This window comes from Xiphias gladius, chromosome 4, assembly GCF_016859285.1.
Source record: "Xiphias gladius isolate SHS-SW01 ecotype Sanya breed wild chromosome 4, ASM1685928v1, whole genome shotgun sequence".
NCBI classification, from domain to species: domain Eukaryota; kingdom Metazoa; phylum Chordata; class Actinopteri; order Istiophoriformes; family Xiphiidae; genus Xiphias; species Xiphias gladius.
The window spans coordinates 5271958-5848673 of NC_053403.1; the positions used below are offsets into that span (position 1 = coordinate 5271958).

Consider the following 576716-nt stretch of genomic DNA (forward strand, 5'->3'; position numbering starts at 1 on the left):
GAAGCTTTTAGAGTTGATGGTTTTTTTTGTTTGTTTTTTTTTTGTTTTTTAAATTCCCCTTTAAACTCCTCAAATTATTCTCGGGAGTCCTTGGGGGATCTGGAACCCGGGTGAGCGTTCACTCTTGTAGTCATCCGTCTGCCAACCGTGGTCCCAAATTGAAATGACTAACAAATAATCAATCATAGGAGACAATGTGCATCAACATTCTGTGTCTGTTACCTGGTGCAGCAGGAGAGGTCACCACACCACAGGTGTCAGTACTCACTCTCTCTCCTCTCCTCTCAGCTCCTCTTCACGGTTGTCGTCGTTGATGTGCAGTACACACACACAACACACACACACACACACACACACAGACACACAGACACACACACAGACACACACTTTCATTTCATTCATTTTTTGCTGCTGTGCTGCTGAGTAAGAGACTGCTGCCAGCTGCCACCATCCATCATCCATGCCATCTCTCTCTCACGCTCTCTCTCTCCAAAACAAATTATAGTTTCATATTGTCATGTCAAATTGTTGTCTTGTTGTACATTCGGTCCAGTCCGTCGTCGTCGTCCCATCGTCTCATCATCCCACCCATTCCTCTTCCCCTTTTTCTTTTCTTTCCATCCATGTCTCCCTCCTGGTGTGTGTGGTGTGTGGCAGCAGCCCGCGTCAGACAGCACTTACTCTTATTTGCCACATTATGACAAGCTGGGTCGAGGGACGGCACACGCACACGCACACGCACACGCACACACACACACACACACACACACACACACACACACATATGGGGGAGCAAACCCGTTATAAACTGCCCTCTGACCTGCGGCGGCCGAGAAGCAAAAGCAGAAGAGGGCTGGTTTTTTTTTTTATGACCACAAGTGCGGTGTGTTTAGTTTTGTTTGGTCTGTGTAGGCGTAACTGAGTGTGCACTGGCCTGGTGTTGTGCCCAGACGGATATGTGGAGGTCTATACGCAGCGAATTTATAGAAAGAGAAAAGGTACCCTGTTGTATAATGTTTTATCCGTTAACCTTAGGTAATGGTAGGTTGATGGATTCAGCTCATTTGCTCCAGAAGGTCCTGTTTATCGGTGCTGCGCTGGAGGCTGACACATTTACATACAACAAGGGGAGCCGCACTCTGTGTACATTTAAACGTTTCCTCAATCGAACTAGATACGGAACAGTTAAAGGCTGAGCTACAGTGTTTCAGGATTCTCATCATGAAAAAAAAAATCTCTCTCGCCTCAAATCAATCTTTTCATTCTTTATTGACGACCTAGAGAAGAAGAAGACGCTCTGAGAGCCCATCTTGGTAGGTAAAAACCTTTCAAACCTCAGGAACTGGAGTCAAATATCATCCATAAAGTGCACAAAAAAATCCAACCGTGATTTCCAGCAGTTTGAGGCAAATAACACTCTACAGCCTAAAATGCCTTTTAAGAGGCCCCGAAGGAGCACATATTAAAGGAAAAGCGACTCAAACCACTCAGCTTTTGTTTTTTCCCTATTTCCCCAACTGGTCACTGAAGTCCCCACACCATTAATCCCCAGTGTAAGCACTCGTTATTTACTGCCGGGTAATGGTAGGACCACAGGGGACAATTTTCCGTCTCAGAGTAGAAAAACGCAAAATGTTTTATAAGTTGACTCTTATTTCATGTAACGGATGTTTTTGTAGGGAGAGAGCAGCGATTATCATCGTCGTCGATACACTGTTCTCATTGTAGAGACAAAGAGAGATGTCGTGCTGCGGCATGAAGGGAGCAGACAGTTTTGAGGTACTCGTACTTCACTTGAGTATGTACTACGTTTGACAGGTGTCATTCGTTTTCAGGTTAAGATGTGACATACAGAAAGAAAAAAAACCATCTCACAATCTCACAATGCATGGTTAAGGATGGAGACCACTGGGGGGGTTTATTCGGCTCGTGACCCTTCATAAAGAGGCAGTGTCCACTTGGGCCCCGTGTCATATTTCAGACGTCTCTTACGTCTGAGTTGATGGTACTTCCACCAAAGAGCCATTTCCCGTCTTAACCTCACCAGATATGCGTTTCATTTCAGTAACTGTTCGGGGCCAAGTTTGTGTGGTAGAACCTAGTTTTTTCTTCTTTCCTACTCCATTAATGATCTCATGACCCCCCCCACCCCCGGTTTTTGGCCCATGCTGTGCTTTGGAACAGGAGGGTATATGACTCCGGGGACATGGTCTAACCAACATGACCAGCATGACCAACAAACTTTTAACAGTTTTTTACTTCACACCTTAAAGTTATTAGCAGTATTAAAATAGATCTGACAACGACATTTGTAGTGTAACGTGGTTATTTGCATATTTATTCAACATTGGCCTGTCTGTATAAAATCAACTGTATAAGCCCTGGTCACAAATGAGACAGGGAGAGCAAATGTTAAGCGGTATATTCGCAGAGTAGGTTTTCACCAGTTATTGTTGAAGTTTTCCTCCTTTCCTCTTCCACAATGTTTCAAAGACAAGCTCTTCTAGGATCGGTGATTAGTGCTGAATGAAAACATTTTCATTTTTAACCATATTTGCATAATGCAGACATGCATGGATCTAATATGCTGAGCTAATGTCCGCAATTAGCCAGAATATGATTTCCCACTCTGAGCATCCCATTTAAATTTTAACGCCAGGGAGTAGGCGCACATGCTCACACGCTCAACATGCATATATTTGCAAACAGGAGTGCTTCTGTATACATATACATGATCATACGCACACACACACACACACACACACCTATATATATATATACACACATACACACAACTATTACTCTCAGTCTCTGTGGGATTCCACGAGCTGCCAGTTCTTGACAGCAAGATAAATAATAAACCTCTGATGGATACTGCCGCGAAGTGAAAGCTCAAGGAAGATTTAATAAAATCCAATAGAATTTAGTGACGGGAATTACGCCTCTTTGAAGGGAGCCAGGTCTTGTGGCTCCGTTCCTTTCTGAGAGCCGGCTCATCATTATTTTTTTCTCTTTGGCCGGACAGCAACAGCGGGGCTAGCCCTATAAACACGAATGTCTGTCCCTGACTGACTGACTGACTAACTAAAATGCTGCTGCGTTTTCGTGTTCGGCTAATTTTTTTTTTCCAAACCCGTCTACCTCTTGTGACTGGCTGGTTCTTACTCTTCACCTCAAGGGGACGGGGTGATTTGACGTTAGGCTCTGGTAAAAGTGACAGACGGGGACTGTCTCCCAATCAACGATCGGTTGTTTCAATGTTGCTGCCACCACCTTCAGCCAATCGGCATTTAGCGAAGAGCAGGGCAATGATGTGAGCGTAGCAACGGTTGCCCCGGTGAAGGCAAGACGCCATAGTCACCGTAGTCCCGGCAACGATAACCAAGCAGCTAGGGAAAGGCGGTGAAATCTGGGCACAACGATAAAAGTGGCGGCTTTCACCACGCACGACCCGGTTCCCTTCGTTCGTACTACGAGCCGTTGAAAAGAATCGGCTCATTCGTGAACGTAACGCCACTAATAGAATCTAATTAAAGTGGCTTGACCGTGTCTGCGTGTGTTTGGAGTGGAAATTCCTTTGTAGGTCAAAGTTTTTTATCTGAATCAAGATCTTGGAACATAAGCTTTTCCTTCACAAAAAGTTCAGTAAACACACCTGACAGCTGTCTGTCTGTTTCCCTCTCTACTTATGTTGGTTTTATATTCTTTTATATAATTTGCTATTCATTCAAAATGCTGTGTGTTCACACTTGCTTTTGATTTTCATACTGTAGATTTTGGAATAGGACAGCAGAATTTACATGACATCCAAACTTCCCAACATTCTGCATCGTTGTTACTGTTGTGCGAGGCTCATTTGAGGTTCACAGTTTGACATTTTGGGAAACACTGTGCACTCACTGGCTTTTCTTGCTCATATCTGTACGCTTAATCTGAAGTTGGAGCCGGCAGGCGACACCGGAAGTCACTGCCAAGAAATAGTCACAGCGTGTACATAACTCAAACACAAATTCATGTCGTTTTTACATTTTGATTTTTTTGTACAAATTAAACAGACAAGATAGAACAGGATTTTTTTTTTTTTTTTACCTTGAGACAGAGCAGGGGCCAGCTGTTTGCCCCTGCATTAGTCCTGGCTTTAGCTTCATTTACTGACAGCCATGAGAGATCTTCTCATCTAACTCTAATAAGCGTGTTTCCCAGAATGTCAGTGTGTTAAGGATGGAGGCGATTAGCCTAGCTTAGCATGAGTGCAAGTGGAAGAAAACAGCTAGCCTCGGAAGTTCAAAAATACTCCTACCAGTAGCTCTAAACCTCAGCGATTATAACCTTATATCTGTTTATTTCCTACACAGATAGAAAAGTAAAAACCACCAACTTGTCGTCTTAACGTTTTTGATATTATGTACAGATTTGTGTGCTTGCAATCTTTGCACTAAGCTAAATCAACTGGCTTCTGGCTCTAGTTTCATACTTAGCAAGCAGACAAGAGAGTGGTATTGATTCTCTCATCTGACTCTCGACTCAAAAAAGCCAACAAGCATATTTCCCAAAATGTTTCAAGTGCGGAGCTGGAGCTGGAGCTGGAGCTGGAGCTAGAGCTGGCGTTTAGCCTAGCGTAGCATGTCTGGAAGCGGAGGGGCACAACTGCATCAACGGGTTATATCTTATTTGTTTGCCCCGTACACAAACAGAGGTGTAAAAGCAACTGATTGTTTTTACATTTCTGTTTTGTATGAATTTGTTTGCCGTTTGTGTGCTTCCAGTCTTTATACTACGCTAAGCTAATCGTCTCCTGGCCCTAGCAACATATAACGGGTAGACACGAGAGTGGTATCAATCTTCTCATCTAACTCTCGGCAAAAAAAAAAAAAACTATTTTCCTTTAGGTTTTACAAATATGATTTCCCAATTTGTACATTGCAGGAGACCACAGTTGGAATACCAGGTCACCTGAGCATTTTAATTTCAACTCTGAAAATGAAAAAAGAAAAACGAAACAAAAAACTTACATTCCCACAATTGGAACCATCAGGTCCAATTCATAGCCTATATTAAGTCCTACCAGTTAAACAGTTTGACCAATTTAAAAGGCACAAATAACTGAAAAAGCACAAGTCATGGCTATTTCAAGTTGACAGATTCGGGAAAAAGAACATCGACTGGGGGTTTCGATCTGGATGATAAGGTTTTTGTGTGCTCTTTTTATTTTGAGAATATTTTATTTATTTAGGAGTTGTGAGTCAGAGAGAGGAAATTGCTTCTCCTGATCTTTGTAAATCAGGAAAGAGTTCTGCTGACAGCTACAACAAGCTTCTTTTTTTCCCCTAATAGAGTCTCACTGCTATCTGACTTTACTATTTATGTTTTACTGGCCTGAAAAGTTTTCTATAATAATGTTAAGACAGTCTCTTAAACTATAAACTGGCACCGAGTTAAGATAAGAATGATGTTCTCCATTGCATTGCCCTTTGAAACTTACGATTATTTATAATCATAATACTGAGAAAATAATTCTAATTCAAAGAAAATAGCACTATAATATTGAAATGACAAGAAAGGCTGTTACGGTAGCCATCATTAACTGAACAGAGATGTTGTACAAACAGCCCCTGCCTGGTGCATATGTGATTTTAATCAATCTTCAACAGAACCTGGAAGCTTGCAGTCATGAGGTGGTGGAGTCAGTAAAAATCCTCTTGTTGAGCTCTGGTTCCCAGCCAACATCCTGTCTGTTAGCAAACTGTGGTGGAGGCTCAGAAGCAGAAACCCAAGGCCAAACACACTGCTGTCCTCCGTGGGGCCCTTCAAGATTGTGAAAGGTAAATCTGGATCTAATTAAAACGACAGGACGGGTAAACCTCCTCTCTATGCCCACACTGTGAGTGCTCTCCAGGGCCAAAATAACTTTCATAATTATGACTGAACTCATTGTTGACTTTGCCTCCATCAGGAGAGGCTGTGGGGAGGACAGTGCAGAACGGCTTGTGAACGCATTGAACTCTTTAGCGGGATCACTATGTCAGGGGATCGTTTTTGTTTTAGTCATCAATTTTGGGATATTTAACTTTGCGCAGTAGCTTACTAAAATGTGAGCGTATGTAAGTATATGTAAGCGTATAAGGGTGCAGCGTGTTTTAATTACGTTAATGGCACGGCTTTACAGATCGCAATGTCGGTCGATTGTCGGTAGATTGGTCCAACACTTTGGTCCAGACTGAAATACCTTGACAACTGTCCAGCTCAGAATAAATTGTAATCACTTAACCTTGCATCAACAGATTAACAATATAGCCTCAAAGAGCCTCTAGCTTGGCTGCAGTGGTTTGGTTTTCTTGCATAATTAAACTATATGACTAAACCAACTCAAAAGTAGCTGCAATGAAACAAAACATAAACCATACAATAAAAACAAAAAACAACATTAAATGAATCCTTCCAAGTTTCTGTAAGTCAGCAGCTTTTTTTTTTTTTTTGAACTTGTATGTAACATTGATTTGACAAACGTTGAGAAAACAATCTCCCCACATAGTCTACACTAATTGGCTGTTGTGGATCTTTCTATCACATCGTATGATCTTTCATAGCAGATGTTTGGCTAGCTGTCGTGGAATTGCAGATGTTCAAATTTCAGTTTTTCAGAGCACTTTTTTTTAATTGCAGATTCAATTGAGCAGTTTATAATAACACTGTATAAAATCACAATGTGAAAACAAGTTGACAATGTGAAAGGTGTGGCTCGAAGTGATGAGCCTACGGAGAATTATCACCTCAATCAGATGCTCCTCTCGGTTTTATGGAGCTTTATAGAGTTTTGGCTCATTTCTTTAGCTGTCCCATCCGCAACTTTACTGTTCTGGTTCTCTCTCACTGCTCTCATAGTATTGTTTTCCTGTGCAGCAGGCAGCTCTATGGCAGCAAAAGTGAAAATCCCACTGTGCACCACCTGCTCAATAACAACACACCAGGCAGACACAGATAGGGACTAGCTGGTGAAAACAGTGGAGCACTTAGTAGCTAGAGAGCCAGATATTTCGCCCAGGAGGTGGTAGAGACCAAAAACAGAGCTAAGAGAGAGTGAATATTGGACTTTTCGTCTTGTGGACAGGAACACAACTCCAAATTAATGATGATGTCGGTCCATTACTGCTCGACGTGTAAATACAGTAAATAATTGTTTGTTTGAAAACTTCATCATATCCAATTAACTCAATGTTGCGTACTGGTTTCCCCTCCCCCTAAGTGCCCAATAACAATCAGCTATTTCATGTTTAAAGAGTTGCTGTCCATGTGGGCTTAAAAGTTGAGTTTCGTATCTTTAAAATTAAAACTTAATTACAGATCTCTCTGTAAATTACAACACAGCTGTAATGTAGAATGGTAAACAGAAACATGAAATGGCTGCGCAGTGTTTTCAGTAGCACTTTACAGCACATAACGAGAGGAATGCACTATTTTTTTTCGAGAGAGACGGCACTCTAATTTGCTCTAATCCTACTTTCTGTTGTGTTATACACGCCAGTGGTGTGCACCTGTCAACCTATGTTGCCAAGATATGTCAGAACCTCATGTCAGATTTTCAACTAATTTTAATAAATTCATCCTTTCCCCATTACCAGCTTGTCTCACAACAGGAGGTTCACATTCTGTCATGACTGCAGGTGAAATGGGATGTGAGACCAGACACTTAATCATTTCAGCCAATCAGCACATTTCTGTGCCAATTAGCTCTACACATTTTTTTTTTTATCAGCGCTGTACAGTATGTACAGGCACATTCTCCTCTAAAGTTGCACCCAGATAAGAGGATTAGTAGTTAATTTAAACGAGCTCTTCAGTTACGCCGTACTGTTTGATTGGCCCGGTAGTTGACAGGTTGCCTTCCTGATATCTGCTGAGGGCAATGGCTGAAAAACACACTGTTTGGAACCCATTCGAAAGTGATAGCCTTTTTTTTTTTTCATATTAAATCCCAGCATACAACATGTCACTCTGGTTGGATGAAACTGATTTATTCACTTGCGATCCTCGTGAACTTAAAGGAATCATTTAACAAATCGGGAAATAGGCTTGATTAGCTTATCTTAGCATTAACAGCTGGAACCCGGGGGGGACACAGCTCAATTAGCTCACTCTCCAAAGTTCAAAAATTTGCTCATAATTAACACATTTGTTTCTTGTTTGTTTAATCAGTAAGCAAATACTGTAATGTAACTACACCAATTTATGATTTTTGATTGAGTTGTTGTCTCAGTTTTTTGTGCACAGATTGAACAAACAAGATGTGATAGACAAGACACGATCATACTAGTGTTCAGAAGTGCTGCTTTATTTTTGAACTCTAGGCTAGCTGTTTCCCTCTGCTTCCAGTCTTTATGCTAAGCTAGGCTAACTGCCGCCCAGCTCTAGCTCAGTACTTAAAGTAAAGGCATCAGAGTGTTATGGATCGTCTCGTCTAAATTTTTGGAAAGAAAGTGAATAAGCACCTTTCCCAAAATGTTGAACTTTTATTCCTTTGGACACACTATGAAATATCAGCTTTTATTTTCCAGTTTTCTGTCTTGGTTCCATATCAGAGTGCAACATCTTACCACCGAGGAAGTAAAGTGATGGTGTGGCATCTCATCAATGGCACCGCATGATCTCTCTGAGGTTTGTGCGACTCTCAGTCATGCAAGCTTTCATCTGGCTGCTGTCGGGCTCCCGCAGTGATGCTATTGGCAGTACCAAGGAGTTGAGAGATGATTAGTTTGCTTTTGTTCCTGTGGACTTAATCAGGTATTTTTCCATCACAGTTGTTCCTATAAATGCATGGAGGAAAAAAAAAAATCAGAGCTTTGCACATACGTACTAAATCTAAATAAAATACTAAAATGATACTAGAATAGTAATGTCTACTGTGGAGCTGTCTTTACTTTTTGAACAGGCTGATCACATTCTTAAATACTGACTCTCAAAAATACCAGTTTTTAGGCAGATAATTAAATAAAATAAAAAAGATTTAGTGATTCTCCACCAGAATTATATCCTGGTATTGAGTGGAGGGTTTTGAAACAGCATTTAAACCATCATGTAGGGAGATAAAAATTGAGAGAGTAAAATGTAAAGAAAAACCTTTGCATTTCTAAAATCTTGATTAAGGCTGTGAACAAAACAGACAATGAGGATTTTGCTACTTGGCCACGTTTAGAAAAAGAAAAAAAAAACTGCTCTAGGCAGTTTTCCACATTTTGCAACATGAAGTGGTAGGAGATTGTTTGCTAAAACTGTTGCAGTTTGATGAAAGTAAACAAAATGCTTTCTTTGTAAAGCCACTCAGCCACAGGTTTTTAGGGCTTTCTCTCCACTTTTTTCTTGCTCTCTTTATCCCAGAGACTGTTGTTGCCAAGAATTAATTTTGGCAAATCGGAAGGAAACCACATAAACCAGAGCAGAAATTCAAAGCTACTGAAAATTTGTTAATGGGGATGGGATCCTTGTCTTTGTTGCAACCCTACGGTATGATTTTAGGGTCAACCTTGGCTTTAAGGTCTCTTGGTTGTACATATTTTATGTAGTCTAATGGTTGATGGATCTCTAACATTAATCTGTATCCATATTTCTTTTCCTTTCTTCTTTCTTTTCATACAGTGCTCTTTTTCCTCCTCTTTCCTCGCGGCAACAGGTCAGCGAGGTAGACTGTTGATAACGTAAATTGGTAACGATCCAGACCAAAAATGACGACTGAGCCTGTTTTTACTTCGCTGGCATGAACTGGCATGACTCAGTGAGAACAGAGAGGTGGCCTGAGACGTGGCGTGGAGAGAGGAGAGAAAGAAGGAGGCCTGATAGGCGAGAGAAGTCGCTAATACATTCCTGTGATCTGTGGCCCGAGAAGTGGCACCACAGGGAGGAAAAAAAAAGACAGCAAGAGAGAAAAGGAGAGATGCTAATACCCAGAAAGGATGAAAGAGATAGAAAGCAATCAGTTTGACAATGAAAGAGAAAGAGTGAGGGAGTGTACTGGGCGAGGCTGACACTTCGTCAGAGGCAGAGCTAGTTGTCAGATGGGCTAATGCCACCTCGGTTCAAGTCCCTCTTAAAGACGTCAGATCACACAGGCAGATTGCCCGTGGAGGATTGAGGCAGGCGCCCGCCGGGGTAGCTGGGGAAATTGCATTTGCTGCCAGCTACAAGATCCTGATAAGAGCAGATTTGTTCTAAGAACGCAATGACAGGGCAAGGTTATCACAAAGCTGCCTGCCCTCCCTACTGCAGAGGAGAGGAGAGGAGAGGGGAGGAGAGGCTTCCTAACCCTCCCGCAACCCTCAGAGAAACCCAGAAGAAAACCTTATTATGGTGGAAACAAGATGATGCTCGTCTCCTCCACCAGAACACTGAAGTGTGGTTGCAGATGTATTTTTTCCCCACTCTAAATTAGAATTGGATTTTTTTTTTTTTCAATGATAATCTCACTATATCAGCCTCAGCAGCTTTTGCTATTGTATGGAGAAGAAGCCAGCCAGAGGTGTGATTCAGGGTTGTAGAAAATTTAGGGCGAGCCTTAATTCCTCTAACACTGACCCAGAATCTGAAAGCAAACCGATTTCTGAAAGTTTTCTCAGGTCTCTACAAAGCTATTATTTCACTTCAGCTCGCCATTAACAACAACAGAATTGTATGTTCTATAAACAGAGGTTTCTTAACAAAATGTTCCACAGGAGGTGCAATTAACTTTTTTCTTTTGTTTGCATGTATAAAGGCTTGAATCTTTGCCTTTTTTAATTAAAAAACACCCGTGTTTTCCCGTGCAGTTGCTCAGCTTTTACTCTGAGGATTGTACTACGAGATTCTGATGTCCAGCCAAGCCTCGGAAGTGCTCCAGCTTCCAGTCACCTAACATTATCCATGCAGAACAAGGATGTGACTTTTTAAAATAGCTCCTAGTGTAAACTAATCTGTGGAAAGTGAGGGAAACCAAAAAGGGTTAAAAAAAAAAAAAATAACCAAGAGAAGAAATGGCAAGTGCATGCAAATGAAAAATATGACTAAATATCTTAACATCTGGCTTAGCTGTAATTACAAGTGCCACCCGCAATAAATATCAGCATAGGCCCAGCTGTTTTCATGCGGACAGAGTGGTTATGTGTAGGAGTAGTTTTGAAATATTATGGTGTGTGTGTGTGTGTGTCAGGTTTTTGCAGTTGCAGGCAGTCGCTTGGCTGTGCTCTCCCTGCTGAAAGATTTCAGTGTGCCGTTGTTGAGTGATTGCGTCTGGAGTCAAGACAAGCTGATGATAAGCAAAGGTGACAGAGTGCTAGAGGAGGCGTGTGTGTATGTGTGTGTGTGTGTGTGTGTGTGTGTGTGTGTGTGTGTGTGTGTGTCAGGTGATGCCTGACTCCAGCTAGGTGTCAGAGCTGTCTGTTATTCCATGAAACTCTGAAGTGAAGAGCAGAGAGCAGAGTGTTTTGTCTTTGAAAGGGGTAGAAGTCAAGACATAACATAACAAAAAGTCTCTAAAGGGAAGAGGTTTTATTAATCATCTCTGCAATTAAAGTGTGTTTTAGTGCCGGGAGGATCAGCTGTCGTTTTCAGTGTATACCGGGTCGAAACCTCTACATGTATCGAGTATTTCAAGAATTTCGAGCACTGAGTGTTGACCACCTCGCAGGCCACAAGAGTGCAGGACACACTAACATGGCTACATATCAGCTACATGAAGCTAATAACTTGTGAAGTGTTTTTGCTTAACTGCATATTGCATCACGACGGTAGCAGATGTAAGAAATAACCTGGACAGGACAAAAGTATTCAAATCAAAATGCAAGACAAACAATAACACGAGCAGGCACTGAAAGTTGTGTAATGTAACCAAACAGCAGCAGCTAATCTCTCCAAAATCCAAAGACAGCAGGAATCAGGAGTAATATCCACGGGCTTACGAGCTAACAGGCTAATAAGCACTGAGCGTGAACTGTGACTCTGGTACGTGAAAGAATCCGGCGGAGCTCACAAGCGGGCTCCTCGGCACTCTTCGGTACACGGGCTGCGCGTATCTACGAGCTGGTGTCAGCAGCCGGGCCGCGTCGAGCCGAGCACATGTGTGCGTGTCTGCAGCGCTGAGTGGTCTCAGCAGCGAGCGCCTACAGCTACGGCAAGCCCCGAGGGAAAAACCTTTCAGTCAGTCACCTGCCACACTGTTTGAGCAAGCGAAACTTTGCCACACGGTCCTCAAGTGAATTTGTAATGTTATTTAAAGGTTGTAATGCCTTCTTTAATATGGCTGGCGGTTAGTTTAACATGTGTAAGCGGTATAGGTGACAGAAGGCGAGCAATACTATTCTATTATGATGTGGTCCTGCATTTGAATCATTTTACGACTTGCAGGTGTGTGTGTGTGTGTGTGTGTGTGTGTGTGTGTGTGTGTCAGGGACTGTGTGGGGGAGGACGGACGGGCAGGGCGGGTTGGTTCGGAGAAAGAGGTGTCGTGTCTGTCTGACAGGCACTCTGTTGCCACATTCGGGTCTGTCATTGTGAGTGAGAGAGTGAGCATTGGTTGAGCGAGACACGGAGAGCGAAAGAGCAGCACAGTGAAAGTTCAAAGGAGAATGTGTCGAGGTGTGAGCCTTGAGGGCTTAAGGCCCCTTCAAAATCCTATTCTATCTATCATGAGGTGTGCGGACGCTGGGCTTAAAGTTGGCGGGATGTTGGACTGATGTCATACTGACAGCTAATGACAGCTGACAGTTTATTCTCCTGCACTGGCCCTTCTCCTCAGCATCATCTGTACACAGCTAGAAGATGTGTCTGTTTATGTGCTGGAGGGAGGTATAAGTATAGTTTTGATGCAATTAAACTTTAATAATTCTAGTATGGTAATTGGAGCAATGGAGCATTAAATATAAATCAGATACTGTAAAGAAAACCATGATATAAATAGGAATATAGACACAAACAAACAATTAAAATTGCACAAATGCACAACTCAGACTGATCAGTAATTACATGCATCAGTTTTCACAAGATGAATCAAAAATCTACTGTTGTTGAAGTTATGGTCTTTCAAGTTTTTAAATGAAATTATACTAATCACATTCAGGCTCCAAATGCCAGAACGAAGTGTGCGAGAAGAAAAAAAAAAAACACAAAACAAAAAAATAACACCAATAAAGATGGATATTCGGATATTTTTACATAGCAGTGCAGCTGGCTCAATAGACTTTTTTTGGCTGGAAAGTAGGGCCAGCCCTATAAACACCGATGTCCATGACTGACTGACCGATTGATAAAGCTTCACCACTGGTCAGCTGAATGCCGCGTGACTAAGTGCTGAAGTTAAAACACTGGCCGTTGCTCTTTCAAAATGAACTGGCGCGAACGGTTTCTATTTCAGCATCAGGGGACGTTTACAGGCAGTGTTGTCAACTTAATGACTTTGTCGCTAGATTTACCGACTTTTCAGACCCTTTTAGCAAGTTTTCTTCAAAAAAAGCACCTAACATCAAAATCTAGCAACTTCTTGGCCAAAACTTAGCTACTTTCCGTAGAAGAGAGTTGCCAGTATTGCCTCACGGACGCGAGGTCGGGCTTTCCCTACGCAAGTGCAACTCTCTAAGCGTCTCATTCAATTAACTGCAAGGCAGCCGCATAGACGTAAATGAGCTTCTAACTTTCTCTCTGAGTGATCATTTTACAAGTAAATATCACTGAAATGACAGCACAGCCATTGTCCTTAACTTATATGTCAGGTGACTTTGTCAGACGACAAGAAAATCTGGATTTCAGCAGTGCAGAGCAGCAGCTTGGAAATGGCTTGGAAGTGACTGCTGGTTAACATGTGGTCTTAATGGCCACGTTTCCGTCACTATTTCATACTTGTTCCGATTTTGTGACTTTTTTTCTGACAACTTATTTATTCATCATTCATTTATTATCGGAAACTTAATTCCTTATATATGTTGAATCATATGCTTACCTCTAGACAAATTGCAAGGTCTTTCACTTGTGTCTGTCAGCTTATAAAGTTAAGCATTTGCATTTGTGGAAATGTAAAATATATGTAAAATGTATGAATATTCAGTGGAAAAAAACTGCACCGGGCAGCCTGTTTTCGGTTAGTACAACTGTTTGAGAGGTAGTAATTCACCACCCCATCCTCCTATTATTTTCAAATTGGCCAGCAATTTTGCAAATATTACACATGGATGGGCCTTTGCATATATACTGTAATCGCCTCACCACTAATCGTCATGCTGTTTTCACATCCTATGGGGTGGATGCTGGAGCTGGGAAAGATTCCCATGTTTAAAACCTGTGAGTATTCACTTTACTGGACAACTCAAGAGGGTTGAATGATTGCAGAGTTGGTTGTTTGAGGATTAAAAATATCACGCGCTGACAAACAGCACTATATCCATTACACCTGGGGTTAATTACCTTGAAAGATGGACATGAATCTACATATTTTTTCAGGCCCTTTTGTATTATCCAGTGCAAGGTCAGATATGTTCGAGCTTTCAGAAACATTCAAGTTTTCCAGTAATGACTTGGATGTTGATCTGAACACTAAGTTGGAAACTGGCAGTTGCGCTAACACCAGTATGACATGAACATGGCATTATTCCAAATTGCAGGATTTGAGCAGTCTGCTAGGTGCTATAACAAAATTAGGGGTGTGCGCTGTCTTTTAAATCCCAGGCTGCAGCAGCCGTTCAGATGTACATGTGACAGTTGTTCAACGCAGTGCTGTCACTCCATTTTAAGACGATTACAGCTGTTGGAAATCTGATGAGAGAGATACGGGGAGATGGAGTGAAAGAGTGGCGTGAATTTTCCAAATCAGCAATACAGCGGTGAGGACAGGCTCATGGTTTGATGTACTGTCTTGTCAATGTGTGTGTGTCAGGTGTTTATGTCTGCGTGGGATGCCTGCCTGTGGGTACGCTTGATTTTGTGTGTGTGAAGTAGATGTTCTTACCGGGTGTGATTTATTGCCTGCGGGGGTAAATTAAATCATTTCTCAAGGCCTCTCCAGTCAAGTCTGTCACACAGAAAGATAACGCTGCTGATGCAACCTCATCTTCACACAAAACACTGTTGGAGCAGACCGGAGAGGAACTAACCGGTCTGGGACAAAACTCAACAGTTAAACATAATATGTAAGTGATTCAGTGCAACCTCAGTAAGATTTTATATTTTTTAAGTTTTCTGTCCTCCATAATAAAGGAGACTGTCCTCCTCTGAAAAAACGACCCAATGGGTCACCTGTCCAAGCAGCTTGTTCTGACCAATAGTTACGTTTTACTGTTAGGCGACCTCTCGCGCTGGTAGTAATTATGACGGGAGCAAAGGCAGGAGGTCAGGTGACGTTGTGTAAAGCGCGACAAAGTCCGCATAAGGAGGAGGTGGGGCTGGACGGACGGGTCAACAAAGCACAGGACTCTGTGCTGTTGACATGCGAGACCACTGTTCGTTTCCAGTTTGAAACCAACACTCATCATTTATTCTTTTGACCATGACCGTTCCACAACCTTGACTGCATGTTTACTATTGTAACCGTGACGACAACTGTCCTCTAACCTTGACAAAGCACTTATTTTAACCCAAACCACGGTTTCTTCCTAAACCTAACCAAGTTGTTTTTGTGTCTAAACCTAGCCAAACCATGGCTGTTCCATAAGCATAGCTTTTTTTTAAAAATATTGTATCCATGAAAACAAAGGTCCAGGGTGCCTGCTGACCTAGCGACACTATTTCAGGAGACGCTCCTAAGGGTCGCCTCAGAGGGTAGGGGACAAACAACCTATAAGGTCGTTTCAGTTGGAGGACTTGTTGAAACAAGGACACCGCTCTAAGTCCATGGAGATGAACTGAATAACTTGAAAAAGCTCTTTCATAATCAAGTGTTGTGAGCGTAGACTGTGATTTTCAGTGTAAAAGTGTTATCGTGTCTTCCTTTACTCATTTCCATTTATTGTGGACAAAAACCAGCTTAGCAGTTTGCTGTTTGTCTCGTATCTAGAAAGTCCTTTTTATAGATTTATTTCTGTCTTTCTGGCCCTTGATAATTTAAGTGTGTTCAAATTGTGAATGTAGCCCTAGTTTCACATTAAAGATAGTGTGGAACCACAATGGGTATCGTGTGTGTGAGTGTAAAACTCATGGGGGAAGAGAATTTGTTCATTTTGAGGATGAAGTTGTAATGAGAAATAAAGTGAGAAATATAATGTAATGTTTTTATAAAATAGTTGTAATTCCAGGACAAAAGGTAATAACATTCTAAGAATATAGTGTTAATGTTTAACATAAAATATGCCCTTTTATTCAGATAATATCATGACTTTCTTCTCAAAAAATTAAAGTAAATTGACTTTGAACTTTTCTCTAATTTACTCTATGACTTACGCCTTTTCTTTTAAAATATTATCATCAAAATCTAATTTTCCCCTAAAAGCGACTCTAATAAACTGTCCTATTGATCAGATCGGCACACGTGCACCTTTGAATATCCCATTTGAGTGTCTACATATGTAAACATCATAAAGTGAATACAGTCGCCAGATAGGACCCTTTTCTGATTTGGGGAAACGTGAGTATACTAATTTTAGTTTCAAAAAGGATAGAAGTCACATAGCATAAGACCTAAGTGAAAAAAACACTTACACTACAAATAAATTTCTGGTATTAAGACTACCCCATAGCCGCAGTGCCCTGTTGATATACTTTGAAGCGTTGCCGCCATTCTACAATGTTCCAGCGATGTCCTCCTGGCGTGAAGCACAATGTAGACTGACTTCATGGTGAGTAATGAATTCATTTGTGCTGTCATTCACTGCACGATCTATTCCTCTGTGAAAACAGCACTAGCACTACACGGGGGCTTTTTATTTCGAGATGCTGCTTAAGTGTTTAGTACCATTTAGTCGAGAAAAGCAAAGCAGAGCACTGACACTAGCTGGGGTTAGATAGATGGAGCCCTGTCCTGCTATAAATCATACTCTTATTAACCCGTGGCAAGTGAATGTAAAGTCACATCCGACTCAGGGGAGCCTGCAGCACAAGGCTATTTATACTTTGAGTGTTTCTTTTAGCCTTCAGTCTGCGCTCACGGACAGCTTATGCCCTGGATTCACAAGTTAAAGAAGAAACTTATTTGTATGTGCATGTGTATGTGTATAAAAGTATGGATATTTGTATGCATGCATGCACGTATGATTATTTTTGATCCGTGACCAATCTGTTTTGACATCAATTAGCAACCCATAACTTTATATTACACAGCTACTGGCTACATTATACCCATAATCTTCACATGGACCCAACTTCAATCCACAATTTTATTTAACTTTTAAAACAGACAGTGTTTTATTTTGATTTGTAAACGATCCAGTCTGGTCCACAACGATTCTTGTTTTAATGGTTGAATTAAATTCTTTAGCTGTCCATTGAAGTTGTGTGCACCGATGCGATCCCTGCATGTAACCTTGATGAACTCTCATGGCACCTGCATGTGATACATTTACCAGTATCTTCAATTATTTAGTTTTTTAAGACCACGATCTTTTTGCTGTGGTATTTCGTGGTTTCTCTATGTTCTGTCTCTATAAAATAATAAGAATTTTATATCGATTTACACACACAGATACTGTATTTGTGTATGTCATTAAGTGAAACTTAAGAGGTATATTGAATTTTACACATTAGTAAGATCTTGGATTGGACGTGATAATTAGAATGAACAAAACAAGTCAGAGCTTGTGTAGTGGTAGTGTCTCAGCTTCTTGTTATTTTCACTCATCAAAATTCAGTCTCACATATGAGCATCTCAACATTAGGTTATTCCAAACTTTCTTCCTTCGACTGACTATTAAAGAATAAAGATGATTATTTATCTCCAAAACACATGGAGATATGCATCTATTCCATTCATTAAAAAAGGCTAAATACTGAGAGTAACCAGAGTTACTTACTTTTGTCTTAATATGTTTAATGTAATATCAATAGATTGTTTTTTTTTGGCCATTTATGAATAGCAGAACAAGCTATAAATACAACATATTCTATCACCTTAGCTGAAGTTGAAATGATTAATAAGTTAACAACAGTTGCCTATTTACACATCTGGCGGATACGGAGCAACATTCGTGTGTCTGGACACCTGATAAATGTAATTTCAAAATTCAATTTTCTTATTGCTCTGTTTTGGTCTCCACCAACTCCTTTAGGGACTATCTATCTCTCTGGAAGCTAAATATTCCATTACGTTCATCAACTAGTGCTAAACTTTGTCTGTCGCACGGTGCTGGGCAGTTAGTGTACAGCGGATGTATCAGGGCTTTTCAACAACCACCTGCGGCAGCCGGAGTCAGGGTGAACGTTGAAAGTTTGTCAAAACAGTAAAGATTTGGGCCAAAAAACAACAACACTGACCTAAACGACGCTAAAACGCTGTGTAGAGCTGAGGGGGACTGTAGAGTCAGGCAATAATTCCTTGTTGGTTTGTCATTACAAGTGAAACCTTTCATATTACATGTAGTCATTTGACCCATTGTTAGAATAAAAATATCGATTAGTGCCGCTTTAAAACAAATTTCAATAAGATTAATTTATGTACGTCCTTAAAAAAATGACAATCTTTTACAAGGTAATTCTAGCACAATAATACTGTTGTGCTGTTGTTGACTCTGATGTCAAGTTTAAATGTATTCTGCCATTTCTGTCATTTTAAACAAATCTGCATCTCTCTTACCATCTGCTTGTTTGTTCCCTCAAGCACAGGAGTGTCCAGGCGATGTGCCTCTCTCTCTCCCTCTCCCCCTTTTTTGTCCTCCCTGTCCTCCGTTCTCACTCGGGCTCTCTGCGCCGGACCATCGGCCGTCCTGGGACCTCTCTCTCTCTCTCTCTTTCTCCCGGTTGTCGTTGCCTCGTTCCAGAAGTTTTGGATCTGGATCCTCGTTCTCCAGGAGTCCAGATTAAATTCTTCGTTAATGTTTACAGTCTACAATGTTGTCTTCCTGATTGTCCACACTGTAAATCTACTACGTTGCTCTATTCTGTACACACAGCATCTATTGCGTCTCGGCTCGTCCCAGAGGAGGGATCCCTTCTCTGATGCTTTTCCTGAGATTTCTTCCAGGCTTTTTTATGGGGGAGTTTCTCCTTATCCGATTCGAGGGTCTAAGGACAGATGGTGTTGTAATGCCGTACAGATCGTTAAGCCACTTGAGGCAAATTTGTGATTTGTGGTATTGGGCTATAGAAAAAAAAAATTGGACTTGACTGGATTTGAAGGTTTGTATATGCATGTACTGTATGGCTCGGCTCTGTGTAAAGTCCACGAAACTGCCAACCCTGGAACTAATTGTTAAAAGCAGGTTTGTCTACCTGAGAAATTAGTTTAGCTTACCCCTTTAATTCCTTTACACACACAAGCGCACACACATGCACACACATTCCTTTCTACCTGCCAATATATCACAGCCCCTAGGTACGAAGATTGATGGCATTAAATTGCTTCTATCCAGGTTTTTTATCAGGATTTACAGGCGTTGCTGTACCTAGAGCTTTCCAGCACCACTCCCTTCCATAAATCATGCCTTTTCACCTCACCGCCACTCTCTCCACACACACACACACACACACACACACACACACACACACACACACACACACACACACACACACACACACACACTTTTGCACCCAAGCACACGCAGGTGCCACACACATGCACAAACACCCCAGTACATACACACACACAAATGTGCGCACACATGGACTTCGGGATATGGCTGTAACAAGATGGATGACCTCCTTGCCGTCTGCTGCCAAAACGAACCTTAAGCCACACACACATACGCACACAAACACAGCAACTCAGATGGAGCAACGCATGTACATTTTGACTCTGTAATGGAAAATGTCAATCTCTGTCGATGGCAGGCCCTGGAAATGCAGTGATTCCTTCCCTTCGTCCCATCGCTCTCATTATAGGAAAATGTCACCTCATTTCCCAAGTACACGTTGCCTGATTAATTTCTGAAAAGGGGAACGAGAGAGACAGAGATAGTGAGACGGAGAGAGGTGGCATCTGTCTTGGAAATAGTCGAAGATGTTGTTTCTTTGGGCATGTAGATTTGTGTGGAACAAAGTTTCTGTGTGTGTCCTGAGGATGCGACAAGGTGGCCGAGCCTGACTCTGCTCGGTCTGTGGAAAGATAACCCCAGTAGTGACAGCAGGCCAAACACAGTAAGCCAGAGATCCTTCTACCCTGTCATCCTCCTGCTCTCCCTGGGGAATGCCGGGGTGTTCCCGGACCATTACAATCCCGCACCTATATAATCCCTCCAGTAAATTCTGAGTCTGTTTAGGGGTCTTCACCCAGTTGGATGTGCCTGAGATAGTTCTTTACTTGAGGCAACATCGCCCTCCCAACCTGAAGGGGGCATCACTGCGGCAAGGTGAGAAGCTCTACCACTGGCGGTCACTAAAAACAAGACTTTCAGCTGCTGTTGAGTTGCTCTTTAAGGTGAGCTAAACATATCACGGAGATGAAATTAATATTGATCTTCTCATCCAACTATCTTGTAAGAAAGCATATAAACCCATTTCCCAAAATCTTGGATTGCTCCTTTAAGATGGCACCGCTACCAGTAAACCATCGGTGAGAAAACAAGGCGTGGGCAAGCAAAGCCAAAGAAAAATATGATGGGAGACAAATGAGGTGGAGGCAAACAGGAGAGACGGCGACAAGTGTTTTACAGCTGCTAAATAATTAGAATCAGATACAACAGTGGCATTCTCCCTCCCCGCCTGTCACAAACTAGATAATGCAAACAAATGACCCTCAAATTGAAAACTGTGGGACAACAATGGAGGGTACCTTGTCTCATCAGAGTCAGACACACACACACACACACAAACAGACAAACACACACACACACACACACCTTGGGGCACTGAAAAGATACAGTTCACAATCCAAATTATACTCTGATGACGGTTTAAATCTTTTCAATTTAAATACTGATTAAATTCCCCTGCTGCTTTTTGTTGTCACCCACCCATGTATCCTATGTGCGTGCTTCCGTGGCTGTTTGTGTGCATTCACAGAGCACAACTGAATACTGAATTACTGTACCTTCAATCAGAAATAAAGGCCCTACTGTCTTGTTCTGAATACAAATATTTCATCTCTTTCTCCATACAGGAGTTATTGTAAGCAAGACTGAATATAACCTTCATAAACATTACCAGTCTAATGCCGATTTACTGGTGTTGATGGAAATCATTTCAACTGACCATATTACAGAGCAAAAGAAATTCACATCCTCCAGAAGTAAGTATGAATGTGTGAAAGCTGGCTGGAATAATTGCTTTGCCTGTTATCATGCCGTGAACGTGGGATTGTTTCCTATTCAGCTCACTGGGGACGACAGACGGAAAAATTAAACTGAGGTCAAACACAAATGAAAATAAATGAGCACGGGATGTAAGGAAGGAAGTGAGGATAAAAGAGGGGAGGCAGTTCCCTAGAAAATAGTCAATGAAATGTCAGCTTCTGTTTCCCCAGGTCAAGAATGAACTTTTTAATCTCATGATACTCGTCTTGGGTCAGGGAATCTTCCATTTGGTTGTTTTTCAAAAACTTAAGTAACAAACCCTCACAACCCTTCCAAAGTCTCTGGGTTTTTTCTATTTATGGAAAAATGTTGATGTTTCCATTTTGTTTTTCCTGGCTGGGTTTTTCAAGAAATTTTACAGCAATTCTATATTTTATCTATATTTTATACCGACAAGTAATTTATAAAGAAAGTTGCATCAGAAGTTGTCCAGTTTGCTCCGGGACTGCGCAATGCTCCTCATCAGCTAAACGGGAGAACAGATGCAGTGGTCGGATATGCTAATCTCTGGCTGTGATGGAGCCTAAGAAGAAAAAGAAAAGTTTTGACCACAGAACTGTAGAATTTTATGAAAGCAGTAAACAACTTAAAGAATAAGCTAACTCGGACTGACTGCTCTCCCAGCAGGTCACAGAAGAAAGGAGGCTCCCGACTGAAGTAAAAAGAAATTTAGAGGAGCTGTATTCATTTAGCTTTGTTTGGTCAGGATGACAGTGACACTCTTCTTTGTTCTGTCATTCCTCTGCAGCGCTCTCTCTTCCTTTTGCTCTCTATCTGCTCAGTGGTGCAGGAGGTGTACAGAGAAATTGAAACACTGACAAAAGACGGGGAGATTTAAGATGAGTTTCCTGCGTGTGTCTGTGTGTGTGTGTGTGTGTGTGTGTGTGTGTAAGAGGGAGTTTTACCTGCAATAGATTGCTGCATTTTCTTCTCCTCTGCGGGAAATATGCCACAACTGAGTTTTTATGTCAAGGGGGACAAGGCTTTCTTTTACAGAGCTTAGCTTCTTCACGCACACACACGCTTCACACACACACACACACACACACACACACACACACACACACACACACACACACACACACACACACACACACACACACACACACACACCATGCAGGAACAAGACACATCACGCTGAAGCTGAAGATTAAGGCATTTTCAGTGGTTTCATTTGGTTTTCATTTGGTTTCTATTGAAATCACATTCACGTTTTCTGTGATAACATCTGTTTGATTTATATACACTTTTGAGTCATAAGACATTTCCTGACATTCAGTATATTAATACTGAATGAAATTCTGATGATTATTATAATATTGATTTCAGCCAGTTCCTGACTTTAACACATTAACATTGCAAAACTAATTATTCTGTATTTTTCTTAACATCAACAAATCCTGAAAAAAAAGACCAAACCAACAATGTGTCTCTCCACATTTTGGAACTTCCTTACACTGTTTGTGGCTTTCAGCCTCGAGCCCATTTGTTTCCACTGAGATTATAAATCTTTAAAGATAGTACTCAAATGTGATACATAATTTTTTTTCTTTTTTTTTAAACCACTGACTCATGGGTCCAGAAACCTCATGCAAGCGAGTCTTCATCCCAAAAAAACCTCCTCAGATCCACACACCTGTGTGAAAAGAGTCGCTCTGCTCTACAGAAACGTTCAAATTGGCACAAGCTCAGGGCTTAATGGAAACATAGACACTGTCAGGAAGCCTGCAATGTACAGTCTGCATGTGTGTGTGTGTGTGTGTGTGTGTGTGTGTGTGTGTCAGTGCCAATTGAGGAGTCGAGGGCTCTTTGTAGGCCAGAAAAAAGGTAAATGTCACCTTCCCGTTGGGGCTGCTGTCGTCAGACTGTCGTTCCACTGAAGAGGGAGTGCTGACGTTGTGACTGTCTATAAAGGTTGAAAAGGTGAGTCTGTTCTCTTCGTCTCTCTTTATCTGGTATGTAACCAGCCGTCTTTGTCATTCTGACCTTGCTGGCGTTTCACAACATCTTTACAGCATTATTAAGAACCGTGTCATTTCCCTGGATTCACTGCCGGCGTAAAAAGGAGAACGTTTAGCCAGACAAGCATACAATTCAACAAGTATGGAGAATTAAGTTTCTAATAATAAATTAATGATGAACCAAGTGGAGCCTTTCTATCAAGGAAGTTTCTATTTTCTCTATACTTACTACCAAATTACAAGGCAACGCAAAATTTATACACACACAAATTGGGGATAGACTCCACAGTGTGACGGCATCAACTAGCTTTGAAAGTATCTCTAATAAAGTTCTATACGTGGCAGATTTCAATTGGCCTGCCTACAGCACATGATCTCTGTATCACTCATTTCTTTAAACCTCAACCCTACGCAGCCTGTGGATAGGGCTATAACGTGAGCTGAGCCACATCACCGTGATTACATGTTAGCGGCCTTCCAGATGCCCCCCAGATGTGGTTTTTCTGTTGTACATAATGGCTGCATAATTTGAACACCTTACCAATAAAAGTGAGTGACTCACTTGTCACTACAAGACGGATCATCGCTGTAGTACTTGATCATACTTAGTACTGATAAAAACCTGTACTTGGATCGGTGCTTCCGTTGATCTACGTGACGAGGCACAGAGCAGGGAAAGCACATTCATTTCCACTCAGTAAGACACAGAGAAACAATAGTGTTGGTAGAAGTTCTCACTTCATAACTCGCTGGTGCTTCAGTTGTATCAACCACGTCATCAAAGTCTCTTTCTGGTTTTTAAACACTCTTAGCTTGTGAAAGAACCTGAACTGAACCCTTTCCAAAATAGTAACTTTTAATTGTTCGGTGTGTACTCCTCCAAGTCTCAGTGAATTTACTCGTGGTTTGTCCCTCGTGGTCTCTCTCTTTTTTTTTTTTGTCCAAGTCTTTGTCTCTCTCACTCTCTCAATCATGAGAATGGCACCCTTGCTGGGTAGAAAGCAATTACAAAGCGTGCAGATCATTTCATTTACACTTGTTTTACACACACACACGCACACACACACAAACGGAGGCCAGATTGTTTCAGTGGTGTTGATTTGTTTTTCTTATTTTAGCTACCTCCCCTCCCGATCCAGATCTCATTTCCTGACACTTATCCCCCTAGGAACTTTGTATACACATGTCCATGTCCATTTGTGCGTGTGTGTGTGTGAGTGTGTGTGTGTGTGTGTGTGAGTGTGTGTGTGTTTGACCATAGCAATGTACGATGCACAGAGGTTTCATTCCTGACAGACAGACAAATGGGATGTTTATCTGACCTCAGCAGAGACGCAAAACTCAAAGAGAGTCGACTTTGCGGGTATGAGAGCAATGTGTCCATTTGATTAGGATCCTTTCAGTCATCTTTCAAAGCAAAATTTACACTGAAATGTTTTGAATTTTAAAATATTTCAGTATTTGCGTTTGAGTGTAAAATAAAGGCATATAATACTAGATATAAAGGAAAAATAGCACATCTAACAGTTCCCCATTGGTACATTAGACTGATATGATGTCTTTGCGACTCACACAGTATGTTCTATTCTCCAAAGAACTTTTTTTCATCTAGTTATGACCACAAATTATTCCACAAGTCCTCCAACTAGGAACGTACCAGTGGCGGGTGTACTAGGCCTTTTTCGTCATGGTTGCAATAATAAACACACGGTTAACGTACATGCACGAAAGAAGCAACGCTGGCTTTCGGCTTCACACGGGGAACGCAGCCTCTTGTGTCAATATCCCGGGTTTTGTTGAGCCATCCACCCCAAACACAACTCACGACCTGCGGCGCAAACGCAGACGCCATGTTTTGATCTAACTTTTAAAGACACAGTTGACAACCAGCTGGTGCAGGTTTCAGGTTTAGGTTTCAAGGTCTGCTGGAATCTGATTACAAAACTTTAGCCCAGTAGAGGCCTAATCTGACATACATGGGCATCGAAAATGAGTATTGCGCACGATGGAAATAGATGCTGTGTTGTCTTTTCATGGCACAAGTTTGGGCAACTAAAACAACTCGGTTATGTAGATGGCGATAGATGGCGATCAATGTCCTAATTCCCCTGTGTCGTACCATTTAGGAGAACTAAAATGCCTAAGTTGCCAGGACCAGAGATCCCACAGAAAACAAATGAAATGCGATGACGGTGAATGTTTTTACTGACAGCATTCAGTGTGGACACTTTGCTCTGGCAATAATGCAAAAGCAGATATGCTTGTTAGTAATGCTTCCTTATTACGCTGATAAGAAAAAGTAATAGGGGAAGCCTCACGTAGCCTGCAAAATGTGATTGCTAACACCAATTAAGTGTATACAAAATCTATTTCTTCAGACAAAGGGTTGCAAAGACTCACATCTTGTATATCCAACTATCCGCAGGGACTCTCTCCCTCACTTTTTTGTGGCGGTATAACGTCGTGCTATTTTGCCGTTGCTAATTGCTGGGAGGGGACAGTCTTTATTCACACTGACACAAGTTGTCTTTTGTCAGGAAAATGTGGACACGGGCCATTTTTAGCATTTGAATAAATGACCAGTGCTGTCATTTGTCCGATGAGGACAGCGTCAGTACGTTCTGTCGCTGCATTGCTCCATTTAAAATCCATCTCCCCATCTTCCTTTTTCCCCTTCTTCCTCTCTTTTCACTTCCTTCATAATAGGATTCATACATCCAGAGACGTGTCCTATTCAATTCAGACAATGGGGGACTCTCAACACCCACCAGGAAGAAATAAGGACTCTGAAGAAAATAGGACTTTCTGACTCCCTGTCAGCCTGTGTGTGTGTGTGTGTGTGTGTGTGTGTGTGTGTGTGTGTATGTGTGGACGTGTGTGTGAGGAATCTCACTGGCGTGTTCTGAAAAGCCATGTTGCTGCTGCAAACTATTGAAAAAACACACACACACACACACACACACACACACACACACATACATACAATGCCCCAGTACCCTATGATATCATCATGGGTGACTGCCCAATATGACAAATGTGAGGAGACAGGCTATAATGAGAAACATTGTTGGAAGAGAGGAAAAGATGGATGAGGGGAATGTGTGTTTGTGTGTCTGTGAAAAAGAGAAAAGTACAAGTAAGAAAAATAGAAAGAAGGAAAAAAAAATACAGGATGAGAAAGTCCCTAACAAATACTAGCATCAGGCTCCTCTTAATGACTTTCTCCTTTTCTCATCTTCTCCCCATGTGTTCATATCAACCCTGTAACTCACCAGAACTAATATCTAGACGACTCAGAGAGAGAGGGCGAGGAGTATTTCTGGGCCCCCTGACTTCCAATTATAAGTCCATTTGGTCACGGATATTTGAGGAGCAAGAGCAGAGAGAGGGAGAGAGAGAGAGAGAGAGGGAGAGAGAGGGAGAGAGAGCGATTTGAATATTTGGATATTCTGAGAGTTTGTTCCTTTCTCCATCATCGCTCGCCGCCAATCAATTTCCAATTCCATAACCTTGGAAACTGTTTAGGGTCATGGCGAATCAATGAGTGCTCTCTCATGAAAAACTGAATAATTATCCAAACTATGAATCGGAGAGATTGAGGTTGGGTATGATTTATTCATGCGTTTGTTATTTTATTGAGGCAGTGCTGCATTATAGAGCCGTAACGAATGAGATAGAAGCTAATGGCTTAAGAAAAAAAAAATAAAGAGAGTGAGTGAAAGATGAAAGGAGAGGAGAGGCCGGCTGTCGGGACTGATTGAGTCCAATGGACTGATGGGAAGACTAGATGGATGGATGTTCTGTTTTCTGTCTCCCTCTGTACTACAGACACATACCACGGAGCTGCCATGAGTTACGCGAGCCACTCGTTTATTGCATCTACTCTGCTTTTTCTTTTGTTTGTTTTTGATTTGTTTGTTCGCATCTGAATGTCAGCTGTTAACCTTATGCCAGTCATGCAAAAAAAACAAATAAGAAAAAAAGAGTGATGAAAGTGAAGCACCACTGAAGTGAAAATAAAGGAAGTAAGTCGAAGGGGCTATATGTAAGTTTTTGATATCGCTACGTAGCCAAGGTTAGCATTAACCGCTGTTTACTTACCAGTCTAAAAGAAACGTCGTAAGTTCAGCATCAAACTCCATTCCTTTACTGTCCAAGAGCTGTCTCCAGCGGTGGAAAGCTACACCAACGTTAACTTTTGTTTTGCTTCTATTTCTATCGCTTATCGTCTTCGACTGAAGCTAGCATGCTAACCGGCTAGTCCCAGCCCTGGCCAGCCCATCTCTTCACTTTCCCATAATGAGCCACTGTAGCGTCCAGTCCGCCCTCAGTCCAGCATGAGAGGATGAAGAGGTGGCGTCGCCCAGAGGGCGTCTTCCAACCGCTTGTCTTGTAAACGCAACGATGGCTGAAGCTCTTGGCAAGCGACCATCACCACCACGCGGTCCCGGCAAGAAACCACGTCCGACGGCAGACAAAACTTACATATAGCCCCTTTAAAGTAAAAATTCACCCATTACAAAACGAATTAACTAAACTTTTAAAACTAATTATTGTCGTGTTCATGGGTTGGGTACATTAATGGTTTTTGTCACTTGAGATTTTGGGAGGCTACGAGACCTCGGCAGCAGAGCAATACAAGTTGTGAACAGCTCCCCATTTTATTGTATTTAGTCACCAAACTGAACACTGATAGTGAGGGAAACATACAAACCTGTATTCAACCAGCTTTTTATTTCTTATTTCATTTTTAGGGTTGAATTGTCCGGTGTCTTTTAAACTATTACAACTATTACTTGCCCGAAGACCTGAATTTCTCACCATAACTGAACTTTAATTTTGAAAAACAGAACCGCAGATAACGGTCTGCATTTTAATTTCGTACCGTCAGTCTTAAAATGCTGTATTTGTTAGATTATAACATAGTTCCTGGGCTTTAGTTTCCTCGGTGTTTAAAGGGCGACCTGTGGGGGTCACTTTCTGGCAGTGAGTGCAATAGAAATGAGCGGCACGAACATCCAAAGCGCAACAAAAAGTTCAAGGGGAACTTTACACTAAAATATTTCTTTGCGCTGTACACATTATCTCGTAGATTCTTGTTGGCATGTTATTAAATTTAAAAAGTCTATAAGACAGATGATTTTTTTCAATAATATACGTGGCAATACACAGGCAAGACTCCAGGGTCTATTTCTCCGGACTCCGTCTCCTTGTCTTGCCAGCGGAGACATAGAGAGTCTGATAGTAGCTTCTAATGGCTGGTTGGCTCGGACTAGCCCAGACCAAAAGCCAGAAGACTGTAGCCTTGGCCTATTTGCATGAATGGGGTCTGCAGTCATAAAATCCACAGCGACCAAATCTGTGGCAACGTAACGGCAGAGTTTTTAACGGTGAAACAGAAAACTACCGATAACTTTGTCAGAGACGTCTTCATGGATCCCTGGGGAGATCTGGATTTTACTGTTTTACATCACTTAAAAGCCCTCTGTGCCTTTGACTTTCCCCTCTGTCAGATTTATTTTTTCGTGTTTCTTTGTGCTGCCTGGCTTCCACTGACATCAGCAGCAACAGGGATCCATGTTCACTGTCCAATAAGTACAAACGGGGAGAAGTGAAGCGGTTTAGTTTCCTCCTGAGGGAGCCCATGGATGATCACATCCAATGACTAACACTGACCTTTATTGATCACAGTGGAGACAAGACCCTTTAACACGCTCGTACAGAGATGAGGGCTTTGTGTGTGTGTGTGTGTGTGTGTGTGTGTGTTGCCCTGAAAAGATAAAAAAGTCAGCGTCTGCTTCAGAGAAACATTCTGCAAGATATTATTATAGTCTGGACTCCCTACTGACAGCTCTTTACAAGCAGGATGCCCTCACTCTGTATTTCGATGACTCACATCATATACAGATGGAACAGAGGAAGACAAAAGAATAATAATAGAAGGTATGAATATGCAGGAGTCACAGCTATGCGGGCCCGATTTGTGCACCTTTATCTTCTTATTACCACTACAAACACACAAATGTACAAAAGTGACACGACCTGCAGGGAGCTTCTGGCCTTGAGGGAACGCCAAACATCAAAATTCAAACTCCAAACTCATTGCACATCAAACAGAAGCCTCATCAGGCCGTTAGCTCAAATCCAATTTCAGAGTCAGTCAAAATGGGAGGCAGAGAACATATGAAAAACATGCCGTGATAAAAAATCCAGCTCTGATCGGTTCTGTGACGAGGCAGCGCTCAAAGTTGAGCCAGGACCGGCAGAGCGAGCTTACTTGTATGATGGAGCCTCCCTCACTAGCCGCACCAGTTGGACAAAGCTGTGTATCCAGTGATAGTTTAGATTTTTGGACCATACTAAACATCGGAATGGAGAGGTGGTTTTTGCTGTGGGACTGGTTTGAAAACTTTCTGTGGTTGTTTTGGTATGTTTTTTTTTTTTTTTTTTAAACCGCAAAACTCAATCCAAGTCGACTCCAACTGCTGTCCTCAAGAGCAGGCTAGTGCGCTAACTCTGAGAGGAATCTGATCCCACCTTTCACAGTACCAGTCATTTGTTCAAATACTTACAACCTCGCATTTTCCTCCCATCTTCACAAGAATACTGGTGTTCACTGATGTTACTGTAGTGCTCCAAAACCTTACAAGGAGGGGGTTCAGGGTTGGTGGCGATTTAATAGTGGAGGCCATGGTTTATGCTGTCTCCTAACAGCAGTCTGCGTTTTTAAAAAAAAAAAAACATGACTACTTACCATCTCATTTTAGCTTAAACGTGCCCACGTCACAAGTTTTAAAAATGCTTTCAAACCGAGACGCTGCAGAGTGACCAACAGCAGTAGTTGTGGTAGTTTTACTTCTACTCTTGGTGAAATGAATGCTGAAGAAGACTGAGACGAGGATCAAGTCCTTGAATAAAAAAGTGACCGCAGACGGAATTTGCTAACTCAAAACTGCGTCCTGGATCAGGAGATGCTCATACTGTACGGCTAGTTTTTGTAGCATGTGTTGAAAAACAGAGGAGACACTTTCCACACAGGTGACACACAAGACCATAAAACTAGTTGAGTTAGACATAAGAGCGCGTGTCTGCATTGAGCCGTAGATTCATTTCATAAGAGCGCTGCAAGGATTACGTAACTTGTGGGCCAACCCAGAATTTAGCTGCAGCGTGGTTTTCCTCGACAAAAAGCCCTTCGAAGGTGTGAGGACCCGGCCAAAACTCAAAACTGGTCCTCACAAAGATAGAAGTAGAAGTACAAATAGACACGCGCGCACACACACGCACGTAGACGCACGCGCACACAGTATTTTACAGACTGCAGGGACCATAATAATGCATCATAAGAGCAAAAGGAGAATTCCCTAAAGCAAACTGAAATGAAAGCCATTGTAGCTCACACTAAATCATCTGTTGGCTCTGGTAGTTTGCCAGACTGTAGAAAAACAGGGCATAGAGGGAGAAAAGACTCTCATGTTTAATGGAAAAAAGGCCCATTCTGGTCTGATACTTTGAATGGTATCACTTTATTTTGACAGGTCACTCTTAAATCTCAACAATGGATGTGCTGATATTCAACGAGCTGGGCGTCAGTAGAAATACTGTCAACATAAATCCATTGATTTCACTGGGATTTATTTCCAGGCTTTCCCGTCATCTTAGCTGAGTGATATTTAAACTCACTCACCTGCTTTGTCCCTCTTCTGTAAATGTGGTCTCTGCCCCCTCTCCCCATCCACCACCAGTATCAAGGCCCCGGCTATTGTCTGGTTTCACCCCGATTAAACTGATCTAATCAACGCAAAATGAACATAGAAATCGCTGTTAAATAAAACATCTACAAGTCTTGCTCACTCAGTGCTACAACAATAAAAACCAGTAAGCTAGAAGAAAGCCGTTCCGCGTGCAACAAAAGAAATCTGATGAGAAATGTATGCATTCGTTTACAGCTGTATACTGTAGACCGCAGGGCAAAACCGCATGTTTGATCACTCTGGATGCGCTTAAGAAGCAAAAACAAGCTAGAAGCAACAAAACGTCTTTAGACACTTGGTCTCTCGTTTTGTGCGGCTTATGAAGGCATCCACGAAGTATTGTACCTCCAAAACAGATGTTTCACTAGCAGTTATAAAAAAAACCCTCTTTTATACAACATTATTTCTATTCTTTGTCATGATTTGTTATTAAAAGATCATGCGACTTTTTGTAAAACACGGGATACCTGTGCAGCTGTACACATGACATGTCTGTAGTTTTGATGCCAGTGTTTGGTTTTGTGTAAAGGAAGTCAGCATCCCTCGGTGTGTTAATTCTCATGATTTGAAGACACGTGTCGCATCACCGATGAAGAGATCCTGGTTATCGTTTGTGAGATATAAGAGGGAACGAGGGAGAAAACTGGAAAAGAAAAGAGGGGGTTGGATGAAATATTGGTAGACAGGGAAAACTAGAAAATGAGATCAAGTGATTATAATTATAATTATATATATATATATATATATTTATTATTATAAATAATTATGGTCTTTGAGAGGAGGGAGGAGAAGAAATGTGAGAGGCAAAAAAAAAAAAAAAAAAAATCAATAGATCAAGATAGATGAAGGGAAAGACAAATGAAGAGTGACAGAGGTGATGAGGAAAGATGGGTTGACTGGCTCCTTTATGGTCATAAAGTCCTGTACATGAAAAGGCTGCGTGTTTTTGTGTCGTGTATAATTTACCGTATGTTTATGGATTCCACTCATCATGGTTGGAATTCGATTTCATTTTTTCTCCAGGTAAACCGACCGAACCGCGTGAACTTTTTCTTTTCAACTTTGAGGCCAGCACTACACTACACCAGGCAGACTGTGGGTTGTTCGTCCGCAGTTTCATCATTTTGGTGTGAGCCACCGATCAAAGACCAGACATACAGTAGTCAAGACAGTCGTCAGAGGATATATCAAGTGAAGGGAGACCGTAAACATTTCTAAGAATATATTATCCTATGTTGATTAGAATAAAACTGAACAAGACACATGCAGCAGTTGTTCAGCTTGTGCTTGACATTTACGATTTTCCAATCCATGATTTTCCCACCGATGTAAACCTGTGGTGCTGCCTGATTTAAGACTTGTTCAACACAAAGGTCAGGACAGCACAACAGAAGACTCTGCGTCCTGCACGTGACGCACACAACACCGTTTCTGTCACACGCCGTCCCGCAAGTATCTCCTGTGACCAAAAAAAACCCACACTCACCCATCATCGCACGGACCGTCCTGGGTTCGGGTTCACTGCAGCACATCCTCCAGCTGGGCTGTATGTTCAGTTTGTTTAAAAACAAAAACAAACAAAAACTACGCAGGTCTACCCCATAAGACTGTGCGTCAGTACTCTGCCAACAGCAGGTGATTTCAGGTGAATAGTCCGTTGCTAGTAGCAACCACTACTGACGCATTTCTGTAGCAGTCAAACCGACACTAGCCAAGTTTTTATCCCAAATGCAGTGCAGATTTTAACCAAAGTTTCCATCCACTACTGTTACATGAATATTAGGAGCTGGCTCATCGAGACAGGCAGTGGGCAGGTGTTTTTTTTCTTTAAGTAAATTGAAAACGTGAGTGAATACAGGTGGGCGGAAACGCACATATTGTTACATCCACCATTTTGTCAGCTCTGTGAGCGAGTAAATATTGACAGAAATCTCTTCTTTGCTCCTCAGATGCCCTTGTTACAGCGTTATCTGTAGGGACAGTCTGACGGTTGGGCTTCACTTTTGTGAATCCAGTTTCCTTGTTATTGTGCTAATTAATTTTTAAAAATACCTTTGGTCTAATTCTTGTTTATGGAATCTCATTGGGTTTTTTTGGGGGGATTTGTAGTCACTATCATAGAATTTGCTGTCCAGTACAATTTCCTTCAGTGAGGACTTCAAAAGCTGACTCCCGTCTTCATCCGCGTTCAGTTCGCTGCATCGCCGTGCACCTACATGCACAGCGAGGGCAGAGGAGCCAGCGTTTACGCGAAGGGATCAATACGGCGAGACAAAAATGCCACTGATTTGATTCTTTGATCCTTAAATGAAAAAAACAACAACAAAGCAAACCCGAGATCAGAAAAAAAACAGAACAAGGTGAAGTAGAAATTCCACCTGGAATCAGGAGAAGTCAGGAAGGATAGAATTTTGTTAAAAGAAAAAAAAAAAAAACAGAGCTGAGACCCGGACTCTTGCCTTGTAACATAACTTTATTTTATTTTTTATTTGCTTCATACAGACAGGAATTGCTGCAGAAAATTTACAACAGTATGCAAGAGGCATATATTGCCATCGTCTCTGGGTGTTTTGGGGTAGCAGCTGTCATTCGGCCCGTCTCCGAAACTACAGTTTGTCCCTTTTATCCACCACCCAGACGTGTGTCTGTACCGTACACACACAACCCCGAGCAGTGCTTCCTTTGACTTTAGACTTTATGAATACAACCTATAACTCATATATCTCTTTAAACTTTTTGCCAACATTATACTGCATACTCCTCTACTGCCAACTGGCTGATGTCCACAATAAACATATCTCTTAGATTTAAAAAAAAAAAAAAAAAAAAAATTGGAACACGTTACATTTTTCAGGTCCTTTTAACAGCTGTCTTTTTCAAACCATGCAACACATACTGTATGTCTGTGGTCAGGACTGCCTCGAACGTGTCCAGGTCGTTGTTGCATGTGTATCCATGCATTCGTATTTACGAGTACTGCCACAGGTGGCGGGTATGCACAGTTAACCACTGATATCGACCACGCCTTCACAATCAGTGGGGTTTTTTCAATAGAAATGCGCAGTTAAATGCCTTATGCTTACCTCGGTGCTTTATCGTTTTTATGTCCAGTGCATGTGTGAGTTCTCCTTTATAGTCTCACAAGTGTTCGCATTCGGCGTGTATATTCTTGCCATCACCTCTCAAACAGGAAACAGAAGAACACACACACATACACGCACACCTCGCTGCCTCACTTACTTCCTCTCTCTCGGTCAGCGATTTGGCATGTATCCTTGTGCAATCACAGCCTCTCGATGTCCCTGTATTTCTTCCTCAGGATGGAAACCTGGTCCCTGAACAACACGGGGTCCAGCCTCATCTGGGAGTGCACCAGGGGCATGATGCCGAGCCAGTGGCTGAAGGCGTTCATGCAGGTCTGCCGCTGGGTGAAGTGGTCGGGGTCGGCCCACCGAGAAGCCTTGGAGCCCTTGGTTTAAAGAAACAGCGATGGAAATCATGGAGAGGGAGAGGATGGATGTATTAGAGCAAAGTGAGGAAAGCAGTGAGCACAGCTCTGTAGCAGGTAACGATGTCATAGCAAGGGGATGCTGACAACAATCCTTTTCCTAATGGCTAACACAGCAGACAGCCAGAACAGGCTTGCGGTAATCAATCGAAATAGCTCCCAGAGCTTCTTTCTGTCTTCTCTGTACTCGGTCTTTAAATCCACCCCGGCATTTTGTTCTCTGTATTGTACATCATGTCCTTTAATGAAGAGTTACTAAAGTGGGGGAAAAAAACAAAAAAAAAACAAAACAGAAAAAAATACTGAGTAACAAGCTCAAACTGCTTGTTAACTGTCAGTTACGAAGGGCTGCTTTGATGTGATGCATCTGAACCCGGCTTTCTTTTTCCTCTCTGTAATTAGTTCCTAGAGCTGTGTCTTCTCGTAGCTGATGTCGAGATGTTTAAATCATGACTGCCGCTTGTCTCCGATTGTAGCATCAAACTTTAAGTACTTTGATTGTCCGTACCCCACATAAAGACTTACACGTCGACGTATTGCCTATGACATTCTGTGTGCCTACTTATTAGCCACTGACAGGGCGGGGGAATTTTCAGCCTCCCAGACGGTGCAGGAGAGGTGCCCCTTCTGATGGTGAAGCTCCACCTTATCATGGACACCCCGTCAGGACGCGGACGGGAAGTTTTGCTCACAGTAAAAACCCATTTCTCACTATTTGTTTTCACCACCTAGTCCGCCAGAGGATCCAGGTTCATCATGCTGACAGAGCTGGTTGACTGGACCAGCTGGTTCACTCGGTGGGAATCCCCTGAGTGGTTGTTGACACGCCAGCAAAGAGCAGCGAAAAACAGTCCGACTGGTAGAAAACACACAAACTAGGTCTCTCTCACATATTGTCAGGAAGTACTGCTGAACTCACGCTGTCCGTCAGTCAGTATGTTGGTCCGGGTAAACTCACGCCGCGAGCACAGCCATGGGACACATTACGAGTTTTGCAGGGCAAAACAGGCTGCAACTGACTGAAAATTGCGTAACTGGTTTTAAGGTTTTGCATGTTTCATGTCACACCCGTTTTTAGCACAGGACGACATTGAGTCCTTGGTGCGACTTTTACGACCAACCTGCCTTGTTGTACTGACATTTGGCTCAACACAATAAGTCAGTTTTAGAAGACTAGACCGGTGGCCTTTAAATGTAGTGTTTTATCTAGTATAACATCGGGGGATCCATCTGCATCGTTATAAGCTTGTCCCTGAGTCTGGAAGGGTCTCGTGATGTTGAAAGAGAAGTTTCAAAAGCATTATCCAGCATTATCTGAGCGGGAGTACAGCTATGGTTCCAATATGTCATTGGGATAACAGGCATCTCTGCTGCTTCTGGAACCGTGCATGTGTTGTTCTTCCCCCGCAATAGTTGAAGCATTTTGAAGCCTCCTGAAAAGCTACTGGACGACTAGCATCACCTGGCCATCTGAGACGGACAACGGCGGCGGAAGGGATGAGGGCTGGGCACCGTTTGGCTGCGGGCAGATCAATTGGAGAGAGGGGTGTATGAGGTGGAGCAACCGCCTTTGATAACCTGTGGCACGGGGGTGTGGAACTGGAGCAGATTCATCCTGATGCTTAGGAAGGTAGTGGGGTGGGTTTAGGTGGAATAATGAAAAAAAATCAAGTCAAAGAAATGGTTTTTCAGTTTTAATGAAACATCTCTTCTCTTCTCTAAATAAAAAAAAAAAAAGGGCTCTCTAAAATATCAGTCACGACTTCTGTTACCTCATCAAAACTTTATTTCACTGGTCAAAGTTTCCCAAAAGATGTCCGCTTCTTCCACCTCCTCCATGTTAAATGCATATCTGCTATTGCTTGAAGCAAAGTAACAAATCAGGGGTGAGAGAGGGGGAGGAAGGAAAAGAGAGACGCTCAAAAAAAAAAAGAAAAAAAAGAAAGAAAGCGCGAGGGAAGGAGGGAGTAAATCTTGGTTTGCCATCCTGCCTTCACAATTAAGACATTAATCACTGAGTCCATACTGCTGAGTCATCGTCCTGCCTGTGGTGAGGCCATCAATCAGAACCTGACATAGTGCTGGCCACACAAAGCATGTGCGCACACACACACACGCGCACATACACGCGCACACACACACACACACACACACACACACACACACAAAAACACACCAAACATGCTCATATAGGGATCTTCCAAAGAGAAGGTCAGGGCTGCATGTAGCCTAAAGCTTCTCCACCGCCGTTTATAAAACACAAGGAGAAGTGAACCTCTCTTCATCTCCTTTTCCATTTATAAGAAGGGAGTCAGGGAATTAATCTATTTTCTCTAAAACATATTGGCCTTTCCAGTCTCTTTAAACCAATGTCAAACGCTCCGGAAGGTGAAGCAAAAAAGAAGCAACACTCTGATAATTCTGTCTGTACCTCGTGCTCTCTCCTAGCTCAGGCACCAGGACCCCGGTGACGCGCAATCCTGCCGGTGGTCCTCGCACCGCTTCACCGATCGGCGGCCGGTGGCAGGAATGAACCAGGAAAATGTAACAGTGCGCCATCAAAATGCGGGGGAGAAGAAGATTTTTCTAGCTGGCAATCGTTGATGCAAAAGATACACGCTCCAAACTGTTCGAAAAAGTCCGCTTTGCAAATATTTCATGAGGAAGGAACGCACTTCAACAGGCTTGTCAGACCTCGGGGGGAATGTTGCATTCTGTTAATAAAACACTGATCTCCCCAGGGGACCTTATAAGAGAAGGATCGACGGGGGACTTGCGAGCCATTTATCGCATAATTGCCACCGCAGCCACTACGTGTAAGCAAAAGTTATAATCAAAGAGCAAAATGCACAGAGCGTTAATGACTAATTGTATCATGCAGTGTCTAAGAAGAAACTGATGGATAGTCTGACTACGGCTGACTTTTTTTTTTTGCCTTTAACCCCCACCCCTCTTTTAGGAGAGATTTCTTAAGTGAAACATTCAGTTAGCTCGTAGCTTGATCAGCCCCTTGTGCCGCACCGTGACCGCAAACAAACAGTCTCAGTTACAAACACGGCCATGCGCGAGACAACCCCACCTGGGTCATCATGGTTTCCTTGTACTGCTTCTTCTGTGTGACTTTGATTGGCGGTTGCTTGGTAACGGCCGAAACCAGGAAGTTCATCAGGATGTCCTCGCAATTCGCCATGCCGTCCACCATGGTCAGCAGGCTGGCCGGGACGAGGTGGGTGAACAGGTAGTGGTAGTACCTGACGTGCACACACGTAGGGGAAGAAAGACAGATGAGGATATTTGATTCTGTTCTGCTCTGTATGGTCGCTGTGTTGCACCCTCGGCAGCGTGGGAGCACTAGATCACTGTCAACTCTGCTACCTCCTCGCCAAGGTCTGCCGTCCCTCACACACTCTGCTCACCTACCACCTTTCCTTCTCAGTCTCTGACTCATTTTTTTCCGCCTTGCGTTGGCATTTGAGAATTCTAAGCAACAAAAGGACTAAAGAGTTGCACTGAGCGTCCTAACAATAGAACAATGAGAGAGCTGTTCGTCTGCATGACAAGATGCTTCAAATCCCTTCAGAGAGCAACACTCTTCTCCGCTCCGCTTAATACTTTGGTTTTTTTTCCTTTCAGTCCTAGCTTTGTGTTTTTTGACATTCATTTTATGAGATAACAGAGAGGAGGAGAAAGATCATATTATCTAATTTCCTGTTCTATTACCTCGGTAAAAAAATAAAATGTGAGTGGTGGGAGATGACTTTTAATGTGGTTTGTATCCTGTGGAGAAGAAATAATAACTTCTTTGAAGTTGGAGCAGATCAACCCGACAACTTATTCAGACTAAACTGCACCAAAAAGGGACTTGACTTCATTATAAAGTTTGGCACATCATCAATTTAGATCAAATACATTCTTATTTTACATTTTCATTTAACTGCGTTTCATGCCTACTGAAACACACCATCCAGTTTTATAGTGAGCTGAAAATCACAAAAGCACGTTTATCGTATAGTAGTCAACAGACTAAATACAGCCATAGTGCTGCAGTTTCAGAAAATGACGTTGGAACCAGAACGGCATTCAGCAGAGCGCAGACCTCCGCCAAGGCCAATGTCAGACAATATACACCAGACGTCAGAGAAAAAAAAAAAAAAAAATTCAATTTCATAGTAAATGATCCGGATCCGCCACTAAATTTAATGGGTTCTTCCCTGGCCCATGCCCCATCCCTCCCCGAAGTGCGGTGCAATTTGGTTCAGTGGCTTTTGTGTAATCCTGTTGACGCATAAACAAACAAACAGACACTGGTGAAAACATGACCTCCTTGACGGAGGTAATGAGTGAAAGGCAGATCTTTCGTGCCAGCTAGAAAATATTAGCGAGGACGAGATGAAATGGGACAGAATTTATAATAAGTGTTAAGAGTAAAGTATTGCTATGTAGGTTAAAAATATTTAAATGCATCTTTAAATGTAAGGCATGGAATCAGATTTTATGCATTCTGTAGGTTCGCCTGACTTCACTGCATCCACAGGAAGTCGTTCTGAGTTCCTTACATTGTAATTCCCACATTCTCATTGTTGATCATTTGAACGTATTTAAAAATGAAAAGCAATTTTCTGTGACCAGTGAAGCAACTGCAGTTCTTCGCTGATCGGCAGGAGATCGTGTGGCTTCTGTACCTGTGGTAGAAAGCTGCCCCTGTAAGGACCATGGAGTAGTCGTTGGTCCACTTGGAGGTGTAGCCCCAGCGGGATTTGGAACTGTCCCAGTAGTGGCTCCGTGCCGGATAACCTACGATACGCTCCGGAAAACTTTGCCATACGGTGAAGGCAAAATCCACCTGGGGTAGCAGGAAGGAGAGAAAGAGGGCAGAGAAGAGAAGGGAAGAGGAGGTCGTTTGGAAAAATAAAAAAGATGATTTACAGGAGTAAATAGAGATAATAGGTGACAAAAAGAAAGAAAAATGGAGAAAAGGAAGAGGAGAAGATATAGTTAGGAAGGAGGAAGGGGGAAGAGGAAAGGCGACGAGAGAAAAAACGCAAAGTAAGGTAAAGAGGTTATCTAGCTAGTTTATTCAAAATATAGAGGAACTCATCGGAATTTAAACAGGCTTTAGAAGAGGCAAACAACCAAAAACAGCTTATTCAGAATGGCTACCAAATGGCATTTAGCCTGCCGAGCCAGCGAGGACATCTTCTAAACAACGCCCTCCCTGCCTCCTCACAGCCTAACCAAGAGCATTTCAACATTTTGAGCATTTTCCTCCCGACTGAAAAGTCCCCATCAATTCACATTCACAAGTATCTACAAAAACAGTTTCTCTTGAAACTGTTTAAAGCAAGAGCTTTAAAATTGGCTGACCTCTAATTTCTACTAATTTCCTCAGGCTTGATCAGGTGAGGTTTATTTTTTATTTAGTCTTATTCGTGTCGTCTCTAGACCAGGGCTTGTGAAACATTTTGACCGCATATTAGAATCTATCAACAACAGTTCTCAGAAATCAGTTTAGTATAAAAGCCTTCCAATGAAAATGGCAGATTATAGCCTTTATTGTAAGGGAGCTGCAGGAAGTGTTGAGTTACAGAGGTCTGGGATCAAGCCAGGTTAAAATATATTCAGTGTTGGTTCAAGTAAATTTTTTGGACATACAAAAAAATTCTACCACCGTGGTCAAATTCAGTGTTAAATAAAGTTGTCCATCATTTATTCTGCACAAATCTGACACTGAAGTTTGTCTGTTTTTTTAAATTACATGTAGCTGTAGCTTTCCAAGTAAAGCTAACTTTAAAAAATAAATAAATTTAAGGCCTTTTCCAATACTGTAACTTAACAAACCTGTAACTTAAGGTGTAGCCATTGTTACAGGCCTCTGCTTTTGGTCCCACCGGGATTCCTGAACCTAAATTTCGGCATTGCTCGAGAAGCGGTAAATCTGAGTTTCAGGGACTCTCCCCGGAAAGAAATACAACAGCTTATTTCAAATTCTTCAAATTCTGAATTGCCACCAATCCCAATGCTTCAAAAATGTTTGATTCTCTAATGCATCAATGTGCCGAGAGGGTGGTCATCACCTACGGAGCTGCACATCCTTCTAGCAGGTACCAGAATGGACCATGTCTCTCTTGCTCTGTATCCCTCTAAGGTTCCCCACATCCCCATAAAGAAGACATGTCTCGTGGAGCTCTGCGGAGCGCCCGGTGACCTTGAAGAAACTGGAGCTCCCCGAGAAGGACCCTCTTTTGAATTCCAAAAACACCACTGAGACGTAGGGGCAGACACACCAGAGATTAAGGGGATCAGCACACAGTGAAATACTTGGTAATACACACTCATGCGCACACACCATCTCAGGAGCCGAGGGGGAAAATTAATTACCAGAATGGCAGAGGTAGAGGGAAGAGTCGGGGAGGGAAGAGTCGGGGAGGGAAGCGCCGAAAGTGGATGTTCTTTAGCGATACCTCGCGGCTTCTGTCATGAATCGCACGAGCAATTACTGTAGAGCGCCGGCACTAAGCCGAGAGAAAGGTTGGAGCTGCCATTCTCAGTGTAACCCCTGAAGAACGGATGTGTCAGCTCTGGGTATGCAGTGTGTGCGCGTGTGCGTGCCTGCACACGTGTTTATATGTAAAAATGTGTCAGATGTCTCCACAGAAAGGATTAACGATATCATGCAAATATAATTGTGCCGTCAGAGCTAAGAAGGATCCTTATAATGTGAAGTGGATGTGTGTGTGTGTGTTTCTGTACGTGTGCGTGCGTGTGTGTAATACATCCTAATAGGTTCTACAAGGCCAAAATTGATCCAAGGAGCAGAGGGTAAATCCAGCAATAGATCTGTTGCAAATCTCTCCCGACATTTGGATTTAGCATGTCCAACGTAACGAGATGAAAAGGAGTTAATTCATATTTTCGAGCCCTTGTTCTCCGTCACTATGTGATCTTTTCCAATGTGTTTTGAAAAGTCGTGTTTTCTGTCCTTCTGCTTTGCTCCCCCTGGAGTGATGCCACTGCAGTGCTTTCGCTACCCACCTCCATCTGATTTCAAGGTGATAAAGTGAGGAAAATGTGTCTTAAACTGAGTTTGCGTCCAGCAGGTCTGGAGTGCTGCGGCTTTGATGAAGTTTTACCAACAGCCTCAGTGGGATCCAAGACGGCCAGCTGGGGCGCGAGCTCTACAGTGCGGTTACAAGCGGCTATCGCAGGGTTGTCATCTGCAACATCTTTTGAATTATAGCTCTCCTCACCAGGTACTCTCGGTGGTGCGTCATTATGTCTTGTCTGGATGGCTCTTAAAGCGTTTTTCTCGCTTTTTCTTGGTTTTTCTCTAACACTTAAATAGAATACTCTGTCCTTTCAAACTGCCAGTCTCCCAAAATTACGTGGTGTCAACTTTCCCCACAGTTTCTTTCATTTATTGCTCACGGCTCCTTTTATGAAAGTTTTAAATACTGTGTTGGCATTCTATGCTACACCACAAGACCATGGTCTACTACCACGCCCCAGAACCTCCAAACAGGTCACACTAAATACTACCAACATGCACATTTTGTGCGTGGCATACATGTTTAGGATTAGAATTTAGGTTGCGTCTACTTGAATGTGAAGGTTAATCGACGCATACATCGAAGTTTCCCGTGGCTCATCAGGAGGCTAAGGGGGTAAACACCTCACAACCACGGTTACATATATATATATATACATATATATATATATACATATGCATATATACATATACATATATATATATATATACATATATATACATATACATATACATATATATACACATATATTTATACATATACACACATACATACATATATACATATATATATATATGTATGTTGTAAAAGCATTTTTTGGTCCCCAATCCGACTTGGAGCTTGGTTTAAAAAAAAAAAAGTATGGGCCCAAATGATGGTCAAATGGGTTGCAATTAAATTTTTTGATTTTGTGTGTGTGTGTGAGACTTAAGTGTCACACACAGTGTTGGAACTTTGAGCGTCACACACAGTTTTCTGCTTTGAATTTGTACTCAGATGTTCACAAAAGAAAGTCATTTGTCTTTGAGTCTTTGTGTAACCATTTGTGCTCATATTCTATTTAGTTTATTTTTAATGTTTTTGTACACATACAAATATTTTCCATACATTCACAAACTGAAATGTATCAAAATGTATCATGCTTTCTTTTCTTTTTTTTCTTTTTTTTTAACAGAGGGTGATATACAACCGCTGCTTTGCAATTGTGACTCAACACCATTTCACAAAATCTCTCTTCTCTAATACTGGACGCTTGAAATGTTGACGAAAGGAGTGAAAACTCTATTTTTTAGGGAAATTGTCATAGTAAGACACTGTGGCTTAAAGTATTGGAAAATGTCAGCTTTAAATTAAAATAAAGCAGGTAGGTAAAAAAAAAAAAAAAGGCAATTTAAATAATGTTATGTTCTTCTATTGAAAACCCTGCATGCTGATTTTAATTATAATTGCTTTAAAAATAGCTGAAACCCAGTGACTACATAGTCATGCCTTTAAATGAGAAGACGATCACAATTCAGCTATTTGCTGCTGGAACACTATTTCCATATCCACCATATTGAAAATGTCTTCGAAAGGGCATAGCGCTGCCGCATGCTTGGCTGCCCAATGAGGGGCGAAAGCTTTGTCGGGCTCTTTCAGTCGTATTCCCCCTCTCTAATCTCTCTTCATGGAATAACCATACATTTAATGAGCTGAAACAATGTAATTATGAAATTGGCACAGCCATTCTTCCACTGAGGTATTAGAATATGAAAAGCCCTAATAAAAGTGTAATGGGCTGTCTTGCACATTTTCACTCACTTGACATATTTCATCTCTTTTCAATAAATCCCCTCACCATGTTAAAAAGGGCAATTAGGGGAACGGGGTAGTGAGCACGGCAAAGAGTCACTTCACTTCCTCTTTATGATTCCTCTCTGTCTCTCTGACATCTTCTTCTTCTTCTTCTTCTTGCTCTGGTTTTTGAAAAAACAAGCCGTGTGCCCATAAAAGTTTAGCTGTAGAGACTCGCTCGCATTGCGGTGCCACAAATTGTAACTGGGATCCCCCCTTACCATCGCAAAGGTGAACCCTGCATTGCTCGGATCAATAAAACGTCTCAGAGTTTAAAGCTATATTGGATCTCGCGGGCTCATTGGGCCTCACAATCCATTACCACATGTTTTACTCACTGAAAATCTGCAGTGCTTGTATTGACTCTTAGAGTAGGCGCTCTAATTTAGCATCACACACGAGCTGTTCTTGATCATTAGAGTGTCGGCTGTTTAACACAGAGGGAACTTTTTCTAACAAATGTGTCAATACGGGCGACGTTATTTGCAAAATTTTTCGATATATTTGCGGGTCTCAAGTTGGGAGGGTAATGAGTCTTTTTAAATGTATAAACTTTATGAAAATACACTGAATGAAGATAAAAAAAATAATAGCTCTATTAGCTTGGTAGTGGTATGAGAATAAATGTTAAGACTTATCACCTGTAATATATTGACTATATTTTATAAGCAAAAACTGCTCAGAATATTGACTGAGGAGACCATAAATGAGACCATAAATAGAAAGACAATGTTTACTTTCTGAAGAACTTAACTTATAGATGATCTAACCTCAACTAACTCCGGAAGCCACTTTGACTGAGGCCGTTATTTTGGAACGACATTAAAGACTCTGTATGTTTTTTCTTTGACCATCATGTCCAAAGTGTAGCTGTTAACAGTTTCAAACATTCAATACTAATCTACAGGATACAGTATGAGTGGGTTTATATTTTGCATGTTTTTGGGCCAAGACAAGCTTTTATTCGGTTTTGCGATTGTACAAAGTGTCAGAACAACACCTTGATCACACAAAACTACTGACACACAGTAGAGCCTAAATTAAAAACAAAATGAAATCCTCTGAAATAAAAAAAACAACATACATCAGACCTCATGGACAAACATCGGATGCACGTGTGCATTTACCTTTAAATTTGTATCAACCCGGTAAATCAGTGTGCCTCTTCTTTTTTCATATTTCAGTGGTTTCAGAGAGCTCAACGAGGCAAACTTCTGACTCTGCTAACATGTTCAAGTATTGATTAAAAGAGGGGGAATAAAAACATTATTTCCTCTCTTTAGACAATTCACTGGTTTCTAATTTGTTCTAAAACAAGTGTCAGTGTAACAATCCACTGGGGCGTTTCAGATCCTCTCTCATAAGTAACGAGTGAGATTTTAATCAAAGAGGTACCCTGTGTTTTGACGGTGTAATGATACAGACACAGAGGTAATGGATCTCGTAGAAAAATCCTGACTCCGTGAAAGCACCTCGTTTTTCATTATACCCTTTTCAATCAGCCTGTCCACTCTCCCTTCCTCATCTCCTGTAGTCTTGAATTTCCTTTTGAGTTCTCTCCTTTTGTTTGCTTTTTTCTTCCCCTTTTCTTTTACCTTTCTTTTTTCCCCTGGTCACTTCTTTCCTCTCTTCTTTCGGTTTTCCTTTCACTTTCCCTTGCCTGCTTTTCCTTGTTTGATCCCTCCTACTTTTCCTGATATTTTCATATCCCTTTTTCTTTCACTTCTTTACCCTCTGTTCATTACTCTTCTCTCTGTTTTTCTTCTTTTCCCTACTCACTTTCTCTGCTTTTCCTGCCTTCTTTTCTTTTTCCTCTCCTTTCATGATCATGTTAAATTATGAGAATGTGATCTTAGCACGATCTATCCTAACAGCACACATTGCAGAGTAATTTAATTAAGACTGGGTTTCAAGGATCCTCGCTGCAGGGTAAATCACTGAGCCTCGACAGTAATGTCTGTAATCAGAACTCTTTGTTTTGTTTTCAGCCTGATGTCTAACTCTTGTGCTATGCTAGACTTTCTACTCATCCTATTTTTAATTTCATCTGATGCATGTGTAACAGTCCTTTAAAGGCAAAGCACATTTTGCACCTCTAGTTCAGTGGCCATTGCACCGTTTGGCAGATTGAGGCGATTCATTTATAATGAATGGTATTCATGACTCTACGTGGACTGACTGCCTCATTTCAGCAAGGATCAATACTGTGTTAAGACATCCCCACCTTTTGCCACTAGGTGACATAAAGCCATCCAGACTGGAGCTGGTTATAAAAACATTTCCAGAGGCCGGCTTTCACTGGCTGGAGACTTGCAAGAGTTTTAAGATCCCCTGTCCTCTTTCACAGTCATGTTGTGCAGTCAGCTGTTTCTAAGTGAATTTATTTAGGATTTTTGGTGAGCGTCTAAGCACTTGTTTTTTTTATCTAAACAAAGTAAATGGTAGAAATGTGTGCTACAGTACAAAAGGAATTTCTTTGGTTTTTGTCAAACTGCCGAGTCTGTGAAGATTCTGAGTTGTCCAGGTCACGGTATCCTGTAAGTGCTAGGCGACGGCAACTGGACCTGCTTGAGGTTCTTGAGGACGTTTCTCCTCTCATCCGAAAGGCTTCTAAAGGTAAATATCCTCTGGGGGGATCGGCGACACTTGTGAGTCGTTGAGGTCACACGAGCCGTTGACCCTCCCGGTCATCACGTGAGTCGTTAGGATCACATGTGTCAAGGTGTGGATGGGCGCCGACACCTTGAGGGTCGCCAGGGTGACAAGTGAGTCGTTGACCAACCCTGCCGTCATGTGAGTGGTCACACGAGTCCTGGTGTGGATGGGTGTTCGGCCGTCTGGGGAGTGAACTTAGAACTGCTCTGTAGGTGGCTGACAGCTGGTGTCTCAGACCAACTAATACTAAACAGAGGAGGTGGTCTGAGACACCAGCTGTCAGCCACCTAGGTGAACCAGCAAATTAGGCAAACCCTGAGCCGAAAACCTTGGTGTAATTTTTGATCACGACATGTGTTTTGAACCCAAGGTAAAGAAAATTGTTCAGTCGTGTTTTTATCATTTGAGAAATATTGCCAAGGGTTAGTCTTTTATTTCAGCCGCAGAACTGAAGAAGCTCAATCCACACTTTTATTTACTCCCGCTTCGACTACTGCAACTCCCTTCATACCTGTCTCACTCAAATCAATCCACCGCCTACAGTTAGTTCAAATTGCTGCAGCTCGACTCCTAACTCATTCCTACCAATCCTGTTTTAGCATTCTTTGAACTGGTCGCCTGTTTATTTTTGGACTGATTTTAAAAATTATTTTAATTACTCTTAAGGTCAGGCATGGGTTGGCCCCTCCCTATATTTCTGAACTTTTATCCCCCTATGAACCACTGTGCAGTCCTGACATCCTCTGGTAGCGAGTTGCTATCCATTCCAAGGTCGAGGATGAAAACCAAAGGAGACAGGGCCTCTGCTGTCAGGGCCCCTGGACTTTGGAACAAGGTGCCAGAATAGATCAGACTTGCGGAGTCAGTTCCCCGTTTTATTTCACTTCTTAAGACACATTTTTATAAAAAAAACTTTTATTGTGTGATGTTTATTTTCATCTAATTTTTATTTTACTTTGTTCATTTGATCTGTTTTATATTGACCGTTGTGAAGCAGTTTGTTACCTGTATTGAAAAGTGCTATACAAATAAAGTATAATTATTATCACTGTTATATTTGAAATAAGAGGCTGCTTTTGTCTACCTCTTGCCAGAAACAAGTACTCACTGTTTCAAAACTTACTATAAATGTATAGGTAAATAGGTAAACCTGCCACCATTATCATTTAAACTGCCTGCGTGTCATGCGAGAACAGAGCGCTTGATTGTCGTAGCAACGGTGTCAGTAAGGGAGGGCGGGGCTTAGCTAGCAGTCAATCATTTCAGTTTAAAAGAGAAAAATCTGGAAACTCAACAATTTGACATAGTAAAGGTGCATCTTTTCAGTCTGTTTCTAGGCAGGCAGCCATAGTTAATCGGTTTCTTTACTTGAGCTGTTCGGTGAGCAGTTCAGTAATTTAGGTGCTAACCGCAGATGTTTTATGATAGCGTTTTGGTGGCCTCGGGTCTTGGGAGTGAGGCCACTTCACCTCATTTTGCTGATAAAGCATCAGTGTCTCAGTTCACCGGTTCGTGAAACGTCAATGTCGTTCCAAACGGTTGGTAAGCTACCAGTGACTCACCTCATTGGTTGAGAGGACCGAGTCCTCATCCAGGCTGAGAACGGCATCAGTGAGGATGACGTCGTGGGGGAGAAAACGACTGCTCATCGTCTGGAGAGGGAGAGACAGTAAGAGGCGACGGAAATTATTGCCAGTAATTTATCAATACAATTAGCGTGAATCACATTTTCATGAAGTGATGGCAGTGGTAAAATTATAAAATCTTACTTAATCAGCCGTTCATTGGTGTCAAGAGTCATTTTAGGGGCAAAAGAAATCTTGTTTGTTTTAAGGGAAATATGCTTACTTCAATAAACATTTTAAAGTTCTACAGTTGGTACAGAGGTATGAAAAAATGTAGGCAAAATAAACAGCCAATGAGAAAATGTGTTTGTTTATTCCCTGCTGTGTGTATATCAATCAATGAGCTGACTTAATAGGTTTTGTGTGAGTCTTTATCAATTCACTGCCCAAAAGAAAAATGTAGTAGACCTTGATGCATTAGCCTAAAGAGGGCTGTTGATGATAATGACTTCTGATTGAATGTGAATAATTTACCTGTTTGTGTAGAAAAGGAAAAAAAAAAAAAAAAAAAAAGGACACGGATCATTGTCTGCATGGAAACAAAGTTCACCTAAGGTTTCAAACAACCAACTCCCTGAGAGCACACAAGCGGGGCCAAAACTGAAACAAGGGAAATAAGGTACGGTCACCTCATGCACACTCAGCAGACAAGCATGAGTTTCCTGTTTTGGTGTGATCTCTTCCTGGTTCTGGTGACTCAACCGATAAGATTATTTCTGCCATGTGAAATCTCTGCCATACACAGATACTTGTGTAGGTAAAACTCTAATCGTTTAACCCAATTTACTGTAAATATACATTTTCTGTCTTTCAATTCTGGTCAACTATTCCTTCAAAGATTTCATGTAATTTAAATGAAGCCACTTTAACTACTGTCATAAGTAGTGACGTTTAACTTGGATTCACTAACTGAAGCTAAGTAGACTGAATTTACACCCACGGGGGGTAATATTAAGAGGTTTATTTTCCAAAGTAACATCACAAATATCTGCAAGGTTAATGTCTGCTTCCATCTCAGCTTAATGAGCCAATGGGTGCTGAGTGCGAATTCATCAAGAAATTAAGCGTAACATTAAACAAATTTGATACGCAAATCCCCTAAATTCCTCCAATTATTTGAGAGTGCCACACACCGTAAAAACTACATTAAATCACTGCTTAAAGTAAAAACTCTTGGAAGAAAAATGTATTTTGTTTTGATGGGTGCCCCATAATCAGCAGGCAGCGTATTAGTTCAGTCAGGATGGTGTTCATAGTAGTGTAACAGTTTCTCAGCTTTCTTTTGAAAACCAACTTCACAGTGTAATTGGCTGTAATAAATTAGCCACATGCCTGATTATCAACTGCATTCATCCTGGACTAATGGTCTGAATGTCATGAATTTACAATATCAAGGATTCGCATGAGTAAGAAGAAACGTATACGCAATCACACACTTAATGCACATACACATTTTGTGAAGGGCCTGACCTGACTTCACTACTTTTCCCAGCATGCTTCAGGTCATCCTGCACTGACCTTGTCAAAGGTGTATTCATAAGAGCCCCATGTTGTCTGCCTCTGTTTGCTGTCAGGGTCACTATCATTCTTTCTTCTGTCTTGCTCTTTAATTCAAATTGAACTAGTCTTCACGAAGTACCTGTCAAGCTCAACTTTTGAATCCATGTAGATGAGAATGTTTCAGAATCATGGAAAGTGGGAACATCCACATTCCCAACGCAACTGGGCAAACAATCTTCTGATGAGGACTGGTCGGGAGCTCCAGAACAAGCGGGTAAGTGGCGCTTGAATTGAGATTGTTTTTTAAAAAACTCCCGTGTACTTTTTCATGTTGTTGTTTTGTCTTACATAATAAACCAAACATTTTTCTCAAGTCTTTTTGTTGTTCTGAATATTTTCTAATATTTTCTAACTATTGGATGGAGTCACCTCCATGTGGCCGCCATGTCTGCTCGACATCAGCCTGTCAAGCGCCGTCGCTGCCACCATGTTAGCATACCGAAGTTAGCATTGGCTTAAAGCACCGCTGGGCCTAAATACAACCTCACAGAGCTGTCAGCATGGCTGTCGATTCTTGTTTATTTTGACTTGTCAATCCCATCCATTTTGAAATTAAAACCATCCGTCCAGTGCAATATTTTTTCCCCTGGTTTTGATAGAGTAGTGATTCCCCATGATGGATTAAATGCTGTGTCAGATGCTTTTCAACTCGGATAAAAATTGATGAAAATATATTTTGGCTTGAAAATGATCAAACACAGTACAGACTTAAAATATCGCATTTTTGCACTTTCAGTTCAGTAGACGTCAGTTTTGCTACTGGCCTTCCAAACCTAATTTTGGCTGAACCCGTATGTCTGCCTGTACCTGCCTGAGTGGCCCCCCACCCCCAAACCCCTCCCTCCGGCTGGTCTCAATGCCTTTTCTGCCTCTGGACAGAGATTAGATTCCCACTGAGATCAGTGCCAGTTCAATGGTCTGAAGCTTATCTTTGTCACTCTCCCTCCACCCATTTCCTTTCTTTATGTTTGCTATGACTCCTGCTACGTCAAGGGGAGATATCTGGTTTGTCTTTAAGTTGCAGATATACCCAGATGTGTCTAAATTACACTTAAGAGCCAAAGCTCACGTGGCTTTCTGCAGGACCATCATAAACTATGAGCAGCCACTTTCTCTCTTGATGAATATTTCACCTGTCATTATGGGTGTGAGAAATGATATACTGGCACTTCAAAAAGGCTTTTTACTTTTCCAGTCTTTATATATCAGAGCAGGTTTTCATCCTCCAGACCAATTTTCTGGCGTCTGATTTAAAAAAGGTCATCTTGGTAATAATGCCTGGTTTATAATCTGTCACTGCAATGCCATTCAAATTCGTATACTTTAATTACCTAGATGTATATAAGTATAAAGACTTACATATACTTCCCGACACAGCTATATCTAAGAAGTGTGACAGTATTGGTAGGAATAACTCAGAATCAGCACTGTTGCCTTTTCAAATGAATTCAATATATTGTCTCGTCTCTTGGGAAACCGTGATTCATATACAGAACAATGTTGCTCGCACCAACCCCATTTCCAGCAGGAGGAGCCAGATCTTTTCAGCAAAATCATACGCTACCTGGCAGTCAGAGAAAGTTAGAGACTAGCTGGTGCTGGATAAAGCCTAAAGACAGCCTTTCCGTTCTATTAAAAAATGAAACAATAAACTAAAAGATATTTTGAGAAAAACAATTCTACTGTAAGTCGGCTGCCCTCACCTTGTGTTCAATCAGATTTCAACATCAGGTCCTACGTGACCTTTAAACTCCTCACTTTTATGCTCCTTCGGTATAATTTAAATGCATAGCTGAGGAGTCGGGATCAATGTTGAAGATTAACTTATCAATGTAAAATTCAGGGCGTGGGGGCAAGTCAGGGAATATTCAAAGGTGATTGATGAAGGTGAGATCTAGTCGACGTATCAGTGGGGAGTCCATGGATCATTCTATTGATAATATTGATGTTTGGGTTGTAAATGCTTAGCAAGCAGGCCCTTAGTTATAGCAGGGTCAAGCTATGAGGAACCCGATTCATCTCATCAACCAGTCAGTTATATTTTCTAGTTTCTTTCTGAATTGTTAAGAGTTTAAACTCCTCAAGATCCTATTTGTAAGATTTTTGTAGATTTATCATGGTTTTTGCTCTGGAAACTGGAGACAGATTCCTTGTATGCTTAAGCATATTAGCCAGCCAAGCCGTTTCGGATTCATGAATTCACGATGGTTAAGATTTTTAATAAGGCCTGGGAAAGAAAAAAAGCAGATATTTTGACACTGATTTCACCAGAAGACCAACCGCATCAGTCATTTGTTCAAATGCTTTGAACAACAACATATGTTCAAGTTTTCCTGACAAGTGATTGGGGTTGTGGTTCGGTATCATTTTATCAAATCTGAATCCAGTATAAAATCCACTCACTAATCTGAACCCTTCCGAATCCCTTATCAAATCTCACTAACTTTAGATTTCATCGTTTGCAAGTAACCTATAAATAACTTCAACTCCAAGATAAAGTTAATTAAGAGCCTAAATAATTTTCAAAACCTATAGCCCCAAAATGAAAACGAGGTGAGCAGCAGAAGACGTGAAATATTTATTTCTGATTGATACTGATTGTTCTGAAACACCAAAATAACAGCTGGGAAATACCAACTTTTAAACCTGAGTTCTCACAAACTAATGAATGAGAACTATGAGGTTAATTATCTCAAAATATTGATTTGATCTGCATAAAAAAATTGAACCGGGACTCTCCTGTGTCATAACATGCTGCGATCAGCTGACCATTCCTCTAGAGAAGAGTCCCCACTCCATTGAAGCACAAAAGCACAGTTCTGATATCGACGTTGGAGACCGCGGTTCCCTTACGGCCTCTTACCAACAGCCAACGTTGAGTTCTCTTCACTCGCCACAACATTTTCCTAACTTTAATCAAGTAGCCTATTTTCTCTTAATACAAGCAAGGACAAGCAACTAAAAACGACAACAACAACAAAAACAGAAAACAGTGGATACAGAGTACAAAGGTTCAGGAGAGAGAGGAGACAAAAGCTCGCAGACGGAACGCATACACTCAGCATCACAGAGTAGATACACTCGTAACCAGCAAATTACCGCTCCACTGAGGCAAATGACAAAGTTTCTGTGCGCGCGCGTTGTTATTATAGCGGCTACAAACACAGCGAGCAGCTTGGAAAGAAATACAAAGAAGAACATCTGTCTGGGCTGCACGACAATATACCACATGACTAATTATACGACCGTAGACGCTGCTGGGTACCGACACACACCAGACACACATACATATTGCCTCCGAGATGCGGTTTACTGCAGTTCTTGTATTTTACGGGTAAAAAAATTCACATGAAAACAAACAGAAGCTATTAGATGACAAAAGATCAAGATGAGAGAGAGAGAGAGAGAGAGAGGAGTATGTGATCAAGTGTATTTTTAGCATGAAGGGCGATTGTTTAAACTGATGTGAAAATGAGGAAAATGAGAGAAAATTTCCCCCCCCTTTTTGAAATATCACAACATCAACAGTTACGAGCTCACATACACCAAGCAGCCACAACATTAAAACCGGTAACTGGTTTTAATGATGTGGCCGATCGGTGTCTGCGAAGACAGAATATTACCCTTTATTTCTACAAATCAGAACAATCTCAACAAAGTCACAGGCTCGGCTTGACTCTGATAAGGGACAATCAAAACGCACTTGGCTTCAATCCCACCTTCAAGAGCCTATCTAAACCGAAAACAGCACTGCATTAGAAATAAATTAACACAGGAAAGATCATTATATAATACACTGTACAATGCTTCTACATCATTCTCTTCCTCCCCTGATCCAGCAGACTTGTCTCTCCATAGCAAGGAGGCTGGTTTGCATTGCTTCCATTCAAGGACTCAGTATATAGCTTTTTTTTTTTTTCACTGAGTAGTGGAATGTAACCAAGTGCAATCACTCTGGTATTTTTTTTGTCGGTACACGCCAGGTGGGGACCTCTAAATGTATCGAGTTTTACTTAGACCTATTGTGATAACTGCGTTGGTGCGACGTGCGTGCTTTCATAGTTGATAAACACAAATCTGCCGACTCGCATGTTGTATCATAGTAGTAGAAATAAAAACAGTCACAATACAAATCAATTAAAAACAAACGGTATTTAAATCAAAATGCAAAACTATCATTAACACTAACAGACACTAAATGTTGTGTAATAGCTTCAGTCCACAGGCAGCAGGAATCAAGCACCGACTCTGCTGTCTGACTCCGGTGCAGTAATGAGACTGGCGAGCCCGAAGCGGTCTCTTGGTCAGTCTTCGGTGTGCGGGCTGAGGGTCGGCATGTACAGGAAGTTCTGAGGGCAGCGGGTTCGTACGAGAGGCGGAATCAGCAGCAGCTGAGTTGAGTGTACGGATTTGTAAAAGGGAGGTGAGAGAAGGTGGAAGCTTTTGCCTGTGTCCAACTTTGAAGTGCAGCCATGCTATTATTTCCTGGAAGCAGTATGTACCAGAATAAAAACTCGATATGTATCAAACTTGCAAATGGATCAGTAAAAATGATTCGTTTCCTTCATTTTGGGCCAGCACTATTTTATTCAAGTACTGTTCATTATTGAGCTACTTGTACTTGAGTATTTCAAATCTACGTTACTTTATACTTTTCGACTTTTCTCACTACATTGCAGAGGGAAATATTGTACCTTTTACTCCACTATATTCATTTGACGTAACAGCTTTAGTTACTTTTCAGAGTAAGATTCGAAAAAAAAGACAAATAAAGGTGGTTTCGGGCCGTTTTGGCTTCTGTCCTTTTCAAAGAAGCTGTGTGGTTTTGGCTCCTTGGCACTTTTCAGCTGTTCCACAAAAGACACATTTCTCTTCTAAACTTCTCCCACAGTTTGATTTAAACGTGAACTGTCCAAAAACAATAAAAGAAACTCACATAAACTGGTTGAGGCCCAAAGAGGTAAAATGATCCGTTATTTCACAGATGAGAGAATTCACTATTGTTTCGACTGGGAGCGGCTGGTTTGCTAACACTGTCACATACGGTACTGGGGTGATCTGTACTAATTAACAGATTTGCCCTATTGCTTGTGCTTGAAAGGAAATCACCTTTTTTTTTTTAATCAAACAGCGAAGATCTGTCTAACTGCGGATATTCTGACTCGAAAATTAAATACAGGGTATATGATAAATGTGTCAGAAGCTCTGGGCTCCCACAAAGGTGTTTTCACTCATTTTAAATGATTTAACCTCTGCTCTGAATGATTTGGAGGGAAAAAAAGAGAGAAGGTGTCATTTTCTTCCACCCAAACATCCGCGACAAAACTGACAGAAGAGAGTCAGGGAGATGTCAGTCCAACACACACCCACACAGTCCAGTGGACGGGTTGAATCCGCCCAAATAACTGAAATCACCTGTGAGGGTATTCAGGGCCTTTAAAATCCATCCACTATACCTTTCAAAAAGCTTTGTATTTTCTGTACAGTATGCAGTAGATAATACTGATTCTGAAATACGTAGCATGAGTGAGAGTTTTTAAACTTTAACAGGACCTCAAAATTGTTTGAATCCCAAAATGTTTTGAGGAGGCCTCTAGAATTAGATAATATTAATAATATCCTGGGTCATGGTGCATGTTAGCGAACATCTTGGGAGGATACTTGGTTCAAAACGGCCGTTTGTCATTACATCAGCAAAGCATCAGCATTGGGATTTCATCAGTGTTCACAGGCTTCCAAAAACCAGCACCAGGACACTTGTAAGCAGACAACAGTGCCACTTGCTTCGAATTCTCAGGGATCTTATAAGAATGCAAAGTAAACGAAAGCCTTAAAATTCCACTGACAGTTTGAAAAGTTAGAACTAACTGATGCATTTCAGGCCTGATGACCCTTAATCAGGGTCTGCTCGTTTTTCTATGGGTTGTGATATAATAACACTTTACAAGGTTCAGAACATCTGGCATTCCCAACGGTATTGGCTTTCTCTGGAATCGTTTATCAGGAAGTAAGGCTTTAAACAGTGCAGAGTTCCTCCCTGAGGCTGCTGCAAAACTCTAAATGCACATCACAGGATCATTTTCACCTGATATGAGCTTGTCACTCTGGGGATGTTGGGGTTTTATCATTTAAGATATCGTGATTTCTCTTAAATTTGACTCTTGACTACAGGTACTGTAACACCCCCTTCATGAGCCTGGGTGTATTCATATTCAATACTTCAGTGCGGCTACATCTTATTGCCATGTGCAGTGTATCTGTATCGGAGAATTGTCTTTCGGTAGTTCTTTTGTTGTTTGGTAGATTTATCATCAGGCATAAGAAGCTAATACATAACCAACAAGACACACAATCTACATACATTTTGTTCCAGGTGTGATTGTGAACCCTACTGGAGAACAATCTTTTCCTTGTTTTTCATTAAAGAGTTGAAGGTTATCACTTTATTTTAAAATGAATACTTCCCTGGGCTGTACCACTCTTTTCCAAGTGTTCCTGGGATTTCTTGCCATAAAAGAAGTTTGATTTTAAAAACAGAACTGTGGATAATTAATCATCATATTGTGTTTCTCGTAATTTTCTGATAGTATTCTTTCACATTTTAAGATTATGATTATGTATATTGTTTGGACGTTCACTATCTCTGAGGCGGAGAAAAAACAAATTGCCAACCCCACACAATCACACTATCCTTTTCAACATATCCTCTTAGCGGTATTATGTGTGAGTGGTTATATAAGTCATAATGATATAAAGACTCAGAAATAAAACCATCATCCTAGAGCTAATCTGATGTTATTTTTGCTGGAGTGGCATGGAAAGGAAAATCCACTGCATACAGCCATTTGAGCATGTTGTTTCGGTGGTTTGAGGAATATTCCATGCTCTCCCAATTGAATGCGACACTAGAATTGGCGCTAATGCGCCAATAATAGTTCATCCGGTTCACTGCAGTATCATCAGTTTACAGGCATTCTGAAATCTAAGTCTTCATTGCTAATCCAATTAAGCATTTTTTAATTCTAATAACAGATGCAAAAGGCCAGAAGCTGCTTTATTACCTTGCTCTGTCCTTCAATGACAGTGAGAGGCACGCTGGTGGAGGGCCACTTGTTCCTAGGAGGTAAAGGCTTGTCGCAGTTCCACAAAACCACAAGCTGTATGAGAAAAGCACAGGAAGTCGGGAAATATTACAGAAGTATCAGCGCAAAGTAGAGTATAAACATCCTGTTGACTCCATCACAGGATTTGTTCTTCATCTGAAGAACACATCCCTTTTTTTACTAACAGAGGCACCCTGTTGTATCAGAAGAATGGCTGTACCCCCTCCTCAAATTTCTTTACCTGGAGGTACGCAGTTTTTCACAATAATGAAGAAAAAAGAAAAGAAAAAGACAGAGGGGGAAGGAAAAAGGAGGAAGGGAGGATGAATGGGAGAAGGAGAAGAAGCAGAAGCAGGACAAAAAACATGATAATAACTTAATAACAGTTTCTCTCATGAAATACTGACACCTCTTGATGTCGTTTAGACTTTGCTTTGTGTTTAATCGGTACTACTTAAGACCATTTTCCATGATTTTCCTTTGTTGCACAAGCGCCAAATCCCACTAAAGTATGGACTCACTTCCCACCTGTGCACAGAACTTGGACTTGGCTACCGCGATGATAAGCTTCACCACAGGGGAGATCTGGGACTGCAGAGGAGTTACCGTATGGATCACAGCTGTGAACTGCTGCGATGGACTCTTACCTGAAAACACACACGCACATGCACGCACACACACACACACACGCACACACACACACACACACACACACACACACACACACACACACAAGAAACAGTGGTCATGGGTAAACTGTATTTAGCTTTTTTCAAAACGCGGATTTGTGCAGATGCAGCTCTCCATAAAGCTCCATCACGGTTAACTGGACACAGAGTGCTCTGCGCAGCGCCCGTCGTCCATCTTTCTGACAGCACATATACCCCCGGTTCACATGACTGAACATGAGTAAACATGTCTAATCCAAGAGTGACCAGTTTCCTTTGAGTGTCTCTTTTAGTGAATGGTGAGTGGTGCTGATTTATTCCTGTAATGAGTATTTCTAATTTCTACGAAATCACAAATAAACCAGCCCTTTTTAGTTACTTTTTTTCTTTTTTTTTGCATTTTTACTGAGAAAAACAAATGAACCACACAGGACAATTTGAGAGTTCAAGAAGCAGAACCAAACTTTAAATTACTTCCTTCAATAAATTAGCCCCAGCACACAGTACAATGGGTAAATGGAGCTGAGGAAGTGATTCCCCCTGAGGCAGCCTATGCCAAAGAAATGTATCAATATTATGGAGCATTGGCTTCTACTACTGGATTTTGTAAATCCATTTTCTATTCCATTATAAATAAATCTATTTACGTTGTCACTTTGGATGTAAAGAGCCGGTATAAAGAGCATACAATGCAAATGTTACGTGACACATTCAACACCATTCAGTGTGTTCACAGCCACACTAATAGTTTGATTATAATCTGATTAAGCCGATGCTCTGACTGTGGAAAACATAACATAAATGCCTTGTTTTGATACTGTAAATATCATTTTGTTCATGATCAGTATAAGAATAATGTGATTAGCACACAATCATTGCATTTAGATGAAAGAACAGATCGAAAAGATCCGACAAAAGGAAGCGAGGGAGTGGTGATGGTGATTTCCTTACGATTATTAATCTGATTATCAAACAAATCATGTAAACTAAGGATACTGGGGTATATCTTGTATCTGTGAACCGCGCAAACACTTTAATTAGACTATTGATCTTTTTTTTCTCACAATAATCAGGTTGCCGCGTGCATGTTAATGTCGAGATTACTGTATGAACACAAAATGAGCCTAAAGGCTCCGTCACAGAGGGAGGGCGAAGAAGAACCAACTTCTCCTCTCGAACAGTGAGCAGCGGGACCGAAAGTCAGCTTGAAAACTACTGTAGTACCCACCACTGTATACACCCGGGGGAGGCGGAGGCTCTTAGTCAGCCGACCTTTTGTGATTATTTCACGCTCTCTGAAATAAATTTAAAGTGACTACATGTTAATGTTTAGAAATGCTACGTGTAGCATCTCTAAAAACCAGGAGGTCCACTGAGTCGAGTTCAGTGGCAGGTAGAGATGTCAGAAAACAAAAGCTAATAAACAGTCTGTGCTTTCAACATCATATACTTGAGATCCTACTGTTCAACGAGGACGTCCCAGTATTTATTCTATATTGTCTGTACATGTGAAGCTCTTTCACGCGTTGTAACTGAGTTGAAAAACGAATGATTAAAAAGTTAAATGCCCCATGTGAGCAGCAAAATATGAGGACTTCAGAAATATAGAATAGGTAAAGCGGGGGCAGATACGAGAACACACACACACACACACACACAGACACAGAGACACGTAATATTCAGATCAGCCGGAGAAGGCCAGGACTGTGGGCAAATGGCACGCCAGGTGTCGGCTGGGTATGGGAGCAGGGGAATAACCATCCTCATGGATAAGTGGAGCCAGAGTGCTCTTTAGTGTCGCTCTATCCATCTCTCTGACACTGGGCCCCCTGACCAGCCATCTCAGGTGGCCTCAGCGCATTTATGGAGGCACGAGGTCTGCCCTTGCCGGGGTCGCGGGGGGTAGGCTTCAGTCCTTCTGTTTCCACCGCACTGTCTTGGAAACAGCTGTGCCACATTAATTTTTATCAAATGACACATGCTTCTTTTATTACTGGGCTGCTTGCAGGCATTGCTGTGCCAATTATAACGAGGTACTGATGGTGCTAGCGCTTTACTCTTTAGTGAGGATCTAACAGGGTCCTACACGTCCCACAATGAAATTGTCAAGATGGATCCATATTAAGAAGTAGTAGTTTGTAAACAGTGGCCTCTGCTGCATTGATTTTGACCTCTCTTTTTTTAAATCTGCCTTACCTAAGTCCCAAAACCGTATATCTAAAGGTGCCAAGTCAAAGGCAACTGGACCTGCTATAGATTCCTAAAGACATTTTGCTTCTGGGCTTTTCTTTCTCACATGCGGATCATTAGTCCACCTGGCTGTCATGCGAGAGCTGTTAAAGTCACATGAATCAAGGTGCGAATGGGTTTTAAACTGCCTGAGAGGGGCCTATCATGATGGAATCGCACTGTAAGCGGTTGATAAGTGCTGCCGTTTCTTTTTTTTTTTTTTTTAGTTTTTTTCAGTAAAAGCTTCCGCGTGGTGAGTGGATAGCTCCCTGTATTTTCTGTGACTGTCTGCAGACAAGTGTCAGTATCTTATTACCCTTTACTACCCATTGCAGCTGTTACTGTCATTAAAGTGGTGTTGTACTGGACACTGCCCTGCTGACTCTTGAAACAAGCGGCAGACACACAGCGGTTCAGTAAAGAAGAGAAATTACTCTGTCAGAACAAGAGCAAAGGATCTACTGTTTCAAAGCAAATCAGTGAAAATGAATGAAACGTGAATCATTCCTCCCAATCCTTTAATACTATGCTATTTGGGAAAAGGATTTTTTTGTTGTGTGGAGAATTTCATAAAAGCTATGCATGAAATCAGCATAGCACTGTATGTATGTGGCACCAACACTGTTAGAGACAGGTCGGTGAAAAAGTTTGCAAATGACTAATTTAAAAAGAGCTTACATTTAAGCAGATGCTTATATTTTCCCTGCGCACATACACCCCATCGGGAGCAAATCGCAGGTCAGTGTCTTGCTACGGGACACTTCCACGAGAGGTTAGGAGAGCTGGGGACCAAACCTCCAACACTACAGCCCCTTGATTGACAATGTAATAACAGCTATGAAAGATATCAATAGTGTGCCTGTGGCTTGTAACAGGAGGTCATGCAGTAGTTTCCATGCTCAACAAGCACAAGAATGTTCAGAGTACTCAGGTTCGGTCATGGCTATGTCATATTCTTACCGGTGAAGATTTTAAAAGTGCTGCAGCGGACATAAAATTATCGGTACGCAGTCGAAATGCACTGTATTGTGTGTGTTTAGTTCAACTGATATTAAAGGAGGAGGAGGGAGAAAAAGCAAGAGAGTGAGTTAGAGTGCTTCATATGCTTCAGCACCATGGAGAGAGACAATAGCTTGGAGCGCCTCAGCACCACAGATGTAGAAAGAGATAAACAAGCTGAACTGTCTCAGCACCGTGGACAGAGACAGAGAGCACCTGCTCGCCAAACGAGATGCTCCCGCCTCACAGAGTCCTGGTCTTAATGGTGCAGATATCTGGTCCTCTTAGAATATTTTAAACTGAAAGAAATCAATTCCCAGTTTATCACCAAGAATTAAAGGGACAAACAGCAACGGTAAACTCAGGTAAGTTTCGTGTCTGTGGGTGGGCGCGTATGCCAAACCAGCTAGAAGCTCAACAATTAATACACTGGAAAGTGATCACACAGCCTGGCTGATCCGCTACTTCGTCAGAAAGTGTCCGCATTTGTTTAAATCTCATTTTTGGTTTTTAAAATCTTTTTCAGTGGCTCTTGGCTGAAAACATGCCTATACAGCATTCTGTCTACTGTCTGTTTGTTTTTGTTTTTAACACTCAAAGTAGCTCCACAGTGCACACAGCTGTCCAACTTTTCACAAACTACAGCAAAAGTTGTAACTTGAGCCATCAAATCAGGACATTCTTGCAGCTCCTGAGGCCACTGCGTCTGAGCAATAAGTCAAACTTTTTCAAACTACCCGGAAGAAGTTGCAAATGCTTTGCCATCAAAAGTTATGGGAAGGCAGCAGAGTGAGACCGTAGTACACACAGCATCGACGAAAAGTTATTCCCCCGACTGCAGCATTGGGGGAGGCAGCAGCTAAGATCGTGATTTACGGCAGTGGCATAAACCAAACTGCTCAATTTTTCCTTCTAGTCCTCAGTCACTTCCTTCTTTCTTCCTTCTCACCCTTGTGTCGACAATCCCTCGGAGAAGGACAAACATTGATCTGAGTTACAGCCTCCACCTATTGAGCATCACTCTGGTCTGTATGCATGCCTACACACACACCCACGTATACATATACACACATCGGGCCACTTTCTCTTCACCGTCTGCCTGCAGGTTTCAGTTTGCTCCAACAGCAGTCTCATACCACATGTATGTTATTGTACATTTAGCTAGTTTCAATGCAGTCCTGTTGATATCCAGCGATGCCATCTATATCATGAGGTGAGTTTGTACATCTGCCGCTTTTACGTTCGCCGCTCTAAACAACTTGAAGCAATCTTTGGTCTCTAATATGTGTTTCATGTCCTGAGGAAAAAAATCCTGTTGTATGCAAGATTTGGCCGGACTAACATCCAGCGACAGCTTCCGGGCGAGCTTCAATTTGAATAAATTGAAGAAAAAACCTGAAAACTTGCGCAGTTAAACTGACAAAAAATAAATACACAAAAATGAATAAAATAAAGTGTCACCACCATGAACAACAGTCTGACACTGAGCAGCCAACAACCGCTGTCTATCGCTATCTGTGACGCTCGAAGTTTAGGAAGTATAGTTCTCGTAAGTTGTGGGCTTTGGTGGGTAATGTAGCCATGGACTCAGTTAATTAGCTGTGGGCTACGGCTTGAAACTCATTTATTAAGCCTATACGTGTTTACATTTTTGTATATTTTCACCATTAATTTTAGCTATCAGCAGTTCCCGTTTGAAGTGCACCCACAGACAACCATCACTGGTTTACATTTGATAACGAGGGAAAATTTAAAATGTGATCATTCCCAAGCAAATTCTGGAGTTATCAGAGCGTCTTTTCTCTGTGACTGCTAAGTGGATTTATGGACGTTTATTCACCATGGACATCGGAGATAATTATATCCTCGGGAAATATAAGTCACGCTGAATCTAAAAATATGTGTATTATCCCATTGTATTCAAATTCCACGGAGTTATGACTCAGGGAGTGAGTACGAACAGTGGAAATCCGATGCCGAGGGTTAAAGTACCTTAATTGCCTCCATGAGCTGTGTGTCACAGCCACTGGTGCAGCTCCAGCTGCTGACCGTGTTGATAAGTGGGCCAAATCAGCAGGCAAAACTACATTAAGGAGGTTAGAAAAACTCTGGGCTAGAGCCTCTAACTACATTACCGTCAAAGCTGGAGCCGTCCACTGAAAATGAAATTCCTTTTGGGAGCAACTAACCAAAAATGTATAGTTGAATTTATTAATAAAATAAAATCTTTGTCTAGTTCTCACATATATTTTCTTTTATAAATGTTTCCTCAAGACTTTTGAATAGGACATTTTTGGACTAAAGAAACAAAACTACAACAAAAACTTGAAACAACTCTAATCTAAAGCCACGTCTGGTCACACTCTACATTTGATGAGATCAGAACTCACCCAGTATGGCATAGTAAAACGGGAACTGGGCCGGGTCAGTTGAGTACTGGGGGAGTGCATAGAGACCACCAGGAAGGGAATTCCACAACAACCGGTTCCTGGACACATGGGAGTCCACGCGGTCCTGGATGATCTGGACGAAAGGGAGAGAGGAAGTACAGCAAAAAAAAAAAAAAAAAAAGCGTATGGGGGAAAGACAAGGAACACATGAAAGATTTGAGGCGGTACAGGACATGTGCCAAATGAGAAATGCGAGAAAACACAAAGACAACAGAGAACAGAGAGGAGACACAAGGGGAGAAAACAGAATGAGGTGCAAGTAAGAAAGAAAAGATTAGATTAGAGAACATAGAGACAATAAGAAGAGAGGATTGGAGAAAAGGAGGTTTGACAAGAGGGAAAGAAAGAGGATGTGATTAGTTCAGTAATTCCTTGTCTTATTTGTCTCTTTGTTTCATGCACACACCTTTCCAGATGTAACTAAGTGGACACTATCAGTCACACAGTATCCATAGATACACACATAATATCATGTCTAAAAAAAAACATTTATCTCCAAAATAAGGACATTCTGAGTTTTTTAAACTGAAGGATTAAGTTTTGCTTTATGGTTTAAGAAAAATGTTCCTACTTTTGAGATTAAATAAACCATTTGAAAGCTGAAAATTGCCCCGTAACAAGGCTGAAAACAAGGCTGTTCTTCCTCAGCTCATGAAAACATGATTTGTTGGTGATACACGACTTTCACAGGACAGTGATGACAATACACATAGATACATAAAATACTATTTCAGATCGGATTTCAAACAAAGTCAAGAATAACAAAGCTGGACAATTGATTTCTATCACTACTATATTATATTTTCCATTATTATATCCGACTCAGAAACGATAGATTGACCTTGTAAGCACAAGGACGCATTTTATGGCTTGTAAAAGCTAACACCACCTTCCTCACAATGGCATCTTTACTCTTTACCACATTACTCCAGACATGTACTGATACTTGCAAGTAAAAAATAGGCAGCTATTCATCTGACAGCTGGTGCTCGAGGAACTCTCTAGGAGAGGCCAGAGCAGACCTGGGGCACTTGCTGCAGTAACATGCTCCCAACATGAGCAGTCCATTAGTTATTTAGCTAATATGATCCATCTGGCTTGTAACAAAAGGTCAGGTTAGTTGTTTGATTGCGAGCACAAGCTGTTTCTTCTAGGGGCCTTCAAACCTCACCCTGCTCCTGGGAGAATGAATGCACAAATGTCTAGAGCTCAGCCACAAGGACATCATTTCTTTTTGCCATAATATTATGTATATATGTATGTGTGTGTGTGTGTGTGTGTGTGTGTGTGTGTGTGTGTGTGTATAGATATATATATATGTATATGTGTGTATGTCTATATAGATATAAATAGATAAAATTGTGTCACTGTCCAAATACCTGTAACTGGTTTTGATGTTTAATAGTTTAATTTATAGGAATGCATCACACTTTATAAACTCATTGTATTTCCTGTATGTTCTTAATCTGTAAAGTAAAGTAATAGTTGCAAATAAGTGTAGTTGAGTAAAAAGTACAACGTTAAACATACAATACCCAACTAAAGTCCAAGTACCTAAAAATTTGGATTTGTACATAGACTCCCTATGTCATGGTAGGAACGAAGACTTACAGTGATACAAGTGGAACTTTAGAGTGACACAAACACGGGAACATTAGCATTTTTAAGGGATGGGAGGTGGCGACTGACACCGTCTGTGGCACGGGGATGAACATGTAGGTTCCCGGCTCACCGGATGCTGAATGTAAGCAAGCTTTTGTGGGACTAAGCAAATAATGTCTTTCAGATGAGGAGAGCTCACAACCACTACTTTTGATATTTTCTTTTCTTCTTCTCTTCTTTTTTCCTTTTCCTGTCCACTTGTGACCAATTCAAGCAATGATTTCAGGTCCCCGTCTGACTAACCCCAGCAGACTTTTGAAAGGTGCCGTGGCTATATTTACTCGGTGCTAAAGAGGTGCTTTTATGAAAAGCATGGTTTCTCGAGTCAGCGTACGACAAGCATATGCTCGAGTGTGTGAATACTAGTGTTACCCAGAGTATAGAAGATTTTCACGGCTCGTCACTGCCCTTTTGGTTTTATGCACACAAAAAAAAGAACTAAAGAAACCTCTCTGATATAATTTTGATACATAATTTTGTAATAGTCATACATTGAAAAATGGTGAAATACACTACAAGAAGAACATAATTGACAGAGAAAAGTAATTTGTATTTTCAATCTTAATTCAAAATTTATTCATGTATTTTTAATTTATTGATTTCCTGAGGTGAACACAAACTAGGGGGATGTATTGTGAAGGTGTTAAGCGTTTAAAAGCAAGAAAATGTCTGACTATCTTTTGATTTCAATGATTTTTGATAAATAAATGATATCCACCACCAGAAGCAATAGTTTTAAAAACAAGAGTATTTTAACTTAAATGAAATATCAACACTTACTTGTGTTTAAATAAACAGGGATACTGAAAACAAATTATGGTATTTTGTATTTGCCTTTTTCTCTCTGAGTCCAGAACTGTCTACTGATCTGTGGAGAATTGGATTGGCACTTACAGCCGGCTAACACACATACGTGCATGTGCGCACACGCACACACACACACACACACACACACACACACACACACACACACACACGAGCACACCTCGTGACGCCAACTGTCAGGCTCGCAGTATGTGGGACACTGCAGTTATCAACAATGCCTCATTTCACCCGTTTAGCCTGGTGGCGTGCTGGCTCTGAGTTTTTAGCACATCTGGCCAGCAGTCTATGGCTGTCAGGGGGCTTCTGTCTAATTTCATACCCTGCTAGCGCTGGGCATTCGGTGGAGTCATTGAGGTCTTGTTTGTGATGTGATTTTAGGGGGAAAAAAATGCTGCAGTTTCATAAAGGCTCATATTATTAACCTGAACATGAAAGTGAACATAAATTATAATATCAAGATTTTGCAGATTAGTCTGTTAATAACCTCTGTTAAGGGCTGGCTCCCTATTCTCTACAATCTATCCTCCTTGGAACATAGTAGGCTTTAGGCAAACACGTTGGCATACGGTGCTTTAATTTAAATATATGACACCTTCAGGCAAGCGCAACTTAATTTCATATGTCATAGCTTCAATCAAACCTCATTTTTATACGTTTAAAGAGAGGGTACTTCAATTTTGAAAGCAGAAATGGCTGAGAATGAATGAATGAAAAGAATGAACTCGGTGAAAAGCACCATTGCTCAGCCTAATACACTCTGGGGGGTTTTGCTGCTACAGCGTTACTTGGTCTGGTATGACCAGTGGCATACGGTTGCTAATGTTAGCAAATGGTAGCAAACTTGACACAGATATTGTGGCGTATTTGACATTACTGAGCCAGTTTGTTGACTTAATGATTTACATTATATTTTAGCATTTACCCGTAATTTTAGTCCAGAGCGGCTGCCGTTCAGCAAACCTTACATAGACCGTCTTCATATCATTAAAGCTATGCGCTCCGTTGATGGCTCTGAGTTCAAAACAGACCTCTTAGTGGCACAATGCGTGCTTCAAACGTTAATAAAAGTGTATTATCCCCAAAACTTTACAATCACAAGGGTTGGAGTTATTTTATTATCTATTATTAATAATAGATAACAACTACATCTAAATGTATTAATGTGTTCTCATTTTGTTTAAGGTTTGTTCCCATTAGTAATCTTTGTAAAAAGCACAACATTAAGAGGAGAAATAAATAAGAATAAATAAGCAACTTTCCATCCGTAAATAAAACTCTTCAAAATATGTACTGTATGGCAATATACCTCAAATTTATTTGTTGAAAAAAATTGTGGACTGCAACTTTAATCTTGCGGCATTTACCAATTTGGCATTAGGAAAAGAAATTCACACTCATGTCTGTGTGAATTCATCCATTAAGCTCGGGACAAAACACAACACAACTGATGTCCCACCTTAGTAATTATTTCATAACCTATTTCTAGTCCCATATAAACAGGCCTTAAAGGAAGTGGTGAAGATGATGATAGTGATGATGGCAGAAAGTGGTGCCGACGATGATTTCAGTGTCTGAGGTAGAGCTGGTGCTTGCAAACAATTGCGCGTGCTGTGAGAAAGATCGTGGTGATCGCAGTGATGTTTTGGTGACGACGACGACGACGATGCTGCTGCTGATGAGGGTGATAAAGAGGATTATTATCTGTGCCTGTACTCAGAGATGCTACTGAAAGCAAATTGTCCCTGAGGACTGAATCGAGGCTTTGAGGAAGCGGACTAACAACAGCGGACGATAGGATGAGAGGCTCTTATAAGCTAATGAGACGAGTTCATCTCCTTCTCTTGAGCTAGTGGGGTCATTTAATGAGCCGACCTGTAGCTTCCTAGTCTTGAGAGCAGGCATATACACCCACACACACACGTACCCACACACACTGCAGCCTCTCCTGAAGGCTGCCAGACAACACGGACCTCCTTCGCACTTGGCAATTCACACCGCTTCTCATGCTCACACTGTGTTTAGATTTCACGAATCAAAATGCATGTTTCCAGTCTGCCAATATTAAAATCAATCTTACGTTTCTTTGTCAAAGTTTGGATGTTTATCCAAAAAGACTACGCGTTCTAAGTCTCAATTTGCAATATCTTTTTACCATTCGTATGTTCTTTTAACATTAAGCAGTAAACAAAACTGAATAGTTTAAATTTCACCACACTCTTAGCTCTACAGAGTATTTTAGCATCTTTCAGCTCATTGTTTTGGTTTTACTTCCTGCCACTTTACTGTTTTTGGTTCAGTGTTACTGCTCTCACCAAACCTTGTTTGCAGATGGAGCAGGCAGATGTTTTCAGATAAAAAAGCTCTTCATAAACTAAATGTGCGTTACCTGCCCAGCACCATCAGGGAGGCAACCAATGTTAGGGTCTAGCTAGTGACCATAGCAATCATTTAGCAGCTGGTGGCAGTTAGTGGAGACCCAAACAGAGGTAAAAGGGGAGTGACTTTGGGACTCGGGACAATTGTAAATGTTGCTCTGTGTCTGCTGGATGTGTATATAAGCAACTCTGTAGTGCCAAATTGGCAAAAGCACTCCAGGAGTTTTAGGTTGCAGTGGTCTTGAGGCAGAAAAGATGTCTAAAGTACAGGCTTTCATTTTGAGGATTATTGTTATCTTGCAGTCGTGTTCACTATTATAAAAACCATTAAACCAAACCAACCAAGTGCGAAGGTGCATTACATTACGCTGTAGTGAGGGCTACCACCTTAGTCAGGTTGTTGCGCCCTACTGTCCTGGAGTAAAAATGCCCAAATATCCTCACCCAGAATCAAATGAATCATATCGGCTCCAACACACTTCTTGCAAACATGTTTGCTATTTCATAGTTTTAAGGTGATAATATGTCAGTAATCTGTCGACAGCTTTCTCCACTCCCCCCCAAATTATCAATCACGCTGCTTTAACCATCACTATTTACAGATGAAGTTGTTACTGTTTTTTCTTTTCCTTTGTTTTTTTGTGGCGTGTGTATGAAGATTTAAGGAAAAGTAGATCTAATAAAACATAACCCTGTTCTATTAAAAAAGTCAAACATCTAATGCTGGCACTAATCACTCACAGCAACCTCAGATCTGACTGTTCTAGGGCTGATGTAATGTCTTGTGAAGCCGTATTTGAGATGACTGTAATTTATATGCTGACTGGCAGTTTTAATTGACGGTGTCTGAGAGGTGGTTTCGTAAAAATGCAACAAAAAGCAATATTGATCTGAGAACACACTTCATCAGAGACTACTTTTGAGGTGCCCTTGAGCATGACAAATGACCCCCAATTACTTGGGGGTATAGTTTGGACCTATACTCTGTGGATAATGTCAGAGGACTCTTTGATCGGAGCTTGTTTCTGGGACAAGACAAGGCACACACAGCTCCAAAAGGTTAAAAAAAATATACAACTGACAACTGGACTAAGGTTTCCTTTAAAAGTTTAGCTTTTGTAGCCGATGCACTGCCATTGAAAAGTGTAGAACAAGACACAGCAGTTTTGTTGATTAAATGAAGCTCTCCTGACAAAACTAAATTAAAAAATCCCATTAAGACCATTTATTTGCAGGCTTACCTCCAGAGTAGTTAAGACTATTTTGGCCACAGAAGAAAAGTAAGCGTCCCAGAGGAACTGAGTCTGCTGGCGTAGAGCCAAGATCCTGTCACAGCCCACAGACCGAGTAATGGAGGGAACCTGGAGGGAGAAGGAGGGGAAGAAAAAACAAGAGGACAAAGATGACAGCGAGATAGATTAAGTTAGATTTTAAACAATGCTGAGTGAGGAGATGAGAAACAGTGTGTGTGGGGGTGGGGTGTGGGGGATAAAGTCAGGCAGACAGGTGGAGGAAGTATAAGTAATTCTGTGGGCATGTAGAAAAAGATTAGAGGAAATTCTTCCAACCCTCAAGACTCTTTTAGCTCCATATCTTACTCTGTCCATCAACTCCCTTATCCCCAGGACAGTATGCCTCATGGTAGATACTATTAAGTGTCTACAAGAAAGGGCCATTAAAACAGGTTGAGATTTACAAATGCCTTAGAGCAGCGGTTCCCAAAACTTTTTATGACACACCAGCACAGCCCTATCAGCTTTTTAACTGGATGTTATTTAACACTTTCAATTATACAAAAGCGGATATTCTTACAATATTTTATATTATAAAACCTAGTGACACTAGACTTCATTTTTTCTTTTTTCAGTTGGTTTAGTCCAGTTTACATTCACACTGACACCGCTTAGAGGGACAGAAGCTGGGTGTTTTAAACATGTATCCATTACGTTAGCTATCTGTCTCACTCTTCCCGCTTGCCTGCTAAATAGTTTTCCCACGCTCTCATTGGCAGCGGATGTTGACGTGTTGAAGGAATTACAGATAACAGTTTGTGGATGGTGAGTCCTGCTCAGTGAGCCTGTTTAAGCTGGCAGTTTGTTAGATACCGTGACAATAAATATCGTAAAGATCAGCTTCATACCATTTGGAATTTCATTTGAGTACGTATTTTCCTCCTAAGCTCAAATATGTGTTATGTAAACTGTATCCTCGGATCTGAGAAGCTGGAACTAGCAAATGTTTGGTATTTTGGCATGAAAAATCTCTTAAGTTATTGATCTACTATCAAATTTGTCATCAATTCATTTTCTGTTCATCAATTAATCATTTGAGTGCTACCATGGATCTCAATTGTCATTACAATTGTTATTACTTCTATAACATCATAAAAACCTCAACAAATTTCAGATTCGAGCTTCAGTGAGTCACAGTTGCAACTTGCCCATACATCATATGTTGCTCCAGAAACGTAATAACGATTGTTCATTCGGGGTTTTTTTTTTTTTGGATAAATATTGAGTGACGACAAATCAACAAGTTGTGTTTCTGTACCGCAACCGTTTCATCTGCTCCAAAGGAGCTCTGCAATGGCAACGTACCAACAAACTCTGCAAAACCTGCTAGGAGGCCAATATATCTGCTCCTGCTTCACCAGAGGCAAGCTGAAGTCCCAGCTCGTATTGCCATGGATGGCATGAGCAGCTGGCTTGTGGCATGCAGCGGTAACACCCTCATGGAGAGTTAGTGAAGGGGATGAAATCATGGGAGATGAGGATCTTGCCAATCTGACCAGGGAGCTAAACACTCTGATACGCCAGGAAGATGGAGAAGGACCCTCTTTTGATGCTCAGTTTGTAGGAAAAACAAACTACCTTCCAGCTACGGTCAGCCATGACCTTAGCTGCCCCACTCAGCTTGACAGTGAAGCTGAAAAAGAAATAAACATCTTTGAAGCCAATGTTAGTGAAGAGCCTCATCAGCCCTCAAGAGGTGCTGGTGGATTTGGAGCCCAGGTCCCTTCTGGTGTTCTGGCCACAGCCCCGAAGACTCTTCACTCATAATTACGGTGTCAACTTGGCAGACATGGCCATCAAAAAAGCTACTCTGGTCTGAAAGGGACATATTGACTGATGGTATTATCAGTTTGTAAGATACTGGATTTATATATATATATATATATATATATATATATATATATATATATATATATATATATATATATATATATATATATATAACCAAAATATTAAAACATTAAACCACAACATTAAAATCAGTAACCGGTTTTAATGTTGTGGCTGATCGGTGTAAATCCAGGAGAAGCTTGGGGGACTTTCAATTACAGAGTCCTGAGCTGCTTGGCTCCATCTCTCATGTTGTGAACAAGTAGCTTCTCCTCAAGTTGCAGAGCTTCACGAAGTCTAATGAGGCAGCTGCAGGCAACAACAAGGCTCTTGGATGTTTTTAACCGAGTTTCCACTGAAAAATAACCTGAGTTTTGAAAATAACACATCAGTTTAAACCAGTTTTCACCTGGATTTTGTACGGAAACTGACCACCGCGGCTTAGTGGGTAAAGGCCACGTTCAGACCAGACATCAACACTACTTAAAAAAAAAAAGGCAGCAACCTCATTCATTTGAATGAGACCGCGGCGTTCACATAGCAGGGGTTGCTAAAGCAGATGTCTCCAGCACAAAAAACAAAATCATACAGCAAAGAAATTGAACCAGGCTCTTCTGTTGCAACCCAGTGCAACGTCATCCACTCAGGCACTGCCTTGTCCAGTCAAATTCGTACAAGTGCACATTCCAGGTAGATTACTTTGTGACACGAAAGCTGTTTAGCTACTGTTTACCCCTGGAGTGTTTGAACGAAAAAATGAAATGGGTTGCTCCAGTGATAGCATTCCAGAGAAGTAAAATCCTTCCTCATAATACTGTAAACACTATATTCAAACTGGACTTCGTGGATTGTATTTAATGTCTCACCAGTACCTGAAAAAACACACTGGACTGCTCTGAAAATGTTTTGGAAATAAAAAAAGAGAAGACAGAAAAATAAACTACTGATTATACATAGAAGTCCCACTAATTATAAAAACAATAAATGTTTAAAAATGGTTCTGTAGCACGTTATTCATAAAATTCCAATTATTGATTTTTATTAGATTTTTACACATTTTTTAACTATTTGATTGAACAAGATAAAAATCATCAAAATCACCAAGGAACATGAAAGTGTAAAGTATAAGTTTGTTGTTTTGCAGCTGACGTCAGTGGGATTGGTTGACAGCAGAGCGAGCTTTAATTGGTCAGCTCCCTGAGGTGGAATATAAACAACACCAATCAAATCAGCTCAATTCTCTTCCCCTCAATTGACTTTAATAGTGTTTATGTTTCTCGGCAGGGGCAGTCTGTGTTTTTTGTGTGTGTTGAGGGTGGCTGTGTGTTGTGCGTGTCTCTACTCCACGGGGGGGATTGAAACTCTACATATTAAACAGCCAGGTATTGCAGTTCTCAGGGATGTAATTGAAAGTAATGAGATTCATCTCTCTCGGCAGGTGTTAGAGCTCCGATGTTGTGCTGAACACCGAGTCTCTGTGTGAGTCTGTGTGTTACTGAGAAAAAAAAGAAAGACAAAGAGGACAAGCATCCAGAATCTGTTTACCAACCAGAAAAATGTTCCTCTCTGTTATTATATTTTTATTATACCATACAGATGCTGTCATTTAGAGCAGATAATTAAGTGGTTTCTGACTATTTTAATGCTTTTAATGGCTTTTTTGAGGTGTTTAGTTGTAATAAAGCCCGAATCCTGAGTCTATTCTGACAATTCCTTACAAGAGGCTGACTCCTGCTACCTTCCCAGGTGTCGCAGCCCATCACAGCTGTCTCAGCACACATCAATTAGGAAGTATTTTTTTCAATGCAACACCGATTGACCCGCTTGAATAGTATTACACTAGTAAAAAACTTGCAAAAAAAGCACATTTATCAGATTTAAAAGAACAAACAAACCTTTAGACATATAAGCATATTAAGTTTTTGGGCAGTTAACATTTAAAATGTAAAACATCACACAAAAATGCCCCTAAAAAGTGTGTAATATGTTTGTTTTTTTTAGGGACAATCATGTTACATATGATTTTATGTTTATATGTAACATTTCTCTTATGTGAACACATGAATTTCAGATGTGTTTTGGGCAAGAGGTGTAGGAGAAAATTTGCCCATTTGCAGAAATTAATCATTTTGTAATTTTGTGACCCATATGTCTGATATACCTTTGTTGATTTATACTATTGTTTAATCTAATGATTAAAATTTGGATTAATAAATAATAATAATAATAATAATAATAATACAAAGTGGTTTACAAAAAGAAATAAAACCAGACAAGGCAAATAAAATCTGAATACGACCAAAGAACATGAGCACAGAACATGTAAGATCAAATAAATAGGAATTAAACTGTATAAATTAAAACCTATGTCAAACATTTTCAAAAGCTTTCACTGAGAGAACAGTTTTAAGAAGAGATTAAAAAGCAGCTAAATATTGGTGAGTCTGAGTTCAGTAGACAGAGAGTTCCATAGTGTCGGGGCTCTAATTGCGAAAGTTCGGTCACCTTTTGTCACGAACTGTGATCTGGGGGTTACCAGCAGGGCTCCGACTCATGTATCTCAGTGGTCGAAGGGGCACATACCAGTTCAATAAATCAGAGAGGTATTTAGGAGCGAGGCTGTTTAAGGCCCTAAAAGTGAGCAATAAAATTCTAAAATCAATTCGAAGTCTAACAGGGAGCCAGTGCAGGGAGGCAGGCAGAGGGGTGATGTGATCATGGCTTTTTGGGTTCGAGCAGCGGCCTTTTGTACCAACTGGAAACAGTGGAGGGAGCCATGGCTGATACCTGAGCAAAGGGCATTACAATAATCAAGCCAAGAATAGCTAAGAGCATGTACACCTTTTTTCGAAATCAGCAACTGATAAAAATGGCCTAATTTTCGAGATTATCTTGAGCTGGAAGAAACAAGACTGAACAGCATTTGTGATTTGATCATCAAAACAGAGGTTAGCATCGAAAATCACCCCTAAATTCCTAGTTGCCTGCTTAATATTATCTGACAGACAGCCAAGATTAGCACCAACAGAGCTGATGGAACTGGTTCAACTTGGGCAGCAGGGGCCATTTTTGCCCTGGACCCCCCAGGACGGTTAACTGGGCCATGATGACTATTTGATTTGACCTTGATCATTATTTACTTTACAGACAAGTTAGCTGACTTAATCATGAGTCATCATCTTCTTTGTACCCACTGAATTTCATAATCAAGAAAAAGTACATAGAACTGGCTTGACTTAGCAAACTGAGTGAATAATTAGGTATCTACAACATTGTTTTTATAAGGTGATTATATAATGCATGTAAAAAAGCATTAACATTAGCTCTCTCCATGTTGTTTAAAAATGAGAGAAACTAATAATTTTGTAGTGGTCTCTTAATTTTTTCCATAGCTGTATATGTGAATGTTGTCGGCATAAAAATGGTAAAATAAACCATGACGTAGAATAACCTGGCCAAGAGGCAGCATGTAGATATAAAACAGAAGGGGGCCAAGAACGAAGCCTTGAGGGACACCACCTTGATTCCTACCCAAGTCACTAAGCAATGTCAGAGGATAATATGATCGACTGTATCAAAGGCGGCACTTGAATCTAAAAAAACTCAAATTGAGCGGTCACATCTGTCTGCAGTTAACAGTAGATCAATGGTAACCTTAACAAGTACTGTCTCGATACTATGAAGTGCTCTCAAACCAGACTTGAAACTCTTAAAAACACTATTATTGTTCATAACAGATATCAGTTGAGATGAAATGACTTTCTCCAGAATCTTAGATAAAAAAAGACAGTTTGGAGATTGGTCTATAGTTATTTAAGCAAAGGGGGTCTAAATTAGTGGGGATTCTTGTAGAAATGGTTGAATTATGGCATGTTTAAAACTGTCTGGAAAAGAACCAGAGACCAGTGAATTGTTACAAATTTGTGAAATAACAGGGCTAACAGTGGAAAATACTTCCTTGAGCAGCTTAGTGGGGATGATACATAGGAGGCAGGAGGAGTTCATGCGTGAGACTGTGCTCTCTAACACTGAAATTGTAATGGGTTGAAACTGGGTAAAAAAGGCAGAATTAACATGGGGAATGGAAAGAAGGCAAGGATCTGGGCGGATTTGGGGCCTGATATTTTCCACCCTATCTACAAAATGAGAAAGAACTTTTTCGGACAGCTCAGCATCAGGTTCAGAAAAAGATGTGCAGGGACTAGTAATAACAGAATCACCTACCTTAAAGAGAATTTTAGGATTGTCCACAGGAGTCATTGCGTGTTTGATTTTATCGTGTTGTGTACTCACAAATGTCAGGTTTTATCCTGAAAGCCTTGGAATTATTTGTTTTTATCCCTTCCTCGAGATTTTTATTAAGTCTTAAATCTGTATGTCTGCATCAAGACTAGGGAAAATAATGGAAAATTTCTTGTTTTGTTCAACCTCTGTAATAAATGTGAACACCCTCAGTATTCGCGCTGTCAAACATAATACTTGCGTCACACATATCATCTTAACCAACAATTAACATGCTTTTAGATAGGTGGTTTGTTTTGTCTAAGGGAACGATGCAAACAACAAAACCTCTGACAACATTAGTACATCATTGTGGGTCTGAGTAATGTTTAATGACAAAATGACTGCTTTATTTTATGTAAAAGCCAAGTTTTCTAAAACTTTTAATGATGGCTTGTCTGCTACTGTGCGATTCACAGAGAAAAATTAATTTATCATAATCGCAAGGTGCTGATAGAAGGCTGACGGGGAACCAGGGACACATTAATTAAAGGCAGACACACACAGCCTGCAACCCCCAGCCCCCAACACACACACACACACACACACAAAACAAAAAACACACACTTTCACATGTCTGTGCTGCTGTCCACGTGATGGTATAGGTCATGCAGGTGCATGCATAGTAATACAGAGAGTAATTAGAGAAAGTAAATATCACAAGCTCTGCCCGCTGCCATAATTAAAGGGAACAGAAGTTGATCCAACTGTAGAATAATCCGTCTTGGATAAAAATACTTCTTAGTGGAGGTGTGAGTGACTGTGAATATCACAACTATCGTGGCTGAATAAAATAAAATTAACTAAAAGCCACATGACTGCAATTAGATTCCTTCCCTTCTCTCAGTTGAACTGAGTGTCTACACATCAGTGACGTGCTGATAGGTCCCACTTCTGACACGAGTTTGCCCCAGTTCTTCTAAAAACAAACCTACTCTTCCTATCATGTGGTCTTTAGAGTTTCCAGAGATGTGGTGCTATTCACTGATTCCAATCACAATGTCAGTCATTTGCTCTGTTTCCATACAATTTTAGTCCTTTTATGGGTTTTATGTAAAAATGAAACATTGCTAAAAATAAAGAGTTTTGGTTTTATAGATTTAAAAGAGTAAGAAAATTTTGCAAAAAAGTGAAGAGATGTTTTTTGTTTTCCGAGAATTGATCAGTTTAGAAAAAGTTGCTATTGTTTGTGGTCAGATTATTTTAGCCATATTTCAGAGTACAACAAAATGAATGTTCATAGAATATATTCTCTTACACATGATGACCAGGTAACAGTTATGGCACCCTTTTGCATTGACACCCTTTCCCACTGCAAACAATTGTGGATATCCACAACCGGGGAGTTTAGAAAACTCATACTACTGAAACCGTGTCAACACAGGATTTATTAAGTATTATTTATCAGGTGCAGGGGAGCATGAAAAAGCGACTCTGTGCACCTGTTTTGGGTCATCTTTCCCTCTGTATAATTATAAGTGCAACAATGTGATGCATTTTCCATCCAAAGCCAACAGCCTGTTCCTTTATCAGTAGTTACCAAGTAACACACTGAAACTCTAACTGGGCATCAAAGTGATATCCAAAGTAGAGCCTGACAAACTTCTGCACTATTAATTAAAACGATCATAAATACACAATAACTATGTGAGCTGAATAACTTAAAACTTCTTTTTTTCCCCTTCCACCCTTATTAAAATCCAGGTGCTCTGACCAGATCGCTAGATGCTAACAGCTAATTATGCACTCTGAGCTGAAACTCAGGTTTCCCCGTTTGGGATAATTAACATTTTCCACCCACTACTTCTATGCAGTTCATTGCACGAAAACTCTTCATTTTCATATTTTATAGGTTTCACTTATTCTGGTTGGTTTTTTTTTCCCACTACATACAAATACATCGTTGGCAAGAAACCTAGTTGTCTACTGATGTACAGCGCGGCTGATTCATTATTTATTCAATAAATGTCCATTGTGTTATACATTTACCCAGAGAAAGGATTTTTTACAGATCAAGTGGGTGTATTCAGAGGAATCGGGAGCTCGGTGGCCTGTGAGTCAGCCATAGCAACATCCTCCAGCAGCTAGTACTAGCTCGGGAAAGGAGGTGCGTTCATCTGGTGATCAACAGCCGTGAGCTCCCACGCCTGACTTTGGCCTTCTCCGATTGGTTAGAAAGGGCAAGGCTTGCTCAGTAACATTAGATGGGATTATCTCTGCACTGCTGCCGCGCTGTTCCACGAGTCTGAGTCACAGAAGCCTTTCACAGCACCTCTCCACATTAAGGTATTTTTTTGGGCCACGTTTCAACTAAAAAAATATCAGAAAAAAAAGTCACGTACTGTAGCTTTAACATATCCCAAAAATTGTTTAAATAGAAATCAAGCTGATTGAACTCTGGTGGCAGTTCGGTTTGACCATGGTAGCCTATACTGAACATCGTTTCCATAGATTTTAATAGCCATTCTTGACCTATGTGTCGCGCTTCTACGTTTGAATCAGCCCCAGCTGGATCTTTGTGATTGCCAAGCAGGGGATCTGGAGCCAGAGAAGACCTTTACAACTGAGAAGATGTTGGCATTTCACCACCCAGACGCTGAATAAGCCCCGGCTGAAGGGGGACATTTTATCTCTTGATGGTTTACGCTTTACAGTGTTAGTACGTTTTATCCTCTTCAGCGAGGTAACTCAGGTGTAGCTTTTACCAACCTCCATGCAAGTTCCTGCCGTAACTGTGTAATATAATAATTAATAATCTACTTTCCATACATCCCTCCAAGTCCCTTCTTTGTCATATAAAAACCGTCCATTCATCCACCCATCCATCCTATATCCTTCCATCCCTCCATCCTTTCGTCTGATCGTCCAGTATTTTTCCAGTAGTTCTCGGTACCTGTAACAGCAGTCTCTCATCTCCGATGATGGCGGCTTTCCTCCAGTCGATCACTTCGGAGAAGGGGAGCTCCCAGCCGTTACTCAGGATAACCGGGATACAAGCCGCCTGTGCGGAAAGAGAGAGATAAAACAAAAAGGAAGCGTCACAATGACAAGAAATATTTTTTTGGGGGGGGGGGACTGGATTTGAATAAATGCTAGCGGGCAGAAAATTATCTTTACGTAACAGCCTGTATGAATGGGAGGCGGTAGTAAACATAAGAGTCACATTAATATTCTAAATCCAGTGATTAATGATGGGGAATCGGAAATTATTCTTGCAGATTAATGTCGGAGCTTTTATACAACTCATATCTATGATACATTTATAGAAAGCACATAAGAAAACAAAAACTCTTTCGGTGTTGGATTTTGAAACTTTTAGATGAACTTAGACGAGAGTTCAGCCTGAACTAAATATTTTTTTTAACTCTGAAGTTAAGGATGTTGGTGTCATTGTTAATCCAGCACAATTTTCAGCTGTCTAACAGTTTGTGTAACGTATCTTTCTCTCAGAGGACATTTTTGTCTCAAAAATGATATATAGGAAATCTTCTTTCAAACGGTTTAAAAGTTTTCACAGTTTGAACGTAAGGGGAATTCCAGTAACATCTTAAGTCTAACCGGAAGTCTAAAGCAGAGCAGTGGGAAGGATCTACTTTTCGGTCTTTTTTGTTCTTCCCTCGATGAGGGATTTATCCTCTTAGATATTTTCTGTCCAAAGAGACACTTTCAACATGTTCCAAGTTGCAGTTTTTCAGAAACCAATCAAGTTGCCAAAAAGATTAAGGAGAAAACAAAAAAAGTGCTTTTATTTATTTTCCCTGTATTCATCGATATTCGGAGGATTCATTAATGGGACTTAATTCGTTAGGAGCTGTTTTCATTTCCCATCGGAGCTCTCTGAGTTGCCGTGAATTCATTTTATGATTGAGCTCTTTAAACTGTTCATCATTTGCGGTTAATGGATAGGAGCTGATTTGGGTAAAACATACTGTTCTCTGGATAATGTCTTTCATTTCACATATTTTATGTCTCATTCATAAGCATGTGCTGTTGTTTTATCATATTCTCATTGCAAATCATATAACAGTTATCAAATTCATGGTTATTGCCTCATATTTAAAAAAGCCGGTTTTATGAAAAGTATTGTAAAAACCCGCACCGTGCTTTCCCTGCGAAGTTGATAGTGCTGAACGGTAAAATGACATTAATTGGAAAGTGGTAGAGTTATATAGTTATATATATAAATATTATTCATGTATTTGTCAGCAACTGGTATATGTGTTACCAAACATATATCGAAAAAATGTGAAATCCCCCTTTTTTTTTTAAAAACTGAAAAATCCAAAAATATATCCACTTGACTAAATATACAGACTTGATTACAAGTGAAATATTTTTCAGGTGATATTAAATGTGAAATTGATGTTTTTATTCATGCTGTATATAATCGTGGGAGAGATGTCTGAAAATTATATGGGAATTTACAAAGATAAAAACACGTGCATACAGGTGAGATTTTCACATAGGAAAGAGTTTTTCACATGTGATAAACACATTTAACGTATAATAAATTCACATGTGCTTTTTTGCGTTTATACACCAATTGCTGATGATTTTATATGAGCCGTCATACATATTGAGAACTCACATCATTAAACACCTAACATGTCCTTATGTCTGCTTGTAGGCATTATAATGTGAATCGTAAACCTGAGTGTTTATTTACTGCCTGTAAATATGAATTATTTTATTCCAAATGGGTTATGGTTTCACGTTAATGACATAGGCTATTACTTGAATATGTGGTCTGAATTCGCCGAGCACTGACAGACACGAGTCAAAGAGAAATTCAGGAAGTCTGGTATTTTCATTTAAAGTTCAGGTTCGACTGGATTCTCAATCAAGTGAAGCTGAGAGATTAAAGGAGATTCACAAAATGCCGAGTGCATGATCAGTGACCTGTCTATGCAAATTCCCACTGCATTGATCAGTCTGGCTTTGTGAGATGACTTTCCCTTTTCTTTTATTTTTTTTTTCTCACAGTCATCCTCTTACATATCTCTTTGTTTTTCTCTCCTCTGGAGTCCTCTGAATTTTGATCATTACTGTACCTTTGCATGGGGAACTGCTTTTTCTTTTCCTTTTCTTATCTATTTTCACCTCTGGCAAACTGGTTGGATTTACTGAAAAAGCCATTAAAATAATTTCCATGCATTTAAAATGACAGTTAAATTAAACGTATTACCCATTTTTTTCTGCCAATCATTCTTCCTATTACTTTGTGCATCTTACCTAAGATCTCCTATAGCTTTTCTCACATCACCAGAAAGTTCAGCCTCTACTTACTCATTACTAGATAGTCATGATAACTGGGACAAACAAGGCTACAGATAAGTTGGTGGAGCCAGTGTCTTGTTTGCTTCCTTTAATGTATAACCTGCCCAGGGGCCGTATGTGCTCACTCACTGGCTGTTCACTAGCATTTCTTGGCTGGTCGGGGACTCAAATCTATAGGCAGTTTAAAACAATGGCTAAATCAGCTTTGATGTTGGATTTATTTCACAAAAATATGTACATAAATCCTTCTAGCAAATGCTCTAGGTGAGTCCTGAAGGGCGAAGCATGTAGAACCTATATAGTCTTCAATTTGTGTGCGGTTTGTCCTCAACAGAAAGTGAGGAAAAAAACAAGAACAAGAACAAGGAAAACAACAGCCAAAGGCAGGCACAGGACAGAGCCAGATATTTAATGTCAAAACAACAGAGAGACACACAGAAACAAGGTGCTAATGAAAGCTGAACACATTTGTGCTCTGAGGACGTGTATAAGCGTTTCTCTTCCCTTTGGTGAATCTACAGAAACTGGCCTTTTCTGTGGCAGGGAGTTGACAGATTGTCAATAGTAATAAGATCAACTGTTGGTAAGAGGAGGCCAAGGAACTGTTTGATTCCTTGTACTGCCCAGCTGGTGATCCACAGGCTGTCTGATAAGCCTTTGCCAGCAATCATGAGCATAACAGTGAATCTCTGGTTACTGTCGCGTTCTACGGTACCAATGTCATGTTCTCGCTATTCTCCCTGGGAATCGAAGTATTTAACGACCTCATTTACAACCGTTGCCTGCGCACAAAACTCCGTCTGAAATGCAAAAGTTGGCATCTATAAAAACAAACTTGTCGGGGGGAAGAATGTGCGAACCTGTGCGGACACTCTGACCCATGCGAACGAACATTTTGGCGACAGTGGAAATTTGGCGACGCCGATGTTGAGGTGATTAGTTAAAGATTAGTTAAAGCCAGATTTGACACGACTGACTAATTTAATTTCACATAATATCACACTTTACTAATAGATCCACTTTATCTTAAACATTGAAACCAGCAGTGTTTCTTGTGCTCGTGCTAGTGAGCCATAACTGTTCCATAAGAACCTTTCACTGGTAAAAGACAGTAGTTTTTTTTTTAATAATATCTTCTAAAACTGTGCATAAATAACCAAGTACGATTTTAGTTTTGATATAGTTTTTGTGTGTAAAATCGCTGCAGCGAATACGACGAGCTGGAGACACAACCACCTCACCCGACGCCACCTGCGCTCATCATCAACTGTGGCAGTGCGAGAAACACCTAAATGCTGGAATTTGGAGTTAAATACAGTGTCTATTGTGTTTTTTGTAGATAGTTCGTGTGTGATTCCATCAGCTATGTACATGTCTGTAGCACGTAGATGCTTAACAAATACCAAGAGATGAGCGTCAGTGTCCCTGTGCCTCCGCAGGTCGGTCCAGGCTCCTACCTCCATGTCTGATCACGTTGTTTAATCTCGGAAACTGTCCTGTTTGTTGCATTAACAGCTGCTGCAGCCATCAGCCCTCAAACTTTTTTGTTTTGTTTGCAACACTGCTTCCATCCTCCACAGGAACAATATGTATAGCGATATTCACGAGGGATTCGCATTGACCATTTGGGGTTAATGGTGAGTGTTTTGGGCGGAGAATGAAGCGTACCAAAGGGCGCACATTTTCAAGTTGCTTGTAATTTATAAAGGGAGGTTGCAGGGAGGCCTGCCTACGCCAAGTTTTTAATGTCTAATTACTTTTGTGCATATGCCGTTTTTGGCTTTTTGTGCTTGTACACTTTAATCATGGATCTTACCCTCTGTCTTATAAATGAGTCCCCTGAGGAGGAGTTAATATTGTTTTAACAACACACAACTCACATAATGTGGTTTTCGAAGACTGATGGTTAGACTAGTATCATAAAGTATCACACGCTTTAACGGTTAAAAAAAAAGAAAAAAAAATATTAAAAAAGGGTTTAATGATTGGTCCACTAGAATTACATCCTTCTCCAAGTCTGGAGAAATATTGTGTTGCTTTGTACAAAACATTACAGTGATGCATTTAGACAGTTAAATTAGGAGATAAAAATCACAGGGAAAAAATTAATATTTAAATCAATGACTAAAAAGGAGAAAAAATAATAATGTGAAAATTTCACAGGGAGTTTTTTATGGATATTGATATCATTGCTTGAGGATCGAAAAAACACCAAAATGTCCGACTACCCTGATAACTTTGATAATAATTCTTCGTGTAGTTCGGCTGTTATTTTCAATAAGTCCTCCAAATAAACGGAGAAAGAATGCGTTTGTCCACGCCAGCTGGAACAACACGGACGCCGTCGTCACTTTAAAGTTGACAAGTGTCAGTCTTGAAATACTTGATATGTTTACTTGAAAGTAAACATGCGTACTTTTTGGAAACAACTGCTGTTTTGTACAGATTAAAGAGTAACTCAACCCCTGGGAATCTCGTCTTTGCTGCCCTCCAGTGATTTGACTTTTCACCATGCTGTAGTGATGTACAGGTGTACTCCAGGACCGGGTGGCATCGCTCACGGGTGTGGCTCAACAGGGCACATTTGTAGCCCCACCCAACCACACCTGTCATTGACGCCGGGTGTGGTCAGAAGTGAAATGAGCAACAATGCAATTCAGCCCGGTGTTACTCTTTTACCCATCAAATGTTAATTTCTATCAGATTCTATTACAGATCAGCTAATTAAAAAAACAATACATCATCTATTTAAAATTAGCCCCGATTTGACCAAATACAACAGTAAAATGCAACATTTATAAATCTGTGATAATCAACAATATCTAAAAGGGACATTTTTTTACATATTGAATCTTTTACTTTAGATTCCATACTTTTATTTAAGTATGATTTTGAATCCAGGACTTGTAACAGAGTATTTTTACATTGTGGTACTGCTACACTAAAAAAAAAATCTAAATATTTCTTCCACCACTACCGACTACTTTATTACATTGCAAAAAAAACAAATAAAAAAAAAAACAGCTACTGCACCTGCAAGGCCTCAAGGAAGCGAAAGGATCCCAGACGTCGGCCCCGGGGCACCAGGCAGAAACTGGAGTTATGGAGCAGCTCCTGGTAGTCGAACCTACATGCACGCGCACACACACACACACACACACACAGAGACACAAAAGGTTAGAAAATAAGGGAAGAATACCTCAGCAAGTAAAAGAAGAAGGAGGGGAGGGGTTTGTTGCATGAAACAACATTTTTTCAACGTACAACTTCATCTAATGGGCTACGAGAGAACACTGACTCTGTAATGTATTTTCAGGAATTTAAAAAAACAATAATACAATAATTCAGAGAAAGAACAGAGAAAGGCGAGAACACAGAGAGAGTTCTGCATCTGAAGAGAGACTGAAAAGGAAAAGTGGTACGACAAGGACTGCAAAAATGTCAGAAAAAAACTTAAGACGGCAGTCCGGGCTAAAACACCGTGAGCCACAAAAATTTGAGACAATATTATGTTGAAACAGTGAGAGAATACAAACAGATAATAAGACGTGAGAAAAAACATCATCATGATCAGAAACTAAGAGAAACTGAGGAGTCCACTGACAAGTTCTGGGGGAGAAAGAACAACTTTAACGACAAAAACCAACAACCTGGCCCCACAAAATGGCAAAATTTGGAGAGGTCATTTTGAAAAACTGTATGAGCAAATTTCAGCTAACAATCTCAATCACGAACAGAAACAGGGCAGGGTGAGGCAGGTTTCACCGAAGGGTTCGCTGATTCTGAGCGATGCCAGAATGACAGCAGCGCTTAGAGGAATCTGCCAAAAAATCTATTTTAAGTATCAGACGCTCACTCCCTCCCTGCAGCTTGTAATCGGCTTGGATTTGCAGAAGGGGGATTTCGACGCTGACCAAAAGTCATGGCAAAAAAAAAAAAAAGTGTCGAAACTTATACATAGAAACTCATGGTACCACTCCTGCGGTGTAATGGCAGTTTCAAAATGCACAAGAGCAAATATTTCGCGCAAGGTAGAACGCAAAATGAAGAGCAGCGCATAATTCACCAGAGCAGCTAGCTAGGATGCGACAGACTACACTGGAGATAATCACTATTCAATTTCTAACCCTCTATCCCGATTCTCTCGAATATTTTCTGCCTTGCTGGAGATTTTTACTCAGGCTGTAGAGTTATAGGAAAACACAGATGCACAAAATTCACTTTTACCCTGTTGTTCCCCACAATAACATCGTTGCCATCATAACGTCCACTTCCTGTCAATGCGACAATCCCATTGGACATGCATTTGGGGTCACATTTTTTTTATTCAATTTAGTTCAACTTTACCTGCAAAATCTGCCATTATTGCTCACGTAGTTGGCCGAGAGAGTGCGCCACTGTCTCCAATGTAAATATAACCTTGCTTACTAAACATGCTATTTTCATGTTCCCCTATTCTATTCCCTACAGCTCCATAGTCGCATGATATAAATTGTCCTGTTTCGACCTTGTAAATATGCAATATGTTCTCAGGTCCCTCTTACAAATGGGATCTTGATCTCAATGAGACGTCTAGAATAAATAAAGCTTAACTGAGTCTCTAACATCATCCAGAAGCTGCTAGCGATACTTGATGACTTGTTACGTTCTTCTAAACAGGCCAATAGTCTCTATGGCAGCTACCAACATTTGACCACTATGCAATATACAGAATTTCTCTAAAGTTAAAATAAAAATGTCCATGCACAATTAACAGCAGCCATCTATAAACTCTCTGATGCTGATGATTCCAGACTCCCCTCAAAATTGGTCAGTTTTTCCAACTAGCAACTCACTTCTGTCTGTCCAGAGTCTGCGACTTTAAAGCTGTGTGTGTGTGTGTGTGTGTGTGTGTGTGAGACAGAGAGAGTGTGTGTGTGTGTGTGTGTGAGAGTGTGAGTGTGAATGTGAGTGAGAGAGAGAGAGAGAGAGAGAGAGAGAGAGAGAGAGAGAGTACACATGATCTCAGCCATGGCCTGAGGAGATTTTAGATTGAAGCCTAATCTGTCTGGGGATCAACTGTGCCCACAACCTCAGCACTAGACACCTATATGTGTGTGTGTGTGTGTGTCCACCTGCCTGGAAAACCTGCCCCTATAATGTGCGCGTATGATAAGTCTTCATGACAAGAGAATGTCTGGCATATCACTTACTGTCACTGCACCTTTTGTGTGTGTGTGTGTGTGTGTGCGTGTGTTTTGATGCGTTATTGTGTTTGCATGAAAGAGGAAGCGAGCAAAATAAGATGTCCAGTGTCCAGTTTTTCACCCACAGACAAGGTCATTCCGACCCTGTTGAGATAGAGACAGCTTGTCACATCTAAAGATGGTTGTTTGGGAATGACAGGTCAAACAGTTTGGCTACAATTAAATCTCGCTTTACCACACAGCTCCCCTGTTTCATGGTTCAATAACAAAATCTCATTCCTGTGACCTTGGTTCAATTCCTGCATGACTTGTTTTTTATGTGATGTCATCTTTCTTTGGAAAGTCACTAATGTCAATCTTTCCCGCGGCTTCCCCTTCCTTTCCCAGAGGCTTTACTTCTGATGAAAAAGCCCGGGAACCTGTCTTGTTTTAATCCAGGTTTGGACAATAACATGGCCGTCCTGAGCTGCAGCCTGGACCCTGCTTCTGGAATACTGAGCACCCGAGGGCCCTAGGCACCTAAGCACAACTGACAGTGATGCCGAGCTGGAAGCAGGAACAGCAATGATGGGATTACCACAGGTAGCGAAGGACCGGACCCTGGAAGCAAAGCAACGACAGGGAACTACAACACCAGTAAACACAGCAGAAACGTGACTGCACTCACGCGTCTGGAGCCAGATACATAAAACGCATGGAAGTTTCAAATGGACAGACACAGCCCTTAATCAATTATTTGCAAATCAATTCTTGTGTCTGCTCCATCAATCTTTAGACCTGTCGATGAAAAAAGGAAAAGGAAAGAAAAGAAAAAGACAGAAAAACTAAATTGCAGCAAACGTCAGTTTTGTATTGGCTTCAATAAGACTAGGGCTGCCACCCTTACACTAGACTCCGGCCAATTTTTAGCACCTATATTATAGTTTTCTTTAACCTCACCTCACATGTATCTGTAAAAAACACCATGTGTTTGGTAACATCAATATCAAACATCAAAAGCATGAATTCACAAGGTGCCTTTGATTTGTATATTAGAGAGAGGTGTGCAGAATCCGAAACAAAATCATGAAGGCACAGTGAAACTGTCTAAAATAACCTTTAAGAGATGATTGTTGCATATTATTTTTGTCTCTAACTTAAAGCTACAATATGCAAGTTCTGGAACTCAAGCTAGCGCCAGCGTGAGACGCAAAAGCAAACCACTCTGCCTCTCCCACCCCTCCCTGCAGTCTAATACAACAGTCCTGCAATAAATCCTCCCTTCATTAAGGTCACAGTGTCGAGTTTTCCCTGAAAATGTGGTAAAGACTCAACTGTATGATCCTTTTGGAGGTTGCAATTTGTGCTGCTGTTGACCTGTATTGCGTTACACAAAGAGGTGAGTCTGTTGTTTAGCCTCCCCTCGGTGATTTGAATGGGGCGAGTAGCGCAATACAGTTAAACAGCACCACAGACTACATTCTCCAAAATGCTCATACAGCTTAATCAACACCTCTTGAGCAAAGTTTCAACAAACCCTGAACACTGAAGACTTCATGAAAGGTGCATTTACTGCAGGTAAGTTGTATGAGACTTCATTAGTTTTAGCAAGGTGTTCCTAATTAATTGACAACCTGAGTGTATGTTTTTTTGCTTACGCATCAATTATACATCAGGACTGGGTTGCACCAAACAGCTATTCATAAATCAATCACTAAGTTTGTGCATAAAGTCCTTCATAAGTCGTTGGTAACTACAAGCAACTTTCAAACTAGCGATTTCCTAAATCTGGCTGCACAATTAAGACTTAAAAAAAGTTTTAGCTAGGAAATATTTTAGCAAACATTTCTAGTATAACTTCAAAATATCAGTCTAAAGGGGGAAAACAAATCAAAGTTAACTGCCAATCATTTGTAAACGTAGGTATTTGTTTTATTTATACACGCATACATAGAGAAATATGTTTTTCACAGTTAGTATTATTCGTGCAGTTAAGATTGGGTGGGGAATAAACAACTAAATTGTAACCTTGCTGATGTTATTGAGCACGTAGTCTAACATTATTGGTAGGTTTTGTAAATTCGGTAAACATAACAATATACTGTTATTAGACTAAGTTTGAACTTTGAAAGAACTGGTGCAACTAATTCATGGCTACTGGTTCTCATCGGCAAGGCAGTGCTTATTGCGGTGGCTTGCATCAGCCTCGTCATCATCATCATCATCATCCCCATCCGAGGCATAAGTCTCCCCTACAAGCATTGCAAATGTGGAATAAAATCGGCCAGATGGTCCAGTTGAGTCACGGGGAGGTGATCCGAGCCAGGCAACTTCCGAGGTAACTGTAATTCTGATAAAACGCCCGGTAACCCATAGGGTCTGCGATACTGCCCTGGCAATCACGTCCTGTTCTGAACAGTTAGGGTGCAGCCATACCATGTGCAGGTGTTACCTCTCCGGGATTCTCCCGTGTGGCGTGAGTCCTGCATCTCTAGGAAAGAGGTGCCTTCCTCCTTATTCTGGTCAGGAGGGAACATAGCAACCAATGCTCAACATGCCTATAGTGCAGGCTCTCATGGATACAGAGGACTCATCTTTTGTGTTTTTGTTAAGGTCAAATTTTCTTTTTCTACCGTTTGGAGCAATAGAAAAAACGACCTAAATCTATCAAACTTAATACATTTCAAGATGTTATTTGTATAACTCATGATTAGACATAATTGGTCATTTTATAAACAATATGGGTGTTAAAAAGATTAAATGAATACACTTTTCCTCTGTTTTTCCTCTTTTCTTCTTTTATTTTGTAACCCAAAGTGAGTTCTCTAAGCTTTATGAATTAGTATTCATTTGCAGAATAAACGAGTTCAGCCAGAAAATGGTCCTCAAAGCCTATCAACCAAACAACATTTTAAACGGCAAAGGTTTAGAGGCAGGGATCACCTGTAGCATGCTGTTTCAACAGAGACAGCAGAAACATCTGAGGCCAGAGTGGCTGACTGCATTTGTCGATCCACCCTGTCACTGTAGATAGCTGCGATGCAACCTCTGTATGCTCTTTGCCTATGCGATTTTGTTGTCCGCTCAATCTCCAAAAAAACTGTGTCTAAAACTGAAAAAGGTCAGTGATCAAGGACAAGGACTAGTCGTGGCTCCTGCTCATGAAGCGATGGCCAGTTGAGTTCGAGGACAGCCCTCGATGCCTCCTTTTCCCGCTGCTCTTGGCTTGATGCGCTGCGAGCTGATCCCATGAGAATCTAAGACATTCCAGCGTGTCTGGGAGGGAAGCTCAGGACATCTCAAGACGAGCTCGAGACATACGGGCCGCTCTGCATGCCAACACGACCGCGACTTAGATAAGTACCTTGAAAGAGTTTGGTTGACGCAAACACTGAAGAATGGTGCACCAATAATCCCCTCGGACTGGATTGCTTTCAGCAGCAATAACTGCTCCGTGGTCAAAGTTATGGATTCATTTTCTCTGATGCATTAACTAACCTGAACTGAGAAAATATGTGTTGGGTGGACAGGAGAGGCAAGGATGAAAGGAATACTAGAACAAAAACATTCGCCGCCCTCTCACTGGCTGACTGATCCTCTCATAGCACATTTTCTCAACTCATTAGTCTGTCATTATGCTTCACCTCACCCACCTGCTTCGGTGTTTGCAGTGGAGGAGGTGGAGGGTGTCTCACCGCCCTGCTCTAACACCTGTGTCTGCAAAGTGCTTCTGTGCTCATGCAGCAATGCATTCATTGTATGCTTTTTAAAGTAGATGTCAGAATAAATGTGGCTGAATTTGTATTTTTACATCTATTTCCTGTGTGTTTTATTACGTAGTGCTACTGTAATTGCTGAATGTGTGAGGATAAGCGTGTTTTGCGTGAAGAGTGCCACTCCTTTATGTGTCAAAATATGTACAGAATGTATATCTGTGTATAGAAGCAGTGCTACTGCATATTCCTTTAATAATTGTGATAATTGTGATTAGGCTGTATGTACACATGAGCACCGTTTGTTACATAGTTCAATATACCGAGATCATGATTACAATTTTTTGTTTAAAAAAAAAGAATCTACAAATTACCTACCCCAGTCTAGATAGGACTAAAAGCATTCGCTTTCTTCCAGGTGATTTTTTATTTAATGTAAAAAATAAATAAAAAACTGAAAAATATTGAGTTAACTAAGTCAAAAAAAAAAAAAGAACAAAAAAGGATTTGGATTTGAAGCCGAGGCTCCTGGGTAAAAGTCCTACACTTGATCCATTCATCCACCACAACCTGCGGGATCTGTGGACTTTGTTGCTCTTTACACTATCTGGCCGGACTCCCTAAAGCCTTTCTGGCAGAATGCCTTTGCCAGTTCAAATACATTTCTGGCCAGAAGAAAGACATGATTAATGTTACACAACCTCCTGACACACAAAATGTGTACCTTGTGTTTAAAGTACATGGATTATACCTAGAAGAAAACACATATATACTTTCTGTCCTATTCAGACTGGGGTAGTGTTGCACTTTAGCCTCTTGTGGCTGAAGTCAATATTACAAAAACAAACAGTTTCACTCCGCTTTTTTCTGTGTAGTTTGTCTGCATGGTGTCCCCTGGTGCATAATCAGCTTTGTGTCTGCACGTTTCGTGCTCACCGCATCAGGACCTCAATTACCTCAACCTACTGTGATCAGAATCTCATTGCAGCGGGAAACGCAACTTTTGTATGCATGGAGAATGAAAATCTGTGCGAAAATCAGCTTTCTACTAATCTGTTCTTTCTGAAAACATATCTGGTATTTTTTTTTTTTGGTGACAATACATAAAAAAAAAACAAGACTTCTACTGTATGAGTGTGGAACAATATGTGAATTTTGAGTATTTTTCTTTGTGTGTGTTTGAAAGATACAGACAACAGAAAGGCAGAATTGGATGATACCCAGTCAGAGTATGAATGAAAAATCAATATGTGCCACAGAGAATCACTCAGAGCATTTTAGCTGAAAAACAAAAGAAAGAGTGTTGTTCACAAAAGTAAAAGGGTTCTTTCAGCAGAAGACACTAAATAGTTTCAGGAGCTATGGATCAATATGAGGCCTTACAGAGTAGGCCCCGAGGTCTGGCTTACACTAGTGAAAAATATGTGTTTTTGTATCTAAAGAAAAATCCAAAAAACTCTACGAAAACTAATGCAGGAGGAGATTTCTCCACAACCAGGCAAAAATCATTTTTTGGAAATTACATGAGGGAGAACTCGGTGCATCAGTGTGGTGTTGTTGTCTGAATCAGAAAATTTGTCGTTCAGTCAGGAACATTCTTAACAGTTTATGAAAAATAAAAAAACAGATACGGATGCCTGGTGTATCAGGTATAGTGGTGTTTGCGTAAGACTTTATAAAAAACTGATCACATGGGTGAAGGCTGTGGTGGTGGCAGTAGTCGCCAGCAGTAGGGCTAGAGTTGAGCTGTTAGCTTTGAGCCTGGCTATCGAAACTTAAAAAAGTATCCTGTGGAGTTTTTGCCCACTAGTAATATTACAGAACTGGGTTTTTTTTGATGAGTTTTTGGGTCAACATTTTGTTTGTTCTATCACATTGTGCACACATGGATTATTACCGGCCATGGTTTAACACTATTCCACTTATCTACCGATTTTCAGTAAAGTGCCAAGACATGCAGCGACGCTCAGCAACATCTAGGTTAGGAAGAAGGCTCAAAACGTGCAAAGAATGGGATTTATGTGTGTTTTATGAGGAAGTAAATGTATTTAACGTGTTTGTTAGGCCTCAAAGATAAAGAAAATGGGATTTGAAACCTGTTTGTTTACATAAAATATCCACAGGGCACCTTTAACAATTTGTGGGGAATGACTAAAATGTGTCCTTGTACCAAAAACAGTCAGAAGAATAACTTCAAACAACACCTAGCCTTACTATGACTGTAGGCAGGACATTTATCTGATTTTACTGTATGTGTAGGGATTCAGGGCTCCCAACATTTATCTTTATAAATGCAGTGTAGTACTTACACTATAAATAGCACCACCAGTAATAACTACAAACTGGCACCTCGCTATTGGAAACACGGAAAAAGGAACCGAAGGTTTGTCTTACACTGAGACGAGTAGTCCCTCTAGGCGTAATTGTTCAGTTCGTGTGAGGCCTTGCATGCATTGTGTAGACCCATTAATTATAAAGCAGAGACACACATACAGGGATGTCCTTGAAGAGAAAACAAACAACCTTTGTTCACAGAAGAGCAAGCCGGGCTAAAATGTTGCTCATTTGTGCAATTTATAAGTAAATGGAAATAAAGTGAACTACTTGAACCCTACAGTGGAAAGCGTTTTCTTTATAATTGTTGCTAAGAAGGAAAGAAGAATGAGCATTGAAACAGAATGTACAGCAAGCCAGGAGTTGAAGATGATCTCTGGAAAGGGCTGATCTGATCAGACAATCAGGCACCAGGGTCTTTAAACACGCGGCTCAAAACACTGGATCAACTCTCTTTCCACACTTCCACTGCGGAAGTGCTTTGAATGGTATTAATGGAACGGCTGGGGATCAGTTGCTGACCGATCGGCTTCCTCCCTTAATACTGCTGCATTTGTAGTCAGTCAGATGTAGAAAAAAAACAACAAAAAAAAACAGCAGAAAGTTCATAAAGTCTAACTGCAGAGCCTAGATCTCTAAGTCCGTGCCATATCAAAAGGAAGTGCCATTTGGCTGTGAGACAAGTTGTCAGTCTTACATGGTTGCAATAAAAAAATGGTCAATATTGTCCAATGTGATCCCTTCAGGGTCCCTAGGCCATTAGATTACAGCATAGCGCAACAATATAGCCTCAACTCCTGACGAACATGGAGTTTTACTTTAGGAAGAACATAATAATATCCAAACAAAATTAATTTCCACTTCAATTTCAGCTCTGTAAAGATGTTAAATGAACTGTAATCAAATAAAAGAGAAAAGATTCAAACTCAATCGTGACTTTCTGCTTCAATCCCTCAAGATCTGTGCAGCTACGCGACTTGTCATGCGTATTAAATTCATGCCATTTCCCTCACCGCCTTCTGAAAATTGTGGTCTCTTCTTCGCCAGGCCTTACTCTCGCACCACGGAGTAGGAAAACAGAAGCAGGGGAGAAAATTGTGTGTGGTTGGATAAATTTGTTTCAAAATGGGAGTTACAAGTGGGGGGGACCCTTGGCGGCACAAGATGCGGAGCAATTGTGATTTGTTAAGTCGGGCCAGGAGCTGAGGGGTTTTGTGTGTCTGCTCGTGTATGTGTGTGTGTGTGTGTGTCCAAGATGTACATCTGGGAAGGCTACAATATATTCCCTGGACTTCTTCTCATTTAAACCACTTCAATGAGAGCGTTGGGGGAAATGCCTTTCCTTGTACTGTACTGATAAACTAGTAACTTAAGGCTGCACTAATCAAAACTTTTATGGATTTGTTATGGATCAAGTGGCTGTGTAACATGGAAGGTGTCTCTCGCGTTGACAAACCCAGAGAGAATTATCACCAACTCTGCAGCTTCCCTCAGCTCTAGAGAGCATTTTGGCATACTTCGGCTCATTCTTTTGGTTTTACGGCCCACAACTTTCCTGTTTTGAGTGACTCTCGCCGGCCTCGTGCACGGCTGCAGCAGGCACCTTCTTCTGTGTCGCTCCATGTCCGCTGGATGTGCATAAAGGCAACTGTTTGGTAAGACATTCCCCACAGTAACTTTATAAGGTCAGCGAATATGTCAGCGATATGTTTACAGCATGTTCCGCTGCCTCACGTGGCCAAAAGAAAAAAAAAAAGGAAAATAACCAAAAACAATTAATGAACAGCAGGATTTGTCACTGCCTTCGAAAACGATGTCAGTTGCGAAGTACCGGCCATTTTGCTTCAGCATGCATTTTGAAACGGTGATTCTAAGTTATTTAGCTTTGTAACACAACTAATTGCCCTCCTTTTGAAATCTACTCTCACTTACTCTTAGCCACCATGGAGCAGAAAAACATCTAAACAAGCTGAGAGATACACAGTCGACACAATTTTCCCTGTGTATAAAGTTGTTATGGCTGAAATGTTGGCAAAAATGTTGCCTACTTTCAAATCTATTAGACACAGAGCAACATTAGCATTCATTTGGAGTTGTTTTTCTGCCGTCTGAGTCAGATATTAGTTTTGTCTCGGCTCTGGTTTTGATCAAAAGCTACTTGGAGGTTCTTATTTTCTTTCTTGACAAGTTCTAGTTCAATGAAATTTGTCTTTTGCTCCTACAGTGTTTTTATTTTATTAATTCTTTTGTCTACTTAGTTTTATTTTTTATTAAAAAGGCCCAGCTGTGGGTTTCAAATAATATTGAAGGTGTTAATAAAAAAACACATGGGGGGCGGGGGGCCAAAACCGTGTTTGTGATGTTCAAGGTTGCTGTGATTTGCTTCATTTGTCCTTGTCGGTCACCTGTGACTGAGGATTAAGATGAAAATGTTTTCCACCGGTGAGTCCAGCTAAATCCTATCTTGAGAAAATCCAGATGGGAGATGGGTGTAAAAAAAAAGACTTGAGGTTGTGAGTGGAGATATTTTACTTTTGGTTCACTTGTTTTTTTTTTCCACCAAGTGAAAGTAAACCGAGGCCACTATGGGATTCCTTTATTATTTCAGTAATTAGATCCACTAATCTGTTATAGCCACATGTATTAAAAGGTAGCACGAGAGTTGGTGTCAATTAAAATGCAAAGTACAGTGGTGTAAATGCCCCACTTCAGTGAATTTCTCAGCTGTTCCCACGTGGGGCTTGAAGGCAGACGTGATCAGAAGTCACGGCCACTGCAGGGAGACGAGTCTCAGTTTAAGTTGTTAAAATAACTCAACGGACACACCTGAACATCAATCTTGGTGAGACTAAGAAGAGAACTGTGGTCGGAGTTAAAAACTGACACACAGGGAACAGTGTGAGCGGCTAAACAGCCCTGTCTATCCTGGCCTGGCTCTTTTAAAAAAGTCATCGAAGCATCAACAAGTCCACCATCAAAGAGCGTGGCAGGGAACATGCGTTTGTGTGTGTGTGTGTGTGTGTGTGTGAATGAGCTGCTGCTTTCTGGCACAGTACGTTAACAAATGTGCCTGCCCACATTAGTGCAGAGGCGAGCTCGTGCATTTAAAAGCACCGCCACTGTCTTCAATCTGCAGTCAATAAATCACATAATTTAGGGGCCAGATGGAAAGTGTTTTATGCTTTAATGGCTAACGCTGCAAATGGTGGGGAGAAATGGGTGTTTGGTTGGATGGAGAGAGCATTAGTAATTTGAAGCCTTCTGGTTTGTCTCTACAAAGATAGAAACAACTGAAAAAATTCTCCAAACCGAGAAGAATTTGATAAAGCAAAGTAGATTTATCTTTGGGTTACACACATGTTGTAGTATTAAAGGCTTCAGTAAGTGTCTTCAGACATTACATACATACACATACAATTCCATACAATGCTCCCACTGTAGAAAAACTGTCACGATAACGTCACGACATTTTCACATTGTTAGCAAGAAAACAGCAGCAAGGAGCAAGCGCTAATCGTGTCACATTATAATTTTTCCAAGAACCGTTGTGGATGAAGGCCACTTGTTTGTCTGGACTTGGTCTGGACTTCCTAGTCCGGACAGATGTTCATGCTCCCTGTCATGCTCACCTCCGCCTGTTCGTACAGAGTTCTCTATTTTCCTTCATCTTTTTTGGCGTTTTTCTTCTTCGAAAAAGGGGCCGCCAACATTATTTCCTGGCAACAGTGGAAAACACCCTTACAGCATCGATAGAAGGAGTGTGCAAGCCGAGCAGGAACACCAAAAGCAGTACACAAGCATGAATGCGGACCGGTGGGGTCAGAGGAGGGCGAAATCGAACTTTGTTTCAGACTGAAACAAATAAACCCAGAGTGAAAAACCGCCAAAAACAAACTTGTGTGTGCCCATACACTGGGAATACTTGCGTGTGATTTCTGGTAGCATCGCTTTTAACCTCCATATCTAAATAGCAGCAGCTCAAGAGGTCCCTGGGAGGGCAGGTCAGGCAGAGGTCGGGGAGCTGAGGAGTCCCAGAGGAGGTTCCTACAAATTTATGTTACATGCCAACCGCTTTGAAGGGAAAACGCTGTTATTATAGAGGTCTGCTCCTGTCAAATTCCATTAAAATACCTAAACATGGATGACACAGCTTCACAGGAACACCTTAGCTTCAAGTCTGTGTGTGTGTGTGTCTGAGGGAGAAATCATTTGCATGTTCATTGCTGTTTTGGTGTGTCTCCGAGACGGAGGGAAATTTCCATATTTATCACTGTGTGTATGTGTATCCATAAGCATCGCAGTTGAGACTGTTCCCTTCTCCGGCTGACTTGAAACACAGGTCTCTGGGCTGTATTAAAGCTTAATGTTGCATACTGGTCTGGTCCAGAATATTAATGTACACTCACTAATACATACTATCACACACACACACACACACGCACACACACAGACACACACACAGAGGAAGAGCTAATATACAGAACAAACATTAAGAGGAAAATCTTAAACTACAACAATCCTCTTATTTACGACAAGACTGATTTAAGTAGGGGTGCTCTGATTCAACATTTTTTTTCTGGCAATACCAATTCCATCACCTCACTTCTGAGTTTTTTTCCAATCCCATACCGATGCTTTCTCTCCCAAATCAAAATCTGTATATGTCAGTGCGTGGAACTCTCTGGATTCATTTTTTTTTTTTTTTTTGTAAGGTAACATGAGGCCAGGGATGGCTGTGGCACTCAAACTGACTGAGTGCATCTAACGGATACAGGAAACACTGAAATTTATAACAACCAAGACAAAGAAACTGCATTTAAAGGATGAGGATGATTACAGGGCTGCGAATATCAACTATTTTCATTATTTAATAATCTGTTGATTATTTTCTTGAATTGTTTTGCTCATAAAACATCAGGAAATATCTAAATAAATAAAAAGGTCCCCAACAAATGCACTGTTTACTTTTCTTTGATTAAAGGTTCCTAAAAACTACTGCGACCCCACTGTTTTAGAAATGTATTAAACCTTCTTTTAAAAATTAAAGTAGGATTGTAACAGCAGCAGTGACATGTTTTTAAAGACTTAAGTCTTTAGAAGGAGCAAACAGGGTGGGAAAGCTGGAGAGAATTGAGAGAGAGGCTTATGCATTGTTGGTTTTGGTCTTTTAGTCTTTATGTTAGTAAATTGTTTTATAGACTTCATATGACCCAAAAGGACTTTGCACAAACAGCCTCATTATTTCACATTTGTGGCAAATAAATTTTTACTACTTATTATTTTAAGTTTATGGATATTCTACATGCTACAAACTTTTTTTTTTTTGGATTTTCATTGACTTCAATTTGACTTTTTTTTTTTAAATTTTATTTACTGGAGCAGCACTGCAGGCAGTGGGCCACAATAACAAGAGACTATTTGGGCTTGGGTGCATCTAAAGACAGTTTAGTGGTATCCAATCTCATTCAAGTGGGCTGAACAAGAGCTGTTCTCCTCGCGCAAACATTTCCCTGCGTAAAACAGGTAAAAGCTTTCTAACTAATCAACTGTGACCTTCCAGGGTCGAAATCCTCTCGCTCCCACGGCACCGCAGACAAAAAAAAAACCCTTCAAAGAGAAAAAATGTAGTTTTCTTCCAAGCACAGAGCAGCAGGTGATGGGCTGACATTTCCAAGTCAAAACGGTAAGACTTTAATTGTGTGCGTTATCATCAGGTGTTGTGTGAGATTACGCGTGCGCGCGCGGGAATGTGTGTGTGTTCTCATAAGGACTCTGAGCAGTAATTTCAATTTCGTTACGAGTCAAAAGAGTAAACATGCAGAATGAGGAGGTGTGTTGAGTTATGATCGCACGGCACAGTATTTTTGTGTACACCGGCACAGGTTGTCTGCTTTCTGAATAGACTAGAAAAGGTACAAAAAAATCGAACCGAAAGGATTGGAATGTTTTTTTTTCCTTTTTTTTGTTTTTCTTCAACAGCTTTGGGATGCAAGAAAAAGAAAAGTGCAATGGAACCCACGTCAAATTGACTTTAGGAGATTCCATTTGTTTTATCTATTTGTAAACTGAGAGGGGCGAGTTTGGTGTCTCATGATATTAAAGCACAAAATTTCTGCCACTGAAAGCTTAGGGTGCATAATGGGATTTTTGACCACTAGTTTTTCTTATGGAACAATGTTTATACGAGTGGATCCCCATTTTTTCTGCTTTGTCAACCCTGAAATTATGTTTGTTTGAATTGTTATTTAACATTTCAAACAAGTTGCTATCTACCTGCCTACCTACCTCTCTCACTGCCTGTTAGCTAACCAGTTGCCTCTGATGAATAATGCTTCGCTGAGACACACACATACACACCCTGAAGCAGTGTGAGGATGTGTGTGTGCTTTGAGGCACCATTAGCACCCTCCCTGTGCCCCTGCAGGTTTCTAAGGGCCAGGATGTGCAGTGTGTGTGTTAAAGCACTTCGCACATCAGTCTCACTCCTTATTCTCTGTTATGGTCTGTGGCCTTTTTTTCTTCTTTTCTGCTTTCTGAGAAACAGAGGGCCTATTAAGTGGGGGTATATGGAACCAAAATTAAAAACACGAGTTACAACAGTTATATAGACATCAATGATTGACATACAAATTGAAAAGTTGCGCTAAAACAAGCTGCGAGCTTGAGTACGTGCGTGATTTTATATATGACAAACCATATTTTGACCTGCTGCGTTTGACATTTCCACACATTTGTGAATGAGTGGTGTCAATGAACAGGGATCCCTGAACTTGAGCTGCCATGTGTAGACTGGAATACATCAATAATAATACTAATCAGTAATAAGCCACACAAAGTGGCACATAGTCAGTGTCAGGTGTAGTATTTCTGTTATCAAAAAGTAAAATACAATGCCAATACTTTATGCTAATTCACCTTTCATTTTCAGTGGGGGGTTTGTAGTTTAATAAAATGGACAAAATTATATTCATACAACTACAGAATACACAGTTAGCAAAATCAACTTTACCAAGGACACAAATCACAAAGAGCAAAGGGGATCCATTTGCTTTTAGTTTGAGAGGGATCATTTGTTTTTCTAGGTTATAATGGACACTACATGTGCAACATATGGGTTAAAGTATGTGCACACCCAATCATAACAACCTTATCTGGTTGGTGAACATCTCCTTTAAAAGCCAAGGGCATTAACCCACTGCAATAAAAGCATCCACTCTTCTGGGAAGGTTCTCCACAAGTGTAATGATGATTATATATACACTTAAAAAAGCCACTGAGGGACTGCTACTTATGACACACACTTTCAGGAGAGGTCCGTCAACAAAAGTCAAATTCATTATGCAGCTCTAGAGTATAGTCCACTGGTTCATTCTTATAAATACCCTGAACTATCCCACAGAAATTACAAAGCTACAAGTCTAAAAGCGACAGAAGACTGGTAAAAGAAGACTGTGGAAAATGGCTGCAGGGATCTGCTCCTCGGTAAGAGGAGGATCAGTGAGGTTGACCACTGAAGTTGGGTGACGGGGCCTGGCTTGCGATGTGAATCATTGCAAATTATGCAAAACATGTTCAGTTCGGTTGGGGTCACGGCACTGAGCAGGCCAGTTAAGTTCCAAACCAAACTTGGAACAAAATTTCATGCGGAAATCACTTTAGCGCTTTGAGTCTTTCCCAAACTGTTGGACAAGGTTTGAGCAAACTAGTGTAGGGCTGCCACTAATGATTATTATTATCGATTTTTCTGATGATTATTTTATGTCCACACTCAGTTTAAAGTTAGGTAAATCTGATGCAGCAGTCACTGTCAGAAAATTATGAAAAATGCCCATCAAATTCCCCAGAGCCAAGGGTAATGTTCTTTAAATGTCTTGTTTTGTCTGGCAAACAGTCCAAAACCCAGGTATTCAGTTTACATTTAGATTAAACACAGAAAAGCAGCAAATCCTCATATTGGACAAGTTGAAAACCAGAGAATATTTTGCATTTCTGCTTGGTCTACTTGAAAGTCTAAAATATCACTGTATGCATACTTTTGGCCGTATAGTGGAATATATATAAATATGAAGAACAAGCACCAGCAGACACGATTCCAGCAGCAACAGCAACTGATGGGGAGGATGGGTAGCAGACAAAGCATCACTAACACCTTCTTCAGCAACTTCTTTTTTTTCTTCTTTTTTTTCAGTTTTTTTTTATTATCTATCTTCTGAACTGTATCGTATGGATTAAACCACAAAGCATCAGTTTTATGCGGCATGACAGGCTCCAGTCTATACATGAAGATTCACTGATGGCCACACTCTTCACACTATTTTCCACATGGTGGAAAATAAACTTGCGAGGTTACCCTCAGTGCAGGCAGCCAGAAATCAATAATTCTGAATGCACGCCATTTCAAATCTCACCCGCTCCGCCTCTAACTCACTCTCTGTCTCTCTCATTCCAGAAAAGAGGAGAAAAGAAGAAGAACAACAGATGAGTCAACCCCCCCCCCCCCGGATACTGACAATTTCCAAGTCCACCCTGTTTCCAGAGATAGCGACGGGCATTGAACAACATCATGAAGGAAATCAGAGATGAAACGACATCTTCTTCCTGCTGCTGAATAATTGAACACCACAAAGGTAGCTAACTTGAACACACACCTGAATACACAAACACACAGTAATATGGGATTTCATGCTGATATACTGATGATTACTTTGATAAGACATGACCCAGGCAGCATGTTACTGTATTATTTCCCTCTCTGTCTCAGCATTAGACTTCCAGGACTGCTGTGGTGAACAGCAGTGGACAGTTGGTTTTGCAGCAAATATCTCTATTACAAGGCATCAGAGCAAGCTGACAACTTGCTGACTTCCCTGACAGATTTTATACGCGATAAAATATGCTTTTTCGTAATTTAGGTGAACAGACCCTTTAAACCATCATCTACTTATCCTCCCTGCATTTTCTTCCTTCCTGTTGTGCTAGTGTGTGTGTATAAATTGATTAGTAGCAAGAAAGTGAGCACCACAATTATGATAAATTCTTTAAGGTTGTCCCTTGAAATCACGCATGATTAAATGATGATGGCAAGGAAGGTCTGATCAATAAAAATTAGCGAAATAAGAACTACTAGCGGGGATAGCTGGTGAACTACTGTGGCTGGCTTGCTAACAGCTAGTAACACAGTAGCCAGCTGGGAACATGCTAGCGCTAGTCAGTCACAGTCACGGTCACAACAGTTCTCTAGCTAACACATTTGTACAGTCGTAGCCATGTTTGAGGGTAAAATGGCCGTTTACGCTGTTATACGTGATATGTACTTCTCTAAGGTCTGACCTTAAGGAAGTACTTACTTTAACCCAAACCACAATATTTTCCTAAACCTAAACAAGTACTTTCTGTGTTTAAAACCTAACCAGACCGTGACTGTCCCACAACCTTAACCGCATGTCTATTATTGTTACCGTGACGACAGAGGTCCGATACACCTGCTGCTGGTACGCTCCTATGGTCGGTTAGGTTGGAGGACTTGTTGGAACGATAGCTAGGCTGCAATTCAAAACATTATTGAAGCCGCAGCCACTGCTATAAGTCTGGGAAACATCTAATCAAAGTAAAAAATTACTGCAGTGTGCTGCGGGCTGTCACCTATTGGTGTCTGTATGGATATGTTGTTGGAGAAAGAAGCGCCCTCCCAGGGTAACACCCTGCAATGGAACGGATGGTGCCTGAATGGATGTGGGTATGATTTCTAGACGTGCCTTGTCAGGCAACAGCAGGATGGGGTAGACTCCCATCGGCTGGAAACAGACTGGAAACCGTATTCCAGCTGGCTAGCAGCCAGAAAGCCTCCAATGGGAGCAGCAATTCTGAGTGGCTGGTAATCTACCATTTATTCCTGTCTTAAAATATGCCTCTTTTGTGGAGTAGTTTATACTGACAGAGCAGGGTTACGGAAAAGGTGGTGGCGCAACACAGCTAATAAGCTACGACAGCTTCCTTTGTTTTAAACTCAGGGCGCCAACAAAGTTCATAAAAGTTCAACTTGAAGCATCAAAAAAATTACTTCACCCCCATCTAGTAAATCCACTGATTGTGGTGATTCAATGACATGAGTGGACTTTGTAAAAAAACAAACAATTAAGCTTCTGGTGTTAATTACTGGTGAGACCTGGCCTTTATAATCTTGGTGGCTTCCAACTGGATCCATTTCTGGCAAAAAATGAAAACAAACAAACAAAACAGAAAAACAAAATACACTGTGATTTAAACCTTCTCAGGCAACACTGTTTTCATTCAGCAAGATCTCATTCAAAAACATGTATTATGCTGTCTCTCTAAATATATTATCATAGCGGTCTATGGTTCAAACACCTTCGGTACTGCCAAGCCAAACAACAATACTAATTTTTCTCCTATTCACTCTTGATTTTCTTTGCAATCACATCATGAACATTACTCATTATCGATGGATGGGAAACAGAGATGGTGAAGCCCAGGGCGTGGGATCGAAGGCTGTGCTCTTGTTGGCTGTAGAGTGATTTATACTCAGTCAGTATTTGTATACAGTATGTGTGTGTGTGTTTGTGTTTGTGTTTGTGTGTGTGTGTGTGTGTGTGTGTGTGTGTGTGTGTGTGTGTGTGTGTGTGTGTGTGTGTGTTGCCTCTAGACAGACCAGTTCCTCAGTGAGGAATGAAAGGCGCGGGACATCATCAGTTCCCATATTGATTTTCCTGCTCACATGCTTAATTGAAGCTGTTGGGGTATACATAATTGAAACTGGTTCTCTAAGTTACTCTGTCTCTATCTTTTTCTCAAACATTAAAAATAGAAAAGCCATACCTCCTCCTACTCTCCATCCTTTTCTCATTTCTTTTCAAGAGACAAGTGTTAATGGGGAGGCCTGTGGCTATGTAGTTTTGATGGAGTGGTGGGCTGGAAGTGTGTGTGTGTGTGTGTGTGTGTGTGTGTGTGTGTGTGTGTGTGTGTGTGTGTGTGTGTGTGTGTGTGTGTGTGTAAATGTATGTGTGTGTGTATGTATTTGTTGTGTCTGAGGCCGTTGTGTGAACATGTAAGACTGTGTGTAGTTTCTGGGTGAACTGAAAAACTTAAGGACCAAACAGGACCTAAAGATATTGGATTAACTATCATATATGACAAAGAAAAGCAGAAAGTCTTCACGTTTTAAAAGCGGCAACCAGAAATTTTTTTTGCAGTGTACAGCTGCAGCTCTATGAGGCTGTACTTTGTCACAGCTGTGCTTTGACCTAAATGGCAATGCTAGCGTGGCTACAGGCTCACAGTGACAATGCTTAGGAGGTCATCTTTACCATATTTACCATCTTAATTTAGCGCGTTAACAAGCAAACACTTGCTTGTCAATATTTCACGAGATAAATTAAAACTCTGACCTACTGGTGGTGCTAGAGGAAAAGAAAGGGGGGGTCACCAAAGTCAGTAAGAATTATCCTCTGGGCACCATGAATGTCTGTACAAAATTTCAAGGCAATCTATCCAGTGGTTGTTGAGATTTTTCAGTCTGGACCAAATAATCTATAATAAAAATAGTTACCGGTTTATCCACAAATTGTTTCAATTCTAGATTTGATATGGGTATTTATTTTTTGGTTTAGTTTGTACTGATGTCATTTTGTTTTTAATGATTGTATTGTTTGATTTTACTTTGTAAGTTTTTGTGTGCTATTTGTTAGAAATAAGTGCTATCCATTACCTTCACTGTGTATTGCTGATTCATAAATAAATCAAATCAAAAAAGAAATTAGGTTTAAAATATTTTGGTTAAATTAACTGATAATATTACTGATTGTCAGGCCGTTTTAAACTTCACAATTCCGACAATATGAAAAAACAATGAATATGATAAGTTAAGTTGACCCTGTCCAAGCTGAGAGCAAGAGAAACCTCTCATGAAAACCCCAATAAGCACAGCTGTGGACAGAGACTACAGCCCAGTAATAAATAGATGTATTTAAATATTTCATCGTGCATGAAGAATCACAAGTGTTTGCTCAGATAAGAAAAAGCTGACATAATTAAATGAGTAGTCACTTCTATAATTAAACAGAGGAAAGCGAGCAATAAACCTGCCAGAATCAAAGTAAAAAGCAAAATGTATTACAATAGAAGAGGACTGGTTTAATACAGATCATTACTTATAGGAATATCAGAAGCACAGTTTTACTAAAACATGGACAAAAGCTGAAATGGAATCGGTCCACAGGCCACAGGCTTATGGGATGGCATTTTTCATGTTGGATAATTGGTCCTCTTTTGGAGTTGTTCCTCCTTTTCCACAGATTTTCTTTCTCTCTCTTTGAGATAATCTTCCTCCTCATCTTTGCAGATCTTCTACCTCCTGCACCACTTTGATCTGTTTTCTTCTTTCCCCGTGACATCTTGCCTCGTCTTACTCCAATATCTTCTTCCTCATCCCCCACAAAGATCTTTTTCCTTTTGCCAAAGATCTGCTCCCTCCTTTGACATTATCCTTCTCCTTTTTCAGAAGACCTCTCAAAAATCCAAAAGCTTCCCAGATTTTGTCTTGGACAGAAATGGTAAATGTCTTCTCAGATTAAATATCAAAATGTTTTCTCTGGTCAACCAAGGCAATTTTCTTAATCATCTTCAGTTCAGTTCAGTTTATCTCTCCCTGTACTGTACATTGCCATTTACTGCTCCCTGGCCTTTCGTTCTCAGAGTTGTGCAACATTTCATTCATTTCATTCAGCTACTTAGCTCAGGACAATGCTTTCAGTTTATTCAAAAGACTTATTTGTACCATTGGGTCTTAGTCTCATAACTGTCCACCAACAATTCCTCTTTTATGGAGCCATTTATACTCAAGTGACGAGGTTAAGTAAACGTGAATGGTGCAACCAAATAATAGGCTCCGATTCTCCACGCTTTCTCCATTCTGGACTCTCTGGCTTTCCGTTACCTCAAAAGTCAGCACTGTAAAGGCGGCTTGTCATTGGTCAATGTTAAAAATTTGTGTCAAAGCTGTCAAATGAATGAATTCTGTCATGATTTTGCAGGCAGGCTAATGTAGCGGACATAAGCCAGAGACATCATTAAGTAGGTCAACATACGGACACTCAGTTTATGGACCAAACAGTGCTTGCCTCTCCTGCCCTCTGGCGCTCAAACTACCCTTAGGACAGGAAACGGAAACAAAGGAGCAGTATCCAAAAACCCGACCAGCTTTCAGCATGTCAGAGGGCTCTAAGACCAGCTCATAGTCTCAAAAGGACACTAGGCAAATAGCATAAAACAAGCAAAACCTCCACGGAGTGAAACGGAGTTCGTCCCACCACAACAGGACTCATCTTTGATTAATATTTGACTGTTGCTTCCATCAAAGAAGACAACATAAAGAAAAAAATATATAATAATCATGAAGGTGTGAGCCCTTCTTCACACTATGGACACACTTGACTCACACACACACAGACACTGCATTCCTCCACCTTCTTCCCTCTCCCTCTTTTCTTAACAGATACCTACCATAAATCAAAGGCCATATTCCTGAAGCAATGCAACAGGAGATTTTTCCTTTTCAGGTCATATAAAAATAACTGGGCAACTATTCTTTTTCCCAGGTAATATTACTCAATAAATGTGTTATGTAATTTAGTTCAATCCCCAGGTTTTTATCTTATAAAATGGTCGAAATATGAAATTTAATGTTCAACGCAATATCTACTATGTAACCATACTACCAACATCTTCTACATAAGGTAACAGGCATTGAACATTCACAATGCTGTCTTTATTATTATTCTCCAAAGGACTTATGTAATCTCCATTCTTTTATTATTAGTGTTAGGAGTTATTTTGTTATGTTATATAGTCATTTAACTACTTGCAGTATGTTAAAGTTTGCATTACTGTACTGATGTGAAATCCATGCTTGTATAGTTCCTTTCTGTCATTAATAACGCCGTTAAGTTTATACATCATTTCATGTTTAATGTTTTCATGGGTCATGGTGGAAAGTGGATGTGTGATTTTTGCGAGTTAACTCCAGATTAAACTACTCAACTATTAAACTAGAAGTTCCAGAGAAAATTACTCGCTTCTCTAATACTATCAAAATGAGAAGATGAGTACCGCCCCTGAGACGCGCATCAGGCCCTCAGGAATTAAAACAACCAGATTTCTTTGCACCTTGATTTTTGCCATTTGCCCCCTTTTGGTTTCCTACCATTTTTGCCATGTTGCACTCTATTTCCTTTATGTAATGCTCTTCTGCATTTTGTCGTCATGTCTTTTGTTCTTTCATCGCCATGTGTTTTTCAAGTTGAGTTTTGTCAATATGCGCATCCAATAGCTCCCCTATTTTGTGAGCCAAGTCAACAACAACTTAAATGAGAAAAGAAGAAAGTGCCTTCGGATATTTTTATAACTTTTCAATTATTACCACGGCTCAGCTTTGAAGCTTTTGGAAGGTTTGTGTCGTTTGGCCAACGCCAAGCCCGTCTAAGGTTATCTAGCTAAAGTTAAAAAACAATAATCAACCCATCAGAGACATACGCCGGCTGCACGCCTGCCCGACAGCACGCTGAGAAATCAACAGTGGTGCCAAAGGAGAAAAGTCTAGCAGACTTCCAAATTCCACATTGGCAGAGACTGTCACCAAAACAACCCACAACGCCTCAGGGAGGATCCACCCTGAGTCCGCCGTGAAAGGATACCGACCGCAGCTATCACCTGCTTTGGTTGCAGACAAAAGCCTCAAGAGCGCCAATTACGGTAGGAAAAGCCAAATACTATTTGCTCTTGCTCAGGTTGATGTCGAAATACTAGTAACATCTTCCAATCCTTAATACTATGTTTATAGACATCGTAGGATCCGTAAAGTGATTATAGCGATGTCAGCCATAGCCTAAATATATTCTCACCCACCACTGCCCCTTTTATCACGATACCCAATTATCAGCTACTGGTTAACATGGTTCTTTTGTTCCACTTTGCATCTTAATTGTCAGTCATTGCATTTATCCTGTGGCAGTAGACTGTAGTTAATACATTTTCATCATTTTAAGCCCAGTCGTTGCCCTTTTGTTCCCTTGAAGTAGAGATTGGAGATCCATTGAATTGGGATGTCACAGCCTCTGATATAACACTGATTAATTTGATTAATGTAATCAATTAATTAGATAAATTAATTTCCTGCAAAAGCAGACGGGACATTGCGAGTGCTTATATTGCATAATTCCGTATAAAAGTAGTTCCTGCTACACTAAGCTAACCAACTGCTGACTGTAGTGTCATATTTACCATACAGACATGAGAGTGGTATCGATCTTCAAATCTAACTCTCAGCCACATAGAAAATTAGCATATTTCCAAAATTGTCAAACGATTCCTTTACCATAGCCAGATGGCCGTGCTGTTGATTTGTGTTTTGTTCTGTCACCCACACTGTAAACAGATACAGAGCATGTCAACCCATGCCTCGAAATATCTCACTGCTTTTGTGTGAAACAGTGAACACTGTTTCTGCTGAAAAAAGATCGTTTTGTTCACAACTTAACACCACCCTTTTTTTTTTTTTTTTAATTATTATTATCTTCATATTTTCAAACCTCCATTTTTCTTACCAATAATGGCTACATGTATGAATACCCATGGGGAAAAAATGAGGGCCCCCACATCTTCTCTTTATTTTATCATGGTGCTGATCCCCTGCGGGTTTAATTCATTAGGTCAAGAAAAAAACAAACAAACACTGCCATCATGATTACAAGCCTGGATAGCTGTTGCTGTTGGTTCTCATTTATTCATTTCTAAACAAGGATGGCGAAAAATATGGATTCAAAAAGTCATCACGCTGATGCTTCATTCATTTTTCCTCACCTTATTGTAAGCCCTTGACTAAAAGCAGCATTAAACGATCAGATACACTGAATCTGCCCGATACTGGTGTTTTATTGAATGTTGCTAGTGACCACAGCAAAATGTCTATTAAAACGTCTTTTTGTTTGGAATTGCTCATTTTTATATGATGGTGGTAGTAGTGGTTTTTGTGAATTAATTTTCCAACATGTGAAACTGTAGAGGGGGGTGGTCTAAATGCTGTTTCATACGGTAAGAGTTTTAAATCGTGACAGGGACATTCAGTTTCACTAAGGTAAAGGAGGAAATTCTCAGTTTGTGTGTGAAAAACTATTAGTTGATTGGTCTGAAGTTAATCAACAACCATTCTGAAAATAGATCAAATATTTTATGCAATTTAGTTGGAAAATAACTCCAAACATTTGCTGGTTTCAGCTACTTAAAAACATGCTGTTTGCAGTGCTATATCACTGTGAACTTGAATATCATTAGGTTTTGACAAAACAAGGAATCTGAAGACATCACCCTGGGTTCTGGGAAATTGACCGCAAGATCTTCAAGTGTTTTTTATCTGAAAGTATGACTGAAAGGCTGCTCAAAAATTTTGAGTTAATTGAACTTGTACCAACTTCTTCAATTTAATAATTGTAATATAAAAAAAACAAGTTTTGACCAATTTAAGAAATTATCATGACTACAGATTTATATAGACCCACCTAACAATTCCCCATCATGTAACTGCCTTCTGCCTTCTAACAATACTTAATTGCAGCCTTACTTGTGACTTTAAACTTATAAAATCTATAGTAAATACTAGTCTTGATCTTTGGTTCTAAGCATGAATCAAGTTGCTGTAGCCTTCGAACATACAGGCTAGAAACATTTGTTTCAAATATATAAAAAACAAAAAAAACAAAACTCAATTCATGTTTGTTTGATAATTACTCTACCATCAAGGCAGAACCCTTAAGCAAGTAAAGATCAATTATGTTGGCATGATTGGATGAGGAATGAATCTTCATTGTATCCCCTTTTTCTTCAGGGTAAAGAGTGTGCTCAGGACCAGATTAATTGTTCCAGGTGTTAATTTGCCGCCTGCCCCCTGAACGCCACGCTTCTCCATTGATTAAAATTAGCCTGTGTTCTGTAGCTGCTCTTTGTTCATTTAACAGCATAATTGATGGGGCCAGTTGTCTTGTTCTCTGTCCTCCATTCCTTCTCATCCTTCCTTTCTGTTTTTTTTCCGTTTCCTTCTCTACTAAACACTCCTGTTTGCCAGTGGCCTAGCTCCTAAATCATGCTGTTCGCAAGATGTCTCCTCAGGCAAGAGTGTGTGTTGATGTGTGTGCTTGTGTTTGTGTGTACCTCCTCTGCAAATACTGCTCTGAGTACCCATTTCACACATTAACATTACTTGCCAGTGATTTGTTTTGGTTTATTAATCCTGACTATTATAGGTTATTGTCATTCATATATATATATAGTTGTAGTCAATATAAGAAATAGAAGTAGGAAAATAATAAGGTGCTAGTGTTCCCTGCAGGGTTTCAGCAGCCTTACACTGTATTTGAATATCTAGATGCAATTCCTGCAATTTCATGTAGAAATGGGACATTTCGTAGGCATGCTCAGATGGTTGTTGAGGGGACATCAGCTCCTGCCATTTTTGTCACACGTGCCCTTTTCAGATTTGAACACCAGCGCTACGGAAGCATCAGCGGCGCAGATCATTAAGAGATCTATGAACTGAAAAAGGTTATAATCATTCTGAGGGGTATTTTGCCTGCAACGTTCCCTCTATACACCCAGCTGCACCCCAGCACTATGCTGTCAGCTTTTATGGAAGCTTGTATGGTGTATTTTAGCAAATCATTTAAATATTTTTAGTATCTCGAGGCTGTATTTTACTTTATTTTATGTATCCCAAGTTCAAGTCCATGTGAGTTTAATTCGCCTGAAAGACAAATTTACTCTTTGGGACTAAAAGATAAATGTTCACGTTGAAGTTAAACTGGCTATGAATCAATATTTTTGTTACAATATTGTACCAAATGGCAATGTGAACACCATTTGAAAGGGGTCGCTTTTAGTGATAAACCCAGAGAGAATTATCACCTGAATCTGCAGCTCTCCTTTATAGAGCTTTATATCAAGTTTCAGGTCATTGCTTAGATGTCCATCCCAAAACGTCAATGTTTTGGTTAACTTTCACCGCTCACATAGTGTTGTTTTCGGTGCTGCAGCAGGCAGCTGTTCTCAGCGAAAATACTCCAGAAACTCAGTGAACCACCTGCCCTGCACCAAACAGCAGACAGACACATTTAGAGACTAGCTGGTGAAAATATTGGAGCATTTAGCAGCTAAAGAGCCAGATATTTCCCTCAGGAGGTGGTAATGACCAAAAACAGAGCTAAGAGAGAGTCAATATTGGATTTCCTCTCTTCCGTTCGTTAGGTACCCAGTAATATGAATCCTAATGAATGATAACGTTGCTCTGTAATTGGGAGATGTGTAAATAAGCAACTTTTCGTAACAAGTTTGCTATATCTACTTAAAAGGTGATGATACCATATTGTGTCCACGGCTTGTTTTGGCTCCCCCCAAGTGGTTGAAAATTCAGTTATTGCTGGTTCAAACCGTACAAATAGTCACATGTTTTGCCTACATTAGTTTGGAATAATTGTTTAAAGCTGTAAAATTTAATGTGACTTTAATTGCTTTTTTTATACTTTCACTGTAAGAAATGATCAAATTATACATTCAGTAATTTTCCTTGACATATCAAACATTTACTTTATACATATTACCTCCAGTATAATTTTTTCCAGATTATTTGTACTGCAGTTGAAAAACACACCAGTGGATTTAGGAGTCTGAAGTTCCTGGTTTGTCTTACCCTCCTCAGAGTCCTAGGCTGCTATTGTTTTCAATTTTAAATCACAGTCTTGAAATTACAATGGAAAAGCAGGAGTGAATGAGTTTTTGAAAGCCAGAAATGGAGCTGATTGGTCTCATACTATCAAAACATTTGTTGTTTCAGTGTCAATTTTTTATAGTCACCAACAAAACCTGGTTCTATCAGTTGTTTTGTATTTCATGCCAACGAGTAATCTAAACCAAGACAGTATAACCGCAGAGCAAGATTACAACAGGCTGCTCTTAGTGTGGAGACAGGACCCATATCCAGTCCATTACAGTTAGCTTGGTAGGCAAATCTATCAACCGCTTTGACCACACGGAAAACCCCGAGCATTTCCCTGAACCTCAGACAGCTCGGCAGCAGTGTGATTAATGAAGCAGGCCATGATGCCCGTGCATCAAACAGACGTGGAAAATGTCTGACTACGCCTCCAACATGCTGAGCTTTGACATACAGTATTATGTCAGTCACCAGTGTCTCTGTTTTTTTCGTTATCCTTTATAGGCTACCTCTTTTGACGTGGAATGGTTAGGGTTAAGAAACTAAAGCACAAATGATTAAAGAGAGGGAAAGATCGTGGTTATGGTTAATAAAATTGTTAACTGTTTTGCAGGTCTATGAGACTCCTCAAACTCCAAACTCCTGCATAAAAGTCAAACATGCCACACGCCCATCCACCACTCTTACCTCCACACCCTTACTATCTGCCTCGCTACATAAAGAACACACTACCTCCTACACAGGCACCGATCGTTGGCGTTGGGCATTAAAATCGAGATTTAGATTCCGTACTGGATTTTTGAGGCCGATAGTGATATTGATATTTAGGAGTTTAAAAAAATTAGAGAACAACATATCAGCTGATAGTAATTTTTTAAATCATAAAGACAAAAAGATAAACATAAATGGGTACTGATGGATATGGATTCTTTATATTTGTTTTTTTTTCAAAGCATTGTGAACAAGAAACCACTGAGTGGGACATTTTACAGTTGAAAAAAAAATCTACTTGTCAGTGGTCTCGGATAGACAAAGTTACTTTTCAGCCAACGCATACAGCAATATAGATGTTTGTACAATAAGCTGATATTGAGCAATATATCTGTCTAGCACTACTAATGGTTACCCAAATAAAGGAATGTATTAGTCATTAGCTGTTGCTTTCCAAAAGCAGAATTGTTATTTAATTTATTCTCAGGTAAAGCTAGCCTAACAGCTATCATCTAACAGCTTTAGCTTCACCTGCAATCGTCTGACAAGGCTCCATTTGCTCAAATCAAAACTCAGTAGATGTTTGACAGTTCACTCCACTCAGATATCAAGTCTTTGTACCTCTCACTGCGGCACTTCTAAGCACAAATTTCTGCTAAATTGTCCATCAAAATCGTAATTTTTTTAACCAACTTCGAGGCAAAAATTGATTATTTAGTTTCAGATTCAAGCTTCATTTTCTAACAACAAGTTAAAATAGTTGTTCGGGAGGTCTGGCCAATGCTCAGCTGCTGTTCACATGAAATCCTCCTCTACTTCGGCCCTAGAATTTGTCATTTGAATATTAGCTACTCCCACTAAGATCTCCCAGCTCCACACCGGCTGGGTGGTTGACCCAACGTATACCTGATCGGGCCCATATGATTCTTGATAGATTTTTCTCCCACTCATCTCACAGCTAAAACTGAGCTTGTGAGCTGTCTGGCTTTGTGAGGCAAATTCTTTGCATGTCTGGTTGTTACATCACTTTCCTGATGCAACCACATAATTGGTATCGCATTCTCTCTGATATCAACAATATCAGAGAGATGTTTCCTCTCTAGCTCACAAGAAAGAGATCAAGATTTCAACATAACAAACAAAGAGATACACTTTTCATGTATATTCTATTAAACTCAATAACACATCAGCTACAAGTGCAAACTTAACCAAGACATACCTCTGATCTCACAAACTACCTTTGAAGCAATATAGGTCAACAAAGTAACAGCAAGGCATGTACAATGCATTTCTGATCCACATTAGAAATAAATAAACTTCACTGATATCAAAAACATGCATCCACCAGGTCAAACTGTAAAACTGCTGTCAAATATTTGAACAACAGGTGTGTTATCAAGCTAAAGTGGCTTCAGAATGTATTCAGACCCCTTCACTTTGTACATACTTTATGGTGTAGATTTAATTTTAAATGTGATCCCCCAAGGAGAAAGAAGTGCTCCATCATGTTTAGTACAACCTACACCCCCAACTGCCAAACTACTGAAAAACACTGGCACATATCATCCGACCCACCAATATCCATGGATTTGAAAGAACCACCACTAATAGTGGATCGAAGATGACATAATCTCAGAAATCGCCTGGTACATGCTAATACAAAGTCAAAGGGAAAAAAGTACACAGGCCTTGTTAAAGCCCCTTCGAAACGGATGCTACAAATGCAGAGGATGTGCTCAATACTCATCCTTATATTGGGAAAAAGTACCTTAACAAGGATGTTCCACTTTGAATGTAATTTACATGATCGAATGTCCTCGTCAGTTATCCTAAATTGCTAAAACATCACCTCCATTAAAACAGAATAAGTGAACTCCATAAGGAGAAATGACAGAGATTACCCAATAGCAGTACATTTTAATGACATCTCACCATTTGAGTTCTACGGCGTTGAAAAGGTGACTCCGCCAGAGAGAGGGGGTAACATTGAAGAAATTCTCAATAGAAGAGAAGAATACTGGATATTTCATTTGCAAAATGTTATCCCCCAACGGGCTGAACGATGACATTCCGTGGTATGTTATGTTCTAAGGGTTTGGGATTCTATAGACCTATGTACAGTTTAATTTTTCAAATTTGATTTAGATTTATGACAGCTACAGGGCCGGTGTTTTCATTCAAGACTTGAATTGAATTTCTGTAAATAATATTGTAAATAGATCTGATTATGTGTTTTGATGTCTCACTTGTTCATACCTTTTTTTTTCTCTCTTCCTTTGATATATACGTGGATTATAATGATACAGATTATAATAATTGAGAGACACACCCAGGGAGAATAATTATCCCACATCTGTGTACACAAGATGGACAGAGCATTAACTATTTAAGACCATTGTTGTAAGAACTGTTTAAAATACTTTTGACGAAGGTCCAGAGGGACCAAATCGTTAGTATTATCAATAAACTTTGATGCTGAGCAAGAGCAGCATGCGGTATCTTCTTCTTTCAAGACTGAAGTGACACTTCCAACCGCACCTGCATCTGACATATTTGGATGGGGATATTTCGATGCATACCAGTACCACTTTTATGATTGGGTTTTTGAAATATCCTGGTTATGTTCTGCACATGTAAACAGCTTATCCTGGTTTCAGAAACCTGGACAGGACCTTATCCTGGTTTGCTGAAACCTGCTTATGCTACCTGGAGTACTCCGACAGAAACCAGGAGGCTGTGGCACGTAAACACCAGGTTTCTGAAGCATCTCATAGTGGCTGAGGTGGTCCAACATCGAGACACATCTGCGGGCAGACGATCAGAAACCTGGATACTGTTATGATCATGTACACGGGGATATGAATAACCAGACTTCTCATGTTCCATGTAAACGTCATATCCTGATTACAGATCATAACTACGATAAGACTCATACCGGGGATACTAATGAGCATGTAAACGCACTCTATGATGATGAAGGGAAGTGCCGATGAGGGTATGGCGAGGACAATGATGAGGGAGGAGGCGAGAAGAGGAGGAGAATATTAGAGATTTGACCAGAGGGTAGACGATAAAGAATGGAGAGCTTGTGGGCGCAAGAGTGAACTGAGTGAAGTCAGGGCCAGCACATTTGTCACACTTCTGTTGAGCCATAACAACACACACTTAGTGCTGTGACATGTACTCTGTTAGGACAACATTTATCTATGGGAGAAACCCACTACTGCTATATATATATATATATATATATATATATATATATATATATATATGTATATATATATATATATATATATATTTTTTTTTTTTTTTTTAAACACTGTGTAAGGAGAATGGTACTCCTCTGGTACTTAAATCCTGAATTTGAGGAATTATAGAATCAGACTCTGCCAGCAATGATTTTAATAAAAACACCATAAGAAACCCAGAGTTTCTGCTCATGATTTGTACAAAAACAATTTATTACACAGTTGTGGCTATGTTGTGTTCTTTTATTTATACATGAGCTCTGTCAAAGACAAATTTCCTTTGCCTTATGATGGCAAACAAACTAAAAGCGTCTGAATCTGCTCTCTGGGGGTGTTTGTCATTCCAAAATGAGAGGCACACCAGGCCATTTGTTAAATATTTTAAGCCACAACTCAGCCCACAAAAAGTTTTTATCCATCCACAAGAGAATGCAACATGTTTTATGTAGTTCCATGTCTTGATTCCCTTTCTCAACTGGATGGCCAGTCAGGCCGTTACTTCTTAAAACTATCAAGTTGGAACAAATAGGAGCTAATTAACTTGTTCGAATTAAAGCAAATGCAACCCACATAACTTAACACTAAAACGGACAGTGTTCCATTCACGTGTGGCGTCTGAGCTGCTGTGGTGACGTAAAGCTATGGTACTGTGAGGCAGTTGCGTTCATCCAACATTTTTTCCATTTATGGTGTAGAAATCCAAAATTCTTGGTCACATTACATATCTGGTGGTTTGATTTCTCAACTTTGTGTTACTGATATGGCAACGGGGAATGGGTGAGTGCATTTTATACATGCTCCCTGCTGGAGTGCAAAGCATGATCCGTTGCACTTACACTGAATTTTTAATTTCAACACATCATTGCAACTGAAATATTTAGTTTTTTTCCCCCCATGTTTGATTGGAGGTTCGAATTTGTCTCAGCGTCCAAACCGGAATATTTTTCATCATTATAAATATACTGAATTTAAGAGATTATTGTGAAAGTTATTGCCACTGCAAGATAGGACATTCAGTACACTATCAACACAACAGAGAGTTTAGATCCCTGATGGTGACTCCTTGTGTGATATGCAAGTTTGGTCCAGTTGTACATTTAAATAAAATACTGGCAGCAAACACAGTCTTTGTCACCTAGAAGTCGGAAAATGCAGTTATGAAACCACTAATAAATATGTCAAGTCTAGTGTCATTAACTTAGAACCATTATAAACTACAAACCTAAAGTTACAAAAAACAGAAATACTGTAATATTGATTTTCACATCAGGTCTTTGATGTCTTTTCTTTGACGTCTGTGGATCGGCAGTGTTTTCGTAGGAACTACATTATATATATATATAAAATATATACATATATTTGTCAGTGTGTGTGTGTTACAGGCTTTGCTGGCAGACTCTTTTGTCTTTGATATGTCTGGCATTCACCAGGGAAGAACTTAATATTCCAACAGAAGCACTGACACCGACACCGACACCCACACACACACTCACACACACACACACACACACGATCATGTACGCAGACAGTTGGTGGTGGGTGTTCATATGCTGCCGGCTGGCTTCAACAGTGACGGCACCCCACAGGGCCAGACAGGCATTCTCTGGAAACACAGTGGTAAACTGTCTCTCTGCATCAGATTTAGTGTAAAATAAATTCACCCATTTTTATTTCCCTTAAAATCGTGCTTAATTTAAAATGTCCACTGGCAGCTGGAATTGACTGTACTCACTTCTTAATGAAACATGTCTCCTCACGTGACACTGTTTGGTGGTTTTTTAAGGAACTGTGACCTCTTTTCTCTCCTTTATTCACAGACACTCATTTTACCTGCAAACAGGTAGACTGTTGGACTGGAGAACATGAGACTGTCCTCTATGAGTCTCATTGAGGTGTTTGCATGAAGTCACTTTATTAAGACAACAGTGAAGTTAAATGGCACAAAGTCATATACTGTAAACTATTTGGCCGTGCAGTCACAGACAATATTTGTTAGCAGGATAATTTGGTTGGTTGTAGTCTCCTCAGAGCAGATGTTGATAATAATGAAAGGCTATTAAGTTTTAGTTTGGACACTTTTTTCTCTTCTCTTCTTTACGTCAACCTTGTGGCTTCTAATTCAGTGCTGAAAATCTGACACTTCAAAACCACAAATCTCCTTATTCGCTACCACAGGTGCCAAGTTCACTCTTTTCCAGGAGGGTTCCCGAAACATGACTCCACATATATAAAGCCAACACACTTTCCAAAGGCTGTCACAACATCATAAAATATCAGACTGACTATTCAATTGAATCATCTCATCACGAAATAAGAAGGGATAACCATGCCGTCCCGTCTGCCAACTAGTAAAATCAATACCAAAAAAATGAATCTGTGCAAAAAGTCATGATTCATTGGGCCACAGTAAACACGCATACAGCCAGACTGGTGGACTTCAAACACAAAGGCCTGCGTTCAGACGGCCACCACGTACGCACGTGCTCAGAAGCGGGATTGGCAAACAAGGGACAAAGTCATGAAAGTAACGTAATATGTCAGATGGGCAGCACACAAAGGTGATGCCGAACGACAATCAGGTTAGTGGGACTTGTGTAGGACTGTCGAAAGACACCAAGAAAGTTGAATACAGGGATGAACACGTTTATCTCACAGTTAAAGCTGCTGGAACATTAAGTCAATTCCTTTATTTTTCTTAATTGAACAATGTTACATTTCAGCTTGTATCTCTTTTTTTTTTATGTTGGCCCTTCTGCGCTACAGTTGATTAACATTTTTATTTTAGCTGTTAGGAAACACTTTGATAATGCCGACCCTGTGCTAACTGCCAACCCGACTCACCATGAAGTCAACTGCCTTGAAACTACGTCTGCATGTTCCATCTGTATTTGCAAGCAAAGATTTTGTTTGCCTTTTGTGCTGATATCTGCATTGTTGAGTGCACAAGAATATGTTAGCAAGTTTTTAATCTCCATCTTTATATGTATTTTTATCTTAGTCTATTACAAAATCTTCACGTTTATTGGTGTATTTGTATTTCTAATTTATATATGTATTTCTTTGTGTTTTAGAGCTTCACCCGACGTTGATTTAGGTTTGATGTAATAATTAAGTTTAGGTCAACGTTAAGATTCAATGTCGAGGCTTGTACTAAACAGAATTACATCAGTGAGGGTCTTCACATGTATAGAAGTACGAAAACGTGTGTGTGCGTGTGTGTGTGTGTGTGCGTGGTTGTGTGTGTTTTTCATTTGGCCTGCCGCCAGCAGTTCACTCAGCTGGTCTAAAGTGAAACAAGAAGACAAGCGGAGCGTGCTGGTGGCAACATTCAGCTGTCACTCTCAATATCCCAGTCGCACACCAACACGTACACACACTCGCGCTCTCATTTGCGCGCGCACACACACTAAGAACTGCTCTCGTATTTCTCACACACCACGCTCTGCCTAATTAGGGTTGTAATGTGAACAAAGGCAGCAGTCCTATCTGCCACAGCAGACCTCTGAGCGCTCAAGTTCAGACAGGAAACCTCTTAGTGAAGTCATGTGGGGCCCTTCATTTGTCTCTCTGTCTCTCACACACTCACACAAGTGCTAATGGTTTTAACAACGCAGTTACATAAAAACAAAACAAAAAAACAAAAAAAAACAAAACAAAAAAACTGGGACCTGAAGCTGACGTCACCCCTTATATATGTCACGGCCCATTCACACACAGACACGTCGCTCGGGATCAATGCTCCTGAACTGAACTTTTTTTTTTTTCCAATGGAAGACGCAACTTGTAGCTTTCTGACAGCGTGGGGCAGCACTGCATTTTTTTTTTTTTTTTTTTGATGAAGCCTGAGATCACGAACGTTGGAAGTAGCTCAACATTTGAGGAGACGCAGGAATCTCTGTTTGCTACGGTTCGATAAGACTCATTCAAATCACTGCTTCATGGTGGTCCGTCATAAGTTTGGCCGTGTTAAAATTCTGTACAGGGGACCACAGAGAGCAGGAGGACACAAAACAATGGAGGACACAAAACCTCCCTGCAGTGCACAGAAAAAAAGAAAAACATTGGATACGTATGAATACATACTACATGCATACACACACGCCCCTTCACGTGTACAGTATACCGTATGTATACACTAACATGCGCACATAGACACAAACTCACCTGCATTCATTCAGTCGTGTCTCAGCAGATGTTGGCTCTAAAGCACATTTTTGCTGTTTGCTGAAACAGGATGAAGTAAAAGACAATTAGCTGTTTAGTTTTCCTACCGTTTAGGGATTGTAGTGCAGAACGGGATCTTTATGAAAATGACCTGAAATGGCTTGGGTCTTTTTAATTTACCTGATTTTGGTGAAATCTTTATTTTCTACCGATATGCATGTTTAGGTGCACCAATATGGTTTGAGCTGTCAAGCCGGGGCGTGAAACTGTATAGATTAAAGCCTGATTTTACCCCTGCACTGACTTTAGCATCGGGTCAAATTTCTGCCAGATCGGCGGATGCCTGATTAATTACCTGAATGACCAGCAATCACGCTCTCAGACGATTGATTGGATTTCTGGCAGGTCAGAAAGTTTGGACTGCTGTCTTGCAGTCTGAGCAATTGCACGGTCTGATTTCTCACATGGCTGCTATCGAAAGGTCTCCACAGTAGAATTGTACACAGTAATACTTCCTTTCTCTCTTTTTGTCAACACTGAATAAATGAGGGTCGAATGAGGGTTCTGGGCTTCTGTTCAGTGTGAGCACCCATGTGGTGGCTGTTCCATTGATCCGTACAGTGTGAGCGTAAAAAGTCACAGGTACTAGCCGTGCTGAAAGACTGATCAAAACATGTAGAGTGAGTTAACACGTGTGCACTGTCACCCACCCTGGTCACCCGCCAGGGTGCATGAATTTTGATAGGCTCCTATGAAAAATAAAAATATTGTTCAGTTACTTCAGTACAGTAATTTAATAATGGGGTTTATCTAGTAGCAGCTCATGTGTCTGTGGATGCCAGAAAATGATTCTTAGCGCAATCTATTGTTTTGTTTACTTATAAAATGTTCCACACCCACCTCTGTGGAATGGAAAACTGAACAACTTTCTAATAAACCAGCGGGATGGGCTTGGTTAACTTTTTGGCTCGCACACATATAGATAGGAAAACACACACACACACACACACACACACACACACACACACACACACACACACACACACACACACACACACACACACACACACACACACGTCCCTGTCCTCCTGCCAGTAATGAAGCAGATAATAAGCTGCTTCACGCTCTGCTGTAGCAAAACCAAAATCAAAACACTGTTGATTTAAGAATCAAAATGCATACACTCATGGGTTTTTCATCTTCCATGCTCTGTGGCAATGATGAGGTAGAGCCTCATTGTGTGTGTGTGTGTGTGTATCAAGCCGTATATCAAAAGCCTGAGAAGAAGGCAGTGGGTTTGCTTGCCGGCGTTAAGAATCCATTCCTCGTGCCTTCCACCTCATTTCATCTCTCCATATTTCCAAGAAGTCATTCTCTGACTCTGACGCTGATGTCGTAACCGAAAGAGCTTTTTGGAAAATTTTCTGAAGTTGTCAAAGAAAGAAAGAGAGGGAAACAAACCATGCAAACATTTTGATACTGGAAGGAGAGCAAAAACCTATAAATGAAATGAATGAATGGCTACATCAGGGACTTAAAGAGAAAATGTAAACAAGCTGAATGGAAATGGAAAAAGGACAGATTGCATGTGTCATTTGAATTTTTGAAGGAGCTGATGTCTTATGTACCAAAAAGCTGTTAAAAGGTACTAGCTCCTTCTATTTTTCAAGCATCATTTCAACAAGTGTCATAACCCAAAAGATATTTTTTAAAACAATCAATTCGGTTATCAACCTGCCATCCGGCCCAAATATTGCAGCATCCCCCAATATCTGTGAACAGTTTTTATCCGTTTTCACCGACAAAATGAATGATGTCAGACTCCAGATCTGTCATGTCACTGGTGACCACTCTCCACATTATGGTCCCCAAATTAAGGTAACCAATGATCTATTACTAACTCCTGAAGCTGGCAGTTCGCTTTGAAATTAGGTTGGCATCAGGGATACTGCCTTAGATCGGTTTAGATTGCAACTGAAAAACAGAACTTATTCAGTAATCATCGGTGATGCTTCCTCTTCGGTGGCTCTGTGGTGTTCCCCAAGACTCCATCCTTGGCCCCTTGTTGTTCTCTATTTATGTGCTTCCACCAGGTGTCCCATTAACAGTGAAAAAGGCAACCCAGATCAGCTAATAAGTACTGGATGTCCCAAAACTTACTCCAGCTAAATGAAAATAAAACCGAAATAATTCTATTTGTTCCTCCAAAGTCGATATCCTCTCTGCAGAGCAGTCTTGACTCCCTGTCTACAAGATTCAAACCAACAGCCAGAAGCCTCGGTTTATTTTTACTGATATTATTGTTTGTTTTACTTTGGTTTCCAATATGTTTTATCTTTTCTCACCGATTATTTCAACCCATCATTTATTTATTCTCTGTACTTTTAGTGGCTTGATTTTCTCCAATTTTATTGTGCTGAATTTGTTTTATCTGCATTTTCCTATTTAAAGCACTTTGTTACTATTTTTGACAAGTTCTATAGAAAATCAAGTCTATAATTATTGTTGTTGTTGCATTTGTAGTGGTAATTTTGTGTAATCAGGAACCACAAAGGGGCCTACTTTAAAACAGTTTCCAATGTAGTTCTATGGGCAATTTTTGTTTTTTAAAAAAAGGCCTCTGTTTGATGTATTATCCTCCAAAATCTAAAGATCCACACATTTCATGAAGTCCACTGAGAAGGTGTTTATAATTAAAAGCAGATATGCCTTATTGAGTTTCCTACTTTCAGTTATGAGACAAAGGTTTAGCTGTAAAAGTAGTGGTATAAGAAAGATTTAAGATTTGAGCTAAAATCCAAAAAACTGCAGCTCAATAACTAGGAAATATTGCTGATATTACATATTAAATAGTTTTTAACACAGTGTTGTTCCTGATTTTGCTATTTGAGGCAACTACTTCCACTTTTTTTTTCTGTATGTTTTTCCCCCGTGTACAGATGTTACATTAATGACCATATTCTCCTCTTTGGAGGGCCTATACACTGTATACATCTTAGCATTTTTTAAACAACATATACAGTATGACACTCACCAAAAACTGAATGTTGACCTTTATACAGATAAGTTTTTGAAATGTTTTGTGTATTTAAGTTAAGCAAATGACCAAACTCTCTACCTTAAACTCGCTTAAAAGAAATATTTAAAATGTATCTGTAAATGTATGTGTTTGAACTGGTGGCCCAGAAAAATATATGTGAACTTTCCGAAAGTAGGTTTATTATTCTCCCGCGTTTGACATGGCTTTGTCTCCAGTATGGATCGGAGATGAAAGAACCTCTCCAGAGTTTGTACCTGCTCTTCTCTTAGTGAAGACAGTGAGCGTATAGTAAAAAAAAAAAACTTGTAAATTTTTTTGGGTGACCCCGTTTGAAACAGGAAAATCCAGGCTTGCTCACTTTGTCCTTATTTGTGGCAAGTGATAACATAAAGAAAAAATTTGAGAAAAATTTGAGAGAAACATACTTCAACATGAAGCATCAAAAATGTCATATGTGTTGCTGTCAATAGCCTGGGAGACAATCAGGACTGCAGAACCTTTGAAGAGACATACTATAGACAGACATACATACATATACTGTATATATATATTGTACTTCCATGTTTTTTTTCCATATCTGTCTTTGTTTGTTGGGGTTTTGTTTATTCCTGAGATGGTTTTATTACCCACAGAGTTTCCTGTGTGTTGATTTATTTGAGAAGCATCCTCCTGAGCGAGTTACACTGTTCCTATAAATGCTCCAATCTCTTGTGTTTCTTACTAAAATGTTTTTTTATAATAAAATCTACTGATGTTTAATGGACTCCTATGGTGTAATAAAAATGATGTTAAAGCTTCCCCAAGTTCTCGTTTTGGAATCTCTCCTAATTAGCTGAGTCATAAAGGTAATTATGTGTATTTTCATGGAGGTACACCACACAATGTCATGGCCGGGTTTATTCTCACAAATGCTGGTTTCCAAATAGTTTGTCTTCTTTTTGTGTGTACATAAAGAAAGGACCTACAGTCTATAGGAAATATGGGCAAAGCCCAACACCTGTAGAAACTCAGCAATTGCCAGACACAGAAAATGAGGTGTAACTCCTCTACAACATCAGAATATCCTGAAGGACCCGTGTCAACAGGGAAGCTCCCTAACATCCACAGCACCCTACGTATGCTTTTTCTCCACGCAGGCATGTTCATGGTGCCTACAGGTCAGATGGAGCTCTGTATTAATCCGTTAAAAAAAAAAAATACGAGGGATGGTTTTTAAAAACAAAAAGGAAATAAAGGAACATTATTAAAAACAGGAATTAGGGAGATATAGGACACAGGAATTTCTCATGTGCTGTATGGACACATCTAGTCGAAGGTATTGGCGATTGTGTGTTTGTGTGTTTCCTAACTGTCTCTGCTAGGAGGTGCGAATTACATTACATTACAAATTATTTGTCAGAGGTTGTCTCTTCTCCATAAGACCATCTGTTTGAACACACACACACACACACACACACACACACACACACACACACACACACACACACACACGCACACACTTGTTTAACAATTTGACTTTGTTGTTAATACTATGTATTATATATATATCATGTATTCCATAAGACCAAGTTTAATTTAATGTTCCCAAAAGACACAGACCAAACCAGTAGTCAAAACAAGCTAATAATGTGCCTCAATTTGTATCTAACTGGAGTTCTCTCATTATCTTGGAGCAACAAAAACACTGATTCTCAGACTTCCCCACTCTTAATCGCATAAACAAGAGATTGTGATTCACTTTTTTAGCTTCATGATGCGTACTGGCACATTTCCGTATCACGAAGTACTGTGTACAGTCCACTAACAATCAGGTTTAACGGGCAGCTCGTCCAAATATACTGTAAGCAGCACTTTTAATTAGCATCATCCAAAAATCCTAACGAGTTTCCTCACCACGGAAAAGCCTTACTAGCATCTGGTCCTTGTCGGCTGGTCAGTTAAGACCCTACAGCGACTTAGTCAAACTTCTGCCATTCCATGTCTCTCTCTGAACCTAACTGTATGACTCCACATTATAAAAGTAAAAACCATAATATGTTCTCAAATCAGTGCCACTGTAGGTAGTAAAATCTCCGTTTTTAAATGTTACATCCTGACTTCCTTGAGGCTTGTGTCATTATTCTGTTCCAGTATGTTGTTGGAGGAGTCACTCAAGTCTGGCTGCATTCACCCAGGAGTGTATGTGTGTGCGTGTGTTTTGCGCCACTCGTCTGTCTTCAGCGAGGGTTTAAAGAGGGATTGAATTAGAGGAAGGATAGCTTTCAAGTAGGATTACGCTAAAGCTGAGTCTCTCAGGGTTATTATTCAATAGCCAGTGAGTGGCATCAGGACCCCTAAAACCCAGCGGAGAGCAGGCTGAAAGTGACTACTACATCCGTAATGAAAGGAAGAGAGCTCAGGAGTGTGTGTGTGTGTGTGTGTGTGTGTGCATGCTAAATACTACACTGTTATTGAATAGTTGGGGATAATAACAACAACAACTGAATACTTTCTTCAGTCCGCTCCAGAGTGCATCGCGTCTCTCTCTAGTCTTTCATTTCCAAGTCGAGATGTTTGGTTATCAGGTTGGACCAAACGTATGTCCAGATGTGATTTTTCTAGATAGTTAGACAGAAGGGCTCCGACACACCAAGCTGACCTAAACAAACTAGGCCGAGGCTGACTGATCAAATATCCGAGTCTCCTCGTATATTCTCCAAAATGCACGAGAATAATCGAACTCTTCATCTCTGAAGGGGTCAATCGTCTGTGTGGACTCAGCGGCCTAGGTGAAACTGAAGCTGCTCTAACTTTTTTCAAACCAATGTAAAGGCACTTGCTTGAAAACAGCTTAACAAGGGAGACGCGACATGTCGGAGGCATGCTATCAGCCCCTGTTCGACGTTCCACTGTGCAGGCAAGAAAAAAGAAAGCGGTGGGAGTGACTAGTGCAGTGACATTTCCACCTCGTGGACATGCCCAATTTTTTTCTCATTTTTTATGGGCACATGGTTTTGACATGTTTTGGAATCCATTTTAACCGACATGAATTCTAGCCGATCACAGCCATTGCAGTCCAGCAAGAATCAATGTAACCTTTAACACGATGGTTCGATGATCTAATAATTTATCCAATTTACCATTGAATATCATGTCTGTCAGCCACAGCTTCATTCGCCCTAGAAATTTAGGTGCAAGTGGTTTTAATTGTTTTGTAAATTTTATTAAGTACAGAGATTAAGTGAACTGATGCTATTGCCCCTGCCCGAGTAAGCTTTTCTTCTCTAACTTCATTAAGTTATAACTGCTCATGGTGCACACCAACTAAAATCAGCGGTGGATTATTCAGAAAATCCCATTAGACATGCCTGTGGCTGGTACTGGTGCCTCTGGTTTGGTATAGCCTGGGCCTTTGGAACCGCTTGGATTTTCTCGTTAGCACTCTGAAGCCCGTGTGGAAAATTAACATTGAACAGTACGACCAGAGAGGAGAGGAGATAGTAACCAGTTCAAGAAGGAGGTTGACTAAAACATGTACAGTAACAGCACATAGAAGTGTTTTTCCTACAGGGAATATAAGCTGATGTCACTTTTTCACGTCATACCATTGCGTCACCTTCAACTGCTCTGAATGTAAAGAGCTGCAATACTGGGATATAAATCAGCCGTATATCTTGAAGCCCATCTGATTAATTCGTTAGTTATTGTTTTGCAGCTCCCTAAAAAGTTTTGCTTCATGTTGATTATCTTCTGCTCAGTCCTCATAACTGAAACTTAGATTTCAAATTTCTTTGCGCAACTGACTCTACAATAGTTCTTCATTATTTCAGCTGTGGTTTTGATGTTTTTTGCTCTCATGTAAAATGACTAATGTTCCACTGTGTTGACTTCTGCACATGGGCCCATTATGTTGATGCTTCAATAGATTTTTCTGACTTTGGAGACAAAGTGTCAGAGGCTTAAACCAACAGACTAAATAATGTCTTTATTAAAAAACTGTATTTACGTACATTTCACACATAATTCGCAAACTTTGTGTGAAAAGTGTTATATTAAAAGTTTATTACCCTCCCACCCAGTTTTATTAACCAGGCTGAAGTGCAGCTCAGAATGGCCTGTTCAAGTGTAACTACATTACTTTTGGAACAGTGGAACAGAAGCTTCAAGCATTAACAGAATCAAACTACATTTCTAACAGCTAAATTCACCCCATGTCAAGTAGATCTGAAGATGGTTGAGTCACTGAGTTCTCTGAGCCAGCAGAGAGAGGCTTACAATAGGATCAAACACAAACTCTCAGCCCGTGGCTCCTTATTGTCTGTTGTTTTGTCAGGATCATCCTAAGATGCTGGTTTCTTGGCATTCCCAATCGCATACAGACCTCAGATATCTCGCTGTAACACGACTGGAAAGGGTGTAGAGAGCAGCCAGGTGCAGGCGTAGCTGCACCTCACCTTGCAAATTACATATCTGGTTAATCACACACACGGCTTGATCCTTGTGTGGTCGCGTGAAGAGTTTTTACTAGAAAACGTCTCCATCAAACAAAATTGATATGCTGTATTGCTTTGGGCCCTTTTTAGCTGAGATGCCAAAATGTGGTCAGCGGAAATGTTTCATCCAACACAATTAGCTCCTCTATATTTAGTTCAATTCGGGCCAGCTGAACGGGGAAACGTTTAAATTTTCATCATGACTTCAAACTAAGGTAACGACAGCCATGACTGACACTCAAGCATTATTCATGTGCTGCTAATGGGTCAACATTAGAGAAGGGAAACTGTCCCATGATGCAGGTGACACGATAAAAAAGAGAAGTGTAGATGTAGGCAAGCCGGAGTAAAAAAAAAATCAGCAAAACCCTTGATCATTACTGTACCGGTGAAGTTTAACAGAAGTGCAAGACTGCACACAGGAGACAATATTATCCCTCTGTATATTTTTGCTGAGTTACAACATCTCTTTAATCCTAAAGTGCACAGAGAACATCCACTTGTGATGCGACATACATACATACTTGCTCGGGAGCCTACTTAATACCTGATGCCAGTGCACTGTGAATGCTAGTTTCTTTGTGCTGTAAATTATTTATTTTTCCACTCTGCAGGCCAGGCAGACAGTCATTTCACATATATTTGGTGGAATTTGTAAATGAATTGGCCTGATTTCATGTTTCTTAGTGAGGACTTTTAGTGTAAATATAAAGTAAGATATCATCAAATTTTCAGGGAATGGCCTATAAATGTATTAGTTATGTAAGCATTTCATGAAAAGTTTTTACATTTGCTGTTTTAAACACCAAATGTCATTTAGCTCCCTAGAAAAATCCTCAAATACTCTTGAAAATTACTGTCCTGCTTAGAATAAGCAGCGATTTAGTAAAAACTAGCAGCAATAGCCGCTGTGGCTGAATGGAAAAGAGACAAACACAAACTGCAGAACCTCCGACAGAAGATTCAAGGAAAAAACATAAAGAAACAACCCCTGCTTGATTGAAAAGTGACCTCTGGAAAGAGCAAGATAAAAACACAGCAGTGATGAGCAGTTAAGGTGGAGGAAAACTGAAAACTCATGGATTAGCAATTCAAATGTGAGGATTTTTCTTTTGCGAGGCAATCCGTGGAAATTAAAGAATGTTCTTAAAAGGCATTAGATTGAATGAAAAGGCCAAAAAGAGCTCAGTAACAACCATTTCCTTCATTTGTTGTTTACTTTGAATTTTTGCACCATTAGTTCGTCTTAGTGGTACAAAAAGAGGAAACAGAGCATGGGGAAGTCATAAGATAAAATCAAGATGCTGATGCTGATACAGCAGGGACTCTGCCCTGTTATTGCCCCATTCAAAACAAAAATTACCACACAAAACACTGATGTGTGCACCCCTTAGACATACACACGCTCACAATGTGCGTGCGCCAACACTCTCCTCACTAGACAAAGACAGTACTAGTGCTGCCACAGACCTCCTGAGCAAATGATCATATTTGGGAGAATTAAGAGCCATTGCTTCTTTCAGTTTATCAAACACACTCGTGATCCACAGCAGAGCAAAAACCCCAAAGGACGGGATAAATGACAGGGTTGAAAAACAACCAGATACATATTAGTCATTAACCTTGAAACCAATAATGTCTGTGGTACCTTGCAATCACTGTACATGTACTGTTTTCCATCAGTGCTGCAAGTAAAGAGATTATACGTACAGTACATGACTAATCTTCAGTTTCTTTGCCTCTTTTTATAGAGAGAGCCACAAATAGTGGATTTTCACTCGTAACTGACTCAAGAGGCTCCAATAAAAATAAACAGCGTGAGCAATAAAACTGAACAACAGAAACTGCTTCCGCGCCAACCCCGAAGAACACATCTAAGGACTGTGCCCCAATGTCACAAAACACCAAAACAACCGACACTTTGGTTCTTGCTACTCCACTCAGGAAAAACTTCAGAGCAACACAATAAAGATGGTCATATTCTTCCATAAAATCACCCTCGACATGTATGAAAGAATAGAGTTTTTTTTGTTAGTAGCCATCCAGCGTTTTGCGCTCAAAATCAAAAGCTATTTGTGACAATAAGAAATCCTGGTTCTCTCAGGAAAAGAGTGATATAGTCTTGGGAAACATCAAGCATCAAGGTACCTTGAGTCCACGTGGAAAGATCTTAATCAACTTTGCACATCTCGACACTGCTTTTTTTTTTTTTTTCCAAACCATACTCACAAAACTGTTCAAACTCTGGCAACTTGCATAAGAAGAGCTGCGTTTGGTAGCAATTTACATCACCGCTTGGTAATACCAAGGGTTAGCTTCTTGTAAGAGCAAGATAATGCCATGTAAGTTGGCAGGTCGTAACATGAAAATAAACTCCCGTGGTAATAATACTTTAAATACTGTCTGTGTCATAACCACGAATCGGGTCTGGAACTTGCTAAACCGCCGTATTTCTACATAACCCACTCTTTTTGAATCTGAGAGAAAACACTAGTTTTTATATTCTGTCCTTTTCAGGGTAGCACTTTACTGTCTCGATGTATCAAATCTTGAGCATCCTTCTCCTGCGCTTCACAGTGGACACTTGGCTGAATCACTTGTCAGGGTGGTTGAAGGGATGAAGGAGGGAACAAACATTTATGACAGTTTAAACTGCACTAATTAGCTCCAGAGGGTACCACAAATATCATGATGTTACCCACCAACACACACACACACACAAACACACGCACGCACACATGCACGTGCGCGCACACACACACACAAACACTTACTGATTCCGTAAGGTACATTACACTCGTGGCTCAACGTCTAGTAGTAGCTGTAGTAGTGGTTGTACTTGAAGTAATGGTATAATAATTAGAAATAACACTCCAAAAAGAATGAGTTATTAAATAAAATATTAGAAGTATAGGATGAGGGATCCCATCACATCTTCCGTGTCCTGACAAGGGTTTTGATACCTGAACTCACAACAGTAGCTGAAACGGAGTGTGGATCCACTACAATTAATATTTTTTTTTAAATAAACCTCATTTCATGAAACAGATTGGGATCATGAGTCAGGTAAAATAAGGCTGTAACTACTCATCACTCCTTGAGACACACATACACAGAGATTGATTTCAGACTTGTGAATATTTAAATTGTATTACGACAGGTTCATACAATAGGGATGTTCATTTAAATTCTAATTTAAAACTACAACTAAGACCAGCGTGAAGTGCAGACAAAGTGATTTTAACACAATGAAGTTGTTTTATGAGAAATAATGCCATTTCAAACAGTTTTCAGTCAGAGTCCACCACATAGCCCAGGAACAGTAGCTAATTACAAACTTGCTACTAGCTGAAGGTGAAGGTGACTACTCATTCTGTTTTGATAGATTTGAGTGCTGCTTTTAAAACAATTGATCACAGTCTCCTGCCAAATCTAGAAATTTAGGTAGATTGTTTTGCTTCTGTGCTGGCTCTTGTTCCTCTGCAGCTTAATTTTATTGCGGTGTTCCCAAAGGATCCGTTCTGGTGCAAGTACGTACTCTAAAATGTTTTCGCTCCTTTTGAGATAATCCTCCCTGTTCTTAGTTCCTAGGAAGTTAGGGCAACAATCGGCACCAAGATGAGCTCCTCACCAAATTGACCAAACTGTTCCAACAGCTCAAACCAGCCCCCAGTCTGAACAGCTTATACCAGCCTCACTTCATGCTAGTCTTTAAAACTGGTATAAGAGTTATCTGGGAGTAAATTAGAACTTATACTACCACAGTAGTATTAAAGGAATGGTATGAGCGTATTAAATTTTGTTTTTCGTTCCACATACATGACTTGAAGAATGTAATCTTAAAACCCCAGATCTAAGTTCCGTATTGTATTTCTGTTTTATTCTGATAAACAAGAATGCTCACCAGTTCTCTAAAAAAGGATGCTTGCCTGATCTTTTGATACAGAACTCAAAGCTGCTAATAAGCGACATCAAGCCGTCTTTTCGTATTCTGTGTCAAGGCCAAACACCAGGGCACACCGCAGGACTCATACGAAGGGTTTTTCTTAAGTATACAGACATGCACTTGTGTTCAATGATGGGCAATCAAAAACAAAACAATAGAGATATATCAATTCACATATGTAATTCAGATTTAAAATACTCCGTTAAAAAATGAAGAAAAAAATGCTGAGTGTGGTGTTAATGCATTAGATTTATAGAGGCCTGGTCACGGAACAGAACAGAAGATTTCACAAAAAGGATATAGTTCTAGGATTACCATTACTCACTGTTTGTTCTATCTTAATGTGATTTAAAGACGAATGGCAACATAACCTCCAAACTCCAAGGAGTCAACAAACTATTACATGAACATTTTGTTCAATACGGCTGTGCAACTAATGTATTCAATTTACAATTATGTAACGGTTGTCAGTTAATTGTCCGTCAATTGGCACTGAATGCAGGCTCAAACCTTTAATCTTGTTTATCTTAGTTTTTGATTAGATAGTTCCTGATTTAAATACAAATTTTGCCATTTTTATCTAAGCAAAGTCCCTGTTTAACATAACTGAGCGATGGTGCTACATCACACAGCAAAGGCCACTTATTTAGTTCCAGTAATTACACCGATAACGAGATCTGATGCACTGGGGATTGGACGGTGCCTACCACCTCCCCTAACCGGTTTCCTCGGGAAAGCCCTGAAGTGTCCATTAGTATTAAAAATTCGAAAATGATAATCATTGAGCCGGGAGTTGTGCCCTACAGAATTCACACTGAGCAGCTGCAGCTGATAGAATCTGCTGGCAACAGTGGTTATTTCATTGCAGTCATGAGCTAAAATTGAGATGCCTGACTGTAGCATATTTGAATGAGGTCATTCATAGCTTTACACACTGTAACAGGCAATTTTCCAATTATACTGATCATTTTCAAGAGTGACTTTAAAGAGTGTTGTTATTTTTGATAATGCTCATTTGGTTTTTCTTAATGGCGCTTAATGCATGTTTTTACACGCTGGAGCTGAAACCACTTTCCCTCCCGCAGAATCGACATCTTTGGAGATGCCTGAGAAAAACATTCTGTTAATGACGACCCAGATCAGCAGCGTTTTGACTACCCTGCCCGGACCTGCCCTTCAGTCATCTTGAGGCTATTATTTGGAAGGAAAATGAATTGCACCTTGGATACTTTCTTATTGCGCTTCAATAGTAGAAAGAAAAACAACACAGAGGCTTCAGTAACTATCCCTTGAAAAAAAGATCTATTTTGGAAAGACTGGTACATACTGAAAAAGTGATCTCAGAGACTTTGACTGAGGGATGATTGCTGGTGCCAGACGGGCCGGTATGAGTATTTCTGAAACTGCTGATCTCCTGGGATTTTAACATCAACAAAAAACATAAACCAGTCAGTGAGCAGCATATCTGCAGGCAGAAACACATTATGAGAGAGGTCAGAGGAGAAAGGCCAGACTGATTGGAGCTGACGGAAAGGCTACGGTCACTCAGTTAACAACTCTTTACAACTGTGCTGATTAGAAAAGCATCTGAGAATGCCCAACACGTCCAACGTCGAGGAGGATGGGCTACTACAGCAGAAGGCTGTTCAACTCCTGTCAGCCAAGATCAGAGATCTGAGGCTGCCGTGGGCACCAACTCACCAAAACGGAACAGTTGAAGACTGGAAAATCGTAGCCCGGTAGCCTGATGAATCTGGATTTCTGCTGAGGCAGCAGATGGTAGGGTCAGAATTTGGCATCAAGAGCATGAATCCGTGGACCCAGCCTCCATGAAACAGCTGTATACTAAAACTATGAGTCCGACACAATATTTTGGGAGGATAATGAAGCATATTGTTTTGCTTCCACTCGATACTGGCATATCATGTTAGTGTCCTGCACTCTCGTGGCACCAGGGGAAAATAAAGGGAAAACAAAGTTTTCAAACTTCCGGACACTAGTATACACAATTGCACCTGTGCCAGGTAGCAATGAAAAATGTTTACATAGCAAGATAAATAAACATCTAAATTCAGAATAAAGAGAACACTGTTAAAGTAATGTCGGCGAAGATGGAGCGGTGCGATTTCACTGCCGCAGAATGTTTTGCTGGGGTTTAAGACATCTTTTAACGAGTCTAGTCTGTGGCTGCAACAAACGTTCATTTTCATTATCGATGAATCACTCAATTACCATTTGAGTAATTAACCCAACAGTCGTCAGATTGTCAGAAACTAGAGACCACCGAGGACCATCGAAAAACCAAAGAGCAAAAACCAAATATTTCGTTTGCAATGATATGAAACAGAAAAAGTAGCAAATCCTCACGATTTAGAAGCTGCCACCAGATGTCTTGCTTAATTGTTTTCTAATACTATAGTCTAATCACTCATTCACTTGGGCTATACAGAAACCTTGAATGAGGGGAAGTAATGAGAGCTGAGCCCTGTCTGAACTGACCTTGGGGTCATTGTTGAGATTGAATCATTAACCTGTCTGGCCCCAACGCAATGAGACCCTACGTTTGTCATTTCTGCAGTTTTGCTAAATATAAAATAATATCTAAATTCATTTAGTCCTACACATATAAAGAGAGGAGTATCAGGCTGCCAGTGGGTGTGAATAGTAACTTGTAATCACTCACTGCTTTGTTTGAGAACAGCCATTTATCTTTGAATCTGAATCGGCAGAAAGGTAAGAGCCAAATATTTAATCCTCATTTACTTTTGAATAAGACAAATTTACTGCAGCTGCACTGTACAATTAACAGAGTTAAAAAAAAAACAAAAAAACAATTGTCTAATTTAAAAATGCAATTTGGCATTTGTGATGAAAAAAAGTTACTGTGCATTTGAAATGCTAAAAGAAATTGTTGAAGTGCATTTGTGTGTATGTATTTGTGTGTGTGGCTGCGCCTCAAAGTGTAAGAAGCAACTGTGGTCACAAATGAGAGTTACAGGATGACAATCAAAGGCAAAACACAGTGTTACTGTAGCACACGTTGAAAAGAATCAACGTCAGCAAACTCATGCAGAATTTTTTCTTATATAGTAATGTCGCCATATGAGCTAATGGTCACACCAAACCAAGCAATGCTGTAAATCTCCTGACGGCATTGCAATGAGTAAACGTGTTTCACTGCTTATCAATTCAATTGTTATTTCCTTTTTCAGAAGTTGCACAGCCTCGCTTTAATGACTGTCTCTAATGTCGGCAGGAAACGCTCCTCTCAGCGGCGATGCTTAATGTTCGGTGTTACCTGTGCCCGCTTGCTTATTGACTGCCGTTACTCCTCCGTGCTTTGCTGTCTCACGCGCTGTATTATTAAGCAGTGATTACCTACAGTCCCAAGAAATTTTTCCTTTAAGGTCCAGTATAAGAGAAAATAGAATCATTTGGAATAGACAAGGCACAAGCGAATAAAAAAAATATCTTCACCACTTTGAGAGCACATACATCACATCGAAAAGACTTCAGTGTGCTCCACAAAGCTCTATACTGGGACCAGTTATTTTCAGTAATAATACTAATCTGTAAAGTCCATCTTTATGCAGACACTATTTTATACTGTTGTGCTGAGTAATTATGGATTAATCACTGGCTTATTTTATCGATTAACTGATTATTCCATTAGTCTATAAAATGCCGAAGAATAGTGAAAGACACCCATCAGAACTTTCCAGAGGCCAAAGTGAGAGCATCAAGTTGCCCGTTTTTTCAAAACATATTTAAACTATAATGATATAAAACAGAAATGCAGCTCATCCTCGCACTTCTGTGGAGCTGCAGCCAACGTTTTAAATTTTCGCTTGATAAATAGAGTAAACTGAGCGAACTGATCAAAGCAGTTGTAAATTAATTTGCTCTCAAGTGTTTAATTCATTACTGGACTAATCGTTCACCCACTTGGAGTACCCTGCAACCTGAATGTGAGGAAGTGATGGGAGGGCTGAGGCCTGTCAAATGCCTTGGGTTTTGTGGTTGAGATTAGATCAGTTATCTACTCCTCCCCAGTGAAATGAGCATCTATGTTTGCTCTTCCTGTAATGATACTAAATGTTACACAATGACTATGAATTCAGACCCGTATATATAAAGAGAGGAATGTCTGGTAGTCAGTAGAAAACATATCAGCTGTGAGTCTCACAGTGCTCACTTTGATCTGTGTGAGAAAACAGCCCTTTGTCTCTGACTCTGAATCAGTGGACAGGTAAGAATGAAATACTTCAGCCTTATTTAGACAAAGGCAAAGCATTTCGGAAATGTGCTGACATTTGTTGCTGTTACATGAAACTACTCTGTTGTTTGTTGTTTTCGTTTGTTTGTTTTTGTAGGATGAAGTGTACTGTGGTCTTTCTTGTGCTGTCCATGGTCGTCCTCATGGCTGAACCTGGAGAGTGCATCTTCGGAATGCTTTTCCATGGAGCGCTTCACGGTACAGTCACTATGGGATCACTTTACTTCAGAGACTTCAAAATCTGCATGTTCAGTAGCAGAGCACATGGATTCATTTGCTATTTACACAAGGAGTTTTTACACTAGAACACATCAAAATTACAATCGAAAATGGCATTCATTACTAAAAGAAAAAAACAACAACAATGCAGTGAAGTATTGCGTGCAAGTCTCATATACCAAATTCTTCTGTTTCATAGAGCTCCATTTTCATCCCAAAACTATTAAAACCACATGAATAAGCCCTTCAATTGCACTAGCTAACATCTTCCTTCATTACAATGAACACGGGCATTGTAGTTTATTTCGAGTCGAGCCCACGCACACCATCCCTTAAAAATGCAATATTTACTCCTGCTTGAGTTATGTTTAATAATAAGAAAAAAAAGCTGTTTTAGGAAATTACATAGCTATTTTCAAAAACTGAATTATATATTTGTGACACTTGTTTAAAGATTTAGAAACAAATGGGTTTGGTCTGAGAGCCACCGATTGGGCAGTGAAGTTGAAGAGAACTGATAGACGGACTAGGGCATTAACTGTGTTTATTGGGATTTCTTTCTGTTTATGGGAATTGTTGTCAAAAATGTAGAATAATGAGCTTTATGCTTACATAACACAATGTGTCCCTGTATGTTGAACACTACTTACAAGTCTGCATGAAATATCATCAGTGTATACAATCCTTTAGCATTATATGTGTTAATACGGATTTAACTAATCTAACTGTATCCTCCAGAGAATACTGTTATGATACGGTATTGTCTGATGTGTGATATGATGTCATTAATTTTAATTTAATGTAATTATTTTCTTTTGTTTACTTAGTTGGCAAAATGATCCATGGGTAAGGACGTGTTCTTCTACTACTACTACTACTACTACGCCTACTACTACTATCATGATTATTATTATTATTAATGACAACCTCTCTTGTCATGCTGACTCTTCTGTCCCTCCACCAGGCTAATCCAAAGGAACAGCAGACACGGAGAGCAGCAAGAGCAGCTGGACAAACGCACAATCGATTACAACCCAGGGCGGCCTGGTTTTAACTAAAGAGGCCACTCTGAAGTATTGTTTGAATGAAAACAACAGCTTCTAGCTTTTGAGCCAAACAAAAAAAAATATATCATCCCACAAGGGCAATCATCACTGAAAATATATTTTTGATATATTTTTGTCACTATTGATTAGGGACATTTGAATTCATTCGAGAAAAAGAGACATATGGAATAAACCTGTATTATAACATGTCAAAACATTTGTCTGTGCCTTTTTAAAAAATGCTATGTGACAATGATGATGAAGAGTTTGACTTTTAACTGTAATCTCACAGTAATCTGTAACGGTAATCTGGTAATTATCTGTTAACTATTAGTGGTTGCTTTTAATGTTACTATAAAAATTATTAAAACTACTAAACAGTAACTGGTAACACTGCACTTTACGTCCCCATTTCTAACATTAATAAGCAGTAGGTAAACATTTTGTAAATGGTTTATAAGACACTATAATATAGTTGCTATCAGATATACTGTAATACATATTAATGAATTTTTTAAACTGATAGTATGAGCTGCTTCAGAGCTCTGAATCTATTTATTTTATCTTAAATGATAAGTAAGTAAGTAAAGCTTGATAAGATATGCTCAAAACCGTCACTGTTGGAGTTTAGCAGCCAAAACAAAGTATAATGCAACTCAACAGTCCCTTTACAGTATTAGGAATGGACCTGAGAAGATACCAAGCCAGGCGGCCACTGACAACGTGGAAACCTACCTAGTGATACTAAGGCATTCACTACAATGCTGTAAGGAAAGGGGGCGAGGTCGTCAAAGTGACACCATCTGGGCTGACTAATTTTCCTTCCACACAGAAAATACCAGTGGTGGAAGAAGTATTGACAAAATTTTACTCAAGTAAAAGTAGCAATTCCAACTTTATTAGGAATAGTCTAGATTTCAATTAGTCACATGCACATCCATGCTTTCAAATTCCTGTTCTACCACATCCCAAAGTTGTTCTGTTGGATTCAGATCTGGTGACTGGGGAGGCCACTGAAGTTGACTGAACTCATTGTCATGTTCATGAAACCAGTTTGAGACGACTTTTTCTTTGTGACATGGTGCATTATCGTTCTGGAAGCGGCCATTAGAAGATGGTCAATTGTGGCCATGAAGGGATGCACTTGGTCAGCAACAATACTCAGACGGGCTGTGGAATTCAAACGATGAGTGATTGGTAGCATTCTCAGATTCTTTTCTAATCAGCACAGTTGTAAAGAGGTGTTATCTGAGTGACCGTAGCCTTTCCGTCAGCTCCAATCAGTCTGGCCTTTCTCCTCTGACCTCTCTCATAAGGTGTTTCTGCCTGCAGAAATGCTACTCACTGAATGGTTTATGTTTTTTGTTGATGTTGAAATCCCAGGAGATCAGCAGTTTCAGAAATACTCATACCAGCCCGTCTGGCACCAACAATCATGCCTCAGTCAAAGTCTCTGAGATCACTTTTTCTCCATTCTGATGTGTGATGTAAACATTAACTTAAGCTCCTTACCTGCATCTACCTGATTTTATAAATTGCACTGCTTCCACATGACTGGGTGATTGGATAATGCATGAATAAGCAGGTGTATAGGTGTTCCTAATAAAGTGCTTGGTGAATGTAAAATGAGAAAAAAGACATTTTGTTAAGATTAAGGATGTTTTTTGGACTCTCCGACTTGAACTTAACTAAAAACCTGAATGCAAAGCAGTGATTAAACAAAGTAAAAACACTGTGTGGAATGATTTCAATTTCCTTAGTGTGATAAAATCAGCATTTTATTCTTGCGTTACAAAATGCAATGAGACTGTCTCTTTTATATCGCTATATTGCATAATACTGCACAAACAATGATTCAAGGAATTCATCCCTTGCTATAAAAAAGCAACCCCCATCTACCGACTGTTACACAAAAAGATTTACATCAGCTGTAGATCACACACTTCTTTATTGGCTCCCTTTGAGAACAGCCTGTAGACTTTAATCTGAATCATAATAGGTACGGATTAAAAATTTCATCTTCATTTATTTATGAGTAGGACAATCATTAGACAACTACTGAGAACAAGCTTATTTTACAAAACACACAAAACAATCCCCAGCTACAGTGTAAGAGACACACTATGTAGGAGCAGACCCAGTAACTTAAATGGAAGCTCCACGTTTACTCGTTAAGTTTAGTTTACTCATTATGATGAGCACTACTCTGCCTATGAAAAGTTGTATAATACCTTCTGTGGCTCTTAGAGCTTCCTGAAGTAGTAGTTAGTTGATAACCCTGAGGATGTCGGAGTTATCTCAGATTGGGCTCGAGGCTTGAAATTTATAACAGTAAACCTGCATCACGGACTGGAGTTGTGGGGTTTGAAAGAAGTCGTCATTTTAGGAGGCAGGGAAAATGTAGCATCCAACGTTTCTGGAGCTTGACCCATACTGGGGACAACAACTCAGGGTATCTTTGCTTCTGCTGCATCGATTTGGAACATTTGTTGAAGTTCTGTCCCTTGTGCGGGCCCCGACTTTATGAAAGTGAAATACTAAATCACTGGAGTACCCATCTAATGCATTTGCATTTTCGTCAATATATTAAAAGCGTTCTGTATATTCTTCAACGTAAAGTATCGAAAAAAAAGGCTTTTTTATTGATAACAGGTATTGTATTTGGAACTGGTTTTCGAAAAATTACAACAATACCTTAATCTAATGTAGGAGACACACTATCTACAAGTGTCCAAACTAAACCTAATACTTGTTTATAAGATCGTACAATGCATTTATGATGAATTACTAACTGCACTCTACTGCAACGAGTAATGTTAAAGTAGTTAATTCCCTCCTGCGATATGTATAATAACGCGATTAATTCAGATTGATTATAATTATCTTCTCTTGTCTTATTTAGTTGGCAAGGCGATCCATGGGTAAGGACTTGTGCCTCTACTGTAGCACTATTAGAAATACTTGACAACTGCTCTTATTGTGTGTTTTTATATTCTGGAGCTGAACTCTCTCTGCCAGATTTATCACCAGGGGAAACTGGGGACAGCAGAAAGAGCAGCTAAACCAATGATTATTTAACCGACAGCGGGCGGCTTTGGACAAGACTTCCAGTATCTCTGAAGTGATGTTTTTGATGAAGAAACATGATTCTTGCTCTTCAACATAAAACGAAAACTATATGCCCACTGCGCCGACTATTGCTTCAAAATATTTTGGCAGTGACTTTGAATTTGGAAGATACTGAAGAAATCTGCACTGTGACACAGCGAGATATTTCCCCATTGTCTAATTTAAAGGAAGATGATATTTTGTAGCATTGTCATGTATTTTTTCATGGTGAAAAGGAATACTAAAATACGGCTAAAAGCATAACAAAATACGCAGTCAAAGGTATGTATATATATCCACATTTGTATCCAAACGTGTAAAATAAAATCCTTGAATAGTATCAAATAGCTTCCTTTCTGCTCCACAGCTTAGCCACAAAAAGGCTGTCACTAATACTCCAAGAGGCTACAGCATAGAAAAATATTTAATAAAACATATCATGTCATATCAATCAATTATATTGCTGATTCTTACCTCTTGTGTTGCGTACCAAACTTATTCCCGGTCCTAGCTAGGCACCTTTAGCTTCTAATTAAATATGATAATGCCATAATATTAGGCAACTGTACTCTGGCCTGCAATGAAAAACATGAAAGCATGCGGGTAGCATGTGATGCAGGCAACATCATTTCATCAATTCTCTTGGGAAACAATTTAAACATGATACATAATAGGTGTGCATAATGCTGCTTAATAGTCCATAACACTATTTTGTAATTCAGTTCTGTGTAATTCTGAGGTAGGGGCTGTAAAGTGCGTACAAATTACATGTTTGCTACAAGTTGAACTAATACATAGTTCATAATACATGAACCATAACACACATACTGTATTAAGGTTAATGCGTGTCAGTGATAAGGGCCTCACACACCCCAGCATTTGTAGCCGCTGGATCTGCAGCTGCATGTGTAACATGATCCATTTGTAAGACCAAATCTCTGTTGTAAGAGCACATTAGTCACACATCAATAAAATCACAGCGTTTGTAATGGCCTCTGTCCCGCAGCCACACACATTCAGTGAGGGAAATCTATATTTTTCTTGACCTATGACTTCAAACAAAACAAAACTCGTTCTTTGTCCGGCACAAGAACCCAGAACAAGGATTTCATACCTATCTGATCAATGTAACTCAGTCACCAAAGGGCCAATGGTATAAGCATTGGAAATGATCCAAACTTACGGCTTCAACCAATACATTTTCAATAGCTTTTGCGGCTCGGCAAAACACAGCCACCAACAATGGGGACAAATAAGTGAGGACAATTTTTTAAAAACAAGCAACCGAATGTGAAACTACAGTTGACGTGTGCAGACACAACAATGTGCAATACGCCCAGACCAACAGTGGTATGACATCGCACAACACAATGTGGATCCAAAGTCAAGCACAGGTATTATGTCTTGCTGTTATATATTTTTAGGTATACTTCATTAATCCTTTTGGGGAAATCTGTCCTCTGCCCCCTACCATCTTAGTCAGCGTGGGAGAATTTTGGAAGCCACATTGCTGTGGCTTCTTTGTCTTCAGGCCTTGTGACTTCTCACGCTGTGTCATCCTGACTACGTGCTTTGACTGGCAAGTTGCACTCATCCTGATTTTTCAGACTTACACAGGAATTTAGCTTTTCCACTGTCAGTCCAAACGATTGTTTGCATTATCTCTGAAATGGCTTTGCAAAGGGAATTTTCTTATCGCGACAATATTTTAGAAGAACCAGCTTTTAAGAAATGCAAGTAGCTTTGTACAGACCAAGGCAAACGTTCTTATATTGAAAATCATCATGCATTCCCCTGAGGGCACTGAGCATAAGGTGAATTTGTATAAAACTGTGGTAAAATGGCTTTATAGAACTGCTAAGTATCGTTACCATCAACGGAACCATATAACCGAATCATAAAAGAAAGTTGAGACTGTTGAGACAATTCAGAAAGGGCAGAACCAAAATCAAGCATGCTTCATCCTTCTTCACTCTCTCCTTTACTGGCAAAACAAAACAATATACAGCACAACCAGGGGAAAAGCCAGAACACATGAAACTTGCATTAAGTTTTTGGTGGAATACAATGTTATATAAGTAATATGTGCTGTAGAAATACTTGAATGCTTGTCATCAAAATCCATTAACATTAAAAGTTGTCATAAGTCTTGTCAAATATCATCATCTCTGGAAACTTCCACCCACTCACAAGTTTGCATATTTCATTTGAATACCTAACAGTCATGATTCTGACTAAAGGCAAATGGGCAAAAACTTTTGTGGACTGATTTCTTGTTGAGATTAGAGTTCTCGATGTGTAGAGACGTAGCTGAACTATAAAATTAAAATTAATTTGGCACGACGACAACATACTGTGATAATAACACAGATTCATAGCAGATTGGTTGCCATATTGTGGGTTGTGTGAAAATATCAATCTCATGTTTGTAAATTTAAATTAAGTTCCCAACAATCGGTATGTTATGTTTCTTGAATCACGAAATTATCTTGAATCCAAGCACATAGTCGTTGCTTGGAAAGCAACGAGAGGTGAAGAGATGATTGGACTCAACGCTATATAAGGAGACATATAAATGCGAACCACTTGCCTAATAGATATGAATCATTTATAGATCTCAAACTGCTCACTTTGCTGTCTTTGCCTTTTGACTCTAAATCTGTTAAAAGTTAAGAATTCATTTCATCCACCCTTAACTCACATTCGAGACAGACTTTGAGCATTGGCAGTAAATATAGCATATTGTGACCAACAGCCTGTATCACACTTGAATGAATGAACTACTAAACTATATTACATTATATTATATTATACTATACATATATGTATATAAAAAGCTATAGGCAGATAAACACAACAAACCCGTGAGTGAGTGCTGCGCTGATGTTGTTCATGATCATACCAAATCGAAAGGGCTGTTTCCTCCAGTCATGTCAGTCATATGACCTCCAATAATACTTGATTTTGATTGGCTGGTGGGAGGGTGTTACTTTCACGTTAGTGCAAAAGCTCTGACAGCAATGCACCAAACTTCGTCTGGATGGAGTAGTGTATAATAGATAACTGGGTGCATTTATTCGGTTAAAACCCTTTCAAGCTCTCCCACTGAGTCTCTTCCACATTTCCACGTAGAAATCAGGGACAAGGATGCAAATAGCATGTTGTAAAGACAAAACACGCAGCTGCTGACCTCATGGCGAGGACAGTGAGTGCAGCAGCGGTGTCCAGTCAAAACAGAGTAGACGACGAGACGATGACTACAACGTAACAGCACAAAGAAGAAGGACATGACGAGGTAGAGAGGGACTTTTCTTACACAAAAAAAGCACTGCACATAGTCTGGGGTCCACATACAGCCACATTGAGCACAACCCCTACACAGAGAAAAGACCACAGCAGTGTTATTAGGTGGAGTCTGTGAATAATAAACTCTTCTTCCGCACACTTTTTGATTCCATATGCATCAAGAAGCATTATTAATAATCTTATTTTTCAAAAATGAACATAAGTTAGCATTTCTCAAAACATACTAAACATAAAGAAAAGAAATCTCTTACAGTTTCATCTCAGTTAATTTTTTTACCTCTGTCCACACCAACATTTTATGCCAAGGTTATTTTGGCTAAGGGTCAAGGCATTTCAGATAATCACAAATTTAGCAGACGTATTTAATGTCATACATTACTGTGTTTTCGGTTTGTGTTTTAATTACTTTCTGTGCACAGTTGACCAAAGCGGCAACAATTACCCGAGAGAACTGTTTTGATGTTGATTAGACTTCTTATTCACAATGTTTGCTGGATGAATCAAGCCGTCTCAATGCGTCAACTTGGACCGTGGGACACTACAACAGGCCTTTTTCACTATGTGCTGACATGTCACAGATAAAACAATTAATCGATTATTGAAGAAAACATAAAAGAGATTAGTGATTAATGAATCATGAAATGAATCACAAGTTTCAGCGGTATAGTTGATCATACGTGGTAAATACAATGTGGACCATAGTACTGTAAGCAGCCTTATGTGAAGTGTATCGACTTAAAATTAGATGTATTGGAGTGGAAGCTGAATTTTTGTAATTGATAAAGCTACTACAATCTGGCAAAACGTACTTTTTTTTTAAAGACTTTACTGAAAGAAGTTGTAATACTGAAAATTAAAGCCCGAAAAGACAAGAAACACATTTGTTTTAGTTTATGGCTCTGCTCAGGTTCAACCATTTTCCCTTCCTCCCTGTTATTACACACTGATTGGCTGTTGAAGCCCTGAAGGCAGTCCATTTATCAAAGTATGAGCACAGAAAACCTTCCGTTTGTTCTGGTAGGTGAGGAACAGAACCATTTAAATGCATGCAAACACACACACACACACACACACACACACACACACACACACACACACACACACACACACACACACACACACACACACACACACACACACACACACACACACACACACACACACACACACACACAGCAGTCAGACTGACTCTATAGGACTCACTCTTTAAAGTTAACTGCTGAGACCACAACGGGGATGATTTGCAGGATGTGCGACATGGATACATGACACTTGTTGGAAGTCAAACTTTAGACTAGCCAGACTGGTGAAGCAGTCTTGAACGATTCATAGATTTCACTTTTTTTCTTTGTAAAGGTTTTGCTGAATGAAGCATGACTTGCTGATGTCTGCCACCAAATTGAACTGTTGTGTTTCCTCCCTTGGATTGGCTGGACCGTGTTCTGGCACAACTGTGATCAAAGTGAATGAACTGCAGTACGCCGTAAGGGTTCGACTGAGCCCCAACTGCCTCTTCCCAGGGGCGTCTCTCACTCGCTTTGAGTGACAGGTGTCAAAATGTTCATCGGCATTAACGCCCTGATTACTGATAAATGTTCTTACACCATAACAGTGACTTGACATTAGGATGACCACCTGCAAACTTTAGGATCGTGTTTGACAGCGTGTGTAGAGCACAGTCACGGCTTCTTTGAGCTGCAGTCAGGCGGGTTAGACACATTTAGCCATATTTTTATTCTCCGGTTGAATGATTCAAGTAAAGGGTGTCTATTAATGTTGCATTGTCTGCAGCTGTATTAGCCCACATTCCTCCTCCGACTGAATCATGCAAAAGCATGCTTGTGTCAACTGTGATGAATAACTGGGGCCTGAACACCTGTATTTCCTTCACTCCACACCAAGAGCAACAGAGCACGTAATGCCTCACTAGCTGGTTTTCTTACAGCCTCGTAAGAACGAACGAAGGGAAACAGGACGAAGTTTTCAGCTGAATGTTGCTGTTTCTATGTTAAAATGCCAGAGTTCTAACAAATGCGCTATTTGTATGGCACATTTCATTACAGGTAAAGTAACTGTGGTTCACAGTAAACAAGAAACATGCATAGAGAAATACGATAAATTTATTGACGCAAAAGTGTCACAGCAACAGAAGAAGAGAGAATACCAAAAAAAAAAAAAAAATGTTTTAAATACAAGCGAAAGCATTTACATCAAGTGCGCTGAATTGTCACGAAAGGACAATTACAGAGTAAATGCCGAATAAAATATTTGGCCAAACTTTCTGCCCATATGTTTTACTAATTTGCAAATCAAGCTCAACAGCAGGATCCCTTCAGCTGTTTGTTCATGCTTCTTCACTGATGTGTTCCTGTTCATTGGAGCAGATTGTACTGTAGTGTGATTGGGCTCAAGACCCGAATCCAGAGAAGGTGCTGGTGTGCAGTAAGGGATATTTCTCAAATTTGTTGTAGTGGGGTTCAGTTGGATGAAACGTGTACAACAAAAGGTTTTTCACAAGTGGCTTAGCAAATAAAAATAAAAAGCCGATCACCAGTTATTGGTTTTTGGTTTTAATTTCGACATGTATTTTATTGTTATGTTACGAGGCTTCAAAACTTTTTTTCTGAACACCACAATGAGGATGTTGTCTGCCTCAGTCGTTGTAGTTTCACAACTTTTCGCTGATTAAAAAAAAGAAAGCTGCATTTCTTCAGTCTAACGCGTTTTTCACAGTTTTGGAGCACATTGCTGATATTTAGCAAAAACCATATAGTCCAGTCACAGCCACTTCAGTTCACTTTAATTGATACCGATGTTAAATACCCACAACATGTGACATTAATGCTAATTTCTATCATCAAATGCTTCTTGTACAATTCATTAGTTGCAGTTCAAATAAGCAATTTATTGTCGATGGGCAATATACTCTACATACTGATGTGGTTATGCACATATCTGTGAGTGTCTGCTAAGGACTGAACCTTAACAGACATGATCCTGTGTGCACTATTTTTCATAACCACTCGCTCAACCACATTTTTAAGGTTTCTTCATATTCATTAATCGTTTTATTCTCTTTTAGTATTCCACCAACGTATTACACCATTTTGAGCCTATTCATTTCTCACATCTTGAAAAACTCGAGCTTGGGGAAGGAAGTGACATTGGAAGTTGAAATGAGATTAAAAACCTTATCATCTGTCTGCAGAACTTGACACTGCAAAATACAATAAGACACTCAATTCCGGTGAATACCACGCAAACACTGAGAACCTGATTTAAACCCTAGCTTGATAAAGAGAAGGGTACTTCACAGACACAGATTCCCATCATCTGTGGGTATCTCAGCTGCTCACTTTGGCCCCAGTTTGTGGAAAAGTGAGAAGTAAATGTTTAATATTCCTTGCAACTCCCATAAGGTTCCCTGATGAGAACTGGCAGTTGCAGTGCAGTTGCTATAAAGTCGGATGAACGAGTAATGTTAACGAAGGGATCTGTGGTCCGGTGGTCGTCCTCGTGGCTGAACTTGGGGAGTGGGTTCGTGAAGGCTTCAAAGCCTTACGGTGAGGTGCAACGAGTGGATGGAAAGGGTAATCTGCGTATGTGAAGCACCAAGTGATAGTTTAATAATGGTAAGGACTTGGCAGCCCACTGCAAACAGGCAACGTCAGTACTAGTTTAAAACATGCATATACACCTGCACAGGCGCTTAAAGTTAGCCTGGCTAATTAGACCACTGCTCCGGTTCGGGTTAGGCAGAACTATGCAGGGAACTGCCTGCTGTTACTGGCAGACCCTTTTTTTCACAGCAGTCAGTTTTACACCTGTGCGTTTTCCTACGTGGACATTTCAAAGTGTCTTCTGTGAAAAAGTTCGATCATTATGTACTAATGAGAAAAAAATGACAGGATGAGTTGTTCCGCCTTGGCAAGTTACGGGAAAACTAACGGGAAAATGAGATAGATGTCAATCAACCAAGTCTGTGCATGCCCGCACAGTCCTGAGCAGATAACTGCCTGTTCACGCAGTTTGTCTGTTTGTGTGGACCATCGGTCTTGAGGAAGGAATCATCTTTTGCATATGTTTTTAATAATACTTCCGTGATCTTTCTGGAAAGCTTGAAGCAAAAGGAAAATACGCTTATTCGCTTTCTGGTGGAAGGTTAGAAGAGCCAGTTCGCATAGCTTAGCACAAAGACTGGAGACGGGAGAAAATGGCTAGCCTGGCTCTTTCAGATGGTAACAAAATCAACCTTCCTGTTCATCAGTTAACAAGTTATATATATCTCTTGTTTAATCCATACAACAATTGAAATGTAAAAATGACAACATGTTAATTACTGAGCTTTAGAGGTGCTGGTAGACGGATATTGGTAGCGTTTCATAGAGCCAGGCTGGCTGTTTCCCCCTCTTGTCTTTGCTTGTGAGGGGATTTGCTTTCGGTGTGCAGGTTAGACTACGGTTTTTGTAATGGTTTAACATAAACTGTGTAGACTCAAAGAGCACCCAAGTTCTGTTCTGAGCAAAAAGGAAGGAAGCATTTCAACCTAGTTATCTATTGTCAAGTCATATTCTGGGTCAGTTTGAATGGCATTTTACTTAGACCTAACACAGATAAGGATATGTGAGCCGCTGGCTTGGGTTTTAGAAAATGAGGACTTGGAATGTTCTGCTCCGATCAGCGATTGCACAGCAGGTGTTTGGCCTCTTGGACCTGACTGAAAACACATGTCATGGCATCACTGATTAGTGTGTGGTGAGAAGTTCATCATGCTGAAAAGCTCATGCCCAAAATCATCAGTCAAGACAGTTCACTCAGACTTTAAAGGATGAGCCCAGGTATATTATATCAGTAATATATATGAATGTGTATGTGTGTGTGTGTGTGTGTGTGTGTGTGTGTGTGTAATTTTTTGCTAGTAATTTTGTCTGTTTGAGCTATGATCAACTTTTTTATATTTTCACATTTGTGACTGACAAAATCTAATGATGCTAAATAGCTGGATCCGCCGTGAAAGCTGTAGACAAGTTACAGTTACCACAGAAATGTATTAATTTTAAGCCCTCAACTCTCCATTTGACATGCACATGACTGTCTTTACTGATTCTTCTGCCACTTCTAGCCCTAAATTTCATTGCATTTTGTTCTGCTTACAGATGGGGGTTGAATTTTGAGTCTAACCACTTTATCACAACTTGAAAAACGTGCTCTTGCGAAGATTTGAGACGATTAGAGAATACAGATCCACACCTGTTCACCATGAGAAAATGCAAAAATGATACAATGCTGTTAAGTGCTACACTAATACTGAGGAACTCACTTCAGCCCCACCCACTGAGAGAAAGGTATTTCACAGCTGTTAGGCTCATAAGAATTCATACTAGCTGTAGATCTCACAACTGCTGACTTTACTCTCTCTGACAACAGAATCTTCTGACTCTGATTATCAATCTGTGAACAGGTAAAAAAAAAAAAAAGAAAATTCTTTCTTTGTTTTATTTCCGCATATTTATGCATTTTTTTTATGTGATGAGAACTGGCACTTTAGACAAAGCATATTTTGGCATGTAGTCTTGTTCTATTGTTGGATGACTGAAGTGAATGAAGAGATCAGTTACAGCTAAGATAAGATATTACTGACTGAATACCTAGAATAACTGATGGTATGGAGAACAAATTACAAATGCAAGTGCAGGGCAGCAGTTACTATATTATAACGTTATAGACCTGACTCTAAATGTGTTTTATTCTTGTTCTGTAGGATGAAGTGTGTTATGATCTTTCTTGTGTTGTCACTGGTCGTTCTCATGGCCGAACCCGGGGAGTGTTTTTTCAAACACTTGAAATCAATCTGGAAATCAGCCAGGGTCGCGTTCAAAGGTGCCAGGACGGCACTGAAAAGTAAATCACCAGGGAACACACATTATGTGACGACTTCAATACACAGACACACAGCGGGCTACTTTAGTCTACCGTCCACAAATTTGTATAAAACGTACATGAATATATACACAACGTTTTCACCGCTCACTCTACTAACAAACTACATATTTATATCTTCACTAAATTCTGTGTCTTACTAAGTCTTTTATTTATTATTGGCAGCTCAGCCGTATGTGTTTATCTAACCCTAAATACAGAGAGCATCGTTAATGTACTTATTTCAAACATTTTTAACTTTAATACATTGACAAACTCTAACAACAGTATAATACTATTATTTCACGTTCTGTAATGTCATTTTTGTCTTTTCTTCTCTTTTTTTAGCACACGGACAAAACCGCTACATTGAATCTGGGTAAGCACTTCGGACCATTATGTACTGTTATCTACAAGACAGATTAAAGAAGTAAATATCTGTAAAACAGTCTCAAACCTATAAAACTTTTTAAAGAATCTAGGAAAAATCCTCTATATTTTTTGAATTTAGAGGACGTGCTGAATCTATCAGGTTCAAACAAAATCAAATCTGTACCTTAATTAGTTGTGTAATTAACCATTATTTACTTTATATATAGATTAATTACTTACACAGAGCTCTAACTTTAATCCCCTCTTCTAACTAGGGCTGGAAACGGATGGCAGAGACAGCGATTATATCGTTTTTGAGTTCCGCCAAATTATGGGGCCTGAATCTGCTCATTTTGAAGTTACTTTATGGTTCGAGCTCCAGCTTTTTGCTTTGCAATGCTATACACAAATGGATCAGGAAACTCGAGACTACAAACCAGTAGTCTTGAGTTTGCATAAAGCACCTGAGATGCAGCGATTTTTGGCACGGCTTGAAATGATTTTGAAAAATGTGAAGTTGCTTGATTTTGCAAACTACTTTGATGAATAAAACAGCAGTTCAAAAAGGCAAACTGTGCTTTGTAATATTATTTCAGTAAATAAGTTCCTTTAAAGGATGTCTTGTTATTATTGTGTTTCTGAGTGGAAGTATTGTGTGTTGTATGCTTCGGTCAAAAAGAATCTTGTTCAATGTAAAAGTTTCGGTTGAACCAGAAACAGCCGTTATGTCGCTACGTTCAAAACCCACCAGACCCCGTTCACAAAAACATTTGTGAATGCAGAGCACGGGAGGCGCTTGTCCATCGCTGCCTCGATCGCTTAGTTTGTTTGTGTTATACAGTAACTCAGTCATCTGGCCAGAGCCAACACCCAATGAGACCCTCTTACAGACATCCGGCTGAACAGAAAATTTGGTAAGTGGCCAGACACTGTTAGATATTCAGAGTGCTTACAGGATGATCAGAAAAAACCCTTCAGCGTAAGCCTCGTTTACTGATAGCGTGCATTCTTCCCTGCGTCATTGTTTCACAAGAGCTTGAGGGACAAGAGAGAGGGACAGGAGCTTATAAGTTTAGCAAGTTCGCATATCTGTTCTTACGTAAGATCTGGTGACGGACAGAATGTAGGGATATACGAGTAGACGACAGGCACTCTAGGAAACTTGTCTAGGCAATCTATCTTAAGACAAGGATAGTTTGTAGTATCCATATATGGTGACACGGAGATGACTGAGGGAGAAACAATTGGTGTTTAGGCTTGACAGTTTTTCAGTGGTATTTAAAGTTTAATGGGCCTTTTGAAACATTTTGTTTTGTTTTAGGATGACTTACCCAAACATACGAACTTATCTCCGGTCTAATCACTTTCTCATGACTCAAAAATCTTTGAGTGGAAGTGGAATTGGCAGCTGTTTTCTCAGAAGTTGAAATTAGATCAACCCCTTCCGCCTGCAGACCGCCTGTAGATCTCACACAGCTCTCTCCTGTCTTTTTGACAATAGTTTTATGACTCGTGCAGTCAATCTGTTGAAAGGTAAGACGTAAAAAATTCATCTTCACCGATAAATGCAAAGTCTTTGGGATATTTGATGAAAATTGGCCTTGGATATAGATCATGACTTGATGTGACCATTAAGATATATTTTTGTGGTGTTCTTCTGGTGTTGACGCTGGTCGTCCTCATGGCTGAACCCGGGGAGAGTTTGTTCGGACGTCTTATTTTAGTTTTAACTTGAATAAGTTGAACTCCCTTTGATGTAAACTGGCTAATTCAGACAGTCGGTTGGGAACAAAGCACTATGTGGGAAAACTTCCTTAAAATGTATTATTGCAAAAGTTGTCAATAATAATTTGGGCAGGAAGGTTTTGCTGGGAGTTTGAGACCCGCTCTGCGCGGTTGGTAATACAGCCTTGGCCAATGAAATCTCACATAAAGCAGCAATGTCGGCGTTGTAATAGAGCAGATGGTCACACTGAGAGAGGCAGCAGCCTGCTACACAACAGCCACGCGTCTCCTTCTTCTCTAACTCACACCCATGAACCCGGGTCTGGTCCTGCAACTTAGCTTGCTGTATGAGTGAGCGAACACTGCTAACATCCAACGGTTTGCAGGCCCAGATAGCCAATTAGACAGCTCAGCCGCAGCACAGCAAACAGCATGTAAAGGAATCTGCAAATGTCACTTCAGTCTGCTTTGGACGCCAGCGGGGTCCTTAGTCTTCAAAATCCCTGCTAACAACACCCTGTCTGCCCATGACTTGTAAGCTACTGTGCGAGTGTGTTTACTTCGTTTCTAACTCCCTATGGTGAACGCTCAGACACTCGAGCCTGGCAGCTGCTGTCAATCAAACACAGACACCGACCCGCCCCTTCAGACTGGTGAGATGAAAGTGCTTCCCCAAAGACTTTTTTTCTTCCTTTAAGTAATAAAAAACTCTTAACAATACTTTTTTTTTTTTAAACAGACATTATTTTTGACTACAAGAAGGGACGACTAAATGTGATTTCAGTTGGACTCGAACTGCAAGCTAAGCCATGTTACAGAAAATAAATACAAGCCGATTTGAGGACATTTTGAGGTCAAGTGTATATTAAGTTACAGTATTTGTCTTTGGAAACATTTAAAACTATTACAACTGTGTTTAACTCTATTGCCATTCTTAATCTGTTTGTACACCAGACTTTGCTTATGGATGCCCACGGGAGGAGTTAGAGTTTTTGACAAACACATACACTTACACGTGCTTATAACTACATTATAGTTTGTTATAAAACCCTTTTTAAATGTTGACATACTGTATGCTAAATAGGGGGACTTGAAGTTAAGTGTTACCATTGTATTAAAAATTACTAAATAATCTTTAATAATGACATAATGCTATGATATTGTTTTGATGCTATTACATTCTCATCTCCTTGTCTTTAGAACAGAAATACCACTGTGACATGTGGAGGATATCTCAAAAGGAAGCACTCTTGACCACTAATTACTGTTATTAGTCGTACAGTATCCCAAAATGACAAAAACAATTGAATATTTAACAGAAGTATATTATGTATACATTTAGAGGGCCGGGTGAATCTGGTTTCACAAACTCAAATTTGTATCTTAATTCCTTTCTTCACCTAGGTATGGATCCAGATGGCAGCAACGTGGTATCGACAACTCACAACCTGCTGACCATGATCGTGCTGATGCAGCTTATTAGGGCTGAAAGTTCATGGAGATGTGCGTTTTCTACGCTATGGTTTGGTGCAGGAATCATTGCCCCTTTAATACTAGAATTTGTGCTTTCCAATGCAAAAAAAAAAAAAAAAAAAATCAAAACTGGTATTTGAGTGGCACTGGAGTGGAGGTGAGCTTTCATTTAGGAAAACATTGGTTCTGTAGATTAGTAGATCTCAAAAAGCTCCTACTAAGGTCATCAGTTCCTTTAATTGCATCTTTCACCTAAACTTTATAATTGTTATTTCCTGGGTCTGATGCAGGGTTTTAAAGCCATTTGGCTGGATTTCATCACAGAGACAAAACAGTTTCAAATAGGGAACACTGCTCCACCTGGCCATCTCCATTGGTGTGCGATTGACAGTGGTTAATCTAATAGTTTTGACGGGAGGTGCTTCTCAACTTCTGTGTCGGACAGTGCAGGACTATTACAGGTGGAACGTGTACATCTGGGGGATTTTTTCACAATAAAACTTCCACAGAACTTATTCTATGTGAAAAAGAAAAAAAGAGATTTGTGTGCAAGGCAGCAATATACTGTATATTTGTTGCTTACACGTTTTACTGTAGCAGCTGTTGGAGCGTACATGTGATGTTTAGCAGCTTGTTGCATTTTGGGGTTGTTGAGTGCCGTGTATTGATTTTCGGGTTGATAATAGTCAATCCCTGTTGAGCGCAAACAAATTTTGAATTTCTTGATGGGTTGAACTTTGTGAGGATGCTCTGAAGTGTTTTCACTTCTACTTCTTGTTTGTGGCTGAGATTCATCTGTTATTTTTACACTGTGTGCCATGTTTGTGTGTTGCCATAGCAGCTGACATGGTTTGGTCGCTTCCACTGCTGGTGTAATTCGTCTTATTTGTATCTAAGTGAAGAGTCCATAACATCGCGATGTCTGGACACCCACAAGAAAAATGGGGAAGAAAGAAAGGGGAAAAAAAATTGCTCAAACTGTTTAGTTGATATTTGAAACTTTGAAACTTCAGACGCTTTGCACAGAACATCTCACTTACAGTGGGGGAAATACGTTTTCAAGACGTCAACATTTTTTTTATCAAACACAATTCCAATGCAGCACTTCACATGGAATTTTGACCAGACATTGGTATTAACTCCGGAAATGCCTTTTCTTCAATAATTGAGTCTTCCAGGTTGAGTGTGCATAGAGGCCGTGGCGTTGGAGTTCACTGCCTATTGTTTTCTATGTGACAACTATACCTGCTGCCTCTCTGGAGCTCTTTCCGAGTGCTCCTTGGCTCTTGGGTTACTCTTCTGACTAACCTTCTGACTCCATGACTCCTTTGCATGGCTGGTTGAAGGTGCAGTGATGTTCCTTCCACTTGCGGATAATGGCCCCAATGGTGCTCAAAGGAACATTTGGGAGTTGCAAAATGCCTCGGTAACCAGTGCCATTGCTGTGTAGCCAAACAATCCTGTTGCGAAGGTTTTGGGTGAGCTCTTTGCCCCCTACCCATCATGAGATGTTCCCTGTGTAACAACTTGGTAGCAAATGATTTGTATACTTGCATTCAGAAGTGGGTAAGCCTTTCTTTAACCTATCGACATCCACCTACTCAGCCGATTCGAATTCGCACAGGTACGAGGTGGAACTACTTAGTGAAATCAGCTTGTGCCTTGCCTTGGGGTACTGCTTTTTCTTAGTGTGTTAAATCATTTTTACCTCTATCATTCCACTTCATGAAGCATAACTTTATTTATGGACTGTAATGTTAGTATTTCTTTATCTGTGTGAGTTTCTGGGGTTAAAGCCAATGTCTGGTCAAGATTTCATGAGATATTAAAAAATAAAACTATATTTTATCACATAGTTATCGTCATTTACATGCTTTTGAATCAATGTCACACATCGTAAAAGTTATTTGCTTATCGATAAAATTTAACCTAGTTTTAACATTGACATATTAACCTTGGCTAACTGGCGAATATTAATTCTGATCAGTTATTTCTGCGATGAAGTTAAGCATCTCTGTGGTAGTCTCTAAAGCACAGCTCTAATTGGTTTTGAAAATGTCTAATTGCTTGATATTGCTAAATGCCCTATTGAATAAAATTGCTTAACAAAAAGTCAAACTGTGCAGCGTTTTATTATTTGGGGGAATAATTCCTTCAAGATTTCCAATTATTTTTTATTTTATTTTGTAGGAAAATGCTGGTGTTAACTAAAAAAAAAAATGCTGCTCTTGTAATGAGTTTGTAGACAATAACTTCAGATGTATTTGTTTGTCTCAGTGTATTTGATGCTTCTGTCAAGGATATTTCATGTAAAACTAATTCTTTTTTTCTCTTTCTCATTTTAAAACACAAAAATGCTTTCCTAAAGCATTGTGTTTTTTCAGCTGTATTTTAGATTTTTAGACTGGAGTTGGTAAATTAGGATTCTTTTGATTCAGCATTCACCTCTAAAAAGTAAGTGTTTTCAGATGGATGTTGTCCTTCTTTTCAATCACATGCAACTCCCATCAATGAGGTCTCGGTTCTGCATGCATCCTTGAGGGATAGCATCTGTTGAATCCACAGTTGCACAGCCATAATCGCAGCATTTTTTCAGCCTGTGGCAGAAATAGCCATAGTTTTTATTGTCAGGTTATGAATGACAGCGACTAAGTATTAATTCAAAGTCTACAGACCTCTTTCATACATATTTACTACAAGCGCATAAATGTATATACAGTATATATATCCTCTACCTCTCAAGAAGCATAGAACTGATGTTTGAATATAAAAATGTGCAGAGCTGTCTGAAATTTCCTTTAAACTACTCTACAAAAAAGGAATTATTACATAAAAACTATCTAGTTGAGAACAATTAAGACAGCAAAGCTACTGTACATGGCATCAGTGAGTTGCAATACTAAGATTCTTCATGTAATATGTTTTCTGAGTTCATGTAAAAGAAAAGTAAAAGGTTGAGTCTTTGTTTGATGGTCCCCTCACTACTCTAAAGACAGTTTGTTTGATCGTTTTTAATAAGGAGTAATTCCAGATCAGCATTACTTCTGTATACTGTGATAACCAAACCTGCTTATATTTTCACCCTAAATTCAAATTTAGGGTCTAAAGAAAATAGCATCGCATTCCCACTGAGTGATGCGCTATAGTTTCCCTCCATTTTTCTCCTAAATTCTGCTCCCTTCTTTGGTCTGTCCTCTAGTTGTGGGACAAATTGAAACATCATTGTGTGATACCTTTGTCCAGAAACAGCTAAGCAAACCGATGTCAGATTATTTGCATCTAATATTCTTTGATATAAAGCATCAAAAAACAGACTGGTAAACATGAGCCTGCTGTGTCTAGTTTGCTAATGTGCAGGCTTGTGTGTGTTCACCCCTTCTCCCAAACATTGGAATTTTTTTTTTTTTTTTTTTTCAACCGTTGTCAACAGTTTTAAGCAGATAACACACTGCTACAACAGTGGCACATCTTATGATGTGTCAACGGGTCCTGAATAAAATATCAAACATGTCTTACATAGCATATAAAGTGATTTTGAAGCTCTGTCGTGGATTCAGAAGTCTTTTGGTTGTTTGGTTGTCACTTGATTCTGAACCTGAAGAGCCCATCTCTCCAGCTATACACTGCCAGGAAATTTCATTTTTAATAATTAATAATGTCTTTACATGTCATTTTTGCACACAACCCACTAGATGCAGTGGGGGGGTCCTTTTTGTTTGTTTTTTTACCACATAGATCCTCTACATAAATTGTGACAGCTACAGGACCACAGAAGAAGACATGCTTTACTGGGGACATCAGTGCAAGAAAATAGGACAATGACACTGGATGAAATGTACGGATTCGTGATATATCAGTGGATGATACTTTACTGGCAGATAAATGAGAAAATGTAATCATTACTGTTATCTTAATAATGGCGTTTCAGCCGATAATTACATTAGATAATGAAGAACCTTTTTACATTGGTTGTGGACTAGGCGCACCACTTGATATCTGGCTCTGAATTGGATCTTCTTTCTTTGGTACTGAAAGGCATTGAGGGCAGCAGAAAATGTAGTTTTAGAAATAATATAATAATAATATAATATATAATAATTAATTATAAATTATTATATTTATTATAATAATCGAGAGCAGACCTTTCAGCACCTGCCTGAGAATCGTCACTTTTCTAAGTTTTCTTCCGTATGACAGTAACCTAGCGATAGTTGTTTGTACATCCGTGGGTGCATCACAAACAGGAACCGGCAACAGCTAATTCAGCATGCTTTTAATGTTGCCAGTACAATCTTGCCTTGTTCCAAATCGCAGGCCGAACCAGTGAGGTTGCACGGCATAAAACCAGAACAATGAGCTGAGAGATGCTAACATGCTGTGCGGAGTACTGCTGCTGTGTCTTTTTTGTCTCACCCACAGGGGATCTATTATATTATCTAGGCACTAGGATTTGTGTTATCCAAGTAGCTTTAAAATGACCTTTCCAGGTGATGTTAATGACAGTTAAGCTTTTGTATGCGTATAAAGCCTCCTGCTCCTATCCAATCCCAGAACAGCTAATGGGGCTTTCGGAGAGAGGAGTCCATGCAGGCTGAGGTGTCAAAGATAGGGATGATGGATCTCTTTCGCTGTCACCTGAAGACAACCTAAAGGGCATCATGGACCAACATTGAAAATGACACCCGCATCTCCCCCCATAATATAAGACAAACACACACCAGCCCAGCCAGCAAAGTTAGGACTGGGGCTTCGCTTAAAACATATTGATCGGAAATGAGATGTGGTCAGAGGAGGGACGAGGTTAGAAAGGAGTGTGTCTGTGTTTGTGTGTGTCTGAGGGTCACCCGTGTCATTGGCAGTGGTTGTTTACCTAAAGGCGATTGCTGGCCTCACACAAGAGCGCTTCCCAGACAGAGACGTGTGGTAAATAATAGAAGAGCTATGACAGAGGGCAGACACACACAAACACAGACCGGCAGCAAGGTTACAGCTGGGTGTGGGTGCAATGGGAGAGCTCTTTATCGACACGTAATTAATACATGAGCAGGGTTCGCCGGACCAGAGAGGCAGGGAGGCGAGAGACCGTCGAGTGGATCCTGACATCTACATTTCAAATGCATGAGAGGTCTGTATGTCTTAATGACAGTTTGATCAATATGAATTCAGCCGCACTGGAGAGCCAGGCGACTCCCACCTCACTTACTCGCATTACAGACTCTCACCATTTGTAAGCTGCTGACCCAGTGAGAGAAGATCAGGTGTAATATTCATAATAATCATGTGGTTTTCAAAAACCCTCCGGAGACACATGTGCCACTGTATCACTTACAGGATGCATCACTGATCAACCTTTCATCCGTTTTTTTTTTTTTTTCCCCCCAAGAGGTACAAAAATACAATCCTGCACAGCGTAACAAGTAATTCAAACATTAAGCAATAGCAAAAGTCATCCGCTCTTAAAGTAGCTCACTTCACAAAAATCAAATCAAATAAGTTACAACACGTGTTGAATTATAACTTAATACTTCTGAGAAACCTACCAATAAGAATGAAGACCACACAGACAAACGGCAAAAAGCATAATCTAAACATGATAAGACTTTTTGTGACAAACCTTCTGTTCCATAATTCTACAAGAGCTGAAAGTTAACTCAGATAATCAGTGGGTTTACTGAAAGAAAATTATTGGTTTACAACATTTTTCAATTTTCCAGCTTATCAAAAGCAAGGACTGATGCAAAAATATCTTTGGAAGTTGGAGTGCTGGTCCTTAACAAAACTAATCTGAAAACATCTCTTTGGGCTCCGGGAAAATACGATTTTTCACAATTTTTTTGACAAATTAGAGACAAAGCAATTAAACTATTTACTGAGAAGTTAACTGTCGGATAAATCAATGGAAAAATAATCTTCAGTTGCTTTTTAGTCATGTTTTAAAAGTCCTAGATTTAAACAAGACATATTTAAAATTAAATTTACTTTATTTTTCCAAATGCACTGTATATCCTGGATAGAGACACTGAGATCAGTGGTTTTTCTTATCTAGTATGTATGTTCTGATCTTATTGTGTGGTACAGTATTATCTATAAAAACATGAGTAACAGTCCGTAAAGTACCAACATTAACCAAATAATATGATCTATTATTATTAACAGAAAAATACGACAACAATTTTGCACACCTGAACATCGTATTGACAGGAGTGTAGGATCACACAAATCCTGCACGCTATCGATCAGTCGTAATGGCTGTATTGGTTAGATAGCGCCTGCTGCTGTGTGTCAGCAACCAGATGTGACACTGATACTGGTACTACCACCAAAATGACCATAGTTTGGAAATGTCATCCTGTGTCTACAGTAAAAACAAAACAAAAAAAACAAAAAAACAGCTGGACTTATAACGATGACGTTTAGACAGTTTAACTAGATGCACATCTCACTGTCTCCAGAGAAGCTGGTTTATGCAGGTCGACCTTCGGTGTTACTTTCGGCAAAAGAACGTAAATTACATAAACTGTGAATGTGGAAAGTGAAGATGGGTCAAAGAGAAAAAATATTAGAGGTAAGAAACGGGAAGATCAATATGTGGGGAGGAAGATGAGGGCAAGGAAAAGAGGAATGACGGAACAACAATAGAAGCATGCCTGGTTTGAAATGAGGAGTGTGGCGATGCGATCACGTTGTACTCTCTCTTTGTGTGTGTATTTGTGTGTCGGTGTTAAATGCATTGATCAATATGTTGGATGTCACCAATCTCCCCAGTAGTGGTCGATTGTGGATACAACCCAGGAGCTCTCTCTCTCTCTCTCTCTCTCTCTCTCTCCTTCTAACCCCCACACACACTGTCTTTCTCCTTCATTGCTTCTCGACCGTCATTGGCTCGCTCTTATGTTTCAGCTCCTCGCTCTCCTCAGCACCCCAACAGCAGAGAGAGTCAGACGGCTGACAGACCGATTGAGAGCTTGACACATTAAACACAGACAGGCAAACAGGCAGGAAAACAGGCAGATATGCCAAGTGGATATCAATAAACATCAAAAATATTTTCATGGCCTGTCAAATTTTCTGTTGTTCCACTGCCTTGAAAACTGGGATAATGAGAAACATTCAACTTACTATTTCCTATTAGGCATACTGGCATCTTTGTTATGAGCAATTTCCTGTTGTAAGTTGTGTTTACAACTGAATATCGATGCAGTTTTGCCTCAGCACCGATGGATTTGCGCTCTTATTTGCCGTTCATGTATTGGAAATAGGGGAAACTCGTTTAGCAAAAATATCTTCTGACTAGTTTTTCCTGTTAGCAAAAGGTAAAACGGCAGATCAAGAAGTGCAAGGCCAAGAATTCAATCAGTCTGACATGAAGTGAGAACAGCAAAAAACAAAAAAAAAACCAAACACTGAATAGCTCTTTAGATGACGAGTGGTAAACATATTTCCTCACTCTGCTTAGGAATGACCTTCCCTCACTTTTGTTTATCAGTAATAGTGGTAAAAAGCCAAGTGATTGGTCAAGTGCCTTAACTCAGTCTGTGAATGAAGAGATTTTGCAGTAGCTACCGGATTTAATGCTGTTTTTCACATCACATGGGGAAGGTAGTAAACACCAAATGAACAAAACAAGGAAATACCTACAGGAGGAAACTTCAAGCTGCATTTTGCTGGGTGAAAATTCCCGTACAGCAAACTAATTTACAGTGACTGGTGTTTGATACTGTTTGCATCATAAAAGATATGCTTGTGCACCGTGGCAGAACTGGTGACAATGTTCGGTCCACTGACAAATACGAGTCATTCTCGCTCTGTTGTGTTATGTCCACTCTTCAGCTTAGTTTAGGCAAAAGCCTCAAGTTACAACACAGACATACAGATATAAAACACATATGCAGCCTACCCCCCACTGAGTAAATCCATTAAAAGTTGAAAGAAGGTTTTGATTCTGCTTTCCAGTATAACTGAGCTTAAAAAAAAAAAAAAAATCTCTGCAGGATGCCAGAGTACAGCCAATGTTTTCTCAGCTGTGAGCTCCATACATGACCCAGTGAGGTGCCATCAGAGGGCTGTGTATAGCTTCATGTGTGTGGGGGTTTTTATGTGCATTAATGTACTGACATGTGGTACGCCTAAATAATAAATAAATAAATAAAAGAAAAGATTTTAAAAAGCCCTCTAACGCTCTGTCTACACCGGCCGTGCTGCGAGAGCAACACACCAGCAGCACAACGACAGAAGCTGCAGTCGCCCAGTGTTTACACTGGACGCAAGGGAAGAAAAATGAAATGTAAAAATGGCACCTTTGGTTAAGCGGGTGTGCAGGCAAAGAGCGAGCGATGATGCGGCCAGTGTGCACAGCTGCACTGGATAATATAAAAGCATATTTGTGCCTTTAGACGGACAACCGAAAACCCTGAAACATGCCTTGTGTGAACAAGGGGCCGGGGAAACTGCAGTGAGCTGGGTGGTCTCAAAGTGCCAACTCTTAGACATGGAGCACATACTGACATTGAGACTTGACAAAACTATAAACATGCTGAAACCATCGCGCATAAGCCAACTGTCAGAAAATTTAACGACAGTTTTGATAATAAATTAGCTGCATGCTGAACACTTGACAATTTTAGCTTCTAAAATGTGAGATTTTGCTGTTTTTCCGTTTTATATCCTTTTAATGTGAATGTCTTTTGAATTCGTATTATCAGTTGGATGAGGCGAGCACATCCTCCTGGGTTTAGGGACATTGCGATGGACATTTTGTCACTGTTTTCCGACATCATATGTAGGCAAACAGATTGATCCGTTGACCCAAAAATATCGACAGATTAATCAATGGTGAAAGTAATTGTTAGCTGCAGCCCTGGAGTAGACCAGTGAAGAGACATGAGAGGACCACAAGACACACAAGCAGATACACACATCTGCTTGTGTGCACTGCAACAGTTCAAACCGAATGGTAACAATCAGTGGCCAGTAAAACAGTATGACCAAGAATCTCTGCTCAGCTTCTCTAAATTGGCTCCAGTTAAATGATAAAGTGCCTGAGCTTCGACGTTCACAGAGACACACTGAGCAGAAAGAACGAGACTAACTCCTTTTCTTCTGTCAAGCCACCAAGTCCACATGGAGAGAGAGAGAGAGAGAGAGAGAACTAGCTGCTCAGATCAAAGACCAACAGTGGAAAAAAGCTTGGTAACAGAAGAAAGGTCTGACCCCAGTGACATGCAGCCTGATCTTATTACAAACCTCATTACGTGCAGAAAAACCGCCACGCGGCAGATGTTTTAATCAAAGGCTCATAAAAATGAGAGACAGTCACAAATCAGGGTTAAGACCTAGTGCTTCACACCACAGGATTAAACCTATGAAGCGTGGCAGTCATAACATGACCTCCCCCTTGTTAAATTAAAACACTCTAACTCGTTCATTTAGCCCACTCAATTAAAAAGCTACTCAGGAGGCAGTCTACTGCCAAGGGGGGTTTCATGGACTGGTGGGATCCCCAGTGACCCACATATCGTATGTTGCTTTTCGAATCTGTGACAAAATAAAGGAATTGAGGTACTTGAAACTCAGTGTAGCAGATTTAATAGGTTATAGCGGTCCAAGAGTCTAAAACCCTGTTCACTGGTGTGGAGGAAGTTATACTAAACCGGAATCATCCTTGGGGTACATAAAGTTGAGTGACTGCCGGCAAAGTATACAAGTGCAGAAAGACTGATGGGCAGATAGAGTGGAGAAAATGGTTCTGGGTGGGTAAGTAAGAGACCTGAAAAAAGACATCATGGGGCTCTGACACGTTGCATGACCTTTTCAGACTGCTGTCTCTAAATGGGGAAAGTGGCAGTGCTTAGAACTGGTGGCATAGCTACTGGCAAAAACAAAGGGCTGCTTGCTCCGATGTATCCAAGCAATACGCCCTATTTAACAATATTTCCGTACGCGTGAAGACCTCAGGCGCAGGACAGAGTGATCTTTTCAAGCTGAAGTTGCGTACTAATGCTGTAAGGGCATCATAAGATGTCACGCTTGTCGCACGTCAATATCTTGGCCCAGTCCGGATCTCGTCTTGAGGTTTTTGTCATTATTGTGTAGAGCAAAGATTAAACAAAGGCTCAGAGAAATTGCTGGGGTAGTATTCACAGGCATGATGGACACACGCCCTCTGAGAGGATTTTACTGTAGACCCATCTAAAAATAGGGAGAGATACATTTCCGACCGCGTCCATTAGTGTAATAGGAGCTACTCCACAGACAGTCAAATGAGGTTATTTTCTTGCTTTTTATTGTTTTTGCCGGATTTGGCTGGAGTCAATCCCAGCCGACATCAGGCAGAGACAGCGTACACCCTGGGTAGGTCACCGGTCCGTCACGGGGCCGACATATAACAAACAACCAGTCACGCTCACGTTCACACCTTTGGGCAATTTATTGTCACCAATTAACCTGCATGTCTTTGGACTGTGGGAGGAAGCCGGAGTACACAGCGGAAACCCACGCAGGCAAGGGGAGAACGTGGAAACTTCTTCAAAATGATTTTTTTTTTTTTTTTAAATGAACTGTCCTATTTTAAAATCTCCTCGTTAAGACGGGTAAGAAATTCAGTCTTTTTTTTGTCCAGATTTGAAGGATGAAAAACAGCACAATGCAAGTGCAATAAATTATGTTATTTTTATGCGTTTTTTTTTTTTGTTGTTTTTTTTTTTTTACTTGCTGCAAAATCCTAAAAAGGTAATTGCCATAGGTTAGGATTTAATGAATGAATTAACACTCTTTGCCTGTTAAAAAAACCTATCCAGGCTTCAGACGTACATATGGCGTTGCTCTGCTCTTTTTCCTTCAAACCCCCCCCTTCCCAGTAAGCAGAGACCTGTGGGTTGTGGGGGCCAATATTAGTTAAGTATTTATTTACAGATCCTGCCCGAGCTGTCCTGTGAATAATTCATCCTCCGTGCTTGGAGGGACTCTGTTAACAAGACAGCCCGATGCAGGAGAAAGGAAATCAATGCAGCTATGATGGGCAGCAGACTCCAGCATATCTGCATCTGACCTGAACCCAGCCATAGGTGTGCGTGTGCGTGTGCGTGTGCGTGTGCGTGTGCGTGCGCGGTTACAGTAGTTACAGTTCAGCCCTATGTAAAGTGATCAGGTCTCGATCTGACAGTGCCTGTCGAGGGCAGACGGACTGCAGGGAAATGTCATCTCCGTGTTCCTCCGGTTATACGCTGTAGACAGTAACTCTAGTATGCTGCTGCACCTGAACCCTCCATTACAGACAGTAAAAAGCTGCTGAGCTGTACAAACCAATTAACTGTAAATTAAATGGATCCGATAATGCGAATGGTATTTTGCGGTTAACGGCTCCTGGGGCTGTCACTTTTTCAAAAAGCCAGGTTTGAACAAATTCAAGCGAACACATAATGTATTCGTATTCTTTTGTCAAAGGTCCATAGTCTTCATATTTTCCCACATGGTGTCAACTGAGCTATGTCTCTTGACATTACTGTACGATTTGGAAATGCGTCTCCAGTTCTGTCATTATCCTGGAAATCTTTTGGAAACGATGTCCATGGGCATCTTATCGGCGGTGGCCTCTTTACGAGCTTCCGATGAGGGTCCCGAGAACGAGCGAGGCCAAAAGTAGGCAGTCACACGAGGCTGTACAGTTGCCGCTGCTTCACTCCTTTCCGGTGCGGAGGCCAGTAGGTAAATTCACGTCGTACTCTGATTGGTTGGTCTGTAGACGTCTTTCATAGCAGCAGTCACACTGACAATTTGATCCTAGATGCCTGACACTGTCCGAATTACGTGACTCACAGTGCTATCCAGGACCACAGTGTTGGATTTACAACCAGAGGCTTCGCCGTGTTTCACTCACAACCGTCAACTTTCATCTCAGACAGCCCGAAATCGCACAGTGTAAAGGGGTCATAAAGCAGCAGCTTTTGACAAAGTGGGCAAACAGCCTTATCTCTGTTGGTGATTTTGCCATCTGCGGTGAAGAACCCCAAAGGTTGCTTGCTACTGTCCTCCGTTTTTATCTGTTAGATTAGTTTACTGATAGGTCAATAGGGAATACAATAAGCAATTCAGGCTGATAGCGCAGTTTACCATCTGCTGACCACGAGGCAAACTACTTCAAATGGTCTGCTGCTGCTTCTAGACTGCAAATTTTGAATTCAAACAAATCATTCCAGTTCAAAAATGTATTTTCCCATGTTCGAAAAAGAACCTCAGAACCACAGAAGACATTATAGAACTTTCACAGGCTGAGGACTTCTTACCGCCACTAGTAAACTTATTCTTATGTGTAAAATAAGTGGAGTGCCTGTATAATCAACTTACTAACTCATTTTTAGCAGTATTATCACATTCCCAGATCTCAGCAGTAAACCCGGAGAGTACAATCTTATTATTGATAGAAAACATAGCCAAACCAACAAAAAAAAAAAAAAAAAAAGAACCAAGTTGTAATAAACCAGAATTATCCTTTAAGCCCCTACACAGTTAGACTGTATTTAGGCCTATGTACTACATATATGATGTTTGGTACTTTTAATCTATCATACAAACAATACTTTTACTTTGAAATAGTGCAGTGAAAAGACAGGCGTTGTGTCTTCGGGGCCTTGTACGTTTTCTCTGCCCACACTCTGTCCCCCTCACTTTACTCACTCATTGCCTCTGTAACCACTCCTTTCCACTCCTCCTTCCTATTTATCATCACTCAGTCAATGTCGTCCTCTCTCTCTCTCTCTATCTGTCACTCTCCTTCCATTCTTTAAATCTCCTCGAGTAGAAGGAAGACAAACTGTGGAAAGATAATTGAACACTAACCTTAGCCAGAGTGAGATGAATGAAGACGAGGATGTCTTTGCTCTTCACGGGCAGAGTCAAGAATCCGGGGAGTGAGAAGCTCTTTGGTTTTCGGTTCACTGATTTAAGTAACAATAGTAAACACATAATTAAAGGTTTATCTTGATTCTACTTAAATACATAAAAGGCCCCTCTTCTCTACTTAGCAATGTATGTTCCCTTTTGATTGTTCTTTACCGAGTTGCTGACAGTTTTTAAACACTGCATTTTCACTTATCCTGATGAGAGCTGCTTACAAAAGAATCGACTAAAATTACTGCCAAAACCAATGCTGGAATTCTGAGACTGATTTCGATAACGTTTTATCAGTCTGCAAATGTTTTTCTAACAGAATCACGTAACTATGACAAACATTTTAAATATGGATCCCTTGAATGTAGTTATTAAGGAACTGCGACCAAGATATGTGCTGAGCGTGAAATTTTACAGCTGACATATTTAGTAAGAGCATAATTGGTCTGCAGCCTTTCCAAAACCCAAATCACAAGAGCAAAACTGTAAGGGACTGATTAAACCGTGAGCTTATCTGCTCTGGCGTAGGCCGGGTCATGTTATCATGCCTGGTTACTACCTACAGTAGCAACCTAGCATTACTCCCAAGGCCAAGCAGTACATCGTTAATGATAGCTAACTATATTTTTTCAGGTCATAGGTTGGGACAGGTAAAGCCACTGCTTAGGCACAGCTCTGCCCTACAAACAATAAAGCATAAATCTAACCTATGTTGCTCGGTATGCTTTTCTATAGTAAGTTTCCAAACCACAAAATAACATTACAAATTTGACAGTTTTCCTCATGATACTGCACTGAAATACTAGCTTATGCTAACTAGCTACCCCTGCAACACAAGAACAAAGTTGCTTCTTTAATTATACATCTTCTACGTGTGACATCCACTGGTGGGGACAGTGACTTTCTGTTTGGTGCTTGCAGACCTCATAACGCCGAAATGATGGTCCGAATACGGCGAAGGTTCCAATTACCCCTCGATGCTGGAGAGGCAACTGCATTTTATGTGATGATCTTCCCATTTTTCGCTGCCTGTTTATACAACTTCATCTCCCTTCTCTCCTGCAATTAATCACAGGACACATCAGAGCTAATAAGACCAGAGGAAAATGTCCAGCATCCGTCCATCCATCCATCTCCTCGTCCACATGTCAGTCGAAACACCTGCACCGTAAAGTTCTGGTCTGAGCGAGTTACTGTAGTTTTTAACCGATGTATGTACGTTTATCGGCTGGTTCAACAAACTGGTTCTTTTCGGATCCATAAAGGAGAAACGTTCTGATCAAACAGTTCAAACAGCAGAATGAGCATTTTTCAATAGAGAGTCCAAAGCTGAGAGGTCTAATCAAAATGCAGAGAGAATCATTACCTGCATTTAAATATACAAGGTATACCTGGGTCTTAAAGAAAACACGAGGCTTTTGGATTAGTTCATCAATGCTTAAGGACATTTACATACTATAAATTGGTGTCACTATTATGTTGTATGTTATTAGGCTCATCACTCTCTGATAAAATAAAACTTGTACAGGCTCCCCCCAGGGATGTGTTTTACCACCTTTATTGTGTATGTCATATTCCAACTCCTGGACTAACACTTTCCCAAATAGGCATTTTATTAAGTATGCGGACGACAGTGCCTTGGCCAGCCTCATGTATGATGGACAGGAGGAGCATGGGCTGGCTCTTGACTACTTCTTAAACCGGTGTGAGGCGTCAAACCTTCTCCGAAACACCCCTAAAAACAAAGGAAATGTCCGTTGATTTCAGAAAGCTGCAACCCGCACACACCACCCCTCATCAATGGGGAGCCAATACAACCTGTTACAAATTCAGAGTACCTTGGCACGGTGCTCCATCATAAGCTCAAATGGCGACTGACCTGTGGACTGACCTCCGGAGCGCTAAGACACAAAAAATAATGAATTTTTTAAAGAAGCTGTTTTGAACTAACCTGCTGCGTCATCTGCTGCCACTGAGGCACGGAAAAAGTCTTGTCAGAAAAACCGAGTATGGAATGCATTTAAAGAGAGAGACGGATGAATAACGTTGTGGGTGACGACAGGCACCCCCCTCGCCTCTTCATTTTAACTGTTGCCATCTGGGCGGTGATATTGTCCCCCTCTATTCACCAAAAACACATCAAAATTTTCATTTTCTTCCACAAGCCATTAAGTTTTTAAACAAGTAATGCACATAATAATTAACCAGGGCTCCCAGCTGGTCTGGCCAGCTTGCAACGGTGCAAGGTGTGAGACACGGGCATGGGCATGTGTGTGAAAGATTTATGAGTATGCCATTGGTGACTATGTGATAGTGGCTCTATGATGTTGTGATGAAATGCCTTGTAATTATGCCGCAAACCAATTTCCCCGCGGGGACAAATAAAGTATCTATCTAATCTATCTCTCTCTCTCTATGTCTCTCTCCATCTATCATAATACTCAACATAAAACAGCTTTATGACCGTCCTCTAAAACGTCAGCGATCCTAGTGAGAATTTAAGAAATCCCCAAGGGCATGCTCAGTGATCCAAGAATGAGCTGGATTCAGTAGGTGAATCCATATAGGGAATACAAGAAGCGAATCCTAAACAAATAATTTTACAGGATGCACAGTAACTGATAATTGACAATGTAAAAGTAACTGCTCTTTTCATCTCTCTCATATCTTATTTCACCCTCTCTCCCCCTCGTCAAATTTCCATCCATTAATATTCCATCCGTTAAACTACCAGAGAAGAAGAGATTACATATTTAAGAAAGCACCTGTCAAACCTCAAGTGATCGAAAACAACGTAGAAAACCGGTTGGAAATGTGGCTTTTGTGTTTGTTTCATGTATTAATTAACGAATGAATTAAATATTTTTTGTATCTCTGCTGCAATGGAAGATATGATTTGTGTGCAAAGTCTCTTTCCATTGCACTTCATCACATTTTGCTTTTATCAATACACAATCTTTTCCATCTCAGTGAAGCATAAAATCCTTTTTGCAATACTTCAACTTTTTTGTTTTTTTTCCCCCCAATGTCCAGCATTCATGGTTGAAAACAGGTCGGTCGGTCTCTCTCACTCACTCACACTCACTCACACCCCCTCACACACACACCCTGTCACACTCTCACACAAGCACACACACACACACACACACACACACACACACACACACACACACACACACAGTACCCCATGAGGTTTGTGCGATGTGCCTGTGAAGTGTTTATTAGAATACACCTAATCCTCTTGAGAGGGGCGGGAAGCCTGTCATCTCCACCTGAACGCGAGGGAAACTTGTTCATCTCTCTCTCTCTACACTCACACACACACACACACACACACACACACACACACACAGATCATTACAGTGCCACAAGCATGCCTAAAGATGAGCATCTCTTCCATGAATGATTCACCGAAGCACAAATATGTTCCCAGAGCCTGCGTCAATGAGAGAACCACTCCTACCATTCTTCTTCGCTGTGTTTTTTTTTTCACCCTCAACCACCAAACATACAGAACTTTCAATAAGCCTACGTGACAACAGCCTCTGGATCATCTAGAAACTTGTATCACCAAATAACTAGGTACCAAACAAGACCAACTCAAGAACAAGACCAACTCTAGATTGTGTCTGTTCTTCTCAGAGACAGATTCTGGCTAAAAGCATAAAATGTGCCCTCTGGGATCAAGGGTTATAGGTAAATACAAAAAAGGAGGAGGAAGTCCAAGAAGTGAGGGTAACAAAGGCCAAACTCCAAACTCCTCCTGCCCTGACTTGAAAACTGGAGTCGTTCCACAATGCCATCAATAAAACCCAGCATCCCCTTTTGCCAGAATTTAAGGAATAATTAAAAAATTGGGTAAACTTTACGCTTATTTGCTTTTTTGCAGACAGTTAGATGAGAAGGATGATAGCACTCTTACATCTGTCCATTCAATATAAAGCTGGAGCCAGCAGTCTTTTAGTTTAGCGTAGCACAAAGACGGGAAACAGGGAAGCAGCGGATGTAAAATCACGCTGGGAACAACATGTGAGATGCATGCATTTTGTCGTTAGTCCCTCTCTGTATAAACTATTTAGAGTGTGAGATGTGTATGTTGCTCAGGAGAGTCAGTAAAAGACCAAATAAAACAACCAGCAATGGCCGACAGCTTCCGAGATCCAACAGTTCAGCCTTTTTTTTTGTAGACATGAAAAGCATCAAGAAACCCTGAAGAGAATTGGATTTTTTTTTTTAAATGAGATTTTGCAGCAGAAAGATAAAAACTGGTGGAACTGGCAGGTGACATATAGAGTATGAACGAAAAGACTATAAGGGATTCCTGAGGAAAATGACAGGCGTGAGTAATGAGACAAACTATAATCTTTTCCAATCTTTTTTCCACCTGTATTGTTTTCTGAGGAGGGGTTTGCGGGGATGCGAATACTTACAGATGCACAATTTTTATTAATTTTTTTCAGAAATCAACATAAATGAGCAGCACATGACGCGGGAGGCAGAGGGAAATGGGAAATGACAAGGAAAGACCAACTACGGGAGGAGCAATGCAACGGTAGAACTCACACCCTGTTGAGTCATTTTCAACCAGCCAATTCTTACAAAGACATATAACTTGACATAAATACTGATTTTCTAAATAAATTCAATGACTGCACACCCCGTAAAGTCACTGTTACTGTTCTCTGTGTGATGACAGTTGATAATATCATCATCATTAAGTTAACAAATTTGTTTTCATGCCTGGATCAGTTTGTCAGAAAAAGTCACATCTGTTCATTTTTTTTTTTTAAAGTCTAACACATGCATTTTATTTTAGAACTGCGTTTATTATTGTCACCATGGCGACGAGGGTCTGGAGCGCACGCCGCCGGTTCGCTTCTACGGAGGCAGGGACAGGCAACCTATATGGTTGGGAGGATTTGTTGATTTAAGTGCAGTGTTGTAAAGATTTTAAGAAATAGACTTAGTTGCTCTATGGCCGTGAGTCAGATAAGTAGACTGATACTACTGAAATGTCCGTACGCTAAATAGGAAGAAGTACAGTCGGTCCGCTAGGTTAGCTTAACTCAAGAAACACAGGGAAGCACCTCGCCTGGCTATTCCTACTCTTTTAACACCTATCTGGGTCCGGACTACCTAATGGCTGCATTTTCTCCAGTTTGTTCAGCAGTGGATCTGGTTGTGCGCCCACCCACCGAAGGCTATTTCTGCTGACCAATCGGATCTTTTTAGGGGATTAAGAACGAGGAAGTTAGCTTCCCTATTAGCTACCTTGCTACACTCGTGAAAAACAGGAAGAGCAAAAAACTGATGAGGAAAAAAAAGTGCGCAAGTAGCCTCCCTTCCAAAGCAGCGATCAGGGAAGATGAACACAGTGTCAGGCCGTCTGAATAAAGTGAAATGCAAGGGAAATTTAGTCTGATTAGAGGTCAATTTCCATCTAGAATTTGGTGTTATTGTACACATTGCATTGGCTTTCATCAGATGTTCGCCTTTAATGTTCAAAATACACACTCACGAATAATGGGTCCCATTTGAAACCAAGCACAGCCGCCGCATGTAAACGGATCTCACTACATATCAAAGTCAGGCTGTTTACGTGATCCTCCGGCGGAGACGGTTACTTTACCTCCACTGCCAGTCAGCATACGATGGCTGGTTCTCTATTCATACCACTGTTGAAGAAAAACTGAATATTGGGGTCGTTAATATTTTTTCAGCCGCTGCATTTCAACGTCAAGTCACGCTATTGTTGGAAGGAGCTGAGTGAGTACAGCGTGTACATTAAAGAAAAAAAAGCACGGTATAGAAACAAAGTGATATTGAAAACTGAGATGTGTTGTGAAAAATGCAGGTGAGCGGAGGGAAGGAAAGAACTCCCTAAAAGAAAGTAGAAAAAGTTGCATGTGTGCACACGCTGGAATAGGCATTTTCAATTATTTTCTGAAGTATGCAGTCTGGAGTAGACAGAAGAACTAAAGGAGAGAATAGAGACAATCCATCAAACAGACAGTCTGCACAGCCTGAGCAAAAGAAAAAAAAAAAGAAATCAAAGAAATGGAAACTACATCTTATGATGCTGAATACCTTGCTGTATGTAGATCTTACAGTAATATGCTAAAATCTGTCACAACACACAAGGGGAACAATGGAACATTCTCTGTAACATAAGCGGAGACACGACACATGAACATGTCTCCTTTCCCACTTTTCAACATCGATATTTAAGTCACATTTCTACAATAAACAGCACACAAATTACTTTTGATTATTATATATCCATCTTAAAACTTGGCAAGAAAAAGCACATCTCTTTCTGTACACGACATGTTTTTTTTGCCCTTGTTGTTTTGTTTTTACAGATATTTCAACATAAAACAAAGGTAAAAAGTAGTATTCTCTTGTTTCGTGCCTGAGAGCAGTTAAGATTTCACCAACCTTTCCGCAGTGTTTTGTACGTTATCGAGGAGCAGAAGGTTTCGTTCTCCTACAGTCCAGACTTTTCCTGTTTGTGGTTGGCGGAAAGAGCGTCCCAGGGGCGTCCCCCTCTATCTTCGAGAATTTCTTAAAGACTCATCTCTTCCGAGAGCACCTACTCTCCTAACACCTCTAAACACCCTAACATGCCTAACTAGCACTTAATGTGCACTTCCGTTGCACTTCTCTACCTGATCTACTTGCATTTTGTCTTTTGAACAGACCTAGCACTTAATTCAAGGTCTCCAACTGTACTGAAGCTTTAGTGCTGTCCCTCACTTGTAAGTCGCTTTGGATAAAAGTGTGGGTAAATGTAAATGTAAATGTAAATGTTTTGCTTGAGCTGAGCTGGGGATAGAGGAGTAGTTCTCCAGTGTTTTCTTCAAACAGGTTCTGCTATAGCACAACATTTACATTTCTTTGTCGCACATGCCTTTATGGGAGTTCAGCGACGGTCAGCCACTAGGACTAACGGCTCTGAAGACGTAGAGGCAATATGAACCTTCTTCCTGTTGGTCTCTTTCGAATAAAATTTTTTATGATGCTCTGGAGTAGCAACGCTCTTTTCAAGAACAACTTTGTGTTCCAGACACAATTCTTTACCAACATTATTTTTGTATCTGTTAAGAAGTTTTATGCAAGTGTACAGTACTGTCCATCACACATTACCACCAGAGAGGCGTCTGATCCATCCCAAATTCAGTCTGCAGCATGACAGTGACCCCAAAAGTACAGCCAGCGTAAGGAAGAACTATCCTCATGGACAGGAAGAACAAGGAGTCCTGCGACAGACGGTCCGGCCCCCACGGAGCCCTGATCTTAACGTCATGGAGCCATTCTAGGATTATATGAAGAGCCGGACACTGAGACAGTTTAAACCCACAGAGGTAGAGCAGTTCGTCAAATAATCACAAGGCTGGCAGTTCAATGCCCGGCTCCTCCTGTCCACATGTCGGAGTGTCCTGGGGCAGGAAGCTGAGACCCCAACTGCTCCCAGTGGTCAGGCCAGCAGCTTGCATGATTGCTTGTGGCCACTGGTGTGTGCATGTATTTTTGAATGGGTGAATCAGAGGCAAACTGTAGAGAGAGTTTTGGATAAAAGCCCTATGTGAATGTAGCTATTTACCACTTAATTTATTTTTACTTATTTCACTGTGTTATAAATTAATTTAATAATAATTTTTTTGGTCTATAAAATGTCAGAAAACAGTGAAAAATATCGATCTTCAAACTGCTTGTTTTTTCTGACCAACATTTGTAAAACCCAAAGATCAATTTCAATTAATTGTCAAACAATGAAAAGCAGCAAATTCTCACATTCTGGGGACCGAAACTAGCGGTGTGTTCGTATGAAAAATGACTTACATAACTGATAGAATAACTGTCAAAATAATTGTGGATTCATTCTCTAAAGGTCAACTAATTGATTATATGAATAATCATTTCAGCTCTATTAGGCATTTTCGTCTAGTTAGTCTTGTGTCAAACATCAAATACTGTCCTTCCAAAATTAAGGTGAAAAGTAGACACCATGTCCAAAACAATCACTCCTCATTAGCAAACAGGACATCTGGTGTATCTGTCGTGGTGCACTGAACACCCTATAGTCAGTGCGATGCCTGTTTGAACATGGCATGTAGTTGTTTCCACATTTTATAGAAGATAAATATATGTTCTAACTAACAAATCAACAAGTCGTGTTTTGCTTCGGAAAGCTTCACCGAGACCGGGTGACAGGGTCCCGATCATGCTGGGGAGAGAAAGAACAAAGCTGGCTGGAATACAGAGCAATCAAGTCTGATAGCAAGGACGCATAATCTGATTTTATCTGAAAAATTGACAATGTCCTAATCAAGTGCAAAATTCTGAAATATAGAATCCAAAGCTGCCCAATTCCTGGGGGGGGGGCAATTAATTCCCCCTGTAGTTTAAAGCCAGACCAGTATCATTTTTTTTTTTACGTCGTAAATCCAGGAGGGACCTGGGTCCATTAGCTGATGTTAGCCGTTACCCCTTCGAACGACATGCGAATCAGTGGCCTAATTCTCTGGCTACAACTCGGAAATAGCAGCTCTATTAAGCTCTTTGGTAGTACCATCAATCATCAGAGCCCTTTTAATAACGGAGCTGCCTGGGTCAGCTCTGCAGCCCAAACAACACAATGTATTAATTACTAAAGTTTACCAGCAAACTTCTCTAATACTTCCCTCTCACCCCTCTCAGTTTCTCCTAAATTACTTGACACTGAAGTCTGTGTCTCTGTGTACGGGTGTGTGTGTGTGTGTGTGTGTGTGTGTGTGTGTGTGTGTCTACATTTTTGCTTACAATAATGTGGCCTTTAAAAGCATACATATTTTGGGGCATACATTTACTATGTTATTTATTTTATTTTTCTATTACTGGTGTTAGTTGATGCCATGCACAACAAACATTTATTTTCATGATCAATTAATTTGCAGATAGTTGTCTCACTTCATTAAAAAAAAAAATAGTTCGGTCTATAACCTGTCAGAAAGTATTGAAAATTAAGAAAAAATCATCACATTTGAGAAGCAGGAATCAAATTTTTGGCATTTTTACTTAAAACATTAGAACAATTTAAATTAATCAATTATCAAAACTGTAGCTTGATCAATTTCTGTCAGTCAACTACTCACTTATTTGACTAATCTCACATATTTCCATACCAACAGACTGCAAACTCAACTACATGTACAAACTACTTGTCAAAGTCAAAGCCCTTCTTTTACCATATATAGCCCAGGAAAAGGTGAATTTCCTTTTAATAAAATGGCTAAATGCTTATGGCGCACTTATCAAGAACAGCTTTTAGATAGACTATAAATTTATGGTACAAAAACAATTGTCATTTGAAAGACAAAAATGATCTACAAAGGTAAATATCACTTTAGCTCAAACAAAAAGGGAATAAATCTGACTTTATTTCCCATGGATGCACAAAAATCCACCATTATGAAGGAAGTAAGGAAAGTGGAGGTATTCATATACTTCCATGCATGCAAATCCATCACAGCAGCAGCCATCAAAATGCCTGACCAATTCGACCAACTGCATTTATTGAACATTTCAAATCCTATTAATATCCCTGAAAATCTATTGTGGTGGCAGTTATGAGAATTTCAGGATGATAAAAAAAAAAATAAAAATTGTGTAATCTGTCTGCAATGAGTCAGAAATGCTATTTTTTAAAATGGTATTATAGCCTTGTGAACAGAAAGAAAATAGTTCTGATCCATCATGCCTGGTACGAATCGCATGTATCTGAAATATAATGTCCTCTGGCAATGCAGGGACACATTGGTTTGAGCGGTCGGGGGAGGGTGATCATGTTGGAGGGGACCCTGCCATCAATCAGCACATAATCTGAGAAAGCGCACTATCAATGACAAAAGAGAAATAAGACAGCCATGATAATGCAGCAAATACGCTTCAATAAACTGGCCCAACAGTAGGACTGCGCGATGAATTTCATCAGCTGATCTCTCAGCAGCTACACCACAAATTAAACACTGTCAAGGTGGAAGGCGGTTCGTGACCAAGTAATTGTGACCTAAAAGACACGAGAGTGACTGACATAAAGAGCCGGAGAGGTCGGAAGGACAAAGAAAATGGGAAAATGAGGCTAAACTAACCTGAGGGGACATGCAACCTTCACCAATTCTATTTAAAACACACGGACGGACAGAAGCTACTGCTGTTTAGTCATTATTGTGGAAATGAGAACGTGCCCGCCATTCGCTGACGGCTCTGTACATCTGGATGTACATATACTATACATAATATAACAGTTTCTCCTACAGGTCACCTGTATATACAACTATCATTAGCTACATGTGTGTTTCTAGAAATTGTAATACCGCCCGGATTTCTTATTTTAATCAATAAAACATTCCCTATCAAACATGCACTATCAGCAAAACGTTCACTGGCCACATGTTTCATTTGTCTTTGGTGACACAAGGGGGTTAACGGGAGTCCACAACCTACACCATAACTCATGAATCCACAACTTTTATACCAAACCAGCGCTTATACCGAGGGTGTCAGTGGTCGGCTGTTCACTGTGCTGAAAACTGTTGATCTGTCGACAACAAAGTTTTGACCTAATCATGAACTAAAACATATTTTGGTTTTGTAGACACAAGTAATATGTGTTAAAATAATCAAAGGTCACTTTTTGGCTAACAGTTAATTAAGGGCTAACAGTTAATTAAGGGCAAATAAAATCAACTTGGTTAAAGTTAGGATTAAAGTTCTGACTAGTATCTACAACAATTGGTTGGTAGAGAAGCTAGAGAAGCAAAAGAATTTAAGTTAAGGGTGAAATTGTGGTCATAAAAAAAATAAGATGAACTTTTTGTGAAAATGAAAACTTCACTCCCAGAAGAAAAACCATTTCGCATAAACTACCAATTTATCTGGAAATTAAGATTAAGCTGGCACTGCCACTCAGTTCCAAAACTTGTGTGAGAGTAGGAGGATGTGTTCATGTGCCTATTTGGAACCCTTACCACTGGACCGAGGAAAAAAATATTACCTGAGAGAATATGTCTTATCTTCATATTTAAAGCAACGAGGGAGCAAGAGTTATGCACAAAGGTTGTCAAACCTGGACACTGCCCAGTACAACCAGCCTCGAAACGCTGGCAGCTGAGCAGCTCTGCTGAGGTGCGGATTAAATGTCCTGCATGAGTGCACACTCATATTGCAAAAATTGTGCAGGAAGTGACCCATTTCCCAACTCAGCTTTTCCCAGCTGGAAAGAGTCCGAACCAGTGACTTTCCCGTCTTAAGATCACATGTCTCTACTTCCGATCTCTGCTCCTCATTATCAATCTGCAATCGATCCTCTTAAAACAGGTGTTTGAAACAGGCTGGATTCAGTAGAGCAGATGGATGAAGATGGTGGTTGTCTGAACCTTCCCACTGCCCGTTTTTTTTTTTTTTTTTTCCCTGCATCTTCCTCTCAAACTGTGTTGGCAGGAGTGGATGTTGACTTTCAGATGTACTGAAGCGTGGAATGAGTATAAAAGAAAGTAATGATGTCCAGAGGGCAGTTATTTTTAAGCTCCACATCCAGAGGAGGTAGTGGCCGAACACTCTTCAAGGTAAAGAGCATAAATCAAGATAAAATTTGAAATTACTTGCTTTTAACTTAAGACACAACCAGTGTCAGACTATAATAAGTGTTGATTTATTAAACATTTTTCCATTTCACACAGTGTTCCTCGGCTATATACTGCCTTCCCTATTAAAAAAATCAAACAACTGACACTCAAATTCCACTACTCTAGAGTGAATTTGTAGACACTAATAGATGCAAACTGTGTCCCAAAAGAGAACAATGTACCTAAATAACCTCCCGCCATCGCCAGATCCAGGCACACTAAGCTTAAGACTAATCTAATAAAAGCTGACTTTGTCATTAAACAATAATCAAATACCTTTTCAGTCAGCGCCTCCAAGTGATTGAAGTTTCTGAAAACTGGAAAGAGATGCGGTCTTGGCAGACTGTCCCATCTCATATTTGCGAGCGTGGTTGGCAGCTCTGGATGTGCAGTGATAGCAGTCATTGTGAGAGCGATCCCGCTGCGCAAAGTCTTTGAGGTTGTGGGCCTTATGAAAGGCCTGTATTTATGCGACAATGATTATGAAGCTGACAGTGCCAAGTGTTGGAAAACTGCAAGCTCCCCGCCAGCACTGAAGTTTTCTAACACGACAACTGGGTCCCCTGCCAATTTATTATGTTTGTAAAGAGGCTGAAATTGTTTAAAGATTTTTGGGGGAAATTCTTGCTTTTTTTTTTTTTTTTACATTTTAGAGCGATATGATGCCTAGTCAGAGTTCAGTTAGGAAAATACTTTATTGTCTCTCCTCTAATCCTTAATTCATCAGCCCGTTTTAAATTATGCATCTTGGCTTATATCCATCAGTTCAAAATCTAATGTCACACTCAGTCTAGAATTGGAAGGGGAAAACTTTACCTTTTTATCAAACACTTTAAGCTGCACTGATCAGTATTTTTATATAAACAATGTATTAAATGACATGAAATTGTGCTGTCAGATTTTACTCGACATTTATGTACATACTGTATATGTAAAAACGATTACTGTGTAAGAAACGTTTTCTGTACATTGCTTCAGGATGAAAAGCATTACTTTCTATTTGATTCTCACCATGGTATACATAAAGTCAAATAACAGGCATGACGGACAGTTTTCATAGTATTAAAAACTTAAATTATTATTTATTTAAAAAAAAAAAAACGGCTGTATCTTGATTATTTTAATATCCACATCCTTCTGACAACTCATTCTCGTTCATATAATGAACAGTATATGATTTTTCAAATGTTAATTTGTTAAGTTAAAATCTAGGTCATATAAGAGTACAAATGTGATTTTTCTCTGTATTTCTATAATAAGCAAGCATTGATTACCCCCTGTCACACAGTAGTGGTGCACGCTAGTTCTGTCAGGTGTCACTGCTAACTTTACCACAACACAGCGGGGTGTATGTGTCGACATACTTGTGTTTGAGTGAGCATGTGTGTGTGTGTGTGTTGCCACAGCTACTGTGGAGCAGATGGTGTTTTTGCTCACAAATTGGCTGTCATGAAAATGGCAGTTGAGATAACAGCAATTCAATTTGCTGATTATTTAATTAAATGTGGAAGGCAGAATTAACACTGAGTGGTTAAAGGTACAAACAGAACATTATCAACCTTTGTTCTGACATTTTCATAGATCTCTGTTCTGTTAAACTTTTTCTTCTACATATCTGTTGACATCAAGGCAGGAACGGCAGAGTTTGTAGATAGGGCTTATGTGGAAGGTACGTACTGCAGCACGTACTTCAAGTGTGCATTTACATAACAAACTTAAATTTTTATATCTGTGTGTTTAGCCCTGGCAGTCATGGCTGAGCATATACTCGATTTTAACACCTCTCTGTGTCTGGCAAATGGCTGCAGTGAGACTCTTTTGTTCACACACTTTCCTTCTGTAAACCCAAAAAGGAACATATCAGGGCCGTTTTTTCCCGGTAATTCTTTTGCATAATGTAAACGTAACAGCACATGGTGACGCTTCAGGAGGTTACAATATTGTTGATGTTGCAATCACGGCAGCTGCCCCATCGTGGTTTAGTATTTGGTTTCTCAAAATGTTTTCCAACCTGGTTGTTGCATGTTCGGTGTCTGCTGCTGACCTTACTTCACACCCTGATATATCGCCCCCCTCAGTTTGTGCCCTTACTTGCATCTTGTAGACACGCAGTGTCCACCTCTGAGGACGTGCACGACCGACGCTTCGACAGAACACAGCCAACATGGGGTCGTCGTCATGCGTGGACATGAGCACGTGACTGATCAGTCTCACTTAAAACAGACTAAATCAGAAAAGTTTTATCTATTGTTTGCATGCCTTCCTGTGATAACATTTTGTTATCACAATAACATTTTTACACTGATTTGTGGTATCTGTACACCTCTGCTACAAGCCCAACAAAAAAAAACAAAAAAAAACTGCTCGCTGAGATCCATCAGATAAGCTTCTTTCACCACAGACAAAAGATTGCACAAGTCAGTTTCATTATTTAAAATCTGAATGGTAAAGTGGCCTTTTAAATGAGAAACTGCATATTTTATGGGCCATCTCCTCAGTAATGAATCTTATAAACCTCTTGAACCAATCCCAAAACATGCTGCTCTTTGTAAAACTATCAACTTCCCATGTGAGTTGTTTCTTTAAATTAAGTGTCTATTGATTAAATATATATGCTTGTCTTTATAAATGTTTTTTCAACTACGGCATTTATATCACAGGGTATAAATGCAGCTTATTTGCTGTAGAAACACTGCGCTGAAATTGATAACATAAACCTATCATTGCTTTTCTCTCTCAAATTAATAAAAATGCATTAATAGACATCATGGTTTCAAAAAAAAAAAGTCCATACTCACATCAAAATATGATTCCTCCTATGATTTGATTCAGAAAAATCCAATTTTTTTTAACACCGCATTTCATTCATTCATTCATGACAGAAATCTAAGTAAACAGTAAATCTGAGGTATTACATAGAAGAAAAAAAAACGCATAACTTGCTGTTATTCCACAGCAATATTTCCAACACTATTTGGTTTATTAAGAGCTACTATTTAAATGTGGCAAGAGCTCGGTGTGCCAACCAAAATGGCATTAAAGGCATTTTATCCATCTGGGAAGCAGACGCATTAACCTTAAACTGATATTTAAATGTCAAGACAGTATATGCGTGTACGAGGAGCATATAGAGAGTGTAATTCAATAATGGCCTACCCTTTCCAGCTGCATATTATATTAGATTATGCAGTCAGAGATGACTGATTGCTGGGGCCAATGTTTTCATCAATTAGGCCAAATTACCAAACAGCTCCGGTAGCAGACGACCTCAACCTTCTCAATTATTCAGCCATGTTGTGTGTCTCGCAGGTGAGGGCGAGATTTTTCAGCTGCTAAGCAAGCCTGTTCGCTAAGAATGTGTGCGATTTAAAAAGAGAGACAAATTGTGAGTGTGTGTGTACTAGGGACGTGCACGATTGGTCGACGAAACGATTAAACGTGGCTACCCTTGCTAGTCAGCACCAGAAATACTAGCCCGTTAAACCAATTATTAATATTTTATTAACATGTAACGCCGGTTAACTGTCGCATCTAAGATGTTACGCAGCCGCCCGCCGCTAGCTGGGGCTGCAGCCCCGGCACGCGGCAGCCCCCCTTCCCCCCAAGCTAGTGCCCAGATGTTTAGATAGGCAAGGTTGAAAGCAGGACAGAGGACATCTCGTAAAACCAGCGCGGTTTGGCAGTGTTTTGAACTAGAAAATGAAAATAAGGTTGTTTGCATACCTCTGTAACCACTCGACTGGAGCAATGCGTGTCCACATTCAGCACAGGCATGTGGAAGTTAACCTGCGAGGAAAGAAGGCTGCTGGTGCTAGCACTGCTAACGTTAGCCACGCTAGGCTATAACCAATATGACATGCAGTGTTTCCCATTAATTACCTAGACTTTGATGGCCCGTCAGTCTAATTTGTCCCGGCATAGTTTCATACCGTACCGAAAATATTTTTACACTTCTCATAACAACATACAAGACCTCTAAAATAATCTAACCTAACACATTGACACGGACATCGAGAGAAATACTGCTGCACCGACGGGCCGGTGGACTGACGGGACCACCCGGAGGCGGGACTTTTGTTGTTGTTGTATTTAAAGTTTTGTCCCGTCTTATCTTTTTTTTTCCCCCCTTTGTGGCCTAGGAAGTCCTATTTAAGACTCGTCTGTACTGTACTGTATTTTTTGGTATTATGAAATTTTATTACTTTTACTATGATTCCTATTATGTCATTGTTACTGACACGTGATTGTTTATGAGATTGTTACTTCCTGTGTTTGCCAAAAGGACAGTTGGCAGGGTAGCTGTTTGTGAGTGCTCCTGTGAGTGAATCCAGGTCCACACGAGTGGTCCGGACTCCTCCAGTAAGTGAAGCCAGCTGGACCTCCAGATGGTCACTGGGAGTCCTGGGAGCAGACCACATTAAATGTCCAAATGCTGAGCCCTGCGCTGGGTTACGGACTGTTTGTTTACTTCACTCCGTCAAAAACGACCAACTATTGAGCGTATCCACATCTATCTTAATAATTGGGTAAAATGTCTCATTCACTGCAAGTGCACGGACAGAGCAACAAGGTTGTGGGATCCTGCTTGGCCCTGGCTGTGTCTGTGTGGATTTTCCATGTTCTCATGGTTGTGTGGGATTCTTTCTGTTGTCCAAAAAACAGGTAGCTCAAAAACTACCAAGTGTGTTATGCAAAAATGATCGTTCCATGTCCCTCTGACCCAATAAAAACAAAACAAAATTACAACCCACGTGCAAAGAATGTACTGTACAAATACATAGGAATTGGCTCTAGGTCGTATCAAAACTTGTCAGACTTTAAACTGCCAAACAAAAGTTGTCAGAAAGTTTAGTTATGTTTAAAGTATATCGGTATCTGTGAATATGTTAGCTTATAAGTACCACGAAATTGCAGAACAAAACAAAACAGCCAAAAAAACATTTGAGGAAGTTAAAAAGTAACTTAACGCTAGGCTGCAAATCAGTGTTTCACTTCCTTCTCTGGTTGAAAGTTTCGTATGCAGTATATGTTGTACCTCTGACCACACCAAAGAATCTTTCACGGGTGCGGTCAGAAGTGTACTCTCTTGCACCCGTAACCACACCAAGCGGTGATGTCACATCTACATGACTGTAGAAAGAGAAGAAGTTATACCGCTGTAGGTCCGCAAAGAACAAGATTTTTAGCTGCTGTTAAGTTTCTCTTTAAGACTCTTTACATGTTTTGTCAGAATTCAATGACAACTGTACAATTTCCCATCGACTACATGTAAAAATCCTTACCAAAAATGCTTTTTCAACTATATAATTATAGAATAAATGTATATAGTCTATGAATATTGATATCAGTTACAGTCTCAAAAGTCCAGAATTGATCTGGCTATAAAGTTAAATGCACTCATAGTGTTCAGCTGTATGATATCAAATCACGATTACACCAAGTTCTGCAGAAGCACAGTGACATTGACAGAGATTGTGGCTCAAACATACCACACAGCCTTCCCTAGAATACACTGGCAATCCCTGGTTGACAGGTGACGTCGGCCAGGTATCCGATTCACACTATGTCGTACGAAACGCCCGTAACGCCTGGAGTCTTTCAACCTGCTCGTCCAAACATCTTGTCTCATTAAAGAATGTCATTTAGGATTCTGTCATTACGGGACAGGGCCTAAGTGCGGCTGGGATTGAGAGCTTGTCTTTTCCAAGGTTAAGATGTCAGATCTTGCCAAAAATCTCTTCAGTTTAGAAAATCCGGAATTATTTCTCTAAAAATAGGACACTATCCAACACAAACAAACTGCGGTACCCTCGGAAACACACCCATGCTGAGATATCAAGGTAGTCACCTGGAGCAGCTACAGACACTGTGTGACACACAATAGCTGGAATCAGGAGAAACTCCGTGAGGCATACATGAGTTCCTATTTATAATATCTGTGGCAGTGATAACTGGCTTTTATTTTTATTACCAGCTGCGACAGCGTGGCTGGTATTGTTTTCACCTTGTGAGTCTGTGTGTCATCACGGCAAAATGTGGCCCTGGAGACACCTACTGTAGCGAGAACCACCACAGAGACAGTTTTTTTGTACTTTGGCAGGCGTGCGTGTGTCTGTTTGTCACTCTGCCTGTCTGTGGACAGATTTCGTCAGCCCCATGGCGTCACAACCGTGCGAGATGCGGCCACGAAAACTTTACAGGTGTGTAGTTTAGATCAAGGGGAAGGCAAGTTTGACTACTCATGTTATAATGTAGTAAAGACTGCTGAGTACTCACAGGTCAGAATGTCAACATTTTGACGGGCGTTGCGGCTGGTGAGATCCCATCACAAGATGGTCTCCAGTTTGTTTCTGGCATCCTCGTCTGTTTTTGGTACATGTTTAAGTGCAAAGCTCAAGCTTTACATTGAAGGTGACGCTTAGACTGTCTATTCGTAGCTCATGTTACTAATTGCTTTTTGCAATGATAAAAGGTCTCTCTGTGGTCCCCAGTAAAAATCATATGTCAAATATTGTGATAATCTTCCGATAAATTGAAGAACAAAATGTCTCTTAAGATTCTCCACCTTCTTCTGCTGCTAAAAGTTTTTAATAACCAATTGGATCATTTCAAAAATGCATGAAAACTAAGCATTTTTTTTACAGAACCATGATGATATACTGTATATTAAATAAAGTTAAAGAAAGATGCAAATGCTAACTATCATTAAATCTAATCTATAATTTCATCTAAATCAAAATCACACATTAGATTAAGACATTATGGAAATGAAAAGCAGTGCAGGACTGTCTGTCTTGTTATTTCTTTCATGAGCTGCTGGCCTTTAGTTTCATCAAGCAGATAATGTGCTGAGAGGCCGGACAGAAGGGACTGCAATGTCCTCGTAATTTCAGATGCCACAAGAAGATGCTCATTCAGCAAACATGGCTGTATCAAGCCTATCACCGACTAGAATCAATACACCATCTAAGACAACATCTAAGAAATGCATACAGCTTAAAATGATGCAGACATCCTTGCACCAGAAAGAATCACCATTAAAAAAAAAAAAAGTTTCCTTATACGTGCAAAGAATAAGAAATGCGACAAAATCTCAAAAATCCCAACTCCTGACCCAAACTGGGTTTTTCACCGAAGTTGGAAAACATCACTAAGGTGTGGAAATAGGCCATTCAGTAAAACCTGCAGAGCCACAGTGAAATATTCAAGCAGCCGCACTAATCTGGCGCCCATTCTGAGAGCTGACATGGACTCGTTGTGGGAGAGAGAGAGGCCTCGCCTCCCCTCTGCAGCTGCAGCCAGCAGTTACATCAACAACAAGAAGGTATCAAAAATGTTCCTCCATGCTTCACTTGCCCATGGCGCTGCATGGGCAGAATCCATTACTGACGCCGGTGCATTTAGACACAGGGCAGAGAGGCACGATTCATAAAGGCCTGCTGGAAAGCTGATTTTCATACTATCCATAGTTGAAACTCGTCTTTCTTACACATAAATAGATTGATTTTCCTATACATTTCTTTCGGAAGCCACCGGGATAACCACCATTGAAGTATTGAACTGCATTGACATTGTATTAGATAACACAGGAGCTGGTTTGAAACATGCTGACACAAAATTTATTGCATTTAGAGCCGGACGAAGGAATGAAATCAAGAGGAAAGAGCTACAGCAGGTCCTGACAGTTTTCAGAATGGCCAATACGCTCCCTAGCTGGTGCTCCTGTGTGCTGCATGTGGTTCTGCGTTTGTTTTGTATGTGACATCAAAAGTTCCCTTTCTCACGCTAATTCAACAATTCGTTATTTGTCTGTTTGTGTGTATTGTATAGTAAATGCAGTGTGTCCAAATGTTTTTCTGGCTAAATATTGCATTATGCCTAGAATATATACAAAGTATCAATATTATCTTAATAATTAATTATGGCAAAATAAATTACCAGATGATTGAGCATTCTAAGAATGGAAATATGTAATGTATGTAAATATAGTAGAACAACAATATTATGGTGTTGAACTGCGACTTTTCTTTTCATTAGTGAGCACAGTTGTAGCAGACTTGAATAAATGTAAATACAAGGGTAAGCTTCTGTAAATTTTTAGTGTATTTAAACTACTGTAACATCTCAATGACAAATATATGGCTAGGAAGTTTATCAATTTGCATATCTGCATGTACCTGTGTGTGTGTGTGTGTGTGTGTGTGTGTGTGTGTGTGTGTGTGTGTGTGTGTGTTTGTCTGCATTTCAGAAGTGTGAGCTCAGCAGGTGAGTCCCTGTCTGGCAGCCGGCACCCAAGGGTTTGACAAATAGGATCTGGCCCGGGGGTGCTGCTTATTAGCAACATTTGTATGGGACCTCACCTGTGCGCAGGTGTGTGTGTGAGCGTGTGTCTGTGTCTGTATCACGTAACATTTGAATGTGATCTAGGGAGCTCACCTTTGCTAGACTGGCAGTCAGCATTTCTCACATGCAGACACACTCCTCTGGCTGGCGAGCAGCTAATGTTCCCTTAATACCTGCGACTGCTGCTCTCCTCACAGTGATAAGTAACTCCTCTCTAGATCAGCGTTTCATGATGACTGGAGAAATGTTGAGTATACCTTCAGGGCGGTGCTGAGGAGAGGCAGACACAGTAGAGTTTGAAATTAAATGTGGATGGTGGCTTGCTCGGAATATCCTGAACTTGCAGTAAACTGCTGGAGACCTGAGATACTGGGGCCTTATAACCTACTCCTCCTCTTAAAGACGGAGGTGAAGTTTTGAGGGAACACTACAAACCCTGAGGATGGATGGACGGATCATACACCTAGATTTTGAACATTTTTTTTTTTCCCACTCGGGCAATCACAGCCCAAACATACTTAACGGTAAAAACGATGTTAGGGCTAGAACATGCTTCTCTTTCTGCACATAGTAAGTGAACGAGCCTCGGTGTCGTGGCCGTTTTATTTTACACATGTAAGCAAATAGGATATAACGTTTGACGTGTCAATCTTTGAACCCGCCTCCTGACAGGGAGCTGGATCAACCAATCAGCTTGTTCAGTCGTACGGCCACACATCGCGCCGTTGAGATTTGGCAGGTGTGCGTGCCGGCTCCTCTTTGAGCCTCTGAAATCTATGGTTATCCTTAACCATGAATGTACAGCAAATTAAACGTAATTAAAGTATAATTTTAACACTTGTAGAAGTAACAACACGGCAACAGCAATAAAGACGAAGATCACTCAAGAAATTAAAAACGTAAATTTGTATCTCTGCCGATCTTTTTAAGTAGGTTTATCAGCTCTTCATTCTAATGTACCATTAACATTTGACATTGTATCGCTAACGCTGGGTGAATTACATGCAGTACATACTTTATCTGATTATTTGTTGTGTTTGCCAGCTGTAGTCACGTATGTCCGGGAAGCACATCTATCATGTGGGAAAGCTACTGATCTTAGTAGCTGATAATGGCTACTAGTTAATTACACAGTTTTGTCACTTTGCTAGTACACTGGCCGTTTAGCTAATGAAGCCAAAAAAAAAAAAAAAAACCAGCAGTTCCTCAACTTTAGGTGAGTTCTTCTGCATCTGGAGCTGAAAACCAATTTTGGAGCAGAAATTTGGACTTAAAACTGGTCTCAGGTCAAATTAACCTGTGATTTCCCTCAATAAACTACTTGCTCAACACTGTATTTCACTAGAATTGATCTACACTGATATGGAAAAAAAATCTCTTTTTGATGCCGCAGCAATACTTATTCTATGTTAAGCCCTGGTGAGAGCACAACCAGGTTCGCAAACCACCAACGACATCAGCTACATTTGCTCAGACATTAGTGACACAACTGAACAAAGCCTAGTTACAAAAGAATTGACCAATGCAAACCCATTCGTTTCAAAATGTTAACCTAGATGCAGGTGTGGCGTTTCACACTGTGGGTCTGATTATCTTCGGAAAAAAACGCAGGAATTAAATCATCGCCTGAGACAGAGGCCGGAGAGAGAGAGAGAGAGGGGGAGCTGAATACAGCACCACCATTAGGTTAATGAGCCATGAAATGAAATGTATTTCTTACCCTGCAGCCCATATCCTCCTAAATATCAGCTAACACAGCTAATGAACTTTACACTGTCATCATTTACATGTATCTATAATGGCCTAGTGGGATTGGATATGGAGGGGGGGGTGAGCGAGTGAGAAAAAGAGAGGGAGACATTCCTATAGGCATATGTAGATAGACCTTAATTCACGGGTGATCGAAAGAAATTGTTGAATTAGTGTTGACTTTACAGACACTGACGTGAGACAGCGGGCGGAACTAAGAAAGAACGAGCAGGGTAAAGGCGGGAGGAGGAACATGAAAGTATCAAATGAGTTCACCGTAACTTTATTCAGCTTCAAATGTTTCAGTAATTGCTAAACTTGTTTTCAGAGTTAAGGTTTGCCACTGTCAAAAAGACGAATCGGTATCACTGGTAACCGAATATTACGTTTCTGTAGCCGGCATCTGTTTCTTGCGCAGCAATGCGACTCACGAGAAGGGTTTACATTACTTCCAACAGTACTATCAGACAGTCAACACGTTACTGTACTGTTCTTGCACTGATAAATGAGTTTCAGGCTTTGATGTGACAAAAGTCGGAAGTGTTCCTCCACTGCATTTTAGCTTCAGCTGCCTTCAGAAAGTGCCTGGGGAGAAACCCTGCGAGGTTCACAGTAATGTAATTTGATTTTATGTAAAACATTTTAATCTTCAAAGCTGCAAAAGGCAACTTCTCACATTTGAACAGCAGGTTTAAATATCAGTTTCCTGTAATCACTACAATTACATTTTCCATCTTATCTGGAAAAAAACTGAGTTAACGTTGTGTCAATGCAGGAGAAAGGTTATTAATGGATAAGAATTGACAGATTCTCTAATCAGAATCAAGGGATGACAGCGATGTCTAACTGTATGTATGACTTTTAAATACTTTCCACAAGCCAATTGTGATGTGCTTGTATTTGCCAAGAGCCATTTTGGGTTTTCATTTATGGATAACATTTGCATATTGTATTCATTTATTTAAAAAGAGGGAGACATATACAGGAATGAAAACAGTACCATTAACAGGAATTAGGATAAAGAAATTCAACTGTCTTCATCTCGTTGATGGCTAAAATAAGAATAAATTCTATGGCTGTATAAGCGCTACTGGATCATGTTACTTCCTTTTTTGCTCTAATACTGTACATAAAGGAGCTGCACAGAAAGTCTAAATGACTTTCATTAAATGTTTGTCTCTCAGGCTGAGTTGGCTCTGCATAATTTTTCAAGGAGACAAACAAAAGCATGTGCAAAACAAGAATTTGGCAACAGCTGACACCCAAAAACAGTTACAGGATCTCACACGGTAAATATAACCACATACTCGTCCGTAACTTAACCCCTGCACTTTGTTTTCCACACTCTCTCTCTCTCACCCGTGCGTCATAACTCCCTCTCCTTTCTGTTCTCTTCCTCGCTTCCGCTTTGACACTGATAAGCAGGGAAAACGCTGGAGAAAACGTTGTGCGCTGGAGTTGTGTACAATCAACAGTCATCTCAAATAAAATCGTACGGCCTCGGCTGGGCTATCTTAACCCCACACGCAGCCTGTCAGTTTCACACAAACAGCCACCAGAAAATAGACACACAGCGCTCCTGAAACGTCTGCAGTGAGGACACATCCCCCTTCTGTTGACTTCCACTAAGAGGTAACACGGTAGGTTTGAATAGGCCTCTTCAGGAACTCTCAGGATCAAAGTGTCAGAATTAACATTGTCCAGACATGGAACCGCCCTTCTCAAAGCCGCAGAGGCCGATGTTCTGACATGATAAAATAATTAACAGCAGGACGTGAACCCACTTTCCGACTTTCTCGGGTCATCCCTATCGGATCCCAGGAGAAGGACAAAACAAGGTAAGAACACTCCCGGAAAACAGATTATTGTTCTGCTCAACAAACTGAAATACCGTATATTTCCCAATGGAAAAAAAATCACCAGTAATTAAACACATAATGATCTGCAGTCTCTCTCTCTCCATCTCTCTCTCTCTCCGTCCTAATTCCTTGATATGCTCTACTGTGATTGTTGTTCAAACCATGTGCTTTCCATAATATTCTACGTACTACACTATCCCATACAATTCATATTGAGAATCCCTACTGACTGGCCATAATGATGAGCTGAAGCAGGTGATCTTTGTTATCCGTTCCTTGAAACAAAGGAATGGATGCTCATTGGAGGCGGGTTGCAATTCGGGGCGTGACAGGCCGGCTCTCCACCCATGATGCACGCCTAGACCAGCTGGTTGATAAAAAGAGCTGACTGCCCTCTGTTCCACAATGCGCCTTGGCAGAATTTGTGTTGCTGCTAAACAACCTCTCAAGGGTGAAACCCTGGCGCATGTACTAAAGATAATACTTCACACGTCTGAAGTCTGTCTCCTTTAATGGTTAATCAGTATGTAGTCAGCTCAATGAGTATCTGTGATTTAAGTTATACATGCACATGGAGGAATAAATTTTAAAAAAATTATTATTTCATTATTTTACGGTACAATATGATGAAGGTATTTACTGAGGTTGGTGCTTGACAGCCACAACTGCATCAGCTGCCTGCTTCACCTACAAAGCCAAGTTTAGACCAAAGTATGAGAAAAAGATGACTGTGCCCAGTACCCAAGGAGTGTTTAACACGGACATATTTGTTACGTCAACACAGAAAAGACACAGTGGTTTTAACATTTTTGTAGGTGGTGACATGTGTACCTGTTGTTTTACACATATAACATCTTTAATAATGGGCAGAAAAAATATGAGGATTTTATAAAACTCCTTATGTCAATTGCGCTTATGACGCTTTATTAATTCCTCAGTGATTGTCAACCTGACTTTAACCAGTCATTAGACCAGTCATTAAACTTGGCTTATTGAGAATCATTTATAAAAACTGTGATGCAATGTAATCTAACTTAACTGTATAACTTATTTATGTTTTTGTGATTCCCTTCATTTACCACCACACTTTACAAAAAATAAAAAATAAACTAGAACACACTGTACGCACAGCGGCATGCTTCACCTAAAACATGTGGATAAACCTGCTGGAAGCCCACGTGCTTCCTGTCCAAGCACTGATGCTACTTGTATATTTCCGCCGGCTGCAGACGCTTGAGTATCTATGACAGTTCAGCACGAGCTGAACCGTCGGTGAGTGAGAATATAAAGCACCTTCAGAGCCTGCTGACTGTCCAGCGTCATCAGATAAGGTGAGGACAGAGTTGGTGAGCGGAGCATCTGGTCAGATAAAGATTTCATCCTTCCAAAAAGCGGACTGAGGCGGAAGCCACCACCTTCACTTCCACAGAAAATTTTTCAATGTGGAGGATATTATGAGGAGCTGGCTCACTGATCCTGAAAAAAACAAAGTGGTTTTTGCCGCAAGCTTTTCTCAATTTGATAAGTAAAGGGGTGGAGGATTGGAAAATGTGATGAGAATGCATAAGAGTGCTCCAAAAAGGGAAAGTAGGGGAAAGAAGTGGAAACTTGTCTCAAAAACAACAGAAAAAAACTTCTCCCTCCACCTTGATCATGGGTGACCTCATTGTCAGACACATTAAGAAGAGATCGGCACAAACCTGTTGCTTCCTGGGTGCAACAGTTCGGGATATAACCGATAAAATCACCGACTATTCCTAACACTCCCCATGCAGAAGCAGTTATTATCCATGTCGGCACAACCGGCATTCCCCTTAAGGAGTCGGAGCTAATGAAGCAGGACTTCTGTAATTTGTCAAACAGTCAAACAGTCTAATAGGTTAGTTCTAATCTCCACTCGACTCCCCACAATCAACCGAGGCAAGCGACGTGTTTTTCCGATTGCTGAGTTTAAAAATCTTGTTATCAACTATATGTAAAAGTCACCACATGAACATTGTGGACAATTTGAATCAATTCTGGTCATGCTGAGACCATCCCTTTAACTTCTAGCATGGGTTCCACTTCTCACAGTAAATTCTCCACAGGGTGTGGGCTATGTTCTACCACCCCCACTCCCCCTACTCATGCCAACATACCAGTACAAATAACTACTAGAAATACTACCAAGCTATATTCCCCCCAGCACAGCCTACTACTACTGCTGCTGCTTCCAACGCATGTAATCTGATCCATATTTCATCCAGTCACAGGGAAACCATGCTGCGTAATCCCCGGATGGCACCTCTCGCAAAAATGGCATTTTTGCGTGTCAGATTACTCTCCAGTCCTTCATTTTAAATTAATTTATTTTAACCCATAAATTAGATTTTTTTTTTATTTCTCAACGAAACCTGGCAAAGACCTGGTGAAATCTGCTCTTTTTCTGAATTGTGTCCTCCAAAATAAAAATTTCTTAACTCACATTTGCTTACTGGTCGTGGTGAGGGGCTGGCTATGTTTTTTTTTTTCCCTCCTCTTTTTACCTCTAAACCCATGTCAACTGACGAATTTGCAAGTTTTGAATATTTGCTGTGTAAAACTCAACAGCGAATTCCAGTACTTTCTGCATTTAGACATAGACCCCCGAAATTTAGCAAGCTTTTAACTGAAGAATTCTCTGACCTTTGTATTTTATAATTACCAAATCTGATAATCTTTTAATTCTAGGTAATTTTAACATTCATCTTTGCCGTCCCTCTAACCCACTTGCTCTGGATTTTCTACATTTGGTTCACTCTTTCAATCTTACCCAGATAGTCATGGGTACTACTCACATACATGGTCATACTTTTGACCCTATTAAACTTTTGGTATTCCAGTCCCCAATGTCCAGATAAATGATGTCAGTTTATCTGATCATTGGCCTATTATGTTATCCACCTCGCTCCCCTCCAGCCTCCTAAACCCTGTCTGCCAAGAAACCTTTCCAGTTTTATTACCCCTCTCACTGCCAGGCAGTTCTCAGATGCCTTCTCCTCCGCTCTCATTAAATCTCCCCCTGCTGGTCTGGCCACAGAAGAACTGGTCGCAGTACTCAATTGCACTTGCACCAACATTCTTGACTCAATTGCTCCTTAAAACGTTAGAAAAGCAACTCGACAACTCGTGCAGTTAGGCAGAGATGCAGGAGAGCAGAGCATTAGTGGAAAAAAAAAGACAAACAACCAAAAATACCAACAGTGTTTTACAGCAGAGAGAACAAAATATTTTTCCGGTATCATCTTCAAACAACCTCTTAGTCCCTAAGTTTTAATACAGTAAATAAAGTGCTCAACCCTGCAGTCATAAATTGTCCTGAAGCAACACCATATACCTGTAATGACTTCCTAAGATCCTTTATTAGCACAATGGACACTATACGATCTCAGATCTCACCCCCCTCCTAGGATCCTTCAGCGTTAAGGTCATAGTCCTCAGTTCTCGTCAACTTTGAACCAAATTCTCTCTCCTCTTTGACACATTATCTCAGATCTGAATCCTTGTACACGTCTCTCAGACATTATTCCCTCACGCCTACTTAAGGAAGTGCTAGACACTGTTTATCTTACTATTTTATTAATAATTAATAGTTCCCTGGTCAATGGCTATGTCCCATCTTGCTTTAGACATTCCTTCATTCACCCTCTGATCAAAAAAGCTAACTTAGATCCGTCTGTTCCTAATAATTGACGTCCGATCGCGAAGCTGTCATTTTTATCCAAAATTCTTGGAAAAGTAGTTTTCTTTCAAATCATCTGCTTCCTGGAAAAAAAATTCAGCACTTGCAAGATAAAAATTATTCCTGTCAGTTAAAGACTTGGACACTATAGTTCACGCTTTTATTTTCTCACAATTCAACTACTGCAATTCTCCCTGTGTAGGAATCAGTCAGTCAGTCAGTCGGTCCTATCTCGCCTGCAGAGCGACCACTACTCCCCTGTACTGGCCTCTCTTTACTGGTTACCAGAGAAGTACAGAATTCATTTCCAGATTATTTTATTTGTTTTTGAAGCACCGCATGGACCGGCACCAGGCTACATCCCTGAACTCTCAACCCCTTGATCCACCTCAAGAACCCTCAGATCTGCTGATCATCACTGCTCTCCATTCCACGCACCCAGTTAAAAACCAAAGGTGATCGAGCATTTTCAGTTCTTCGCCCTAAATTGTGGAGTAATTTACCACTAACAACTAGATCTCCCCCCTCCACTGGTATCTTTAAAACCGGTTTAAAGACTCATCTCTTTTCTTTAGTCTCTTACACGTCATCATGAAGACATCCCTGTCCACACTCTGGCCTTTATTTACTTGTATTTTATTTACTGTCTGTGCAATGCTTATTGTGTTATGAATTTATCAAGATATTCTGTGCTTTTAATTTTAAGTGACCACTCCTATGTTTTTGTTTGACTGTAAAAATAAATCAAATAATCCCATAATTTAATATCTCTGTAAAGCACTTTGGTCAACATTTGTTGTTTTTAAATGTGCTCAATATATAAATTGACTTGACCTGTTCAATATCATTCAAAATGAACTGATTGACTTCATGAGCTGAAGGATTATGAGTGCTTTGCTTTAGTGTCAGCACCACACTTCTGAGGGCTTGCCATGACACTGTTGGATTTTCCGTCGCTGAAGTTCAAGTCTTAGTTAGCGGCACTCTTTACGCCCTCAACTCAGTCATGCTGGTTACTGATGCTGCACAAACAGAAATGTAAAGCACATTTCCCTGGGAAAGATGTGCTGAAAACGGAGTGCTAGCAAACGAGGCGAAAGCTCTCATGATGAACAGGCAAAACTATCAATCAGAGTATAAAACGGTAATTTGTGTATTTGAAAATGACACCGATTATAGTCAAACCTACTGAGGGTTTTAGGGCCTTTGTGCCTCTTTCTGTCTTTATAGGGACTCTTCTCAAGGTCTCTCAATGTATATATGTCAAATCCCAATAAAACTCCCACACACACACGGACAGAGACACAGACACAGAGAGAGAGAGAGAGAGAGCGAGAGAGAGAGAGCGAGAGAGAAAGCGAGAGAGAGAGAGAGAGAGCGAGAGAGAGCGAGAGAGAGCGAGAGAGAAAGCAAGAGAGCGAGCGAGAGAGAGAGAGAGAGCGAGAGAGAGAGAGACATCTCTCTGAGCTGTTGACTCTCAGGCCAAACGCGATTGTTAGAGGCAGAGCGATGGGAACAATTGTTTGGACAGTGTGTTGCGATATAATCCCTTCATCTGGACCCTCTCTCCCTCTGTCTTTTCATCTCTCGTGCACTCGCACACAAAGCTACACAAACGCAGACACAGGCACACACTTTGCCCAGCATGGCAGAAGACAGTGCGTAACTCTCTGTCATCTTCCTTTATTTACAGCTTTTTTTCAACAGCTCCTGTCTCACTGCCTGGTGTCCAGGTCTCAGATATCATATCAGTTCAAAAATACAACCAAACAAAGACAATGAAGCCTACTGGTGGACCGGCACTTCCTCTGACTTAACTGGACAAGTCTATCAGGGTACGTTTCTATTAGAGGTACAATTTGTGAGACTGCCCTTTTTGCCAAGGTATTTTTAAATGATGAGAAGTAAAAAAAAATCATCTGTATCCCCTGCATACTGTTGGCTCCCCTGCTTGTTAATACGGTTGGTTACACTATGAATAATAACACAGCCATGGTAGTTTAAATACAGCCTCTCTACCCCTTGAATTGTAAGGATGGAGAGCCCTAAAAATGGACCATTGGTGGTCTGTTGCATCAATACAGAGGCTGGAAATGATATTTATTGTGTTATTACATATTTCAGTACAAAACATAAGAGGTGACATGAGTTTTCATTGAATCTCCCTCATGTTTCATGTTAATGCCCGTGCTTGCACTTGGCTGATTCGCACTCTGCTACTTCTAGGTTCTGCTATTTCCATACTAAGTAAAAGACTAAAGACATGTAAGTTTTGCAGCTACTACATGTAAATCCTTAACATTAGATACGTAATTGACCAACATGAGACTGCTGTGACAGAGCAAAACAACATGATCAAGCTTTACATCCGGGGACTCGGTTTCACAGCAGCCTGGAGGTTTTAACAGGTCCCAGACAAGCAAATCAATTGTAGAGTAGCAATAAACGTCATTTTCATTTCAATTCAAGTTGTATGTCTTTTTAGCTCTACACAACCAAATCCAGCCTAATATTCACACTAAATGAACATTTTATCACCATTCTAATCAATATGAATTCATGGCTTTCCTGTTAGCTTATTGCTGTTAGGGGACGATTTGGTTTTTTCCTTAACGGCTCTCTAGCGACTCATGTCAGGCCTTTTCATTGGTTGCCCACGTGTAATAGTGGGCCCAAAATCTATTAATTTATTGTCTTTACATTTCAACGTAAGTTTTTGATATTTTACTTTTACTTGGTATTTACGGTCTGACTTAGTTACGGAAACTTGCTATGCAACTGAAGTTGCAAAAACACAGTTTTCCTACAGAGATCACCTTATGATTTACTGTATACTTTTTTTCTACATGCTGTGCACTTGGCTCAGTAACTCTCAAAAGCAGATGAAAGCAGAGAGATACTCCATGATGTTCTTTATCCATGTGGCATGATGCTATCATACACCGTCTCTATCTAAAATAGCACACAGCTTCTCTTTACCCGTGTTCATTATGTGAGAGAAACCTGTTTTCTGTTTTAATGAGACTTGCTGCAGCCCTGAGCAAAATGTGGAATGTCTGCGTCTGTGTGTGCATGTGTTTGTGTGTGTTAGAGAGAGTGTTTGAGAGAGAGAAAGAGCAATGTGGATGAATCCAGAGAGCAGATGGAAGAACATACCAGTGGGAGGCAACAAACACAAACATACCTGTGTTCAGTGTACAGAGGGGTGTATGATACGGCACCTAAGCTCAAACCTCAGGGTCAGAGAGAGCTAGCAGTGTGGTGTTACCAACCCATCGGCACACACGCACACACAAACACTCAAAGGCACACATACATTCATATACTTGTACTTCTATCTTTGCGAGGACTCTCATTGACGTAATGCATTCCATGGCCCCTCGCCGTAACTTTAACTATCACAATTAAATGCCTAACCCCAACCCTTACCCTAACGTAAACCTGATTCTACCCTGAACCCCTAAAACCAAGTCTTAACCCTAAAACAGGCCTTTGAAGGTGTGAGGACCGACCAAAATGTCCTCACTTTCCCAAAATGTCCTCACTCTGTAAGGACACAAACTCACAGCACCACACACGCAAAGACGCAAGCACACACACACACACACACACACACACACACACACACACACACACACACACACACACACACACACTTAGTCCTAAATGAAATGTCATTGTCAGCTTGTGTGTGTGTGTGTGTTGCTGAATGGCCTGACAGTCAGCCATCCCATCGCTGTGTAGCAGAGGCGGCTGCTGCATTGTCTGCCATACAATAGTGATTAAGAGGGCAACAAAGACAGAAAGAAAGCAAGTGAATCTTATTGTGTGTTGTACAATGGCATTTTAGAAGAATGCAAGAGAGAAAAAGAGATAAAAAGAGGTTTTATTGTCTGTTGTACAATAGCATTTAGTGGGATGAGCTCAGAGGAGCGAAGAAGAAAAGAGAGGAGATTTAACAGGAGATTGACTGGATCTGTCGAACTGTCATTTCAAAGCAGGGCATAGCACACACACACACACACGCAATATCTGAGGACTCCTCATTGAACACTTAAATTTCTAAACCTGGTGCAGTTCATCAATTGATTAGGAGCAAAATATAATTGAAACAAACTCTAGGACGTGACGCAAAACAGAATGATTCAGGGTGATGTTGACATTCAGCACGTCATCATATTTGGAAAATTAAATCAATAAATAAATGAATGGAAATAAAAGTTCAGACTAAAGCTAATTTTCAGCTTTTTCCTCATGTTCTCTTAACCTGTACAAGCTGCAGAAGATAAATCACAGCACAGACTAGTCAAATCTTATTTTTCTAAAGTTACAAAAAACTGAATGAGATACATTTAGAGTTCCCATTTGTCCCTTCACTCTGATTTGGCAGCTGAGGGTTTAAAAAGATTCTGTCCAATGATCAAGTTGTGAGTAAATCCATAACATGTTTCTTAACAAATTGGTTTTTTTTCCCCCACCAGCTATGGTTTGGACTCTAGACAAAAAGAAAAAAACTCAATAATGGTTTTTGATCATTCATCTCATTTAAAATCAACTATCTCTCATATTAATGATGAATTATAAGTAATGGAAAAAAGCCACACCAGCATATCTGAGGAGGCACCTGTTAGCCTGTCAGCCAGGTGAGGCAGCAGAGGCACCACAAATTAGAAGAATAATGTCAACACGACAACACAGTTTAGGATTAGACTGTCATGGATTTTCTTAAAAAGTAAACACACAACCCCGCATTTCTTTAACTTGCCTCTCCTCTGCTGTCTGATCATCGTCCCCTCTCTGTATCTCCTCTGTTCCGTCCTTTATCTCCATGCTAATGTCAGATGGTTAGAGTGGCAGATACATTGCAGTTGCCTTTCTACTAGAAAACACCTGATGTATGAGAGGGTAACAACTTGTCAACTGAGGGCGTAAGATTGAACTTTGCCGATTTCCTCAACTCTCTGACCTCACCAAAAAAAGTAAGAGTGCGTTAACCAACAACACTAATGGCGTCTATCATTCAAACAGTTATTCGAGTTGCAAAAGTTTATTGCAAGACATTTACTTGCTTGGTATTTCTTTGCTTTAAAACTCAAATGTCATCATCATCGATGTGACGTCCCACCCACTGGATGTTGTGGTCTGTCCTTGTTGATCTCAGAGAGTCAGTGGTTGACTGTGGAAGGTCGTAATCTAATTTAGGGCGCTTTGGGCTCTTGGCTATAATGCTGAAATCACACCTGCTTCTCATTTCACAAGTTCAACACTGTCACAGCACCACTGACATTCATGCAACGCTTTCATAGTCTCCACCTCCACACCCTACTGTTCATACTTAATTTCATTTTAATTTTTTAGGTAAATCTCTAGTACAGATTCCTTTCCTGTCACATTCCCTGAGCAAATTTGTGACATTATAAATGCAAGTATACACAAACCAATGTTGAGCACCAAAAGTCTACAGAAAACTTGTGAAATGACGTCTTTGTGGCTAACCACAATAGACAAAACACTAAACACTTTTGATCATTATCAATACATTTTATGAATGTTGATATTAAGTTCCATTACAGAGTTTCATCCTCATCATTACAGTAGTGTATACTGAACTGGTTTTTTCAACCAGGATATGTGTATTTCCTATAAAGGATGCTTCCAAGATTCATTTTAGCTGTCATATCGGGGAAAAGGTATTAGTCTTCACTTGTCCAAAATTTTGGACCCAATTTGAAACATACCTGTGGAAAACCTACCTAAACCAAACAGAGATTCAGAAAAATCAAAATAGACCCATGAATTTAGCCCCGATCCAAACTGTTGCCAAACCAAACACACCCAAACAGACAGATGATGCGCCACCAATTATCGAGCAGTGGCAGTTGAAAACTGTAGCAATAAACCTCTAGATTCACATCAAAAACCATATTTTTCTCCTGCGATTATTCTGAAGCACCACACGATCAGAGCATTTTCTCTTAAGACTTTTTGACTAACAAACCAGGACAAATGATACATTCATGGACACAACAAGAAGGGCCTGGTAAGTACGTAGAGAGCATGAATGGGTCAACAGCACAATGCTAATTCATATGGTGCATCTCCATAATGCATATGACCACGTCCCAGTGGTCCCCCCAGGACTCTATAAAAGACATTGAGAAAACTGTCCATGTTTAACTGATTAAAATAACGCTTCAATCATGTATTTATTGCAAAGCATGATGTTTCACACTCCTTCCAATTCATCATATATTTACTTTTTTGCTGAGATACAACATAAGATAAAAACAGACAGTTGATAGATAATAAGCACACAGAGTTTCTGACATAGCAGGATTACAGCAGAGAAAACCGATGCGAAAAATTTCAGGCATAATTAAAATTAGTTTACTGTGATCAGACCTGAGAGTGAGTCTGCTTGGATTCCCTCAGCTACTAGACAATAACACGCAGATGTGAGACCTGCAGAGATAGATTGGGATCCTACACAACCCAATTAGACTGAATAAAAATCTAAAACTAAATATTTGTACATGTCCATAACTTGGGTTCCAGGTCGAGTCTTGGTGCCTAGAGGAGCCCCATAAAGATGTCTAAACCAGAAGGCCACTAAAGTGACGAAACTCTAACTCTGCACAGAGAAGAGATGCCACTTTTCATTTTCATTCTGCTCCCATATCACCTGCAGCCAAAGTCACTAAAAGAAAATTCCATCACAGTTGAGCAAATAAGGGTCACAGGGGAAGATCAAAACCACAGTGTGAGGTGCTGGTGATAGCTATCATGTGACAGTTTTCATATCTCCTCTGTGGTAAACAGAAGGTCAGGGATATTGAACAGACAGGTTGCCAGGAGTATGGCTTAGTGGATTCCCTGGGATCTCAGTTTGGCTCTTGTCAACGAGCCTATTTATAGCCATTCCAAGCTTCTCTGATACTAATCTCCGTCGGTCTGTGAAAATCAAACCCACTTGACCTTTTTCCAATTCTTGTCATACTCCACAGTGAAGCACAGGGATAATCTGCAGTTAAGAGAGGATTGGGTTGATAAATAAGAACAGATCCCAATCTGTTTTAGAATGATTTTCTTAACTTGTTGTTCACTTTTCTTGGCCACTTTGTCAGCTATTTTTTCTCCTGACTTATCCTCCTATATAGCAATAAAGCACTATGGATGGAAGCTGTGAAAGAATCTGCAGTTCAGGAATTAAAGCTATTCCACTAAGGTGATGTAACTCCTGTAAGGCTTCATTAGGACGCATTAAACCCTGCTAATGTCAACATGCAAAGAAAAAAACGCAATAAGACCGCAAAAAAATCTATCTGGAAGATAAAATAGGATTTGATAAAACCAAAACACAAAGTTCATAGAGAGGCCTGAGGACTTCAAGCATGGCAATTTCTGTTTCTCCCTTATTTGTGCAGTTTGAATGTTTTCATGCATTCCCAGACCCAGAAGACATGCATGTTAGGTATTCGGCGTATTCCTATCATTGCTCCTCAGTTAGTAGTATCGGAACATCATGCCAACATTTACTAATAAACACCAAACACAAAGCTAAGCTAAGGCTGATGGGAATGTCTTTAGTTTCGTGCATATTTGGTGATAAAGGAAAGCATCGGACAGACTGCACTTCATCCTGAGGGGGAACACGATTGCCTGTTCCAAATTTCAGGGTTTTCCCTACCATAGAAAGGCTTAGGGGCTGCGCCTAAGTGTGTGAAACGAATAGACTTTTGACTATAAGCACAATAAGTGTTGCCAGCTTTCTTTCACAAATACGATAAGGATAATGGTCGAAAACAGCATAGGAAAAAAACAGTTTTTTAATTTCCTTTGTATAATTTCGAATCCCCCCAACCCCCAACACCACGCCCAGGAATCAGTACAGCACCTAAGCCCTTCGAAAACTAGGATAACCCTAAAAATTTCATGGCATCCTGTGCAGTAGTCAAGTTATTTCACCCAAAGTCACAAAGATCAACCTCCCAGTGAAGCAAATGTTGCTCTCTTTGTTTGGGACTCTTGAATTTCTGTACGAAAAAGTTTAGCCATCATCTTGTAGATGTTGAGTTATCTCACTGGATAGGTAAAAAGTCTGACCTGTCGGTGACAAAAAAAAAAAAATTGGGGGATCACCGAAGTCACTGGGATTCATTTTCAGGGGACCACGAACACCTGTATAAAAAATTCCTGGAAATCAATCCAATACTTGCTGAGTTATTTCAGTCCAGTTCAGGACCAAAGCGTTGGACTGGCCAACCAACACTGCCATTCCTGGAGCCATGCTGCCAGCATGATTAAATCTGACTATCGCTAGACCAAAGCTTCCACAACCGATCATACCCCCACCTACATCGTCCCTTGACATTATGGGAATTTTTTGTAATCTACACAACAACATCAACAAAGCTTTATTCAGGATACTTCGTCTTACATTGTTTTGTTTTTTTTTGTTTTGTTTTTTAAATCAGTCCATTAATTTACGGCAATCATTTGACGTTTTCACTGGTAATTTGACAATGATAAACTGATATTCTATTGGTTATAATGATGTAAAAATTAGATAGCAAAAACTGTCGATCTTATAGGAGTGAGAAACCACCAGTGTCATTACATCCAAATGATATGCTGTAATGAGCACTCAACCTTTCCGTGTTTTTCAGGGATTAATGTGCGTGTTAATATGTGTATATGCATATCTGCAGAGATGCCTGTGGTTACAAGTGTGTGTGTGTGTGTGTGTGCGTGTGTGTGTGTGTGTGTGTGTGTCTGTCTGTCTGTCTGTCTGGCCCTTTTCTAAAGGTTAATGAGTGGGGAGTCACCACATTGTAACAATGAGGTGCCTCTATAGCCCTGAGCTAATCAGGACACTCTTTAAATTTACGGTTAATGATGTCAGACAGCAGACTTGACATGGGGTGTTCGTGCTGTGTGTGAATGTGTGTGCACGAACTTGTGCCACGGTTCCTTTTAGTTTGCCATGCAAGGCTATGGTCGGTAAAAATTTTTTAAAAATGTAAAACGTGATGCAATATAAAACAATGGCCATCCAAATTGTACATGTTCACATTTTATTGAACTTTAGAGATGTGTATTTACAGATTTTATTTATTTATTTATTTTTTTGCGGTGGTTTTGTATAGGATTGTATTACTGTGTATTGAATTACATTGTTAGGTACCTCGGGTTGTTTCTCCCTCAGCTGGAAAACATTATAGAAAAACCTCAGGATCTTATTGTTTGGTCTGTTAAGTAAAGCCTAGAGCACGCCACAAGCATGAGAGCGTGGCAGACCAGGTACTGTTAAAATATTTGATTTTATAAAAATAACTTTCGGTCTCGGTTAAATACTTGCATCAACTATAAACAGCGAAAGACAGAGCAAGCTGCTCCGAACAATATTAGCTCAAACCCTCAGCAAAAGCCACCTGTAGCTGCATTAAAAACGACCAGATATTCAACCTTAAATCAGCATTTACTGCCCGATTGCATGACATAAAGCACCTCTGTCTGTTATGATTTCACTGCAGATGAAGTTAAATAACGCACTTAACCATGCAGGGTTAACTAGAGAGAACCATAAAGGAACAGCATGACTAGAATTAAAGATGGAAAATGAGAATTCAGGCAAACAAAATAAAGGTAAAATTAATTCTGAAATAAAAGGATAGTCCAGGGTAAAACCAGCACATTTCAATCCAAGTATGACTTGCTACTGATTCTGACAGTAAGATTCCAAATATTAGTTTAAACTGAAGAGTAACACTGTTTTTTAAGCTTTCTAACAAACCCAAGGAGTCTAATCAAGAAAATGTATTAGTTTCTGTGAGAAAACAATCTAGGCCAGTCAACGAAAGTACAGGATAAGGTGAGTCTTACTGATTTAATGATGAGGAAATAGGTTTGTTGCAGCAGTAAATAGTAAGAATATTTAAAAAAAGGAAAAGGGGGGGGTAGCAAGAGAGTTGAACTGTCCGTTATGCAGAGTAATTTACACAATGCCTTTACGGTAAAGTGCCATGAAGAACATTAGACAAATGACACTGAGACCAGGAAAGATTGATTATTGTCAGATAGGCAAAGGACGGGAGGGGGTGGGAGGGGGTCGAGGAAGGTGTTTTACACACACACACACACACACACACACACACACACACACACACACAAAGACACGCAGACACGCACAAGAACACACACTGAGGAATAACTATCAAGGCCAAAATGAGCTGTAACTGAAATACATCCTAATGGTTGAGTTTAGCTGGAAAGCATACCATATTAAATATGCATAACGTTCAGCAAATTCATGTAGACCAGCCACTCTGAGTCACTGAGGGAACGAGACAGAATCAAAGATAGAGCCTGCTCTCACACTTAAAAAAATAGAGGGAAAAATAAATAAATAAAAAAATACATTGGGTATATCCTACACATTACTTCAGCTATTTTAAGAATGGAACTTTAATGATCCCACTGGGGAAACTAGGTCATTGCCACAGAGAAAGAGTAACACGATACAACGAAAGCTAGATAGAATTTAGTTAAGAATAGAACAAAGAGGGGGAAAGTGGAACCAAAAATATTACAAGCTGTTCAATGGAGAAACACGAATGAAAAGTAAAGAAATATCAAAATTATACTATACTAAGTGTGCATGAAGCAATAACAAACTGAGACAAAAGTAATGTGTAAGGATTTAAAATTGTATTAAAACTAAAAAGCAGTCTGGAACTGCTGGTCAAACAAAAAAAGCAAGTTGAAGGGATCACCTTGGGCTTTGGGGAATTGTGACAGACCAAACAATTAATAAGAAAATCCATCAACAGATTAATCAATAATGAAAATTAATATTAGACCCAGCCCTACAGTTTTAGAAACATCTTTATTTCAGATTGATCACTGCAGGTTGTAAATCAAGATCTTCAGATCTGGAAAGTTTCGTGAGAACCACGTACATCTTACATAGCATTATTTTTACATTTCACATTAACATTTACTCTCGTGGCAAATCCTTTTATCCGAGGCAACTTACAAGTGAGGGACAAAAATATAAGCCACATTTCTAAAGTGAAGATAAAAGGACAACATTCAAACTTCTCTCAATCTCAACTGATTTAGACTGACAGTACACAATTTAAAGCGAGTTTTAAAAATAAACTTTGGTTGGAAGTTATTAGTATTAAATTAGCACATCAAGGTCCTCATGAGGCACAGGGATATGTAACAAGTCTGTAGCTGTTTGTGTGCATTCACAGCAGTTTAACTCATATCTGTGTCACTGCACATTGACCCCAAACTGTCACAACTTTTTCTGCTGCGTCTCTTACTTTAGGATTAAATTACTAAAAAAGTGAACCTACAACAAAGTGTTACATGAGACAGTAAGCTTCTCATCTCCTTTCCTCACATTCACACTCAGTCATACAACTCTCATCTTGACTCCTCATTGAATTAGCAGGGCACCACTCACTTAGGGGTCTGTTTGTTTGTGCTCTTTTGTTTCTGTCCTTATGTTTGTGTCAGGTTTGCTCCTCATACAAACATGGTATGATATCCTCCAACTAAAAAATAGTTAAGTTGTTCGACAGAAAGTTTATCTGCAACTCTTCTGATAATTCATTCATTGGCTCCAGCTTGGGAGGATGAGCGATTTTTTTGTTTTTCCCTGTTTTATATCATTACCTCCACCAAGGAGGTTATATTTTCATTATATTCTCTGTTTGTTGGTTTGTTTATGTCTGCAGAGTCATGCAAATATTACTGAACCAATTTGTACCACACTTGGTGGAGGGATGGGGCGTGAGCAAGCGAAGAACCAATTAGATTGTGGTGCAGATCTGGTCAGAGCGGCGGAACCAGGAATTTTTTAACATTTTCCTTAACATTGTGAAATAGGGCATTTTTTGCCTTGGCAGAGGTATGTGCTCTATTGAGTGCCACTCTAGTTGTAAATTGAGTATCTTTGTGTTTTGGACTGTTGGTCAGACAAAACAAAACATCTGAAGATCTAAGCTTGGTGCTTTATGAAATTGTGACAGCCATTTTCGGACATTTTACAGGCAATTAATCGATTAAATCAAAAAATTAGAATGGCACTCAGGGAGCACAGACCACAATCGAGGCCAGTGTCAAACAACATACACCACACTTCAGAGAAACAAATTCAAATTCGTAGTATATGATCCAGATCTGTCCCAAAAATTAATCGGTTCTCCCCTGGCCCATGCCCCATCCCTCCACCAAGTTTGGTGCAACTAATTTCAGTGCTCTTTGCCAAATCCTGCTGACAAACTAACAAACCAACCGTCAAGCAGACACGGGTGATCATATAACCTGCTTGGCTGAGGTAAAAATCAGCAGATTCATTGACAGTGAAAATAATCATTATTTGACGCCCTAGTTAATTAGCCCTTGTTTTGGATTCAAATTTAGGTTTTTGACTATAAAGAACTTATCACAAGGTCCACTTTCTTGATGTTTCTGGCTCATTCAACCACATCTTGGTCGTGTTCATAAGCGGATGGAGGTTGAATTTCAGTCACGTTATAACAGGTGACATCTGTTACCAGTATGCGGACAACACTTTCATCAACTTCCTGGCTTCACTATTGAAATGTGGCTCACAGATGTGATGTAAAAACCCAGTAAGTGGACCTTGTGAATATCATTTTTTTCGTCAAAGGGCAGTTTTTAAGGTGAAGAATGAATCTTCAAGCCCAAGTTGGTTTAGCAGTTGAAACAATACTCTAGATTCAGTGCTCTTCAGACATTACATAATGAGGACACATCTCCAAAATCAAGGATCTTAAGTCACTCAGTGACCTTAGCTAGCCAGAGCTTATTAAGATTTTGTAATAAAGGTTTGTTTTGTTTTTTAGTTTTTTTTGTTTTTTTTAAATCACATCAAACCAGCTTGCCTGTTGCAGCTGGTGAGAAATCCTCTCTACATGATTATTGTTTCAATTAGAAATGTGGGAATATCTTTCCAGAGGCAATAAAGGGCTTCCTGTGCCGCTACAATAAAATTCAACTAGCAAACCTAAAGCCAAGACTCTACTCATGTTCGTGAGGGCTAGAATAGGAATGTCCCTTAAAAAAATGTAGAAATTGATTCCTGGATCTGGTGTAGTGCAGCAGGATATTTGAATGAGGATGAGAAATGGAGGATTTGCAGAAACAGATGGCAGTGACAGCACTAAATGTATAGAATAGTGAGGAGAAAAAACAAAAACTTTAAAATGGAGCGGCGTACCCTTTGAACACAAAAGCAACTGCCAGATGTCACCACCCCTAGTCTTTACACTGAGAAAATGGTGGCACTTAACTCCAAATGATGCTCATATGAATTAAAAAGCATACTGTGAGAGCATGATAATTATTATGATCCGAGCAGGATATACTAACATCGGCTGCTTTGTGTTTTAAGTGAAGCCCGTCTTTGCTTCCAGCTGGCTTAGTCACTGACGTCCTTGAAACATATCCCATCACTTCAGGTAAAGTGTTTCCAAAAAAAAAAAAAAAAAAAAAAAAAAAACCCTAACAATATTTGAAATAACATTTACATTTGTGTTGCAGAACAAAATAAATCCAGACACAGCTGGTGCAGTATTAAATGCAGCTGAGGCTGTTGAGAATAGCCCGGGGCCAGCTTCACACACACAGTCTAAATGGACAACTTGAATATACATTCGGATCCAGTCAAAATGGGATTCATACTGATGTGGACATGTTGTTGTTCCTAAAGGTATCGTTGCCTCTTCTGGCCTGCAGCAAAAGAGAGGCTAAGACCAAAAACCTTGATCTGCAGCAAAACTGCCCAAAGGCAAGACCGCCACACACACAACAACACAAGAAAGCCTCTGCCTCAGTGTGTAACCCTAATAACGCTGTGCTACGGTCTGTAAGCTTTTCCCTTTCCACTGACCTGAGTTTGCTTAGCCTTCATCCCTTTTCTCCTGGACACACACACACACACACACACACACACACACACACACACACACACACACACACACACTCACTCAAATAAATATACACAATGACTGCACACTTGACAGACACATGCATGCAACCTCAACAGGAGCACGATGCTTGGTTGGCCATGCATTTCCTCTCATGCCCAGTCAAACTCTGTCAGTCAGTCAAACACAAGATGGAGCAGAGTTAGAGACTGACTCACTATCTGGCCCAGTGGCTAAAAACCCAATATACCAAAGTACTCCAGCTTGAGTTAAAACAGTATCCTGTGACTGTTGTCTGACCTTTAAATAATTGTTTCAATTTTGAAATGAGTCATATTTTCTACAGAATTTTTTTTCTATGAACATATAGGAAGTCGAGCAAGGAACTGGAATAACCCAGAGAAGCAGGTAAGGGTTGAAATTATAAACCTGGTGCAAAGGCAAAATAGGAAGCTAATTTGGAAAGGGAGAAAAGAAAAGCACTTGAACAAATGTGCCCCCATTTTGCTACAAATGTCAACTAGGGCTGTAACTAACGGTTGTTTTCAGTATCAATTTATCTGCCAAATTGTCTTGATTAATCAATTAATCGTTTAGTCAACAGAAAATGGTGAATACCCCCCCTAATTACTTGTTCTGTCAAACCAACAGTCCCAAAGACCAAAACAGAGACAGACAAAGGCACAAAATCATCACAAATGAGAAGCTGGAACTGAGTAATGTTTGAAAGGTGATTTAAACAATTGGTAAATCAACAAATCAATTAAATCAATTAATTTTGCTAAGTGAACTTTGGCTACAGCTGACAATTTATTTCATAATGAAATAATTAGTCAATTATTTTCCTCAATTTATCAGTCAGTCTGTAAAATGTCAAAATAGGGAAAAATTCCCATCGCCAATGTGGCGTCTTCAGATTACTTATTTTGTTCAAACAACAGTATAAAAACCACAAAGTACTCATTTTACAACGATGCAAAACAGAAATTTTGGGATATTATGCAAATTCACATATTTTAGAAGCTGAAACCAGTCAATGTTTTGTATCTTTATTTGAAAAAAATAAATAAATAAATAAATCAGTCAAAGGATTATTCCGTTATCAAAATTGTTGTTGATCGTTCTGTCAACCAACCAATCATTTCAAGATTCATTATGATTTAAATACCATTTCAGAGGAGCAAAAGTTGGGAACATTTAGCTGCTCAGTCAGCTGACTGGCACCTCCATGTGGTTTTTTTTACGGGCTGATTACACTTTTTGTGTACAGGCGTTCTCCCCCAGCTGGCTGACATGTTGTCTTGAGTCTTAGGCGACCCCATAAATGTCAGGTCATTTCAACGTCACTTCTCCAACATCTACTCTGGTGCGAGAGGACGTTCTCTCTGGCGACCCCGTCAGCGTTATAAGGCTGTTAAAATGATCAAAGTCCCTGCTGGAGAGAGCGAAGGAGAGGGAAAGCGAGAGAGCGCTAGAGAGGAGACTATAGAGTGCAGACCAACAAGCAGACAGACAGACACAGACAGGAGGTGATGGGGAACAAACACAAAAGCAGGCAGAGTTGAAGAGCTACAGAATGCAGTAAGAAAACATATTAGTCCTTTAAGAATGACATGACATGGTTATCAAGCCGGGCCCTACGCTGCTGCCTTTGGCACTAATTACACTTTGTAGTAAATCTCCAGCCAGACACTCGGAGTGATAACGAGCGGCGTTGAAGCAAACATGATGTAATCTGCAAGCCAGAGCTGGTAACGCCAAAAAGGAGAGGAAGTTGGTGAAGGAGCAACTCCCTGAATGAGAGCGCGAAAGTTGAGTGAGCACAAGCAGCACGACTGTTATTAATTCTGATCTCCTCAGCCCAGTTTTGGCCTAGGTGCCCAACTTTTATACAAACCAATAACCAGCGAAATGCTCCGTAAAGTGGCATTTAAGAGCCATATTCAGTTTGTGCAACCGGCCATGGGACAATCTAAAATTCAGGCTTGTCACTTGTTGGGCAGCAGGTAAAGAGTAGCCAGAATTGCATTTACTGCGAAAATCTAACTTGCAGCATATCTGCCATGATCTGATGTGATAAATTTACTTTATTTCAGCATGCGTCATGATTAGAGCTAAAACAGTTAATGCTATTTTGATAACGATCACATAGCAGGTAAATATTATGTTGATAATTGCTATTTTTCCAGGCAAAAATGCCAAACACTCCCTGTTTCTAGCTTTGCTGCTTTTTTCCCTGTATGTGATTGTTAACTGAAAACCTTTGGTTTTTGGACTGTAAATGGATGTGTACCAGACTACATGATTAACTGATAAATCATAAATATAACTGCAAGATTAACTGATGAAATTAAACATCTGTTGGACCACAACATATGTTGCACCCAAGTATTATCTGACCAGCTCAGCCGAACTTTACAGAAAGACAGCATCACTTCCAGTTGTCAGTCGGCTGCACACCGATTGCTACAGGTGAACATTTGCCCACTTGTCTCGCTTCAGAGTTACTGCAGTTTTAAAAATTTAAGTCTTCACGTTTTGGCAGAAACTGTACTTGTGGGTAACTTATAATGATACTTGATAATATGCTATATGCTGGCGGATACATTTTTCTGAGATTATTCAGATAGAAGCATGACATGCAACAAATGTCCCCGGCTGGATCTTAACAAGGAATGCTGCCGTTGCATCCTCTTCAAAAATGTAAATGCGATACGAATTTGTATATGAATTAATGTTTGTTGTATCTTTTACAACATTTTAAATAGCTCCAAAAATCCAATTTACTTGTGCAGCCCATTAAAATGTAACATAATCTAATCTGCTCTTATCCTAGTAAATCTGTGTTGGTGTTTTTCACATGAGATAAAGGGAGATGATCATCACAAAGGAGTAAAATAGAGAAACAAGTAACAGAAAGAAGAGAATACAGGAGATCAAGATGACACCTGCTTTAATTATTTCTTCCTTCTGATGCTATCCACTTTATGCCCATCTGATGAATTTGCAGACTTCAGACAGGTTAGTCAATAAATTATGAGCTCCTTTTCTTACTGTGGTTCAGAGATACCATCCCGTCTTGTAGCAAATTTTCAGGACTTGGGCTCGCTGTGTCCTCTTTGATCTTGTTTTGCAAAAAGAACTATGTGAGGATCGCTGGTTTGAAAACCACTGGTTTGATACAGGTGGAAATCATCTACATCATTGCCTACGGTACATACAAGTGCATGCATATACAGCACAGTACACTCTTTTTTGTTGTCTGATAATTGCCACAAAAAAAAAGAAAAAAGTTGTCTAACATCTTATCAAATGATGAAATGAAGATAGAAGAAAATCCGCCACTCTTAGCAATACTACTCCAGCTAATGTATTATTATTATTATTATTATCAGACAGTAAACAGAGGCATGCTCGGCTCGTTTTCTGTACTGCAGTTATCTGGGATCTACTCTTAAACAACTCAAGGGACCTTTTGAACATTTTTAAGTCCAAAGAAGTTTGATACATAGTTTTTAGTCTAAGGTTTGTGAAAGGTTTTTTAACTTCTATCTTTCACCTCGAGTGAAAAATTTTATTTTAGCAGTTTGCTAAATACCAGCCCTGGATTATAGTGAGCAAACAGGAAAAAAAAAAACCCCAAAACAATGACAACAACCGCAGGGTGGATATGCCATATATACATACACACACACTATAATATATTATATATATATATATATATATATATATATATATATATATATATATACACACACATACACATACACACATATACATACACATATATACACATATACATACACATACACATATATACACATATACATACACATACACATATATACACATATACATATACGCACATACATTCACATACACACATACATATACGAACCCCAGCATCCCGGTATGTGAAGTTTAAGCTGCGGTTTGTGCAGTTGATTGTGACCCCTGCATTCACGGAGGTAGTGTGACGGTTAGCAAAAAACGATAGCAACAACTTGTCTGCCTTACCTAGCTTAACCGTTACTGCCTTCCGCTGCATTTATTCAAGTCAATTCGGGAAAATTAACTGTAAGTTCAAAAACTGCCTGTTGACAATCACAAGGACGAGGTTAACAACGCGTAACGTTATACGTGTATCAATTACACCTGTTCCGCAGTTAAAACATCACGGTCCCGGATGACTATCACCAGCGAAACATTTTAGTCACTCGGGCGCTTATAAAATATGTCACGGGGATGTTGCTGAAAAGACGGACTCACCGGAGGAATTATAAGGACCCCAGAAATTATGTCCTGTGGGTGGGAAGTAAAATAAATAAATAAATAAATAAATAAAATAAAATAAAAATAATAATAATAATAATGTGTTCAACTCCGACAGACACCCGCTCTGTTTCATTAAAGTCAACAAAAACCTTGTAAAAATCAAAGATTGGATGATTTCTTCCTCGGCCAAACGCCGGGGTGTCGCTCATCGTTGCTGCTTCCGGTGGCCAGAAGTCACATAACTGACATGTCCTCAGCCTTGTGATAACTCAGCCTCTTTTGTTTTCGTTGTTAGCAGTGGTGGGAGAAGCATTCAGATTTTACTTTCTCTCTCTTTTTTTATTTTTTTTTATTTATTTTTTTTTTTAACTTGAGTAAAAGAAAAAAATACAACTGTGTGGCCCAGTGGCTAAAAACCCAATATACCAAAGTATATCCATTACATTCAAAACCATAATTAAGTAAACGTAGATAAAGATTCTCAGCAAAATGTAATTAAACTATTAAAAATGAAAGAACTCGTGATGCAGAAAAATTGTCCCTGTTGGTTTTTTACTATTATTTATTATTTTTATGAAATACCATTGCTGGTGTATTGACACTGTGTTTTAAGTTCTATAGATGTTGATGTTGTTGTTTTATTTTAAGGCTAATTGTAAGTACTTTATATACTGTTGGGTAACTTAAACTTATACCCATGCATCATCATCTATAAGATCGTCGACATTTGTAGCATCACTGTCCTGTCACAATCACCTAACTTATCTGTTGTCAGCTTTGTGACGATGCATTTAAGAGCTAATCCAAGGGTTTTAGTAAATTTATTCAGCTTGAGGAGTGGGAGAAATTTCTCAACCCATAGAGGAACACTTAATTCCTCAGTTTATTTTTTTAAAATTCAAACTCAAAATCACCAAATTAGGATGAAAAAAAAATTTGTAATGTGACAAGTAACTATAGCTGGCAGACAAATGTTGTGGGGTAAAAAGTACAATATTTGGAAATACTCAGGTAAAGTACAAGCACCTCACACTTGTACTTCGTCACAGATCTGTCTCTTTCTCTCTCTCTCTCTCTCTCTCTCTCGCTCTCTCTCGCATAAACCCCCCACAGTTCCCTGCTCTCTGTCTCCCGCCATAGTTTTTCCTTCCCTGCCATCTTTGCCCCGACTTAAGTGCTCCTTGTAATTTTAATTTATTGCTTAGCTATACACAACCACAGTTGTATTGCCTCGTTTCCATTAACTTAATTATTGTCACGCAAAACAAGAAAACCAGCCAATAATACTAGAAGGAAATAATCTCATAGCTAACAAATTGCTTTGGAGGCAAAGAGTCTGTGCTATATCAGTTATTAATACAATAAATCAAGTGCTAAACATTTATGCTACCCAAAATGATGACAAATCTAATCACTGAAACTGGACCACACAACTGCAGCATATTAAATCATGACTGTCTGTCACCAAAACAGATTAAACAGTTGAGAAAATGAAGAAACGACCTGACATTAAGTGCACACCATATGTCTAACTTTGAGAAAAAGAATTTGTCATCACTTTGGTCTTCCTCTTCTCTCTCTTTTGTTTTCAAGTCAATCAAGTCGACTTTCTTGGACTTGAAAATCGCCCATTGTAATAAGTATAATGACCAGCACAGGCTGCTGCCTTCTTTATTTACGAAAACGATTCTGGTGTTTAAGAATGAAATTGGTATAAATATTTTGTATCATAATTCCACAAACAGTATGCCTGGCCAAAAGTCGCATGTAGCTGTAAAACAAAGGCAATCCCCTGCTGGGAAGGCTTCTTCTCTCTCCTTTCCTGGGTTCAAGTCCCAGCAGGACTCTCTGCGTGCTTCCTCTCATTTGTATCCCTCCATAATCCTTCCCTCAGCTGTTGAGGCCAATAACTGGGGCTGTCGGGGAGAAAGAATAGGCAGGGGAGTAAAATTGTTCACTTTCAATGAGGAAAGGCGCTGCCCATGGTAGCTCAGCCAACACTGAATGGCTGCTTTAAGTTTTTTGGGTATGCGATGCGAGCAGGATGAGGGGAGGGAGAGAGAGAGAGAGAGAGAGAGAGTGAGAGAGAGAGAGAGAGACGGGGGCTGGTAGTGTAACTGCGTCCACACGTACACATACAGTAAATACATTCATACACGGCATTTACAGCCGGACAACCGACCACAAACAGTAAACATAAGCAAAGAGCAAGCGTCAGGCTAATATGCATAAACAAAGCCCCCACAAAAAAAAAACCTCTCAGTGAAATATGAATTATGAATTAACATGAATTATGGCCCTGCAGAACTGCGCTGTCTGCTCATTAATCAGTGTGTTTCCAGAGGAGAGGGAGATATATACCCAATTCCCACTATGTTAATTCATAGGACAGGTAGGCACACATACAAATATGCAGGAACATGAATCTGCACAGACACAAATCAACAAGAAAAATAGATTTGGAATCAACCGCACTGATTGCAACACTTTGAACCGGTGTGGTAAATTACCTGCTTAAACTGTTATTACAGAGGGTAAAGAAAACTGAGGATCAGTGTTTATGGTAATTTCATTTATTTTACCAACCCTGTCACCAAACAGGAACATCATGACTGGACCATTCTGCAAATTCTCAAATAACGTTCGATGAAAACTTTTTAAGATTCTTGCCTTCTACGATATCTGCAAATGGCAACTACGGTATGGTCAAGAAGATAGTGGGTACAAAATAAAGTATGGTTTACATATGGTTAGGGTTAGATAACTAAAACAAGGGATTTCCACACCATTTTCATTTTCCTCACAACACTCAGCATAGGCCATAGCCTATCATAATACCTCCTTTCACTGGCACTGAATGTTGGCATTGGACATATCGGGAGGTGCTGAATAGACCAATATGGACATACTGGGCTTATATTTTTACCTAGTCTTTAACTCTTTTTTACCCTGTCTTGTCGAGGGTCCTTATATCAAAATCTAGTTTTAATCCCTTTATTATTTATGACATTTTGCTTACATGGTGATGATTCCTAAATAAAGCTGTGTTTAATCAAAGTACAACAACCAGTACTCCTAGTGCTGTTAATACTCCAGAAGCACGAGTACAGGTTGGTTCCTGGGGTCTGTACCCAATAGGTACTTAAAGGCGACACAATGCACGTACAATACACAGAGAGCATTGAGAGGATAAATGGGGACCAATCGGGGACCATCAGCTCAATTATTGCCATGTTCTGCACCTGTGTCTGATTTCCTGCCCGGAAGTCTTTGTTATTATTTCCTGTTTTATTGTTAAATGACTTCCCTCATGTGTCTGTTGTATTTTTAATTCCTGCTTTTGTGTTTTTCCCACCAGTTTTCTTTGCCACCTCTTTCCCATCTGTTAATTAGTCCTCTGTGTACGTATAGCCTTGTCTTTTCCCCTTTCAGTGGCCAGAACGTTAGTTTAGTTACTGTGTGCTTCCCACCCGGGTTCCTCGTAGTTTGCCCATTGTACCCGGCTACCTTAAAAGAAATATGTTTATTTCTTAAACCTTATAAGGTCAAAATGAAATTGATCATAATCTGACGAACAGAACCGCATTTCGGCTAAACCTTTTGTTTTGTAAGGGTCACGGAAACGCAGAGTCGTCTTTTTAAAATTCTGTTATTCCAACATCAGAGTCTATGAAGTCATCATGTTGAAACAACGATGGTTTGGTGCCTGAGAGTGCTTTCGGTGAGACTAAAGTGTAATTGACAGTGTCAGAAGGAACACATTCATTTTGGACAGGCAGACACAGGCAGAGGTTGCAGTCAACAACCGCTAATAGATTTAAGTCCTACCTGGTGATCCTGAGAAAAGCTGTTTTGATTGTGTCTCCTGATAATGAGAAAGGTGACATCTGATTACAAGACCGTAAACTAACAAGAAAACAAACTGGTTTCTAAAAAAATACAGTTGAGCTCTGATGATGAAAAAGTCCAGGTGGTGCAGTGACGTGGTGTATGTATAATGTTATATATAACGTTCATGTTTCGCGTCTCAACATGCCCGATGAAGACCGTTTAGGAAGAAATGTTTGCTACATTGGTGAGAGAAACGCTCATTACAATGATAGCGCTCACCTGTAGAGCAACCAACTGTCTCATCCTGACTGACTGACCCTTTTTGGTGACCAAACTGACGCTGTAAAAACTTCAGTTAAGTAGAAATAATAATCTGCAGCATTTCGAAATAAATACATAACCATTTTGCAGTTGTATCTAAGAACATCACAAAAAGCATTTGCTGCTTTAAACACTGGCTTTGTTTCATGAGTCCCTTTTTCCCCGATGTACACTCACAGATTTCCTTTAGATTCTCTCCTCAGGAGAGTCCCCACTGCTGTCTTAAGTGCTCTTCCATCAATGCGATAACTCAGGTGAACTTCCTAAAATAGACCCTTGGAGCTCGAAGAGAGGGTCAACAATGATGTTAGCTCCAGGAGACATTTTGCCCAGAATTCTCTGCGATTGTGAATCATTACCTGAGCACAGCACACTGTGGCAGGCCAAGCAATGCATATAAAAAATATTCAGAGCACTGCGAGTACTACTGGAACCCCCTGGAATCCCTGTAAGTCGCATGATGTATGGCATTATGATCAAGCACAGTGGGAGGAAGAGGAAGAGGAAGGAGGCCAGGAGGGGTCAGTGGAATCAATGATGAAATGAGGACAAGGTTGATGCTAAGCTAGTCAGTTTTACACCTCTCGTTTGTTTACTGAACATAGAAAGAATGCTGGGACTTACGGGTGGTCTACACATGAACCATTTCAGCTTCGTTCTTTAGTCCTCCATCACGCGCATCTGTCAAGAACAGACACGCTCTTATTTCAATCAATCTAGTTATGTACACAGGTCCCATAACAGCCTGCAATTTATTTGCGCTATTTGCCTGTAAATATGACAACGCTTATTTTTATGCCTCAAGTCTATTTTCCTGTGCTTTACGCCCATAACCACAGTGACTGTGTACTGGGCTCTGAGCGCTACCAAAACATGGGTGACCTACAACTCAACACCGCGGCTCAACTCCTCCTGTGTAGACACACATGGGGCATCAGAGCTGCTGCTGCTGCTCTGCTAACACACTGTTCACGCTCAACTTTTGTAAACACACGGTGTTAGCAATGAAAGCCACAAAAGTTTATACAAGGACAGTGGTGTAGTCATAGCCATTACCAGGATGGCACCAGGCTTCTAAAAGGGAACTTATCTCCAATAACTTGACCCCATTTACACCAGACATTATTGCAGTTTGTATCTGAATATCCTATCTGGATAAGAAAAACGCATGTTAATAAAAGATGTGGAAAGCACTGTGATCAGAAATGCAATGAGATCAGCCAAACCACGTCTGGTGGATGGCTCTCAGCCAGGTGTGAATGCAATATTTAAGACATTTTTAAGAAAAAAAATCCACCCAGCAAGTTTCAAGGTCATCTAATTCTGACCCTGCTAGCTCAAGTACACCGGGCAAGAGCTACAAGTGTAGTAGAAGTATCTAGCGAGCTTCTCTTGCAAAAATCGACAAGAAAGAAAGCAAAGGGGCAAGGCAGGCGAAACAGAAACAAGGAAGGCTGGATACTATAACAGAATGGACCTTGGATGATCTGGTGAGGAAGTAAGGGAAATGGTCTTTTCATATGCTGGGAAAAGGTGTGCTGATGGGTTTAAGAGTCAGTTGATGAGGGCAAGAGACAGTGCTCGAAAAACTAACAACAGGAATAAGGATGTAGGTGTTATTAAAACCTAGTTGTAGCCATGACACCTTGGTCATTTTTGGTGATGACCTACATTTGGTTTTCTTCACATGTATACCTAAAGTGAGCCTTAACTATCCAAACTCCGGCCAACACACCAAAGTGTTTCTGAAGTTGCCACTGGACACAGAAACCTACGAAAACTAACACTCCATCATAGGCCAAAACCTCAGGAAAAAGACAAAACAATAACACACTTCTGGAAAATATACGGCAGAAACATCACAGCAACACACTTTTCATAGTAAAGATTAAAAAAGTGCTAAAGGGAACTGCACAAGCACTTGGAAGATCCTAAATCCTCCAAACAGCTTGGGCAACAAGCATTAAAATAATCTAATCAATTAGTCTGTAGACTTAAAATCTCAGTACTATCCCTTGGACCTGTGTTACTGGTTGTGGATTCTGTACCATAATGTTTGAAGGAATGTTGTGATTTAGAAATCATCAGTATACAATGGCCGTACATACAGTATATGTATCTGTGTTGCTATTTCAGGCACAAAAACTTAATTTTGCTCAATCTCTCTCGTTAATCCAATAGTGCTAATCTCAGTGGTCCCATTTGAGTCTTTGCTTGTTCCATTTGTCCTTGTATGACTGTGAACATTCTTCACAACAGCAGCAGTTACTTGTAGACGGCAGGAGTAGGCTCTATGTAACTCTCCAGCTCCATGTGGCATACGGAGATGGGAACGAGATGAAGGGAAGAACGGGAGGGAGAGAGAGAGGTGAGAGGTGGACGGTGAGCCTTGGAGGTGGATGAAGGGAGGACAGCAGGAGGAGGTGCAGGGGGGTGGTGGGCTGACAGCACTAGCTGTATTGCTGCTGCAGCTGTAATAGGCTCACATCGCAGCTCTGCCATCTTCACCACGTCTCCCGCTGTCTATCCAGACTGTCTTCGTGCCTGTCGCTTCTCATCAGAGAGGGAGAGCGAGCAAAAGAAACAGAGGAAGTGAAGATGGAGAGAGAGAGAGAGAGAGAGAGGAGAGAGAGAGAGACCAGCTAGGTTTTGTTTAAGAAAAATAAATAGTCTGGTGGATGGCCACGGTCAGTATACTCAAACAAGGCCTGCATTTAGATGGGTCAAAGTGGTTGATGTACTGACTGTCTTGAATATGGCTGAAACGATATTCCAGTTTTCTATAGGTTTAACTAAAAATATAAATAAACACAAAACCATCACCCACATTCCCTATTGAGTTGAGAGTTTGATGTCCTACTTCTAACAAGCTAGCATAGCATCAGTTTGTGTATATTTATGTAAGCTGGTTTGGAAGGATTGGCGGTGCATTCATTGCTATTACATGCAGTGAATTTGTGGCTACACATGCCGTCACACAAATTTTAGCAGCTTAAACCCATGGAAACTGTACGGCACTTGTTAACTTACACTGGTGGTGGTGACAGTATCAACCGTTTGAAACCATATTCACCTGAAAAGCAATAGCATTGGCCGTTTGCTCAAATTGGCCTACATTTACGTTTACTGTCCTCTCTCAAAAGCAAAGGGGGAAGTACTATGACTTAGTTATACCCCTTCAAAAAAGGAGTTTGGGCCCCGTCACACCAGGGTTGTTCATTGTTTCATTCAATAAAGGGTTGTTGAAAAGGAATAAAAGCTCTTGAAGCTTACAATCATGCTAATTGTAAGAGCTCAGTCACTAACAGAGCAATAGGTTCATAGAGTTTATTTTTAAAAATGTAGCGTACTTGTACCATGGACTTTTATCTCATATCTGTAGACAAATCATGAATGTCTTGAGGAAAGTTTATACTCCAACAGAGAAGGGTTAAATTAAAGTGGGTGGTGCAACACGGCTAAATAGCTATGACAGCTTCCTCCATTTTGGACTCTCCAGTTCCGTGTTCCCCCAAGAGTCAGCACTGTCAAGATGGCTTGGTGTTGGTCAATGATCCAAACAGAGGTCCATTTTAACAAAAGTTGAACCAGACGCAAAAATCTGCTTGTATTTACCTCGTCCCCACAAGCAAACCCATTACCCATGATTATGGTGATTCCGTTGAAACGTATTCATTTTGCTGCAAAATTGTGTTGTTTTAAGAGATTGTGTTAGCGGGCCTTTAGATAGGCGGTTTGGATAGTTGGGCACACAAGCTGTCTAACATTCATACCAGAGGCCAAATTTCATGCACTGTCCCCTGCCCAGCTGTCAACTTGTGTTTTGTTTAACCAAGACAAATGGCGGTAGTTGAATAAAAGCAACAATACCTAAATCCTGGCAGCCCTGCCAGTTGAGAAAAAGCTCAGATGAGTCATCTTTGGGAAGGTGATATGGGTCTTTTTGTCATATGTGATTTTCTTTCCGCTGACGGAAAAAAAAAAAAATGTTGAGGGAGGAAGCAGGAGGAAATCAATTCAGTGCCTAAATGGGGAGCCATGAAGAAGCAGAGCTTACAGATGGATGCCGGGTGTGAATGAACTGGCAGCAGCGGCAGAGAAAGAGCAGTGAGTCTGACAGCCTAAACAGACTGCCCCAATATGAGATGGCAATTACACAAGGTCAGCTGACACACCAGCTAATCCAGTGCTACTCTAACTGTCTGCCTGGAGCTGCCTTAAAAAGCATCACTTCATAGAAAGTCTGTACTGACATGACTCGACTTAAAAAGATAGTTGTTCTCTTGTTATCGCTGCAATTTAAAAGAAATCAGTTCAAAAAATATTTGCAGTACTCTCAACCCCCGTATAAATGTACGGTAGGTATGATTTGAGGACAATCTTGAGCAAAGTTTGGGGAAAAAGAAAGTCACAGCTGCTGTGTTGTCTCTTTCTGTGGTCGGGACACCTCTTTCTACTTCAGGCTGCAGGTTAGGGGCCATGATTAACACCCATAAGGGAAATAGTTTATGTGGTAATTTATGTGGCGCATTGTGTCGAGGACATCTTTACATCATGAAGCTTGTATCTGGAAAAGCTCCTTCCCCTGAGCTGGCTGTGGGCTTTCAGTCATTCAGACAGCCCGGCAGTAAAGACGCTGCTGACAACCACAGTTTCAGATAAAATTGCTTTCGGCACTAACAACTTTATCTGGATGTTTTGCCCTTCGGATATACTCCAAACCAAAATTCCTCAGTTACTGTCACCATCTGTCAGCTGTTCAACACAGAGATTTATTCCAGTGACAGACAGTCAAACCCAACAAGGCCAGACCCCGAATCCCCTCAGATGAAGACAAACAACAAGTGGGGCATGACAGTTTAATCAACGGCACTAAAGACGTTGCTGGAGCTCTTTGTCTCCATCTTCAACACAAACTCTTACTCTCTTATGGAAATTCTCCTTAACATCTCTCTCTGTCTCTGGTGTCTCACATACATCTCAGTTTATCAACTCACTAATACCTCTCAATGAAATCGTACAGTCTCTCCCTCTGTTTCTCCTTTTTAGCAATAATCTATTTTTTGTCTAGCTCGTGCACCAGTAAAGAAAATGAAATTCTCTACATAGGCAAGAATACGCAACAAAAAATAAGTGTGTCAGAATAAATGAAAATGGTGGTAGAAGCGAGGGGGGAAGATTGCCACGACAGGAAATGGAGTTGCATTTTCTTGGCCATCGTATAAGTTCATTATTTTGTATATCAGACCACTGTTATGAAGATCACTCTGTTATTCTGTATATCTGCCTGTTATTTCATATTGACTGTAAAAATTGTTATTTGGTTAATTTGTAGATCAGTAATTTGGTTTGAGGATTAATCGGTTGTTTTGTATATCAGTCCATTATTTTGCGTATCCATTATTTGTGTAGTATATTAGGACAGCTTTGAGTGCAGTATTAAACATGCTGTAGCGTGTACGGTGGCCATTTATCACCGGCAAAAAGAGAAGCAAGTTTGCTTGTGGTCAGTTTTATTATATTCCCCATAGCAATGACATAAAGTCGGAGTAAAGCAATAGAGGAAGATACAAACTCCACGGCTGTCTCCTCACTTGACTTTGGCCACATATGGTGAGATATTTGTGGCAGCAGGGACGTGCAGGAGGCGAACCACCAGAGCCCCGATCCTGTGTCACTAATTCAACGTGAAGGCTGGTTAATATTATGGCATGAGGGCTGGCCATGTAAATAAAACAGTGGCTGAGTGCTCTCGCACTGCGTCCAGGGATTTCTAGGTACAGTAGGGCTGTCCCGCTGTCAGTTACATCCCCACAACGTTAGAAAGTGTTCCCCGCCATCCCCGTGCACGCCTGTCTGATCCCATCGTGATGTAAGGCTCGGGAGGACGGGGTGGGACAGCGGGTCTCGGCGTTAGGAATCCTCAAACTATACACCGTCACTGGCAGTGATTTTCACACTTTAAATGGATAAATGCACCATTAGTTTCAAACAAAGTAATGTCTGGGTTGGAGTCACCAGAAATTCTCTGGAAGTGACAAATTAAAAATTAAAAATGCATGTTTTACATGTGTATTTAAAATGAAATTAGAAATAACTGTTGCCCGCGTACTTTAAAAGCACGTTATTACCATTTTTTTGGTAAAACATAACCTCAGACATGCAGCACGTAATGAAAGGCAAGTAAACAAAAGGCGTGCTCACTGCAGCTAAAACAGTGGCGGTTCAGTTCCATCCAGCTGCAATTCGGCCTCTGGGAGCTTTTTAGTCAGCACAGTTAAGAGAACAGGCAGATTGCTGAAGCTATGTCCTTGTGGTTTTTCACTGACACATTGGCCAGTGTGCGATTTCAAAATTCTAAACGCTCACACCAGTGCAAGAGCCAAACGACAAAAAGAAGCAGAACAAGTCATCCCTGCTCAAGGGGTCCCACCTATATCAAATTAGGACTAATTGAGAAGGGGTTTCCTTTCCTAAGACGGTAGAGATAAAAGACGCTTGTTTTCTGCCTCCTTATGCAAAGTCGCACTGCTGGTGGAGAAAGCAAAGTTTTGACAGCGAAGCTGCAGAACCACAGATGCGACAGTACTTTCCCTCCCTGTTGAAGAGGATTTGGTCTGAAGCGTGCAGATGCCGTTTGAAGAGTTTGTGCTTTCTTTCTCTGCCTATCCAGACAACAATGTAAACCCAGGATATTTTTCACAAAGATAATGGTCTTAGGAAATGTTATGTAGGGATGGATGGGTAGTTACAGACAAGCTAGCAGTCAGGGTGGCAGAACACACTGGACCAAGAACCAGATGTACAGCCTGGTTTGGTTTTCTATGATTATTTTTGTACTACTTCTGTATATCTTTTGATACTCTGACCAAATCAGTTCCCTCGCATGGATAATAAAGTTGAACACGCTATAGTGTAGTTATAAGCAGATATAAAGACATTTTTAAGTGTTAATAATGTCCAGTATTAGTCAACAGTTACAGCTCCTCCTTTGAAGACATATCTTAATTTTTTTTTTTTTTTTTAACTTTGTGTGATTTCTTATACGTTTAATACGCCGGCCTCACCTTATGGGTGTCAGAAGGAGGAGTTATAGTTGTTAAATACATTAATAAACACTTGTTTATAACACACTACAATACGCTGAAGTTGTAAAGCATTTATTACATCTTTATATATTGCTTCTAAATGCTAAATAGGGGCACTGAAAGTACAATAAAGTGTTCATGATAAATTAGATTTAATTTGATTTGATTTTTGCTTGAGAGTGGCAGTAGCGTTTCTCTTCGGCTTGATCTGCAGCTATTTTCTTGAAACGGAGTGTATACATATAGTTTCTTTTTTCTTAATAATTTTCTTTTCATCTATTTCTTTTATAAATATATTCTATGTTTCTTTAATGTCTTTGACTATAGATTACTGCTGCTCATTGTCATCATTATGGCCCTGTGACTTATGTGTTTAATACCTGCCTGAAAACCACATTTCCTTTTGGGTAATGATTTAGTTGGAGTAGAGAAGTATTACGTCTAGACCTTAAAATGAATGTCCCTTCAAGCAAAATGTGATTTGTGAAATTAGGCTGATCTGTTTTGTCCAAATCAAAAAAAAAAAAAGATGGAGTTTTGGAGGATTATTAGACGAGAAAGGGATGAAGAAATTGGTTATTTTCTCTGCTTCTGAACTATTATTACGACCATTCTCATTGTGTAGGTGTTTTTCTCCGTTGTAAATAACAGAAACCGCGTTCTTTTCTATTCTATTCTATTCTATTCTACTCTCTTCTCTGCTATTCCAGTTTGTTGAAGCTGTAGGTTATATCTCTTCTTGTCACTCTCCACTTATCCAGTAACAAACAGCCTGAAGCTTCGGCTCATTAGTTACCATTCAAACGAGACCACTATTGATATTTCTTAACGAACTGCCACCTCATCAGTTCGATTTCCTGTTAACTCACTCCAGACAATGAAAATCAACATCCAGCAATTAGTTTCAGGGCTGGAGGATCAGTCTGCAGGGCTCCGATATGGTGTACATATTCATTACACTAAATGGGGCCTGTCTCGCTGCCGTTCATTGGTTCAGTGTTGTCACTCGTACAACTGGACATAATGGTCCTCGCGGGCTGAAGATTTCTACTGAGGATGCAGGCCTGAAGGCAGAGTCTTTATATTTTTGGGCTCTCCCTGATCCTACATTCTGTTTGATCCACACTTTGGAAATGAAAAATAAATGGTCAATGGTCTAATGCTCTAACACTTATAAAAAGACTTTTTTGAAAACAGATGTTTGTAGAAGTGATTAAAGATCCTAAAAGCCTCAGACCCTCATGGTGATTGCCAAAGTACATTCCACGAATAATGGCGTGTGGTTTATTTACACCTGCGGCTGTCTATGCTCTATTGACTAGGTAAAGGATTTAATAGTTTAAAGTTTAGTCAATGTTAGCCAGGGGCCTAAGAGTAAATAACACAGTGAGTATTGTGCATTAAAATTTGCAGCCATAGTCAATTTTTTCTTGAATTAGACAGTTGCAAATAGGGATCAGTTCGGTACATTCATTGTAAGATTTAATCGATATATTTTACGTCTTTGGATGCGACTCAAAGTGAGTGAGACGGAAACAATCGCAAGTCACAGCTCACACGTTTCAAATTTGCCTGCTCTGGAAAAATATTTAGCAGTAATGCAAAAATATAAATAACTTGTAGCCAATGAACTATAACATGTAATGTTATGTTCCTAAAAAAATCCTTAAAGGGCAATGTGACCTCGTGACTGGGAGGTTGAATCACCCGAAATCCGATGCGGTTATTAATCATAGTATTACAGCATAAAAGCATGTTTAAAAAATTTCCCTATACTGCAAAATACGCGAAGGAAAGACATTAGCCATATATATGTGCGTGATAAACATTAGCAGAAACACGTGCATCGTGTTCATCGCAATACAGTGAAGTAGCCACACAAACAATGAGGCTGCAGTGACAGATTTTCTTATTCCTGGGCCAATACCTTAAAATTGATACACTTACGTTAAAAGACTGAAATTTTGGGAGATACATTTGTTTGGTTTCTTCGCTGAGAGTAAGACGAGAAGATCAACACCACTGTGAGGGCTGTACGCTGAGTCTAACTCAGGAAGAAAGTGTATTTTCCAAAATGTTGAACTATGACGTAGAGTACAATTGGCCTTACATTTAATTCAAGTCACCATGCTCAACACACCCAGTGTAGATCCTCTGTATGCGCGCTCTCCTAGAAAAACCCAAAATCACATCCCCCTCCTGTGGTGTTGGCCGGGAGCGTGATCTCTCCCTGTAATGGTGTAATATTCCTGACGTGCCTCTACTTTCTAGTAGCACTGCCTCTCTACGTCATGTTCTTTCTCATTACGGTGCCGCAGTGGAAACGACAAGGTACAAGAGCCTCGACCTTTTTCGCATCCGCGTATCCTCCCCTTCCTATTCAAGTGAGAAGGAAAGGAGGATGAATCGCAGCCCAACGTGGGAGCAAAAAGAACAGATAACGAACCACATGCTGTACCAACCGTTGGAACTTCTGTCAAGTATGACCCCCTCCTTCTCTTTTCAGATAAAGTAATGCTGGACAATTCATATGCCTAGACTATTATTCCATCACTTCGCTGATGTCCGGATGGAACACAGGTCGTTTTTCTTTTAAAAGTTACAGCTTTATGGAAAAGCTTCAGTTGGCTTTTCTGTGGACAACTGAACCAGAGGGGAACGAGAGGCCTAAAAGCTGTTTACACCCATTTAACCATTTTCCTTCCTTCCTTCCTTCTTTATCTTCTGCTCTCACTACATCTCCTTGCTTGCAAAAATAATAATAACCTCCTTCTGTCACAAATATTCAGGCATCAGCACAGAGAGTAACACAGAGAGCGAGAGAGAGAAAAGATTTAATAAACAGGCTCTGAGCAGAAACTCAGACTACAGCGTCAGTGCATTAATTGGAGTGCCATTAGCCAGGCGGCTGTTTTTATGCTCTCAGCTGAAGCAAAGGTGACTGCTTTCTGCCTCACCCCTCCCACACACACACACACAAGCCCACACCCAAACACACTAACACACAGCCATTTCCATTAATGTGTTCGATTGCATGTGGGGCGCTCGATGCAGGTCCCTGGATGCCTGCCATGTTGGGGCTCACAGTTTACCAACCGGCCTGGGACTGGGAGGGGTTTAAAAATCGTTGACCGTGGGGGGGCTATATTGTTATTGGGTGTAATAAATCAATGTCAAATAAACAACTTTAAGTAATCTAACATGAAATAATCTCAATAAATAGCCCCCCCCATCTCTTTGCGGCCATTTTGCGTATCTTGGTTGTGTGTTTGTACCAAATAGGCCTGTTCAGGAATCCACGTTTTTAATAAGCCATCTACCTATCACCTTCCAACAGTCATCTCTCGCTCTCTATTCTCATCCTCTCCTCTGCTCTACCTCTCTTTCTTTGTGTCCAACAAATGCAAAAGGAAAAAGAGGGAGCTGGAATATTGAAAGAATGAGGGCAGTGTATTCGTCATGGTGGAACTGAAATACAGTAAAAAACCACAGCTGAATAAATCTTTTCACATAGTGAGAAAAACCTCTCAGCAATTTGAAACAATGTCAAGGCTCATTGGCCGGGAGCCATTCTCCCCGAATAAAACTCAAACCAACGCCGAACAGACAATCTGACTGCAAGAACTCTTCTGTAAATCAACTTACTCTGAGCACAAATATGTTGATTCAATTACTGCGCACCATATGGTGGTAAATGTAGGGGATAAAAGACAAACGGTTCTTACATTATTGATCTGAGAGTTATTTTACCTTACACATAATCTATTCTTCATTCAGCCAAGGTTCCACTGAGATTACCAATCTCATTTACAAGAGCCATCAATATGTCTCCACAGACAGGATAGAAAAACAACAATATACAATGTCACAGAAAAATATAAAGTAAAATACTTTTTTTTTTTTTTTTTTTTAAAAAGGTACTAACTCCATTTTCTTAAAAGACCTTCCAAAGATTTCCAGTGGCACTTTCCATCAGATAAAATATGTGACTTGTGTTTGTGAAAACAATCACATTAAAAAGGTCCATTGAGCATTTGATCAAATCACATGATCTTCGTCAGCAGATGTCAAAGCAGTTGTCAAATTTCCATTTTTGCCCGCGCACTTCTTGTCCATGTTGGCTTAGGAGCTAAGGTTTTTAAATCATTCTTGACCTTAGAGACAGCTCAAGGCGCATTTGTTCTGAAGCTTTTCGATCATATCACATGATCTCTGTCTTGCAGTGAGACTGTTTTCTCAATGGCTATTTCCAAGGTCAAGACTGAACTTTGAACCTTATGTGAAATGTAATGTGTGATGCCAATTGTAGAATGATCATGGTCATGGTTAAAAGAAACAACGTTGATAATCGGTTTGAAACGGGAAACAAAACAGCGGCCTCCACAGTCCAGTGTTTTGTCAGGCAACAAGCAGCTTGGGGTCGTTTTTTTTATGAGAGGACAGTCTCCCAAACACAATAGTTTCCCTTTGAGGCAGCAAAGTGAATTGCAAGTTCAGAAGTTCTGTTGCCGACATTCCTCATGCATTTCCCAAGCCTGATGAACTTGACAGAATAAACTAGATAAACCAGGACTAACAAGGCAGGACTAACAAGACAGCGGCCCACAAGGCAGCCGTGGGCCACTTCCGGTTTCCATTCTGTCATCGGATGGTCCCAGAAACATTCGGTTCTGCTGCTCTTGTTTCGTCTTTCCAAGTTTTCTTTGTTGTTGCCTTTTTTTTTTTCCTCTGGCTTTTCTTCTTCGTAGCCGCTGGGCTCACCTTGATATACACAACCCAGATCATCAATACCCCACAGCAGATAGTATATGTCTCTAAACTCCAAAGCATCCCAGGATCACCGAAAAGCCTGTCTGACGAACAAGGCCTTTGCACGCACACACACACACACACACACACACACACACACACACACACACACACACACACACACACACACACACACACACAAACTCACACACAGGATCAGAGAAAGACACAGTAAACCTCGTCTTGTTTATGTATTGTTTTGTAATATGAAAAGATGCATGATGTTGTATTATGTGTAAACTCAAAGTAAGGCAACTGAATGATGGACTAGTTTGTCCTACCCCACAGAAATTTGATCATAGTTAATAAAAGTAGGGGTGGATTTTTATCCACTACCAGGTGATACTAGAGCCAGAATACTGATACCAACAGCAATACTTTTTGCTACTAAAAGCAGCTACACGCAATGTGGTATCATGTCGGGAGAGCCATGTATTGGGATTTACAAGCTAAATGGATCATTACTAGGCAACTGTTACCTTTTAATGATCGGCCAAATAATGTGTTATCAATCCTATTGACACTAGTATGGATACTTAAAACAAGCTTAGTATAAGTGATATTAATACTATAATACTGATACTGGGATCTGCCCACTCCTAACTGAAGGAGAGGAGAGAACTGACTCCACTTACTCCCACTATAGTTATTCTAACGTTATGACCTCCTGTTTACACGATGGGAGTCCATAGTGTGTGCTATAAATGAAGCTGAAATAAATGTACCTTGTTCATACATGAAATATTCATCAGGCTGCCACGAACGACTCGTGTGCTGTAGTATTAAAGTCAGTAACAGCAGCAGTCTTTATCTTCTCCTTACACAAGACCGGGAAACAGCAGTTCTATTTTCAACAATCATTATTTCAGCCATTAGCTACTGTATTAGCTACCGGAGGCATTTCTAAATCAGCTACATATAGATTTACACACACACACACACACACACACACACACACACACACACACACACACACACACACACACACACACAAACACATCGCTGAGTCCATTAGGGCCCCTACATACAAATCAAGCAGGAAATACAAACCCTTGTGCTCCATCACTGAAAATGAATATATGCAAAGCAATGAGCTGCTCCGGATTTTAAAACATCCATCACATAATAGTTCCCGGGTTAAGAAATGGGATACGGGAGACAGGGTGTGATGTCAACAGGTAAGCAGAGACAGCAAAGACAGCAACTGAAGAAATTCAAGGTCAGAGATCCTCAAACGCACTTGCATGCCTGAGAGTTTTTAAATCAGGACCATTTTACGTCTTTCTGTTGATAATTGACAAAACTTTCAATTAGATCAACCTCTTAGTCCAAGAATGTGTTTCCGAAGCCAAACGCAACCCAAAATTATACGCATACTTCATACTGTATGCACTCTAAATGCACACATACCTTTTTGTCATTTCAGCTTGGCTTTACGAGACCCTACTCTCGACAGATATTCCTGAAACTCTGTTGCTGAGCAATGTTGGGAGACTCCCGCAAGGCATCGGTCTCTCCTTTTGTCTGTCCTCTCATCTTTGTCTCTTTCTCTCTCCCAGAACATAAAAGTAGTATCTTTGCCTTCAGGCAACTCTTAGCAAACCTGTTAGGTATCTGACTAGAGACAGCCGAGTCAAACGGAGAGGGAGAGGAGAAAGAAGGATCTGAATAAATGAACTTCAGAGACGATCGGCATCACGGGGAAAGACAGGGAAAGTGAATGCCGAAGCCAGGCACGGACAGCCTGCAGGTCAGAGGGAGGCTAAAATAAGACAGAGGTGGGGGATGTTGGATGGTGAGAGGGAGACAACCAGACAGAGCTGTCTCGTTCTCCTGTCCTCACCTTTTAACGTCCTCTCCTTCACTCTCCCAATCACACTCTCTCTCCTCTCAATATACAGTTCGTTTTTACTGGTTATTGCCTTCTCTTGGCATCTTTTAAAGTTTTTATTTCAACTGAGATTCTTCAACAGCAGAATAACTGTTATCGTTATTTGTATGTCAGACTCAGAACTGCTAAAAGGACCTGACGGTTTTCATTCAAAAACATTACTATAAAGTGCTACAGGTAAAGAGAAATGGGCAGACCAGAGTCTGCAGTCAATAGACAGTCATGAACGGATAAGTTGTGAGACCATTGTTGCAGAAATCTTTTGTGAACATCATCTAAGGGTGCATTCATGTCAAGAATGTCTAAAGTGGTTCATTCAGTTTTCAATAGTTGAATTTCTAGGGGAAAATGTCAGGCGTCAGTCCACCACTTTGGTCCAGACTAATCTCAACAACTATTAGATGGATTCCAAAGACTTCAGGGATCCTGTGACTTTTTCATCCAGTGCCATTAGCAGGTCAAAGTTTCCGCTCATCCAGTGAAATCTCCCAACATCTACTGAGATATCTACTGAGATACAGGCAGTCACGGTACCCAGACGACGCATCTTAACGGCTTTGGTGATCCCCTGACTTCTCCTCTAAGGCCACCATGAGCTCGACTTCTGGGGTTTTATTGGATGGATCGTCGTGAAGCACCACTGTGCCTTCAGCAAGTACAGCTTCGCAACGCCACTAGCAGTTTTACTTCTATTCGTGGCACCGTCCACGTGAACGACCGTTGTGCAACCCCAGGTTTTCAAACAATACCGCGTCTCCTACCTATGACAGCCAGCTCTCCACTCCGCCTTTGAGTGTGACTATAAACACTTCTGATTTCCGAGGTGGTCCGACAGCACATCTTACTAATCCTTTCTGAGAGACGATAAACCAGGCCTAAGCATACCACAGTCAGCCATTTATTTGTCCCACCACATCCTCACCTTGGCTTAGTTGCCTTTTTTTTCTTTTCTTTTCTTTTTAAGCTTAACAACAAACAGCATCATAAACACAAGAACAACTCCCCAGTTCCCTCCACACTGTAGGGAAACAACCAAACCAACAAAATACAGAAAGCACAACAAAGATGCAGCGAGGAGGAACTTCTCCCCTTTGACCATATCTGGATTTCTTTACTCTAACTACCATAAACATGGCAGGGAGATGGAAAGATACTTAAAATACAAATTAACACTGTAAGCAAAGTGCTACTATATTTGACGCGTCTTCAATAATGAATGAGTGTTTTGATTCATAAACAACAGTAAAAGCCAATTTCCAGTGTTCTGTCTTTTTTTTTTTTTTCTCTGATTTGCAGCACTGAATATTTATTAGCCGATTTAAAAAGTTATAATCCAATCAAACTAAACAGCTGTGCTGTTCGAGTACTGGGAGTGTAAACAGCATACCTGGGTGGCCCATTAAGAACCAGTGTATCATAAACTAATGTTGTCTACAGAGGCAAACCGCTCAGATGGCGAAGTGCGAGAACAGACTTTAGCTCAAGGCAAAAAAAAAGAAAACAAAGCAAAAAACGATGCGGTTGGAAAGGCTGACACACACACACACACACACACACACATGCACACACACATTTGCACCTTTGCTGCATTTCACACTTGCCAAAACCATTAATTTAAACAGTTACTTACAGAGCGGGGCTTTCATTAGAGGATAGTTAATGTTCTCAGACACAGTGCGTGTTAAACCTATTTACTACAGTGTCCTCGATCTTTTGTGAAATTGCAGTTGGTGGGTAAAGGGATGTTGTAGACGTCTGACTTGTATTTTCTGTACTCTAAAATGGTCCCCCTGGCAGGTTAGACTCTCGGCAATTATCAGGTCTAACTGATTTATGTGATTTGTAAACATTTTAGCAAGCGAGCTAACCTGACGTCTTTCATGGAGTTTACTTGTCGCCGCAAAGGACTGGGAGGCCTAAAGTGAGGTACGATGCAGACACAGAGGGCACTTGCAATTACTGAGAAGTGCTGTCTAAGGTGGGATTTCCCATATAAACAGAGACGAGTAAGCAGAGATCAGGTTGGGGATGTTAGGTGAAAGTGGCTGAGCTAGTCAGGTTAGCATATGCTTTATAATTTCTTTTGTCCAAACAGCTTACCTGTTCCTTTTTTCTGCCCGACACTCTTCTGATGATACAGCCATACTGCGCAGTGAGGACGATTTCCCCGGTCAAGCGCGTGATGTTTTCAGGGCCGGGGTAAATCTGTGCTAGACCCCTGCATCGAGTTCAACTCTGGTATGTTTCGATACACGGAAAATGTGCTGTTGACCAACAGCAAGTCGCCTGGACAGTGCCGGGCTTCGAAGACAGAAAGAAGTTCAGGGAAACCTTTCGTCACTGACCGGTGCTAGCACGTCCCACAACTTGCTAGCGTGTTTGCCGTTAGCTCGGTCCCCACATCGCTCCTGTGCTCGCCTACTTTGTGAAGGTGCATGGATGAGTTTCACTGTGCAACTTTCTGGTGTGACCAGGCCTTTAGGAATGCACAAATTATTCAAATGCACTGGACTTGGAAAGGATTATTCACAGAAAATTATTTCATTTATTATTAGGTTTGAACATTTTTGTCGATCATTTTCCTTGATTATGGCATTATGTTTTTGTCATGCTATGTTAGTTTGCTATCTCTGAAATTTGGTTTTTAATGTATGATAGAGACAAGGTTTCAAGATGAATAAAGTTAATTTTGTTCTCTGAAGGGACTGAGATGAGCTTGTAGCCCAACAGAGAGATGCAGGAAAGATTGTGAGAGAAGGGGGGGGGGGCAGGTCAGATTTTCACCCAGGTAACATGATGGTTACGTGCCTTTAAACCCCAGAGCCACTAGCATTCCTCCAACAGGATCCTTACGTTCAATTTCTTTATTGAATCCCAGGTTGAATATAGAGAAGCCAAAAAAAAGCGATCTACCAGATCCGGAGACCATTTTTGCCCACATTGCATACGTTTTACCATTTCACTCCCCGGAAAAGGTAGTTTGCGCTCTGCATCTTTGACCATCACGTGACAGTAAATACTCGTTGATAACGAAATAACTGCAGCTGGGGTCAGCAGGTCTTTAAAGCGGGAGGGGGCCACTTTCGCTGTAGGCTTTAGAGGCTGGATAAACCCTTTCAGACATTCTTGGCAAATCCAAACAAACAATACTGCAGTGACATTTAATACAAAAACCTTGGACCAGTAAGCTGAACCACAGCGCCACACTGACCGGGCAGCACCTGATTTTCAAGTCCAGCGGTGCCCTGACTTATTAAATACCTTGAACTGATGAAACATCTTTTTGAGAACACCTAGCTCTTGTTTTGTTGCACACTGCATCTGTGTTGTCCTGCAAACGCAAGTCAGCAAAGCAAGAAAAAAACAAGACACTGTCATCTCTCATGAGCAAAAGCCTTGACTAAGCCTTTTTCTTTTCATACCACGCACCGTTAAACTGAACACACATTCATGTCCTTGGTCGCTGTTATTAATCACAGGAATTTTCAAATTGTTGTTCAATTGTCCGTGGTGCAAAGTAAACCTTGAGGCAGAAACAGAGACCGGAACGACGCTGGACTTAAGCTATGTGCTCTTCATCTATGTGTCTGAGTGCGTGAGTACGTTTCATCATCTCCGAGACTCGTACACAGCCCATTCTGCCTCGCCGAGGTCCGACTGATAATAAAACATACGCGACCTTTTAATGTTCACATTGTTAAACTCTCTCGAGCGCTCTTTCGGTTTCTCTTGACCTCTTTTGATCTCTTCTTGCTCCTCTCGACTGAACTCTGATCCTGGGTTTTGGATAGAAGGAGGAAAATTTTGCTCAGCTAAACGCAGCATGAAACCACACGATGTTTGTTACTTCTTTTTTTTGCTTGTTTTATACGGTATAGAACCTCCTATTTTCCTCAATTCTATGACAACTGAATGTGACACATTTAGTATGATACACGGGACATAGATCCACTTTACATGACATGACAAAACGGAAATAAATGTTCTCCTCTTTTACTGCTAATGATTTTCTAGGTGACCTCCACGTTGAGATTTGTTGTCCCATCTTTTGGTGAGTCAGGTTTGTAGGGAATTTCTTTTGTGTGCGTTTAACACAGCTGCACGAGATACTCTAGCCTTGCTTGTTATGTTTGTAACATACAAACATATGTAACATACCGTAGGAAAACACAGGAAGCGGTGACAGTGAATGATTTGCGGATTCGTTCAGTATTAGAATCCGTCTGATTCAGGCGTTTTAAGGCTAAAGATATTAATATTTGAGAGTTTGAAAATCGGATAAAAAGAAATGTTGGCCAACATTTTGATATTTTTGTTTTAATATACACTTTTTGTGTATTGTGTGGTGACCAAGATGTGTACTGTGTGGGACGTTTTACAGTTGAAAAATAAGTTTTCATTGCCCTTTAGTGGACAAACTATATAATGCAGACACTGTTTCTAAACTTGCTCAGTTTTATTGGCTCTGAAAATTCTGCCAACACACCAGTATGTCAATGTTGGCTGATAAAACGACTGGGACGCATGCCTATTACTTTTCTGAAAAACAAAAAAAACAACAACAACAAAAAAAAAAGAATCTGGGTGGTATTATGTTGGTAGAAAATGTACTATTAGCCAAATCAAACTATTTGTATATGAATATAACGTTTAAGACATAATTGGATATTAACAGTGTGTGTGTGTGTGTGTGTGTGTGTGTGTGTGAGTGTGTATGTGTGTCTGACAGAACTCTGAAGCGTTTTTGTTAAATTAAATAAACTGAGGTGGCTCATCATTTTACAAAGAGGTAATTTAGAGTAACATCTTATATATATTATACATATCTTTAGAGTAATATCTTATATTTGTCTAATCAACGGTGTAGATCAAGTTAAGCTTCAACATTAACATTTCGGTTCAGTGTAACGTTAGAACAAAAATCAGCATTCGAGCATTACGGGTTGAGCAGAGCCAGTGGAAGGTCCTCATCTGTAAACACACAAACGAGGTGTGTATGAGAGTGTGTGCGCGGTCAGAGTGATCCCTTTCGCTCGGCTAATGTTACTCTTGTCCTTGAGCTACAAATGCAAATAACAGCTACCTCCACTTTCCCCGATGCACAGCTGGAGAGGCATTTTAAAGCATCACTCTTCACCTCCTCTCACCTCCTCCATCAATATCGAACCCACACACACACACACACACACACACACACACACACACACACACACACACACACACACACACACACACACAGACACACACCACTGACACTGTACGAGTGTGTCTGGTATGTCGGGCTGTAACGAGAACAACCCATATGCATTAAGAAAGTTTCCAGCTCTACCCCTCGCGCTGCAGACAGGCGCCATTTTCATACAGGAAGGCCACAACCTTGACTTGATTTATTTACCTCTTCACTGGCTTCTGGCTCCTCTAGTGTCTCTTTTTTTCTTGTTTTTGTTTTTCTCCTGCATGTGTGTGTCTGAGTCTTTCTCCCTGTCTCTTTATGGGGTAAGCGAACAGTCCTTGCTTTTTTTGTGTTTGAGAAGTCAGCCTGGCGAGTGGCGAGAGGGCCCATCTTTGCTCTGACACCGAACAAAACTCTACGCCAACCCTGATGGATGGTCCCGACCTCGCACTGCCGGGAATGACGGTGATGTGTGTATGTCTGCATGTGTGTTTGTGCCTGCGTGTGCACTCACATAAGCGACCTTTTGCAGCAGCATGACAAGGCCATTGATTCTGGCCTGTAATTGGACATCATCAACGCAGACACACCCAGAGCAGTGTGTGTGTGTGTGTGTGTGTGTGTTTGTGTGTGTGTTTGTGTGTGTGTCTGTGTGTGTGTGTGTGTGTGTGTGTGTGTGTGCGCGCCTGCCTGTGTCTCTGTGTTTGCAACACTTTGTGTATCTAGGCGTTTATATGTGCACGTGGTTTTAAACCATTCATTATTTTAAACAGGAAAGGTTCACAGCCCTTCACACAATTTTACAGCAAATTCTTGCTTCATATTTTTACAGTTCGAAGCAAAATGCCAAAGAGGTTGATTTCAGAAGTATTTGAAAGTTTTCCTGTAATGGAAACAGTGTGAGTCTCCAAGAGTATGATGAGACAATCAATACCGTTCTCATGTCTGTGTGTTAACTATAGTGTCAGCCAGGAGGCGATTAGTTTAATCGGTACACGAACAGAAATGTAAAAATGAGAAGTAGTCGATTCACTGGGGGTTATCGTCTCTGTTTTTTTAAAACTATTTTTCTACTCTCTAAACTAAGTTAACCACTTTATCACTTTACGACTCTGTACGTAATGCACAGACATGAGACTGATATTTTTCTAAATGCTGGATTACTCGTTTAGCAGAGACCCTGCGTTATAAACAGCGTGGAGTTTGAAAGATTTGGGTGTTTAGCAGTCACAAAGGATCTAACAAAAAGGCGCTATCAAGTTACACAATGCGAGGTGTAGGATCCAGTCTTTTTGAAGCTTATTCAAAGTCAATTTATCCCTGGTTTTGCTGCATCATTTTCCATTTTTTAATCTGACTCTTGCGAGTCCCCCAAAAAGTGCAATGTTAATCTCTGGAATATTCTTTAAAAAAAACAAAACAGAGTTCTGCTTTGTACTCATGATTCAAACGGGAAAGCTCCAACTGACAGTGATCTCACATTGTCTGTACAAAAAAAAAACGGGCTGGAGTTTTACTTTGAGACAGTTGGACACCCGCAATAGCTGCTCCCGCTTCACTACATCATGAAAGTTGCTCAGCACAAAATTCCACCACAATCTTCTACTGGTAGCAGCTCTTAGATAATGCTATATTTGTCCTGTGTAGGAAAGTATAGATACAAAGCAAAATCCACCTCCAGGCTGTTAGTGCTGTATGAGTGTGCTCATGTAAATGTGATCCCACCGCTGACATTGACACTTTCCACTTTCCATTTTATGCCTTCGTGCTTCCCTGCAGCATTTCACAATTTTAAGCTGCTAAACTTCGGTATCTGTGAAACCACAGGGTCAGACTGTGTACTCACAGCTCATGTACGCAGAGGAGGAACGGCAGAGAAATCGTTTAAGAAAAAATAACATCCACAGAATTTAAAAGTTAGTCTGTATCCCATCTGATTCCCATTAGGTGGTCTCATAACTTAAAACTGGCACGCACTAGAGGATAGCTCCTATGATATAAACATATTGAGACGTCCGGGAATCCATGATCTGAGGCTCAGTTGGCAACAATTGCTCATCAATCTGGTAGTGAAAGGTTTTCAGATTAAATCAGGATGAAAAGACATGGTGTCAAGCCATATCAGACACACCTGATAATATCTGCAGGTTAGACCACTGTGTGTGTGTGTGTGTGCGTGTCCATGTGTGATGGATCATTGAGTCGGCATGATGAGGCTAAAGTAAGTGTTTTAGTGAACACAGGGTTATTTGCTTCCACATCTTACCTGTTAGATACCTGCTCTTTTTAATCACCTTGGCATGTTGTGTTTGCAGGGCACACGATCGAGCGTTTGCACAGAGCTCATTATCCAGCGGGGAGACACGGTTTTCAGCCGTTTGCTCACGTCAAACCGAAGCCAACCAGTAGGGACTGTAGGCGTAGCTCAGTTTCCCACAAACCTCCCACCTGAACTCTGCCCAGGGCCTCAGCCTTTGCAGTAATGATTGGTGCTGTAGATCGGCGACCCATGACATTAGCTTATCAATAAAACCCACGGTCACACTGAATTCTCTCTCTCTCTGCTGTGCCAGAGAGATTCCGCTTTTCTGCTGAACAAAGGACAAAGAACAGAAGGGCCACGTTCTCTTACGTTACCACGGTTTTTGTTGTAAGAAAACCTTCTCTGGTTCACCTGCTAATTAGCTGTTGTAACCAGGTAATTTTTTACTGCAGGACATGTGGTTTCAAAAAGGAAGAGAAGGCGCTCGATTCCCTTTCGTTTTCCGAACTGCGACGACTCCCTGGAATCCCTCCATTGCTTCGCACACGTTGGACTCGGCCAGAGACGCAAGGCCCACCTCCGCTGACGAGCTAGCGATTAACAAGGAAGGCTGACATCTGGGCTAGCGACAGGATTATGTGTTAAGAAATGCGAAACGATTGCATATTAATGCTGGACGCTTAGTAGGTCGTGATTGTGAAATATTTTGTGTTTTATCCTGGTGTTTGATCGACTAGATCCTCTCTTTCTGTTATGACGTGCCGCACACCTCCACGCCTCATATCTCAGTGTTGGTAGTAATTAGTATAGAAAGCTTTGTTTAGAAGCGAAATTGAAAACTTGAGTCTCCCACCTCATGCTTAGAATCCTTTGTCTTGCTCCCTCTCACACACCTGCTCTTTCTCCCTCTGCAGATACGTGCCCCCTGCCTCTGTCTCTCTCTCTCTCTCTCATTTCAAGTTCAGACCACACTACACGGTGTGAGCCCGATAATAGCCTGACCCGACAGACATGGGGCGTCAGGACTGAAAATGGGCGTCAGACGCAACAACTGGTCGTCTTATCTGGTGTAGTGTATCATAGTGGACAGCAACCGATGCCTCACCTCCTCTCACCTGGCACGACAGCGACCACGACGTGCTGGGCGACGTTGCCCAATAGCGCCGCCGTAAACATGGCAAAGCGAGAGAGGAACGATGCTGTTGCTACTCGCGGTACCAGATGGAACTGTGAAACGGAGGAAATGTTTGTGGAGTTATGGCAACAGCACCCATGCCTTTTCTAATTTGTCTTCGAGACACGAGACAGCCAGTATCACACAAGCCGCTTCGGACGCCGTTCTTTGTTTACATTCCCGTTCCCTTCCGAGGACATCACACAAGTCATGGAAGGTGGCAAGCGGTGACTTGTCGGTTACCCAACGTGTAGTCGGCAGAAATTCATGACTCTATAATCGCCCAATTTGACACAGTGGCCGTCTCATCAGACTAAAATATCGTGTAGTTTGAACCCAGCATTACACACACACACACACACACACACACACACACACACACACACGTCCGTATTTAGTCTCATCATTCTAGCAAGGACTTCACTTTTGTGCCTATATGGCGCCCCCACTCTCTTCCCTTAAGCTCACGGACGTGGGGTCCCCAGAAGTGAGGTCCACCGTTGGACCCCTCTACAGAAACACCGTGAACAATGTCACCCAAGAACCGAACTGCGTGGGTGCAAAACACAGAAAAACAACAATTTATGAAGTTTCCTACATAAAAGACTGCTCTAAAAGGGGCACCCTGAGCACTAATCGTAGTTTTTACATGAACTGAATGCCTCCTGTTAGCGCGAAAATGTTTCTGGTCTTGCTGATCCCACGAAGAGTCGGCAGTCCAGCCTGCGGCTCTGTTCGGCTTTCAGTTTATTGTTATGGTTCTCCACACCATCTGGTTGAGCCCCAAAGGCTCCCACCAGTTCCCCTCCCCCGTAAGGAAACTGTGGGCAGCAGCTCCCAACACACAGACTGTGGCTGTGCACTAGCTGCTCAGAGCCTAATGGCAGCGAGCTGAGGTAAACGAGTGTCTGTGCAGAGATGTAAACACCTAACAAGCTAAAGAGAGCCAGGTTCTTTTTGAGGGGTTGGTGGACCGCAGATAAAAGACCAGCGATTATCAGATTGGATATTTGTGTAATCGACTCAGCGTACCAGCAGCAGGTGTCCCGGACCTTTGTCGTCATGGTAACGGTTATAAATATGCGGTTTAAACATTTGAACGTTATGGAGCTGTGATTGTTTGGTTAGGTTGTAGACACGAAAGGTCCCCGCTTGGGTTCAGGAAAGCATCGTGGTTTGGATTGAAATGAGCACCTCCTTAAGGCTAGAGGACCTTCATCGTCATGGTTACTATGACAAACATGCGGTTAAGTTTGTGGGAAGGTCATGGATGAGACAAACAACGTTGACTATCGGTTTCACGCGGGAAATGAGCAGCGGTCTCCTGTGAGGAAGTCCTGTGTTTTGTTGACCCTTCCATCCACCCTAACCCTCCTCCTAACATGGACTTTGGCGCTCTGTACGCTACGTCACCTGACTTCCTCCTTTGCTCCCGTCACAAATCACTGCAGCCACTGCAGGTCGGCCAACAATGAAACGTAACTATGGGGCGTAATAAGCTGCTTGCTCAGAGGAACTATGGGCTTGTTTTTTACAGGAGGACAGTCTCTATACATAATGATTGCAGTGTAAATTATTATCATTAATCCTCCATGCAATGTAAATGTTAGTGATATACAGAGACAGTGGACAGTGTGACCTTAAGCATTTCAGCAACAAGGAAATGCTTCTACTCCATCGTTTTGTCTTTTAACTTCCTGTCTGCACCGGAAGTGGGGATGTGTCGCGTTGTGGGAATTGAGATTTCTGCTGCTTGTGATCACCCTGCGCCTACATTTTAGCAAATATCCGAACGGTTTCATGATATGACGTGGAGCGTGAAGGACTGACAGAGCTGGAAGACTTTCTTCTACAACAGTCTGACAAACACAGCAGCGCTAACTGACCCTTCGCTCAGCCCCGCCCCTTCGTCGTTAGCCGCTGCTAGTCAGTCAGGCCGTCGGAGCTAGCATGGCGCCCACACGGTCACCAACTTCAATCCCTTTTTCTTGGAAAAACGAGAAAGCAATTTCAGAGAGGGGCAGACAGCAGGGTCTACAGTATGTGTTTGAGGGATATATCCAGGATGTCAAACTGGCTCAGCAGCAAAAACACGTTAATAAAAAGTTAAAGATTGACGCTAAAGCCTGAGGATCACAATGTAAAAGTGAACCACATCACATGGCAATCGAGACAGTCCGTTCTTTTAGAGCAATGTAGGTTTCCCTGTTAAAATCATGGAAACGCAAAAGCAGCATGTGCCACAGGTTTTTGCGCCCAACTGACTGGACTTACTTCGACCGGTATCACTGTTGCCCGTGCCCCGGGCGCAACGTTTAACCAGGGCTAGCTCAAAATCCACAAAACTGGCCTGAAAGTGACAAAAACCCAAAAGGACTGCATGAGAGTCTATGGAGCACAGCCGGTATAGTTGTCGGAACCTGGTCGCAGCCGGCCGACGCTATGCTACGATTGGCCAGTCTGCGTTCGAGGGGGGGGACTTAGAGAAGGGTCCATCAGATCAGTTCTCAGCTGGTCAAGTTACTGATGTAATAGTCATGGCGACGGCTCAGAAAGTGTCGGTATTTGTCTTTTAATGTGGGCGAGAAGTTGTGTTCTCATTTGTGTTGATAAATCAGATTCCAGACCAACAAAATAAAAGTCAGCTCTGGAGAACGTGAATGACGCTGATAATTTAAGAACTTGCATCATCATACTGATGACTTAGCATCAGGGTTTTCAACAATTGTTTGCCATAGAAACAGTTGAAGCAACACACAGTAAGCTAACCGAGCTAGTCGTAAGCTACAGTAGTTAACGCAGAATGTAACTTTGCACCTAAGATCGTGTTTTTGATCTGATATCCGTGGTGTGTGAGGTGTTGTCAGGCCTCTGACCTCTGACCTGAGGCCTTATGAGGCTGTGTGAACTGATCAGGACTGCAGCCTTCCACTTCTTGTACCTACTATAGCCAGTTATAGCAGCTGGAAGTTAAAAGACAAGACTGGAAATGGAACAAATCAAAAAAATGGGCGGGCTGCACATAAATAGATAAATAGCAACGTGCCAATAACTTCTATTTCACCTTGTCTCTGTAGTGAAAAGGGGACGAATCGTTTTTTTTATGAACTCATGAAAGTAGACAACACTTGAAGCGTATTAAGACAAACCAAACTAAAATACCGAGAGCAATAATAATAAGGAACATACACTGGAAATACATTTTAAGTATTCAATAGAAAGGAAAGCCAACTAATGTAAGTGTGTGACAGTGCAGTTGTGACAGGAGTGGAGCACTCCTGAAGGCCGTCTGAAACACACACACACACACACACACACACACACACACACACACACACACACACAGAAAGAGAAGTAAGAGGTAATAAGAATGGAGATTAGACTTTTGATTAAACTGCTTTCTTATTCTCCAGCCCTCCAACAGCTTTGACACGGAGCGTCTGAGAAGCAGCCGCGGCCAATTCGCCTTCAGCGTTTACAAACGGGAACGACTTTGAACGCTCACTTCTGAGAGTGTGTCTGAGTTTCCAATCGGCAGGCAATCGGGCTCAAAGGAATGTGAAAGTGTGTGTGTTAGTGTGCCAGGCGTGCGTGCGTTTGCTCATGCATATGCATATGGAACAAATACTTGGCGACGTGAAATAAACAAAACAACAAGGAAGCTGTCAGCAGATAGCAGACTGGGTCACAGGAGACAGCGGTGATGGCGTGCGCGCATGCCCGCACGCGCGCGCACAAACACACACACACACACACACACTCAGATGCACAGGCAAGCACACACAAAGCAGGTCACGACTAAAAACAGAAGTTAGTAGAAAGACAAACTGCTGTCATCACATCACAGACACGGGGCTCGGTGAACAGAGAGAAGACTGAGATTCACATGTTTGCTTTCAAAACAAATGCCAGAAGTTTACAACAAAGGATGCCACAAGTTTTCACTGACATGTTTTCACGGAGAGATTTGTGGGGAAAGGATTTGTGCAAAGCTTCTGGTAAACTTTCCACTCCTGGCAGAAGTTTGGAGAAGGTTGGGGAGCCAGCGGCAAACTTATGTTTTCTTTAGTTTACTGCAAAAGATGGTTGGAGCGGGTTGGATGCTCGTTATAAAGTTTTAAAAGGTTCTTGAGGGCCTTCTCCACTATATAGGAACTTCAGGACCTGTAATCTGGAGATTCCCATACCTCAACTTCTGAGCTTTAAGAACCTGAAAAGCTTTGGTTCTAGGCTCTGCCTTTCGAGAGCACCAGGAACTTTGTACCACCTCCCGAGCAGTCCCGAAATTAACCTCCAGGATCCCACACCCAAAGTGGACAGACAACAAAAGTGGAACCAATGACAATGGCTATACGTTGGTTACTGTTTATGTATCGCAAAGCTCCTTTCGTGGAAAATCACCTATTACACATCATAGAATTCTTTTTAGAATTAAATGGAAACTGCGTCTGTCAACATTTGTTGCAACAAAAAAAAAAAAATAAATAAATAAAATATATATATATATATATATATATATATATATATATAATTTTTTAATTTTATAAATAGACAAAATTTCGGAGAACAAGTGAAGCAATGGCAGCGTTTTATATAGACACCTGGTTGTGTTCAGAGCATTTTAGGAGTCCTAAGAAAAAGTCTATTATTGATATAGTTACAACAAAAACTAGAAGATAAAGTGGCACACTGATGCTCATTAGTCTCATTTATTTGTTTTATCTCTCGGTCATGCCTCAGTGAACTGTGAATGTCTCCTATATTCTGTAGGCATTTTTTTTTTTTCCTTCCCCCTTCTTTCTTTACTCTTCTTTATTTTCTGTGAAGAGTAAGAAGGCGGAGAGAGAAGCGAGAGGGAAATAAAAGTTGAGCTGCAGAACTTCAGACTGCGAATTAGCCACAGACACAAAATATCCAAACTCTTGACGAGGTGTCAAACAGCACACACTCGGTCTGAGTGTGCCACAGTCAGCGGGAACAGCATATGGCTCCATTAAAAAGTAACACAGTTCAATTATTAGAACAAGCTGGATCTGCCAACAGAGCAGCACAGCCACTGACAGGAATACTTTACTTTTATGGGTCAGTGTCCAGAACAGATCGACCTAAACTCAAACAGATTGTACAATAAACTTTGATGCAAATAAATTAATATTGGGCTGTTGTTGTTTTTTCTTTTATTCTGTACATTTATTAATATTCTCTCTTCTCTCCATTATGACTCTAAGTGTCTTTACTTAACTTGCTATTCTCGTACCTTATAATGTCAGGAACGTGGGAACTGGACATGATGAACTTTATTACAAGCGCTGACTGTCCTGAGACAATCCGATGGATTGGTATCAAGGCGTATGTGGGAATATTTTAAGGGATCGGTATCGGCTAAAATGAACCCGATCAAAAGCCGTCCCTTTCCTACTGTGTTTTGTCCACCTTAACCTCCATATCAGCTGAATAGTTTTGAACGAGAGCCTTCAGTAGTTAGTAGGGATGTCCCAAGCGGATCCTAAGGACCGGTATCGGCAGATTCCGAATATTAAAGGCTTCAGATTGGGATCGGGGCCAAAAAGCTCAATCGCTACATCCCGTTGTGTGAAGTTCAACAACCTCTTGAAAAGTGAGGCGTGCCATTGCACATATTCTGCTCATATGTATGTATATGCTTTTACAATGTATACTGGCACAAAACTGAACTGAACTTGACTCCATCTTATCTCACTTTCCATTTTTCAGGGTTGCGTCTTTAGTACGCAGCTGGACACGTGGTTAAAGTATTGAATCGCACTCAGTATCGAGAGCTAAAAATCGATATTTTTATGATAATAATGTATCAAATGACAACGTGAAATCGACGTGACAATCTGAGAGGTGTAACTTGAAGTGATGAACCTACTGACAAAAGGACCCAGAATCTAACTTTGCTCCATAACTGATGGATGTTTAAATAAGCAACTGTTTATTAACAGGTTTGCCGTATCAAATTAAAAGGTGATTGATATGTTGGTGATACAAAAATAAGTTACTTATAGCATTTGTAGGTTTTCAATGTAATCATACAAAAGGTCTATGAGAGAGATTTTTTGCACATTTGGTTACTGTTTCAATGAGAATATTTGTAGGAATTTCATTACAGTTTGCTTTCTCTGTATATTTTAAAATGCTTTTATGTCCTTGTTCTCCAATGTTAAGAAAAAGGAATTTAAAAAAAAAAAAAAAAAAATCAGCCATAACACACAAAAAAAGAAACTGGGCCACTGTAGCATTGAAATTTATAGGTAACAGCTACAAAAATCCACATATACACGACACGTATTTATATATACTATAATATTTTAAAAAGGTCATTGTGAGTTATTTGGACACACACAACTGCACTTATATCACATATAAAAGACCAGACAGACTAGAAATGGTCTGTTGCAATTCTGCCATCAGGAGTCAAAGGGCTTCGTACCATTTTCACCTCACCAACCCTGAGGCTATTTCTGCTCTATATTTATGGCTCCGTGTGATTTGTGTGTGTGTGTGTGTGTAGGCAGCTCTTGCCTCAGGCACATCAAACTCTAAGGATGGACACACACACAAGCACACACACACATACCCAGACACACACACACACACACACACACACACACACACCGATCAGCCACAACATTAAAACCATTTACTGGTTTTAATGTAGTGGCTGATCGGTGTATATTTAAAGTATAAAAAAAAGAAAGAAAGAAAGAAAGGAGGAGAGGAAGTGGAAACCACAAGAGGAAATTAGGAATGACAAGAAAGGAAATAAGGATGTGAGAGGAAAGGAAAAGAAAGGGAAGAAAAGGATGAAAGAAGAAGGTAGGAAAAGGAGAGGAAAGGAGAGAAAATTAACAGAAAGGAAACAAGGTGAGGATGAGAGGATCAATGAGGAGAGAAATGAAATGAGGAGACAGAGAAACAAAAGTGGAATAATGATAGGAAAAGAAGGAAAAGGAAAGAAAGGAGGAATGAGGGGAGAAGATGAGAGTGGAGGAATGAAGGAGAGTAGAGCGGAAAGAAGGAAAAGGGAGAAATGGAGACAATATGAATCAGAAGAGAGGAGGGGACAAGAGAGGAAGAAAGTAAATGAGGAGAAAGTAGGACAGAGTAGAGGAGAGACAAGAAGAGAAGAGAAGATCGAGAAAAAAAAGAGAGTGAGCGTAAGGAGAAGAAAAGATGGATGATAAAAGGAAAGGAAAGAAAAGGAAAGGAAAGGAAGAAGAAGGTAAGGAAATTATGAGAAAAAAGGAAAGAGGTGAAGAAACACAGTGAGGAGACGAGGAATGAGGAGGAGGGAAGATAAAAATAAGAAGGGAACGGAGGATACAGATGAAAGAAGGAGAGGAGAGGAAAGGAGTGAAAAGGCAGCAAGGTGAGAAGAAGGGGGGTGAGGAGATGAGGAAGAGGAAATGAAAAGGACCCAGACTGCTGGGTTGTTGAGTGTGTAAGCGTACGATAAGCAGCAGCTATCTGGCTCTATCTACCTGAGGAGCGAAGCGGATAAGACGAAATCTATTCTGATCATATTAACACACACAAACACACACACTTTGCAGGGACACTCTGCTGGTCGACCCTATCAGTCCTACCCACCAGCGTATGCGTTGTTTACACACAGGCCTGAGACTCCGCCTGCTTTTACCGGTGATCGGGAAATGCGTCCCGTTTTTCATCCCTACAGAGCCTGTCCTCATACGACTACATAACAATAGGATGAGTATTATATATATTGATCATATTATTACTAGTGTTGATTACGTACGTTCTGAAGTCAACATGTTTGACGGCCTGAAAAGGTGGGGCAGCTGGAAAATGCAGCCCACGTCAAACTAACGCGGGCGTCTCCACGAGGAGGCTGCCGGCTGAGTTTCCCCGTATCCCTCCGCCTCTAAACCATGACACTGCAGAAGTCCATAGGCCAAGAATAGCCGGAGGGTTTCAAGTGCAATATCACATTTTCATAATGAGAGCCAATGAGCTGTAAATCCCTGCTGACAGAGTTATGGAGTGAGAAGAGCTTATGGCTGCGATACTGAAACTATTAAACAGTCGTCTCCCTAAAGCACAAGGTGCTGTGTGTGTGTGTGTGTGTGCGCGTGTGCGTGCGCACATGCGTGTGCGTGTGTTTAAACATACTTTATACTTATAGAAATTATGTTTATAGTTTATATTTATAGCTTTAACAAGAATCAGCCGCATGTGGCGTTTTACTGCTAAACCCCGAACGCAACGCTTAGATTCTCCTGGATTAAAAGCTACGTTGTTTTAGTTAAGCAGATCCCATGTTGCCATTATTTGTGTGTGTGTGTGTGTGTGTGTGTGTGTGTGTGTGTGTGTGTGTGTGTGTGTGTGTGTGTGTGTGTGCGTGAGTGTGTTAACACATGTATTACATTAAGAAAGGCAGCAAAAGCCAGACATAAAATATACGGAAAATTAACAGACACAGCATAAAATAAAAAAGGGAGTTGAAGGTGCAATTATTCTACTTATAAGGGAACTTCAGGCAAATATTGTGGGCATAATAAGCAGAAACATATCTGCCAACTGAGATATGTTTAACCTTTTTTCTTTAAAAAAAAAAGAAAAAAATCATCTTATTCAAATGTTCTTTGTAGTTCCTGTGCCTGGAATTCCTTAAAAAATTAGAAATGCAACAGGAAATAAGTCCGCTTTCGTTTTCTGGAAAGAAAAACACTGAATGACCAAGTACTGTGGTAAATGTATGGAAATTAATAATAATAATAATAATAATAATAATAATCATGATAATAATAATAATGATTCCTTGTGAGGAATTGCAATGCTGTCCTCTACAGGAGGATTAGAGGTCAGCTGAGCAGAGCGTCTGGAGCTTGTAGCCATTTAGCGTTTTGCGCTTTGACAACATCGCCTGCAGTAAAACTCCCTGCAACGTGCTAGAGCTCAACTCAGAGAGAAACAGAATAAAAGTAGCTGCTAAAAACAAATTAATTGCAAAGAGACTCCCAACTCTCACTGGTTACGCCTGCAGGAATGTATCTTTTGTGTGTGTGTGTGTGTGTGTGTGTGTGTGTGTGTGTGTGTGTGCGTGTGCGTGTCCGTGTGCGCGCACCTAGGCTAATAAAAACTGACAGTATACACAGGGGCAAGTTATAGTGCACAAGGTGTCAGACATTGTGTAAACTCACACACTTGTACACATTTTTACAGACGACTAATTTCACAGTTTTATCTTAAATCCGGAGATCTGATGTGTGTTTGTCTTACACCTCTGTGTTCAGCCAGCTACACACACACACACACACACACACACACACACACACACACACACACACACAAAAACCCTTTCACAGACATTTACTTGACTTACATTGATTCTCGACCATCTCGCTCTGACCTTAACAACAACCAACTCACGCTTAACACCACACCTAACTAACCCTCGACTTCTCCGCAATGACAACACAGCCGCAGGTTAGCCAATGCAGATGCAGCGAAAATAGAGCCAATAATTGACACGTTGTCTCCAGACAAGTCCCAAATTGGTCCCCCGACGTGATACAGTTGAGATAACAACAACCTAACAAGAGCTGTCCATGTTGCTTCACTCCACTTTAACGCCCAACAAAAAACTTTAATCTGCTTTAATCGCTGCGGTTTATCTGCCAATTTATCAGCTTTGATCAGCTCCTTAGTCATCAACAAGAAAACAAGTTTAGTTTCTCTTCCCTGCACCAGTCCAGAGCAAAACCGGATCCTAACCACTGATCATGCTGTTCAGGCGTACGTGCTCGGTCATTTTCACCGTGGAGCCTATACTGTACATTAACTGGCGTCCATGCATATGAAATAGACGCATACTGATAAAACTACAGCGTGACTGTGACTACTTTTGGGACTAATACAACAAAGTAGTTTTAATACTAATTGCTAATGCATCTCTAATGTATGTAAGTATGTACAATAAAAAATTGAAGTACAACCGCAAACACACACACACACACACACACACACACACAATAAAAAGAAATCACATGACAAAAGACTTTACATGTGGACCAGTATAACAACAAAAGAGTCTTGGGATATTACAACCAGTCATTAACATGGCAAACTTACATCCTATTATGCACATATCCTACATACATACATTCTAATATACGTGCAGATAATGTGTCTTCATACAGCACAAGTCTAACGTATGAGAAAGAGTCACTTTCCATATCACTATGTAGTTCCCACATCTCACTTTCCAGTAAATCACAATCTCTGCCGTTATTAACAGTAAGGAATTGTTGAGTTTTGGTTCAGGTCGTCTTTTCTGGAAATAAGCGGTCAAACTGTCTGTCGTGCCCAAAAAATTGATCCAGTAAATGATCCACAAGGCATTAGAAGGTTTACAAGATTTATCAACCAGTAACAAAGACATTAGTTACAACCTCTAAAGCCTCTATAAAAGGTGCTTTTAGAAAGTGGTACCCTACTCTTTTACACTGCAAAGTGTCCAGTCCGATGCTTCCCCTCCAGTCAGAAATGGGGGCATGTCTTACCATACGATGGTCTGGAGAGTGCGGAGCGATACATCAGAGGAGAGATCGCTGGAAGTGCTATTCAACACTAAATCAACTACAACTTAACCGCTCTATATGGGTCCCCACGAAAAGGTTCATACCTCTACCGTAAATCAATGCGTGTTTGAGGATCTATGGCTGGAAATGTCTGAGAAACGCCCCGATAAAGAAAACTACCGCCTCTCCCCTTTTTGGAGCGTTTCTCTCAGCTCAGGAGCGAGAATTATTCACGTTGACGTGTAGCAAACAAAAAAAGTCATACAGGAACGACCCTTCCCTGTTTCTCTCTTCCAGAAATCTCTCTCTTTATCCCTCTTGTAGGAGCTAAAGAGCAGTTCACGTGAAACATGATGGATTCACACTGCAATCCATCCTGCCACACGGTGTTTCCACTGTTTCGCTCCTCTCTATTTCCGTCCTCTCGCTGTCGCTCTCGGCAGGGATGGAAGGCGAACGTCCTGGAACGACCCGCACACCTTTACTTCAACTCAACTGATCATCAGTTCTTGACTAACGATAGGATGGGAGGGGGGGGAAACAGCAAACGACAACGAGGAAATTAGAGTGAGGTGGGCAGAGAGGCGGAAATGAGACGGCAGCGGAGAAGGAAGAAAAAAAATTACTTAGCTGAATTGTGTTCCTGGGGAATGGGCACTCACCGTTTCCTGGGGAGAAGTGACTCAAAATTGGAGTCTTTTTTTCTGATACGAAGAGCAAACATAAAGCAGAGTTACAGAAGAGGCCTGAGAGGAGAATTTCGGGGGGAGGGGGGGCTTGTTGTTCTCCGAGCTCAACTCGTGTGCAAACCTGGGAGGAGAGGTCCTAAAAGTGCTCAGAGGAGAGGAAAGTGTGATCATCGACGGCTCCATGGCAACTGAGCAAACTACACCTGCTGCTTAGAGATTACACCTATGTAGCACTGAAAAGATGTTGCCGCTCTGACCAGAACATAACATCTTGCGCTTCAAAGTTAACTTTATCGCTACAAAATCGATGTGGGCAGCTTCACGAGATTTGCAGCCTTAACATAAAGTAGTTTGGGACGTATCGAATTACCAATCCCATTCATTCTGGGCTATTTTGCGAGCAGAGGCATAAAGTTAATTCAGTTAATTTGACAAATGTTGGAGAACACACGCTGTGTCAGTTTGCGATCTTCACAGTGACTCCTCGGCCCCTGATACATTAACTTCTTCCTCCCATTAAGACTGACGGAGGGTCAGCTAAAACAAATGCCAAGGCACCGCTGCGCTAAATGCCAATCTATGTTTGGCTTTCACACGCCATGCATGACCATTAACCTCCATTCATCTGCTGACTGGCTGCGGTGGTCAAGTCAAACCTGATCAATGGAGCTTCTTTTTACCCTCCAACCAGCCTTGGCAGAGACCTTCGATGTATTGCTGAGTTCAGCTGCTGTCGTCTGCTGGCTGAGAAATCTGCAGGCACTAAAACACGCGCACACACACACACACACACACACACACACACACACACACACAAAACAGCTCCACCACTCTAATTGTTCTAAGTAATGAAGAAATAAGAAATGGATACCATTTGTCGTTTGTTTTCTGCTAAAAAGGGCTTTAGTCAAGTTAACCACATCTATGTCCTTAAAGTGTATTAAAGTACCATAAAGAGCAACTTAGCAGCAGCTAAAAAAATCATACTTTAACTTGATTGTGATGTAGAAGTGTACTCCAGGGTGTGTCAGTACGCTGTGCCATCACCGTTGGCTGTGGTTACAAGCGCAATACACTTTAAACATTAAACCAGAGAGAGCAGAGAAACACAGGTTCTGGTTTGTTTCATAACCGTGTTTTCGATGCAGATACATTCATATCCTCAAGGTTAATGCAGTATTTGGTATATTCATTAAGTAGACATCAGTAAATGTGCACTAAGGCAGTTAATTTCCTTTTCTTCCACTTTTTAAAACTGTATTTATTTTATTTTATTTTTTTACAAACGGGCTGGTAAAGCTTGGCTTTTTCTTTCTGTAATTGGCTCTTAAAATCGATCACACATCAAAGTTCTTTCAAAGGCCCGAATTTTTCTCTCTGAAACTGGCAGACTCTGCTGTTATTCCTCCTATTTATCATGACTCGCATCAAAGATGCACTTAGACAGCAGTAAAACCTTTTCCACAGTTTAGTTTAGCTCGGCAGGCGAGGGGGGAAGAGGGGAGTAAAAAGAGGACGAGGGAGAAGAATGAGGACGAGGACAGATAAGGGAAAGAAGGGGGAGAATAGGAGAGGATGGAAGAGGGAGGAGAGGAGGAGGAGAAGAGCGAGAGAGATGAGGGGGAAGTGGGGAGGAAGGGGAGCGAGGGAGATAAGCGCCACCAAGGAAAGAGGACATTGACTTTTGATGTGCTTTAATAGAACGTCTCACAACAAGGCCGGGAAGAAATCACAAAAAAATAAATAAAGAAAAGAAACTCAAGCACATACGCACACACAGACGCACATACATGCGCCACGCTTACTCTACTACACACTGGCAGCGCTGGCCACCCATATGACCACAGCTGACAATTAAATTAATACAGTCAGACCCTCTTCTCCCGTCATACATACTGAATGCTGCAGATGCCAAACATTCACAGATGTGACGGCAGCTGTGCTCCCATCTGAGTATTTTTGTGTGTACTGGGACGCATCAAATTAGAAATGCTGAACGGAAAGAGCACATTATAACTAATTCATTCAGTGTCTTTACGTGCTCATTACGAAACGATCAATGATGCAAACATATCCGTTGAATAATGACAATGCAAGACTCCAGCGTGAAACACCTGTCCATCGTGACCCTTCGGAGAAGTTGTGTTTCTTTTGTACATTATGTCTTATTGATACAACGAGGGCGACGCACCTCAGTGTGTCAGAATGCACCACTGTCCTATTTCCCAGCATTGATACGAGCCAGTGCTCCAGAAAAGCAGGAACTGTATCATAGTCTCCTCCCAGACCTTGAGTTCTGTGTGGTGCATCCAGTTTGTGCTTCAGTTATGTATTGTTGTATGTAAAGGTGACACAAAGCAACACAACACAGCTGCTGGTGTGTGTACATTTTTTCTTTGTTTTCTTTTGATTCTCTTATTCTAGCTTCCAGACTAAGCATTTCATTTAAGCTCCACACCTCAATATTTTTTGTTTTCCTCTGCCCTCACCATGCATGTAGGTGCACAGCTGCTATGTGGCAACCTTGACTCAATTCCAGTGAAGAAGATAGAAGAGGTAGGAGCCTTCGAGGCTTCAGTATTGGACGACAAATTCAAGAACGGCGATTATACATCCGAAAGCAGTGAGATTACGTAAACATGAGTCGCACCAACGTGCGGTACAGTAGCAAGAAAACTGAGTTCAGAAAAGTATAGGCTAGCTGCCAGATACACCTCATGCCAGGAAAAAAAACAAGTTATTAAATTAAATCCCAATGGTAGGTAGAACACACTGATTTATCTAGTGGACAAACACTCACACCATGACCAATGAGAATTTTCAATTCTGCCTGGCTGGAAGGTGTAGATTAAGTTTGATTTACCTATCAACACAAACGATAGATATCCTCAGGCTTTATTTTTCAGATGTTCACAGTTTTTCCATACAGCCAAGAATTTTTGGAATAGTTTTTGATCCCTCTCTCACTCACATCAGGTCTATTACAAGACCTGCTTTCTTTCACCTACGTAACTCAGCCAAAACTGCAGCCCAATTCAGGCACTGAAATCCGTGACCATGCTTCAGTAACATCCAGAATCAACTACTGTAATGCTCTCCTCTCTGGCCTACCCATGACTTCAGCAAAAGGTCTACATTTGGTCCAAAACGGTGCTGCCAGCTGAGTCCTCACAAGATCTAACAGGTCTGATCACACAGTATAACCCCTGCCCTCGGTGCAACCACTGGCTACCAATACCAGACAACTGTTTGCTTAACATAGAAGCCATATATATATATATATAAATATATATATATATATATATATATATATATATGCAGCTGGATAGCTCAATGGTTAACACTGCTGACTTTGGCGCAGGAGGGTTCGAATCCCGGCCGGGGCGGGGCAACTCAATGTCCAGCGTGGACCCTTAGGCAAGGTCCTTGATGCTGCTGGCCTACCTCAGTATGAGTGAAACTGCAAATTCGAGAGTCACACCGGCTCGGACGTCGCCAGGGTCATCAAGGTCCGCGTCAGTGTCAGTGTTGGGGAACCAGGACACCCTGATGAGAAATGGGCTACTGGAACAAGACATTGATGGAGCAGGGCGGAGAATAGGGATCTGTTGGAATGCTACTATACAAGTAACCCCGATGAGAGGGGCTACATGCAGAGATAGTGGGATATATGGATGCTTTGAAACCCAACATCTAAGCTGACAAAGAACCAACATCTGCAAATGGCAACTGCTATCACAACTAGAGATTGATGAGGTACGACGAACATGCTACTGCAAGGGGCCAGGACGACAGGTCAGAAGGGAGATATCATCATCCTTCCCAACAAGCCCCAACAAGCCCTTACGACCTTAACACAAGGGCAACTGACCTAAGAATGACTATCATGACTAAGCTGGACACCCGGCACCGGGACATTGTGTTGATCGACAAACAACAGAAGAAGGCAGTAGTGATGGACAGCGACATCAAGAAGAAGGAACACGAGAAGATCGAAAAATAGCAAGGGCTGAAAGAGGAGCTAGAAAAGATGTGGGGAGTAAAGGCAACAGTGGTAACTGGAGCACTGGGGGCTGTGACCCACAAACTGGGAGAATGGCTCCAGCAGATTCCGGGTACAGACCTTCTGTCCAGAAGGAACAGCTAAGATAGGAGAGCAGTCCTAGGAATATCTAAGATACTGCGCAGAACCCTCAAGCTCCCAGGCCTCTGGTAGAGGACCCGAGATTGAGGAAGACACACCCCCATGTTAGGGGGGTGATATACACACGTTTATACACATTTACATATATACACATACAAATATATATATATATACATACATGTATACATATATATACACATATAGACATATGCATAGACATATACATACATACACATATACACACATATATATGTAAAATCTGTAAATAAATCATTGGGGTGTTACTTGCTCTCGTAATATGGGCTGATGGAAAGACCAGTGGTGTTATGTGCTAAACTGGTGGTAACACGACTGAAAGGTTGGAACTAATATGGTGTAATAGTGGACAATGAAGAACAGTAACAGTTTACACAATGCTGTTTTCTTATGGACTGTTTATATGAAATAGCAAGAAGTCTGTTTCATTTGCTTCAATTGCCTTGAGAAAAGTGTATCCAATTCACACACTTTCTTTGTGAAATCATAAAAATACATCAAAAGCTTTGTTGTCAGTTATAGAAACCCTAGCTATATTTTATTCCTTATCAAAAAAATCACATCCTGTGGTATTAAAAGGCCATCCGTTTCAGCGAGCTGAAGCAAGGAAGGAAAGAATGAGAAAAGAGGAAAGAAGGAGCTGAAATAGCTTGAAGGTCCTACAGAGACAAAAGAAGAGACGAGGGTCAATTAGGAGAGGAAAGATGAAGGGAAATGTTTATGGATTTACTGTACAGTCAGCACGACAGCTTTCATCACATTTGACCATCATCCGCACTCGTCTTTCTTCTTCCCTTCTCCCTTTTGACCATGACAGCCCCTCTCGACGTGACAGAGATCTGAATTAGGCATTTTATCTGCCACTCTGTAAATTGAGCCCCCAGCCTCCGATATCAAACATTCTTTGGGGAGACACTTCTGAACAGCGAGGCTCTAATTGGTTTAGCCGGCTGTTATCTATGTACAGTAAAACAGCCGGAGCTCATTCCGGCGCCGCTCAGTGGGAGGTGAGATCTCTATCTATCCCCTTCATTCACAGCTTAATTCAATTGGAGGGCAATTATCGACCACCCCGAGGCTTCAAGATCCTCGTCGGTTTTCTGTTCCCATCAGGGAGCCTCGCAGAAGGACCCCCCTCGACTTGCGCTGGGTGACGCCTGAATCGATGTGCTGTGTGTACAACACCGGAACAGGCGAGGAGGCTCGCTTAGCCACAAAAGATCGCAGAGACAAAACACAGTCATCTACTATCTGATTATCCCGCAAGACCCGTGGTGACGCGTGCACCCCAGAGTCACGCAGGTTCAGCAAACAATTTACTTCACTAATTAGGTTAGAGGGAAACAACATGAATTACATTACTTGTTACTTTACTTGTGTTACTCCGTACAACTCCCAATCCTCCTCACCCACACGTCACATATTTTGTATTATTATTTCTGCATCCCCAGCCCCAGATCCTCTCCGGCATATGCTGGACCGGTGTGTCGACTGAGCACTCATAGACCACCCAGCGCCTCCATCGATCCCCTGGTTAGGAGAGCGAAAAAGCCGACCCCCCGAACCGTCGAAGACACAGAGCGTTACTGGGATTAGTAACTGTAATGAAAATATCGGATTTCGAATTGTTACCCCTTACTTTATTTGTTACTAAAATGAATCGCATCACTGTAACGCATTACCCAACGCTGACAATGGCTGTATACGGGCACTGATGAGGGGCGTCTCCCAGTCGAGACAAAGACGAAGCTGCGAAATGGATTAATCAATCAGCCATTCAGTTACTCTATTTCAGACGGTGTAGTCTTCACTCTTTAAAAAAGTTCACTCCTGGACGTCAGACGTGGAGCTCCATTCCATTAATGATGGATGTCCTTATCTGTTTTGGTACGAGCACTACCAAAGAATACGTGTACCCATGGGATTCGGGGGGTTGCAAAGCCACGCAGCTTTTGGCTGGCGTCATATTCACTTGTTAAATGCTGTATTTACTGCACTTTATTTCAGAATGTGCTTCTTACCGACTGACAGGATGAAAATGTCTGCATATGCTGCGGGAAAAAAGTCTTTTTTGTATTAAGCATTTAGTCTGGATAAGTTTCAATAATCTTTTTTTTAATAAAAGGACCAAAACTCACCTAATCCTAATTAATCCCACCTTAACTATCAAACCTGTGGCTTTCCGGCAATTGGAGACATTTAAATATCAATCATCCCCTGCCTGTTGGGGACCCTAAAACCCGACAGTCCCTTCTGGTTTGTCTCTCCATTTCCAGCACAGCAAAGTTCACAAACTGAACAAATTTCAGTTTAATAACTGACCATCAAACCATTGCTGCTGCTTTTTTTTTTTTTTTTTATGTATTTATTTTGTAAATAGTTGATCAGCTCCAGAAACCATTTTTCTAAAAAAAGTGAGACAGTCTGCAACCTTCAAAGTCCCCTGAAATAAGTTGTTAAAAAAAAGCTGATTCAATCAATGACAAATGAGTATGAGAGAGAAGATAGAAATGAGAAATTAAAGCACTACTGAGAGTTAAACTGAGTTGCGCTGTTTAAATGAGCTCTCTGATTTTGGTACCGAATATCAGACGATGTCAGACTGAGACAGACGGTGGACTAATGCTCTATTTATTTAGCGAAGGAGCCTCTTAAGCACTTTCACCCCTTGTGTTTTATGCAGCAGGCAGCGTACACACTGGTGGATGTTCTGTTTTTTTTTGTTGTTTTTTTTTCAGCTCTGCACAATAACACCTTTTACATGAATTATGTAACCTAACTGAAACTAAAACCCCTTTGATTTTCTTCTTTTTCTTCCCATAAAACCAAAAGTTTTACCAAACACATTCATCAAGGAAAAACATTTTCCTGCGACACGCTGTTAATATACGATTCGCAGTTAAAGAAAAGGATTTTCCGACGTTGCTGTTTCTGCCATAATGTTCTGCTTTGTTGTCGTCGGACTCACATCAATAGCAGCAACCCTCCTATCGCACCACACATCTGCAGAAAAGAAGCCAAGAATGTCCTAACATGCAGTAACTGAAAAGACCATTCAAGGCAAATGTGGATCTCAGAGCATACAGCAACAGAGGCAGTCCCTAACTGATCACACATACCATTTCCGCATACCATTTTTTTGTCACTGTTACTTTTAGGACAAAAAGTTGCATAAACACTGGAGAATTTTATTCTGCGGATTGTGGAGACGTGTACTCTCTGAATGTGAACCGCATCTGATAGAGTCCTGGTATTAGCCATTGTAGCAAGGATGTACAAAATTATGTACCAGTGATGACAGTGCTTTCAGAAATACAGGCAGTAGTAGGACAACAACACGTTGTTTTTTGGCCGTGTCAGCTTTGTACTCCACAACATTGGATTTGAAGTGAAACAATGACTGCGGGGCTGCTTTTTTAGCTTTTATTTGAGGGCGTTTACCTCCACATCGGATGAACAGTACGGGAAAATATGGCCCTTCCTACACATGGCCCTGCGATTTAAGATGACCAAAATGATTTTTTTGCACCACATTAAAATACGTTTTAACCAAGTCATATTTCCGCATCGCTGGTTGCAAATCATGCGCAGCTAGGGACTGAAGAGTTTCTCGCGGAGTTTTTGTATCAGAGAAGCCTGAAGCCACAGCGTGCCGCCCGCTAGTGAAAGAGGAAATTATTACACTTACTACAGTAAATATAAAATGAACTGTAAGGGGAAAAAGAGCAGAGGTGCTAAGTTGATCACAGGATGACATATGTGAGGATTTTCCTGGTCGGCAGGTAGCACTGATCATTAAATCACATTGCACGCTGGCATTGAAGCAATTAATCCCACGCGTTGTATCTAATTTGGTCTTCAAATTTAGACCCATCCAGCCATCTTCACTTCTTGCCCGTTTTGGGACTTTTTGCCTTCAGTCTGTTCTTTATCATGTGGAAAATATCTGTCAGATTGGGGTTAGTGAAGTTTCCATTGAACTCTTTTGCCCTAAAAAGCCCTTTTGTCGCCTTGTCTGTTTGTTTGGGTTCGTCTCCCTGCTGCAGTGGCCTAAAATCGGAGGACCGTGTATGAAAACGGCTATGAGTATGACGCTGGTCCCTCGATATGGATGAGAACACCCTCAAGTTGAAGCCGAGAGCAGTTTAACCTCACACTCGTTGTTTCACTTCACTGATAGTGTGTTCGACAGGGAGCCAAAACAATGAAAAATGTGTCGCTGTCCCAATAGTTGCAGACTACGCTGGATGCAGGTCTTCGATGTAAAATTTCAGGTGCGGCTCGGCAGCACTTAGCCGGTTTCTGGACCCAAAATGGTTTTCCTTTTTGGGCCTCTGCAATTTCTATGCCCAAAAAAAATATGCCACGCTCGGGGTAACATATCAAGGAAAAAGTGAGAGAAGTTGAGAATGTTGTTCCCATTTCCCGTTTCCCTTCTTTCGGCTGTCAGTGCTTGCTAAAATTTTCAAATGGTGAACTCTTCTCGGCTCAGATCACTTTTCTCTCAACCAACTGCTGAGCTGACAAAACTTTCCTTCGCTCAACAGTCGATGCCTCCCTGCTCCCCTGCTCCTCTCTCTCTCTCTCTCTCTCTCTCTCTCTCTCGCTCACACACATACAGTATACTACGCACACAACAACACAAACACACACTGGCACGTTCTGAGCATTTTGTCTCAAGAGCACCGCAACAGCGAAGCACAGCTTCCCTCACAGTAGTGAAAAAATGTACAAGAAAGCATCAAACCTGTTTCACTCAGATAAAGAACAGGTGCCTCCCGCACAGCAGCTACACTCCCCGACACTTTCGAGCAGGAGAGTTTTCAGCCAAAAAAAAAAAAACAAAACAAATTTGTAAAGATAAACTACACTGCACACACACTGCACACAAGAGGCACTTGTGAGGAGCCATAATGATGCGCAAACACGCTGCATTTGGAATAAACCAACAGCAACACCTGATAATGAGATAACTGCCACAGTGCCAATGTCTGCTAAACGGAGGCTTTTCTGTTCTCTTCCCGGGACAGAAAACCAGTAACAAGCAGCTCCGCGGTGACAGAAAACCACTGGGGAAAAAAAAGTCAGCGACTTCTTCGCCGAAGGAGTGAGACTTCTTAAAACTTGGACCGCGCCGACAGACGAAAATCTCTTGTTAAACGATTGATGCTCTTCTCAGGTGGAGACAAAACAAGGCAGAGAGATCGAAAAGTGCGGCTTACCTTGAGTATTCTTCGTTATCCCTCTCACAGCGAGAGTCCTTGTGTTTCTCCCAGTCTTTGCCATGTTTACACGTGGTAAGCAGGACAATATCGTCCCCGTTGTGGATGTGATACAGAGCGTTCCTCGTCTCAGACCCTATGCCAGTCAGGTACCGCTTTCCTTTGAAAACCAGCAGGTACTTCCTGGAAGGTGGCGCGTCATTCAGTGTCAGATAACCTATCCCCCCTCCTTTCAGCGGGTGATCCCTGGAGAACAGAGGGATGGAGATATCAAAGTTTGGTCGGAAGTTGGCCACGTCAGCACTGGCCTTGGCCAGCATGGCCTGGCCCACCTCAAAACTGAGATCATCTGTGTAGTCCGGCCAGGTGCCAGAGTAGAGGTTGAAGATGAGGTGGTTCCTGCCGTCGTTCCACGTCGGCAGGCTCTGGATGCGGGACCTCGCGTTCTGCACGTACTGAGCAGAGAGCTGGTCCCGGTCCAGCGTGTCCACTGCCAGAATAAAGAGACAGGCCCTCGAAGGGTCCGTGGTGTGGAAGCGAGACTTTTCGATGGATGACAGGATCTTCTGGTAGGTCTCCGAGATCTCGTCCCCCCTCTGCGGAGGGTAGATGTAAACCCTGAAGCCCGACTGGCAGCGAGCAAAGTCGAAGCAGGTTTCCATGCGGCAGCGCTTGTTCTTGTAGATGTTGTCGCGGATGGCCCGTCGCTCACGAGGGGAGGTGTGCTGGTGATGGAGCTGGGGGCTGTCCTCCTGCGTACACAGAGACACGCGTGTTATCACCACCCAAAATACAGCAAAACTCAAATCTATCAGCGTTGCTTCTACACTCAAAGTTTATATGTACAATACAGCACAGTGAACAGCTGGGAAAACCAAAACCGATTCCAAAACTTTATCCAGGAGATAAATGAATGAGTCCACTACATTCTTCTACTAAAGGCACTGATGGCACCTGACTGGATTTCTGAATGGTGACGGTTTCTTTTTTTTTTTTCCCACACTGTCAGTAATAGGTAGATGGGTAATCTGCTTCTCCATAATTAGCAGCTTGGTTTTTCACTGATTTGTCGCATGACTGAGCTACAGCAATTCCCATAACCTTCCTAGATGAGGAGACTGATGGCGACGGCACAGCTACGTCCGCTGGCCAACCGCTGGCCAACCCCTGGCCGGGAGGGGGGGGGGGCCTCAGATCTCTCTCTCAGATACACCGACTCACAAAAAGCCAAAAAAGCGGGGGCTGCTGACGAGGGGCTTCAGCAAACGATTTTATCTTGTGGTGTTTGGTCGTCTCGTAGGCCTTGAAACTCAGGGAGCCGTCCCTCACCCGGGACTTGGTGGATCGTACCTCATTGTCTCACTGGTACCTGAATAAACAGACGCCTACCAACACAACCCCTTGCATTTTATTTAAGCGAGGGGCTGTTTTTTTCTCTGTCTGCTCGCTTGTTAAGGAGTTCTGAGCGGTTCGCAACCGTAGATGCCCCTTTCTCCGGCTGTTTCAGAGGCCTGACGAGGTCAAACTATCATTTCACAATATAAAAGCAAAGACCAGAGAAAAGTGCGAAAAAAATAAAAAATAATTCGCGTGGCAGAAACATGGCAGTTTTTTTTCTTCTCTTATTTCCTACCTGTTCAACCACCTAATTAATCCTCTTGTGCCCTAAAGTTTCAAATCTAGCTACAAACTCACGATTCATCTTTTAAACCACTTTTAAAAACACGCATTTTAAAGAACTGATCTACTTGCGCTGCTGTATAGTATGAAAATGTATAGTCCTCTTTCGACCATTTAAAACAGCACTGAGAACGGGGCCTACTGCTTCATGACTACTCTCGTATTTACTCTAATATAGGTCCATTTTTGAATGACGGACTTTGACCTGTAATCGAGTACTCTTATATTCTGGAAAACTCCTTCCACAACTGCTTCTGAATGAGCCACTGGGCTTCCTTTTTTTTTTTCGGTCCGGCTAAAGAAGCAGGTGACAAGATTCTCCACTGTTTCTTTGCCTTTAAATTGACACAGTCTACCTCCTGCTCTCCCCCCTCCAGGTACGGCTCCAGCAGCTCGGTCGGCTCCGGCCAGTGCCTGGGCGGTCTGGACGGACTTCGCTGGGGCAGGGGCTGGGGCTGGTGCACGTCCTGATTCTGGTGGGGGTACTGGTGTTCCTGGCGATACTGGTGGTACTGGGGGTACTGGGGGTACTGGCGATATTGGTACGGCTGCTGCTGGAACTCCCCGATTTGCAGACCCCACAGATAGACGAGGAAGAGAAGACCGGCCCCCACAGACACGAGCAGGTACCGCTTCTTGGCCTGCATGTGTGCTGTGGGGGGGGGGGGAGAGGAGGAGGTGGAGGGATTTGGGGGGAGGCGAAGAGAATGAGGGAAAGAGGAGAGGATAGGAGGGAGCAAGGACAACAAGAGGAGAAGGAAGTAAGGGGGGGGGCAGATAGTGATGGAGGGTAGAGGAGGAAAGGAGGGGAAAGGAGGGGGGATTTGAAAAAGAGGATGGAATAAGAGACAGGGAGAGAAGAAGAACGAGTAACGGGAGGACGGAGGGTTGAAGATGAGGAATATTAATAAAGGGAGAAAAGGGGGAACAAGGAAATGAGGAGAGGGGGAGTAGGGAGGTAGACTCAGGTCAGCTTGACCCACAGGGCAGCCCCTCTATCCACAGCTCGGCATTTTGGGATCTGGAGTCACTAAAAAAAAAAATAAAGAAAATGAAATTTAAAAAAAATATAATAAATAAAATCTAAATTCACACATGAATTCATTTAGCAGTTAGTTACTTGTCTAAAACAGAAGCAATTTTATGTACCAACTTTATTACTGCCACACGTTTAAAGTGAAAGCTATTCTAATGGAAAACCAGTGTAACAGCGTTGAACTGTGAAGCTGATTAAGGTTATGGCTCCTCTCATGCCAGACTGTCTGGTCAGATTGGATCAGCTTCAGTTTAGTGAGGGTCCAAAAAAATAAATTAAAATAAAATAAAAAAGTCGGATAAAGCACGTGCATCTAGTTACGGCTGCACCTCGGCGTTCACGCCGTCGTCTGTAAAACGATGCTCCTGTTTTAGACAGTTCAACGAGGAGCGAGCGTGTCTTGAACCGGTGCTGGCGTCGACATCGCTGACACAATGACATCAGGCTCCAGCAGCCTGCGGATCGTCGGTCGTCGCCAAACTCCCTTAAGAGTTCGAGAGATTCAGATGCAGTGAGCAGACGAGCAACCCCCTCGAAACTTTGCCATTGACAGTTTGGGAAATTAAACGTTTGTTTTCCTCTCGGCGGGGACATTTACCTGATGTGACACGACTGGATACATTTCAGAAATCGCGGGTTTGAACGGTGTAGATTCGGCGCTGACCGTGCGGCGCTTTGTTTCCGCAAAAAGCGGGAACTTTTCTCGAACGGGTCACGCTGCCCGGGGGGTTTAACATTTCAATCAGCGCGACCGAGGTACGAGGCGACCGGTTGAAAATAGCGTTTTCCCAATGACAGGGGGGGGGGTCGGCTGGAGACTTATGGGAGAAAGGTCGTGTTCGATAAGCAACGCAGCACTAAACCGCAGGATTTCTGAATGGAGTTTGGAGCAGCGCACAGCATTGGAGACGGACGCAATGGGCAGGATTTGCCTTTTAGTGGCCCAGCTGTCGTTCTTGCAAAAGCCATTAGGATTTTTCAGATGTTATGGGGGATTTTCTTGTGTGTATTTATTTATTTTTCCAGGGTGAAACGAGTCCGCGAGTACCGAAGAGATGCCATACAAAGTCCACTCACGGTATAACCTACCTGTCCACACGGAGCACCTGTCGTCCCAGGCAGGGATTGGGGTGTCTGCCTCTCTCCCCTCCAGCCTGGGCAGGAATCCAAAGTTTGGACACACATTCTCCGGTAATCCTTCAAACACCGAATCACTAACCCATCCACAAACGATAAAAAAAAAAAAATTCGAGGTTTTTATGCCGGGGGGGGGGACGTTCACTGAGCTCCGCGTCCGCAGGGAAGCCAGACGAGGCGCGCTGCCCTCATCCTCCGCCGCGTCCCAGTCACAAAGTTTCCCCGCGAACGGACCGAGGGGCGATCTTCACGTGAGCGAGACCCCGACACACGGCGATCTGTCAGCACGGCGGGGATCCACGGTGGGAATGTACACGCACACACACACACACACACACACACTCACCTGCCAGAACAGCCGCGGCGACGCCGACAGCATCCATTCAGCACGGGCTGGTGTGCCGGACAAGGCGTGCACATCTCCAGTCTACAACTGCCATCTCATTTTCAAAGACATAAATAAACAAATGGATAAAAACGAAATAAAATAAACGTGAAACCAGAGAGGAGGATCCAAACTTTGGGACTAAAATCCACAGTCCGACCTGCGCGCTGCGGCTCACGGTGACACATGAGCAGAAATCATCACCCCAGGTGAGTCAAGAAAAACGCAGGCGCACCTGATCCGGGGAGACGCGCCTCCGCGAAATCCTATTCCACGCGACTCCACGGTCCGCTGGGCTGGCGGGCGGCGGTTTTGTCTCAGCCGGGTTAGAGCAAACGGATCGAACGAACATCCGGACTGGGTTCTGGGGGGGGGGGGTTCCTCTGGTTTATTCCCTGCGACCGCTGCACTCCAACACCACCCGCCGTCCTCACGCTTCCATCCTCAGATCCTCAGCTGGATCTGGATGCTGCGCCACCGTGCAGCATCCAGCAGCATCAGCAGCAGCGCTGATAAGCCAGACAGCAGCAGGCTGGCAGACTGGGTGGGGGGGCGAGGAGGGGGGGGCATGCATGGGGCGTCAGTTGGCTCCGGCGATACAGGAGCTCGCCATAACTCAGCATCTCTCCGTCTGCGTCAGCTTGATGTGGGCTATAAAGACAAGAAAAGTACCAGGGACTTTGGCTGAGATCACGGAGAGGAGACGTCCCAGCGGGGCAGCCGGGATCTGTGAGTCGGCTTCGTGCCGTCCGTCCCCGTTCTCAATGTGCAGAAACCTGCGAATTTCGGCGTCTCGCGCGTTATCGGCAACCGGAGGGCTCCAATAAGTTGTAAAACACTGATTTCCCAGCACATTTCCGGCATTTCAGGACGCATATATACGCACGCATTTGCTTCGATAGAACGTGAACATTTGAAATGAACTCGCCTCTTTCTTTCTTTCTTTTTTTTTGTCCCACCGAAGTTGACGAAGTTGAGGTTCTATTTTTCGCGGAGTGGCGCATCTCGATGCATCTCACGTGCCGAACGGAGAGAAACGTAAGTCTAACCGACTGTGAAGCCCACACTCAGGAGGATTTCTAGTGGAGTTTGGCGTTCCGTTCCCCGCAGTTCACGGGACGGAATTGGGCTGCGCTTCGGGGACCGCGGGGTCCGGTGATCTTCACGTCGTTCGTGACATTTGCGGTATGAAATCGTCTCTCGCTGATCCCAGCCCCCCCACCTCCCCCTTAAGTTTCCGATGATTTGGTGGCAAATGATCTCAAAGGGATTTGTCCGGGCTCGGGGTTTAGCGACCCGACTCTTCTGAAACCTACGCACTTTTAATTAAGTCCCAGCTCGTTAAATCTCTTGATGATTAGAATATCTGGCCCGGTAGATTAACTTTGACCGTCCGGACCACCGATCTTTCCATCTCCCCCGGCCCCCGCGTCGTGTTGCTGCTATTTGCATAGATGCCGCCGACCGACCGAAATTAATCTGCCCGTGATTTGAACAGATGCCATGATCTCGTAAATTAAGGGAGAGGGAGTTTGCAGACGTCGCGCGGCCACACACACGGGCGCACATCACGCGTCAGACGGCGCCATCTGGCGGCCCACTCCCGCCGCCCGCACCTCAGCACAAGTAGCTCCGGGTTCCAGCTCTCAGGGGACGGACCCGAACCCGCCTCTCGGCCGCTTTCGCGTTGCGACCGTGCCTGTGACGAGAGACGGTACGCGGGGCCCTCAGTGCGGACTCGGTCCGGACTCGAGAGCCCGAGGGTTCGGGCGGAGTGGGTTCCTGGGTGAGGCTCCCCTCCTGGTGCTGCGCGCAGTTTCTCAAGCCCCGGAGACCAGAACCACCCTGCAATAACACGTACATAGTATGTTTTTTCAAAGTCACCTCAAAGCAACACAAACCATTGTGTTTTGGGAATATCAGTGATCTCCCACTGAAATAAAAGAGCAACATCAGAGTTGCTGCAGAGCTTTTGTTGTTGTTGTTGTTGTTGTTCCCATTTCTAAAAGCTGCACAGGACTTCTCTTCCGTACGCTGACAAAACGTGCCTGTCTGACAAGTCGTCTGAGATCAGCAGGCCGCACGCGATGCATTAATATCGAACTGGGCCACAGCCCGTGGTGCCGTGTAGCTGCGCGATGACAGAGGCGTTCGTGTGCAAGTTTCGGCAGAGCAGTTTGGGTCTACGGTGCCACGGGAATGAAGCGGTCCTGCGTCTGAGACTTGGATTAGGCTCACTGCATGTAAAAAAAAAAGTGCATATTGATCCATTGATCCAATCTGCATCAATCTGGCTCCTTTTACTATCGTTTCTGTAAACGTCCGTGTTTGAAATGATTATGCTCTTGTTTATATTCTAGGTCTATGTAAACTTTCCCCCTAACCAGGGCGGAATTCACAAATGTGAATACGAATGCTCAGTAATTTTGGGTCTGGTTCAACCTCAGTGCCACGGATGGTGTAACAGCCCGGTCTTGGTTTTCCTCCCTGCTCAAGTGCCTTTAAAATCTGGCTATAAACCTTGTGGCTGGTGTAGTTTCAGCTGTTCCGGTGCCAAAACTGGACCTTTTAACCGGAGCTGGGAGCAGTATAAATACCGGAATTTGAAGAGTTGAAGAACGGTAAACCGATAAAGGTTCCGGATTTATCTGAACTCTTGGAGAACAGAGGGGGGTTCTCGTTCCTAATCTCCAGCTCTAAAGACGTAGCATAAATCTGTGGACCTGACTTTTGTGTTGTAGAAGTGCACGGTCCAGCATTCGTCTACGACGCTACCAGGTCGCTACCGGTCTCGCTCTGCACACCAGAACCCGAGGTTTTACCCTCATTTGCCCCTTACTGTCGTAACTGGGACGGACTGGCTGGTGTGGAGAGCTTCGCGGACGATTAGGAGATGATAAATCTAGAAAAGGGTCCTGCTCTCGTCCCCAGAGCAGCGGGGACGGGGCCAAATCTGATCTGTTCCCAGTCTCAGTCCATCGCTTCAGCGCCTCATTTTCACAATCAATCCGGAAGCTTAAGGGATACTTCGGCGGTGCTGAAGTCTGTCTCCTCCCCTGTACCAGCTCTCCGGATGACACAGTGATCTAGCTCCACCATGATTTTGTATTCAGATCGTGTCCTTTGCTGGATTTTACTGGATTACATGCACAGTTTACCCGATGCTGAGATGCATCTCTGCCCTAAACACTGAATTTAGGTTTCTCTTCTGCTAAAATGCACATCGTTGCGTCCTCTCTCTCTAGTAACTGTACATCCCGTATCAGATTATTCATTAAATGTGCTGTCTTGCTTAATTTCACCTAAGCCTTTTTCCTTTCTTTATTTTTTTTTTTATTTAGGCTGCTGATTTCTATGTTTAATGTGGAACTACTCATGGGCATCTATCAATGCACTAATAATACTGAAGATTCTATTAAGTTTCCGCGATAGAGACCCGATACCTTTACTGTCTTGTCTTTGACTCATATTCAATTCTAGTGTCTTTGTAGGAGAATACTGACAGTATGCCCTAAACAAAAATGGCCTCCTTAAAGGAGCAATTGGTAAGAACTGGCGGACTGTCGAAATCATACTACAAAAAAATAGGGGGCAGCATGTTACCGGAAAGTTCGGGTGTGTCCAACCATTTCCAAGAAACAAGGAAATGCACTCTGTGCCCCCCCCTTGACATGAGGTCATGCTGTTGATATTCTGCTTGGTATTCTCTTTTGAATCTTTTAGACTGAAATACGTCCATTTTGCCCCTTTAAGTTTATTGCTCTGAATAACTAAAGGCCACTCAAATGGGTAAATCTACATTTTTATCAACTTAGATCTTCTCTCGTTTGGACTACAGTGGCTGGTCAGTAAGATCACAAAGTTCAGAGAGATTTCAGTGAGAACATCAACCTGAAGCACCCCCACCCCTCCCACCCCAAATTATGCCGTCGCAGCTGCTTTGCTCTTCGGTTTTTTTCTGTTTGCGTCCCTCCGCCTGACGTGTGTCTGATCACCTCCAGAACCGGTTCGGGTGATTGGATCTTCACTGGATCTCGGTGGAACAGTGAGACCCTTCCAGCCCCTTTTCACCAGGACTCTGGTCTGGCCAGAGCCTCATTTTGGGTCTCAGTGGTACTCTAGTCTGATTTCTGTTGGAAACAGTTGGGCTACCTTGACTGCGGTCGCACCAAGTTCCTGCACATTCATTGCCGCCACTAATACGTTTGCAACAGGCGATACATTGTCTATGTTGAACTGAAACGTTTAAACTAGAGCCTATTTAACCAAAGGAAGAGTGACAACAAATTTAATATTCAATCATTTTAGTAATTTACAGTATCAAATAATAAATAGCAGGTTCAAGCTTCTCCAGTGTGAAATCAGCGATACCCCAGTCACAAGGGACTAAAATGAGGGTTTAAAGGGCTTAAGTAGTTAATTGATTTTATATCGTATTCTCAGTAGGTAGTAGTAGTTCATCTGGGGGTTCCTTTCTTCTAAGTCCACTGGTGAAGAAATTTTTTTTACAATGATTAATTAATTTTAAAGACTTACTTATTCAGGATTTTTTTTTTTTTTTTTTTTTTTTTTAAATCACATGGCTCCAAACTGGAATTTAATACTGGACAAACGACAAGCCCAGGACGTAAAGGGAATTTTGTGTACTTGTTTTGTTTGAAGTTTCAAGTCTCACCGCGAAGAGACGGGGGTGAAACAAAAAGTTTGAATAGTTCTCAAAGATGATCAGTGACCCAAGAAGTGAATCCTGAGTGATTGAAAAATGATTTGACTCTGTCTAAATCTTTGTTCAGTATGCCGTGTGGAGCAGTCGTCTAAATGCTAACGATGTTGACTGAGTCGCATCGTCAGCTGGGAGGGCATGTAGAACCCCCCCCCCCAACACACACCAACACACACACAAAAGTGTGAAATCAATAGCTCTGTCCTCGCTTGTGATTTTTTGTTTTATCTAATGACTCGACCTAGTTCATAACGTAACACACACACACACACAGTAAACACGTGCACAAGGAAGGCCAGCTGGGCCGCTAGCTGCTATAATCTAGTCCTGGTCTGTTCAGATGCTGGAGCTCAGGATTTGAGGCTCCAAAGCAGTTATCAAACAATCCACATTTTCCGACCATCTGGTGCCGAAACGACACACAAAGTGAAGCTGCACTGCTGTAATCATTTTCCATATGAGAATCATAACAAACCAACAGAGGAACTTAAGCCCCATCTAGAGAAGCGCATGACGTGACACATGGTGGATCTGTAGCCAGCTTCCTTTTCCACGGTGGAACCACAGAAATCAATTTCGAAGGAAAATCAGAAATTGATATGATTAACTTCACAAAACAACATCTACATTCAGGAGTTTATGAGTGGGAGAGTGGGTCCTGTGCAAAACGATGACAACGCACATCCCGAGGGACTGTCCCCGCGAGAATCAAACGCCAAAAAGTGAGGTTTGTTTACAACGAAGCCCTCCGGCGGCCATAGGAATCGTGACTGATCGTTGGGCACAACGGTGGAGATAATATGACGTTTTGTACGAGGCTCTTGCGGACCTCATCCTCTGTGGTCCTCAGTGGTTTCTTTTAAACCTACTTTTGACATGACCGTGATGGTTCCTTAAACATGGCCAAGTAGCTGTCATTACCTACGCCAAGGAAGTTACGTTTTCGCCCGTGTCCTCGTGATTGTGAGCGGGATCGCGCAAAAAAGTACTGGACCGATTTGCACCAAACTTGGGGGGAGGGACGGGGCGTGGGCCGGGGAAGAACCCATCGCATTTTGGGGCGGATAACATATTTTTGTATTCTAGCAACTGGCTCTAGTTAAAAGTGTTGACTGCGGGGTCTGTGGTTATCCACAGTAACACGGTCACTGTTTTGGAATGAACATATTGCCTATAGATTTATTACACGTAATTTTTCAGTGTTTTGACCGCCACAAATGAAATTCCGTTCACCGCGGGTAAAACCAAAACCATCTGCATGGCATATTGTCACTGGGGTATAGGGGCAATTCATGCCTTTACACATTGGATGAACCATCCAGTCTTAGTATGTAAGAAAATACGTTTTTTTATGTGTAATGGGTGTAATATGTGTAGAGCGACCCTTGTACATGCCTTGTTTACACAGTCATGTACAATACATACACACATAGACACATGCATGTTCACGTGTACACAGTATTTTATCCGTCCGGCTGTTTTTAGTCCCGTTTCTGTTTTATCAACTCGTTTTTCCGGCTGTTTAATCTAGGTGTAAAAGCCTAGGCAAGGAGGCATCTTAAACTAGACACCCTGAATGCATAAGCTCTGTTGCATTGTTTAATTCCCTGACAGGTAAAACGCATAAATAAAAACTACGTCTACTCATTTTGCAGAAGAGGAAACAGGAAATAGGACCAGGGTAAGTCTCCACAAGTACACCAAACTCATGTTTCCTAATAATGCAACTGTCGGTTTTGAGTTGCTCTACATGGGTCATGACTGATAACATCGTTGCTGTCTTTTATAGCTTAGCCTCACATCAGTCAGTTTAAGACTCACAGAGAGCTGTGAGGTGAATGTAACACTGTGCATCTCCCCAATGCATCTGCAGTGCAAATTGATTTTTCATGTCACCACGACTCACTGGCGGTGTGTGTGTGTGTGTGTGTGTGTGTGTGTGTGTGTGTGTGCGCGCGCGCACGGAGGAGGTTGCATGCAGAAAAACTAACAAACATATTAGGGTCAGTCGATAAAAGGGAGAGTCTCCGGGACTCGGGATGACAAGTGGCAGGCACCGTCTCCTCCCTCTCCACTTCCACTTTTTCTTCTTTAGCCCAGGACTCGTGCCCTTTTGCCCAAAACTGCGAAATGTCTGAGTATTCTTAGAATGTCACGGCGGCTCATCCGGCGAGGATGGGCCGTCGTTAAGGCGACCGTACCACATCCAGTGGCTCAGCGAGAAACACTGGCCATCATTGTTTAACCCTTCGTTTCCTGTGTGTAGGTGCAACCGTTCTCAAAGTGCGGGCTGCACAATTTGATTCTCTTCCTTTTTGTTTTTTGTTTTTTAACTGTACATTTTTGATAATGTTTTACCGTATTAAAAAGGAGGCAACATTTACTTTAACTACATTTGTATGTTACATTTTCAAGCATAAGCTAGAGTAAGTAACATTGCCGCAACACTTGGGGGCTAAATAAAGAAAAAGAATCAATGCATGACGTCACATGTGTGCTTGTTTTTTTGTCCTTGAAAAACTAAAATGTCAGCTAATTCTACCTTTGAATAACATTGTGAAAATACATTTAAACACTGAGTGTTCTTCATTTTTATTTTTATTGTTTATTTTAAGTTCAGCATCTATCTGAAAATCTGCACAGCTACATTACCTCAAACTGCTGACTTTTTTCCGAGAGACTGAAAACACGCCAATATTATTTCACTGAATATTGATTTTAGTTTATATATTTATATGTCACATATTAAATGTCAAAGTTATGTGTTTCATCGGTGCATTAAAATTAATTCTTAGATGTCCACAGTTTATGAACTACTGTGTTAGTGTGAATGGGTTTTTTTTTTTTTTTACGCTAAAAAACTTCAAAAACTGAGAAACTTGCTGGTTCACTTGCGCTTTAGTTTGGTTAGTAAAGCCAAGGTTTCCCAATGACACAGATCTTGAGCTGTAATCTCAACCGACTTGATTTAGCTCTGCTCCTTCTAAAAAAGCACCAACCTGCTCAGAGCTTATCTCAAATTGAAAGTCTTATTATGTTCTTCCTAATAAAGGGGGAATCCTATTCGACCATTGGAACAAGATGACATATAACAGACTGAAGAGATGGCTTCCCGCTGTGGGGATTTCATTTCATCATCCTCTTTCCCACTACAGTATGTCGTGTTTTTTTACTCAGTGCTCTGTGGAGTGGATATAACTCATATAACTGATAAGAGAAGGTCTGTTTTGTTCCCGGAAAAAAAATGAAATAAAATGTGGTTGAATGGCAGTCGGACATTCGTCAGGAAAGAACCCGGGTACTCTGTCCCCTTGCTTTTCCCTTTATGTGTCCCTTGCTTTGTCTCTTTGATTACTTCTTTGATTCCACCCCTCCCTCTTCATAAACACAAACAGAACGTTTGTAAGTGACGCCGTGCCTCTGAAAAACAATTTCATCCTCTCTGCGGATTAGAGGCACTACTTTGTTCAGGTGCCCCCGTCATGTGTCGGGGGGAGACACAGAGAGACAGAGGCAGAGGGTCACGACTCTGACAAAATACGTTCCCTCAAACTACATCATGTGGCCAAAAGTACGCGGATTTCCCTAATCCCAAACGTCTGTGGTCCTGGGCTATTCATCATGGTTTCCTTCCTAGGTTTCAATCAGGGGAAATGTTATTATTAGACTATATTGTCCAAAGTATAATTTTATTTTCTATAATAACATGATAACAATAACGACAGTGCTTACCCGCTTTGATGCGAAGGTTGGTAATAAATACGGCTGGGCAGCTCAACGTCGTGTAAAGACTGGAAACAGGCGGGAAAGAGAGGCTTTTGACCTTTAACTGCATCTCAGGGTCCTAATCAGTGGACGGACTTTGCTTAGTTATCGTGGAGACGGTTCAGTTGTCAAGTGTAGAACTTCGGCCACGTGACAACTAGTGGTTGTGCATCGATGGAGTGGAGATCATGACAGTTGTCCCTCTTCAGTTTACAGATGTAAACGGCCTCCTCGATCGCTCTCCGGCCGTCCTGGTGGATGACTCTGAACCCCTCCGCGGTTCTGGTCCGGTGCTCCGGGTTTCGGTTTCACTGATGCCGTTTTCCCTAGAGCTGTTGCCTGTGACGGCCTTTGCCCCTCCGACAACCTTTGGGATGAACCGGGAGGCTCACCGTGAGCGCCGTGTGAGCATTAATGCTCTTGGGGCTGAACGGGACCACATCCCTGCAGCCTGGTTCTAAAAAACGCTCTCTCAGAAGAGTAGGGGGCTGTTACGGCAGCATATTAATCGCCCATGTTTTTGTAATGAGATGTTCGTGTAATGTTCGAGTCTCCGTACACTTTGGGCCGTTTGTTGTATCAAAAATCAGCAAATAAACTCAAATGAGGAAATATACCAAACACAGATCTACAGTATGTGCTTAACATATCCTGATCTTTACCTTAAGGATTTTCTTTAATATTTATAATTTTTATAGAACATGCAGTGTATTGTCACATTTTCCGCTTTATAGGCCCAGTGCACTCTACTGAAAAATATCCTTACAAGGATTTTTGTCATGTCCATTTTCTATCCCTAACAGAAAGTATGCGGTGAGGCAGACTTAGGGACTACAACGGTGCAGGTGGAATTAGTGCCGTGCCGTCCACTGCTGCCTTTTCTCTATCGACGGGTGCATAAAGGCAGCGAGAACTTGTTTCTGTCGACTTCCAGGTGACTGCTCTACTCGCTCAGATTAATAAAGTCCCTCACAACTTCCACATAAAATATTTTCGGCATTAATAGCTTGTGATGGCAGCTGTAAATTCATGTTAAAATTAAGCGGCCATCTTGAGGTTTTGGCATTTCAATTATCCACAACACCCTGCGCAGTAAAGTCTGTCATTCTGTCGGCTTTAATGTTTTAATATTCTGTTTTTAAAAGCCCGCTCACAAACACACACACACACACACACACACACGCAATACGTACATATAGTGCAAATACGCATACACCAGTACTGATTTATAGTCGGAGCTATGCCTCAGTGACTAACCAGAGTAAAATATTTATGTGAAGCCAAATGGATGATGTTCTCATACATTTTCAAGTGTGTCTGTGAAGAGGGATAATTTCGAAGGTAATCTATTTGAGGAGCAAGCAGGCATTCGGGAAAGCATGCATCACAACATTGATGTTGACAGTAATATGTAATTATCTTGAATAACATGGCACTACATCCACTCTACTTACATTCAACATCATCAAAGTGGCAATGAAACACGAGTGGTAAGGCTACGAGACATCAGGCAGACTTGTAAACAAAGCAGCAGTTTAGCCAGATAAACTAAACCACTTTATTAGCAGGTAACAAAAAGACAGCAGACCAGGAATATTACAGTTTGAGTAATAATTTTACTGTTCGCCGTAATTTGAATTACCTGGACCTGGGGGGGGTCTTTAAAACTTGCATGACTGGCTGAGTGCTGGTTTTTCTATCCCTATAAATTGCAGGTGGGTGTGGACGAGTTCGGGTTGTTTAAAGGCGCCTTCGATGGAGCTGATAGCTAAATAACGAAACTAACGCGTAATGTAATGCATTGCTTTTGCTTCGGATTAGTCACTAAAGTAATGTAATTACTTTTTCAATGAGTAGTGTGTTATGAGCAATTGATTATGGTATTCACGTAACTTGCCCTACACTGTTCCCGAATGAGAGGTCAGTTCCAATCCCTCTCTCTAACTGGCTGGACATCGGGGAGCCTCGCGTTTTTCGCATAACGGAGTTTAGTCACTCTGAATTCTGCCAGGCTGGTAAAACCAAATGGCGTATGAATAACACGCCAATTTCCTTAAGTCATTTTGTGTGTTGTCATTACACATTTCTTGCTTTTCACACGTCCTTTCGCGCTACGTCATTACTTACTAACCCCTACACCTCCCCCGAACTTTAACCCAAACCAAAATGGCGTTAAATGACAAGCGGGACTAAACGGCGTTAAATGACATGCGAAAAGCTTAAAATGCGTAGACACGACAGGCGAAATGTCCTGAAAGTGGCGTGTTATTTGTACGCAATCCCATGAGATCACGTTGACTCTTCAGGAAGCGAAGGAGGTGGGTGAATGCCCAATTTGAAGGGGAATGTGTCTCACCCCGTTTCAAATAGAAATGAATGGGAAGTGAATTTCGGTCTCACGGTGCCGATAGGCATCAGACATAGCTGGAGTTTTGTAGCTAGAGGTGCACTTGCAGAGGAGTTGTAAACAGGTTTGGATTAGAGGACACAAACTGTCAGCAGGTGTGATGGACCTCATATCGCTAATGATCAGTCAAAGCAGAGCCCAACAAACCAAACATAAATGCCATATTTCCATCATATTCTCTACACAGTTTGCCACCGTTTGAGGTTTGACTCGTGCTCTTTTAATCACACCCTCTTGTTGCCCCCTCTTCTTCAGCAATGGTTTTAACGACAACCCACTAGAAAAATTACCACCACCAACTGTCTACCTCAACAAACTCCTAATGTTTGCATAACAGTAGTGGATGGATAATTCACATTTTCATTTGCTGATGTTTTTTCAAAATTTGGTGAAACTTGGCGCTAAATTTGGATAGAAACCTAACTTTGGATACCCTGCGCGTGCGATGAAAATGCCATTCATACAGTTGGAAGCTCCACCACCTGCCACCCAAAGAGCAGAGCTTGCGTCTACTGCCTTGTGCTGTTTAGAGTGGTCAAGATGCAGTGATTTGAAATTTTCCCGATCAGAGGTTCACCTTCGACGTATACGCATTCAGTGAAACATTTCAGCTGTTCTGGGCCCCCCCCCCAAAACCTAAAGGCAGGAGGAGCCCATCCTCCCCACCTTATCGCTCTCTCTACCCTTTTCACTCCATTGCTTCCAATACAGAGCAGATAAATCAAGTGCCATGAGTCCATTGATGTGAGGGGAAATATATGGGCCATTTGTTGACAAAACTCATTTTCCCACTTCCAGGAAATAAAGTACACTGTGTTGTTGTTTTCTTTCTTCCTCTTCTTCTTCCTTTTTTTTTTGGCTTTAGATGGAGGTTTGCCACCCCATCCACCTTCCTTCCCGAGTCACTCGTTTGTCTTGACAAATGGGCGTGTTTGGTAGCAGGCCGTTACAGCGAATGGACTAGTGCAGAGACACACACAAATCCACACATTCACACTCTTGCTAGCCTTGTATGTGAGAGGCGCCTGCTGTAGCTGGTGAAGAGGTGCACTCTGCTAATAAACTCCGCAGGAGCTAAGAATCTCCTTTTAATGTTGCTGTCTTTGTCTTAACCTTTTTTTTTAAAAATCAATTCATATCTGTTCTCACCTGGAGGGACAGTATGACTCAGTGTGCAGACAGTTTGCCGTTCGCGTCACATTGATCACTGCTGAAGTGAAGAGTCTCCGGAGGGGAAAGCTTCGGGCTATTGGATGTCTCCCTCTCTCTGATGTAATTTGTTTGCTAAGATGCTCCAGGCAGGAGTCTAGTGTTAATGTAGCTGGACACACTCAATCAGAGTGAGGATTTTGAACCATAGCACAATATAATCAAAGATTTTGAATTTGCAGCAGGAGTGTGAAAAGCTAAAATGTATAAAATGGTAAAGGAGATTTAGTATAACATTAAGAGCAGGTTCACAGCAAGTGATGCTGATGTAAATGGATGTTCTTTTTGGTAAATTATACCTCATTAAAAGCTATTGCCAACATCTCTCTTTTTTAATTTCCTTCCATCTACATTATTTAACATCCTTGCTTAAGTGAATTCGATTTTTAAAAAGGCTCTTTTTTATTTTCACGATTTTTTTCTTTCCCTGCTTCACTTTTAACTTTAGGGCCACAAAACTAAAAAGAACTAAAAAACTCTGTAAACTTTTGATAAAAGTCTAAATTTGTTGTTATATTTTTCCATTTTTTTTTCAGACCACACTGAAATAATTTAATATTTTGGGAAATACACTTAGCTTTCTTGCCAAGAATTAGATGAGAAGATCAATGCTAACAGCAACAGCACTCGGTACAAAGTTCAAAAACACACCTGCTTGCACCTCTAAAGATCACTAATTAACACACATCTTATTTGTTAAATCCATGCTCAAACTGAAATGTGAAAACATGAGTTTGAGAATGGATTTGAGACTTAATGCCGGGTTACGTGCTGTTACCGAGCAGAATACTGATTGGATGGAGAAAAAAAAAGGCAATTATTAGTTAGTGTGTAACTCTCCTCTAAAAAAAAACAAACAATTGTCATTTTTACATTCGAGTTTGAGTAAACAATTGAGAGAAGTGTTAATTGGTAAGCTTTAGAATTATAGCGATGGTAAGCATATTCTTAAAATTTAGACAGAGCTAAACTGGCTGGATAAACATATTTCCCAAAACATCAAACGCTTGCTTTTAGAGAAACTGGCTCTTGATGTGTCACGGATACAGCGATTTCACTTCCATGATTTCTCAGCCTGTCAGGCGATTCAAACGCAAAACTTTCCATTCACAAACCTGATTAGTCCAACATTTAGTTACCTGGGAACGTGTGTTTTATCTCCTCCACAATTAGTCACCACTCGAGCACGGATCTTGGAGTTGGCAGAAATTCAGCGTTTTGCTCCAGAACTCTACATCAGCTTTTGACTGCTGCAGGAGATGAAACTTTCGTCTCTAAACTCACTCCACCACCTACGCGTTCTGCACCTTGACTCGACAAAGGGAGCAAATAAAAATATACGTCTGCAAGAAGATATTTGTCAGGTGCTGTGTTTCACACTTTGCAGCTCTGTACAGATGGTTACCTGAAGACTGGGGCAGGCTGGCAGCAATTTTATAAGCAAGAACAGGCTCGTGGAAGATGTAACTAAATGTGATTTGGGTTTTGAATTCTTTCAAGTGACGGTTTCACGCGTACTGTAAAATGCTTGCATGCACAGCCAACCTTACACAAACGGAGGGATGTACGGATGTATGAACAAATGCGAGATTCACGCACTCGTTGTTCAAATGCATACATCCATATGCACCCGGTGGAGTGTGGGAGCTGTGAAGCCGTTGTATAGTGTCGTAAATGCCGTTCTGCCAGATCTCGGCAGAGCAGCATGAAATCAACGCTTCACGTCATTACGCACACATGTAACCCTTAAAATACAGGTCTTTATGCAGTCGCGGTGAGTAATTACAAGCAGAAAATGTAACAAGTAGTCTGCACTGTGACTGATATGCATTAACATATCTGTTTTTACTTCATAGCATGGATGTTTTGGGCAAGACCCTTCTTTGGTGTGTAATCCACCCAAAGGGGATCCCCATACACATTTGTAATCCACACAGATGGTTTGAATCAGGATATCATTATCACTTTTCATCTTAATTTGCAATATCAATTGTACAGCCCAGGGACTCAGAGGGTGTCTCAAATAGCTAACACAAAAAAACAAAAACAAATTATAAAACACCAATTCCTTGTTTGAACCTCCACGGATAGCCACGGATGTGATGCAGCTTTGATCTATGAACAATCAATCCAAGTAAGAACCCCACTCACGTGTTATCTTAGCTTCGTTAGGGTGCTTTTAAAGTCATGTGGGAGGGAAGGTAACGACGGAAGAGATTCCCATGTCTCCAACTTGTGAGCGTTCATGTCACTGGACGAGTCAAGATGGCAGCTGTCAGGCTTCTTGTGCTACTGCTTCTCACTCATTACTGGAGATTCCAGCTGTCGCAATCAATCAACGAAACAAAACAGAGAGACTACATTTCCTCAGAGAACGTCATGCTAAAAACACTATTAACGGCTACTGTAAAGGATTTGAACAAAGTGTAATAAGGTTGAGTGATGGTTGTTTCACAGCAGAATTGGACACTTGAGGGTTAAAACTAACATGCTTGTTCAATATAGCACTATAATTATTAAATTTCAGCGCTTAATTACCTTTAACAACAGACTGTGACAGCACTCCCGTACTTTTTAGCGCCAAGATATGTCGCAGTTTGACTATCCGAGTCATATTTACGTCTTGGCCTCTTGATATGAACACTATTTACAAGTGGGAAACTGGTAGTTGTGGTAACTCAACAAAGCCCCTGTAAAGTTTCATTAGCGTTATTTATGTTAGCTTCATGCTGTATTAGCTGCCATTGTATTGTACCTGTAGGGTTACGTTCCCTTTGTGCCTTATTAGCTGACATCCGCCAAAACCTAGCCTCACCAGTTTATGTTAGCTTTGTGCCACGTTAGCAAACATTTGACTGTTGGTAGCTTAGTGCTGCGGTTGTTAGCTTTACGTCCTGTCAGCCCACATTAGTGTTTTGTACCGTGTTCACATCATACATAGCTTGGGTAGGAAAAACGGCTAGTGTCAAAGTCAAAGATATTGGAAATGGCAAAAGGGCTGCAAATCCACAACTGCTGGCAGGATATCCAAAATTTTAAAAACTGCAATCTTTTGAATTTATTGAAAAGGAGGTATTTGTTTGCAAAATTTTACATGTTAATGAATTAATACAAAGTGTATTTAGTTTGAATTTCGATTTAACTCTTGTGACTACAAGACTAGCAATGGGGTAACCATCTTGGAATAATGTGGGAAAGCTCTAAAGTGAGAACAACAGTAGGGTTCCTCTTTTTCTGTTTTCCTTTCCGCCAAAATGGCATAAATGTAACGTCTGACATGCCACTATTATTTGGCTTCGTGCCCTGTCGCGTCGGCTCACCAGCAGCTCCAGTCCACTAACATTAGTTGCTTGTCCTGTTTGCTGACATTTGCAAACCAGCAAGCCAAGAATGCTAATAAATCACCCTCTAATCCCTGTCACCACCAGCAGTTTTCACAGACGAGGAAACAGACTGATGTTTCTCAGTAAGTGGGATGCCAGCAGCCAATTTCAAGGTGTAACAGAAACATAATGTGACAAATTACTGCTCCCAGGGCGTCATAATTAGAGCTGATAATGTTACTTTTAAATTACTGCTGTTTGTGGCCCGGTACTGCTGTAGAGTGAAGTGAGTAGCAGATTCCTGGCATGGCCTCCTCAATTTTCAAATCCCCTCTGAACTCCCAGTGAACTTCTCTCTTTTACCTCCCCTCTTAATGGCCTGACGCTAACTCATTTTTCTTTCAGAAAACTATTGATCTTTCTCTCCCCGGTGCAGCCATGAATAAATCACAACAAAGTGACAAAGAGGCTGCCGCAGCTGGCGGGCGCTGACGGACCGAGGGGGGAGGAGGAGGCTCTCAGCTGACTTTCAACTGGCCTGTTTGAAGCACAGGATGCCTGGTCGCCATCACAGCTGCAGAATTGGCCTGGTTGGATGGAACAGTGGAAAGACACGTATTTTTTAATGGCTGTGCTTGTATGTAGACTTCTCTCTTTGTTTCTTTTTCTCTCAGGACCAAAGTGGCTAGACATGTGAAATAAATCAAATCAACCCCTCTAATGGTGTGACACAGTCTGGACAGTAGCGCTGTCTAAGATGATTTTCCTACCAGTCAAATCTGTTTATGTATGTCTGTCAGTCTATTTTAGCGGAATAGGAAATGTGGTTAAATAATTAGCCGTGTGAGATTGTAGCAAGACTTGAAAAGATGCAACACATACATACTGTAACTATCTACTAAATCCATAAATTCAAGCTTAAGTCACCAGTTCAAGTTTGTCATCGTGATTTTTCATAGAAAAATATCAATGTTGAAGTGTATGGGCTGCATCACCATCAAGACAAAAAGACAAGTTGTTCAAATAAAGTATGACAGAAAAAAGAAAACATAAGATATACGCACACTCATATGCACACAAGTCCAAATTAGTTATTAGCTGACAAAGCTGTCTCACGTCAAAGTCCATTTACTATCTTTTCTGGAGCTTTTGATCAAATCACAATTTTTTCCTAATGCACATTTTAAGACCTTTTGGTGGGTTTTTCTGAAAAAGGGAATATCTTGAAATAAAGCGAATTTGCATTTGTGCATTTAGCATCAGACTCTCCATTTTGCATCTGTCGGCAGGGTCACTGGTGTTTTCCATCATCTCCTTCACTCCATCAGTGAGGTGGATTTACGTTTGTGCTGAGTAAGCGCTTCCCTATGCCAAATCAAATGTCACACCATCTCCTGCGGTATTAATTGCGCACACGCACACGCACACACACACACACACACACACACACACACACACACACACACACACACACACCAGCTTTACGTGTTACGTTTTCCTGACAGTAGGTCAGTCGTCACAATGTCACCCTCCGAAGCCAAACGTTGTTCAACCAAATTTTATTTTAAATCCTGGCAGAAATCTATATTTTCCAGAGACATCAAATATAACAGGCTTCAGTTGGGGGAAACATTAAATGATGTAGAAGAGCTCTAGAATATGGAGTCTTGGGTTTGTATATTTCGTGTAAACTAGCAGTAATATGGCTTCACTGAAGAGCTGCAACAAGCTGATAAGATACAGTAAATCGTAGTAAAAGACCGTATGGAACAAGATGATTTTAGAAACCCCTAAGCTTGACATTAAGACATTCCCTCCTGATTTGCAACGTCAGTGCAAAAATGTATTCAAAAGTGAATGTGAAGCTTGTCTGGGGCTTCAGCAGTCTGTCAAATCGAGTGGCTATCTTCCAAAGTTAGACTTTTTACTATAACCTTCCCTCCTTGTGTTCCTCTGCTGAGCCGAAGTGGAAGGACTTCAACAAAATGAGGGAATTTTGAACTAAAAAAAAAAAAGACCGTAAACCTTGAAGGATAAATAACTACTTGAACGGTCTCACTCAAGACTGCCGAAGCTTCATATTACCTTCATATAAACTTTGAAATATACTGTTGCACAAAAAGGCTGTGGATTTCGTCCCCCCATCACTTCCACTCAAAGCACATGAGGAGGGGATCTCTTAAAAGCCAGTACGGACAGGAGGGATGATTACACCTAGCAAAACCTGTTGCAGTGTTCTTATGGACACCTGACAACTGTTGTAAGACAGACTTGATAAATGTCAACCTAATATGAGAAAGCGACTAATTTGTTTGGAACTTTGCCTTCAGTGGCCATTTAACTGTGGGAAAAAAAAAAAAAAAAAATCAAAAAGTACGAGGTGTAGCTACTGTAGTACAGTAGCAGCCTCACTGGCACACCACAGAACCAAGTGAACATCCCACAGTGTCTTAGGATCACCGCCCCGTTTCACACTGCTTTACATTTCCTCAGCTGTGTGCACAAAAGGCAGTTTTCTTCGAAAAACTGACATACAGCTTTTAAAAAAACCTTCTGTGTGGTGGTGCAGCCGCCGGACCACGGTCAGGCTGATATATAACCACGGATGTGATGCAGTGTTGGCCACACTACACTTGCTATAGCCTGCAGTCTGGGCTGCACACAAGCAAGCACAAATGTTTTTATTATTAGGACCTTTAGTTTTAGGAGTCCTAGGTCTTCTCGCAATGGTCCACCTCAGACACTTTTCCAGCCAGAGGGGAACGGGAGTTATCGTAGGGATACCGTATGTATGAGGGGCAGGAGGCTGCAGCTGAAAGAGCAGAAGGGTGACAAACAAGTGGCTGATGATTCCACTAAAAACTGGAAAAACTGGAGTCTGACAGGAGTCTGTCTGCCAAAGGGGCAGAAAAAAAAAGCTCAGCAGGCGGGACTGTGTTGCCAAAGCAGCACTTTTAATTCAGCTGACCATGCTGGAGCAGCGCCATGCAAAAATGTTCAGAAATAGACATGACCTTTTATGTAATACAAATGCAGTAATATTGATGCTATCACACACACACCAAAATGAGGCCAACATCATAAATAAAGGAAACATGGGACAGTATAAAAAGAAAGGTATCTGAAAGTTTTAGGACAACTTGCATTAAGGACGCTCACAAATGATCAGTCTTTGCAAGTACCAGCTGCTAAGCGGTTTGAGCAGGAGCCGTCTCAATCACATTATCATAAACAGCCAGAAAATATTTTAAAAAATATATATATGGGGACAAATAAACACAGTAGATTTAAACCAGCAGCTGGATTGTGAAATCAATTTCCGCCGGCGCGCGTGAAAGAAAAGAGTAGGAGAAAATTACTGTTTGGATTCAGCTTTTCTCACCTGACACAGAAATGTTTACATTGAAAACTATCAACTCCGACTTTTGGCTTTTCTCCGTCCATCTGCTTCTTCCTGTAATTCCCCCGTTTTCCCGAGAGTTTAATTAAACAGCACGGTAGCAGAGGCCCATCACGCAGTGGAGAGCCCAGTAAGAAATACACGTGCGATCCCGTTCTACTACATCTGCGAACTTTTACTGATTATTTTGAGGCCTTGTTTTGATTTTATCAAAACGTCCACAATTTAGTTCAAGTTTCTGATTTAGGTTTGACCTCGTTTAACTCGTAGGTGTCTTCAAATTGCATAACTAACAAGTACTTGTCCTGGTATTTTGTCAATCCTGCTAATTGGGTGAAAAAAAGATCTATTATCTGTCGTCAACAACGCAATGGAAGCTGTTATTCTTAGTAATAAACAACTGTGAGGGATACTGATGGACTCGTAGCCTTTCCGTATATCAAACACAGTACTTTATAATACTACGTTGGAATAAAAGCCCACTATAGAGAGAAAAAGAGAGAGAGACTAACGGACAGTAAGGCTCAGAAAAAGACAGACAAAAATGAATCTCATCCATCCTTATAGGTCAGATTTCATACAGGAAGTAGGTTTCTTTCTCTTCCTTCCTCATTCCTTTTCACCTTCTCTCAGTGCCCACATTTTCTCTCTCCGTCACGTGGTTGAATGGATGGAGGGGAAATTTTGTTAAAAATTAAGCTGCATTTCTTCTGGAGATTTATTTTCCGTTACGGATAAAAAACAGTCTGGGGAGAAGAAAAGAGAACAAATAAAACGTAAATTGGAAGCCGGTTCCTCTCAATGAACAAATGCTACACAACGATTTAAAATGTTAATCCTGAAGTTTGACATTTTTTGGTGGATTTGGCGACATTTAAAGTGAACGGTGCTAACACTAAATATGTTTTTTTTATAATATATGCTGGAGTTTGATTGAAAAAAGTGTAGTTCTCTGCATATTCCTTGGGATCTCCAAACACTTATGGTTTTTCTTTCACTATGCAAGGTTGCCTAAAGACTGCAGAAAAGGGGAGGGGGGCCGCCTTTCTACTGCTGTTCTATTAGTTTGTGTCTCGGCTCCAGCCTGAAGATAAAGTCATTTGGCATTCTCACCGGAGCAGATGTCACTGAGTTCATTGATTTCTTCCCGAACTCTGAGGAGGAGGAGGTCCTGCAAGATTTCCTGCTGCTGCTCCTCAGCTTCCACCCCGAGTAGCTCCAGGTGATGATCCTTCAATCTCAGCAACGCACGGCCTGCAAATTCAGTCGCAAACACAGTGTGTGTGGAGTGTAAATCGGGAGCCCTCAAAGCAAAGTGACGAATACCAAAGCCAGAGTACATTCAGGGCAGAATTTTAACATTAACACAAGCTGCTAATCCGCCCCCCAATCTTTCACAAAAACTTTACAAAGAAATCTAAAACCTAAAAATGCAGGCAAAACATTATCGCCTGGCACTCGTGCCAGCAAAGCAAGTTGACTCTGATGCATGAGTTGTACCTGATATAGCGTGCGTGACGATGGCCGTATGGAGCGCGCCCATGTCGGCTGGATACTGCTCTCGCACCCACTCCGACACTTCTTCCACCGTCCACGATGACACTCGCTTCGACAGGCCCATCGCCCTGCGACCGCATCAGCAGCGCCCTGTAAAGACAGGACAGTTAACGACGCAGCAACACTGTTACGGAGAGCGAGCCTCTTGTTAGAAATCACTCGAAGCAAGACGCACCTGCCGGTGCTACTCTTAAGCTCCATCTTGTCAGGTAAAAAATTTTTTTAAAAGCGACGCCGCAGTTTTGGTAAAAAAAAATCCGGTGTTATTACGAACTGGATCTTATTTTGGTAGGTTTGGCCATCGTTTCCTGTGAGTGATAATGCCACTGAACTCCCCAAGTTAATGATCTCGATGTGGCCAAAAAGAAGTGTGATGGGGAAAAGAAACACGAGCAGTCTGACAGGCAGACAGGTCTTTAAAAAAACTCCCATGTTAGTAAAAAACTAGATTGGAGGAAAAAAAGGAAGGCAAATTAAAATTACCACCAAGCCTGTCTGTTGTAAACATCCATCACAGTTTACAGGTTGATATCCCGGTTCGAATCTGACCTGCTGTGCTGGCCGTTTGTGTTCGCACACAGTCTTGAACGAAGTAAGTTTAAAGAGGTAATTTGCCAAGACTCCAAATAATAATGGTTTAGATAGTCTGGCTAAGCTGTTGGCCTGTTTTCTCATGTTTCTTGCCCTGTAAAGCTTCTTTTAGCACTGTCAGCATGTTTCTAGTTCTTAGCAATCGAACTCGGTGTTAAAAGTTGCAAAGATACAACCCAAGTTCAGATAATCTCTAATTTTCCTCTAATATCTTCAGAGTACTTCAAGCGAGCATGAGCGTTTGCCAGGAGGAGCAAGAGCAGCTCTTTAAGATAATACCTAGATAATACTCAGGTTACTGGGTATGTTTTTCTACCACTTATTCTCCTTTTTGTACTTTTTATTACAAATGAACCGTAAAAACTCTTCGTTTCTTATGTGTAAGACTGCAACTGGTTCTCATTTTTATTATTTATTAGTCTGTAGAATACTTTTCCAGTCCATCAGTAACATAACTTCACAGAACCCAGAGTGTCGTCCTGAAATCGCTTGTTCTGCCCCATCAATTGTCCAAAATCTAAAAAAATTCAGTTTCAAAAGAAAAATTTAAAAAAAAAGAAAAAAGCAAAGTTTGCCTTTGACCACTGAAGATCACCAGACCAAAATTTGAGCTCAGCGATTCAGCCGCCATCACTTTGAATGTGCAGATGTGCCTCTGCAGCAGCTCAAGTTCGGGCCCGGAGACATTAGCCGAGGACACTCTTTTCTGTGTTAGACCCTCAAACGCGGGGAAATGTCATATTCTCTTGATATTTCACGCTTTGGATTAGATTTCCTTCTCTTGTGGCGTCACCTACTTACTCCGCATAAGCCTATTTTCCAGTGATTTATTTGACAACCTCCCGAACATGATGACAAATAGCCGAGCGTGGCTCAGGGATCCCTCCACGGCGAGGTGAGATCAACCAGCTCTGACGCTCAGAGGTCAAAAAAATAAAATAAAAAAAAAGCTCTGCTGTTTTCAAAGAAGTTGCTTCTCCTCCTTTCAGGACACTTTCATTTCCTCCCGGCCAAATCCTCACGGGCCTCACTGCTATAGGGCGGAAAAAGTGTCGATGTGACCTTTTCCCGCGGGCCAGTCTACTTATTGTGTCATAAATACAGGACTGTAATTTCCTGCGTTAAGTAAGGGAGGAGTGTGATTGGCTGGGGCGGTAACGAGGTCCCAGCGGGGTAACCGGCATACAGAGTGGACAGATCTTTACACCGGGGCAAAGAGACAGAGGACACTTCCCCTTCAGAGTCAGGGTGAGCCCAGGGTAAAGAAAGTCTTACTGTTGTCTAAAGCACCGGTTTCACGCCTGAGGCCAGCTTTTCTTTAACTATACGATCCCCCAAACTGGGCCTCCGGTGGCTCGGCATCTTTAATAGAAGTGACAGGATATACAGCCTGTCTCTCTTGCTCTGAACCACTTCGTTCACGTTCGCCCTGCCCAGCTACAACCGAACCAGGGCTGGCAGACAAAAGTAACACGCGGTAACCGGCAGGGGCGGAGAACTGGCTTATCTGTGCCGCTTAACGGACCGTGCGACGGATCTTCCACATTCTGCCGCTCCTTACTTTACCGAGCTGCGACTTCTGGACTTATATTTAACACTCAATGCCAAGTTAAACACATTTAACAGCTGGACTGCAATGCTTCAAGCGACATCAACCCCGCTGAAGCATCGCTGTCTCCTCCACCTGCTGCAACACTCCGCTTCTCTTAATATCTGCTCCTGCTGCCAGCCCCCCACCCTCCCCTTCAGGTTTGACTGTGTTACTGAGCTTCAGCGTAGCAAAGCTGCCGTGAATGAGTGGGCAGCTCTGTTTGCTTGCTTGTCTTCTCACCAACTTGATTTCACACAAAGACTGAAACTTTTTTCTTTTAGGTACAACGCCACGGAGCGTTCACAAACGGGGGAGGAGGGGGTCCGGGACTTGAGTTTTGACATCTGGTCATCGCACCAAGGGGGACAGAGGGTGGGGGGTGGGTGTGGTTGTCTATGGTTGTGTCAGTACAATACCTGAGTTCCGGTACCGACAGCTGTTAAAAAGTTGCCGCAGTAAAACGCAGTCTAAAACTGGCAACAATTCTGATTTAAAATAATAACAACAATAATAATAATAATAATAATCAGGAAAAAATGTCTGATCAAAGAAACAGTAGAGTACAAATCTGAGCAAGTAGACCCTACCAGCCGTCACTATGTGGAGAAAGATAGATTTCAGTAGGTACCAAAAGCGCGCGCACACACACACACACACACACACACACACACACACACACACACACACAGTCAAACCTTAAGGCAGCAGTCGTGTCTAGGGGCTCCATTAAACTCTCTCTCTTTCATGCGACCACATGTTTTGGCGGCAGAGGTGACCACTAGAGTTTAAAACGGGACTGTTCTCGCGCGTCACAACGGGCCGGGCCGAACCGGACTCCAGTCCCCGAACCAGACTTCTATACTCGGGCTGCAGGCTGCGGGCGACCCTCGCGCATCCACAGCAGATGTAATCCCACCACCTTGTGGCGCCTCGCGGACGCGCAGCATCTCTTGGCAGAGTCGTCTCACAAAATCCTGGTGGGCGTGTGGGAAGTCGTGCGAGAGGCCCGACTCTCTCTAAAGAACCTGGGCTTGGGCCCTGGGCTTGGTCCCTGGTCGGCTTCCCCCCCCCCTTTGGCCTGACGCAGTCCGGCTCCGACGCATTCCCCTCGCCCGGCGTCGAGGTGGTTCGGGCCGGTTCCCGTCCGTAATCCGAACAGTCGCGGCCCGGGTTTCGCTCCTACCTCAACGACAACGCGCCCCGGTTTTCCCACAACTTTTCTAGACGCTCACCCTGAACCACGTCCTCTAAAACTTTCCCCGCTTCTAAAAATGTTGACATTTCTTTTTTTACTGACCGAGTTACGTTCCCGCCGAATCGAGGCAGCCCCTTCTCAAACCTCTTTGCCGGGTTATGACACGTGTCTAACCTGCGCCGATAAATTGCGCCTAGCCTAAAATCGCAGAATCTGTGAATGGGACGCGGCGCACCGCTCCGCGAACGTCTGCGGACGGGCCCCGCCCGGTGGCCCGACGTAAACCCCAACGACGCGCCGCGGGGTCTTTCACACATCCATAGCGGACGGCAGGTACCAGAACACACACCTCTTGCAAACTCCGCGCAGGTTTTCGTTCACTCAGAAGTTGCGTCTACCTCAAACCCCGCGTCCGTCCGTTACTGGCAAAATCAACATGGCCGACCCCCGCCTTTACCTGTCCTGTTCCTTTTTTTTTTTTTTCCCCAGCTCCACCCACCACGGAGGCGCGCTCTCGAGACCTTCACCTTGCGCACTCCCGCTGCAAAAAAAAAAAAAAAAAAAAAAAAACTGCTCGTGATGCCTTCAGGCCCTGTCGGAAATATCGTCATCTGCATGGGTACGTCCCTATTAACAAGCGAGAGGTCCAATTCAAATTATACATTGTTATTATTGTTGAAGAAAAACCTCCATGAAAGCAAAGCTGGTAATAGTTATCACGTCATCACGGGACAACTACGCAACTACGCGTTGTTTCGTGAGTGAGCTATGTCTTGGATTAAAGTTGTTCTTGATTGCTGCCTTCAAGTTTTACCTCCAGGGTCCCAGGTGTACAAGAGGCCTCAGTCATTGGCCACTTTTGCCCTGGAAGAACCACGAGCACCTTTGCCACCGTTTGCTGCGTTTTAAATGCCTTAATATGTACTAACATTTCGAGTGCATATCCATGGGTCTACAGCTACTGCAGTCTTGGGGCTGGATTAATCCACTTTGAAGAAATAATTAGTTGGGATGCCCCTGATCCCCACGTTAGCGTGTAATAACTTGCGATGTGAGGCCGCTGCAGAGCAATTTATTCTGGCATGTGCAGCGTGAAAGCATGATATCAACTGAAATACTGAAAGTTGTATAACTACATTTTGACACAGGAAAACAGGGGCCCAGGAAACACTGCAGAATACACCTCAAGGCCCTTACCAGTTCCATTTATATTGTGCATTAGTGCGCATTTTGCTTAACAAACTGGCAACTAATCCGTTTACCACAAAGTATTTAACACACACACACACACACACACATACACACACACACACACACACACACACACACACACACACACACACACAGCCCATTTGCCCAGTTTGATGTCCCGCCTTGTACAAGTTGATACACCATTAGCAAACCTCTTGAATATTTGTTTTACAAAGTAAACTGTACACATCCAGACTACTTTTGTTAAAGCCCGTGTTTTTTTTTTCTTCCTCTTCTTCATTAAATCAGACAAATTCAGCACTTGAATAAGCGGAATGTGGTCGTGTTGACCACCTCTTGGCTCTACGGAGGAATTTGCGAGGGGTTCCTGAAGGCATCATCAGCCACCATCGTCAGGTAAAGTGTAAATCAAGTACTAGTCCTACTATCAGAAACATTTATGTCTGTTTGTTTGTTTGTTTGTTTTATCCAGTTTGCACCTCAGGCCTACCCGCCAGCGCCTATTTCTTAGAACCCCGGCGTTAATGTCTGCGAAAAAAACACGAACACACACGTCAACGTGTCCAGTCCAGCTCATCCAACAGAGGGCGCCCTTGGGCAGCGGGAGCCGCAGACCCCCGCCCCCCCGCCCCGGCCGCCTCGCCAGCTGCTCGGCAGGCAGAGCCTCAGCTGGGGTTTTGCGACGGTCACATGACGATGTTGTGGGTATATTAGTCCCAATGTCTGCGCTGGTCCGTCACTCGCGGAGCTGCTGAGTGTCCCTGACCCTGCGGCGTCCGCGGAGGCCGTTGCACGGTGCTGCCCCTGTTACTTCGCCTGAGCGTCTGGTCCGGTGCAGTCGTTAAGTGTCGCTCTGACAGCTGACGGGCTGAGGCGAGAGAAACCTGGCGCTGGAACTTTTTCGTGGGAAATTATGAGAAACGTGGAGCTGTGATTTTTTTTTTTTTTTTTTTTTTAAATTCCAATTTGACAGCTGAGGAGGTGAGAAATAGAAACGTCTTAATTGCAGCTCAATTTACACAACTATGGTGTTTTATGTCGCACATAACCTAATCTGACAAAGTAGTAAACCTGTGTGGTAAAAATGCTTAAATCCCCCTTGTGACTGCACCTGTTTAAAACCTCAATTAACTCTGTGTCACCTATCTTTCCTTTTTTTTTTTTTGTTCTTTTTTTGTAGATATTGTGGAAAATACATATTGTTCCAGAACCCAGGAAAGTGCATGCATGTCTGCATGTTTGGAAAGATTCAGTGCTAAATACTGGACTACTAGATGCACAGAGGCTCGGTAGAAGCTTAGTTGAGTGATTAATAGCTACCCTCATATGTTGAGTGTGAACAGGTCGATGGCAGTTGTTCAGCTCCTAAAAAAAACAAAACGCTGCAGCACTGTAAAACCACATGAATTATTATGGGCCACACTGTGACCTTCTCTGGTGCCAAACTGGTTGTGACATCTGTTAAATTTTTATGGCAATTAGATTAAATGGCAAGAGTTAAACATCTGATTTACTGCATATTCATGGGTGAGGGTTAGTGTAGTATGAAAGGGAGAGGAAATGCACATTTAATGGAACTCATCCGCAGAAAATTGTTGCTTTTGTGTTTCAGCGGTCATGGGTGAAGTATCTCTGCCTTTTAATTAACCAAGGGGGGAAAAAATGGGTTAATGTTGCACATGGATGGCTGAGCAATGACATGGGATATTTGTTATGTATAGACAAAGGGATGGTGCTTTAACTAATCCCCCTTACTTTCGCGTTTAGAGATCGTAAAATCAGCTCGTGAGCTTTTATTGGTAAATAATAATGTGAAAGACCCAGGAAGAAACAAGTTTTTTTTTTTTATTATTATTAATGGTGTTTAATTGTTATTAAGAGGATGAATACACCAAGTCAGTGAGCCTACACGAGTCAGACATTAACTTGTGACTTCTTGGCAAACTTTTGAAACAGTTCTTTGCATGCTGCGCTGCCAGAATTGTGTCCTTACTGCCTGGCCTGTTCTGTGTTATACGCTCAGATTCCATATTTTTCAGAAGCTGCACAGGCAGCAGGGACCACACGCACTGCTCCCCCCCCTGACCTGCCAGATAATCGGATGCTCAGTTGGGGGGGCAAATTTCAGTACGCGACGACGCATGACAAGATAATTGTTCCCTTCCTTGCTGAGCGAATCTCCAGTCTCTCTCTCTCTCAGTTCACCAAAACTCCCACCCACCATCTGCCTTCCCTCTGCATTCTCCGCGGAGTTAACTACACCCAAAGAAGCTGTGCCGGAGCCCCGCCGGAGTCTCTCCGCACCTTTTGCCAGCAAAAACGTGCACAGTTCACGAAGTGTAGATCATGAAACAGTCGGCGAAGAGGAGATGTGATTCTGAGTGCACCCCCAGTGATATTTGTGTTACAGAGAAGGCTTAAAAATGTATTTAGAGCAATTCGTGTTTTCGATTTGTTGCCCATAATGATGATGAAAACAATCACGGTAGTTGCAAGATCCGATATAGATTCACTTAGATTAAAAAAAAAAAGATGGCTTTTGTTCTCGTTTACAATATTCAGACAATGTTCATGCTATCAAGACATTGACTTTGTTGTCAAGTGTATTCCAGTGCTCACTGATAGTGTTTTTTTTAGCCCCGGTACCAATATGAAAGAGCAGTTTCAATGATCCTCAAAACCCAAGTTAGTCTGTTACATTCTAATCAGCCAAAAGGGAAGAACTACCTTCCTAGTCCGTGGTTTAAAACTTGCTGCTATTGCAGCTTGTTACTATCTATGCGAAATTGCCAATTTGGAAAATAATTGTGTAAATGAAGCGTGCAAGCCAACTTTAGCAGTATTAATTGATTTTTGATTTTGATTTTGACCACTTGGGGGCAGCAGAACAAACTGTAATCACAACACTGACATATCATTACTCTTAAAAAGTTGCCATGGTGAACGTGTTAGCAACCAGTTTCCTACTTGCACAAACCAAGCAGATAAGAAACAGCATTATCATTCATTTGGAGTCGTCCTCCTGGCCGCCGGACAAAGGCCAGTCCAATATTCACCCTCCCCGTTAGCTCTGTTTCGGTCCCTGGAAAAATATCAGTTTTCAGCAGCTAGAGGCTAGAGCTCCCCAACTCTGTCTGTTTGTCATTTGGTGCTGGGCGGTTGCCTGCTGCTGCTAGAAAAGGGGATGATAAGAGCGGTGAGACTGAACCAAAACAGCGAAGTTGTGGGTTTTAGAACCAAAACGGTAACAACACTCTTCACGAACGGCACCGTGCACCTTAAACATAGTCACTTCTCCCATCCTTAATATAAAGTCATTAATTAGTGAATTTTAACCGTAAAAGTTTGGTGCTTTTAGTCTACTCTCTCCTATGTTTTCTAATTATCAAAAGGTTTTGCTAAGGACTGGATTTCAACTGTGGAGCTGCATGATACGCGAAATAAAATGAGCACCTGACAGTACTCGAGTGTCAAATAGTTAAGAGGATGTTAGGCCACACTTTGTCTTTAGTGCAGCTTTGATTCTTCTTGGCTTGATGCCACAGGGGTTCTTGAACTGTTTGTAGTTGTTGGATGGAGCTCCAAGAAAGAGAAAAAAAAAACAAAAAAAAAACCTCCAGTCGTTCGAGGGATGAAGAAAGTAGGAATCCACTTCCCGTGAGGTATCGGCCACATCCAGTCTGCCTGATTTAAAGAAAAGGCCAAAGGGAATCCGGCACCATGAGTAACAGCTGATACTGCGCATTAAAGGCATCTTTGGTGTTTCACGTGGATAAATGAAAAAGACAGAACGACTCATGTAGGCAGTGCAGTTTTTTTTATTTTTTTATGGCTCCTGGTTTAATGCTTCTACCAGGTTAGGCATGTGGATATTGGTGGCCTGGATGTACACTGCTATAGGCAGTGGTTTTCAAAGCCTTTTGTCCCTTGTGGCCACTGCTGCTGCTCCAGGAGGATGCTCTGGAAGTGTAGGGTTAACTTGTTTTCGTTGTGTTTTGAGCGAACTAGCCCTTTAAAGTCAGACACGAACCATCATTCACCTGTATAACAACCTCTGTACACAGGTTTTTCTTACTCAAATGTTTTGTTTTGTTTTTCTGAGCAGTTGAAGAGCCGATGAGAGCAGATGGAGGTGACTCTTTGCCTTTTTTTTCTTTAAGTGGCTGCTTTGCTTCCCCACAATCCTCTGCTGGCACTGAGTAACAGGCACCGACTGAGTGAGTGATGAAAGACTGTTGTTGTTTTTTTTTTCCCACCAAACTCAGTGTAATTAGAAGATAACTCAACTCATGAAAGCGCCCGCACCCACACGTTGTGTCGACACAGCCGCACACACAAGCACATATGCAGTGGTCTGGAGGGTTTAGTGGGATCTCCTAGCAGCCCTAATGGTTCAGTCTAAATGTCAACCTGACCCTTCTATCCCCTCCGTAATGAGAAAGTCCAGACTGAGCACTTTTTAAGGACTTTGTCAAACACTTCGCAGATCTGCCGCCAGGGCCTGCGGGAGTTTAACACCCACCAAGTCCTGACCACAGCAGATTCAAGCTCATCCCTCAGAGATGTCTGCGCCTTACCCAGCCTCTCTGTCCTGAGTCTTATCTATTTGTTCCGTGTTCCCTCTTTCGCTTTATTGATATTTGGTTTCCATCATGTGTAGCGTGGGAAAACCCGGCGCGGGCTAGAAGAGCAAACGCGCTGGACTCGGAGTAAATAGTACGGTGCGTGGCTGCAAAGTAGTGTGAAAAGGCAGTGAGGGTTGTTCATAATGGGAGCGACCTGATTGCGATTCATTACCGGTTGAATTCTTGACAAACAAATACTGAAATTCAATCTGCTTCTAATTTTAAAAAAATGTAGTTATTCCAGAGAGTTTGTGCCAGATTCTGACACAACAACTCGTCAATGGCTGCACCTGACGGATGACATTGTCGGCCCTGTGTTTTAAGATAGAATTCTCAAGATAAGTGGCTTCTGAGACACTTTCCTCTCCCAGGAAATATTTTCATTAGATTAATGTGTCCAGCTGGACACACAAATCCTCGTTTTGAAAGGAGGACATGTTGGAATCCTGCCATGACTGCATCCGTCAAAGCACACTTCATTCGTCGCCTCTCGTCATTGATATGTGGTTAAATACTTGAGATGCATACATCACAGCTTCTTGAGATAAAATTGACAGTTCTGGAGCTACATCTTGTTATAAGTATTTCCTCATGAGTCAAATGTAAGCAAACTGATAGTGGATACTGGACTTTTGAGGCCAGCACTGATATTTGGGAGTTTAATAATCAGATAACGATGTACTGGCCAAAAGCCTTTTTTTTTTTTTTTTTTTTTTAACAGAAACACATAACTTAAACAAACAATACTGGTATGGATTCCTGAAATTGTTTATCTTTTTTAATTGTGAGATCAAATTGAGGTTCGCTCAATTTCAGTACTGTAGCCGAAATGGGTCATGAGAAATTCCTGTTCAGATTCTTGCTTGATTTCGGTTTTTGTTCCAAAATGGCAATAATTTCATAATCAGATAAGTGTTGTAATGTCGCATTTAAGTCATATCAGACTTAGTGCAATCATCTGCTTCCAACTTGTAAACGGCATGCAGGTCAACATCAATTTGTAATTACAAATTCAAGGTGATTTAAATCAGTGAATAAAGTGTTAAATTGTCAATGAAAAGTTTTTTTTTTTTTTTTTAACCCGAACATAACCAGCTCTGCAATCATACAACCGTCTTGATATGTTTGAGGTGACGATCTTTCCGAATCTCTACCGTACTTCGCATGTGAGGTGAAGTACGGAGCCTCACCTTTGGTGCAGGGGGTCTGTGCTCACTTTAATGGACAGGATGAAAAACTCTGGACATCTAAAAAGTTAGGCGTGGAGCCACCGTTCCTTTGTGTTGAATGGACCCAGTTAAGTTGGTTTGGGCTTTTGATCGGGAAGCTTCCCTGTGAAGGTATACCAGGCTCACTCAACTGGGAGGAGACCCCAGGGTAAACCCAGAACGCACCAGAGGGATTTTATGTCCCATCTGGTCTGGGGGGACCAGGGGATGCTCTAAGATGAGCTGGAGATCGAGGCTATGGAGAATGATGTCTGGACAACTTAGCTTTCTGCCTGCTGCCACCACAATCCGGATAAGTGGCAGAAATTTGAAGTTTAAATGTGCAGATGTACACTATTTGTAGATTATTTCAAAAATGTGTGAGTCTATTGGCTCTATATTTGTTCAGTTACCATTTGCATTTGGGCTGAAACTCAAACACTGCCATGGGAAATGTGCTCTCAAGTGCCCCAGGATTGTTTGACTGGCCTACAATGTAGGGTTTGGCTCCGCTGATGCATTATTAGAGAAGCCAGAGCAACTTCCTCACAGTCCTCATGGCCAGTTGGTATGCAAGGTGTGTATTGCAGCTTCAGTCTCGCCCCTTGACTGACCTTTCCACGGTGTTTCATGCACATTCATTCATAACTTTTAAATATCTTCCTGAATGTCAAACAGACAGATGGAATGGGGCAAAATCAAAAACCCTGTCCAAATCTGTGGGCAGAGGAAACAAATCACTTAACACTGGTCTAGAGACAGCCACAATCCTCACACCAGAAGGATTTCCTTCTGTTTGTTTAGCTTGGACCTAAATCTTTGTGTGTGTGTGTGTGTGTGTGTGTGTGTGTGTGTGTGTGTGTGTGTGTGTGGTGTTGTAGCTTGAGAAGTGCAACAGAGACAGGCAGAGCTCTCACAGCTGGTCCACCTGAGTCGCAGCACTAGAGGGCAGCAATGGGGAAACACACACACACACATACTGTACGTTTCTAAACCTGTGAGGATCCTCATAGATGTAACCTTAACAACCACAGCCTCATTACTCACCCAACCTCTTACCCAAAACTTCACCTAAATTCAATTATCCCCTTGACCCCTAAAAATCCTTTTTAAAGAGCCTTTTGACGACGGGCCAAATTGTCCTCTCCCTTCAAAACTGTCTTTGTTCTTGAGGTCTCAAATTGGTTCTCACCGAGACAAAGCTACCAAAGCAAACATACAGTCACGGACTCCTGTACTGCTGTGTTTCACTCATTGATGACTATTATTATGCCATCTAAACAAATAACAACGTGCTCTTTTCTCAGGTATTTTTTTATTTTTTTTTATTTTTTTTTTTTTTCGGTGAGACATGTTTCTCTTTGCATGTGATCAAACTACAATGCAAGTTACAGAAGTTGAGAAAAACCGGATTTTCTGACTGACAACTAAAATGATGTGGCGATGTGAGCCATGACTCCCCGCAGCTTTGCTGAAAAACCTTCACTACTTTTGAACTCTCACAATCCTCTTTTTGTATTTTGAAACTGCCATACCTTAGCGCCAAAAAATTCCGACAGCAGTGTCTCTTGTAGCGACTAAAAGTTTCAGTGCATCACACTGCGTCTTTCCTGTTCATTCAGGAGGAGATGGAGAACAAGGCCATGTATCTTAGCACATATGAAGAGAGAGACAACGGCTCCATGTATGAAGAGGCCTACGATGGACACAACTTGTCCAAACTCAACCTGTGCGATGAAGGTAAGACGGAGAGTTGAGACTTGGGGAGTGTTACTGTAGGAAGCTGAAAACAATCAGCTGAACTTAAGGTTTGTTGCTACCAGTTTTTCCAGATTTTTTTTTTTTTCCCAAAATACAGATTTTTTTTTTCTTTTTTTCTTTTTTTTCTTAACAGAGAAAACAGATTGTTTGTTTTACACTGATTACATACTCCATCAATATGTCATGTTTTCTGCTGTAATAAGAAGCTAACCACCATAGTTTATGGTAGATGATGTTCTCTTGCGACAAGGGGGGCTCCCAGTATCTTCCAATAGTAAAAACTGGAGCGAAAACTGAGGTGAAAATGTTAATGAATTGCTGATTATGCACCAGGCTCCCCTCTAACTAGAGAAAAAAAAAAAAAGGTTTTCATTCATATTTTTGAATTGTTGAGTTTTACATTCAAATTTTGAGGTTTTTTTTTTTTTTTCAAATTTCAAGATTCTTTTATGATACAATGAAACAAAAATAATGAACCATATAAATGTTTTGTGTGTACAGGCAAGCACAGCAGTCTATCATGATTTAGACTGAGACAGATTATCATACACTAAGATAGGTTTTCAGAAAGGGGACTTTCTAGAGAACTACTCGTGTACACAAACGCCCACGCTCGCTAATCGCCAATGCAGACTCCGTCAAGTATGCTCGCTCACACACAAACACGTACGCACAAACAGAGGCAATGCTGTCACCATTTGGCGTTTACTCTCCTCTCGCTATGGTCATCTGTGAAAGCAAGGAATGTCCAGGAGCAACATCTGTGCGTGTGTGTGTTTGTGTGTGTGTGTGTGTGTGTGTGTGTGTGTGTGTGTGTGTGTGTGTGTGTGTGTGTGTGTGTGTACAGGTGCAGCTGAACGAATCCACAGTTGACCCCGTGGAGTTCTCAGGTTTCGACCAAGGGCTTTGCGAGTTTGGTGGGAAAGACTTAGTGGACATTAACTGGAGAATTTGTTGACATTTTAATGGAAAGCGGACAATGGCCTCACATATCAGAAAGACTGTCCTCGTCCAACTTCACAAATCCTAGGACGCTTTCACACCTCGTTCAATTAGAGAAGATATTCCCAACCATGGAGCAGTTGATTTCATTTTGGTATAATAGCAACAAAGCAGTCAGGAGGTTTCAATGAGACGCTGGCAGGGTTTCATTTAGAGCGAGATCCAGCAATGATTCACACAACTAAAGGAGACGGTGTACAATCAGGGTTAAACTCATTGTGTATTATGGGTAAATGATGAGTTTCATCCTCTAAGAAGAATCAGGGTTCATTGGTTGTGAACTCCGGCGGCAAACACCACTGCACTTGAGGTGTTATCGAGGCCACCGAGGTCTGACTTGTAAATAGTTACTATAACAGCAAGTGACAATTAGTCTGACAATGATATGTTAATGTTTAGATCTACACACATAGATTAACGCTTTTAAAGGAGTTTTGTATTGTTGTTGTATTTGGGGGAAAAAGCTGTGCTCACACACGTAATGTCACCGTCACCTGCCAGTTACAGAGACAGTGGCTGACTTTTATGGAATATGGTGCACTAGCCAAGCACCATGTGTCTTTGATTTGGAAAGTTGACGTTAAGGCAACAATGCTCTGCCCTTGTAAATTCCCTTATTTCACCAGAAACAGCAAAATACACAGACTGTGCCAGTAACTGACTCACACTGGCCCCGCTGGAAATAAACCAACTCAGGTTACGTGTCAAAATGGGTCACATTTTTTTTGTTGCACCTCCAAGTTTGCTAATCCTCGATCATTTATTAAATTATTTGTCTGTTTGTCCAAACAGTAAAGTATGTTGACAACAGGTTCACCACACAGACATGACTCAAGAGAGAACATGCAGCAGTCCAATAATGTAATTCCCAAATTTGTTTACAGTTGCTTGATGAATAAATACTGACTCTTCTCTCTCTGATATCAGCTGGAAAATATTAACGGTTTCACTGAATAAGGTTTTTTTTTTTTTTTAATTATTTTCACTAGGTTGCATTTTTGCTGCGTTGTAGATCACAGAAACAAGCGTTGGCTTTTGTGCAACTGCCGCAAAGCTGTATGAAGCAGTATTTTAAAGGACAGTAATGCTAAACCCTACCATGCAAGAGAGTTTTTAGCGGTGAAGAAATAAGTTGATTCATTTATTACCAAGTCGACCGAAAAATAATAGACAAAGATTCTGATAAAGGATTAAGTCAATCAAGTCATTTATGAACGAAAAGCGCCGAATATTCTCGTAATTCCAGCCTCTCAAATGCCAGGATTTTCTGCTTTTCTCTCTTTTATATAATCATAAATTAAACATTTTAGGGTATAGCTGACAGATTAGTGAAAGAAACAGTCAACATTTTGGGCTAATTAGCTTATTCGCCCTTTCCAAGACTCAGATGAGTAGAGTGATACAACTCTCGTGACTGTGCATTAAGTACAGCGTTCGAGCCGGGAGGCAGTTAGCTTAGCTTAGCATAAGGACTGGGAGCAAGGGAAACGTTCAAAAACACACCTTCCAACAATGCCAAGATCACAAATTGACGACTTTTTATCCAGTTTGTTTAAGTGTAAAAACGACAATTTGCAGGTTTGAGAGAAGTTACATGCCGTAACTGTTTCTTAGCAAACAACAGCCAGGCGCATTGACTTCACGGAGTCTCGTCGTCACAGTGAGGTTGCCAGGCTAATGCAGAGAAATGCTGGGAGCATGGATAAACCGTTGTTTCTCATTAAATACTCGCACCACGTTACTGTCTGTAAAACCTCAAACAGGCAGGCTGTTTCCCCCGCTTCCAGTCTTAATGCTAAACTAAGCTTATCCGGCTCCAGCTTCACAACACACAGTGGTATCAATCTTCTCCTCTAGCTCTCGAAGCGATGGCCGACATGCAACTTTCCCAAAAATGTTGAACTAATCTTATAAAGTCCTAAAGGTTTTTCATGTCTGTCTTCCACTGAGGCAGGAGAACGAAACATCAGAAGACAGAAAAGCATGAGATGAATTTTAAGGCAGACCAGCCTTGGAGTGCTGTTTCTGTTCCTATACATTCCAACCATGTGAGACACACACACACACACACACACACACACACACACACACACACACGCATCTGAGCCAGCTGTGTTTGTCTTATGCTGGTGGAGTGTGTGTTCTTCATCATAGAGTGTGTGTGTGTGTGTGTGTGTGTGTGTGTGTGTGTGTGTGTGTGTGTCTCAGCAACAATCCAACAGTCCACTGACAGCTTGTCATGGTCCAAATGAAACCATGCTGTAGAGGAGGCCACGCTGCAAAATCAGTGTTTACATTTAAAAGTCGGACTCAAGCCAACATCATTCTTGTTCACAGGAAGATAGAATCTCATTATAACCTCCATAATATCCCAGTGGGTTTAATATTTATCATAATGTTCATGTCACACGGCCGCAGTGATTTCCCCAGAGACACCTGTCAGTTCATATTTCACATCCTCACCCCGGGCCATTTTCTTTAACTAAATAATATTTAAGGATATTTCATTTTGATCCAGCTTTTCTTCTTTCTATCCAGTTCATCTCAATGCAAACAGTTAGTCTTGTGTGTTAGCTGATTCCTGAAACGTTTTGACACTGTTAGCATAGTATTCAGGCTGATTTTTATTTTTATTTTTAATCGCTTTTGTTTTTAATGATATCTGATGTATTTCTGCTTTATCAAATAGTTGATAATTGACTAACTAAACCCCCTCCTACTGTAGTTTAGGAACCACAAGTAGGACTAGCATCTTCTGAACATAACAAGGAGTTGTAGCAAATAGCAAATACTTGACAAATACGTTTGAGGTAAAGTCTTCTTTTTTTTTTTCCCTATTCAAAAGCAAAAACAAGAGACCAAAGTGCAAGTGACGGATTAAACAGTGTGCTCGTCTCTTTTAATGTAACTCTGCTAACGTTAGCATGCCTGGCTAACTTGCATTAGCCCTTTCTTCCGAGGCCAAAAGTTAGCATATCATTAGCTAAGTACATGATTTTGTTGTTTGCGGTTACAGTGAAAAAGCCCCGTTCAGAGCTGGTGTATTTTATTTATTTATCTATTTTTTTCCTGGTGTTTGGGGGAGTTTTCCCTAGAAAATACTAACATTACAGCCTGTCACCTATATGTAGCTTGTCCAAGTATGTATTTTTTTTGTTCTGTTTTTTAACATTATAGTAATTAACACTGTCACATTAGCAAAGAAACATCAGGTTGACTTTATGCACATTTTTCCTTATAATACCGTACTTTAATACTAGGGCTAACTTAACAAAAACCTGTGATACAGCAACAATACTACTACTGTTTTCCAGTGTTTGCTACCTGGATTATCACCTCGTGACGGTACTGACTTTTTGCCTGGAACCTGTAGGCTAAACTTACATGCTCGCCAACCTAAAAATGAGAAGCCTGCCTTTGTCTAATTCATTCTGAAATCAAAGACTACAAGTTTCAAGTGACAAATCTGCCAGTTGTTGCTGCAAACTACATGTCAAGCTGCAGGAGAGCACAAAACCATAGGGGAGTGGGGCTCTGTTAATGTCCCCTGAACATCATTTATATCTATATTTATATAGATTACACTTTGTATTATATTTTGTGGGGGCTCATGTTGCCCCCTAATGTGGATATTTATTTTTGATACTGATGATGTCTGAAAAAAATTTTGAAAAGTAATATTTCATTCCTACTCCACTGACTGATGAAGGATGTGACTCCAGAACACCTCTCCAAAATGTCCTCTCCTCCTCTCCTCTTGACCTGAAGGGAATGTTCCCTCGACATCAACAGCCTAATCCCTGCCCTCTGACAATTTATTGCACAGACAGACACACACACACACACACACACACACACACACACACACACACACAAGGAAAAAGCACTGCCATCATAACAGTCTTGTGTCAGTTTTATCAAGACTAATTCTCGAACATCTGTTCGACCCTCCGAGGAGTTTGAAGTGGTGACATGAATTATAGTAATAGCTCCACAGTGAGTGTGTTCAATTGTGTAATTCATATAACAGAGTTCACTTGTTTGAATTCTGTTTTATGATGTCCGTTATCATATATGTCATTGGCCTTAAGGCAACAGTGTGTAAACCATTTCCTATTTAACAATTTAAGATTTGTAAATTTACCAAATACGTACAATAATTCCTCATCATATTTAGATCATAAATTTAATGCAAGTAGGACCTTTTTAAACCAGTAGACCATGAAATGCATTAAATATTGCGGCTTACTTACCTGTCATCAAGTTTATGTCCCCTGAACTATAAAGTAAATTACCCAATTGTGAGTATTTCAGTCTTCAGTGTTTGATGTATGATCTTACCCTTGTATTTATAAGGTACTGAATGTCATCACACCAATAAATTTCAGGCTTTATCATAAAAGCCTCGGAATTATTTGGGCAGATACAACCACCAGTCTTTGTTTCTTTGGCTACTCTTAGCATTTTTGCCTCAAGACTGGGGACATGCCTGGAAAACATGACCTTGGCTGTTTTCAAACTCCCTAATGAATGTGAATATCCTCTTGAAGCAAATTACTCACGTCACACACACACTGTTTCAGCCGCAAATTAACACACTTTCAGAGGAATGGACTGGTAGAAGGCAAAAGACCGAATGAAACACTTCAAACAGTAATAACCAAGTGGTTTTTAATATTCTCCATCTCTGTATTATTCATAAGAAAACCTGGCATATCGTAACTTCATAGTATTAGCACCTCTATTTGGACCCCCCCTTTTTTTTTTTTTTTTTTTGTCCTAATGATTTTTTTTTTTCCTGTTTTTCAGTTTCTGGAAAGCGTCGCAGGAAGCAAGATCAGTGCTGCGGCCACCTCAACTCACTCTCAGCCATCAAGTACGCCATTGTTTCCCTCTACATCCTGGTCCTTCTCACCATCTTTGGACTCTGCCTGGCAGGTAGGATGAAAATAAGTGGATCTAATTAGGCGTTTGGTTACAATAGGTTTGTAGTTGTAAGTACCAAAGGTCATAACGACCTATTGTATCTGTATGTACCAGATAATTTAGCCTTCAGTCCCACTGAATAACTTTGATTAGCATAAAGCACCTTTTTGTGTCACACTGGTAAAATGGTTGGTCAGGGACCAATGAAAATACAAAACCTCATTATTTTCTCACTCTAGGATCATAGGAGGAGTTCAGTTTCTTCTTAGCTGCTACTTATAAATACATTTTTAGAAATCAGTTCAAAACAGCTTCCAACGTTGAAATAAGTGAGTAAAACACTGTCAGTTTTACATATTATGAAAATGTTGGATTCATATTTGTTGGTGATGATCTTGACCTTCTTTTGCAAGTGTCTTTCTGTCAGATGCTTGCCAGTATTTAAGATTATGATAGTTATGAAATTACCATGCCATATTGTACAGAAAGTGTCTGTACAGATATCACCGGTCGCATCCTCAACAAGAATGACGCTCAGCAGACCGCTAAACTCCGCCAGGGCCAAATATCGACAGGTTTTTCCCCACAGTGCCCTTGTGCCAGTTGAGTAAAATGGCTCTCAGTTGAGGCCCTTATGACACATGTTGTGCTTTTGCTGCGTGTTTTAATTGCACGTATGATTTTATTATTCTAGCCTGAGTGTTTTGTTTTAACCTAAAGGGAAGGAAAACGTGACACTTGATGTTGATCAGCTCACACTGTGGTGTCTTAGACGGGGTGTTAGATAAAGGTGCTAGTTTGTTTGGCTCACACACAGGAGGCTGGTTAGTTTGAACAGAATGTATGAACATGCCCGTGATTTACTGCTCCTGCTATCAGATCGTCTGTCAGCTGTTCAAGATGTCGAGCCCAAGTCAGAGAGAAAAAGAAGAGAAGGGACTGAAAGAAAGAATGGAAGAGAGTAAGAAAGAAATTGTGTAGCAGTGCACTGTACTGTAGACACGGAGAGAGAGGGCATATTGTCTGTCTTTTGTTCTCAGAGCTCGGTTATGTAGATGACATCAGCCATTTCTCAAGGTTGAATTGTAATGACGGACATTAAATCCCACTTGGTCTTAGGTAACTCTCTGGGATGTGGTCTGCAGCCTCACCCCTCTCTTAAACTGTCTGTTCTGGTTTAGCAGTGAGAACACACACACTGTCTCTCTCACACATCGGCGCAGTGAATAAACAATCATGTGGAGCATAACGTAACCTCCAGTAATGTAAAGTCCTGCTGGTGATTTTATTGACTTTCTTCACTTGACAAAATCGGACATTTTATTGCTATATCTGCTGAAAAGTTTGTAAGGTAATGTTTCAGTGCCAAAAGTAGCACAGATCTCCGGGAAAGTTCACCCTGTCCGTGGAGATTTCTAATCTGAATCATGAAATCAGTTTTTCAAGTGCAGTGCGCAGTTGACCTGGTTCCTGCTGCTATTGCAGAGCTCGGTACGTGTGTGACAGGTTTCAACTTGATTCCCACAGGTGAAAGTTTTGTCAAAGCATTTTGGAAGCGTGACAAGCTTGACCTTTCACACAGCGACATAAAAGACAGAGAAGAGGTAAAACAAGACGGAGGTTTTAACATGTTAGCCGCTCTTGTGCTGCATGGTTCTCATACTATGCCTCATCGGTGGCTGTGGGAGTGCTGGGTCTCAATTTGCAGAAGTAGGATTCCACTATACGAAACTGTCTTACACAAGGGCCTCTCAGGGTGACCAAAAAGCTCTAGAGCACCTTTCTAGCGTGGTTCATGAGTTGGCATCGCGACTGATTTTCTAGGGGACCGAGGCCACGATCATTTGTTTCAGTTGTAGACATTCATGTAGTCAGTGAGGGCCCAGCATCTAATTTCTTGCCCATAGAGAAATTCAGTACCAGTCGATTGTCAGAAAAGCACTGGAAGTGTGGAGAGAAATCCAGTTCAGTACTTTAATGACATTGGATTGATGATTAGATCCTGCATTTTAGTTTGTGTCTTAGAGGCATTGGGCCCTGATTTGGTGCATTTTTGGCTGTGATCCGTATAAGGTGCATGTTACTGTAGCAGTAAGTCCTTGTCTCTTGTCTCTACTCCATCAGGTATTGACTCATGGCACCATGGTGTTTCCACCGAGACTCACAATTCAGGCAGAGCACTCTGTGACAGCTAGATTTGGAGGCACAAACAATATTTTTTAAAACGTCAGACATCTCAGTCATTGGCACAAAATAAGTGAAAGCGTAATGTGGAAATTTGGATGTACGAGTTATGGAAATTAGCCTTAGCTGCTGTTATTTCATATCACTAGGTTTGTGACGCAGTGCTGTAATAAATTCCAGTGTCTTCAGAGCTTACACCACTGTGGTTCCTGCTCCTCCTGGGTGATTTGGAAAAACCCTGGCGTGACGCCACAGTAGCCTCATGGCCAGGTCACTCGTGTGTGTGTGTGTGTGTGTGTGTGTGTGTGTGTGTGTGTGTGTGTCTGTCTGTGTGTTTGTGTGAATGAGGGAGCCTGTGGAGGTGTGTCAGACTTTATGGCTGTTACCTTTTGCGTACCCTGCTGTGGCCTCCTTGTAAATGTCAACTCTCTTGATAGAGGAGAGGAAGACAAAGAAAGTCCGATAGAGACATAGAGAAAAAGACAGAAGTTGAGAGGGGCAGATAAACTGTGGAGGATAGAGTTAGAAAAAGACGTGACAGATCCAGAAACAGATTTAAGAGCTGTCTGGCTTCTACCCAGCAGGATCCTGGAGGAATCAACTGCTCTCACTAATCCTAAATTCATTTCAAGACCTCTCCCCAAGCCACCAACTCATGCCGTAACCACATGGCTGATGCCATTAAATGGTTGTGGCTGTGTATGCATTCCCAGGCACAGAGATGTAGTTAAGAGTTTGGAACGGGTCCCTTGTCGTCACAGAGGTATTTGGTTATTTAAGACTTTTAGATGAGGTTGTTTTAGAAAAAGCAATCGAACCGAGCTTTCAGCTCGCCCCACTTAAATTAAAAGCCGGCCGTCCAAAAGCTAAGTGGCTCCAACGTAAGTGCGAGGGAGGCCTCATTGCCACACACACACACACACACACACATTCACATGACGCGAGTGCACGCACCAACACGTTGACAACGGCTGCCAGTTTTCCGATGTGAACACAGATTATACTGTGTGTTGTCCACATTTGCTTTTTGTTTGAATTGTCACTTGACTTTGACTTTTGACTGTTTTTTTACAGCTCTTATTTTGCCTCCTTGGCTTCTTCCCAACTTCGCGGCTCCTAGTGATTCCCCTGCCTTCAAACCCATCCATATTTCATTGTAACTTGAATCATGAAGCCTCATCTTTGGCCGGACACATCTGCATTCATGACATGATAAGCATAATATAGTATTTTCTGTCTCAGCGCATCCGATCCTAAATCTTAGTTTTGGACAAGTGATAGAAGGGAGGGTGGTAAACAGAAACAGAGACATATAAAACCCAAATGACTGAGGATGAAAGGGCCAGATGAATCCTGCTCCATTCTTTACGAGGTTAAGAGCCGCCGTATCTCTCCATTACTTCTACAAGCTTATCTCCATGTAGATAGGAGAGGGCTCTGTCACCCCTGATCAGGAGCCTCAGCAGCAGAGAGACTGGCCCATATTAAAATGTCACATGTTCAGCTCCCATGATAGCCAGTGTCTGCGCCTGCTGAAATGTCTGTGAGCCACGACCCAGACTTTTATCAACTCGAAGGCGCCTGCTGGAGAAGCTTTTGTTCTGTGACTTGTTAGGGCCATTACTTAAGAGACATGTTTTGAATTTTTAGCATTAAAGCTGCGCTAGACAACTGTGCGTGCTTGCCAGCCCAAATGGTGGCAAGATGCAACTCGAGTGACGTGACTTTGCTTCCCAGAAGGCCTGTGTCTGACTGACTCCCTGTTCAAAATGCACGGACTCAAAGTAGCAGTCTCTCTCCTGACCTCCTCACGAGCCTGAGGTTTGCAGGCCGGTTTATCATTGAGCACGTCATTTACATGCTCAGGTGTGACTGAGCAGTTACTTTTTCCCGCTGCCGAAACACCGCCACACAGTCTGCATGTGTACACAAGGGGCATCAGTCTTTTTCTTTTTGTGTTGTAGCGATGGTTCAGAGGTTAGTCCATTGTCCATTGTTAAGAAGTCAATATTCTTTGGGACAGTTTGTTCACTATACTGTTTGAGGAATGTTTGTATTTCCCTCTGAAGTTTCTCCTTTTAACTACCTGCAAGAAGAGAAAATCTCCTGTCAGCGATCATTCCAGCAATTTATTTGATATTATACATAAAAAGCATACCTCGGACAATTTTAAAGCTTTGTGGAATTCCCTGAGAATAGCTGAATTATTGCATTTTTTTAATTCATTTTGATACATGCATTTTTGGGCGAGCTCCAAGATCCTTTTTTTTTTTTTTTTTGAAATTGATCCCATGTGGCATTACATAACAATGAGGGCCATGTTAGGTTCAAATGGAAATAAAAAAACAACAGGTCGTAAGTATTAAAGAACAATGCCAGTGTTTTCTAAATGTTTTCGCCATAAATCATTTTCCACATAAGGGTGGAAATCAAAAGAAACGTCATGATATTACATTACACAGATAATTGCCTGTTCCAAAGGGAAATGGCAATCAATTGTAATATCTCTCCATTGTTCACACTCACTGTCAATTCCATTTTTTTTCATCATTAACTGAGACTGAAACTTGTGACGTGTTAAGTTCTACAGTGAAAGAGATGTTGAATTTGTGTTCCCGCAGAGGGCTCAATTTGTCATACCCAAATGAGCTTTATTGTACAGTGTCTGGCTCCATTGCATGAAACACACCCCTCCCCTTGGGTGCAGTTGATTGGTCCATATCACGTGGTACTCGGACAAAAAAGAAACCAGATGTCCAAAGCCACCGCTTCTCTGTTGTCTGTCGTTAATGCAAAAACTTCAGCAGCAGAAATGTAAACTCCTTCTCAGAAAATTCCTAAGCTCTTTCAGATGTTTTTCTCTGAGTACATCCAAAGTATTACAGTACCTTAGTTTGCAGATAAGAGACTATAAAACTGCATATACTTAACAAGAAGAGTAGGTGAGAGACATGTTGGACTGAACAAAGTTTTCCCTTTATAACCAGTATAGAAATGGACGTTTCATCACCATAAAAAGTGTTTTCAGATGCAGCCGTGCATATTAAAGGTGCTATATGAAAGTATTTTATTTTAAAATATTCAAAAATTAACTTAATCAGAATGTGAACAAATAACAGTATTGGCATTATGTCAAAGACATCTGTGTATTGTGTCGCAGAGATATATGCTGTGGTTAGCTTGCTAACCAGCTAGCCCCGGCCCCTCTCGTCTTGTAATACCATCTTGTACCTCAAGAGGCAATAGTGAGTCACTGTAGCGTCCAGTCTGCCCTCAGTCCAACATGAGAGGATGAAGAAGTAGCGCTGCCCAGATGGCAAGAAACCACATTTGACTGCAAAGAAAAGAAGTGATAGAAATAGTAGAAAAAACACTGGTGTTGCTTTTCACCACTGGGGACAGCTCTAGGCGAGTAAAGGAGCAAAGTTTGATTCTGAACTTGCAACGTCTCGTCTAGACTGGTAAGTAAACAGCTGTTAATGCTAACATTCGCTATGTAGCGATAGCAAAAAACTTACATATAGCACTTTCAAGCTGCTTCAAGAGGTAACACATTGTGTTACATTAATGAAAGTACACAGTGCATCAGTAATCTGTATTTGTCTGTGATTGTTTGTTTGATTAAAATACAAAAAGATTTAAAAAAATGATGACAAGTTAAAACATGAATAATAAAAACATGAATATTCATATCCAAAAAACCCCCAAAATGCTTATTGTGTGGCTCCCCTAGAAGACATCAGGTTTCATCATCACAACAATTTCATGTTTCAGGATCAAAATATCTATAATCACCATTCATGCACTCATCTGTGCAAACAAGGAGCTACATTATTCGGAATAGAAAGGTACTTAAAGTTGACAATGATGAATTTCTTAACATATTTTAAAACAACCTCTGGGAACCTGCAACCAACCTAAGTTTGCAGAGATGCAAAGATCAATTTTAAATGCTTCTGCAGATTTAAGATTAGAATCCAAAAACTTATCCCCCCCAAGGTAAACTGTATCACAAAAAAATGTAATAGGAAATACACTGGAACAAAATGGAACATTAATATCAAAGTCCTCTTCCACTCTCTCCTCTTCTGCTGGAAAATGTGGGTGATGACAGCAGTGAGACTGAACCAAAACAAGAGCTCAAAAATGCTAAAAAGTTCAGAGGAACTGCAGCGTCGGGTTATTATTGCCTTGTTGGTTCGTCACTATGAGTTACCCCTCTCCGATTACATATAATCATCTGATCCATTGATAATAAAGAAATATTGATTAGAGCAGTTTCAAGTGTCCGACACTCTTTAACTGTGGTCCAACTAGTCACACATCATTCCGATTTTCTTTCATGTTTTGCCTGTTAGATTTAGCCTTTAAAGCCTCAATTATAAACACACGGTCATACACACACAAAGCAAAGGTTACACATGAGCTCAGTTATATGCTACATTGCTTTTCATTGTCCTTGCATGCCTGTTGATTCAAGCAAACGGCACATGCACTTATAACAAAGGAGTCACTTGATTTATTTTGCCTGTAGTACAGCACTACCTTTTTTTTTTTTTTTTTACTACTGATTTCTATCATTGTGCTCGTATTTACCTACATAGGATTTTTATGTGCAATAACTAGAGTGTATGTAATACTGATTATTTCCTCTTATTTCTCTGAAGTTTTATTTTTTACAAATGCTAATAATAAATCCCTTGAATAACCCTTTTTCCTAGGTGAAGAGAGTAGCTAGAAATATCGTGTTCTACATCTGGAGTCAGTTGGAATAACAGGTTGTGTAAAACACCCAACAAACCCATCTGTATAGGCCCATATATGGCCTCACAGACAGAGCCTGGGCTGATAAATTGCCTGGGCGTTCAGGACAAGAGGCTTAAGAAGGATTTACATATTTTATATCTCTGTTTATGAGCTGGATGGGGATCTAGTGGTCTGCCACAGTGCTAAAGTATTGAAGAATCGGTTTATTTTGGTCCTCAGTGATTTACCTCCGCCTGCCATTTATATAGTCTAGTTTCTACCCACACCTGTAATATGTTATAGCTACTGTAAGATGGAGGACATCAGCCAATTTTGTTAACACTGGTATTTTCCTCCCACATGTTGCAAATCTTAAAAATGCAGCTCACATACCTCTGTTTAACTTATACTGTACATGCAGCTAAGTCGTGTTTTCCAGAGGGGGGAAAACATACCACTCACAGGTTTGGCATGGTTGCGCTATTTTCCTAAGCGGCTTAATTGCTGGAAATCGTGAAGCTAGATTTGTTATTATTCTTTCAAGCCATGAAATCTTCCCAAAAAAATGTTGTTTGTATCTTATAGTCATACTCTAGGTAGCAGGCCACGTTATTGCCAGGCAGAAATGGGCAGTAGGCCCTAGGCCCTGAAACAGCTTTGGTTTATTTTGGTCTTTTGGTCTTTGTAGTAACTGAGTTTGGTCGTGCATTCATTATCGTAATTGGGTTTGTGCTTTACCTCAACTGTTAGTGCTGCAGCTAAATTTCATTCTGGCTCTAAAGAAACCAGTTTATGTATAGACCACTTTCTAAAACCAGTTGTTTGTTTCACTTAAACATTCGGTTGCTAACAATACTGGCACAGATCTATAGCATCTGTGAGCAAGCAAATATTGACAAAAGTCTTTTATCAACATTTTATTGGAGTATTTAGGCAGGTACTCTTTTAAGTACCCTGTATGTTATCTTTTTATGACTTGATCTGTGATGTTGCTAGCACACTGGTTTTATGGGGATAATGTGTTGCTAATACAACGTAATAAGTAAAAGCTCTGGAAGATATTTTTGCTGAGGAGCGTACTTTCTCCCCCATAGAAACAAATTAGGTCTGTGGGACACTGGGCAGAAGACATCAACATACCTGACCATTAGAAAAACAAAGACAGGCTAACTTTACCACAACCACAAGTTTTAGATTCCTTGAATGTAGACCGAATGTATACCATATGTGCCTGGCTAAGTTTGTAGAAAAACTTTTAAGAAGGTAAATCTGACACCACAAAGTACCACTCCTAACGACTTTAAAGAAAAACTTTAAAGGTCTTAAACCACACCCTTGTGAAAACACTCGGCATTTTGGCTGCTTAAGATGAGGTGTTTCTGATCTCAGTGTGTTTATGTTCGACACGGGTAAGATATTTTCTTCCCTAATCACACGTCGTCTGCAGGAGAGTTTATCCTCCATCACAGGCTGCACATGCCAAAAGAGACAGAAACGCACACGCACACACACACACACACACACACATTTTTTCCCATTCATGTCTGTACACATGCAGAGGAACCGTACATCCATAAAGACAAAGAAACCCAAGCAAATGCACATGAATATGTGCAGTGACATGTAATAAACACATGATAAACACAAGCATAGCCAAAAATACGAAGACAAGTATGACCACATACACATACACATACATTCAAAGGTTGACATACATGTATGCACAGAAAACATGAAAATTCACACACTATCCCAAAGATACAAGAACACACACACACACACTCATATACATACAAACGTGCAAACAAGCATAACACATTCAGAGACTTACAGAAATGTATTTGTGATGCATACACACATGCACAGACTATATACACATGCACAAAGACATAAAGACATGTATGTCACATGTAGACAATGTCCCAGGGCCCCTAAATTGACTCTGAGAACATAAAAGCCTCTTCTAATGAGTTTCTGCGCTGTTGTCCTGGTCCTTTCTGAAGAAAAGATTCTGGAGAAGGTCCAACACTCCCAGTAGGAGTCCATCATAAGAGGAGTGCGTGCGCGCACATGCACGCACACACACACACACACACACACACACACACACACACACACACACACACACACACACACACACAGAAAGATACAGAGAAAAGTCAGCCCTTCATTCTTTCACAAGAAGAGTCCCAAAAGTCAGCAGACAGCCTCATTCAGGCAGTCAAACCCAAGTCATTAACATGTCAAAACTAATTGGACCAGACCTCATTCTCTCTCTCCTCTCTCTCTCTCTCTCTCTGGTGCTCTCTGTCCGTCCTTAGTTTCCACAGTTTTGCCAAGAATTTTTTTTGTTGTCTTGACGCAGAAATGCTTTGCAGTCAATAAAAAAATTTTGGTGTAATAGTTATCAGGTGGTGTCATCACGGTTGTGTGGTTGCATAACCATTAACAGGTGGATTATAATTTTACCAAGAACAGCATATTTCTCGGTTTCTTGGTTTCATCTTCAGCATGAAACATAGCCAACGTTAATGACATTTGAGAGCAACAACAACTCACTCACTTTAAATAAATCTGTCAAACACAATTTGAGCTGCTAGTCTGGCCAAGTCCTGATCTTGTCATATGCTGTTCACACTATACTACCATATATATTATAAATAAGAAAAAAAAAAATATATATATGTATAAGTCTGTGTATGTTTCCAACAGCATATGTTTTGTTTGCCTGGAAGTGTGGGTGCTTTAGTCATTCCTCAACAACTCGCTGTTCATTTTAAACAGGTTGTTTCTATGAATCCTGAGATTTGACATCCAGCGTCATTTACCTTTTTAAAAAGTCAGATTTTTCTTACATAAACTGAATTTCTGGAAACAAAGTGAGGATTGACAATATATTATACTTTTGGTGAGTTTGATTAAACTACTTGTACATTAATGAGTCAAATGGTTTACAAGGGAGCATTGCTACTGAATGCTCCTTGACTGAATTTGCGTAACATTTAACTTAATTTCTTGCAGTTCGCTTTATCATTGTTCTCCTTTATCATAATGAAAACTATGAGTGCGGCACCTTATCATACCCCGCTGACACCCTTGCTTGAAAAACCCTCAAAGAACAAACTGTAAACATGCAGAGCTTCACACATTCAGTTCAGCTTCAAGCCACATAAGGTAATGAGATGCAATAAAGTGTTACACTGAAGAGTGTAAACAAGTCCAGCACAAATAAAAGCAGCTGGCCTCACCGATGCAGCTCTCTATAAACAGCTACAGTGATTTTTATGAATCTGAAGCAGAGGTGAGGTTAAAGCTGCGGGGATTTCAAGAGCACAATAGCAGGTGCCCAAATGAGTCCTCTAAACGCCGTTTTTTTCCCCCGCTTTATTAGCGAACTTATTAAGCAACAACAGATTCCAAAAACTCTGGGCAGGTGGTGCTCAACTCCGATGCCATAGGGCGGTTTGATCTAGCTAATTGATGTGCTGGAGCTCAAAGAAGCGCACAAGACAAAATTACGAGAGCTGGCGTCTTCGTGCTGAGAGGCTGCTAGTGTCCAAGTGTGTTTGGTTGGATGACAACTTGGAACGGAAAAGTTAAACAAACAATCGAAATGTGAGGAAGCCATTTTGCAAAGCAATTTGAAGTCATAATCTGCAACATTTATAATCACTACAAAAACTCTGTTGCTCTGTGTTGCCGAATGTTGATGTAGCACAAAACAGTGATCAAACATCTACATCTCATGCATGCTTGAAAGAGACACAGTAACAAACTATGATGTGTTGATAGCCCACTATTGTGGCAGTTAACACACATAATGTTGTGCTCTACCATTGTGCGCTAACAGGAAATGAAGCAATGTGCTAATTGAGCAGTGAATATGAAATGTTATTGTTACCTTTTTAAGGTGCCTTGTAGAGTTTTCTTCTCAACAAAGTTCTGTTTACATTCAGTGTCTCCTGTGTGTATCCTTGAGACCTGACACGTGTTTTGAATGCATTTTCTTCCTCTTAAAACATTTCTAAAGGCCTTTTTTAAGTAATTGAAACCTGCATTATTTACGTCCATGTTTACTAGCTTGCTTGTTCCCTGCATTTTTGCTGGCACGGTGCGTCTTTTCTTGGCACATTAAACCGTTGGCAGGAATGTGTATCGTGTCACCTGCAAACTACAGACCCTCTCATAAAAACATATGGCTACTAGTGGTCAAAAACTCCACAGGATACCTATAAATATTAGGAAAAAAATGCTCTTTGTGTAAGTCATTATACTTTCCATAATTTTTCACTTTTCCTTGTCTTTTCTTTAGTTTTATTTCCCTCTAAAGTTGGATTTTTCCCTGTAAAAAGTTTTTAGTGTCTGTTCGCAGTTTCCAGTGTCTCTATCATGTCAAATTAGCCCTCAGCTGTTTTGTACTTTATGGCAGCTGTAAACCAGTTGAGTTAGGTGATAAAATTCTGCAGCTCTGGTGCATGCAGTGGGCAACCTAGTACTTCTCTGAGTAGGAAAATAAGTCAGTATACCAGTATGTGATTAAGTAGGCAAGTCAGGAAGGAAGTACATAGGTCAACGCAGCGTTTAATTTGGTATTGTCAGTGCTTAAAATTATTGGTGTATTCACAAAGACATTATTAAAGAATTTTGCATAGTGAAAAAAAAAAAGCTTTAGTGAATTTCTCGACTGATCATAGTTAAAAGTACAGGTCCATTTATTTATATGTTTGAGATTACTGATGTAAATAGACTTTACAGTGCCATAAAATTTTAATAATCTCGATTTAGTTGGTGTGTTTTTAATAGACTTTTTTTAAGACTCTGCTTTAACTTTTAAGAAGTTAAAGCAGATTCCAATCCAGTGCTTTCATTTTTGGGACGGGGGCTCCCCTTTATGTATAATTGTATCACTGACTGCATTTAAATCAGCCAGTTAGTAATAATTTTAACGGAATCACTCTTTAAGAATCTAAAAAAGAAAATTTTAAATACAGTTAGTTATAAGCCATAGTTACTATATTTTTAATCACATTTTAGGACGTAAATGAGGGTAGTAAAAAGATCCTAGACTTGAGTAATAGTGGTGAGAGCCAGCTAATCCACCAACATCACTCCAGGAAAGACACAGCCACCCCAACAGGAGTCAGAAAACAGGTACTTCCATTGTATACACACACATTCGCGCACACAGACACGCACACACACACGCACACACCTATTAAGTCATTCAGCCTCCCACAGCATGAGCCTCACTTTGATGTCTGCCACATCAGACACGGTCCATGCTTAGAAATCAAACAAACCCCACCACCGCCATAGCTATCACTTCATTTTGACATTCCTGCAGCTGAGTTACAGCTGGCTGAACTCCACACACAACCTCCCCCTGACAGACACTTAAACACAAATGCAGAGCGTAGAGACATTGTTGTATTTAACGTTCCATAAAATGTACAAATATACAAAAGAAACCCCACGAAAATACACTTCTTCTATTTGAATCTCCAGTTTAAACTGCCAGTCAACACGTCTCTTTTTGCCAAATATATTCTTATAGCATCTTGTATGAATCTGTGGTTTAGCAATGACAAGTATGCAGCCACAGCTGCGCAACCGGGTGTTGTGTGAAAGGCGATGACCAGGCTTTAACCCATGACAGCAAATCGGTTGCATGCATGGATGCGAGTGTAGGTTCGTGACCCTGTACCAAACATGTGGTGTGTGTGTGTGTGTGTGTGTGTGTGTGTGTGTGTGTGTGTGTATTAATCCACCATTTTTAGTGACACACAAAAAAAATAGCTTTCGTCAGTTTTCTTCAAACGTAGCAATATTTCAGAAAAGAACGTTAAACATCAATAAATCACTGTCAATCAAATCAGTTGCAGCATGTGTGTGTTTATATTAGCTGCAAACAAATGAGATCATATTCGAAATGATTGTAAGGCTGTATGTGATGCCAGTGGTTTACCAAAATGAAGACCACATTGCCCATAAAACCTGTCTTCTTTCTACTACGCCATCCACATCTCTGGTGTTTTCAACTTTACTGAAGAGGATAAACATGTCGATGGTGACTTTTTCACTGTCTTTTTACTGCTTTTATCAGCTAAAGAACCAATACCTCAATCTCTGGCAGCTTTAGTTCTGTCTGCTCTGGAAGAACAGGACCCTGTAAAGCAATTCAGAAGGTTTCCCACCAAAACGGGCTCAGTGACGCACAATTAACAGTGCAGGTGTAACATAAGGCAAAATATTTTTCACTTTCAAAAATTAAAATCTTTAATCTGGACTTCAGACTATTAAATCTGAGTTCATTAATCATTTGGCGGCTGAAGAACTCCACAAAAAGTTAAAAAATTACCACCTTTTTATAGTTGGTATGGACAAAGTCTTACCAAACAATTGATTATTTAGCAACATTAACATTCATTTAGAGTTGTGTTTATGTCCCCCTGATGAATATAAGTCCAATATTCGCTTTCGTCTCCACCAACTCCTGAAGAAAATACTTGGCCCTTTAGTTACATGATGTTCACCCTTCTTCACAGGCTAGTTGCTAATTTTGTCAGTTCCATGTGTGGCGCTAGCTACCTAGCGTACAGTGGTTGGTTTTTTTATTGGAAACGGTTGCCTGTATGCTCCTGAAAACAAGTGTAAGAATCCATGAAGTAAATGTGTGTACGTAAAACTGAAACAATGACCTAAAAGAGGCTTAAAAGCCCCACAGAGCTGTAGAGTTGGGCAATAACTCTCTGTGTGTTCATCACTTTGCGCAACCCCTTTAACATTATCATAGTCATGGCATTTTAAACTGGGTGTTTGGTTTGGATGTCTTATTTTGAGAAAGAACACTACAGCCAGACAGATTGGCCTTAACAACAATAAAAGCAGGGCCTGAGTACAACGGATAAAATACTTTATTTCTCCAGTCTTCCCCTGTTTAATACATTTATCTTTTCTCCCTCTGGTTCCCAGTGGAGGGCTACAGTAAAAACAACCAGTCACATCTTCACTGCAGCTGGACTACTGGAGCTATTCGCAAGATGGTGTGCTTAGTTTTGATTGTTGTGTTTTTTTTAGATTAAGTATTGTAGTGTCCGGTATGTGGTGTGATCGTTTTATTGTGCTGATCAGCCGTGGTTGATTGCAATCCTGTTTCCTCAAACCTGGTTCAGATTTGACACAAACAGGACTTGTGATGCAGGTTTGAGCAAGAAGAACAAACACAACGGGTGTGTTTGTCACATTAGCTGTGACATTTCCTGCCTGCTGTCAAGTTAATCTGATCATACGTGTATTTTCATTCATTGTTTCGTGTTGAAATGGTAATCTGTGTTGTTCCTAGGGCTTGGCAATAAATCAGTAGCGCTGTCAGTGTTGCCCACTCAACAGCTGTCATCACCCTAAATAAGTTTGTGAAAATCTAGGTAGATGTAGATTGAGTGCAGCCTGAATAAAAAAGCAAGTTAGGCATTAGAGTAAAGTAAAGCTATGATCATCAGTATTTCTTTATTAACAGTGAGTCAAATGACTGCATGTTATCTGAAAGGTGTTGCTTGTTGTGACGAGGCCACAGAGAATTATCGCCCGACTCTGCGATTTCTCTCAGCTCCGTGGAGCGTTTTAGCATCTTTCAGCTCATTGTTTTGGGTTTCCGGTCCACAACTTTACTCTTCTGGCTGACTCTCACCGCTCTAATCCGCCTTGTCTCCAGCCACAGCAGGCAGCTGTTTCCAGTGACTAAACTCGAATTATCCCAGTGTACTGTGCCTGCCCAGCATCAAAACATCAAACAAAGTCAGCGGCTAGCTGGTGACTAATGTGGAGAATTTCGCAGTTAAAGAGCCAGATATTTTCCTTTTTAAGAGTTGGCAGAAACCAAAACAGAGCTTAAAGGAGAGGACTTACATCTATCAGCTGGCCAGAAACACAACTCCGAACCAATGATAATGCTGCTCTGTGTCTGCTGGATTTGTAAATAGGAAACCCTTTGGTAAAACAATTCTGTCAACTACAAATTATGTTTCTGTACAACTAAACTAAAATAGAAAATAGGTTATGTAGGAAACGGGTAGATCGTGTTCAGAGACAACGTATTTTTTTGAATGAATGAAGTTATACATTTATTAACAGCAGCGGAGTTGCCAGGGGGCTATTGGGCTGGATGGCGGCGTGCAAAGTGTAAAACAAAGGGTTATGGTTTAACATGTGTGAAGCGTTTTGTCTGATACGCATAATATATAACAGAGGAACACGCTTCTTAGTATTGCACATCAGTTTTATTATTTTATGTTAATTTTGCATACTTTTACCACATTAAGTATATCGAAAGTTGACTTCAGCCACATTGTCCATCCCTAATGATACCTAATTTTTTCCTCATCTTATTATTGCTCTTCCTTAGCTGTATCACTCATTCACTTCTGCCATAATCAAATTTAATCTGTATCTCACACAACTGGTAACTGAGCTTGACTTTGGATATGAATCTAACCTTTTGTTAATCATCCATTTAAAATCACCTAATGGCTTCCTTTTGATACAGCGTCAAAGAAAGCACGTTGTTTCCTTTCAGATTTTAAGATCCTGTAATTTCATTCTCATTCACCGCTGGAAGACTTTCAGGTCTGCAGTTCACAAAAAGGCTCTTTCTTCTTTATTTCCTTCCCTCCTTCCTGCTGCTGGCATCCCCTCAAAGTCAAGTAGGATGTTGGTCAGTTTCTGTCTGGTTGAAGGTGGCTGGTCTCTCACTGTTTCTCTCACTTACACACAAACACATGTAAAACACAGTGTTGTGACAGATGTGGTGTCCATACCTGACTATATTATTATTATTATTAGAGGGATATTGAAAGTGACAGAGCTGGTGTCTCCTCATTACAACATCACATATGGTAAATTGGCCATTTTTTAACTGAGAACCAGCGGTTTTATTATTTCTCCAGGTTGCTATTTGTCTCATCATCCTCCCAAGTCAGATCACTTTCATCTCTGGCAGGTCAATCACAGACCCTGCACTGAAGTGAATTTTTATTTTAGAGTTGTCTGCAAATGTCGAAGTTGTTTCAGCCACTTGACCGCTACAATTGTTCCAACCCAGTCTGCCTAAGAATTACATTCATATTGGACAAATCTGCAATGTACAACTTGCAGCCTAATAGTCAGTAGCAGGAAAGTGGCAAATTTGAAAGCAGGGGTGTGACACATCTGGCTTTCTGTTTTTTCCTCAATTCCCAAAATACATAGAACATATATCACACAACGGAAAACAACAATCAGACCTTACAAAACAATAAAGTCAATGAACGAAACAAAAACAAACAATAAGAACAAACATACAACAAAAAAAAACAATCTGAGACTGGAGTTTGTGTCCTGTCATAGACCTGCAATTTGCTTTGTTTTTTTTTTTTTGTTTTTTTTTTTTTGTTTTACCATTGCCAAGTATTTGAGTTGCCTTGCCTTAACCACACCTCCAAGGATGAGGCCGAACCAACAGCAGGTTGGTCTGTCTCGACCCCGCGGGCCTACCCTGTCAGTGCCTCTCAGCCCCCAGCTCATTCAATCCCGCTGAAGACAAATAGTAAATCTTAAAAAAACAAACAATAGGTAACACTGTATTTTTCAACAAGCGTTACTCAAACAGGGGTAAATGGCGCATTTGTTGCAGACTATTTTGAGCTGTAGATTAATACAAATTTGGTGTGCTAGTGAGTATTTCCAGGCACAGGACAGTCTATGTCGGACTGTGTCAAAATAAACTACAGTGCCCACGTATGTTCATGATAATGGAGGAATGCATTAACCAGAGCAACACTGTGGTTCACTGACTTGTTTTTAGTAATATTTGAGCTCTAAGGCACAGAGAAATAAGCCATTTCAGGCTTTGGATACACAGGCATTTTTTTTAGTGGTATTAATTCATTGCTGCTTTTGGTCTTTTCACGGCTGACAAAATTGAACAATACAGGAATATCGCCAGCTTTATCCTTTAAAGTGTTTATATAGTCAACAGTAATTAGCTACTTCACCATCACCGTGCTAAACCATCATATTGACAGATTGGTCCACTTGTCTCTGAAATCAAACATGATTTAAAATGAGAAATGTTTCTATTTGTAAAGCAAATATTCACCTGAATCATCACTGATCATTGATCATTTCCTAAGATAAATCTAAGGGGTCATTAGATGGTTAAAAGTAGAACTCTGAAAAAGACATTTTTGTAATAAACACAAATTTGTGTTTTTATGGGTTCTGGCTTTTTTATTTCAGTTTTTGCTTCTTATTTCTTTCAAATCTTGAATATTTTTTGACCTCTTCATTCCTGAGAAGGAAAAATCACCAGTTTGCTTGAACTGCTCGCAACTCATGTCAACACTATGGCCATTTCAGCTGGGACGCTCACATCGAGGTTTTAACCTTTTTTTTTATCCACAAGTGTGCATTTTAGTTTGCTCTTGAACAAAGCTGACCAACCTTGACGCAGACGGTCCCTGAGCTCACGAACCAATATTCAGTATTCAAGAACAACTGAGTGCTGATACAGGAGGAGACTGGGGAGGTGGAGGGAGTCAGATTTCTGAAAGCAGGCAGCAATGTAGTAGCTAGGATGCAGAACTCAACATTGTTGTATGCAGACAGAATGTTTATATGGACCACCCACTATGAGAGAGAGGTTGTGACAGACATGACTGGATTGTATATGGAACATGTGACTATAAAATTACTTTTCGTGCCTGCCTGAAATACCACAAGAAGCGTCACAACTGGATGTTATTTCATTTTAAAGGGTCACAACCCCAAAAGCTCGGGCTCTATTGACCTAATCAACGTGTTAACATTTTAATTAGCATCTCAGATAGAACAAAGCACAAGTTCCCAGTTTTGTTTGGAAACTAAAAATGCCCTGATTCTCTCAGTTTTAACCCCTGAATCCTGCTTTCTTCTGAAGGGTCATTCCAGGTACTCCGTAGACCACACTCAACATACTGGAACTGTTTGTCCTGGCTTTTTATTGTTACTGCGTGTGGGTTGGACAAGTGGAGGATCGTGACGAGTTTGCCGAAGCTGGATTCGAACAAGATGTTCTGGTTAAAGTCAAGTCAACACCTTCTCAAAATCAGCCTCTTATCGGATTTGTTTCCTTTAAGATGAGTGTCTTTTGTGAAGGTGGCAAGGTCAACATCAGAGGAGGAGGAGGCCAGTTAGAGGCTCTGAAGTTTTGTCACAAAATCTATCAGACATGTCTGACTCCTTCATGGAGGTCCAGTGATGAAAGAACTGTGGGCAGAAAATGCTTCTTTCTTTTTTTTTTTTTTGGTTTTGTTTTTAAATTTAAATTCTCCATTGAGGTGTTTCAGCAGTTAAACCATAAATTGTACACAGGGTTGATTTATAGTTTGGTATAAGATTAGATGAAGGGTAGATGGACATATATAATCAAAGTTTGCATTCTCTCATTCATACTGTGAGCAACAGAGAGCCGATACTGTGGTGAGGTCAAGGTTTGTACTGAAAATGTTTTGTTTTGTTTATTACAAAAGGACAAGATTGATCTCTTTTCAAACACTCCACCTTCTCTTCAATTTTAGCAAACCCTACCACACACAAAGCAGCTCAAATTGACCAGTCAAAGTTAGTGTGTAGCTGAGTATTTTAAGCTATAAAGAAACTGGACTTCATATACAATGCTTATTGGCAGTGTAAACAAAGTTATGCAGAAAAAAGTTTTGTAAAATATTTTTATATTTTTTTAAAAAGTTATATTTTGAAAAAGAAGTTGTAATAGTTTGATAAATAATCCATAGTATTTCAAGAAAAAAAACTCTATTTTGAGAAAAAAGCAGTAATATTTAAACATTTTTGAGAAAGAAGTTGTAATAATTTGAGAAAAAAGACATCATTCAGAGAATAAAAGGTCATAATATTTAAAGAAATATCATGCTGTTTGCTAATACTTTGAGGGAGATGTTTAGAGCAAATCGTTTTTAGAGAAAAAAGTCATTATATTCTGCAGACATGTTCCACACATGAGGATATCAAGACAAACCCCTTGTAGCTGCTATGTGAACAGGGAAGATACTAGAATGACACAGTAGAGCGCAGTCCTCCGCCAAGGCCAATGTCAAACAACATACATCGGACTTCAGATAAAAAAAATATCTGCCCCAAAATTTAATGGGTTCTTCCCTGGTCCCTCCACACAGTCGGTTCAAATTCGGTTCAGTACTTTTTGGTTTAATCCTGCTGCCAAATAAGCAAACAAACAGACCAAAAAACAGACCAACAAACAGACCAACAAACAGACCAACAAACAGACCAACAAACAGACACATAAAACACTACCAACTTGAGCTCCAGCCATCTGGGCCGAGTATATTCTTGTACTTTGGGATTTATTGGAAATCATTGCTAATCTCAGCCTTTAAAGCCAATCGAGAGATTTTAATATGCGATTTGGGGCTATACAAATAAACTTGACAACGCGAATAACCCTGTGAAGTAGGAGTCCTTTCAGGCGTTGTCTAAGTTTGTTTGTCATGGCAGGGTCTGCTGTTTTCATACCACAGCTCTTTCCGTGGTAATACACACACACACACACACACACAGTTCCTATTAAGTAACTTTATAAAAAGCCTGTGAGAGAGAGCTAAACAGGAAGATTAGTAACCATGGGTGCAGGAGCTCTGCAGGAGAGAGCTCTGCCTTCTCTTGACTTGTACAACACTTTTAACAACGGGGGAACGGATGATGACAGGACCTGCAATTTAGAGGAACAGACAAGGTCAAGAGTAAAGCTATTTACTTACATCGACACTCCATACACTATTCCCTGTTCTTTCGAAAACAAAAACAAAAAAACAAAAAAAACAAACAGAATAACTAAAAATCTAAACTGTAATATATACAGACCCCCAGCAAATAAAAAATGATGACACACCAAATTAATTGGATTATACTGGATCATCCCGTCAGGAAATTGAGTCATAAGAGCAGAGAAACACTGGATGAATAGCAAGCATAAGGACATTATTAAACATGATGTAAATGGAATTTATAACACAGGACAATGTAAACTTAAAAACATCTCGGCAAAACATAGAAATATGGTGACGTGGTTATTCATTTCAGCAAGCATGTTAAGTGCATAACAAAGACATTTCTTATTAATATTACTGCATCAAACTTAAGTTAGCAGATGAATTAATGTAAAGTCTATTTATTTCCTACTTGTTTTCAATGGCGTGTATTAGCTTTACCTCGGTTTATTTTCCCTTCCAAGGAAATTCTCCTTGGGGCTGCCATTAAAAGTACAACAGAAGACATGCTGTTATTAATTTAAAGAAAATAAACTAAGGAGGTCCTAGTCCCGATCCAAGTCGATTAATGTTGGGTATCCGCCAACATATGAGCTGTACGGTCCGCTGCCGACATTTGCATCGATGGACTATTGAACAGGTCTAGTGGTACTAGCCGTCCTGGGCCAGAGCCCCTGTATAAAGGGCCTGTTAATACTTCTTGTTTTTAAAGTCATGGAGCTCAGTTAAAAGACACAAAACGATCACAAAGAGAATCAGAATGACCACACAGAGAGAGACAAAATGACCACAAACCCGTCTGTGTTCAGAGCCTGATTCTCTCCTAATCAGTCTGTGGGCGTTTTGTTGATTTAACCAGCAAAAGTGACGGTCAGCACTGGCAAAAAGCGAGAGGCTGCTAGAAGAAAGGATCCGATTTTGACCGGCTTTATTTTAGCCTGAAAAGCCGTCCATTAAGATATGAGATCGGCCTATAGGATGGGCCCCAGACATCACCAGGTTAATGTACACAGAGAGACAACGAAACGTAACAAACAAACCAAAGACGAAGAGGCAGGAGACATTTCAAATGTCAGAGAGAGGAAATCTTTTCTGGGATATGATTCTTTTAACGGCAGCCCAAAAACAAGTTTATCTACTTCTAAATAGCTATAAAGAGCACACACACACACACACACACACACACACACATAGACTCCGGCTTTAGATAAAGAGATAAATGAAGGCACCATGTTGTCTTTGGCTTTGCCCACAGAGGAATGCAGCTCTGGTAGACCTCCCTCTGTCTCCTCTCTCTGCCCTGACCATGACACTGTCCAGCCAGCCTGTCTGTCTCACTGGGAATATGTGTGTGTGTGTGTGTGTGTGTGTGTGTGTGTGTGTGTGTTAGCGCCCCTGGTACACACATAACATTGTGGAGAAGCAGACCTTTTTTAACTCATTTTGTTCTGGGTACAGAAAAGGCCAGGAGCCCTCAACTGTTTAGTTTGGTGGTAAGACTTGGTTTTAGGGTTAAGGTTAGAATATGTTAATTAGATTAATGTTTAGTTTAAGTGTTACCGAAAGAGGCGGGGGAATGAATGTAGACCTCACAGGAACACCGAGACAAGTATGCGTATGTACTTGTGAGTGTGTGTGCGTGAGAGACAGAAGGAACTGAAGAGTGAAAACATCCGACAGAGAAACAGATAGTCATTGTGCAATAAATAAGCAGCCATCCAGATCCCTTATTTCCAGGGTTGAACGAAGAGCACATGAAAACACAAACAAACACACATCACACATATGCACAAACAAGCAGGATAAATATTTGTTTTGTAGTATTTTTTGTTGTTTTTTTTAAATAATAATTCAGACCCTTTAAGCTGTGCTGCTTATCAAGAATTAGTAGTAGGATGAGTTTTTAAAAAATGAAAGCGACAGAGCATTTCCGTAGCAGATTGGTCTCTTTCTTCATCAATGTTGGTCTGATGGTGATACTTTAAAACAGATCTGGTTCAGTGTTCGCGTCATTTACCTCCGATACGATAGATAAGATGCCGTTTGTGTAATCACACATCCACTGGGGTAAAACCTTAACCTAATCCTAATGAGACATTTGGCCCAATTTAGCACAAGCCTGCAATTACTGCATACAGAATTGTATAGTATCAGAATGATAATTTTGAGATACTAACATACAATAATGTTTTGGATTCAATCTGTCACTTTTGGGGACATCTTGGAGAAAGTGTCCTAACTGACGGAGGCAGACATTTAGGACAGTGTTTGGGTTTTTGTTAGAAACCTTGAATGAGTGTGTCAAGGCCGTGTGGGGTTTGAGGTTTTTACTCTCCTCGTCCTCAGCCCAGACAAAACAACAAACTGCCCCACGGTTGCTCACCGCTAGAAAAGCAACCCAGCCTCATATCTCTAAAGGGCAACACACACGTGTTGCACGTGATGTGTGTCAAAACACCCACATCCACTGTGGTCTATGTGAGGCCACAAAGACCGCTGGCTTCATGATGAGCGTCAGTTCATCTGAATACGTCACTGTTTCTTGTTTACCAGTGTCAATGTGTGGCCTTGCTGCATCAATTGGCTTTCAGGAAACAATACATGGAATTGAAAATCTAGTTGTTTTTTTTGTTTGATTTTTTTTTTTAACAAATCCCTGGTGTTAGGACATTTTGGATCACGTTTAACTTTTGTATCAGTTCAATATACCCAACCTTACTCTTTTAGCTAACATTACAACTCTCTATACCCCCTATATTGGTCATTTAAATTTAGTCAAATATTGTTAATCTACTGCATGCTGTATAAAGAGACAATGCATAGACTGAAGCAGTAATGCAGAATTCATTCCGATTACACACTTAAGCCCAGCTGTTGTGCTGGCCTGCTCTCCCAGCAAAGAGCATTTGATACATGAATGGATAAAGTGTCCTCTTCTCCCCTGAAGAATTCAAAGACCATGAAGCTGTGAATTTGGGACCAGTCTGTTTTAAATGTTGCTGACATGCCACTGTGTGCGAGTTTCTATTTTTGTGCATATGTGTGAAATGAAGAGGAAAGAACTGGAATGGAATGGAAATTACTTTCCCATCTTACAGGTCCGAGCCTTGAGAGGTTTGAAATGGATTTGTCAGGCACAGAGCTCATCTTTCAGACTCATCTTTCCAGCTGTAACTAAACAGCATTCTGTCATAATAAGGGTTGTGGACTGAAAGAGAGTTGCAGTGACATGTAATTGGATTTTTGTCTGTTCCCTGTTAGTTTTTTTTAATGATTTGTGTATGTTTGGTTTTGTTTTCTTCTAGTGAGATCTAGGAGATATTTTGAATAAAACTACAAATTCTTGTAATTTACAGACAAACTTTGAACACTTTACATGCCTCTCAAGACCTTTGTATCCAGTATATGTCCATTTTTGTCATTTAAACTTTATTGAATAGGTATATCTGCCCGTAACTCTGGCTCAAAAATGATATGGAGAATTAAGAATGTTTCAAGGGCTTGGGTTGCAACTATCAATAATTGAAATTATCGATTCATCTGACAGTTATTTTCTTCAATTCTTCATTGTTTAGGCTATAAAAAACTACGAAAAATTCCTAAATCCTCATATTGCTTGTTTTGTCTGATTAATAGTTCAAATCCCCAATAAATAATCGGTTTATAATGACATAAAACAGAGAAAATTAGCAAGTCCTCACATTTGAACCAGCAAATGTGAGGCATTTTTGAGGATATGTTACCAAAGTGATTTGTCGGCTAATTGTTGGAGCACTACTTAGAACTTTGCACAGGCCTGCTTACAGGTACATGCACCTAAAGAGTACTGATTTTTGTCTTGCAATCACACAGTGGTCTTCTATTTGAGCATATCCACATATTTTTCATTAATTTTTATGTTTTATGTGTTTTCCTACTGTAATTTAGGATGTTATTGACATGCTGCATAGGTGCTAAAATCAATATACTAAAAATAAGGTAATACTTTCCCAAAATGACTTGAATTTAAAAAAAAAGAAAGGCGTTGCCCATAATAGACTTATCGCCCAACTCTGCAGTTCATCTCAACCCTTGTTGTGTTTTAGCGTCTTTCAGCTCACTGTTTCGGTTTTACGGCCCGCAACTTTATTGTTTTTGTTCATTCTCACATCTCTCGTCAGCTGTTTTCAGGAAAACATTCTGGTAAGCCCTCTGTAAACTACCTGCCCTGACGAACATAGAGGAGCATTTAGCAGATAAAGATCCAGATATTTCCCTCAGGAGGTAGTGGAGACCAAAAGCAGGGCTAAAAGGAGAGCGGATATTGGACTTGCATTCATCAGGCGTCCAGAGGCATGGTTCCAAATCAGAGATAACGTTGCTCCGTATCTGCTGGATGTTTAAAATGAGGAACTGCTAGCCAACACGTTCCTGCTTACAAAATTATAACGTGATAACATGTCAATGTTGTTTTAACAGCTTGTTTTGCTGCCCCCAGATTGCCAAAAAAAACCAAAACAGTTATTGATGATGTAAAAATGTCCCTGTGAATAGGAAAGCCTCTTATCTCCGATCAGTTACCTGACAGTGAACCCCGTGGTTTGGTTGATGGTACGTGCAGAGCTCTCCATGTTAACAGAGCAGCAGTTTAACGGACATCAGTTAGTAGAGAGCGATTCCTAATGCTGATGGATGATTCCGTGAGGCGGTTGAACTGGAGGAAACAAAGTGAGACACTGTGGAAAATGTGTTCTGGCAAGAAGATATGATTATACGTTTATATGCCTTTGCACTAATAGCGCACAGTCGCTCTGAACTGTGAGAACCCGCGGCCCCCAAACAGTCTGTGGTTAAGAAATGTAATTCTGCACCTCAAACTAGCAAGACCGCACTGCAGTGCCTCTGACAAATATCAGAAAATTTGGAAACAGTTCATGGATTGTAGTAACGCTAAGCCCTGTGCCACCGCTCCATCTGCAACTTTTAAATTATCCTTACAAGATTATCTGACAGAATTGTGGTATTGATGTGTAGTTTGTTGCTGTTGCCGTCAACTGTTTTTGCTTGACCACCGTGGATTTTTGAGTTCATCATATGGGGTTTAGAAAGGGTTTCGGAAACCCGATGTGCTGCCGTCCTTCCCCTCTTCCCCTCCTCCTCCTCCTTTGTATTTTCCCCCTCTTCTTCTACTTTGCCTTCTTTTAGTCTGCTCGCACATCTTCTTCTCCTTCATCGTCTTCTTAGGGCCTGTCCCAGTAGCCCAAACTTGCAGTATTTGGCGAGAAGTCAAGTATCTGCTGGTATGACGGATCTCGGGTCATGCCAGCCGTGCGGTTTGCCTGTTAAGACTGAAAGCATGTGGATGTTTATCAGGCGTGGTTAAAGAGGCCATTCCATCACTCATGCAAATACCTGGCTTAGTCAAGCTCTGGTGATTTTTTTTTGTTGGTTTTATTTAATTTCCACAGAGTAAATAAATAAGGAGGATTCACCACCATTCATCAGATGACGGCGAAAAACAAACGCACGAGAGGAGTATATGATTATTAAAGTAATTAAATTGAGTTAGAAGCAGGTTGACCCGCTGAACTTCAGCTTCTTCTTGCCTGTTGATCACTCTGGGTCAACATTAACATTATTCCGGTCTATAGTTGTGATGTAATGATGATTAACGCACCATTATTTTTTCAGCCGATTCCCTCCACAGCGCATCATTCTCGTGGGGCTTTGCCGCTCACAGTCACATAAACACTGGACAGTCGCCATTGTTTGACCATTTCACTAATAATGAATGAACTGGCGATGCAAACCAAGCTTCGCATTTCGGTCACCATAACTTTTTTGGCCTTTCCTCCATGTTGTTTTCCAGTCCCATCAAAAAAAAAAAAAAAAAAGGTCTGGAAAAAGGGAGTAAATCTTTCACATGGAGTTGACCTTGTTTTTCTTCTTCACCTTCCTCTTTTTATCCCTCCATTGTGTCTTTTTTCTTGTTCTTCCTTTTCTTCTGCCTTTTCAAGCAGCAGTATGGAGAAACTCCATACTATCAGGTTCTAGTTGACGGTAAATGTGTGTGTGTGTGTGTGTGTGTGTGTGTGTGTGTGTGTGTGTGTGTGTGTGTGTGTGTTTTCTTCTGTAAAAACACCACCGTTAAAGGGCCATCATTTAGCAATTAGGCACCCTATGTAGTGGAGACATTTCAGCTTATTTAGTGTTCCAGGTCATTAGTTATAAACCTAACAGACATAATGAGCAGGAATTTAGATGATTTGTTTGCAGCTTTGTGGTTTTTTTTTTTTTTTGCTCTGAAGTCATGCAGGGCATTCTTGGCATGGACTCTAGCATATACACAGACTTTTAGAGCTCTCTTTTCCCAAATGGAAGCAGAAACATTCGGCGTGTGTAATATTCGGCTGTTAGGGGCATCAGCGTGTCAAAGAGCATGCTTGGAGGGAATTATCTTCTTCCTCTCGTTTCCCAAGTAACCTCTTTTCTCCATCTGAGGTTTTTTGCGCACATTGGTCCCTGCTGTCCTGTAGAGGGGATGTCGTCATGGCGTAATGCTGAGGATCTGGTTTCAAAATATCTCTATGGCTATCGAGCCGTTGCCATGCAACACGCTCTCAACATAACACGAAACAGAAGAGCTTTTTTCTCATTAGGAACGGTCGAGAAGAGAGAAAAGACTAAAGAAGTGGCCTCAATGCCATCGCCAAAAACAAGACGAGAGAGGTTAATCGGCAGTATGTCAACCGTCAGCAAAATTGATTTTATGGGCCAAAAACAAGACGAGAGAGGTTCATCGGCAGTATGTTAACTGTCAGCAAGTGTGATGACATCTGAGATGTTATCCCAACTAGACACTGCTTTTTCATATGCCAAAAAGATTGGGAACCTCTGGTTTAATGTTTTAACGTTGTATTTTTCAAAGTTATAACATGTTTTAAAAGTTTAAATCTAAATCTGCGAAGTAACTATAGCTGTCACATAAATTTAGTGGAGTAAATAGTCCAGTATATCACTGTGGAGTAGAAGTAAAAGCTGGTATAAAATGGAAGTAAAAGTAAAATGCACTTAGCTAAATTCAATCACTGGGAGTCCGCAGGTCATACCTTTAAAAAAAAACAAAAAAAAACAAAACACACTCTCCCTCCTGCAGGTATTGGACGGTCAGCCACATGCCCAGGCCAACTTCAACTTCATTCAAAATGAAGACATAATTTCCACAATATGACATTACAACACTGAACCTCGCACTAAGCCAACACCGTTAACTAATTTTGGGCTAAAATAAAAATATTTAGGTCTTGATTTAACAAAACAAAACATTTCGCAGGAGCAGGCAACCAGCATTAGTGCAGGTGACTGAATCAACATCTGCCCTTCATTAAAATGCTGGTTAGTTCCAAGCTGACAATAGTGATTGATAGCAAACAATACTCAATTTTTTTCTTTTGCCGTAGCTGAGGGATCAGTGAATCAACACTCAGAACAAATCTGTGTCCCCCCCAGTCTCTCGTTCCCAGGTTTCCTCACAGCGGCAGGAGGTGCTAATGGAGAACGTGACCCGCATGTCAGAGCGCTCTCGGCTGATCCAGCAGACCCTGGGCGAGGTGTCCACTCAGGCCGACCTGCTCGAGAACATCTGGAAACTGGAGAACCTCTTCCAGAACCACAGCGACTGGCTGCAGAGGCTGGAGATCCTCATCAAGGTATGACACAAGACTGAAAACAGGGAACAAGAGCCCATACAGAGCAGGGTTTTAGACCTGGAAAATGTTACAGGACATGAATAGGGTTTGATGACGATGATGATGGTGTTTATTCAGTGGCATGAATGTGCTCAAGAAATAATTTTTCCAGTAATAAGTTTCTGTTTGAAGTGAATAAAGTTATTATGAACATACCTCCAGACGGAGACACCAGAACACCTCCAGACAGGACATGTCTGCCCCGCTCCCACCTTCCACTTCCTTTTCATATAATTGTTAGAAAATCATAAAATGTCACTTTTGTCTTACTTATTTCAGTGTTATTCTTTTTTTAAGCAGACTTTGGACATCTACAGATTAATTTGTATCCACGTATGTGTGGATTAAACCTATAGATATTTGGAAGATACATGTCTGTGCATTATGGTTTTGTTTTGTTTTGTTTTTTTCCATTGATGGAGGTGGCTGGGGGTTGGGAATAACGAGAATATTCTGTGTTCTACTCAGGTATAAAAAAAATCTTTTTTTTTTTGAGTTAGCACATACAGTACCATGGCTGCACACTCAATATAACAAAAGTGCCAAAACAAGATTTTTGACAATAATAAATCCTTTTCAAAAGAATGAACATAAAAAAGCCTGCAACAGGTAATAAAACTGACTAAACTGTGAAACTGAGTGTGCAAGTGATCTCGCTTCTTAAATTGAAATATTTAAACTTTGGTGATGTTAATGCTTACAATGCAAAACACATGTGAACTATAACAAAAGAACTGCTCTTAGGAGTTAATAAGTCTAATATTACTTGTTTTTAAAGAGTAAAGAGAAACACGTGTGTAATTTTCAATGGTTTTATTACTTTAAAAGCATGAAAAATTAAGCATTTCACAGTGGATATGAGGCTGCAGAATAACAGTCCCGCTGGTTCACTGACTTGAGATAAAGCTGTTCCCTGCTGACCAGCCAAGACAGCTAATTGTCTTTCAATCTGGCGCTATCGTTGTGGAGGTGACAATAACGATCATCATCACAATCACGATGGTCGCTGAAGGTGTTGACAAAACATGACACAAGTGACAGTCACGGTGACGGGTAGGGAAAATGACCAGTAATGACTGCACTTTTCTTTGTAGCATTAGTTGAAGGATGAGATTGCATTTATTCCCTTTTTTTAAACACTTGTCTCTGGCCATTTTCAGAATTCAAATTAGTCAACTGACACCATCAAAAAAGAGTTCTTGGTCCTTAAACGCACTTTGTGCTTTCAAGAAATGTGCTTTTCATGAATATTTACGCATCAATCAGTCCTGTTTATCTGTGAAATACTATGACAGCAGTGGAGAATATGCTAAGGTCTCTTCCTTGCAGGGCATGGAGGTGGAGCTGAGGAGCATCCAGGGTTACTCTCTTCAGTCAGAGGGCTACCTGGTGCAGTTGGATGACAGGTTGTCCTCTCTAAGCAGCTCCACCAGCAGAAACCTGACGGGCTTGAACGCGGAGGTGACACGAGCCTCCACCTGGCTCCGCGACCAGGACCTCCTGCTCCGGTACGCACTCAGATTACGCCGAAGATCCTCATTTCCAAAGCATACAAGTGTAACCACGTCACAGGGGAGACTGTGTACACTTTAACGACTTCAAAATGATCAAGTTTTATTTGTTTCTGCTCTCTTTCAGGGAAACCTCAGGAAAGGTGAGCGGGCTGAGAGAGAAACTGGACGAGGTTAACTGGACGGTGGGAGCTGTCAATCACACCTTCAGCAATGACATCAGTATTCACAACTTCAAGATTCAGGACTTGCAGGTTGATCACAGCTTATATAAAAATGTTCAATTCATTAAATCTACCACTGAGAAGATGCTTTTAAGACACGTAACCGCAGTATACTGATGATCTACTGCTGCTGTTAAACCTCCTCCCCGCTGCTCAGATCCAGATCAGCAACATAACGGAGGACACCAGCAGTTTATGGGTGACCCACGTCCACACGGAGGCCCAGCTGAGGAACGAGATGGAGATCCTCAATACGATCACAGAGGACCTCCGTCTGAAGGACTGGGAGCACTCCATGGCCCTGAAGAACCTCACCATAATAGAAGGTCAGCTAAGAGAAGTGGATGTCTGTTCAGATTTCTCCTCTTAGTGCTAATGTGACCCTTTTTAACTTTTATTTCTAACCCGGATGTGGCTGTTCCCAAAGGAGACAGTTGATCAGTGATTTACAGGCTAAAAAGGGCATATAGATATCTCTGTTCAAACTGGACTAAATTGGGTTTTACCCTTTTTTTATTTCAATATTTTATCATTTCAGTGACTATATTTCAAAAAGAAGCAAGTCCTTAATACACTTTAAAAGATATTAAAACAGGGGTTATAAGTAGAGGTATAGACTTTAAAGCCCAGTTCTAAGCTAGACATTTGCAAATTATCACAATGCTAATGCCTTTTTTCCACGGGCCTGATTTAACCGGGCCAAGCCAAGCCAAGCCTGTGAGTCCTCACAGCAGGTGACAATGCTGTGGTCCTGCTTGGTACCGGGTGGTCTTCTCCCTCTGGACCCGGCTTAATACTGCATCTGAAGTGCTTTTAGATGGTCGGATATCTTCGGAACCCCCCTACGCCTTTCTGACGACGGATTAGGGCGTTCCATGTCCTCTGCAAACTCCTTGTTTAGTTTTTCGATGGAAAAAAACTGCACAAGTTGCTAAGTATGATCGAATTATTTATTTTCACCACTTTACCCTAAACAGTCTGTGTATGCCACTGCTTACTGGACCAACATGTAAGGCAAATTGACAACATACTGTAGTCATATGTCAAAAAATACTATCAAAATCACAGAAAGCAACTGCAAAGATCAAAGGTAATGACATATTAAGATAAATACCTCAGAACATTTATTAGTTGGTAATGGATCAGCAGCAAAAGTCAAGAATCTTTTTTCATTGCTAAGCAGGAATTGGGTCAAAAACAGGATTTATACTCACCAAAAAAACATGAGAATAATAGACAGAGGAAGGACTTGGTAAACAGTATCATGCATTTGTGAAAAGTAATGAAAATTAATTTCATGTATATGTAATGTAAAATTTACAAAACAAGACATCCATGCCTTAGAAGAAAAAATCAAGAGCTATGTACAACCAACCGGAGTAACAATACACGAAAAACACGAGAGCACAGCACCAGAATGTGAAAACCTTGACTTTTAGCATAATGAATCCCATTGGGTGGATCTCAGTACTGCAAAAAGATAATTTACATTGGCTGAGCCAATACATGTTTGCAGTGGGACTGAATGCAAGTGACCCCAGCGTGCAAACGTGATTTTACACTGTGGGATTACTACCCCGGGGGTATTGAGCAACTCTGAATGTTCCTCCTCCAAATCTGTTCGGAGCTGATTAGTCCCGACTTGGTACGACTCTCACTGCCAGTGTACCAAATGACTTCCCTGGCTTGTTAAAATCAGAATAGGTATGTCATGATGTAATGCTGGCAGGGGACGCTGCCCGAGCTGATGGATGGCGACTAAAACCGAATGGGACCCCAGATCTTGTGTCTGCTTCACATGTGGGTGGGAGGCCGTTTCTCCTGTGCCTGGAAACAATTGTGGGTTAAATTTAGACCATCCATCCAGAATGAAGGGCTCAACCACTCAGCTCTGTCATTAGTTTCAGCTCTGCAGCCCATTTGTTTTTGTTTTTTTTTGTTAGCTCCCAGTCACCTTAGCCAAGAAAACTTTTACATCACTATCCATGTTTGTCCTCCTCTGTTCTGTTCCCTTCTCCTTTCATGCCACCTTTTTCTTCATTCCTCCTCTTTTCTCCGCTCTTCTTGTTCAGTTAATTTGCCTTCAGTTCCTCTGGAACTCGCACTGTTCATGCCGCACGTGTTACACGTTTTGTTAATAATAAAGAAACAAGAGAAGCTGTTTGAAATATTGCGTGAGGTCTAATGTGTTGCATCTCCAGGTGGTAAATGATTACACAACATGGTATTACTTACAGTAGCATTTGCCCGCTGAGGTCAAATGTATGAGAGGCTTTTAATAACAACTTATTCGCTCCATACGCACAAGATCTTCACCAATTTGTGTCTCATTAGTCACTTGACATCTGGGTTTTCAATAACAATATTTTGGGAATTGATGTTATAAATAGCTAAACTGTGGAAGAATGGCACTGCTTCCACCAGAATTTATTTATTGTTTAAGAGTAGCAAACTCCATCTCCGTAAGTAGAACGTGTGATTTGATTGGAAGCTCCAGAACAGCTCCTAAATGTACCTTGTGGTCAGATTTCTGTCAGTTTAAGAGCAGTGTTTGGACAAGTGTTAGATCACAAGTATAAAATCATTAGAAAGAAATCATTTTAAGCGGGCTCTAAACATACTTACTTCAATGAACAGCTTGATGTAGCGTCAGTTAACTAGAGGAGCTCCACTCCAGAACACACCAAGAGTTTTCCAACAGTTGAATCCCAGTTGAAAAGAGATTGAAGGGGTTCTCCGGTCATTTATTATTGCACCCGCATCACTTGTAAAAACGCAGATTGAAAAGTCAGTGCAGCAGAAGCCAAAATATCCTCACTTTTGGTCTCTAGTAAAGTCAAACCCCAAAAACTCCATCAGATTTCCATAATGTAACTCATAGCATCTTTTATTAGACCCCCGCCTTGCGGGATCTTATTCATATTTTTTTTTTTATCTATATTTTTCATTTCTACGCATTTACACAAAGTAAAAGTCAGCATCTTGGTCATAGCTCAGTTAAGAAATCCTCCTCTCCTGCCGAGCTGCTGACAGCGCCCCCGGCTGGACACCAGAGCGGAGAGTATCGGAGCGGTCAACAGAAACAAGTCGTGCTGTCCTGCCTCGTGCGCTGCCCTCGAAGCTACCCGTCTCTACTTCCATCCCAGTTAGTTTTGTGGTTCAGTCATTTTAAGCTGCAACTCGGTTTGTAAGGATTACAGGTTGCCGCAGTGTCGCTCCTGCATTGCTCTGTGCACTGTGAGTCCTCTATCAAAAGTGCAGTGTCCACTCATAAAAATGCAAGTTGAATCGGGGTCTTCTTGACTCATGCATCAACTCATTGGCTTTAAGGGGACAGCCCCAAATAACGACCTACTTCAAATTTCTCATTATCTGTTACCTGAATTTTGTGTGCTTTACAGTGTATGATGTGTCATTTTAACTAGTATGAGCTCATTCCCACAAAGTTTTAGAGTTCTCCAGAGTCAATGCTAATGCTGAGTGTATTGCCCAGTATCGTAAAGAAAATACTGTGATATCGGTGAAATGGCATGACTACATAACTGTGAGCCCGTGCCCTCAGCGAGTGGAATTCCCCTCTCTTTTCTTTTCATGTTCTGTGCCATATTTTTGTTCCTCCTCCTCCCTCTTGATGTTTCATAACTCCTTTTCTCCACTCTTCTCCTCTATGTGCGTTACCATGTTACTTGGGTGTAAGGGTTCAATCGGCATAAACAGAAAACGCCTTCTGCTTGGGTTTCACATCTATCTTTCACTTTTACAGGAGTATTTGTCTGTGTGTGTGTGTGTGTGTGTGTGTGTGTGTGTGTGTGTGTGTGTGTGTGTGTGTGGATGTATGTGTGAGAGAGAGAGTGAGTGTTCAGGTGCATGTGAGTGTAGACCTTTGCTGACACTCAATTCGTATGAAATGGTTAAGTTTAAGTAACTTAAACTAACTAATTAAAACAGCTATAATCGATGTAATTGTTTAACTGTCTGGCCCGCAAGTTTACTGTAAGGTTCAATCTCACTCTCTGCAGGAGAAGCTCCTTAAAAATTGTACACTACTTGCTCAGCACCAAAATAGCAGACTGACAAAGTTAACAACTATCTGGTGAACATAGTAGAGCGGTTGGCTGCTAAAAAGCCCGATGTTTCCCCTGGAAGTTGGTTGAGACCAAAAACAGAGCTCAAAGAGAGTGAATATTAGACCTACTTTCATAGAGTGGACACAACATGACTTCAAATGAACGATTATGTTGCTGTCACCTGGCTCCAACACTGACATGTACCTATAGTCTACCTTTTACTACCTGACATCAATGTTGCAGTACTTTCTTATTTGGTTCAGAATGACAACATGGTTCATTTTAGGCTTTCTAATGAAAAACTATTGCTGTTTTTTTTTTTTTTTTTTTTTTCCGGGAGAGGATAGTATCATAGCTCTCAGATGAAACATTTGCACAGTATTTCCACAATCTGATGTTTTGGAACTAAAAAAATTTATCTGCACCATACATCAAACTAAAGCGTCAATAACCCAAAGAGTTGCAAGGTTTTTTATATTTTTTAAAAGCACTGATGAAAGCAACAATATCTTTGAATGCCTGAATGTGTTTCTCTCTAAACGAATAACATGGCTGTCTAGACATCCTGATAGTTTCATTGAATTTCTGTGCTGTTATGGTTAGCTACTGTAGTTATTGTGTTGAACTGTCACTGTCTTGTCAGGACATTTGATTTTCACATTCGCTAACTCGACCCAAGAGGAACAATTCTAACATTTGGATCCAAGGACAAAGACCCAAATTTATTCAAGGCGGTTGTTGCGTGTACACCCACTCATTTTTTTTTTTTTCTCATTTGCATTCTTTTAATTTTTGCATGTCATTTCATCATTGAACCTCGAGGAAGTTTCAGGAGTTTAAACAACTTGTTACTTGACAGATTGGCAGCATTATATTAAGATTTTTCGATCCAAAAGACCCAAAGAAAAGCATCACAGGGTTTTCATCAAGCGCTAGTCAAGTGCAGGATTGGACAGATGATCTGTTGTTGCTGACAGCTGCTGTGCTGCAGGCTGAGTTTGTTCTTGAGTTAGTCATTTGTTACAAGTTGATCTGAGGAGAGGTGAGGCCTGGAAACACTTACAGCCTAAGTGTCATCAGGTGACCATTAAATGTATATTTTGAGTGGCATGTTTGTTTAACTAGTGAAGAGTTCCTCGGTGCAATTGAGGCTGGCTTACACACATAACCTCAGTCGTTCACAGTCATTTTTCTATTTTTGACACTTTTTAGTTGCAACCAATGAAATATATTTTACAAGAGGAAGGGGAAAACAAACATCAACAAGTACGGAAACCAAGTGGGGTATACAGTTCTTGGTCTGCTGACTTTATGTCCATATTATCCTTGGATTTATCCAGATCCATACGTGATGGTGCCCGTTGTTGTTTGCAAAGCAGGGCAATCTCTGATTTTCTGATTTTTCAGGAAAAGGTCTCCCCCTCTATTCCTATTTCATATTAATCTCTTACTATTGTATGTCCATCCATTTCTTAACAGTGGGAGGTTCCTTTTTATGCCAGTTTTTTATATATTGCTTTTGCAGGCAATCGGGAGAATTTTACTAAGAAAACTGAGAAAAGTTGACTGTTTACTACTGCAGGTGATTAAATATTCAGTATCACCCTAAAAATCCAGGACACTTTGTAGAAATACTGCTCTAAATCCTCTATCAGAGCGAATTTTGACACAACCCTGGGGACTTCCTCTTTATGACCGAAATTTTGTCCATCTGTTCTTTGTTACAACATCCTGTATCCTCAACTAGCATAAACCCTGAGAATGCCTTTCTGTCACTCATCATTGTGCTGAATTTAACACGCTCCTTATCTCCCCATACATTTAACATACACGTTGTCACATCACTGTGTTGTAATCTCTGCTAGACTGTGTGACTCTTACACATGTGCAAAAGAAAAATAAAAAGAAAAGCTCACAGTATATTTGTTATGCAAACTGGATGTTGGATGGAGGTGCCTGCACTTTTCACCAGTGTTGTATTCCTGGACTTGGTGCTCTCAGATGTGTTCAGGCTAATCCTGGAGGGGCCACTCAGCCTGTTATTGTTGAAACACTGTCAGCTGAACGAACAAGAAGGACTCTGAGAGACATGAGATTAATAATTTGAAGCTCTGCTAAAACAAACTATTATCGAGGATACAATTTCTTCAGGACCATCGGGGTGAAATGCGTTTTCCAAAGATGAGGCATGCAGACAGACGCATGCACACACACATTTTTGTTTTACAATACTTTTTGAAGACCCTCCAGATGAAACTAGAACCTTAAAACTAGACAATTTAAAGTGTTGATGGCTCTAAATAAATGGCAATGAAAGGCAGACTTTAGGAATCAAATATCCAGGCATTCTGTGAGGTGACATTAGTAAACTGAAGTTTTAGTGAATGTGTTGAAGGAGTTATTAGTGAATGAGTCCACATCCAACATCACAACAAAAGAAAGCAGTGTGGACAAATAAGGAGAACTATACCATCTCCACTGGTGGATATTAGAAATACATGTCTTCACGGGCCGCAAAATTTCTACCCAACTTTACCTGACTGATCAGATTTAAACCAAACTCACAAAAACTATTGGAATGATTGCCATGAAATGTTGTACAGACGTTCGTGGTCCCCAGTGGTTGAATCCTACTGACTTTTGAGAACCACCGACTCTTCATTTAGACAAGAGCAGATGAAAATTTTCACTTTTGTTCCTAAAGGATTAATCCTAATGACTTTGGTGATCACCTGGCGTTTATCCTTACTATTGAGTGGGTCGCCATGACATTCGTCTGTCCAGTACTTTAAGGGTTTATGACCAAATACCTCAGCTGTACTTTTATGTTTAGTGCTAATTACCTGCAAAACATTAGCATGTTAACATTGTCATTAACCTTGCTGAAGGTAAGCACCTCGGTGCCTGAGTGCAGTCTCACAGAGCCCCTAGCATGGCTGTAGGCTGTTGTTTTTTGTTTTGTAGGCTTGTTTCTCTCTAGAAACAGTGGCGTGAAATTTAACTAACTAACTCTGGGGAAAAAAAGAATAGACAGAACAGTTGCGTCCTGGTCAAATTGCAGCTTCCATTAAAAAGGCACAAATGCTAGCACGATGAAGAAGCTGCATTCGACCTAGTAATTTGTTGTGTTTTGATTGGCTGACTGAGGATGCAGCATGTCATCATATTGTTGAATTAATGCTTCCTGCTGTAATGTTAGCAGAAGAAAAAAAAAAAAATCAGTTGTTATTGTTGTGTTTCTGTTTTCTGTTGTTTTTTTTCTTTTTTCTGTTCAACTAATCAATTAACCGACTACATTTTTCAGCTATAAATTCTTATTCTAACATAAACTTGAAAACCTGTAAGGGTCCTCACATTGGATAGTTTTCATCAGCTTGTACGCCCGTCCTCAACACCAAAGCGCACACACTTCCAGTGGGTAGTAGACGCACAGCCTCCTCTCTTGATGTAACCTTCTTCACGGTCCCATGACCTGCTGTTACCAGTTAAGTGGATGTGTTTGTGAAGCAGCTCGAGGCAGCAGCAGGCAGATCCATATCTCAGAATCCGTCAGCAGCTTCTTAGCAACAGAAACCTGCAAATTAAGATATCTAGAGCTCTGAAGTATCAGAACTGCTGGACATGTGCTGGACAGTAACAAGCCCTGAATTTCTAAGCATTCCCACAAGCTGTGTTGTTAAACATGTGGTTCCCATTGTGGCCAGACCTCTCTCTCTCTCTCTCTCTCTCTCTCTCTCTCTCTCTCTCTCTCTCTGTTTCTCTCTCTCTTTCACTCACTATTTTGCTTTTTTTCACTAACGATCCAAGTACAACAAACTTTTGGATTTAATCCTTGGACCAGTTGTAAGGCCTAGTTTGGCCTTTATTCTGTGTGTGTGTGTGTGTGTGTGTGTGTGTGTGTGTGTGTGTGTGTGTGTGTGTCTTTGTGTGAGAGAGAGACGAGATTTCGTGACAGTGATAAAATCATTATTTGCAGGAATTAAAGGCTCACATGTTGCTCTCAGAAACAAATTTCTGTCCCATGTTTTCCCTTTTCAAGTGATAATCCACAAGATTCTTTCTTGCCATAATTTTGGCAACACCTTTGATGATAAATACTCCATCCTTTTGTAATAATAAAGAGACCCAGGGCAGACTGAGGCCTCTCATATTTCTACCTTTATTTAATCCAAAGAAAACCGTCTTGCAGCTTCCCTAAATATAAAACTCATCAATTCCGCTCCAAAAAAAGTGTTTCCCTGGGAATGAAAGCCCCTCTCATTGGCGTTATAGAACAGCAAAAAGTAGTTTGTTATTCAGTGTACACTTAAGCCAGACACCTAACCTGCCACCCATAATTTCAGTTTGTTCAGCAATTATATGAACTGATTTGAATGGATGAGAACGAACTACTTTTCATGAAGATGTTGTAAATTACTGTTTCAGTCTAAATCAGTAAATTAAAGTAAACAGATTGAAAAGGTAATAAAGCAGCTTTTGTACAAATACCACTTTTAAATCAAAACCTATAAAACTGTACACCTTTTAACTCCGAATGGATTATCAGTAAGTCCTTGTTTACTTTACAATTCAAGTAAAGAATTACAAGTAAAGCTGGAGAGCTGGAGCGTAAAGCTCTGTGTCAAGGTGTACATCCGTCCCGGGGGTTTGAAAATGTCTTTGCTACGTCACCAAATTTGTCTACTGTAACCGACACTTTCTTCAACTTCCTTTTCATTATTATGACCACCACCACCGCCGCAACTTTATTATTCTCCACCAATCAGCAAGAGACCGATGTTTGACCTGGTCATTGCTACATCCATACATTTTACAACTTCCGAAACGGCTTCTACAAATGACAAATTTTGCGGCAGCATTTTCCATTGTTTGCATCATGCGGCACATGAATTATTCTGTCAACTCTGACCCTATTTTTCCTTCTTTCTGCAGGGCCTCCAGGACCGAAAGGGGAGAAGGGTGACACTGGACCACTTGGGCTCCCTGGGGCCCCTGGGTTGACTGGCTTGAGAGGTGGGTACAAGTGGAAGTATTTATTCATAGCTAAATTGCATAAAAAGTTCAAAATAATCGAAATGGTCAAATCCATTCCTATGTTCCAGTAGAATTCATGTTAAAGGCTTCACGTTGACAACCCTTTTAATGTTGACAATTTCAATGACAAATAAATAAAAAAAGGTGCATCAAGTAGAGTTTACAAGACTAATACACAATCTCTGGCGGAACCCAAGACTATTTTAAGGTCTATTGTAAATCACTCAATTCTGTGGTATTATTACCTGTTTTGTTGTTTCGCCTGTTTTCTGATACTGTATTATATTTTCCGCAACTTTTTTATCCTGCTGTCTTCACCAGGTCTCAACTTGAGTGGGACCCACCAGGTTGAATAGAGGTTAAACAAAAAACGAAATAGACTAGATTATATACTGTATCATCAACTTGTAGCTTTTTCCAAGCTTTGAAAGGCATTCTCAAACTTTCATGACAACTTGACAGGTCTTAAAGAATGGGGTGGTGATAATATCAGGATGTGAAATGAGAGTCAAACAAACCTAACATCAGTAAAGGCTGAAAACCTCTGAGTCAAGTGTTACACAGCATTTACCACATGTACTGTAGAATTTATTGGGGTGGCTCACCCAGATAGATGTTTCGCCGACCAGATTTTTATTATTTTTTTTTTTTTAATACTCTTTCTGCCTTTCAGAGTTAAGCATAGAGATGCAGTTGAAACTATAAACTGGCTTATTGCATAGATTGGAAAAATGACTTCCTTCATTTGAATTTTGTTCATGAGTTTAAATGCCATACAGTGCTCCACACGTCTGTGGTGACCTCTGAAAACAAATCCCTGGAAGCGCTGTGCAGCTTTGGAAGTATCTTACTTAAATCTTGATGTTTGTGATTTAATGAAAGTGAAGCGGTGAAATGCCACAAGTACAGCGTCAAGAAATGTCAAGTTTTTGAGTTGTGGACTAGCATGGTTTTTGGAGGGGTTCTACAATCCCATATTTCATAAAATTTACCCGGCCCGTACATGTCTAATGAAAACATCAAATTTTGAGTTACAAGCATTTTTTCTTTTTCCTTTTTTTTTTTTTTACACAATGGGACTTAGGTTTAAGTGGCTTGAAAACTCTGCTGTTGTGATAAAATTCAGTTACATTAGAAATACAGTGAGCACAGAGAATAAAAGGTCATATAAATTCACTTAAGAAAACAAGGCCCTTAGAGTTTGGATGGAGATTTGTTTTCAGAGAGGGTGTGGACAAGGCCAGTGGGACGGGTCATCTGTCTTTGTCTTGTAGGTAATTCCGCCAAAACCACAACATGAACCCTCATCCAGGCAGAATTGGCACGTCAGTAGCATGAAATGACTATTTTTCACACAGTACTGTAAAATGCAAATAACAACAATGTGACTCCAGATGTTTTGGGACCCCCTCCAGCTTGGTACCTCTTGAATCATCACCCTTCCTCCTGTCATCATCTGCCCCACATTCCCTGACCGATTAACTGCAACTCTCACATGACATTTCCAAGAAGCATTATCTTCCTGCTGAAAGGGGACACCCCCCGCTGCCATAGTTCCAGGAAAAAGTGAATAAAAAGATTTTTTAACTGCAGGGAAAGAAGAAAATTCCTGCTTATTATTTCACATGAAAACACAGCAAACTGAAAGGAAACCCCCCTCTTTAGTGAGAGAAGTGATCCCTTACGAAAGAGGATTTTTAATCAGTACTCTCACTGGTGATGGTCAGTTTATATAGGGTTCAACAGTTATGGGCTACAAGAATTTTTTTATTGGATCAGAGCTATTTTATCTTTAACTTATTTCCAACCAGTCAGATGTTACCCAAAACATCTCCAAAAACAGCATGTAAGCCATAGGTCATTAAATCTTTCTACATAGTTCAATATAAGCTAAATAAGATTTCTTTTATGATAAGATTTTTGTGTATTAAATAATAAACATAATATGGTATATAAAATGGCCAAAAAAACACGTTGTTGCATGATCAGTTGCAGTCCAGTCAAATACCGCCATTAGATTTAAGGTTAGAAGTTTCCTCATAGAGGTCTTCACGACCTGATCTGAAACAGACCCACGCAAGAGCTACCTCAACCCAAACATGCGGAGACCTGACTTGAAATGAACCAGACGACAATCAGAACGGGTTTGTATTAGACTCAGAAATAATTGGAGTCAATCCAAAATACCGCCAACCTGAAAAGACCCAGATCAGGAGCATGATGCGTCACAAAGTAAAAAACGCAGCCGCAGTCGAACAGAGAAGCAATACATGTCGGTTTTCCTGCACTTGGGCGATCAGACTCACTGTCAGCCGTCTTTGTGTTAAACTCTTAAGTGTTGTTTACATACAAGGCCAGTATGGCTTCAAAGATTGGTCTGAGCTTAGACAATGTTTCACAGTTGCATTTAAGACATTTATTCATTTACAATATGTTCGTTCCTGACCTATCCTTTATAGAAGAACAGTATTGTGGGCAAATAATAGTAAAAAGGTCAAGAATCGAAGTCTGTTGCCCTAAATATTGTGTTTTCATTGTCTTATGATTGTCTGCATATCGTATACATGTGCTTCTGAAAGAATTATGGGAGAAAATGTAGATTTTTGATATTACGTGGTGAAGTGACAAGGACAACGTACGGACGTAGCGTGTTTGTTTTAAATGTCTTATAAATTAATTGAGGATAACTGTCACGTGAAGTAGGGGAGGTTACATTTATACTCAAAAGTATTTAAAGAATACTTTCAGTAACACTGGAACTAGAGATTGTAAGTCTAAATTGTAAACAAAAAGCCAACATGAGATACAGGCTGGAATGCTTTATGGGTAAACCTGTATAATTACAGGACATTAAGAAATGACATAATGACATTAAGAAAAACTGAGTGATTTTTCATTTTTTCTTTTTTTTCCTGCTGACTGACATTAATTCCAAAAAAAAAAGCACAAAAAAAACCCAAAAAACATTCTATTAACAAGCCTACAGTACAATCTGTTTGCAATTCAGCACATGTACTTCTGTTACAATGAAGCCAAAGGAATCCATCATCACATCCAGACTCTAAAAATCCTTATGGACTCGCTGAACGATCTAGTTGGACTGTCCGGCAAAACACAGAGAACGCTTCTGCGCTGGCTCCAAAATATGACTGATAGCATTTTCCCAACGGGTATTTGAGGAGGGAATTATTGACCCTTTGCAGCAAAGAAACAACCGCAGACAACCTGACAATAGCCGTCATCAGTTTACTTCGTGTTTCTGGCTCTAATGCATTCAGTCGAATTATTTAATTCAGATCACTGAGCAGTCACAACAGAGCAAATCAGAGTACGATGACATCTGACAAGATTTTGCTTATTTCAACGGTGCAATCAATAACTCATTACCACATTTATTTTGAGACACTGTAGGGTGCTTACTGTAAACAATGTTCTCATTGTGTGCCACGGGGTAGTAGAGTTTGCAGAAAATCTGATGGATGTTTTTTTTTTTCCTCGAACAAAACAAAAGACTGCATTTCCTCCAGCATCAGCAAATTGTTAGAGATTGAGTAATTGGCAGTTGGTGGAAGGAGTGAGAGACCAACATTAACACTATCTCCAACATCTTTGTATCTTCTTTAGGTTATGTCAGGCTGGGGAGGAAGGACAGGAAGCAACACGGCTTATTGGAAATGTGGTCATAAAGTTCTCATGTTATTACTTTTTGTTTTCAAATTGCTATTGCATTGAAGTTTACCTAAATCGGTTATTGAGTGTGGACAAAATCCATGTTACATTGCTTTCTGATTGCTACAAAAGCAACTCCTCTAATTCATGGATTGGGATTTGAATGGATGCTTTCCACTTCAAATGCCGAAAGAGTTTAGAAAATTTTTTTTGGCTTTTATTTTTATTTTTTTTTATTTTTTTTTTAATGGAACTAATCACAACCAACTCCAGGTGTGGTGTATTTAGTAGCGTTCTTCTAAATCTGCACTAAATATTTTTGTTCAAATTCCCTTAACAGAGTAGAGCAGATAAAATCCACGATAGCTAAGGCACTTAGTGTCACAGCTCATGTTGAGGAGAATCTGATGGCCGTGTTAACACCAGACCAGTTTCACTACGCGTATGCCGTTTGTCAATTACGGGACTCAGGTCTGTCCTGTATGTGTTTGTGTGTTTCAGGGTTTACAGGAGAAAAAGGCATCCAGGGACCTCGTGGTATTAAAGGGTCAGTTGGGGTCGAAGGCATTCAGGGAGAAAAAGGAGACGTTGGACCTGCCGGGCCTAAAGGTATGCTGGTACATCTCATTTTAACCAGTACATGTTTTTTATAGTCTTATTTATAGCCTATACTCCAGAAGTTTTGAGGTGATTTTTTTTGTTTATTTCTTGGATTTCATCACCATTTAAACCTTCTTTGATCTCCTGGTACAAAACAAGAATATACAGCACAGATTACTTATTAATCCGCCGATGACAGGATAATCACAATGTACACAATATGTTGGAGGTTGTGTACTTTATGGGGCAACAGTATTGGTCAAATTAAAGTGAGGCACCCACCCAGCAGCCCATTATTCACAAGTTAAGAAAAAAAAAGCCTGTAATCCCTGTCTCATACAACTCACAGCTGATTCTTGTCAACACATTCACAGCACAAGTCATTGGAGACTTACGACCAGACAGACTCATATCTCAAACGGCTTCAAGAGGTGTTGACTTTTTTGCCAGAGTTCTTGACTAGGAATAATAGGAAATCAGTGATGGCACTGTTTTCTTTTTATGTTTAGCCATGGAAGCTAAAATTGCTTAACTATCAATATCGTCTTGTATTTATTCAACAGAAACGGCTGTCTGTGCTAATGAAATCAGTTTTCAGCTCTCTTAAAGGAGACGGTGCAAGTGCAAATGTTTTACCACATTCAATGATTAGCTGTAAAACTATTAATGCATCTTTCTGAGCATCATAAACACTTTAAAATTACTCTTTTGCAATATCACAATTTGAGCCATTAGGACCAACAAGGATTAAAAATTCTCCAACAGCTGTATTACCACTATTTTTGTGTCATTCATACTGTTTTTGTGGGTAGTCGGACAACTCCGCCAGAGAAGGACTCTAATTTGTGTCCATATGAGCCCAAAAACATGGAGACCAAAATAACTCTTATGGCATATGCAACCAATGAGCAACTTTTACTGAAAATGGGCACCATCTTAGAACATGATATCCAGTTCCCGTTAATATACCATGTTTTAACTTGATATTAGAGATCCTTAAGAATACCTGCCCACCTTCCAGTGCCTACTAATTCATCCACTGATCAGTCCACTCATCCGTCTATCCCTCCACAAACCCTTTGAAGTTTTAATCACTAGCCCCCATTCGTCAAGCTATCAATTTAGAAAGAGCTCCACAACTACCATGAAAATAATTCGTAGATAATCGTCATGTGTGAGTCAAGAAACAGGCACTAAAATGAATGTAAATCACATTGTGGATTAACAAATCACGTTGAGTGGGGGAGGGAGTCCAAAGGAAAGTCTTTTTTTTTTTTTTTTTTTTTTCTTCATTATATTGTCAAAGGTATGCAGTGGCCTATAGCAAGCCCACAGTAATCACTCATCCAGTTATGGGATATGAATTTGTAGAGTGCTCATGCATCTTTGGGGGTTTAAGTAGGATAACAATTCCTATGTATGATGCAAAATTCAGAATGAGCATTTACTTGTGCCAAGACAACTCAATATATCATTATGCATTGTCAAGGAACATTCAGTATTCTGATTTACCAGTAGTTTTCCATTGCACTGTAAATTTATATATCTTTGACGTGAGCGCACACATTTTCCAAGTAGCTATTTTTTTTTTTTTCTATATTCACTCTTCCCCTCTTCCATCCACTCCATCCATCCATTTATCCAGACTGGTCTATATCTACATAAACCCTTGGGGTACTGATGCATCCCCAGGTGGACAGTGCCAATGATAGGCAAAACACACTCAGACACGCACACAGCTCCGCTGAAGAAATGATAGCTGTGACTAACATGATAAGGCGCTGCAGTCTTTCTTGTGTCAACATGTCTTTCTGTATGTAGGTAGCTTGTGAGTTTAGGCGGCAGCAGCTGTTGCCAGTTTGGCTGAAATGTCCAGTGTAAAAAAAACTGTAGAGTCCCACAGTTCCTTTGTTGGCCAGTCGCTCTTAAAACCTTGAACCAGGCTGATCTGTTGTCATCTGTGTGTGCACATGCGCTTAGTTTTCATGGCTCAACACTCAGTACCAGTATCCACAGTCATTGTGGTGATTTTTTTTTAATATAGATTAGTGTTCCTTCCACCCACACTATTCACAGAGGTGCACAGCTATGCAGCAAGCTAAACACACATCTGGTAAAAGCTTGAGACAGCAGCAGGTCCCTGAGGTTTTTACTGGAGGCAATTGTGAAACTGTGAAAACAGTGCTGGACAACACAGGAGATACCATACACAGCTGAGAACATGCTAGATATAGTCAGTCACAGTGGCTAACTGTCAATTATCAAGCTTGTTAGCTCATTCGCTAACGACCAAATCAACACCACTGTCAAGACAGCTAGCAATTGATTAACGGTGCGAATTTGCAGTTATTCATTTTAGTAGTGTCACCCACAAAAACTATGGCACTGGCCACATTGTCCGATTGACAAGTTAATTATGTGTAAAGAGCAGCTTAAAACACCACACAAATAAGCATTTTTTTTTTTCAAGAAAAGTGGAGACAAGTTGAAGAAATCAAGGATCTTCACGAAAGTTTGGCCGTCTACACTCTGGCAGTTTACAACAATGCCTGTCTGTGCTTTCACCCATCTGGGCTCTTGTGGTCAGTTTAACAAACCAGTGAAGGGTTTGTAGACCTACTGGTGTGAACGGAGCCTCAGAGTAAGGCAGTCGCTCAGCTGTGGAGAGAGCAGGGATACTGAAAAGCACTTAAAAAAGCACTGGGAAGCTTCATGGTTTCTTTTTATAGATGAATAGTGGGTAGACTGAGCAGGGAGTGTGTTAGGTGTTGGCTGTAAAGCATCACAGATCAGCTGCGTTTGCTGGGTTGAATGTTTAAAGTTGGATTATTTTTTAATTTATCTATTTTGGCTACTTGGGGGAAGAAAAACAGACATGCAGCCCTGAAAAATTAGGACATTATAACATGTCCAACATGTCAGCAAACAATTCCCTATTTACACATCTGGGTCTTTATCTATTATATTTTTAAATTAGCAAATTTTGTTCAACTTTTTTTCATAAGCTAGACGCTAAATTTGTCCCACGCCATTTGGTACTGGCTTACAGTGGGTTTATCAGAGCTTTCCACGGCAAACAGGTGCATGTTAGTGCTTGAAATAAGGCTAATGAGAGTGCTGAGACTGAACAATGTAGTTAATTTGGTGGCTGCAAAACCAAAACAATGGGCTAAAAGAGTCTAAAAAGCTCAGCAACGCTGCAAAATTGTTCGATAATGTGATTTGTCACTCTGAGCACCCACTTTCAGCATAAACAGAGTCGAATGATTTAATGTTAATATAAGCAAGACTAAAAGTCTACAGCCAATGTTGATTAGTAAAGTGTTAAGAACTAAAATTTCAGACATTTACCCTAATGCATCTGTTTTCTACTTGTGGCTCAGCAGTAGCTTAGTGATGTTTTTGGGTTTTCGCAGCAGTGTTATTTAGTTGTTAAGGATGTGGTCAAAACTGAGGTGACACTGACAGCTGAGGACGTCACAGGCAGGGTGTGGTGAAGTGTTAGCTGCACTGCTCAGACACAGCCACACACATGCACCCACACATGGTAGCTGGGACCGAGTGCCATCTCGGCTGGCAGCTAGCCTGTGGTCTTGGATGTGAAAAACAAGTCAAATTAAAGGTGGGATAAATGCCGACTTGAAGCTGATCCTCTCATAGCTTCATGGCAAAAACAGTCTTGTGGTTTCAAACCTGAGAACTAGCAAGAAATGGCACTGGAACAGATTCTCTCCTGCCCTGCTTTGGAGGGAGTTTGGAATGGAATCATATTGTGAAATCAAAACAAGTGAGAAATTAGAAGGTGGTGTTGTGCGTCAATGTAACTTAATTTTGCACAAACCAGCAATAAAAGTATTTTTAGTCACACTGATTCAGTGGCTTTGCATTGCATTATGTTGTTATTCCACCATGCAAAAACATCTACACTGTGAAGATACTCCAACAATTTAACTTAACCCTGAACTTTTTATTGCAGTGCAATAAAGGGTTGTTTTCTCTATCTTTTCTCTTTTTCCTACTTCTCTGATTGAGTTTAATCATCCCGAAACTACAGCAGGAAAAACAAATGTTAACCACAACATTTAGAGGTAGATTAAGCACAGGGTGTATTGGGTGCAATTTTTAAACTTTATGCCCATATCACCCGGTGATTACAGGACTGACTATTTTAGAGGCTTCTGCTAAAAATATACGATGGGGTACAAAGGAAAGGAAATGCGCTGAGAAAAGGTCTTTTACTAAATTTAAACCTGTCTGTGGTTGAACTGCTCTTTCCTTTGAGTGTTTTGGCTTTTTCCAGGCCTCCATGTGTTATTTCACAAATTTCTGCCCCCAGTTTGTGCTATATCGTGGCTGTCACTCTATTAAACATTTGGATAAGTTCCGGTTGTGAGTGTAGAACACGTCGGCCATTGTTGGTGTTTAATTCAAAACTGGACATTGTGGACAAGTGTTTTCTGAAAAGCGATGATTTGATTTTGTCATAAACAACAACAACAAAACCAAAAAAAAAGACACAGATTAAATCCAACAGGGACCCTGGACATGTACAGACAAAAAATATGAGATCAAACAAAGAAAAATAGCCTAGACCACAAACAGTCTGATATTCAGCATCGTCAGGGTTAATTAGGGTCACATTTAATGTTAATGTTAATGTTAGATTGAGTGAGAGTTACATTTTTAACAGTTCAGATTTTATTTCTGCTCCTGTAAAGTCTATATATTTTCACTTTGTCTGTTCTTTCCTCAGGTGACAGAGGAGAAAGGGGGTTGAAGGGGGAGAAGGGGGATCGAGGAGACCGAGGAGACAAAACAGGTGAGAGCTGTTATTTGAATAAACAGTTAAAAAAGTGAGGAATATTACTCATTACTCTTCAGCTGGCATTAAATAGTCAGTTCTGATTAACAATGTGTCTCGGTTATATTGCTCAACCTGTTGGCACATGTGTGGGACTAATGTAACTGCTAAAAACAGATACACAAACATCCATCATGCACACCTGTGACCTATGTCAACATGCCTGATTTAAATTTGAAGGGGATTTGTAATGTTTTTGGGGGTCAGTTTTAGGGTCAGGTCTAGGCTGTTAATAACAGTCAGTCACTGGGTTGGGGATCATGCAGGTTTCTATGAGGGGGCTTCAGTCAATCTCAGAAAAAATGAGGAATAGGTTAAATATACTATAATTTGAATTAAGAAATTACACCTCTTCTATTGTAATTTTACATTTCGCTCCCAGTACGCAGTACTGTATATTGTTTACTGTTCTACTTGAACAGGCTGAACAACGGCAAAAAGATTTTTCAATCCCCCAAAATAATGACATCCTGTAAGAAATGCCAAGTCTCTCTTTTGGTTCAGCGACTTCGTTAATGTGCTATTGCTAGCAGTAACTGGATGTTTTGAGCTTGTAAGTTGACCACACATGCATGCAGACACACCAGTACAGAGTAAGTCAATTCAGTATGGTTAAACAGTAAATTGACCATGGTCTGCTAAAAGTTGCAACAGTGAAATTATGTGTTGTATGGACTTCATTGAGGAAAGTATGTTGAAACAACTTTGGTTATAGTAGTATTACCACAATTAGTATTATAGCAAACTGCTGTTTCAGTTAAAACCATTTTATATTTTTCCATCATGTTCTTCGCTAAGCTTTTTCAGATAACCAGTAAAACATTGCTGCTTTGATAAATAGCAGTTATGTAATTTCAGCAATGGTTTTTTTATTATTATTTACCTATTTAATCCTCTATACTAAGTTTGGAGAATACAATAAAGCAACAATTATGGGGCTTTTGCTCTTCCTCCATTCCCAAAACACTTTTCAGATGGTTCACCTGCCTTCAACTGTCTGTGGGTACTGGATGAACATGTAAGACTCAGTCATTCCCGAGATTCATTTAATCTGTGAAATCAAAGCATCACACAGCTCACTCACACTTCGTCTTCAAGTCAAAGTGTGAGCATGAAAAAAAATGAAACATGAAATTTAAATAGTTACAGGAAACACCTAAAATAGTTAGGGTGCAATTGTAAGAAGTATTAGAGTAAAATATCAGATGAAAGATTAGTCAAATGCTGCCAATCTCCTGTTCTACCACATCCCAAAGTTGTTCTGTTGGATTCAGATCTGGTGACTGGGGAGGCCACTGGAGTTCACTTAACTCACTGTCAAGTTCATGGAACCAGTTTGAGACGACTTTGTGACTTTTTTGCTTTGTGACATGGTGCATTATCATTCTGGAAGTGGCCATTAGAAGATGGCAAATTGTGGCCATGAAGGGATGCACATGGTCAGCAACAATACTCAGACGGGCTGTGGCATTCAAACGATGAGTGATTGGTATTAAGGCGCCCAAAGTGTGCAAAGAAACATTCTCCACACCATTACACCACCAGCAGCCCGGACTGTTGACACAAGGCAGGTTGGGTCCATGGATTCATGCTCTTGATGCCAAATTCTAACCCTACCATCTGCTGCCTCAGCAGAAATCCAGATTCATCAGACCAGGCTACGATTTTCCAGTCTTCAGCTGTCCAGTTTCGGTGACCATGTGCCCACTGCAGCCTCAGATTTCTGTTCTTGGCTGACAGGGGTGGACCCGGACGTGTATTCCGCTGCTGTGGTCCATGCAAGGTTCAACGTTTTGTGCGTTCCGAGATGCTTTTCTGCTCACCAGAGAGTGGTTATGAGTTGCCATAGCCTTTCTGTCAGCCCCAACCAGTCTGGCCTTTCTCCTCTGACCTTTCTCATCTATAAGGTGTTTCCTGGTCTGCAGAACTGCCGCTCACTGGATATTTTTTGTTTTTTGGCACCCTTTTGAGTAAACTCTAGAGACTGTTAATGTTAAAATCCCAGGAGATAAGCAGTTTCAGAAATACTCATACCAGCCCGTCTGGCACCAGCAATCATGCCTCAGTCAAAGTCACTGAGATCACATTTTTTCCCCCTTTCTGATGGAGAGGATTAACTGAAGCTCCCGATCTGTATCTCTGGGGTGGGGGGGTCACATCATATCTGGCTGCACAGTCATTGTACAGAAAATCATTCTGAGACCCCGCTGCTGCAGTATGAGCAACTACAGTATATCAGTGCATATGATCCAAAACCAACAGTTGGCAATACAGAATCAAAAATTTATGAGCTGATGACTTTATGGGCCTCATGCGTCTCTGTTTCACCTCACATCCTGTGCAAAGATCTGTGGCAAGTTAAAAGAATCGTAGATCTGCTTTTCTTTTCACCATAATCTCATGGTTTCCGACACACGATGAACAACCAGATGGCTTAGTGTACATCAAAAGGATTTGAAAAACATTATGTGAGTGCATATGTCATGTAAACTGAAACCTCATACAAAACCACCAAGGAGTCAAGTAGAAAGAAAAAAAACATTAATGCCCTCAAAACCACTGAAATTTCTCTTCCTCTTCCTCTGATACATCATCAAGGCTGTTCTCCATGCGATGAGCGATGTGGTGGCGTTCACATGAAATAGACGACCATCTGAATGCTGTTTCTGCCCATTACAGAACCTTTTGAAAAGCGGTTTATTCCTCACATCATTCACAAGACAGGGATGTTTGATGTTTCAGAGAGAGGGAGACCACATGCTGGCTGGCTGTCTGTCAGAAATATCGAATCACTGTGTCATGCACTCTTCTGTCACAAACCTTATGTGGCCAACTAATGGTTTGATGCATGACTTGGATCTTTCTCTTACTTCAAAGCATACAGTGCATACCTGTGTGATCAGTTACCGCAACGAGCAACAGAGTGACCGCAGAAGTTTGTCTGTGGGAAACGTGCACATTCATACACACATGTTGGGTATTGACAGAAATTGAACCTGCTGCTCAGGAAATGAATATTTGAGTAAAAAAGAACAAATGGAACCCAGATTTTTGTCAATTGAAAGTGTCAGACAGAGACAGAAAGAACTTTCATCTGTCTAAAACAGTTTTCTTTGGTTTACTTAAATTTACTTTAATAGTTTTCTTAATAAACATATAAAAGCCTCTAAACTGCTGCATGTTAGCTACTTAATTATTTTGGCTACACCAGTCAAGCTTTCCGTTCTTGCACGGCACGTATGCAGTATGCAGTTTACCGCGATAACAGTGGTCATTCATCATCAGTTCTTAGTCATTTTTGAAACAAAGGGTCCTTGGTCTCAGACAAAGGTAGCCAACAAGAGATAAAACACACATCTCCTTTCTAGCTGGTGACTGTCAGTTCCGGCTAGAAATCTCAAGCAGGAATGTGAGTTTGGACAAAGACTAGTCCAGTCAGAGCCTAGAACTTGCCAAATTGTTCTAAAAGTAGCCCAATTTTTAATTAAACTGGAAGCATAATGTTTGACGAATTTGCTTGTAGCAGTTTCTGTTTGCTATGTTTCATTTGATCTACCGACAACTATCAGTGAATTATTTTGATGCTGCAGATTCTTATCATGCTCGATAGACATCAGAGTAAAAAATATCCCCTGTCTCTTTCCCCCCCACACACTGTCTTTGTTTTATGTGTCTCCCCTCTGCATCTCCCTTACAGTTTAAACCTCTGGAGTATGATTAGTTTGATGGCTACATGTATGATATTGTGCTAAAGGTTGTATGTCCCAGGCTAAAAATCAGCATCCTCGGCAGTTGATTATTCATGTAGAAGACATAGAAATACAGGGGCAGCATTGTTCTTGCAGTGAAGTGTCGAGCTAGTTAGCTCAGTATGTCCAAGGAAAAATGTACCCCTCTGTTATTTTGGTCTAACATGGCTACTTAGCGTACATGCATGTTTGTGTTATCTATATTTAACATTATCTTGTGCATCATTGGCTGTGGTTGCTGGAGTTTAAAATTCCCCAATCCCAATACCCCAATACCCCACCCAATTTGCTTTTAATTTTTTGGCCATTGCAAAGTTTTGTGTAATTTTCGCTTGGCAGTTAACATATTGCGTGAGAGCATACACACACACACACACACACACACACACACACACACACACACACACACACACACACACACACACACTCACATAGCTCTTGCTCTCCAGCTGACACTTTGATAGTTAGCCTCACGGGTCCATCAGTAAGTGTAGTGGTTCAGTAAGTTCAGCTGTTAGGCTGTTTTTGCAGTGCAGCTCTGCAGCTACAGAGATCCAGATATAAATGGTTTCAGCTTTGGACTCCAGGGAGTAATGTATTTTCACCCTGGGACTCGTGCTCATGAAAATACTATGTTACTATTATTACCTGGAGGTCTACCTGAAGCCAAAGTTTAAGCTTTATTTGGTGTCACTCTCCAACATCAATACAGAGGAAAAAAAATCAAAGATCACTGAATATATGGTAATTTTTTACTCTTCAGTTGTCACTTATGTTGAAATACCCCCCACATGCTCAGCTTTCACTTATGTTCATGTTTTTTTTTTTGCTGAATCCAATTATCTGTTGCTAGAACAGAAAACAACAGCTCCCCTGCAGTGTAGTTTTATTTAGTTTTCCTCATTTTGAATTTCATGTGCACACAGTTAAGCAAACACACATGCAGAAAATGCTGAAACCACTTAAAAACAAAGATGTGAATCAGTCTTTTATTTACAACTTTATTTTTCAGGATGAGGCCCAGTTTGTCTCTTTTATGGTCTTTTACATGCTGTTAATTAGTGAGCTTTGGAGGAGCTGGGAGGCAGATTTTGTTACTGTTGGACAGATCCAGGCTAGGTGTTTCCCCCTGCTTCCAGTCTTTATGCTAAGCTAAGATAACTGCCTGCTTGCTGAAGCCTTGCATTAATCAGACAAAATATAATAACAAAGATCACACGAGAGGCACTGAGATTTTTAGTGTGTATGTACAGTGGCCAAGAAAGTCAAATTAGACGCAAACTAAACGCAAAACAATAAGATAAACAGTAGTAATACACGATCACTCCATATTCTGGCCTTCTCCAGGTATTGACAGTCTGGTGCTGCACCCTGCCTGGCGTCCGAGGCTTGAACCACTTGGACGCCCCCCTGACACTTGGAGCTCACTCGTGTAGTCTGGACAAAAACAGTCATTGTATCTTGTGCAGCTCACATTTATTTCCCTGCATTGGCAGAGAAGGTACCAGGCTTGTTAAGAAATGTCAAGTTTAGTCCAAATTAAGTAGTGTTTCTAGTTTATGGTGAACCACTTTGCTCACTGTCCAAGGTGAACATTAGAGCTCTCAGACTGTGGAGAGATGGGATAAGTTAGAGACCAGGGTGACTGAATTTTTACATAATTACTTAAAGAAGTATTTGTTTTGACTCCCAACTTTTCTCTCCATGGGCGTCATTGTGCACAAGCTTTCTGACTCTGAAGAAGTCATTAACTACATAAATTTAAGGTCGTAGTCATTGTTGGAATACAGCTACTTGAGGATAGTTTTCCATCACCGGAATAACAGCAGCATTTAATTTCTTATATTTTGATCCAAAAATTAAATTTGTGGCTGTGACATGTTGATATTTAAACAAGGCCAGTTTGGAAGCAAAGGTGAATTACACTAGAAATATGTTTCCCCAATCAATGTACTGACGTTAAGTACTGTTGTTATGCCTATCAAGCTTCGGGTTCTTCCACGGCACAAATGTAGCTAATGGTGGCAGAAATTCTTAATAATTTTTGAAACAATTGGTCCTTGATTTCAGACAGACGTAGACAAAATCATGTTTCTCATTTCTTGTGTCTAAACCACTGATTTTGTCATCTGAAACGAGAATTGTTGCTGATTTTATCAGCTTTAGGTAGCTAGCTAATAGCGCCATGAGTTAGTTGAAAACACTGTCTCTGCCTGACTTTTTATTTTTTTCCAGGAAAGGAAAAAGCCATCTGGCTTTAAAACGTGTTTCAAATATGAACTTAATTGCTATATATATAATATTGTAGTAAAAGATTAAGGCTAAAGTTGTGTGTCCCGGGCAAAAAATCAGCATCCTAACATTTGTCAATCAACGGAGGAGACGTGTTGATCCCACCCTTACAATTACCAGTATATAAAAGAGTTAAAACTAGATCCACCATGACCAACTCCAGCATCAAAATAAACAACAGTAGTTTTGCTTGTAATGAAGTATTTTAAATTGCGATGTTGCCGCTTTCTCAATCTGAATACTTTCTTTACCAGTTATCAACACACATTATCTAACCTCATGTCCGCTGCATTGTCTCCTTCTGGAGATCCATCACCCTTCAGCTCAGAGCAATTACTGGTGTAATCCTTAGCAGATGTTTTTCTTGTTGACAAAGTTTAAAGTGCATTAATATGTACACTTCATTTTCGTACTCGTGTGAACGCTGAAGCCTGTAGGTTATGGAAAAACACGGAAAGTGACATTTGTTCCCTGAGAATGTCCTTAAAATAGGTCTTCTCCCCAGACTTCATACAGTTTTACCGGGATACTTATGTGCCTTGAGAGGGAGGCTCTGCCTTAAACGCTGAAATCTGGGAACAAAAGTCTAGGCGCTCAGCAAACACCAGAGATTACATGAAAGACTGCAACACAATGGACGGCAGCCTTCCTCTGTAAGATGTGCACTGATACATATCTGTGGCTATTTTTGGGTAGGTATACTGTAAATCCCCCCCCACCCAGAGGTGGATAAACACTGTATACCTACGCACGTATGTTTAGTCCTCTGTAGCAGAACATACAAGCAGTAGAGGTTAGATTCATGCTGTTATTCTTGGTGTTTTAACTTTTACAAACGGAAAACCTTTGAGGATAAGGGGTTAACCAGACATAACTATAGTGTGTAACCAGTTTGGTTTTGGGTGCTGGAGCTTAAACTTGCCCGAACAACAGGACGAAGTTGCTATCATTTCCCTAAACTCTTGATATAGTGGCATCCAGGATCAAATGTTTACTTCTGAACAAGGTTTTTACTAACATAACTTGTAACCCCACGGAATGATATGATGCTCAGAATTTTGTGGTCCATGGCCTTGGAAACCACACTACGTTAGTGTTACTACTAACGTAATCTAGACAGATGGATGCTAGGTTCGATAGCCGGGTATGTTTATATATGCAGCACTGTCTAATCCATCCCTTACACTTCTGTTGTTGTGTTTTTTGGTTTTGAAACACCCTACAAACTGTTTAAATGTTGCATACGGCTCTACAGTCCCGTGCACACTGCTTCAGCATATGGAGAAATCCAAAGTTTGACAGACCTGTCGTACCTAGTTACGACTGCTAACGCTATGCTATGATCAGACGATTGCTGTCAGGGGAATGGTTTTAGCGAACTGTCAGTTTTGTTGGTGTTCAGGTTCTCACTTCTCAGATGATAGCCTCATGTGTCCAAATTGCCAAATTTTGGGAAGAAAAAAACTAATTTTGGCTATTTGTGGTATTATCCGCAGGGTTTTGAGAGAATTTTATGAGCCCTGGGAAGTTGGAAAAAGTTTCCCCCGTCCTTTGAGGAGGGTGGAATTTCTTCACTTCATTTGAAAGCATGAAAACAAAAATTATAGATGCAAGGTTTCCACCTAACAACACCCTCATCATGCATAAGAGTGTTAATCGACTGTTGTCTCTGCATTTGAGAAGCTGCAGTGTCATCTAACATTTCAGCTACATATATTTTCATACAGTGAATTGATTGATTTGCTTTAATATTCTCATCGTGTATCTGCCTGATGTCTACACAGTTTTCTGGCAGAAGAAATCAAGTGCATTTCCACCAGAGGGAAAATAATTCAGAACAATGTCTTTCATTGGCACAGTAGGAAGCCTCAGGCACTTTGCAGGGACGGAACAAATGAAGGACTGAGGAGAGAGAAAGATGGATAGACAAAGAAACAGATGTGAGAAAGTATTTGAACATGTGCATACTGTGATTAGAACAAATCATAGGACTGATAATGACCTTTTATTACATGTACGAAATTAGTTAGTTGGCCTGGTATTTGTCACAGACATAATCATAGGAGCAATACTAAATAATGTAGATTATTTTTTTTCCAAATTTAAATATTCTTTATATTCCCAAGCTACTGGTTTTCTACTCCATAAAACCAAAAACATATGTATACATTTATTTTCTTTGATGGAGACTTGATTCTTTTATAAAGTTTTATTTGAATCTTCAGTGAAAAGACCATGTTTTCGGGTGAAATTCAAACTCTGAAGTGCCTCTGTAGCTGTTAACGCTTCAGACAGTCTCCCAGCCCTGTGGTAAACGAGTAATCAGCCTTTGGTATTTCCCTGTTTTTAGCCCAAGTCATGTTGCAATGAATTTCAAACCCCAGCCCAGACCTCCGCTGCCCTAAAAAAAGCACTAAGCAGGTATAGAGAGTCTGTCAAGTCTGTGGATAGGCTTCCAGTTTTTAACCAACTTCATACTGATTGTAAAATCTGTTGAGTTTTCGATGAATGAATAAATAGTTTAAACATCTGCTTCAGGTCATTGAGTATTCACTTACTCATTCCTTGTTCAAAACAATTTGTCTACTATTCTTTAGCTCTGTGCTTTTCTCTTTTTAAGTCTTTCTAAGTTTTTTTCCTTTAAAGCACCGTCTGAAAAAAAAGAGCAGCAGGAGGTTTAGGGAACATCGAATTTCTGTTTTTAATTTTCTGGCTCTCTGCAAAAATATGATACAAATATATGCAATAGATATGATAGGATAATGTTATGTAATGAGTCCAAAGAACTTGACTGTTTAATGAGAGTTAAATGGTAGACGGTTAAAGTTTATGATGGTCTGATGAGATTAATATCCTGTCTAGATAATGTGTCTGGCTTTATTCTCCAGCACTTTGTCAACAGTCTCAGTCAACGTGCATGTCTTAACACCAAGGATGAGGAGCTGTCCAGAATGGTGTGTGTGTGTGTGTGTGTGTGTGTGTGTGTGTGTGTGTGTGTGTGTGTGCGCGTGTTTACCTCTCTTCCTCATTTCCTCCCTCCCTCCCTTCTGACAGGTGATAAATCAATTCAATTCTACGAGTACAGCTGCTACATAGTTTCAGGAATACGAGATGTACTGTGGATCCATGAAGCTTCTGTTTACACAAAAAACAACAAACACTCATAGGTAATTTCTTCTTGGCACTCCAAACCTGAATCCATCAACCTTTGTCAAACCAAACACTACACAGAGACACACCTTTTCAAGTAGTTATTAAATTATAAATTTATTAAATAGCCATTATAGTTTATTGTTAAATACAAGTTAGCGTGATATAAACTAGTATATAAATAATACTAGTGTGATGCCACCACTCGCTGTAGGGTGATTCTAGGAATTAGCAAATGTCCAACAGTGACAAGCTTGCTTTTATGAGGAAAAGAGACTTTTGGTTCAAAAACAGTACAGAGCGTACTTTGCAGCTTTGAAAAAAACATAATCAAGATGCATCATTTCTTTTCTTTTCTCTTTTTTCTCTTTTTTGCTTTCGTTATTCGTCAGCCTGTTGGCCTGTCCACTTTGGTCCAGACTGAAATACTCTCTACTGGATGGATTACCATGAAATTTGGTATATAGACGTTCATGTTCCAGGATGAATCCTGATGAGTGTGATGATCCCACGATTTTTCATTTATTTCCATCTCCAGGCCTCATCTTAATTTTTCCAGTACTTCGGTTTATGACCAAGCACCTGCAAAATGAATGGCAATCTCACCAGCCACAGCTGCACTTTGTGTTTACTGCCATTATGCAAAAATGGTGAATACGAATACGATAAGCTGGTGAACAAGGTGAACATTTTACCTGCTGAACATCACGTTAGCGTTTTCACTGTGTGCATTTCAGTATCATGAAATTAGTTTTTAGTTTAAAGCACAGAGCCACTAGCGTGGCTGTGGACTTATTTTCCAATGTTCATCCATCTTAACTTGTCATATTTTTAAATCTTTGGTCATGTTACTTTGATCCATTTTCTCCTCCTTCACCTCTAATTTCTTCATATGCCTTTTCAAAACCTCTTTTCTTATTTCATCATTTCTTTTCATCCCTTTTAATCACGTTTTCTTACACATCCCTTCTCTTCTCGTCATATCTTCTGTTTTGACGATGTCTCTTGTCATCTCATCCACAGTTCTATTATCCCACGTATGTTGTATCTTTTCATGTTTTCACATCTCGCGTCATCTGATCTTTTTTATCATCTCAACCCTTGCTCTTATTTCTTATCATCTTTTCTCTTCTCTTGCATCTGCTTATGATTTCAGTACGTCTCTTTGCCTCCCTTAATCTCTTTCTCCCTCTCCTTGATATTTATATACAGCTGCTTGTTTTTAGCTTCCAATACGGTGAAGCTTCAAAGGAGGAAGTTATGAATTTCAGATTCCTTCAACCCGGTACGCTGTCAGGTTCACGAGATTATTGAGGACTATAGTTCATGATGGTGAGATGATGGTCAGCAATTACTGAAAAAGTTTTGGACAGAATTTAAAACCCAAATTTTTTGTAACCCCCAAAATTTTTATGAGGGAGTTCTCACAGAAGGAAGAAAGACAGTTCCTTCACTCAGTGTAATTTTATTTAATTTTTCTTTTTGAGTCAAAGACTATTTCCGTGGTTTGTGGAAAAAATCGTTAAAAACACAATATGTCACAACAATCTATTCATCTCAGTTTGTTTTCATATTGGTTTGATTTACAGGACTTCATTAAATTCTTAAACGCTCACAATGAAAATAATCTGCTCAGTGTGAGTCCAAAGCCATGCCAGCAAATGCCATATAAAAGAGAGTCATGTGCTCTTTCATTGTTGTCGTGCTGGCATAAAGGCTTCAGTTTTCCTGCACACTGCGCTATTTGCTAATGGAACTTCCAATAAATGTATTAAAAATCGTCTGTAAACACATTAAATAGTAGAAACAAATGTGCATGAATGTTTACGCCAATTCGTTTTCGTTTTTGCATTTGAATACACAGATTTTTATGTCAATGTGTGCTGGTGTTGCAGTGGAGGAGACCCTGGTGCGGTTGGTGAACGGGTCGGGTCCTCACGAAGGTCGCGTTGAGGTTTTCCACGAACGTCGCTGGGGGACGGTGTGCGACGACGTTTGGGATAAAAAGGATGGAGACGTGGTGTGTAGGATGCTGGGATTCCGAGGAGCCTCAGAGGTCCATAAGACTGGACGCTTCGGACAAGGTATAAAATTCTCAACGCACAAATGAATACACACTGTTGGCTGTTATTTCACATGTGTTTTTACATGTTTTAGCCCCTCACCTACAAATTCTGCATACTTTTCATTACTACTAAGATTGTCCAGGTGTAACTTGTTTACAGCCAGATGAAACTGAAACTGGCTCAGCATTGTGTTGTGTGGTGGAGGAATGAATGAATGAATGAATGAATGAATGAATGCATCAGTTTCTGCGCTGCTGTTTATTTTCTGGATAGGAACAGAATATATGCACTGATCAGTCCTACAGTTCGCCATTTTTCATGAAATGCCGAGGATGAACGGAAAAAATGATACAACAAATACAATAGCACGAGAATATGTACTTGGATAGGAACGGAATATGCAGCCCTGTTCAAAAGTTTTAGTCTCTTTTGATGTTTGGATTCTTATCCGTCACTCACGTTACACCATCAGGTATCGGTGCCAGATTCATGTTTGCAGCATCACCACGACCCCAGACGTACAGCCAGAGTTATAACAAGCAAACAAGCTAAAATTTTTTCACACTACTTTATATATGCCACTCAAACCCAGCGCACAATAAAGAAAACAAGTTATTAGCTCAACGGCTACTCAGCTTATTTGCTGAGTGAACTATTTCATTTCATCTGATGAGTTTATCACCGGAAAATGTTACAACACTGAAATGTTCTCACAGTGGATACATTGATATGAATTTATCATATTTGTGTGGATTTTTGAGCTCAACATCCTACCTAGGGTGTTTTTTTTTTTTGTTTTGTTTTTTTGCTCATGAGCTGGCAAAGTTACACAGCTATCATGCAGCATACTAACAGGCGACACCCATGAGCCACGAAACCTACACTACTGGGTATAGAGCAGAGTGGAATCACTCGCTGTACAAACCCTGTTACTCTAGACAATAGCTTACATTTTTTTCTTTTTACAGTGTTTTTTTGTCCAGCCAGTTGTTTCAGTCCATGTCTGTACATTGTGAACATGAGCTTTCAAAGACTCAAAACTTGCTTGACATAGGAAATCTGTCATCGGGAATACTTGGTCATTTCTGTTTTTGTCCAAACATCATTATTGTCACATGGTAAAGAAACGTTCAAGGAAGCTTCTAAGGCGCCGGAGGAAGAGCAGGGTTGTCCGTTAATTGTGTCCACATGTCATAGTGTCCTTGAGCAAGACACTGAACCTCAGTTGCTTCAAGTGGAGGGGCCAGTGCATTGCGTGACATACGGTATGTATGTACGAGTGAATTAAAAGGCACACTGGAAAGGGCTTTGGTCTAAAGAATGTGTATACAGTATATTCAGTCTATTTACCATCTGGCCTCATCATCCATGATTTTTTTTTCATTCATGCTCTGTTGTTGGAAAATTAAACCCTGAAGACAAACAGCTGGCAAACATGGACGCTGTGATAACAGCGATATAATAATATTAAACGTAGCACCTTTCGTAAACAAAATGCAACGTAGTGTGTTTTACATTGAAAAGTAACAACTGAAAACAGAAGAAATGAAAGAGCAGAGAGTTTAAACAAGATTGGAGATCATGTGAATTTTGTCGATTCTTTCGGTAAGAAAGGCTGTTGCTTCTCTGAAGGTTTCCGCAGGTAACAAGAGGGAACAGTTTCCAAAACTGTCCCTGTTTATAACTGGATTAAGGCAAATTTACTTTACACGTCTGCGCAGTTGCATTTATGACATCTCAGACTGACTGCACGTGTTGGAACGCGTCCCGTTGGGCAGACACTCAGTGAAGTGTATCGGGGTTTTTAGCCATGCAATGGATAACTTAAGTTTGACTATTTTAAAACAGGGGTGTTTATCCCAATTTTCTATCTTGAGGGAGTTTCCAGTATCTGCAAGTTGATTTTTGTACCGTATCGACATGAACAGAAACAAATGAAGCCCTGCATGGCAAGAAATAAAAAAAAGTATAAAATAATAAAAACATGGCAAATTTTCATAAATGAGTCTACTGTTTTAAAAGTATACACAATGCCAGTTTGTTGTGGGCATACGCTGTTCACCAGTGTTTAACTACAGCAACACATGGGAGAGTATATTATAATATTTATAATGTAAATTTGAAGGTATTCTTCAAAGGTTATTCTTAAGGTTATTCTTTAGGGATAAGTGGCCAAGTTTTAAAATAAAGAACATGTCCATTACAGCAAGAAAGGAATGAAATATTATTTCCCACAGCACATATCCATTGTGAAATTTACTGATGGAAGTACTTGATGATAATTACCAGCTCTGCTGTTTTTTGCCGTTGAGTGGTATTTTTCAAACGTCGCACTAAAATGCTGCAGGGATTAATATTAAGGTTTTACGAGGAAAGTCATGTGAGCCAGACGTCGTCAAAAAAGAGTCTCAGAGGTCACATCCATCACTCTCTTTCTCTCTCTCCATTTTATTTCATTCACCATTCAGCCTTACATCACTCCGTCTCTGTCCAGGATGAGTTGTAACCAATAAGTCTGGAAAGCTGGTGGGAAAACACGCCTTTGTTCCAGAGGACAACCTCTACACAAGAGCAGTGATTAACATCGGGACTGGATTAAATTTTAAATTTTTTCAGATTGATTTTTTTTTTTAGTTTAATTTTACAGATTCATAACATCTTTGAAGAGCTATCAGGGCATTTCTCAGACCCAGATTTGACAGGAGAGAACACACTATACCACAAAAATTAAGAAATCTGAAAGCCATTCACCAGGTAACTAATAACACTGGGAGTGAAAGGGCCGTTTTTATGTGTTATGCAAACATTAAATAAGCTATTTAGGAATGTCATTATTCTGCCCATAAAATATTTATTTTATTTTGTGGGCTGGGCAAGGCACAGTTGCAACCAAATCCATAATAAAATGTATCCCAAGTCATTGTAATGTTGTAAAATAGCTAGATGTTTACCAATGGATCCCTACTGTTTAGATAATCAAACTGTGAAGGCATGCATCTGGATATATGTCCAAATGCAAGCACAGTCCATGCTTTCCAGTAAACTTAGGAAAGTCCAAGGACACATTCTGATGCTGATTTGTCAACATATATCAAACTCGTACAGCTTTAAGATTAAAGGCAAGGAGATGGCTGTTACCTATTGCAGCTGTGGCCCCATCTGGGACATTCACATCCACCGTGTCGAAGTTTGATTTCAAGTGTGTAATGGACTCATTGTTGCCCCTTCGGGGTTCGTGGTGGAAAAAATAACTGCCACTACAGCTGCATTTCTCACGGCCTGTCAAGGAACTGTGGGTGTTCTTTCCAAGCACCAGCCTCAGGGGGGCAGTAATGAGCCCATCACGACTTGGTGCACCACGATGACGCGAAGAAAACGATACACAAAAAAAAGTTACTTGGACAAGCGACACAAAGGTGTTATGCTTTATCGGAAGTGTTTTCGAACAGTGTTTTTTGGTTTAACCCAAGAAAAGACTTCAAGGATGAAGACTTAGTGGTTGGTGTGACCAATGCACGTCGGGTTAACCGCCCCACCTCCGTTAAAAAGCAGCGCACAGATGCTTCCTTCAGCCTTTTTTATGGAACCTGCTGGGACTGCTGACAGTCCAAAACTAGGCTCTTGTAGCCGCAGTGTTTGGATAAGATGTCAAGATCTCTGTTGGATCTTTACCATAACCAAAATTAATCACGATAATTTAAACCTTGCTTGACTTCTTGTTGAACTTGGTCCAGACCAAACGAAAAAAAATTCTATACTGTATTATTACGCTTTAGTTCTGGTCGGTTTTTTCATGTACCAGTATTAAAGGTAATAGTTCATTACTGTCGGACTGCTGTGTTTCAATTAACATTTTTATGAGAACCTGTCAAAAAAACATTGGGTTGGACACAAGCACAACGCACATCTGTCTTAAGTCCTCTTTTACTCAGGGAAAATCCCTGCACTCACTTGGTGATACGCATACAATTTACCAAGGTTATCAAATGATCTTGGATATATACTGCACTTAGCGAAATTGCTTATGAGTTTGCTTCCTTAACTGTTCATGTACAGCAGATGGATTTATTAGTAGTTTAGTTTTTGAAGTCATGTTAAAATCATATATCTACTCTACCATAAAACCCTGTGGTTGGTCCATTTTGCTTTCGCACCATAAGTGAATCGCTTGGAAGCCGACCGAGAACCCCCCCCCTTGTCAGTCTTAGTCCTGGTTGTGTAGCTTGCGCCGGAGTTTGACTGGCAGCTTTCACACCCGCCCAAGCGAACTGCACTGAATCCGGCAAACTCACCGGTGTTTGTTTGAACTGGAACAACGTCCGTCTGCTGAGCTCACTGTTCTTAGAGGAAGCCAAGTAAATGAAATAGGGGTCTAGTTTGCATAGGTGAACATCGACTTCTGTGTCCCATGACTAGAAACAAAAGAACAGAGTCTGTCTGACCTTGTAATCAGTGAGGAGACACAGACATCAGCCCTCAAGGAGAATCAGTTACAGAGAGAGAGAAAAAGTGGACTTTTACAAAATCCAGAACTGACTGATTTTCTGCAGACAGGGTTATTCTTTTAGCCTCATTTTTCATTTTGCAAGCAGCCTAAACAACAGCCTCTTAATCCTCCAAATGAAAATTGGGTGACTCCTCTCTGAAGTGTCCCCGGGGGTGTTACCCTAAAATCGCACACGTTGTGTCAGTGATTCAAACACTCATTCGTAAGAGGTGTCATAAATTTGTTGTGTGGACCTTGGCCTGCCGCAGTGAAAACAGTGTAAATGCGCGTTGAGATCCAGAGTCAACGCTTTAAAGGTCCGCGTTCATCAAAGCAAGCCCTCCGACGGCGCCGCAGCGGAACAGCTGAGGCTCATGTACAACAACACTGGACCTGGCAGCAGCCGCCGCAGCCCCGTGCGCACTTTTCCCCCAGCACACGCCTCATTTCCATCCGATGCGCGCCTGCATACGGACGCGCGTTTGTGGTGTTTCACATGGTTTAAAACCGGCTGCCAGTTTCACTTTAAGCAGGAATGTTGGAAGCGTACGGCTTGACTGAGATATTGGTTTGCTTTTTTTATTCAGATATCAGCCTATAAATGCAAAATTTTGATCAGATTTTGCAAAAATATGCATCTTTTATGGACAAAACAAATAGTTTATATTTCCTTGTTTCTTAGAACAGGAAGAAGTATCCCTCCTCTGTTTTTCCCTTTTATTCCCAACCAAAGGTTTTTTTCAAAGGTCTAAGGAAAGCGGGTGTGTCGTATGTTGTGCCGTTTGTAAAGCACCTTCTGAAAAAAAAAAAAAAAAATGTTAATTCTGGATTCTGGGCTATGTAAACAAAATTGACCTTTAATATTATTAGCCTGGGTTTCACTGGAGAGACTTGATGCATCCAATGATGGTCTAAAGTCTTCAAAACGTCATACTGGGTTTTTCTTTATATGTGTTGTTGCGCCGCTTGAGCTTTGATGTTGTAAAAACCCAGACACAAGCCAAGCTGAAACTGGCAGAACCAGTCCCCAAACCCAAGTGTGCACGTTTAGGAAACATTTCACACATTACGTCTTCCAAACACATGTACACACAAACATTGAAGTCTGAAGTGTAGCACCAGCGCTGCAGTTTCTTTGCTCCCGACCAGGAAAAGAGTTACTTTGGACTGGTCTTTGAAAAAGCTTTCTCTCTCTGAGTAAAGATTGAATGGAACAACACAATATAAAACAGACCAATGGAAGGAAATGCTGCCTAACACAGTCCTTACAGAGATTCTGGAAAACGTTTCTTTTTTGCACGGTTCAAGGAACATCTCTAACAGATCTGTATGGGGTCCATTTCACACGCAGCTGCAGTTTGTGTCAATTTTCCTGAAATGTGCTTCCAATGTAAAAGTTGGAAAACTACCCAGTTGATTTGCCAGAGCAGTGAATGATTCCAGAAAACGTATGGTTTGCACACCAGGAATTGTTTTTTTATTTTGATTGATCATCTTCGAGGATCAAATCTGTCAATTAACTGACGACAATGGAAGAAGATGAAGGCATCAAGCCTTTATCTTCTTTCAAAAATTTGGTGCTTACAGCTCTAACTTATGTTGAAGGGTAAATGAAAACTAAATAACACGGAGCAGCCGTCAAAGACAAAATACATTTTTCAGCCTGCTGACAGTTATTTTCATTATCAATTAATCTGATGACTGTTTTCTGGATTATACAAATGATCGTTTTGTCTTTTTTGCCTTTTATAATTTCCTGGAGCCCAAAGTGACATCTTCAGATGTCTTTTGTTGTCCAATCAACACTCCAAAACCCAGAGATGTTGAATTAACTCTCATGTATGACGCAGAAAAGCATCAAATTCTCGCATTTGGGAAGCTGCAACCAGTAAATATTTGCCATTTTTGCTTAACAAATTACTGAAATTATTACTTGATTGTCAGAATAATTGCTGCTCTAATTTTTTGTTATTGACTAATCAGTTTTATGTGACATCCCGCAAGGTTATAACCAACAGAGAGCATTTCAGGAGCATTTTTATCGCTCTGTGTTCAGTTTTGAGGGTTTATCTGCTGAATTTTGAATCAAATTTCATACTTGGACAAAGTTAGTTCATCATTTTTTATTTAAACAGGTAGTCTGTGTACGAGAATAAACATATATAGTGTAAGTATAGGTAAACACTTACACAGTTTGCATGCAATAAACAGTTCCACATTGGCGAACGCAATTAAAAGTTGCATCCGAAATGCTTGAGTATAACATTTTTAAAATACTCCAAAAATTTTTTTTAATACTTTTTTAATAGTTTGCTCACTTTAAATTTGCCACAGAGGTAAAGTGTCCAGAGACCTGGCATTAGGATTCATATATTTAACAAAGCCTGGTTCTTGGTGATGAAAAAATGCTGCACTCTTAATAGTTAGATTGTTTATTCATTGTAATAAATGGATGACAAACAAACAACTTTATAGAATCTAATAAGAAATAATCTCAAGAAGTAGCTGCAGCTGTTTGAAACAATGAGAAAATAGGCCTCTGACACAAACATAAAAAACACCTCCTACATAGGAGGAGGTCACCCAGATGCATCGTTTGTGGTCATTCTCCATCTCTGCAGTCGCTTCTTGTGTGTTTTCGGTCGTTTGCGTGCCTGTGGTGTTTTTCATCTCTCCGTGGCTGTTTTGTGTCTTTTTACGGTCGTGTCATTGCCTTTCCAAAAATGAAATCCAAAACTTCACTTCAGACCAGAAGCCCCCTTCAGTATTCTATCCATGATACAAATACTCCAACTACAGCACTATCACCTGACCCTGGTAGTGGTGGGACCGAGGGTGCCCAATCAGATTCAGGTCCCACCCCTCTGGCCCTGCCCCAGTTCGTAAGTGACGCTGACAGCCCCGTACAACTGATTAACAGCTATGGTTTAGAGCAGAGCAGCGGAGATGACAGCTACTATCTCCCCATTTACAAGGCTCCAGATGCTGCTTTGAAAGCATAACTAATGAGTCAGCTTCTCTCCTCGCCTACGGGGCATAGACCCTTGAGTTGAGAATCCTTTAAACTGAAGAATCAGCATGTGAGTGCAACCAAATGTTGTTCAGTCTCACTCTTATTCCCTCACAGCTGAAGTACCATCTCCTCCGTCCACCGAAAACTGTTGCAAAACTTAAACCTCCAGTGACTCTGGTTCTACAAACAGGAACCAAAGTTTACAGCAAAAACAATACTGCCAAAAGCTCTGCTTACCAGCTGGGACCGTGTGTTATTACCGGATATTATATTATCAGATCAACAGTTCTGTGAGGAACCGCGGGGTGGACTTGCTGTCTTAATCAGAGTAATCGTATACTCACACTTCTGATGGTGAATGTTTCGTTGGACTTTGATATGTGATGGGGTTGGTATCAGTTTTCCTTTGGGTTAGACCATTGGCGTCAAAAAGGCTTTTAACCTCCTTAGAACTGATAGAGTTCGGGGCACAAAGCCAAGCAAACCCAGCTGCGTTCAACTAGTTAATGTCAATGTCAGAGGATGAACACAAGCTCCTTATGTATGTAGATGTGTCCTCCACGTAACCTGCTTCACAATGCAGCTAAAGGCGTTTTTACTTTGGATTTTCCACATCTCACAACGAGATTAAAAAAAAAAAAAAATGTCAGGATTAGTCAGTTGGTTCGGGATGTGTTTAGATTGTCTGTTTAAGGCCTATACACTGTGTGCGGCAAACTTCCGCTGATGATTAAACTCACAGACACCTCGAGCCAACATGTTCAGTGTCTTTGGCTGCAGTTACATCATTTTGACTGAGTGCATGAACAGAGAAGGGGGAAAGTGATGCATGAATGAGCCATCCGAGAGAAGACTGAACTTGGACTGCTGCTGTTGAAGTCCAGATGTTGGTTTTTTTTTGTTTTTTTTTCCCCCGATGATAAATTCTGATGTTTGACTCTAGCTATTATCTTGATAATGATGAAAAAACTTAGTAGAGAAGTTAATTTTCATTCGTCGCATCCCACGTTCCTACATATCTACTGTACCCTAGCGAATCTGTGAACTTTTCTGTACATATTTATTTGGTTTTTACTTAACAACGGGCAGAATACTTACCAAAGAGGAACCTACTCGTCCGTTTTGTGATGTTCTCCTTCTTTCTTGTGCAGGTACTGGTCTGATCTGGATGGATGACGTCGCATGTACAGGGACTGAGGACAGCATCCACCAGTGTAACTTTTCTGGCTGGGGCAAAACCAACTGCGGCCACGTCGAGGACGCCGGTGTGACCTGCCTTATCTAAACCCCCACAATCCTGATCCTGCCGTGGCCGAATATCGCCTTAAACTTTTAAGACAGCTACAAGGTGCACAACGGCCTACCAGCTTTTTTAGAAGTTCAGAACCAAACGTGTGACTATTTTAGCCACAAGACTGAACTATGGCACTAATGAAAATGCACACATTTTCAGACTTTGAGCAACAAACTTATGTCTTTATTAACTGCATAGCATGAGTTGCTACACAGAGGGATGATCGCACAACGGGACTCTTCGTCAGGACTACGTCATCGGACTGAATTACAGAGCTCACCCGTCTTCAACGAAGGGTCGAGGGTCAGCATTTATAGGAGTAGGGTGAAGTTGACCTCGGAGGCTTGTCTGGGGTCAGTTTGCTGTTTTGTCGTCCAGCGTGCGGTCGAACTGATCCAACAACTTCATCATCCAAGAGCCTTCATTTTTCAGCGGTTGCCTCCAGGATGCTGAGGAGCTTAAACGGCACATAACGAAACTGACAGGACTGGATGAATGGATGAACTGATTTGTCATTTACAGGCAACCGCTCTTCTCTGTATTATGTAGGAATGGCTTTTGCTTAGCATACCACAGTGTTGCCTTATCATATATCATCATATAACTTGCTTATAAGTAAGCAGTCTTTTGGTGATTTGCGGCCTTGACATCTGAGGCTGGGGCTAAAATGTCACCTTTTCTAAACTTAAACCGTTTTTCACTTATAACCGGCTCAGTATTTTAATAATAATGTGTCAAATGAGAATGTGAAAGGTTTCACTTGTAGTGATGAACCTACAGAGAATTCCAAATCTAGCTGCCCGTAGCTTTACATAGATCTAAAGTGAGTTTCAGCTGTTCGGCCCACAACTGAACTGTTTTGGTTCACTCTCGGCGCTATCATAGCGTCATATTTGGCAACTGCTGGCAGCTGTTTTCCCTGAAAAAGCTCTAAAAATCCACTGTACACGACCTGCTCAGCACCAAACAGCAGAAAAAGTTAGCAACTAGCTTGGGAATTAAGTTTAACATCTAGCAGCTAAAGAGCCAAATATTTTTGTAAGAGTTGGTCGAGAGCAAACGGCTAAAAGGAGACTGAATTTTTGGACCCATATTCATCAGGTGGACAAAAACATGACTTTAAATGAATGCTAATGTTAATCTGATATGTAAACAACTTTAAACTTTAAAAACTTTGTACGGCAATACTACAGTATATGTTAGGGATGTGTGTTTCAGCTTGTTGCTTTGTCAGCTCTGTTCCCACATGGGCGCAAAATCTATTATTGCAGCGTTTTAGCACAGTTTTAACCTTGACATCTCTGCATCTTTTAACTTGCAGATCATCAGATCAGTGCTTACTCTCTGCTTTATATTTATAAAAAAAAATTTAAATTAAAAAAAAGAAATCTGTAACTAACAGATTTTGGAAATGGTTAACAGGCACTAAAGTCGACTGATGAAGTGAGTATTGAGAAGAGAGAACGGATGAGTATAAACAGATGGATGCATGGACGCCTGCCCTGTACAGTTTATAACCGTGGGTCTGTCGGTGTGTACTGCCAAAAGTTGGGTTGTTTCAGCATTAGGGCAGATACGTACACAGACACACACACACCCCAAACCAACCATAACATACAAGCTTTTTCCTCTGAGTTTTATGCCTCTCTCAGTGGGGTTTAATCTTTATAGCTGCTCTCTAATACAAAAAAAACTGGTAGCTCCCAAGTGTCCTGGCTCACTTCTCTCTCTGGGCTTAGAGACTACACCAAGCTGCAGGTTGGAATCAAATATATGCAGAAACCCGTCTCTTTACCCAGTAATACTCTATATTTGAAGAGGGAAAACAACTTTTGGCGCACCCTTAAAATCTGGCAAACTCACAATTTCTCCCATGGGCTGTAGTTGAATTCCCTTTGCTCCTGTAATCTTTAGTGAAATCTCTCTTTGTAAACTGTCCTAGTTTAAACAAATCAAAAAGTGCCTGGGCCATTAACTTTTTATGACAATGAATGTGCACAGATGATGTTCATTTGAAAGTTTGAATCCAAGTGAGAGGAGAAAAATAATGTTTTGGGTATAAATTTGACTTTTTCTACCTCATGTTAAAGTGCTGTGGTCTGTCGAGGTTTCTGTTTTAAACCACGACTGCGCCAAAGAAGAAAGACAAGTTACAAAAAGGAAAGGGGAATCTGGGGAATGGGAAAATGAGGTGAGAATCGAGACTCAATAGTCTGATGTGTCTCAAAGGGAACTATAGCAACACGAAATGGAATTGCGGGTGGGTAACATGTTTCCCTTGTGTGTTTTTCTACACAATTTGATTGGTGGGTAACATGTTTCCCTTGTGTGTTTTTCTACACAATTTGATTGGATAACTCACTAAACAGCTTGTGCTAAACAAAAAAACAGGTACAAAGTCTTGTACCTGCACAAAGTCTTGTGCAAATTATACCTGTGTAATCACACCTTGTGTAATCACTTCCGGTACAGAAAACTGTGATTATTTTTTCACTGACTGCATTAACACGTACCTTACCTTACCTTTTCCGTATCGCACTCAGCGAGCGTAGTTGAAAACATCACCATTATCAGACCCCATAATGAACAGCACTGACAACTCTTTAGGCTACCAGGAAGCTAGTTAGTTATCCTTTTACGTTTTCCACTTGCTTATCGTTAATGGTGAAGATTTTTTTTACTTTGTTCACAATGTTTGGAAACTGTTTCATAAAAGCAACAACACTTCTAACTGTTTCCCACTGCGACTACTGGGATTTAGTGCCACCAACACTGCTGTATGTGGCTGCTGGATACACCCCAGTTGAATGTTGCATATTGTTATTATAGCACTCATTAGAGCTGAAAGTATTAGTCAGTCACTCAATAAGTCTATAAGCAGAAAACTAATTGCCAGGAATTTGGATAATGGACTAATCATTTAAGTCATTTTCAAGCAAAAACACATTCTCTGGCTTCAGCTTCTCAAATGAGAAGATTTGCTGCTTTTGTCTTATATCATTGTAACCTGAATATATCTGGCCAGACTTGTGCTTGTGCTCTGGAAAATTATGCCGGACATTTTTCACTGTCTTTGCATATTTTAACTAACTAAACGATTAATCTATTAAATGAAAAAAATAACTGGAAGATAAATTGGTTATGAAAACAATCATTAGTTGCAGCCCTAAAACACCTGCATATACTCAGTGCATGTTTTAATATCTTTAAGTGGAGACTAGGTCGGATTAACAGACTAATTCATTTATATTTTAGACTTTAATCCCACCACGCGATTGCCAGCGGGCAGAACGGCTGCCAGCTATCTGCCAATCTGTCAGCAGAGGGCAATGCTCTGGGGGAGTCATCGTACGATAATGTCCACTAGTGTGTTGAGCCCGCTTTAAAAGTCCATGGACAATCTGTAGCTCCTGACTAACGGTACAAAAGGGGGAGTTCCTCCGGCTCACCCCTTCAAGCACAAATTTTGAGCAGCGTGGTGTAGCAAAATGGTCCGTTTTGACCCGTCCTCAAGGACAGCATGGGCCTCCGTGCCATGCTGTCCATTCCCAAGATGCACCCTAACGACCTTCAATAAGACATTCTCGGCTTCCGGGGGCTTGTCGAGGACAGTCGAGTTGTTGGAGGTGTCTCTGTTTGCAGCCCGATCTGCCTTTTCCGAAGGTCGTTCGTTGACATCGTGCAGGTCTAACGGGTGACCACTCTGACGGGTCTTGCGTCACATTTTCAAGTTGCGGTTGCCGCCGCACCGCCAGCACCTGCCGGAGTCCCTAATCCAATGGCGTTACTGCTGTTTAGTGAGCTGCCTGAAGTTACTGCAGTTGCTTAAAAGTATGCGTGTTGTGTTCAAAAGTATGGGCAGCCCTGGTTTGCAGGGCGCTTCAAAGCGGCTTCTGCTGGCTTGGACTCGGGCTCTCGGTAAAGCCCTCCGCCCCTCTTCTCACAGCTAAATGTACTTCGACCGATGTTGCTTCCGGGCTGAGTAGTGGCCTCCCAGACATCGGCAGGATAAAGCAGTTGTGATGAGATTTCCTGATTGGTTAGAGGCTCCCCTGACCTCACATCAGTGCCTCGGCCTCACGAGGTCAAATAACTCGAATGCTTTGACTTTGAAAAGGTAAAGCACCCGATGCCATACCTTTTTGAAAGTGAGAACACATTGCCAAACCAAGTGCCCTTAACCACTTAACTTTGTCATTTTTTTCTAGGAAAGATTGTGGTTTTTAATGTATGCTTGGTTGTACTAAGACCTTTGTATATGCTACTTTGGCATAATGGCTCTAAGCACCTCTGCATATTCATGTGTCTGTTTTTTATTACAATGTGCTGGTCATAACACATATAAGGGCTACGGAGCTAGCGATATACATACAAAAGTAAATGCCTAAATCAAACATGATTATGTCAAGAAAAAACATTTGCTTCAAAAAATACCCAACTTTTTACTTTATGTTCTGTTGATTTTTGTACCACTAAAATGCTGTATACGCACTGCTGAAATAATAAAAATGTAGATTTGTTTAAACAGGTGAACTCTGTTATTCCTGACAACTTTGTGAGAGGTGAATTGGAAACAGACACTTTTAAAGATGTCAACAGGTGAAGAGAGAGGGAGGAAGTTGAGTCGGACGCGTGAGTCGCACACACGATCACGAGCGTTGAAGCACGTGGATGTATGCGTCCACGTATGTGACCTGACTGACAGCTCCGAAGTGTAATTACGGGTGTGAACGTTTCCACATGTGAAGCGGATGTAGGAGTGATTGGCTGAAAGACCACCTGATCTCCCAACACACATGGCCCACGGTCAGAACAAAGACTGTGAAGCCGGTGTGGTTCAGGTCAGCATGGTTTCGTTTATCCTCCAGGAAGGTGAGATTTTACCATTCCTTTATTTGATACAGTAAAATTTAAAGGTATGCGAGTGGAATTCCTGTTACACGTATGTAGTCGGTTGGCTGGATGGGTTTCTGACCTAGGGATCAGATATACCTAGACCCCAGTTTGATCATAGTAAACTCCAGGGTTACGCGCGACAAATTAATTTGCTCTTGCTTTAGTAGTTAGTCCGTCTAATTTCGCTGTTTTTATTTTACATCGAAGTTCCCTTCTTGTAGCTCTGACCAGCTCAGTGTCACCGTTACGAAAGGCAATCTTTTTTTTTTCTTCTCTCGTTCAGACAGATCAGTAGATCTCTGGATAGCCACAGTCGGGGACATTTTGACTTAATTTTCGTTTGAACGCAGTTACTTTCACAAAATCGGCCAAACATCAGTCGATTCTCCTACATTATCACTGCAATTAAAAAGCACATCCCATTTAGTATCCTTGAGATGTCCCTCAATAATGTAATGAAACAAAAACATGGATACACATACCACTGTAGGCAGGGAGAGGAGAGGCAAATATTGCCATTATCATTTTGTTTGGGATTATTTAAACTCTCTATGGGAGGAATTTTATGTGATTATCTCTCAAATTTCTCCGTGTCTTAAATAACTCACTGATGTTGTTGAGTGCGCGAATTCTGAGTGTGAAGTTTACTTCCTGAATAAGTAGTCACTCCGCTGGGGAGAGCTGGGGTTGTCATCAGGGTTCGGAGGGCAGGTTTTGGCCTGGAGGGTCAAAAAGGGCCTAGATCAGGACAGGTTACACCTGCCATTCACCTGCCATATTTTTCATGGTCTAGGCTAGACCTCTTTGTGCCAAACATGGGAAGACTTAATTCTATAGCCCCTGGATGGGCCCCTGGGCACAGACAGGTAGAAGGAACCCCCCCCCAGGCTGAAAGAAACATAATACGACTACAAACAACGCAATCTCTTTATGGTAATTTTGAGTCTCTTTATAGTCAGTTTGTCTCTTTGTGGTCATATTGTGTTTTTAACTGACCTTTATGACTTTCGAACAAGAAATAGTAACAGTCGCTTCATACAGAGGCTCTGGCCCAGGGGACGCCTGACCTCTTGGGTCCCTGACCTGTGCCCAGTAGTCCCGTTCAGTAATCGATCCATGGCTACCGCACACAATAATATTTCTACTGTATGGTCCACTTCCAACTTTGTGGTAACAGTTCATAAAAAGCACTTCCCTGTTTCAACATGTCATTGCCCTCCTTGCTTAAATGAGGTTAATAAAAAATGGCTTTCCCAGTCTGGTGTGGAAGGACATGACTGGCCTGCCCGGAGCCCTGGCCTCAACGCCGTCCAGCACCTTCTAGATGAACTTTAACGCCGACTCTGAGCCAGGCCTTGTCACCCGACATTAGTGGTCAGCCTCACTAATGCGCTTGTGGCTGAGCGGGATAAAAATCCCTGCAGCCAAGTTCCAAAATCTGGTGGAAAGCCCGAGAGCAGGAGAGCGGAGGCTGTTATGGCTGCACGTTAATGCCTGTGGTTTTCGCGTGAGATGGTCAACAATCTCCACGAGGTTCTGGTATCTACATACTTTTATAGCCATGCACTACATGAAAATCGCACTGGTAGATTTCTGATTCAGTTGTGCTTCTATATACGGTACGTTTGTGGCTCAAAACGCATCTGAAAATATCTGATTTTATGTACTTTTTCCCCGTTTACTTGGCCCAGCCAAACATCAATTTGTGTATCTGCATTAGGGAATAAAACTGGGCTTCATGTTCCTCAACTGCTAATTTAATTATGTCTTTTTTTCCTCTACTGATTTTTGAGGAGGCTATTTATTTATTTATTTTTTGATTAAATGGTCCTTTAATTAAAAAAATGTTCCACCAGACATTTCTCGAAAATGGAAGTTAATTCTTGACCTTTGGGAACAGCGGTTGAGAACACAATCTTACCGCGAGGTCCATTTACCTGGGGCTGTCAATTATATCACATGATCTTCTGAGGTCAACCGCTGTTTCTAAAATCAAGAACGAACTTTGAACCTCAGCTTTTAAGTCGGTATGCACGAGAAATCCTTATATTGCTCATAAAAAATGAGATTTTGAACATCTAAAATTTCGAGGCAACTGGGCAAAGCTCGAGAACAAGAACAAAATGGACTTTATGGTGATATTATTTTCTCAGTCTCTTAAAAGTTTAAACTTGCTTTTGTAAAATTCTAGTAAGCCTGAATACTAAAGAGAAATCAAAGGAATTACTGAGCACTGAGAGAGGCATATTTTATAAGTAGAATGTTAGCACATTATGTAACAAAATGCAATCAAACAGCATACATAAACACAGAAAACACACATTCACATGCACAAAACCACAAAAAAATCCCCCAAAAATTAGTAAAATATGCTTAAAAAAGAACAACAAGCAATATAGTAACATATTCATAAACTACATATAAACCTGCTTTGAGTTTTATGAATTATCCATGTAAATGACGTAACAAAAAAGGGGTTGATGCAGAATAAACTCTTATTTTTGTATTTGAATCACCACATGAAATGATGTGTTTTTTTCTTCATCTGATCATGACAGTGGACATCCTCTTCTTCTTTCTCTCTGGATGTTTCTCTGTGGTCTGACCAGAGAGTAACCCGTCCTTTTTCTATAAAGCGCACCACAAACATGTGGCAGCAGAGCCCACGAACATGAGCTCATTTCCCTTCAGGGGAACAAGAAACGGGCAGAAACAGAGAGAGAGAGAGAGAGAGAGAGAGAAAGAAATAGTCCCAGTCTTCCCTTCCTTGTCCATTTATCATCACACCACATTCCTACTCCGCTCCCCTCATAATGGAACGGTTATCCCTCCACACAATGAGGAGACCGAGCCGGGAACATCTGCATCGAGGGAAGGAGATGAAACAAAAACGGGCTCATGAGAGTCGAGGTCGAGGTCAGCGTGACCGAGAAAATTCTTTCAGACAAGTCGCTGATGTTCGAGAGAGAACGGACACGTGCAGTGACGAAAATGACACAGATCTCTGCATAACTCGCTCTTATTGCCCACATGTGTAACTCAGCTGGTGTGACAGCTTCAAAACATCGACAGATGTTTTTCAGGAATCAAAGATCAAAGTGCGACACGGTGCTGCTGCCTTGTTGAGGCGCTTCCCGTAAATTATAATGAACACGTACATTGTAATGTACTAGATTCTCACAAGACAGAAGAGCAATAAAACTACAGTGTAAAAAAATCCAGCAAGAATCTAGCAGAATAAACTAATCTGTTTTTGTTAACTTAAAGTAAATAGATGAGTTTTATTCATTTCAGTTTTAGTTTTTCTAGGTTTTATTTTAAGAATACTCCAGAACGCATAAACATGAGTCGTTGTAACTTGAGGTCCTTGAACATGAGACGACGAGTCGAATGAATGAACTGCTGACAGTTGCTGCGTGTGTTTACTACATGTTAAATTAAGCCATGATTGTTTCTTCTCATAACGGTGAAGACAGGGCTGACCACGCCGAGGCCTCGTGTCGCCTTCAGCCCCTGCCCCCTTTTATTTATATTATAAAAAGTCACTGAGAGCACCCTCACAGTTGATGATAAACTTTGAGGTCGTAAGTTTATCATGTCAAACAAAGAACTAACTCAGACTGAGAAATTGTAAACAGAAAGCAAATCTGTCTGCAACGTTTCTTAGCAGAACCGGACGGTTGTTCATTCAACTTGCTATTTTAGGTCTACCGAACTTGTTTTCAGTTCACCTGACTGTATTCAGTTAGTTTTTTACACTTTCACTCATAAAACGACTTTGAATTTGAAACTATGCACCGAACTTCTGCCTGACCCAAGAAAAGCAACCAAAGTAACACCCCCGTGAGGAGGACTGGCATATTCCCAGCGGGCCGGGTTTGGAGCAACATTTGAAACACTACTGGAGGAGTGCACAGTTCCTCCTTTTCCAAACAGGGATATTGGGCTTTCAGAAATCATGGTAATTGTGGATGGGAAGAAATGTGAAAGGCTGGTGGAAAAAAAAACAAAAAACCAAAACATTATTTTCGTTTGAAAAGGCGAAGAAAACCCTTCGATGGAGGAAGCAACATCATCTAAGGAAATGTGGCCTGCCATCTCAATCACGATCTCACTTGTGTGCCGGCTTTATCATCATCACTGTATATACATAGAGTCAGTATGGTGCCTGTTCTTTTCTCACAAGGCCACAAAAGCCCCAGGATAACTCCATATCCTTTGGGTCTACATAATGTCATTGATCACAGATTTATTTTACACTCGTTTGTTTAAAAGTCATGTTCTATCAAATTAGTTCAATTTATTTCAGTGTCAACACACAGAAAACCTCAGGCAAGAAAGTATTATCCATCCTAGAAGTACTGTAAGGCTGCGACCAACAGTTAGTTTCAGTTCCCAGTCTGACGGTTATTTTCGTCAATAATCAATTGATTGTTCAGTGTATAAAAAGTCTGAAACTGACCATCATTATTCCCTGAAGCCCACTTCAAATATTTTCTTTTCTTTTTTTTTTCTTTTTTTTACCAACAATCACAAACCTCAAAAATGTTGAGTTTGCATATCAAGCATTTTAAGCATCAGACAAATCATTATCAGTCAGTCATAGATAGATATAAAGAATGGGTACTTTTTAATCCAACTGGGAGATTTCACATCGATCGCAAAACAAACAGAACACATAGAGAGGGATACTCAAGGAACAGTAAAATAACATGATAAAATAACAAAAACCCAAATAATAATGAACTAAAATCTTTCACTAGGAACTCTACGCTTCTACGATACAAAAAGTTGTCGTGAGGCCTCACTGTACATAGTAGTTTCATTGTTTCCCTAAGCTCCACGCAACCAAGTACACAAGTACCAAGTACAGCTGAAATGATTAGTTGATTAATCAAGTGACGGACAATTCATTGGCAACAATTTTGATAACTGATTAATCATTCGATTAATCTTTTTTTTTTTTTTCAGCAAAAAAAAATGCCAGAAATTCACTGGTACCGGCTTCTTAAATGTGAACATTTCAAAGCTCTCTCTGGTATCGACGACTGATGGAAATGGATTCTGCAATCTCGCAAACCCCGCTTGCAGCCTCCTGCCATAATATCAGAATATTCTGTCAGGGACGCAGGCAGCTTGCACCTGACGTGGACCACGTTTGACCCGAGTTCTTACGACGTGGCTGACCTCAGCTGGTGAAATAGCCGTACCACAGCGGCAACCGATTCTAAAAGTGGTCGTTGAAAAGCTTCAAAGTAACGTAGTGCCCTCTTTTATAATAAAAAAGATAAATGCTTTACACTCTTTAAATGTGTTTTTAAATAAAAGAAATCCAACATGTAGTTTCTGCCTTGACTAACGACTTGCGTTTAGTTTGTCCCCTCGCGGCTTCCGTGCTCGGCAGCGGTTTGAATGTTCGGCGCGGTTTAACTGGAAACGTTCAGTTGTGACAGAGGAAGAGAAAGGCAGGTGATGTTACCTTTGTTGACCAAATACTGGATTTATCTCACTCTAGACGACACGAAAACAACTCTGAACGGAGACGCTAACTTCAGTAACTTGTCAAGGGATTTAGCCTCGAAGCTAACTCTGCGGCGGACGTTAAGTCTGGTCGATACTGTGTCTCCGCCATTGGCTAAATGTTAACTAAGTGATGTTACGTTGTTGACAGACGAGGAATTTTAAAGTTGTTGTCTTTATTCTTTTTAATTGAAACGAAATTTGCAGCTGCCATAAACACTGACTGACTGAAGTCAAGAGGCATTTTACGTTTCTTCACAGCGCCATTATTTAGGGCCACAATGCCAGCCTCCATTCAAAATTTTGCGTTTTATTGTCGTTTTACACAGTCACGGACAAAGCCAACTTTAGATGTACTTAGTAGAGTACGAGATACTCCAGATTTGAATTCGGTTCATGTCATATGCGTCAAACATCACTTTTTTTTTTGTGAAACACTAATTTTTAGAAATTAAGTCACTAGAGTATAAGCCTGACAATTAATCCAGTTTACTCCAGTTGCTCAGTAAATTCAGTGCTGCAGCGTAAAGTCGAGTTGAGGTTATTAACTGCATCCCGATATGTGTTTTCCCTTATTAACCATTTTGTTTTTCTTTGACAGAATGGCCTCCCTTGCCACATGCACCGATGAGGGCGCATTCAAGACCCCCAGAGCCGTCCGAGTGAAGAGCCTTGGAGGCAATGGAGGCACCCCCATCACCATCCCAGCTTCACCTTTCATGAAAAAGTTGGGCTGTGGGACTGGAGTCAATGTTTACCTCATGGACAGGTGCGTGGTCTTCTCCGATTAAACAATAAATTCATTAATACATGGGTTTACACCTCACCTATGTGATATATATCTCCACATTTTACCTCACTCTTCCCTCCCTGCCCTGGAGCCAGCTCTCCAAACTGTATTAAAAAGTATGCCGGTTTAATGAACTGCGGGTTTGTTCGTAGGTGCTACATGACAGGTTGCACACTATATATATGTGTTAAAGATGAATCACTAGTGGATTAATTGATAATTGTTGGTAAGTTACTCACTATTTTGGAAATCAGTCTTGGTTTAATCCATTTTCCAAGCTTAAATGCCAAATTTTACTCAGTCCAGCTTTTCAAATGTGAGGATTTGCTGCTTTTCTCTATTTCATACCATCGTGAACTGAATATCTTTGGGTTTTGAGCTGTTGGTCAGACAAAACCAGTCTACTTGAGGATGTCAGCGTGGGCTTTAGGGAATTGTTACGAGTATTATCATTATTTTCTGACATTTAGCGGACTAAACGATTAACCAGTTAATCACGAAAATAAGTGGCAGATTATTCAATGCTGAAAATAATCATTAGTTGAAACTCCAAAGATCATTACGTCTTGATGAATGAGGTGTGTGCTTTTAATACGTGCGACAACCATAAATAAATGAAGTTTTCGCGATATTCTCTCCATTCAAGAAAAAGTCGTGTTTCCCATAACTCTGAAAATCCATCTTCAGTATTAAACATTGTTAAATAGTGATTTTGTATAGATAATGTTAAAATGGTGCACCTTAACACACTATTGTTGAACAAATGATTTCAGAGTGGGAAAGCTGAATGCGTCTCCCTGGGCTGTGAAGAAGATCAACAGTAAATGTGCAGCCAGGCAGTTGGCCGTGTACCAGAAGCGCCTGAACGAGGAGGCAAAGGTCCTGAAGGGGATCGATCATCCAAACATTGTTGGTAAGACAAGACGGCAGATCATTTTTGTATTAGCCAGTCTAAAACAATTTCAGAACTGGGACAGCCCTGCAAGCGTTGTGTGTGTAATGGTTTTAATCAGCAGTAGAGAAGGGTGGTGTAATGTTGACACAGGAATGTCAGTATGTTTGTCACTGTCGATATAACAGCGATAAACACATGGATCCCCGACTTGTTGCAGGGGGAGGTAACCAGTGCATGTACATTATTCAAAGGGAGGTGCCAAGTAATGCTTTCCCGGTTACACTGTAAATTCCCGAGTGACTAAGAAGAAGTTAAATCATTTTATGCTTCTTTTTTGTCAGTAACACAATCATCACATGACCTTCCCCTGAGAGGAAAATATTTCATTTTTAAATTCAGATACAAACTGTAGAAACACAGTTGATAAAAGCCTCTCAACGTTTTAAGACTCATTTGTAAATAGTAGTATTTTAAAAAATGTAATTGTCTTTACTCCAAGGAGCAGCAGCACAAATGTTTCCCCACACACTGGATACCAGATTCATAAATTCACAGCCGCTTTTTTTAAAATCTGTTTTATACATGTTTAAACATGCAGGAAAAATACAAGTGAGCCTTGCCTCAACGTTCACTTATAAAGGTTCAGTTTGAGTAGACAAATGCGGCAGAAAAGTAATGAATCCAATAGCAGATTTTAATTTGTTCAGTCAGACAGTTTACTTTTAATGTTGTGTAATATTTTGTGTTGTTAATTCTTTGTCCGTATCCCAACATCAAGGATTCCGTGCCTTTGCTACAGCTAAAGATGGTTCCAAGTGTCTGGCCATGGAGTATGGCGGCGAGCAGTCCCTCAATGACCTCATAGAGAAGAGGAGAGAGGACGGCCTGAAGGCTTTTCCCGCAGCCAACATAGAAAAGGTGGCGCTGCACGTCGCTCGTGGCCTGCAGGTAAATCATGGACTCTCCTCTGCCTGCTGTTAACGTGTCATGTCGGCATCAGGTATACTCATAGAGATAAATACAGATAAAATATACTGTACTTCAACTGCAACTTCCCGTTTTTTAATTCTCCTCCAGTATCCTGAAAGTGAAAAATCTGATAAAATATGGTTGCCTGCCACCGGTTTGATTTGTGTTTGGAGGTTTAATACAGAATATATGTACCTCTGTAAAACTCTGTAAACAGGATTCCTACTCCAACTTTACATTCATATGTGAATGAAATTAAATATGTGTAAAACTTGCACCTATCTATCTTTTAATATGGTCCCATATCGTGATAGTTTAATCCGTCAGTGTTTCCTAGATTAATGTTCACACAATCATTTAAGCACAGGATGAAAAATGAATTGTTTAATATCTATAATATGACTTTTGAAAAAATAAATCTTCATGGGAAACCATAAACAAAGACGCGATCACAGTGTCAGGTCCCCCCTGCAGCCATCCTTTTAATTTCATTTTAGACTTAGGGATGGATTAACAAAACAAACACAGGGGGACGTTATTAAGCCATGAGTAACAGGAATGCTTTGTTTGTTTCTCTCTGCAGTATCTTCACAACGAGAAGAAGCTGCTGCACGGCGACATGAAGTCCTGTAACGTGGTCATTAAAGGCGACTTTGAGACGGTCAAGATCTGTGATGTTGGTGTGTCTCTGCAGCTGGATGAGAATATGAGAGGTAATTACTTCTGTTCAGTCATGGCACGCTTGAGAAAATCAAGCAAGTAGCTTTGATTTGAAAATTCAGCACGGTACTCTGTGTGGCGGGTGGGTAAAGGGATAGTGGGGGCAAAAAAGCCTCCCAGGGTGCTCACTGTTTGGACACAAGTTCAGCAACAACTTAAAACCTAAATAAACTGTATTTTCTAGGTCCTTTGCCATTGAATAATAGGAGTAAATAACATATTTAGCAGGACGAATATTGTTCAGGGGTGACTCTGATGCATCGTACAAATATTTATTATGTTAAAGATAAAGCTGATCTTTTTTTTATTGTCAGCAAATCCCATGAAAAGACCAAAACGATGTGTTGGTCTAAATCACATTACCTACCAGCTTCCTCAGCCTGTCTGTGGCACTCAGCCCCAAGTTACTGAATCCAGAGTTAATAGCGTATTTGTTGGGGACTATACTCAGCCCCAGATTAATAAACCCTAGTGTGTGTTTACAGCAGCAGGACAGACAGTAACAGAGTTCTAAGGCACAGAGGAGTAAGCTACAGGTATACTGTACTGCATTTCACTACACACATTGTTTGTGCATGTGACAAATTTTTTAAATCCTTTGAATATTGACTATTAAAATTGGACAGTTTTTGTGCCATCAAACGGGCTGTATTTTGTTCCTCTGAGGCAGCATTTAAAACCACAATACGCTAAAAATCCAACAGGGAAACTGTGTACTACTAATAGGATATTGATAGATACGGTACTTAAAGTTGATCTGGCCAATATTTCACATTAGGATTAGTTCAGGATTTCACATAAGCAACAAGTGTGGAACTGTCATCAGACAAACAGAATCCGATTTGAACGGTCACAGCGTCTGGGCTAAGACGCGTCTGTAGAAATCCCACTGGAATCGCATTTCAAACCCCCTCCAAATGTGGTTTGGATCTGATTTGCAAACATCAAATTTCATGTGGTTTTTGCTGTCCAGACTTTGTAAAATCATTCAAGATACAATGTGGATATGCCAGAAAGTCAGTCTGAACAGGGCCTTAGACCATGGGAGGGAAGACATTTAGGCTGGTCCACACTACTTTAAAGGGCTGTTTGAAGGTGAAGACCTGGTTTTAGGGTTAGGGTAAGGGATTTAGTTGTGATGGTTAAGGGGCTAGGAAATGCATTATGTAAATGAGTGTTCTCACAGAGATAGAAGCAGAAAAGTGTGTGTTTGTGTGGACATAAGACATGGATTAAAACCCAGAATTGGCAGAAAAAAATTTGTTGGAGACTGTTTACAGCAGCCGATTTACTTTCTTTGTTTGCCCAGACAGAAACATAAATTCTGCAGTCTTTCACGCTTTCTCTCATGTTGTACATACATGTCATCAGCCAGTGGGGGTCGCTCCCATTTTGGATGTAATTTAAACTAATTGCAAACTTCTGGATCTTCCTTTATAACAATTTTCAACGGGGCCAAAGATCCCAATCTCTGTTTTTTAGAAATAATGTAATTTTGGGTGACGCCATTATGGCAACACAGACAAACTGAATGTTTGTTATGTACTTAAATTGTCGTTTCAGTTTCAATAAAGATGCTTCTGTTCTTTTCAGTGTCAGATCCAAAGGCGGAGTACATCGGCACAGAGCCGTGGAAGCCGAAGGAGGCTCTGGAGGAGGGAGGAGAGATCAGCGACAAGGCTGACATCTTCGCCTACGGTCTGACTCTGTGGGAGATGATGACACTGGCCATGCCTCATCTGGAGATGCTGGAGAACAACCACGAGGAGGAGGAGGAGGAGGAGGAGGGAGAAGGTTAGACACGCCGCGGCTACAGCAGTGTTGTAAAAACACAGAAAACACTGAACTTTAGACAATTTACATTTGCTTGTAATTAGAGCTGGAACCATTAGTTAGTTAATCGATGGACAGAAGATTAATTAATCATTTCCGTAATTTATCAAGAAAAAACAACCAAACTTTGCCTGTTTTAGCTTCTAAATTGTGAGATATTGCTGTTTTCCTATAATTTGATTATTTTGTGTTTGGGGCTGTTTAGACAAAACAACACATTTGAAGACATCACCTTGGGCTCTGAGAAATTGCGATCAGCATTTGCTAACTTTTTTTTTTTTTTTTTTAATTTCCTAGACTAATCGATTCACTGAGAAAATAACTGGCAGACTAATTGAAGAAGAAACTATTTGTAGGCTTTTGTTTAATGTGTACTAATGATGAAATTGAGGCATATTCTACTCTCGAACTCTTAGCCTTATCCTGAAATGTAAAATGCAATATACTTCTGCCAAAGGTCAAAATACGCAGTCAGGGCAACAAATTCTATCAAGTGGATTTAGAGGAATGCTAAATACCCTAAAAGTGTCATGGAAAACCATTATAATGACAGATTTAGGTACTCAGGAGGACTGTTACACCATCAGATATGTAAAAGCTCTTATGTCTAACTGACAGTGATGCATGTATTCGCACTTGTCTGAATTAATCACTGCTCCTGGACTGTGTTTCCTTTACGTCTCTTGACAGATTTTACCTTGTCAGTTATTGTGTGATTTCCAGCTAAAGGTTTTCATGATAATACTTAAAAGCAGAGCTTGTGTCTAGGCCAAGCAGCCTTAAACTGGACTGTAGACGGTTCCGTTAGCAGATTAAGGATTTGCCCAAGAATAAGGGGATAAAAAAAAGAAATGAAAATTGGTACACGAAATTTATATTTCAGTTTTCTGACATTTCCTCTTGATTTTCCTTGTGAAATACTGGACATGTTCACCTCGTTGAGCCTCTAAGAATCCTTCAAATCAAACAAAAGTGACTCTCATGTCAACACTAAGGTCAAAACCAGTGACAGTGTTTCATGTTGCTTCATTTCAAGGGTTCACGAGCTTAAAAAAGGTACAGATCTACTGCCTTACAGCACTTAATTCCTGCAAAAATAGAATAAGCCACTGTGACACAACAAAAAAACATATTCTGACCAGTTTTATTTGGTGTTTTTAAAAAATCTCGCATTTGTGTTTCAGAGGACTCTATGGAGGTGAGTTTCGATGAGGACGCCTACTACGAGAAGTTGGGGACGAGGCCGGCGCTGGATGCTGAGGCTCTGGGCAGCTCGTACTCGAGGATGGTGGAGCTTTTCTATCTTTGCACGGAAGAAGACCTCAAGAAGAGACCCTCAGCCGCCCAGATCGTCCAGGCTTTAGAGAGCAACGCCCCGCTGGAGAAAACGCCTTGTGAGGTGATTGTTATAGACTGATTTACACAACCAAATCTGCATTTTCGTGTTTGAGGTGCAAATTAGAAATATTCTGAGTCCAGTCTGTCAAAACTTTTGGTCTGTGACGTTGGGTTAAAGGATTTTTTTCGTCGAGCATTTATATTGAATATGTGGGCACAACCTGAATCCCCTGCCCATGTTTTTCCTATTTTCAAATTTGTTTGGGACGTTTTTTTGTACTAATTTAAAAGCAAAAACTACAACCTCTAGTTAATATAAATATTGGGAGAAAACAGCCTAGTCACTGGTGAAAGTGTCAGTTGACTTGATCTACAGAGGCCGGCTGAAATCTCTTTACTGTACATCTTTATTTGTTGACACTTTCCATTTGTTTGTACATTGTCTTGTCTCCTGTAAATTCTCTTTACTTGTCACTTTCTCTTGAAGTTATTGTTTGTATATCTTTTTTACTTTTCCACCTCTGTAAACTTAGGTAAAGTTCTCCTTTTGTATCACTAAATTAGACTAAAAGCCCATAATAACCTGTGTTTCTATTTTTATTATCTTTTAAATGTCATGCACATTCTGTTTTTAATAATGTATAAGTGGCCAGGGTATAACTGGTTTGATTTAAAGATTGGAAATAAGTATTAAAATAGTAAATATTAAGAACTCCTTATGTGTGAAATTATTTGACACTTATGTCATTGACAAAGCAATCAATTCAATCATAGTTAAAGGAATAGTTCAATATTTTGGGAAATGCACTCATTCACTTTCTTGCTGAGCGTTTGATGAGAAGACTGATACCGCTCTCATGTTTGTGCAGTAAATATGAAGCTTCTGCGAGCAGCTCATTATTGTAGCTTAGCATAAAAACGGGAGACAAGGGGAAACAGCTAGCCTGGCTCTGTCAAAGGGTAACAAGCTACCTACTAGCAACAACCTGACTGCTCACAGCTAAGAAATAGTCCCACTTCTTCTCATCTAACTCTCAGCAAGAAAGTAAATAAGTGTATCTCTCAAGATGTCAAACTATTTCTTTATCAACTTTCATTTCGAATTAGGTTTCAAGTTGTACAGATGGCATTTTATGAAACAAGTCTAGGTTCATAAAACAAAGGCAATGTTTATTAAATCTATTTACAAAGTAGAATGCCACTAAACAATGGCTTCCACCTTTCAACAGGTCAACGTCTATAAACATATTTTCTTCCAGAAAACCTTGAGCTTGTACCAAGAAAAAAGAAAAATCTGAACATTTAAGTGAACATATCAAAGGAGGTTTCCAGTTTACTTTGATGCAAGAAAACAAAATGATTCAAAGCAAGCTACATGGATATATCCAGAAATGGGAAATATTATCCGTCACTCCACATTTAAACTCCTTATTATGTGAAATATAAACATCTGAAAGCACTGCCAATATACACACACACAACATTCAACAGTAAATTAGGCAGCTCCAAGTATAAATACTGAGCAATAGCAGGTGTATTAATAACATAAAAACACTAAACCTACTTTATCCTAAGGAGAATGCATAATAATTTTACAACTCAAGCTTATACACACTTGTCAATACAAATCAAAGCCTGGCCTAGCCAACATGAAAAACCGGAACAGTTGCCTGAATATCTTAAATCAGTAATGCAAGTATTGCATATGAACAGGCCCAATAGTAGCTTTAATCCACGTATTTAGATAAATCCTTTCCAAACTTCACGCAATGAAGTTGTAAACGAGGAAGGCTGGTGTGTTGCAGTACTTGGTCGCGAACAGTTTGCCGTCAGGCGTCGGGTCAGAGAAGGCAATTTCCTCCTTGGTCAGATGACTGCCGTACATGAAGGTGCTCCTGAGAAGAAAAAAAACAACAAACAAATTAGCGTGAAGGACAACCAGCTGTAACCCTCAACATGTTTGAGAGCATCTTCTGTGGTTTTCCCTTGTTAGAAATCAATAGTTTTTGGCTGTGTTGTCGGTTGTTTAGCCTGTCTTATACACTTTGAGGGGAGGCAGAGCCATTACAACATTTAGGGAATCAGCTGTACACTGCTTAATGGGAGGTGAAGATGTTTGCACTTAGATGATCTAGATAAAAAGGGGGAAATAATGCTCTATTTGTCTTCAAATGAAAGTCCTGTTCGCTCTTACAAGAATAAGCTTCAAGGGCGAGGGCTAAGTGTGTTTAGTGTTTCAGCAGCTCGCTGGTAACGAAGAGCTTTAAAAGGTAAATAGATATTTGATAAGAAATCAAAAAGTCTAAATACTTTCTTTTGCCTGCTGTGGGCAGCAATGTTATAAAATGTTTTTGTATCTGACTGGAGGCCGTCGGGAGATGTTACAGTCCTAAATTAATAAGTGAATTAATAATTTTTAATTAGTTAGTCCATCTATCCATTTTCTGCCACCTGTTCAGGCTTTGCTTTCATTTAATTCATTATATAATTAGGAATTATTGTTAAATACTCCTAGACGATATCATCTCTACCGGTTTCCATCGCGCGTAAATATTTTGGCAGGTACCATTGTGAAAGAGGTGTTAAAGTGTTCTTACATTTAACATGGTGAACGCTGCAGAAACCTTAATTACCCAAATTGTGCATTGTTATCATCCACCACAAATTTACACACTAACTCGATTCTACTTTTGACCTACCACTCCTGGTTTTCCTGTGTTAAAATATTGCTAATAATCCCTTTATTAAGTTCACATACTTTCGGTTTAACATCCAAATTCACTGGGTGGCTAATCTGGAAAACCTGTCGGTTTGTTTACAACCGGAGCATCACCAGGTTCTGAGAGCTCAGCAGTTAACGTAGTCTGCAACTGACATAACCAGAGCTGTGAACATAAAACCCAAGTTGTTATTTAACCCTAGTTTTCCTTGAACTGACACCGCATTTTCCATACAATCGAAAAGGGAAACAGGAGGGAGGGAGAATGTGAGAAGACAAGATGTCACTTGTTATGAACTCATCTTTTATCTTTACTTGTGAGCTGAACTGTAAGGTTTAGAAATGACCACAAAGCAGCACTGAAAAGAAAAAACTACTGTTGATGCGCGTTTGTTGTGGTCATTTCTTAACAATATGGTTTTATATACCTAAGCTCAGGACAAGGACTAACTTGTACAGAGAAACATGACAGTAAGAGGACAATAAGATTCAGTGTAACGTTGTACCTGACGGTGTCCAGCATGCGGGTGGCGATGCCCTGCCGTCTGGCGAGGCTGAAGACCCAGACCCGGCTGATCCCGCACAGAGCTTGTTCTGGGATGGTGGAGCAGCACCAGGCTCTGTGTCGCTCCATGAAGTCGTCCTTTTTCATGTCCTTGTGTCGATCTGGCTGCTCGAGGACTCTGTAGGCCTGGAAGGGGCAGAAAGTGTATCCAGCATCAATACAAGATACTGAACTAGCACGTCGCATGTCTAATGTTCACGAGTGTCCGGACTCGTAAGGGCCCTTTGGCTGACGATTCATGAGGGAAAACGGGGCTGTTTTAGCTCAAAAGTAAAAAAGGTATCAACCAGAGATACTGTAGAAGCCTCGGAAATGTTAGTAGTCCTGATTGAAAATTTTAAGATCAAAAGAGAGAACACAATATTTTCCCTTTGCATTTTCATTAAACAACAGACAGGCACCTTAATAAGCTTTTTTTTTTTTGGCTGCATACCAGGTTTGAGAGTTTGTTTTGGAGGGTTTCTGCTTCTTCACCCAGGAAATAGTTTAGTGAGGTGGTTAAGTGCTGCTGCCAGTGCAGACACCGAGTATAATATAAAGAGAATCGCTGCCTGCGTCAGCCTTTTGGACTCCGTTATATCTTTATGACGATACTCGTCTCGTGATCAATTTTGTTACTAGATGACGGTCTAAACAGTTGCGTCAATCCTTAAATGTGTGGCCTAGAGGTTAATATAGGTGAGGTGCTCTTTATTTCAGGCATAGCAGATCGCCTCAGCTGTAAAACGCTGTAGAAAGCTTTTGCATAACAACAACTATTAATATCATCTTCATGTAGCTTATGTCAAGTCGAGAAAACAGGTGGCCCTCACAACATCCTGTCTATGAAGCCAGTGCTGGTCAAGAATCTATAAACCAGGCTTTTAAATAAATAAGTAAATAAAATTAAATAAAATCCCCCCCGTCAATTCTTAGGCAAATTTACATCTTCAGGTCTCTATGTGGAACATAAAAATAAAAGATCACTGTTAGATTGAAGTGATCACAACCAATGGACTCCAGTATCTGCTGTAACATAGGCTCACAGGCCAAAAAGATCTGGAATCGCTGTATTAAGATCTTTATGAACAAATACCAAGAGAAAGTGTAATGAGGCCGAAGCTGCCATGCGCTCGTACGACAGACCTACCTGTCGTATGGGTTCCGCGACCAGACATCCCACCACCATTCGCTCCGTGTTGATGAACAGGTAGGTCTTGGCCTGTGTTGGTCTGCTCAGAGTCACCTGCTGGAAACCCAGCTCGTTGTCCGCTACGCGACGCACATCCTCAGCCTGAAACCAAACACACAAACAGGAAAATTGCATGAAGAAGAAGAAACCAACAACAATAACAAAAAAAAAACATTAAAGAACAAGTTTGAAAACTTGTTAGAAAACAAAAAACCTTCACAACTTGTGCACCACTTGTATATTGATTATCAGTCTGGTGTGACCATCTGTGATTTGCTTAATCCCTGTTTATCTTTTGTTGCCTTCACATCACATTAAATGACATCCTTTCAAGTAACACACCAATTCCTGTACATTGATAGGTTTGATTATCTACACATTCTGACCTGTCTTTTGCTGATTAACAGTGAGAACAAGCCCACTATAAGAAACAAGCTAGGGTGCATCCGCTGTTCAGGCCCACACCTTTTTGATGGCGTATTTGGGATCATCTGGCATGACCAGGAGAATTTTTCCATCCCAGAACTCAGCCACCACCCGCTCCTTCTTCCAGCCCTGGAAACACAACAGAGAGAAGCTGCAGTTATTAGCCAACAACTCAAAACAAACTCACTTTCTTCATAAAATCAAACTGATGCCAGCAGCCTTGGCAGAAAAAATCTCTGGAAAATAGCAAACTACTTCAGAGAGAAACAAGTCACTTCATCAGTACAGTGGCAAAAAAGAAGAAGAAAAAACAAACAAAAAAAAACATTTTGGGATTTTTTTTCTTTAGTAAAAACAGCCATTTGTTGGATAATAGAATAAAGAATAATCACCAGGTTTAAAAACATGATTGTATCAATTTTTGAGACTAAAAGGGAAATAAATAGCACAAGTTAAGTAAAGTAATAATGAAATTTACATGAAATTTTCTTTGTCAACCTGGTCTGCTCAGGTTGAAATTTCGTTTTCATAATCCTATTTGAATTCATGGTTCTGTGCACAATCAAACCAAACAAGTACCACTACCGGATGTTAATTAAGTTGTGAAGAACTACTCACATCTCATGAGTGCCCAGGTAATCAATTTATGAAAAAATACAAGTGTCTAGTGTCTGTACCGGGGAGTTCGGAGAGATGGAAGGAAGGAGAAAAGTTTTACCACAAACTTGATGGAGTCGAGGAAGCGCTGGTGGAACTGGGTGTGTTGGAAATTGTCCTCCGGATTGTCGGCGCTGTACACCATCCCACACGAGCTGCAGGTTGTTGCTCCAAACTGCTTCTGACCTGCATCCTGATGAGGAAGACACAGAAAAATACATCCAACACACACACACATGAAGGCAAATACACAAAAGATATTGAAATCAAAGTAAGATATTGAATACTGGAACTAAGAACAAACCAGTTTTGATACAAAATATCTACATCAGCCCTAAGAAATGTATTCTCCAATATGCTGGGCTCAGGAATGTACCAAAATATAATAATTTAAAACATTAACATACGATGATGAGCTGGTCACCATCCTGCTTCTCTTTCCTCCTGCGTGCACATCGCTCTTTAGCTGAAGATGGAGTTTGCAGTGACGTGATTGGGCCAGAGGGGGTGCTGCAGGGCACTGGAAGCTGCCGAGCTGCATTTTTTAACCTACAGGACAAAAGGTACAAACCATTAAAAAACAAACAAACAAACAATGGTACCAGAGGAAATCAACATGGCATTCCAAGTGACGGGATGCAAATGTTGTTTAATGTTGCCAATCTTTTTCCAATAAGAGATTTAAGTGTTGATGACTTAACAGTCTCACCTCTTGGAGGCAGAGCCAAAGATGGGATACACTGCTGCAGATTCTTGGGAGAAAAACAAAAAACAAAAAACATTTAAAAACATTGGCCAACGCACCATCCCGTCCACCAAGTTCGGTGCAAATCGGAACAGCAGTTTGTGTGTAATCTTCCCGACAAATAGGTAATGAAACCAGGAAAGTAGACTCAATAGTGTCAGATGTCTCGTAAGTGTTGGTGTGTGTGTGTGTGTGTGTGTGTGTGTGTGTTGGTGGTTAAATGTACTGTCAGTAATAAATGTATTATTGCACTGGAACTGTTGCACTGTGCGGCTACCTTTGGGCGGGCTGGAGGCAGCGCTGGTGGGACTTGTATCACTTAGGTCAAAGATGGGCTCAGACCCACCGTCTGTCAAAGAATCGTCCTGGAAAAAGTTGAGTTCAATATTATGAGCAATGGTGGCAGAAATTCTAAAAAACGCAGAAAATCACGGTTCTCTGAATAATGAGCAACAGCATTAATATTCAACCACAAATGTCCGGTAACGATGAACAACTGCAGCTGAAGTTCGGCTACGGTAAACTGAAAGTAGATGAAGTTTTTAAGAACATACGAAGGACAAGCAAAATGTCCATGAATATGCGGCTCTACACTTCTGCTGTACCTGAGTAATGGTGGATAAGGCTGTAGATGCAGAACCTGGTATTGGGGTCCTTGTCAACACAATCGTCAGCTCCTTGGTGATCCCATATTTCTCCATCAAGACTTTCGGTGAGCTGAGGGAAGAGGAGGATTGTTGACCATCCGGAGCAATGCATTTGCCCTTACACCAAGAGTTTAGTTTAAAAAAATAAAATAAAATAAAAAAATAAATAAATAAATAAATTGCAGGTTTTTGTATACAAAATTTTGGTCAAATATAGAAATTTGCACACAGACACTCACTGGGGGCAGCTAGACTTTCATATATTGGTAAAGCACCTTAACAAATGTGGAGTTTCAGGCTCTTCGTTAAAAGAGTCCATCCAATCTGTCGGATCAAACTTTGCTCTCTGCTTGGTGCTTGGGCGCTTCTGTTCTGTCTCAACCGGCTGGACTGCAGTCTGCAGGAAACAACCAGTGTGGAAATAGTATCAAGAAGGAAAAGAAGAAGGAGAGGAAAAAAAACCAAACAAACCACATCTGGACAAACACCACAGTAAAAGCTCCACAGAGAGACTTTTTGCATTTTGCCAATTTGAGTTGTGCTTGCGTTTTCAGCTCAAAAGCACTGTGCCTAAGTACAGCATCACAAAGCTGCTAGCGTGGCTGTGGATGCTCAGTCTTACTTTCCATATCAATTAATTTGCCAATCATTATCTTGATTAACCAATTGTTTTGTTTGGAAAGTCGTGAAAAGCATCCATCACAATTCCATAGAGGGACCAGTGAGTCAGGAGCATTTTTGCTTAAAAACAAAATAAAAAACCTAAATTATTATTATTTAATTGTAATTATTTTCTGTTAATCAACTGCTAATCAACTGTTTCAGCTCTAAACATACTGGTCCCTATAGCTACATTCCACATATTGTGTTCCAACTCACTGTTAATATAAACTGTTAAAATCAGTGACACTAAGATCAGATCAACACTAAGATGGAAGATTTTTTGGATGTGATTATGGGGACTCCCACAAAAATTAAGCAGTACATCTTTAAAAAACACACAACAATGCAGCAATGCAGCCAAGCTGTGCCTGGTCGAGAATTCACTTCATGGCTTGAAATTAGGATGTGACGAGCACTGCCTGATGTTGCCTCCCTCATCTATTGATTGTAGCATTACAGCACATTCTAGTGGGGGCTCAGACAAATATCAAGCAGTGGCATAAAAAACATTTTACCAACAAAGTGTAAACACACAAACATGGTGGTTCTGCTCACCTGTTCAGGATGTTTATGTTGTTGGTTCATCACCAAAGCAGGCTGCTGCTGCTCCTGCTGCGTTGTCTTCTCACTCTTTTTTTGCGGCAGGGAAGCTTTATCTTTCCCCTGGACTGAAGCCGGCCTGGTCGAGGACTTTGGTGCAGATTTCTTGTACATTGATGTAGGTTTCTTCCCCGTACCGAAGAAAGCAGCTCCGACAAAGATCTTCGGTTTAGGCTTCAGGCTGCTGAAAGTGATGGTGATTGCTTTCTTGGACTCTGCTTGTTTAGTGCTGCTGGCGGGAGCAGCAGTCTTAGTAGATGCTGGTTTAGCTGTGACACTGTTGAATTTAATAATGCAACAGAAGGAAAGCCAGATTAAAGATAAATTATGACTAAAACTAAGCTTATGATGAAAATTGCATACACCTTTGATGCCCAAAAAACTAGAGCACGTTGTCAGAAAGCTACAGAAGCACCAGCATAACAGCTGCGACTGGGCTGTAACAAACAAACCTGCTATTAAGTTTCGACAGCTTGATTGTCTTTGTGGATGTCGCATAGCTTTTGATACCCATCTTCCCCGCATTACTAGATCCTGCGGGAACCTTTCCTGGCTTTTTGCCTCCTTTTACATTCTTCTTATTCTTCTTAGCCGGCTTTTTTGCCTGGGGGGGAGGCGATGGAAGAGTAGAAGGACAAGGCAGAGACTCCTTTATCGCCTTCCTCTCTAGTGGAGTGAGATAGACGGGCTTTTGCTTGCCATAGAAGGAGCTTGTAACCATGGTAGGTTTGAACGGAGATTTACGGGGCGATTTGGCTGGTGAGCCTAGAGAAAGGGGCAAATAAAATGGATACGGATGGTGAAGTCAAGAATGGGTATGGGGGAAAAAATGGGAAAAAAAGAATAGTCATTTGCAGTATAACTCTGTAACCTTAGAGGCTTAGTAGTTAAAATCCAAAATACATCTTTATCAAAGTTCAGAGAATCATATCAACTGACCACATCATCTGAACAGCAAGATTGCCTTTCACCAGCCCACCCTACCTGCTGGTCTACGTGGGGATTTCTGTGGCGAGGGACAGTTCTCCTTGTCCAGACACTCAGCTGGCTTCTTTCTGGTTGGAGACTGCCGGGGCTTTCTTGGGGATCTCCTCTTCAAGGGGGACATCTCCTCCCTCACCCCCTTCTTGGCCGGGTGACTGGTGTTTGAATAACAGAAGGTGAGAAACAGTGCCACAGTGCCGCTGATCAAAAATTGGCTTTAATTAGGTTTTCCCAGATGAAAACCTCACGTTAGATTTGAACAAATTCTTATGGTGAAATTGGATCTGTGCAGTAGTGCGTAGTAACATTGTAAAACAACGATACTACGGCATAGATGCACAGATGGTAATGTGAATATTAAACAAAACACAACCAGAAATTTCAATGCCAAAATAGTTGAAATAAAAATATGAATCAAGAACTCAAATATGAATAATTAAGAAAAATAAATAGTAAAAATATGCAACAGAACTGTATTAAGCACATGAGGATACACAGTATTTTAATAACTCCAACTGTTTGTCATTAGGGCTAAATATTGTTTGAAATTCTTCCATACTAGTGTCAATATGACAACCAAGTTTTGGTACTAGTGCCAAAGTGATGTGTTGTTTTGGTTTCATGAAAATAAAGAAGCCACACACAAGACAGAACAGCTGTAGGAACTTTGAATGGCATTAAATAAGACTCTAAATTTGGTCTTTTGACTTAAATCAGGAACTATCTAAGTATTCAGTACCGGCTTTCCGTGCTTGGTAGTTTTCCATAATCTTTCATACGGACACATTTCTGTCCGTACCAAAAAAAAAGTAGTGAACAGTAGCCCAGTTTATTTTATCTGAGCGTATAGTACATTTTGAGAGTAAATTAGCTAGCCAGGAACTCAGTGTGTTGACAACAAACCTGTCAGAGTCCAGAGAGGAGAGCTTTCTCTTCCTGGTAGTAGCGGGCATCATTTTCACAAACGTCACCTACACACACAGAACAACATTATCAGGTCTTCTGGGTTGACACAAAAGATAACACAGCTTTAAGCATTTCAGAGGGAAATGTTTATCCTCTAACATATTTGTAAATGTCGAAAACCTACTGCAATGGTGGTCATATGAAAAAAACCTAAGGCATGCCTCTAAATGCATCTGTTTGCTGGATCTTAAATGTAAAGTTCAATTATTTACTAAATAACGATTTTTAAATGATCACTAGGCTTGTTGTCATTAATCTTGCTTTTAAAAAAAAAAAAAAAAAAAACAGCAGGTCCCAGAGGAAGGTGCAACACGTTTTGATCAAGGAATTTTTCTATCTATTTATCTCGCAATGTTAGTGTTTGACTTTTTTTTTTTTTCCTCTTACGAAAGCGAGACCTAATGCTTTCGTAACAACTACAGCCGCCGTAAGCAGTGCCACAAAACTTAGTAGTGGAGGTCATGAAAGGTCACAAGACCGAAATGCATTTTTAAGTCACTTCCTTTTTTTTTTGCTTGGAGATAAATGATCAGATTTTCGGCAGGAGTTTTGGTCTGAATATCTGACAGAGTGCCTGGAGAGGGTGGAGGCCGAACCCGGTAAACTGCACCCCCAGAACCTTTCTATCTGCGAGGTTATTGATAGATACTCTCAATTCAACGTTATGCCTGAAATTAAACCGAATTCAATCTCGTCTGTGCATAAATGTGAATTCACTCAGTATAAACGTTAGTTTAAGCTTATTTAAGAGCAAAAGTCGCCAAGGAAGGATAATTGGCGGGACGATTAGCTTATACAAAGGCGACTTTTATCTCCAATACAAACTAGCCAAGGCATCGATATCGACTAAATGTGGCCTAAACGTAAGCTCGATAGTTTTCTTTCCTCTGAGAAGTGATATTTGTCTGTTTTATAGCTCGCAAATAGGCGCTTCTTAACATAACGTCACTTATAGGCAAATGCGACATTTAGGAGAGAAACGAGCAAAGTATCAAACACCAAAAACAAAACCGTAAAACACGTATCAGTTATCTTACCGAACACGTATCCGTCGTGCTACATAAAGCGATAAACAAGAAAAAAAGTTGGTATAAGGTTGAGTTGGCGGCGGTTCTCCAGATTCTACTGCCCGCGTTTCTTCTCCGTGTTTTGAACAGCCCGCGCCAGCCTTCTTCGCAGCCTTCTTCTTCTTCTGCTTCTTCTTCTGCTTCTTCTTCGTTGTGTTTAATTGGCGGATCGGATACCAACTTTGCATACCGCCACCCACTGTGTCGGAGTGTGTAGACTCATGACATTAGATAATCTGAATATTGATCGGTTAAAAAAATTAGACCCTAATTCCTAATCGTGGCCGTATTATAGAACCTATCACCCCCTTCTTATTTCCCTGACAGCGCAGTAGTGATTTTAAAACCCGCGCCAGACTTCCGGAAGCGGAAAACGCTATATAATCAAGTTGCCAAACTAAGAGCGCTGAGGGCCTTCTCGTCCTAGCCTTCAAAATAAAAGATAATTCGTTAATAGCGATTTATCAGTCTTTTCACTCTACACACTCTTGTACTCTGCAAAAGTTTTAGGCACTAAAAATGAAAAAAGAGAGGCTGCTTTCAAAAATAATGCCATGAATATTTTGTATTATCAGTTAAATTCAACACTTTAAATTTTGCTATCAATCAGAATAAGTATAAGAAATACTGAACAAACATGGTAGAAATGTAGGGTTTTTTTTTGAGAGGGAATATAAAGCCTTTAAGCTATAAAAAAAAAGGAATTTAAAGCTCCAAAGAGACTAAAGTGAAGTAAAGACTAGCGGGGAAACAGCTATGAAAAGCATACAGAGAAATTCCCAAATCATAAACTTCCAGTCTTGGTCAGAATAACCTTGTAGGGGGCCCCAGGGCAAAAGTTTGACACTCAAATTTATTGAATGCCCAGCTTTTACTTTGAAGACGGAACTGTGTACTTCCGGGGTCAACTAGTTCATGCGAAAAGTGACAGTTGCAACGATCCGTCGGCTCAGAGCTGAGCACATTCAGTTGTGTTCGTAATTTGCGTGTTACCTCTCAAACTTCACACACTATTCATCTTCCGGAGGCGAGTTTTAATCCACCTAAAATGGTGTTTTACTTCACAAGTGCCGGTGAGTGAGGCCACGGCGTTAGCAGCAGTGTTAGCTTCTAGCACGGTTAGCCAGCTACCTTGAAAGCTACAAGTTTTATTTCTCGTTTTATTTGACTTCTGTCTGTGTCTTTTATGCGTTTCGTGCCGGCTAATATCACTGTTTAAATCAATAATTCCTCTTCTCTCAGTGGTGGAGCCTCCGTACACAATCTACATGGGAAAGGACAAGTATGAAAGTAAGATTGTTAGCGTTGCAGTACAATGTCTGTATGTATGTTTATATTATTATTTATTATTTATTATAACCTTTGGCTTGTGCTGTGTCTCTGATCGTTACGTTATTCAGCACGAATCAGTATTTATCACGAGCCACAAGTTATGCCACACGAACTTTAACTTGAGGTTGTTGTTTTGTTTGTTTGTTTGTATTTGTTTGTCAACAGATGAGGATCTAATCAAGTACGGATGGCCTGAAGACATCTGGTGAGGTCACACGTTCACGTCTCCATCACAACTTTTCATGTCAACAGGACGTTTGCGCGGGGAAAGTGACTCAAATACACAATAAAGTCCGTAGTTCCTGAACCTGGTGGAGTTTATTTTACTTAGAGTTGAAAGATCCCAAAGACTGTTTACGGATATAGTTTGGAAATGATCAGTAAGGAGAATTAATCGATCCAGCAACTTCCTAACCTTGGATATTCTTTAAGTACTTGTATAATCAAAATACACCTACATGTGTCAGCATATTTGTTTTGTTTTTTCTTTTTCTTTTTGTCATTGTTTTGTCATTTGAACTGAACAACTGATGATTTCTTTTTTTGTTTGTTTGTTTCCAATCTCCAGGTTTCATGTGGACAAACTGTCCTCGGCTCACGTTTACTTGAGGTTGCCAAAGGTAAGGAGTCAACACAGTGAATGAGAATAAAGCCTGGAATGCTAAGATTTGAAAAAGACATATTCGGGTTGTGATACCTGACGTTAGAAATGGCACAACAAATCATTTTAATTTTTGCATATTTGAGCCCCAGATCAAGATCTTTGGTCATTTTACAAGTAGCCAAGTTCAAAGCACCGCAGTGGGGAAAGAACTCAAGAGGGGTGACCGCGACGCTCAAGCCGAAAGTGTTTTCAGGGTGGGCTGCTGCTTTCAACTGGGAAAAACAATACCAGTAACAGCACTTTTTTTTTTTTTTCTGAGTGTGAGCATGTATACTTGAGCTGAAACAATTAGTCAGTCAGTCAATCGACAGAATAATAATCAGCTATTGAGACACCAGTTAATCATTAAAGGCCTTTTTTTGGTAAACAAACATACCAAACGTCCCTGGTTCCCAGCTTCTTATTTGTGAGGATTCGCTGCTTTTCTTAATGTGGTAGTAAACTGAATATCTGTTGGAGTGTTCGGTTTGTACAGTTTGGACGAGACGATGACTGGTTGATAAGGAGGATGTACACTGTCACCTGCTTTTATAGAGTGTGGTATCTGAACCTCAATCCCTCAACCACGCACACTCTCAGGCACTGCTGATTGCTCTGTGGGTGTCTTTTCTAGGGACAGACCATAGATGATATTCCCCCGGAGGTGCTGATAGACTGTGCACAGCTAGTGAAAAACAACAGCATCCAAGGTAAAGACCCGCTTTCCTGACAACGTCAGCCACGTATCAACCACGAGCACCGAGCCCGGGAACACGCTCGTCGTCTCCTAGGCTGGGTTAAACCAGAGCCACGGCTGATCAGAGTGCATGAAATCTAGCTGAGTGTTTTTGCCCTGAAACCCAGAGGCCGACAACTACCCTGAGAAATCATCCCGTCAGAGCCATTTTCCAATTTGAGCGTGAGACATGCGTACCCCGTGTTGAGCGTTTCAAATGAATTAAAGTTACCTGTGTTGTGTGCGGCCAGGCTGTAAGATGAACAACATCAACGTGGTTTACACACCGTGGGCCAACCTGAAGAAAACCGGAGACATGGACGTCGGACAGATTGGCTTCCATCGGCAAAAAGAGGTCAGTAAAACGCAACTCAAATAAAAACACCCAACTGTTTGACGATGTAACAAAGACTTTTATCAAAATAATGACAGATTCATGTTCAGTGACGCATTTTATCTCATTCTGATTTTCATACTTACATAAATGAATTGGAGCAATCAGCTGCATCTGGAAAAGGACACACGATTGAATCTCAGCACAAGTTTTAAAACATATTTGGCGCAGAGTGTCTGATCCTAACACTTCATTTATTCAACATCACAAATTGTTTACGGATCCTCTGCCGGCAGTTTGAAGTGTCTCACGCCTGTGCCGTGTTTCACAGGTGAAGATCGTGGCGGTGGAGAAAAAGATCAACGAGGTCGTAAACCGTCTGGAGAAAACAAAAGTCGAACGCTTCCCCGACCTGGCGGCAGAGAAGGAGTCGAGAGACAGAGAGGAGAGGAACGAAAAGAAGGCTCAACTCCAAGAACAGAAGAGGAGAGAGAAGGAAGAGCAGAAGAGGAAAAAAGAGATGGAGGAACTCAGGTGCGTCGGCAACTGGTCCGAATGAGACAACGTAAAACAGTTTGATTTCTCCATCGATCAGTTCTTCTATCAGACTCAGTGTTTTCACGCACTTAAACCAGAGCAGGTTTCGCATTCCGCAGGCTTGACAAAGCCGATTAATAATGGAAGCAAATCATTGCCATAAAAATTTGAATTATATCAGCAAATGAAAACCGGAATTTTGAAAGTTAATCACTGCTGAACACTTAGTGTTGGAGTTTCAATACCACTGAATTAATTGCACTGAAATATCAAAACCATCTTTCTGCATTTATGTGGTCTCAATTTCTCTTTGTTACATTCCCAATAGTCAATTTCAAGTTGTGACATTTCAGAAACTTTATTTACTGTATATCTTTATTTTAGGATTCACATGATATTCTTATTAAATCTTGTTAAATCATCTGTATTTTTTTTTTTTGGTTTCCGTCCCCAGGAACTATTCATCCCTGATGAAGGATGAAAATATGAAGACTAACGAGGTGAGGATGGCGACCAACCAGGAGAAATCATACTGTTTCTCACATGCTCAACATCTAAATACATTTACGCTTATTGTGTAGAATAATTCGCAGACAGGAAAAGTCAACAAATCTAATAAATTCAGAAAAGGCAGCATAAAGCTCACTATTTGCTCTCTTAGATAAACCACATTAATGCACTGGAGGGAAAAATTGTTAGGATATGGGAGTTTTGAGAACAAAAGGTTTTGAGGAACACGTAATGATACATGTCCCTCACTGCGTGGTGTTTGCAGGATGGCTACGATTCAGATGACTTCATGTAAGAGGCGAAGACGAGGCAGCAAGCAGACGGACTCCTCCTCCACCTCTCAGATCTGCTGTCGGGACGCTCCCCTGCTGCTTTTGCTTGCTGTAACTCTGCACTGACATTTAGGGGGGAAAAAAAAAAAAAAAGAAGAAAAAAAAAAAAAGACAAATGGATACCCTTGACACTTTTGGTCACTTGGAGCAGAAAGCGAGCCAGCGAGGGACAGCGCCGGGTCTTACTCCGCATGCTGACGGGTTCGGACACTGCTTCCAAACCAAACCAAGCTGGCTGACCTCTTCATCACAGGATAACACTGTAGAAGAAGAACAACAACAACAACATGGGACAACAGGAAAAATGAGGGTCATTTTGGGTAGAGACACTCAGATAGCGGACTGCTTGCTCTTATGTTGACAAGCCATTATATTCTTTTGCGATGCATCGTAAACCAGTCCCAACCATTATCATCCGTTTGCAGAGCCGTGGTGTACGGAGCCCCTGAAGTCCTGAAAGACTTTTTTTTTTTTTTTTTTTATCTTGTGTACACAAATTTAGGGCTGCATGTGACAAGTATTTTCATACAACGCCTGTCTTATTTCCTGAAGCTCAAAGTGATGTCTTCACATTGCTTATTTTGTCCAACCAACTGTCCAAAATCCAAATAAATTAAGTTTACATGATGAAACACAGTAAGGCAGAAATTCCTTACATTTGAAAAGGTGCAAATCATCACGTTTGGCATTTTTGCTGGAAAAAAATGACCTCAACAATTAATAGATGAAAAAAAAAAAAGAAAGAAAAGAAAATAGTTTTTACGATCAGTTTCCTGCCAGTCGACTAGTCGATTAATCTGTTAATGGTTCCAGCTCCACAAACATGGTCATTATATTAGATCCATCTTGCTTGCACAAAATAGTAATTTGTATGCAGAGGACAAAAAAAAAAACACCTTTTCAGACTGCAGTTGCTCTGCAATTGTGCCAGAAGGGCGACGAAGTTCGTTCTTGATGTTTTGTAAATGTAATTTGACAAAAATGAATCTTAACTCAAGGTCTTTTTACTTGCTTTTTACAGAGCTTTTAAACACATCGCTCACAGTTTGATCGAAAGTTTAGTCAATAGCAATGCTGGACCTGCAGTACCAGTTCCACGACAGATGAGGAATATTACAGCAGCATCAGTCTAGACCAGCCAGATATGCACCAAGTACACCCAGCTAAAACAAAAGCAGTCTAATACAACAGTCCTGCAATAAATCCTGCTTTGTGAAGGTTGTAATGTTGAGTTTTTGTCCAAACTGCGTTAAAGAGGTGTTGATTCAACGGTGTGATCATTTGTGGAGGCTGCAATTTGTGGTGCTGTTGTGTTATGATGGCAGGTGTTCCTGTTATTTTGTGGACTCCATTCAACTCAATGACGGTAGGCTCAATTACAGACACACCTCTCGTATCAACAGCAGCACAAACTGCATCCTCCAGAACACCTCTTCAACACAGTTTCAACACATGTCGCAGGTTTACAGTAAACCGTTAAACACAAACAGTACTTTTTAAAAACTAAGAACTGCACCACTGGCCTGCAGGTTGTGTGTTTTTAAAATTGTAGCGGCTATTTCTTTTCCCCACTGTAGGTGGCAACATCAGCACATCTACACCGTGAATGCCTCTGGACAACCCGCAGGTCTAAAATGCTGATGCTCCTACTTCCCTTCCTTTGGAGGGGCAGAGTGGTGTTTGTCCGACAGTGACTGAAGGACTGTCCAGTTGCAAGCCAGTTCCATGAGGTGCTTTGCATTTATAAACATTTAATAAAATTTTAAGTTGTTTCACTCACGTTATCCTACTAAATTTTCTTCAATTTAGTTAATTTACTTCAATTTTCAGTCTGTTATGATTCTGATCTCCAATGTTTATGTTTATTTAGAATATGGATATACACTATTAAAAGATTAAAAGAAAACAACAATAATACTGTGGAGAATGAAATAAATTGGAGGATGCGGGCATCGATCCCGCTACCTCTCGCATGCTAAGCGAGCGCTCTACCATTTGAGCTAATCCCCCATTATGAGTCATCTTCCGAGCCGCCATATTTAAATTGCGGGTCGGCCAAAGGTCGTGGTTGATGGGATTTTTTGCATACAACTGATTTCAGATATTTAAGCATTCACAAAATGCATTAGGCAACTTTTTTGGCGTCTTATAAAGGAATAAATCTCGTTTGAAAAGATACAAAAAAGCTTAATTCCGAGTAGAAAGCAGGATTATTTTATTGGTCCATTGTCGTCAATAAAAACTCCAAACTAATGTAAATTAGTGTGAGTCATTGCAGTGCTGCGTTTTTTGTTTTTTCGTGTTTTTGGTTATGCTCGCATTTTTATAGAGCAGGGAAAAGAACAAGTGGAGGATGCGGGCATCGATCCCGCTACCTCTCGCATGCTAAGCGAGCGCTCTACCATTTGAGCTAATCCCCCGTGGTACTGCCCTCGCAGCATGCCATATATGGAATATCCGGCGAGTGTGTCACGCATGTCACACCCCTCGCATGGTTTTGTCGGACATCCTGTCCGGGCGTTACCCAAGCAACACGCGAAAATGACAGGAAGTACAGCTAACTCACCAGCTGGGCAGAGGTCATCTTGGCGTGACGGCGTCTTGTAAGGCGTTTAAAAGGAAAGCAAGAGAGGGTTAAATCACTTCCTCACGAAGGAAAAGGAAAAACACTGGAGGATGCGGGCATCGATCCCGCTACCTCTCGCATGCTAAGCGAGCGCTCTACCATTTGAGCTAATCCCCCGCGATGTCCCCACATTTCTTGACGTCATCACTTATTGTCGATCCACAGCCGAAGAGTACGTGTGGTTTTAGGAGGTTTGGAAGATACTTTATAGAGAGAAGATACAGAATGGAAATATCAACGTTTTAAAGTAAAAAAAAAACAAACGTGAGGATTAGGGTTAGCACTCGTTTGGCTAAACCACCTCGTATTTACATTTTAAAGATCGGAGAAAGAATGGGAAAAAAAATTCACCTCCTTCGAGCCGGATTCGAACCAGCGACCTAAGGATGTCTTATGTATTACACTCTACAGTCCTCCGCTCTACCAACTGAGCTATCGAAGGGGCCGGTCATCTACTTTGAAAATAAAATTCCTAACAGTAAACATTCGCACCCATCTATACGGCACAGGGGCGGGGACTACAACCCCTGCCTCATTTCAGATTTCAGCTCAACTGTGCGTGAATCGTGTTTCAGGGCAACTCCTGGGTCGTTTCTGTTCCGTGCATTTTTATGCAAAGCCTGTTTCAAACATCCGAGTAAAATTTTTACTGTAATTTTCACCTCATTCAGCCCTGCGCCCTCTCCAGCGCTGGATCATTGCTACTATGCTGCATGGTTGGGGGGGGGGGTCCAAATACAGTACACTACCACACTCAATACAGTACACACACCACGCTCACTCACTGCAGCTTCATACCCAGAGACGTGATTTGACATGACAACTTTATTTAGGGATTTGTACAATAAAGTCTTGAACCTAGATTTTGACACAGAGTTCCACCATAAACCAGGGCCCTAAATGCATCTATTGCAGGACCTACTTCGTACTTTCGTTTCATAACAAAATGAAACGTTGGAGATACGTTTTAGGCATCTGTGTTGATAGTATTTAATGTCGTCTAGAGGTTGAGAGGTCATTCTTTACCTTAGAAACAGCAGTGGCGACAACAATGGCACAACAAGGTCTGTTCAGTTGCCATTTTGGAGCTTTCGTGAAAAACCACCAACAAACCTGTCATGAAACTGTTTTTATCTTTAAAGTTCCAAGAAAAAAAAAAAAAAAAAAAAAGATTTCTGTAACAACTCTGCAAATTCAAATAATAATTGAAGATCATGTGATACGGTGAAAATCTCCAGAACAACTACCACTGCAACTGGGCCTTATGGTGGGATTGTTTTCTGAAGCACTATTCTTGCCAGTAAAAGACAAATTAATTAATTCAAAACAAACCGTGAATGGGGTTGAAATCTTTATTATAAATCATTTACATTACAAAGACATTAGTCGTTGCCATATCCTTCCAAACATCTTGTTTTACTGGGAGAGGTTAGTGAATCAGCCTGTGAGAGGAGGGGTTCATCTTCATTGAGTCGTATTTCAGCATAAAGGAGGATGTTGGCACAGGGTTAATCGGGCTCCCGTTATAGAGAACAAACACGTTGGACCATGCACTCAGACCCACGCACACAGACACACGCACAAACAGAATATCATCAGCCTTCAAGTATAAGAACACAGTTGCAGTGCTGATTTTAGCTCAGGTGTCCAGCTGCTGATGGCAGAGGAAAAGAGGTGAGAAACGGGAGAGAAAAATAAAGCAGCAAAGACAAGACAAGGTGATGTGCAAGAGAGACAGTTAGTAGATGTATTCTGGACCTTTTTGGACTGAAATGAGACTCCTTTTGTCCCACCCGGATTCATGCTGTCAAGTCCAAATCTTCTGAGGGAGTCAATCCACCGGCAGATGTGACCCCTTCCCCACGATATCTGGCCTGTTGAAGGCTTGACGGAGGCTTTATTCAGCCTGTCACACGCACAAACACACAACCATAATACATCTGATCTGACTTCACAGTGAACAGGACAAAGTGGAGGGAGATGAAGTGGCCCTCAGAGTTTAACTGATGAGGTCTTTGAGTCTGGAATCTTTTTTGCTCTTTCCCCTGCCCTTTGCCAAGTTTTCCCATAACACTTTTTTTTGGTTTTTAAATTTTGTTTATGTATATTTTTAAATAAAAATGGTTTATAAATCATCTACAAACCTACATTTTCTATAAATTACAGAATTTGTTAAAGCAACGTCTGAAATCTGCAGTAGAAAACTAAGGGAGAAAGAAAGAGACGACCTCTGCATCCAGCAGTGACAAAAAGGATTTGTAGAAAAAAAAACATTTATACAACAGCAAACTGATTGATTAAAATTTAGCCAAAACAAGAGACAGAGACAGAAGGGTCCTTTTGAGTGAGTTTGTCTGACCCCCTACAGTGTCCAATCATGGCTTTAGAGAGGAGCCGATGCACTGACAGGCAGCCTCACACCGGGTCAGTGAGTGTGGGTTTGTGTATATATATATATAATTTATTGTGTTTATATTGCGTGTGTGTAAATTAGTCAGCATCTGTTGTTGTGTTATCATGCTCGCGTCAGAAGCTCCTGAGCCCACGTCTTGACGGCGGAGGTTGCGTGTTGGAGCAGCTGCCACGTTGAGTTGGTGAAGGACAACGCGTGGCCCTGCAGACATGACACTGACACCTCACCGCTAAAAGAAAAAAGACAAGGAAAAATTGGTTTTTGGCAGTCTTTCCTACACCTCACATCATTTAAAGGTGCTCTGAGTAAAACCAAAAATAATTTTGGATTGGTTTGCACCAGCTACCTGTAAATCTGTCACTAGTTGTCTGTTTGTGCAGGTACTGGCCAATTTCAAAGTAGTGATTTATTAAATTGGGCTGCTCTATTAAAACATTAGAAATGTCTTAGCAGGTAAAAAAAATTTGTGATCTGCAAATTAGTTACAGGGAAACAAGGAGTCAGTACAGCAACATAACTTAACTTACTACATATTATCAAGCTAACATTTGTTTTGTCTTTTAGTTCAGGTAACCGCAACAGCAGTTACACCTGAGATTCATTGGGTACTGACATTTAGTGACAACTACTCTCTATGTAAGAACTAGTTATGTGTTGTAACCTTTTTTAATTCAGTGATGCACAAGTCTCCACTTTGTAAACACCGACATCATAACTAGGTTTGAAATAATCACCTGGTGCCACCAGCTCCTGCCACACTTTTTATAAATGTAATCCTGCCAGCTCACATTAAGAAAAACTCGGGTGCTTAGTAAATGTTAAAGCCAAGTGAAAAGGAAGCGTGAGAGCACTGACTTGCAGGAGTCCTGTAGGTTGGTCCATGCCCGGTGTAGCAGGTCGGATACGTGGGCCAGCGCTGGCAGGATGTAGTTCTGATGGAGGAGGAGGAGGAGCTCCTTCAGATATGCCAACACCTGGAACACACTGTCTGGAGTGTTGGTGTTCACCTGAGCAAAGAAAAAAAAAAAAGAAAAAAGAGGAATATAGTAGCCATTACACATTAAACATCAGCAAGTGACAGTTTTTCCTTCATTTGCACGCAGTCTTACCCATTCTATGACCAGCGGCGTCTTTTCTTTGACCCAGAGGATAAACTGTGTGGTGTTTTCCGAGATGAAGACGGCTGCTGCTTTGGTCCTCTCCAAACCTTGTTCCATTAGTGGCTCCAGGACCCGCGCACACTCAGAGTAATAATAAGGAGTGTTTGTCTCCAACCAGCTACAGAAAACGCAAAAAAAACACAGGTTGAACAGTTTATTAGCTTTGAAAGTTTTTATAAATATAAAGAGTTTAAAGATTTGTCACGGACCCTTTGGTCATTGGGTCAGTGAAGTTAAAATTATTTAGTGCTCTGAGAACAAAACCAAAGTTTTACATAGTTGCATTGAGAAAACCTGTTGTTAGGATTGTCAATCATCGTTTCCATTGCAGAGTGAAACTTGACACTCATTTACATCCAGTACATTTTAGCCAAATTTTTAAATTTGCAGTCCTGTTTGAATAACTTGTTGTGGGATATTTTACTATTGCTATTAACTATCTGTGCACTCTTGTAAATGTAGTTAAGCTTTTTAGCTATATTATACTGTATACACACAGTGGCCACTTTATTAGGCACACCAGTATAACTCTGATGCAATCCAGCACACATGCTCTGCCATGACATCTGTCTTTACAAAGCTCATAATGTTCGGTTTCAGTTTTATGTTTATTGTATTACTTATTACTTATGTCCTGGGTCAAGTTGGTGGTGAACTGGACGTTATATTGAGAGCTGTCTTTACCAACATGAGGGGGGCGGAATATTAGAAACACCTCTGAATATAAGGCAGTCCAGTACAACACCATCACTGACTATGACCTCGGTGCTAAAACATATAATTTCAATAACACCAGTTGACATTACAGGTATTATTTAAAAAAAAACATAAAATAAAAAAAATAAGACTTTATGGCACAACAGTTGTATTGGATTGAGGATGAATGTTTGAGGGGGAGGTCATACCTGAAGCCCTGTTTTGAGTAGACCGTTATTTTGCCCCAGGCTTGCTGAGATACAGCTGTGACCCCTGAATTGCGCAGATAACTGGCTGTGGTGGAATCTGAAAAACACACAAAAACCATTAAAAGACTTCAAAAACAAACAGCTGTGCAGGTTCTGCCATAAATGTAAAGACTTGTGACTGCGATGGGTGAGCAGGACTCAGACAGACCTGTGAAGGAGCCATGAGATCTGACGTCGTGTGCGATGAAGCCGGCAGCAAACACAAACAGAACCATGAGCAGTCTGGACCAGGGGAACCCGTGGCCGCGCATCTTTACCTGCAGATTCTGGAGACAAAAAAGCAAACAATGAGCAAAATACAAATTTCTATTTCTGTGTCTGACAATCTAAGTGTTTGATAAGTTTGAGCACCCTTGGGTTTATGCCATATTAGAATGATTTTTGAACTGATAGGAAGTAAATATGGCCCCTGTAGAAAACAGACATTAAAAAAAAAAAAAACAAAAACAAAATGCCTTTCTTCAAATGTTAATGCACTGTCCCTGGTCCCTGACATTTTTTGTTACATGCCCTTGAAAAACAGAAAAAAATTAAACTGTGATTGTGGCATGTGCAAAAGTTTGTCAGTACTCACTAACCCCCACTTTGCCAACTGTTAAACATGGGAGTGGAAATATTACTCTTTGGTGCTGTGTGGCAGCCGGCTGCACGGGAAACATTGCACGGATAGAGGGAAAGATTTTATTCCACTAAATATCAGAAAATTCTGGATGCAAGTGTCCTGCGGTCAGTCAAGGAAGTGAAAGTGAAAAGAAGCTGGCTCCTACAACAGGACAACGATCCAAAGCAAACCTCAAAATCCACCATTAAATTCTTCAAGAAACACAAGCTGAAGCTTTCGGAGCGGCTCTCACAGTCCCCTGACCTGAACGTCGCTGGAAATCTGTGGGTGGATCTAAACATGCTTTACTTATGGTTACTAAGTATTGACTTAGCAGGGGGCCCAAACTTTTTTTTTTTTTTTTTAATAAACATACCACAGTACAGTTGTATGTACTTCTTTTCAATTCAAAACTGAACGAAATGCATACAATTGTACATTGATTGTAAGGTATATTTACAGTATAATTACTTTATTTATTTATAATATAAAGTAAATGAAATAAACCTATAGGTTGAAGTCAAATTAAAAGGCTCTCTATAAGTCCATGTGATGATATGGAGTAGGTAAGTGCTTCATTTTCTTGAAATATACCGTTTGATGTCAAATTTGATCTTATACCAAACCTCGGACTAAGTAGACTACCTTTTGGATTAAATTGCGATACTCAACAAAGTTTTAATCATTAAGTAATCAATTTCAAACCACTGACAGAATTTCAAAAAAAGCCTGGGATCAAATATGCTTAGTGGCTAAACTCAGCTTTTGCAGTCACTGTGTCTGTCCCACCTGGCACAGGTTATTGCACTCCTGAAGGTCCTGAGATTCGATGGTGTCTCTCATCTCCTCATTGGTCACTCTGAACGACTGGATCGTTTCTTCAAGGTTCTTCCGCAGCTAAAGATGGAAAATACAGCACAGCAGTCAAGTACAAGATGATTTAAAATGCTAGTTAGGCATTAAAGAGGCGTTTACACCTCTCCACCACAAACACTGTTGATCTTTCCCCTGACACTGGTATCTTTAAAACCCATTTAAGACCCATCTCTCTCTCTTTTTTTTTTTTTTTTAAAGCCTTTTAATGGTCATCATGAAAAAAATATGACTTGTCACACTGTTTTTTGTTTGCTTTTACTTATTTTTTATCTCTGCAATGCTGCTGCGTTTCTATGGTTTTGTCCATATATTCTCTGCTATTATGAATTTACTTACACCCTCTTAATTATGTCTGCTTTTATTTGAGTGTAATCATCAATAAAATTAATCTTTGGTCAACGTTTGTTCTTTTTAAATGTGCTCTATAAATAAATCATCTTGACTTCTTTATTCTTTAATCTTCCCTACTGCATTGCACCGATTTAGGCTTGATTCCTACGGCAGTTTATCTCTATGTCAGCAGAAGTATAAACTTGCCCTAATGCTTTAATTACAGAATTTCCAGGGACTTGAGTTCGGTTTAAAAACCAAGTGATGTCATGGCAGGAGTCATACCTTTGGTGGCAGGATATTCCAGGACTTTAATAAATGATTCAACAGCAGACTGGAAAAAGAAAACAGAGAAATGAACGGTCAGCTTCATAATCTTAACCACATCCTCATATGTCCATAGGCCCCATATATCTGATTTAGTAGCATAAGTTTTAGTATAAACTCATTTTTGTATAACCAGAGAATTAAAATATAACTTGTGCTTCTACTACAGAGTGTCAAGAATTGACTATTTGCTTTGTCATTTTCACAATTTAAAAGAAAAAAAAAGTTCAACCCATAAAAGCTTCATTTGAAAATTTTATCAAAGTTTTAAAATCAGTGTATGACGAGCAAGATGCATTTGTTAAGTCTGTGTCACTCACCTGGACTGGGGTAAGTGTTTGGTGTAGAGCTGCCTCCACACTCCAAGACTTTGTACATCCACACACAAACACTCTGTCATACTGTTGAGCAGCTGCAAGAAACATAAAAGAAGAAGAGAGAGAGAGAGAATGATGATTTAAGAGATAAAACCATTTTTGAAACGCCACATTCCACACAATGTTTTTTTTCCCCAACTCTAAGAGAACCATGAAGTGGTGGGTTTTTTTAGTAGATGAAAACTCAACAGCGACAGCAGCAGCACATCAAGACCACATCCTACCCATAAAAATGTCCTGTAGCTATATTATATTAGTATGATTTTAATGTAGTTGAAGAAAATGGTCAAGACATTGTCCTTTTATTTCTGAGAGACTGACAATAAAAACTCAGGTAAGCTTTTGATGTTTTAGATACTTACAGCTGAGCTGGAGATAAAATTTGTCAGTTAAAACATTTAGTGTAGTTATCCATTGGAACAAATACAAAGAAGCAAAACAGGGATTTCTAGCACAACCTGGCCTAAATGCATGGAGAAGGGGAAAGTCTGAAGAAGTAAAAACTGCAGCAACAATTACAGTATAAAGAACAACATAATTGTGAGACCAACACAGTGCTACAAGTGTTCAATAAATGCAAAGACGAAAGTGGTCCCAGAAATGTGTAATACACACAGTGGGGTCCGAAAGTCTGACACCACTTCCAGACTAGTGGCTGTTTATAAACAGTGTTACAGTACTTTCCTTTCAAGCTTAGCCATTTGCCAATATGATATCTTGGACTGTTCATGACGCTGGTCACCATAATGGGCCTATTAACAACTATTAACTATAACAACATACTGTATGATAGGTCTCTTATCAAAATTATTTATGCTGCTCCACTGAGCTGAACTAAACTCAGACTTTTGTAGCATTAGTACTATGTTGTAAAGATCGGTATAAATTCTACCACAAGTACCCGTGTGTACATATGTGGGTCTTACCTCTCTCTTCATGTCATCCGGACAGTGCGGTGTGGCTCTGGACAGAAAGGATGGCAGGTATGTGTGTAAGGTGCTCTCAGGTTTGGCTCCAAATGCAAGGACTTTAAGTCGAGGATACAGACGTCTCAGCTGTTCCTGCAGACTGAACACAAACAAAAATGGGTTTATTAATTTTTTTGGGAGGTAAAACAACCAGTGAACCCTCATCAAGTTGAGGTCATATACAGCTGTAGGAAAAGATCAGTGTGACAGTCCATCATTCAAAAATGACGATGGACTGTCAGCAGTTTCACATTGCTTTAAAGAAGATTGGAAACTATACAGTTGGAAATGGATGTTTGCCAAATGCGAAAAGTGACCAGAGAATAAAAAATAAAAAATAAAAAACATGACATTAAGAATCTCCAAGGTCTACATAAATAGTAATCTTCAGAGACCTCCAGTGCTTCACTGCATACACAAATCAACTACAGTCACTCGTCCTCTCTCAAACTCATGTCTTGTAGTTGTTTGTTTTTGGTATAATTGTGGCTTAAGGATCCGGGCAAAATTCTCAACCATCCATTTTCTACATCCACTTATTCCTACACTATGTAATCATGCTGTCCAAATGAGATTATTCAACAAGGAATAAAAGTAAAATTGACATGACTGTGCAGCAGAGTTTACATTAGTTTAGATTCACCTTGGTGACAGGGCGTTCTTGGGCATGAAAGCAAAATCCAGTAAAGGAAAGAAATCTTTAGGGCCCATGATGCCAAATCCCTTTGTCAGGTTTGCATGAAGTCTGGAAGAAGAACAACAAAAATTTAAAGAAAAGCAAGATCATGGGGACACAGAAATAATAATAATCTTAACTTTGGACTATTTTTTCAGATGAATGTTAATCATATTATATCTAGGAAAGACAATGGTAGTCACACATGTGGATGGTGCAGATAGGTGTAGTCAAGAGAAGAGAAAGTTTTTGTTGTACTTTACAGTACCTAAGTAAAGCATAAAATAAAACAATCCTCATATTTCTCAGGCAGACTTACAGGACAAGTCGCTCCAGGTAGGCAATGGCATATGCGGACAAGGACTTCACTCCGAGCACAGGAAGCATGATACCCAGCCACACTGAAACACAAACAAAGCACTTGATTCATCTCATACCAGAGGAATGTTTGGTTCTGGCATTAAATGCGTCAACAGTGGGCCTTTTCAGCTCTCCCTTTTAAAAATTAAAAAAAGCACATATTAACAGCAGCCAGTAAAATATGGCTTCATTATCTTAGTAACACGGTGAAACAAATCTCAAAGTTATCCAACATGATGAAAAGCAGCATGTCGGGAGCCCAGCAGGCATTTCTGCTGTGTATTGAATATTCCCTCAAATACTCTGTGATACACTGTTATATACCGTATCACACTTGATCCCACCCCCCCAGTGTAAAATATATTACAATAGATATATTTAAATATCAGGTCAAGTCTTGTACATTTTCCCAGTCAGTCTTGGGCTCAAACAACAAACACCTGAATGCTTTTTAAATTCCTGACAAGATTAGAGTGTTCCCGAACAGACTTTTCCCTCACATTTTTACGAAGCCAGTCCTGGTGTTTTACTCTGCTTAAATATTTAAAGATAATGTGCAGAACATCTTGCATTTGTAGCTTTGCTAACTGCCTTTGCAAACTTTTGCAAAATTCAGAGTGAATCAACTGTGTGTTTCCTTGCCTTAAGGGAGCCAAATGGTACCCAATAGCCTTATTTTGCACGTGAGTGTTATTATGTAATCTTCCAAGAACATTCATCCTCCCATGCCCACATACTGACAACCGCCTCAATGCTGACTCTCTCACCACAAAACCTCAACAAATATCAGTCAAAGAACTGGTGAGTTTTTGAAGTAACCATGTGTTCAAGCTTCCCGAAAGGCTGTCAGTGGATGGGTTTCTGCTCTAATGTGCACTATTGCTTCATTAAACCCCAACCCAGAATTTCTGCAAACACAAATTGTTGGGAAAGTGGGAGAAAGGACAGACTAGCAGTAGTACAGTTCTGAGGACGATGAAATACTTTGTCTACATATCTAAGGGATGGCTCAGTAGTTGTGTAAGAATGTATGTAAATTCATTGGGTAAGTGATTGACTGTCTGTTACCTCTTAGTCCCTGGCTGAGGTCATAAAATCCTGCTTGTCCCAGAGCCCACATGATAGTCAAACACTTCACTGGACGATTCTGAACTGATCGCAATAATTCCAAATACTAGAGGAGGAAGGAAAAGGGAAAAAGAGGGGTAATTACAACCTATTATTGCAAAGTTATTGCAAAAGACAAATCCTCCATTACACTGGACAACAGAACAGAAACTGCCAGTCCACACACCAGTTGGTTGGCTGATCAGTTTACAAGTTGAAAAAGCCACTGGCAGTTGTACAATTGGTTACGTTACGTTACGTTACGTTACGTTACGGTTATCTCCAGGACTCAAGGTCAGACACACACACACACTCACGTCTGGCAGGTTTTGGATGGCTATTCTGGGTTTGTCTTGTAGGATTGCCTGGATGCAAACTCTGTAGCCATGCAGTGGTTCTCCTGTAAAAAAAAATGAAAAAGCTGTTGGGTGTTTTTAAAGTATGGTGTTTTGTCTGTTCTTTAACTTTGTCCCTGCTGATTCCCATATATTCTGACCTTAAAATCAAGATGAAATACTGATTTGATGGAGAGTCCAGACAGTGGCTGAAGATTTCATTGCTCTATACAAAAATGCAGTAACTACATTTTTGTTTCCCTGCTGTCTTATTGTCAACTGACCTGACAAATTATCCATGATTAATTACAAACTTTAAGCATTGCAGAAGGGAGCCAAAGCTCAAAATCTGCTCATCTTTTCATTAAAAGTACCTAATTCTACATTGGAAATAACACTGAAGATACATATAGTGACACTGATGAGAGCAAAAGACGAGATGGATGGTGCCCATACCGCTTCCACCTCTTCATGTAAGCTCTTGCATTTACCTGACTGTCTGTCCAGCTCCCTGAGCATAGCGTAAAGACAGTGGTCAAAGAACTCTGGCAGATTGTCGCTGCAACGTCCGATGAGGCCTTTGATCACGCCCCTCAGCTCTTTCCCTGTAAGGCAGTACGGGTAGTCTGGGGGAAGAAAAAGGCAGAAAAGGTGGATATGAGATAAGTGCTGACATTTGATAAGTGCAAAGTGTCAGTGCAGAAAACTTTGAATATCAGACAGTTTGTTGACAAATGAGCAATGAAACTAATAGGCTATATTGAAAAATGCATCATATTTTTTTTGCATATTTGGAGTTTGATCAAAAAAAAAAAAAAAAAAAAAAAAAAAGTCTTATTTTGACCAACCATGAGCATAGCTACTGAGTGTGGGCTCAGTCTCTGGCACAGTCAGATTAAGGTTGAGGTATCCTGCCAGGTCTTTGACCCAGACTGACGGGTTTTCTGGAAACAGAGTCTGACTGCGAGCCAACTGCTGCTTCAGGTCCCCAACATCCAGCTAAAAAAAAAAAAGAGGGAAGAAGACAGGGAATACATCAAGTCTGTATACTCGGAAACAACACATTCATTATGCAAAGATGAGACTGTGTTTCAGCATGTGATAGTTGGCTATCAACGCTGCATTGTTTCTGTGTTTGTATGAAGAAGTTTACAGCTTAGAGAAGTTTTACAAAAGACACATTCATTTATTTTTGTCTTTAATTCACGGACAAATATCAGCCAAATTCTTATACCGGTACTGAGGATGATAAATTATCATTTTTAATCTAACATTTTAGCAAAAACTAGTTTGTCTGGGGCAAAGAGCACACACAGAATCTTCAAAACATCCAAATCCTTAAGAATGACCAGCTCTGTTTAGGGAATCATACATGGCTTTAGATTTTAAACAAATCTTAATGTAAAATTTCTCAACAACCAGGTAGTTTTCTAATGCCCTGATATGATATAGCTTATCAGGACAAAAATCGTAGGAATGTGCATTACTCACAGCTTTGAAGGCTTCCTCGAGGGTCTTATGAGTTGCAGGGGTGACTGTATTGCTGGAGTGTGATTTCTTGGATGGTTTACTCGATGAGGGCTTCTTGTTTTGAGGCTCAGCTGGTGGTGGAACCTGCTCCTTGTTCTGTTTCTTCCCCATCTTCTCGAAGCCGTCATACAGAGTCTCTGACATCTTCAGGGGCGCTGAAAGAAACAAGGCAGCTGTGAGTAGGCACAGCTCTATACAGATATGAGAAACTGTACCTAATTAGAATGCAGCCTCTTTTCAAACTTCTTTGGTCTTCTATAACACTTTCTTCTATCGTTCCTGTGTCCTGAAAATCAAGTTAATCCATGAAATCATGGCATTGCCCTCCCCGGTTACTGCACATTCAGTGCCTTACTTATCCCTTCCACCCTCCCTCCATGGCTTGCGTAATGGGCTGTTACTATCCAAGACAATATTCATGCAACACTCATTATAATTCACAGAGGCATAGAGTTAAGAACCAGTAGCATTTCAAGTCTTCCCGTGTGTTACTTGTTAAAACCCCCTTGTATGCAAACTACGTTCAGTTCAACTGCATTGAACCACTCTTCATATTAGAGCTCAGACAAATTTGAGTTTCCATGGCCAATACAAATATTTTTGTTCTGAGGTTCCCACTACTGGATATTTTAGGCAGTAATTCTAACATTAAATGTTAAAACAACCCTGTTTTCAATTTCAAAAATTCTGGCAATCTGGTATTCCCCAGAACTTTAAATTTTTTATTCCAAGGATGTGAAAGACTCTGAAAGGATGAGGCTGGCATCATTCATATTCTTAAAATACTTTTATAAGTAAGTAAGTCTTTATAAACAGGTCACAAATATGTAAAACTTAAATAACTTCATAACACAACTGTTTACCATCTTTACTGTAGCAGTAAATGTTACTCAAACAAGAGGAAATAGTACATTTGTTGGAGACGATTTTTCAGTCAGGGATTAATATGGATTGAGTCTAAATGAACTACAGTGTTCATGTTTATGGCAATGAAGAAAAATGTCACCCCGTGCCAAAGTCTGGGTCATCAGTGCTTTTTTTTAATATTCTTAATGAAAGAGTTCTACGACATAGAGGAATAAACTATACATACGCAGACAATACTTGCTAGTAGGATAAATACACTGTTGGTTTAAATCTTTTCAAAATATTGCCGATCTTATGCTTTAACTAGCACTACCACAAGACAGTTAAACTCTCAACTAAAACACACAGAATACAAGAGGAAGCTTCTCCATAACACTCTAACCCATATTCATGCAGCAAAGACATTAACAGTATTTAACTTTGGGTCCACACGGCTGCACACAAGAATTCCCCATCAGACCCACCCACAAACTTGAGTAGTTGTTGACAGAGGTCACCAGTTGCTCACTGATCATTCAGCTGAACATGCTGCTGAGAAACCTAAATCTATATCTGGTCTCTGTGTGTCCTTCGGCACACCACCGGTGATAAAGAAAATGCTAATTTCATCACAGCGTCCAGTACTTCTCCAACTGATTCAATCGCCATAACTTCCCCATTCAGAAGTACGTCAGTCAGAATTTTTCTTCACTTCCCTGAACTGAAATAAGTCCACCACAACAAGCAGACATTTTGTCACACTAAAGCCAAGTTTTCATCTCTGTGAATGATTCAGCTCAGTAAGCATTACCAGAGCTGAACAGTGAGGAAAGTATGGAAAGCTGAGAATAAGTTAATCTGACCAGGTGTCCATGTCTATTATTACAAAACAGACATCCATAAGTGTCAGGAAGTTGCTCATTTCCAGAGGCAGCTTTTTATATGAGAAGACATCTGCTACAGTGACATACAGTAGCCTACTGACTACACTAGTGAGTAAGAAATGGTGAAAGACTTTCAACTTTATACAAATGTGCTAAGACATAAGGGGGAAACTAAAAAACAAACCATTAATAAAACTATTGTCCATGAGTTGGGCACAAACAAAAGCTTGTATTGGTTATTTCTTACTTAAAAACGGTGTACGGTGTTTTCATTTATTCAGTTTCGTATTCTTTTTATTACTTTTAAAGACCTCCATGGTTCAGCTCTGGTATATGCAGTACTTCCTATCTTAAGTCTTAATTCTGTTTGAAGTCCACGCTTAGGTCAAGTGGAGATCATGCTTTTACTGTTTTAGCTCCAATGTAACAGATCAGCGGAATCACTGCCACACTAAAAAAAATAAAACTTTTAAAACTCCCCGATGTAGGTTGACATTTTAATAACTCATTACTTCAATATAAATCTGGTACTGAAATAAAGTTTGTTATAAGAAAGAAAAAAGGAACATTAGATATCGTATAATTAGAAATATAAGCTCCAGAAAAATGTATAATCAGCAGTCGGAAAATTATTTCACAGTGACATAAAATGAAAAGTGACAGGCTGCCGTCATAACAAAGGAAAAAAGAAAAAGGAAATCATGAAGTGAAACATCAAGCTAACTAGGTTTGGAGCTAAAGATTTTTTGTGAAATCAGTATGAATGACAATTCCCATGAAAGTATACTGCATCTATGAGCACAACACAAAACACTCAGGTAAGGTTTCCTTTTAACGTGCTCTAATCCACAGTGAGTAATCAGAATGAAGGGTCCGGACAAATGCACTGTACCAAATTCAGCTCTCCACTTCAAGCAAACATTTTAAAAAGATGGACCTGTGTCAAACATCTGGCACCATAATTTGTTTTCTGCTGTACTTCCTATTGAAGATGGTTCCTTCCTGAAGAAATTAAGCTGTCATGATGATGAGTAGACCTTTATTGGATCAGGTGTCTAAGAACACAGCTGGACAGAAAACCCCTGAGACAGTTGGCCCTTCAGGACTTTGCTGAGAGCCAAAAAGGTTCAGCAGAGTGCAACCGACACTTTATTAAGTTTATAAAGTACACCCAGCTAAAACTATTGCAGTCTAAAACAGTCCTGTAAGAAATTCACCCTTCATGGAAAGTTATAATGTTCAGTTTTTATTTAAATAGTTTGAGAGAGCTGTTGATTCAGCAGTATGATCATTTTGGAGGATACAGTTTTGTGGTGCTGCTGAACTGTATTGAATTTTACAGAGGGGTGTTTCTGTTATTTAGCCTACCTTTGTTGATTAAAGTGGGATGGACAAAGTAATAGAAATAAAAAATAATTGGAACACATGCCACAAACTTTGAGGGTACCTTAACTAATGACGGAAAAAAAAAAACTAATGTCTGATGTACTGGATTATATCACTGTATTAATTTTAGCAGTAAAAGTAAAAGCTTTGTAAAAAAAGTCCTGTTTTTCCCCCACTTAGTTTATTTAATGGTCCTTCTCCACTTAACAGAAACTGTAGAGTCAAACCTGCTGTATGCTTATGATCTCTGTGGAAGAAATGTATCTCTTTTTAATATATCTTTTGCCATTTATCTGCTTTTCAGTTGTCCTTACAGTAAATACCAGCATAATATTTTACAACACAAGTGCTGTGAGTCCAAATAATGCCAGACAAAAATTGGAAATATCAATTTCTGTAGTGACTAGGAAAGGAATGTGATCAGAAGACCAGAGTGTGCCTTACTGCAGGCTGTTCTATGTTGCTGTCTGTTAGCTCCGTGTCTATATGTAAAGCATTCCTGTCAGCTATTTTTCTGCTGGTGTGAGAATTCATGCCAGTCCGTCCCTGTAAGAGGACCATGTTGGGTACTGTACAGCTCCTCAGATTACTCCCCAGCAAACCATAAAGACCCTCTGCTAACAAACACCAGGGTTGTTTCCAACATCTGTCCTTTGTTCACTCATTCACTGCTCCCTATAATTCAGACTAAATAGCAGATAGTAAATGCAGTGCACTTAGTATTTAGGGAGTGACTCTGGACACAGTCAAAGACTAACATCGTTCCACAACATTGAGGGTAGACCTAAACTTTCTGGCAAGTAAGATCTGTGATCAAATTGTGGTCTGACATAATGACTTTTGTTGAAAGGAGAACCATTGTCAGATCCTATAAACTTGTTCAGACATGTTGTTAAGTCAAACATGGCTATCATATCAGCTGACTTAAATGTGACCTTCTCAAGGTCTGTATGTAAAATATACCAGAACCAAGTCTGGAGGGAACAAGAATAAAGAAGACCTTTCAGGAAAATATTTATTTCTCCTCTTATTTGCCTGATTAAAAGAGAAGAAGAAGGAGTAAATGACAAATAAGTCTAGTCTCAACTGTTAAAAACTGTTTCAGACTAAATCAGACATCATAACTGTAAAATTCATCTTGCTGGTGTTTCCTTGTTAAGACACCACTTGCAAGCCTGCTCTAACAAGTACAAAACCCTCCAGCTGAAATTCAGGCTGGAGGATTATTTTAAATGTGTTAAAACCACAAACTCAACAGGAGATGTCTCATGATTCAAGTGTTGGAAACCTTTAAGGGACAAACTGAGATTTGGAAAAAAGGCTCATTGAATGTGCGCTAATATTAATCATCTCTTGCAATTCAGCATTAATATAATAATTTGTAGAGCTGGGAAAACCTTTCGCACACTTTCAGAGGTAAGTAAGGGCCAGCTTACTCTCTGTCAACAGCAATGTAGATTAAACGCCTCACATAATATTATGGTGGTTAGAGAGTTATATAACAAAAGGTGAATTGTATTTCTTTTAGATAAAACCTTTATGCCACCTCCTCACTGACACAGCTACAGTAACTGTGATCAGACAGACTTTGGACAGGCTGATCCACTGATAAAACTGGTGCATAAACAAATAGCAGTGGCAGAGTGAGATCTAATCTTTCCTGTCACCCGTTAGTTAGGTAGCAGCCAGACCTGTGGAGAGGCTTTAGTAATTGAGGGTAGTCGCTGCCAGGTTTACTGAATGTAAAACCAAACAATTTGCCATGCATTCACCTGTAGTTATGTTCTAGTGGGTTAACAAGGAAATAAGGAAATGATCACACAGTAAACTGTCACAGTTAATAAGGTTACTGTGACGTTTTCCATGGGCAGATTAACTTGCTTGGGGACCCCTGGTTAAAAATGGTCCCCTATTAACCGCCAGTCCCTCCCACTCTCTGAGCAATGCGTACAGTTTTTCCACACTAGAATACTACAATTTTAAGTCCCTTATCGTGTCAGCTAATATTGAGCTTTGGTGGTGCATATTCCCAAACAAATTTAAATTAAGTTAGATGGTTTACCCACTGTAAGCCTAGAGCATTCAGGGCCCCTGGAGTTATCGGACCCCAGGTAAGTTGCAAACTTTAGGTCACAACCCTGCCTTGATGGTCTCCAACTCCAGCTACAGACCTGTCACAGGACTGTGCAGAGTTGTCCACGTTAGGCCTAATGATTATTTTCACTGTTCAAGAATCTGTTCAAATTAACTATAAAAAAAGAGAAAAGCTGGAATCAGTGAATTTTTGGCATGTCCTTAGAAAAGGACTTAAACGACAAAATTAATTACCGTAATCGAATCACTTTCTCTACATCAGATAATTATTGTTTCGGTTCTATTGTGAAGAACACTGAACTCTGCAAATTCAGATGCAGGGCTACCATCTACCTAAATACTGAAACAGTGCAGAACTAGATTCGGGATGTGGGCATTTATATTTCCCACTCTTAGTCCTTACTATATCGCGCTTCGAGGTGTCAGAAGTGACAGCTGTCACTGAAGGCTAAGTGGCAGTAAGCTGGTGCCTGAGTCATTAGACTAACTTTATATAGAGTTCAGCTATCACGAAACAACACCCCTGGAGATGCATTTTAAAAGTGTGGCATCAGCAGAAAGACAAAAACACATGCTTCAGAGATGTGGCTCCTCAGTGATGACGTTGCCTCTGTTGACACACTGCTGGAAAGGCTGCTAGCAAGCTAACTGCACATGCTAGCTGACTAGCACTGCCTTCTGGCTGTATGTGGCCGGAGCGCATAGCCCAGAAAGGCCAGTTAGCTATCATTTTGAAATTTATGTGTCACCAGGGAAAGTAAAGTACAGCCACTCAAAACGGCACAGCATCTAACTGTCGTGGGAAATACTGCGCGAAGCTAAGCTAGCTAGCTTGTGACATTATATGGCAGTTACGAACAATCTGGTTCCGCGACACTGTCACGGTAAAGATTATGTTAAAATGAGACAGTTTAGAGGGTGGATACAGCTGCCCAGGTAGCTCCGTCCCTCGCCTTTCATCCCAACTTTGGCAGTGAGGTGAACGGGTTACGGACCAGCTAGCAGCGGCGTACAGCGGGCCGTGTTCACTTACGTCTGGATGGCTGGTTAGATTCGCCGAGGGCTTTCCTTCCCCCGCTGCCGGTTTTCTTGTCATTTGGGTTCTTCCCTGCTCCTGAGCTGTTATTTTTCTTTCCTTTCTTCACGACCTCCCATTTGCCGACTGAGCCGTTATTTGAAGCCATGTCTCCGGTCCGGGCGGGTTGTTTTTTGTTTTGTTTTTTTTTAGCTCGGGGTGCTGGGAGAAACAGGGCGACGGGGACGGGACGCTCAGTCAACGGATCCGATCATTTAAACGTTCGCATGCCACGTCTCTTTGTCGGCATGACGTCAGAGTGACGCGCTCGGACCGTTAACTTTCACAACTTTGACCAACCGGGTTCGCACGGGTCCGGTTTTACGCTCGAGTTTGTACTTGACATAACGTAGAGGTTTACCTCAAGAAAACCCGGATACTTTAAAATCAATGTAAGTTTTCTCCGCGCTTATGTCAAAATTGCGCTCTCCTCTAATTAGCGAACTGATAAGACGAAATCACAGTTCTGTCTAAAAAAGCCATTTAAAAATAGCGTCTGCTCACAAATTAGAACGATCATCTAGTGGTGGAAAGTAGGGACATTTAATCGAGTAGTACCAACTTGAGGTATCTGTACTAGGGCTGCAGATATCAGTTATTTTAATTATTGATTAATCTCCCGATTGTTTCATCGATTAATCATTTTGTCTGTAAAATGTCAGAAAATTATAATTTCCCAGAGCCCCGGGTGGCATCTTTAATTGTCCCCGAGATATTCAATTTAAAACAATTTATTAAGAGAAAAAGCTCAAGATTCTCATCTCAGAAAGTTTGCATTTTTGCTTATAAAATAACAAAAACGATTCCATTATCAAAATTATTAGTCGATTGACTAATTGATGAATCAGTAAATCGTTGCAGGTCTAATCTGTACCTCAACCGAGTATTTCACCTTCAAATCTACTTCTACTAAGAAATATTGTACTTTTTACTTTACTATATTTGAGTTTAGTTAAAAGCTGCTTTAAAGACTAAAATTTTACGTACTATATATATAAACATTTACAATATTATGCATTGTAAAAAAAGAAATTACCCAACAGTACGTAAAATTTGATCTTACACAAGTAGTCTGCTAATCGATTAGCTGTTTAGTAAATTACCAAAAATAATCAGCCACTGCTTTTATATTTGATAAATTATAAAAGCAATTGATAAATTATAAAGGCGGTCTCAATTAACTGAGAGAATAATTGACATTCTAATTGATGAAGAAAATAATTATTTGTAGCCCTACATGTAACTATACTATATACACTCAAGAGGATGTAGTTTCTCTGCAATTTGTACTTTTACTTTAAGTCTTTAAGTACATTTTCCTGATAATACTTATGTACTTTTACTTAGGTAACGTTTTGAATGCAGGACTTTAACTTGTAGTGGAGTATTTTTACAGTATGGTATTGGTACTTTTACTTAAGTAAAGGCTCTGAATGCTTCCTTCACCACTGAGCATTTATCAGTACTCTCAAAACACTACCATTTCTTCACAGCCAAATCTATCAGATTTAATGTGCCAGTAGCTGAAATGATTAGTCGATTAATCAACTGGTCATCAAATAGTCATTGTTTAAGCAAAAATCCCCCAAAATCACCAATTCCAGCTTATCAAATGTGAATATAGTTGCCAATAAATTTAGGCTCTGGGAAGTCGTGATGGGTATTTTTCACAATTTCTGATATTTTAAAATGATAAAAAATAATTGGCAGATTAATCAATAGTTAGTGAAGCCCTAGACGTCCCACATAACTAGCTATATCATGAAGTTGTATCTGGCAGTTTGACTGTGCATCAGTGCATCCCTGTACTTCTTAAAGTTTAATAATCTAAAACTGGGACTGAGTCCACAAAAAGTAAATTGTGCCCAAAATTTCAAAAATGTCTAACATTTGGTCATAGATGAATAATACAATTAGCCCAGTCCCAAAATCATGAGTTTTCTTTGTATTTTCTCCGTAAGGGAAAACATGGAAACTGCTTAAAATCAGTTTTGGGCAAAAATATAAAAATGTTCAGCTCATTTCCATCTTCCTGTTAACGGTCTATTCTTGATATAAAGTGAATCTGAGATGTGATCAGGATAATGGAAAAACAGTAGCCAGAAAAAGTTAACGATAGAAAGCGTTCTAGCGAGCTTTGCATGGGGAGTTTTTGTCCAAAACATTTACAATTCTGCACTCATTCCTGTAAGGTCGCTGTTGTAGGCTCTATCACTGACAAGCACCAGGTCCGGTTGAACCCTGGACCTGCTGCAGTTTTCTGTCTGGCTGTCGTCTGTTAACAGACGGTGAGTGCTGGCTGCAGTGTCTGTTAAAAGAGGCACTTAGTACCGCTCAAATGAGTCAGTTAGTGTTTGGCACAAACCTCCTGGATCGCTCTCAAGACGTCCTGCATTCAGTATGAATGGATGCTTAGCCACTGGCCACAGTGGAGATCCTACTGGGTCAATATGTTAATCTTTTACAAGTTAGCTGTGCTTTTGTTTCTTGTCTTTCCCCCTTTTTTGCATTTGTACATGCAAAATATTTTTACAAGCACAAATGATTTATTGGCAACATGACAGCAAGGCTTAATATCCTTGTGGTTACACTTTAAGTGTGTGTGTGTGTGTGTGTGTGTGTGAGTGTGTGTGTGTGTGTGTGTGTGTGTGTGTCTCCTGATAAATGAGAAATACAGCAGCAACATCACAGACAGCACACACAATGATAACGTTTGTTACTTTTCTTATACCTCAGAGCTTTATTTCATTCTAGCAGTAACTCCAAATGATGCAAGTTTATCACATGGCTGCCATGGCAACAAACGGTGACAGAGGGGTTGATGTTTAGTTCTCTCAGACTGGTTCAACTAATGTCAGTCACACTCGGCCTGGCTGTCAGTCACAATAACAACCACACCCATAGCTCCCCGGTATCCACTGTGGCGTTTTACTGCTATGCAACAAAACTCAATTAAATACGGCAACAGAAGAGTAATGATAGCAGCTAAAATGTTTAACTCAATTAACACAGTCAAACATTAGTATTTAGTAGTGTCTGTCTGTAGTCTTACCTTTTTTTTTTTTTTTTAGACATTTGTTCATTCATAGAATTCAAAGCCTGACATTTGTCTGGTAAATAGCTTTTACACTGATGCCTCTGACTTGGCCATTGAGGAATTCAGTGCAAATAAAAAATAAACCTCTTTAAAACAAATCTACAAAATATAAAATTGCATCTTCCTGTATCTTTCTGGCAACAGCCAGTCACTGCATCTTGGCATTTTGGATCATTTCAGTCAGTTTGTTTCGCTACATTTAGTGCAAGACCTTAAATTTCCCCAAATCCAAAACCACATATTTTTTCAGAAACTTTATAGAGCAGATTTAAAAAAAAAGATAAATAAATAAAAACATAAATACACCATGCTGTCTCAAAAACAAGCTGTCAGAGCAGTTTCATGAGTAAACCCTCTCTGGTGGGACAACTTGATGAATAAAAACTGATTTTTTTTGCCTCAGAATGATGACTTTTTTTTATGCATGTACATGTGAGCAGTGCAAAGTCTGTGATATGTCTGCATTCTAAATGTACGTTCACGGGTCATCATATGCATATATAAAAATATGCATGTGCAGGCCTCTCTCCTAAGGGGCTTAACGCCATTTAGAATCTCACTGTGTGAAATTTCCAGCAAAAATATCCCAAACGAATCACATTGTGTGGAAAACATTGTGTGGTTTCATATATAAACTCTGCAGAGAACCCTGATGCATGTGTGTGTGTCTATGTGTGATCACCAATCAGAGTGCAGGGTGACAGAAAGTGACCTGCCTCTTTAGACAGACTGACTGACAGCACTGAATGGCTCCAGGCTGTAAGTGCTAGATCCCTGTTATCTCTCTGCTATTAACCTCAAACCTTTGATAGACTAGGAAGGCTAAACTATCCCTGTAGTGCAGCTGTCCCCTCTGGTAACAGGTTAGACTACGTCGAGTAAGCCAAGCCAAGCTGCTGGGCTCTAGTCCAGACAGGTCTGGCTTAAGTGTCCTTTGCTTGTAAGAGTTTGGGAAGCTAGGCCGTACAACAAAGTTGTCATGGATATGGACAACCACAGACAAAATGGGAGACGTAAGGGGAGAATGTAAAAAGTGAAATAAAAGGGGGGAAAAAAGAGGGGGATAGATGAGAATAATGGTCAGGTAGGTTAAAGGATGAGAGGTGGGAGGAGAACAAACTGATGCTGATGAAGAGAAGAGGAGTAGTTCAGTACTCCTCCTGGTCTCCCCGTGCTCCTTCGTCAATTTCATCATCCTCTGGAGGCGCAAATCCCTCCTGCAAGAAAACTTAGGTCAGAGTTCAGCAGGATGGTTGCTCATAATGTTTGTGTTGGTGAGAGTTTATTATTGACAACTTCTCCTCGCTGCCAATGCAGCTTTCTTGTGTATGCATATGTCCTTGTTGTTTTCCCCTGGCTACATTACATCATTCTGCAGTTTCTGGGACTGATAAGCAGCAGTTCAAGCAGTGTCTACTTCAGTGTTCTCTTTATACCTCAGTAAGATGCTGTATGTTGCCTTGAAAGCTGACTTGGAAAACTGTTGATAATCAGACCAGATTTAAGATATATATTAATATATATATATCTAAGATATGCAAATGCTGTGATGGATCAAAGAGAAATTAAAAAAACTGCAGTAGCAAAGAGAGAAAAAGCGATGACAGACTCTGATAAACAAAGACTGTAGTTGCTCGACAACACTACCAGCTATAGCCTCAAGTATGATCACAGAGTGTAATGAAAACCTCTCATAGTCTGAACTACAACTCACTTTCATTGTATTTATGCATTTAAGTAATCGGGTTACAATTGACTTTCTGTCGCAACCTGATTTCTTAAACCTTAGATAAATGAGGAATACAATTTGTTAGCTACATATACAGCTATCCGGGTTTATAACTGTCAATTTACATTTAAGTATGCGCATGACAAAGACTTCAGACACAGACAATAATGCTGTGAAAGCAGTTACTTAGGATGTAAGGATGGATAATTACACATAGTGTTACGTCTTTGGATTCAAAATAGTAATTATAGTTAGGCTACTGAATCAAAGTAGCTGTAGAAGTCCAAAAGTCAGTTTCCACTGTTTAACATTTGACTATATGCAAAATTCAGACATATGAACTGTGAGGAAGAACTGTGTGCTTTCACTACAGAGCCTGTCCTCTTACTCTGACACAAACACAAAGAAAAAAAATGAATCACAAAGCACAAACACAGATGTAGAGTGCACGTTAACTTGTGCTCTGACTTCCTGCATAACCCGAGTTCTGTGAGTAATCTGGTCTCTTGTGTGGGCGTAAACAAACTTGATGAGCTTGATGACCGAGTTGGTAGAGTAACCTATTCATCTAAGTACTAGGAGGTGAGCTGCTAGTTATCAAAGCATTAAGTATCTCAAAGTTCATCAACGACTTGGCCAACGATAAGGTTTACGTACACACAGTCATATACTTATCGGATCCAGGCTTCTCTTATTGCATTTAAGTATTAGACTATAAAACTGTAAAATTGTTTGTCTATGTGCATGTGCTTGATTCTGTATATGTGTAATCTGACTTTATTTACCTCTGTAGCGTACAGTATGTCTATGATTTTGCTGAGCACTGCGTTGTTTTCATTTTCGTGTTCCTGGCAGATGAGCTCGATGTCTCTAAGCTTTCCAAAGTAGAAGTCCCTCTCCTTCTCCAGTCCATCTACAGTCAGCTTCAGGTCCAGCAGCTATTTGCAGAGACATTCAGGGAGAAATGTGATCAAAAGGCAGCTCAGATGACAAGGCAGGTTTGAGATAAAAAAATATAACAACAAACAGATAAACCGCAGAAGGGCTAATAATCAATATTAATACAAAAAAAAAAACTAAGGACACGATACTGTGAATAGTTATGAGTAATCATCAAAACAACAGCAGTAGAAAAATGACAAGACAAAAGTTAAAACCTAGAACGGACAAAACCCTGGCATAAAAAACATCCAAATATATATTCAAAATTTCTTATTCGTAAATAAGAAATGTAATTACTACTTTATTAGTACATTTTAAACTGTACAGCAGACTGTAACAATGTGTGAATATGTTGAGCCAGTCCACAAATGTCTACAGGTTGTTTTCATCATGGCACAGACCGGGCACAGTGACCTTGCAGTATTTATTTTGTTATGACAAAGCAGTATTCGTCCAGCCTGGACCCATTTGGTATTCTCAAAATGACACTGCTTTTGCGAAAAGGAGTCTCAGTATGAAACAAGTGTCACAGTATTTTTGAGAAACATCCAAACGCCTGGACAGATCCGAGCAGTGGTACCTGCTGGTTGAGCTCTAGGAGCTCGGCATCACCTCCATTACGGGTCACGGGAGTGCTCCTGCGAGCTGCTGCTAATGTGATCTGCCTCTGTGGGGTGGGGACACTCTTCGGCGCTGTGGGAGATGTTCTCATGGGACCTGGAAGACAAAAAACACACGTTTATATATATATACACTTGTTTGCATCCTCACTGATGCTTTCCTGCTGTGTGAGATGACAGATTCACTTCTTTGTAATCAATGCAGCTGTCTACACTGACTGTGTAATGGCTCATATTTAACGTGCATCATATGTGTATAAATGCGACCCAAAGCAGAATCTTATGCTTTACATGCATCTTTTTTTCTCACGAGTGTTGTTCGTTCATGATTGCTTTGAATTCTGTCAAATGTTTCTGGGTGTACAGCAGCACTATGGCTCAACAGATGCAGTGTAGACCCTCACAGGGGACTTAAAGCTTTGGCTGTTGTGTTGCTGATTAGCTGCTTTCACTGCTTGGCCGATGTAGAAAAGAAAAACAACTCCACTTCTAAACCACCTTCTAACCGTAACCTTATCAAAACAAGTATCAAAACAAACACACATGCACACACACACACACACACACACACACACACACACACACACACACACACACACACACACACACACACGCACAGGTTCCTCCTTTTAGGATGTCTTTGCAGTGTGTTTTGATTTTATTCCTTTAAAAAAGGATACCATTGTTTTGGTAGGTTTTAGCCCATTTACTACAAAACACCAATACATCACTTTAATTTGTGTGTAGCTGGCTTTTTTAGATTTTTGTCTTGCCTGTCCCCAAAGTTGAACACCACTTTGCAAACCAAAATCTTGACCAGCACATATGCTTATTTCCCCCTATATAGAGGATGGGACAGTTGACGATGACAGTTGATCATTTATGTTGTATGTAATCTATATTCATCTTTATTTTGTCCTCTTTTTCCCTACTAATTACATGCAGCAACTCCAAATGCTGTTTGGCTGAATCAAATGCATAACAACAATCAACATAAATCTGTTTCAAGCAGAATATCCTGTGATAGAAGCCACAGACTGCTTATGTAAGACTTGTGAAACTTTACAAAAAAATGAAATACTGTGTATGATAAGCCTGCTCAAAACTTTGTGGGTGCACACAACTACAGAGATGCAATCATAGCTCACAAAATGTCAGAACAGACCAATCCAAATGTAACTCACAGTATGAATGTTGGTAAAAGACTCTGCAAGCATGCACAAGCACACACACCTGCTCAATGGAGGGGGTGTTACCTGAGCGAGAGGGTCTTTTAGGTTTGTGATGAATGGGTTCACCTGGGTTAGAGGTGGGGATGTGGTTGCAGGAAGAGGTGAGAGCAATGACATGAAGCCTTTGAGTTCACATACAGCTAACTGTGTCTTGCCCGCACGTGTATTGTACATGCACTGTACCTGGGTTAGGCGGAGGCGGCGTTCCCTCCTGGCCCTGCCGTGACAGTAGAGGGTCGTATTCTTTCCCGTCATAGTTGGCATCAAAAAACTTCTTAAACCACTGAAGGAACTCAAAGTTGTCCTGGAACTTCCCCTTCACCAACCTCTCGACCGGGATGATCTGAGAAATAAAAGAGAGTGTTAGAGAGTCAGAAAGAGAGCAAGGAAGACAGGAGCAATATGTTGAGGAAGGGTTTCACAGAACAGCTATATCTACAGTATATAACGTTATTTAAATAGCAGAGACAACTCCTGGATATGGATCCAAGAGGAAATAGAAAAACTACTGCCATGGGGACAGAGGAACAGCTTAATATCAAAGTATCACTATAGGAAATTACAAAATCCAATAAGGAAATTTGGGCATAACACAATAATTACAAACTATTATTTTGGGGCATCCCGGTGGCCAGCTTTAAGATGCTGACCATCAATTCACACTGTCCCCTACTTAAGTCCGGCCGTGATTATTGTTGCATGTCATCACCTCTCTCAATCGCCTTGTTTTTTGTCAACTCTTTACTGACTGCAATCAAAATAAAGGCAAAAATACCCAAAGAAACAAGAAACTGTCATTACAACATTTTTAAACAATGAAGTTTGGTTTGTAATTCCGCAGATATGCAGAATATACCACTAAAAGTGTCTTTGACCAGGGAGCTTCAGTGTGAACAAGGATCGAGATTGCAAGATGCTGTAAAAAGCGTGACATGTAGCATTTTATACTTTGTAGAGATACCTTAGGATAATTATTGTAAAAAAATGAGACTATGACTGGGATGACTATTAGCCAGTGGTCATGAAAGTGCTAGAACTTCTTTGATGTGTCAGCTCACTGCTTCAACGACTCTTTTAACCTGAGGGGACGATTTACTTAACCTATTTAACTGTATGTGTGTTTGTGCGTGCGTGTTCTCACCTTGTCCACATTCATTCTCTTGAACGCAGCCTGTAAGACCTTGAAATTGTGAATGTATTCATGTTCCAATTTAGCATTGAACCTAACTTTCTTCAACAATATGCACCCTGGAAACAGCATGTCCATGAACTGGCAGTATGCAGCACCTAAGAAAAAAAAAAGGGCACAGACACAAACATATGTACTTCAGGAGCTCAGTATATGTTTTGAACTTAATTACAAGCTCGAGATAAAAAATAAAAAGTGTTTACCTGAACAGAGCTGCTCGATCTTTGTGTAGGTGAACTGTAGGGAGTCGTTGACCCATGCCAGCATGTCATGACGACTCAGGTTCTCTATGGTCATAGAGGTGGAGTAGACATTCACCGCCATCCTCCTGCTTCGCAGAAACACACACACACACACACACACACACACGCACAGGCACAGGCACATGCATTTAGATATTATATACAACAGTTGAATGATCGATTTTCTGAAGGCCGATAAATAGCATTCAGTTGTGAATAGCCAATTCTTCGTGCTAATGCAGTATATGGTGTATCTTTGATTAAGATGTGCAACTACATTCGTAAACTTTGGAGGAATAGAAGCACAGAAACAACGAATGAAACAAACGAGAATATGTGTATACACAGCATGTTCGTAAATAAAAGATACAGCCATAATGGTCAAAACATAACTCTTTGAATGACACAGCATTCTTTCTCTTTTTTCTTTATTTTGTTATCTGATCATTCTTTCCTATTTTTCTCCTTGATCTTCTGTCTATCTAACCTATGAGCTGAAAATCATCTGAGGTCTGCAATCTTTAAAATTACGTTTGACTGATAAAAGCTTCCAATTCAGCAAATTTGTGCGACCATATTTCTCCATCTTAATGTTGTAGCCTTGCATCTTTGCCTAATGTTATAAGTGAGGGAAGCTAGAGAGTGAGGAAAAGACACAAGTGAAGGAAGAGACAATCACAAAAAGTTATTCCAGGCTGCCATAGTAACTATCGCTGCAACACTGAGGGTGTAACAAGGTGCCTATAGATGAGGAGTCCTATATGGGAGGCAGTCCAATCTTACAGGACAGAATGACTGCATTGAAGAAGGACTGGCATCACAAAAAAAGTTTCTAACTCTGTGATTTATCTTTAGTAAAGCTGTGTCTATCACATCAATTAAGATTTTTTTCTGAAGAAGAAAACTAACAAAGTTATGAAGGAACTCGTAAAATGTGCCAGGAAACAACTTATTTTTTAGATAATAAACCTCTGATTCCAATAAATCTTCTTTTGAAGATGGAAATACTATACATACTTTATTGACAGAATCATTATATTTAAATCATAAAATCACGTTAACCACTTAAACTACTGCCTTTCTCATAGTAATGTTACAGAGCAGAGGCCTATACAGTATATGACTCTGCTTCAGAAAATGTAAAACACTTCAGTATCTATGCTTATATTGCAAATAAATAAGATATCCCGTCTAATAAGGGTAATATGTGAGATTTGCCTGATTTACTGCTTTACTAGACAAAAAAATATAAAAACAAAAACACACACCCACACTTTACTCACCTGTGCTGGGTGTGTGTTCGGTGTGAGCTGTCTGAATCAGGTTGTGCTGGACCACCTTCAGAAAGACCTGGAGACAGAAACCAGTATCATGTGGGATATCAGTCCTGCTACCAGTTATATCGCACTGTAAAGACAGTTATAAATCAAAGTTACTTTACTGGAAAATCTGACTTTTCCTCAAAGGCAACTGGTATTTGTCTCTGTATATCCCCTTTAAACATAACTTCCTCTATACCTGCATTTCTATTAAAGGTCAGAACGGTTCAGTGTCTTGCCCCTGAGCACCTCCAAAGGATTATAATTACTAGACACACCATAGATTAACTAGCAACCAGTCACTAGTTCAATCACTAGGGAACTAATCTCGGCCCGAGTTAATCCTTTTAGCCCAGGTCCAACGTGCTGTAAACCATCATAGTTCACTCAGGCAGCTCAGATCACCAGTAGCCATATCCAAAAGGTACGAAAAAACCAGTAGAGCAGTGATTCATCACACTGACAGTCCAAGATAAGGAAATATCCCACAATATCAAGGCATTTCCTGTGAAGTGACTGCCTCCAAAATAAACACCATACAGGATGTTCTGCTGAACAATCACTTCCTGACTGCATGGCTTCACAGAGGCAACACTGTCCACCAGGCAAATGCTGCTAATTTGGTTGTCACTGGTGAATCTGCCGGTTCTTCCAGTCTTCATGTGGGTGTATACACAGCGTTCAAACAGTATATAAAATATTACAGAAATCGATTTTGACAAATTTGTAAATTTTAAATTGACAAATACCCTGTTGATTTAATGATGGTGATTTTTGTCCAAATGTGAAGCAAACTGTATACACATTGGTACAAACAACTATCTGGTCACTACGACCTGTTTAGATATGCAAAAGACTTAACAGTCCATTCGTCACAAATTAACCAACAACCAATGACTACTGTCTATTAACTGAGCTTTTTATTCATTAGTTGTCAGGAAAAGCTTAACAATTGTCAATATAAACAATTAATTTATTGACAATTATATTTACAGACCTTGAGGATAGTGTCAGTATTTATAATAAGATGCATGATTAGACCCGAACATAGGAGTGTAACCCAAAACCTGGACTTTCCCAGCTGACAGACTCTGTCTCTATTTTAATTCTTATTTCTAGAACATTCCCAAGAGATCTTCAACACATCACAGCAGTTGTTTTTCCATCCACTTCCTCTTTTATTATAGTGCAGGTTTCTAGTAATTAAGTGTAATGTCTAAAAACTTTCTCTTTCCTCCCGAGTGTATAAAATTCATATTTCTTTTAAGAGCTGGAAATATTATTTAACTGTTAAATCAGGTTTTAAATTGTCAGAGCTGATTACTTTGGAGTATTCAAGTCAATCTTAAGGGATCTATACAATAACAGTCTGTCAATACAATTGCATCTAAAAGTATTGTCTATACTTTATTTTCAATCGGTTTGGAAACTCATGCCTGCTTTTGCATCATAACTGGACTCTGTTTATTCTCTTTTATAGCTTGTGACAGTCATAGCCTGTTTATGTTGTTTGTATGCTACTTGTTTTGTGACTAGAGTTAAACGATGATTAATTTATCAACAGAAAATGTATCGGCAACTATTTTCATCTATTTTTTAAAGGAAAAATTGCAAACATTCTACAGTTCCAGTTTCTCAAATGTGAATGTTTGCTACTATTTTTAGTCTTCTGTAGTATTAAAACAGAATGAAGATGATAATGTTTCTTCGCTGATGGAAATGATCACCCGTTGTAGCTCTGCTTATCAGAACAATGCTTTACAGGCAAACCGCACCTGCTTGGTTTTGTTTAAATAGTAAGAAAATTACTGTAGTTGACTCATAGTTAACAGTTGTTATTTACAGCTTATATATTATATAATGAGATTATTATTACTGATTCATTAATATTTAAGCAGCATTTTACTGTTGTAGCTTGTTGAGGTGGTGCTAAAGTTTAACTATTTTATATAGGGCTGCAATTACTGATAATTTCTTTTTTACCAATTAATCTGTTGACTATTTCTTTGATCAGTGCATTTATTGTTGTTCTGTTGCTTTGTAAAACATAAGAATATAGCATGAAATTCTTCATCAAAATTAAAAAGTGACACCTACAAATGTCTTTTTTTGTCCAACCAACAGCCTAAATTTCAAAATAATAACAGCTGCAAAAGTGCCAGTGTGTGTGTGTACTTCTATATTTGTGAGAACCAGCTTGAGTTATAGACCTTAAAGAATAAGCACATCTTCGGGAAAGTGAGGACATTTTGGCCGGTCCTCACACCTTCAATGGGCTGTTTGAAGGTGAAGACCTGGTTTTAGGGTTCAGGTTAGAATCAGGTTTTGGTTAGTGTTGGGGTTGGTGTTAGGCATGTAGTTGCGATGTTTCAGGTTAGGGGAAGGGGCTAGGAAATGCATTATGTCAATACGTGTCCTCACAACTAATATAAGACAAGCATGTGTGTGCGAGTGATCATGGCAAAATGTGGTCCTGGAGACACCTACTGTAGCAGGGACTACCACAGAGGTGGTTTTGAGTACTCAGACAGGTGTTTATGTCTGTCTGTCTGTCTGTGGACAGATTTGGTCACGTCCATAGCGTCGCTAAGTGCAGGATACAGTCACGAAACTTTACAGGTGTGTAGCTGTGGTCAAAATGAAGTCCGAGTTCAGAGATGGGTGTGGTCCGAGCGAGGGCACCCGAAGTAAGAGGGTTGGAAGTAGGGAAGGGGCCAGCTTCCCCCGCCTAAATTTACGCCCCTGGCCCACATTCGTTTTAAGTCGCGGATCACTGTATCCCAGTTCCAATCGTTCCCGTCCATTCTAGGACATTAGGTAAAACCACAGACCATCATGCGATGGGATCACACCAGCCGCGACGCCTGTCAATAATGCAGTGCAATAAAGTACAAGTACCTCAAACGTGTACTGAAGAACAGAGTTTATATCAAATACTCAGGGTCAGCAGATATAACGCAATACTGTTATAAGGTCTGGCGGTTTGTTCCGTACTTAGATAAATACGTTAAATCTCCTGCGTGACGGCGCACGACCAAACTTTTACGTCCCGGTTGCGGTCGGTTCCTCCGGTCAGCCCAGTGTTGTGACAGTTGACGTTGCAGCCGTGCTACAGTGCGACAGACTCCGCCGCTACCGTGCGACTGTACCGTAACGCAGCTAGCTCCCAGCTAACCGCTGACGCCGTCTGCCGAGCTAAGCTGGCGTTTAGTTTGGTGAATGTTGAATTTAGAGGCCACCCAGTTGATTTAATTTGACCACAGCGGCTCTGGCGAACTTAAAATAAAAATAAGTGTAAGTGAAAACGAGACTTTTTTTAAGGCTAATTTTACCCCCCTCTGGAGGCCTTTTCGGTAATACACACGCACATTACCAGTGAAACTACGGTACTGTTTAACTATTTATCTGACACGTAAACGAAACCAGCCATTAATGATCTGAAACATAAAAAGGTTTATTTCAAGTTAAGTTGAGTTGATATTACTCACCGGAGGGGCTCTCTCAGCCGTCCCGTTCTCTCTGGTGATGAGCAGCTTTCCGTTGCTATCGCCCCGACTGTTGCCTCAGCGAGTTGCCGCGAGACTGCTCCCACCTAAGCCGCTGGCAAAGCGCATGCGCGACGCAGTTGCATGATTCTCCCGTTGTATTTACTGAAGCCGGTGTTTTCCGGAGAAGCCATGATGGAGATAGAGTCCGACAGCGCGACTGCGGCCCATGTTCGGGGATTAACCTGATCGGCGTAGCCTCTTCGCCCTCCTCTGTTTCAGTGTTTCATTTGTTTTTACATTTTAAATTAAATAAATGTTCACATCTAATTTTGCCAATTGATCGAGATCCAAGATTCAGAGAGTATGTTTAATCGTATTCAGCGCAGTACTACAGAGGAATACAGCCTAATCTTTCTGTTATGACTTATTTTCTTTTTCAAATACAAACACTGTAAGAAGCGGATAAAGGGCTGTATGACACAAAGAGAAGAAATTGAAAATAATATAGCAGCCTCATAAAATCAGCCTCGAAAAAGGCTGTTCTTCAGAGGCTACATTCAGCTGCCATACCTCATTTGTTTGCAGTTTCCTTCACTACATGTTATTATTACATGCAAAAACAAGCAAAAACGAGCTGCTGGTCCGGAAATACAATGAGCAATGCTACCATACATTAATACGGACATTATACCATGTCACAAACCATTTTTTTTTTAATCTTTTTGATTGACAGAGGGATTTTTCTTTGACTTTCTGTTTGTTATTTTATTGTAACTTAGACACAGTGTCAGAGTGACAATTACAAACAAATAGAAACTCAAAGGAAAATCAACAAATAAAAATGAGCATTGTTGTTAATATGGTTATAATGTCAATATCACTGTATAGTAGTATTACTGATTGTTTTTACTATTAATTGTATTTCCAGACCGAAATCTAAAGAGAAATTTAGATCATGCAAATTCCAAAGGCTGGTTTAACATCAACACACTGAGATCCTTATGTGGAGAAGCAAATAAAAACAAATCATCAACATGTACTTGTTAAAAGAGTCCAAACTTCATGAAATCCTATCAATTATTAAAAACATCTGGGACACAAGGTGTAAACCTAAACAGCTCTGGAGTTGTGAAGGAGTATGCTGAAGGAGTCAGTGGTGTTGGGATCATACCGCTCGATTCCCCCAGCTTTCACAGCATTTCTTTCACAGAACACCTGTGCTGGCGTTAATGATTTAGATGCAGCCACAATCGCAAAGTTTCAAACCAAAGCTTTTTTGACACTTCTGGTTCACTGTTCACTGTGATTTCATGTCTGATTGAATTTTTACAGCCATACAATCGTGAGTCCTCTTTTTTTGAGCTGACAGGTTCCTGTTGGTTGAATTTGGATATTTTTTTTTGCCTTTCTTTCAAATGTTATAGCTTTTAGATGCATTATGTTATAAAGAAAATTTAGAAACTCCTAACTGTAGGAACTGAGGCATGGTTGCAAAGTGAGTCTCTTGTTGAGCAGCTCTGGGTTTCTATTTGTATGCTGTGTTATTTTTTCCTTCCATTTCCTGTTTTGTTTCCTGTTTTGTTGCATCTTCTAATCTTGGTGTCATGCTCCTTTACCGACAGCTGATACAGTGTGATCATTTTTAATTTTACATTCACATCATGCATTTCTGCTTACAATCTACAGTTTTTACATACTAACATAAAAACTTAGCAACATAATTGCACCTTTTTGTTCTTTTATTGTTGTTTCATTTTTAGTTATATATCTAGTTTATTTGAGTATGTAAGTAAACATAATATATTTAAATGTATACAGTGTATACAGTTTATTCAATTTACTATCTATACCGGACATGTTGAAAACAAGAATTTCTTTTGAAGGCTATACATTTCTATTTTATTATCTTGTGCTTTTTCTATTGTATCTGTTAATGAATTGTTTATTTTTTGCTAAATTCTACTAATTCTTATGTACAGCGGCCCAAATGTGACCACAAATCTTGGTCCATTTTAAAAACAAGTGAGGCTGTGGAGGCATCAAGAGGTTTTTTTTTTCCACTTTATTCTTTGCTGTTATTCTCATGGTAAGAAACAAGCAGCCACTTACAGATTCAACAGGTTCACTGTCCAACACGACAAGAGTCTACAAACACACACAGCCACCAACCAGTCACAGTGCCTTCAAAACAACAAAACCATCCAACAATAAAATAACACCGTTATAGGTAATCGTAAAAAAACAGCACCAGTTGTTGTGTACCTGTTGCGTTCAGGAGAGACTTCACTCCTCCGTCTCCATGTGGTGCTCTTCATGCATGGGTGTCGGTGTGGAAAGGGTGATTCACATTGGCACATTTATTCTTTAAACTAAAAAAAACAAACAAACATCCTAAATATATAGTACACAGGCAAGAAGACGTGATCATGTATAAATATAATACTGCTAGGCAGGAATGAGATATCATCAAGAGGTGAGAGGATCAGTGATTTTCTTCAGCCTGTGCAGCTCAATCTGTCTGCTTTGTGGAGACACACTGTTCTTATAACAATCCCATTTTGTTTTCCTACAAAGAGGAAGTTTACTTTGAAAATACAGTCCATGAGATGCTACTGACACTCAACAACATAATCTGATTTCTGTTGATTACTCTCAGGGGCCACTATGCAAAATGTAAGGCCTCATTTATCAACTGCGTGTACAATTTTGTACTGTCCAAACATTTCGAACAACTAATATTAATGCAAGAGAACAAATCCCTAGTGGTAGACAAGCGTAATTACAGGTAAAAATATATTCACAAAATAGAGACAAAATAGAGCCGCCTATTGGGCAACCGTATTTTTCATTAGCAACTTTTTTGCTCTGAAATGACAGTCTTTTATAGACAAGCCACTCGTGAAAGTACGAAAAATTAATATGTTCTTCATTTATGAACCTTAATTAACAGCGTGTCAACTTCATTGTCCCCGACGTTTGTCTTCCTTCTCTGTCTCAGTTACTACATTTTCCACCAGAAGTATTTTTTTCATTAAAGGAGAAGTCTATTGATATTTGTATTGTCAATAAATCACATAAAAAAGGCCAAACCCAACAATAAATTTGTCTCATTAACAAACTATCTGGTTAGTTAAAGCCTGATATTGCTTATTCCTTTGTGCCATAAAGCTCCATGTTTTCCAAAAACCATTAAAAAAACAATGAATTACATCACACAACACTGGGTGACATGTTTTTTCATTAACATGAACAAAAACATTTCAGTTTATTTTGAGTCAATCCCACAAATACTGTCCTGCTGCTATAAAGACTAGCACACAAAATGTGTATTAATCCACCACTGAATGTAGTCCTCAACAAATGCACCATTTTATCCATTTCAAGTAGCATTTGCTAAAAACTACAGTGGTCAGCTGTTTTAATAATTTATTTAGCCTGTTTTAAAACTGCATCTATATATTTGTGACCCATTTTTGAGGATTAATATTTTTTAAGAGGAACCAGTGGAGTCAGAAAGTACTGAGAGACAAGCTAATGCATTGTTTGTTTTGGTCTTTACATGGGATTAGTGACAATAACAAATACAATATGGCCGGCCTCATGCTTTAAGGCTGCTCAGCCTGTTAACAGGATGGTGGTGACCATATATTGCATTTTACGGACACTTCGTAGTGTAAATGAGCCTGTTTAGGCACAAGCAGTTTTAATGTTGAATAGGTCAGATTTATAACTGTTATAACTGCATACCGGTGTGTATGCATATACAGGTCGACTTGAACCAACTTTCTTGAGGTTGTTTTACTCACATTTTGATAAATGAGGCCCCTGGTGTTTACAGCAGTCAAACATCTCCTGTTCTCACTCAGAGGGCTCTAAGTGATCTCTCAGATAAATTAATTACAGCAACCATGATTCTTCTGTTATGTATTATCAGTAGCGAAGTAACAGAAAACTTTTCCTCCCTGTTATCTCCACTGTGGTCTTAAATCACTTACTCTTCATCCTTCCTTTAACAAACTGAACTGAATTCTCCTCTGTGTTATAGCTCTGCAAGGTCTATAGATACCACAAAGATATGAGGCTTCCATGACAGAAATGCCTACATTTAAATGTGGGATCAGTACTGGAACCAGAGTTAAAATCCCAGGTAAACCCACAGGTTGTATACTTAATTCACTCAGTCTATAGACCCCGCTACATTGCAAGTGAGGCTGGGAAGTTTCTGGGACATGTGTTGTTTCAGTCAGAGGCAGTGAAAGTATAAGGATGGATGGGGTCAAGTCTGACTCTATTAAGATAGCGTAGTGTAAGATCACACGGTGTTTGAAGCAGTTGGATTTCATCACCACACAGCACAGTTCATCCATTGGAAACACAAACACTGTGGAACCCATGGTGCAGCAGGAAGCCGAGCACAGTGGGTGGTTTGATCACAAACAGAATCCACACACATCTTCATATGAGTCTAAAGCTATGGTGTCTACAGTGTAATTTATGTTTGTGTGTGTGACAGGGGTATAATAGGTTATTTCACTGAATCCAGTTCTACTATTTTTAAATAATTCGGTCGACATCACTTCAGGTAAAACCATCAAAAACTGTACTGGTTTTGATCTTTCACAGTTTGTTTAGTTTGTTTTTTCATGGGATACGAGTAGGTTGATAATGAGCAGACTTTATCAATGTTAGTATGATCAGCTTGAATTTGGCAAAACATTTAAATTCACAGATAGCCCTTCACTCTCATGTAATTAATCAGGTCAGTCACTCCAATTAAGACACAAATTAGATTTGTAGAAGTCACTTTGGCAAATTACTGATCATCAGTTAGGTCGTCACTAATCACAGACACGTGCTTGAATTTATTTTCCCCTCTTAACTTTAATCCTGTGATTGAAAATCAGTGCAGTTTTCCTGGTTGCTCAAAAATATACAAAACATGGAGGCTCGGACGGTTGAAGCTCATCACCAGTGATTACCAGATACCACTGGAGCGACCGCCGGGAGGGGCCAGGATCCGAGCCGAGGACCTCTTAGGGATGTGGTCATCGACCTGAGACCCTGAGAGAAAAACACACAAAATACAATTACATTTCTTTCAGTTACAACATTAAAACAACCAAAACTGGAGTGAGGTTTAGGCTAAACAACTAAACAACCGCAGTATTATTAGATTTATTCCAGCCTACCAGAGAGGCTAAAGGACGACTCGTGGAGGTCTCTGACTCCCTGGTGCACCCGACCACAGGACTTGTTGGGTGTCTCTCCATCTATTGGGCCCAAACCAAGCTCCTTCTTCATAATGTTTGCCACCTTGGCCACGTCACCAGAATATGGATCCCTGACAACTCCTTTATAAGCCTGAGTCTAAAACAAAGAATTAACCTCTTTAATACATACATATATATATATATATACAGTAGATACACACAGATACAGTGGTAGAATTGGGATAAATAATAATTTTAACCCAAATATCATCGTATTTGTCATCGAAACTTAATACTAAGGGTAAAACTAAAACTTTATCGTCTGTTGTTCTTGGCTATAGGGGATGATAAGTAATAGATAAAATAATAATAGTCCTGCCAATAACACTCTCATCACGAGTTGAAAATGTATTTGACTTATTTGACTTGACAGTTATGAATCTAATCTTGGGCAGTAGCCTCAAGAGTAGACTAACTTAAGATCACAGGCACAGAACGATTTTGCCTGATTATTCCATGCACCCAAAAGTTGTTGCCTTTTCTGCTGCAAGATGATGGTGACTGTGGTTTATATTAAACCAGTAGGACGGCAAGCACAGCTCAGAAAATCTTAAATAAAAACAAGAAATCGTTAAACTACAGAGTGCATTTTTAAATCTGACTATTTACTTTATCATTGACTTTTTATTTCAGATTCTCAAACATCTTTGATATTTAACAATAAACACAGATAAAATAACATGTTTTTTAGATAGGATAAAAAGCAAAAATAACAATCCCTAAAAACAAAAACACAGAAGAAAAGCATATAATAAATGACAAGCAGAGAGCACATTTACTTCCCCAACTGTTAGTAGTATAAACCATCCAGCAGAACCAAAGCATGCAGAGGCTGTGATGGAGGTTTTTGCAGACAGCAGCAGCAGAAAAACAGTGTCAGCGTACAGAGAGAGCATTAAATCCTTTATAAAGACTGTCAAATCAGTGGAGTTAGACACAGTTGGATGGGTGTGTTTGCTGTAGGTTTGCTGTGAGCTGACACAGCACAGCGCAGCATGAGCCTCGGTACCCTGCTGGAACTAGTTTATTTTTTGGTAACACTTTTATCATCAGAGCAAATATAGTAATATATAGTGTTTTGATTCAACCTTAATAGTGAGGAAAGTGAGGACAGAAACACAGATGTGAATGAATGAAAGTGAACACACCTTTTCTCTCTGCACCATTTTCTTATAGAGGTAGTCAGGGAAAGTGCGCTGTGGGTAGAACTTTCCAGATCCCTCAGCACACATAAACACACCGTTCTCACACACCAGACGTCCTCGGCTGATGGTGACAAGAGGAACACCGTGGCAGCGCATCCCCTCGTACAGGTTGAAGTCTCCGCCCTGCACCTGAGTGCTCACAGAGATTGTCCTGCACAGACAGAAGAGCCATTAATAACAGTGTTTGTTTTGCACTAAATCAATCAATAATGATGAGTAGTCTGTGTTTGTGTGCCACATCTTCTTGTTTTAAATATAACTACATACCTTGTTGCATCTGGATCCCAGACCACCACATCAGCATCGGCCCCGGGGATGATACGGCCCTTGCGTGGGTACAGGTTGTAGATCTTTGCCGCGTTAGAGCTTGTCACTGCCACGAAACGATTCTCATCCATCTTTCCAGTAACCTGCAGGTATTCATGCATTAAAAATATCAGGAAAAAATACAACCATGGTATGTGTATGTCATTAATCTATGATTTTCAAGTAATGTCAAGAGATACTTTCTTTACTACTTATGAGGGACTTTCAGTATCATTTTGGGGGGCTCGGTTTGGGGGCTACTTTTAGACCATTCTTATGTTCAGACTTCATTATTAGAGTAAAGGAATAAAAATAAACCAATGAAAATCCAATTTAAAAAATGAAACCAAAAGGACACTTATACAATGACCTGCATCAACACTGAAAAAAATTTAGTAGAAAAAATAAAGCACCAAAACCAAAATTGAAATCTCCAAAGTTGTCTACAGCTGATATCTACATTATTTTATGAAATTCCGACAAACAAGCCTTTCTTATATTAGTTCAATACAGTTTCCAAAGCTGTCACCAATATGAATGTTTACTTCACTATAATATCGTATTTCAAAAATCTTTTTTCCTGGAAAAAAATGTTCTGCTGTTACTGTCACTCAAATATGTGTTTAATGCTTCACACAGAGTGGTTTGCAGATTAATATTTTAGTGTGCGTCTGTTTGTACGTACCACTCCCCTCTCCCACATGACACTCATCCTGTCCTGGACCCCAGCCACTCCATGAGGGATCTTGGTGAAGTCCTCTTTGCCCAGAGCTCTCTGCTTGGTGCTAAATGGACGGTGCTCCGACGCCACAACGCTCAGAGTGTCACTGGAAACAGGATACGCATGTTCGGTTTAGGTATATGTATTTATTCACAACACCAGCTTAAATTATCATTGATCACTGACCTCTTGCATGATAAAAGTCTTTGATAAAAGTTTTAGGGTCACTGTTTACAAGTGTTAACACACAATATTTGTGTAGCTACTGTGCACATACTTGCCCAACAGGCCCATGAGGTAGTTGGGTGTGCTGGGGTCGAGGCGGAGAGGAGGGATGATGACGTGGGCGGCGGCGTGAGCCCAGTCCTGGTGGTAATACTGCATCCCATTCAGCACCGCATGAGCTACTGTGGTCTCTGCATGGATCACCTTACCTGGAGAGAAAAAAAAGGACAGAGAGAGAAGATTATCTTCCTCTTTATTGCTGTCACCATCGTCATAATTTTTTTGACTAAGCAGGTAACTCACCTTGCATCTTAGCAGCAGCAATCATGTCTCCAGCAGACATACTTGATACATTCACCAGGTAGATTGGGCAGCGGGCCTGCAATAGCAAGTGGATCCATTAATTTATGAGTGACATTCAGACATCTGTATATAAACAGGATATTAAAATCTAGTGTTGTGTCTGTTTACCCTGTTGGCAATGGTGACAGCTCTGTGGGTAGCCTCAGACTCCAACTGTAAACAGGAGAAGAAACAAACACAATCACACAATGAGAAGTTTAACAAGCGCTCAATAAATAGTACTTTTAGATACTAGGTGTTTATCACAAACCTTTATCCATACAAACTAATGGTCAACATATTTATCCTTATGGGAATGATACATTTCACTGTAGACCAATTAGTGAGGAAAGGTATATCTTTGTGTATCACATTATCAACCTTCCAATAAATAATTATTATCAAAATAATAAGTCCTTTCAAAATGCTCGTATTGTACCCTTTATTTACAGCATTTTGGCAATTGCCAAATTGAGCACCAGAAATCACCATCCATACAAGTTTAGCAACAATATCTAAATGAAAAAATATGAGCGATAAAGAATAACCCCTGATATAAACTTACCTCTTCTGGTCGACTGATCTCAATACCCTCAGGTCCACTGATGCCCAAATCCAGAGCCTCTTTGGCACCCTAATAAAACACATAGGCTTCAACTTATGTTAAATTTTGTGATTCTTTCCTCAGTATTTAAATAACACAAACATACAGATGATTACAGGATCTAAAATATTTCTACGTAAGTGCCCAAAATAGCTAGTGACAGTCACACTATCACAATAACATAAACATATTCAAGGATGATTTTACTTTCATGACAGAGAGCAGTTTTTATGATTATTTGTCACATTTTTTACTATGTTGAACATCTCTGTTTAAATAAAAGGAAGGGATGGGGGAAGGGATTTTTTTGTGTGGTTATTTGAGTGTTTGCTGCTTGTGCACCTCTGCCACCAGCTCTCCGTTCTCAGCGTGGACACGTGCGATGGCCCCGATGTCCTTACAGGTCTGCAATGTCTGGTAGAGCTCTGAGTCCCTCAGCATCATCATGTCTTTGTAGGCCATGAACATCTGGAAGGAGTTCACTCCATGCTCCCTCACCAGAGTCTCCATCTCATTATGCACCTGATCCCAAGGCAAAGGTCAGAGGTCAAGGGTCTGAATCGTTGCTAGGAGCTAATCACAGCTGAGGGCTTGCAAGTTTGGGTCTGAACTCTCAAAGGCAGTGAAGTGCATTAGGCGGTGAGAATGTGTGTGTGTGTGTTTGTTATATGGGGCATGAAATGAGCTTGGAGAGCAGCGAGAATGGGATCACATTGTATTCACATTGGTTACTATGACAGTCTCACAGAAGAATTTGTAGCACAGAGAAATCTATTAAATTCACAAAAAATGCAAGAGAAACTATTTTACCAGGTGAAATATTCTACCTGTACTGCAGTAACAAAGTTTTAACGGTCATCATAAAATAGCAGATATATGCACCTCATGGTCATGATGAAGATTGGTGCTGGAGCCAAAATTTAAAAAAAAGTTAACCATAATTTAATTTCAGAGTAGTTGTTAAGATTTTCAATAAATCAGACATGGTTTTTATAGGCATTATGCCAAGTAATACAGATTCTACAGCAAAAAGGAAAGACTAATAATTTTTCCGGTTTCTCTAATTATGATCTCCCAAAACGTCTCCAGGATTAGGCAAAGCCAAAAAACCATATTCTTCAGTTTACCAACATTTTAACAGAGAACTGTCTTAATTAAGGTTTTTCTTCACACATCTTGATAAAAACACAACTGTCAAGATAATGGTAATAAAAGAAGTAAAGTATAGACAGTGTCTTCCTTCATTTAAAGGCCATTATACGTTAGAACCGACTTGAAATAGCAGAAATGAACCATACTATCACAAGCAAGGATTCAGATGAAAATATGCTTACGGTTGAAATTTTTGTCAGCGCTAAGGGATATGAAACCAGAAAATCCCGATGCAGGATTCATATGCTACCATAGCTGCAGTTGCATAATACTAAATGGCAAAGTTTTTACTGACAAGTTGACAATCTATTTATAAGTGTGAACTATGCCAAAAACCTCCAGGGTATTATCGAAGATAAATAAAACAGGCTTTCATATATGATGTTAAACGATAAATGACTTGGGAAGCAGCAACACATTGCCATTAGAGCTGAAATGATTAGTCAGTCGGCAGACAACAGCAACAATTTTGATAACTGATTAATCATTTGAATTATTTTTCAAGCAGAATTTGCTGCATTTCTTTATTTTATGTCACTGTAAACTGTACATCTTTGGGTTATGGATAGTTGGCCAGATGGAACAATACATATGAAAATGTCACCTTGAAGTCTGGGATTTTTGGCATTTTAAAATATTATCTAGCATTTAATAAACCAAACAATCAATCAACTACAAACAACACGAAAAAATACAAAGGCAATTTGAGTCCTGTGTACAATTAAAAACCTTGCGTTTAGCTGAAATGTATTGTGTCAGTCATGCAATAAGGTAATAAGTGCCATGGATTTATTCATCAATTGTCATTGTCCTTAATTTTCAAAGAGGAAAAGCAGCATTAAACATTTTACTATATATTGTATAATAAGATTTGGAACATGCACAGAGTCAGTAGATGATACAGTGCAGATATTAAAGCCAAAGGCTGAATAAGGCACATTGACTCATAAAATCTGCCTAATGTGCCCAGTCAGCATGTGTATTAACCTAGTTTGTGTAAGGTTTAATCTAGGTCATTACACATTGCACCAATAAAGTGGTTTGGCTGCTTTATTATTCATTCTGTAAAGATAAAACATTGAGGGGTGAAACTGTAAAGAATGATGTCTCTTTTTAAAAAATATAAGTGGAAGTGTTTCCAGGCCGTTCATTGGTCCTGGTACACCTTGAAACCTTGACCCCTCTGCGGGTCTTACCTTTGGACCCCACCAGGTCACGCCGACATGCAGAGCATAGTCACAACAAGCCTTGGCATCGGCCAGAGCTCGGCAGTTCTCGTAGGCGTCCAGCAGGGAGCAATGTTGTTCAGGCAGGACCAGAGCCATCACCATGGTGGTACCACCCATCAGAGCCGCCTGGTGGAGTTAAGAGGGTGAGCAGGGGTGAGTTAGGGAGGGAGGAAGGAAGGAAGGAGAGAGAAAATTGAAGGCCAAGGAGAAAAAACAGAGATTGATGAGAAAACAAGGATTCCACTGTAAAGCACATAGACTGTTTGTGTGAACAATTAACTGTTTTCTCATCATCCTACAGTCTACAAGTTACTACTTGGATAAACTGATGGACGACGCATATCACATATGATAGTCTGCACATAAAGATGTTATTTGAAAGATGATGTCTTATTATATTTTTGATGTTTAATATAAAGTAGCGTCTTGTAATACTCTGTGGAATTGGCCAAATGTGGCATGACGCAAATAAAAACTAACTGTATACACTCTGATAAATCTTTCTTAAAAAGTAATGTTCTAAGACACAATTCCAGAAAAAAATGCAACATCAGTGATAAGCAGACAAATTTTCCCTGGTCAAGCTCACATTTATACCCCTATAGTCAACTTTTTTTTACATATGCATTTTCTTTACATCCTCTGTTCAGTCTATATCTCTTTTAAATTAAGTTTGCTTTCTAATTATAATTTTAAAATCAAGAGACTGACAAAAAAAATTATGATAGTCCAGTTGTACTGCTCTATTATTGTAAGTCTAAATGTCTTTGTTTTTAGTACTGTTATTACTGATTTGCCTTCTCTAAATAAACCTCTGTGGGTTTTGTATTTATCAAAATATAAAAAGATTCAGAGATTTGGTTTATTTTAAGAAAATAGTGGGAAATTGCACTTTGTAAGATTTTTTCTGAAATGACTTCTTAGAGTACTTAAGAATAATATTAACATCTCAGAATCTGACGTCTGTTTTTAACTGCAACTCCAAGACAGCAGCAAACGAAAAATATGAAATGTGAAATGAGGAGAAGGAAATGACTGATGAAGGTGAATGTGGTGAAAAACAAAAGCTAGAGATGACAGCCTGGAAAAAGGATGAATTGAAGGGAGTGGTGTGCAGTGACTCGTCTCAGTCGGCTGAATAGTAAATGCACTTTTGTGTAGCCATGACAACGGATACTGCTCAGCCATGCCTGCCACATGTCCCCATCCTCCTCCTCCTCCTCCTCCTCATCCTCCTTCCTCTCTCACCATCCCAAATTGCAATGACAGTCACCCATTCAATATCCTCCAACAGTGTCTATCAGGATTATTGCACTGAGGAATTGTGGGAAAGCAGTCAACAATCATTTATGAAAGAGGAAATGAACAGAAAAAGTTGGAAAACATTGCTTTTGTTATATCCTCTGTCCCTGCACTACACAGACTTGCAAGAGAGCCCCATTCTCTCTTTAATTCATTTTCAGCTCTCTTGAGTCAAAATAAAAACAAAACTTCACTCCCAAAATATCATTCATTCTCCGTCATTTCTATGAATTAACCTGAATGAAATTAGACTGAGTTTTGAACATGGCCGTGATTTCTGTGTCAGCGTGGACTTGTTCCTCCAGACGTGCTGCAGACGTGGGCAGCGTCATCTGTTTTTGAGTGACAGTTCTATTAGCCAACAAGCTATTAGGTTTCACATTGCCATAGTAACCAGTCCGAATCATCTGCATCGTCAGCACTGAAGGTCTCTGCATATGTGGGCATGACAAGTGTAGTGTCATTGATCACTGTCAGTGTGTGTGAGAGTGCGTGTGTCAGAGATCACGGGACATGGACACACAGCTTGGGATTGTGGGATTTACACTGCTTGTCTGCAAGACCTTAATTGAAATTTACTGCCAGATCTACGCTTCTTTAAAAAAGAGATCGTAAAAGTGGAAAAGGAGGAAGAAGGAGCAAAGAGAAAGGGAGAAAGAGTATTTTGCTCCTTTTCTGTAACCACCAGCCTATATGCATGTGTGCATACGTATAGTTTATTTAACAGTATGAGTGTGCATTTTCATCAGTGTAAGGGTTTCAGGGAGCAGTATCAGACTTGTCTCTGACATGCTGGAACAAAGAAACTGTCTGCTTGTTGAAATCTCTTCTCATCCTGCTCTTTTATCTTTTTTTGTCTGCATCTGCAACTACAGTCACCGGATAAAAATCCAATTTTAGACTGTTTTAAATAAGAAAAACTGCTAAGGAGGTGTATTATTGTCCATAATACATTATCAGTCACTTCTATTCTGATGAGGCTGTTTCTAACTACTATTGCTGAGCAGTATCCAACACAGTCAGGTCTGGTGTGAAGCTTTTGAAAAATAGTCTCTATAATGCAGTTTTCAGACATTTTCAATAATTTTATTCCTTCTTTAACCTCTCTTTACCCAAATCAATCATAACACAGGTTTGCGAGCAGACAAGTTTTGTTTATACCCACTGAATTTATTTTCTGATTCTAATCAAGATCCCAAAACTTCCAAAAATACAAAATTTGCCCAATTTACTGGAAATATTGTCATATAAATAGGATTTCACCTATTTCAGCTGCCTGTCAGACATCTATAATGTTGTATTTTATGTAATAGTGAAGCTTTTAAAGACACCTTAGATTCAAAGATGTTACTTTACTTACTATTTAATTTAAACATCATGTAGTGTTGGATACCGTCATAGATATGTTTTTTATAACCTAAAATAGAAGGACATTTAAAGGTTAATCTGGGTTCAAGGAATGATTGGAGCAAGCAGTCCCATGTGTCACTGGTTAAAAATCTCTGATTGAAGATTCTACAAAATCTCATGTAAGCATTATGCTCTCTTGTCCATGCCAGAGTGTAAGAATGTTCAAAACTCACAAAACAAATTCTTGATTTTGAGAAATTTCACATGCAACGACATCTTTTTTGTGTGTGTTTTAAAAGAGAATGAAACAACTGGATACTGTGATGAATGTCAACGGACATAATATCTCTAAATGGTTTCCCTTTGTTTTCAGCTGCAGTGATGGTTACGCAAGCATGTAGTACTATTTTGCACTTATAATAACGCTGACAGAATGATGGCTTTATTGTTTAATTTAGATGGAACATAATGTTATAAAACACAATTTGGTGTAATTGTGTTGAAAAAATTTCTGTGCATATTGTGTACACAAGTCTATCCAAAGACACTGTGTTTATCCTGTTGTAATACACCATCATCTCCTGTTCATGGTTTTAATCTAAAAGCTGTCTTGTTAAACCAACATACTGCAGTCCCCCCTTTGGTTCCTTCAACATAGTACTGATCATTGAGAGCAGAGCTAAAGAGGATGGGCACTCATAAACCCCAAACAATGTTTTAACATGAATCCCTCACTCTATTAAAGACCCCCGACCCCTACTGTGAAGATAATCCTCTGACAAGAACGATAAACAGACAGAAGATAGGGGGAGAAATGAAGGAGAGAGAGAGTGAAAATGTGCATCTGTTGGTGTGGGCAGTAGAAAGTGAAGCAGTAGAAAATAGCATGCCAGTACACAAATCACTATTTCAATAACAGAGCTTTCAATATGGTAGGGCGTGGTTATAAAGTTTAGATAATAGCTAATTTAAGGGATTTACCAAGCTGAAATATTCACCGAAACTTTCACTGATTCCAGCTTCTCAAATGTGAGAATTCACTTCCCCTCTCCAGTTTTATATCATGGTAAATTAAACGTTTGGTTTTGAGCTCTGCGTCAGACAAAGTGAGTAATGTGAGGATGCAATTTCACTGTTTCCTGACATTTCATCAACTGATTGTTTAATCAAAACAAACAAACATTAACCAGAAATGGAAATAATCATTACTTGCAGCTATGGTTTCCTGTACGCAGTGTAAATGTACTATTTTATACTCGACTAATCAAGTAGGTTGCACCAGAGTTTGCACATAGAAATCAGATCAAGGGAGCAAAAATGTTCCATAAAAAAACTGCTGTATGTATGAAAGGGGGGGGGGTGAGACATGACTGATCTGAGAGGATGAGAGGATCTCGTATGTTAGACTCTGGGAGAGGCTATCAGTGTCCAACAGATTACCACTACAGCTCTCTGATCAGCTTCTATCAGCACCTCTCATACCTCACATTACAGCTGAACAGCTCACCTTCTTTCATCCCTTCCTCCTCATCTCCCTCCTCCTCTTCAGCCCACAGAGACATTAAAACAATCTCTGCAGTGACTGCTGGGATAGATACTGCTCAGGCAATATGTTAGTCCAATATTAGCACTTCATGAAAAATCTGGTCTGGTCCAGTGCAGTCAATATGAAATTCTAATATGATGGATATGACTGATCAGTACTGCACTGTAGAGACTGATTGTGGATAATGGTGAGAGCAGCTCAAACCTAAGTGCAGTATAAGTACAGTATACTGTATTCTGTTAATAGTTAATAGAACAAAAATTGTCGTCATAAACATTGAGCATTATCAAAGTTTGTAGTTGAAATGGTCTAAATTGTGTTTAAAACTTAAAACAGATCTCTGATTACTTGCAATGCTTCCATAACAAAATGTAAATGCAGTAGAGGGTTTTCATGTGATATAAAGGACCCTGACATGTCTACAAGAAGCTGGTATTACCAGTTACAGGTATTCATATGTTTGCATTTTCACATGTTACTTGATCTAAATAGATGTGTTATTAGTAGTGTTGCTAGTCAAAAAATCCAAAAATAAGCTTTATAGCAGCTTCATTGAGTTTATATATTTTAAATTTAAACATACCAAGTAAAACATGACAGTTCACTGTGTCACAGCAACCCTGTCTCCTAGAAATTACTTTTATATACTGCAACAAAAAATACTTTTTATAAATACCGGTAATTGCTGGCTAAATTGTGTTGAGAGCCAACATTTTTTTGAATGTATAAAGTGCCACATTTGTTAATGGCAGTAGAGTAGCCAGAAGGTGGTTGAGGTGGATGGCAGGCATACAAACATACAAAGCACACACTTGTGACACCAGAGACTGGGGTTCACATCCACAGTCCCATTTGTGCTTGTAAAAAAAAAAAAAACTTTCACTCAACTGTGAACACTGCATTAAACCAGACCACAACCTTTCCCTAACCTTAACCAATGCTGTGAGTGCCTAAATATAACCACAAAAAGTTTGATAATACTGTGGTCAATACAAATGGATATTGCACTGCAAGATCAGATATTTTGGTGAAAAAAATACACTGTTTGTGAACATTTTAGGGTACGGTCAGTATCAACGTATTTGATACTTGCTGAATACAAAAATTAACAACATATTCTCATTACATAAATAGAAAACGTAATCTGGTTGCAATTACATATTTGCTGTTGTAGTTTGGTTGTATATGAATGTAATTTCTGGGAGACAGGGTTTTGTCAAAAAAACCTTCAGATGAAAATAAATAAACCTTTTAAACACTGTTATTTTAGCTTAATTAATAAAGCCAAAAAAATGAATAGCTTTAACAATTCCTATGGCAACTGAACTAAAACTCTCATAAACTCTCATATTCCTGTCTGGTAGGGGTAGGGGCAAAGTCTCTAAACATACCTCAACTACCGGGTTAAAACCAACCTAAATTTTGCTGAAAGGTGAATGTTTTTAGATGTATAAGTATTTCCAGACTGTCTTTCAGCATTCAGCAGGTACTTTGTTATACCCTTGTACCGGATAGAACGTTAACCTTTTTCCTGTAGAAATTCTTTATTGATGTGTTTATCTGAGATTTATTAAGGGGAAGTGTACATACAATACAGCTCAATATCTGGACACAAAACCTCAATACAAAATGAAAAAATACATGTATTAACAGGTCTGCATCTACACTGTATGTTACTTCTTTCTACTTTACACCATTAGACCCTGTTATATAAATTGTCACTTACAACAGATCAGTGAGTCTTTCCTGGGGGGGAGCAGGGGGTGAGAGAGAATTGGGTGAAGAAGAGGAAACAGCAGGGAGGGAGAAAGAGAGGAGGAAGGAAAGCATGAGAGGAAGCAGACTGTTACAAAACGATGGGAGGAAGGGAAGAAGATGTAGAGGGAAAATAGTTTTGGGGTTCATCACAATTGCGGATGAGCCGTTGCTGCGGGAATGCAGTCACCATAGGGGCCAAACAACATTACCATGATCATATGCGCGCACGCGCACACACACACACACACACACACACACACACACACACACACACACACACACACACACACACACACACACACACACACACACACACACACATTTGCTCCCTCTGATTTCTACACTAAAAGTGGGAGTAAGTTGCCATGGCAGTGAATCAGTGGTTAGGGGTTGGTAACTCGGGGGCTGCTGGGGTAAAGTGACAAATGGAAGATTCAACACGCCCCACCAAAATTTCTCTCACCACACTTCAGTTGAGATTCATTAGACTCAGGCCTCATTTCACTAAGATACAACTCTGCAAAGTCCCTGCAGTTAATTTAATTTGTCATAAAAACACACTGGCAGTGTTTTTTAGATCAAACATACTAGAAGTGCTTCAGATCTCCAGGTGCTGTTCTTACAGGCCAATAATTGTACTGAACAGAAAAAGCGCAAACCTGCCAGATTGGGTGGATGAATGGAAATAACAAATATCTTGGTACCTGGAAGGCCTTTCGCAACACTGACATACAGTACATCACAATATCTGTTTCAATATAGAAAGTTCTGTTAAATGGCCCAGATGATCACACCTTGGAACACACAGGGATGAAAACAGACATTTTGACTTGTCATAGCAGAAAAATCCCGTGTGAAAAAGGCCTATTAATTATTTTAAAATCAAAATCGTGATTTGAAAGAGCTGCAATTCTTATCTTGCTGTACTATTTATGAAACAAATAGTTGATTAACTGAGTAGTCTATTTGCAGAAAGTTAATCAGCAACTATTTCAATAATCGTATAATCCTTTGAGCAATTTTTTGAAGAAAGATGCCAAAAATTACCTTATTCCCACACCTCCAATATGAGGAGTTTTAGTCTATTTTATATCATTGCAAATTGAATTACTTTGGGTTTTGGACTGTTGGTCAAACTAAACAAGATATTTTAACATGTTATATTGGATTCTGGGGAAGTGTGATTGACATTTTTTTCCATTTTACTGAAATTTTATAAACCAAGCAAATAATCAATTAATTGAGAAAATAATAGGCAGACTAATCACTAATGAAAATAATTATTAGTTGCAGCCACACTGTACGTTATTAATAGTTTTTCAGCACACTAGCTAGAAGAATATTCTAGTTTTTAATATCTATACTAACAACCATCCAAGGTATAATTTGTCAGCTGTAGCTAAAAAAAATCATTTGCAAGTAAGCAAAAGTATAAGTTAAATAGACACTCACTTTATGTCAAATAAAAGCATGAGAAGGAGGAGGTATGTAGTATCTTACACAATATAAACAAAATCTTTTTTTTATAAAACAACTAAACATTATTAAAAGCTGACTTTTCTCTAGCTGACATATTTGGAAAAAATCACATTATGTTCGTGTAAGAAACAAGATAAGTTTCTGATTATGCTTGATACAAACTTATCCAATACAGACCTGAAGTTTATTTTTGTGGAAAATAATTGCGTATACAAATCTCAAGATGTAATAACAATGACAGACATTGAACATGAAATGTGAAAGCTCAGTTCAATTCAAACATGATCTCTTGGCATTACAAAACTGAAGTCCAGGCACTCTTTATCCTCTCCAATTAAAGTAAACTCATATTCTGAGGACCCAGTGGTGCAAAGATAATTTTGCAAATGTGGTGAATAATTAGACATAGATCACCAGAAAATCTAATAACAATGAACATTGTTAAGTGAACAATTGCTGTTAATTGACTTTTGCTGAAACCAGGACATCCAATAATATTATCACTTCCAAGAGTAAAGTTACTACAAAGACAAATGGAGGCATGATGCCAGTTTTCTTAAGCTTTTGGTTTTACTTTAAAACTACATCTTCAGGAGCAGGATGACCCACTACTTGGAGCCAAGCTGGAGGCAGCTCATGTGGAGGACAATCGCCTATGTACTCACATTTGTGACTTTTTCTGACATGGCTACAAATTGGATTTCTGTCAATGTACTTTGTCTTTGCTCTCACCTTACATTATGTATAGCGACTGCCTCACCTTTATACATCGCGTTGACACCCAAAAACTATGCCGGGCAACAACAACAAAAGCAGTCCACAACATCCTCCTAAACATGCATGCTGCTGCAGGCAACACTTACACTCTCTTCTTTTGAATTTTTAAGTCTCTTAATAATTAAATCATCCTCTCTGCTTTAAATCTCAGGGGATCATTGGGAAAATATGCAGAGCATCCAGAGGAAATGAGCTAATAAACACAGTATGAATGATGACTGAACAGCTGCGGGTGTGAGTGTGTAAAAAGGGAAGTCTTTGCTTTCAACCAGAAACTTATGACAGCTGTTTGGGTTTGCTTCCTATAGGACCAGTGTGAGAACATATGCTGTATTTAGTTTTGACAATCAGCGTATGAAGCTGAAAGCAGGGATGAATATTTGAATATAGACAAGACAACAGAATGAGTGAGAGAGAAAGTATGTCTGTGTAGGCCAGCTGTCTCTGGATTCTAAATGTGTTTAATCACAGGCATGCTGACGAGCCTAGTCATAACACAGCCGTGCACACGTGTGTGTGTGTGTGTGTGTGTGTGTGTGTGTGTGTGTGTGTGTGTGTGTACCTTGGTCCCACTGTAGAAGTCATCCTGGATGCTGGCGTTCATGAAAGTTTGTTGTAGATGCACACTGGTGTCTATTCCACCTGGCAACACCAGCTTTCCAGACGCGTCAATCACCTTAGCCCCGCCTGGTATCATCAGTTCTTTTCCAACCTTTCAGAGAGAACACCAACACACAAATTACACAGCTTTATAAATTAAATAATAATTAAGTGTTTTGTCCCCATAACATGCATCTGAACCACAGATTTTATAATGACTATAAAGGACACAGGGGTTTGGGTCAATGCATTTTTAATGTAGTCTATTAAATTGTGAACAGAGACTGAGTGGCCATATTGAAGAGGGTCAATCAAGGGTTCTTTCGTTAAGAAAGAGGTTTTATGTGAAACGTTACACTATGGCTACAGTGAATGTGTCACCGTAATTTTTAGCCTGGCTAGATGTACGGCTTGAGGGATGGCAATGTCGGTCTGTCATTCAATCAGTCGGTCCACCACTTTGGTCCAGACTGAAATATCTCAAGAACTGTTTGATATATTGCCAAGAAATTTTGCGCAGACATTCATTGGCCAGAGAGGATAAATCCTACCGATTTTGATGCTCAGCTGACTTTTACGCTAGCGCCACCAGCAGGTCAAAGTTGCCATTTATTAATTGAAATATCTTAACGTCTACTGGATTGACTGTCAAACAACTTGATGGGTTCCCAGTGGATGAATTCCAAATACTGACTGTATACTAACTGACTTTTCCTCTAGCACCACCACGAGGCTGACTTTTGCGATTTTGAGTGAAATGTCCTGACAGCTATTAAATAGACTACCATGAAATTTGGTACGCACATTACTGCTACACATTAGTTAGGTTAAACTGTTATAACTGTGGTGATCCCATAACTTTTTACCTCGCATCATCATCAGGTCAGCATTTTCATTTGCCCAGTACTTTGGTTTATGACCAAATATCTGCAAAACTAATGACATTCCCATTAGCCACAGCTGTACTTTGTGTTAAGTGCTAATTATCAAATAAACCAATATGGTAAACATAGTAAACATTACCTGCTAAAAATCAGCATGTTAGCATGCTCACCATAGCTTTTATCTCAAAGCACCACTGTGCTTAGGTACAGCCTCTCAGAGCTGCTAGCATGGCTGTAAACTCTTGGTTTTGTTTTCGATAACCACTGATTCATCACCTTTCTAAATTTATTCTCATATTTGTAAGGGCACTCATTTCATATGTTACTAGGCTATAATGCTATATGCTATGCTATATAAATGATCACTGCAAAAGACAGTGGCAACACATACAGTACTTTACATTTGAATGGGAGTGTCATGACGCTGGAAGAAGAATGCCAATTTAACGTTATTAGCCTTTACCTTGTCCGTTATTTTTTTGTATTCACCCCCATAATGCCTTAAAAATTAATAGTAATACTAGCAAATCAGAGCAAACAACCAGTATGTAACCTATACGTATTTATTCAGCACTGCTAACATGAAGCATCTTATGTGTCCTTAAATGTCTCATTTTAGAACCAACCGAGCATGGTGAAACCCTTCTTAGAATGGTTCCTTACCTACTGTTTCAGTTAAAGTATCATTCAAAACTAAAAAATGGTAAAACGTAAATCCTTGTTTTGCACAGGTTGGACATGAGCACCTTCTGGCATCAACACTGTTGTTGTGATGGAAATAATAATTGACAAAGGGAACAGGAGAGCTCATGTACTGCCATGGCGGTGGAGGGTTTCAGTAGAGGTACAGAGGAGCTTTCCAGGTTTCTGCGTCAAATGCATCCTCTTCACATAAACCGATGCTTATTTCCATGATGGCTTTCTGTGACCTAATTATAGCGTTCGCTATCATCATGTTGGCCCACAGAGTTCACCGAGTCGTTCATTCTCGTCATACTGTATTATTGTGAAATGAGTCACACTAACAGCTGGGGATATACTGGACAGTGAATGTGTGGGTCAAAGTGTGAGTGTATGTATTTCTGTGTGCCTGAAGAGAAGTACAGGATGCAGTATGTATGTTAATGTGTATTTAATGAAACCCTGAGTAAAAGTAAAAGTTTGCATGTGCATGCAAGAAAAAGAGTGCATACTAATGTGTGTTAATATGGGTTACCTGCTGAATGATGCCATTCTCAATGTAGACATCTGCTTCCTGGGTGAAATCATCATTCACCACCTTCCCTCCCTTGATGAGGATACGCATGGACCCCATGTTGGCAGTCATAGTCCTACCAGAGGAAAAAAAAGGCATTTAACATCAATATCTCAACTTCCGTTAGGGCAACTTCATGTGGGAAAACAATTGGGAAATTATTAAGAAAATGCTGCTGCATGACTGATTAAATATAACTTCTGTTTGTTGTGGACAGGTTGGACATGCTAAAATGGATGCAATTGTCTAGAGCTGAAACAATTAGTCAATTAATCAATTAGTCGATCATAAAAAATACTAACTAATAACTATTATTAATTAACTGCATAACTATAACCCTAATCATCCTATCCAATCATAAAACATTGTTTAAGTAATTTTTCAAGCAAATATTCCAAAGAGTCCCTTGTTGCAGCTTTTCGGGGGTGAGGATTTGCTGCTTTTATTTGCCTTCTTTGATAGTAAATTTTATATTTTTGGGTTTTGGAGTGAAGCAATTTGAAGACATCATCTTGGGCTTTAGAAAACTTTCACGGACATTCCTCATTATTTATGACAATTTGTAGATCAAAATTAATCAATAAAATATCTGCAGATTGACTGATAATGAAAAAAATTGTTAGTTGTGGTCCTGCTTTCTACAAATATAGTAAAGAAAGCATGGTAAAATAAAATGATCCTACATGGCTTTTGGTTATGAAACATGGATCTAATTAACCTAATTTCAGGCATTCTCTACTGCATGATGCACAATGAGCACTTCTCAAAATGGGTGGCTGAGAACATTTCTTGTCCCTGCCCCCTCCTTTACAAAAGATAATGATAACTTCGGGCAATGATAATTTTAGGTTGTGTTACAGTACATGTGGAACCCAGTTTATATGATTCATAAACTCGTATTCAATCTAGGAATCTCATGTTTCATTTTCAAAATGTTTACACTTTTTATAAGTACAGTAATAAAGCTGAGTCTTGTTTTCTGGGGTTGGACAATTTGCAGAATTGCCTGCTTGTTTAAAGTGTCTTGCTCTAATGAGAAGGGAATTGTTTTTTTTACATTTTACTTGCAAAGATAAGAATAATATACTCAATGTGACTTAAAAACAACAGCTTCAACTCGTAGTTCCCATCAAATAAAATACTTGACATTTAATAATTTTACAAATTTGTAAAATTCAATTTTTCTGCCAGAATTTGGTGTTTTTATGAATATCAAAATATTTGAAATTATATTGTGTGTTAAAAGTATATTTTTTCAATCTGGGTTTTATCAATTAGAGGTTAAATATGTGATACTTTCAGATCACTATTGAAAAAGCAACCTGATTAATTCTAATGAGATAACTAAACTGAGAGGACCCTCTACAAACATTCCTCTGTGTGTATGTGTGTATTCTGCATGGATGGCTGTATGCAATGTGTTTGATGGCAGGACACAATAGCCTCCCAGTCACACAAAATCAACTCAAAGAGATGGAGGAGAATAGAGAGACGAAGGAGAGGAGAGAGGAGGGGAGCGTCAGGGAAAGAAGGAGAACAGTGAACAGAATAATCAGGGGAGAAAATATCTGGGGGGGGGGTGGTTAGCCAAAATTTCTTACTGAAAGGAATACATTAGAATTTGGGCTTCCTGCATGGAAATTTACTTTTATAATAATAATAATAAAAAATAATAAAAACATACAGTAGATACCCAAAAATCCTTCAGGTATGCCTGATAGATCAATAGTCAATCAGTGCACTGGGCTGAGTAATAGCAAGCTCAGTGCTAACAATAGTTATTTCTCTAAACACAGAGGTGGGGTCGAGCTCAATTTCAGTGTGATTAATATAGAAGGGAGTAAGAAAAGAGTTGTTATTTTCAAGAAAGTACTCATACCCTCTGACTTTGTTCTAAGCCATACCCTGAGATTATTTCTTCGGCACTGAAGAGAAATTATTTGGGATCAGGTCGGAGTTTGTTGAGCTCAGAGAAGATTGAGGGGAAAAGAAGGGATAGAAAAAGAGATAGAGAACTTTAAAAAGAGAAAGGCAGAGGAATAAGGATGGCTACAGAAAGAGATGATGACAAAAAATGAGATGTCCAAAGAGATGTCCACTGATAGGAGAAGAGATGAAGGAGGTGATTGTGTAGGGATGAAAGGTAAAGGGATTGTAGTAAACATGGCAGTGATGGTGGGGGAATGCAGTACGGAAAGCCCTAAAGGCCTGGCAGCCAGAATACAAGATTGGTTTCCCAGGAGATGGGAACTGGATTTCAGTGGAAAAAAGGCTATGCACACACACACACACACACACACACACACACACACACACACACACACACACACACACACACACACACACACAAACGCATGCATATCATTGTATGGTGAGGCATACTAAAACACCAAGACTGATTTGCCATTGAAGTTAAATTGTTATAAAATCAACACAAACAAAGATGATAACATTTGTGTCATTTTAAATAAAAACCCTACCTTTCTGACCTTCTGACCTTCAATTGTAGCACCCCCATCAGGCCAATCAGTGTAATGGAAATATTTTTTTTTTGTTGAATATCAGAAAGATATAACTCAAGCATCAGAATTACAATAAAGATGTTGTATTCTGTTGTGGATGGTTAAAACTTTTTGAGTGCTGTCTTTTGTTTGTAAATATTTTCCATCTCCTTCTGTTCATTTCTACCTGGCAAGCTATAATCTCACTGGGAATTAAAGCTGACATGATTAGTCAATTAATTAGTCAAGCAACATAAAATAACCTATCTATCTAACTGATTAACTGTATAAGTCATTTTTCAAGAATAAATACCAAAAAATTTCGTGGTCACAGCTTCTCCAATGTGAGGGTTTGCTTATTTTCTCTGTTTTATATCATGGTAAACTGGGTTTTGGTCTGGTGTTTGGATAACGAGACATTTGACAGCACGACTTTGTCCCAGAGTCAAAAATTTCCTTACTATAATTTCACAGTTTTATGATATTTTATGGACTAAATGAATTATCAGCTCACTTATAAAATTAGATTCAAATAATGATAAGGAGAATAACTAGATCTAGAACAATCAGAATAACTAGAATAATCAGCTGCAGCATTACAGGGAATATGTCCAAACAAACGACCTGTAGCCAGGGCTAATGTTCATGCATTAATATTACTGTCAGTGAGTTTCTACATTATTACCACCTCATATAAAAAAAAAATCTGAACTATCCCTTTAAACTTTTATTTCTGAGAATAAAATCTACAAATATATCTGGGATCTGAGACTACATTTCCAGATTTCTGATAGACTGTATACCATGCATTTTATCATGCAATTCTAGCCACATCTGTGAAATTTGGAGGAATTTGGATACGCACATTTGAGTTACTCAAATGCAATTCATTTGGAGCATGAATTATGTTTAAATGGCTGTTTATATGGCCTCTTTGTTTGATTAAGGGTTAAAAGGAAGGTATTCACTGAGGTAGTTTGTTTGCTGAGTTGTATGCTTGTCATGTGCACACATAGTTAATTTCTTTAGACTGATTTATTTTGTTTTCAAAAGCTGAGAAATTTTAAAAATAAGGTTTTTTAATACCCGCATATTAGTCTTTTAACAGTAGATGATACTGATGCAAATGAGCCTCTATCACTTGTACGGAAAGAGATCTGTCACTGTCCAGCCACACACTCACGACAAAGCCAATAGGAACTGGCACCATACTGTAAACAGTGGAGGGTCCCTGTTCCAGCAGGCCTGGTGCCAAACCAAAGGAGCCAAACCAAATTGAGTTGTACTGCTAAATACAATCTGAAAATTTTATTCAGTTCAGTGCTTTGTTGGCATCAAACCCTGATGTTATTACCGAATATAAAACAAAAAATAACAGCTTCTCGCAAAGACAAAATGACAACAAAAGCACTGGATGAAACTGATCAATCACTTCTGTTTTGTTCTGACCCTGATGTCCGCACATTAAAAATTTCAATACAGTCCAATAGTTTGTTTTACATTTGAGCATCTTGTCAGTATTAAGGAAACAAAGGAAAACAAGTGTGTAGAAGAGAGAAGGAAATAGTAAACTTGACAGAGTGAGGTGGACAGAAACAGTGGTCTCTAAATGAAATTTTGGCCTCTATAACTGATATTTAAAAGCTGAAGCTGTTGTCACTTTTTCCAGTCAGCTCTGTCCAAGCCCACACAGCTGACTGACTGTGTGTGTGGGAATGGGAACGCTGACTATACAGACCACTGCACCGGACACTGGAGGCTTTGTGTATCTGTAAGGACTGTAAAGCCAAAGGAAATTAAAGACAACTTATATAATTGACATTCTAAACAGTGACACCTTTATTACCCACTCCTTCAGCTGCTCACAGGAGGGGAAAATAAAAATCACAGGGGCCATTGTAGGTCATTTGTCAATTACTTTCTGTAATATTTTACATCCTTTTTATGAAGTAAGATTCTCCAGATGTAATCCTGAATTATGAATTCATTACAAATGTATTTCAAAAACCATAAAACATAGCAATGTTTACATAGTCTCATCTTTGTTTTTAGAAAATCTGTTCTAATACACAGCCACATCAAGTCGTTTCTGTATCTATATTCACCTGCGCTCTCCCAGTAGCCTGCACTCTCATCATCAGTTGTGTCTGAGTCAGGACCTTTTGTTGGTTCTCCCTCCTCACCAGCCTCCTCCACTCTCTCCTCATTTTGTTTTTTAAAATAATCAGCTATAGACCACTTCACCTTTGGAACACAGTAACACGTAAATGGATTGTTTAACGCGTTTCAGCCACTTGCACTAATGATCAAAGTGCAGGTAGGGAGACTGACTGAGCCAGTGAAGAAGAAAAAGTACTACTTTCAACCACAATGGCTAAAGCAGTACCTGTGCCAGAGGGGCACCAAAACAACCAACGATCATCATGCACTTGCACGAATATTAACTCACACACTCTCACACACTGTGGTCGCAGTCTGGAGCCCAGCTCTTGCTTCATTTTCAGTCAGCAAACATGAAAATTGTGCATCTTAGCCAACATTTAGTAAAGAATGAGACAGACTGGTTACTCCTCTTAGTCTTGGCAGGTTAAACCACCGTTTTGTCCCTTCCTGCTCTCCATAATCAGTTATATATCAGCTTTCCTATAGGGCTGCAAACTATCATTTTTACATTATGGATTAATCTGGTGATTGTTTTCTTGATTACTTGCTTTTGAGTGCTGGAAGTGTGCTGAGTGCTGTTTTAAAAAATGCAGAAAAGCAGCTAATACTCACATCCTGAGAAACTGGAACCAGAAAATGTTTGCTTGAAAAATGACAAAAATAATTTTCAAATTATTTGCATATTAATTTACTGTCAATTGATTAATCGATTAATTGACAGTATAGTCGACACTGTTATTATACAGTATGGACACACACAGAGTTCTCATTGTGTATGTGTGATGGGCTACAAAGACAAATGAGTATTCACAGAGCGAGCAAGAAGAGCTAGAAAACTGGCCCTTCTAGGGCCGTTTATGTTTGACCAAATGACAGTATATAAAGATAGATGACATGGCAGCTCCCTAAAAGTGAAGCCAAAATATCTTGATCATCCCCTGGTGGCTGGTTGTAATATAGTTCATAGCCCTGCCCCCTCCATGTAAGCGAATGGGGCAAGGGCAAAACTAAAAAGTCAAAGTACACGTCAAATTTTTCTCAAAGGTGGTCTCTGTCATTTTAGGTAGTTCATATCACTATGATGTCTGTTCAAGTGTTCATTTTTCGTGATAAGTTTGGTTTTAATTTTAATACTTATTTGATGCTATAATCAATCACTACTGCGTAGACTTTGGCTCCAAATGACGTCACCAGAGCAAGATGGTAGTACCCGTATCCGGGATATTTTGGTTTCATTTTTGTACAGTGGTAGTAAATGGAGACGGTGTGCATTTTTTTGTCCTTCAATGATATTTTTATGATTTTTTTTTATAAGAAACAGACTTTTTTACCAATTATGTGGGTCAACTTGAAGAGATTTGAGGCAAAGTTAAGAAATGTGATGCAACTTGAGGTGACCAAGGAGATGTAATAAGACATGAAGCACAGTGAGGTGTTGTGAGGCATAGTGAGGAGCAGTGATGTGACATGACGCAATGTGAGATGTCATGAGGTGATGTGAAGCAACATTAGGAGGTCCAGCCCGTGGTCTGCGTTACCACTAGTTCTTAAGGCCATCTTGGTATGTCAAAGCCCCTAGATTACCATTATGCGGCAACCGTCTGTGTCGGCAAAAGCAATTTGAAAAGCTACATTTCCTTTTTCAAACTAAAACATGAAATGGCTTCATGTGAGCAGAAGGTTAAAATCAAAGGAAAAGCGTAGTTTCGATAAAATCTACAAAGGTGGACCCTATTGTCTACAGTATAACGGCTGCATGGCCTCACTCACTGTATGCAAAAATTCCAACTCCAAAGATCCCCAGGCTGAAAATCACAGATCTATTTTAGACTTTTTCAGTGTAGGTCTGCGGTGTGAGTGTGTGTTTGCTTTCTGCTGTGTCATAGCGGGTATGACAGACAGCCAGAGAGAAACACACGCACGCACACACACAGACATAAAGTGACATACCAGGCAGCATTTCTCACTCACGCTGTAACCAGCTGCTTCAGCGCGCGCACACACACACACACACACACACACACACACACACACACACACACACACACACACACACACACACACACACACACACACACACACACACACACACACACACAAATGGACAAATGCACGCTCACAAATAGATGCACATGCACACAGCAAGTTCCCATACACACAAACACCTTATGCACACAATTTAACACACATGGACACAGAGAGACACACCCTCACTTCTCTCCTCTCTCCATGCAGACTTTTTTTTTAATGGGGTGTTAATTAAAAATGAATGAGGAGCAGCAGGCAGACTTAGTTCAGACTCCCAATATCACAGCTTCCCAACGTCACGCAGACACACAGCTTCGTGACAACAACTGTAGTCATAACAGACACACAACCATTTCACAGTTTGTGTTTCAGATATAAACTGATGAAAGAAAGAAAGAAAATTGAAAGAAAATTAATATTATTTTAATAATTTGCCTTTTTTGCAAATTAAAATTCAAAACATTTGCTGGTGACTGCTTCTCAGATGTGAGGATTTGCTGCTTTTTTCGGGCCATATATGATAGTAAATCAAATATCTTTTTGGGTTTGGGACTGTTAGCCCAACAACACAAGACGTAACTTTAGGTTCCGGGTAACTATGATGAGCATTTTTCACAATTTAGTGTTATTTTATAGACTAAACAAGTCTGTCCATGTATCAAGACAATAATTTGCAAGTACAAAACTGAATTAACTTAATTATGCTTCCTTTCATTCTTTCTGCTGTGGAAGTCCCCCCTGTGTTTTCATTAGGTGTTGCTTATCTTTAATTGGCCTAATGGCATATGACAATTTAATAAAAACACTTTAAATTTAATTCTTCCTTAAAAATCCTCGAAAATACCTAAAATATTCTCATATAACCTCAAAGCAGTCATCTCCATTATATAGTAAAATCTAAGAGAGATAAAAGCACCTTGAAAACTAAACTAAACTTAACACACAAAAAAACACTATACTTATCAAGAAATTAATTATAGGCATGTTTAAATCTTATTAGCAGAGGCAGAGATGTAGTGAGAAACAAAAAGAAAAATCCGATAAAATATAAAATCTTCAGACTGTGATGAAGAAAAGTCAAATCTATTATTAGAAAAAACCCTGCATGTTTAGAAACAGTTTAAATTTGACGTAGTAGCTGCTGACATCCTCAGATGTCTGTTCTGTTTCTGGCCAAGTGCAGACTACATATGTGACATATGTGTATTTTTTGTGTGTGTGTTTGTGTGTGTGTGTGTGTGTGTGTGTGTGTGTGTGTGATTGTTTGAGCGTGTGTTTGTGTGTATGTGCGTGTGTGTTGATGCATGGTGTAAGTGAGAAGAAAGAAGTAGACAGCTGCTGATTCCTGCTTGATCTGGAGAGTAATCACCACAGGGAGGGAGGGTGTACAGTGTGTATTTGTGCGCAAGTGTCAATTTTTGTCTCTGTGTGTGTGAGTATGTATTACTTTGCATATATATAAGTAAGCCAGAGAGTGTGTGTTAGTGTGTATGTGTGTGTGAACAGCAGAGCTATTTAAAAATCCAGAACAAACGTGCATCAGACAAATTTACAACCAATTGGAGATAAGAATAGACATTAAACACACACAAATTCACACACACACTCTTGCACACAGAATGAGGTTTAAAGAGGTTCATGTATGAATAAGCAATTAGTGAATCACGCACAGATAAACAGACAATAACAACACATTACAAACTAGGACATCACTCTGAGGATTAGGGGCATCTCTCTGTCCCTCTCTCTTTCTCTACGTGTATTCTTATCATGCTGTACTTGTGCATTTTTGTGAAGGATAGTCAGATGTATCTCCATATTTTCCCACACTTGCCCTTTTCCCTCCTCTTCTACTCAAGAAACTAGCGAAGAACATTTTTAAAAAGATTTTGACAGTATTTTACTAGAATTTGTTAGATTTTTTTTTGCCTTCGACCTTTACTCTGACCTACCCCCTAACTTATCTCTGGCACCACCTACAGGCAAAAATATCAACTTTGATGGGAAGATATATATGACATTTATTGAGCATTTTAATGCTTTTCGGAGGATGAGTCCTTTTGATTTCAAATTACCTGAGGACATTTCCCTTTTAGCGCCAACATCAGGACAGACATTACATGCTATCGGTTAAAGTCCTGATATACTCCAAAAATGACAAAGATGCTGACACCAAATACACTCGTTTTTCTATTTATGCTACATTGTTTGCCTGCAGAAGCAGGCATGTTCACATATACATACAGTATGTGTATCTGTGAAGATTCTCAGTCATCCAGGTCATGGTATTCTGTAAGTGCTATGCGAAGGTAACTGGACTTGCTTGAAGTTCTTGTAGACGTTTCGCATAGCACTTACACAATACAGTATGTGTAGTTAGCACGCACGGTCCTTGGGGTTGCAAATATGAAGTCGTACATTTTCAAGTTTTGTAACTTTCAGAAACAAAACAAAAATCCTTCAATTGCGTCCACTTCACTTAGTAGCTAGGGCAGGTGTGCAGAGGTGAGAAATTTTCAGGGTTCGAACTTTTCTCACATTCTTCATACATGTACTTCAGTCATTTTTCAAATGCAATTATTGCAACACCATGAATTCTTTAGTAATCGGTTTAAATTATTTTTCAAGCACAAACACCAGGCATTTATTGGTTCCAGCTTCTTAAATATGAGGATTTGCTAATGGTTAACTGTGGGTTTTGGACAGCCAGTCAGTCAATTTGAAGAGAGCTCTAGGATGTAGAATGGGCATTTTTCAGTATTTTCTGACATTTTACAGACCATCTGAATAATCAAGGAAAATAAACAGTAGATCTGTTTCATACACAGGGAGATAAATGGCCAGGAAGGCTCGAACCCAGAACCTTTTCGCTTTGGGGGGCGACAGTGCAAACCACTGCACCAACCTGCCACCAATTTCCCAAGTAAATGTATTAAATATTTTCTGATTACAGCCTTTCAAACATGAGAATGTTGGGTTCTTCACTTAATTTCATATCACTGTAAATTTGTGATTTACTTAGTTACAGTTAACTATTTTGCAGACTAAAAGACATTCCATGATAATAATGGAATAGATGCAAACATATTGGAATATACCATGTGTAAGCCAACATATGAGTCATCTTATTAGGATCCTTTCTAATGTATTCAATTCACTGTGCTGCACTGAGGATCCCTGGAGCCCCCCCAAGTACCCTGGAGGATCCTTAAACCAAATGATGCTACAGTCTCAACACCCCCTTATCCACGAACCAGAGCAGGTCCATGTGCAAAACCCTCCATACAGAAACCAACAAAGGAAAAGGGGCTAAAACAGGGAATCATATCACCTGTTCAGTGTAAATGCTGTACTCAGCCACACACACACACACACACACACACACACACTAGCAAGAGGTTTGTATGCATGACGACTCTTGCAGACCCTCCTCTTCATGACCACCGTAACTCAGTATATTTGGCAGAACAGAGAATAACCTATAAACGAAAAGCAGACTTACATAACGGGCAACACACACAAACATTACACACAGCCTTATTGCACTGATGGCACGACAAATACACACACACACACAGATATACACACGTACACTAGCTCACATCTCACCCATATTTTCTCGCCACAGGGTGCTAGCTTGCAGCATACGACCAAAATTCCATTTTTCACTGTAATTTTATCTGTAATTCACACAGTCACTTTTTTTTGTTTTGTTTTGGAAATAGAGACTGGCTCGAATTAGTTAATTCCCAATCAAATATAAACGGTGACAAAAACCATTTGGGTACCTGGAAATGTAAAATAATCAGGCGAAATCTCTGATAATAAACCGATTTAACGTTGCCAAGTGGGAAATTAACGGACATTAGAGCCCTATGGTTATTGACGTTATACAGGATATAACGCATCAATGAGAATGAGAATGAGAATGAGAATATCTGTGATAAAATCCATTTATATTTTTGAACTGCTACTATTATATAGAAAATAAGCCCTGATATTTTAATATTTCCAATATTTTAGGCTGTTTCTTACCCTTTTTTTTTCAGGTTTCCAGACCCTCCTCTGCCTGAGCCTCTCTCTCTCTCTCTCCGTTGCCCAGCACCAGCCGAGTGCGCGAGGACAGCTGGCACGGCGCGAGCCTCAAGATGCCTCTTCGCCCGACCGTCCGGCAGCGGCCAATCAGACGGCGCTGGAACCAGAGCGACGGAAAATCTGACCAATAGGAGATGAAATGTCTCCACGGAAGGGGTGTCCGTTCACAGCAGGCAGGGGCGTGCCCGCCGTGCTGCCTTCAAATGTTTTCGGCCAATGTGGCAACGAGTACGCGGAGAGATCAGCCGGTGCAATTGATGGTGCAAATGTGGGGAGTTTTTTTAGGGGTAAGAATAATCAGCGAAGTACGGATAAATAAAATGGTAGGCTACTGACCCAATGAATTATAAATGATTGCTGGACGTATAAAGAAACAAATATCTTGCACATATACAGTAACTACAAAAATACAATATCTCAAATCTTGTTCCACAGTATTTTTTTTTAAATGTTTTATGCTTTGTTTTAGATATTTTATCTGCAATTTTTACTTGTGTAATTTTCTTTCAGTGGTATCTTGTTGCCACATTTTTTTTCTATGCTGCTTCTATGTTTCTGTGCACCAAATACAATTTTCTGTAATAAAATTTTCTTCTATTATTTTTTTCCTTTACTTCACTACACTTATAATAAATTTGACTCTCCTCTCTCCTTTATATCTTGATTTTTTTTGTAACAAACATTGTTTGAAACAGTTCCAGATTCAGAATTGATACGAACATGTGTTCATTTTTGTTGTATTTTTTGAAGTTCACAAATAAAAAGCATTATACTTTAGGTGGATTATACACTATATATTATTTATTCATAAACTGAACCACACATGCAATGTGTTTACTGACATGAGCTGATGCACAAATGTGGATTTTTGTTTTGTTTTGGTTATGTTTGTTTATATTTGCATTTTTGTGATTCTGTGAATTCCATTGTGGGTATATGTCTCTGCAAACTGTGTGTATACAGTAGACATGAGATTAACATATGTGCCGTTAATATGCGGGAGGGTAAACATATGAGAATATTTGGTTGATTGTTGGGTAATACTGGTCTGAATAATGATGTTGATCATTTCACTTAAATTATGTCTTATATGCTTTTCTTACCTCTTAGCCTGTCTCCTCTGGCACTGTAACACACGTACATTTCCTCCATGGGATCAGAGAAGTCTTTTCTTATTGTAAAATGTCTCATCGGCCAACATCAGCACCGGTTCACAACTCAGTCCAAGCTCTCGAAAGACAACAAACTTCTCCAATTGAACTTAAATCAGTTTGGTAGGATTTTTATACTATGGTTTAGCCTCCATAATAAAATAAAATAATGGAAATTAGTTAAATTTGACTATCAATCCAATATTCCATTTGCAAAGATGTAAAGGGATGAAAACATCAATTACCAACAGCTACATTTTCCCTATTTTTTTCTGTGTTGCATCACAAAATAAGTTATGTTAATCTCTAAGATGAAACATCAATTTAAAAAAAGATATCCTCTTAAGCCGCACTGCACTACTGCGTTTGGCAATATTTCCGACCTGCAGCACTCGAATCCTGCGCTTTCATCAACAAGTGTGTACAGGGAGCACCTGAAGGCAACAATATGGGGCTGAACAGCCACAGTATGGAGACAGGACGCTCCTTCCTTGGCAACATGGCTGACTGCTGCTGTGGTGGGAGTTGAGAAGAAGTGATTAGCAGAAGGATTAGAGCTAAATGACCAGCCACCCCCATATGTTCCCTCAAGTCTACACAAATTAGACTGAAGGGAACATACAGTAGGTAAAGAGCAGTCCGTGAGGTGACTATCTTGGCTATGGACTCCGAGTATTTAATCCTTAGTTTTTCTTAATCTACGCTCTTATTTGAGTGTCGTCATACTTAATCAGTGGCCATTTATACCATGACGTAATCCACCATGAGGCAGATAGGCAGCACGCAAAACGTAGTCTTCAACACCCTGGTAGATAAGTAAAATATGTGTCTGCTGCTTCGGAGTCCAGTTTGTGAGGATTGGAGCCTTGCAACTCTCGACTTGCCTAGTGGCAGTGTAAATCAATGGAACTCCATGGAGGGGAAAGAGAAATACAACTTCTGATAGTTTTGTCAATTATAGGGGAACTAAACAATTAGCAACGGTGCTGAGGTACCTCTAGACACTGTCGGCGCTGCCCAAAATTGCCCCGTGATCGTTGATGTGATGGCTAAATTAGAACATCACTATGCAGTTTGCCAAAAAGGGTATTTGTGGTAAACATTTTAGCATGCTTCAATCCATCTTGGCGGGAACACTGGGCATTCATCCAAACGTTACGGGGCGTGACAATTTCGAATCAAAATTATTCGTATGTGATTTCAGTGATTAAAAGAGGCAGAGTTGGGCGTAGCAGTTCGACTCCTACCATCCTCAGCAAACTCCCACCGGTCGACAAACTGTCACTGGGGAGAGTTTGATGTGTTGTTCGCACACACAAACAACAGACGAGGGTGAGTGTTACTGTGTCGATTTGATGTCAGCAAACTTTGCTGAGCCACAATGGAGAATGAAGAGGGAACTTGACATCAAATACAATCATATAAGCCGTTTGAAAGAAAAAAATCGAAACTGAAATTGAATTTTGACTTGCATTTGAGGGGTTATACCCCTGACTGGTGTGCAGTTAGATAACACTGAGCCTTTAGGCTAAATCACAGGAAACAGTCCTTTTTTATTCACGGTTCATTTCTTACATTGTTCAAGTACAAAGTTAAAATGCCTTTTTAATTAGTTCATATTCATACAAGAGTAAAATAATAATAGTGCCTTTTCATTACTACGACAAACTTAAATACAGTCATTGTAAGGACAAACTTGATTTATATTCCTAACAATATATTTTTCTTATTTTCAGATAAAATTTTAGCACCTTTTGAAACACCACCAGGTCCTCCTTTCCCGAAAAGCTCATCTTTCATTTAGTCCATGAGATGAGTGTCTGAATGCGCCACAGCATTGTATTTTGTAGGTGTTGTGCATGTATCTCGGTGTCTGAGCGTTGTTTGCTCTGTGTTTCAATAACAGTGTTTTGTGTGTATTTGTTTGTAAGTGTATCAGTGTTTACAACAGCGCATCACTCAGCCTAAAAGCTGTCGATAGGCGAACAGAAACATCATCACCGTGTCACCCAACTCTGAAAAATGTCGAATCCATCCCTCATGCTTTTTTTCCCGACTGCCCCCTCAAACAGATACATGTTGAAATAACACCACACCACTTCTGCTGTTGGTGAAAACAAAAAGGGAGGTGAAAAGAAGCCAGTGGTTCCCAACTTTTTTTTGGTTTGTGTTCCCTTTTTGTTTTTCAGGAAACTCAGCTTCTCACAATCTATGATATTTATGTTTTCCAATTTCATACTTTTATATACAAGATAAAACTAAAAGTCTGCAAGACCATTACGTGTCTTATTTTCTAATTTTTTCACAGATTCACTCAACCAGTCGTCTAAACTTCATCCTCCTCAACATTTCACAAGCAAAGGTCAGTTTTCGAGGAGATACAGTACAGAGGTCCTAACTGATGGAGAAAAAAATAAGACTTAAATCTCTGTTTTATAATCTTAATTTATTTTCTTATGTTATAACAGAATAGTTCCCAGCCTTTTTGGCTTGTGAAAATACAGTAATGTATACTTGTGAACCCTTGTGACAGGTTACAACACTCGTGTGAGTGGGTGATTGTTGTTTGTTGTATTTGTCCCATTTATGGGAATTTTTTTTTTCGAAGGCCAGAAGAGGTCAGAGTATCTGATATTTCACAAAAAAAGACAAGATATATATGAGTAAAAGTAATAAAAACTAAACCGTATTCTGTGACAGAGTTGTTTTTTTAACCCTTTAATCATCTTGTGACCCCTCAGATTTATCTTAGCACCCCCTTGGAAAGGCATTCGTCTTGGGGAACTCGTGATAGGTTGTTTTTCACGATTAATCGAGAAAATCATCTGTAGATTAATCGTTAGTTGCAGCCTTAGGAAAACTGTCCAATATTTCACCAAAAAAACCAACTACAGACTGAAAAAGAAGTTTGCGTTGCATACTTCTTTTTCTTTTTCCTTTTCTATTTTGTTGATGATCTTTCTTTTGGATCAAAAGTTTGGGAACCAGTGGAAACTCTGGATGTTCCTATTGATCCTGTTAGGCACGATTTCTAGGTATTTACTGATGATGATGTTGTAATTCATAGCATGTCTCTTCCACCTGTTTCACAACACTACGTGCGTTGTGTTATTTCAACTCGTCTTCTGTTTGAGAGCGTCCTGTAGCTCATCGCTTAAACAATTTCTTCTGGCATCCTTGGATACAATAGAACAAGTCACTATACTAACTTTAATATATGCTTTCTCTAGCCTGTCTCTCTCCCCTCTAGGCTGAGACTGAACTGAACTGAGCACCAACCTGGAACAGTACACACACACAATAACAGATTATTATTGTAATATTATTACCATTATTTTTATTATCATTACTCCCTAATCTAACATGGAATCGGAGATTACACTGACTGACTGACATGCAGCACCTGGGGGGTGGGGAGGGGGATTTAGGTGGGGTGGCGGGCAGGGGTTGGGAGCACCAAGCGGCGCAGGGTGGTGATGTCACACCCAGCGGCGCCGTGGGAAGCCTGATGGCGGCAGGCGGCCGGCAAAAAACACAGTGTGTATGCCTGTGTGTGTGTGTGTGTGTGTGTGTGTGTGTGTGTGTGTGTGCGTGTGTTAGTGATGTCTTTTGTAGCGAAAGGAGTTGAGAGAAGCATGAAAGTCGGCACCATGTTTCCAGCAAAATGTGTGTGTTTGTGTGTATGAGTGACCTGCAAGAGCACTGTAAAAAAGAGCAGAGTTTAAAAAGCACCTGAAGGTTGGTTGTATAAATGGAGAGTAAACATGATGGAAAAACACTTTGAACCTGCTGGTTTTACTGTTGGTTTGTTTTACTGTTTCTGTCTGTGTGCGCGTGTGTGTGTGTGTCTGTGTTTGTGTCTGTTTCTGTGTGCTTGTGTGTGTGCGTGTGTGTGTTTAGACTGCATGTGTCCAGTTGTTAGCTGGTATCTGAGGAAGGTCAGAGGATCGGAAGGCTTCCCGGAAAAAGATGGTCGCCTGAGGACCAAAAGCACCAGACTGAGAGATGGTTTTTTTCCTCAAAAGACAGCCCTGTCTAAATAAAACATCCATCAGTATACAGGGACGTTTACACACAGCGTCTGTGTGTATCATACGCTTGGAAACGTTTCATCACATATCTGCCACACTTGATGGCAATCCATTTTCTTTTACCTGCTTATTCCTAATCAAGGTCACGACGGGGCTGAGTTTATTCCAGCATGCATTGGGCAGCCAAAGGCAGAAGAAACACCCAAGACAGGTCGTACAATTGTATCCGTGTTACGTGAGGAAGTACCGGTTATTTATACAGGGCTATCTGTTTCAGTCGTAGGAAGTAGAAAACCAGCATAGTGTCAAAGTTCTGTCTCTGGTTTCAGTAGATGTTGCTGCGATATAATAAATGGAGGCCATTTTGGATCCCTATGAAGCGATGTAGGAGCGCAACTGCAAGGGCTGGTGGACTGTGACTAGTTCACTTGTCACTTGTTTCTTTTTTGTTTGTTTTTTTAAACTCTTATCACCAGACACAAAAGCGCAACACTGGGGCTGAGGCACAAGAGATGATGTATAATAACTGGAAGGGTTCAGGTTTAATCGCCCCCCCACCACCACCCCCCGACTTCCTTTACTGTCCGTCCTGCTAAAGTAAATTGCTGCCATCGTTGACCTATCTGTGATTGGCAAGGACCAAAACTTTTGCAAGCTGTAATTTAATTGAAAACACTGCTCGGGTAGAAAGCTGCTCTAGAGGAAGAAATAATCTCACAGGATGAGTTAAACCTCATTGGATGGAGCCTTAGGTTGGAATATTTTTGGAATTCACTTTAAAAGGGGCAGAAAACCCTCATGTTTTGTCAGAGTAAGTTGATAACAACCCACTTCTACTAGTTTTTAAAAGGAGATGAGGGAGGAGGAGCTGGTATAAGGCAGGGGTCAGCAGTTAAGTCTCATCATAGGAGTTTTTTTCAGGATTGATTTAATTTCAGTTTGTTGTAGGGATTGAATCTGACACCGAGCTGCAACTGCTGACTGTATACTTAATACTGACTGTTAATAAGATGTTTTCATGTTCAAACTGTTCCTTACAGTAGAATTATGAGATATTATGGAGCTTTCATTGGGAGGGCAAACTATTTTGTTAAAGGGCCATTGTTTGCCTACTGCTGGTAAAGGATTTCAACATTTTTGCGGAGTCAAAAACCAATGAAATAAAAACATTTCACCGTCTAGTGATGTTAAGATGAAATTTTTCTCACAAGATCCAGAAAGCAGACTTTAAACAGAGTAATGTCAGGGTAAAAAAAAAAAAAAAGATAGATATAATATGTATTTGACTATGCCATTAAAAATAAATAAATCTTTAAATTACAGTCTCACAAACTCAAAATTAATTAAAAAAAAATTATGATGTTGGCTGGCATTCACGATTTCGGAGTTTTTAGCGTGCTAGTTTGGTTAAATACAGAGAAAGTGCATAATGCGTCATTCAAAATGAAAGCCATGCTCATGATGGGTAAAAAACAAACTGAGCCACGCCAAAGTCAAACAAGCTACAAAGAAAGACCACCATTTACTTTCAATTCACAGTACACGGTAAGTGATTTTCACGACGAGACCACTGCCGAACCTAATGAAATGATTCCACTAAGTGGGCCAGTGTACAGTATTGCGACATACACCCCCCACCCGATGAACTCTCCAGGGGTGTTTACTGGGTTTACCACAGGAGGGTCTGACTTCTATGCAGACATGAACCGTAACGTGCAACTTCAGCTGTGAGACCAAAGACCTGATGGCTACAGCCACTGTCAAAAAAAACTGACATCCAGTATTATTCCTGTTATGCACCACGAAGATGAACATCACAGTCGTTTGAGCAACAGTTTAACAGTAATCGATGCGATACAACCGCAGTTTTTACAAATGTTACTGAGTAAGTACTAGCACACACTAAACATGAGGCGACATGCTCATTGTTAAAAAAAAGAATGCTACTGGTGCACAGTATTTCACAGCGTATTCACCAAAGCATTAGCTAACCTTAATATACAATCTCTGCCCTAAAATATTGCAAAATCCGCCAAGAAATTATCAGTACAATGTTTTTACAAAAGCACACAAGTGCTTATTGTATGGAAACCTGATGATTGATATAGTTCCTGACAACTATGACACATGCATAGATGTGTCTTAAGATAAGTTTGTGAAACAAACACAAAGGATGGTTTTACCCCAGCATTGGTGTGTGGCCTGCTTTTATTGTTTGCTGATGCCATTTCCAAGGCTTTTCACTATGATCTTTATCTGATATTACTTAAAAAGAGTTTTTATAAAGACACAGGGACACCCATAAGGCCGGTCTCTTATCTTTGTCTAGATTATGTACCAATTCAGTCTTGATTTAAACTAACTGTTATTAACTTTTGTTGTATTTTATGTTCCCTGTGTTATTTTTTTTTTCTTGTTAATGTCTAGAATTGGTCTCATGTGTATTTGAGTTTATTTTCAAAACCGAGGAAGACTAGCAGTAGCAAACAGCTGATGGGGATCCTGTAATTAAAAAAAAAAAAAAAAAAGAAACAATGGTTGCATTGTAGGCGTTGCATTACAGACATGAACAAAGGAGGAAATAATGTCAAACTGCAGTGGCATGCCCTAAATTCACTCTTTTATTTCTGTATTTCATTTTGCAGATATCGCTGACCATATTTCAGCTAAAAGTGATGAAGGTGTTACTTTACTTTGGTGTTACTTTGCCAGAAAACCTTTTTTTTTTTTTTTTTTTTTGGCTCAGCCCACTGTGGTTTAACTCAGTTACGGAGATTTTTACTTCCAGGGCAGCATTTCTTCCAAGAAACAGAGCAAATTACAATCAGATTTAGTCGCAGTCGTGTTAAAAAAAAAAAGACTTCATAACAATCCTATCTGCCTCGGTTTTTCTTCAGGACGCGGTCCTGCACACTCGTGCACACTCAATCTGGCAGATAATGATGTCTTAAAAACTCACGGTCACTTCGTTTGGCTGTCATTGCCTCCACCTGCTTTTAATCGTGTGGTTTGACTCAGTAAGGGACACAAAACTGCAGCGACGGAAACAACCAGAGACCATTTAGTCTCCGAGAGAGAGCACCAAAAACTGTAAAAGAGTTGTATTAAAGTGGCACCATTTGGACTCTATCATTGACCAGCACCACAAGCTTTAACTGGTGTGTGCGTGTGCGTGCGTGTGTATGTGTGTGTATATTGTATATATTCGTGTTCATTGCACTGTAATACACCAGCAGCACTGTCACCACACATGAATACAGTTAAGTTATATCGTTCAGAGGGATTCATTGGTGTGTCGATGTATTCAGAGATATTAAAAAGAAAAAGTCAGGGCATCTTTGTCACTTTTGCACCCCCTGGAGGTTTGAACTCCAGCTACCACGACACAGTAAAACCAGAAGACACCAGTGTGTGTGTGTGTGTGTGTGAGTGAGTGTGTGTGTGTGTTTGTGTGTGCGCGCGCGTGTGTGTAAATCAGAAAGGTAGCACCAGGGGACTAAGGTCAGCCAGTGGTCTACATGGGATCTAGGGAAGCAGTCCTTTACAGTGTGTGTGTGTGTGTGTGTTTGTATATATGTGCGTGTCCAGTCATTTGTGTCATCCTGCGTCAGCCAACCTTCATGTACTAGCCATATACTGTGTGTAGTTATCTGTGTGTGTCTGTCATTACATACTGTTTATGTGTGTGTGTGTGCGTGTGTGTGTGTGTGTGTGTGTGTGCATGACAGAGAGAGAGAGAGAGAATTGGTGTGTGACTAGTTGCAGGCGAAGTACTCCTTGAGCGGAGCGAAAAGGTGCCTGATGACGGGGACGCTCCAGGAACGTCCCAGGAGCCTTTGCCTGGCCAGACGACTCATGTTGGACACGTCAGTGTAATGGACGGGGAAACCAAAAACCCTGGAGACACACAGGAGGATTTAATTATTTCAGTTTGGGTTGGATGAAAGAGCTAAGTAAAGCTGAAACAATTTGTCAGTTAATCAGTAGTCGATCGACAGAAAGTTAATCAACAACTATTTTATTAATCGACTGATTGTCTAAGTCATTTTTAAGGCAAAAATACCAAACATTTCCTGGTTTCAGCCTCCCCTATATGAGGATCTGCTGCCTTCCTCTGTCTTTTATCATTGTAAATGGAATATTTTATTTATAAAACACTTTTCGAAAACAAGTCACAAATTGCTCTACAAAGACTTAAAACCAAGAAATACCAGATAAAAGGGGAATGAAATAATAAAATAAGATTAAAAGTAATACGGCAACAAATTAGGTTAAAACATAATTGCACTAAACGGCACTAAAACACAATAAAAACATAAAGCAGTTCAAGAGAATCCAAAGCAATTCTAAAATAATGTGTTCTTAAGAGATTTAAAAGAAAGAAATGATAATAATTATATATATATCAGACAAAATGATTCATTTATTAGTTGAGAAAATAATTGTCAGAGTAATCAATGGTGTAAGCAATCATTAGTGGCAGCACGGTAGTGACATGATGCACACCTTTGACCAGACACAACTTATCTGACATATTTATTTTCAGGTTTTTTTTTTCTTTTTAAAATCAGTTTTAAGAAATCAGTAATTAAAAAAATCTGGCCGGTTAGAGTGTAAACCAATTATTCTCTTTTGTTTTTATTACTATGAGAGACTGGTGCATAAATCAGAAGCTCATCTGTGTTTTTCTCACCATTTTTCTCTTCCTTTCCTATTTGTTGAAGTATTTTCAAAGATGTACTTCCTGCAGATTTTGAGAGATTGGGACATAAAATGTAATCTGCTCCTTTTAAAAAAATGGTACATTTTTGGTAAAAATCAGCAAAATATCTGTAAACCCGAAAATGATGGTTTTTTAACACATTTATTTTTAGCCTCTAATATATGTGTAATTTAACTTTGATTGTTTTTTTTTTGTTTTTTTTTTTTTAAACAGGAAACTGTCCAAATGTTGCACAAAAAGACAAGAGAGTACAGTTTGTGTGTCTGGATTGAGCCAACACTGCATTAGAAATACAGATTTGAAAATTATAAAAACTACACCGATTGCTTCACAAAGGAAGGGTTTGCAAAATAAGAGAGGCAGACCACCGAAACCAATTAACATAATATGTGCAATGTACAGTACAGCAAATTGGAACAATGAATCAATGAATCAACCCCTGTGCTTTGACATGTGTGTGTGTATGTATGTGTGTGTATGTGTGTGTGTGTATATATATATATATATATATGTGTGTGTGTGTGTGTTTGTTTTTTTTTACAATATCTGTTGTGAGAAAGGTTTATGACATCAATTCAACTCAAACACAAACCCCACTCTTTGTCTACGTACGTAAAGCATGTTCTTTGTCATCTTAAATCACCTGCTGTGTTATGTCACACATTACAGATTAAAATAGCTTGTCCAAACCACAATCAAGGGAGGGAGGGTGTTAATTTTCACTTTGTCACTTAGGTCACATGTTTCTTTTCACAAGGTGCTAAATCAAGCAAGGAAAATGAGGTTCCTCACGAATGAGAATGCTGTCTGCACTTCCTCCACAAAATCACTTCGTGGTTATAACCAAATGGTTGGTGACATCTAGCAGCCACGACTTCCTTCGTGTTTGGACTGATGCTCATACTCATCAAATTCTTCCATCAATTTGCAAATATGCGAAGGTAAGAGTATTTAATTTCTTTTATTTTCTTTTTAGTTTCATCAGACGGCACAGAGAAACATTCTTACACAGGGAAAAGCAATGCAACAGGTGTAATGTTCTGTGTATACAGGTAGTTCGGACGGTAAAGCTGAACCTAATGTACACCCTCTGTCCCTGGTTAGGTTTGTAAATCATTCAGTAGAGAGACTCAACCATTAAACAGAGTACAGACACGCACACGCACACACACACACACACGCACACACACACACACGCACGCACGCACACACACACACACGCACACACACACACGCACACACGCACGCACACGCCACTGTACCTTTCCATCTCGGTACACCAGAGGATGTCCTCCTTGTTGTCCATGTAGACGGGGAAATGCTCGTCTTTCCCCTGCTTCACGGAGTTGGAGCGTGTCGTTATCGTACGCAACTTCTCAAACTGGAATTAACATCCAGACCCAAACACACACAAACACAGACAGACAAACGCACGCACGCACGCACACACACACAGACACACACGCAAACACACACACACACACACACACACACACACACACATCCTTTTTTAATCATACAGCTATCCTCCTTTTGTACACCAGCGTTCTGTGATACATGAAAATTTGAAAAAGTATGATCATACAAAAAGTGATGGTTATCAAATAATTATTTGCATAAAGGACTGACTGACAAAAATTTTCTCATTGGTAGAGAAAAAGTGCAACAGCAGCAGGAAATCGCAATAAAAATTGACATAAACGATGGGTACATTTTTGAGATATCAGTCCACAGAGGGAAATGCTTCTGCTACGTATCTATACATGTAGAAATAAATAACACACAGAGATTTCCCATTTTTTAAATTTTTATATTTTAAAGACATTAACTTTTAGATGTTGCACTCTTATCAGGTTTTATTTGACACAGATTGTTTCTGAAATTTACAAATGTTTTCCGAAAATGTGTCAGTTTTTTATTTTTCTCTCCATCAAACGGAACATTAAAGTATTTTCCATGTTTGGCTTTACCTTGTTTGTTTGTTTTTAGGGCCCCACGCACACGCACACGCACACGCACACGCACACGCACACACGCACACGCACACACACACACACACACACACACACACACACACACGCGCACACACACACACACACACACATAGAAACACAGACACAGGTGGATACCTTCGCTGTGCGGCCGTGCTCGAGGCACTCTTGTAGGTCCAGCTTGTCATTCGCCATGGGTGACAGGGGTCTGCGACAACAAAAGGTGGAGAAAGAAAGGGAGATGAAATATTAAAACATGTAGGACCTTAATGAAACGTAGTGTTTCTGAATAAATCCTCAGAAAGTGAACTGATCCCAATAATGGCGTCTGTCTGTGTGTGTGTGTGTTTGTCCATGTATGTATCACCTGGACATGCCTGGCAGGTTTCCCCAGAAATAGCGGGCGCGGTGGGCAGCAGAGACTTCCTTGGCATCGATCATCACTGGATTACACTGTAGGTACACGGCAGGGTCACCTCACTGTTTCACTGAACATAAACATCTCGTGGATGAGAATGAGACTCCTCCAAATGTCACGCTCTAGGTCTGTGGATATTCCTATTCATCTGTGAAGCCTTACGTAAAATCCCGTGAGCTTTCCAATGAAACACATTTTGCCTTTCAAGTTCGTTAAGATAGTTTTTCAGCAACCGCTGGTCTAAAGTGAACACCATCCAACCCAACAACTGACTGATACAAATACTAAAATACATTTTTTAAATTGTATTGTTTTATTTTATATTCAGCCTGCTGTCATGACTCTGTGGGTATAATTTCTGAGTTGTAACTATAGAAAAATTGTCTAAAATGATATAAAATGTAATGAAGAATGGTGGGAAGTTACTGCGCACGTTTACCCAAGTGCTACACCTATATACAGTTTTGAGGTACTTGTACTTTACTTGAGTATTTTCTCTTTCTGCTACTTCATATTTCTACTCCACTACATTTCAGAGGGAACTATTTTACTTTTCACTCTGCTGCTACATTCATTTTACAGCTTTACTTAGTAGCTACTTTGCAGATAAAGATTTTGCGTATAAAACATATGATGAGTTCATAGAATATGATGCATTGCTATAAATTGAACTTCCCAACAGAATGTGAAGTTGTTAAAGTTAACTCCAGCTTGACCAACTAAAATAGTAGAGTACTGCTTATATATTAATACATCAATAATAATGATCCATTATATGATAATATAACACTTACAGCAGCCTGCATAAAGAGTGCTTTTTCTTTTGATAAGTAAATTTTGTTGCTTCTATACTTTTACTCAAGTAAAGGTTTGAATGAAGGATTTGTAATTGGGTATTTTTACAGCGTGGCAATGCTACTTTTACTTAGGTAAATGATTTGACGACTTCTTCTACTTACCGAGAACCAGTGGGACATGAAATTTCCTCTCTCTCCTGCTTAAGTCACCGCGCGGAGTTTCAATGTGTGTGATTCACTGGAGTCTGAATTTATATGCGTGTATATTATAACGGCATGCAGCGGGTGTTGCTCGCCGTACCTCTAAAAAGCGAGAGATGTCCCGTTTGTCGCTGACCCCCATAGCGACCACGTTCTCAAACAGCCAGAAAAACGGCCGCTCGTCGCCGGGTTTTGGTCTAGCCTCGTGCAGCAGACGGTAAAACTCGAAAAACAGCCGGCCGGTTCCCTCTGCGGGAGGACGGAGAGAGTTTAGCCCCCACAGTTTATTTCACATGAGGAACAGAGAATACAGAAACTCATTCTAATTTGACACTCGTTTTTGCCTCTGAGCATTTGTAGTTTTATGGATAACAAGGATATTTCTTAAATTTTATGTGTTCCCTGCAAGTTTTTTAACTTTTAAAACTTATTAACAACAGAAAAATCCTGTAATCTGGTGCAACTCAAGACCGGTTCTTACCATAAAGGCCTTTCCGTGCAGGGTTGACTATGGAGAGGTCGTTGCAGGGGCTTCCTCCTATCACCAGGTCAAATGGTCCCCATTCTTCGATCTGACGGGCAAAAGACAACACGAGTTAACTTCAAAGGAGAGAAAGGACGTAACAAAAAAAAAAGGCAGTTTGGTGGAGTAAAACAATCAAAAACAATAAACTAGCATGTAAAACAAAATAATCATTTCTTCATTATTCTACATTGTAAATTTAGGTGTGAATGTCCACAGATCCTGCTGATGATTATTTACCCTGTCTTGAAAATCTAGGAGCAAAGATGAAAATTCCACCTACATGTTTGCGGGTTACGTTGCGTACGTCCCCAACGTACATGATGCGCCCCTGGTGTCGAACCATGCCGACAGTGATGGAGTCTTCACACACCTCAGACGCCACGTACTTGTCGACCTGGATGCCCAAATCCTTCAGCACCAGCAGACCTGAGCGCACGCACGCACACCACATTTAACCCTCTCCTGCGAAATCACTCAGCCAACAACTCCTTTAGTCAAACATCGAGTGGGAAAACGTTCATTTTTGCTCTAAGCGAGTTCAGCAGTCTGCAGTGGGAGTGGGGTAATTTCACGTATTTCCGTTACAGTTTCACACAAAATATTAGTCCGTAAATTGATGGGCTGATCCACAGAAAATTAGTCAGCAACAATTTTGGTAATGAGTCCAAATAAAAATACGGAACATACACTGGCTTCAACCCCTCTCCCTTTTTCATCTCTTTATTATCATTTTTAATTGAATAGTTTGGGCTTTTGGACGTTTTGTCGGACAAGACAAAACAATCTGAAGACATCGCGTTGACCTCTGGGAACTTGTGCCGGGCCTTTTTCAGTAATTTCTGACATTTTATAGAGTGAACAATTAGGAGACAAATTGAACAAACAAGAGTCTATGAGGCTGATATAGAATGACAATGTTAACATGCTGATGCTGACCGGCTGACCGACACTGCCTATTAAGAGATTCATCGATGATTAAAACAAGTGTTAGTTGCAGCCCTAAATATCTATATATATATATAGATATCTATACCTGTGGCAATGCCGTCAAACAGAGAGAGGACTCTGATTGGTTGCCTCTTCTCTGCTGCAACTGGAGGATACAACTTGGCTGGCTCCTGAAATAGAGAGTTAAGAGGAAGAGGAGACATTGATGAGAATAAGATCAGATGGATACTAAACTTTACAGTTTGCTTTTTGAAACCTTCATGCCAATAAAGCACCTCTGAATTTGAATTTGAGCAGAGCAGCGCATTAGATATCAGCGGTATTTATGATGATGATCTGGTCTTTTCGGCGAACGTCAAGCTAAAGAACGTCAACAACTGAATTTGTCTGTTTCGGTGCGTATTAGCCTTCATAGGTAATTTGTAGCTAACAAGCTACGTAGAAGTAGAAAGGCAGTAACTACAGAAAAAGCGAGGTTCAGAAAAAACAACTTGAAGTTCGAAGGCTGTTTAGCCAAAGTGTGTGACTACTATAGCTGTAAAACCTTAACTTGATGCTCTTTTCAGGACAAATATTGTCATTGTCAGATAAAACAAGTTACTGAGTGCCATGTTTGGACAATCTAAAAAGGATCTTTTAGTTTTTAGCAGGACTCGTTTACCTGTTTTGATTTTTTCTCCACTATTATTAAGTTACTGCCTTATTCATGTAGTAAAACTGACTCAATTAGCTAATAACATGCCGGAGCATCAGAATTCATTTTTCCGAAAAGAGTAGTGGAGTGCAGTCACTGCAGTTTTGTCCCTGCAAAATTTTACATGCTGTTTCTTTTTATTCCCGAAAATTAAGAATTTCTTTTTTCAAGGTAAAACAGATGTCAATAAGTCAGACTCTGGTCCCGACTCAATTTTGACCAAAGATGTTACTGTTTTTTGGCTCTTTAGAGCAGTTCAGCAATATACCAATGTTATACCTCATTATATGCAGTAATACTGTTACCTAAAGGCAAAATACCCCAAACAATACTATGTTAATATTAGAAAAAGCTAATTAAATCAATGTAATGAATGATTCTTATGGAACACTAAAAAAACTTTAAAAAATATTCTAGAAAAAAAAAAAGTACAGGCTATCTTTTTTTTATCTGTGTGGATGATGTCCATCATTAATCTTTGTGATCACATAAAGGTGCACAGTGCATATTACAAAGTATATCCATGAGCACTATAAAGACTATTCTTTTTTTATAAGCATCATCATCATTTACTATGTCATATATATATGGAGGACAGAAATGAAGTGAATGGGACCGAGACTTACGAATTCCTGTTCGTGGTTGTTGGCGAAGAAGAGCTGTAGTCTGCAGGGCCAGTCGTCCCGCCGTCGCAGCAAACCGTAGGTGTTCCGGGGTCCGCACATGTAGCAGTTCCAGGGGTCTTCTTTGATGGCTGCCGTCGCCGAGCCGGCACCTACCAACAGATTCACACACTCCACACAGAAACACCTGCACACACACACACACACACACACACATAGAAGTTATAAAGTGAACCGACACCAGCAGGTAACTCATCCACTGGACAGCTATGGCAACCGTCACTCTGCACCGTCGGTGTAATGAGAGGAAATCAAACTGTGGCAGCGAGCAATGCTGCACGTTACTGAACCTTATGAGTGTATTTATCTTCTCTGGTGTCACAAAAAAAACTAACTGATTATGAGCACTATTTGTTCAGACTGCAACTGGACCTCGTATATTATTAATAGTAGGTAGAAAAGGGGCAAAAAAAGAATATTACTGTAATATTACGGGAGGACAGTGACTGTGTGGTCACTATGTTTCACTTACTTTTTTTTATTAAGGAACTGCTCAAATATACTCCGTGTATTTTGGCGCACTCTGTCTGTTTGACACCTTTTGATCAGGAATAATTCCTGCACAACGCTAATGCTACGGAATATGTGACGGGAGTTTTAAGAGTAGTTATCTTTTGAATACACTTTAAAATAAAGACCTGTGGTCGGTCACTACGAGTCTGCTGGGAAGCAGGCTGAGACCCTCCTTTTCAAACCAGGATTTGTTTGAACCAAACCAAATCGGCACCTTATGGGTGTTTTCACACCTTAAGTTTAATACATAGAGTTAAATATGGTTAACTTAATAATTATCTGCTACATAGCTTGACTTGTATTTGCCTGCTGTTGGTATATTAGGTGGATCCTTCTCATTTTTACTAGGTAGTAGTTCCTCTCGATAGTTGAAATGATAGTCGGGAAATGGCCACATTTAGAGCTGGTAGGACTGTGTATCGGATGCAGTTTTGGGGGGAAGTTTATCATCGTGACTCCTGATCTCTGCAGTGTTTGCAGTGATGACGTCTGAGCCTAGATATACCAAAATCAACCGCGTGCTCTGTATTCATATGAGTAAATAAGTGACTCACTTGCCAATAAGGGAGCCATACATCACGTTTTTACATTTATGGGTGAATTGTTTCCGTCAACGTGAAATCCAACACCTTGCCCTCGGCCACTGAACAGCGTGTGCGGCACAGTACTGACCTACAGCAGTTGTTGTTGCCACACATGAGCACTTCCCTGCCTCCGCAGCAGATGGTGCAGTAGGACTGGTAGCCGTCGTCGTCGTACTGGTAGGCACACTCAAGGAATGAGTTCTGTCAGGATCCAAAAGAGAAAAAAAAAAGAAAAGAAAAAAAAACAGGAGAGGGGCAGAGGGAGAGTCCACCATAATTTAATGTTTATGTTACGTTTGGGTGCACGGATAAGCCTAACAACTGCTCAATTTCATGTGTCTGTGTAACTTAAATTGCATGGCTTGAGTCGAGAGGGGGGAGGGAGCCACACATACAGGTCAAAACACGATGACAAGGTGAGTTGGCTTTAGTGTGTGGCCCACAGAGAGAGGGCTGTATTTTCTGTTTCCTTGTTTGGTTGGGGTCTATGTGCATCAGTTTTTTTGGTGGATGTACAGTATGTAGAGCTGAAACTAGGGACTCTTTGCATTATTGATTTTTTTTTTTTACAACATTGCCATTTATCTTCAAATGGCAAATTTATGCAAAATCATATAAAATAATCAAACTGCTGCACTTACCAAGTGTTTAACTGTAATGCACTACATCCCAATAAAACTCTTTAGCCATGTCAACTAAATTCTCAGTAACTCATATTTTTAGTTTTTAATTAGCTTGAATTCATTCATTTGGACAACAGAATTTTGCAGAAAGATTCGATCATATTATGTCCAAATGATTCAATCAAAAGTCCTTAAACAACAATACTGAATTATTTAGCAGTCCCAAGAAACTGAAAAAACAGAGTGAGTTGCTTTGCTCTGGTGGATTTCTTACTTTGCAACCCTGGCACATTGCTCCTACGAAGAGAGGATGCTCCAGAGAGACGTTGAGGCTTCCGCAGGAGATGCAGATATCTTAAGAAACGCAGAGGGACAAACTCAAACGTCCACACAACATTAAGTTTAACACTTTGGAAAGGAACTTAAAGGATGTGATAAATAAGACTTTCGCTGCCCCTTAGGGCCAAGTAACCATCATGTGCTTAAGGTCAATAACAAGACTGAAACACAAAACTCAAATACTCGGCCAGTTGCTGTGTTTTTCTAACTTTAAATTTATTTTCCAGCTCATAATTTATTTTGGACACTGCGGTCCTCTCTCCAGTAAACCCGTACATTATTCTCCTTTTGCAGTCATTGTAGAGCTTACTGAATAAATAAATCAGCTAAATGCTCAAAATGTAAACAAGACCAAAAATTTGGATTCCAGATTAGTTGAGAGCCACAGCAACCAACACGTCACACTAGAACAGTTTAAAATGAACCCAAATCTAACCCTAATATAAGTCTGAAGCAGAGAACCTGGAATTTAAAGCTAGTATAAAAAGTTTTGAAATTGGTCCTAAGTGACCCCATTGACCCTACTTCAGAGGAAAAAAGGAACGAAAGAACTGACAATGAAATAGTAGCCCAATAACACAGTAAAAATATGTTAAAATGCAATAAAAAATTATCTCAAAATTATCTGTTTTGGATGACAATGGTTCAGAAAAGCCTTTGGATGTAGTAGCTCCCCAGTTAATGTAACCAAATTATATTTTTATCAACCAGAGATAAGAACTTCATGAAAGGGTAACGAATTTTTAAACGATGCTGTTAATCAAACATTTAAAGGCGTGTTTCATTTCAAACCCTTTCTGAGGGATATTTTTCTTATTTTTGACAAATCATGTTATTGTTATATGTTATTCATCAGCCACTACTATATTGCTTAATGCCAGGGTTAGCATCAGGAGCCCTACACATAAAATATACTATACAGTATAAAACGTAAAGTAAATACATGAGGCAGATGCATGAACCATTTCAGAAGTTTTTACCTTCTATATTCCTGGTCTTCTTTTTGATCTCATATATGAGTCTCTCTGGGAAACACAACACATTAGAAAAACGTGTTACTTCACATATGTACAAACGCATACGGCAGGTAAATAAAATACGTTTTGTCTTGTAGAGATTTTCTGCACCTCTACTGTTTGTTTCTCTGTAGGAAAAGTAACCATTAGTGTGTGTCAATTACAAATCAAGCAGATAGATAACAAGAATTAACAAAGAAAAGCATTAGCAGGAGTAGTTTCAATGGAAATGTGTTCATATGTTTACCTCTGGTCCCCTCGTCGATCACCTCTCTGATCTTCGCTTTCTCGGCTGAGTTCTTGCGCGGTTTCTTCGCAGGTGGGGGCGTGTACGCTGCCTCAGGCTCTGCCCAAATCTCTGGGTACACTTCTTTATATGGATTCTGCTCCTCTGTGGAGATAAGGACGCAGAGTTAATACAGAGTTTTGTTGTTTTTAACATCACATGGGAAGTAAACGGTTGGGATCAGTTGACGTTTAGAACTATGAATCACGTCGGTTGACTTTTTTTTTTTCCCCTCACACATGTATTTACTGTCGATACACCTGAGTTCCTCACGGGTTTTAAACCAAAACCAAATATCCACACAATAACTCTAATCTCCCAGGATCATTTTTCAGAGTTTGCGTTTCAACAGCGGTGCAGGCCCGGGGAAGATGGATTAAGCGACCGACTTTCATGTTCTACAAGCATGAAGGCTATTTACACAAAGCACATTTCTATATCAGTTGGGGAGTGACACCTTCACTGTGTAACTAAGACTTTAAACCTGCATGAACAACCATCAGTGAGTTTGTTGTGATAAAAGTGTTTTTGCTACATTCCTATTTGAAATGCTGTTTAAATAGATTTCATAATTTTTCTGCCAGTAGCTTAATGCGACTGCTTCTGCCGGTGATGTACTGTGGTTCTTACCTCTGAGCTTTGGGGACAAAATTGTTGAAAATGGGTCTGTTTGGTGTCACAACAGTGTTTCACGACCATGGTTTGACTGCAATTGAAGCAAACTGGTCTCATGCTTTCCCCAGGTGAAATTACCACATATTTGTTAGTCTACCAGAGCTTAAACAAGGTTTTCGCAGTCAAGCTTTATTTGCCTGGGTTAGTTAACACTTCTGTTTCACTCTTTAACTCAGTCTTCTATTTCCAATGACCTTCTTGGTCCGGCTCCTATCAAACTAAAAGACGCGAGTTTGTGTGAGGTGGCATGATAGCCGTCCGTCATTCAACAGGTGAGCTCAGTCAGGTGGAACAGAAATGTTGTTTTGGGCAAATTATTTCAACTGTATTCCGTTGCGGATCTGGACCAGAGTCCGCCTATTGCGTACGTGGGGCCTAAGGGTGAAGACACTGACTATGAACCGCAACGTCCCCATTTTTGAATCTAGTCGGGAAGCTTTGTTGCAGCTCTCTCCCCCGTTTTCTGTCATCTCTCCGCTGTCACTGTCTCATCAAGTCATAAAAAGTGGCCCTATAAAGTGTTACATTTTGCTGGCTTTATTTTTAAGTAAAAGATTTCAAATGGCGTAGGTAATGTGTGTGTGTGTGTGTGTGTGTGTGTGTGTGTGTGTGTGTGTGTGTGTGTGTGTGTGCGCGCGCATGTCGCTGTGCATTTGGGAGAAAGGACCACATACCTTCTGGAGGGTCCAGTGCCTGCGCACCGCTGGGTTGGAAGCCGGTCATGGCCCACTCTATCATCTGTCGGGTTTGAATGTCCACGCCCTCTGCATCGTCACTCGCATCACAGGAAGGGAATGGCCTCCCCGCCCGCACACTGGCCACCTGAACACAAAGTAAACACACACACGTCCCGCAACAATTTAGTCAGGTTGAGATCAGAATCAAAATCAGAAAAACATATTTGTCCATCTCCAAGCAATGGAGATTTGTCTTTCCTATGGCTCACTCACAAGTAAAATCACACGCTGCATGGAGAGTAATAACCTGTTTAATTAAAAAATGCTTTTTTTATGGTTTTCATGGCTTTACAAGATGTAGCAAAATGTAAATATGGGCGCAGGCTTTAGTGCACGTATCCCTCGCTGTTTTTTTTTGTTGTTTTTTTTTAATAAATGTTAACCCAATTGGTGCCACAGAAGTTGGAAATGACCAAGTGTTCAGTACTGATTAAAAGAAAAAATTAAAGCTAAAAAAAAGACCTGAAAAATAAGAGACTTGAACTAATGCACCCACATGTTACCACTTACCACAACTGTGGACAGAGCTAAACCAGAACAACACCTCCACAAATGCAAAATACTAATCTTACATAAGAGAAGAATGAGTAAAATGTGACCTTTGGACCTGTACATTTATATTTCGGTCTTTTAGATGCTGATTTCATCCAGAGAGATTTATAATGCGTGCAGCGACAGCCTCGGAAATGACACAGAACCACACACTCCCTGACGTCAAGGAGCGGAGTTTTGACAGTGGGTTCGTTACCTGCAGAGCCTCGAAGATGGCTTTCCGGTACATGGACTGTTTGTTGTAGGTGGGCTGGTGGAAGACAGAGGAGAAAGAGCTCAGAGGCAACAGCTTCTCCACACAAACCTGCAAAACAAAGAAATGACAATGAACGTCAACAAGATTAAAAGAAAAGCCATAAATAACTGGATTTTTAAAAAACAAACAAAAAAAAAAAAAAAAAAAGGTGAACATTTAAGTTCTTATCAGGGCATAAAATCCTTAACTGAGTGACTCTGGGTACTAAAAGCTTTTTTTTCTTGTTTTTGTGGCATTTCAGGTGCAATTTTTATTTTCTTATATAGGTTTTTTTGCTTGTTTTTTTTTTTTTTTCTTATTTCTAAATTCAAGTTTGTCAAAAGAAAATGGAAAAACAAAAAAATCACGGTCGTCTTTCCACAAATCAAAGTAAAAGATCATATTCACTCACTGAAGTTTCTGCTGAGAGCAAATTAAGTGTTGAATTAACCCCGACACTCTTGAATAACCACTGAATAAACCTGAGTAAAACTGTAATTGAAACATGATTATATGAACGTCACAACTAAGACAGCACTCTGACAGAAACTTGCATTTATAAAAGACTAAAGTTGGAGTAGTAGGTGTTAAAATGTAAAAGATGATAAGCTACTTTTTTTTTTTTTCTACTTTTATGAGAAGAAAATCATCAGGTGCCCCTTTGAGTCTTGGATGCGAACCGGCTGAATACTCAACAGCCGCCAAACCAGTATCCGATCACCTTAGTCATGAAACGAACGGTGCTCACCACAGAGAACTTGCCGTCACCAAACCACATGACCCAGCGAGTGCCGTTAGCAGCTCGACTCCGGCCACTCATCCACCAGGAAACAATCCTGCCAGGCCACCAAGAGAAACCTCGCAGCTTCCCAAACACCAGGGAGCCGATGCCAAATTTCCGGCCATCCTGTTGGCACACACACACACAGAAAACAAGGTGGCTGTCACAACAGTTTGGCCAAGAATCCATCTTCATGCTCAGGTTCGTAAGATGATAACTAAGTTTCTAAACAGGGAAAAATCTTTTTGTGTTACAGCGATTAAGGAAGGAAAACTTGAAAGTATGGCTGTTTCAAATTTCTGCAACATAAAAATATAGTCGGAATTATTCTCAATACAGCTAAAAACACAGCTACAAAATAAAAAAAGTTTACGCTGAGTTTCAGTGAATGAAAGTTAGATAAAATAGAGAAGCAGGGCAACAGTTTTTCAAGGCCAAAAGTGGATAATTTTAGTACAAAAGCGCAACATTTCAGTCTTGCGCCCTTCAACAGATACCTTGATGGAGACCGAAACTTGTTTTGCGCAAACTGGTTTTTGTGCTTTGAATGAATTTTCCATTTTTGGCAGGGTGGCGTGTGATGTCTTTCCTTTCCATCAGCCATTTGTCTTTTTGGCCAGCACCTCTCATAATGCCACTTTGAGTATTACAGTGTCTTGTTTCCGTGACTTAGAATTTGCAGGAAGCAGCAGAGATCAGTATGAGATGTTATTTCCTCAGCTAGTTAGCACCGTTATGATCCACCTAACCCATGAGTCCTTGAATGTCCTATTAGCGGCTTTAAACAGTAATGATGACTCAGGTGTAGTTTATGCTCTTTGTCTTAACCCCTGACACCGCTTCCGCACGGGAGGCGCAGAGCGAGCAGCGCGTCAGCAGAGCAGCAACAGGCCTCAGTCCTCACTGTGCGTCTACACAGGCGGCATTCGGGCACAGTATTGAGTTGTAGTTCATCCCCTGTTTTGGAAGCGCTCAGGGCACAATAATACAATCACTGAAAAACGCAGGAAAGTATAAAAAAAATACGCTTTGGGGCACGTTTACGGGATCATTCCGTGAGTAAAAACGAGCCGTTACTGCAACCTGTGTAGGCAGCCGCATCGATTTAAAAAGATTTGATAGTATCGCACGATCTTCCTCCGCAGAGGAAGTTTGCCCAGCCGTAACCGTAGACGTTGACATTTTCCCCTTTCCTCATCACTTTAAGGACTTCTCACCCATGTTGGTTTCGAAAGTTGAGCGCCAAAGTTCATTCTTCCGCCGTCTGCTGAGGTGGACTGTGGGAAACGACTGAAAGCACCAGCACGGCTGCTATTAAAGCGGCTAGCTATTTCGTCAACTGCTGTTTCCAAAGTCAGGAATTAACTTTCCTTCCCAGTGATATATTGATCACCGTCTTTTATTGGTTACTCTAGGACACCCTTTGCTTAATATGAATTATTGTTAAGGAGAATGAGACTTAGTTTTTTTTGGGTGATGTACTGTATAGTAAACATGGAGTGATACAAATATCGGCTGATGTACCTGGTACTCTATCTCACTAGGTGTGGCCTGGTCTCCCCTGGCGACCGGCTCGGGCGTCACGGCGACTGTCGGGGAGGCGGGGTCTGTGTGTTGTTGCGAAGGCGGAGGGGCCGGGCTGGCCGGTTCCTCCTCTTTCTGAAAGTCAGCCTCTGATAGGTCGTCCATCATGTTCATCTCGGCCTCTCTGTAGGCCCGCCGCTCTGCCTGTGGCGGAAACACGGAGACAAACGCGGTCAGGTGAGCAGCAACAAGGAGAATGGCCGTGTTCATATCTCCCCCCGTTGTTTTTTAAACACCTGCCGAGGAATGTATGCGAGTCCATATAAAGGTCAAAGAAAGTTAACAGATGAGACGCTACCACGTTACCAAGAACAAGTTTAATAGGCATTAATTCCTCAGGTATCTACTATGAGCTCCATCAAAAATGACACAAGTGAATAACAAAAGAAAGACCAAAAAAAAAAAAAAGCTAACTCACACATTGACTTCACATGGTGTTTTCCCTTTCATTACAAGTGGTGAATGTTTTTTCTGTTCTGTGGTCTTTGCTGTGGGAAACAGTCTTTTTGGCATTTCTAACCTTATCTGTATATAATTAGTTATACAGCTAACTTCTGCAGCATGTTCGATTTGCCAGCACCAAGTCTACAGGATTCACCATTTATGGCTGACTTTCTGTCAAATTTTTCCTTTGGGGAAAACGCCTCCACGTACATAACCTCCTCCACTAGAGCTCATGCGATTAGATAATGGATTACTCATACAAATCTTTTATCTTGTAAAAATACAAAACATTTACAATAGCTTCTGAGGAATTTTTTTTTTTTTTTTTTTTTGCCACCTGACTCATGATGAGCATTTTTAGTATTTTTTGTGAGAATTTTGCTCTTTTATTTTAGAGTTGACAGTAGAGGGGTGAGGTGAGAAAAGAGATGGGGAATGACACGGCAATAATGAAAGACGGCATTCAAAGAAATACAATCATAGCTGCTACTACTACTTCTCATAGTAATACTATAAGTAAAATTAACAGTAATAGTAGACTTCAAGCTTGACACATTTCAAGTTATACAATACAAGTTATCTGAAGTATATGGAAGTACATATAATTTTATAAGATCAGATGTTTTTTCTTTTGGTTTTGTACGGTACATGTGTTACTGTGGGAGGCCTTGTTGTATTTTTGATGCTTACGTTTTTATTTTATTCTGAATGTTGCCAGAGTAACAAATAATTGCCAATGCTTTCCCAGACATGTGGTATATCCAGTGTCCACAGCCACTGTGACAGAAATGTACGCACGTTATAAAAGTCCAGGAGACGTCAATAATGATTTAAAAGGTAGTTTTATAAACTGCACATTAAGCCACACTGTACACTGTACACTGTACAGGTGTCTCTGGATTCCTCAGCATCTCAGCCCCTATGTTTCGTGCCAACAGCGAATGTTCTGAAACCAGGATAAGGTGTTTGCCTGTGCGGGAAAACCCAACCAGGATACTAGTGGCGACTTATTATTGAGCCACTTCTTAAAACAACATGTGGGGGTAGATTTCCATTCTCTCAAATACCTCTGGTATCATAATGTGCGATGATGTGCCATCAAGTTCAAGTAATGGTATTCCCACAGGCAGCAGTGTAGCACTGATAAAACACCAAAGCTGTCAACAATCAGTCTGCATCATATCTGTCATTTTAAAAGCAGACCATACTGAGCTGCAAGTATATTATATTGTGTCAGTCTAATCTTACTTAAAAGGAAAATTTAGAGCCAGAGCTTCAACACCGAATGGCCGTTTTGTCAACAATCATATCAGCGGCAGTGTTTTCCTCATACTGTGGCACTGCATTTAATTGTTATCGATCCCCTCTGAGTGTCCAGTGTTTACTCAAAAGCTGCTCCTCCATCATAACCTTTTGTGTTACTCCTGTTGGTCTTACAGGCCACCGTCGTCCTTTAAGGAGCTCCTACATTTGACGTTTTATGTGGATCTTTCCAGCTAATGTGGTGGCTGTTGTAGATCAAGGCCTTTGTGCCCCAGGCTGTAGTAACAATCCTTTAATTGTTCCTCTAAACAGGAAGTGAGTGGGGAGAAAGGGTGCGGTGGGGAGGCAGTTCAATGGGTTCAGCACAGGAAGGAGAGAGGGAGAGAGGGAGAAAGAGAGTAAATAGGATTATATTATAAAACTGAGGAATACAATACAGACAGAAAGAAAGTGAAGCATTTTTTTTTGATGGGCGACAGGAAGAAAAAGAGAGGACGCAGGAGATTTTCAAGCTAAAGTCAGTTTTTTTACTTCATTACCAATTGTTATTTTAAAAAAGTGATGCAATCTGAAGTATACTGGGCTTATGAAAGCTTTTCTCTTCGTGCCAAGAAGCATTGACATATTTTATTCAGCAGTACCACACAATAAAAATACTCCATTACAGGTAGAAGCCCTGCATTCGTAAGGAGAAAATGTACATAAAGGAATAGTTTGACTTTTTTGGGAAACATGGTTCTTTGTTAGATGAGAAGATCAATACTACTCGCTTGTCTGTACATTAAATATGAAGCTACAGCCAGCTGTTACCTTAGCTTAGCATAAAGTAAAGACTGGAAACGGGGGGAAACAGCTAGCCCTGGCTCTGTCCAAAGGGAACAAATTCCGCCTGCCGGCAACCCCAAAGCTCACTAATTAATTTGTTGTATCTCGTTTGTTTAACCAGTACAAGTTCATAACTGTAACAGAGAGAAGCTCTGGGGGTCATGTGCAGGACTATTTCTTGGCCAGGAGCAGTGATTTCACACTTAAACCCTCCCCCCACCGCGGGAAACCACAACATGTCATTTTTACATTTCCGTTTTCGTTTGGATTAAACAGGCAAGATATAGCATGTTAATCAGTGAGCTTTAGAGATGATTGTAAGCAGGTCTTGTTAGCTTTTGAACAGAGCCAGGCTAGCTGTTCACCCCTGTTCCCAGTCTTTATGCTAAGCTAAACTAACCAGCTGCTGGCTGTAAGCTTTAATTTAGCAGACTATCTAAATATTTCCCTTTGAAATGTTGTGAAGAAGAACGATAAAGCAGAACTATAAAGTATAAAACACAAGTACTCATATGAATTTGAAGTGCCTACGAATTATGCATTAGGACGGTACTTAGTAAATGTTCTTAGTTACTTTCCACCTCTGATAATATAACAGTAATATGCATCGTTTTCACACGGACGCATTAAAGAGTGTCATATGAGGAAATTCACACTTTATCAGAAGAAAATCGAAGCTGCAAGATGTCACAGCGGGGATGGATTTGACTGACAGGCAATTTCTGGGTAGCCCAGTGCAGAAACACTGGTTCAAAGATGGAGACAAAATTAAAAATAATCATGACCTCACTGGTTACTACACTGCAAAAATCTCACTGCGGCCCAGACCTAAATTCCCACGACTCCTCAAGAGCATTTCCATGACCTGCAAACTATGTTCTGGTGAGAACAATTTGGTTTCTACTCAAGCTGAGCTGAAGCCACAATGTAATTCAATGAATGTGTGAAACAAGTTGAGGAGGGAAAAAAAAAAAAAGAAAGAAAAAAAAAGACACATTCTGCTGCAGTCAGAAGAAAAGGAGAATGTGGGGGGTGGGGTGACGACATGACATAAATTCAGGTGGAAGAGACTAAAAGTGAGGGTGTCGGGTTGTGACGGTTCTCTCCTCAGTTTGACCCCGAGGTGGGAAGGTCACTCTTCTCCCGCTCCTGTTGACCTTTGACCTCATAAAATCCAAATCAGCCTGTTACACGGATCACAGACAGACCACACACACACACACACACGCACACAAAAACCTGTACGTGCACTGTAAGGGAATCTCCACATGTCACAGGTTTCTAAAACATCTGGAGCACTTGAATTAAAAAGTCTGGATTTTTAACCGCCTACAACTACACTAAAGTGTAAGCGTGTCCCGAATCCATACCACACACTAATTAGTGTGTTGTATTCTGTGACTGTTCACACGGCAAAAGTGAAAAAATGAAGTGTACTCAACGGCTGATCTTTGAGTGTGCTGCTGATGGACACTGTTCTTACACAATCAAATGCGCAAAAGGAATTGGAGAGGCTGCTCACAGCCGGAAAAAATTTAAATTAATTGTGGATTATGGTGAGAAGGGTAAGGGAAGATCTTAGAAAACAAAAAGTAAGTATTACATTTTAACAAAGACAAGCTTCATTGGCAGTGAAATGCAAAAATTGTAGGTTGTAGATTGATTTCCTGTTAGTACGCAATGCTAAAGTATGCTGATTTTTTTTTTGTACTCTAACAACTGCATACTACGACAGTTAGCATGTAGTAGTTAGCATATGCTGTATAGAATCATTATGTAGTATTGAGTTGGTGCGTGCCAAAAAATGTTTTGTTTGTAACAATTTGCTTTGAAATCAGCAATTTATGTTATTTTTTACAATTTTTATGCTGCATGTATTTCACGATTTTTTTAAAACTTTTATTTAATGAATATGAACTTTTATTCCATTTAAATTTCAAAATTAAAGAGACGTCAGCGTGGCTGTCATTTTGTGGTAATGTACTTCATTTTTTTTACCTGAAAGAAATTCGACTGCTTTGAACATAACTTATTATATTCTTATTCAAACTTTTCATTGATGTATTTGTGGTAGTATTAATATTACCTGCTAGATCAAGGACCAAAATTTCATGCAGAATTAATTTGATTTTCACTTCATCCCATCTAAACTTTGTTGCCGCTGTTGCTGAGAAGGAAACTTGATCATTTCTGTCCACATCTGGACCAGATCATCTCTTTAGAAGACTTGGACTTGGCTCGTGTTGCTGAGAGATATCGGCCAAAATCCAGCTGACTGAACGAAACCGTGTTTGTTGCTTGGCAACATTAGCTGATTGAAGAGTCCATCAGGAGGCTTCACCGCTTTCAGAAATGAGGATGACTCACTGATGACAGGCAGGTCTGAATTCATTTGCTCGGGTCTCTGTGAAAGCAACACTCTGGTCTGAAATAAACTGAGGATCAGCTTCATGCAATCACAGAAGACTGCTCAAAAACCAAAAGCATGCTGCTCTGGTTTATTATTGTCTGTCTAAATATATTTATACTGCGGTAGAAGACTGGTTGACTGTAATGAATGCACAAGATTAATTAATTGTGACAACACAACACAACATCATTTGGAAAATCTTTGTACTCCTTCAAAAGATTGTGTCTATAATGAATTGTGAGTCATGTTCCTTTTCGTGTTTAGGATTTTTTTTTTTTTTTTTTATTACATTAGAGGAATCTGAGGGTGCAGATTGTGCAGGGGTGGAAAATTGCAACCAGAGTTTCTTTGTAAAAGTAAGCTTAGTACAAATTTTGCCATTTTTAAATGGCAAAATTGATCAAGATCTACTCAACAACTGAGTACAGGGTTTCGACCATGGTTCACTAAGCTAAACTCAAGACTTTAAAAGAGATTTTTAATAGCACATATTTGCATGTTAGCAGCTTTTATATGGAACTGACTCACAAATTATGAAGTACTAACCCTAACCCTAACCCAGTAATACTAATACAGTGATATATACTTAAGTAAATGTAACATCAGAGGCAGACATAAAGCTCAGTCAATCAGCTCTAGACACCTTTTCCTATGGTGTCACTCCATGGAGGCGCGACAGCAGTTGGGATGGATTTGTCAACTTTTTTCCAGCTGTCAACTGATTCAGTCAAACTTTAACTATTTCATTAGGCCCAATGACACATTAAAAGTTCTTGCAGGCCCCATAACACTGTTTCAAAACTGTGAATCCACCCTATGTACGCACCCGGCGTCCAAGGCTTCCAGGCTTGTGCTGTGATGCAGAACGTTTTCTGCGTTAACCGGGTATGTGTGTTGAACTTAGGTCCCTAAGTTCAACACAGTAACATTTGTCTTTAAACTTTCTGTTTGAAACCCAGGAGCTGGTGCTGTGTCAGTTGCAGATGCACCAGAACATAAACAGGATTTCTTGCAATGAATGAAAGTGTGCATTGAATGTTCTGATGTACGTGAATCAACAAAATTGCACACAGAGCAGAAGTCAAACATACTGTAAATGGCTGCACGTGTTACGTAACAGCCTCTTACAGTGCAGTAAGTTCACCCTCTGCTCTGTATGCAGTTTGGCTGATTTGTGCACTTCAAAAGCTTTAATAAATGAATAAACAGGGCACTTCGAGCAATACTTATGTTGTTTTTTTGTTAATCTTTTTTGAAGGTTTTTCTCCTATGTACGATAGCATGAGCCACAGCATGGATAAAAGCAAGAAAACTTGATAAAAACTGCCCGTGGGGCTATTAAAACACATTAAAAAGTGTGGTAAAGAGCTCTGAATTGTTATGAAACTGTGTTTTGTTTTGCATTTGCAAAAGCACCTCCAACAACAAGTTCACGGGGTACATACGTACGTACAGCACTGTGCAAAAGTTTCATGATCACCATCCAGTACCATCAGGGAGGCACCACACCACTAAATCTTCATTTGATTTAGGTTCTTCTTCTCTTTTTACTGCACTTAACAGGAAATTAATTGATAAATAAAAACCATTCACGGCATCTATCCCCACTTTATTTTTAGTGCCCAAAACGTGTGCACAGTACAGTTTGTGCTGGTGATGTACCTCAAAATCTCGTGAGATAATGGTTGTCACTGCCATGTTGTTAATGAAACCGATCTATGGAACAGCTCGGTATTGTAACAGAAAATTCAAGCGTGCAGATGCTATTAGGCTGACAGCAGCAAAAAAAAAAAAAAAAAAATTAATTAAAAAAAAAAAAAAAAGAAAAGAAAAGAAAGGAAAAAAAAAAAGTGTGTTTTCATGTGAGGGACAAATGAAGGCAGTAGGGGGTAGAAGGACAGGGAGAGGCTATAATGTTGTGAGTTACATTTTTGAACTTTATCGAACCCCGTGGCCTGGTCAGTGTTTTCACTCTTTGTGCCGCCCCCTTGACCTCCGACCCCTCACCCTCTGACCTGACCAATGAGCCATTTCTTAAACCACGCCTCCTTTATGAGCGTGACTGACCCTGACCTCGAGATGAACCCGATGTTGCGAGAAAAGCGAGCGCATGCACGCACGCACGCACGCACGCACACACACACACACACGCGCACAAACACACACACACTACAATTAAGACAGTTAATAGCCCCTCTCACATTGTCAATAGGCAACACACCAAAAGACTGCTCTTTCATCGGCATTTAACCTTACTGTGGCATAGTTATTAAGTGACTTGGCATTGTTTTCCAATTATTAAGTTACCATTCAGATGCCTTTCCAGTTGTTTGGGAAATGCTTTAATCTGGTAAATTTAACCCAATTGAACAGGGAAAAAAATGACATTTTATGATCAAATGGATCTAACAATTTCTGTCAGAGGAGTGGAAAATGCTTTGAACTTTTATTTCAAATCTCCCTCTTCCCTCCAGAGAAACAAATGACAAACAAGTTACTGGAAATACAAATAAACAAAAATTACATCTAATAGTAAAATGGACCAAAAATGGCAATCTGAGAGCTCTTAATAATATCAAAGCATGCCAAAACCTGATGGTAACCATAGAACATAATACTTTAGTGGCTTGGTGTTGTTCTCCAATTGCCAGGGTAATTTGGTAACCATTTGCACGTCTTTTTGGTGGATATAAAAGTGGAAAAATCCCCCCCATCACCCAAAAAACAAATGAACAAGTAAACCAACAAAAAATAAATTTTTGTAATAAAAATGGAGTAAAAATGTCAGTCTGATGGCTTTTTTAAGGACAGTACTAAAGTGTAACAAGACTGATGTTAACCCTGTATTATAATACTTTGGTGGCTTGGAGTTGTTTTCCAATAATTAACATTTTACCACTACCTGTTTCACCCACATGACTTCCACAGACTGCTGGTACTATGAACAGTTCCGTGATGATCATGTAATATAAATATTCAAGGTTCCAGTTTAGACTATTGCCTTTTCATTGATTTTGGTTTTAAAAACTTTGGTGCAGAAATATGAACTTGTATATTACAGCAGTTGACATGATGATCAAGCAAATATCCACGTTTCCAGAAGGGTGGCTTGACTGCTTTCCAAAGACTATTTATGAAAAGCCTTAATGCAAAAAAAGAAATGCTCACAATACTACTGGTGTATGATAGTTTTGTGAGCCAGTGGTTCCCATAGTGGGGTCAGGACCCCAACAAGAAGTTGCAAGAAGAATTTGAGGGGTCTCAAGACATTTAGCTGGAGAGGAAAGCAGATTAAAAAAAAAAAACATTCAAGCAACACAAAGTTATGTTATTGTTCTAGACTTCCCTCTAATCTTTCCTTCCTCTTTTTTTTGACTGAATAAGTCAGCGATGATGAGAGGTCACAAGTAGATGTTTTGTTTTCTTTTATTCTCCTGTTTCATCTGTTTTATTCTATTTTAGCTTATTTTTTATCTTTTATTTCATTTTACTCTTTTGATTCCTATTTATATTGCTATTTTATATTGTCTTGTATTTTTTTTTATGAATGTCTTCTATGTTAAATGTAAAGCACTTTGTTTTGCCTCGTCGCTCTATAAATAAACTTTATATAAATAAAACTCTATAAATATACTTTGCCTTTTAAGGCATCAGAGGCCTAAAAAAGTTGTTTTACACTGTTTTACCATGCTCGAACATACTACAGTACATTCAGAAAAAAGTAAAGTTGTCACTTTTTTAAAATAATACCACATTTCTTAAGTTATAAGCTGATGTGTGCGGGCATGCTATTTAGGCAGACCAACCCCAAAAGGGGCTGGTGTTCAAGGGTTAACATGTTAGGGATTCTTTTGAATGTCTTTCCAGCCTATGAAAAAGTGGGAAACACTTTAAACTGTTGGTCCGAGCCCCTGTCTTCCCCCAGACAACACCCAACTAAACAGAAACTATATAAGTTTGACCTCTGTTAGGTCTAATCAAACCCCTCTTAGCAAGCATAAAAACTAACCTGCCATGAAATAACTTTCTGGCAACAGAAAAAGCTTGTATCACTTCCTCTTTTAAAAGAAAACCTTAAGCTCAAACAGTTGCATACTCTGCAACATGTGCACACATGGAAAAAAAAAAAAATTAAATCACTTACAGACCGGACATGGCAGCTCTGCAACTGCAACCCTTCCTCCCTGGCTATCTTTCTCTCCGTCATTTTCTTTTCCGTCTCTCTCTCACCTCCTCCTCTTCTTCCTCCTACACTTTTCTCTCTGTATGTCTCCTCAACTTCACTCAAACCCGCAAGTCTTCTTTACCCTCTCCCTCTCTGCTGATTGGCCAACAGTCAAGTCTGTGATTTACTGGCTCCTTCACTTAACAGATGTTTAGGTGAACTTCCACAACACATAGACACATACACACACACACACACACACAACACGCACAGAAATCCAAGCTAGTGTGTATATGAGTTGTGTACATACACTGAGGTCAAAGGTTAAGTAAGCCTCAGGGTTGACAAGGCAATAGGATGTGTTGGGGTCAGGACCTCACATTCACACACACATGCATGCACACACAAATGTACACATTACTGTGAATTGCAGTTTTACAGCGAGTCACATGAGACAGTTTAGAGATGCAGAAAATAAAATAAAGTGAAGCTGACATGATTTTTACAAACTGAATGTTTAGAATTGGAGGGGCCTCACCTGTTTTCATGCAGTGCTCAGGGGCGCTGAGTTAGGAGAAAAAAAACGCTGCACTAATTCACTCTTTTTGGCCACAAGGGGGCATAAGAACTCCACAAAGAGCAGGCAAACAAAACACACAACTCTGATATAAAATATGCTTATCAAAGTGTTTAGAGCTAACATGTTAACAAACATATACCTACTTACGCACTCAGCAGGCACAAAAGCATTCATTTGGAGTCCTATTTCTGGCCACCTGATGATAAAAAGTCCAATGTACACTTTCCTTTTACCTCTGGTTTGGTCTCCAACAGCTCCTGACTAAAATATCTTACTCTTTAGCTGCTAAAGAGTCTACTTTTTTCACCAGCTAACTTTGTATCTCTTCGTACTGGTGTTGGGCAGGTAGAGTACAGTGGGGTTTTTTTAGAGCTTCTTTTTTTCCCCCCTAAAAAAAGCTGATGACTACTTCTGGAGTCGGGACTGTTAAGAGCACTGAATAAAGTAAAACCAAAACAATGAGCTTAAAGAGGCTAAAGAGCTCTGTAGAGCTGCAGAGTTAGTGATAATTTTCTGTGGGTTAAACACTTTGACCAACCTTCTTAATTTACGTGCTCTCAGACAAACAATCGCTTGACCATGTGTATATGGATATGACACCGCAGAATGAGTACCAAAATTGAGAAAAACAAAATTGCAGAACAAGTTATTAAAGGAAAAAGAACACGAATACAGATTTGCAGCCCTATTTAGATCTCCTGCTATTTGGCCCAATTTCGCTACAAAACTCAAAAACTACTTTACAATTTTGGCGCTACCCGGTCCAGTCAAAAGACTATCAAAAGACATTGCTGCCATCACCCATGAGCATTTGTCTACAGGAAGTACGCAGCAGGAGATGGCACATAAAAACTTATGCACTAGAAAATGGAATAAGTATAGAAGATAGCAATGTGTCACTCATCTATCACTATGATATAGCACAGCTAGACAAAAGACTCTGCTTGTCCTTGACAACTACAGCACAGATTCAAGTTATTACGCTGAGGCCAGGATGTTATATGTTGTTCAGCACCCACCGTACACTAGGAAAGTGTGGTAAGAAAGGTGTAAGAAAGGTTTCAGACATGTGTGAACACAGTTATAAACTGTACACAGACAAAGTCAGGGTCCACACCGGTAGTCAACGAACAGAATATGATTTGGATTACCTAGTAAAAATGGACTAATGACATTCTGTATTGTCTCAATATAGAGAACAGAAGGCTCAGGATACAATTGGAATTACAATCGACCATACACCCCCTCGAGTGCTTCCCCAGGGAGGCCAGGTCTTTTATACAAGACCCCCAATATCGCCTCAGGGCAGGATACAGGTGAACCCCTTTAACCCACCTACACTGGGACCAGGTTTAGGTTTCTCTCCATCAGGACCCTACAGAGTGAGGCCAGCAGAATCCCAATGTGCCCAGCAGATGTATGTCCCAGGCTCCACAAGCACAGGCCCAATGCTGCCAAGACCTATAGCCCCAGGACCAGCTGAGCCACGATGGCTGACTCCATCTCCAGGACCAGCAGGACCGAGTACAGCACCAATCCAGGCTAGTACAGAAACTTCAACGACACCATCTGGGGGAAGGACTTCACTGCTCCATATGTATGTCCCACAGGATCCACTTTGCCAACGTAAGCTCATGTTTGAACCTGTACTGTTGTTATTGGTCAGCTACTAGTTAGGGACCATTAACGATGGGTTTAGGAAGCATGTGTGTATGTGACTATCGAGTCACAAAGGGGGGAAATGAAAGAAGAAAGAAGAAGCTTTAAGGAGTGGATGTTGCCACTCCTTGATTATTGTGTTCCCAACTAGTTTAAATGTGCTCCAAAAAGATATCGGTGTGCTAAATGGGTAAATTTTCAGGATGCACTCAACAAGCAAATGTTGCTGCTTTTGAAGAAAAAAGGGCTGAAATCTTCAAACATGTACAAAAGAGCAACAATGGCAGGCAATAATGCGTAGATAAACCGGATTAACGCGGAGTTTAGATTAAAGGCCTTTATTGGTTACATGGCTGTGATGATTAGTCAATTAATTTATAGTTTGAAAGATTGAAAGAAAATTAATTCACAACTATTTTGATAATTGATTAATCATGAAATGTCTAACATTTGCTTGTTGTAGCAGGACATCATCGTTTTCTGTGCCTTCCAGCACCGTTACAAATCACTGTTGAAAAATAAATCTGTTTTATGATGGGACAACAATGTTTGCTTATGGAAAGATCATGATGTTTTGGGTTAAAATAACTACTGCCTTGAGGTTATGGGACCTTTGTTGTCACGGGTACAATAATAAACAATTTGGTTTAGGTTGTAGAACCATCGTGGTCACAATGTTGACTGTTGGTTAAAACCAGGAAACAAACAGCGGTCTCGTGTATCAAAGCCTGGTGTTCTGTTGACCCAACCACCCACACTGACCTTCTTTTCGTTACACTTTTGCTCTATCATAATGTCACCTGACCTCCTTTGCTCCCGTCACAATTACTGTGGCCGCTAGAACGCTTTGAACGCAAACATTCGTCGTTTTTGGGCACTGGCCCAAACAGACTGCAGACTGCAGCAATGAAGATGCACGCAAGCTGTAAAACACCGACGGACAGTTTGTAGCGGTATTGAGCTTAGGAACAGGGCAACGGGCCAAAAAAAGGCGGGAAAGGAGACTGCTAGGTGATGTAAAAAAAAAAAACAGATTTCAATCAGCTTCCCTCAAGGAAATACACAAAGCATGCTGATGAGAAGCATTGAATGTAAACATAACTATGCGTCAGTCGTCAGTTGCACTTAGTTCACGTATGTGAACCGCGCGGTCAGAAGTCAACACAAGGCCACAGTTAAGTGTGTGCGTGGTGTGTGACTTGCCAAATTCAATTAGCAGAAACTGATGTTAAGATATGGAGGAAAAAAAAAAATACACCCTCTCATTTTCACAGTACACTATACCCCCACTCAGTATTTAATTTCAAGGCTGTAACTTTAATCGTGAAGTGAAAAGATGCCAGATGTTTTTATCCTGAAATGGAAAAGAGCTTGCAGAGTTACCAGGTTTCCTTCAGACAGCAGTGAGATGGGATATTGATGGGCCCGTTAACTGCTGGCTGCAGTTCAGCTGACTGACAGAGCAAACACACACACACACACACACACACACACACACACACACACACACACACACACACACACACACACACACACACACACACACAGGCAAAAGCCTGGAACTGGTTAACCTTTGTCTCTGTCACTGATTTCTCCCTGCTTTAGCTTTCGCTGTATGTTTTACACTTCTTTTGGTTTTCCTCTCTTTTCTTTCACTCCCTCATTTTGTCAATATCTGTCTCTTTCCTCAAGTACGATTTGAGGTACTTTAATCTCTGTTTTATGCAAACTTACTATACTTTAATCCATTACATTTCAGGGAAATACTGTACTTTTTACAGTACAGTACCGTGCATCTGAAAGCTGTAGTTACTTTTCAAATTAAGATTTTACTTAAAAAAAAGATAAGCTTATAAAATCCAACATTAAGTATAAAACCAATGGTTCCCAATCTGTTTTGCCTTGTGACCCCTTACAAAAAGCAATATCTAGTTTCAGATGTCTACGAATTGTAAGTAAGTAAGTTCTACCAAAGACTGATTTCATTTAAATCACTTTTAGAGGCCTGAGGAGGTAAAATTGTTAATTATTAAAAAAAAAAAAAAAAAAAAACAGAGTAGAGAAGTGGAAAAAAGGCCAAAAAATTAATCCACATTTGTGTATCAGAGCTTTGTTTATCTTCTTTCCTACCACATTAATCATACCATAAACACAAAGATTTATCTTGTGATCCCCTAGGATGGAAACCACTGGCCTACACCTGAGTGTATATAAATCAGTTAAAACCGGCTCCACGTCAACCACCTAAAACTGTAAAATGTTGCTTACACATTGATGCATTAGTGTAACCAATACAATATAAAGTGATATTTGATTACAGGTGCCACTCTTCTGCAGAGTGAGTCCTTTTGCTATTGTAACTTTACTTTGAAAGTACATTTAGCTGATTATACCTCTGTACTTTTCCTGAAAATTGCTTTCTGAATGTTGGACTTTGACTTGTAATGGAGTATTTTTAAATTCATGCATTGGTACTTTTGTTTGAATCAGTGAACCGAGTACTTCTTCCACCACTGCCCTTCTGCTTTGCATTTCCTCCTTTCTTCCATTTATTCACTATATTTTTAATCTTCCTTCCTTCCTTCTTTTCTTTCTTTGATTCCCCCCCCCCCCCCCCTTTCTTTCAAATTAACACAAAGTTATGAGAATAACCTACCTTCTAGTTCCGATTTCTGTAAATACTCTCGACTAAAACACGATGCATATGGTTTCAGAGCAGGTGATGAGTCATTAAACGAGAGGATAGTGTTAACAGGAAGTAGCTCATGCTGTCTCTCTCTCTGCCTCTGTTGCATACACATGCGACTGTCTGGAGACAAGGTGCTATCAGTTTGAATTAGTGTATGTTTACACATGCCTCAGTTGTGCATGAAAATATTCTGTTCTTTTAAACTGTCGTCTTCATTTAATTAATCAAAACTCATGGAGATCTGTATCTGGTTATATCTCACAGGTTTATTTATACTTTCTAAGTATATTTAAGGCCAATAGCAGAGTAAAAATGCTCTTTTTGCTCACAGTTTTTAAGATTTGTGTCAATCAAACACTGACAGCAACAGAAACCATTCAAACAAGAGAAAGAGGAAACTGTAGCCCCAGTCTTTGCTTTGTCTCTCACACGCTCTCACATCCTGTAGTGTCTCAGCCAGTCTGTGAGCATGACTTTCTCTATCACTTTCTTGACCACCCACATCCTGTCTCTATAAGTCATTCTGTCTTTACGTTGTATGTCATCCTCATATACACACTTTCTTGCATCTACGGACTCACACACGCACACACACACGCACACACACACACACACACACACACACAGCCTCTCTCAGTAACAGCGTAGCAGCACAATCATTTCTCCAGTGAGACATTACAGTATGTTGCCAATACACTGGTGCCAGACGTGAGTATTTTACATGTGCATGCATTTGATAAATTCTTCTGAAATCTTCTACACTTCTTATGATCAAAGAAAACTGTAATGTTACAGTAAATTACACCTGCAATAAACATTATGGTTACTAGGGGGCAGTATAAATAAGCTGTGAACACAACACACTTGACATATTATCACCTTTTAAAGTTGATTAGTCAAATTTCTTACACATCCAGCAGAAACAGATTCTTTTAAGTGTGGTTATGGCCATCTTATGAATATTAGTCCAATATTCACTCTCTTTTAGCTCTGTTTTTGGTCTCCAACATCTCCTGAGGGAAATTTCTGAGTTTTTGGTCTATAAGTTGGTGCTCAGCAGCCTTTTTTATTTTGCTATCTATTCGTGACAGTGTTGCTTTTGTATGAGGACTCATTTCACCTATATTCCGTTCTTTAAATTAGCTTGTTTTGACTTCTCTTTTTTTAATCGACATTGTGTCATTTTAAATGGTTCTTTTTATTGTTACCGTCTTTGTGTAGAGCCTTGGAATACTGGTGACCACTTTGTGGTGTGCAGCGAGCACTTGTTTTTTTTTTGGTTTTTTTTGCTGAAATCCACTGGCTGCTGCAGCCGGAAAATGGGGTTAATGAGAGCAGTGAGACTGAACCAAACAGTAAAGTTTTGGGTCATAAAACCAAAACAATGGGTCAAAAGATGCTTTAAAAGCTCTCTAGAGCTGAGTGGAACTGCTGAGTTGGGTGATGAATATCTGTGGGCTTGTCACTAGGAGCAACCTCTCGCACATAGAAGTAGTCCTGTGATTCACTGTTAATATAAAAAATACTAATTATAACCACTTTAAATAATGGTCTATTTTTGGACTTTGAGAATGCATGGAAACTAGGCAGCAGCAGGGCTGTAGCCAGGATTTTAGAAATACTGAGTTAATGGGTCCACATTCACTAAAAGATCACTATATCTTGCACACATTCAAATGCCTTTAATTCGCTTCAGCCACTGTGTTTTCGCTGCAGTTACAAAAAGCCTATCAGAGGGGTACTACATCAGACAATGAAAGGTTGGGAAACACTGTTTTGAAACGACGTTAAAGTGCACAAATCTACCACTGGTGCTCTTTAGGGAAATGCATGTCATAATCAACCAAAGGTCAAATCTTTTTTTATTGACAAATATTATGCATGAGATGCCTTTGCAGCCACAGAAAGGGAAAGCACCGTTGTCGTTTTCAGTGGCGCTTCACTGTGTCAAGTGTTGAGTAAATGTCACGATAAAAAGCCAATGACACATCACATTGAAAGAACACAGTTCATCTTCTGCCAGCCGGTTGTTTGTATTTGTGTGTGTGTGTGTGTGTGTGTGTGTGTGTGTGTGTGTGTGTGTGTGTGTGTGTGTGTGTGTGTGTGTGTGTGTGTGTGTGTGTGTGCGCGTGTGCGTAGAGAGGAAAGTCCAGTCTCTTCCAGTGTAAACAAACACATGCTAGAGGGTAGAGCATGGAAGGAAGACTGCAAGACAACAGTGGGCAATGAAGCCAACCGTGAGTGCAAGTTTAACTGAAAGTGAAGATGACGTTGGCGAAAAAATATGTGCGGTTGACACTGGTTGGTGTGACATTAAATATTTATGGTTTTTACCCAAACCAGATGAATTTCTTTTGTGAAATATACTGACGACGTATTCCAATCTAAGCAATGATTACCATCAGCTAAATTGGCCAAAACCAGAGGAGACTCTAATTAAACAAATTTGTTTTTTTGAGAAGGACAATAAAAAACTCTAAGATAAAGCTCTGTCATTGAAAGGTTCAGTTAAATGTAATGACGTCGTTATTTTTTGATGATGAAACGTATTCATTCACTGTGCAGGGTTTCTGCAGGGTTCGCCAAAATAAATTCAAGACTTTTTAAGACACGATCCTACCTGCCAAAGCATTAAAGCATAATGGAAAACCAGTAGGGACGATATGGCCAAGCACTATTTATTATTATCAATTTTTTTTTTTCCATTACCACCCAGCAGTACATAACTATAACTCCTAAAGATATAATTAACTAAACTATCACAGCCTGGACCCCGGTAAGTGGAATAAAATTGAAGGATGGATTAACAAATTAAAAATGATTAATTTAAGTTTTACTGGAGCTATGTGCAGCGACAGCGTCTGCCACAGGTCTGATGGTGGTGACTGAAACTCCAACTCTAACACCAAAAATGACTCCGCAGCCTCCTGCGGCACAATGCACTGTCAAAAGATATCACACTTTTAGTTTATAGGTATATAATGTGTCCCGGGTATCCTGCAAGCTGACACGAAAACATCGGTAACACGTTTAGCATTTATAAGCAGCATACAAACATTTAATAAATGTTTATAATGTATTTGTACAGTAAGCAGATATAAAAGTCTTTTTTAAAGTGTTAATTTATGTACAAAATATGTCAGCAATTATATCTTCTCCTATGAAGACTAGTTTATGCTTTTACAACTGTGTTTTAATGTATTGTGATTCATCTGTGTGAACCGCAGCGTCCACCTATCGGTGCCAACAAGGCGAGTCACAGTTGTTGACAATTAAAATTAATAAACACATATCTGCTCATGATTACGATATAGCGTGTTACAAACCATTTATTAAAAGCGTGTATACTACTTATAAATGCTAATTAGGGGGACTTAAAATGTTACCGAACTGCCTACAGCAGGCAAGAGAACACATTTAAGACCTTAGTAAACTAAATTTAAGAACTTTTTAATACCTTCTGAGGCCTTTTTTTTGTTTTTGTTTTTTTTTTGTTGAGAAAACTAAGCTTTTTAAGACATTTCAAGACTTGCAGATATCCCGACTGTGGTTTATATCTCTTGGAACACTTATTTCATTCAGCAGACTCACATGGAAGAGATTATACGTAAATGTAGAACATGTAAATTATTAATGTTTGGGACAGTATAGCTTCACGTTAAGTGGTGGGGCAGCCAGCATGCAGCAAAAGAGTAAGCAGAGCACTGATGGCTCAAGTACACTGGCATGATTAAAATGGTGCATTGGATGAACATGTACGGTCGTCTGGAGAGGTTTGGGCAAATTACACGTTTTGTCGATTTTTAAGTGAAAAGAGGTTAATAACAACCACTGAAGCAAACAGACAGTAAAAATGAGCCTTTCTTCACATGTTAATGCACTGCTAATTTTTATTTCGTCAACTTTAAAAATATCAAAAAAATTAAACAGTAATTGTAACTAACTAAGTCTGTACTTAGTAGCCCTGCTTTTGGCAGATAACACAACTTGCAAAACACTTTTTCTAGCAGCCAAGAGTCTTCCTGTTCCTGATTAATGAATTTTCCCCGACTTTTACTGAAGATCACTTCATGTTCTGGGACATATTTAGTCTGTCCTGCACACGCAGCTTGTTTAGATCTAGCCACAGATTTACAGGCAGTAGAAACAATTCTTCCCTCTATCTGTGGAACTTTTCCTGTGCAACTGGCTGCTACACAGCCCCGAAGCAGAATATTCCCACCCCTGTGCTTAACAGTTGGCAAAGAGGGGATTAGTGAGTACTGACTTAATAGGGTGGGTAAACTTTGCACTTTGCAAATGCAACAATTGCTGTTTTTTTTTTTTTTGGTTTGTTTGTTTTTAAGTTTATTAAAGAATGAAAAATGAACAGCGTAATTCTGTTGTCAAGGTTGATTTAATTTCTCAAAGGGATTTCCCTCTTTACTTGACGAGTCAGTGCTAAAGCACAGCTGATTTCTTCTGTATTTTGGATAATTTACAATACAAAGCACCCATTTATAGATCCAATTCAAAAGCTTACAAATCCTCTCTGCAGATATCTCTGCCAACATAACTTTTTTTCAGTATATAGGACAAAGATATTCCATAATTAAAAAGTGATCCAGAGGGTTGTCAAAAGCGTTATATAAAAGGTTCATGTCACCCTTTTCAAACCAGCCTAGTTTACTCTGTCTTACTCTCGTGTGTATTTGAGGCCTTGTCATTCTTATTGGATTCTTAAAAACAAATACAAGCCTCCGTGTTACTGTTGCTATAAATTCACACAGACAGAGACCTGATTCTCTCCCACCTCCATCTTCCAGCGGCTGAGCCATTCTTCTCTCTGTCTCCTGCTGATGTAGTACGGGTCGCCAGCCTGGAAAGTCACTCTGGGGACTGGCCTCCTCCGCAGCCTCCCAGTCTCACCCTGCACACACACAGACACACAAAAAGCTTGTTATACACTTACTATACTCTTAAACCTGCTTGTACCACTATATGAGAGTGTTAGCTTCATTTTTGGAAGTAAAAAAAAAAAAAAAAACGGTTTTCTCACCTCTCTGGGGGAGTCGCAGTTTCTGTCATCTGGCTCGTCTGCAGGAGAAGAAAAGTTACAGGAAATAGCCCATTTGTACAGATTTAACAAGAGGTTTAATGAGGACGTAAAGTCATGGTTTTCATCACTTTGCCCCAGCATATATATTTAAAGTCGAAATCCCCTTAAACACTTCAATCTGGTAGTTATTTGGCTATTATTATTTCAAGTAAACTGACAACAAGCGCTCTTGAAGACCTAGTTTTTATAAACTAGACACATCATGACTGTCATGATTGTAAATTTTGTATCCTTCAAGCATCTAAAGCGATAGCAAGTTAACTGGAAATCATTCAATCAAAGGCTTCTGTAGATAAATTAGCCATTCAAATTGCTGTATATATGAACAAAGCCATATTATTTGAAACGATATGACTTTGCATTAAAGCTATACCCTTATTCCTCTCGGTTTGCTCTAGTTTCCGACGCCCGCGCTTCTTGCGAGGGGAGGGGGAGGCCTCCGGCTCCTCAGGCGGGGTTGGGGGGGCATTTGCGCAGGGGTCAGGGGTCGCCATCTCCTGGGAAACAGATGGAGCACAGACTAGGTCTGAGAAAACTGCTGCTCGCCCTTGTCTAGACCCATCAAAGCACTCCACAAACATAATAACCATACACACACAGACACGCGCACAGGTACAGGCCTTATACACACATAAAACTCGTGCATACACACACAGTCAAAGAGCTACTGCTATGCACGCACATATCTATTAAGTCTGCCCTTGTTAGTACAACACAGAGCAGGTATGTCCAGCAGAGCATATCTGCACAGGATCAGTGTTATACACACCCCCAACTCCCATTAACAAACACACACTTATGAAAGGGGGATGAGCGTGGGAGTGCTACTGATGCCGTTAGCTGTGCTAATGATTAATGAGCACATTTGTTAAATGATGCTAACCCCTCATAACATTAGCCTAAAATTACATATTATGTAAAATAACCTCTGTGAAAATCAAAAGATCCATTAGCTCCCCAGCATGCGTGATGCTAAGCTCTGATCATGTGTCCGCTATAAAAAAGGCCAGCGGGGTTTTTGTGTCTGTGCGTCGCTAACAGGCTGACAGATTTTATAGATGAGCGGTTAAAAAGTGGAGAGAAGGGGTGAATGTCAAGCTCAAAGGCTACGCTAATGCCAGCTAGCGCTAACAAGCCCACGCTGAAGGCTGTAATGAGCAGCTGAGAAGGCCCGTAAAAGGCAAGGAACGCAAAAGATGACGACGAGGGCCCCGGGACAGACTGAAGTACGCCAGCACACACTTTTAACACTCGATACTCAATCAGAAGATTAGATTTTGATATATGTCTATGGGTGGCTATTTGTTGCCCAGAGGCTTTTAGTGCCCAAAACATCCCACCTACAGACGAAAATTTTTCTATTTTGCATTATGGTGTGCTGCCGTCCTAAAATAATATATAATGAATATCTTTGGATTTTGGGCTGCTGATCGCCCAAAATAAGACACCTGAAGATGTCAACTCTGTCCGCGGGAAATTGCAGGAGGCATTTTTCACTATTTACCGTCATATTACACGCAAAACGGTTAATAGATTAACCAAAAATTAATTGGTCGATTAATAGATAACAAAAATAATCATTAGTTGCAGCCCTTGTTTTTATGTCTCCAGTCTGCATATAGGTGACAGCAGAGGCCTTTAGCTCAATCCTCTACATTTGACTGTTTTAAGTTAATTCACTGAATGTATGAACCTCTGCTCTTTGTGAACTTTGGCACTTTAATGGGGACCCAAAGGGACAATAAAGTATATCTTGATCTTGATCTTGACAATACAGAGTCAAATTACAAAGCTAGCAGCATATAATACTTATCCATTAACCCAAAGAATGTTTTGTTTTTACCCTAAAAGAAGATTATTATTTAATAAGTCTGTGTCAGCTCTTATTAAAAGTGCTTTAACTTGGTAAATATTTATAAATGTTATAATTAAATCATCAGCAGAGAGGCTGCTTATGTGACATGTTCATTTGAAATTGGGACAAAAGAAATATGAAACTATCTGCTAAAATGAAAGTGAACAGACTTGACCGGAAGGACAAAAAAGACATTTCTGTTTACAGCATTTCATAGACACCATACAGTGCAGGAAATGTGCGAGACACAACACATTCAAACTAAACCTAAAATCAAAGCAATCACCTAAATTCAACCACTTGAGTCAAGTGGTTGAAATCAGTGTAAAACTTGCTATGTAAAAAATCATGTGCTTATCAAAATATAAATTCAGGATACTGAATTACTGCAATAAATTAGCTTACATGAATTTTAAAACTGCTCGCACAAAACAATCAAAATCATGGCATGAATTAACCCGGATGAAAGTAATATGTTTCTTTAAAATTAAATTAAAATGAGTGCACCAGCACCTATCATGTGCACATGCAATACCATCATGTGCCCTTGATGAGAACACATGGCCTAAACATTTATTGTTTTAACCCAGAAATGAAATAAAGCTGCATTAAGCATTTTTTTTAACCACTAGGAGGCAAAAAGACTCTGATACTATATCATCTTATACAGCTATCTTTTATGCAAACAACTGACTACTTACACATTCAGCAGAGACAGAGGAATCTGGACTTGCAGTCATCTTTTTGGCCACATGTCGAATGTAAATTCAATTCAGCCCTGGTTTGGTCCACAGACTCTTGAGAAAAAAATATCTGGATGTCTTTTGATTGCTATATGTTCGACGTTCCTCAGCCACTTCGCCTCTCCGCCATTTAGCGATAAACAAAAGTGCAGAATCGGCCTGTGTGAGCCGGTTGTGCACTTCCTGTTTGTGAGAGCAGGTGCATTGGTTGGGTTTCGTTTTGGTCAGTTAACCAGAATTTGACTTGAAAGTGGCTGCATGCTGCAGACTACAGTGTTAAGTCACACTTTTGATTCGGTGTGACTGTCAAAACTATTGCTTAATGCAGCTTTAAAGTTGTACTGAGGTAATATGACTTACTGCACAAAGTATGACCAAACACTTGCCACAAACAAGCCCACCGTGCATCAAACTGTAAGACAGTGGTTAAAGTTGGCACCTCCTGTATGTACACTGGTGGTTTTTTGCTAACTTTCACCCTTTCAAACAACATCTCGCTGACCTGCACTTCCTCTAATCTCATCATTCAATCAGAATGACAGACGGTGTGGAAAGTACCTGACTTTACTGTACAGCCCGCAGACTCTAACCTGATTTGTGTGAACAATATAGCAGTCAAACAAAGGGCAGGTTTTTTAGGTTTTTTAGCTTGAATGAAACTTTGATGATAACCAGGGGGGAGGCTAAGCAGAGAAAAGGATGTAGCAAACAATAAAACAATAGTGCACCAAAAATAATAAAATAAGCAAACCCAATATAGCAAATAGTTGCATGGTAGTTGATTTACAGATGTATAGGTCAAGTAACTTGTGTAAACTGTTTTGTTATTTTTCTGAGAAGATTCTCAGTCATCTAGGTCATGGTATCCTGTAAGTGCTATGCTAAGGCAACTGGACTTGCTTGAAGTTCTTAAAGACGTTTCGCCTCTCATCCGAAAAGGCTTCTTAATGTTTTGTTATTTACACTGTAGCAAACACAACCACATTGAGAAAGTGTGTCCAGATGCGCCAAAGTGCCTTGTAGCTCGTTCCAATGTCAGTGTGACAGATGGAAGTAACACATACGTGCAGAAATATTCACACAGCAGCCACTTTCTTTATTTCAGTTATTATGAATAGTTAGCGCCACAGTCGCCGCGAATCTCGTCCTGATCGTGTTTTGGACAAGATTTGCAGAGCTGTCCGAACTGAACATGTCTCGGCTTTAGCTATGTCCTGTGTTGCATCAGCGTCAGTCAGGAAACAAATAACATCCTTTTTTAATTGGGGCTCTTCATCCTCAAGCTAGCTAACACTTGTTATTACTAGAGATAGCTGCTGTGGAGATGTTGGCCAAAGGAGCTATCTCTAGTTTGTAGATCAACTGAGCTTTTAAGCTATCTAACAAAGCTATTTCTCAAAAGCAAATAAAGACAAACCTGGAAACCTTATCTAACAATGGTGAAACATCCCAAAAAGTAAAAAAAGGTAATTCCTTAAGCACTAACCTAAAGATTTCTATCTCTAATAATCCTTTTTTTTTTTTTTTTACCATTTCCCTGTGTACTCTACAGAGGTGCGATTATCTACAAAGAGTAAAAGATGGAAGTGGGATACATGTAGCACATTTATACACTCAACTCAACTATATTTACACTCAGTTGGCAGTTTGTTAGGTACACGTAGTTAGAACTAATGCAGTCTAATACAACAGCCCTGCAATAAATCCTGCCTTCATGGAGGTTATGATGTTCAGGTTTTTGTTGAAACGTTTTTTACAGGAGGTGTTGATTCAACTGTGTGATCATTTTGGAGGACGCAGTTTGTCATCCTGTTTATTCGTGTAGTGTTCTGCTATATTTTAGCTACATGTACCGAATGAACAGGCACCTGTGTGTACTTTCATTCCTCGGCGATAGCGAGAGAAACAGAACTAAATAAAGAAGAAAATTTAGGCGAAAACTATAGGTTTTTTGTTGTTTTTAAAAAAAAAAACACCATATACTGCATTTTAGTATTGCTGGTTGACTCTCCATGAAGGTGTACATTAATTAAATGAAAATATAAATACAAAAATATATAATATAATATAAAAACATACATATAATTCAGGAATAAGTATAAATAAGAAATGTTTGATTTGCGTTTATTGGAAATGATGTTGATCACTGTAGTTATTCAGCTGTAGCAGGCAACACACTATAATGGTTCCCCGTACAAACAGCGCTGTCAACTACTTACTAGCACAACTGTCTTAAATTAAAACAGTAATTAAGTGTCACACACTCTAAGCTCACACACTCTACTCTCTTGATGACACAGAAGAGGTTAAAAACTAAAAAAAAAAGATCTGGCAGATATTTTTTATCCAAAAAACACATCATTTCAAATCTTATTTAATGACCTTTAAAGTAGATTTCTCTGTTAAATGAAATGACTGTAAACACCCAGACTAAGGCACCGATTCGATCAAAGTCTTGACGTTGTTTCCAGTAATCCAACTACCTCAACAACGTGAGTTTGCTATTACTACTACAGCTTCTACTACTTCTACCACTGCTGCTGCTAGTATTACTACTATTACTACAATTCTATGTTGGCTACCTTTCTCCTGCTATAAATGCTATTATCACTACTATCACTACTGCTACAACTTCAAATGCTGCTGTTACCACTACTACCACTACCACTACTACAACTTGTACTAGCACTTTATTTGGAAACTACCACTTCCATTGCTGTTACTATCAGAACTATTACACTACTGCAGTTACTGCTGTGACTATAACTATTATATTACTACCACTGCTGTTGCTAGTATTACTACTCCTATTACTTGTACTATAACTACTATTATACAACAACTGCTATTACTAATTCTGTCATTATAATAACATTACAGCTACTAGTACAACTACTATTACACTACCAGTACTAGAACTACTACTTGTAGTACTATTTTGCTTCCACCACTAATGGTACTATTAAAACACTGTTACTACTGTTACTATAATATTTCTACTGCTGCTACTACTACTATAAATATTACTACTTTTACTGCCACTGTTATTACATTTACTCCTACTAGTACTACTACTACATGATTTAGGGAGTGTGATAGAGAACATTTAAATGAACTAATACAGGGCCTTGACAAAAGCTCAGTTACTTGCAGCATTGGTTGTAATACAAAATCTGTTTCACTTTTGGCCCAAGAGATTTATTTTTTATCCCCCGGCCGCAAATCATGAAACTTTCTGTCACATACTGCGAACACAACCACAATTTTTTCCACAATCTCTCTGTGACCTCTGTGGTTTAGGTACAAAATGAAAACACCAAAAGAAACCAGACTAAGCTGCATATGTGCCTAGAGAGCAAATCAAAATCCTGGTTACCAAGACATGCTTAGTGTCAGTTAAGACCTTGACAGTTCCAATAATTATAGTTTAACCCTTGTCCAGATAAGATCGAGTAATTAGCGTGCATGCAAAGTCTCATTATTTATACCAGCTGAAATAACAACTGACTGTGGCTGTGAGGGGATTTTCATGTAAAAGCATTGCGTAAATGTGGGGAAATGCGCCAATATATCGCTTTAGTCCTACTGTACTTTAAACTACTCTGAAGCGTTAAAGCAGAAGCCACAAGCGCAACACGCACATGTATTTAAAAAAAAAAAAAAAAAAAAAAAAAAAAAACACCAGCTGCTCCACACATGGTGCCAGTGGCAAAAAAAGAGAGACAAGGGAGGAAGGAGGGACGAAAGAGGAAAGATACTGACACCTATCTTAAGTTATAGAGTCGTGAGTGAGTGAGCAGCAAAGAAAAACCAAAGAGCAGCCAGAAAAAAAAAAAAAAAAAAAAGGCCAATGAAAACATGAAGGGAAAAAGAAAAAAAAATGGAGGCTTGAAATAGTTAAGGACAATGTAGCTAATCTAATTATCCATGAAACCATCATCATTACTGTAATAATACGTGTGTACAGGCAAGCGTATATGTGTGTATTTGTGTGTACTTGTGATAGATGCGAACGAGTGAGTGAAGGAGAGAAGCGAAGGAGACAGAGGAGGCTCCCTCCCTCTCTGCTCTCTATAGTTAGTGTCACTGTCGGCTCCACCCTGAGCTCCACACAATAGCTCTATTCCTGGATACACTCTACCGTGTGTGTGTGTGTGTGTGTGTGTGTGTGTGTGTGTGTGTGTGTGTGTGTGTGAGAGAGAGACAGACAGAGTTTATCGTTAACATACTGTACTGTTCACTGGGCAAGAGGCCTCTGTTTTAAGAACACGTATTGTGTGTACAACTACATGTGATAATACTGCCTACTGTATTGATAGTACTGCAACTATTCTATCATTACAGTATGCTTTACCTCATGTAGTATGTAGTTTTACCGTACTATTACTACTATAGCCACAACTACTTTTATGCCACAGTTACTACAGCTACTCCTGCTACGATTACCACAACTACCACTACTACTACTACTACTATTACATTATCACTATCGCTGCTACAACTAGTACTACTAATACTGTAATGCTACTACCAGTATTGCCACTATTACAACCACCACCACTACTACTTCTGTTATATTCTACAGCTGCTGTTACTACTACAAGTACTACTACTATTTCTTCTACCACCATTACCAAAACTTTACAACTTCTTCTCCTATTACGACATCATTTACTACTGCTACTAGTACTACTAATACTATACTACTCCGTTGGCAGTTTATTAGGTACACGTAGCTAAAACGGATGCAGTCTAATACACTATCACTATTACTGCTATTTCTGCCACAACTACCACAACTACAACTACTACACCAAAAAAACTAACACTACTGCAACAACTACTACTAACATTGCTGCTGCTATTATACTAGTATGACTACCCTGCTACTACTACCGCTGCTAATACTATTATTACCACTATACTACCATCACTACAGTTGCTACAGCAACTAATACTGCCACCATTTCATTACCACTACAACTGGTACAAGTACTAATAGTACTATTAGATTACTAGCGCTACTGATAATAGCACTACTGCTACTACTATAACAACAACTCCTACTTGTACTACTAATATTGTTACAAAAACTGCAACTACTATAATGCTACTAGCCATACTACTGCTACACCTACAACTAATACTACTACTCTGCATACTGCTGCAACTACTATTACATTACTACTACTATTATACTGTGGTACTACCACTACTGCAACTACAACTACGACCGCTACAACAACATGTGCTACTACAACTGCTACCACTACTACTACTATTATCATTATCACTGCTTTAAAACTTCTTCTCCTATTACTACTACTGCTTCTACTAACATTACTACTGCTACCATTACCAGTACTTTGCTACTTCTACTAATACTACTTTTTTTTAACTTTTGCTACTAGTACTTCTACTACTTCTACTACTGGAGCACTATGGTTGATAATGTTACAACAGCTGCTACTAATAGCTAAGTACAAACATCACTTACAAACACGCAGACCTTTTGTCATACGCATCTGTTTTATCTGCAGCCCTGTATGTCTTATGTGTGAGTGTGTGTGTGTGTGTGTGTGTGTGTGTGTGTGTGTGTGTGTGGCGCACGCGCACGCAATTGTGTTACACGTGCACTTGCGCGCGCACGTGCGTGTCTATGTGTGTGTGCGACAGGACATATTTATCCTGCCCACCTTGTCGGAGCCCAGACATCAAAGCATGATCAGACCTGCTCTCCTGCACACATGAATGTACACGCCATACGCATACACATACACACACACACACAACCACACACACACACACACACACACACACACACACACACACACACACACAAACACGCACACAGGGGTTGTTTGATCAGCTATATTGACTTACTGGTTCTGCCACAGAGTTCAGTCACACAAAGGGACACAGACACACACACACACAGACACACACACACACACACACACACAGTGAGCGATAAGAGGATGAATGAAGGGAGGAATATGGAGGAGAGGAGCTGCCAAAGGCCTAAAGTCACTCAGAATGGAGAAAAATGCTGTGCTATGTCATTACAGTAATAATGCAGCAAGGATTATTACTGCTGGCCTGAGGGTAACTGGAAGGTTACCAGTTCAAACCCCCAGGCGAGCTAACACACGGGAAATACAGCAAGTAAAACTGTCACCTTGTGAAAAGTACTCAGCCCCCGACTAAAAGTTAGAAAAACCTTCAGCGGAACTGGAAAATATGTGCAAATTTTACACAATTGACGCTTAACCGATTAACAACCTAACATGACAACAGACACTTTTACAATTAAACACAAGGAGTTGCGAAGTTGGAGTAGTTCTACATCCCTGATGGGAATGAAAATCTCCCGGCTGAATCGTCAGTCAAAAATATTAACAACTGTGTTAGAAATTATCTGGTTCTTTGATTAAAAAAGTTGAAGTCACGAGCTTGTGTAAATGAAAATTTAGAGGTAACTTTTAAATACGGCTCCCAAGGTGCTTTTCGGCAAGAAACTTCCAATCACAGAGCTTAAAGTTCTGTTACGTGAGCCACTAATGGCAGGAGAAAGCTAAAGACGACGTAGTTTAGAAAACTGATTTTTCAATCTTGGTCAACTTTGGATGAATTCAGCAACTGTGATGCTGTGTTTTGTTCACAACCGCAACGACAAATCTCTCTGAATTCACTATGTCTCGGACTGCTTCATCTCCATGGCAATGGCGGCCATGGCTCATGGGTACTGTAGTATTTTTGTGATAAAATTTGTAGTTCTAATGTTATTTAGGCCGAGCTGAGTCTTATCAATACCGTCGTTCATGTCACTGGATGTAATCTGGAGCTTCGCAGAAAACATCGATACTGATGTTCTCTTTGGCGACGGCATTACCCTCAACTACTTACTAGATCTACCATCTTCTAGAACTTAGGCTTCTTTACGTTCAGCGGATTAAATACCTGCAGTCTTCACACAATAGGAGGATTGATAAGTACGTCACCAAATTCAGAGAGTTGTGCACATTTTACGCATGTGGCACACTTTTTTTAACCTAACAGATTATTTAAGTCTCCCGACATGCCAACAAGATCAGTCAGGATCTAACAGGCTCTGAAGTGCTTACAAGCATTCTGCCAAGGCACTGCAGCATTTTCAGCTGTCCGTTAACATAAAGCTATATGATCGTTGCCTCTTCTGGTAGAGTCCCATGTTTATATGAGTAGGGACGCTGAGGATATCATAAATACAGAATGGGCAAAAACACTTCCAGAACCAACGGCTCCTCCGTCTTTGAAACCCCGTTGAAAAGGACGTGTGTGTTTACATGTCAAAAAACCTGTTTACATTTTCAGAGATTGTGGTTGTGGTCCAGTTTATTCATTTTCCCCTCCTCCTCCTGAACCAAGGTGTGGTTTGAGGCCCACAGTCACCTACAGCGCCTTATGGCTCTGTATTCGATAGGACATACCCGCTCTTAAACGATCCAATAAAAATCCGAAGGATTTGATTTAAATTCCTCGTGTTATTATGTCAGGCCAAATTTTGTGGTGTAACTCGTAAATTCATCATATCACTGATGCATCTATTTCACTGTGACTTTAAGCAAAGTGATAACAGCAGGTATGTGGAATATGCAGGGGATGGAGCCATGCTGATAAGTGAAAATGATGACAAAGCTGAAAATGATGAGGAAATAAAGCTAACGGTGCATGTTGAGGGAGAGTGCATGCATTGACAGTTTAGCCCTGCAACCAGTCAGTGCATACTGCAAGGGGATCCCTGTTTTTAGGCAGTGCTGGTATAAAAAAAAAATTTAAAAAAAAGGAGTCTCAAAGTAAGACGTAAAAGCAGAAGAAAAGAAACCAACACAAGCTGTTGTGAGGAGGCAAACAAACCCACATTATCTGTCAAACAAACTCAAATGTGACACTTAATTTATGCAGTAAGTGTGTCCTCAGATTTCTGTGAAAAAAAAAAAAAAAAAACTGAGCTGACTGTGATTGACACTCTGCACGAATGTGAATTAAAGTGCTCCTGGAAACAATTTTGTACAGGTGAACAGATCTATCAATCACTCTGCTACGGTTTAAAGCTGAGGCCCAACAACAGGCTATAACTGCAGTACTCACAGGAAGCAGCTGTTTGCGTTTCCTGCCAGGACGGCCCACTCTGCGCTTGTTGCGGGGGCTCGCTGGCGTCCCCTCCTCTGGACTGTCCTGGTCTGCTCCATCTTCACTCTGACCAATTATAGAAACCACATCAAAACACTGAGCCAATCAAATGACTGTACGAGGTTATAATTGATGTCAGCAGTGAGCCCGCATTAAAGCAACAATGATCCAAGGTGATGTGGTTAGGGAACACTCTGGGGGTACGGATGAGAAAACAGGATAAAGTGAATAAAGCGTAGCAGCATATTGTCGTTAGTTCCCAATGAGCAGGGTACCTGCAGCCAAATTTCACACTTTTTTATGACATTTTTACTGGAAGAAATTAAGCTGAAATTGAAGACCAATTATAAAACAAACTACTTTAAAAACAAATTCTCAAAACCAAGCCAAGTTCTGATTGAACAAAGCAGTTCTCAAACTATAAATGGGCAAAGTATGAAAGAAAAGAGAACTTTTATTTAAGACGTTAGACTTAGTTCATTTGAGGTCTTTCAGAAATCTGTCTAAACCTTGATAACATAATACTTTTTTTTGCATTTCCTTATATTGATGCCTTATGTCGAGCTTTGAACCCAAACTAATTCATCTCAGCAGTTTTTAAAGCAGCTTCCTTTGCTCAGCTCACGGAAGAGACCAAGTGGTGCGGTACAGCAGAGTTGTAGAATGGCAGTGGTGTAATTTTACAGTGATGTATGATATAAAAATAGCTTGCTGCACATGTGTTTTAACAAGATAGTGAGTGTGCTGGGTCAGAATCAATGTTAAAAACCACCTTTGAGAGGCTTCTAACCGGAGGCATTGCCTGATGAGATTACAGTATGAGCCGCGATGACATTTGCCAACATTTCTTTCTGTCTATACTTTTAATTTGTTTTATCATGTCAAACTATGGGGCACTTTTTGCAGGGTTCTCAAGGTCAGTGTCTTTGGCAGCTCACTGGTTCACAGGCCTACTTCAAAACTTCTACCTAGGCACCAATGACTCCTGACTTCACGCGAACTTCAGCCTTATGACTTGGGGTGATTTGATGTCCTTTCCGGGACCAAACATTTGAAAAAAAAAAAAAAAAAAAAAGTGTTCAGCAAATTTCGTTCATTTTCCCGACAACAGATACACTCTGAAGCAATCTGACAGCAGCCAGTCATGTTGGTTGTTCTGGAGGGAAAGTCTGACATTGGGACCACCAGACAGGCAAAAGATGGATTCCTCAGATTTTCCAAATTTTAGATGCAGAAACTCTGCTGAGATAAATAGATGGCAACATGCAAGACATTCAGCTCTGAAATTACAAATAACTGTAATTGTGTCACGGGATTGACAAAAAAAGCGCCGGATCACTATGCTTTTAAATGTTATAAAGTTTTCCTGAAGCCAGGGAAACGCAGATTGGACTTTTTCTCTGACGCAACAAACTGTAAGTCTTCTTAAACAGAGAAATGGGATTAAATCTGGTACAAAGCGCATGGTGACTTTTTTTAGGACTCAAAACCTTAAGGCTGAGGCTTTGGACTTCAGCTGGGACTTACTGCTGACTCGCAAATCATCGATCCTATCCCAACTCTGACTCCTTACCTGATGGCGGAGGGTGTTTTTATTGCTTTAATGACATAATAATAAATAAATAATGCACGCAAAAAGGGGCCAATGTACTGCAGAGAAAATGGCTTGAAGGGAGGAGAAGCCTGAGTGGTGTGATTCACTATTATTTACAAGGAACCAAATATCCACTCATTCACAATCAGCTTAGGTGTGAAGGTTTTTTCCCAGAGCTGTAAATCTGCTGTCTCCCACGCAGTAGTAATCTCTGGGTAAATGCAATGCCATCCCCAATAATTTGAGGGTCCGTCCACACTTTCAATTTTCCCAACGGCTCTGGGCAAAGTTTGACTTGCTGAGTCTCAGGTCTGTGCAACATTTTCATTAGGCCCTAGAGGACACATGAAAGGGCCAAATAAAATAGGCAACACCTGTTTCATCTTTGCTTAAGCAATCAAAACTTTAATGTGGCTTCATCATGTACGAGATTACTTTAAGAGTATTTCAGTGTTTTAGCCAGGAGGCAGGAATTTGGCAGCCACAGTGATTTTTATTAGAGGCCTTTTTATTCATATTTGAGCACTCTTTATGTGCATCACTGCTTCAGGCAGATATTAAGAAAATGTCAAGGAAGGAAGAAACATTAGACTTTTGTATCCCTGAAGTTAACCAAGCAGCCTTATATGCAACAGTCAGAAAGGAAAATTGTTTTTAATGGGAGGTTTGCCCAACTCGTTCAAAGCTTGAACAGTGGCAAGTGATATATTCAGGAATGAACCAAATGAGAGGCATCAGAGAGACCGAACCCCTCACTTGTGTCAAAGAAAAACTTCAGTAACTAATAAGTTGATCAGAATCATTAAACCGGACAAGAGAAATTTGTAGAAGGACAAAATGAGCAGATCACACCATCACAATATGATTTAAAAGTCAATATAGCTGGATTTACTCAAGAGACTGAAGGCTGTTGCAGGTTTTGATTATGTGGCCTATGTAGTATACCCATACCCGCCGTAGCCCCAATGCACGGTTACATTTTTGAGGAGGTGCACGTCAGCTGCACTTTGGCTTCGGCAGCTCTGTGTGTGGGCTCTGAAGCCAGGCTGTAACCCCTTAATGTCAGACCGCCACTGTTAAAGCAAATGCTCGCGCTTCTTCTACGTCAACTACAACCCTCTCATTGCCATCTTCTTTTTGCTGACGGTAAGTGCCGCTGCTGTAGTTTAGATTCGTACTACGGTGTCTTGCATTGTTGAGGTAGCCTACTCTCCTGCGCTCTTTTGCTGTGTGCGGCTGAACAGGGCCGACTGTTGAACAACTTTTGTGTCACACTGTACTCTCTGAGTTTGATATTAATAATAACGATACCTGCTCTATTTCTCGACTCTCTCCCCTGCTATAAGCGTTGCTACCTGACTGTGCGCTGCCTGCTGTCAGGCTTGTGCTTCCATTAATTTCCTCCTTTCTCTGTTGCAGTGATAGTGGAGTGGTTGAGGTGCAGAAACTGCTTAGCAACTGTCTCTGAGGGGGCCGCCGTGCTGACTAAACATTCTGATGTCACTTCCCTGACGATCAGCATAGCAACCAGCTAGAACGGGTAATGGCCCCGTGCCTGTTGGGCCTGGTGTGCCGTCCATATGCCTGTGTCACGACAGACGATTACAGAAACACACGCATTTTAACAACACAACTGTACTCCATCACGTGCTGTAAGTGCAGCGAGTACAAAAAAATGAATAAAATAAAAATAGTACAACTAAGTCAAATATAAACCAACAGAGCTAGAAAACCACTCGACCAAATCCTTTCCAGAATATGTCAACACACACAAACAGACACACACTAGCCAAACCGTCCGTATATCTTTGGTCTATTTCTGTCTCCCGGCAGGTTATTTTAGGCTGCTGCAGTTGCTAAGCAACCAGACTGCAAACCGGGCAGGCAGAGGAGGATCCCATCAGCAGCAGACAGCTTGTCCTCTTTCTTTCTTCCCCATCCCTTCGTCCTACTCTCCATGCCTCTCTCCCCTTTTCTTGCTGGTGCTCGTCTGCCTCTATCTCCCTGCTCTTCTGCCTTCTCTCCGCATTTCACTTTGAATCTACCACTCGCCAAAAATCATTGGTTGAAAGGCTGTCAGCGGAGCAAACGCGGGACTCTTTTATCTAGATTCAGCCCCCATACACACTTACATTTAAACACATCTGTATTACAGCAGATGTCAATTTCACGCAATGGTATTGTTGAAATAATCAATATTTACCAATTTACACCCACTTACACACCGACATTTACAAATTACGGATCTGCTGACCGATCCTAAGCACCATTCGCCCGTAGTTATTGTTATTAATACTGTTGTTAGCTATGTTGAATCACCTTTGGTCAACAATATGGCGTCGTCTACACTTTTTTTTGGGTTTTAGAGATTGACTAAATAACACCATGCACGTGCTCAGAATGCTGCGGGTTGCTTTTGCTGATCCCCCGAGCATCTTCAAAGTGATGTATACATAGGCAGTTGGCAACTAAGGCATTGAGGCCACACATGGTTAAAGCAAAGGGCTTGTCTTATGGCCTGTGAAGACATGAAACCTTTTTTTTTTTTTTAACCAGAGACAGTTTATCAACTGTGACTCCACCAATGTTTGTAGGTTTGGCTGACCTTGTTCGAAAATCTGCCTCGGCCAAACGAAAAGAAACACAAAAACAGCAAATTTCTGAACACAAAACTGCAATCAGGACCAGATTATGCTGTGGCCAAATGATATATGTAAGCGAATCATGGCCCGCCTTCCTCTTTATGGTTTGCTGGCCTAGAACAGTTGTCACTGCTTAGTGGTGGAGACCTCCCAAAACTTCTGTCTCAAAGAGAAATGCTCCGGGTAGATCAATTACATGCAATGGGCCCACGTTGTCACTCATTCCGCTTTAAAACGTCCCCGTAATGTATCGTACATTTATTTCTACAGCGCTGAATTGTTTTTTTTCAAACTACCAGCTCCTAACTGGGCCTTTAACTGTTTTTGAACACTGTTATCGATGCAAAACTAGTGGTTGTGGGTGTTGTTTTTTTGGGGGGGGGAAAAACAACACCCACAACCAAATGTAGAGAGAACCCCCTCTCCGGTGTAACGGAAGGTTTTACGCCCAAACGTGTCAGCGTATTTGTCAGCCTGTTGATGGCAAATAAATTCCCCCAAAGGGTCATGACATGAGGCGATTCTTTTTTGCTGTTTTTTAGTGTTTTCAGTAGAGTGCCGCCTTTTTTCCTGACTTTGTTCTGGAGAAAAATAAACACGTGAAACCCTCTTTCCAACATCAGGAGCGGGGTGCTAGATCCGACTACTTCTCTAACTTCCTTAACCACACAATGTCACCGTCTTGCCCATTTTTTAATGCAGCGAGTGGCGAGGTACGCGGAGGCGACAAAGCAGGGCAGGATTTGATATAGAGGTTTAAATACATGTTAAGTATGCAACACTACACACGGTATACCTTAACAGAGAGACTGTCTAGAGCTGCGCGCCATTATCCCTGTCTGTACGAATGACTGTGTCAACAATACTAATTCTGGGGGAGAGATCAGGAAGTCAGCATGATGCAACTAGAAAGAGGTTTTTGTTTTTTTCGCCTGCCTTGAAGTGTTGCCACTCAGAACCGCTAGCCCCCTCCGACACCACATAAGAGCTACTGTCATTTAAAGCATGCTGTGGCCTTCAAGCTTTGGGGATGGGGATAAAACAGCACTGTCCACATGATCAGGATGTCGTCCTCAAACTGCCTTTGTAGTTTGCAACATATACTGAATCAGTCAAACCTCCCACATCTCTATTCTCCTCCAGTAACTTGCCATGGCTTCCCAACCACTGTGACACACTCTGATTTCTCCCTGGGCTTTTTCTTAACTCTTTGAGAAACGCAGAGAGAGTTAAGTCTCAGGAAGTTAAAAAGCACAACAAACTCAATAAGGGAAACTTTGTATTTGTTGGCTCCCTGCCACTGTGTGAATGTGGAAGCGAGTGAGTAAGACGGCTCTTTATAAGGCAGGACTATAGAATGAACTTCAAACTTCTCACAGATTTACGAGGGCTGCCCTCGGGCTCTGGGGGCGCAAATGAAAGGAGCCATTTTTCACTTCGTGTATGTCTGACTGTGTGATAATGCCTGTGTTTGTTGGTGCGTGCTCATTTGCGTAAAAAACAAAAAAAAAAGAAAAAAGAAAAGAAAAAAAAAAGAGACTGTTTAAAACTCCAAACCCTGCACTCATGTCACCTCATCACGAGCAGAAAGGCCTGTCGTGAATGTAAATAAATATCTGTAAGTTTAATTATTAGGAAACACACACACACACACACACACACACACACATGGTATGACTTGCCAGATTTTTCTGTGTGTGTTGGCTAAAAAAAGCTCTCAACTGCATACACAGAAGCCAAAGTAGTAGGTGTAATGATAGCTATAGTAAAAGAGGCGGCGGTTGTAATAATATCTGCGGCTGCAAAAAATAACAGTAGAAGTATTTCAGTATGTGTAATAATAGAAGCAGCAAGGATGACGGTAATGGTACAGGGTTGTAGGTGGAGAACTAGGTGTATATATTTGAGTGCTGCACTTAAAATACAAACAACACTAGCACTTCATTTAAGTATTTTCCATTTTATAGGTAATTTCCCTCTCTACTTATGACACCATTTACAGAGGGAAATATTGAATGTCATATGTAAACATTTATCTGACGACTGTAATTACTGCATAATATCCGTGGCTGCAAAAATAACAGTATTAGTATTTCAATATGTATGATAGATGAAGCGGCAAAAATAATATTGACAGAATCCATTTTAGAAACAGTAGGAGTGATAGAAGCGCTGGTGGTAAGAGTTGCAGGTGGAAAACCGGGCGTATTTATTTGGGGTGTATAAGTGCTGCACTTAAATTTTGAAGCAGTAGCTCTTTACACTTGAGTATTTACATTTCAGCGTGATTGTGGAACACTTAAATACTGCTTATACATTAATGCATCAGTAATTTAACACTCTTAAAGGGACCGGTCAGCAAAACGAGTACTTTTGATGCATTTTTATGGAGACTGGAGAGTGCCACTCGAACAACTAAACCTTTTTCAGTGTTTAATTACAATCTCTCATTTAAAAAAAAAAATGTGATGTGATTTGTTAATGAAACGATTAAATTTGTGTTAAAATAATTAAAAATAAATTAAAAACATCAAGAGATTTGCCAATTTAGTCTATGTACTTATTTTTTATTCCTTAAATGTTGTTATTTTAAAGTAGAATGATGAAAAAAAATGTTTTAGATAGAATGATTGGAAATTTGTGTTCACAATCTACACACTTTCACCTCTAGAAATGTACAGATACATTACATACAGTTGATATATGGTCTTAAATACACCTATACACTATATTTTAACCCCACCTACAGTATTAATTGTTTTTCTTTCACTTTTTGAAAATTAATTTCATTTGTTTTAAAATCTTTTTGATTTCTCCATTTTAAAAATCCTTTCTTCTATGTTCTTAATGTTCCTGTTTCTTGCATCTGTCTTTTTGTGTGATTTTATCCATCTTTGAAACACACTGTATTGCATCTTTCTGTGCAAAATGTGTTATATAAATAAAGTTTAATTATAATTATTATCGTAATATAATTTCCTGCCCTGACATACAAGTCATTCATCTCCGGCTTTAACGTTTATGGTTCCGATTTAAAAAAAAAAATGTGATGTGATTTGTTAATGAAACGATTAAATTTGTGTTAAAATAATTAAAAATAAATTAAAAACATCAAGAGATTTGCCAATTTAGTCTATGTACTTATTTTTTATTCCTTAAATGTTGTTATTTTAAAGTAGAATGATGAAAAAAAATGTTTTAGATAGAATGATTGGAAATTTGTGTTCACAATCTACACACTTTCACATCTAGAAATGTACAGATACAATACATACAGTTGATATATGTTCTTAAATACACCTATACACTATATTTTACCTCACCTACAGTATTAATTGTTTTTCTTTCACTTTTTGAAAATTAATTTCATTTGTTTTAAAATCTTTTTGATTTCTCCATTTTAAAAATCCTTTCTTCTATGTTCTTAATGTTCCTGTTTCTTGCATCTGTCTTTTTGTGTGATTTTATCCATCTTTGAAACACACTGTATTGCATCTTTCTGTGCAAAATGTGTTATATAAATAAAGTTTAATTATAATTATTATCGTTATATAATTTCCTGCCCTGACATACATCCATTCATCTCCGGCTTTAACGTTTATGGTTCCCGATTTCTAAAAACTTTAATGCGAAGAGAGCTTTGCTTGGGTACACTCCTGACTCCATACATGTATATTAAATCTTATATACTACTATAAAATTTTGATTGCGGGACTTTCATGTTTAAGATATTTTTTGTGGTACTACTGGTTTCACTCAATTGGAAGACGTTTTTTACCACTGCTGGTAAGATGTATTATGGTCATGATTATGGCAGTTTTATAGTAGCAATACAGAAATGGTGCTATGAGTATAATCAACAATGGAACTGACTGAAATCATTTGAGCTTTTGCAAATAAATAAATACAGTATAAAAGGAATAATTCCTTTCTCACCACATCATTGGAGGTGTCGTTCTCTGGCGTCTGGGGCGGCTCAGCGGCAGCAGGAGTGTTGGACGGCATGGCAAGGTGCGGCTCGGTGAAACCAAGTTTGGAAAGTAAAAAATGGAACAAATCAAAACATGGGAAAGGCCCTCAGAAGCACCAGGTGCAGCTTCATTCAATCTGTCCGCTGGTCGGTCGGCCGGACGATCATTCACTCACTCAGTCCTCCCCCTTTCCTGGGAGAAAAAAAGAGAAAATACACACATAAACACACAAGTACACACACAGAGGACTCCATGAGTGGCTATGCAATAAGAGGAAATTTGTCAAGTTTGAGTAAGAAATCATTCACAGTATCTGGCTGACATCTTACTATCATTTTTCTCTCTTCCTCAGTCTATCCACGTTTTTGCTCACCCTTACACACACACACACACACACACACACACACACACACACACATACGTACACGTACACAAAGCCCCAGGGTCAAAGCTGTACAATGGGTGTGTGTGTGTGTGTGTCTCTATGAACTATAGTTGTTGGATGGGACCGGCGCACATGCAGAGCAGAAAAATATTCCATTTCTGAGCAGTAACATGTTAGCGCACACGCGCACACAGCACGTGCGCACACATGCACACACGCACGGACGCATGCAGATGTCCTCAAAGGAATCTGCAGGAATCAGGTTAGCTTTCAACATGGCTGTCACACTGTGATTGATGTGACCTGTGTGTGCCCATTTCATTAGACAAAATGGCTGCGTTCAGACTGCAGGTAAAAACCGTGTCCAAAAGCTGAATTTTTTTTCCCCCTCATGCATGACACTGATATGTTTTATGATTATGGTAAAAACAGGGAGGGGAAAAAAAAAAAAAAAAAAAAAAAAAACACACACTGAAGCTAAAATTTTGATTCCTGATTTCAGCCACTTTCATTTAGTGGCCCTGGATGTGTTGGTGACAGTGTATCTGAGTTTTGGGCAAAGCAAACCCCTCATTCAGAACAGTCTGAGGCTTCAACTAATAATTATTTGCAGTATTAATTAATCGATTAATTATTATCATCTTTTTTTTGGCATTTTATCCCTTTTTGACAACAGAGAGTAGAGGCAGAAGGGAAACATAGGGAGAGAGAGACAGGGAATGTCCCTGGGTGTGTTTAAAGCTACCTGGACTAGAGCTATTGCCTGCTTTTTTTTTTAATTTTTATTAAGCAATAGTTTCATTAAAAAAATGAAAAATAACAAAAGTTCCCAAGAGCTTGTTTTGCTGGACAAACCGTCCAAAACCTACTGGGATTCGATTTACAATGACACAAAACAACAAACCTTCACATTTAAGAAGCTGTGGCAGGGAGCGATTGGCTTGTTGCAGCAATAAAATTGACACTAGTCAAGATTCCTTGCAGTAGTGTTCACGTCCTTCCTGGGGTGAGTTTGGAAAAATGGACGGCTGCTGTGAAGGAGGCTTTCAGTGGAGAGTCAGCCATGTGTGACCTTGTAAGTGCTCAGACCCATCTTGGCCCGCTTTTATCTCATCATCCCCATTAACATTTATTTGTCAATTGAAGTTAGTTAATGGCAAAACTAAAGAGCGAGAACAAAGGAAATTTAAAATGCAATCGGCCTTCAAGAGGACGCAGGGACAGATTCAAAAGCCCAGAACGAGTTTTGAGTGTAAAACCCTGATTTCACAAACATTTGGTTTGAAATCTGCTCTCACGCACATGTTTTCCCAGTCGTTAGGGCAGATTTTGGGCACTTGAGAATGTTAAAGGGCATTTACCAGCAGTTATTGGCCAACAAACTTCCACAGAATGTGCCCATATCTGGCTTGTTAGGCTCAAATCTGCTCACAGTTGAAGTCTTTCAGACACACGAAGAAGCTGACTGATCACACTGGGAAGACTAATGTTGTTGGAGTCTAGCGGCATGTCGTTTCACTTCTCGGACGAATCCAATACAATTTGCTCTGCTCTAAGTTTGACTTTTTCCACGCAGGGGATACAAATTGCCAATAAGGCACGCAGATTTGAAATTAGCTGCAGCGCTAACCGATGTTTCCCCCCTTACCTTAACTTGAACCCAGCCTTGGACCTAAACCCAACCAGTCGTCACCTCCCCGATAAACCAACCCGACGAGGATCTTGTCAAGAGGGAAATTCGCAATCAGGTCACGGAACGCGGTATACGCATACAACATACCGCTTGCTCTTAAAACGCGTTCTCAGATTCTGACTCACTTATCGATTACTACTCAAACTGGTTTTGTGCCCACTATGTTAAGTTTTTCTTGGCCACTCGGGGGCAGCATGAATAAGTTGTGAACATAGCATTGACATATTATCACCTTTTAGGTTGATATAGAGAAACTGATAGCAAGCGGCTGCTTATCAGTAACGGAGCCGCATTGTCGTTCGTCTGCTGTTCATTCATTTGGAGTTGTACTTTGTCCACCTGATGAATGTGAGTCCAATATTCCCTCTCTTTTGGCTCTGTTTTTGGTCCCGACTGCGTTCTCCAACAGCTCCTGAGGGAAATATCTGGCTCTTTAGCTGCTAAATGCTCCGCTGCGTTCACCAGCTGCTCTCTAGCTGTGTCTGCCTGCTGTTTGGTGCTGAGCAGGTAGTGTACAAAGGGCTTTTAGAGCCTTTTCTCTGAAAACAGGTGCCTGCTGCAGCCATAAATGACACTACGGTGAGAGTGAACCACGTCAGTAAATTTGCGGCTGAACAATGAGCTGAACTGCTCACAGCTGCTATAGAAAAAAAAAAAAAAAACTTACAGAAATTTAAAGCTTGTGACCAGCGAGTAAAAAATACACAATGAGGTGTTCTGCTATAGAAAAATAATGGACCATGCTAATGCCACAATTCTTCAATGTTACAAAGTGTATTATCGCATTTTCTACTAAGGTCATTTACACAAAAAAAGGTGAGTTAAAATACTAAGTCATTTTTCAAAGTTTGCTTGTAGTCTATTTAGTGAGTGTTATCATCTGATAAAGCAGCAGCATCATGCAGAAGTGGTGTGGCTGTGCAGGGCCGGATTAAGCTACCTGGAGGCCCTGGGGCAAAATTTAGTAGGAAGGGGGGGGGGGCTCTATAGACAAGGGTTCCTCCCACTCGCTTTGCATTGTGTAAGTATCTTGTTTCCTCTAAGTGCCCATTAGCTACAGAACCCACTGCAGACTACGCATGGCAGCTTCATTATACTTTACCAAGGGCAAGCACAAGCCAACCAGTGCCCCCGTTGTGGAGTGCTGTCCTGCCACGGGTTTTGCTGGGTGTCAGTTATCGTTTCCCATTAAACTGAATATAGAAATAAGCGTAATATCAGCACCAGCGCGACACACAACCGGCCTTAAGGTCCGCTGGGTTCCAGTTGATATCGTCCCTCAGTGCTGCTCATTACCTAAAAAATTACAACAAACTGACTGCCTCACACTGATTCTTAGTTTAATACACCTCATGTAGAGATTTAGATCGGTGGTTAAACTGTTAAAACAGATCTTTGTTTGTCATGTCTTTTAGAATATTTTAATCGAATTTCCTGAGGTTTCATCCGTTCTTCCTCAATAAAGAGTTTTTTAAGAGGTTTTTTTTTTTTTTTTTTTTTTTGGAGTTGTGATTTCCGGCTACATAAAATAAAACTGACTTATTTTCCATGGCTCAGCTGCACATAAGCGTACATATTGCACAACACATGATGGCATTTCTCAAAGTAGCCTCCATTTCACTTATCTACTTCTGCATGAGCATGCCTTGAATTTAATTTTTGTTCCTGTATCTTAGCGAGTCAGCCGAGGCCTGCTTTGTTCAGACTGTTGTCAGATACTGATTACAATCTGAGCACAAAAGCAGTTTAAATACACTGTTTGCAAGTGCTTAAAAGAAAACTGGATCTCGGCAGTGATTTGGATTTGAGCACAGTGTGACTGCAGCCAATGTGTCTGGCTTTGCTCAAGATGTATTGTACAGTATGTCACTCCTCACGCTGTGGCCTTACATCACCTACTGTAAAGACAACAGGCAGTCGGCCAGAGTTACCAGCGGAAAGACAGGGGTGGAAACTTTGCAGACATGGGTGTACAGTATCCACCCCACCACCCCTGGGGGCTCCCTGCATGAGCTCCAGGCTCCAGGCCAACCAACTCCTTCAAGTTCTGGGTATTTAGGTCACACACACACACACACACACACACAAAGACACACACGCGCACCACACGCGCGCGCACACACACACACACACACACACACACAACTCACACTCCTATAGCAAGTTTATATACACTGATTTAAATTGTTCCAGTCTTCATGCCAGCAGTGGTTTAAATTAGACCATAGTCAAAGGCCCAAGCAGAAGCCTGTACTGGTGGGAGGAGAAATGGTTGCGCAGAGAAAAAGCTTCAGAGGTGTGTCAAGGTAGTGAGAGTCAGAAAGTGACAAGACAGAGAAGTAGGTGATTTGTCTTCACAATAAAAGCATAAAATATGTCCTTTTCTTTGCTATCGTATTTACGTTATTTTATTCAAATAGCTCTTTATCTATTTCCTTTCCTGTGAACATGTCCTTTGTGTTGCTGTAACATGTGACTGTCCCCTGGAGATCGGTAAAGTCTTAGTTTTTTCACAGAGCTGGATATTTTTGCTTGCTAGACTTTGACCATTTGCCCCGAACGATGATGACTATATTTTACTCTTGAGATATAAACAGGTGTTTTGCACTTGAGTACCAAGTAACAAATTCCTTTTAGGCAGGTAAATGTTATTTTTCAACTGATATGTCCAACTATTAACACTTTGAAAATTGTCAGCATTCATAGAAATACAGGGCCACAGCAGGAATTTAGAAATACTGAAGTCTTCTGTGGTCATGAGTCCATCACCCCTCAACACATTTTGCCCCTCTCAGTGATTCTGGCCAACAGTTAGGACTCTGAAGCGCTTTCAGTACACAGATTTGTCACTAATTTACTTTCTCAGATATAGTTTCTGAAATGTTTATGTCTGCAGGCTTGTTTCCAAACCTTCACCACACTGTCAGGGATAAAATCCCATTGGGGAGATAGGGAATACTTTATTTATTTATCTATTGTTTGCTTAAAAGAATTTAAATCCCAATATTTTCAGTCTAAAAATAATGGGATCAACCCAAAAATACCCACCATGTGTTAGTTTCATGGATTGTATATCTTAGTACTCAGGTTACTAAAAGCTCCAAAATACAGAAGACATGACCACAGTGACCTCAGCCTTACAGCCCTGTCAAAGTACGGGTACTTCGAACATCCAGAATTAACTCAAAAACTAGTGATCACATCGTATTGGAGCTGAATCGATCAGTTGATTAATTGATTAGTTGATTGACAGAAAATTAATATGCAACTGTTTGGTAATCAATTCATTGTTTAAGTCATTTTTTTAAGCAAAAAATGCCATAAATTCGCTGGTTCCAGCTTCTCAAAGGTGAATGCTTTCTGTTTTTTTAATCTTTTGTGACAACAAATTGAACGTCTTGGGGTTTTGGACTTGTGGTCCAGCAACACAAGCGATCTGAAGATGTCACCTTGGACAATCGGGCATGGCCGGATTAACCTCCAAGAAGACAAAAACAGGTTTTTGCCCCAGGGCTCCAACTGACCCCCATAATACATGGCATTTTCAGGCATCCAGGCACCAACCAGTGCTCTAATGCTGAAATGATTAGTTTATTAATTTATTAGTCAATTGACAGAAGAATAATTCACTGGCAACATTTTTTTTATGCTTGGTTAATGATTTAAGTCATTTTTTAAGCAAAAATTCCAAAAACCCACCGGTACTGGCTTCTTAATATTAACATATTAACATTAATATGTTAATATTTGCTATTATACCCCAATTTTTTTTTAATGGTACTAAACTCAACATTTTGTTGTTTTTTTTTAATTGCTTGTCAGTTAAAAAAAAGAGAAATCTGTATATATTAACTTGGGCTTCAGGGAATAATGATGGGCATTTTTCACTATTTTTTGACATTTTATACTAAGCAATCAATCGAGAACTAAAAACATAACTGTCAGTCGTATTAATCATTAAAATAATTATTGGTTTCAGCCTCACAGTTGGTCTCAGACGGACTAATGCTATGGTAACAAATGTTTTCTGTGCGTTAATTACTTGATATACAGAAAAAAAAAATGACAAAACACAGTTTGACAAAACAACTTTACAACTAATGATCACAGTACAAACTAAAACTATTGAGGTCTTTAAACTAGATTTTGACAGAGAGTTCGTCTTCACGACAAGGGCTACAAGATGGAGGATGGCCGGTGCGTCATAACTGGTATTGTACTTCAGTGTTGCAAATTTCTAACAACTGTGCAATTAATCAAATTATGCAGAGCCAGATGATCTTGGGCTGGGGGGCTGGGGGCCTGGGGCGTTTGGGGTTCCTGGGTGTCTGGAAACCCCTTGGCAGTTGCCCGCTTTGCCGGTTTAGTAATCCAGACTTGCTCTGGGGAACTGTGAAGGCTAACTTTTTTTTTTTTTTTTTTTTTTTTGACCAAAACAAGAAAATCATCTGCAGCTCAATCAAAAAGGAAAATTATAGCTTCACCCCTACAGCATATTCAGGTTAAAAGACAAGTTTTATCTTTGGTCAAGAGCACATTCATTCAAATTAAGAGATTCTGAAAGACAACAGGTAAGATATTTATTGATCATCTCAACAATAAATATGTGATCAGATTGCGTGAAATCAACTGATAAGAGAAATATTGGCGAACAAATGTGTTTACCTCAGGCTATCACGTTCCTCGATGAGGCTTTTAATTTTAAAGAATACGCCGGAAGTATCGTAGGTACTCCTGCTAGCTTGACGGAACAAGTTTTATGACAATTAATATTGGGAGCGACCTCACGCGGCCTTTACCGGACGGCCTCTTATAAACGGCGTATAATCCCGGCGGGGGTGTGTTTAGGGCGGGCAGCCGGTGAGAGACACGTGTCCGAGTGTGTAGAGACGATAAGCTTTACTGGGTCAGGTAAAAAACACACACTGGTACTAGATTCAGACCGCACGGACCCGTTAACCCCGACAAGCGCGCGCCCGCTCGCGTGCCCGCTCGCTCTCCGCGGAGCCGACGGTTCCGCGCGCTGATTTGTCTATACGGTCGGAAAGGACGGTGCGCTCCGGTTTAACGTTACCTGCCGGTGCCGGGGGGAGCCCGAGGAGGGGGTGTACGCCCGTGATTTTCCTCCTACCGTTGAAAAGAAGTCCCCAAGTTCACTAGCCCCCGTGAACGAACCGCTCAGTCTTCACGCGCACATCATCTGCTAAAACCGACGGTTTGGGCTGCCGAGCGCGCGAGCGATGACTTTAGGGGGATGATTGTAGCCAACTTAACGGCTGTAACGGGTGCCGGTGTGCGCTCACGAGCCAAAATGTAATGTTTATATTTACCGTGTCGTCCGTCCCTCAGGCACCCGGACCCCGACGGTCGTCGCTCTCTCTCTCCTCTCGTTCACTCTCGATCTCTCTCTCTCTCTCTCACTCTCTCTCTCTCTCTCTCTCCCTCCTCGCGCTCTACGAGGTCTTCTCTCTCCGCTTCTGGCTCGCGCTCCCCCGCCTGCCTCTCTCTCTCTGCCTCTCTCTCTCTCTCTCTCATACACCAACCGGCGTGATAGCTCTCTAACGCGCCACAGAGGTTCTGCCGCAACGGAGAGAAAAGTTTCCGCGGGGTCCTAAAGTCTACAGCTCCGAACCTCTCTCTCTGTCTCTCTCTCGCGCGCGCGCGCGCGTGCACAAACACACACACACACGTACACGCGCGCGTACTCGGGGCCCGGGGGCCCCGAGAGGTCAGCGTGCCCCCTCTGTAAGAAGTCACTGTTAATATTTCCATGTTTGAAAGTCACGGAGCCCCGTTAAGAGAGACGGGATGAGCACAAGAAGAGACAGAGCGACTACAAAGAGGCAGAAAATGACTCCAAGTAAGACGCAAAGAGACGAAACGCTACTAGCAAAGAGGCACAGAGCAGCCACAGAGGCGGAAAGTTACCGCAGAACCACAAATGACTGCGAAGAGATGCAAAACCCCTACACGGAGACAAAAATTACCACCAAGAGACGTAAATATTGTCATAAGTGGAGACAAAATGGCCACAAAGAGACACAAACGCCCACAAGGAGATGAAAAATCGCTCTAGGATCCCAGTAATGACTTGCCCCTCGTTTCATGGCCGGTTCTAAGTCCACCATTAGTGCTCTTTACCTTGTACCTACACGGTGCATATCCTGAAATGTATTTGTGCCCACTACCATTACATGCAGAACGCACAGATGCTTTGGGTTTATCCGGCCCTGACCAGGACGCCTCCGAGATCCCATCATTGCCAAGGTGTGCGTTACTCGCAATTACGCAGGAATACACTGTTTTTCTGAGGCGGCGACTGACTGACATTTTCACAGATGATGAAACAACCCATAATCAAGCCTTGATTACCAAGTAGGCGACTACCCTGGAAGAGAGAAAAAAAAAAAAAAAACCCGGGTTCACTGTGGGAGTTGGTTTGTGGTTTGTGTCGTAACTTTGCTTGGGTTTACGGAAATGTGACTTACAACAACTCACATCACAAGGGCCTATCCCGAAAAAGGGTTTCGTATCGGAGGCTGGCTCTGAGCCTCTCATCATTAGAGCCAGATTGATCCGTGAATTGCACAATACGAGCTGACGTGACCCCGAGGTAGAAATGACGTCCACAGAGGAGAACTGACAGGTTTGGTTTCCCCACTGCAAAAATTGTTATCGCTGCATTTCTAAACTCTCCGATATCAGTATCGGTATCGGAAACAAACCACCGCATCGGCAAACCTGCCGCCACGTATGCTGTGGCAGTGCGGGTGTCCCCCCCCGCACACAAGTGCAGACGGATTGGGAGGAAGGGGCTGAGCAGGGTCCCCCAGCTGCCTCATTTCCCGGGTCTGGTCGTAGTCATAATAAGTGGAAAGGGTAAGAAGAGCGTCTTGTATGTGTGATGATCGTGTTGCAGCCTGAAGGCAACTCTTGTCAAATCTGCCCATTTTTGAAAATGTGTCAGGGGGGTCAGGGTGACAGGAAGATTTACAAATACAGCTCGGAAATACAGCTTTGAATACCACGAAAATATGGACTCTATCCATGTTAACATTAATAATAAGGTTACTTTGGTTTTGGACAAGGACCAAACTTTCAACACACCTTTCAGCTTCACTAGTTGCACACATGGCTGCGGTGGTATTACCTCGGAGCGCTGTTCCCAACCTCTCTGACCCGTGACCCTTTAAATTGAACAAATATCCAGCCAGGTCCTCTTGTCACAACTTGCAAATGTCTGCATCTGTCTGATGTTTTCCCTCTTAGATTGTTCTTGAGTTGGTTTCTGGAGGCTTCCAAAGGTACGAGACTCCGGTTTTTAACAGTAAAGACTGCTATGATTTGAGAAAAGTAAATTAACGTTGTGTAGCAGATTTTCTTTTTTTCCTGCCTTTTTTAATCATCCCATGACTCCCCTGATTTATCCCTAAAGATTCCCAGTGTTAAAGGGGTGCGATTCTGCACTAAAACGCACTTTTCCTTGGTTTTTACAAACAGCTACTGTCGACGTACGCAGGTCAGTTTTTAGGCACGTTTTTATCCAGGTTGTGTGTCTCCGCCTACAACCCCCAAATAAACGCAGCATTTCAGCCTTTTTTTTTGGTCTCATTTGGCGGGTTCGCTTCTCCCAGCCCAACTCCTTTCACCCCAGGTTTTTCCAGCAGGTGAAACCGAAGCCTGCTGCGACAAGTTGAAGCCTGCACTCCCAACAACTGAGGGCAGGTGGTATTTGCCTTAACCTCATGCTGAAGTGTTGACTCAACGTAAAGCACGGAGAGGTCCATGTGGGGTTTTTTTTCCTCTGTTTACCAACATCTGGAGATAGAAAAATGGTCCGGCCATTAAAATCTCGGCGGCCTCTTCGTGTCCAGCAGTCGAAATCCACATCGAAATGTTAATGTGTTCTTCTGGGTTGCCCTTCAGCGTTACCATGCCCTCAACACGATTAAGCCTTAGAGCATTGCAGGGTGATTTTGTGGCCCGGGATTGCGCCTCTCAGGCAACATACGAGCTGTCCCGTCCCTGTCACGTTCACACATAATTCCCCTTAAAAAAAGGTGCTAGTACTGATCATCGGTCACAGCTAATCTAGTAGAGGCCAGACCTGTTTGGAGAGAGCATGGGAATCTGTGGACATTTTTATTTTACAGTTTAAAAGGTTCATCGTTGATCGTAGTAGTTTGAATATTCTGCCAAACACTTTTTTATAGAACATCGCAACATTACTGTAGGTATCAGGTCTCCATCAATGAAACCATACGGGTTAAAGCGTTAATTATATAGCAGTTTTTCTCGTATACTAGTGGAGCTGCGATAATGAGTCTATCAATCAACTGATCGACAAGGAAAATTGGTCGTCAGTTTTGATTACGGTCATTTTTCAAGGAAAAAGGCCAAAAATTTGCTGGTTCCAGGTTCTGAAATGTGAAAATATTTAAAGTTTATCTTTGTCATTTACAATAATAAATTAAATATCTTTTTGGACTGTTGGTTGGAAAAATCAAGCAATTTAAGGAGGTCACTCTGGGCTCCGCAAAGTTGTGATGTGCCATTTTCAACTTTTTTTTTTTTTTTTTTTTACATGTAATAAGACTAAATTAATGATAGATTAATAGAAAATAATCCGCAGATTAATCGATAATGAAAAGTTAGTTGCATTGTTATATACTAAGATATTATTATTCTTATTTAAAGCATTATGATGATTTGTCATTTGCAAGATGATATAAATGTATAGAGTATGTCATATAAATATAGATAGAAATGCTATTTATATATAGATTTTTCTTTTTTTTTTTGGCTGAGGAGCCTTTAAAACATTGCAACATACACAACTTATTAATTGTTTAGTCCATAAAATGTCATAAAATAATGAAAGGTCAGTCAAAAGTTGTCAGGGCCCAAGTTGATGTCCTCAAATTGCTAGTTTTTGAACTGGATATTTCTGGAGAAATGATATAATGCAGAGAGAAGCAGCAAATCCTCACATTTAACAAGTTTGAACCAGCCAATATGTGGAATTTTTCATCGATAAATGACTTAAAATTTTATTAGGGTCATCCTCTATAAACTGATCGAGTTACCTGTTACTTAAGCTGCCAGTTCAAAAGGACTTCGACTGCATCGTGACGGTCGATGTTTGCCAGTTTGTCTCTAGAGGAGAAGGTTAAACTCAGTTCGACCCCGGGCAAGAAGAAAGTCTACGGATCTTTATCACACAGGGCCGTAACTGCACCGGGCAGTGTGTGTGTGTGTGTGTGTGTGTGCCTCTGTGTGTGTGTGTGTGTGCATAGGAGGTGGTGGGCTGGGGTTATTAATAGCAGTCAGTGAGGTCACCAACACCAAGACAACATCAATGAGCTTTATTCAGTCTGTAGTTTACACCCCCCACCTTGCATACACACTTCCCACGCAAGCGCACATGTGCAACACACACGCAGTCACGACCTCTGCAGGAAGCTCATGGGAAAAGTGAGAACTGCTCATCCATACTAATGAGGACACTAAATCAGGGGGAAAGTTAAGAAGTCTTAACATGAAGGGGAAAAAACTGGTGTATTTTTAGTGTATGTCCAGGCCGGGTGAGAGCGTGGGGAGGGGGGCATCTATAGAAATTGGTTTCTGAATTTTGTAGGATAGTTGGTTAGTGGCCTAAAAACAGGTCGGCAGATTGGTAAAATGAGGCTCTATTTCACTACCACCCCAAAACCTTATTTCGCAAACGCTTTGTGAGAGGTGGAGGAAGAATTTAGATGCTTTGCTGAAGAAGAAGAAAAAAAAAAAAAAAAAAAAGCGGTGAAAACCGCAGTGTAAAATTACTTAGTCAAAGTGAAAGCCCTGCATTCGAGATCTCACGTAAGTGAAAGTACTCGGAAAAAATGTACTCGAAGTATAAAAGGGAAAGTACTCATTGATTTGTTACGACTCGTGCGTTAAAGTACAGGTAGCACTTCAATGTATTAGCTGGTTGAGGTAGAACAAGCTCTAACTACTCATTAAGCCGTTCGGTAGTTCAAAGCCGGAGTTTCTGTTTCTTTTGAAAGGAGAAATAAAACAATCCTCCCTTTTAGAAATGAAACGTTGAATCCACGAGCAATAAAACACAACATTGCTCAGGTCAGTGCACTCACAGGGACGCAGGGTTACAGCTTTGCAACGTTTACACAGCCTCCCTTTAAATCAATAATGATGCATCGTGTGCTTTAAAGCGATCATATATTTTGCATGTAAAAGTCAAAATTTGGAAACTAACTGCAAAGTGTAAAGTTGCTTAACATGGAAATATTTATGTAAGGTACAAGTACAAAAAAGAAAAAAAAAAGAGAAAAAAAGAATGGAGTGTGTTTTCGCTTTGCAAACAAAGCAGGGGGGTTTTTGTGTTGTTTTTAAAAAGTGACACATAAACCAACAAAGGCGCTCTTTGGTGTCAAGGGCCATGACAGCTACGAAAAAGAAAAAAAGGAACTCTGAGCCATGAGCATAATAAAAAACAGGACAAACTTTACTTTAGCTCCTCTATTTAGCATTTATAAGCAGTACACACACACACACACACACGCATATAGATTCATATAGATTCATATATACACACACATATATATACACACACAAACGCACACGTATACACGTACACAAACACACAACAAATGTGTATTCTTCAACAACTATAACTCCTCCGTTGGGCACCTGAGTGGACGCTGGTGTGTAAACAGATAATGAATGACAACATGGTAAAAGACACTTGTAGTCATATTAAATGTCTTCACAGGCAAAGCCATACTTCACACTTTAAAACGCCCCCAGATCTGCGTCCGACTACATTACAGTGTGTTGTAATGTAGATGTTGATACAACAGAAGAGGAACTCGCGTATCCGTTTACGGTGCAACCAGACAAACGGAAGTCGTGAGTGTGCATTGGTTGGCAATTTGAATCCGGGGAGGGCACGGCAGGCCTCGGACACCGTAATTACCGCTATGTGCAGCCATTTTCGTTTGTCACAGTGCAAACACCTTGACTGCGTAATGCAGAAAAAATGTCAACCGTAAATAGCTTCAAAAATGAGGATTATATGGTTATCTTGAGGATTTTAACAAATGCACTTCGCTCCATTCCACCACTTAGTCATGGTCTCACTGCCATGTACTGCACGTCGTATTTCTGCCACCGCTAGTTTTTATTTTTCGCGGGCCTCCCGCTTGTGTTTGGAGTCGTTGGAACAACCATGGGATGCAGAGAAGCGTCACCACGGACGAGGGAAGTCGAGGTATTTTTACGAATGGGTCACTTTCCAGAAATACAGCGGAGTGCGGCTTCCAACTTAGTCTATCACATTAGATTTTGCGGTCGTGCCAAACATGAACAGTACAGGAGGGAATAAAACGCTGAGCTCATGGAAGAGCTATGACACAGTAGCGGAAAGTCATGGGAAAATTACTTGATTATACATTATATGCTGTTGTTTTTATGTTGTTTGATCCTCAGGACACAGCCCTCTGTGCTCCTGGGGATCAAGATCAACAGTCACACAAGACCGCAGACACTAGGAGCTGGATGTTAAATATTATTTATTGCAGATGAAACACTTTTCAGTCACTCACTCTCGTCAGCTCCAGCAGGTTCGAAGCTGAATGTGTTTACAGTTTCGTGTCAGGACGCGTCTGTCCCGTCAGTCTCGATTTCTTCTCGCGCCCTCGTTCACACTTACAAGCCGAAACATGAGCTCATTCATTTATTAAGTCGCTCGTATAGTAAGTCAGTCAGTCAGCGGGCTGAAAAATGTGATAATCCCGGCCACAAGCAGTCTGTCAAGCGTAGTGGAGGGCTGGTGAAATAAAACAAACAGACAAATAAACAAAAACGAACAAACAAAAAAAACTCTCCAACTGAAAACTAATCCGGAAATGTACATGACAACTTCCTATGACCACAAACCAAAACCTGGCAAGCTGAAATGTGTTGGGAAAGCTCTCACAGCGGTTAGACGAAAAATAAAATTCACCTGACCTGACTCAAGCTCAGTAAATCACTTTGGGTCATGCTGGATTTGCATAAAAGAGATCAGTCTGGAGATTTTTGGGGCGCTGGGTGTAGTTTGACATCGCACAGATAACTTCAACTTCCGCAGCCGCGAATGCCTCTTACAGGGAGCTCGGAAGGCCGCATAGAGTAGCCAAGTGTGGGGAGTTCATTTTGGGCGGGCAAGTGTTTAGAAAGCAAAATTCTAACTTTTTTTTGGAGTTACTTTGGTTAGTTGACAGGCAGTTGGAGCCCCTCCGTGGCTTGAATGGGCCCCAGAATTCTGCCGGTTGAATCGACAGTTCACAGTACGAGCAACAAAGACTTCAAGAAAAATTCTGTACATGAAAACATGTGGAGTAAGAGTAAACTACAACTCCCACGGGGCATTGCTAAAAAAATAAAAAAAATGTTTTAATTCTGTTTAATTCTGATTCTTATATGATGAAATTAACTCACTTTCAGATATTTGGTCGATTTTTGGAAAAACAATTCAGCAGCAACAGCACTGAGTTTTGTTTTCCTGATTAAAGAAAGCAAAGTGTTTTGACTCGGCTACGGCTCTGATTTGTCTCCGATTACTGTCTTGGCCACTGAGACTCATGGGTATCGTAGCATTTAAGCTCCTTATTACTTATTCATCTTTATTTCCAATTGAAAATGTGATTTTTCAGAATCAGCGTTAAAATATTTACATCTGATCGTACGGACGTGAGGCTGCAATAAAATTAAATTATGCAGGAGACTCCCATGTAGTTGCTGGGGGAAAAACACTGAGTAATCATTAAAAGGATCAGTTCACACAAATTACGCTACAAACATTTTTGTAGTCCCCGGGAAAAACAGTTTTCCCGGGGACTATTTATTCGATAAAAAGTAGCTCCAGAGAAAAGTGTTCCATGTGTTCTGTGGATTATCCAGAGTAACGAGGATTGTTTCTACGAAGGGATGTTGCTGCTCAGTTGTTCTTTTTTTGTTTTTGTTTTATTTTTAAATGTCATGTTTTCAAGACACAAACAAAATGCTATTCATCTCCAAGTCCAATATTTTACAAGAAAAATAGAGAAAAAGAGAGAAATCAGGAAAAATGGACAATTTTCTTTCCTCCTAATTCCCTTAAGGTTTGAGAAACACTTTACCAGAGGTAAGTGAGAAAAAAAAAAAAAAAAGGTTTAAATTTGTGTGAACTGACCTTTTAAAAGGAGTACTTTTAAAAAGGTGGATAGAAATTTACAAAGCCCACTTCTCCACGAGCTTTGCTACTCTATTGCTGCACCGACCCTGTTGAAGCAAATGGTTTTATATTCACACTCTCTCCTCGACACACACACACACACACACACACACACACACACACACACACACACACACACACACACACACACACACACACACGCGCTACAGTACAAATCAGTAGGTTGCAGATTCCTCGTTTAGCTATGCACGATCAAATCAAAACAAAAAGTAAAACCACAGTGACAAGACACACGCAGAATCACAGCTATACATCAGTAGGGACCCTTTGGGGGGGGGGGGTGTCATTTGGTGTCCAGCATCGTGATTGGTTGATTGGCAGTGGAGCTCTAATCCCCATTGGCTAACGATGAATATAAGTAGATACACTTTAATCCCTGCAGGGTCAGTCTTCTTTGGCCGTGATGAAACATCACTCTGCCTGAGGAGAGAGCGACAGACCGGTCAGACGATTAATCAGAGGTTAGTTTTCCCCTAATAGTCTGTCATGTGGGATTAAAGGAGCAGTTCAGCGTTTTAGGAATAAGCTTATTTTCTGTCTTGTCGAGCGTTAGATGAGAAGGCTGATACGAATATCATGTCTGTGCGGTAAATACGAAGGCGGAGCCATCCACTGGATCTCTTAGTTCAGCACAAAGACTGGAAACAACGGGAAAACAGCCGGTCTGGCTTTCTCCAACAGTAAAAAGATCACTGTTTGCCCAACCACCTCACAGTGACGAAAAGACTGTAGGAAGTTACGCCGCCTGGTCAATACTCTCATAACCCTCGGACCAACCAAATACTGTTCGGTTTACTCTTCGGTTTTACGTACAGATTAAACAAACAGACTATAAAGTGTTAATTTGTGAGCTTTAGAGGTGCTGCTAGGCAGATTTTATTACTATTCGACCGGGCCAAGCTAGCCGTTTTCCCATTTCTGGTCTTTATGCTAAGCTAAGCTAACACCCTGCTGGTTGTAGCTTCATATTTACCATACGGACACGAGAGAGACATCGATCTTCTTTTCCAACTTTCGGCAAGACAATGAAAAAGAATATTGTAAAAAATATATAAAATATGGAACTGTTCTTTAAAAAAAAAAATCCATCTACTTCAGTTTTCTAAAAGGAAAAACACCACTAAATATCAGTTTTAAGTTGTTAAATACTACTTTGAAATCAAGTTTGTTGTGAGAGAATAAGATTTTCTCTGATTTTTGGACAAAAATATCACTTATTATAAAGAAAATTAAGCTTTTATTTCAAATAATGACAAAATGAGAAAATTTTTTATCATCATTTCTAAATCAGATACTTTTGTGTTCCCAATTCTGAATTTCTCGTTTCAGCAAACTCATCTAACTCCCTGCACAACTGTCGGGTATAAAAGGAAGAGGGCTGAAAAATGAGTCAGAACTAGGTTTTGTTAGTCTGAAAATAACAACATAAACTTTTTGCTGTGCTGTACAAGAAACTGGGTTGTAATTATTTTCATGAAAAAAGTAATTTAGAGATGACTTACTGCCTTTGTTTCTCCTACGATCATTTTAACCTGCTAAAAAGAGAGAAAGAAAGTTTTGTAAAGAGCTATAACAGAAGACAGTGCAGTCTGAAGCTGAAACAAGTGCTGCAGGTTTATGCCAAAAAACTGTAATAAGAACCAGACCGGTTCTTCACAAAGAAACATAAAACAAGACTGTGCCTGGCAGGTGCTACACAAATTGACTAACTCCAGAGGAAAAAAATACTCTATTGCAGACAGACAGTCTAACACGTTATTTTTTTCTTCAAATTTTAAGTCTTAACTGGTGGACATGCAGGCTAAACTCTGGCCTCATGCCTCTGAGGCGTGTTCCGGGGGCAGCGGGTTAGTACTGTCGGTTAGTATTATAATGAGTATCGAGTCTGTGCCCGGGGAGCAGACCAGGAAGTAGTTTACCCACTTCGTCTCTGCAGGGAGCCCTCTCGTAAAAGAGGAGGGGCTCCATAAAGCACAGCTAATGAGTTGGCATGTTAATGAAGCCTGCTACGGCAACGACGAGAGCACCTGGAGAATGAGCGGAGATGTGAGTGTGCACGTGGTCGCACAGAAACCGGAAAGACATGCAGGAGAGGTATGGCACTTAAAAGTCTCGTGAGGTTAGCCAGGGCGACTTTCATGTGTGCAAAAGAGAAATAAGATCCAGTTGCATTTTCTCCGAAAAACTGAACAAACAAAACAGAAGGGGTCATGTACTAAAGTATATTAATATGTGACATATGATCAGCTTATAAAATTTGATGCGTTATCATAGATTAACCGTACATTGCAGGGGTTTTCAGTTGTGTGGCTGATCGGACCTGCTCAGGTTGGAGCGCAAAGCTATTCTGGGATTTATGTGAGGTCAGCAGAGCGCCCCAAGTCCTGAAAATTTCCCATTTTTGATCTAGCTGATATGATTATAACCTGTGTGCGCAAAATATCATCTTGTGCCTGTAAGATGAAAAAAAAAAAAGAAAAAAAAAAAAAAAAAGATATGATCAAAAAAAACATCAGAGAGAGAGAAGTTCAATCATGTCCTCGAGAGCCGAGAGAGAAGATCCATCCGAGTGATGTGTGCATGGCTGGATTAACCTCCTAGGGGCAGCCGGAGACAATACATGGCAGTTTGAGGCACCCAAAAACCAACCAGTACTCTAGAGCTGAAATGATTAGTTGATTTATCAATTAGTCAACTAACATCTGCAATTAACTGGCAACAATTTTGTTAAGTGGTTATTCATTTTAATTTGTTTTTTTTAAGCAAAAATGCCAAAAGAATTCACTGGTACCAGCCTCTCAAAATTGAATATTTGCTTATTTCCTGTAGTTGTCTATGATGGGAAACTCAACATTCTTGGGTTTTTGATTCTTGGTCGGGGGGGGGGGGCAATTTGAATGTGTCACCTTGGGCTTCAGGGAAGCAATCAATCGATTATCAAAGAACATAATTATCAAAAAAGAAAATAATTGTTGGTAGCAGCCTTACATTTCTCCTATCATGGTGTAATACGACCTTGCCTGAGGTTTTCTGTGGGTTAATTACTTGACAGGCAGAAAACATTAAAGCAGTTTGATAAAACACAACTTTACAAGAAAATTATCACAGTACAAACTAAAATAATGGTCTCAAACTAGATTTTGACACAGAGCCTCTTTTGAAGACCTGGGCTACAAAAGATGGAGGACTGAGGACAGGTCGTAGCTGATATTGTACCTCACCGGCCAATCAGGATACAGATTCTGCCGGTTGATAATCTAGACTCTGATGTGCGTACTGACTTATTGACTGGGGGGAAAAAAAAAAAAAAAAAAAAAAAAAAAATCCGGCAAAATTTTCCCTGACATGAGATCAAATTTCTGTGCTTTCGTTTTTCATTATGATTTTAATGGTTGCACATGGCCATGCAAAACAGATTAAAAATTGATTTCAGTCATTAAAAACTCACCAGTTCTTACCACCTTTCATGTCAACATTTTCAGAAAAACCCTATAAAAAGGAAGCATGGAGTCAATGGTGGCCTCTGACCTTTTTCTGTTCTTTTTTTTTTTTTTTCTTTTTTTAAATTTTTCATCCACTTGTTATTTTCATTTCTTTATTGAGTCATTTTATTGTTTGGTGTTGGTTTTGTGTGATAAAAGGTCAAATTTAAAAGACACACATTTCAGTTCTGCAATTTGGAAATCAACCTCAAGAAACTCATGTTAGTGAAGCTTCAGCTTTATAGTGATTTTTAGTGCTTCTGCTTTATTTCTGCTTTAGGGAGCATGTAGAGTTAGGGAAGAAAGGATATTAATTCAGCAAGAAAAGATAATGAGACACTTCTTGAAGTGATTAATGTACCTCTGTCCTTCCCGTTCAGCAATCTCTCCTCTTCCTCCCGACCATCATCTAGACAGAGAGGAGAGTAAAGAGTGAACATGTGATTGAGTGTCAGACCAAAATGACACTATTTTCTAAAAGAATATATTTCCGCACCCAAAACTGACGGATAGCAACAGGAAGCGAGATATTTCCCTCCTCATTTGTAAAAATTAAGGCAGTTTGGAGGCTACAAAGACGCTCGAAGAACGTCTGTAGGACTCTAAGGGAGCGTGTGTTTTCTGTTTGTATGTACCAGAGTGGAGCTCCTTGACCAGTGAGGACACAGTGTTGGTGATGGAGTCTGCAGCTACCAGAAGGTCGTTCCTCAGGTTCCTTCTTGGGCCTAAAGTGGAGAGATGTGAAAAAAGGAAACGACACTGTCGCTATCAGCCTTGTGCTAACTGATAACTTAAAACGTTATACTCTCTTACTGTGGCACCAGTTCCAGAAAAGCAACGTAAATGATAAAGCAAAAGAGCTCACTTTAGAAACGAAATTGCCTCCTTTCCCCCTTTCTTACAAATGAAACATTTTTCTCCAGAGTACATTTATGGCGGAGCAGAATTCATTAAACACAAATATTGTGGAGCTTAAAACAGCTTTTCACCACCTTCCAAACCCTCACTTTGAAATTTCACTTGACTTAACATTCCAGACCAACTTTTTTTGATAAAGGGTAGAATGTGTGCTCTTGTTAAACATGTTTTATTGTGACAGAGCATTTTCTTAACAAATGGGCCACTTCTTGAACTATTTGTTCTCGTCAAGTGGTTTATATTATAGTCTGTTGGTTTTACAGTGGACCATAAACTGTTAATAAGCGAAACTCAACTGAAACACTGGCTGGCTGGAAACTACTGTACGTACGTGTTTATAGCTGAGATTCGATAAATACGTGTGGTAAACACAGCTTGGTTTTACAATTGGGCATTAAAATTACCTATATTTTGAGGCTTAGACCTTTTGTCCTGCAAACCTGAAATGCACATTCAGTTTCCAGTTCATTAGGAACACCTAGCGGAAACTAATGCAATACAGTTCAACAGCACCACATGCCGCAGCCTCCAAAATCGATCGTCAAAACCTCTCTAAAAAAACAGTTTCAACACAAACTGAACAAACACACAGCCTTCATGAAGTGAGGATTTATTGCAGAACCGCTGTATTCGACGGCATTAGTTTTAGCTACATGTACCCGATAAACTGGCAACTGAGTATATAGCCTGGTTTCAGCTCATCACTTACGAGTAACACTTTTAGAAGAGCCGTTATATGGAAACATTTTTCTCCAACTCACGTGATGTCCAATACTTATTCACACACATATTAAAACCTAAAAGTCTTAACATGGAAATTGTTGAGCTGATCAGAAATGTAGTAGAACCGCGTGTAAACCTTGTTTTTGCCAGGACTAAATCCTCCCAGAAATATGTCTCAAAGTATGATTTTACCTAAAAACGAAATCACTCACAAAATTTTACTCATTGTACTTTGACTCAGACCTCTGACTACACCGCAGTCAACCCAGCGTAGAGTTAAAATGGCAGAATACAACACCCAATTTCCACGCACTACTACATATCCATTTTTTCAACTAATAAACATGTTAAAGCTTAAAATTAAGACTTTCCAAAAAAACAAAACGTCAAATATGTGCGTTACACAGCTTGTTTGAGGCGATGAAAATCAGTGAAAACAGGAATACATACGTACAAGTATGGAAGTTTACTTTAGATCCCACTCTTACCTTGAGCAAAGGCCTCTTGTACGTCGCCACCCACCCCTGCAAGGGAGTCTTGAGGAGGGTACATAGGAGCCTGGGGAGACACAGCACCTACAGAGCGGACGGTTGACGGACTTGGTCGAGAAGGAGAGGCGTGAGAAGAGCCAGCCGCCTGCGCCTACGAGGTGGATTTAAGAGGGTTGTTAAACATCATTTTCATCATTTATGACCAACAGTAATCTTGTTATATTTTTTTTTTTCCCACTACAACTGACACCCGACACCTCTAAAATTCAGGAAAAGTTCTGCTGACTTCATCTAAAAGCCGTTGATAGTCCAAAATATCAAAGTCTCAATTAGAAAAATAACTCACTGCTTGAAAAGTTGACTTATTTTGAGATGGGAAGTTAAAGGGCTAAATCCCACATTTACACCACTTTGAGTCCAACATAAGGGGGGTAAACTTACTGCCTGTCGTTGTTCCTCATCCTACAGGGCCACAACATGGGCAGTTGGAAACAAATAGGGAGGAAAAGGATGGGAAAGAAGAGGTCAGACACAGTCAGAGCTGGAAGCAGAGTTAAAATTATAACGGAGGGAGTAGCAGAGAGTGAAGCGCGGCTCGTTACTGCTGGAACAGAAAAAGAGAGGAGTGGGGAAAAAAAGAGGGAAAATTTGCCCTCTACCGGCGACAGTACAGCATGCTGAAAACAATATTCATTCTGTGTGTGTGTCACCTTGAGCAGCTTCATCAGTCCCTCCAGCTGTACCATCAGTTCCCTCCTGCTCTCTTGCAGAGACGACATCCTCTGCTCCAGCTCATCTTTCCTCTGTCTGCAACACATACACACACACACGCACACACACACACACCAGCTTACCCTCCATTACCGTCACATTACAGAGTGTCAGGAGGCAGGAATAAAATAACCCAAGCAGAAAGACTAACTGTAGGTAGAAGCTGTGGTAATAACATAGAGTCAAAAGGATGAAGAAAATCAGAAAGGCAAATGGGCAACAAAGGAAGAGACAAGAGCTTTGAGATTAGACTCACACTTCTCACATCATAAATCTTCAGAGCCAATTTGATACAGAATAATTTACAGTCACATATAGAGGACACGTCTCCATCTCCATCTTTAGTCCAGGCCACCTTGGATTTGGTACAGTGTCTGACTGGGTTAATGAGTGAATGAAACAAAACTGGGAACCCGCCAAGACTCCTCACTCCCTCCTGCACTTACTCCGATAGCCGTCAAGTCGCCTGCTTAGCGAAATAAGAGACTGATGTGACTCAAGGTGGTTTTTGGGGCAAAGGATCATCCTCTAAAAGACTCTCAGGAGAAGCCTACGTGTGAGCTTTGCCAGAGGAAAATGAAATCGTAAAGCGCTTAGTTGCGATCACGGGTTGCTGGAACATAAGGTTAGAATTCCTTTACGTTCTCCCGAGTAGTGTGTTTGTGTCCGGGGCAGAACAGAAAACCTCGAAGAGCTTGAGATCTTGAAAGTGTAATCGGGAATGATAAATACAAAACTCTATACGAGTAAGAATTTCAAGGATACAAACTAGATCCAAACTGCATCCAAATGCTAAAGTCTTACAATTTACAATGACAAGTTTTAAGAGTCAGCAAATGTGACTAACATCATAGCAGAGCAACAAACATACAGATGTGTTTACAGTCTTTTTTTCCAAACAGTATTTGATCTGGGTGGGACTTAAAAGCAGAAGCACAACTCTTTTCTTTCCTCCCTGGCTTTCCTTCAGATGGTATGATAAATGAGTAAATAAACAACTAAAACAAGAGTCTGAGTCAGACAGTAAATCCAGATCTGAGTCATTATGATCACAAAGTAAAGTGCCAACAGAGGGACCGCCAGGAATTTTCACTTTTTTTCTGTATTATTTAAGGTTTTTATTACAAGAGGTTTTCTTCAGTCAAGATGTCTTCTGAATCTGTACTGAACAAGAAAACCTCTATAAAGAGGATCTAAAATTAAGATATGACAGACACATGTAGTAGACGTAACTGAGAAACATCTAACCAGTTAACTGTGTTTAACTTAACAGATAAAGGGTTGTGGGTTTAATGTTGACATAATATTTTGCTTAGAAGCTCATGTAAAGGGAACATTTCACTTCTCACTCTGACCATAACAACAGCATCAAGGACCAATAGAGAAAAATGCTTTGAAATGAACTTCCACTGCCAGGAATTTAAATTCATCTCAATGGAAAACACTTGAGATCTTTAAGTCCCGTCTCACTGCGCATTTCATCCCCTTGATGTCCGCAAGTTTACAAGGTGGACTCAGCCAAACAGAGGGCCGTTACCGTGAACTACGGGTATAAGCTAATGTGTCTCATTAACCTCGTTTCGGTTTTTTTACTAAACGTGCATACAATTTAGCCCCAAGTCAGATAAAATCACCAAGCTTTCAGAAAAGTGTAAGAATCTAGGGCTGAGCAGTATCACCGAAACTTTATATCGCCGTATATTTTAAATATTACAATCAAATCATTTACTAAAAAGTATCCAGTGCATGTCGAGAATTTCAAAATTTGCAAGTCTGGCGCCCCCTAGTGGTAGTATCCAAAAAGACACCGTGACGCCATAACTGTCTCCCTTTTTTTTCCTTTTTTTTTTTAAGAAACGTAAATAATATAGAAAGAAAAATTTGAAAGATGCTAGGATCACATTAAAAAAAAAAGTGTGTAGCACTTTAAAACAAACGAGACCATGATGGATAAACTGCTAGTAATTGCGCTACATTAAGACCACATAAACACCGTCACTTCCAACTCCTCCTCCCCCTCCTCGGAGTTTTGTTGTTATCAAAAAGCATAAACACGTTGGAGGTGATTTTTTATATTTGCTTTTCACAAAATCCACCATCTGTCGCTGCCATCTGCCATAAAGCACTGTCCCTCTGTGCTGCAAAGCAACACAGCAGATTTCCCGCCAAATCTGACGCTGTGGTACACAATAAAAGTAATTGTGACGCGGGGGCTGAAAAGCTTTAAACCTTTGGAAAAATTATGCCTAGGCGTCATTTCTGTCGGCATGACTCACAAAGTTCAAGTTAAAAAATTTAAATTTAAATTAAAAAAAAAAAAAAATCGTTATAGTATGCATGGTGTACAGCAAGTGCTAGTGTGACTCCTGGTCCTTGACGGAGTCTGTGTTTACCTGAGCAGGCGAAGCTCAGCCAGCAGAGTTGGGTTGGTGCTGCCCTTCTCCGGGCTGGGCTGGCACGCTGCGTCATGTTCTGTGCGGAGACGTTTGATCTCTGCCAAGATCTCTCTGGGAAATGAAAAACATACTGTTCAGCTAGGGCTAGGGGAGCATTGCACGAGTGAAAAGACTGTGAGAAGACGGGGTAAAAAACACAGACCTTTCTGCGGGCTTTTGCAGATTTTCTGAAGGAATATATGACTTTGATATGGACAACGTAAATCTGACAAACAGTTGCATTAAAAGCGACAAACTAAGACATAACATATGTATACACACATTCAGTCCGTAGAAAAGCACAGAAATACACATAGGCCTCTTTTATTGTGAAGGGACAATCCTTTCAGCAAAGAGAAAGAAAACATGCCACCTTAATGTGCTTAACAGTATTAATATAACATAACACCTGACAAAAAATACATTCATTATTAGGACACATCATTTAAAATTGCCAATAAGTGCAGGGCTGGGGTGCAAATAATTGATTTTCATAATCGATTAATCTGCAAATTATTTTTCAATTGATTGATCAATCGTTTGATCTATAAAAAAACATCAGAAAACAATGACCAGTGTCTGACACAGTTTTCCTGGAGCCCAAGGTGCGGTCTTGTTTTTGTCTGACCAAGAGCCCAAAGCCAACAAACAAAAGATATTCAGTTTACAGTGATGTTAGGACGAGAAAAAAATCCGCAGCTTCTCACAGTTGAGGAGCTGCAACCATCAAATGACTGACATTTTTGCTTTAAAAATGACTTAAACGATTCATCAATCTTAATTTATTAAAATATTTGACAATCAATTTTCTCTCGATCATGTATCAATCATTGTTTTTTCCGTTCACATTTGTTCTCTCTTATTATCAGCATGTCAGTCATCTGCATAGCACATTGAATTGCATTAGCCTGTATGAATGGAGCTCTTCAAATAAGAGTTTGACTGATTGATTGATTGATTAGCTGCAGCTCTAGTGCAGAGGTGTAAAACTAAGACGCTTTCACGATGTTTACTTCCAAAATTTTTTATTTTTTTTTCCTTTGATCATTTTGTCAACTAGTGCAGTTTTATAAAAATGAAACACTCATAACCAGTGTTTTCTCACAAACGTGGGATAAATCGAATGGGGGAACCAACGTCTACCCTGAAATCCTGGTGCAGTAACACCTCAGTCTGCGTGTCGATGTACGTTCACAAACACGACGACAAAGTGACAGACTTAAAAGGTGCACAAGTCAAACTAAAAAAGGGAATCTAATTAAAATCAACAAGCCATCTCCTGGTCACACATTTCTACCTGTTTTTGCACTCCAGTTGAGCAATGAGCTCCCTCTTCTGTTTGTTCACATCAAAGTTGATGCTCCGGTTAGGTATCACCTGAAAAACACAAAAAACACACACAAACGCAAACGCAAACACACACACACACACACACACACACACACACACACACACACACACACACACACACACACACACACACACACAAAACTGAGTTACTGGTGCTCAGTGGTTGGTTTTTGTGTGACAGTGGTTTTTGATTTAACCATTAAACAAACCAAAACAAGATCTTAAGTTTACAAAGGCTGTTTTGAGAGACAACCCACCATTACTTTATGTGTTCTATGCACATCTATTCACATGTAACATACAAGGGCTTGACTGTGTATTTTATATACTTGCAGTTACTTGTGTTGGGAAAGGAGGTGTTATTGACTCACTCCTGTGCCGTCAGTCTCCGCCAGTCGAGAGGTGTAGCGGGCGATGAGTTTGTGCTCCTCGTCTTGCCTGCTGGGAGTGTCCAAACTGAGTACTGGTGCTGGTTGGTTTTGGTTAAAGTTTGATCATAGACCAAAAAACAACAAAACACAAAAACAAGATTTGTTTTTTTGAGTTTTGAGAGAGAACCCACCATTACTTTTTTACTTCTGCACACATCTTCACACATAAACATCACAAGGGCTTATGTGTTTTTTTATATACTTGCAGTTACTTTTGTGTGGGAAAGAGGGTGTATTATTGACCTGTGCCGCCAGTCTCTCCGCCAGCAGAGAGAGGGTGAGGGGGCGAGAGTTTTGTGCTCCCGCCTTGCCTGCTGGGAGTGTCCATACACACACACACACACACACACACACACACACACACACACACACACACACACACACACACACACACACAGTCACGCTGATTGAAGCAGTCTCAAATATTATTAGAAATATTGGCTAATAAAGCCTTAAAGTCCCTCAGAGGGATGAGTGTCTCTAACTTTTAAGCTGTGTCGTGGTTAATTCCGGTAGCGAAGCGTTATTGGAAACAGGATTTTAGTCCCCAGTTCAGAGCTGGTGTGAGGAACTTTTAAAGCCAATCTCCCCTGTGATCTGGTTTCATGGTTATTAGCTCTGAACTCATCTACGGATGTTAAATATCTGGGCAGCTTAGACAGCGAAGCTATACAGATGAAGACCCGGGTACGCTGAGCATAGAGGACAGCTCTATAATCAAATGTAGACCGTATGGTGGACTGCATAATGGTTTTCTGTTTTCAAAATGAGCTCTGGTTTCGGTACATGAATCCAATTTGACTTTTTAATTTTTAAGCAAGTTGCATGTTTAAGCATGTTAAACATGACGACATTTCTTAAGGGTTAAAATGAGTGAACGAGGGCTCTCAGCAAAAATACCCCTTGAAGATTTAAAAAATGTAAGTGAAAATTAAAAAGAGGAGGCTAAAAGGGCAACTGATGATACACGTATAATATACACGTTAACTCTTTCCATTATTGAATCATCCTATGATCTTTCTTAACTTGGTAAAAGTCCCCTGTGAGCTGCTGTTGGTGCCTGTTGGAAGTCTATGCCGTTACTGGGCAACTGTTTCCAGCACTCTCTGGTTTCTCATCAAAAAACAATCATGAACACAGCCTGCAGCAGTAGAAATTGTCACGACTGTGAAGGGGCCAATCCCACACAAACCGCAACAAAAAAAACAACCAACGTGCAAACAACGATCAGTGTCAGAGGAGGGAAATATGGATCGTTCCAAGGAGAAAACACACCTTCTTCTGTAGGGAATGTACAAGTTTTTTGCAGAATTGCAAAAATTTTATTTGTAAATATGCAATTTGAATCCATTTTTTCAATATGACTTTCTTCAAAAGTTACCCTAAAAATCAGATCAGCGGGGTTAAAACGTTTCCTCTAGAAATAGTTCATTTCAAACTAAGGTTTGGTGAGATGTTTAACAATTTATTACACTGATCGCGTAATAATACATTTTCAGTTATTCAGTCATTACTCAAGCTCAGTGATTCCCAACCAGGGGCGCTTACACCTCAAAGGGTACTTCTGCAGTTGCCAGGTTGTAATGTAGAAAGGTCATTAACTCAACTCAAGTGAAAAAAATTACAGTTGTGATCTGCTTAAAAAAAATATACTCAGATATTTTAATGAGGAAAGTAAACAACAAAATAGTATTACAAGTGATCTTTAGTAAATTCAGTAACTGGCAGGATGCCCATCGAGCTGAGTGTGAGAAAACTAGTTAGCAAGCGAGCAGAGAAATGGAAGTAGTTAGCTCAAAGTACTGAATAGACTGTTGAAACTGTTAGCTTAAAGTAATGCATAACAATACCCAGTTTCATATAATTAATACTGTTAAATAGCCTCCAGTTTATAATCCACTGACAAGAACCTGTGTGCATCTGACAGGGCTGGGAACCACTGCTCTAGCCGACGCTGGAAATGCAGCTAATTGACGGTTCTTTGATGAATGATATTAGATTTAGGGAATGGAACTTTTTCATAGTTTGGGGATTAGTGAACTGGCGTCTGACTGAAAGTATTGGCAAATTTCTGTCAACTGACTAAGTTGGGACAAGTGAAAACTGGGCACAACGATGCTGTTAAACTGGTACTTTGGCCGTCCTGTAACTTTTACACACGACTGGCTATTGAGGGTAAATGTTTCCTGGAACAGCAGCTTTTAACCCCTGGACAAATGCAGATACAGTGGGCGGGAGTTCTGTTTATCATTTTTTGTGTCTTAGATTTTGGTTTTACTTTCTCTCCGCTCGTTATCATAACAGAGATTTAATTATCTCACGTTGACTCTGTTGATTCCTAACTTTGCTGCACCTTGCCCTCCTCTTTACACCCTCCCTGACTGCCTTATATAACCACCCCCTGCCGTGTGCCTGCTCCTCTCTCACCGCGGGCTGTTCTGGAGGCGATTCACATACGCAGCGATCAGAGCGTGTTCCTCGTTCATACGCTGAGCCGCTGCCAAACTGGTTGACAGAAAAACAGACAGGAAATAAACGGTCAGCATAATAGACAGTGATTATGATCCCATTTCACCAATTTGCAGGAATCACAACGGCCTATTTCCCACTGACAGCCATTGTTTCTTCATGGCTGTGTTTGATTGTGTGCGATTGTGTTCGACTGTCAATGCACATCTGTTCTGCATATGTATGCTCTGAATTTTCATTTTTCAGATCGTCATATATTTTAATATACTACAGTCCTGGTTTAAATTCTTGGAAACCCTGGATTTTAAGTAGAGAATTTAGAACAACTTCAGAAATAAATGCAAATTAACCAGTTTTGTGTAATCAGAATATTATTTTCAATTAAAGACCAGAGCGGACTGCACCTTAAGAAAAGCAAAGAAATGGACACCAGAGAAAAACGGCCATCACCATTTTCTACAGCCTAAGGTCTTCAAATGTCTTCTTTAATCAGACAAACAGTGAAAAGCAGCAAATCCACACAATTTAAAACCTGGGACTCAGAAATGTTTGGCAAATTTGGCAGAAAAGCCGCAGATTAATTTTCTGTTGATCTACTAATCGATTAATCTAAAACTGATTGTTTCTGCTCCAGTTCACCTAAATTCTATTTTCTTTACCTCATTTTGTTACTAAAGGGTTTCTGCAGAGGTGAAGTTAATTTTAAGATGTTGTAAGAAATTTTTTTTATTTCAAACAGAATGCAATTTACTTTTAATGGTCATACTAGTCAATGTATGAAAGGTATCAATGAAAACCAGTTACAACGGCCTAGAGTTGTTATCTAGCACATGAATTTATTGACATTTATATCACTTTGTTGTCAGCTGTATATAACAATTATACCTAATAATATCAGTAATTAATCATTAAACACGACCTGGACCTGGATAAGCAACAGAAAGTGGATGAATGAATAGAGAGGTGAAATAACCTCAAATTATTTGTTAATTTAAGGTCCACCTATACATTTTACATAAAGTCCGAGGTCCGAAACTGGGCATTTTCTAGCCCGTTATTAGTAAAATTGCAGGCAAAAGTTTTTCATTAATGACAGAGAAAAGAGTTCAGACTTTTATTAATGAAGTCAGTGCTTAGGACTTTGAGACCTGCAGATACTGTGTACTAGATGCTACATAAGACACTCAAATTTTATTTTCATCAAAACTAAATCACAGAAAGGACACTGGCAATTGGTGTAAAGTTATTGTAGAGGAAACAGTATTTTACAAAAAACAAAGGATTGAAGCAAGCTTTTAAAAACCCCATTTTATAATGACTCAAGCACGTCATTACCCATGGCCTTGAACAGAAAACTGCAAACTTCTAAATCAGACAGAAAAAACTGAACTGGTAATTTTTCTACTCTGTACATCAGTCTTTACCTCTTGGCGGACTCTGGTGCTGATGAGGACAGCAACATGGCCTCACTGGTGTTCCCAACAGGTCGAGAGGGGCTGCACAAACACAAACACAAACACAAACAAAAACACAAACAAAAACACGCATTGTATCAGACCCATATTATCAACAGTACAAACATAGAGTGAGCATAACAACGTTAAATTGTTAAAACACAAAGGCCCTCCTATCAAAAAACACACATTCTTACACTCACATTCACACATGCTCACACACTCTCATGTGCTTTTGAGTGCATTCATGCAATGGTGAATTGTACTAGTCTGAGCAAACACAGACAGGCCAAAGATCACCAGAGGGAGAGAAAGAAAGAAAAAAAAAAAAAAAAAAAGAGCAAGGGAGTGAACACAGATCCAGAGGGAAATGAAAAAGAGACGAATTCAGGAAAAAAAAAAAAAACGCAAGTTTGAAAGAGGAATTAATCTGAAGCAGCATTGTTGTAAGCATACTCACATCTGTGCTAAGTGTAGTCTCTGCGTGCTGGCCTGAATATAATCTAGTCAGTGCTTGCAGCTCTGTAATGGCCAGTCTGCCAATGTTTAGAAAATCAAACAGTGTGGGTCCACCGCAAGGGCGGAGCGACCAAAGTGGTTGGCTGCAGAGGTGGGACTTTTTATCTGATTAATTTATCGGAACTTTCTGTTTAGATGTAACTCTAACTGGTGATAGCCATAAAGTCGGCCAAGAGTCTGCAACTTGGTAGTAAATATTTCATGGTGCGTAATAATTCACCCTCTGTAATGAAAACAAACCTGTTTTCGCTGTTTTTAGTGTTGACAGTGCAGCTACTACAAAGCCCTTCAACCGTGCCAGTGCCTAGCTGAGCACAAACTTTGTACTGTTTCTATGTAGTGTGTATTCTTCCAAAGCTAGACAATAACTCAATAATACCATTTATTTTCTTACAGTATTGTGATGATATTATCTTATCATATCAGTGTTTCTGCAGTGTTCACCAAATTATACAATAAGGCCCGCAATTATTTACCATCAGGTGCATGAACTTATTGACATTAATATCGAATTTCTGTCAGTACCCTAATTACTTCAAAGTAATATAATTACTTAAATAATGTGACATGGAGCCAGATATGTGGCAGAAAATTGATGAATTAGTGAACCAATCAAAAACAAATCGATTAATTTATTGATTTATTCTATGCACTGTAGGTATGAGCGTGTTAGTGCCGTGAGGTCTTACACTATGTTGGCGAGGTTAAGCGTCCTCTCAGGTTCCTCTGGATAAATTGGCCGGGGGGGCTCTCTGGATGACACACAGCCCAGAGTCCTGCTCAGGGCTCGGCCCAGCTTTGTCGCCGGCGACTTCTACACAAACACAGAAACACACACACACACAGAAACACACACACAGAAACACACACACACACACACACACACACACACACACACACACACACACACACACACACACACACACACACACACACACACACACACACACACACACACACACACACACACAGAGAGACAGACACAAATGCCAGGTTAACATTCATAGACTGTGTGACATATACGGCAGCAATGTTAACTGCATTTAAGAGCCGGACTGAACTCCATAGATAAAATAGCGAATCTTTCCTGATAAAAATCTGTAAACTCCTATTCAAGGGTTATCACTGTGTTGGTTATCTCAGCTGTTCCAGACAAATTATAGCATCTACCGCACAATCGGACATCCTGGTGGGGAGTCCCTCTAACTTGGCCAACTCAAGGATTTGCCCCTTTTATTTGTGGTACTTTTTTGTGGATCCAGGCTTGGTGGTGTCAACTTATATTCTTGGTAAGGTTAGCTAGGTTAGGTCAGCTTCTTATGACTCTCCAACATGCCACTTCTCTGCCATGCCAGCTACAACACTATATATTTTTTGAGTGATTATTGACTGATTATAGATAAGTCTGATCTAGGTACACTGTGTTTTCTCCTTTGTTTCTCCATAAACTGCTGTTAAAATATACAGTATACAATATTTGAAAATTGAAAAAACAATACACAGTTGGCTTTGTGGTTAAAGTGAATGATGATAGATGAAAAATAACTTACAGCTGAATCCCTGCTGTACATTTTGTAGTGTGTGGATAAATTCCTTATGTCACATTTCATCAGGTTATCAAGTCAAAACTATTTAAAGCCAAGAGACGGAAGATCAGACAATTACTGCAAGTTCTGGCTTCGGTTTCACCTCATCAAAACAGACAGGAGAGGCAGAGGTCACGGTGCTTCCTTGGCGTTGACACTTAAAAAATTAGTGCTGTACAATACTGAAGGGAGGCACGTAAACTAGGAATAAGCTTGAGCCCAAAACAGAATCCTGTTTGAAATTATATGCAAAGTCTGGAGAGGATTATAAGGAAGATTTGCCTATGATGAAGAGATATTGGTGGACATGCAAGAGCTGCACTACTGAAGAGATTTGTTCCTGAAACTGAAATATTAATACGACAAATTATACCCCGTCTTAGTGATGAATAATTCAAGGACTCTGTTTCCATCTATTAATACATAATTTCTACATTGAAAACATTTTACCCTTCAGGCCAGAGCAGCTTTTTTTGGACATATTATGGTGATTTTATAGGATTGTGGCATTTCCATTCAGATGTTTTAATTTAATGCATCACAATCAGCAGTGGTGGAATGAAACCAAGAACATTTACTGTACTTAAGTACCCACTTGTGCTGTTCTTTTACTGCACTGCATTTATTTAACAGCCTTAATTACTAGTTACTTTACATTCAGATTTTTAGATACAAAACATATGTAGATGTTATAAAATAGGATTATTTATTATAAAATCAAACTACCCAAGAGTAGAGGTGGAAAGAGACTGTACAGAACGAGCATTGTGAAGGCATCACTTTGGGCTCTGGGGGATTGCGATGGGCATTTCTCACTATTTTTACAAAACCGAATAATCAAGCAATTAATTGAGAAAATAATCACTTGATTAATCCATTATTAAAACAAACATTAGGTGCAACATACTGTATAATAGTATGTGAGCAATTTTTCTGCATCAAGTCCTTTTACTTTGTTACTTAAGTACATTTTCCTGACAATACTCAAATACCCTGATTTTGTGTCATTTGGCAGGCCACTTATTTTAAGTTCAGTCCTGAGTTGTTGTTTATTCAGTTGACCTCAATTTAAATTAAAGGGCTCTAGTTTATGCAAATTATTTTTGCTAGTTTTCATATTGTGGTATTTTTAATTATTTGGTACTTTGTTAATATCAATTTAAATTTTAAATAAATAACTGTTTTGCTTTTCAGCACCTGGTTTCCTTGAGCCTTACTGCTTGGCCCCTTACACCCTCAAAAAACCCTTGTAAGAACACAGATCGAAGTGAGGACTTGACGAAATCTCATGTCATCTTATATTTTATTTGCCTATTTCACTGCCCCACTGTCAGGGTCTAAAATTCATGATGGTCCTCACAAAGATGGAGGTCCATGGGGGCGCGCGCGCACACACACACACACACACACACACACACAGGTAGCGCCCCCTGGTGCGGTGATTGGGTAATCACACAGTGACTCACCCAGGACGAGTGCTCTTTCATCTGATGCTGGCTGCTATGTGCGCCGCTGACATTGCCGCGCCAGAAGCAGTTCTGACAGAGCTGGTAACCACGACAACGAAGGCAGCGATAGCGGAAGCCGGTCATGCCGTTGCCACGACAATAGGAGCATGACACAGGATGATACACTGAGAGAAAGACAGAATGTGTCAGCCATCAGCCATGAAAGACAGATGAGTCTCATAAGATGATAGAGAGAAGACCCATCAGGCCTCTCTCCACAGCAGACAGTAAGGAGGCTGATCCATGAGACAGACGTCCCTTGGGCCCGAAACTGACTCAATCTTGGATGTGAGGCCAATACTCAATTGAAAACATTGAAGATTTGATCATATATCAGCCTATATTTATCCTTTTTCTATTTTTCTATTTTTATTCTTCAACGTCTCAAACTTGTTTTTTTAGGGTTGTGATAAAAATATGCCTGAAACTGTGTATGTTACAGTTGCACAGTAGGATTTATTATCAAAGTTGACAGTAACAGTAAAGATAAGAATAAATCTTGAACATTAAACTTGCAATAACTGACTTTGTTTGGCTACTTGGAAGCTGTGAACACAACACCGACATCGCCTTTTAAGGTGATAGGGCGAACTTGTTAGCAAGCAGTTGCTTATTTACACATCCCGCAGTTACAGAGCAATATCGTCATTCATTTGGAATTCTGACCCTAACCCTAAATGACACATGACAGCGATGAGAGTGAACAATACCAGTAAATTTAAATGGGCCAGAGAGCAAAGCAATGAGGTTCAAACTCACTATGAAGCTCCATAAAGCCGAAGGTAGCTGCAGATTCAGGTTGATAGTTCTGTATCGGTTCATCACTGTGAGCCAACCCTTTAACATTGTCACACTGTTTTCACATTGACATATGATACACTGTTGTCGTAAAATACCGGATATAGGCGCTTTAAAGTTTACTGGAAATGAAAATGATATTAAAAATAACTACTTGTGTAAAATTGTAGCCTATGAAAACATTTACTACTACAATTTAATGCAGTGCAAGTAAATTTCAGCCGATTAAACTGGCCAGCTGACAAAAGTTTGTTTATGCAATAATTCTGTTGTGTGTGTGTGTGTGTGTCTCTGTTGTACCATGCTCCACATTGGCCAGGCGGTGCATGAGAGGCAACCAGACGAGACACTGAGGAGGGTTGGCTGTGATGTCCAGGAACATGTTGAGCATCACCCTTTTCTACACAGAGACAACAAATACAACAGACGAAAACACTTGAGAAACAGAGAACAAGGCTGGTATACTAAAAAAAAACCCGAAACAAACATGAACCAATATCCAGTGTGGGATAACTGGGTAACTGCAGATTACAAAACACAGACAATAAGCAGGTAAAGAAAATGATGTTTACTGTGAACGGTAAACTATTAAAACAAATCATTACAATAACAGACAGAAGGACGGGGTGTGTGACCATACCTGTTGTGGGAAGCATGAGCGTGCTAATGTGTGTGTGTAGCCAAAGGATGGTCCTTCATGTACAGCGGTGGGCAACTTGAGAGCCTCCCTCAGAAAATCGTCAAACTTCGACTGTACCAACACACCGCTGGAGTCAGATACCTGAGAAAACACATCTATATACACACACACACACACACACACACACACACACACACACACACACACACACACACACAGACAGTTAGGGAAGGCATTAAATTAACTTACATTCATTCTCTGGAGACTGACCCTCCTTATAACCATAACCACTACATCCCTAATCTTACCTTGCCTAAAAGCAGACTTAATGCTAAAAATTGAATGGTGCAGGGATCTGGTTTCTGTCCCCGCACGGGAGCTGGAGTCTCCTTAAGGTGACTGTGTAATCCCCACAGCATGATTAATACAAAAGCAGGGGTGAGTCAACATCAGCGAACAGCAGCATTGACATACGTTTTCCACAAGGTGGCACATGTGTAACATGTATACGTCTATACACATGCTGAAATTCAGATTTAGAGACCTTAGCAAATAAAGCTATTAGATATAAATGCAGTAAAAATGTGGGTAAGATTTGTAATAATATGCCCCAGTACATAATCATATATTGAAAAAAAAAAAAAAACAACAAAAAAAACAAAAAAAAAAAAAAAAACAAAACTGTTGAATATGCAGAAGAAGATACACACCATTGTGTAAAAGGTAAATATTTCTTTGAAATCTCAGATTTATTTATATTTTAATGGGCCAGAAATATCAGGCAGCCATTATAAACACTATTAAAAAAAGCAAAATGCACCAAGAACAAAAAAGCAAAGTGCTTTTCTTGAATTATATTACCTATCTTCCACCTTAACGTAATGCTGCATGCTGCTGTTGGTAGGAAGTCTGGATAAAATTCCTCATTTCAATCAGCAACCAGACCGCATGATCACGGTGATAAACAACTGGCTGATGGTATTGGCTTCAGAAAACACGACTGGTGCGCTGCCAGTGAGCATATCTTCAGTGGGGCTACAACAAGGCTAATTAAAATATCAGAGATGAGCATGTGTTTTTTGATGACAGATATCAAAGAGATTTGTGATTTTTCAGCTTTTCAGTTAATAACAATCAGGATGAATCATAGGAGAGGCACAGAGATCTTTTTCTCCATTGTCAGTAGCCCCAGTAGACCAAGATGCAGTCTGGTAACTGAGCTCTTTATTCATGCAGGATAGAAAATGTTTTCTAGCTTCCCCTTGTTGAAAATTGTCTTTATTTTCACTTATTTTGTTTGGTTGTGAAACAGTTCATACACAGCATCAAGTTTCTGTTTTTTTTGTAATGTGTTATGAACATGTAATGTGTCTAATTTTAATTCATTTGTGAGGTATGTAGGTAGAGACATTTAACATTGTGCAAAGGGATTGCAGGATCTGCACGTACTGTCTCTGCGCTTACAAGCAAAGCCCACATCTGAAATCAACAAGTTTGTACCGGTTTTCCGGGGACCGGTGAAAAGTAATTCTGGGAAATGTGAGAAAGTTGATACTATACAGACTCCATTTCAGTCATGATGGTATCGGCTGGTACTCACAGCGAACTTTATCTACCAGTTTCCCTCCACACAGCATGGCTAGCATCGCCTTCACAGACAGCACCGTCAGCCCGTCGTCTGGTTCACTGGAAAACACACACATACATTTGACGGCAGTAGTGTAATATGTCAACCTAATTTTTAGATTAAACCCAGCGTGCAAAACACGGGGGAGGCAGTCTCAGAACCCTTAATTACCACTAAGGATGTCTTTTTATCTATAATGTAAAATGTATTTTCATGTTTGAAAAGTTGAATAGCAGCATGGATACCAGCACCAGTTGTAATTCTGCAAACTGTACAGTTAATACAGGTGAAATAATAACTCCACAGCTCTCCCCCCCTTATCTTGTTTTTAAATTTTATTAAACAGATCCTTAAACAGTTGTTAAATCTCAAATTACAAAAATAGGCTTGGGGATTTGTTAAGATGCTATTCTACAAGTGACCTCACTGTATATAAAAACTGAATCTTTCAAAACAGCTACCCATTGTCAAAAGTGCACAAGGTCATCTAACAGTTAAATCACCAGTGTCGTGTAAGAAGATTTAAATAACAAAAGTATCCACGCTGTGCCGGCCGTGTGTAGCATTACGCATAGTTTTGGAGTGGTGTGAGTGTTTGCCTTTGCCACAGAGTTGGTCTGAGCAAGGGTAAACACACGTGGAAATAATTTACTGAAAACATTTAGAGTGCTTCTGCCTGCGCGATCTGCAAGTGTCACTGCATTTTTTTTTAATATAGCTTCTTTTTTCTAGCATTTATGTTAACAGTTATTTTGTTCCTTGTTGTGCGCCCCTTCAGTTCTTGCCTGTACTGCCCAGCAGCAGCTCAGGGCACATTTGATTAGCCCACTGGGCAGGTCATAAGTCTTACATTACCATGTCAGGCTGGGTTTGGCCCATAATTGATTTAAAGATAATGGAAGGTAAGGAGTCAGTTCCAGCGCTGAGCTTTGCAGGTGTGTAGTGGGTTTTCAAAACTGAAAACGTGCAGGAGTCTGGACAGAAGAGGAAAAATACCTTCCAATTTTGCAAATTTGTTAAAAACATCTTAATTACCATTGTTTATTTGCTGCCTAAAGGCCTAGGTATGGATATAGGATCTTTTTTCTTTTTTTGGAAGCACCACCAACAGCATGGGACCCCTAAAAACGCCAGAGTATTTTGCACACCGATTAATCCACACGTGAAATAGGCACACGTGGATGCGTGTTTGTAGAAAACGGCAGAATGCGGTGACTTTTTCTGTACTGTAGTTACCTGTCAATGGCCGCCAGTATGAATTCAACTAACAGGGCGGTGCTCTCTTGCGGGTTGATGGTGTGTGTGGTGGGCAGGCGCTTGCTGAGCTGGTTGAACAGGGAGGACACCAGGTTCTCCAGCCTGGTCACGGAGATGTTGGCGTTCAGCTCGACGGCGTTCAGACCAGTGTCTCGCACCGCCTCGATTACGTTGTATATGTCGATCAGATGCACTGGTGAGATGAGAGGAGTGAAGTCGGTGAAATGTGCACACACGCTGATGTCAAAAAAGCTTGTTTTTTGCACTAGACAGAAATGATGATACTCAATGGTCATTTCGGGTATCGTCCTATACTATAGTAGTATAGAAGAGCAACATGTACTCAAGTTCAAACAGCCATGTCACTATTTTAATAACTAATGATGCCATGTTATAGGGCAGCAGGGTCGACTCACAGTTGCATCTCTTCTGTATAAATCTGAGCTTGCAGGCTGTTCGATATGTAGAAAGACAAATGGCATCAAAGTTTCGCTCCCCTGTGACAAAAAGAAGATTACAACATTTAGAAGCTCTGCTGGGTCATTATGCAGCATCAGTAAATTTCTGTTTGTATTATATATTATATACATACATATACACACACACACACACACACACACACACACACACACACACACACACACACACACAGTAAATATACAAAAACATTTTTCAGTACGGAGAATAAAAGGTAATTTTTAAGTGTAACCCTTAAAACAGAACAACATGCAACCGAATAAATGCAGCTCTGCATTTTGAAGCACAGAAACACACAAGCAAGGATCGCTGCACAGTTGAAAAGGAAAAATCCTGGGTGTCATGCAGAGGCCATGTAAGGTTTACATTAAAGTTCAGAGGTCACTCACCAAGTTCCACGAAGATCTGCCTTCCCCCCGCTCCTTCTGTCGCTAGAGCCCCCCTCCCTCTGTCTCTTTGACCCCCCTCCTCCATCACCATCCTACACGAAACACAACACAGTATGAAAAAAAAAAAAAAAAACCTCTCATTACCTGGGTTTCAATCCAAGTGTTGAGAAGGTCTAAACAACACGAGACAGTTGTAATGTTTAACAGAGGTGGAAAATATTTTTTTGCCCCGTAAAGAACTGATGCAATAAACAGTGTAGACCTGCAATCACTAGTCTTATGACCAGTTCAGTTTGTTGCAACTGAAATTGGTGTGTGGATATTCTGAATTGTATAAATATCTGTAACACTGGGATGTCAAGAAACGTCAAACCTGCTGGTCCTCCCATGCACCGTAAGGCCATTAGTTTGTCCATTTGGCTATCATAGGTAATAGCCAGACAGCCATTTAAATTGTCACATATGACAATAAGGCATATGTGCTTTCTGTAGTGTGCAGTGGATGACAAAATGTCCCTTATTCCGACCTGTAATTTGCTAGAATTGCCGCTTATCTTACTTTTATGTGATCCAAATGTCTTTGGATTTTGGTGTGTTGATCAGACAAAACAAGCAATCCAATGTCGTCACCTTGGGCTTTAGGATATTTTGTTGGGCATTTTTTTTCTATTTTTTTTGACATTTTACAGAACAAACAATTGACTAATTAAGAAAACAATCCGCAGATTCCTAGCCGCATCCGTATTTGATTTCTTCGCAATAGGCCGTGCAGTATATTAAATAAAAATGTATCTGTCAGATGTATTATACCAGAGTTAGCTTGAAACTTTTTTTTTTTCTCTGCAGTTTCTATCATGGGGGCAGTTTCTCCCATGTGCAGTATGTTGAGACTGTATCCACATTGTTTGGGGCTGACTCAGCACATTTCCGTTTTGGTCTATAGAAGGACATGTGGTCAACAGAGACATCAAAGACCAACAGTAATCAACTCTTGAAATGTTTCTAGAGGATGTGAATTGTTCAACATTTTAAAGAGCAACTTAAAATTCAGATAAACCTTTGATAGGAGCCTTGTGGATGGAAAATACATATAAAATGTAAAGAAACAAACCATGGCGCCTTTCAACTGTAACTCTTATTTTTACACACAGGTTTACTGGACGCATACCGACACACCCAGCACCAGAATACACAAAAGAGGCAGGGTCAGAGAGAGTCAGATTCAGGGCCACCAGAGGATGAGCTGAGTGCTTGGTAAATAAACACATTAATGAGAGCAGCTGATGAAATCTGATCTACGGGCTGGCATTTAGACAAAGGGAGGGAGGGTGGACAGTAGAAGAAAACTAAGAAAGAAAGAAAGAAAGAAAGAAAGAAAGTTAGCTGTCAACCGCCGCTGTCAGGTGACACACAGGCGATATCAGTCGCCATAGTAACAGTTATACTACATCACAAAACTGAAATACAAACACACACATACACAAATATTTGCATTCCTTGAATGAATGTGGTGAAAAGCCAACCCCCAACACACACACACACACACACACACACACACACACACACACACACACACACACACACACACACACACACACACACACACAGGTCTTTGTATAATGCGAGGACACTCGTTGACATAATGCATTCCCTAGCCCCTAACCCTAACCTGACTCTAACCTGAACCCTAGAACCAAGTCTTAAACGTCAAACAGCCCTTTGAAGTAGTGAAGATCGGCCGAAATGTCCTCACAACAATGGTTTAAAACCAAAATTTGTCCAAACAACCATAGAAAGACACACACACACACACACACACACACACACACACACACACACACATTCCAGAGAGGATTTGAAAGCTTCCCAGGAGACTTCATGCTTTATCCAGACAAAAGGACTCCTCTTTTCAGTCACTCTCTCTCACTCACTCACACTCTCTCACACTCCCTCACACTCTCTCACACTCTCTCAAACTCTCTCTCTCACACACACACACACACACACACACACACACACACACACACACACACACACACACACACACTTCCACATTGCCAGCAAGCTATCCGTTACCTCTAACTGAATTCTGTACAGTTCAGGCTTGTTTAGCACTGAGCAGATCCTTTACATACTATATGCAGCTCTGATTGGGCAGCTGTTTTCTAACATTGCCAATACAAGTACAGTAAGAGAGAGTAGGCCTTATTATATCATTTACTGGTGCTTAACAAGTAAGCTCATTTCCCACTTGTTGTTATTTGTTCCGGGGCGGCTGTGGCTGAGGCAGTGGAGCGGGTTTCCCACTAATCACAGGTCTTGTGGTTTGATCCCCAGCTCCTCCTGTCCAAATGTCAAAATGTCCCTAATTGTTCCTGATGGTAAGACCAGCACCTTGTTTGTGTGTATGTGAATGAAAGGAAAATTGTGAAGTGCTTTTGACAAAAGCGCTACATAAATGCGACAAATTATGTTTTGTAGATAATACCTTTAGGGCTGCTTCCCCTAATCTTCTTGTTATTTTCTCATGTAATCAATCGAGCATTTAGTCTGTGAAATGTCAGAAAATAGTGAAAAATGCCCATCACTATTTACTAAAGCCCAAGGCTTTTTTTTTTTTTTGTTTTGTTCTTTTGTTCTCTATATATCTGAACGCACCTGCAAACTGGGACACGCTGACCCTCTCATATCAGGGGAAACAAAGGGGCAAGGCAAGTTTATTTGTGTAGTGCCTTTCAATGAAAAGGTAATTCAAATCGCGTTACATTAATCTAAAAAGAAATTTATTATTTATTATTTAGTATTACAAGACAATATAAAAAGACACATTTTAATAAAATAGAGGATAAAAATAAGCTAAAATAGAATGACACAGATAAACCCTGGAGAATAAAAAGTGCAGTGCAGTGCAAGGTATTGATAAAAAGTCAAGACTTCCCCGAACAATACTTCCCAACCCACTACAAATGTGAGAAATCTTGCGTGTTTGTACTCCCCCCAGCCACGTCCACAAATATCAATATGTCTTATCATGAAGCAGTTAAATGATTGAGTGCTAAAACATAAGTTCAACATTTTGGGGAAATGCACTTTTCCCGTTTCAGGTGGAAAGGTAGATGAAAAGATCAAATAACATCACTAAAATAGCTAAATATCCTTTTTGTGCTTCATTTTTTGTGCAGATTACACGAATATGATATAATGTGTTAATCAGTGAGATTCAGAAGTGTACAGCTATATGTACCACCTGACTCTCAGAAGTGCTGAGATGCTAATTTTTGTTATTGTTGGACAGAGACAGGCTAGCTGTCACCCCCCCCCTCCGTTTCCACTCTTTATGCAAATCTGAGTTGTCTATGTGCCGGCTTCATATTTACCTTACAGACATGAGGGCACTGATCTTGGCATCCAATTCTCTGCCAGAAAGTGTTTTCCCCCAAACAGGAAGACAGCTGAGCATGTGGATGTATACGAGTCAGTGAAAAGTTTATTGCTGACGTTTTATTGACACTCATTACGAAGAGCTGTTTAGAGTGGATGTTACACGAGCCGAAGACATATGAGAGTCTCCAAAAGCCTCACTTGCTCATCAGTTACAACTCTGGACTCCCCTGGTGAGCAAATTGTTATTTTCAGCCCGGCCTTGATGATACTAAACCCTGTCCGTCTTTCTGTCTGTCTGCGTCTGTCTGTCTGCATATAGCTGACACGGAGAAACATTTGGTGTGTGAGGTTTGCTTCTTATTTTAACTCTGAAAGCTTTAAGCCATCGTAGATATAATTAACCTTCCCGCAATTACCCCGAACAATGTCAGAGGCCCAGGAACAGCTTGGCTGCAGTTTTCCCTATCACTGGGTCGAAGTACAAACATTGGTCACAGGAAATTTTTTTTTTGTTTGTTTGTTTGTTTGAAAGTGATATCCAAATCAAACAGGCTTTCACCCAGGTTCCTGCATCAACGGTAACCCTGCAGCTTCCTGGCTGAACTTCAGTTGACACTGTTTAAAACCCAAAGATATTCAATTTACTAATCATATATGACCAAAAAAAAAAAAGCATAAAATCTTCACATTTAAGAAACTGGAATCAGCACATTTGTCATTTTTGCTTAAAAAATGACTAAAGTGATTATTGGATAATCAAAATAGTTGCTGATTAACTCTCTGTCAATCGACTATACAGCAGTTCTAGGCTTGCATAAACTTTTGTTAAAAAAAGTTATACAACAGTTATAAAAGGATACCTCTCTGTTATACCTTCAGTATTTACTACAAGGAATTATTTGTCACTTATTTCAAAAGGTAATATCAATAAGGACTTGAGAGCAGAAAAATACTATACTACTTGGTTTATGGGTTTTGTGTTAAGTGTACCAGTTGCCTATTCTCTTAACAATAAACATGACAACATGAAATGATGTTTGGTGTCCTCTTGTGAAATGATAAAGTTAAGCTTAAAAAAAAAAAAAATACCTCAAGCTACAGAAAGTCAGTGTTGCACTATTCCTCATCAAACGTAAAAGGATAATAAAAAGAATTATAAAAGAAAACCAAAGCGGTGCTGAATTTTATTTCTTTTTGTTTGTTTGGTGTTGCAATTTCAGCTTGATATTTTGAGAGGGTGACAGAAAACAAAACTAAGAGTCTACAGCTATGCTAGTGGCTCTAAGAGGCTGTATGCTAACATGTTCACAATTGTAATGCTAACATGCTGATGTTCAACAGTGTTATTTACCATGGCCTTAGTTTAGCATGTTAGCATGTTACCATTTGCTAATTAACACTACACACAAAGTACAGCTGAGGCTGATGGGAATATCATCACTGGGCCAATTAAAATTTTGACCTGATGATGGTGCTAGAATTAACGTTGGGGGATCACCAAAGTTATTACAGTTTATCATGAGGAAAACATGAACGTCTGTGCCAAATTTAATGGCACTCCATCCAATAGTTGTCGAGATATTTAAGTCTCAACCACCTGACCGACAGACGGACACATCGACATCAAATTGTTGCTGCTAATAAAGCACAAAGTCGTTACATTATTTGGTCGAGTATTAAAATGCTTGCTTTACCATCGAAACCACTTCCAGGGTGACTGCTGTCCCGGAAGCAAAACACACGGTGGATTCTATGCTGAGGTGATAATTACATAGAGAGATTTGTCCAAATAAATAAATAAATGAAATACGTATTTCTGAATCATGAGCCCGCTGGAAATAAATGCTCCCTGTCGCTCAGCGGAAACGTCTAAAATTAACACAACTGATGACTGACAGAGGACGGCTGGTTAAAGTCTTTTCTTGAGGGAACTCAGCTATAAAAAGTGAAGCATAAGGGAGAGAAAAATGAAAGAGACAAAGAAGGGAACGGAAGTGGAGAGGTATATACAACTGACTGCATGTGTGTCGCTTTTCTGTGCTTGTGTGGGTGGCAATGCGCACTGCCGTTGCACCATGGTGTTTTATTATGGCTGACATTTGCTGAGCCTCACGGAAACAAACACACAAACAACACACGCTGCTCTGAATACACACACCCTCTGAACCAAGGGATACTCTCTTGGTCTTCCTCTAACTTACAGTATAGCTTGAGGTACAGTAGAGTTTAGAAACCACAGCTGGATGCTTAATTGTACTGAATGCACTGCGTTGGCGTTTTGCTACTACTACATCTAGACTGTGAGTGTGTGTGTGTGTGTGTGTGTGTGTGTGTGTGTGTGTGTGGTCATACCTCTCTGTGTCAGGGGGTCACACAGGACAGAGGAGCCTCAATAAAGGACGTCTAGCAGAGAGACACAGAGAGAAGAGACAGGCAATTTGAAAAGTCTTTTCAGTCTATAGACAATGACGTCAAAGGGTTCTTTGGGGACAGCAGAGGACACACACTAATACAGAGACACAGTAAACACAACCAGTGGGATACGCACTCCTCCCTCTATACACTAGATAAACCAGCAAACATGTGCACCGGTCTATGAGGCAAATTTGTCTTTTTTATTATGTTATAATTAAAATTTGCTCGGTAATGTAATCTGTAGTTCCTGCTGATATGAAGAGAGATCCTCTCTGATTGTAGCTCACTTGAAAAACCTCTGTATTAACTGTAACGTTAAGACTCTCTCTCAAAACTAGAGCATCAGATTGTAACACGGCAAAAAGTAGTCACTCTTCTTGTGGTTGCAGTGACTCTTTTTATCGTGTAGCTACTCTGCACAGACTTTGTGGATCATTTAAGGTTATTCAAACTGTAACGTAAATCAATACCACGTTTTATTATTCTTGACGTGTACTTTGTATAATGGACAAAAACTGTAAAGAAGTCATGACTATTTGTAAATAATGACATCCACTCCTTTATTCACCATTTTAGTTACAAATTTTAGAAAAGAAAGCAAACGCTGAACAGCTGCCAAGTGCCAACTTAATTCTCCTCAAACAAATCATGACAAATACAATGACTTTACACACTGACATGTTATTAGGCTCTGTTCAACAAGCTCTCATGATAGCATCGTCGGCAATCCTTCTACAACAAAAGAGATAACTATTGTCCCACAAATACGGTCTAACTCGAGCCCCATGGGTACTATAACCACAAAACATGGGATGCTTCTGCTTATGCGTAATATTTCTGTGCATGAACTGCACATTGGGGGGAGGCCGAATTCACGCAGACAGTTTCAACGCACGTGTTTGAGTGCGCAGAAAAACCTAAAGATTATTTAGTTGGATGTGAAATGAGGCCACCCTGAATTATCGAGATTGTGACACCTGCCGACAGGATGTAACTAACAAGACAGATAGATATCACACAGACAGCGGACGAGGAAGTATTCAGAACTTTTACTAAGTAAAAGTAGCAATACCCTAGTGCAGAAATACTCTGTTAAAGTCGTGTGTTCAAAATTGTACTTAAGTACAGAAGTATTACTATTAAAATACATTTAACGTACCAAAAGTATAAGTACCTGTTAGGGCAGAATTGTCATTTCAGAGCAATGATTATTATATTATTGAATTATAATTATTTACGAATTAATATGTAGAGCTCTTAAATGTTGCAATTGGCAAAGGTGGGGCTAGTTTTAATTACTCTATGCTGCTAGTAATTTCCCCCCGGTATCAATAAAGTCTTATCTGATCTTATCTATCCTCTAATAATACATCATCGTTTATTTGTTGATTATATTTAATATTAATCTGAATCTGCAGAGTAACTAAAGTTATCAAATAAATGTAATGGTATAAAAAATACAATATTTGCTGCTGAATTGTAGAGAAGGAGCAGAAGTACAAAGCATCAGAAAATGGAAAATTGCACTCAAGTGCAGTACTTGAGTAAATGTACTTTCCACCACTGCATACAGACAAACAGGCAACAAGTACTTGATTGTATTATACAGGAGATGAAGATTCTAATGCCACAGAAGCAACATATATGATGTTATGTGACGTATATGATGTTCCTGTTCTGCATCCGGTTACCAACCTTAAATGCCACATGCGATCTTAATCTGTCCCCGCATTGTAAGCTGCGTTTTCAAAAACATCTGCCAGTATCACTTCTGTTGAGTACCTGTGGTTAATGATTAGGACTAGCTACCAAATTTCAATACTTTTAATGCATAAATGTGCCTGTAGCATTGAGTATGGAACACTGCCAAGTATTTAAAGTTGGCATCCAATGAAAGGTCAGATTCTTAGTATTGTCTATGTACTCTTTGATCAGATATTTTATGATCTAAATAATGAAACTTTTCTACCTTTAGACTATATATTTTTTTTTAGACAGAGTTCTTTATTTAACACCGACACACTGAGCACTCGCTGGTACCATAAGTGTTTTTCCCCGTTTCTGTATTTCCATTTCCAAAATTTATCTCAATATAACTTGGGACATGGGACTCTCTCGGCTATCTAACAATCATGTTTCTTGCCACGAGTTTTAATTATTTCAACTCTGTTTCTTAGAAATCAGTCTGGCATGGCAGACGGCCTTCAATACCTACATGCTTCGGCTGCCGCTGCCGCGGAGAAGAGGCCCATCGGAGGCATGAGCATGGATATATTACGAGAGCGGGATAGAGCGCTTCCCACTCCGCGAGTGGTCAGTCGTAGTATTGCAATGAAAAAAATCCCCTGCGGCCCAAAAAGCATTTTCACAGAGACCGCCTTCATTAAAGAGATGGCTGTAAAAACTGTCGACAAACTATTAACCACGGACCTAAAACAAGGTCTGTTATTAATCTCTGTATTATCAATTTTAATCTACAGAACTTTTGTATTTGTAACTTTCCCAGAGCCTAAAAAAATGAATTTTATTTTCTGCACCCGGCGAGCAATTTTCATTCAAGTGTGTGGATGACATTTTTGAGTCCAGCTTCCAGCTATTATAATACATCCATGGGCGCGAGCAATAGAGAACTCAAAATGCTTAGTTATTGCAGTTGTGAACAA

General features: G+C 40.4%; 12 protein-coding genes and 4 non-coding genes across 37 annotated transcripts in view; 4 read left to right on the forward strand and 12 right to left on the reverse strand.

The window, feature by feature from the left end:
• Nucleotides 1-33934: 33934 nt before the first annotated feature.
• On the reverse strand, nt 33935-259299 carry LOC120788958 (exostosin-1). 2 transcript variants are annotated; one of them, XM_040125286.1, is made up of 13 exons: nt 259157-259299; nt 259009-259066; nt 256973-257724; nt 83347-83440; nt 77930-78037; nt 68875-68994; nt 62712-62844; nt 56954-57072; nt 56384-56479; nt 47700-47789; nt 39286-39446; nt 37683-37854; nt 33935-34564 (listed from the first exon to the last, which is right to left on the reverse strand). In XM_040125286.1, the coding sequence occupies exons 1-13, from the start codon at nt 259297-259299 to the stop codon at nt 34379-34381; spliced, it is 2232 nt and encodes a 743-aa protein (XP_039981220.1). In that variant the 3' UTR covers nt 33935-34378. The 2 variants fall into 2 exon arrangements, with proteins under 2 accessions (XP_039981220.1, XP_039981219.1); XM_040125285.1 differs by having other exon boundaries at nt 259009-259299.
• Nucleotides 134044-135617, forward strand: LOC120788959 (pleurocidin-like peptide WF3). Its single transcript, XM_040125287.1, has 4 exons — nt 134044-134127; nt 134252-134352; nt 135201-135219; nt 135338-135617. Exons 2-4 carry the CDS (start codon nt 134253-134255, stop codon nt 135429-135431), a joined length of 213 nt encoding a protein of 70 aa, XP_039981221.1. The 5' UTR covers nt 134044-134127; nt 134252; the 3' UTR covers nt 135432-135617.
• A 20288-nt stretch (nt 259300-279587) lies between the features above and the next one.
• Nucleotides 279588-285438, reverse strand: LOC120788921 (sterile alpha motif domain-containing protein 12-like). Of its 2 annotated transcripts, none has more exons than XM_040125197.1 (4): nt 285321-285438; nt 281538-281684; nt 281151-281291; nt 279588-280783 (listed from the first exon to the last, which is right to left on the reverse strand). In XM_040125197.1, exons 2-4 carry the CDS (start codon nt 281656-281658, stop codon nt 280725-280727), a joined length of 321 nt encoding a protein of 106 aa, XP_039981131.1. In that variant the 5' UTR covers nt 281659-281684; nt 285321-285438; the 3' UTR covers nt 279588-280724. The 2 variants fall into 2 exon arrangements, with proteins under 2 accessions (XP_039981131.1, XP_039981132.1); XM_040125198.1 differs by lacking the exon at nt 285321-285438 and adding an exon at nt 285074-285202.
• On the forward strand, nt 285264-371721 carry scara5 (scavenger receptor class A, member 5 (putative)). 3 transcript variants are annotated; one of them, XM_040125196.1, is made up of 13 exons: nt 285264-285304; nt 286472-286579; nt 293639-293756; nt 299589-299717; nt 326942-327141; nt 328510-328688; nt 328819-328945; nt 329073-329241; nt 337915-337995; nt 342187-342294; nt 347039-347104; nt 358233-358421; nt 367054-371721. In XM_040125196.1, the coding sequence occupies exons 3-13, from the start codon at nt 293645-293647 to the stop codon at nt 367185-367187; spliced, it is 1494 nt and encodes a 497-aa protein (XP_039981130.1). In that variant the 5' UTR covers nt 285264-285304; nt 286472-286579; nt 293639-293644; the 3' UTR covers nt 367188-371721. The 3 variants fall into 3 exon arrangements, with proteins under 3 accessions (XP_039981130.1, XP_039981129.1, XP_039981128.1); XM_040125195.1 differs by lacking the exon at nt 285264-285304 and adding an exon at nt 285539-285590; XM_040125194.1 differs by lacking the exons at nt 285264-285304; nt 286472-286579 and adding an exon at nt 287151-287164.
• A 5494-nt stretch (nt 371722-377215) lies between these two features.
• pbk (PDZ binding kinase) lies at nt 377216-384739 on the forward strand. Of its 5 annotated transcripts, XM_040124606.1 has the most exons (8): nt 377221-377347; nt 377466-377557; nt 378214-378381; nt 379176-379315; nt 380076-380245; nt 380850-380979; nt 382580-382780; nt 384004-384739. In XM_040124606.1, exons 3-8 carry the CDS (start codon nt 378215-378217, stop codon nt 384234-384236), a joined length of 1041 nt encoding a protein of 346 aa, XP_039980540.1. In that variant the 5' UTR covers nt 377221-377347; nt 377466-377557; nt 378214; the 3' UTR covers nt 384237-384739. The 5 variants fall into 5 exon arrangements, with proteins under 5 accessions (XP_039980543.1, XP_039980540.1, XP_039980541.1 ...); XM_040124609.1 differs by lacking the exon at nt 377466-377557 and having other exon boundaries at nt 377216-377347; XM_040124607.1 differs by lacking the exon at nt 377221-377347 and having other exon boundaries at nt 377375-377561.
• A 561-nt stretch (nt 384740-385300) lies between these two features.
• On the reverse strand, nt 385301-395725 carry esco2 (establishment of sister chromatid cohesion N-acetyltransferase 2). Its single transcript, XM_040124460.1, has 15 exons — nt 395338-395725; nt 394238-394305; nt 393335-393489; nt 392803-393115; nt 392306-392627; nt 391363-391484; nt 391046-391157; nt 390718-390805; nt 390405-390447; nt 390103-390244; nt 389757-389888; nt 389078-389167; nt 388571-388714; nt 387383-387567; nt 385301-386052 (listed from the first exon to the last, which is right to left on the reverse strand). The coding sequence occupies exons 2-15, from the start codon at nt 394288-394290 to the stop codon at nt 385920-385922; spliced, it is 2034 nt and encodes a 677-aa protein (XP_039980394.1). The 5' UTR covers nt 394291-394305; nt 395338-395725; the 3' UTR covers nt 385301-385919.
• Nucleotides 395726-396263: 538 nt separating this feature from the next.
• Nucleotides 396264-399869, forward strand: ccdc25 (coiled-coil domain containing 25). Its single transcript, XM_040124412.1, has 9 exons — nt 396264-396440; nt 396610-396657; nt 396865-396904; nt 397268-397319; nt 397977-398052; nt 398330-398433; nt 398744-398946; nt 399404-399449; nt 399725-399869. Exons 1-9 carry the CDS (start codon nt 396416-396418, stop codon nt 399752-399754), a joined length of 624 nt encoding a protein of 207 aa, XP_039980346.1. The 5' UTR covers nt 396264-396415; the 3' UTR covers nt 399755-399869.
• Nucleotides 399870-401728: 1859 nt separating this feature from the next.
• Nucleotides 401729-401801, reverse strand: trnaa-agc. The gene has a single exon. It is a non-coding gene; the product is annotated as a tRNA-Ala (tRNA).
• A 337-nt stretch (nt 401802-402138) lies between these two features.
• trnaa-agc lies at nt 402139-402211 on the reverse strand. Its single transcript has one exon. It is a non-coding gene; the product is annotated as a tRNA-Ala (tRNA).
• Nucleotides 402212-402461: 250 nt separating this feature from the next.
• trnaa-agc lies at nt 402462-402534 on the reverse strand. Its single transcript has one exon. It is a non-coding gene; the product is annotated as a tRNA-Ala (tRNA).
• Nucleotides 402535-402769: 235 nt separating this feature from the next.
• trnay-gua lies at nt 402770-402859 on the reverse strand. Its single transcript is given in 2 exon segments — nt 402770-402805; nt 402823-402859. It is a non-coding gene; the product is annotated as a tRNA-Tyr (tRNA).
• Nucleotides 402860-403755: 896 nt separating this feature from the next.
• Nucleotides 403756-420983, reverse strand: tmem214 (transmembrane protein 214). The gene is made up of 17 exons (XM_040125812.1): nt 420686-420983; nt 414404-414597; nt 413761-413911; nt 413404-413538; nt 412895-412977; nt 412539-412644; nt 411430-411511; nt 411078-411179; nt 410393-410534; nt 409410-409501; nt 409048-409096; nt 408346-408453; nt 407104-407221; nt 406896-406992; nt 405940-406108; nt 405686-405837; nt 403756-405059 (listed from the first exon to the last, which is right to left on the reverse strand). Exons 1-17 carry the CDS (start codon nt 420834-420836, stop codon nt 404933-404935), a joined length of 2058 nt encoding a protein of 685 aa, XP_039981746.1. The 5' UTR covers nt 420837-420983; the 3' UTR covers nt 403756-404932.
• A 2790-nt stretch (nt 420984-423773) lies between these two features.
• mapre3b (microtubule-associated protein, RP/EB family, member 3b) lies at nt 423774-434678 on the reverse strand. 4 transcript variants are annotated; one of them, XM_040125896.1, is made up of 8 exons: nt 434586-434678; nt 431062-431128; nt 429740-429864; nt 429489-429634; nt 428531-428690; nt 427076-427212; nt 426339-426491; nt 423774-425041 (listed from the first exon to the last, which is right to left on the reverse strand). In XM_040125896.1, the coding sequence occupies exons 3-8, from the start codon at nt 429858-429860 to the stop codon at nt 424973-424975; spliced, it is 786 nt and encodes a 261-aa protein (XP_039981830.1). In that variant the 5' UTR covers nt 429861-429864; nt 431062-431128; nt 434586-434678; the 3' UTR covers nt 423774-424972. The 4 variants fall into 4 exon arrangements, with proteins under 4 accessions (XP_039981830.1, XP_039981829.1, XP_039981832.1 ...); XM_040125895.1 differs by having other exon boundaries at nt 429740-429867; XM_040125898.1 differs by having other exon boundaries at nt 431062-431185; nt 434586-434656.
• Nucleotides 434679-436934: 2256 nt separating this feature from the next.
• On the reverse strand, nt 436935-467350 carry LOC120789413 (dihydropyrimidinase-related protein 5-like). Of its 2 annotated transcripts, XM_040126118.1 has the most exons (15): nt 467318-467350; nt 456552-456666; nt 454414-454563; nt 445607-445765; nt 443601-443780; nt 443220-443288; nt 442784-442828; nt 442616-442691; nt 442365-442521; nt 442052-442193; nt 441328-441470; nt 441004-441211; nt 439775-439952; nt 439555-439646; nt 436935-436954 (listed from the first exon to the last, which is right to left on the reverse strand). In XM_040126118.1, the coding sequence occupies exons 2-14, from the start codon at nt 456660-456662 to the stop codon at nt 439561-439563; spliced, it is 1704 nt and encodes a 567-aa protein (XP_039982052.1). In that variant the 5' UTR covers nt 456663-456666; nt 467318-467350; the 3' UTR covers nt 436935-436954; nt 439555-439560. The 2 variants fall into 2 exon arrangements, with proteins under 2 accessions (XP_039982052.1, XP_039982051.1); XM_040126117.1 differs by lacking the exon at nt 436935-436954 and having other exon boundaries at nt 438497-439646.
• A 2729-nt stretch (nt 467351-470079) lies between these two features.
• LOC120788785 (DNA (cytosine-5)-methyltransferase 3A-like) lies at nt 470080-537082 on the reverse strand. Of its 5 annotated transcripts, none has more exons than XM_040124899.1 (24): nt 536984-537082; nt 529541-529767; nt 521327-521434; nt 510972-511095; nt 510539-510576; nt 510293-510409; nt 491406-491609; nt 489849-490007; nt 489062-489169; nt 488251-488398; nt 486863-487006; nt 486580-486624; nt 485535-485614; nt 484726-484838; nt 483484-483667; nt 482249-482333; nt 481496-481641; nt 481171-481261; nt 480790-480938; nt 479641-479726; nt 479412-479481; nt 478545-478663; nt 477253-477303; nt 470080-476456 (listed from the first exon to the last, which is right to left on the reverse strand). In XM_040124899.1, exons 2-24 carry the CDS (start codon nt 529607-529609, stop codon nt 476315-476317), a joined length of 2580 nt encoding a protein of 859 aa, XP_039980833.1. In that variant the 5' UTR covers nt 529610-529767; nt 536984-537082; the 3' UTR covers nt 470080-476314. The 5 variants fall into 5 exon arrangements, with proteins under 5 accessions (XP_039980833.1, XP_039980834.1, XP_039980836.1 ...); XM_040124900.1 differs by lacking the exon at nt 536984-537082 and adding an exon at nt 536728-536810; XM_040124901.1 differs by lacking the exon at nt 477253-477303 and having other exon boundaries at nt 476315-476456.
• A 6124-nt stretch (nt 537083-543206) lies between these two features.
• The window catches only part of dtnba (dystrobrevin, beta a), a 40839-nt gene continuing 7329 nt past the window's right edge, over nt 543207-576716 (reverse strand). Inside the window, exons 2-23 of one of the 6 annotated variants that reach the window (XR_005707297.1) lie at nt 573991-574041; nt 568255-568346; nt 567805-567885; nt 567368-567581; nt 566105-566190; nt 564505-564659; nt 564165-564264; nt 563025-563191; nt 560662-560783; nt 559424-559495; nt 557958-558035; nt 555471-555555; nt 555047-555126; nt 553708-553821; nt 551254-551350; nt 550985-551005; nt 550541-550694; nt 549047-549136; nt 548773-548820; nt 548378-548418; nt 546432-546464; nt 543207-545349 (exon numbers count right to left, since the gene is read on the reverse strand). Coding sequence is in view for 2 of the 6 variants with exons in the window: in XM_040124873.1 (XP_039980807.1) it covers nt 546457-546464; nt 548773-548820; nt 549047-549136; nt 550541-550694; nt 550985-551005; nt 551254-551350; nt 553708-553821; nt 555047-555126; nt 555471-555555; nt 557958-558035; nt 559424-559495; nt 560662-560786; nt 563025-563191; nt 564165-564264; nt 564505-564659; nt 566105-566190; nt 567368-567581; nt 567805-567885; nt 568255-568345 (1866 nt within the window). In the remaining 4 variants the exon portion in view is untranslated. Of the gene's footprint in view, nt 545350-546431; nt 546465-548377; nt 548419-548772; nt 548821-549046; nt 549137-550540; nt 550695-550984; nt 551006-551253; nt 551351-553707; nt 553822-555046; nt 555127-555470; nt 555556-557957; nt 558036-559423; nt 559496-560661; nt 560787-563024; nt 563192-564164; nt 564265-564504; nt 564660-566104; nt 566191-567367; nt 567582-567804; nt 567886-568254; nt 568347-573990; nt 574042-576716 lie in introns of all 6 variants that reach the window. The other 5 variants (XR_005707296.1, XR_005707295.1, XR_005707298.1 and 2 more) reach the window with 5 other exon arrangements.

Bases quoted from the DNA above. Each gene is read 5' to 3' on its own strand.
- LOC120788785 (XM_040124899.1), bottom strand. From the start codon at position 529,609: ATGCCGTCCAACACTCCTGCTGCCGCTGAGCCGCCCCAGACGCCAGAG. The intron at 491,610-510,292 runs GTGGGAGAGAAT...TTTCCGCCACAG, and splicing joins TCAGCCGCTGGAAGATGGAG to GCAGAGCGGCGGGCCTACAG. The intron at 476,457-477,252 runs GTGAGAAAAACA...GTGTGTCTCCAG, and splicing joins AGGAAAGGAAGAGAAAAATG to GGTTTTTGGTTTCCCCGTCC.
- LOC120788959 (XM_040125287.1), top strand. From the start codon at position 134,253: ATGAAGTGTACTGTGGTCTTTCTTGTGCTGTCCATGGTCGTCCTCATG.
- pbk (XM_040124609.1), top strand. From the start codon at position 378,215: ATGGCCTCCCTTGCCACATGCACCGATGAGGGCGCATTCAAGACCCCC. The intron at 378,382-379,175 runs GTGCGTGGTCTT...AAATGATTTCAG, and splicing joins AATGTTTACCTCATGGACAG to AGTGGGAAAGCTGAATGCGT. The intron at 382,781-384,003 runs GTTAGACACGCC...TTTGTGTTTCAG, and splicing joins GGAGGAGGAGGAGGGAGAAG to AGGACTCTATGGAGGTGAGT.
- scara5 (XM_040125196.1), top strand. From the start codon at position 293,645: ATGGAGAACAAGGCCATGTATCTTAGCACATATGAAGAGAGAGACAAC. The intron at 328,689-328,818 runs GTACGCACTCAG...GCTCTCTTTCAG, and splicing joins GACCAGGACCTCCTGCTCCG to GGAAACCTCAGGAAAGGTGA. The intron at 358,422-367,053 runs GTATAAAATTCT...TTTCTTGTGCAG, and splicing joins GACTGGACGCTTCGGACAAG to GTACTGGTCTGATCTGGATG.
- tmem214 (XM_040125812.1), bottom strand. From the start codon at position 420,836: ATGGCTTCAAATAACGGCTCAGTCGGCAAATGGGAGGTCGTGAAGAAA. The intron at 414,598-420,685 runs GTAAGTGAACAC...TGTTTCTTTCAG, and splicing joins ATCTAACCAGCCATCCAGAC to CGCCCCTGAAGATGTCAGAG. The intron at 412,978-413,403 runs GTAAATGCAAGA...TTTTTTTTACAG, and splicing joins GGAGCTGGACAGACAGTCAG to GAGAACCACTGCATGGCTAC.
- ccdc25 (XM_040124412.1), top strand. From the start codon at position 396,416: ATGGTGTTTTACTTCACAAGTGCCG. The intron at 397,320-397,976 runs GTAAGGAGTCAA...TGTCTTTTCTAG, and splicing joins TTTACTTGAGGTTGCCAAAG to GGACAGACCATAGATGATAT. The intron at 398,434-398,743 runs GTCAGTAAAACG...CGTGTTTCACAG, and splicing joins GCTTCCATCGGCAAAAAGAG to GTGAAGATCGTGGCGGTGGA.
- mapre3b (XM_040125896.1), bottom strand. From the start codon at position 429,860: ATGGCGGTGAATGTCTACTCCACCTCTATGACCATAGAGAACCTGAGT. The intron at 427,213-428,530 runs GTACAGTGCATG...TTTGTCTTCCAG, and splicing joins GCCGCCTCCGCCTAACCCAG to GTCCCATGAGAACATCTCCC. The intron at 426,492-427,075 runs GTACCACTGCTC...CTCTGCAAATAG, and splicing joins TCCTAGAGCTCAACCAGCAG to CTGCTGGACCTGAAGCTGAC.
- esco2 (XM_040124460.1), bottom strand. From the start codon at position 394,290: ATGATGCCCGCTACTACCAGGAAGAGAAAGCTCTCCTCTCTGGACTCT. The intron at 389,168-389,756 runs GTAAAACTTTTC...TTGTGTTTCCAG, and splicing joins TCGACTCCATCAAGTTTGTG to GGCTGGAAGAAGGAGCGGGT. The intron at 386,053-387,382 runs GTACAACGTTAC...TTTTCTTCTCAG, and splicing joins CGCATGCTGGACACCGTCAG to GAGCACCTTCATGTACGGCA.
- LOC120788958 (XM_040125285.1), bottom strand. From the start codon at position 259,299: ATGCAGGCCAAGAAGCGGTACCTGCTCGTGTCTGTGGGGGCCGGTCTT. The intron at 68,995-77,929 runs GTACCGAGAACT...TTCTCCCTCCAG, and splicing joins ATGAGAGACTGCTGTTACAG to GTTCCCTCCATTACTCGGTC. The intron at 47,790-56,383 runs GTAATAAAGCAG...CTCCCTCTCCAG, and splicing joins TCATTGAAGGACAGAGCAAG to ACGATGAGCAGTCGTTTTCT.
- LOC120788921 (XM_040125197.1), bottom strand. From the start codon at position 281,658: ATGGGCCTGTCGAAGCGAGTGTCATCGTGGACGGTGGAAGAAGTGTCG. The intron at 281,292-281,537 runs GTACAACTCATG...CTGAATTTGCAG, and splicing joins CGTCACGCACGCTATATCAG to GCCGTGCGTTGCTGAGATTG. The intron at 280,784-281,150 runs GTGAGAATGCCA...TCTTCTCCCCAG, and splicing joins ACTCAGTGACATCTGCTCCG to ACTGTTTTTTATCCGTAACG.
- LOC120789413 (XM_040126118.1), bottom strand. From the start codon at position 456,662: ATGACTGCCAACATGGGGTCCATGCGTATCCTCATCAAGGGAGGGAAG. The intron at 442,829-443,219 runs GTAAGTTTATAT...TCCTGTTTACAG, and splicing joins AGATCAGTCGACCAGAAGAG to TTGGAGTCTGAGGCTACCCA. The intron at 441,212-441,327 runs GTATGTAGTTAT...CTGTCTGTGCAG, and splicing joins TGGGATCCAGATGCAACAAG to GACAATCTCTGTGAGCACTC.